This window comes from Ochlerotatus camptorhynchus, unplaced genomic scaffold (genome assembly GCF_037179485.1).
Source record: "Ochlerotatus camptorhynchus isolate MF236.1 unplaced genomic scaffold, CSIRO-AGI_Acam_v1.1 ptg000406l, whole genome shotgun sequence".
Lineage (NCBI taxonomy): Eukaryota > Metazoa > Arthropoda > Insecta > Diptera > Culicidae > Ochlerotatus > Ochlerotatus camptorhynchus.
Genome location: NW_027040892.1, coordinates 3,796,182 through 4,372,897, shown reverse-complemented (window position 1 = coordinate 4,372,897; position 576,716 = coordinate 3,796,182). Strand labels below are relative to the sequence as shown.

General features: G+C 40.3%; 1 protein-coding gene and 2 pseudogenes across 1 annotated transcript; 2 read left to right on the top strand and 1 right to left on the bottom strand.

Moving 5' to 3' along the window:
- Positions 1 to 1,132: 1,132 nt before the first annotated feature.
- Positions 1,133 to 2,626, bottom strand: LOC135710921 (uncharacterized; annotated as a pseudogene).
- Positions 2,627 to 144,869: 142,243 nt separating this feature from the next.
- LOC135710936 (roundabout homolog 1-like) lies at positions 144,870 to 521,650 on the top strand. The gene is made up of 11 exons (XM_065233660.1): positions 144,870 to 146,877; positions 349,500 to 349,663; positions 388,007 to 388,153; positions 400,889 to 401,089; positions 401,164 to 401,285; positions 403,702 to 403,849; positions 436,235 to 436,332; positions 454,983 to 455,104; positions 478,368 to 478,548; positions 492,170 to 492,340; positions 521,318 to 521,650. Exons 1-11 carry the CDS (start codon positions 146,795 to 146,797, stop codon positions 521,498 to 521,500), a joined length of 1,620 nt encoding a protein of 539 aa, XP_065089732.1. The 5' UTR covers positions 144,870 to 146,794; the 3' UTR covers positions 521,501 to 521,650.
- LOC135710914 (uncharacterized) lies at positions 416,819 to 417,800 on the top strand (annotated as a pseudogene).
- Positions 521,651 to 576,716: the final 55,066 nt, after the last annotated feature.

Sequence of the window (576,716 nt, the reverse complement as noted above, 5' to 3'; positions counted from 1 at the left end):
GTGTTTTCAGTTGTAAAGTCTAGAGTAGGGAAAATCTGCATTTTGATAATAAAAAAAAAACACAAAACGGAAGCAGTTTCAAAAAGTGTCATTCAATTAACCAGTTTTAAACCTCACACGCAATAACAGCTGGATCAGGTAGCGATTGTTCCGATATAAATCACAACACAATTGTTGAATCGATATTCGATTAAATCAATCGGCCATCATGCATTCGAACCTTTATTCTTTAACATATCGATAAAATCAGTAAGCCTTGAAAAAAGGACTCACAAAATAAATGCAGTTGCAAAAAAGTGACATTCATCGTTCGGACACGAAGATAACAAGTTGGGTTTTTTTTATCTGCACCAGTAAAAGTATTTGCATTCTTGCATCTTCTCAGCTTCAATGAAGTGTTGGCTACTCAAGAAAATTATTTCGGCTCTTCATCAAGGTGGATTGAATAATCAAGAATGATGGGTCATTCCCTTAAATTAGGACCATTTCCTACTTGAAAGAAGAACAAAAACATTCCAGATTGATGTCGTTAAGAAGCTGGAGGAGCTCACTTCAATTATTTAATAAGTATGCTACCTGAAATTCATTACCAAATAATTAAGTCAATGGTAGGTGCATATCATTAAATATAACCCTAATTCAGCAGAACAGCAGTTATCTGAAATGCCGTCTAAAGATCAAAAATCAGTCATGAACTTCTCACAAAAGCTTTTGTAGTCTGAGAACTTTTTTTTTTCTTTTTTCCGTGGTGCATAGATGGTTTCAAGAAATGTTAGTTATTTTTCATTAATTTTCAAAAATTCAAAAGCAGTTTTTTCGTTCAAAACCAAAATTACGCTCGTGAAAATATGTTCATTATATTTAACTTGCCTACCGGAACACAGTGATTCCATTTTCATTGACAGAATTTCGATTTTAAACGAAAGAACTGCTTTTGAATTTCCTAAAGATAATGAAGTCTCATTTCCATTTAATAATGTTCCACACAAGTATGTTCTGAACGATCGTTCCCTTAAAATCCTTCAAACAACGACTGTCGATAGTAATCTATTTTAGGCTATTTTTATTAAGAAAAAAGTGTATTATCAAAGGAAAACAAAAAAAAAAAGTAAAAAAAAACGTAATTTTCTTCTTAAGTTTCAGATCTATCAGCGAGCTCGACTTTCCAATCATACATGGTCGGGATGATCTTTTCAAAGATTTCTTTGTTGAGTTTGATCATCAAAATATCTTGTAATGCCTCTTCTTACAGCCCAGTGCGTAAATCGGATAGAACTAGTGCAAGTGCACTAAATGCACGTTCAACGGATACTTGGCTAGACGATCCAGAGAGTACGACCATAGCAACTTCAAACAGTTCCGGATGGCTGTGCTTCTGAGCGAGCCAATGGCTCCAGACGTCGTAGTGATGAGGTTGCCTATTTTCGATGTTGAGATGATGGAGCTGTTGTTGAAAAGAAGAAGCGATATTTGCAGATGTGGTCTCCGAACTTCCAAACAGCTGTGTTAAGTAATCGTCCATTTCATCTGCCTTCTGGACGTTACTTTGGCACATTGGCACTTCAGCAGATGTTGACGGCTGACGGTCATTTGTCGGTTTTTTAATCTTGTTTATCCTATCCCAGACGTTTACAATACAGCTCTGCAAATTTATTATTGTTCGGTTATTTGGCGATCACACTTTAATAAATATATTTCTTTCAGATACGAAAATTTACCTGTGCAGATTCTTTATCGTCGGCTGATGGAAAAATACTTGAGCCAAGAAAATTAAACCGCGGGTCGAGGAAAACTGCAGCAAGGAAAAGCTTGTTTTCTTGAAGTTTTTTTCAGTCGGTTCTTAAGTGCTAACGACAAACTTGGGCACAGTGGATTATTGTTATGACTTTCAACTGATCGTATCGCTTGCAACCATTGCATGTAAAAGTCACTGAGTGTAACGTGCTTCATCTGTTAACCATTTGTTAAAGTATACACCGGAGAGAATGCTTCAATAAAGTCTTTCATGAACTTCCAGTCGTCGTTTGTGATCTCTATAAAACAAATTATTGTTTAATATTGAGATAGGAACGATCTTTGTATTGTTTAACTTACCAATTTCTTTGTAATCTTGAGCCAACTCGGTATAAAACTTTTCTTGCTGAACTATCGATTCGATCATTTTGTATCAACCTCCCCATCTTGTAGAAGACCACAAAGGAGCCTTGGAGGCTTGCTTGAGCTCGAAAAAAAGGCAGTATTTATTTTTCCGCGATTCTTTAACAAGGTCCGTAATCCTGCGAATGTTGGGATCGTTTTTCTTTACTACGTCTCCAACTGCCAGCTGTAGTGTGTGACTTGCACACCGGGTGAGACATAGTAGAGGATCAAACTCAGAAGCAAGTGAATCCAATAATTCAATTTCCTTCTCATCACATTGGTGTCCTTCATCTTCCAAGAGGGTTTCGGGTGAAACTCCAAAAACCGCTGAAATTTTCTGTAGCATTTTCACGGCGGCTATCATGTTGGCTCCATTGTCGGTTGTGACAGACAGGATTTGATCGATTGAAACCTCGTATGATTGCAAAATCTCAAGAATCGTATCCTTCAAAAACTTGGCGGTCTGGCTTTGTTTTACTTCGATCATTCCTGTAGATAAAAACATTATGAGAAAATAAAGCATGTAGGGGAATTTACGTATTCTCGTCAATCTAAGTAGCGTCTGCACTTCTACTAGCATTTTCTCAGTGTCACGCACATATATGATGTGTCTGTTTGTTTACATTCATCTGCTGCTTGCTTCTCTATCCATTCCAATCGACAGAATTTTTCAAAACGTTTTGAAAGCGTTTTTACAACGCTCCAAACTTCTCAGGTGAGTGTGACTATTGTCGGCAGCCTCTTTTTCTTCGGCAACCTTCCCATTAGAACTGCGTGTTAACCAGCTGTTCTATTATCGGCAACTCGAAATCAACCCCATTTTGTAGTGCGTATGCTTTATTTGAAGAAAAATGTAGCATTACTGGATTGCTCGATCGTTCAAATATAATCAGATTGAAGCTGAAAGGCTAAACAATCGTTTGGACACATTCAGGGAAGTGCGTTGATGGGAAAACATAGTGAAATTAACGTTTAAATTTTGGTTGCCGAAAACAGTCAATGGGTGCCGAAGCCAACATTTACCCTATATAAATAAATGTTTTAAAATACCAAGTGTACGTATGACTACTGTCCCTTGCTTTTCGTACTGTACATTTATTCCAAGTATGTGTCTTGAATGCCTCGAAGCGGAATCAATCGCCAGATGAATCAATCTTCCACACATTTCATTTTTGATTGCTTGCTTTACCTTTTCCGCGGCGACGCCAAGATGTATTTTAATATTTCTACGATTCATTGTTACATCCAATGCTTCTGAAATAGGGTCCAGTAAAAGTCTCAGCCCTTCCCATTCCATGCAGGAGAAGGGAAGATGATGTAGTGCAATCAATTTCTCGCACGCTTCCAGCATTGTTTGCTTGTTTACTGCTATTGGGATCTTCGGCACTATTTTGGCTTTTTTCGCTGGTGGCTCTTTTATTAACTCATGTAGGACAGCTTCTTCCGGATGTTGGGAGCGGAAATGCCGTAGAAAATTTGTCACATCGTATTTTTCTTGATAGTAGCTGCATCCAGTAATCGTATCAATAGCACAGTACACTTTATTGGCCTCTTTTCGAATCAAATCCGCAATTATAGAAGCATACGTAAATCTTCGCTTTTTTCCAGCCATTTTTTCGGATTTATTTGGTAGTTCGTCTGATCGATTGAAGCACTGACTGAAAAATGACAGCTAAAAGATCGCACGCTTCGCATGCGACGTGACCAGCGTTGCCAAATAATTTTGATGAATATAGCTTTTAAAAATGTTTCCATTTTTTTTTTCATTTTGGAGGGGGGGGGGGGGGGGGGGTTGGGTGTTGATAAAGAAGCTGCTTCATAAATTCCTCAAAAATCATCGTATTGTTTACAGTAATTACTAAACGTCAGTAGACGACTTATCTGTTAATCGATAGGCGAGAAAATCGGTAGCACTGGTCATCCAGGATGTGACAAGTTCATCTTGGTTGAACTGTTCAACGCGACAAAAATGTGTGTTATACGAGACAAGTTTTACATTCCAGTCTGTTGGATTCAAGATTGCGACGAAGTAAAATTAGAAATCGTCGTCGCTTGTGGTCGCAAGACTATCGTCATGCTTCGTATGCAACACGACGAAAACTAATGGATGCGGCAAAGCTCAAATCGATGAAGGAGACTTTGTGTTTTTCTTCTACTCCTTATGACGTGAATGACTTTTGTCAGCCCTGGATGCATCCATGATTTTGCGCAGATCGGTCGCCGAGTAACTTGGGTCCAACTATGCCGACCACGTTCATCGGTACACCGACGGCTCCCGATCGATAAACGGAGTAGGTATCGGGATTTTTGGAAACGGTATTGCTGAAAGCAGCAGTCTTCCTCCACAATGCTCGGTTTTCTCGGCCGAGGTTGCAGCGATCTTCCGTGCCGCTACGACGCCAGCCAACAAACCGATACTGATATTAACCGACTCACACAGTGTCGTTCAAGCGATCACCTCAGAAGCACCAAAACACCCATGATCCAGACGATTATCAAGTACGCCCCACCGAACACCGTGTACACATGGATTCCCGGACACTGCGAAGTACCGGGTAACGAGTCTACTGATCACCTTTCCGGAGCCGGGACTACAGGTCCCAGACTCACCAACAGGGTACCCCTACAGGACGTCAGACGGTGGATCATGCAGACCTTTCGAGTGGCATGGGAAGCCGAGTGGTTCCGCAACAGAACTGCCTTCATTCGCAAAGTCAAAGGGTCAACTGAACCATGAAGCGAACTGGACAACCTGAGGGATCAACGCGTGATTTCGCGGCTTCGAACCGGGCACACCAAACTCTACTATAACTATGGTGGCCTGCCGTTCCGCAGAAGCTGCATCATCTGTGGGGTACCCTACACCGTCGAACACATCCTGTGCAACTGCCCGGAGTTCCACAATCTTCGGGAGTCACTCTGCCTAACTTCTAGCATCAGCGATCTGCTCGGCCTCGGCAGCACTAGTAACCTTCTTAAAAGAAGCCAAAATCTACTACTTGGTATAGCAGGAATTTTTTTTGGCAGTCGGGACATCTTAGCTGGATGGATTTCCCTATTGAACCCATGCCAGCTGAGCTTTGTTTTGTTTGGATTAATCGTTTGTAGCTTGTCTTACATCATTTTGTTTTCTGTTGTTCCTCTGTTTCATTATTTTACATATTGTTATTTTTTCCATATAAGTTTAAGAGCCAACAACCAAAGCTATTTACAAAATGTTAACATACCATGTAATTAGAGGTTACTCACCCTGAGCCCTCTCCTTTCTCCGGAGATGAACTAGCCAGAGGCTTAAAATCTCCTTAATAAAGAACTAAAAAAAACTAAAATCCTAACATTGCTTTGCATTTTGCAGTATCTTTACGTGATTTTTATGTCAACCCTCAGTTTAGAGAAGAAGCTAAAGGCAATTGAGGTGGAAAAGCTAAACTAAAGGCAATTGAGGTGGAAAAGCTAGATATAACACAAGCATACGAAGAATTTACTAAGAAGGTGACAATTAGTGCGAAAAAGGTATTAGTAGAAAACAAAAGCCCATTGACTCCCAATAGAAAAAGAGCGATAACAAATTTTATGAAGGCAAGGAAACAGATGAGGTTAGCTAAAGAAAGAGATATGAATACAGAATGGTACAGACAAAACATGAATATGAGGAGGCAAGAGTATGCAGCTAAAGTTAAAGAGCACAACGAAAAGGAAGTTTTTAAATTTTATAACGAAATACAGGACTACGAGATAGGTGAGAGGATAAAGAGATCGTACAAATTTTTGAAGCAATTTATGAGAATAAGAGACCCTAAGAAGCCAAACATTCCGATGAAAAAGTGGATAGAAGAATTAGAATTAACAGAAGGTCAGCCAATTGAGACTTTTTTTTGAATATTATAAGAAATTTATTAAACGGAAAAGCAGCAGGGCAAGATGGAATAAAAAATGAATATGTGAAATATGCCAACGAACAAACAGAGGAGGAATTATACAAAATAATAAGAAAGGTGTGGGAAACAAATTGCATGCACGATCAGTGGAAGCAATCAATAGAAATACCTATCCCAAAATGTAAAGGAGCAAAGAAAACAAAAGATTTTAGAAGGATAAGTCTGTGTAATCTAGGGTACAAAATTTATGCAAAGTGGATTATGCAGAGGCTTAAGGAGTACGCAGGAGAGCCAGATTACCATCAAGCAGCATTCACCAAAGACAGGTCCACGGATGATCAAATGTTCTATGCTAGGAGATGTTTAGAGGAAAGATGGAACGGTGGAGACACAACCATTGTAGCTTCAATAGATTTAAAGAAAGCATTCGACAATGTGAGGATCGAATCGGTTCCTAAGGTTCTTCAGAAACTATCAGTTCCAAAGCATATTATCAATAGAGTAATACAGGCACTTAATGCAGAAAAAACAAGTATTTTATGGGATGGGATTTGCACGGAGGAGAGAACAAAGGCGAAAGGAATAAAACAAGGATGCCCATTATCTCCTTATATATTTATACTGATAATTCAAGATGTACTAAGAAACGTTAAGAGGAAATATCCTAGAGTTAATTTGTTAGAGTTGAATAATGATAAGTTACCGATAATTTTAGTATTTGCAGATGACATTCTTATTATAGCAAGAACATTAGAAGAGGTAGAAGATATAGTGAAGATACTAAAGGTAGAATTAGAACAAGTAGGATTAGAAATAAATAACAATAAGAGTCAAGTTATGATAAGAGAGCCAAAGTCAGACAAAAATATTCCAAAGGTTGTTAAGATAGATGGAGAAGATTATGGGGTAACAAATAATATGAAATACCTTGGAACATATCTATCGGATACATTAGACAGACCACAGACAACCAGAAAAAGGTGTAAATTAGCGGTAGGAAGTAGCAAAATAATGATCGAATTTTGTAGAAGATACAAGCCACCATGGAGCTTAGCAAAACTAATGTATAAAACTGTTATTTCTCCCGCAATAACATACGGTCTTAAAGTAACAGCGTTAGGTAAAAGAAATAGAAGATCAATCACTAGGTATGAAATGCAGATTCTAAAAGAAATAATCAAGTATTGTAGGGAGAAACCCAAAGGTAGATTAACAGCTTCAAAGTTGTTAGATGGTAGGACGGCAGTTTTTTTTTTTTTATAATCCATTTATTTGTAAAGGCTCAAATGCGGTAGCTTTGCGGAGCCAAATTAATTTAAATATAATTTTTTATAATTTTTTTTACAACTAATGTTAGTAGAATGGGGGCCGAATACTCGCGGTTTACTCGAGATTAATAAATACATTTATTTAGAGGAAAGGGGAGGGGCAAAGGGAAAGGGATATTGGTAAATTTTCTTTCTGCTTCATTCGACGGATGAGTGTCACTGCACTGTATTGGCGGGCATGTGCTGTGGATATCGAAGCATTGAAAGCACAGCTGAAATGAAACAAGAGGGGACTTGGGTTGGGATAGTGATGAAAAAATGAAAGAATTAAAACACAAAACACTACTAAATACACAAATCAGCACTTTTTAAAAATACGTAAATTAATCTCATAACATCGAGATCACGGCAAGCCAGAACGTCTCTAATTGGTGTATAAGGTTGTTTCCCTCGGGCCCTGAGGGATTCAATTAGTTCGGATCTCGCCACATGATGTGAGGTGCAAGACCAGACAACATGCTCAATGTCGTGATAGCCGTTTCCACAGGCACACAAACTGCTATCTACAAGCCCTATGCGGTAGAGGTGTGCGTTTAACGAGTAGTGATTGGACATGAGCCTGGACATTACCCGGATAAAATCGCGATCCACGTCCAATCTCTTGAACCAGGGTTTGATCGACACCTGTGGGAGGATCGAATGTAACCATCTTCCCAGTTCACCATCATTCCACTTTTGTTGCCAGTTGATGAGAACTTGCTGACGAGCAATTGTGAAAAATTCATTGTAGGCGATTTGTCGCTCGTAAATGTCGCCTTCCATAGCGCCCACCTTAGCCAGCGAGTCTGCTTTCTCATTGCCCGGGATAGAGCAATGAGAAGGGACCCATACTAAGGTGATGATATGTGAGCTGTTTGATAAAGCACTCAGTGACGATCGTATTTCGTTCAGGAAATACGTCGAGTGCTTCATCGGCCTTATAGAACGCATAGCCTTCAGAGAACTTAGACTATCCGAAAAAATGAAGTAGTGATCAGGGGGACGTGAGGAGATCTGCTCTAACGCATACAATATAGCTTGTTCTGCAACGTATACCGAACATGGTTTTTTAAGCTGATATGAGGCACTATGGAGATCATTGTATACACCAAAACCAGTGGACGTATTTATTGTGGACCCATCAGTGAAAAATCTCTTCTCGGCATTGACGTGGCGGTATTTGTTCGCGAAGATGGATGGTACAATCAGGGGGCGATGAGGCTCTGGTATTCCTTGAATTTCCTCCCTCATTGAGAAATCGAATCTTACGGAATAACAACTGAAATCGTAGGATACTTCATTGGTATTAAACGGGGAGGGGCTAATTTCCAGAGTCATGTACTCGTAGTACAACCTCATGAATCGTGTTTGCGGATTTCGTTCAAGCAGCTTCTCAAAATTCTCGATCACCAACGGGTTCATGACTTCACAGCGGATAAGGAACCGAAACGACAATTCCGCGAACCAATCTGGTAAGGGAAGTACGCCCGCAAGTACTTCCAGACTCATTGTATGCGTCGAATGCATACAACCTAGTGCGATTCGTATACAACGATATTGAATCCGTTGCAGCTTCAAGATGTGGGTGTTCGCCACCGATTGGAAGCAAAAGCTACCATACTCCAAAACCGATAGAATGGTGGTTTTGTAAAGTCTTATCAGATCTTCCGGATGGGCTCCCCACGAAGTGCCGGTAATACAACGAAGAAAATTGATTCTTTGTTGGCACCTCTGACTCAGATACGCAACGTGTTTTCCCCAAGTGCATTTGGAATCGAACCAGACACCTAAATACTTGAAAGACATGCTGTGAGTGATTGTTTTACCCATAAGTTGAAGCTGCAACTGTGCTGGATAAAGCTTCCTAGAAAAAACAACCATCTCAGTTTTCTCCGGAGAGAATTCGATACCCAGATTCATTGCCCATGTAGACAAATTGTCCAAGGTATCTTGCAATGGTCCTTGCAGGTCCGGTGCTTTTGGCCCAACAACGGAGATCACGCCGTCATCTGCAAGCTGCCTTAGCCTGCAATTTTCGGCAAGACAATCGTCAATGTCTTTAACATAGAAGTTGTACAGAAGGGGACTCAGACATGAGCCCTGAGGGAGCCCCATGTAGCTAATTCGTGAAATTGCCGAGTTGCCATGAGAGAAGCTCATTTGTTTCTTGGACAATAAATTGTACAAGAAATTATTGATAATTGGTGAAAGCCCACTGGTATGGAGTTTGTCCGAAAGGATGTCGATGCAAACAGAATCAAAAGCACCTTTAATGTCCAAGAAAACTGAACCCATCTGCTGTTTTTCAGCGTAGGCTAATTGGATTTCAGTTGAAAGCAACGCAAGGCAGTCGTTCGTTCCTTTGCCCCTTCGAAATCCAAATTGCGTATCTGAGAGTAAGCTATTCGCCTCTACCCACTTGTCCAAACGAAAAAGAATCATTTTCTCCAACAATTTCCGAATGCACGACAGCATCGCGATGGGACGGTACGAGTTATGATCCGACGCGGGTTTACCGGGTTTCTGAATGGCTATAACTCTCACTTGTCTCCAATCGTCCGGAACAACGTTTTGCTCCAGGAATTGATTGAACAAGTTCAACAAGCGCCTCTTAGTGACGTCTGGGAGGGTTTTGAGCAAGTTGAACTTGATTCGATCCATTCCTGGAGCCGAGTTGTTGCATGAAAGAAGAGCAATTGAGAATTCAAGCATCGAGAACGGCGAGTCCATGTTATTCTTTTCCACCGACGTATCGCGAGTGTTGTTTCGAACCGGAACCGAATCAGGGCAAACTTTGCGCGCAAAATCAAAAATCCATCTGTTAGAGTACTCCTTGTCCTCATTGACCGACGATGGCGCGTTACGCATTCTCCTGCCGACATTCCAGAGCGTTTTCATGGAAGTTTCTCGCGTTAACCCTTCGACGAACCGACGCCAGTAGCCGCGTTTTTTGGCCTTGATCAAGCTCTTAAATTTTTCCTCCAGTGCCGTGTACCGCTCAAAGTATTCGTAGGAACCGTGCTTGCGAAGTTGTTTAAACGCAGCTGACTTATCATTATTCGCGTTGGTGCATTCCTTGTCCCACCACACAGTGGGAGGACGTTTACGAATGGAAGCACCAGGAACTGGCTTCGTTTGAGCTTGAAGCGCGCAATCCACTATGAGCCGCGATAGGAAGGAGTACTCATCCAACGGAGAGAGAACGTCGACCGATTCTGAGCCGCCACGGACCGCGTTCGCGTATTTTTCCCAATCGATGTTTCTCGTGAGATCGTATGCGATGTTGATTGGATGTTGCGAAGATGAGCCATTAGAGATCGAGATTTTGATGGGCAAATGATCACTACCATAGGGGTCTTGGATTACCTCCCACATGCAATCCAATGATAGTGAGTTCGAACAAAGTGACAAATCCAATCTGCTCTCTTTTGCTGGAGGTTTGGCTATTCGTGTTACTTCTCCGGTGTTTAAAATAGTCATGTTAAAATTGTCGCATAGGTCATAGATGATGGTTGAGCGATTGTCATCGTACAGCTCTCCCCAGCCTGTACCGTGGGAATTAAAATCCCCTAAGATCAAACGCGGCTCAGGTAACACTGAGCAGATGTCCGATAAAGTTCGATGAGAAACAGCCGTTCTCGGAGGGATGTATAGCGAGGCAATACTGAGGCTTTTACCTCGAATATTCACCTGGCATGCGACAATTTCAACACCCGACATTGCAGGAAGGACAATTCTGTAAAAAGAGTGACGTTTGTCGATCCCCAAGAGCACACCCCCATAGGAGTCTACACGATCGAGACGGATAATGTTAAAGCTGTGAAGAGAAAGATCGATGTCTGGAGAAAGCCATGTTTCGCAGAGAGCAAAAGCATCACAATTCAGGTTGCTTAGCAAGAATTTGAACACGTCTAGCTTCGGAAAAATGCTTCTACAATTCCATTGTAGGAGAGATACCGTATCGTTTTTTGGAAAATTATCCATCGAAGGATACGATCGAAGCAAGGAGGGGCCACTTGGAAGCTAGTTGCTTCAGAAGAGGTTTCACGATTGGAAGCATCATATCAATGATGTTCCTTAGAGGGTCAGAGATGTTAAGCAAATCGAGAATGCTGTCCACTATTCCAGAAAACGTGAACATGGCGTTACGCTGTTCTGGCTGTGAAACTGGGATATCTGGGGTTTTAGATGTTCCCGGAAGCTGTGGAAATGCTTTGTCGTAATCGACAGGCTTGAAACCCGGTGGAACGGGTTTCGGGACATTTCCACGGCCTCTTGATTTATCCAAGGGGGCTTGGGAGTCAGTGCTAGTGGTGTTTTTAGTTTTCTGCAAACCATTCCTGGCTCGCTTCCTAGAAGGACCTTGGAAAACAAAATGACTTCCGTCATTGCCCCCGGCAGCAGTGTCGTCCTCATCAACTGGGAGAAGGTTGAAAGGGTTGTTGTCATTTTTTTCCGGAGTGATTCTGGGAAGAGGATTAAAAGCCTTCAAGATCTCTGCAAAGGAACGCTGAGAGCGTGCCTTCAGGGACCGTTTAAGTTTTTCCCCCTGTTGCTTGTACTTAGGGCAATCTGCGAGAGGATGCGGAGATGCCAAACAATAAACACATTTGGGAGGAGTACTACAAGCACCCTCCGCATGCTTCTCGCCGCACAGATCGCAGCGTGGCTTGTTGCCGCAGAAGGCAGCGGTGTGGCCTAATTGTTTACACTTTGTGCAGTTCATCACCCTCGGTACAAACAACCGCACAGGAAGTCGAACCCTTCCAATCCTGACGTAATCTGGCAGTGCCGATCCGGAGAAGGTCACCCGAAACGAGTCTGATAGCAAGTAGGTTTTTTTCGTCCCATCCAGGAACGCTGACTGCATTTGAATGCAGTCGAGAATTTTTACTTCAGGAAGGGTGGGGTTCTTGAAGACACCAACCCCCCTCTTCAGGAAGTCGTCGCTGGTCATACTCGACTCGGTGACCACTCCATCGATTTCCACGTCGTGACATGGGATATAAACACGATACTCTAACGTAAAGAGCTCGCAGGCAACAATCTCGTTTGCCTGCTTACGACTACCAACAGTGACGCGCAGTTTGTCTGGCCGCACCTTCAAAACGTCGGTCACGGACGAGAAACGATTGAAAAGATCCTTTTCGATCCGGTTAACATTTAGAGCTTTTTGCTTGGGCCGGAAGAAAACAACCCATGGACCTTTCGAGGCGTCTGGGTATGCCTTGTGGCGGGGGGCAGCTTGCGTTAGTTTTACAGGGATAGGCGGTGTTGGCGGAGACGGCTTAGTCGGTGTTGGGGGTGACGGGTTAGGTGGGGTAGAGGGAGACGGTGTGGGTGGTGAGAGGGGAGAAGGTGGGGACGGTGAAGGCTTAACCTTTGGGATGGTTCCGGTATTCTTTTTTGTCATACGGGATTTCATTTCCACATCGGACTGCTCATCGTCAGTGGGAACGGCAGAAAGGGAAGTCCCCTCGCCATCACTACTACTATCCATTGCGGGGCAACTACCACCGCAATAGATTTAAAAAAAAACTACACACACTAGGGTACACAGAACACACAGGGAAGGAGAAAGCGAATCAAAAAAAAAACTATTTGCGGGGAAAGGGAGTAAAGGAAGAAGAATAGAACGAGAACAAAGGGCAATACAATATATTTGCTACTTATCCGGTACAACGTTATGATGGTGAAGACGATCTACGCTGCTATCCGGTGGTGCTGATCGTTGTTGACAGTTCGGTTTGGCACGATTGGAAAAAAATGCTACCGTCAGGGGGACGGCTGGGGAAGCTCGATTCCACGAAGAGCGTTGCTGGCTGCTTGTGGTATTATCAACTAGCACTATCACTTGCACACTTGCGCGATGGCGTAAAAAAACCCGAAACGGGAAAAAACACAGCTCAAGAACGACGGAGAGAAAACAATGCACGTCCGGTACGGTCAACGCTCGTCGATGGAGTGAGGACGGCAGTTAAAAGAGTTAGAGTTATGATAATAAGCTATTGGGGGCATATACAGAGAAGACCAGAAGGACATCCATTAAAAATAATAGAAAAGATTAGATGTAGAAAGAAAAAGATAGGGAGACCAGCACAAACATGGAATGATTCTATAAGAGAAGATAAAGAGAGATTATCAAATGTAACAGATGAAGACTGGAAAAGAATAGTGAAAGATAAGGATAAACTAAAAAAACAAGCCGAGGAGATATATAAAACAATAGGTAGTGAAGAAGAATCAGAATCAGGGATAGAAGATTGATGATATTATTGAAAAAAGGACGAAGAAGCAGTGTGTGTGTGTGTGCGTGTGTGTGTGTGCATGTGTGTGTGTGTGTGTGTGTGAGAGAGAAAGAGAGAGAGAGAGAGATGCACACTAGTAAAGTTGTTGTGAGTGCTCATTGTTTATGATGCAGATGGTGCACATGCTCATGGTTTGTCATGCAGGTGGGTCCGACGTATACGCATTTAATTTTTTTATTTTTTATTTCCTACAATGTGGGAGTTTATTTCATACAGCGTTCTTCATCATCAACGCTCTTTCACAGATGATGTTCCAATTTTCCCCGTACTGATATAACGATTGGAATCTACCACCGAGTATGAAGACACCAGACAGAAACGACATTCTTCTTTCGACGCCCAAGTTCAATCTACTGATATGAATATCGCCATTTATAGCCGACTACAACCACACCACTACGGAAGATAGGGGAAGTCATTCGGCTCAGTTAAATAAATTAAATAAGCAATTAATCTTCTTGAAACATATATTATTGTAGTACTGTAGTATGGAATGATAAATGTATAATACAAAAACAATTACCAAAATTTTATTATTTAGAAGCTAATTACAAATATTTTCAAAATAATCACACGATTAAACCGAAATCTACACATAAGATAATGCAACGGCGAGACTACTCATATGATTTATTTGATTACTTCTAGGCGACACACGAAATGAGATGCAAAGCGTAGAGAAAAGCAAACCTATGGAACCCATGGATTGGAGCAGCAAATTAATATGGTGAGACCATTCCAAACACCTTCCACAATTATAAAAAAAAATAAAAATAAATAAATAAACTAAATACGTGCCAGGTTCAAAAGAACATTTTGAAACTGGAAGTGTGTGTGTAATACTTATATCCTATTGATAGAGGTAATACATACATGCGGAGCTTATTGTAATTGAAAGTAATCTCGGAATGGGCGTGACTCTCCAGACATTCTGAAATGGGTTACTGGATCTGCAATAGAGCTATCACCTTCTAACTCCCGGACTAAAGCTGTCTACAATGACCATAAATGCGACATTGTAGGGAGAGTTCTTCCATAATACCACTGCTGGCCAGTGGGGGTTAGATGGAATACACACAATACACACACACACAACCCTCAGTTTAGAGAAGAAACATTTGATAGAATCTTATATTTCCTAGAAAAGTTCGTCTAAAAAGAATGAAATTATTTGAAACATATATTTCTCTTAAAATTGTATTTTTTGCCAATTTTTTTGTCAATTAACATACATTGTTAGAGATAAACATTTTTCTCCAAATCTCTTTCTTGTATGCAATATTATTTATTTAATTTGATAAAACTGCGGACAGAAGCAGTCCTCATTGAAGTGGTAAATTATTCGACAAAACATTACAGCAACTTCAATTTGCAAAATGACAGTTTTGTCTTCCCAGCTGTAATTTGAACCAGTAAACAAATATATAAATATATTTTTAAGAATAATCTGAATTGCAATTCCCGATATTCAACTTTCATCGCCTTTTCTATGAGGTGATCAAAATATCGGAAGAAGTGTGCTGTACACCAAATCACATGCATGAGGCATGTAACAAAAAGTGTGTTGGTGAGTTCTTTGGCGTTAATGTTCCCGAAAAGTTCACTTTCTTGCTATAAGCAAATGCTAAGCAAACGAATTTATTGGCATATTTGGGACAAGTTTGACCTGTTTCATGCCATCGGAAGATATGCTGATTACAAATGCCGTGCCAAACTGATTTCCTGCGCAAGTGATATGGTTAAACGCGAATAAACACTAGGTCCAGTTATTATAGCAAAGCTTGCCATAAAGAAACCATCACAGTTCAGGGCCACCACAACTTTCTACAAAAGAGTTGAGTTGTGAAATTCACTTAATTACAAAATAATATCCGAAACAACAAACTAGAAAATCGAACAAAAATTTCGTAGTCCTACGTCAACAATAATGCGGTCGTGTCTTGTACACCAACCTCCAACCTTTTTTTTTTTTAATAAAAATAAAATTTGATATTTTTATTGATTTCTTTCATTTTAAATTTTAACGACTTGTTCTGTCATTCAAAACCCCGGTAAAATAATATCGACTCCTGCCGTGGTCTGAATTAAGTGTGCGATTTCAATGTCATTTATTCTCTGTCATTGAGGAGAGTGACATTAACATTGGAACTTTGTGAGCTGATACAGGTTGCTATTGAAAATCAGCATTTGTTATTGATATTTAGCAGCACTGAAAGTGAGTGTCGGTAACGTTAAAAATAGTTCTCCTCCTCATGCCGTATTAAAGCATTAATCTTAGATTTCCATTCATTTTTCAATTTGACTCATCTGACAATCCATCGAGCAATGATTGTTAAATTATGCACTTCTGTTTTTTTCAGTTCTCCCACCCTCAGCTCAACAATCTCCCATTGTTGTTTCATCATCACCAAGCACAGAATCCTCGAGAGGGAGAATCCCATTTGTTGAACATATATCAAGCATTCCGTTCCGGGAACTGGATGGCATTATATAGTACAACTAGCACAGCTTTCCATCCCAGTAACGCTACACACGACATCCAGCCGAACGCAAGTGAATGATCACACCGTAACCAAAACGTCTGAACGTAAAGTTCGGGGGAAGAAGGACAGAAAACCGCACGCAAATCGTTTCATACAAACTCGGATGCACAATCACAAATGACTACAGCACAGCAGGGATTGACGGTGTCCTTGTAGAAGGCTACCATGAGGATGCATTGACGTATAACTGGTTCCAGACGTGCGTCAGAGTAACGCATCTGCAAACAGAGAATCTGTGAAGGCATGCATGAATTTATACGACAACAAAAGCAGCTCGGGACAAAAACTGTTCACTGTTGAATCATGAAGATGTGGTGTCCATTAATTCTGAATCAATTTTCTTCAACCCAAACTTTCTGCATAATTTTTACCGGAACAAATCCAATCATATTTAACCGTCAATTTATGAAGTCCAACAACCACAGCTTCATTATCAGCGCAAACAAAGATCCTATTTCAGAAGTCCCTTTTTCCTGACCATCAATCCCACCGAACTCATCCACCCTGAAAGACCCAGATCAGATTTCACAAAGTTCTAAATTACATTTACAAACCGAGCTTATAGCGAAAGCAAAAAGGCAGTAAGTCAGAAAAAAATCTGACCCTCACCATCATCGGGAGTATGAGTCCCTAATTTGCGTACCGAAAAAAGGGGTTAAATCTTTTAAATAATTACCATCATTATAGAGCCCACCAGACTGATGACGACGGCAGCGACATACGGCACACGACGCAACCTGATGCTTGGCCTCCGAAGTGCGCGAGATGTGTAACGATTTATGAGAGGTTGCCTCTTCAATTATTCCACCTCCGTTGACTCCCTTCCTACGTTCGCTTGCCAAGATAAACGGACATAATTTAATGGTTTCCCGAGCTTCACACTACTGGTCCGGAGACGGGGAAGGAGACATACTTAATCAAGAAGCGAACCGGGATTCAGGAATCACCAAACGCCTTCCGGAAAAGTAACATCGTGCTTTGTAAACGCACAGTTGAGTTCGCAAATTAATTCATGCGGTGAACAACAGCACAAGCTGCTCTCGCTTGGACGGATATCCAGCTGGGATTGGGCTTTTCGGCTCTGAGGGAGTTGAAATTTCCGTTTTTGAAACAAAAAGCAAAACTTTCTACCGTCAGTGACGAAAGGGGAGCATTTGGGAAACTTTTAATGATGACGACATGCGATCGACAGTGGTGCTGACGACGACGACGACGATGATGATGAGGATGATGATGATGATAATGGCGGTCTGATTGTTCTTCCTCTGGTTTACTTTAACTCTTTAGCAGATGACGATAATGAGGGGTGGCAATTTGTTGGTGGTGGTGGTTGATGAAGATGAGATGTTTGGTTTTTTTTGTTCGGAGCCCGTTAGGAAGACGAGTTTAACGGTTTTTATCCGAAAGTAGAAATTCTTAGAACTCCAGACAGTAAAAGCGAAAAAAGGAGGGATGAATAGGTTGGTATAAGTTTTTGAAAAGATAATAATTTGGCAACTGAGTATTTGGTTAAAGTATCAGGTGGCTTGAATTGGCTACATCAAAATTCCTAGAGGTGAATTTTAATGATTTCTATTGGGTGCTGATTAAATTGTTTGCCTTGCTGATACGCTTGGATTGAAACAGTACCTCACACAAATTGATTGTCTTGGATTGACCAAGAGGATGAACGGATGGTTGATGATGATAAGTTCATAAATCTCCACAAACATTGCGCAAATCTGAAAGCAAGCTTCATCGGGTCTCCTACGAAAGGCTGAATCACGAAAGGTTGAATTTCGGAAGAGTTTAAACACGAAATGCTGAAAAGTACGGATGGTAAAACGCTAAAAACCATTAAAAAACAGCGAAGCCACGTACATCGAAGACCAGGCGCCACGCTATGCTATTAGTATTCAGCTGCTCAATATATGTCTCGATGCTGACATTTTTATTTCCTAAATAACAATTAAATATTTCAATTTGAAAGAAGGTTTCGTAATTATTTAAACGATGATTAATGACAATTTATTTGTCCATCTTCCAATTGAAACCTGTTTAAAGCAAACTGGGATATACAACAAAAAGTAAGAGTATGTAGAGTTGTATCCAAGACAAGACCTATATTTGACGTAAGATTACGAAAGGTAGTTATGATGTCACAAAAAAGTATAGTAAATATTAAATTGATTTCTTAACTCGTCATCAGTGAAAAATTTCAATAGGTTAAAAATCTTAAGCAATTTGAGGGTTCTGATTTTTCCTCGATGTTTTTGGAAATGAAAGGGGTGCGGAAATGAAATATGTAGGGAAAATGGACGTAATGTCGGCCTAAATGGCTCTGATTTGGGCCCATACATACATTCAGCAATCGACTAAATTTTCAATGGCGACCAAAAATATCCATTAGTACAGTCCCAATGACACAGATAAAATTGATAAATAGCAGATTTTTAGCGATGAGCCCAATCTTAGATCCATAGGCCAACATTAGAGCCATTTCCCCTAGGGAAAACACATCAATCACAGAATCTGAACCTACTGGACGGTACTTACGTTTTTGCTCTTTGATGCAAATGTTAAGCCCATTCTATTAAGAGAATTCGGCAAGGTTTTTCTTTTGCATAATGGAGGGGCTTAAAATTTGCACCAAAATGCATAAATATTGGTACCGTCTGGCATGCTCAGTGCTTGGCATCAATATTTGTCGACTGTGCTAGGGAAATCACTTTTCCTAACATGGAAACGCTTCGTTTTCTGATGATAAAATTACGCATTTACGTGCACAAAACGCACGGAATTGTTGTTTCAATCAATAGATAAAAAAAAAAAAAACAAATATTGATAGGAGGAATTTCTTGCAAAAATTTTACCAATCACGATCAATCATATACATCGAGATTTTTTGCTTTTTCTAGCGTCCTGGAGAAAACTTTATGAAGTGTCTCTGGTTAATTGACATGGTCATGTGGTATTTGGTCATTGCGAGAATTTGTATGTACCTCTTCAATACTGGTCAGTGCTGCACAATTTCGACAATACACGGTGATACTCAAAATTCTGCTTTGGTCACTCGTTTGAGCTAACAGTCATCGTCAAGGCAAACCATGTCAATTGTCAGTGGCATTTTTGTCAGTGACGAACATGTGCTGATTTGTTTATTAGCTAAATTTAAAATGAAATTAAATGGCTTGAGGAAAACAATTACATGGAGCCATTAAAGTGAACAAGCATCTACGGCCTGAACAGCTTGGATAACAATAATGGGACTCAGAATGCAAGAAATTACCCTTTCTGTTACCAGGTGAATCATTGTCATTGACGAAAAAATGAATGAGATTTTGACAAAGATTTTTTTGAGGATCAAGTCTATCATTGACTTTGTGAAAAACAATTTTGTCAATATCGCGCAAAAGTCTGTCAATGACGATGACAAATCTCAACACTGATACTGGTACGCATTTGACGACAAAAGTTTGGTTGCTGGGTACATTATCAAAGAGCTTTGGGTATGATGTGGCTGGCAGTAAGGCGAGCGAACAGCAATAATTTATGGTGATCCTAAAAAGGATTGTTTTGTCGTAATGCTGAGCTATTATTAGGGTGTTCAACACGGATGAGACTGGTGAGCTGTATGTTGTTTGGAACGAGGATGACGCGCTTGGCATAGATGACCCACAGATTGCACCAATACATTTAGGCCTACAATTCCACATCTTCTATAAAACAGGTTGATGAGCCTTGATAGCTAGCTGCTTACGGGAACTGACGTCCGATTGATGACCTTGACCAATGTCCAAAACATACTCTTTAACAAATTTATGGTGGTCCTGAAAAGGACCGTTTTGTCGTGATGGTTGAGTAATGCTGAGCTATCAGGGTGTTCAACGCGGATGAGGTTGGCGAGCTGTATGATGTTTGGAGCAAGGGTGACGCACTTGGCATAGATGACCCGCAGTGACTCACGAAGAAACTGATTCCGATCCATAGCGGTGCGGCTTCTCCCTCCTTCTATGGATGCTCATGTGGGCTCTGCAGGCTGCCTTTCGTTGGGTGCTGGAGAACAATGTTCAACGCCACACGCTGAAAGCACTACTTCTGCTGCTGACACTGACGTCCGGACACCATCACATACGGCGATTGAATGAGACAAGTTAGACAGGATCGAATTCGATTTTGAAATCTGTGTTAGGGAATGCGCTGTGTGCAGGCAATCGGTGATAATTTTGATCACCATGGGTACAGTTGGACATTTGAGTATTTTTCAATAGTAGCCTATTGAAAATTAATAAAGTGTTCATTTTAGCAGATTGGTAGATAACTTTCCAATCGTTTGGTTTGTTTACAACTAAAATCCATCTGCTATTGACAGAGTTTTATGTAGTCAAAACCTGACCTCTTTTCGTAATGCAGTAGATTTTGGTTTTTCGAAATTGCACCCCCAATATGTTGCTAAAAGACGTAATCCTACGTCAAAAATCTTATCAATGCACACTGCTGTCCCCCATCAAAAAATAACCCAATCCCATTTCAATGCCACATAGCCTGGAAGGATCGGTTTTACTTAATAAGCGGAATATCATGGGTTTAATCCAAAGCTCTCCTACAACAGGATAAACCTATAAGGCCACCGTGCCCCTTACAGCACAACAAGCTATGACCAACGATCGTTCATTATCGGTTACAAGAAGCTATTAGAATAAAATGATATCATCCAAAGTAGTTAACAATGTCTTCCGATCCGATTCAGGCGTACGTCACATTTGTCTAAATATACTTATTACTAATCTGAGTTGTTCCTCCAATTTTCGTTATTAACGATTTTCTACAATAGAGGCCTGGACATAATAACTTAGTAATGTAATGAAACTTGGTTTTTAACCCATGATTTTCTACTCACTAAGCAAAAACAGTTGCCCTATTGCCACCGTGCCCCTTACATTACCACAATCTACGACCGACTCAACAAAAAGTTATTCAAATGAAGCGACGTCTCTGAGAGCAGCCAAAAATGTCTTCCAAACTGAATCACGCATACACCCTTTCCGAAATTCATGGTTTAAACTATTCAACTTTTGGTTATTAACTGCGCTTTATGCTCTCGGAACCAAACGATGGAGGTTTATTCTGTTGTGGGAGAGCTTTGGATTGAACCCATGATATTCTGCTTATTAAGCAAAACCGATCCTTCCAGGGTGTTCGAGCAAATAATGTGTAGAGCTTTAGTAGGTTTTGTTATTAGCTACAACTTTTATTCAAAACTCAAATCTGTATCTCTTATGCATCACGAATTAAAGTGGGCAGAACTTGTTACTGTTTTTCATTGAATGTAAAATACATTCACTGAAAACCAGTAGTGGTTTCTGTTCGCTCTGGTTCGTCATGCATAAGAGATACGGATTTTAAATATTGACAAAACTTGTAGTTAATAACAAAACCTACAAAAGCTCCATACATCATTTTGCGTAATTCTATTGATGAAAAAAGTTAGAGGCAAATGAATGTAAATGAATGCACGAAATGAATGCAAATGATTTTCCATGCCTGCTGGTTACAGTTTTTTTTTTTTATCTAGTTCGTTTATTTGGAAGGCTCAATCGCGTTAGCTTTACGGAGCCGATAATTCATTGTTCACTGTGTGTAACAAAATTCACTTAATTCTATGTCTAGTAGGAGTTGGGCCGATTACTCGCGGCTTACTCGAGGTTAGAAGGGTACATTTTCGAAGGATAGGATCAGGGGAGGAGCTTGGGGTAGGGTTTCGTTGTCTCTACTGGTTACAGTTACAGATATAAATTCCCTCTAGAGTTTACAGTTGCTTCACAGCGATATAAATGTGGAAAAGCTCAGGCGAATTAGAGAAAATCAAATGATATTACGTTGCTTCTTCCAATTGTGTTTTGATCCTGTTTGAAATATTTATCATTCAATCTATAATAATAATATAATAGAACCTAGGATTAATTCAAACTCAAACTTCACGGTGGTGCCTTTTACACAGGGAAAAGCCTTTACTATCGATGATCTTTTAAACCCAGAGACAAAAAAGCTACGAAAAAGCGCTTATGCCATCGTTAAATTCTATTCTTACGCGACGTTCGTTGTTTCGATTTGGTCCTTACGTAAGACGGGAACAGAATCCATAAAACTTTCACATTTTTGGGCTACCGTGCTCCTTTCTTTATGCTTGCCGATTTTACCAGCGTACACATATTCCACATGTTTTAAGCTATATCGACCAAACTCTTTTGCGTTTAAAAACTACTGTTTTCTCATTCATATTTCGTCGTCAAACCACCAAACCCCACAATCAAACACGATCCGCCGTGACTACCGTCAGTCTTCAGCCACAGCCCTCATGATCATGTCAAGGACACACCTAACAACACAACAAAAATTAATCGGTCAAGTGCCAAGCTTGCATGTTCGATAGCGACATTTATTTTCTTAACGAATCATGCTTCAACTTGAAAAAAAAAATAAACCATAATTATTCGTAGACACCGTAAAAACTTAAGATACAAGCTTCATGCGATCGAGGTCATTCCTCTGACAAATGGGAACGATGAAAATAAATCTCGATTACAACAACGGGACGCATCCACTCCCGCAAACAATACATCCGATTCCCAATCCGGAGCAACCGGCATCCCGCCCACGCATGTCAACACCACCATCATATAGGAAAAAATCCCTACCTAATAGCGGCGCAGAACGCCCGGGTGAGCCATCAGCCACACCAAATCGACCATCACACGCAATGTTCACAAACACAGACACGTCCTCTCAAAAATGCAATCGAGAAATGTATAAGAACAATCTTCTACTGGAACATACTCACCAAATCAATATATCCGGGAGCGCATTCCCGATGTTTATTTTTCTTTAGTCATTTTTAAACAGTTCCTCCTCCAGCAATTCCAACCGCACAATAACTAAATATCACTTTTCTTTTTCAAGTCACTCTGTGCACAAAAGCAATGGTCATCGCAAAAACCTAATAATAGATCAGCGCGGTCGAGTCACACCGGCAACAAAGCAAGAGCACACCAGACACCGTTCTCCAACGCTTCTCAAAGCGGACTCCCCCAGGATCAAAGGTCTCACCAATGTCCACAAACCGGGCAATTAAATGCGAGAGATCGTGTCTGCAGTTGGTTCCCCGACCCACAAACTAGCGAAGTGGCTAGTCACAGAGTTCCAGAGTATGACGAATCAGTTCCAGAGTAAAGCAGTTAGTAACACCCAGGAGTTCGCCCAGCAACTACAATCTTCAGGAGACATTAACGAGGACGAGGGCCAACTTGGAGATAATCCTAAAGGTGAAAGGACTATTACCAAACCGTTACACAGTGGTGCCAAGGGTATCAAACACGCACTTTTTTATTTAAAGGGTGATACGGTCAAAATTTGGTCAAGGGAAAACGCGTGTAAATCGGTGAAATCGTTTATTTAAAAAATCAAATTAAATTTCTTTTTCAAGTTCAATTAGTATAAAATTCAGGAAAAATATTCAGTTAGGCTTCCGCTTTTCTAAATCCGAATTGCCGGGCCTTACGCTTGACCCCTGCCATCAGATTTTGTACAGCCACCTTGTCCACCTTCTTCGCCGCAGAAAGCCAGTTTGCCTTGAACTGCTGCTCGCTCTTAGCAGTTTTTTTGGTCTTCTTTAGGTTCCGCTTGACAATAGCCCAGTATTTCTCAATTGGGCGGAGCTCTGGCGTGTTGGGAGGGTTCTTGTCCTTGGGAACCACCTGCACGTTGTTGGCGGCCAATGGCAAGATGCCAAATCCGGCCAAAACAGTACGGAACAACCGTGTTTCTTCAGGAAAGGCAGCAGACGTTTATTCAAACACTCTTTCACGTAAATTTCTTGGTTGACAGTCCCGGAAGCTATGAAAATGCTGCTTTTCAAGCCACAGGTACAGATGGCTTGCCAAACCAGATATTTCTTTGCGAACATTGACAGTTTCATGTGCTTGAAAACATCTGCTACCTTTCCCCTTCCTTTTTCCGTATAAAACTCCTGTCCCGGAAGCTGCTTGTAGTCGGCTTTGACGTAGGTTTCGTCGTCCATTACCACGCAGTCAAACTTCGTCAGCATCGTCGTGTACAGCCTCCGGGATCGCGCTTTGGCCGTCGTATTTTGTTTATCATCGCGATTTGGAGTCACTACCTTCTTGTAAGTCGATAGTCCGGCTCGTTTTTTGGCTCGATGCACGGTTGTAGACGATACACCCAGCTTATTTGCGGCATCTCGGAGAGAGAGGTTAGGGTTTCGCTTGAAACTACCGGCAACTCTCTTTGTCGTCTCAGCGGCTTCCGGTTTTCAATTTCCCCCCGATCCAGACTTCCTGGCTGTCGACAAACGTTCCCCAAACACTTTAATTACATTTGTAACGGTTGATTTGGCAACTTTTAGCGATTTTGCCAACTTTGCGTGCGAGTAGCTCGGATTTTCGCGATGCGCGAGCAAAATTTTGATACGCTGCTCTTCTTGCTTGGACGGCATTTTGACAACTGAAGAGTGAATTCCAAAATCAAAATAGGAGCAACATTCTACACACACACACCTTCAAAATGAGGGGTGTTCAGGTTTTTTAAATGCAAAATTGAAAGAAATACGTCAAGTTGATATTGACCAAATTTTGGCCGTATCACCCTTTAGGCAAATTGTAACATGGTAGTGGATACCTGCTGATTTTCCGTACCTTTTAATTAGTATATAACTCGTAGATAAAAGATGGATTCTTTAGTGGTGTTGAGTACTTGGAAATGATGACGTCTGCAAGTAGTAGTAGTACCAATTATAACGGAATTTAAAGCGTTCAACTTGGTGGAATCGCTGAGTGATAAAGTTGACAAGTGCATTTCCATGGATATTCCTGCTGAGCGACCATCGAATCGATCAAGGAAGGGAAATGCCTGGTCCAGACTTGGTGTTAAACGTCGTCGTGGTAATGAAGGTGGACCAATTGGCACTTCTTCTGTGCGTGGGACCAATGCAATTGATCTCAGTGACTTGTCTGTACCGTGTCTAACACCACCGATCTCCCCTCCAAAGTTCTGGCCCTACCTGTCCGGATTACACCCGTTAATAACTGCTGAGGACATTCAAAAAATTACTTCTCGCTGCTTGGATCTAACAACACCTGCTGACGTCGTGCGTCTCGTTCCCAAGGAAGTGGATATTTTTTTTTTTTTATTAATTACTTTATTTGTACAGGCTCAATCGAATAAAGGAAGTGGATATGACGAAGCTGACTTTCATTTCCTTCAAAGTTGGCTTGGATCCATCGCTGAAAGAACTAGCTCTCGACGCTTCTACGTGGCCTGATGGGATATTATTCCGTGAATTCACCGACTACTCAAAAAACCAGTCTGGATCCAACGGCAACCCGCTGACAAATACTTAAGGCTCTATCATGTGGACGGTGGAAGCCCTAGGGTTAGCACCATTATCAATAATCATTCTTTGCGACATTCTGTGGACGGTGAGGTATCTGTACCATTCACCAAATATTCCCGCGCCAAATATTTCCATGTTGCAGAACACGACCCGTGACGCTAGTCGTTTATGGGTTTATTACCAAAACGTATGTGGACTGCGCACCAAGATCGACGACTTTTACTGCAACGTCCTGGAGTGCAATTTTGACGTCATCATTTTAATCGAGACGGGGCTTAACTAGGCTATCAATTCGACGCAGCTTTTCGGAAGCAACTACAATGTGTACCGATGTGACCGAAGCCATATAAACAGCAGCAAATCTCGTTTCGGAGGGGTTCTAATTGCCGTCCATCATCGTTTCATCAGTAGCAGTGTCGTTGCAACGAGCGGAGAAACGATAGAACAAGTGTGTGTATCGACGAGGATTGGATCCAAGCGACTAATGCTGTGTGCAATTTACGTTCCTCCAGACAAGAGCAAGGATCTCAGCGTTTTTAATGGGCATATTGAATCGATCCAAGAGCTTTGTAACAGTGGCTCTGACAGCGATTGCTTGCTGGTATGCGGTGACTACAATCAACCTGGGATATCCTGGAGTTGGGCTGATGGCGAGATTCGACCTGTGAACTCTGTTCCTTTACCAGTTGCTAGCTCATTCTTGATTGATGGCATGGATTTCCACAACCTGCATCAGAGAAATCTTGAGCGCAACCACTTATGACGCATCCTGGATTTGTTCTTTTGCCATACGGACTTTCCTGTGGAAATCTCGAGATCTGTTTCACCACTCTTGCCAGTTGATCTTCATCATCCGCCACTAGTCGTCTGCTTACCATCTCTAGTTGATGACGGTGCACTGCTGCTGAATGCGAGTGATGAGCTTGCGTTAGACTATAGCAAGATTGATTTCGATGTTCTAATGGACTTCCTTTCCGTCACTGACTGGGATCTTCTTTTCGATGGACTTAATGCTGATGAAATGGCTGAAACGTTGTGTGCTGTGCTAAATAATTGGATGGATACAAACGTACCGATTCGTCGGCCTGCTGTTTCTCCTGCGTGGAGCACCGCTTTGCTACGAAAACTAAAACGAAAAAGAAATGCTTCGCAACGTAGACTTCGGCGATACCGTTCCCTGGCAAATAAGCGTAGTTTTCACTTGGCGTGTAACGAATACCGTAATCTAAACTCTTCGCTCTACAAATCGTACGTTTTACGAGTGCAAACTAATTTAAGGCGAAACCCCAAGAGCTTTTGGAGCTAGGGGAAATGACGGCTTCGGCATGACAGACTATTTTCGGCAACCCAAATTGAAACACTATTTTCACTGGATTTTCATACGAAAACACTTCGCTGAATGCATGCAAACGATTCTTTATGCTTTCAGTTTCAATTTGACTATATTTTTACCACTGAGAAAAAGCAGTCTAGCAAGGTTTTCTTGAAATGCAACACACGCACTTCAAATTGTAGCTGATTTCCAGTTGCCGATAATAGAACAGCAGATTAACATGCAGTTCAAATGGAACGGTTGCCGAAGAAAAACTGGTTGCCGACAATACTCGCTCTCACTAGAGAAGATTGGAGCTTTGTAAAAGCGTTTCAAAACAGTTTTTGACAATTCTTTCGACTGAAATTGTTAGAGCAGCTGGCAGCAAAAGATTGTAAACAAACCAATACTGCATATGTGTGCGTTCCTTAGAGAAAAAGGCTATAGAAAGAAGGTCGCTGCTTAGGTTGCCGAGAATACGTAAATTCCCCTATGTAAACTCGAAGAGGAAAAACTCAACAATGCCTGCAAGCGTTTTTTTCAATGACGTTGAATCGTCGATAGGCGGGGAGAAATGTGAGCTTTTTGTTGCTCATTTTTCGTCGGTTTTTGCCGCAGAATCCATCACCTCGACTGAACTTGTCTCGGCTGTTTCGGATGTGCCTTCAAACCTTGTTGACATAAACACTTTTGAAATAACGCCCGTTATGGTAACTAATGCCGCAAAGAAAATGAAATGTACCTTCTCGCCTGGACCAGATGGCATTCCTTCTGCAGTGTATTGTCGTACCATTGGAGCGCTTGTTGAACCGCTTTGCAGAATCTTCAACAAATCTTTTGTAGAGTCGAAATTTCCTGCAATCTGGAAAGAGTCATTTATGGTTCCGGTACACAAGAAAGGAGATAAACGTGACGTTAAAAACTACAGAGGAATTACTAATCTCTCTGCAGCATCAAAACTGTTTGAGATAATTGTGAGTGGTTTCATTCTTGAGCACACCAAATGCTATATCTCTAGTGACCAACATGGCTTCATGCCTAAACGATCGGTTACCACAAATCTTCTAGATTTTACCACGACATGTTTTGAGCAACTGGAAAATGGGGCACAAATAGACGTCATCTACACTGATCTAAAAGCAGCGTTTGATACGATCAACCATGACATTATGTTGGCAAAGCTATCCAAACTCGGTGCGTCGGACCGTTTGACTTCGTGGTTGTGCTCCTACTTGACTGACAGGCGAGTGAAACTCGATTCCAGTACTTCCTCGTATTTCACGAACTCGTCAGGTGTACCACAGGGTAGCAATCTTGGCCCGTTGCTGTTTGTGTTGTACATCAACGACGCACTTCTGTACTTCTTCTTCTACTTGGAGATGGCTGTAAGCTTGCGTATGCCGATGACCTAAAGCTGTACTTCGTGGTGCGGACTGCTGAGGATTGCATTCGTCTTCAATCGGTATTGGATCTGTTCGCTGATTGGTGTCGTCGGAATAAGCATACCCTCAGCATTCCTAAATGTATGGTAATGTCGTATTACCGCATCAGGCAGCCGATTGTTTTTGACTATGCCATCAACGGTGTGGTTCTTCAAATAACCGACCAGTTCAGCGATCTTGGTGTTCTACTGGACCATAAGTTGACGTTCAACCTCCACCGCTCTGCTCTGATCACAAAGGCGAATCGCCAGCTAGGTTTTGTGTCGAAAATACCGAAGGACTTCATTGACCCACACTGCCTGAAAGCTCTCTATTGCTCACTTGTGCGACCAATCCTGGAAAATGCCTCCTTGGTCTGGTTTCCTCATCAGTTGACTTATAGCTTGAGGATCGAAAGTGTTCAGCGCAAGTTTATCAGGATAGCATTACGTAATCTACTATGGCGTGATACTCTGGATACTCTGGAATGCCGACGGAAAAATCAGCAAGCAATTTTTGTTGCCAAGCTATTGAATGGTGAGGTCGACTGCTCGAGGCTTCTCTCGCTGTTGGATATCCGAGTACCACCGAGAACATTACGAAGTGGTACCCTTCTCCAACCGCGGTACCATAGAACGGCGTTCGGTTACAACGAACCACTAACAACTATGATGCGTACGTTTACGGCTGTCGAAGAATTATTCGAATTTGGGGAATCTTCATCTCGCTTTTTGGCACGGATTAGAAACACTTGAATTGTTTTAGCTTAAAGGTTGTTTCATGTAGACAATAGTCCGATGAATAAAATTAAATAATAATAATAATAATAATAATAATTTTCTAGGGCTAAAGGTTCTATTCCATACTGATACATGGCACAATTTGTTATGGGTGCGTTTTCGTTTTTTAAGGTAAATTTTACTTGTAAGGGGCCCTACAACAGTATTCCTTTAAATCTAAGCAATTTTCTCGACTTTCAAAGAATTTTTCGGTGGTAAATTTTTCCACCTGCTGAGTGCAGTGCAGTGTGAAACCTCTTAACTTTTTCTAGACCGGACCGACAATCAAACCTGCCACCTCCAACTTGGCAATAAAGTGATATGTTGAGATATTTTGAATCAATCATTTTCGTAGAATACTGCTTCCTTCCTTCGGTTGCCTTAACAATCTTGAATATTTACATCGAACGACTTGACCCTTCAACTAGTATCCATTTTCAAATATTGACACAATAGCATCCCAGATACCACCATTCTGCCCAATCCCAGCCCAGAGCAAGCGAAACGAAGTCCGACCATGTGAAGGGGGCGCGCATTAAAATTCATTTTCCCGCAATCTTGCAATAAACCCCTGACGATTATAGCTTTATTGCTCCGATTCCATTAGTATAATTGATATTAACGCGAGTTGTGCTGTTGCAAGCGAAAATTATGTGCGGAAAAGTCGATCGTCTATGCTGCTGTACTGGACTTGAGACAGCAACAACATGGATCCGAGCGCGCGCGTGTGTGGGTAACTTTAATAGCCCATTAAAGTCGGTTCGTCGGTTTTCTCGGTTGTTTCCTGCACACGAAGCAACGTAGTACAAGAAGGGTCTTAGAAGCCCATTCTTAAGGCAGCAGAAACTGACCACCATCGTCCAGCTCAAACAAGCTCGAAAATGGTGATTGAATACCGCCCGACCGCTTCACCCGGAGATTGCGGCATTGTCAGGTGTCAGCTGAATCCCGTGAAACATCGTCGCATTCTGATGATAACCCGCACATACGATGGGAGCAACATTCTCTGATATGAACCGTCGTCAGGAGGGGATTGTGCGCCCACCTGGTTCGAAGCTTTTCATTAGGTCTAGATTTAATTAAAATTCACGTTGAGCTACAGCGGAGGAAAACTAGTTTTAACTAGAACCTGTATGCCTAAGCTCGCATGGAACACGGAAAGATGTTATGACTTTTAATGAAAGCTTGTACTCTTCGTTCCCCGGGAACCGTGCTCCAGGAAATAGTGCTTTCTACAAAGGCACGGCTAAAGCAACAGCAGGCAGTAGGTAGTGGCAGTCATTATGTTCACTTCAGTGGGTGACTCTCAGCCTCTGTTGCTTCTCCCGCAGAGTGTGTGTGTGTGTGCGGGTGACGTCAGGTGCCACGTGACGCGAATCCTTTTGCGTGGTCTGACAATCCACTTAGTTTCCAGTTTCACCATTGTCATTTGACGTCTCTTTCTCGCTCAGGAATCCATTCTCGGTTGGAGCTTCCGATGGTGGACGGTTGCTATCTCGTCTACCTTTGATATGGGTCTGCCGTCCGTGCAGCTCCATACGTCGATCGTCTTGGGGTAGGATGACAATAGCTCATTTGATGGATGGGGCCGGTACGATAATGTCAGGAGGTTTTCACATTTTGGGTGAATTATTTTTATTTTATTTTTGTTTATTAATTTATTTGATAAGGCTCAACCGAATTAACTTTACAGAGCCGAGGATTCTTGTTCACTATACAATACATATTAAAAATATAGACAAAAGGTACAACACAATAAACATGTTATCTTCCGCTATCCAATAAGCCTCCTCCACCACAACGGGAGCCGCTTCCAGTGGTTCCATTGTATGGCAGATTCGCCAACGGGGGTCAGAGCGCTTCAATTGCAGCAATGGACGCAAATCGTGGTCAGCACTCACACATTTATCACGAAACGGCTGCTTTCCAAAGTCGACGACGCATCGACTGATAGAACTGCTGATGAAGAACAATGAGGAGGACCATACAATGGTTGCTGCCGAGTAAACAGACGATTGCTTGAGAGTGGTCTGCTTCTGTCGGCAGCCGAGTGAACACCAGGTGAATTCTAATCAAAACCTTTCTCTTCTAAAGATTTTTGAGAAGTTTCATACAAATCGGAACATTGTAGACGAAGTACGCGTATCGGTCAAGAATAAGCAATTAAAGTAGTGGAATTAAATGGAATTTATTGATCTTTCGCTCTTTCACTAGATGCCCACATCCATCAAGATACTACATCTTGTCGATCCATTCTTCTACATCTTGTCAATTTGATCTTCTGGAGATAATTTTGAATGTGATTAGAAATCCATGCGAATTTTGCGGAGAAGTCAATGAAAATGAAAATTTATATGGAATTCTTAAGCGAATTTATAGGAAATATTCTGAGCATAAATTAAAGGAATACTGAGGGGGGAAAACTATGAGAATCAAATTCTGAAGATAGTGCTACAGGAATTCTGGAGAAGAAGTAATGTGCTGGAAGAGTTTCAATGGGATTTTGAAAAGAGATCGTAAAGAATTTGGAAGAGAATCTGGTAGAAAATTTTTAGGGTTTGTTAGTAAAAATGCTCAGAATTTTAATGGAAATTTTTCGAGAACTCCTAGAAGAAACTGAGTGTGATTCCTGATCCATTCTGAAGTGAATTCCATGTTAACTCTAAGGTGGTTTTCATGCGATATTTTAAAGAGCCTATTATGGAGAGATATTTAAACGACATCTTGTGAGAATTAATGAGAATTTTCAGAGTATTTAAGGATCAATACGAAAGTTGGAAGAGGATCCAAAAATTTGCTCTTTTTTTGTGTAGAATGCTGACTATGCCTTTTCAAATATGCTAGCGTCTTCTGCAGAGTTGGTTAATATAATATTTTTTACTACTTTTATGAATGTACCATCTTTTCATATCTGCTTATTTGGTAACGATGAAGAGCTGGAATGTTTTGAATGGGAACTATTTTAATGTAATGAAAATTTTCCGCAACAAATGTCTGTATATACATAAAGTCTGGAACGCGCAAAAATTGGTTTGAAGTTGGTGTATTTCAGTTAAAAATGCATAAAAAATCCTGAAATGCTGCATTTGGAAGTTGAGTGTATATGCAATGGTTGCTATGATGAGTTTTCACCTTTTGCTCTCCAGTTTTCAAAATGACGTCCAAGCAAGAGGAGCAGCGTGTCAAAATTTTGCTCGCGCAGCAAAATAATCCGACGTTCTCACACGTTAACTTGGCAAAATTGCTGGATGTGGCCAAGTCGACCGTTACAAACGTTTTAAAAGTATTCGGGGAGCGTCTGTCGACCACCAGGAAGCCTGTAAGCGGCGGCAATCGTAATCCGGACGTAGCAGCGACGACGAAGAAGGTGGCGGTGAAATATAAGCGGAATCCTAACCTCTCTATCCGGAATGTCACTGGCAAGCTTAATGTCTCCCATAGTACTGTGCAGCGGGCCAAGAAACGAGCCGGGTTGTCGACGTTTAAAAAGGTGAAGGTGAAAACCGAGATTACAAACAAAACACGTCGGCAAATCAGCGGTCCCGAAGGCTGTATATGAATCTCCTCACAAAGTTCGACTGTGTCGTCATAGACGACGGAACTTATGTGAAGGCGGATTTCAAGCAGCTTCTGGAACAGGAAAAGGGAAGGTGGCGGAAAAAACCATCAAACTATCGAAGTTCCCGAAAAAATATCTCGTCTGGCAGGCCATATGCACGTGTGGTCTAAAACGTGGCATTTTCATTACTACGGGAACCATCAATCAAGAGATCTAAGTCCAGGAGTGCCTGTAAAAGCGGTTGCTACGATTCCTAAAGCAACATAATAGACCTGTGCTGTTCTGGCCGGACTTGGCGAGCTGCCACTATGCGAACAACGTGTTTGCTGTACCCAAAGACGACAACTCTCCCAACAGCCCAGAACTCCGCCCTTTCGAACGGTATTGGGCCTTGGTCAAACTGAATATCAAAAACTAATATATCCATGGAAAACGAGCAGCAGTTTAAATCTAACTGGCGTTCGGCGGCGAATAAGGTCGATGAGACCATTGTGCAAAATTTAGCGGAAGGCACGACCGTTCGGATTTGGCAAAACAAAAGAATAAAAGAACATTTTTTCCTTTAAATATATAAATTGAACTATCAAAATAAAAATAAGAAGATTTTTGTGATGTAAGTTTTGACTGAAAGAAACGATTTTTTTGTCGACCAATTTTCACGTGTTTCAGTCTTTATAAAGCTTTTAAAACATGTGCTTTATAAACTGAACTGAAGCCCAAACATTTTCTTAATGCGATATTTCATAAAATGCTTTCATTATTGTATAGTAGGATCTTAATTTATTAATGATACCTTGCCGACACTATTGCAGTGATTGATTTTTTTTTTGTTTTTTTTTGTGATATGTGCTTCAGTCGCTTCAAATGAAATGAAATTCTCGAATATACCAATCAGGGCTGCCAGATATTTTGAGAAAAGTCTTCAATGAGATCGAAAAAATGTCTAATAATGTGTTCACATATCTTCACCACTTCACCTCAAGTTGGAAAATGGAGGTGGGGGTGTGGGGCCAGAGAGCTTTCAATACATATAGTAAAGGGTGGAACGGTAAAAAATTAGTCAACCCAAATTTGACGATTTTTTTTTTAATTGTGCATTTCAAATACTCACACGGTAACAAATCGGATTCCATTTTCATGAATAAAAAATCATGAAATCAAAAAAACTTGCCATCCCATGAAATCGTAAAAATGATTCATGATTTCGTCATAGAAATTCATGGTTTTATTATGGATTGGAATCAAGACCGCTAGAAGCGTTACACGTACTTGGCAAACCGTGTTCATAAACCGCACTAAATAGGTATCCATTATGCGCCTTTTGTCTTCCATCTTATACAAGTACTGATGGTCTAGTGGTCAAAGTATGGGTTTTATGATCTCAAGGTTCTTGGTTCGAATCCAGTCTGATGCTTTATTTAATTCTTTTTACATTTTTTGGTTAAAAGTTAAACCCATGAATTTAGCTCATGATTTCAACTCGGATGATTCATGATTTTGGGAATGTTTGCTGCGTTACAGAAAAGTTGCTCATGATATCATGAATATTATTCATGGTGTATTTTCATAACATGAAAACACACTGTGTGCATGAAATCATGAGTCATATTTCTCATTTCGGAGATCGGATTTTTTCCCGTGCAGTTTGTAGGTCTGTGCGTACGGAATGTTACCTCTATTTTGTTTTGTCATTTTGTGTCAGAAATTTGATTTCTTAATAATACATCAAAGCGGATTTCAAGCAGCTCCCAGGTCAAGAGTTTACCACGGCTACCAGAAAAGAAAAGGTTCAAAATACGTTTAAGCAGAAAAAGTTATCAAAGTTCCCGAAAAAATGCTTGGTTTGGCAGGCGATTTGCACCTGTGGGCTGAAAACTAGCATTGTCAACCAATATATTTACGATAAGAAATGTTTGCAAAAACGATTGTTGCCTATTTTGAAGAAACACAGTTTTTTCGTGCTGTCAATAACGGTATACTGCCAACAACTTGCAAGTCGTACCCTAGGAAAAAAAACCTTCCAAACCCGCCGGAGCTGCACCAAATTGAAAAATATTAGGCAATCGTTTAGCGGAACCTACAGAAAACTCAGCAAACAGTTGGAAATGAGAAAAAGTTCAAAGAAAATTGGCGTTCAGCATCAAGTAAGGCGGATACAACAGCGGTAAAAACCTGATGGAAAGTGTTAAACGTAAAGCCCGACAGTTCGCATTTGGAAAATCGGAAGAATTTTCCTGGATTTTCTAGTCATTAAACTTCAAAAAGAAATAAAGTTTGATCATTTATACAATAACATAATCAGCGTGCACTTAATCATTTTTGACACATTTTTGACCGTTCCACCCTTTAACTTAATATATTTTTAGAATTTTGAAAAATGCGTAAATTCAAGAATCTTTAATTATTTTAATCATCCAAGAATACCTTCTAGGATTAACATTTTTTTAGCCCCGTAAGGTGGGTAGATCACCTTTTCGTGGTACGTTACGGGATGTAAGATCTACCACCGATTCCTAGTCTTGACTACTTCAAACTAGGGGAACAGGATTTTACAGTAATCAAAGGAACACATCTTAGTCCTTGTTACTTTTTATGCCTTGTTGATAGTGATAAGTCCTCGGGTTGCGTGGACCGAGGATGATCTTGAAACAAGGAAAAAATGAGTTAGTTAGTCTTCACCTATGTGATTCCTAATCTTCTATTCGTTGTTTCCTAGTTTGAAGTGGTTAAGACTAAGGTTCTGATGCATGGTCATTATCGGTGTCATGTCTTGTTTTTTTTTGCTAAGGAATCCAATTTTGACTGACAAAGGGGCGCGCCTTTGGAGGGTGTTTCAACACTCCGAAGGGTATAAATAGCGGGACCTTTCAATTAGAATCGATTCCTTGCGATAAAGGCAAGAATGACAACTGTATCAAAACCGAATACTTCATCATTTCTCAATAGTGATGGAGTAATACGACATGCACTAAACTAAGGACACGGGATATACTAAAATAGATCAAATTGCTGGTCGCAGTGGTTTTATGTCCCGGACAGAGGAAAAAAAAAAAACATTTTTTTAAATGCGTGCTGTCGAATGCTTTTCAAAGTCTCTGATATGTTAGATTTCATATAAATTTTTCGAAGTCTGTGATCGCTACTGAGATAAATGGGTCATTATCTCAAATGTTGCAAAGAGATGGAATGGACTTTGAAATAGTTCAATTGAGTCATATTCTAAAGCACGAAAATTATTTGAGGTTTAAGGAAATTTTCAAAACAATGGACTTTAGAAAAAGAATAATTCAAGCTTGAATCATGAATCTGGAACAAAGATTCAGATGTCGGATTTTGAAAGTTTTCCAAGATCTCAAATTTGAAAACAAATATCAAAATAAAGGATTTTTGATAATTATCAAGACTCTTGGGCCTGAAGAAAATATTGATGTTTCTGGGATTTCAAAGCAAGAATTACAATGAACATTTCTGAAGAATTTTGTTAATAATTCCAAAGAAATCCAGAGGAGAATTCTAACAGAGTTGAGTTGACTGGAATCGCATTCTAGTTTCTAGGAGAAAGCAAAGGTTGTTGTGAGGAGAGCTTTGAACGCAATCTAAAGGAATGCTTCTCAGGTAATTATAAGGTCCACCTGCTTCATGGTAATTGCATAGCAGAATTCAGAAGGAGTTTTGCGACTAATTCCTATGTTCTTTGGAAAATAATTCAAGCGAGAATAGCTTCAATAAGAAAATTCCAAGGTGATAAACTAATCCTGAAGAAAGGTTTATTTTTGATTTAATCGATTTAGTAATGAAGGCTTAGTTGCGTTTGCTATGCGGAGCCGGGATTCATGGTAAACTAACTAGATCCCAAAAGACTAAAGTTAGTAGAATGAGGGCTGAATACTAGCGGTTTACTAGGGGTTACATTTTTTAAAAAGGTTGGAAGAGGACAAAAGGATAAAGGTAGATGGGTTAAATTCTCGCACAACACGAGAAAAGGGCCTATCATTGTTGATCGATTCTCTTCATCGGCTTTCTCTTTTGAAAATGACCCGACTACAAATAAATTTTGTGTGTTGTTTCAGGCGCAAGCCAACATCATCTTCTGTCGAACTGTTTTGCGAGCTTAGTTAGAAATTCGTTTATGTTACTGTGGTAAACCAAAGAGAAATTCGATGAAGAGTATCGATCAACGGGGATAGGCCCTTTTAAAATGTTACGCGAGAATTGTCTTGTTAATCTCCGTCACCGTTGATTGAGCGTGGGAGAAGCTCTGCAGAGGTGGGCAAGTACTCTGGATAATTCAAAAAATAATTTAACCGGTACCCAGCTCGTGAATAACACGGTGTAGAAAAATACAAAAAAAATAAAGATGGTATAGTGGCCCTCTTGCAGGTCTTCATTCAGGATGATGCCAACCGTTGCCCCAAGCTTGGTGTTTTGCGTTCACGTCGCCAGCGATGATGAAGTTCCCGCACCTCTGGGTGAGTTATATGATGTTTTTTCTGGAGGGCCACTGACGATCCGTCCCTGTTGTTGGTTTGCTTGGGGCAGTAGGTCGCGATGATGGTGATGTGCTCATCTCCACTCCGATGGCTTCGATTGTTTTCAGCTGGAAGTTTGGTAGCAGCCCACAACTGATGTTTCGTCTTGCAGCGATGACCACTCCCCCACTCCCAGAGCAGGTGCGGTCACGTTTGACGAGGTGGAAGTCGGGAAGGAATACGTTCAGTTTAGGCCTCAAGTGCGTCTCGGTGATGATAGCTATGTCAATCTCCTTGGTGTTGAGGTAATCGAGTAGCTCTCTATGCTTGTTCGTCAGCGAGCAAGCGTTCCAATTTGCTATTCTTATAGCTTCACGGTCCATACTTGGTGACGAGAGATAAGGCAGAATGAAGCTGTTCAGATCGATTCGTACAAGTGCGCAGGATGACGATCAGCTCTGCAACCAGCGTTACTAGTTCCTCCGATGTAAACGGAGATTCGTCAACTGAACCACCTGAGGCAACACGGGCGCCGAGACCGAAACTTGATGTGACAGGCTGCTGCAGCACTCAAGCTGCACACGTCCAGCAAAATAAGTTGCTGCAACTTGGTTGTGACTTAAATAAGTTGCATACAAGTAACCACAACTGTTCAGTGACGGGGGCGGCTCGTTGATTGTTGAGGGGTAGCGGTCGGAGATTTGGGACCAGGCGACGAGGCTGGATTGCCGAGTATTGTTCATCCGTGATGGCTTGTAGTGTACGTTTGTTTCGATGCCGGCCTGGCTGCTTGCTAGTAGCCACCTTCAGCGGCGTCACCACCACAATTTGCAACTCCGAGCACCGGTAATTGGTTGCTCTGTAGCAGCCGATTAGCTGTGTCATCCGAAGCCGCGCTGACGTCTATTTGGGCCTTTTTACTAGGGCCCTCCGATGCAGGAGTAGTAGAACGCTTGCGTACCATGCTTTGTTTAGTGGCAAGTGCAATTAGACTTGCTAATGTGCTGTCTTCAACGACATGAACGTAGCAATAAAATGAATTAGAAGTAACTCAATAGCGGAGCGAACGAACGAACGGACTATACTGCTAGACGGTCTAGCAACGAATGACCATGAGCGGAGGAACGACAGCAGAGCTCTACAGTTTTACAGGTTCAAGCAAAACGATGTACAACCAAATGGTACTCGATTATGACGACTTGGTTTGGGGAAAACGTTTATTTCTTGAAAACAATGATAACATTATTACTTTTTATTTGTACATTTTCAACGTATTTTTTTTTTGAAAATTGGAAAACCATTTATTGGAGCAGATTGTGAGAGTTATTTCCTATCGATAGGTGTATTTGGGTTTCATTTTCATCTATAAATATCAAAGTTATAAGCGTTCAAAACCTTACACCTTTTCGTGACGATCGCAATTTTAGATTTTTGATTTACTCCCAGTACCTTCCCGTAAGACGTAATCTTCGTCAAAAACGCAGAGCTCTAGGATCAGTTTCGTGGATTGACCACTTTTATGGATGTTCCGGATCTTCTGGAGAACCGCTCCGTTGTCGCTAGGATCCATATATAGGAACCATGACTGTATTATGGCTGATTATGAACTTTTATGCCCATAAATTTAAATTATAGATCTTGAGCCACTTGCAAAATCCATTAACATAACCAAAAAAAAAACATGTTACGACTCTTTACACTTTAAAAAAAAGTAGACGACCCTATTTTCAAAAAATTGAAATCAAAATAATGTACAGACTCTACACTGAAACAAAATCCATTGGCAAAATACTATAATGCTGATTTAAATTAAATACTTTCACCAATAGTTTTTTGCAGAAAACAAAATCATTTAATGTTACTATTATTTCTATCGAAATTACTATGCATTTTGAGCATGCATAGTAGTTTTACCAGAATCACAGAAAATTTGTTAACATTCATAGTCAACTATACTGAGTTCATAGTAGATTCAATAGTAATTCGCGTGGTTATATTAATAATAAGTGTTTTCTGCAAAATAGTATTCCTAACTATGGTCCTTGTTTCAGTGTAGGTATTCTAAAGGAACCACCATTTTCAAAATTCATCAAGCAATGGCTAGGTTATGTCAATGCAAACTTGCCGTTGCATGGTTTTCGGAGGCTTCGTAGTCGGCGTAAAGTATTTTACCCACCGTATTCGGAGTATTAAGCATAAAAGTATCATAACAATTCTTAAATGATTTTAAATCGCCAAAATATGTGAGGGAGAAAGTAGTTTTAGGTAAAATGTTTGACCAACAAAAGGACCATTTTGCAGCAGTGTGCACAAGAGTTGATCTCTCCATGTTCTTCCCATTGTGTGCACAGGTGGTGGCTGCTCATAATTTAAACAAGAGCTTTTACATCACACTCACACTTGCCTCAACAGTCAGCAGTCGGTTCAACTGCCTTCGCTAAAACTGCCAACGTCGATGGGCACCTCGGAGATGTTGCTCCTAGATTGAACTGGTCCGGTCCATCTGGTTGGCATCGTGGCGGGAATCAAGTCAGGTGCAAGGCATTCATCCGTCCCATAATCCAACCGAAGATTGAGCGACAGGACTTTATGTGTGTGTGCACTCCACAAGTGCAGCAGAAGGTATATGTAGTCAAATTTACGGCCAGCAGCTAGATTTGTATCGTGCGACCAACAACAGCAGCATCCAGTGTTCGGCCGGTAGTAGGAAAGGCATAAACCGTGTTAACTTCCACTCTTCGGTACTAGGGTGGGACTAGATGGCACGAAATAAGTCTGTCCGTCACCCAACAAAAAGGAGGAAAACCGGTTAGCGGACCCGTTCAAGTGAAAGTACGTAAATTGTCAAGAGTAACGGCGTCGTGGAGCAGCTGGTGATGTAGCAGTCACTGGAAGCCGCGCTTTCTATAGTCACACGTGCTGACCGCGCTATGAGCACAGGTAAAGACGATGCACTTGATGCACCATCGTCATCAGCATGCTTACACGTGTGAGTTTTACTCCCGGGATTTGCACAGCTGCTGCCGTCGATGTTGTGCAAGGACTGAGTTTTGCTGGGAAGTACGCTAAATTGTCGCCCTCCAGGATAGAAGTTTATTGCCCGAAAGTGGGAGTTATTGGATAGGATCAGAACTGATATGCGATGGGCTTAAGGGTGGTGCGATGGCGGGATTTCAGACTTTGAGTACTTTGTTTGAATCATTCATCTCGGTGGTAATTGCAACTTTGTTTGGTTTTAGGAATATTTACAAAATATTGATTTTCGTAAGAGTAGCGTAATTTTAGAAGACATCCTCTTCAAGCTAAAAATAGCAGATCATAACTTGGATGAAAACGATGAATGGACATGTACAGTTTATTCCGTTTGCAGCTCTTCGGTTACACTTCCAGAAATGGATATTATGTGATTGTGTTTCATTCCAAGTACATACTAATTCAATTCATTGTCCACCCTACTGAATGAATCTCCTGAGGGAATCGCTTTTGTTTGAACGGTGGTAATCTTAGACCAAATACGACTGATCTAACCATTTAGTCGCACTTGCTGATGCCTCCGAGGAAAGATCACTCTCCTATTGTTGTCGGATTTTTCACTTACTCTGCCAACCGCCCTAATACCTATCGCCCTTCTGCATTGGGTGTCTACCAATAATTACAATCACCATCGATCAATATTATTACTCCTGATTCCCCATTTCTCGCACACCTTTCGCACAGTCTCCCAGCAATTGAATGCGAATTTGACTCGATTGCTCCCGGGCTTGATGGTGGTTGGTCTCGCCTCATTTATGGCTGCTCATATCGTGTTGTGTAGTACCGATTTCGATATCAGAAAGCCTGCAAATAATGTTCCATCAGACATGCACTGAGCACACACACACACACACACAATGGATATTAAGCCCGGGCGATTATCGTCCTGCCGGAGTCTGTGCATGATGCATTCGAGACTGCCACCAGCCACCGGAAGGCAGCGTTGCAGATGCAGCAGCGTAGAAAGTTCCGACTCCGTAGAAAATCCAGAACCATATGCCGCAACCAGTCACCAAACGAACCATCCTATCGCATCGCATCAGGATGGTGCACCTGGGCTTTCCTCCTTGGATTTCTTGGCAGGACGATATCGGAACCCTCGTTATCACCGATCTGACAAACATAATCACCGACGTCCTGAATTTTCACGTTCGACCTGCTCAATGGGCGTGTGCAAGCTCCGACAATGACGACAACGGACGGTATAATATTAGCAAAAGCCCGTGAGCGTAATTGTAGAAATATACACAACAGACACACACGCTACCACTCATACACTCATAGCTATAGTGACGGCCATAGTTAGGTTCCAGAGAGTGGCAGCAATAATGGTAGCAGTTGAACATCACCGTGTCCAGCCGTGTGCTGCACAAAACCCAACCAAGTCGGCGAGTGTTCTGCAGCTAGCTGTTGGGAAATGTTGGGAATTTAGCAGTTTTAAACAGTAGAGTGAGAGACTATTAAAAACACACAAAGTACGATGCAAATATTAGCAGTGATGATATTTGCGGAATAAATGTCGAGCCGGTGGTGATAGTCCTGATGGTACTATGCACACAGAGAGGTACAGCGAGCTGACTGCATGGGAAAGGTACACGCAACGCAGAACAAAACACGGAGCTTTTGGGATTTGTTAGAGCGGTGCACCTTGCCTCGGGGAATAATAATAGTCGGCAGCGTAGAGTATTCAGGCCGGTTGTGATTTTATTCATTAGATATTTGGATACTCTTTGGCAGTCAATTGTTATACTTTGACCAAATAATGCAGCGGATATCAGAATGTGGTTCCACTAAACATTGAATTATATTGGTGCTGCATATATGCAGGACAAACGATTTTGGGTACGCACGAGCACCATAGGAATAATTTGCGATAAATTGGAATAGAAAAGCGAGGCACGAAACAAGAACAACCAGTAAATTAAGAAATTAAGTTAAAAAGAAGCCAGTGAGTGATATTTATCGTTTAAGAGGGAACTAACAGTTAGCCTCAGAAGGTGTAATCAGTGATGATAAGAATAGTCATTAATAACTTTCGATGATTTTTCCAGCATAAACACGAGGAATACATAAAAAATAGTACTTCAAAACTTATTCAGATAAATTATCTTCATAAACTCACCTTTTATTCAGGCAGCATCTTATTTTTTCCGTAGAAAATTTCGAAATAAAAAATCACATTTTATTTAGGCTTAGCGAAAAATGACCCCATTTCAGTGATTTCAAGTGGTATAGAGGAACATCGATCTGTCAAATTGATTATACAATCTGTAAAATGAGAAAGGAAACCAAGGGGCTAGTCAATTCTATTGAAATATTGCTAATGTTGTTTATAATTCTGTGTCTCTGTTTAGCACTCCTTAAGTATTTTCTTAATCATTTACGTCCTTTATATATCATTATAAAGCTGGCTTTAACAAATTCATCATCTTTTTACACACAGCGTTTAACGTTTGCATTAAAAAATAGAAATTTTCACCGATTTTTCATGCGATGACCTGCCACTAAACTGTTAACAACCCAATATAAAAGCGAAACGCATTGCTGTTCTGTTTTTATGGTCAAACAAGTGCGTCACGCGTGCATTTCTTCTAACTTTAAATTTGCGGATAATTATTATTTTCTCTTTGGGAAGCATAGAAGAAAAATGTATGTACTATATTTTTCATTGAACATTTTCAATTTATTTGGAACCAATCGCATAAAACTTTGATTTCATTAAGTTTCGTATAAGAAAAAAAAATCGACCGCGCAAATTTGAAGTTAAGTAGGGTAGAGAACTACTTCGGCCTGATCGCCCATTTTGGGCCTATCGAGCAGAAAACTTTAAATAAGTCCATGATTTCAGAGTTAATAAGTCAATTATGCGTTTGGTACGATACTTTAGTTAATAAGCTACCGAACGATGTCAATAAGAACGTGTGATATGAAGGTTTGCACCCATAATTCCCAAAAACAAAAGAAGCGCCCCGACCGAATCGAATTTTATCTTCATCCGATAGGCCGAAGTGATTTCATTGGCGTTTCAATGCGTTAGGCCGAGTGTAGAATCCGTAGGCCGAGTTTGGCGTCACGAAGTAGTGTTAGATTTTTGAAAATATCTCAACGATTGGTTTCTTTTTATCAAATCTTACGGTACGTACGGAAAGGTAAATAAATTTGGAAGTCATGAGTAATAATAACATTCCGTTTGGTGCTAAACTGCTCTAGATTAAGAACGACTAAGTGCGGGTTGTGCTTAATAGGCCGGAAATGGGGTAGTGGACCCTACTTATATTTTGAAGTCCAGAAGAGGCAGCAACATTTTGTAACAAGAGTCCCGGTTTAAACATATGCACCATGCGAAAAATATTCAGTATTTTGAACTGATCTTGCAAGGAGCAAGATGCATTAAATGGAATGCTTTTCGATGGTATAAACCCTCTCTTTGTTACTCAACTGCGACCAATTTAAAATTTCTGCGCAAGTTCCAATACATAGATCTACTCCAATTACTTTGTATCGAAAAACGTGGATAGGTTGATCCTGGTTGATCGAAAAGGCAAAGGACACATCAGACTTAACACAATCCTTATCACATTTTTTTCGACCACTATGGCTAGCTGCCTGGATAGCTGTTGTTAAGTTGTCTTACTAAAAGCGCAATGAACAACATATTGAGCGTGAAATTTAAAAAAAAAACCAAAATAAACCGCGTTACGAAAAGTGGTCAGGTTTTGACCGCTTATAACACTGTCAATAGCGGATGGATATTATTTCTAAGCAAACCAATTGATTGAAAAATTTTCGACAAATCTGGTCAAATGATCACATTGTAAATCTTCAAAAGGTCACTAATTAAAATTATCCAACTTTTGCAATGGTGATAAAAAAGTGCTTGCCCTAACACAGATTTTAAAATCGAATTCCATCTGGTCTCCCCGAACGGTGGCTATTAAATCACCGTGTGTGGTGGTGTTCGGTCGGTCTTCATCAGCAGTAGCAGTGCATTCGGCGCGTGGCGTTGTAGATTTTTCTCCAGTATACAACGAAAAGCTGCCCGCAAGGAGGAAGAAGTTGCACCGCTACTGATCGGGTTTCAGTTGCTCGTCGTAAGCCGCTGTGGGCCATCTATGCAAAGCGCGTCATCGTTCCAAACAACATACAGCTCGCCAGCCTTATCTGCGTAACAGCTTTTGTAAACAATGACTTCTGTGGATGATTTATAGAAAGTTAAGGCTCGTCAACGCAAATCAACATCACCGTCAGTGTTAGTATGTTAGTTTGCATGGGCGTACATTGAGTTCCTCTAAATCACCGAGAGAAGTCATTGTTTACAAAAGCTATTACGCCTTTATTCCAGCTCTATCTAGAATTGAGGACTACTATGCCATCGCCCTTCACCAATCGATCCAGGTGCAACGCATGAGCACCGCTATCATCTCCAATAACAACGAGGAAATAATACCACAGCATTTTTCTAGACTGGCTTCCAAGTTTTCAACCCATTGGTCCTTTACAGGACCACAAATAAAAGAATTGAGTAAAGAGTTCAAGTAAGACTTTGTATCCAAGACACATCGTCCAGGATTGGCTACATGGACACGACAGAGTACCTCAAAAACAGAACTCTCAAATTGCTTCCGAATATCAACCTATTGAAATTTTTCAGTGACAACGATATAAGAAATCAATTTTATATTTACTATACTTTTTCTGTGACACCAAAACTACCTTTCGTAATGCTACGTCAAAAATCTATGGTCGTTTCTTGGATACAACCTCTTACTTTTTTATTATAGCCACTTTAACACTCTTGGGTCATTCGTGACTTGTCCGGGGGTCAGATTTGAACTCGTGACTTTGGCGTGAGAGGTATGGATGTTAATCACTACGCTGGGGTCACCTCCAACAAATAATAGACTCAATGGTAGTTTTATACCTATTCTCCATTATCATCAAATATTCGTACTGAGGGATTCCACCCAGAATGAGCTGAAAAAACCTGAAATCGTGCTCGACCATCTTCGATTTGGATGATACTTTGTCCATATTTTCAATATGATAGACCATGTATTTTCCGCAGGAGAGGAGACCCTTTTGACTCAAGGATAATTTTTGAAAAGGGCCTATGTGTTTTTGCACACATACTTTTAAAAAAATGTAGGTCGAATACAGTTGATTGCAGAAAAAAAAAATTACTAAGAAGGAGTTGTAGGAAACTAATAAGGCTTTATAAAAAAATATACGCGGATTTTTTTTTTCATTTTTTTACAAAAAATATTAAAAATAAACTTCAAAATTCAAATAACAAAAAAAACCGTATTTTTGATTTTTTTTTAATTTTTTTGTATAAAAATTTGAATAGAAAGCCAAAGTTTTGAAAACAACTCTGTTATATCTTACAATATCGAGAATTTACAGGGGAAATGAAAACACTATTATTTTAAATATAGAAACCAACACAAGTTAAGTTGCACTTATTTTCATTATCAAGCGTAGTTTCATCCTATTTAAGTTGGTAATATTGATGAACCTATCCATCTTATTATTTTAGGTACATTATAATGTCTTCCATGGCATTCCAAAGAGCTTCTCTGTTAGAGTAGCTTCAATACCAAAACAATATTTATACCTGAATATCCAAATGGTACCTACGTTTGTATATAAGCATGACCATCCTTTTGAAAACAGACATCACTAAAAAAATCTTTTTGAGTGAACAAGTTTAATTTGAATATGGAATTCAAGAAGGTCGAGTGTTGCAAGCCGTTTCCTAATAAACGGTGTTCGTCAAAGCTTCGTAAATTATCCGAAAATTTGATTGAAAAACATAAGTTCCTAGAGTGGAAATTTAATTTGGATACATCTCTATCGATCTGTGATACGTGTCGCTTGAATTTAAATAGAATCGAACCATGTGCTGAAAATCTGGAACTAGAAGTGCAACCTTCAGTCATGGACATCGCGGAGCCGCAGCCATCTACATTTCGACATGGCCTCGAAGAAATACCATCAAATACGTCAATAACAACAGCATCATCACAGGATAGTGGAGAGCAACAATTTTCCAGGACGCATAATATTGAGCTATTCAACAAGGGCATAGCTGGTATCAACGTATCGCCAATATCGACAAAAAAATTCCAGAATGTTAACTATCCCCGGAGAAAAAATATGGACATTACCAATGGCATTAAGAAACGCATCTTCGGTTTTCAAGTGGAAGAAGATGACCTGGAGCAACTAAAATTGAAAGCTGCGGAACACAATGAGATGATCGGACAACTGAAGGAGAGATTTGCTGATCCAGGTTCATCGAGAGACGATCAAATAAGGATTCTGACGATTTTGCCGAAATCTTGGTCATCGCAAACGGTTATGGACGAGTTTGAAACAAATAAATACATTGTATTGCAAGCTCGATGCTTGGCAAACGGGAAAGGAGTATTGACCACCCCCAACGAAAGGTTAGGACACGGTTTGGATCCCGAAATTAAAAACGAGGTATTGCAGTTCTTCGAAAGCGACCAGATAAGCAGAGCCACGCCAGGACTAAACGATTACGTTTGAGTGAAGAAGGAAGGTAAGAAGATTCATATTCAAAAGCGACTTTTAGTTTGTACATTGCGAGAAGCTTTTATTAAATTTCAAGAAGTTAGTAAAAATAGCATTGGATTTAGTTCATTTGCAGCACTAAAACCAAAGCATTGCAAATAACTTGGTAGTTCAGGTTCTCACAATATTTGTGTTTGTACCATCCATGAAAATATTAATTTAATGCTTCATTGTCTTAGAAAATATTCATTCGAAAAAGATTTCAACCATTATTTTGAAGAAATATTATGCAGCTCATCATCCAGAACTAAACATTGTTATCTCCGCGAATGCGAACGTTGTTCAGGTCTCTCAGATTTTGAAAGAAGTTTTTCAGAAAAATTCGAGGAACAGGGTATGTCTGAAATACGTTTTAAACAATATATTGCCAAAAACCATTGAATCACATTAAAATTCAACAATCAGTTCAATGGCAGTTATTAGGAATAGCCACGATCACGTTGGCTACATCCAGTCAATTTGCGGAAACTCCTAGGGAAGTAGCCAGGAGTTGGCCGATCCCAAAGGCCAAGGCCACCACACGAGGTACCGATAAATTCCGTTAACCAGATTGCGTTAACCAGTTTTGAAAGCAAGGTGCTGGAACGCATGGTCAATCGTTGACTTCGTGCTGCATTGGAGGAAAATGGATACCTTGACCGTCGTTAGTACGCCCTCCGTGCAGGAAAGTGAATCTCCACGGATTTTGCATCACTGGGAGAACTGTTAAAAGGCACGGAGTGAATGAAAATCCAATAAAGGTTTATCCTTTCAAGCCCTCGTGGAATTAATCGAAATCCATTGTTATGTTCTTCATCAATTATTAGCATTCTATGGAATTTCGATTGGGATTTTTTGAAAATTGGGAAGTTCAATGAACAAAATTAGCTTGAAAAACTATTATTCATACAATATTATAAAATAAATAAATGTCGTGGACAAAAAAAAAGTTATGATTTTTGTTTTATTTAAAAAAAAAAAATACATTTGTTACTTACTCGATCACATTTTCGGGAACTAAGTCATGCTTTCGTGATTTGTTGTTCACGAATACCGGAACGGTTTTTTTGTGTGTTTGGTACTGATCATGTTTGGTCAAAAACTGTCTACTCAGGGCAGCTGCAGTGCTGGTTGGCCAAGATTCGGTCAACTCCAGAGCGTCTAAGAAATCTCATCGAGTTTTGATCTATTATTTCTAATTCCTGATTCCGTTGTGCAAATTGCGTTTGTTCGATGTAGTTAATTAATGTTAGATTTATGTTCTGTTAGCGCACATGAACTCTTCCGAGAATGGGCATTTATTTCGCTATTCAATTTGTCTCCATTATGTACCAGTGATAACATCTTTTCACAAAAAAGCACCCACTCAACATTATCAGCAAACATTATTAACATCATTTTGCCGTTGGTCTTGTTCTTTGCCTACCTGGTGCCTGTCTCTCAGTGCAAGTAGATTTCAGAGCATTGCATAGCTTCACCATGGTAATGATTTTTTCTTACTCTCAACCAGATTGAAAACCAGGCTCACGTGAAGTTAAACGAAAGGTAATTATCTCGTAACTTATTCACTGTATGTGCTGTGGAGGATGCCAACTTTTTGTAATCCAAACTATGTGGATGTAACTTTCATATTTTATCGTGGGATTAACAGAGATTCTAGCAGTTTACATGGATCCCTAAGCTCTATGTTTGTGCATGTGTTCATGTTCGTTTTTGATGCGAATGGTACTGTAGGGTAGGAATATTTACAGTTTTTACGAGGATAGCAATTGCCAGCTAAAATATACCAGATTTGATCAGATTGTAGATTAAGAAAAAAAAGTCTCAGCTGATTGCTGTTCAAGTGCTCACATAGGATACTAAATTGCAAACAGATACCCTCCGAGTGGAGAATTCCCACGGATGTTTCGTGAAATTAGTCACCTGTCGTCTTAAATATTTGCAAATTTAAGACCGTGTTATTCCCAAAGCCGGTGACTAATTTCTCCCACACCGCTTCCCACGCTTGCTGACACACACGCCTACGCCACTCGCTGATTCGCTTCTCGTTTGTACAAAACTCACACCTAAATGTCACATCCCCGGGCGCTTTTCCACTTTCCACCTACCGGAAGAATCCTGAAGAATATCCTTGTCTTCCACTAGACAGCAGTAGGTACGAGTACGAACGCAGCACCGGGAATCGCTAGTGATTTAGACAACAACGAAAAGGAGTGTCATCACTCCGCTACCAGTTCCCTTCTCAGACCACCCACTCTCACCCACCATCAAACTCGAATCATTTTTCCGCACTGCCGGTAGCCCAAAAACATGGAACGAAGATATCAAGTTTCCCCGAGAGCTCACCTGGGAACAGGTAAACGAAAAGTGATATTTTTATTCGCGAGTATCCGTTCGTCGTCGAGCCGCAAGGTGCGTGTCATGTCACGTTGCTCCGGCTTGTCATATATGTGTGTGTGTGTACTTTTATTTTAAAGATGCTCTGGGGAATTTCTCGGAGCTCATGCGTGAAGTGAAATGTTGCTGAATCAAGCGAGGCATGTTGCATGTGCTAAAGTGTGTATGAGTGTGTGTGTGGTGTATGTGTGTACTCGTTTCCTGATTGTTCGCCAGTTTCGCCCTCGCCTGTGTGCAAGCAACCGAGCGAGCGTGTGCCTGTCAAGATCTCCGTGCGTGACACCTACAACTCACGACATGGCATCAGGCTTTTGTCGGTTTGTGCTTTCGTCTTCTGAAACCGAACAGCCAGCGGAGCAAAAAAAAAAACGCCACCATCAGTTTCCATTTAGCTCCGAGCCTGAAGGCAAGGCGACGACGAATCAGATAAATCACTACGATGAAAGGCTTGTATTGTTCACGAGCTTTAATCTGATTAAGAAGAGCAGATTAGACGTTCATGTCAGTGTGTGAGTGACTGAACGAACACATTTTTCCCCAATGTGCTAAACTAATTGGTTGAAATGTGATACAACACGGGCTCATTGTAATTGGGATTATGTTTTCCGCTTCCTGAGCTGACAGCCAAACGGCTTCGTCACTCTTCTGATTTCGCCAAAAAAACAGATCTCCATTGCCGCTCTGCTCACGCACCGAAATAATCCTCGTGAGCTTGTAATTTAAATTATTTGAACTTGTGCAGCTGCCATTTAGCTGGAAAATTGCATCGACGCTCTTTTTGTCCAGGGTCAGTAAATGGGTGCTGGTAAATGGGTGGAAAATTTACTCGAAATCGTTCTAACTGTCTGTTTCCAGCTACATTTTATGTTGCCACTTTTTCCAGGTGGTAGTTTCGATAAATTGGGAAAGTGGACGGAAATACCGACGCCATCCACTACATTCCCACGCCCACGCCCTCCGCCATCGTCATCGCTGAATTCATTGAGAACTCAGCTGGAGTTGGGCAGAGGTCGTTTTGTGTTCGACGAATGACGGAAATCTAATTTGGAGCGCAAACTTTCTCTATACCCATGAAAGTTACGGGTTGGCGATGGACGGATGGATCAAACGGTGTGCCCAAGTGGTGATAATTTGTTATAAACAGTCACCAGTGAATTGGAAATTCAAAGTTTTACATTGTTTTATTAAACTTTACGATCATAAGCCCAAACATTATAACGGTCAATTATGGTTACCAAATTGATCTCCAATAGCTTATTTCGAGATGCAAGGCCGAAGCATCTGACTTAGATTTGAGTTCTCATTTTCGTTCAGTTGGTCGGGACTTTTGTTAGAAGGAAAAGTCTTAATTTCATTGGTTTCTGTGCCAATCACCGACGTGCATCGATGGTCATCGTGACTACTGATTTTTCGCCCACCTCATAAAAATCCCATCGACCTCGGCTGGGATTGAACCCTGACACTATAAGAGCACTTTTCGGCCCCGGAACCGCTGTGTCCCAGAAGGAGACCAGCCAAGACCCCAAGCTACTGGTCTAGAGCCGACGGTAGCTTCCAGGGTGGGCACACAAAGCCACAAAGGTTCCGGGTCTCAGGGCGTTTGGGCGCGGGAGACCTTCCGGATGTGAGGGGACCTAGAGAAATGCGAATTTTGCTACCTTACGCTTTATTCGGCCCGTGATGATAGTGGGGGCGGTGCAGAAATCGGGTAATGGTTAGATCTCGGCCCAACGTGGCTGAAGAATACCGAGGTTGGCAGCTCGGGCGGGATGATGGGCGGTAGTGTCGCTCTGCAGCGTTGGTGGCAGTGATGGATGCGACGATGGTGGATGCTATGGACCCAGCGCTCAACTGCGCCTGTTCACTATTCGGCGTCGTCGACCGCCGACGCTGTACCATGAGTGATGATAGCCTGATAGCGGACCAGCAGAGCGTGTTCTTGAACCGCCGGGAAGCCTGGTTACGGCGATGTGACCTTGGTTGTGGGGTCGTCGGGAGCCGGCAGAGGCTGATGCGGCCACAATGGTCGACTTGCTGCTGGAACTAACAGCCCGCGCTTTCACGGCAACGAGAGGCCAATTCTTGCTAGGCGCTTCGGGGACGACCCGACAAGCACAGTTGCTGAATAACTTTCGGTCCGATAACCCGGACCTGGAGATGATTAGACGGCCGTACTGATACCGGACACTTCACAAACCGCGTGGGTCGAAACGGGCGTCTTGATCCCGAAAACGTCTGGTTTTTCTCCAAATTTCATTCATCTCTCTCCTCCGTTCTGCTTCGGCCAGTCGTTTGCGATCCTCTCCATCCGCCCACGACCTTAGGTAGCGTAGAGCGCTATCAGCTACCTACTGCTATCAGACGGCACACGCGATCCACACCGTCGGGCGTTGATCGCCCCCACTTCAAATCGACCGTTAGCTACACTAACAATTTTATTTGCCCTACTCCCCACATCTAAAGATGGAAAACAAAATGTTACCCCCTGGTAACAACACACTGGGGTGAGATTGCAATCACGCTTACCACTACACCACCGGCGTCACTCTAATTAATATATACTACCAGGGTGCCAACATGGCAAATCATTTGCATTCATTTTCCGCTTTCATCAACAAAATTCCTTGAAATGATTTATCAAACTTTTGTTGGTTTTAATATTAGCTGCAACTTTTGTGCAGAACTCAATTCTGTACCTCTCATACATGACAAACTAGAGAGGGTAGAGTTTGATATTATTTGTCAGTGAATGTAATTTACATTCACTGCATGGTCGATCGCAGTAGACCACGCTTGAAAGCTGACGTGTTTTTATTTTTTATGTTTGCTTTAAATTTGTAAATTTATGTGCTGAAATTTATTTTCAAGTGCTCATAACGTTATCATTTAGTGATATAGAGTTGATTTTCATTGCCTCCCGTGAGCCCGGTTCTCCGTGGTTGGGATGCCACATTTTCGACGTGTAGTTCTGTTCTATTGAGAGATTTGTCACCGTGGGCGTCCTGTCCAGTGAACGCACGCAACGGCTGCAATCTACTAGGGAGGCCGCCCTCAAATTTTACAATCCTGTAAATTTTCAACGCCGCTGACGCACCTTGAGGAAGACTCATTATTTCTATATAACGATGCTCGGCATGAGACTGAGGTAACTAATAATAACAATGACCATACTTTATCAACCGACGTATTTCCAACAATTTCTTCACACAGACAGAATGCGACTGAAATTTTGATTTACTGTCAAAATTTCAATCGCATGAAAAGCCCAGCTAAAATGAAGGAAATTTATCAACATTTATTATGCTCATCCTTTTCGGTCATTTTGGCAACTGAAACAAGCTGGGACGAAAGCGTAAAAAGTGAAGAAATCTTTGGTAATGCCTTTAATGCATTCAGAGACGACAGAAATTTTCATGCAACACAGAAGAAGTCAGGTGGTGGAGTTCTTATAGCTCTTTCGGCCAATTTTAACTCAGAAATTATCTTTACACCAAAATTTACAGAATTTGAGCATATTTGGGTGAAATCACACATAGCCGGTGAAACGCACGTGTTCGCCTCAGTGTATTTTCCACCAGACCATGCTCATAAAAGCACTTATGAAGCCTTCTTTCAAAGTGCTGAACAAATTCTATCTGACCTTCCTCCTGAGGTTAAAGTTCACATCTATGGAGACTTTAATCAACGCCATGCTGACTTCATTCTGGACTCTGAAAATGAATGTATCTTACTCCCAGTCGTTGGGGATAATGAAACATTGCAGTTCATTTTTGACAAAACTGCTAATTTAGGACTGAACCAAATTAACCACATCAAAAACCAACAAAATTGCTATTTGGACTTTTTACTAACGAATATTTATGAAGATTTCTGTGTGACCGAATCATTAAATCCACTGTGGAAAAATGAAGCGTTTCACACAGCAATCGAATATTCTTTATTTATGCATGAAAACCAAAGACCCAACGACTGCGAATACGAAGAAGTCTTTGAATACAAATTAGCAGACTACGAAAACATAAAATTTAAATTAAACAGTGTCAATTGGCAATTAATTTTAAGGAATGTAGGAAATGTCGAAATTGGTATAGACGTGTTCTACAAAATTTTAACAGAAATAATTTCGGAAGAAATACCTTTGAAGAAAAAAAGACGTAACAGAAACACACAAAATCCAGTCTGGTTTAACAGACAAATAAAAAACTTGAAAAATCGGAAGCAAAAAGCACATAAAATTTGGTTGGAAATGCTAACATGAAGCTTTAGTGTGATGATTTATTAGCTAGAGAATGATCTTTAGAAGAGGGTAGGTGGATAGTTCCGTTAGAGTACGGCAGTATGAAAATTGAATAGAAGTTGAAAATGAGCGAAGGGCCATTAAAGCGACAGTTTACAAGATAGACGCACATTTTTGCCTAGCCCGTACGATGTACGCGGGGACTTGAAGTATGTCTCCAAGTCCACAGGCAAAAATACGGAACTATCCACCTACCCTCTTCTAAAGATCATTCTCTAGCTAATAAATCATCACACTAAAGCTTCATGTTAGCATTTCCAACCAACTCTGAAAATCGTTAACTTCGCGTATGAAGTAACATAAAAAAGACTTTGAATGTAACAACTCAAGGCGGGAGTAGCCGTCAACAATGCTGATGATGGTACAGCACGCAACAACCACCCTACTGCTTTCTCTCTGAGATGATCACGTTGGTCATGACGAGAGGAGCAACACAATAGTTGGGTAAAGAAGAACTGCATTATAACACACCATCGACTGGAAATGCTCTCGCAAACGTGGGGCTTTAGGTAGTGATGAAAACGTCGCTAGAACTATTCCACAGCCGCAGTCAGTTTATGAGCAACAGGAGGGACGCACATTTTTGCCTGTGGACTTGGAGACATACTTCAAGTCCCCGCGTACATCGTACGGGCTAGGCAAAAATGTGCGTCTATCTTGTAAACTGTCGCTTTAATGGCCCTTCGCTCATTTTCAACTTCTATTCAATTTTCATACTGCCGTACTCTAACGGAACTATCCACCTACCCTCTTCTAAAGATCATTCTCTAGCTAATAAATCATCACACTAAAGCTTCATGTTAGCATTTCCAACCAACTCTGAAAATCGTTAACTTCGCGTATGAAGTAACATAAAAAACACTTTGAACATAAAATTTATAAAAAACACAATAGTAGTAATAATTTATTAATTTATTTGGATCTATGCGATCAACTGAATTTAGCTATCAGTACTGCATTTGAAGAATATAATGCAAAAACTGAACGTGAAATAAAGTCCTGTCCGAAGAACTTCTTTAATTACGTAAAAACGAAATTAAAATCTGACAGTTTTCCTTCAATAATGCATCTAGACGAAAATGTCGGTGATAGTTCGGAAAAAAACTGTAATCTATTCGCAAAATTTTTTCAAGAAATTTATACGACATTTTCTGAAGAAGATCGTGACCGCGATTATTTTGCATTTTATCCAGAATTTTCAAGGGACATTGGCCTCAATCAACTTCAAGTGCAGGACATTTTGCAGGCTTTAAAAAATTTAGATGCCTCAAAAGGTCCTGGACCTGACGGAATTCCTCCAGTATTTATTAAATGTCTAGCAATGGAACTCACTGCTCCATTGTTTTGGCTTTTTAATATGTCCCTAGAATCCGGAACCTTCCCTAAAATTTGGAAAAGCTCATTTCTAGTACCTATCTTTAAATCTGGTCGAAAATCTGACGTACGTAATTATCGTGGTATAGCCATTATCTCTTGCATTCCTAAGCTTTTCGAGTCAATTATCAACGAAAAATTATTTCTCCAAATCAAAAATAGAATTACTGACATGCAACACGGCTTTTTCAAGGGTCGTTCGACCTCGACCAACTTACTTGAATTTATAGACTATTCATTAAATGCAATGGATAATGGAAATCACGTAGAAGCTCTTTATACAGACTTTAGCAAGGCATTTGACCGCATTGACATACCAATGTTACTCTTTAAACTGCAAAAAATTGGAATTAAGTCAGGGCTCCTGAAATGGCTTGAATCATATTTAACTAACCGCCAACAAATAATTAAATTCAACGGAAAGAAATCGAGCCCAATTCAAGTCACTTCAGGCGTCCCCCAAGGCTCTCATTTGGGACCTCTCCTTTTTATTCTATACGTAAACGACATATCTTACATTCTCAAAAAACTTAAATTACTTATTTATGCCGACGACATGAAGCTCTTTTTGGAAATAAGAAATGAAGAAGACATCAATATATTCCGGAATGAAATACACATATTCTACATATGGTGCAAAAAAAGTCTACTAGAATTGAATGTAAAAAAATGTAACTTAATATCATTTAGTAGAAAAAGAACAACTTCAAATATTTCAATTGCATTAGGAAATCAAACTGTAGACAAATGTGAAAGAGTTAGGGATTTAGGAATTATCTTAGACTCTAAGCTAACTTTCATAGACCATTACAATACAATTATTCACAGGGCAAATAACATGCTAGGCTTTATCAAGCGCTTTTGCTATAACTTTCAGGACCCTTACACAATTAAAACACTATATATTGCCTATGTGAGGTCAATACTGGAATATTGCAGTATTGTATGGTCTCCATTTTCAATCACGCACGAAGAAAGATTAGAATCAGTACAAAAACAATTTCTATTATATGCTCTTCGTAAATTAGGTTGGACTTCATTTCCTCTTCCATCATATGAAGCACGCTGCATGCTTATAAACATACAAACATTAAAAGAGCGTCGTGAATATGTAAATGATATCGTTTCGCAGCGAATTGACTCAACAGAACTTTTATCAAAATTAAATTTCCATGCACCCACTCGGCAACTCCGAAATCGAAATTTATTTGCCATAAAACATCATCGCACAAATTATGCAAAATATGGGCCATTAAACCGCATGATGGCCTCTTACAATAAACACTGCGAAACCATTGACTTTACAATGTCTCGGCATAAACTAAAGCAATATTTTTATTCCATAAGAAATAACAACTCATAAAAGAAAAAACAAGAAAGCTGACACTACTTTTTTATATAAATATATATATTTAAGAAAACAAAACTGTATTAATTGTACTAGTCTACGTTGGTTGACGAAATAAATAAATAAATAAATAAATAAATAAATAAATAAATAAATAAATTTCATCCAGTGCTGTGGTTGTGGGTAATCATAGGTAGTTAATGGTTACTTAGCTTCAAACCCGAAAAACAAGTTTACAAAATTGGTAAAATACAGTAATCCAATCCAATAACAAGCGGCTCCAATATACATGTTTAGGTGGAAATTGAAAAATTGGTAAATTTGAAATGGCAAGTGCCCCTGGTAGACAAGTTCAGGAAAAAAATTATTAAATCGTAAAATTTGAAATGGGTTCCCCTGAACTACACATTCAGAGAAAAATTGAAAACAATGTTCAATTTTAAATTGCTACGCGCCTGATAAACAGAAAGAAATTTAAAAACTTGAACTCCTGGTAAACATTTTCCGAATAAACAATTTTAAAATCTTTTCTTTGATTTGGCTAGTGCCCTTGATATACATGCTGAGAGAAAAATGTTAAATTTGAAATGGCTTGCGCTGCTGATAAACATAATACGTAAACAATGAATCAAAACTGATAAATTTGAAGTGGTCTGGGCTCCTGATCGGTGAAAAAAGATAGAAATTATTTCACGTTGAGGCATGGGAGAGAAGTTTGGAATCATATAAAAAGCTCGAAATCACTTCGGAAAGTACTTGAGAATAGTTCGAACAATCTTCTAAAAGTACTGAATTGCTTCAATGCAGTTTGGAGAAACTAAATAACTTATGAAAAGCTCTAAATCACTTCAGAAAGTACTGAATCTTTTTAAAGTCACAAAGTTACTTACTCAGAAACACTTCATAAAATTTCCAAATCACATTGGAAAGTACTGAATCATTGCGGAAAATTCACTTCGGAAATATTTGAATCACTTGGGAATGCACTGAATCACTTCAGAAATGTTCGGAATCACCTCGGAAAATTCTGAATATCTTCAGGAATGTTCAGAATCACTTTGGAAATGTTCATGATCACTTCGGAAAGTACTGAATCATTTCAGAAAGTACTGAATTGCTTCAAGAAATTTGGAATCACTTCAAAAAGTATTGAATCACTTCAGAAAAGTTCGGAATCTCTTCGGATTGAATCATTTCAGAAAATTTTGGATTCACCTTCGAAAGTACTGAATCATTCTAGAAAGTTTTTTTTTTAATTATAGTCACTTTAGCGCTCTTGGGTCATTCGTGACTCGTCCGGGGGTGAAATTTGAACTCGTGACTTTGGCGTGAGAGGTATGGATGCTAACCACTACGCCGGGGTCACCCCCTTTTCTAGAAAGTTTAGAATCATTTCCGTAAGAAAGAAATCACTTCGAAAATAATTGATTCACTTCAGAAATATTCGGAATCAGTTCGGAAGTACTGAATCTCTTCAGAAAGTTCATAATCACTCCAGAAAGAACTGAATCACTTTTGAAAAGTTTGAAATCACTTCTGAAAATATTGAATCACTTTTGAAAAGCTCGGAAATTCTGCGGATAGTATTGAATGACTAAGAAAAAATTCTGAATCTCTTTAAAAAATACTTAATCTCTCTAGAAAGTTTGAAATCGCTTCCGTAAGAACTGAATAATTTTGGAAATAACTGAATCTCTTCACAAAACTGCGGAAAGTACTGTTTTAAATCTCTTAAGTTTGCAATCATTTCCTCAAGAAATGAATCACTCTGTAATAATTCAATCACTTCAGAAAAGTTTGGAATCACTTTAAAAAAAATCGGAATCACTTTGGGGTGCACAGAATCATTTCAAAAAAGTTCTAAATCTCTTCTGAAACTACTGACAATTTGAAAAGTACTGAATTACTGTACAAAAGCTTCAGAAAGTACTGAATCACTTAGGATAGTACAGGCATAATTTAGCATGAGAATGATAAACCGCTCGTGGTGATGCGTAGAACTAGCATGCGTCTGCAATGTGTAAAAACTGGTCATCTCATACTAACAGCGCCGGCTGCGTCCAAATGTAGGCTAATTAGTGAATGGATACGTGATTCTCACTTTGTTGGAAACCGAGAAGTCCTCCTCACTTCCATAAATTTTTCAAAAGTTTTTCAACAGGATTCACTTAAGGGAGTATTGATTATTATCGCTAGACCACATTAGTACTCAATTGTGACACATCGAAAAAGTTCTTGATTTCGGCAGTAAGCCCTCCACAACTCGATGTCCACTACCTCGATATCGAGTTATAGAACCATGGTTAACATGAATGGCATTGCTACTGCGATAAGAAATTTGTATCGGATTCTTATTCTATTACTCCATGGGCCTTCTAGTATCGAGTTTTAAAGAGTGCACTGTAGTTATGTTTTCAAAAACGAGATCTATCTGAACGTACAAAATCACAACGAACAGTACTGAACTTTCCAAAAGTTTCAAATCAATTCGGAAAAAATGGAAACACTGGATCCGTGTATTCAGCTCATAAAATATTAAATAGCTTCAGAAAAGGTTCTGTTCAGTAGGGAAAGTGTTGATTCACTCAAGGGTAGACTGGCTTCAGAAAGTGTAATATTTTCTGGATGATTTAATACTTTCGGAAGTAATTCCACGAGCTCTTGGGAACGTCTGAAACAAGAACCTGAACGATTTGATTTGTGTAGCTACAGGTTCACGTAATTTCCTGGATACAAATTTTCCTTTACGGAAGTAAGGTTTTTGTACGAGAGCCACATGGGATGTTCCATTTAGCATTAATCTACATAGATTTTTGATTGCTGTTATATTATGCTCTAGATTGATTTATACTATCTTAACAGTAATCATAATTGATAACTATTCACACATCCACCACCTCTAGCATAAAGTTAACAGCAACGAAGAAAGCACATTGTTAATTATTTGTTAAATCCCAGAGGTATTCTGAGCTGAACGCAGTCTTATTTTTTTTTTAAGTATCATCATATCCATAATCTTGCCCTTATTTAGCTTCGTACTTTAGCTTAAAAAGGGTGACAATGTGCCTCGGAGAAACAAAACTCCGTTGCGCCATTGCTTTGGTTAGCGCTGCAAGGGATTCATACTGAGGAGGTTTTGATTTGGTTACTTACTAGTAGTTTTGGGAGCTTTGTTTGGCCCGAGATTTTCCCCACGAATGTTTAAGAAATTTTTTAGAAATTGTTCAAGGAACAGCAATAAGAAAACATAAAATATGGTGCTTGGAAATGTTGACCGAACTTTTAGAAATTATTCACAATTTCAAGAAGAGAGCGGCGCCGGTTGTGTAGTGGTGAACGTAATTGCCTCTCACCCCAGCAGGCCTGGGCTCAATTCCAGTCGGCGCCGCCGGGATGTTCTGAGGCTTCTCAGGCGGCAAATCAAGGAAAAAAAAAACAATTTCAAGAAGTAAGGATACAGGGACTTTGTAGACTATCAAGGAATATTAGAGCGATTTTCCGCCCCTCGGGTTTTTGTTGTGTGGCAAATGCCACCTTTTCCACCTGTAGAGTACGGTGCTGCTCATCATGCAGCATCGATAAAGTGTTAATGTTTTTCAACCTACGATATCAACTAGATAATACACTATTTAAAACAATGTCATCAACGTCAGGGGCGGTGCATCGCTATTTTAGGCAGATTTATATTTTAAGAGCGCAGGTCAATATTGGGTGCGACTACTTAGCTCAAATTTTAGGACTGCAGCACTGATTTCATCTACAATGTGCAGACTTCTTCAGTCGAGTATTAGTACAAGACACTGAAAAAGTCTGAGAGTGTTTTAAAAAGTGTTATACTAGTTTAAACAGAAACTATAAGTAGTGCCAAACGAATGCTAAGGAGAGTGTCAAGAGAACTTCAAGATAATTTCCAAGACAAGAATTTTGAAGTGAAATCTAAACAATTTTTTAGAGATTACATTTCCTTATAATAAATTGCAAATCCAGAGAATTCCAAGGAAAATTCCAAGAAATTTCTGAAGACAGTTATGGAGAGAAGGATGAATTATTAAGAATGCGAAGACAACGGCGCCGGTGGTGTAGTGGTAAGCGTGATTACCTCTCACCCCAGCAGGCCTGGGTTCAATCCCAGTCAGCGCCGCCGGAATGTTCTGAGGCATAACATCTCTGATCACGCCTTCCTTCGGATGGGAAGTAAAGCCGTTGGTCCCCGGTTCATGAGTTGATGGGTCGATAGGTAGGGTCCAGGTGTGGGAGCTGCCTTCCTGGCACGTCGGTAGCATTGGTGCTCAGCACGGAAAACAAGATCGACGGAAAAAAAACAAACCAAAGGAAAAAAAAAAAAGAATGCGAAGATACATTGTTCGAAGAGTTTTCTGAAAGGAATTCCTGGAAAGTTTTCTGCTCACTATTTCGAATCTGTAATGCAGCCATTCCATAGCAAAACGATATAGTTGTTCTCAGAATTTCGTAAAAATGTGGTGGTTTTTTCTTTATCGCATTACTGCTCCAATGCTTCCTAAGTCAAAGTTATCTAAATTTCCGTTAGAATTATTTTGGCTAGAATTTTTTTTTCATCCAGCTGCAATAGGAGCATAGGTAGCTCCATTTAATCGCTGAACATTGTTAGCAGCGAGAGGAGCAGGTATAGATGAAAAGTTTGAAGCAGGGGTGATGTTTGCACCTACCGGTACGAATGTAGAATTTGTACCTCGCTGACCGTTGTTAACAGCAGAGGAATTTGTACCTCGGAACGTGGAGGGTTTCCTACTTGTCGCTTGGAAGTCTTACATTCCCAAAAATTAGATTAGTGGTGTGCACCACATTTTGAACAATTTAATTTTTTAAGATCTTCCTCCACATGACAGTCGTCCTTAGCGTGGGAGGAATCATCACAATTCATGCTGGCATGTAGCAATTTTTGGTTCCGTGACCCCATCCCTGGCACTTACGGCACTGGGTGAGGCTTTGGATATTTCCTCCAGTCTTTCTGAAGTGTTCTGACTTCAGTTGGACATGGAGCATAAGGGTAGCTTTTTTTAGGCCTTAAGGTTGTTTAGTTCACTAGGCTTGATGTGAACTAAATAAAATCATTGGAAATTCCGTTGCGTGAATGGCCAGGATGGAATCATATTTTCGTTTTGCTTACTTGGACAGGCTCAACTCCAAATAATTTAGTCAATTCATCTTCGATCTGATCCAGGGATTCACCACTGGGTAAACCTTTCAAGACAACCTTGAACAGAAGTTCAGTTTTAGTGTCATTGGTAAAAAATGAGTGTTGCTTCTCAGTAAGGTACTTGAGAAGACGTTTGAATCCGTCCAAGGTTTCAGCCAATACACGACAAGTTAAATTGAACGAAGTTCAAAAGTTCGTTGCGAAGAGCATGGCAATCGGAAGTGGTTACAACAATAGGGGGAACCTTTTCCTTTTTGACATTAAACCGGGAATGTTTAATGGTTTTTTTTTTTCTGGATGATGGATCATTCTCATCATCCGTAATCATATCAAAATGATTGCTCAATTTAATTTCGTCAGAAGGAGGATCAAGCGATTGCCTTTTTTGTTTTGCGCTTAGGTGCCATTACAGCATATGTCAAAAGATAAGCAATGATAACGAAATTAAAAGGAAATAAATCAACACACTCAAAAATAGCTTCATTCAAAGGTTCGACAAAATTAAAAATATATAAATTTATACCTTTTCTGTAAATCTATTTCCAAGCAGATTACTACAAGAATCTGAAGGATCAAAGAGGAATTTTCCAAGTTGAGGGATTACCTCGGGTAGGGTCCAAACAAGCGTCGAAGAGGGCTTTCATTATTAACATCGAAGGACCTCTGAACCTGCATCGATAGTTTAGAAACAAGCTGGTCCAGAAAGTTCATTCCCAGACTCGCCTTGAAAAAATAAATTCTTGAGAACATTCCTCTACTAACTGAACTTATCAAAAAATGCCTCCCTTTGGATAGCCCTTTGATCAAACTTTTTCAGAATCCATCAGAAGTTGTATCGAATGTTGTTTGAAGTTGCTCAGGAAGTTTCCAAGATTATCTTAAAAGTCGTTAGGAATTCCACAAAGTCCTCTGTCTGAAATGATCCTGGAAATCGCATGTAAATGTCCTGAAAGTCCATATATTTGACCTGCATATCCTTTGAACTTGCTTACAACATATATAGGCACTCAAATAGTCTTCTGGGTGCAAAAACCCCATCCAACTTGCCCAGAAACCAGACAGTCTACAAGTGGAGAAATCTCTTAACTCACCTAGATGGATATTTGAATTCCTAGATGGATATTTGGTCTACAATACAGACATGGAAAGACAGAGATCGATTAGGATCACAACGGGAGTTCCACAAGGCTCCATCCTTGGTCCAACGCTCTGGAACGGCATGTAAAGGGTGTCCACGATGAAATTGCCACACACAAAATTGATTCGCAAAATTCGAGTTTTCATCCGATTGCCATCAAATTTTCAGGGATTGAGAAATAACTATTAAACTTCATTTTACCATTTACTCGTATTTTATTTACAGTCCATACGCAAATGCCCGCACCTTGGCCTTAACCCCAGCCATAAGATTCTGCACAACCTGTGAATCAACCGTTTTTTGCATGTAAACCCATACTTTCTTCAGTTCCTCGACTGTCTTCATTACCTTAGGTCGTTTAAGAAGGTGCTGCTTCATAATCACCCAGTACTTCTCGATGGGGCGGAGCTCCGGAGTGTTGGGAGGGTTGAACATTTTCGGCACGAAATTGACCTTATTGTCCGCATACCACTTCAGCACGTCCTTGGAGTAGTGGCATGAGGCCAAATCCGGCCAGAAGATTGTTGGGACGTTGTGGGCCTTCAGGAGAGGAAGCAGCCGCTTCTGGAGGCACTCATTTATGTACACCTGTCCGTTCATCGTGTCCTGGGTCACGAAAGGTGCACTCCGCTTCCCGCACGTGCAGATGGCTTGCCAAACCAGGAATTTCTTCGCAAATTTGGACATCTTCTGAGTGCGGACATGCTCCGGAACGCTGAACTTATCCTTGGCCGTGAAAAACAGGTTGCCGGGGATCTGTTTGAAGTCGGCCTTCACATATGTTTCGTCGTCCATGATGCAGCATTCAACTTTCGTCAGCATGTTGAGGTACAACTTCCTGGCACGGGTTTTGGCGGACTTGTTCTGCTTCTCGTCGCGATTAGGGGCCTTTTGTACCTTGAACGTTCGAAGCCCAGCCTTAGTTTTGGCCTTCTGGACAAAACTTCGGCTTAGGTGCAGCTTCTTAGCCACATCCCTAACGGAGGCGTTCGGATTTCGGTTGAAGGCCCCAACTACGCGGTTGTGATTTTTGGTGTTGTACGGAATACTTTTTCCTTCACTTCTGGGCTTCCGATCGGTGGTCAACCGTTCCTCGAACCGCTTAATCACTCGCGACACCGTGGAATTCGCGATTCCCAACGTTTTAGCGATGGAACGATGCGAGAGATCCTTGTTCTCGTGATGAATGCGCAAGATTTTATCACACACGAGCTGTTCTTTCGACTCCATTTCCGCGAGTTTTGATCACAGGACTTTAAAACTTGCAGGTTGTAAATAATGCACTATGAACTAAATCCACCCAAATTTTCATTAAATTCTACCTAACGGTTAAAAAGTTAGAGCAATTTCATAGTGTGGCAATTTCATCGTGGACACCCTTTAAACAAACCTGACTTGCTTTCTGTACTAGCTTAATAAATAATTTCACTGAGCTTGTCTAGACAGTACTCTTAATTTGCCGATAAACTTTATCAGAATGTCATATTGATTCATACGAAACGTTCTATTGTGTTTAGAAAGCGCACTGATCTCGGTTATAAAGTCCTTTGATCTTGCTCAGGGATTCTGAAATTTATGAAATTAGATTAATCGTGGAGTATTTTCCTTTAGAATTTCTGTATCCATATCCATATCCGTATCCACATTCAGTATCCATGGCAGAACGTATTTCGACTACAAGGGGCAGTCTTCATCAGTGTCATTCCCATTAAAGTTCTATTGAAATGTAGCCCCTTTGAGTACCTAGGTAAATATGTCAAGCTAAATCATAAACATAAAACTACAAAGTGCAGAATTGGAACCCACCTAACTAATGACCCAAGGTTCAAGTACAGAAGAAAAATCCAAGCAACTCTTTAACAAGGAATTTGCCTAAATATTATGTGTATAAAGAGTTTGGACATGCAAACATGAACCTATGAAATTTCCCAGAAAGATGTCTGATTCTGATCTATTTGAAAAAATAATCAAGAAAAATCTAGACTTCTTCAGAATGTTTTCCGTATATGCTAAGCAAATAATTCTTCTGAACTTGTTTACAAAGTAAACTAAACTTGCCGGGGAGATTTTCTTGACTAACCTGTGCATGTGATGATTGTCTGGACTATGTACCTCAGAGGGTATAAAATCTAAGATAACAGAGTTTCCCTGAGCTTTTCCACAATGTCCTCTGATTATACCTACACGGAAAATAAATCTGAATCATATTTGAGTCTCGTTCACTCAAATTGGCAAACAATTAAGGTCACTAATAGATGACAAAATTTGTACTAAAAAATGAGTAAATTTCTGTAAATGACACTCATATAAAAGTTTATCTGTAATTAAAAAAAAAAATCTTTGGCTTGTTCTGGTGGTCTTCTGAACCAGCTTAAAAACTTCCCACATTTGTGAATAAAGTTTACTAAGAAAATCAGCAATCAGAAAACAGAAATGAGCAATATTCTGAAATCGATAAACAGAGATCAGCAATCTAAAGTCAGAAACCAAAAATTAGAAATGAGAAATCAGAAATAATGGAAAACTGAAAGCTTAGAATTGCATACTGAGTGAACTCATGGAGCATGAAACATGAAAAACTAAATTACACTAAATTAAAAAAAAAAACGCATCCAAATTCTAAAATGTTTTCTCGTCCAAAATTGCAACCGAGCGCCAGCGGCACCGCATTGGGAATTGAAAAAAAAACTCTGCCTAAAAGAAGATCATTGTCATCAATAAACTATTTGCCCGAACAGGGGGAGTGTATTACTTCCCCCCTCACCGCTCCTTATCTCCACCGTCCGTTCATTGACTGAAAAACAAAAATGGGACAAAAAGTCCCCCCTTTCGCTGCATGGAAAACCCGCTGCTGCACTGCACCATTGAGGTTGGAAAATTCAATTACCATTGGAAGGGAGGAAACTTTTTTGTGACTGTTCAATTTTTAGCTATTCCCTCCGATATTTTGTGTGTGTTTGTAAGGATTCCGTGTTGTCGTGCTTCCTGGTTCCGCTATTCCTTGCTGCATCATTGTGCATCTATGTGGGCTGGCTGTTGTTGTTGAACAATGGGATCAATTTGCGTGAACTTTGCTTTGCATTCACTCTCTCTTTTTTTTGTTCTCTCCCTCTTTTACTCGCACATTGACTCAGCACCAGGTTTCGATAGTTTAGAATGGCCTCTTACTCTTTTTGGCATTGTTTTCCGGAGGTATGCAAATTGGAATTGCAGCAGAAGGGATTTTTTTTCCACTGATTCTATCGAATTGTCGGTTTTTGTGCACTGGAAGCTCGTTACGTTGCATATGGCTGACATAGGGATGACCGTTCGCTTGGATTACACTAGTTTGTTTTAATTATGAAAATTGGCGAATGTATATTGCCCGACTTTTAGTGTAGGTGAATTGATTTCCAGGGTAGCTTTATTGAAATCGATGGTTTTGGGCTTTGCAACAGTTCTGTCAGCAGAAATACATCTTTCAGTAGAACAATTTTGACAAGTAAGACATGTACGATGACTCTCATGTTGCAGAATCCCTTTTAGTGTAAGTTTGTCGCTCTGCAAAGATTGCTCCCCTGCTGCCGACAGTGATTTCTCGCTAGTTTTACAGCACTCAGTGCGTCATCATCGTTCAACGGAACACTCCATTGTGGTGCTGCATTGTCCACTACAACACTATCATGGATTACACAACCAAAGCATGTACTCTCTTCTACCATCACCGGAGAATGTAGCACTGGACGGTATCAGTTTCCTCGACGCTTTTAACACTCGTGTAGCTAACGACAAAGCAATTCTTAGGAGGACAAATTGCTGTTGGTCATGTAACATGAACCTTTGCACCGTCTTAAGATCTTTCGAACGGAATTGGAGCCTGTTGATACAAGTATCTTACTGCAAGTGACTTTCTGGGAATCATTTTAGCATGTAACACTCCCCCAACTTTGGTTGAATCCAACAAATCTCGTTCTGTGAAGGAAATACCAAACCAAATCAGACAGCTGAAATGGAATCTTCTGAGCGGTGTTGATGTTTCGTGTTTTATTATTTCACTCATACTTCACCCGCAAGGATAACATGGAATTTATGCGGTCTATTTCCGGGAAAATTTGTCTCGTGTACAAATTGAGACGTGCGTTGGAATGGTGAAGCATGGGAAGCTGTATGAGTGCCAGTGTCAAGTTGGCAGTCGTTTGTCCGCAGGGGGATTCTGCCACGGAACATCTCATACAGGAGCGGAGCGGATGGAAGGTTTTGGGCATGGTGGCAAACGCTCAATTCACATTCAAAATGTTTCTTGGAATTCAGCAATCATTATATGTCATGATCGCATGTTTTACTTACAAAGTGCATGGAAAAATTTCAAACTTCGCGGTTGACATATCAAATCAGCTTACTGAAAGTCTAGATTATTGATTTTTATTAATTTGAGGGAGTATAAAATGATATATTATCAAGATTTATATCTCAATCTCTATCTTCACAATCTTTTCTTGAAGCTGAATAGTGAAATATGTGATTTTAATATCTAATAAATTCATTGTTCTGCAAAACTTAAACTACATAACAACTTTGGTTTTGGATGCTATTTGAGAACGTTTAAGAATTCAGGTGCCCCAGAAATCATTGAAAACAGACACAGGTGCATCATATGCTTAACTGATTTAAGTGAGATCAGAGAAGAAAAGATGCAATAGTCTTGAATTGAGATTGCTTCTTTTCGGCCAGAATACTAACGACCATGGTACACTTTTATCATATATATATAAATTAAGGACCGCTCCCCAACAACAACCCAAACACCAGAAGATATCGGACATCGGTTGGACACAATTAAACAAGAACAACAACAAGTAGCCATAACATTGAGTGCGATCGCACAGTCATCGTTTCCAGGGATCCTCAACGCCAAAGACTAGTACGAGTGGCAGCGTCGACAGCAACAACAACAACAATAACAACATCAGTAACGGTTATAACTCACCAGCACCCCGACGACCACCATAGCATACACCAAGTGCACTAGCAGAAAACGCCAATTCAGCAACAAAGTAATGTGAACACCCAACCACGATGTTGACGAAGAGGATCACCACATGGCAACGGCAACAGCAAGTCAACCCGACACCGGTTGGTAGCAGAAGCAGCATTAGCCAGTACATAGGGATAATTAGAATTCAGCACTTTTTCAAAGAATGTAAGCTCTTTTGTATTTCATACATAAAATTCAAATTGAGGGAATAAATCATTCTAGTTCGAACCATCGTCGCGAGTAGTCTTTAAATCTTTTTAAAAAGTCTTCGAAGTCCATTCGAAATATAACTTATATATATATATATATTTCCTTTGGTTTGTTTTCCGTCGATCTTGATTTCCATGCAGAGCATCAATGCTACCGACGCCAGGGAGGCAGCTCCCACACCTGAACCCTACCTATCGGGGACCCTACCCTAGCCGGGGACCAACGACTTTCCTTCCCGAAGAAAGGCGTGATCAGAGATGTTATGCCTCAGAACATCCCGGCGGCGCCGACTGGAATTCAACCCAGGCCTACTGGCGTGAGAGGTTCCCAAGTAGCACGCTTGTCACAAATCAACTTATATCAGTCATAAACAAATTGCTGCAACTTATTGTGACGGAAATGTGCTACTCGGGTTATCACGCTTACCACAATACCACCGGTACCGCTATTTGTTTTTCGTTTATGCATTTAATTATTTATTTATTTAATTGTTTATTAATTTATTTATTGATTAATTAATTATTTTATTTATATTTTAATTTTTTAAATTTTGCTTAGTGAATTATTATTATTATTATTATTATTATTATTATTATTATTATTATTATAATTATTATTATTACTTTGATATCTGCATCCGACAATTTGTTGTCTTAATGAATAATTCTTAGCATCAACATCAATTCATTCTTCTTAGCCTTGAGCGAAATTGAACAGAGTTTTCATTGAAGTCGAACAAATTATAAACATCGTTGAAATTGCGCATGACTGCACGTACTGGCTCGTTACCGTCGTAGTCCTGTCGCCAGCGTGGTAAGCGGAGAAATTCGGTATTCCTGAGTGCATAGCCGGGAATGTTAATGTCGATGAGAGCAAGAAGATTCGGTGCATCAAGTTCGGCGTTCAGTAGTTTCGCTACAAATACAGCTTTCGCGTTCTTCCTCCTTTGTTCCAGCGTTTCCAATCCCAGTAGTTGGCATCTATTCTCGTAGGGTGGCAGATTAACCGGGTCATTCCACGGTAAGTTGCGAAGAACGTATCGCACAAATTTGCGCTGAACGGCCTCTATGCGATCGATCACGGTGATATGAAACGGATCCCATATAATACAGCCTGTCTCGAGAATTGGACCAACAAGACTAACATACAGCGATTTCAATGTGTAAGGATCTTGAAACTCTTTTGTCACCTTTCCAATGAAACCAAGCTGCCGTCGTGCCTTCGCAATAACATCTTCGTGGTGGTTCCTGAACGTGAGACTTGCGTCCAATGTAATTCCAAGATCACGCACTGTTTGCACGCGTGATAGGGTGGTTCCGTCGATGACATATTCATATTGAAGGAAATTTTTCTTGCGGTGGAAGCTAATGACGTGGCATTCAGGTACGCTGAGGGTCATATTGTTGGCACGACACCACAATGCAAACTTGTCCAGTGCCTCCTGGAGTCGCAGACAGTCGTCTTCGTTTTCAACGATCACATAGATTTTTGTATCATCAGCATAAATAAAGTAACATCCATTTTCCAGAAGCACACTTGCGTCATTGATGTACAGCGAAAATAGCAACGGTCCCAAGTTACTTCCTTGAGGTACACCGGAGGTATTGCAGAACCAGTCAGAAGTTGAAGATCCAATCTTTACTGCAAGAGTCCTGTTGCAGAGATATGATTCGAGCCATTGAACGAAATTGGCAGATGAGCCCATCTTGCGTAGTTTAGCCAGAAGGATGGAGTGGTTGACCCGGTCAAATGAAGCTTTCAAGTCAGTGTATGTTGTATCTACTTGCTTTCCCTGCCCAATATTACGAAGACAGATCGAAGTGAACTCAGTGACGTTTGTGGTTACACTTCTTCCGGGGAAAAACCCATGCTGATTCGTAGATATGTGACTTTTTGTTCTGTTGAACATATAGGGGAATTTACGTATTCTCGTCAATCTAAGCAGCGTCCGCACTTCTAATAGCATTTTCAAAGCGTCACGCACATATTTGACGTGTCTGTTTGTTTCAATTCATCTGCTGCTTGCTTCTCTATCCATTCCAATCGACAGAATTCTTCAAAACTGTTTGAAAGCGTTTTTACAACGCTCTAAACTTCTCAGGTGAGTGTGACTATTGTCGTCAGCCTCTTTTTCTTCGGCAACCTTCCCATTAGAACTGCGTGTTAACCAGCTGTTCTATTATCGGCAACTCGAAATCAGCCCCATTTTGTAGTACGTATGCTTAATTTGAAGAAAAATCTGGCAAAACAAGATTGCTCGGTCCTACAAATATAATCAGATTGAAGCTGAAAGACTAAAGAATCGTTTGGATATATTCAGGGAAGTGTGTTGATGGTAAAACATAGTGAAATTAACGTTTAAATTTTGGTTGCCGAAAACAGTCAATGGGTGCTGAAGCCGACATTTACCCTAGTTGGAGACGATAATTTCGAGCAATTTTGAGCAAGCACAGAGGGACGTTATTCCACGGTAACAGCTGACATCACTTTTGCTACCCTTATTATGAACAGGAAACATAAAAGACGACTTCCAGTCTGTTGGAAACTTGGCCACGCTCATGGACAGGTTGAAGATGCACAGCAGTGGTTCCAGTAGTTGAACGGAGCATTTTTTTTATGACACATGCAGGAATTCCATCAGGGCCAGGATTGTTCGACGACTTCAGTTTTTTGACAGCCTTGATGAAATCTTCTGCTGAAATCTCAAAGGTATCCAGCTCAATCACGTCAGTTGGAGTGAAGTCAAGGGGATCAGCAGCATCCTCATTCACAGGCGAGCCTTCAAAAACGGAACGGAAAAACTCAGCAAAAAGTCCACACTTTTCCGAGCTAGTGTGTGCCACTTTCTGATCTAAGGACATAGAAGTTGGAAGACCAGTTTCCTTTCGCTTTGAATTAACAAAATTCCAGAAACATTTAGGATTTTGCTAGAGGTTCCTTTCGATTCCACTGGCGTATTTGCGGTAGAGTTTGCCATTCAAACTCCTGTATCACCGACTAGCTGTATGGAAGACTAGTTTGTCTGATAGAGAACGAGATCTGCGGTAAGTCCTGTGTGTGAGTTTGCAATGCTTTTTCCTTCTTTTCAGTTCCTTGTTTGACCTCGGGGGCTTCATTGGTGGGCGATGTAGCGGTACACATTGATCTATAGCTTGGCGGACAGAAACGGCAAAAAAGTGAACGGCTGTGTCGATATCCAAACAGATCCTGACAGGCGATAAATCAACCTCACTCAATAACGTCGACAATCGTAGGAAGTCAGCTTTAGCAAAGCTGTAGGCCTGGTAGTCGAAGTCGTCAATTAATTGGTTCATTTATTTACTTACTCAATTATTAATTTATTTATTTATCAAATAACTTACTAATTAATTTGTTTATTCATTTAATTATTTATTCTTTTATTAATAATTTATTTATTGATTTATTTGTGTATTTATTTATTTATTGTTTAATTATTTAATATTTATTTTATTTATTTGATATATAAATCACATTTGTTTTTTATTTTTTTTAAATAATTCATATAATATATAATATGATGAATCCTGATGAATGTGGGCGTCTTAGTGGAATAGCTGTATAATGAAAGAGAGAAGGATTAGTATTTTCCATTTAATTCCACTACTTTATTTGCTTTGTCAGTCGAGTATTAGTACAAGACACTGAAGAAGTCTTTACATTGTAGACGAAACACGCGTATCTGTCAAGGATAAGTAAATAAAGTAGTGGAATTAAATGGAAAATACTAATCCTTCTCTCTCTCTCTCTCTCTCTCTCATTATATTTTTTTTATATTTATTCATTCTTTTATTGATTTATTAATAATTTATTTTTGTTTATTTTTCCATTATTTTTTTCTCCTTTTAATAAATTTATGTAGGGGAAATGACGGCTTCGGCATGACAGACTATTTTCGGCAACCCGAATTGAAACACTATTTTCACTGGATTTTCTTACGAAAACACTTCGCTGAATGCATACAAACGATTCTTTATGCTTCCAGCTTCAATTTGACTATATTTTTACCACTGAGAAAAAGCAATCTAGCAAGGTTTTCTTGAAATGCAACACATGCACTACAAATTGTAGCTGATTTCGAGTTGCCGATAATAGAACAGCAGATTTACATGCAGTTTAAATGGAACGGTTGCCGAAGAAAAACTGGTTGCCGACAATACTCGCTCTCACTAGAGAAGATTGGAGCTTTGTAAAAGCGTTTCAAAACAGTTTTTGACAATTCTTTCGACTGAAATTGTTAGAGCAGCTGGCAGCAAAAGATTGTAAACAAACCAATACTGCATATGTGTGCGTTCCTTAGAGAAAAAGGCTATTGAAAGAACGCCATTGCTTAAGTTGCCGAGAATACGTAAATTCCCCTATTTACATTTTCATTTATATATTTATAATTTATGTATTCATTTTTTTATTTATTTGTTTATTTTGTTAACAGTTATTGATGAATGTTTTTGTTAAATTTTTATTTAGTTTTTTTTCTATTTTTTTTTATTTAATTTTTTATGTTTTCATTTAATTAACAAATATATTTTTTTTTATTTTGTTAAAACATTCATTATTTTCTTCCATTTTTTTTATTTTGGTCAGTTTTTTATTAATGTTATTATTTTCTTATTTATGCATTGATTTATTTTAATATTTATTTATTTACTTATATTTTTATTTAATTTTATTTATTTATTATTTTTTTACTGATTAATTTATGCATTTTTTATTTTCTTACTGATTAATTGATTCATTTATTTTTTTTAATTAATTTGTTAGTTAATAAATTATTTATTTATTAATTTATCTATTTAATTATTAGATAATACATTATTTTTTTATTTATTCATTGATAAGGTTATTTATTTGTTAATATATTTAGTTTTGATTTTTTTTATTTGTTTATTTATTTTCTGATTTATTTTCAATTTATTTGTTAAGTTTTCTATTCTCACAGTTCACTGCAAGACGCCGTTCGGGTCGCACGCACTTTTTTTTGCTCTCTGTTCGTGTTAATTCGGTGTGCTTTGGTTACCGGAGTGGTGTTATGCCCTGGAATCGGATGTGGATTGGTTGTGATTATAGAGGTCTGACATGGAGAATGTCCGTCGAGAGAGGGAGGGTTTGTTTTTGATGAAATTTGGTATGATGAGTGATGTGATGTCTGATGGTTGAAAAGGCAGATTGTTTTACGGAGCAATGTGAACGATTTCGGGGAAGAAAGGTGAAGACTTTTGAGGTGAGATGGAATTGTGGATTGCTGACGGAAATAGGATTTAGTTCGTTCTAGGCGGGATAAAGGAAGAATAACTTTAATGAGAAGCAGGGTGAAAAATTTAAAATGGCGGTATTTGTGCAAAATCTGAGAAAAAAAAGGGGGGCATACAAAAGTGTTAGTGAGTTTATTTGCGCGAGTGATAGTAAATGTAACAGGGGATTAGTTGAAAGCATACGAGCGGCAGTGAGATGCCATCGGGGAACAAAACGTACGTCTGAATTAGGTCGACACATACAGGAAAAGTGAGAAGTGTTGAATACTGTCTGCTCTAGAAGCAGAGAGAAAGAGGGGAGAATGAAAAATAAAATAATTAAAGTTGTTATTGGAGCTTAGGTAGCGAATGAGTTGGTAAACAGTGGTAGTAAGATGGGGTGAAGTTGAATAGGTGGTGGTTATTTTTGAACAGTGGTTTCGGTTTTTAGTTGAGTTGCTGTCTCCTTCTAGCTCATGCTGCCTTTGCTCAGTTGTAGTGGGAACTGGACCTGGGGTATAGAAGTGGTGGTGAACGATGTCGGACAGGAGGATGTAAGACAATTAGTATTAGTGTCTTTCTAATATCATCGCGGACGGTGTCGGCCGGTCCGATATGGAAAAAATGTGGTGGTGTTTGAGTAGTGTTGAGGGGCTATGTAGGATTAATCGGATGTGATAAGTTAGGATGCATGTGGTAGTGGGTTTATTATCGGAATGTAGGTGGCTGATGTCTGTATAGTAAAAGTTATAAAAGAAACATCAGATTGAGTGATTAAAAGGCGAAATAATTATCAAGTGGTTTGCATTAAAAAGTTGATGAGAGAGGGAAGAGAACCATTGAGAAATAAAAAAATAAAAAGAGAAGAAAAGAAGAGCAAGAAGATATATGTGTGATGAGTGAATGTCAATGGTGCATAAATGTAAGAAGTGAACTTAATATCGATACATCAAAGTGGTTTAAAAGCTAAGATTATAAGGAATATAATCATTGAATGAATGGATTGGAATGTATGAGTGCATACTTAATCAAGGTAAGAGATTTATATAAAAAAATGTGCAGGTATATATATATATATATATATATATATATATATGGCGAATATACTAGATCATATCAAGAGAAATAAGTATGCATATATGAAAATGCGAGTATAAATGTGGGAAAATCAGTAGTAAGTAAAAGTAGTAATTCAATTTTAAATATATAAATTTACAAAATTTTAGTGAAGTTAACATTACAGCTCTATAAATGAAGAACATAAGCTTTAAATGTCAAGCTTAAAAGTCTAAACATGAATTTTGAGAATTAGCACTGATTTTAAAGCAAAATAAAGCAAAGATTATGTCATTTGCACGCTTGCTTTTCTTCCTATATTCAATACTTTTGTCTATTTAAACTTAATTTCTATGAATGCGTATCGTTTGGAATCATTTGATTCGGATGAGACTCTTAACTTTTATTTGTTTACATTGTGTTTCAATCGGTATTCTTAAGAACTTCACAAAATAAGGTTTCAATATTTAAATTGAGCAGCTCGACTAGCCTGGTGGCTGCCGCTTTTGCTTACTGAGTAGAAGGCCGTAGGGGATCCACGTTGTAAAGATTCCCTATTTTCAGCTTTTTTACAGGCTGGAGTTGTTGTTTGAACCATTTAGTTTATCAATTTAATTTATCTGTATAACAATTATTCACAAGCATTCTTCCAGGTCAATTCAAGAATAGTTTGATGATGATAAATCTTCCTAATATTCACATTACAGTTATGACCCGATCCTGTCAATCTCTCCGCGCATCAGACTGTTATTTTTCAATAATTCCACATAATTGTAATTTCATACCTTCCTCCTTCAAGATGAATGTTTAAGATACACATTCTTGCTAGCTGACAAAATGGGGTCATGGCTAAAATTTTTTTTTTCAGCCTTCATTCAGACTGGATTTAAATTATTTATGTTTTCTTCCAGCTCTTTGATGACGGAACATCATTAGATTTATACTGTAATGATTCACTCTTACAGCTTTCACCCTAGTTTTGTCTGTTGAGTTGATTTGATTGAATTGGTTTTCAGCTCTTTGGTGTTGGCAGTCGCGGGCGATCAATTTTGCTCATGCTCTAAGTTTATTTTCAGCATTTCAATGATGGAACTTCTTCAGATTTATATTATTATGGGGCTTATTACGGGTGTCACATCACGGTGAAAAGTTGTCACTTGTCGTCACGGTGAAGTGATTCCCATTTGATTTGTACGGTAATCACGGCTCTTATTCTGAGTATCACTTGCTTATCACCGTGTAGTGACACCCGAAATAAGACCCAATAATACACCATTTGGTTTTGGCTTCGGGCAAATCCAAGTATGTTGCATGATAACACTGATTCATTTAAAACCATGGTCGCATCACTTATCAAGGTGAATCCTGATCCAACGAACCCAACTTACTAACAAAATCTCCTTTTCTGTGTCTTTTGTTGGGGTGCAGAGGAAAACACGGCCCACAAACAACAAAGGCAGGGGTTGAAACAGTTGACGTTTTTTACTACACTCGCTTCGTTGTCGTGCGCGATAGTCTGTTTGTATTCGAACACTCATGCTCTACCGTCGTCTCTCTCACACAACACGAGCGGTAGAATAACATTTGAGCTAAAAGAAAATTATCAAAATAGCTATCATATGACATGTGTGATTTCGTTGTAATTCCTCAATTTGGTGTAAATCAAACCATTTCTGATCAGAAATACTATTACTAGGACATCATTGCTTGCTATTTTCAGAATTCACACAAGCACACCATCAGCAGCTCTTATTATGAGAAAAACTAAAAAAAAATAATACATTCGTGACGGTCTTCGGCGACAGTGTCGTATGACAGAGCCTGTTATACGACATTTTAGTTTGGTACTGTACTATGATAGCTTGTTTTGCAAGTGTCGGAGGCAAAGGCAGTCAATTATCACAGAAAATGTGTCGACTACCGTGACCGCTTACAAGACTGAACAAAGGTCACTCTAATATTCCTTCCCTACTCCCACCTGATTGCAAGGACGTAGCCGGCGCCGTTATTGATCTACAACATATAGAGTCACTGAAACTTGTACAATGAGAATGGACGGTCACTCCCAGCCCCATTCAGTTGATTCATTGTACAATTTCACTGATTCTGATCAATCACGGAGTAGCAGTTCCAGGGAAGCATAGTGCCAGCTTGAAAAGAAATCTGAATCAATCATTATCTGTTTTGTAAAAATCTTGTGTTTATTGTATCTTGTTACATGGCATTATAACGCATTTTCAATATTACATTACATTTAAATAAGTATTAACCCGGTTACACACATTTCAGGTCACCCAGGTCTTAAATAAGATGAGATCCGTTCCTTTTATCAACAGTTGTGATATTGCATCATATCGAAGACAACAAATCAAGAAGACTGGCAACTTTGTCAGAATCCAAGCGACAGATACAATGGCGCTGTGCTTGAGTGAAGGTGGAAATAGAAAAATGAGCAAATACACAAACCCTTCTTCTGAGGATGTAATCTTTGCTATCAAATTCGTTCGAAACATTTACCTTTGAGCGGCAGATGACGCGTTTGAACCTGCCTCATAGCGTTCGTATGAGAAAATGGAAGAGTTGCCAGTCTTCTTGATTTGTTGTCTTCGATCATATGCTGAAAATATATGAATTATCGCGTATTTCTGTTGTTCATTACATACCAGGTGAGGGTTTAATCATGTTTTGCCGTGGAGTGTTTTAGTTTTGAGATGCTCGATAACCTTAGAGGGATCGGTTTTGCTTAATGAGCAGAATATCATGGGTTTAATCCCAAGCTCTCCCACAACATAACACAACACAAACATATTAAGTATCATTCTAGCTAAAAATATTTATTTGCATAATATAAACTGGAAATTTCAGGGTTACATCTTACTTATTGGAAGCTGAGGAGACATAGAACTGCATCATATTGTATGTAAAATAATTATTATTTTCATTGCAGAATACCAGTTTTTTTGTATCCATATAAATGTATTTTCATTATTACGTATTTTAATGTTCTGATATATTTCATTTCTCCATTACACATTTTTACTATATACATAAATAAATACTGGGTTGGGAGGGAGCATCAGGGTATCATTTGACCTGGAACTGGACGATTGGAGTGGTATGACAACCGGAGTCTAGGAGGGAATAAACACTATCATTTTCTTTATCCTACCGATTCGATTGTGATGGTGTGAATTCTACTCCAACAGTTTCATGGAGAGTGACGCGCCCTTCTTAACAAACCATCCTGTAGGAAGCTTAATAAGTATTGCGAATTGCGTTATTCGATTTGTTGGATCGTATCGTTGGAAGGAGATTCTTAAATTCCCGTGGATTTCGCGTAAGTGCCTCTGCTTACGGGTCCACCCCACCGTTTTTGGCCCTTCATACAGCGATATTGTGAATTCAGATCGGTAGCTCAAATTGATCTTGCTATTAAGTGGAGCTGCATACAAGACAAGATCTTCGAAGGGATGGTGGCTACCTTACATACATACATTTATTTGTTAAGTTTTCTATTCTTTTATATGTCGTTTCAATTATTGGTTTTTTCATTCTCTTCATAAAATTATTTATTTATTTATTTATTTATTATTTCTTTTTAATTTATTGTTTTGGTTTTTATTTATTGATTTACTTTCTTATTTCTCTATCAAATTAGTTACTTACATACTCATTTATATGTTGTGTTTTTTTTTTTTTTAATTTTATTATCCGGGAAGTTTTTTTTTCCTTTTTGATTTTTTCAAATTTATTTTTTTTTTTTCATTTATTTATTAGTGTTAAGATTTATTTTTAAATCATTTATTTACATTTTTTTAAATTATTTTTATTTATCTTTTATTATTAAAGTTTCTGCTCATCTTTTTTTTCTTGACATTTATTTAACTTTCCATTGATTTATTGATTTACTTTTTGATTGTATTTATTATTTTTTTCTTATTTATTGATTTATTTAATTATTTATTTTTCGATTTGTTGATTTATTTATTCATATATTTATTTATTTATTGTTTTATTTGCTTAGTTAATTATTTATGTATTTTTTATTATTTTTTAAATATTTATCTTTTGAATTATTAATTTATAGGGGAATTTACGTATTCTCGTCAATCTAAGCAGCGTCCGAACTTCTATTAGCGATTTCTCAGCGTCACACTCATACATGACAGGTTTGTTTGTTGACATTTATCTGCTGCTTGCTGTTCTACCAATTCCAATCGACAGAATTGATCAAAACGGGTTGAACATGTTTTTACAACGCTCCAAACTTCTCAGGTGAGTGTGACTATTGTCGGCAGTCTCTTTTTCTTCGGCACCCTTTCCATTTGAACTGCATGTTAACCAGCTGTTCTATTATCGGCAACTCGAAATCAGCCGTATTTTGTAGTGTGTATATTTCATTTAAAGAAATATATGGCATAACAGGATTGCACAGTCGTAAAAATGTAATCAGATTGAAGCTGAAAAGGTAAGGAATCGGCTTAATACATTCAGCGAAGAGTTTTGATGGGAAAATACAGTGAAATTAACGTTTCAATTTCGGTTGCCGAAAACAGTCAATGGGTGCCGAAGCCATAATTTACCCTATATCGTCTTAGTTTATTTATTTATTTAATTGTTTATTTATTTATTTATTTATTTGTTTATTAAATCCTCCATTTATTTATTTATTTATAAGGAATTCTCTGGAGGTAAGAGGATTACCAATATTGTAATTAACTCCGCAATTATCACCATCATTCTTCACTTAATTTGCATAGGTCATTGAAGTGGTAAATTTATTTTAATAGACAAATGGTGTTTATTATTGATGACATAAAAATTGTTTTCACTGTCCACAATAGAAAGGCTGACTTCAATGAAAGAGTGTTCGCTCATGACTTGCTATTTTCAATTTCACCTGTAACAAACGATAACATTATGCTTCGTTCAAAAGAGAAACCATTTCGCAAATTTGTACCGACATCAGCACAATAGAAGACGATATCACGTTTGTTCTAATTTGCGGAATTTAATTTCTTGCTTCACCAACATTTAGTTGTGTGTTCAACGGCGACAACACCAACCAAAACAACAACAACAAACACCAACAAACCTCATTCCGGTTCACTGAAGGTGAAAACCACCGAAATTGAATTTTAATCCACAAATCGTGGAAACGGCTCCCGGTGTTCGATTTCTGTGAAAAGCCATCTTAATTTTCTCGCTCTCAGTCCAGCTGCGGAGGAGTGAGTGGTTGGGTTGGGTCCCTCTGCATCGATAATTTGGTTTCGGATTTTTGGGTGCATTGATTTCGATGTTTCCTCACCGGGCTCGGTCACACATAATATCCTGGAGCAGAAGATTTGGGGCAAAATTAGGGCTACCATGCTACCCAGTGAGGCAGGGCTGGGCTGTCTGGCTGCAATTCCGGTGATGATCGTGACCTGGAACCGACTGGGGGGGGGGGGGGCAGTCACCACTGGATGGGATGACAGAAACGGAGCGGCAGCCAAGGAAGGTTCGGGGTGGGACAGAACGAAGCAATCTGATTTTGATAATAGGATTAATTACGTTTTTCGAAATTGGTTCGTGACAAGCCAGAATCCCGCCAACAGCAACGGCAGCAGTGGAACGTGTTATTTTCGGTTCAACGCACACCAGTCGGTGGTGGCCGCAGTGGGATGGGTTGATTGTCGGTTTTAGCGAGAGGCTTTCGTGCGGTTTTATTGAGACGTGATGGTTTGAGTTTATTGGTGGATAAAGAGTTTTTCCAGCAACGTTCCAGTCGGTGGTAGGTGCGTTTCAAGCGTGAGTGGAGCTATTTTAAAGGGACGGTTTTCAAAGATTTATAAATCTAATTCCAGAACGAACCACAGCTTAGAGAGTTGTTCATAATGATAATCACCGCAATTTCGGCGGTTGCGTTTTAGATGGAATGCCTCCAGGCGGGAGTAAAGCAACTGGAACCGTGCTCGGCCGGTACCGATTCTACGTTATTCATGAGAAAGATTTATGATAGAAGAACGCTACTCGGGGACCTGCATGAGTACGTTTGGTAGTTACCAAGCGTGGGCGGGGGATGATGTTGAAAACGTTTACGGCAAAATCTCACTTCACTGCTAGACAAAAACGATTTGGCCTTCTAGCTGGTTCTTGGAAAAACTTCCAAAGCACCATAAATCTCTGCTACTATTATGATTTATTGCGAAGGAAATTGCAAGAACTCTCTCTTAACATAACACTGTGATTTGCTTTTTTTTTTGTTCTTGGTCGGCCGTAGCAAAAACCTTGATGAACAAGTCGATTGTCAATTTAAATGATACATTGGAAATCTGTTTGTCATTGGGCGGTAAGTTTTTATCCACACAGCAGGTTGTGGCCTCAAGGATGATCATTTTATGACGTAAGGTGTATGCTAGATTCTGACAATCTTCAAGTCTTACCAAGTGTCTCCTAAAAGGTCGTTTTTCTGTCATCTTACAGGCGAGTTGCTTTTTCTATTATTAATTCTTCGCTTAGTAATATTTTCACTTGGTAATTGTGGGACATGCATATTCTCTGACATTTAGTGACTCCAACACGGTAAGCATATTCCCTGGGATTTAGTGACTCCAAGCATATGTTACGCAACAGCGTTACGCAATCACTATACTCGTAGTGTTGGCTACACGGCATTCGTTCGCCGCCTATCGAGTCCGAGCCGACTGCAATGCAGCAGCAGCAGCTCACTCTTCATCTTTCGTATCCAGGACGTCAACGGAGTAAGTCGTGTTCATCGGTCGGGGGCGATTCTTCCCAACGGAAAGTTGAATCCACAAAATGGCGATCCTGCCAGACCTTTTTCGTTGCCGAGAGACGAAAAAAAGGGTTAATTTCCTGGCACTTCTTATCCACTGTGCCTCCATTGTTTTTTTCGAAAGTGAAGTGAAGTGAAATAATTGAAATCGCAAATTGTGTTATTTCTTTTTTTTTTTTCCTACGTTTTCTACGCGAGTGTTTTAGCCAGAATTTTGTGCAGTATGTGTGTGTGTGCAACAGATTTGGCTACCGTCGAGCTTGGTTTTCCAAGAATGGCGTGTTATAGTGCAGAATGTTTTGCTGTTGGATGGCTCAGGCAATCCAATGCAAATGGCGCACTGATGAACTTGCCAGATTTCACGCGATGTCGTTGTTTTGCTGTCGTGCGGCTCTTAGGAGTCGCAGCGCAAATTTCACATTGCAGCGGAACGAAAATGTGTACCACAGTGCAGGTTGTTTTGCTCTTGAATGGTTTAGGCTATTCAAAGCAAATGGCGCACTGACGAATACGCTAGTTTCAATGGCGATGTTGTTGTTTTGCTGTCGTGCGGCTCTCAGAGGCCGCTGCGCAAATGTCACATCGCAGCGGAGCGAAATCCGAGACACAGTGCAGGGTGTTTTGCTGTCGAATGGTTTTTGCCATCTATCGCAAATGGCGCACTGACGGTGCCGATGAATTTGGCGGCGATGTTGTTGTTTTGTTGTCGTGCGGCTCTTAGGAGTCGCTGCACAAATGTCACATCGCATTTGGTGGTTGTGTTGCACAGTGTTTGATGTCAAATTTCATACACGCTAACTTGAAAGTACCCATTAATGGTTGAAAAAGACCCATTTTGAAGAAAAGTGGCTTAACTCATTAAATGAGTAAATTTTTTACCCATTAATGAGTATCTGTTACCCATTAATGAGTAATTGTTAATCATTAATGGGTAACAGATACTCATTAATGGGTAAAATTGTTTAATCATTAATGAGTTAAGCCACTTTTCTTCAAAATGGGTCTTTTTTTACTCATTAATGAGTACTTTCAAGTTAGCGTGTACTGTTGGAGTAGCTCAATCGTGTTGTTTCGCTGTCGTTGCGCGAATGTCACACCTTTCATTGCTGGAGATTGTGTATCATGAGCAAATACGCACTGATATAGCTCTTCTACTGTTTGTCTGATGAACTTGTGTCTTCGCATGAGACTGATGAAATACTTTTCTGCAAAATTTTTTTTTGCGCGACAGGTTCCACCGCGACAATGTCAGAGGCCAGACAGTATGTTCGAGCTCATCCGAGTGATGACAGTGAGTACTCATCAGGCGAATACGATGAGGAACGTTCAGCATGTCCGTTGGATTCAACAAAGCCAAACGAAGACATCCATGTGACAGCGGAGCTCTGGATGGCTGACAAAGAAAATGCTCAGGATTCGAGCAATACGGAGAGAGTTAGTACGACAATGAACGACAGGGTCCTCCGGCTCTAAAATGCCATAGTACGGCTATCAGAAGTAGTAATAGAGAAGCATTTCCCCGAGGTTGCGAAAGCTAACAACAGCTCATGGACCGCCGATGAGCCCATAAAGGAGAAGAGCGAACCCGCACACATCCGATGGGACCATGTGCCGACATTCCCAAAGGACGTGCCAGTCTCCAAACTCTGGGAGACTTGGCGTCGCTACATGGAGACCTTCGAGATCGCTGCTTCTTTCAGCAACGCTACAGATCCCGCGCAGAGAGCAAAGCTTTTGTACCTAGATATGGGAGATGACCTGCAAGCTATGGTACGAGTTGCGCAGCTACGTCCAAATCTACAAGATCCGGAGTGCTTCAAGAAGCTTGTGCAAAACATCGACGAGTATTTCAAGTCCCTAGTCGATCCAGCCGCAGAACATGATGCTTTCTTAAGCATGAGTCAACAGCAAGGGGAGTTAGTCATCCGTTTCCATGCGCGTTTGATGGAGAAGGTGCGACTGTGTGACTACCATCTGGATGATCAGATGCAGTTCGTTCGTTCGCAACTTCTGAAGGGTATGAGTAATCAAGACATCGCGAGGGCTGCACGAACCTACGGCCACGACACTGCATATGTCGTACAAGCTGCTACGAGACACGAGGCTTTTGAAGCAGGCTTTCAATCCGGACCATCGACTTCATCGGGAGCTCCAGCGGTGCAGGCGATTGAACGAAATCACCATAAACGAAGGAACTACAGTGCGTCACGTGATCGGGACAATAACTCGAGATCCTCGAAGAATCGGAAGTTCGACGATAGGAAACCATCTGGGACACCGAGAACTTGTGCTATGTGCGGCCGCTCCGGACATATCGATGAAAGAAGGTGCCCGGCGAGAACTCGCACCTGCAACGCGTGCGGTAAGCGGGGCCACTTCGCTGTAATGTGCCGACGCAAGCGAGTTAACAGCACTTCTGGAGACTATCCCGAGGATCGTCGTCTCCCTACAAAAACTCGTGAGCCAAGCGTCGAAGATGACAAGTCTGTAAACTTCATTTCTTATGAAGACGCATTAGTGAGCTGTAGCGTAAGATATTCGACACCCATTGAATTCCTGATTGATTCAGGATCTGATGTAAATGTGATAGGCAGTCGTGACTGGGAGTTTTTGAGAAGGGAACTTGAAAATGGTTCAGTGAATATTGACTTCGTAGCGGGGTGTAAAGAACTCACAGTCCGTGCTTACGCTACCAGTACACCGATGAAGATTGAGCGATCTTTCAAAGCAAAAATTACGACCCATGAAATTATGAAGCCGTCTACTTGGGCAGAATTTCTTGTTGTACCTGACGGTCGCCGATCTCTGCTGGGAAGAACAACCGCAGGGGAAATGAATGTCGAATTGTTTCCCAAAATTCCGGGCGTTAAAGTTAAATTCAGTGTGGATAAGTCCATTCCTCCTGTGAGGAATGCTTATTACAACATTCCTGCCGCATACCGCGATGCAGCACGAGAAAGATTACACGAGATGGAAGCCAAGGGCATTATTGAAAAAGTTTCAACCGCCCCCGAGTGGATTAGCGGTATGTCGGCGGTCGCAAAGGGGAAAGGAGACTTCAGACTTGTCGTCAACATTAGGGCAGCAAACAAGGCTATTAAAAGGGAGTACTTCCGGCTGCCCCTGTTAGAGGAGATGAAGATTAAGCTCCATGGAGCAAAAATTTTTCTCTAAGCTGGATCTGTCTAACGCTTACTACCACTTGGAATTGGACAAAGAGTCCAGAGAGTTGACGACGTTCCTCTCCGAAAACGGGATGTTTCGTTTCACCAGGTTGATGTTCGGGGTGAATTGTGCCCCCGAAATCTTCCAAAGGGAAATGACTCGAATACTCAAATGTTTTCCTAATGTCATTGTGTATATAGATGACATCCTTGTGTTCGCCAAGACCTTGAATGAGCTGAGGAAAACTGTGGCGTCGGTATTACAAGTATTGAGAGTAAACAATCTTTCGCTTAACGCACAAAAATGTGAGCTAGACAAGACCTCCATCAAGTTCCTAGGGCATAACTTAGACGAGCACGGATTCCATGTGGGCGAAGCAAAAATAAAACTCATTCAGCAGTTTAGGCAACCAAAGACCGTCTCGGAGCTGAGGAGTTTCCTCGGCCTTGCTTCCTTCATAAGTCCACATATCCAACACTTCGCAGATCTGACCAGCCCGTTATGGGCCGTTGCGGGAAAGAATAGCTGGGAATGGGGACCATCTCAATCAGAGGCTTTTGAAGAGGGAAGAACAGAATTGCAAAATGCGCTACAACCCTTGGATACTTCTGTGAGACCGATCGAACAGTTCTCTATACTGACGCATCACCTACAGCATTGGGGGCTGTTCTCGTTCAAATTTGCGAAAATCTCACTCCACGCATCATAAGCTTCGCCTCCAAGGCACTCACTCAAACGGAAAAACGATATCCCCAGAACCGACGTGAGGCTCTTGGTGCTGTATGGGCCGTTGAACATTTCACGTACTATTTGTTGGGACGGCACTTCACTCTTCGCGTCGACGCTCAAGGGGTAGCATTCTTGTTAGACAGGACGAGGGAGGACTCAAAACGTGCTCTAACCAGAGCTGATGATTGGGTCCTAAGGTTAAGTCCATATGATTATGACATAGAATGCATCCGCGGAAAGGACAATATCGCAGATACACCATCGCGTCTATACGAGGGAACCGATGATCCATTTAACGATGAGTCCAACCCTTGGGAAATTGCCAAGCTTGAGGTAAACAACGTGGCCTTTTTAACGGATGACGAGGTTAGACATGTGACTTCAGCTGACGAGACCCTGTGCAAGGTAATGCAAGCGTTGGATTCCGGTGAGTGGCCGATCTAGTTGAAGCGTTTCCAGCATGTGGCAGAAGATTTATACGTTAAAAACGGCCTTGTGATTAAGAATGGATGCGTCGTGATCCCAGACAAATTACGTACAAAAACCTTGGAGGTTGCTCACAGAGGTCACCCCCATACTGCGAAGCTGAAGAGCATTCTAAGAGAACGTGTCTGGTGGCCCGGCATGCCTGGAGACGCCGAAAGTTTTGTGAAAGCTTGCCGAGTTTGTGCAATTAATGGGAACCCGGAAAAACCAACCCCGATGGAACGCATTTTTGCACCCAAGGCGGTCTGGGAAACCATAGCTATAGATTTTAATGGACCCTACGCCAGATTTGGAGGAATCTATATTTTGGTGCTAGTGGATTACAGGTCTAGATATTTGATCGCTTGGCCTACCAAGTCCACCAGTTTTGAACACACCAAAGCTGTATTAGAGGAGGTATTCGAACGACAGGGCTTCCCCAACAACATAAAAAGTGATAATGGTCCCCCATTCAATGGGGACGATTATAAAAACTATTGCGCGGAAAGAGGTATAACAACCATTTTTTCTACACCGTTGTATCCACAACAAAACGGACTTGTAGAAAGATACATGAGAATCATCAACAAAGCCATGGCAGCATCCGTGACCTGTAAAACGAATTACAACGATGAATTACAAGCCGCCGTTCAATCCCACAACGCTGCGGCTCACTCGGTGACCAAAGTCCCCCCGGAGGAAATCATGCTTGGAAGAAAGATAAAAAGGGGCCTACCTTTGATGAATCGAGGAAAGGTGAATCACGATGAGGATTTGCTGAATAAAAGGGACTGAGAAGCAAAGCTGCAAGCAAAGCAGCGTGAGGACCTACGAAGGTCTGCACGGGTATGTCGAGTTAAACCGGGTGACATCGTTATAGTCGAGAAACAATCACGATCGAAGGGAGAAGCCAGATTTGGAGAGAAAAGGTACACCGTTTTGCAAGAGAATAATGGTAACTTGCTATTAGCTGATGAAAAAAGGGGGCGATTTAAAACGGCACGTGTCCCAGACGAGCAAGATATGCGAATGGTCGGAGATCCCCCAAAATTCATCTACGGACTATGAAGACTCTGAGGCAACAATGGCACCTGGGCGACCAATCTGGAAAAAGAACGCTCCATCGTATCTGAAAGATTTTGTACGAATGCTAGCAGACGAGGTAAGGTAGCAAAATAACGTCATATGTGTAATTGCATGAATACTAACCCCTTAGATCGTGGCCCTTGAATTATCTGGACATTTTATAACTGTTTTTTTCAGCGTATTCAACAATAAGGTCATCAACCTCTTCGACTCCATTCCAAGTTCTCGATATTTTCCTTTTAAACTTCAACTTTTTCGGATCATCTTTAAATGAGTTTCAACCGACAGCATCAGTGGATAAAATGTCTATTTTAGTATTCCATTGCCCAGCTCGGCAATATATTAACAGTGTATTGTTCTCAACAATCTTAAAAAAACGTTATTAAAAGCCCCTATTTCTTGATTTAATTATTAGTAACTAGATTTGTTTAACAACACATTCCGAAGGCATCATGTATTTTTCAATTTGGTACGGTTATTATTTTATGGAGAAGAGGGAAGATGTAGGACATGCATATTCTCTGACATTTAGTGACTCCAACACGGTAAGCATATTCCCTGGGATTTAGTGACTCCAAGCATATGTTACGCAACAGCGTTACGCAATCACTATACTCGTAGTGTTGGCTACACGGCATTCGTTCGCCGCCTATCGAGTCCGAGCCGACTGCAATGCAGCAGCAGCAGCTCACTCTTCATCTTTCGTATCCAGGACGTCAACGGAGTAAGTCGTGTTCATCGGTCGGGGGCGATTCTTCCCAACGGAAAGTTGAATCCACAGTAATATTTAACATCGCACATTTACATTATTTTGCAGGAGCATTCCGTGAGAAAATCAGCTCATTTTGTTAAGTTTTCTCCATTTCACCTGCATATTGTTGAAACTAATCTGATTAACATCATGTTCAAAAGGAATATTCGAATTTAAATATAACCAAGTGATATATTTATACGTTCATTTTATCAGACCGAACCGGACGTCTACTAGAGGTTGCACAGACTGAGTTTTTATGCCCAAGGTTGATAGAATTCACGAATGACCGTTTGCGAGGCTGATGTAGATTCTATAAATCCTGTCCTTAACACTAGACAACAGACATCACACCCTTTTAGACCAGCAGGGAAAATTCCTTTTAACGAAAAGTACTACCGGATGGAGCACGGCACACAACACACAAAACACCTGAAGGACGGCTGACGTAAATCAAATTTAGTTTAATAGGGCTTCTGTAGGTCATGATTTAGATTTGTAGAATGCTTTAAAAACTCGATAAAACTTACAATGTTACTTGAGTTTAGAACAGTATGGGAAATGCACCACTGACTCGGAAAATCAAAATAAATATGCTTTTTTGCTCATTTGAATGACATTTAGTAAACATTGGAATATTGTCATCAATCTTGCAATTGAGTTTCAGCACAGTGAAACAATGATTACAAAGGTCTCTCGATACATCATCAAGAACCATCAAAAGTTACAGTCAGGAATCCTTATTGCCGGGGTAACGGGGGCGTGAATAAGGAACCGCGAATAAGGATACCCACAGCTTATGGGATTTTCACTAATGGGGGCTGTAGTGGATTAGCTCATTTGTTTCAATACATAAAGCTATACTGTCTTCGACAAAGTTGCTGTACTGGGTTATACCAACAAGCCTGTGCCATTGAATTCAGGTTAAATTGGGAACTACGCCGCTAGAGGCGCTTCACTTTTATGTTACTTATGACGGGTGCTATAATATATGGATCATATTTCCAACATCGAATATTTCGTGATCCTGACCATATAGAAAGTTACTGTCTTCAGCAAAGTTGTTTAGGTGACCAAGTCCTTTCGGATGGTGGCCATATTAGTTCAGAACTCTCTCACTACGCAGCGCTAGTGTGCATGTGCAATTCTTATATAAACTGTATCTCGAGAGCCTGGCCATATAGAAAGTTGCTGTTTTCAGCAAAGTTGTGCAGGTGAGCAAGTCCTTTTGGATGGTGGCCATGTTAGTTCAGAACACGCTCACTACGCAGCGCTAGTGTGCATGTGCAATTCTTATATAAACTGTATCTCGAGAGCCTGGCCATATAGAAAGTTGCTGTTTTCAGCAAAGTTGTGCAGGTGAGTAAGTCCTTTCGGATGATGTTCATATTAGTTCAGAACACGCTCACTACGTGGCGCTAGTGTGCAAGTGAATTTCCTGTATAAGCTGTATCTCGAGAACCTGGCCATATAAAAGGTTACTGTCTTCAGCAAAGTTGTGCAGGTGATCAAGTCCTTTCGGATGGTGGTCATATTAGTTCAAAACACGCTCACTACGCGGCGCTAGTGTGCAAGTAAATTTCCTGTATAAGCTGTATCTCGAGAACCTGGCCATATAGAACGTTACTGTCTTGAGCAAAGTTGTTCAGATGACTAAGTCCTTTTGGATGATCGTCATATTATTTCAGAACTCTCACACTACGCGGCGCTAGTGTACACATGAACTTCCTTAATATGTTATGTCTCCAAAGCTTGTCCATATAAGATGTTGCTGTGCAATGTGAGAACAGGAACCGGAAAAGGGATGACGTGTAGAGGCCAGAAATCGATGTCAGATGCCATTTTGGAATCCAAGATGGCGGCCATCGGTTCAAGAAAAACTGTCAAATACCCTACAATATCGATATTTTTGGAAAGGGGACGACGTGTAGAGGCCGGAAATTGATGCCAGACGTCATTTTGGAATCCAATATGGCGGCCGCCGGGTCAAAAAAACTGTCAAATACCCTATAATACGGGTATTTCCAGAGAGGGAACGACGTGTAGAGGCCAGAAATCGATGCCAGACGCCATTTTGGAATCCAAGATGGCGACCATCCGGTCTTGCATTTTTGCACTCCGTTCAACATTGCTGTCCAATGTGCAGAAACTTTCGACCTCGAAGAGTTGATTTAGTTTTAACTCGATTTCTGCCGCACCAGGTGGTGGATGAAAATATCAACCATATTCACTGTAGAGGGGTCCAGGGGGCTTCCCTTAGCTCAGTCGGTAAAGGCGCAGCTACAAAGCAAGACCATGCTGGAGGCGGCTGGGTTCGATTCCCGGTCCGGTCTAGGAATTTTTCTGGTTGGAAAATTTGTCGACTTCCCTGGGCATAGAAGTATGATTGGACTTGCCACACAATCATATCAATGCAAAAATGGTACAGGCATCGAAAGCTCTCAATTAATAACTGTGGAAGTGCATCTAGAACACTAAGTTGAGAGCACGCAATAAGCTAATATGCGATATGCAATAAGCTTGAAATGCGAAGAAGAAGAAGAAGAAAAAGGGTCCAGGAATAAATCAGTAGTTTACGATAGAAAAAAACAAAACAATTAAAAGCGTTTTATTGTTTTGAGGAATTTTCCACGTTATGTTGCGATCTTGCTCAGTGATACGCTGTACACAATAAATGATACGCAACATTCTTGTTAAGCCTTATTTATGGAAAACATGTTTTTTTTAACTAGTTCGTTTATTTGGAAGGCTCAATCACGTTAGCTTTACGGAGCCGATAGTTCATTCTGCTTTGTTTGTAACAACATTCACTTAATTCTATGTCTAGTAGGAGTTGGGCCGAATACTCGCGGCTTACTCGAGGTAAGAGAGGTACTTTGTCGAAGGATAGGATCAGGGTTGGAGCTTGGGGGTAAGGTTTCGTTGTCTCATCAGAGCGTTGTCACCAGTATGAACGGTAGTGCGGTTCTAGTTTCGTCTGGAGTTCGATCGGCTATGGTGACCATGGAAAACATGCTGCCGCCATATTGGATTCCAAAATAGCGTCTGGAATCTATATCTGGCTTCTACACGTCGTCCATTTTCGGAATTTCCACATTGTAGTGTATTTGACAGTTTTTTCTTAAACTGATGGCCGCCATCTTGGATCCCAAAATGTCATCTGGCATCTATTTCCGGCCTCTACACGTCGTCTCCTTCCAAAAATATCCATATTGTAGGGTATTTGACAGTTTTTCTTGAACCTATGGTCGCCATCTTGGTTTACAAAATGGCATCTGACACCGATTTCCGGTCTCTACACGTCATCTCCTATCCGAAAATACCCATGGTGTTGGGTATTTGACAGTTTTTCTTGAAACGATGGCAACCATCTTGGATTCCAAAATGGCGTCTGACATAGATTTTCGGCCTCTACACGTCGTTCCCTATCCGGAAATACCCATATGGTAGGGTATTTGACAGTTTTTCTTGACCCGATGGTCGCCATCTTGGATTCCAAAATGGCGTCTGACATCGATTTCTGGCCTACCCGTATTATAGGGTATTTGACAGTTTTTCTTGACCCGATGGCCACCATATTGGATTCCAAAATGACGTCTGGCATCGATTTCCGGCCTCTACACGTCGTCCCCTTTCCAAAAATATCCATATTGTAGGGTATTTGACAGTTTTTCTTGAACCGATGGCCGCCATCTTGGATTCCAAAATGACGTCTGGCATCGATTTCCGGCCTCTACACGTCGTCCCCTTTCCAAAAATATCCATATTGTAGGGTATTTGACAGTTTTTCTTGAACCGATGGGCGCCATCTTGGATTCCAAAATGGCATCGGACATCGATTTCCGGCCTCTACACGTCATCCCTTTTCCGGTTCCTGTTCTCACATTGCACAGCAACATCTTATATGGACAAGCTTTGGAGGCATAACATATTAAGGAAGTTCATGTGTACACTAGCGCCGCGTAGCGTGAGAGTTCTGAAACAATATGACGATCATCCGAAATGACTTAGTCATCTGAACAACTTTGCTCAAGACAGTAACCTTCTATATGGCCAGGTTCTCGAGATACAGCTTATACAGGAAATTTACTTGCACACTAGCACCGCGTAGTGAGCATGTTCTGAACTAATATGAACATCATCCGAAAGGACTTGCTCACCTGCACAACTTTGCTGAAAACAGCAACTTTCTATATGGCCAGGCTCTCGAGATACAGTTTATATAAGAATTGCACATGCACACTAGCGCTGCGTAGTGAGAGAGTTCTGAACTAACATGGCCACCATCCAAAAGGACTTGCTCACCTCCACAACTTTGCTGAAAATAGCAACTTTCTATATGGCCAGGCTCTCGAGATACAGTTTATATAAGAATTGCACATGCACACTAGCGCTGCGTAGTGAGAGAGTTCTGAACTAACATGGCCACCATCCAAAAGGACTTGCTCACCTCCACAACTTTGCTGAAAACAGCAACTTTCTATATGGCCAGGCTCTCGAGATACAGTTTATATAAGAATTGCACATGCACACTAGCGCTGCGTAGTGAGAGAGTTCTGAACTAATATGGCCACCATTCGAAAGGACTTGGTCACCTTAACAACTTTGCTGAAGACAGTAACTTTCTATAATGTCAGGATCACGAAATATTCGATGTTGGAAATATGATCCATATATTATAGCGCCCGTCATAAGTAACATAAAAGTGAAGCGCCTCTAGCGGCGTAGTTCCCAATTTAACCTGAATCCAATGGCACAGGCTTGTTGGTCTAACCCAGTACAGTAACTTTGTCGAAGACAGTATAGCTTTATGTATTGAAACAAATGAGATAATCCACTACAGCCCCCATTAGAGAAAATCCCATAAGCTGTGGGTATCCTTATTCGCGGATAGCCCGGCAATAAGGATCCGGCAATAAGAGATACCGGCAATAGGGAATCCGGCAATAAGGATTCCTGACTGTAGTTAATTTCGAATGGGTCCTTGTCATCAATAGCCCTCAGTGCGTCACTCGAAAAACCACTTTTCAACAGTAGGACGTACTCGGTATTTTGTTTTCCCTCAGTATTTTTTATCCCGTTGTGTTGCATCATATGGCGAGCCGCACAGCATGTTTCACCTTCATCCAGATATGCATGATTTGATGAAAGCAAACAATCCTCCTAACAACACAACAACCACCAACGAACGCAATGCTGCTGGAATTCCCAGCCCTGTTGTGTCGAAAGGAAGATACGGAGAGCGAGAACTGGTTAACCGTTGCAAAAAAAAAGTTCAACTCTCGGTTCTGTGGTTCTGGATACACATGTACATATGAATGTGGGTGTAATTGGTGGAAATAGTTTGTAAAAGCATTCGTTCGCTCCCTGTTTCGTCACCACTGCACCACGCCCGGTTCGGGATCGCGTAGCTCTAGATTCAAAAGCGCGTTCTCGTTTACTAAAGTGCCCATGCTCACCACGTTTGGTCGTTGATAGCTCGCTCGTGTGACTGTTTTTTTTTTATATCCATTCTACTTCTCCACCCCCACACCAATCTGATGACTGGTGACTGTGCTCGCTTGTTCTACAGTGTCGTAGAACAAATTTTCCCCGCGAGCGGCCGTCGTTGATGCTCGCATGTGAATTATTGAATTTTATTTACTCCCCGCTGCTGCACGGAAGTCACCATCGGAACCACCACTACCAGCCTACTGGAGTGAGACACCAACACGGCCAACACACAGGGCTGCATCATGCTATTGTTTTCTCATGACCACGTTTCAAAGTGAACGCATGGGTGCTGATGCGGTCGGTTGTACGTGGAATGCTGAACTGAAACAGACAGTTGGACAGGGCACAGGAGCAACCCAAACGGGAAAGACAGCCAGCCAGCGTCGCCAACCAGATACCTACCAAGCGATTCGTAAAAAAATGATACTGACGTTTTATTCGCAATGACTCTATTGAAATTGTGACCGGCATTCAAACGGAACGGGACGATGAGTGCTCTAAATTCGAAGGATATTATTTTTCCAGAATAAAGTTTCTCCCGGTTAACGAGAATCTCCATAGTCTATTTGATGGTTTCTTTTTCATCACAGTAGGATCCCTATTATTGTATGCCTCAATTTTGGCAACACAAAACTTTGAACTTTCTGAAAGTCTTATAAAAAGCATTTCTTAAATAGTTTTGCCAAGTTTGATGAAATGACACACTCTCCATATTGTCACGAATTTTACAAGTCGATACAGATCTTTGGAACGTTATATTTTATCGCCAATTTTCAATCTATTTAAGGTCAGCAGCAAAGACTATGACCTCACTAGGCTTGTTTGAACGCCGAATAACTGTTTTTTTTTTTATCTAAGGTTTGATTGGATACTTTAAATAGATAAACACCTAACCAATTTCTATTTAACAAGTATTCAACATTGATTATTAACACATTTGAAATCTAATTTCTGGAATGAAAAATTTAAAATAATCTAAAACATATTACAGAACATTGCCATTTTACATCCATCAGTCAATGTTTACCAATTAACATTTTATTTTAAAATTTAAATTTTTATTCAACAAATCTAGAACAACATGTGAAAAGGGCATACAACCATTTTGTAAACAAAAATTCTTATGCCCTATTCTCGCCACCCATATGACACCAACGCAAACCATTTATCGGGTAGAGGAAATTTTCCCCTTCGCGATGATGGTGTTGGTTTTCATGGGCGACCTTTGTTTGTTTACAAAAAGCTTGTTTGTCCTTTTCACATATGACTCTTGAAATAAAACTTAACATTTGACAATTCGCAATGACAAATTAACAAGTTATCACATCAACATTTTAAATAAATATTTGAACTATAATAAAATCTAGCGGTGCCGGTGGTGTAGTGGTAAGCGTGATAACCTCTCACCCCAGCAGACCCGGGTTCAATTGGTTATTAGTATACCTTTAAGACCGAGCAGTTCACGACTTTTGCTTTTTTTAAACGGCTTCCGAAAGCCTTAACTTAGCTTAACTTACGAAGCCGTTTTTAAAGAGCAAAAGTCGCGAACTGCTCGGTCTAAAAGGTAGACTAAGTTAGGCTCAAATTTTGCCGATGACTCAGGATGGCGACTTCAGGGTAACAAACGAATTTAAAAAGCGGACTGGGCGGACTATGATGCTCGGAAGTTGCATCGCTTGAATCAGAAAAAAGGCTGATAAGGCTAAAAAGCGAAAGAAGCAATGAAAAGCAGACGCACATTTCAATCATAGTCGCAGTCGTAATCAAAATCATCAAAATCACAATAATAACACAAATCAGCACAATATCATCACCAGACAGAATACATCAACAGACATAATGAAAACAACCGTCTTCCTCATGATAGAGACCTTCTTGTGGCAGCGAAAGATCGGCTTTCAAGGCCACCGAATAATTACCAACCAGCGATCAAATTTCAAAGGGGTGAAATATTAAACCCCTACCCGGCGAGTGATGTTTTCCCGCGCCCAGCTCATGCGCACCGGCCCAACAGGTTGACTCCAGGATGTTCAGCTGCATTGTGCGAGGCGTGTTCTTGCAAGCATTCGAGTTTTCTGCGGAATTGACGCACCACTTGGAGGAAGACAAAATTATCGTGGATCCCGACTACTGCCAGAAATTGACGACACATCCACGTGAGAGGGAGATAATTAGTTTTAATAATTTCAATTTGTCGACCGATAGATTTTCTACAGTAAAAACGACAGACTTTCCTGAAGTCAATAATAGCAAGAGAAAGTGCGATAGCAAAGGAATTGTAATGTATTGCCAAAATTTTAACATGATGAAGAGCGCGATAAAGGTCAATGAAATTAATAAACAGGTAGCCGCTTCTAGTTATCCTATCATTTTAGGCACCGAAACAAGTTGGGATGCCAGCTTAAATAGTAGAGAAGTTTTCGGAGATCGCTTTAATGTGCTTAGGGATGATCGTAGCAAAACGTTATCCAACAAAAAGTCTGGTGGAGGTGTATTAATCGCAGTGTGTACCGACTATGAATCGATAAAGATTGAATCAAGCAAGTGTAAGAAGTTTGATCATGTTTGGGTCAAATGTTTTATTGAAAATCAAATTCATATCTTTGTGACAGTGAATTTTCCTACTTAAAGTGCCTAAAAAGAATCGTATGAATTGTTTTTTAGTATTGCTGATACTATTATTTTTAATTGTGAGCCTGAAGCAAATCTTCATATTTACGGTGACTTTAATCAACGAGCAGCAAATTTTATTGTTGACGACGAAAATGAATTTATTTTGATACCGATTATTGGAGACAACGAAACGCTCCATATTTGACAAAAGCGCAGAGAATCATATCAGAAATCATAACAATTGTTATTTAGATTTATTATATACGCACCTCTATGGAAAAATTAAATATTTCATACTGCAATAGAATTCTCCGTATTTATACACGATAACACGACAATGTTGGATGGCGATTTGTTGGAAACCTACTTTGACTTTAGACATGCAAACTATGAGCTTATCAAAAACAATTCAAATTCTATTGACTGGCAAAGTTTGACTAGAAATTCGAGCCCAAACCAGGCTGTAGATATATTCTATGAATTTGTATACGATAAATTAAAGACGTCAGTACCGAAAAAGCTAAGGAAAAAATCAAAGAAATCTAAAACTCCAGCATGGTACAATAGGCAAATAAATAATCTCAAAAATAGAAAACAAAAGGCTCATAAAGCCTATGGAAGAGAACAAAATAATAGTAACCTCACAATTTATTTGAACATATGCGATCATTTGAACTGTGAAATTAAAAACGCATACGAACGGTATATCGCTCAGGTTGGAGACAACATTAAATCAGACCCAAAATCATTTTTTAACATTGTTAGAGACAAACAGAACCCAAGTAGCATTGCAAGCTTTATCGTAGTTTAAAAGCATTCTACAAGTCTAAATAATGGTCTTCGGAACCCTCATAAAACCCAAATTGTTACATGGGAAGTCAAATAACTATCCTTCGTAAGAGTTGGTTAGAAATGCTAACATGAAGCTTTAGTGTGATGATTTATTAGCTAGAGAATGATCTTTAGAAGAGTGTAGGTGGATATTTCCGTTAGAGTACGGCAGTATGAAAATTGAATAGAAGTTGAAAATGAGCGAAGGGCCATTAAAGCGACAGTTTTCAAGATAGACGCACATTTTTGCCTAGCCCGTACGATGTACGCGGGGACTTGAAGTATGTCTCCAAGTCCACAGGCAAAAATGTGCGTCCCTCTTGTTGCTCATAAACTGACTGCGGCTGTGGAATAGTTCTAGCGACGTTTTCATCACTACCTAAAGCCCCACGTCGCGAGAGCATTTCCAGTCGATGGTGTGTTATAATGCAGAGACATACTTCAAGTCCCCGCGTACATCGTACGGGCTAGGCAAAAATGTGCGTCTATCTTGAAAACTGTCGCTTTAATGGCCCTTCGCTCATTTTCAACTTCTATTCAATTTTCATACTGGCGTACTCTAACGGAACTATCCACCTACACTCTTCTAAAGATCATTCTCTAGCTAATAAATCATCACACTAAGGCTTCATGTTAGCATTTCCAACCAACTCTGAAAATCGTTAACTTCGCGTATGAAGTAACATAAAAAAACACTTTGAATATCCTTCGAAAATTTACCTAGACAACAAAACAGGAAAAACGACTAGCGAGATCAGTAACTTATTTGCTGAGCGTTTTCATGATATTTACAGAAGTCCAGATGACCAAGACCGGGATTACCAGTATTTCTCATACCTTCCTGAGCCAATGATAGATATTATAGTTAATAATGTTACCCTCAACAAAATCTTACATTTTTTTTCCTCTGTTCGGGACCTAACACTACTGCGACAAGTAAATTGATCTATTGTAATATATCCCGTGTCCTTAGTTTAGTGCATGTCGTATTACTCCATCACTATTGAGAAATGATGAAGTATTCGATTTTTTTACAGTTGCCACTCTTGCATTCAAATTACATTTCATTTTAACCTAGGTGCTCCAATTACTGCAGTATCTTACCAGCCATAATTGTTATGATATATAGCTAAGTATTTTTACATTGTTCCTTTCTTGGCAATTCAGTATTTTAAACAGGTTTTTTAACCTGCATGTTAGTATAACAATTGATATCTTAAAACTAAAAACTAAAACTAAATCTTATCTAAGTATAAAGGGAATTAATCGTTGTAATTGAGGATTGCAACGATTTTTGCCTGAAATTATTAATTATTTTGTTGGACATTTGTTCTAAAGTCTCAAGATTCGAAATTTTATGTACTTCGGTAGTACTGTACCAGGGAGGCAACTTCAAAATCATTTTCAGAACTTTGTTCTGAATCCTTTGAAGTGCTTTTTTCCTGGTAATGCAACAACTAGACCATATTGGCACAGCGTAAAGCATGACCGGTCTAAAAACTTGTTTAAATTTTAGACGTTTATTCGTCAGGCAAAGTTTGGATTTCCTTTTTATAAGAGTATACAAACATTTTATATATTTGTTACATTTGGCTTGAATGTCCTCAATGTGATCTTTAAAAGTTAATTTTTGGTCAAATACTAACCCAAGGTATTTCACTTGGTATGACAAGGAAATTGGAACTCCGTTCATAGTGACTATGTGACTACTACTAGGTTTCAAAAACGAAGCTCTAGGCTTATGTGGAAATATTATAAGTTGAGTTTGGAAGCGTTGGGACAAATCTTCCATTTTTGTAAATAAGAAGAGAAAATATCTAAACTTTTCTGCAGTCTGCTGCAAATAACACGAAGACTTCTTCCTTTAGCGGAAATGCCTGTGTCATCAGCGAACAAAGATTTATGGCAACCCTGAGGCAAATCAGGGAGGTCCGAAGTGAAAATGTTATACAATATAGGCGAAAGAATGCTACCCTGAGGAACTCCTGCTCTAACAGGTAGTCGATTAGATTTGGAATTTTGATAATTTACCTGCAGAGTTCTGTCAGTTAAATAATTTTGAACTAATTTCATAATATAAAGTGGAAAATTAAACTTTTTCAATTTAGCAATCAAACCTTCCTGCCAAACACTGTCGAATGCTTTTTCTATGCCTAGAAGAGCAACTCCAGTTGAGTGGCCTTCAGATTTGTTTGAACGAATTAAATTGGTAACTCTTAAGAGTTGATGAGTAGTTGAATGCCCATGGTGAAATCCAAACTGCTCATCTGCAAAAATTGAGTTCGTATTAATGTGAAGCATCATTCTATTTCAAATTATCTTTTCAAACAGTTTACTTATTGAAGAAAGCAAACTTATTGGACGGTAGCTGGATTTTTATCCGGCTTCAAAATTGGAACAACTTTTGCATTTTTCCATTTATCAGGAAAGTATGCCAAATGGAAACATCTGTTAAATAATTTTACCAAGAAAGACAAGGTACTCTCTGGGAGTTTTTTTGGTGAGGATATAGAAAATTCCATCATCACCTGGAGCTTTCATATTTTGAAACTTTTTAGTTATAGACCTTACTTCGTCCAAATCAGTCCCCCAGGAATCATCAAAAATATTTTCCCGAGAGAAAATATTCAGAAAATCCCGAGCAACCTGATTCTCAATAGGACTAGTAAGACCCAAACTGAAATTATGGGAACTCTCGAATTGCTTAGCAAGTTTCTGAGCTTTTTCCAAATTTGTAATCAAAATTTTACCTTAAGCGCTGGAATTGGCTTTTGAGGTTTTTTTCAAAATTTTTGTGAGTTTTCAAAAGGGTTTGGAACTCAGGTCTAATTTAGAAACATTTTTTTTTTTGATTCGTCAATGAACAATGATGGCAACGCCACCGCAGGGTCCATCAAGACGATCATTTCTATAAATGAAATAATTTGCGTCCTTCGTAACATTATGGTCAGGTTTAAGGAACGTTTCAGTTATAACGGCAATATGCACGTTATGAACTCTCAAAAAGTTAAATAGCTCGTCTTCATTATCTTTAAGAGATCGAGCATTCCAATTTAAAATGTTTAATGCTTTAAAATCCATTACTGAATTTTAAAGTCATGACAATATTATTTGCAAATTTTACTCCAGTTTGAATAGCATCAAACATGGAGTTAGATTTAAGCATATCAGAAATCATGTCAATTAATGAATTCTGTAAAAATTTCATTTTAGGGGCAGTAATGCTTCCTAAGTCAAAATTGTCAAAATTTCCGTTAGAACGTTTGTTAGTATTTTGATTTCTACCCGCTGCAATGGCAGCATAAGTAGCTTCATTAACTCGCTGAACATTGTTAGCAGCGAGGGGAGTAGGTACAGATGAAACATTTGAAGCAGGGGTGATATTTGTACCTACGGGTACGAATGTAGAATTTGTTCCTCGCTGACCGTTGTTAACAGCAGAGGAATTTGTACCTTGTCCGAAACGTGGAGCGTTTCCTACCTGGCGGTTAGAACGAGATTGTAGGATCGCTTTGCGAGTCTTACATTCCCAAAAATTGGATTTGTGGTTTTCACCACAATTTGAACATTTAAATTTCTTAGGATCTTCCTTCACAGGACAGTCGTCCTTTGCGTGAGAGGAATCACCACAATTCATGCATTTAGCTGGCATGTAGCAATTTTTAGTTCCGTGACCCCATCCCTGGCACTTACGGCCCTGAGTGAGGTTTTGGAAATTTCTCCCAGCCTTCCTGAAGTGTTCCCACTTCACTCGGACATGGAGCATAAGGCTAGCTTTTTCTAAGACCTTAAGATTGTTTAGTTCACTAGACTTGAAGTGAACTAAATAAAAATCATTAGAAATCCCGTTGCGCGAATCGCCATTTTGATTACTTGGAGTGGCACAACTCCAAGTAATTTTGCCAGTTCATCTTTGATCTGATCCAGGGACTCACCACTGGGCAGTCCTTTCATGACAACCTTGAACACACGTTCAGTTTTGGTGTCGTAAGTAAAAAATTTGTGCTTCTTCTCAGTAAGATACTTGAGAAGACATTTAAATCAGTCCAAGGTTTCAGCCAATACACGGCATTCACCCCGACGTCCAATTTGTAGTGAAAACTTAACTTTCACGAAATTCAAAAGTTCCATGCGAAGAGCATGGAAATCGGAAGTGGTTATCACAATAGGGGGAATCTTTTCCTTCTTGGCATTAAGCCGGGAAAGTTTACTAGAGTTTTTCTTGGATGATGGATCATTCTTATCATCCGTGAGCAAATCAAATTGATTACTCAAATTAATTTCATCAGAAGGGGGATCAAGAGTTTGCCCCTTTCTTTTGCGTTTAGGCGCCATGGCAGCAGTAAATTTTTATCCAAATCGACTTCCAAGCAGATTACTATAAGAATCTGAAGGATCGAAGAGGAATTTTCCAAATCGATATCCAAGAAGGATTACCTCGGGTAGGGTCCAAACAAGGATCGAAGAGGAATAAGTGTTGAACAAGGTAGAAATTTTACAGGTTGAGCACTGAAAAGTGCTGTTTAAATTTGTTGTAGCTTTAGGTAGTAGTAACACTTCCTTCAGCAAAAAGCAAATAGATCGGCACGGCAAGAGAGCACGATGCGGACTGAACAGCATGGTTTTGCTAAAGGACGTTCAACGACTACTAATCTGTTGGATTTTGTAACATTTTCTATTAGCGCAATGGATAAGGGACATTATGTTGAGGCACTATATACTGACTTCAGTAAAGCGTTTGATAGAGTTGATATCCCTCTTTTGCTAAGTTAGGTCTTAGGCAACATTTATTAAAGTGGATTCAGTCATACTTGACCAGTAGGACACAAAGAGTTAGATTTGAAGGAGATTTGTCGTCAGTAGTCAATGTAACATCTGGTGTGCCATCTTGGACCATTACTGTTTATTCTATTTGTTAATGATGTTGAGCAGGGTTTATTAAAAGGTTTAGATTTCATTTCAATGATCCATACACAATCAAAACATTTTACGTTGCATATGTTAGACCTCTCTTTGAGTACTGTAGTATAGTCTGGGTTCCATTTCAAGATACTCATATAAACCGTTTTGAATCAGTTCAAAAACAGTTTCTAATATTTGCTGTAAGAAAGTTAGGCTGGACGAGTTTACCCTTACCGTCTTTTAAGTCTCGATGTGTGTTGATCAATTTGGATACACTTGAAAAGCGAAGGCAATCGGCAATGATAGCTTTTATAAACGATGTTGTAGCACAAAGAGTGAATGCCACAGATAATTTAGAAAATCTAAATTTATATGCTCCCACTCGTTCCTTAAGAAACAGAAATATGTTTTATATTAACAACCAAAGAACAAACTATGCCAGTAACGCGCCTTTAAATAGAATGATGTATTGTTATAATGAACATTATGAAACAATTGACAAAATTGTTCTTAAAAAACTTTTCTATTCGAGGTTAGTCAGAGATTGAAAATTAAAATAGATGTCAAGTGTTCTTTGTAACTAAAACTGGTCTACATTTGATTAATACTAAATAAATAAATAAATCCCAATCAGCGCCGCCGGGATGTTCTGAGGCATAACATCTCTGATCACGCCGTCCTTCGGAAGGGAAGTAAAGCCGTCGATCCTCGGTCCATGAGTTGATGGGTCGATAGGTAAGGTACAGGTGTGGAAGTTGCCTCCCTGGCATCGGTAGCTTTGGTGCTCAGCACGGAAAACAAGATCGACGGCAAACAAATCACGGAAAAAAAAACCACAGGCAGCTTGTTCCGATAATTTTGTCATACTCATCCCAAGTAACACTTGCAACATCGTTCATGAAAATGTAACAAATCCCAGTTGTAAATAAGTAATATCTTGATTGCTTCTTATTCTTCTTCTTCTTCTTTTTCTTTTTTCCTTTATTTAACGTCGGTCTCTGTTGCGCAATCTAGTGCCAATCACCGACGGACATCGATTGCCATCCATTGACGGCAACCGAATGTGCAGGAAGGCAGCTTCCACACCTGCGTAGGATATCGCACCCATTCACAACACACATGGGCCGGCACCAACGGCTTTACTTCCCTTCCGAAGGAAGATGTGACCAGAGATTTTTATGCCTCAGAAAAATCCCACCGACCTCGGCTGGGATTGAACCCAGACCCATTGTGTTAGAAAGCAGTCACGCTTACCACCACACCACCGGCGCCGCTATATTGATTGCTTAAAAAACATCTTGTTTTAAACCCGGTGTATTGTTGTTTGTGAAGTATTCAAGCTTTCTGGCAGGTAATTGTTATCTTGAAGTTATAATTCGGTATTGCATGACTCAATTACCTGTTTATAACACATTTATAACTGATTGTATTTGGTAAAAAATCGCTATCCTTATATACAACATGTGTTCATGTGTCAGTTTTAGAACCATGAGCAAACATGAATACATCTTGACTGTAACTTATTTATAACATTAATAACATAAGCTATATTTCAGTTCTACTCATGCTCCCAAAAATAACATATGAAAACATGTTGTATATAAGGCTAAAAAGTTTTCTTTAAATACAATCAGTTATAAATGTGTTATAAACAAGTAATTGAGAGTTGCAATACCGAATTATAAGTTCAATATATGATACAAGTAATGTTCTTGTTTTTCGTGTTATAAACATTTTATGATAACAATTATTTCATTTCTAGATATTTTTTACAAATTGCACAGCAATATGGCTGACCGAAGAGGCAAACTATAGAATGAAAAAAAAAAACTTTCAGTTGTGCTTTCAACATCCCATTCACGTTATGTAGATGAGACAAGTTTGATGATCAAAAAAAAAAACAAAAAAAGAAATTCTATTTGTTTTGATAATAATGTGAAGTTTTCGAAATTGGGGAATTTAATGCAGATTTTTTTGTGCAATTCAATTTATTCCAAAAAGCTTTTTCTAAGAGTCAATGAGTTTTTTATAAGTAGAATGTAAAGATTCACCATAAATTTTCAACCGCACAAAAGTTATTGAGTACGAAATCTCACTTTATACACTTTATTCGCACAATAAAATTAATATTATAAATCATTGCCGATTGCCTTGATGATGATGGAAAAATGAACAACTGCCATTCGTTGGAAGGATTGAATTCATTTAGAAAATCTTCAAAGCAGTAGTTGCGTTATATTCATACATTAGTTGCGCAAGTCAATCATATGTAACTTGACATACGTTATATATAGATCCCACCTCTTGCGCTTTTTTGCTATAAATGAGTTGAATATAAGTCACTAGATGTAAATTTTAACAACTGAGATTGTCATATATAAGTTATATAAACCAGTTTATGACAAGCTGAGTTGCTTGGGATTATACTTCCACAAGTACCGGACTGCAAGTTAATTAATATTCAGAACAATATATTTCACTTTGTATTTAAACCACTCATGACGTGGAGAATACCAAACTACAAGGCCAATGAAAACGCCCAAAATTTGAGATTAGTTTACTTATAAATCATAAAAAGTGCACGAACTCAGCTATGAGTTAATTTGCCTCACGTTTTTTCAGGTTTGTCCCGAATATGAGAAAAGTAAAGGATTTACTCAGTCTATTGGTACTACTACTAGACTGAGTAAAATTTACGTAAATATTCCATATTTTCCGGTAGATTTTTTGTGGTTTTCCACACGAAAATATGAAGCAAATTTAGAACTCATCGTTGACTTCCTGAACTTTTGGCAATTATGAGTAAACCGAGCTCAAATTTGGATTGACCTCATTGGCCGTGTACAAAAAACCACAATCATTGATGCAAAACGGAGGGAACTTTTTCGGAAAAATCCTTCCGTGTTTTTCTCCCCTTATGAGTAGTTAATCCTCATTCAATAGCAATTATCCTCTTTTTCCTTCGTTCCCATCCCACTCACGTTCGTCGGAACAAATTAATGTAGCGCAACTGCCAGACATGTACGGCCCATTATGTGGAACCGTAACAGAACCGTGGGTCCTAAATCGAAAGCTAATATGCTCACGAAAATGGGCGCGCAACAGTCGCGGCTGCAATGGAGGACGACGACGACGACGACGACGAACCTGTCTGCCACCCGGCAAGATCGGTAGGATAATTCCACTTTAATACCAGTTTGGGAAAGTAAAATTAGTATTCACCATCGAGCAGATACAGCCAGTCGCAACGGACGGGAAGCGAGCAAATGTTGAATTCTATACATATATGCATGTATCTACCACGAGCAACAATACGCATCGATAAACTTTATTATATCACCTCCTGGGGTTTCTTCGGTGGCGGGATCCGGATGGGATTGCTCATGATCTCCCCACAACCGCTCCGGCACGGGCGTATCTTTTGGGCGGGCAGGATTTTACTGGAACAGAAGGAGTGAATGTTATTATCATTTTGATGCCTTTCCGAGAAACTGGTAAATGCGAAATCGACTCGATTTGCGAGAGACAGGTCCGAAGATAGACCAAGCGATGGGAAAGTGTTCGCATATTGTGTATAACTCACTCGTTGGCCGGGAAGATGGTGTCAGTGATGGGAATATTTCTTAGCAGAAATCAACAAATGTGGCAAATTTGCGGTGCCGTTGCCGGGAAAGAGGAAACTGGAGGGCAGCAAGAAGGAAAGGAGCTTGTGAGATTATAACTATTGCTTATTCATGCGAGCAAAACTTATAAATATTCTCGGTGCGAGCTAGCTGTTAGTTTGCGGTAGAACGAAAGCTTTTGCCAACAAACGGAGACGTAGCAGAAGCGACGACAGCAGAGTTCAGGGCTTAAAGAGTTTTCTGGGATCAAGGAGCAGCTCTAAATGCAGCTGGATAATGAAGATATATTAGAATGAGGAGGGAAGTTATATTTTTCGCTTGGTAATCCGATTTCTCGACGAGGAGCAAGTTTCATGCGCAACACTTCACTATCGTTAAGGTGGACCAAGCTGATCAATTGGATGATGTTGATTGATCGGCATAACTGTTGATAACAGTATGTATTTGTAATCGTAAAAACTTATGTTGAACGTGAGTTGCAAATTGAAACTTGTTTATCATTTATGCTACTAGAACGTAAAATGGCTTACAGTTGATGGGAGTAGATTTATCTGTTGCAAATCCCCAACTTAAGCAGCCATTTCAATCGCAGTCATTGTACCCCCTCAACAATCTATGACTTTATAAATATTCAAGCATAAGCAATGTCATGCTTTGCATTATAAGCTTCTTCAAGGTACAATTCCGGTGAATAACCAAGTTCATCACTGTTTGGGATTGCTTGAAATTAGAATCATAACTCAATCAGACGGGGTCCGTCGTGCCATTCTATGAGGCCGTCGAAAACATTCCTCTTATCTTTCAACCGCTGACGATGGCAGATGTCCGGAAGCGATTGAGGAAACAGTAGCGACAACAATAGCATGATAGGACCGGACTTTCTCGCTTCTTTGAAATGGTAATTCTATTTGAAAACAATTTTTTCCTCCGAAAGTAGTCTCGTTTGTTTTTTGTCTTTTCGACTCGAATGTTTTATTAGATTTCAGTTTTTCGTCTACTATTCAAAGCCTATCTATATGTCATCCTTGTTCTGGCGATCCCCGACAGACTAAATAAAATTCACTACAATCTATGCCTCCTTTCCCACTGTTCTTGAGAATGAAACCGAGTCATTGGAGTGAAGACATCATCACATCCCAACAGAGAAAAAAAAACGACCTTTCCCGAGGAAACAATACCAACAAAAAACCCCCTCTTAAGCAAACAAAGAACCATCATTACCATCGTCATACAAGACGTTCAGGAACAACCATTTTTTGCCCCATCTTGCGCTGATGTTCTTTGGTTCTTGTTGACTTTGAGTAATTACACTCACCACAACCAGTTTAGTTCAGTTCAGTTGGGTACCTAAAGACAAAAAGAAAAAAAAAACTAGATGATAGCTCGTTCCTTCACCAGCAACACTAGTCGGCAGTGTTTTACTTCCTTTGACCATTTGCAGTAAATTTTAAAGGTTCTGTCAGGCTGAATGCAAATATGTACACAGATTTATTGTAACACGTACAGTAAATTCACAAAAGTATTTATTTTTATGGAAATTTGGTTTGACTGTTATAATAAGTGGAATTTCGACCTCCGCCCTGAACGTTAGGCATGGATTTAATACAATAGACCTTACTGAATCCAAACTAGGTGGAAGATTCATAATAGTACGTACCTTGGCAGCACAGAATTTAATTACGGTTTTCTCAACAATTGAGCGTGTTAAAAAAATCTACTTAGGTCTATTCTATAAAATCCATGCATTACTTTCAAAAGGGTGGAACAGAAATCCCACTTGAAAATAAAACAGGCAGACCAAAGTTAGCGTGTCTTTATGAATGGTAGCTTGGGTAAAATAGAACAATGAAAATTTAAAAAGGAAAGGCCTACCACGATCTGAATATCTAGTCTAGGTTGCTATACAACGCATCGGTTGTTGTCATTTAACACCTCCGCTAAACCGAAAAGTCTTAGCTTATTTCACAATTCTTCAAAAGGTGCTTTTGACAGTCTATTCGTAAAAATATCTGCAACTTGCTCAGTTGTCGGTGTATAGATAACACTAGTTTACAAAACAACATAAAAAGTGTGAACTTTAGTGGTTGACCAACGCTTCTAATGCAAAATCCTACGCTGAATTCAATGCCGTGGTCAGAAAAAATTAAAGTAGAGCCATTTTTGAGATATACAAAAATTTTGATTTTTTGAATTTTGGACAAAAGTACGATTACTAAAATGTCAATATCTTTGGAACTAGTGCACCAATTTTAAATCTTTTTTTATGAAAGTGAAGCTTAATAAATTTGCTATCGTTCACTAGAATATTATGTCTTAATTAAAAATTTAAATTTGAAGTCATTTAAAAATTTACAGCATTTATTTTTTTTTTCCTGCGAATTTTCCATAAAAATCTTTTTTTAATCAACATTTTTAAAGGGATAAAAAGATTCAAGAAATCATTCCATAATTTATTCTTAAAGTTCATTCATAACTGGAGAAAATGAGCCTTTAATGGATGAAATCGGTTGGAAATTGTCGAAGTTATGAAATTTTTTGTAAAATCATGGAAATTGAATGTTCCAAGATTGGCCGTTGTCCCGCTCCTAGGTTCATGCACCACTTCCAGTAAGCCTTTCTGCGGACGTGTACGCATACGGTGCATTTCACTAACACTACCAGCTGTCACGCAAAATTAAATGGGATATTTTCAACAATATAATTTACGCTAGTGTTTGTGAGACCGCTCGGCGAGAACCTAACGCAACCAACTCAATTTGACAGCTTTCTTTCTTTAACATTGCTTAACGATGTATACGACAAAACGTGAATTCAAGTGTAAAAATGATCCTCAAAAGTTTTGTTACGCGTGTGGCAACTATATATTTACAAAATCGGTCAATTTCACTGCTTCGTTGCAAGCTGCATACAGGCTTTATTTTAAAATTGATCCTGGAGACTTTGACGAACCGTGGATTCCAAAAGTATTATGTAGTTCGTGCAAAACGTGCTTGGCTAGGTGGATGTCAGGCACAAGGTAAATTGATTTTTTGAATAACTTTCATATAAACAATTTATGTACAGCATGGTAGTGCTTTGTTCTTTCCTGATCGACATTATCTTACTTCATCTATTTTTGATAAGTGTTAATGTCTTACTTACTAACTCACTTTTTGTTATCTGTCAGTCGCTATTTGTCCTTTGACATGCCCACCATATGGCGTCAACCGTTTTGTCATGCAACGGATTGTTATTTATGCTTGACAAAAGTTAAGCAACAAGGACGTCACAAAACAATTGAGTATCCACAAGTGGCTTCTATGACAAAACCTGTTCCACATTCAAGTTCGGTCCCGTATCCTGTTTATCCAAAGCGGAAACGAGCGCCCTCTGTTGAATTGACCGTTACAAAAAGTGAAGAGGAATTCAAGGAGGAATGCGAGGAAGACTTCGAGGTGGAATTGGAAAGAAACCCAAAACTTTTTACACAATCCGAATTTAATGATTTGGTGCGAGATCTCGACTTATCGAAGGAGAAATCCGAATTGCTGGCATCACGCTTGAAAGAACACAACATGCTGAGCAAGGAGGTCAAAATTTCTTGTCACAGGAATCGTCACAAGAAATTGGACAAATATTATTCTACAAAGGACAAGGCATGTTTTTGCCATGACGTGAACGGCTTGTTTGAAGAGTTTGGTGAGCCATATGATCCAGCTGAATGGCGTTTATTCATCGATAGCAGCAAGTTGAGCTTGAAAGCCGTTTTACTGCATCAAGGGAATGAGAAACCTTCTATTCCATTAGCTCATGCCTTTAATATGAAGGAAACGTATGAATCAATGGCTCTATTGCTCAATTTGATAAATTACAATCAACACAATTGGAAAATTTGTTCCGATCTTAAAGTGGTTGCCATGTTGAGGGATACACAAAATATATGTGTTTTTTGTGTAAATGGGACAGTCGAGCTCGTAAGGAACACTATGTCCGAAAAGATTGGCCAAAACGGGATAATTTCACAATTGGTAAAGACAACGTTAAAAATGATCCTCTTGTGGTAAAAGAAAGCATAATACTTCCACCACTACATATAAAACTTAACGGCGCCGGTGGTGTATTGGTAAGCGTGATTACCTCTCACTCCAGCAGGCCTGGGTTCAATCCCAGTCGGCGCCGCCGGGATGTTCTGAGGCATAACATCTCTGATCACGCCTTCCTTCGGATGGGAAGTAAAGCCGTTGGTCCCCGGTTCATGAGTTTGATGGGTCGATAGGTAGAGTCCAGGTGTGGGAGCTGCCTTCCTGGCACGTCGGTAGCATTGGTGCTCAGCACGGAAAACAAGATCGACGGAAAAAACAAGCCAAAGGATATAAAACTTGGGCTATTCAAAAATTTCGTCAAAGCGTTGCAAAAAGAAGGGCCGGCATTCCAGTACTTGAAATCAGTATTTCCAAATTTATCTGACGCAAAGATTAAGGAAGGTGTATTTGTTGGCCCACAGATCAAAAAACTGCTCAATGATTCCGCATTCAATACAGTTTTGACACCAGATGAGGAAGAAGCGTGGAAATCGTTCCAGCGTGTTGTCACAACCTTTTTAGGAAATTTCAGAAGCCCAGATTACGAGGAAGCCGTCGATGAATTGCTCAAAAATTATGAGAAAATAGGTATAAATCAAAAATATTGTGTTTGTTACATATAATTAATTTCAAATCCTTTTATTTCACTGAACACAGGTGTGAATATGTCTTTGAAGATACATTTCCTACATTCTCACATGGATTTTTTCCCGGAAAATCTTGGTGACGAGAGTGATGAGCACGGCGAACGTTTTCACCAACAAATGAAGATGATGGAACGTCGTTACCAAGGGTTTTGGGATGAAGCAATGATGGGTGACTATTGTTGGTTTCTGATTCGAGAAACAAGTTCAAAACATCGAAGACAAAGTCATTCGATTCTCAATCATTTTTAATAAAACCTAAATAAATTTCTTTTGTATCAACTCGGTTTTAAATCCTGATAAGCCTTAATCAAATTGATATGTAGAGAAAAGAATCTCCCATGAAAACTTTACATGCGATTTGGATGCTTACAACGACACCTAGAAAAGGAACTCTAAAGCTGTTGTATTTCAGCAACATTTTTAAGTGTTTTACAAAAATGCTCATAACTTCGACAATTTCCAACCGATTTCATCCATTAAAGGCTCATTTTCTCCGGTTTTGAATGGACTTTAAGAATAAATTATAGAGTGATTTTTTGAATCTTTTTATCCCATTAAATATGTTGATTAAAACAAGATTTTTTATGGAAATTCGCAGGAAAAAAAAATGCTGTAAATTATTAAATGACTTCAAAATTAAATTTTTAATTAAGACATAATATTCAAGTGAACGATAACCAATTTATTTAGCTTCATTTTCATAAAAAAAAGATTTAAATTTGGTGCACGAGTTCCAAAGATATTGACATTTTAGTAATCGTACTTTTGTCCAAAATTCAAAAAATCAAAATTTTTGTATATCTCAAAAATGGCTCTACTTTAATTTTTTCTGACCACGGCATTGAATTCAGCGTAGGATTTTGCATTGGAAATGATCATCAGCTTACCGAGTTCAAAAAAGCTGTAAACTAGTGTAATCTTTAAAATGCCATCCTGGATTCTCTCGCGAATAAAGTTATATCGAATATCGACATGTTTCATCCGTATGTGATCCTGCGGTTCTTCTGCAATCTGGATGCAAGACTGGTTGTTCGCAAACAACGGTATCGGATGATGAAAGATGACTCCAATTTCGTCCAACAAGTTTTTGAGCCGAATCGCCTCACATGCAGCTTGACTGATGTCGTTTTCGTTTCTGCGGTTTAGCTACACCGGTGTTGCACCGTCGTACACCGGAAGAAATCAGGGTATAGCTATCGGTTGCACCTTTGTTTACTAACAAATGATGGTGAGCTGTCAATGACTCGCATTTATTGCTGCTTACACTACACCGGTGTAGTGTAGCAAAAACGAAAACGAAATATTCTCGGCCTCCGTTGATAATAGCGACACAGTTGCTTGCTTTCGTGTCATCCATGAAACACTTGAAATATGTTGCCGGATATCGATCGTCGATCTTCTTGGTTGTTTACACCAAGTCAGCATCCGCATAACCCATCAGTGGTTGATCTTCTTCATACTGATAATAGACCAAACCCATGTTTATGGCCCCTATCAGGTATCGAAGTTCACGCTTCAGGTGACACCAGTGCTGAGATTTGTCATTGTCATTGACAGACTTTTGCGCGATATTGACAAAATTGTTTGTCGCATAGTCAATGATATGATCCTCAAAAAAATCTTTGTCAAAATCTCATTCATTTTTTCGTCAATGACAAAGATTCACCTGGTAACAGAAAGGGTAATTTCTTGCATTCTGAGTCACATTATTGTTATCCGAGCCGTTCAGAACGTAGATGCTTGTTCACTTTAATGGCTCCATGTGAATGTTTTCCTCAATACATTTAATTTCATTTTAAATTTAGCTAATAAACAAATCAGCACATGTTCGTCTCTGACAAAAATGCCACTGACAATTGACATGGTTTGCCTTGACGATGACTGTTAGCTCAAACGAGTGACCAAAGCAGAATTTTGAGTATCACCGTGTATTGTCGAAATTGTGCAGCACTGGGTGACACCAATGAGCATAGGTTGGAAAAGACTGAAATCTGCTGAAATAATTTTCTGCACATAAGCTTCAGATTCAGTTCCAAGTAGAGGGTCCAATTTGGGAAATCCCGGGATGAAAATCCCAGGATTTCTCGGGATAGCCTAAATCCCGAATCCCGGGATTTTTACTCGAATCCCGGGATTTCCCGATTTTTTTCTTTTTCAATCTCTTATGCAAAAATATTCGAAATTGTGTTTACATCTCTGTGGTTAGTGAAAGAGAAAATAGGTGAAAAGAATCGATATAAACAGATAGGACCATTTTCAATATTCGTCGAGATTTCATCGTAATGTTCGTGCCACCACACCAGATATAAGCATCATTGGTGTGTGACAGGCTTGAAAACAAAAGGAATGAAAAAAAAAACACAACAATAACAAAGGAGTCAAGCATAAAGTTCCATATTTCCGGTACAAATACTGATTCACGTCGTAATTACACTCAAAGCAGGTAAAATAAATGTTTTTTTTTTTATCCTCAAAGCGTTGGTCTTACGCGATTTGTCTTAAATTAATTGCAGAAGCTATGGCGGACGTGTGGCAACATTTTAAGAAACTTCCCGACGAGCGCGCCCAGTGTTTGAAGTGTCCGCAAATTATGTTATGCAAATGTGCTTCAACTAGTGGTTTGTGGCGGCATCTAAAAAATAAGCATAATTTGCCAAGTGCAGAACCAACTCCGGTACCGGCGAAGCAGCCCAAGTTGTCCGTTAATTCAACCGTGAAGCAATCGTCGTTGGATCCGTTTCTGAAACGAAGTTTACTTCGCGAGATTGTTGCACTTCTAGCTGCATTGGACGGGATATCGATTGCTGCATTACGAAGAGCAAGTTTATTCGAGAGTCAGTGTCAGCTAGAGGATTTAAACTGCCAACATCCAAATCCACGATAATCAAACTCATCCATGAGTTCTACGATGAAATTAAAAATCAGACCAAGAAGGAATTTCACGACAGGATCGTTGAAAAAAAGGAGCTCGTCAGTCTTACAACAGATGAGTGGACCAGTTCTGCTAACAAGTGACACTTGAACATTAACGTTCATTTCGCAGATGGTTCATGTTACAACCTAGGATTGTCTCGGATTCACGGATCTTTCCCAGCAGAAAAGATTGCCCATGCTATCGAACAAGTTACCAAGTACTTCGGCATTGACATTGGCTCTATAACGGCCGTAACATCTGACGCAGCTTCGGTAATGGTAAAATTTGGGAAAATTGTGCCATATTTCCCCTAGCTATGCTACAACCATGCATTGCACCTTGCCGTACAAGACGTCATCAATCAAATGAACTCCAACGAATCCGAGTCCACGGCAAGTGAAGAACATTCTGAAATTCAGGATTTTGATGACGAAGATAGTGACAACGAAGACCGACACGATTATTCTGATAACGAAAAGTTCTATTCATCCGGTACGCTATGAACTTCTGTTATTTGTTTTTCATATTACTATTTTTCTATAATTATCTTGTCATTTATTTTTCAGATTGCTACAATACCAAAACATTTGGAAAAACTCTTAAGCAGATCCGAAATGTAGTTCGGATGTTTCGTCATTCACCGGTGAAAAACTCGGTGCTGCAAAATAAAGTTGTTGGAAGATTCAAGAAACCTCTTCAGCTTTTGCTGGACGTAAAAACCAGATGTAATATCACCGAAAAAATGCTGGAGCGGTATATCACATTACATGATTGTGTAGAGGAAGCACTCGAAGAGTTGGGAGAAAGTTCCTTTGTATCCAGTGAAGATTTTATTTCGGTCAGATCCCTCTTTGAAGCTTAGCAGCCAATACGACTCGTTTCGGAAGCCTTAGGACGTCGAGATGCTACGTTGTTGACGGCGGAAGGTAGTCTGAGCTTTTAGTTATCAAAACTTAAGAGTATGGGCAACCCTATTTCAACGAAACTCTACGAGGCGGTTCTGAAGAGAATCAATGAGAGACGAAACATCAAATTGGTTTCACTTCTAAAATTTCTTCAGAACAGCATTGCCTCAACATCATCTGTTGAGTTACCTGTGATTTCACGCAACCAGCTGTTCAAGTTCGTCAAAGAAGAATGTACTCGTTTTTTCATATGTACTTCCGACGACCAACATGAAGCAACGGTAGATGACACGAGTAAGAACCAACATCAATCTTTAAAGGTGTATTCAGATCTAAGCGATATTTCACGCGCGGAGAGAGATTTTGTTAAGGTACGAGAGGGATAAAAGTACTAGTTGTCTCTCTCATTCCAACGCAAATTTTGCTCCGCTCCGCTAATGTACGCTTAGATCTGAATACACCTTACAGGACGAGTTGGAAACCATTATCCAACAGCATACTGGATCTAGTAGCATGCCAACGACAAAAAAATCCGATCGCGGAAACATTGCTCAAAAGGTCATTCAAAAAGAGATTTCTCTTTACGAGTTTACCGGAGACCTAACAGCTGGTCTGAAAATCTTGTTAAATGCTCTCAAATCCATCAAGCCAACTTCAACGGATAGCGAGAGAGCTTTTTCGGATTCGGCGAACATCTGTTCCAAAAGGAGATCATCACTGTCAGATGCAAGTATCCATGAACTTTGCTTTTTGAAATCTTATTTTAAGAGGAGCAACTGATTATAACATGTTTGAGTCTATATTCATTCATTCATTTACTCATTGTTAAGTTTTAAAGTTGAATAAAAGCGTTAATTTTTGGAAAATAATGCTTTTTTTAAAGCATATCAAAATTTCCCGGGATTAAAAAAAAAAATCTCGAATCCCGGGATTTTTTTAGACCCGGGAAATTGGACCCTCTAGTTCCAACGGAGTAGTAACCGGTTTGCAATCAGCCATACCGAATCGCTGGAGAAGATCTTCAATAAACGTTTGGTTGGCTAATTTTAATGACATCACCACCACCATTCGAATTTCGATTGACCTTCAAACCCAGGAAGTGCTTGAGCTCCCATGTCCACCATCTCGAAACGCCTTGAAATCTGGGTTTTAATGGCAGTCACCAGACCCATCCGGTTTGATATAAGGATAATATCATTCACATACAGCAGCAGGTAGATAACCAATCCTTGTTCCTTCTTCCTGTAGAAACTGCTATCCACATTGGATCGCTCTTATCCGAGGTTAAAAACAAACGAATGGAATTGTGGAATTGCTTCTCGGTGCCTGCTTCAGGCCATACAGCGATCTCTTAGGCGACAAACGAGTCGTGGGTACACGCTCTCAAATCCTTCAGGTTGTCGCATGTATATTTCCTCTAGTAAAACACCATCAAGGAAGGCGGTCCTTACGTCCATCTGATGGATATAGTACCCCTTCTTGTTGGAAACAGCAAGCAGCATTCTCACTGTGCTTATTCTAGCTACAGGGGCATACATCTCACCGAAATCAAACCCCCTCTGTTGTGAATAGCCTTTCACCACCAGTTGAGCCTTGTAGCGATTTTCATTTCCAGCTTCACCACCTTGAAGACCCAATTGCAGTCTACGATGTTCTTCCCAACTGGCTTCGGAACGAGCTCCAACGTTTCGTTCGTCTGAAGCGATCTCAATTCACTGTTGATTGCAGCTTTCCAATGGATCCATTCACTCCGCATCTGTAGACCATATATCTAGATAGAGCTGGAATTAGGGCGTAACAACCTTTGTAAACAATGACTTCTGTCGTTGATTTCGCGGAATTCAAGGCACGCCTACATAAACCATCATATCCATCGGGTTGGAGAAGTCTTGCTCTACTCGATGGTGATGTCGATTTGCCAGGGAGAGCCATGGATTCCGAGAAATCACCAAAAGAAGTCATTGTTTACAAAAGCTGTTACGTCCTAATTCCAGCTCTATCTAGATATGGTTAACCATTAGACTGAATCAAAATTTGAAATTTTCGCTCCACAGTGGTCAAAAGGTTCCAAAACCGGTAATGATTAGCCTCCGTAAATTTAAACTCATTTGATAAGAAACTGACTTGGCACAAACCATTTGAAGTTTATATGGAAATTACTATGGGAAAACAAAACGTTTTGTTCATTGTCCTTTAGCCTTTTAACATATTGTACTGTTAAAAAATTCTAATGCTATTCTTATGGGAATTTTTATTACCTACAACTTTGCAGAAAATCGCTTTTCAGCCAAACGTCAAATTAAATAGTTATTCATTGTTTAAGAGATTGATACTCTTATGGAAAGATTATGATCGTCAACAAAGTTGTAGATGAAAAAAAATTCAACAAGTTAAGCTATCATTTTCTAAAGTAGAGTGAACTGGTGAATTTTGAGATCGATATGAACTGAAATTAAGGTTTCTTCATAGTAATTCCCATATAAACTTCAAATGGTTTGTGCCAAGTCAGTTTCTCACTAAATGAGTTCAAATTTTGGGAGGCTAATCAGGGCCCAATTTGGAACCGTTTGAGCACTGTGGAGCGGAAATTTCAAATTTTGCATCCGTCCGTCCGTCCGCATCCTTTATTGACCATCACCGTCGTATGTACATCCTCTGTTGGACCTACGAAACATTTTCTGAAAATATTTGCTTCAAATCCAGTAATAAAATCAAGAAACTTGCCGGGAAGTTTGCGCTCCCGTCCGCTTTTCCTCGTGGACGTTTCTACAGAGTAGTTGTCGAATTCTGATTGCGGAGGAAGCGCACCGGTATCTTCTTCTTCCTGTGCTGTATCTTCAGACTTGCTCTCTTCGGATGACATTTCCTCAGTCGGTTCAGTCTGCACTGACAAGTCGTCCGCTTCGTCTTCTTCATCCGATTCGTAGGTAGTTTTCACTGGATCGCTCCGTTTTCCGTTTCTAGTCGAACACAATGTCACGGGATGTCCATGTAGTAGCATGGAATGTGACTTATCCAACAATGTACGATTCAGATGGCTGCACGGGGTAGATGTCTCCATGCGGATCCCTTCAGTGCGGCAAAACTTTCTGAACGAGTTGCTGGTGTACTCCCCGCCATTGTCACACCGCAATCTGGCCACTTTCGAGCCGAAAAATGATGTCACCTGCACACAGTACTGCTCGAGTTTCTTCTGAACCTCATTTTTCGATGCCAACAAATACACCGTGAATATAATGATCCAAAATCGAGACCTAGAAACTTTTGGGAGAGTAGCCCAACCCAAATTGAAGAAACGCGACCGAAGATTATTTCACCCCACTGTACCATATGGGATAACTACGAGGTGAATTTTGGGCATCGTTCTTCGGACAAACCCATACATCGAACAACGGAGGTGCACTCACACATCACAGGACAAAAGAGGGTCCCCAAACATCGATCACCATCGATCGGCAACAGGAGCGGCGGGAGGAACAAGGTTCCCTCGCTCTCAGCCATGCCAACATCCAAAGACAGCGAACGCTTATCCTTTAGCATGTGGTCTGTTGGTTGCACCCGAACCTAAAAACCAATCGATTCGCATTTTGGTCATCACAGTTGGCATCGAAAATACACCGTTGCCCATAGCAGCAATAAAAGACTCATCATTTTCACAAGTGACATTTGCATTGCCCTTCTGCTTCCGTTTACCACTTCCATTCGGTTTGGGATGAAAGTTCGCGTTCCTTCGCCGCAGCATAACGAAATACTGGACAATCCACACGTTTGTACCCGAAACGACAACATTTGAAGCATTCAAAAGCAGCGTTCTTCCCAACAAAAGCCTACTCACCAGAATTTCCTCCACGTGGCTCGATTGATTCGCACGTTTTACAGACTCGTCCATAAGCCGCTTCTTGGCGTACACCTGGGTCAATCCCACGCTTCTTTCGTCGTCCGTTTGCCCTTCGCGTAGTCTAGGTGATCCTCTGCTATTCTATGGATAAGCAAATTTTTACACTTCCTATCTCTGGCCATGCGTGTTTCGAGTTTCCTCTTCTTCTCCGCCTTGAATTCTGCTGTGTCCGCTAGGAGCTCCCTCGCGTACTCCTCGTCTTCGATGGCCTTCTCCAGACATCCAAACAAACCTTTGTCCTCCATCTGAACCTCAACTTGAAACTTCCAGTTTCCGAAGTTAGCTTTATCGAACAGCCTGTAGTGCGTAACAATTTACAAAACATCTTGCAAACAGATCTCAATTGAATCATTTCATTTTCCACACTCAAGGTCTTGCAACGTTGATAAGAATACCCAAGCTCAATTGCCTGTGGTGCAATTGACAACGATCTATGATCCCAGGCACATTTGCCTTTTCTCAAAATACACTATCCTCAGCTTTTACCCACGATAACAATAACATTGAAATACATACACGCGTTACCAGGCACCTCTATCTGTCTCTGTCATTTTCCCTTTTATGTAATGTAATAACCATCGATTAAGAGAGTTTATAAAAAATTGAGTATCAGTCAACGGTAGAGTTAAGTTCTTCTAATGACATCCACCTCATTGCCTTCTCCAACACGACCTGCATGAGCAGGACAAGCCACAACTTTTCTTTACCCATTTCCGCGCACTATCAAAACGAAATTTTTAGATTTTCCTTTTACTATACTGGGCCCATAACCTAAAAAAGCAGAAGGGTCTGTGCCTAGGGGCACGAACGGAAGCTTGACGTAGGACCGCTATAAGACGGAACAAATATGTTGATCATTCAGTTCTTAACTCTTTCCGTATTTAAATTGGTGGCCCTGAAAAGGGCCGGTTGTTTTTCAAATGGTCGCCACACCAGTGCAAGTCGATGCCGGTCAATGTGGGTGCTTTTGTTTACGTCTGTCGTCTTCTTGGTGCGATGCGCGCTGTTCCACCCTTACGTCGTGTTTGACACTTATCCGTCCGTTGCTAGAAAGCAAATGACGAAGAAAACGATTTGGCAAGTGTTCTTATTATCACTGCTTTTCTCCTCGCTTCCTTTCATTGGTGGAATGGTGAGCGATCCACCGAGCATTGAGCTCGCTCATGTGAGCATGCGCAATGTGTTGTTTGTTCGATTTGCACTCTATCGTTGCGTCCGTATTTGTGATTTTTCGTTACATGTCTGAATTTTGTTTTTATTTATGTGATCCCCAGTATTGAAATTACAGACGTAGTCCTACGTCAAAAAAGGCAGAGCAAAGCCGAGGGTAATCAACTCTGCACACTGTGCCGAAACACAGCATGGCATACTGTTCAGCAAGTTAGGGCACACGGTGACAAGTAGAACACACAACATATAATATGAAACGGCATCACTATCACTACTTTGCTTACTACAATCTAAAACCCTAGGCTCGTGTTTAGGAGAATACTGTATTTTCTGTACCATGAATTCATTGAAATATAACAAAACTCAGTCCACCTCATCTGATTCGCAGCAAAAGCATCAGCGGCTTGTTGATTCGTCCACAACAATTTCTATTCGGGCCGCATGCAAACCAAGTTCTTCCACAGCTTAGCTGGTCCATAGGGTCTTGTTGATACGGCAGTCAAGACGGCCGTAACGGGTTACGTCCAGCTTGGGTTGGTCAAATCCCAAGCATATGTGGTTGGTTGAAATTTTGGTTGGTTGACTTTCGGAAAGGGTGTTTGTGAGTAGATAAGATTATTTCTTCCAAACAATTCTTGAATATAAGGCTTCAGCAAAGCCATGAACACATCAGGAACGATCGGAAGAATATCTTGCATCCTTTGAAGGTCAAAGTTATATTTGGAACGAAGTATAGATCAGTATCTTCTACGAGAGCTCAGAATAAACGGAGTCATTTAATTAGGCCTACAGTACTTTGACCAAACGTTTTTCAGCCTAATTACCCAGCACAATAAAGAAACAAAAAGCCTGTCACAGGGGGGTGGGGTTCAACCAGGTTTGAATCTCAGTCTTGCCGAGTGGAATTTGTGTTGGTTTGTTGGATGTTAATATGTTATCAGATTTGAACCGATGTATGATTGTCTTAGCGCAATAGTATAGGATTTATAGGAACGGATCAATGCATTCAGAAATGCAATTACATCCTATTCCACGAGTCCAACTAAGCACTTTTCCGATTCTATCATTCAGCAGATGCATCTCTGTTATCATCCTTATATTGAAATTGTTCATCACAAGAGCCTCCGGTACGAAGTATGACATACCGATCTGTCAACTGTAAGGCCTGGCTGAATTTCAAAAAATTGATTCGCGGTTAGTTTCAGTGGGCTCTTTTAGTAGCACGCTTGTCACAAATCAATTGTAGAAACTTATATATGACTTATTTCAGTCATAAACAAGTTGTTGTAACTTATTGTGATGTAAGTGTGCTACTCGGGCAGTGGTTCTCGCTTGATGACCCTAAGAAATTTACTCTTCAGCAAGAGCCCACACCTGTGCAGATGACCTTACTACAACCACAGGGTTTTTTTTTAATAATTGCTCTATTAGCTAGATTTACAACCAAAGGGTAGAACTGCGTACGCAAAGTCCATCCAGCTTCTTGGCTTCGCCGATGTCATAGACATCATGGCACGGAGGTTTGAGACGATGGCGGAAACGTACATCAGACTGAAGGCTGAAGCTAGGCGGATTGGACTTGCCATCAACGCATCAAAGACAACATACATGAAAGGAAGAGGTTCTAGGGAAGATAATGTTAGCCTCCCACCCCGAGTTCAGATTGACGGTGACGAAATCCAGGTGGTCGATGAGTTCGTGTATTTGGGTTCACTGGTGACCGCCGAAAATGATACCAGCAGATAATTCAAAGACGCATTATGGCAGGGAATCGTGCCTACTTTTGACTCCAGAGAATGCTCTGGTCGAATAAAATTCGCCGCCGCATGAAGTTGACTGCCTACAAGACGCTGATTAGACCGGTGGTCCTCTATGGCCACGAGACCTGGACTATGCTCGTGGAGGACGTGGTGTTTTAGAACGGAAGGTGTTGCGTACCATCTACGGTAGAGTGCAGATGGATGACGTAACGTGGAGGAGGCGAATGAACCACGAATTGCACCAGCTGCTGGGAGCAGGGTTGAAAAAATCATGAAAAAATCACCAGCATTCACTATGAAATGAATTTTTCATCCATAGTGAACTTTGATGAATTTAAGTGATTTTTTCAGCCCTGGCTGCGAGAACCATCCATCGTCCATATTGCAAAAATTGGGTGACTACGGTGGGCTGGGCACGTCGTAAGAATGCCGCACGACGACCCAGTGAAAATGGTTCAAGAAAGCGATCCAAGGGCAAAAGGTGGATGGACGAAGTAGAAGGCACCCTGCGGACCCTTCGCAGACTACGAGGCTGGCGAAGTGTGGCCCATGGCCAGAGTAGAGTGGAGACGACTTCTTCGGACAGCAGAGGACAACAAGGCCTTAGCCTGATTGGTAAGGTAAGTAATGTAGTCAAAACCATCACCTACCAAAATCAACACTAGAGTTATGACCAAATTATGGACAAGCAGGCAGTAGTAATAATTGTACAACTGGGAGCCTCACAGATTTTCGGCTGGGTATTCGACGCGTTGATTACTTAACCGTAGTTCATCTTTCCGTCCGTTCGAGTTCTTTGTTTGCTTTAGTTGGAGAGGATTTCAAAGACAGCTGGTGACAGTTTCTTGCACCATCGATCCCGCAAAGAATTAGTTGTTCAAAGGGACATCGAGTCAGAATATTGTGGAACGAATTTACTTGAACATAGGTTTGATAACTTCCAGTTTTTGTTTCAACTCCAACTCCGAAAATGAAAATTTAAACACAACCATAAATCAAGCTAAACATTGCATTATGTCATAACTAACATTGATCGATTTTCTTCGTCGACTTTCTCTTCCGTTAATAAGTTGAGCACAGAACCGTTTTTTGTTGTGTTTGTCGTAGAAGATGCTAGATAAAAGCTTCTTTTATCAATCTGTGTGCTCAAAATATCTGGGAATGTCTTTACATGGCCGTGGTGATACAAAGAAAAAGTCGGTGAAGAGAATCTGTCAATGTTACTTAGGACCTAATACAATGCTCAGCTTGAAATGTCATTTTATCTTCAGGGTTGCCAAGCTCATGGGATATTGACGCCATGATTGGCACACTTCAGCCTACTTCGGCACAACTAAATCACTAGGCACGATAAAGGTGTGCAGAGTTTAATACCCCTTGAAGCAAAGTTAACGGTAGCTTGGGTAAAAGAGAACAATGGAAATTCAAAAAGACAAGGCCTACCACGATCTTAATATCTAGTATAGGTATCGGTCGGTTATCACACTTGATAACACAGACAAACCGAATGTCCATAAAAATACCTACTTTTGTGAATTTAAGTCTGTTTTTCTCAAAAACGGTACGTGTTATAAAAAATGTGAGTATTGTGCTTCCTGAGATGAATTTTCGTTTTATGCATTAATTCCAAGAATCAAATAAGCAAGTCTTCAGTGAATCGCCAGTTAAAATGCTTCAAGTTTGTCAATGCACACTATGTTTTTCCAGCATTCAACTCATTTTCAAACTGGCGGTAGAACTTTGACAGCTGCGGCAGAAGTCTACGGTAGACGCCGGACGGACATTTTTCTTAAGATCCACAATACATATCTGATGCAGCGAGGCAACATATATTAAATTCATAACATTTGGTTTAAGGATGCTCAAAAAAAAAAGAATCAATTTTGCCGACTAGTGCAACCGACGAAAGGAAAGATGCGCTCTCGGTCTCGTGCCACCCACTTGTCAGTGCTAGTCGGGTTGCTCGAAATGCACCGACAATTAGCCTCGACAATGGTGCATCCTTTACCCTCTTTTAACTTTTCCCCCCGTCAAGTCCATTTCCAGTTGCTGATCCATCCTGCAACAAATAGCCCAAGTATGACCTCCCTCCCTCCGAACTACATCAAGGAGTAGGACCACGATCTTTTCTGTCTTGTTCTTGTAATTTAAGATAAACAAAAGAAGTTGTGCATTCGAATGGTTCCTGCTCTATTCATGGGAAAGGTTTCCCTCCATCAACCATGCACTTTGCTCGTCCGTTAGGTTGGCTACCTAGCTACCACAGTGGATGTGACTGTTACTGCTGCTTGTTTGATGGATTACGTCTCTCGTCGGTGCTTCTTTTCCCTACATGTGATTGTACAACTGTTTTCTTTGTGTACTTACGATTTGCTATGTTTTCCTCCAGTTTCCCTTTCACGGACAATTTAATTTGGCAACAAATGCTTGTTGAAAGGAGTTTTTGTTTTCGTTTCGACTCGGTTGGTTCGTTTTGTTCTTTAAAAACTTGAGAAGTTGTGGTGGTCTTGCGTTTGCAACTAGGGTGGTTTTAGGGACCACATTGCTGCATTTGACATTTCATCGCACTGAATTAGGAAACTGATTTCGAATTGATTGCGTTGTGTGGAACAAAACCACCCTAATACCCATATTTAGTGTGTGTGGATTTCCGTTGTTGATGACGTGCGAATTCAGCTGAGGCAGTCTTCACGTGGGGCAGCTAGTTTGTGTTTATGGTATTACAATAGGCGTCAGCTTAGAGAGAAGAATGTTTAATAAAAACGCATTAGCGCTTGAAAGTAGGAAGTAGTAACAGCATTTAGGAACATTGTAACATTTTTTTTATCGAGTACAAACATGCAAGCTGAGTGATGTGCTAGGCACGCGCTTTTGCATGATGCATTAAGCGCTGGAATGGTTTGTTTTACATTGCAATAATAATTCAAAACAAATTGCAATAAAGGGGTAGTATATAAGACACATTCTATAAGAATGTATTCACGATTGTGATGAATTTTTTGACAGTTTTTGTCCTGTTACTGAACAAAAAATACCTGCATATTATTGCAGATTTGGAAAAATATGATAAATTTCCAATAAGAACTGATTCAGTGTTAATGATTTAAGTAGCTCAAAATGATATGGCGATTGACTGTTGTGTGACGCTACAATATTTTGAACAAAACGTTTTGATCTACTCAAATCAGAAATTCTTGATCGATTCTTATAGGATATTTAACGCACTTTCCAAATCTGAAATAATATTTATGGGCTACTTTTTATTTTTTATTTTTGCAAGTACAATACAAAAACTAACGTAACGTAACGTAACGTCAAAGAACACAAGATTGACGTTATGTGCCTCAAATTTTCCTGTGTTAACGAAATTATGCAATGTAGATAGTCTCATTGTAATAGAACAATCAGAAGTCTTAGCATTAGTGGTATGCTCAAAATATAATAATAGATTGCCACTACATCCCGTTATAACATGTTGCTTTCTTATTTGTAATTTATCTCTGAAAAACATCATCATTGTGTTAGCCACTCAGTATATGAATTGAAAAAAGTAGAAGGGTCTGTGCCTAGGGGCACGAACGGAAGCTTGACGTAGGACCGCTAGGGCATGGAACAAATGTGAAGAAAATTTAGTTCTTTTTCAGCAGCGCTCTTTTATATCTTTTCAGTTTAAAGCAGAATGATGTGCAACCAAGTGGTACTCGATTATGACGACTGCGTTTGGGAACAACGTTTATTTTATGAAAACAGTGAAATAATTATCACTATTTATTTGTACTTCGGATAATGCTTGACATTACCACTTTTTCAATAGTTTCTTGTTGAAAATCTAATAAAATTATTGAAATCGATCAAGGGGCAGCTGTTCAGTTTTCACAAAGTGTACCCCAGTATAGAAATTAAAGACATAGTCATACGTCAAAATTATATAAACTTAAAAAGCTTCATGCCACCTGAACCATCGTTCTGAAACCTGATACCTGTTCCAACCTGATTTTGTCTATGATAAGGGGCGAGATATGGTGCATGACTTTTTCGGGACCTTCAGTCATACACACTTATTTAGATTTTTGCCAAGATGGGCACCATCGAATACCTCGGCATTTTACTTTGCTGGATCTCAATAAAAAAAACTTACCAAGATCTTAGCTAACAACCATTAATTTTACTGAATCTCAGCAGGGATAGATAACAATGCTTCACACTATTCCTGTTCGCTTCCGGGTGACGATTCCGACTGGACTTCCTCCAGCTCCCAGAACCGTTAGATCGTTTCGTGGACTTGGTCAACTGTTGCAGAATTTGCATACTGCTGACTGGCAATGGTATCCAAAGTGGGTCCTTCGAAGATCTGTCAGGTCATCGGCCATTTGGAAGAATCCCGGCTTCAGTAAAAGGAAAAACTTGGACACACAGACAAACATTTCAATATGGTTTGGCGTATGAAATTGTGGATCGGCCATTTGGAAACCCGCTGGTATTGGCCACGATGATGTATCGATCTTTGTTGACGGAATCACTCCTGTTACCTTGGAAACGACCAAGCATTCAATCTCCATGATGAAATTGTTTATCCTGGATTGAACTTCGGCGAGGATGATGTCTCTGGCGTACTTTTTTGATGCTCCTATGCCAGTGATAGGAATACACACCGGCTTTAGTTTCAGACCTAAACGGTTAACCATTGATACGGAAATTAAATTTACCTGGAAACTTTACTGCCGCTTACTGCCGGATTGTTCACTACTGGACGAGGAAGGTACTTCACTAGATCCGGATGCCACTGGCGGCGTTATGGCTGGTTGACTCGCAGAATTTCCTTGTGCTGCTACATCCTGCATCGGAGACTCTTCGTGCAACATGGTATGATGTTTCTTCTGGCACTTGAAACACGTCTTATTGGAGTTGCATTCTGTCGATTGGTGTCCAACTCGGAGGCAGTTAAAGCAGATGTTTTTCTCTCTCACCAGCGTAAGCCGCTGGTTGATATATACATTCTTGGACACTTGTAGGTGGAGTGATTGCTGCTGTAGAAGTCACACCGAAGTTCTTGTTGTGTCGGTGTTGTAGCTGCGTTGGCTTTTTGGAACAATGGCTTGTACGTTATTGCCTTAAGATTTACACGTTGTTGCTTGGGCTGAGCCTCGTTGTGTGGTGCTTGGATTTGGCACCACTCTAGGACGGAGACACGGTGCTTCAGGAATGTAATGGTTTCGTCGTAGGTAGGCATCACTCCTCGCTTGACTGTAGACTCCTAATGTATCTTGGTTTCGTCATCCAGCGCTCCAGCCAGAATGTACACCAAGATCTGCTCTGAAATTCCAGTAAATTCTTGACCCAGGAACTTAAGGTTCTCCACATGGCTGATAAATGACTCGATGAGCATTCGTAAATTGTCGTAGTTCTCCTTGAACAGTTTCTTCACGTTGATGAGGCCTCCAATGTGTAGATGAACAATACGCCTCTTGTCTTTGCTTTTTCAGAGGTGGTACAGCTTGATGTGACTGGATCAGTGATTTAAAATTTCATGACACTCACGTGACGCTCGTCTTCGCATCAACCGACTATCGCTGACAGATCGTTTTGTCACACAGTGAGAGCCATGGCAAACAACAATCACCAGTAATGGTCGCTGCTCACAAGAAAAACGTTACACTCGCTGCTGATGATGAAAAGCACAATGAAAACAATGAAGACTTCTGCAGTACGATCGTGACAAAAAGCGAAACGACAGAAGAAAATGAAAACAATGCCTACGCATTCCAAGTTCGTCTCGGCAGGCGCGACTGTGTGAGTTACAAACAAAGCAGGCACCATGACACGGAAGCTGTTGGGTTAACTCACCAACACACTAACATAAGCAAGCAAAGCAGCAACTGCTTCAAAACGTGCACAGATGAGTGTCGTGATTGTCGGGAATGACCAGATCGGTGATGGATTTAATTCTCAGCATTCCCCAAAATATTCACAAAATTACGAATTTTCTAAAATAATCATAAAAATTAAATTTTTCTTAGAAAATCATCTATCCCATCCATATTAACATGATTTGCCTTGTGGTACGTTCAACCTGTACCCATACAGATTGATAATGTTTTTTTAAAGATATTAAAAGTTTCTTCTCCCATGTTTGTTCGATATCTACTTTCAGGGGTAAACAGAATGTTTAGCTGAATGTAGATATTCAAGGGTATTTCGATATACTTGTTTTAAAATCACGTTTTTGGTCATTAAGTAGCGTATAATACACTTTAGTAATATGTTTTTTGGGTCAAATCGGGCTAAAATTTTCCGAAAAATTAAAATCCGAAGTCAGATTTTACATATAATGTATGTTAAAGAGTTTTATATAAGTAAGCATAGTAAATTTTGAGGTACTTTAAAAAAGAACCTCTGATTCGGAAGGTAAGCTATTGGTACACTACATTGGTGTAGGTTTTGGAAGGTTTAGTGAAGGTTTTCAAAAAATCACCGGTCTATTCAGCAGGACACTCTAAAACAAGGAATTTGCGAGGTACGTTCAAAATCCTTGAAGGTACGCTATGGTACCCAGTTGGTACACTACGAAAAACATAATTTTATCAACTTTTGTGAAAAGTGGTCTGCTGGATAGATTGACATATATTTTAACCTCGATCCCCCCTTTTCATAATGGGAGACAATTTTTCATGTGATATTTTCACCTTGGTCCCCCATTTTCATAATAGGAGGTGACAATTTTTCATATGATATTTTTACCTTGGACCCCCCTTTTCATAATAGGAGAAGACAATTGTTCATATGATATTTTAAGCTTGATCCCCTCTTTTCATAAAAGGAGGAGACAATTTTTCAAATGATATTTTAACATTGGTTCCCCTTTTTCATAATAGGTGGAGACAATTTTTCATATGATATCTTCAACTTGCCCCCCCACCCTTCCATAATAGGAGAAGACAATTTTTCATATGATATTTTAACCTTGGTCCCCACTTCTTATAATTGGAAATGAAAATTTTCATATGATATTTTAACCTTGGTCCCCACTTCTTATAATTGGAAATGAAATTTTTCATATGATATTTTCACGTTGGTATTCCCATCTCATAATAGGAGGAGACAATTTTTCATATGATATATTAACCTTAGTCCCCCCTTTTCATAATAGGAGGAGACAATTTTTCTTATGATATTTTAACCTTGGTCGCCCGTTTCTTTAATAGGAGGAGGCAATTTTTTATACGGAATTTTCACCTTTCTCCCCGCTTTTCATAAAAGGAGGAGACAATTTTGCATATGATATTTTAACCTTGGTCCCCCTTCGAAAAAATATAGTGATAGATCTCCTGGGGTGTGCTGCTTTTCTACCCAAATGTTGCATGTATTCATTTGAGCGAGTTTTTCTATTACCATTGTATAAGCCACACACTAACCCACGCCAGCCCACGAAAGCCCACGCCATCACGCAGCTATCACCAAAATTTTGATTGGTGCTAAGGTCTACTAGTGGTATGCCGTTTATCAGCCCTCTTTTGTTGTCTTAAAATTATTTTTAACAAATCAATTTTAACACAAAGCTCAAGTGCTACCACGTGTATGTTATCAGCGGGTTTACGGTTTCAACCATCGCCCATATTTTCTTATTAAGGTAGAAATCCATCGACATTACATATAAAGCACTCACTTTAAAACTCACCATACAAAACATTTCTCTACCAATCTATGATTGCGCATTTCCAATCAATATTCAATGGTGTTATGAAAAAAATAGCGTTTATCTGCATTTCAGAAGCACTTTGTAGTTCTCATTCGATAGTTCTATGTTGTCTTCTTTGTGGGCATGTTATCAGATCAGATATTTTTTATTAAATTATCAATTGTAGTTCTATTCCAACGATTTCTTGTAGTTACGTTGGCCCAAATCACATTTAACCAATTATCCTCAAACAAGACGCTTGATCAAACACAACACCCATCCATTATCGCCAGACCATATGCTTTTTGAGACACATCAAACGCCTCCATCCACCAACCTATGTAAAAAAAAAGGTTGGTTAAAATATTAACTCACCACTTATCTCCTCGGTTGTCACCAGTGTGTCGTCTTTGAAGCAACGAATCAAACCAGCCGTATCCTTTTCCTTTACAAAAATATACGAAAACTCAGCCTCGAAGAAAGAAACCGAAAAATTTGCATGTATCCGAGAGACATGAGTCATTGTTTTATGAGTCACTATAGGGCAACTGATTTTGGCTAATAGCTTGAATCACTACGCTATTCCAAACGCACGGAACGAGATTCTAAGCACTGCCTATTCCTTCCCTCTTGTAATTAGCAATCAATATTATGTCTCGATATTGTTAAATTGATTGTCGTCAAACAGGATTTCACTATGCTTTTTTCTATTTGCATTATTCCGTGGAACTAATTCCGGACGGAGCATTTTCGTTTTGTTGGTAAAACCTACCCAAGTAACACATAAAACATCTTTTGAAAAAGAATTAGAATGGATTGTTCTATAAATGTATTATAAGAGATGCAGAAAACATCCTACGTTATATATGAGGTTTAAAGATGTTTTCTTCATACTTCTTCGATTCAACATTTTCCAAAATAGTTTTCTTTTGCTTTTATCTTAAAATGTTATTTGAACGTGCATCTTACTGTTTTAATACCACTATAAAACTTGTCGTATACAAAATCAATCCTGATTGACGTAAACATTGACGGTGCCATTGAGCCGGACTGTCTCTTCATGCCGTGATTGACAGTTTCTTATGAGGTATTCGGAGGTTTGTTGAAAATACTTTTTTATGACATCTCATAAATTAATACAACTGAAAATGTGCAGTTTGTCTTATAAGGAGTTGAAAATACGTTTAAATAACATTCTGGCAATTAGATGTACGCTTTGCTACTAACAAAACGTCTTCATGACGGATCGAAGGCGTGTTGAACGAGAAAATAATTTTCATGCCATTGGCAAGAACATGATAGATACTTATAACAAACCTTTCATCAAGCGGTGTTGGTCTAGTTGGGTAGAAACAAGTCTACCACGCCAAGGACCAGTGATCGAATCCCATGCTCAAGATTTTTTTATTGTTTTTTTTTTTGTCGCTGGTTTTTATGATGTTTCCAAAATACATGTTATAAGACCAGTATTTAGTTGTATAAGCTCCGCGTCTTGCGCTTTTTAGGTTGTATAAATGTATTAAATGATGTATATTAAAGTATTAGTGATTCTTTACGTTAGTCATAACAAAGTATTTTCAACTTCTTTATGACAAGCCGTGTTGCTTGGGTAAGTACCTGATGGGCGACGACTCGTTGAATTCAAATCTGCGCCGAACGAAGTAACCGTCTCCATTGGTCTCGGTCCTGAGCCAATCGCTTCCAGTCGCCTTGGACGTTCAAGGACCTAATGTCCTCCTCAACTGCACAAAGCCAACGCGTGCGTGGTCTACCCCGAAGCCGACGTCCTCTTCCGGGTTCCCTGCTGAATATTGACTTCGCTTGACGCTCTTCCGGCATTCGTGCCACATGCCCAGCCCACTGTAGCCTGCCGTGTTTTATAAGCTTCACAATTTCCATGCCGTTATATGCTTGGTGCAACTCGTGATTCATGCGACGCCGCCAGATGCCATTTTCCAGTTTACCACCGAGTATTGTTCGCATCACTTTACGCTCGAAGACACCGAAAGCTCTCCGATCGGCCTTTTTCAATGCCCACGATTCGTGGCCATAAAGGGCTACCGGCAGAGTCAACGTCTTGACAGCGCAAATTTCGTTTTCGTACGCAAGCTGCGGGACTTCAGCTGGCTACGCAACCCGTAGAAAGCCCTGTTCGCGGCTGCAATACGCCTTTTCACCTCGCGGGTAACATCATTATCGCACGTCACTAACGTACCAAGATAAAAAAATTCGTCCACAACTTCGAATTTTTCGCCATCTAGCACCACTTTACTACCAACACCACTATTGCTCCCACGCTTTCTACCGGCGACCATGTACTTCGTTTTGGTAGAATTTATCGTGAGACCAATCCTCGCTGTCTCCCTCTTATAAGGCGCGAACGCCTCTTCCACTGCTCTACGGTCGATTCCGATGATGTCGATGTCGTCCGCAAAACCAAGGAACATGTGCGACTTTGTGATGATGGTACCGTTCCTCTGCACGCCAGCTCTCCTAATCGCTCCTTCGAGGGCGATGTTGAATAGCAAGTTCGTAAGAGCATCTCCCTGCTTCAACCCATCTAAGGTCACGAACGAGGCCAAAATCTCGTCTGCAACCCGTACACATGATTTCGAACCATCCAGCGTTGCACGAATCAGCCTAATTAGTTTCTTCGGAAAACCGTTTTCTTGAATTATCTGCCATAGCTCGTTTCTCTTTACTGAATCGTACGCTGCCTTGAAATCTATGAACAGATGATGAGTCTGCAAGTTGTATTCCCGAAACTTCTCAAGGGTTTGACGCAGGGTGAACATTTGATCCGTCGTTGATCGACCCTCACGAAAACCAGCCTGGTATTCGCCGACGAAGGATTCCTCAAGCGGTCTCAATCTGTTGAACAGAACACGTGATAATATTTTGTACGCCGAATCCAGAAGCGTGATTCCTCTGTAATTGGCGCACTCCAGTCTGTGTCCCTTTTTGTAGAGGGGACAAACGAGACCATTCAACCAACTAGAGGGCAATTCTTCCTCCTCCCATATATTGAGCAGTATACGGTGGATCATCTGGTGCAGCTGCTCACTTCCGTGTTTGAGAAGTTCGGCCGGGAGCTCGTCATTCCCCGCAACCTTACTGTTTTTCAGCTCTCGTATCGCTTTTTTCACCTCTTCTAGCGTTGGTGGTTCCATAGCTGGACCATCGTCGGCGATGTGTGTTCTGTTTGTAGATGCTCTCTCGTTCTCTCCGTTCAGCAACGTCTCGAAGTACTCCTTCCACCTGGCAGCTCCCATCGTTTTATCTGTCAGCAGATTACCTTCACGGTCATAGCACATGGCGGGAGACGGCGCTGTCTTACTCCTCACGCCGTTGACAGTTGCGTAAAACCTTCGCATACTGCCTTTCTTTTTTACTGCGATGGGTTCGTTTCTCGGCTGACCTTGTTACCCTGTACCGCTCTCTGTTCTGACGGGTACCAGACACCAACATCCGGCTTCTGGCGAAGTTCTTTTCCTCTGTCACTCGCTGGCACTCCTCTTCAAACCACCCGTTCCGGGGGCGCCTCTGAGCTGTACCTATCACCTCTCGTGCTGTTGTGCTCACCGCTCCGTGGACAGCTTCCCACAGATTGTTGAGATTCTCGTTCACGTTGATTTCCGCTATCCGCTCATTTAGCTTCTGGTGGTACTCTGCAGCAACACCATCTACTGTCAAACGCTGGATATTGAAACGCATCGATCTCCGGTTTCTCGAAATCGTAACGGTCGATAGACGCGCTAGAATTTTCGCGACAACGAGGTAGTGATCCGAGTCGATATTAGGACCCCTGAAGGTCCTGACATCTACGACATCCGAGAAATGCCGACCATCCACCAGCACGTGGTCGATCTGGGAGCAAGTTTCGCCATTAGGGTGTCTCCAGGTGTGCTTTCGGATATCCTTGCGTGCAAAGTGGGTGCTACTGATGGCCATATCACGAGCAGCAGTGAAGTTTATCAGCTTCAGGCCATTATCATTCGTTGCAGAGTGAAGGCTCTCTGTTCCAATAATTGGGCGAAAGAATTCCTCTCTTCCGACCTGCGCGTTTGCATCTCCGATGACAATCTTCACGTAGTGTTAAGGGATCTCATCATAAGTTTTATCCAGGCTTTCATAAAACGCGTCCTTCACGTCATCGGATTTATCGTTAGTCGGTGCGTAGATGTTGATCAAGCTGTAATTGAAGAATTTGCCACGAATCCTCAAAACGCAGATGTACTCGCTAACCGGTTTCCACCGCATAACCCGCTTCATCTGTTTCCCAATCACTACGAAACCAACTCCGTGTTCTGCTCTATCGCCACCGCTGTAGTAGATATGGTATTTGAACGATGTGTTGGCGATAGGATCTACCGCCATGAATTCACGTTCTCAAGATCTAAGCCACCGTACTTCTTGAATAGCAGCCACACTCACATTCACCTTTTGCAGTTCACGAGCCAGAAGACATTCTAAGAACCGAGTTTCCATTCATTGACCTTATTTCGTTGCCGTTGCTGTTTGAGCCACACCTCCTGGTGGACAGACGTTCGGGTTATTGTGTAGATGGGGCTGCCATCTTGGATTTAGCTGACACAATACAGCATTTCTTTTTCAGCCGCTGGATCCCAGACAGACGCTATTCGAGCCGCGCCTCCTGGTGGACAGACGCTCGACGATTCGCACCTCCTCAGCCTTGCTATCATTACGATATGGGTTAATCGTGATGACATTGCCCACACCCCGCTACCAACACATATATGGGCAGATACTGGCTGTCATCATCCGACACGTGGAGGCGTGAGGTAGGAGCTTGTGAAGACCAGAGCTATGTTGGACGCTCTTTCCCTTGTAGTCACCACCATTTTGAGGTATAAAAAAAAAAAAAAAACAATGCGCTTGAGCTTTTTTCAACGATTACATAACCTGCTTCAATCAACTTCAATTGTCAAGTACTGATATTTAAGTACAGACTTGAACTTCTATTAAACAGTTAATTCTAGCAAAATTAGTGCTAAAATTTTGGGATTTTTATGATGGAAATGCATTATCAGTTTGTCCTCCTGGTATCTTTGACCATATTGATTAATTTTTCTGTAAAACCTTTTTGATGATTTTAAGTTAAATTCAAATAACTAATGTTGAAACATTTAATTGTTGAACAATTTTTTTTGTCGTGCCAAATTTACTATTTTTTGGTTAAATTTATTTTCCCTATAAATACCCGAATGGCTTTTGATCATCTGTCCTTCCCACTGTTTTTCTCATTTCATCAACATTTCGCTCATCCAAAGGTATCCACAATTTGAGATTTTTAATCGAGTTTTAATTGCCTGCTTCTTCTAAGCTTGGCCATTAACCAGTTCTACATTTGCTCCGCAAGAAATCAACAAATTCGTGGCTTACCAGCTGGACCAAATTTCCTCAAACCAAAAATCTGTTTCGATTATTCACAGTCAGTTCGCAACCATTAAAACCTCAGCTCTTCCCTCCCAGTCAGAATCTCCCATCCTTCCGCTCAGTATAGACCACTTTCCCGCGCCTTAAAAGCTTCATTAGGAAAGAAAAACACAGCTGCTGCTCTTGGTATTGTTATTGCCAATGTCTGCTGTTGTTGTTGTTGTTGTTGTGTGATGTGGTACGCCTCAGCAAAACTCCACTAGAAGCCAGAGTGAAACTTTTCCACTTCCAGACTCGTCTCCCTCCCCTTCTCAGCCATATAACCCAAACCACCACCGCACCCCTCCTAAGCATTGTCTTATTCAACTCAACTCACCAGCCAAACTACCGGGTGCTTGTGTTCCACTTGAAAGCTCCCCGGCAAGCCAAGTCACGAAAACTGTCGACAAGATAGAAAATGAGGTCATTTGGAAATAGCAACAAAACATCAACAAATTTATATTCCAGTCCAGGCGAAGAATTCAAATGCCGCCACCGCCGTCGTCCGTCATTAACGTCGTCATCGTCAGTCATTGAGTCATTGAGTCATCCTAGCTCGAGTTGCTTTTATTGTGACAATATTACCACCACTTGAGCAAGCACTTGGATCCTTCAGCCGCTTCGTCCTTGCCGTCAAAGTAAAGTTCTTATCCCGAAACAACCAATTTGAGGTTGCGAGTCTCAATGTTGCTGCTTGCTGTCCGAGACGGGAGGAAAAGTATCATTTTTGAATCCTCGAAAAGTACTCATCTGCAATGACTAGGACTGTGAATGGGCTTCATTTACAGTTGAATGGTTCGCTTTTTCTAACCGGTTCTAAAATTATTCCACCCTCGTTTTTGTGCCAACAAACAATCAACCCATCAGTCTGTCAGTCGGAAAAAAGGGATGGACCTACCAAAGAAGGGAGGATACCCAAAGACAATCATGTTTTAATCGTTATTTTGACAGAACTCTACAAGAGCTTTTGGTAGAGGCTCGTTGGAAGAAGATTGCGGCCAGCGGAGCGATGAGGAGGAAGTAAAGCTTAGCAGTATCCTCCACCTTCCACACACTGCATATCACTTTCAGCCGTTCACTCTTTGGATTTGTTACTTCATTCATTCATATAGCCGCATTGACAGAGCACCCAAGTCCAAGTTGGTAGGTGGGTAGGCGTCCACGATGATGATGGGCGATGGACCTTCTTCTGGTTGACGAGTGCGGAAGCTCACTGCTAGGTACCATCGAATGATGATATGCTTCGACGTGAGTGCTCCCGGGAAAAACGGATAATTCGGCACAAAAACGTGACTCCGACTGTGGTGCGCATGACAGCCCGACGAGGATAACGAGGATATTTGAGAGAAAGAAGGCTCTCTGAGGTGAGTGGCACGAGGTGAATGCCGGAGAATGAGTGTTTGGGCGATTTGAGAAGGCTGTTTATAGGGTAAATGACACTGCTGACGGTTGATGGATTGCAAGAGTGGTAAAGATTGCATGTTCTAAGGTTATATGATTCTGATCTTCTGCAACCGTGTTTACAATTTGATTAAAACCATTAAAGGTCATTGAGGATTAAGGATTCATTCAGTATTTACTTTTTATTCTTATTAAAAGTACAGTGAAATAAGTGTATTCCTAGTATTAAATCAATCTGAAAACTCTAAGCAAAGGTTAGTAATATACAGATCACTCAAACAGATTACTCATGACTCGAGTAGTGATCGCCGCGCCGTTATGCATTTCTATATTGTATATTTCAAATCAAAAATATTGTTTATGTTCATAGAGTTCACATAATCCTTTTCCCTTTGTCCTTCTCCTTTTCCTTTCCCTCTTCTCTTTTCAGAAAGCGAGTAATGGTGCTATAGCCATAAGACATAAAAGGCTAGGACCAGGGCCCCACAAAGTCACTTTCAATCGAAAATCGTCTAGCGACGATGAAGCTGTCAACCATCACTTTCAATTGAAAGTCATTCTGTCTTCTCTTCGAGCAGTACCCCGTCAACATCAACAGAACCATGTTCGATCAGTTTTCATGCTGTTTGTTTTGGCTTGACTCGTGTTCAATTCTTCTTTCATTGTCAAATAAACTTACTTTTGCATTGAAGCGAAGCTGTTCGGTCCAAATTCGTGCAGTTTTTATGACATTTGTTGATAGTTCACTCGGTTCATTTAGCGTATGTGCATAGATCTGTGCACGTGGATGTCAAATTTATCATTGTCGGGTGGTTTGTGTACCCATCAATATGGGTATTTTTTGAATCGGAGTAACGTCTAGAGATCAAAAATTGATATGCGACGCCATTTTGAAATCCAAGATGGTGGCATCCAGCTTAAGAAAAAGTGGGAAATGCTGTCAAATACTTATCAATAATGGTATTTTTGGAAACGGGATGATGTCCAGAGGATGAAAATCGATATCCGACGTCATTTTGAAATCGAAGATGGTGGCTTCCGATTAACGAAAAAGTGGAAATACAGTCAAATTCACATCAATATTGGTATTTTTGTAATCAGTATGATGTCTACAGATCGAAAATTGATATGCAACGCCAGATAAAGTGGAAAAACTAACAATATAGGTATTTTTGGAATCGGGATGGCGTCTAGAGATCAGAAATTTATATCCTAGAAATTGATATCCGACTCTTTTTTGAAATCCAATATGACAGCTTCCTATTTCAGAAAAAATGGGAAATACTGATGCCGTCCACGCATCAAAACGGTATTTTTGAAATCGAGGTGACGTCTTCTTCTTCTTCTTCGCATTTCAAGCTTATTGCATATCGCATATTAGTGTTCTCTCAACTTGGTGTTCTAGATACACTTCCACAGTTATTAATTGAGAGCTTTCGATGCCTGTACCATTTTGCATTGGTATAATTGTGTGGCAAGTCCAATCGTAATTCTATGCCCAGGAAAGTCGAAAAATTCCTAGACCGGACCGGGAATCAAACCCAGCCACCTCCAGCATGGTCTTGCTTTGTAGCTGCGCCTTTACCAACTGAGCTAAGGGAGGCCCCAAAGTTAGGTGTCGTCTGCAGATTGTAAAGCAATATCCGACGCCATTTTGAAATCCAGGATGTCGGCTTCCGGTTTGAGAAAAAGTTGTAAATTCTATTAAATACCCATACAAACGGATTTTTTGGATCAGGGCAACGTCTAGAAGCCGGAAAACGATATCCGCGGCTTCCGATTTGCGTAAAAGTATCAAATATCCTAAAAAATGATTCTTTTCAGAATGGGGATGAGACGTAGATGGCGAAAATTGCTGTCACGCCGTCTTTACATCCAAGAAATGTGAAAAACTGTCAAATACCGATCAATGCGGATTTTTTCAAGGGCCACGTAGGCAGCATAAAAACGTGATCAAATATCAACCTAAGCGGGCCCAGAGCGTAGGCCCACGCCTATGCTCGCTACGGCTACTTGTTATTAGTACATATTTGGGTGCCACCTCCTTGTTTTTTTTTTTTGGAATCGGGCTGAAATATAGAAGCCCGAAATCGATTTTCAACGTCATCTTGAAATTCAGGATGGTGGCTCTGATTTTAGAAGAAGTGTCAAATAGCCATCGCATCACATGGCATCGAATATCAATTTTCAGCATCTACGCGTCGTCCTCGTCCCGAAAATACCCAGATCTTAGGGTATTTGACACTTTTTGTGAAACCCGATGGATTCCAAAGTGGTATCTAATATCGATTTTCGGCATCTACTCGTTATCCCTGTTCCGATAATAACCATATTGTAGGGTATTTGACACTTGATCTGAAACCCTATGGCCGCCATATTGGAGTCCAAAATAGCATCAGATACGATTTTCGGAAGCCACGCGTTGTCTTCATTCCGAAAATACTCATGTCTTAGGGTATTTGACACGTTTTATGAAACTTGATGGCTACCATCTGGATCCCAAAATGGCGTCGAATATCGATTTTCGGCATCTACGCGTCGTCCCCGTTCCGAAAATACCCATATTGTAGGATATTTGACTTTCTCTGAATCCTGATGGCCGCCATATTGGATTCCAACATAGCGTCGGATATCGATTTTTGGCATCTACGCGTTGTTTCCGTTCCGAAAATAACCAAAGCTTAGGGTATTTGACACTTCATAAAACCAGTGGCCACTACCTTGAATTCCAAAATGGCGTCGGGTATCGATTTTATTTTAGGGTATTTGACAGATGAAACCTGGCGGAAGATTGAGGAGCGTAGAGAAGCAAAAGCCGCGATAGAGCGGGCGAGAACCAGAGGAGCCAAGAACGAAGCCCGTCAACGGTACTCGGCTCTAGAGAAGGAAGTCAAGCGCTCTTGCAGACGGGACAAGCGAGCGTGGGTGAACTCCCTGGCCGACGAAGGGGAGAAAGCCGCAAACACTGGCGATATACGCCTCCTCTACGATATCTCACGACGGCTGAGTGGAGCAAGGATGAACCCGAGGATGCCAGTGAAGGACACGACTGGACAATTGCTTACCGACCCCACTGACCATCTGAAACGCTGGTTTGAGCACTTCGAATAACTTCTTCAAGTTTCGACGGCCAACCAGCCATCAACATCTCGGCATGATCCGCCTAGGGTGCGGCGCATCACTCGCGTCAATTCCGAGGCCCCATCACTGCAGGAGATTGAAGCAGCTATCCGAAGCATGAAATCCAACAAGGCTCCAGGGGTCGATCGCATATCAGCAGAGATGCTCAAAGCTGACCCCATGCTATCCGCACAAATGTTGCATCAAACTTTTCTGTAATATCTGGGACACCGCGACTTTTCCGGCCGACTGGATGCAGGGCATCTTAGTGAAGGTCCCAAAGAAGGAGGATCTGACTATTTGCGACAACTGGCGAGGCATCATGTTACTGTGTATTGTTCTCAAAGTTCTGTGCAAAGTTATCCTGAATCGGATACAGGAGAAGATCGACGCGACTCTCCGACGGCAGCAGGCAGGATTCCGTGCCGGAAGATCTTGTGTGGACCATATTGTCACGCTCCGCATCATCCTGGAGCAGGTCAATGAATTCCAAGAGTCCCATTATTTGGTATTCATTGACTACGAAAAAGCTTTCGACCGTCTCAATCACGAGAATCTGTGGGGCGCCCTGAGACGCAAGGGAGTCCCGGATAAAATCGTTAACCTCATCGAAGCGCAGTATGAGGCTTTCACGTGCAGAGTTCTGCATAACGGAGCCTTGTCCGAGCCTATCCGGGTAGTCGCTGGTGTGAGACAAGGATGTATACTATCACCGCTACTGTTTCTCATCGTAATCGACGAGATCATGGTAGGTGCAATTGACCGTGAACCGAACCGTGGGCTGCTTTGGCAGCCTATCACCATGAAGCATCTCAACGACTTCGATTTGGCTGATGATGTTGCTCTACTAGCACAACGGCGTTCTGATATGCAGAGTAAGCTCAATGACCTAGCCGAACGCTCCTCTGCGGCGGGTCTCACCATCAACGTCAACAAGACCAAATCGTTGGATATCAACACGGGCAACCCTTCCAACTTTACGGTAGCGGTGCAAGCAGTGGAGAAGGTCGAAAGTTTCCAATATCTTGGCAGCCAAATAGCGTCGGACGGCGGTGCGACATAGGTGCACAAATCAAGAAGGCTAGGGCTGCCTTTGCGAGTTTACGAAACGTATGGAGGTCCAACCAGATAAGTCAACGCACCAAAATCCGAATTTTCAACTCGAACGTGAAATCTGTGTTGTTATACGCCAGCGAGACGTGGTGTGTATCAGCGGAGAACACTCAAAAGCTGCAGGTCTTCATCAACCGATGCCTGCGGTATATAATTCGTGCCTGGTGGCCTCACAACTGGATCTCGAATGCCGAGCTCCATCGTCGGTGTCATCAGAAGCCGATAGCAACAGAAATTCGAGTGCGAAAGTGGAGGTGGGTCGGCCACACACTTCGACGGGGCGGAAACGAAATCTGCAAGCCAGCGCTGGATTGGAATCCGGCAGGACATCGCAGCAGAGGCAGACCCAGGGGCTCATGGCGGCGGAGCCTCAGTAAGGAAATTAAGCAAGTCGATAGGAATCTGACGTTGGCCCTCTGCACCGCTGGTGGAGCACAGGACCCTTAAGAGTATTTGACACTTCTTCTGAAACCCGATGGCCACCAGTTTGGACTTCAAAATAACGTGGAATATCGATTTTCAGCACCTTCGCGTCGTTCCCGTTCCGCAAATACCCATATTGTAGGGTATTTGAGACTTTCCCTGACCCCGATGGCTGCCATCTGGGACTCCAGAATAGTCTCGTTAATTTAATTTTCGTTTAATATTAAATAATATATTATTACTACATACAATCTGGATGTCATCCCTATCGGCCGCCGATAGTGTGCGGATACTATCCGGATACTATGTTTTGATGCCTGCGTCGTCAGGTCGTGACAAGTCGAATGAGCCCCGAACTGAAGTGAATGTGGAAAAAACGAAGGAAGCAGTTTTCGAGTCATTCATTGCGTCAATTGAAACAAGTCTTTGCTTCAAATGAAATGAACTGAAGCACTTGACGAACGAAACAAGTGATAGTCCATTCATGTTTGAAAAGAGGAATGTTCATCGTGACTCGATAACAAGAAACACGATGACTTACACGGAAATAATATTGCTCGAAATGAAGCGATTCTGCGGAGAATTCATTTTCTTTTATTTGTTTCGAAAATGCAGAACCCTGGCTAGGACAAGAGTTAGTGCTCATGCCCAAACCGTCAGAAGAAAATGGAGCATCACTTAACCTTTCTAGCTTTGATGCTTTCAACGACCAACAATCATATAATTACCAAAATCGGAACGTACGGTACGAGATGTCCATGTTTCATCCATTTATTGGATTCTGAAGCATCGTGTTTAAATCTTCGATGGCCCGATGTTTTCTGAATCATCTTGCCTCTTAAATGCTGCAGAGTAGGCCTGACCGTTTTGATATGTGTGATGCATCTTCGATGTGAAACATATATCAAATAGACAAGAAAAATGATGTGGGTATATATATCATTTTCCAGGATGCTTTCAAGAGATTATGTCCACAATCTTCCTAATCTGATCTAACTTAATCTAATCTAATCTAATTTAATCTAATCTAATCTAATAAAATCTAATACAAACGCAGCCAGGACGAGAAAGTATCCTGGAAAATGATTAGGTTAGATGAGGTCTAATAATTTTTCTTGTCTAATTGATGTTTACAGCATATCTGAGATATGATATAAACATCAATACGGCCAGGCCTACTGCGTTGTATTTGCCGCAAAGATGATTCTTGGAAATGAATGGGAACATTTCTTGAATCTACAGGAGTGGAAGGATTAATAAAATAATGCAATGGAAGGATCTTACCGAATTTTCTCCTTTGTTAGTAATGATTCTTTTGCGCTTAAAAATTTCGTTGAATGCATCCGCTCCTTGTTTATCGGGCTTTGGTTGCAGACCCTCGTAATTGCTCGTGGTTATGTTCAGTCCGTCGCGTCCAGACCAGATCCTTAGTCATAATCTTGACCGCATCCATCTGATTTTCTTTGGCCAGCTTTTTGATGTCGTCGATGATCTTCTTTTCCTGCTGTTCCATTTTCATCTTCTCCCGATCCAAATCCCGCATCGCTTTATTAAGAGCTCGCTGGTTCTTGTGCATAATCTCGTCCGGAGACATTTTCTTACCGAACAGCCACTCCATTTTGCTGGTTGTTTTCCGGATCAAATAGTGGTAAAACTGATTGAATAACTTCGGTGGTCTCACAAGCTAATCTTGCACAAAATTGGATATTAATTTGTTTTTTGAATCTGACTCTACTTGGAATCGGAATACCGGTCATAAATGCACTTGGAAAAAACCTTCTTTCGGCCATAAAAAGAAAAACTTTTCTTCAAAAAACTTATCGATGTTCAAAACTGGCAAATCATCTTCAGATAAAATTTGGAAAACCGCGACGAAAACATAATATAAAAGGTGATACGGTCAAAATTTGGTCAACATCAACTTGACGTATTTCTTTCAATTTTGCATTTAAAAAGTAGAAGGGTTTGTGCCTAGGGGCACGAACGGAAGCTTGACGTAGGACCGCTAGTGGACGGAATAAATGTGAAGAGCATTAAGTTCTTTTAATTGATCAAATATCTATTATCTCAACTCTTTCCATTTTTGAATTGTAGGCGTACCAAATTTGTAGTGATCTTTTTCAAAAAAAAAGTTGATTACGAGAATCAATCAAAATCACTTGCACCCCTGCTTCCAAGTTTGTGTGGTCGTTGGGGGCTTGCGGTTCTGAATATGGACAAACAAGCACAGATAAATTCTATTCCAACTCTTTACTGATGTAAGCTTGATGGCCCTGAAAAGGGCCGTTTTATTGAAGAGGACATCCATTGCCACTTACGCTTGGCGTGTTTAGTGTAGGTGACAGCATCACGGACCTCATTTTCCACGAACACCTTCAGCACACCTCGTAGATCAGACCGGAGATACGTCAGACACTGCCACGGCGAGCCAGACGATGGATGGTGGTTATCACGAAGAATTTGCGATGACGCTTGGCACCTCCTTTGCCACGACCAGTCAAGTGTTGCTTGTTGGTTATAGAAAAGTGGACTAGCCACCTTCCTACTGCTGCTATTGCTGACCACGCCGTCCGAAGCGAAAATGAGCTGATACCAGACAGCAGCGCTGCTTTATATCTTTTTAAGTTAAAGCAGAATGATGTGCAACCAAGTGGTATAAAAGCTACAAAGACTCCTCCCATTATGAGTAGTTTGCTATCAAGTAGCGACATTGGCTATTTGCTTTTTGCGTACACGGCGAATGAGAACAACCTAAATTTGAGATTAGTTCACTCATAATCGCCAAAAGTGTAGGAGCTCAGCGATGAGTAAATTTGTCTCATGGTTTCCTGTGGAAAACCTAAAAGATCTGCCAGAAAATGAGGAAATTGACGAAAATTTTACTCAGTCTCGGAGTAGTACCAATAGACTGAGTGAATCCAATCTTTACTTTTCTCAAATTCGGGAATTTTTCCCTGGAAAATCCTGGAAAAACCTGGGAAAACATGAGGCAAATTTACTCATCGCTGAGTTCCTGCACTTTATTTCTTATTTCTGAGATAACTAAACTCAAATTTGGGTCGTTCTCATTCGCCGTGATAGATATCAGCGCCGGTGGTTAGCGTGATTACCTCTCACCCCAGCAGGCCTGGGTCCAATCTCAGTCAGCGCCACCGGCATGTTCTAAGGCATAACATCTCTGGGAGCTGCCTCAATAGGTTTCAATAGGTCCTATCTACATTGATCGATTCTCTTCATCGACACTCTCTTCCGTAAATAACTCGGCTTCACAAATCTGGATCAACAAAAGAAAAGAGCCCATCAGCATTTGTAAACAAACCGTTCCAAAGCCCTTTACTCACAAAGCGAAGGCCACCCACACAAACCAACACCATCATTGGATAGGGGAAAACTTCTACCTACAAGATGTTGGTGTTGGTTTGTGTGAGCGGCCTTCGATTTGTGAGGCTTTGGAACGGTTTGTTTACAAATGCTGATGGGCCCTATTCTATTGTTGATCCAGAAATGTTTCCTGCCGTCTTCGTCGAATTAGATGCTAGATTGTTGCTTCTTCCATCGAAAATATCCGGCCGTGGCGATTCAAAGTTGATCAAGGTTGATCAAAATAATTTGTATCCCTGCTTCCAGTTTGATTACATGAGCATTTTGTGTGGTCAGTGGTTCTGAATATGGACAAGCAGGCAGATGAATTCTATTCCTACTCTTTACTGTAAAAAGCTTGGTGGCCCTGAAAAGAGCCGTTTTGTTTCCAATGTTGGTGATGATTTAACCTCCGAAACCAAACAGAGTGCGTGACAGCATCACAGATCTCATTTTTCAGGAACACCTTCAGCACACCTCGTAAATCAGACCGGAGATACGTCAGACACCGCCACGGCGAGCCAAACGACGGATGGTGGTTATCTCGAAGAATTTGCGTAAGGTTCTGAATATGGCGATGAGTGTGCAAAATATTACGCAATTCCATCCTCCCTATTCGCACGCGCCCGAGGATCAAAGGCGAATGCCACTTCGACTTGTTTCGTCTACTTACTACTCTCTGACGACTGTGCTGGGGAAGCAGCATATGCATGTAGGTAATTGGTGGATTTGTTAGTTAATTCGACGCTTTTGGACAATGCTGGACATTTACCAGTTTTTCAATAGTTTCTTGTTGAAAATCAACATTCGGAAGCATTATTATCAATGCGTAGCTATATTTCTGATCGATTGGTGATAAAATTATTGAAATTGGACCAGGGGCAGCTGAGTTATAAACGTTCAAAATCTTTCTTAATTTGTTACATGTTCCATTTTCGGTTTTCACAAAGTGTACCCCCATATAGAAATCAAAGACGTAGTCCTACGTCAAAAACCTGAACACCCCTCATTTTGAAGGTGTGTGTGTGTGGAATGTTGCTCCTATTTTGATTTTGGAATTCACTTTTCAGTTGTCAAAATGCCGTCCAAGCAAGAAGAGCAGCGTATCAAAATTTTGCTCGCGCATTGCGAAAATCCGAGCTACTCGCACGCAAAGTTGGCAAAATCGCTAAAAGTTGCCAAATCAACCGTTACAAATGTAATTAAAGTGTTTGGGGAACGTTTGTCGACAGCCAATAAGTCTGGATCGGGGGGAAATCGAAAACCGGAAGCCGCTGAGACGACAAAGAGAGTTGCCGGTAGTTTCAAGCGAAACCCTAACCTCTCTCTCCGAGATGCCGCAAATAAGCTGGGTGTATCGTCTACAACCGTGCATCGAGCCAAAAAACGAGCCATGGAGTGGTACGCCGCCAACAACGTGCAGGTGGTTCCCAAGGACAAGAACCCTCCCAACATGCCAGAGCTCCGCCCAATTGAGAAATACTGGGCTATTGTCAAGCGGAACATAAAGAAGACCAAAAAAACTGCTTAGGGCGAGCAGCAGTTCAAGGCAAACTGGCTTTCTGCGGCGAAGAAGGTGGACAAGGTGGCTGTTCAAAATCTGATGGCAGGGGTCAAGCGTAAGGCCCGGCAATTCGGATTTGGAAAAGCGGAAGCCTAACTGAATATTTTTCCTGAATTTTATACTAATTGAACTTGAAAAAGAAATTTAATTTGATTTTTTATATAAACGATTTCACCGATTTACACGCGTTTTCCCTTGACCAAATTTTGACCGTATCACCCTTTACGAGCAATTTTCATTATATCCACAATCTTCCGAACATTAATAGATTTGCGCTGAAGTACTTAGAACTTTTTCAGCGCTCTCTTAGCTCTGAACTTGTCTCTTGACGTTCTTGTGAGGCTCCTGACATTTTCTTGATGATACTGGAGCTATCATGAGGCTCTCTGATCTTCATATAAGTTCACAACATGATCTTGAAATTCATGGATCTGCATTGATGTTTTCGCAATTGACGCTTAAGGATCTACAAACTTTTCCAAAGTTCTGGACTTTGCTGTAGCTCTTGGAACATCATTATGAAGGCTTTGTAGAGGCTTGACCCCTTAAGCACAATTGTTTTTCCAAATTACCCACCCATGGGCCCATAGTCAAGGCTCACTCGTTTGCATCCACTGTTCGGATCCAAAATCCATGCTCACGGAAGCACTCGTTCCTTTTCGCATGCTGCAGATCTCGTGAAACACCCAAAAATCCACCAGCTGAGCAGAGCAGTTGACGCGTCAAAACAGATGCATCATCATCATTACTCCCCCGCCATCCCCCCCTGTTGCCGCACTAGTGAGATATCACTGCCACAGCTCCGAAAACAATCACAACTCGTACCGGAGTTTCCCACGCCACCACCCCCGTTCAGTCAACTGATTTGAGAGTGAGTTCCCCCGTTCGCGTGCCGCAACAGTCTTTCGTTCCGGCACTCAGCAGGTCAACCCGAGGAAATGGCATAAACAGCATCGCACTCCGGCTAGACCACTTCAGTCTCGTAGCGAGTGGCAATCGTTTCGGTGTAGAATACAGTGCTGTGCAGCTGTCGAGCGACGGTCGATCGAACGGTGTGTTTGTCCTCTCTCGTTGGGAAAAGGAGGCGAAGGCAGTTTGTGCCCAGGATAATAAAAAACGGTTTTCCGGGAATAAGTCAAGGCGCGTTGAGTTGAGCGTGCGATGTGTATGTGATTTATGCGTGGCGAGAGAGTAATGAAATGCGTGGATAGTTATCGTGCGGGGTTGCAGCGCTGTAGGCCTATCGACGCGGTGGTCTCCTAATTATGAATACGTCTCACTGGACCCTGTCAACAGTGCCATAAACTGCGCTCTTTTTTGGCGGTTGTTGTTGGTGATTTAGTGCAGAGATAAGTTTTTTTTTTGTCGAGGATTACGCGAGGTGAAGAGTGTAGAGAAGGAGGCGAATTGGGAGTGAGAATACCCAAAGGACTACGGGGCAGTGCGGCGCGTTGAAGTGAACTGTGCGGCACGTGCTTTTTATAACGTGGAAATCAGGTGCTGAGGCATTAGCATTACAAAGGAGGAGCAGTTTGGCTACTCGTGCGAAGGATGTTATACAAATTCGACATTTCACAGGCCATTTAAGCTGTGAGTGGTGGGTGGGTGTGATTTCAGTGCAGGGTCGTGAAAAATCGTGAATGATTATCACATGATAGTGGTGGTCAGTGGTCAGCATTATCCCACGAGTTGAACATGTCGGAATAAATTTATGGATTAATTCCGACAGAGACGACATTTTAATTAAGGCTGAGTTGGACTCGGTACAGGTCGGTTTCGGAACGACCCACAAGGGACTAATTCTCGGTGTATCATCTACCCTCCGGAAAGCAGAGCATCGAAAGGGCACCAACAAGACGGAAAAATTGAAGGAAAGCCGCTCATTTTTCTTCCTCAACGTCGACGTCGTCTCCAACGACGACGTAGACGTGCAGCTTAAGTGAGTGGAAAAACGCTTTGGGTCAGGGAGATTGCTGGCATCCTTGGTGGAGCCACAGAGTAAAAAAAAAATAGAACCTGACTGAGTGAAGCTGATAATTGAGTTTTGCTCTCGCGTAGACCGGAAATTTGTGAACACAGCAATTTAGACGAAATATTTGCACTGCCCTACTCGAATGCAAACACAGCGCAGCGTTTTCACACACCCACGCTCCATCGAGGGAGGTGCAAAAAAAAATCCCAGTGATAGTGAAGTGAGAAAACCGATTTTCCCCCACGGAAGAGAAATCAATTACCAAATATTTTTTGAAAACCGATTTCCCATCAAAACTTCTCCCTCTACAACTACGAAAATAAACCATACCGAGTAAGTGTGAGGCAAAGCAAATAAACATCACCTAGCTGAAGAGAGCGAATCGAATACATGTGAAAAAATAAAGTGAAACCGGGGGTAAAAAGTGCACCGGAAATTGGTTCTAGTAATTGAATTTGTCTGTTGCTAGAAGGGAAAAAAAATCCAGCGGACATGTTCCCAAGCGATTGTGTTGAAAGTTGAGCCAGATTTCAAATATAGATGTTTTTCCGGGTGGCAAGTATAGCAGTCATAGTGCGTGATTTAGTGCGACTCACCCAGACAGCATTCCGACTAAATCGACTGGAAAAATACCTGAAAGATTTATAGCTGGATAACGAAATCCCCCACCAACCAGCCGGCCTGCAGTGGGGTGGAAAAATTTTTCACTGCGTCCCACCGAAGGGTATCACAATTGGAAAAAAGCGCCAGCTTCAATTACCCCGCAGAAGCCAGATGCGGTGCCGCAATCTGGCTCTCAAATCCTAGGTGTGCGGGATCCAAGAAATGCTGCTGCTGCTTCTGCTGTTGGAGTGGTCGGAATCAGTGCTCCCACCCCGGTACCGGGTATAACAACAAAACTGGAATAATAATTAAATTTCGTCTGTTTTTCTGTGTTGCGGAGATTCCGGTGCAGAGCAGCTCATATGTGTGGTATCATCATCTCGAGCAGCAGCAGTAGTGGAACATCCGGACTAGCAGCAGTACTAGCACCGGCAACAAGAACAAGGTACCGTATCTAATTTCCTGTATTTTCCGCTTGCATGCAGGCAGGCATCCTGGTGTTCACAGCATTTCTCCGGAGAGCTTTTCTTTCCGAATAGGAAGAGGAACGAGCTGCGGTCACTGGTTAAGGAAGGGTTCTTTCGACAATTTTCGGGTGCTGCTCGAGACCGGGTGGCATTTCTGGTTTTCGGGTTTAAAGTGAAAATGAATCGAGGGCGGGTCAGATTGCCATACTAAACACCTGCTTGACTGGGGATACACTTCAGCCAGAGAGGAGGGAGAGATATATTCATTCCTGGGAAGGCCCAAGGCTAGACGGTTGGGATTTCTGGAGGTTTTTTGTGGGTAAATATTAATCTGCTTGAATTAATTCAACGAGACTTTATGCACACAGAGTTTGGATTACCGAAGTCGCACCCAGAGGTTTTTACTTTAACGTAAATCGCAGAATCTCTGAACTGTCAAAAATTACCGTTTAAGTCAGTTAAAGAAGTGCTGTCTTTTTTAGTAATTTATTTGTTTACATTTTTTTTTGCTGAGTTTTTCAGTATTTTTATTTTAGTATTTTAATGAATATTTCAATAAATTCACCAACAAAGTTGATTTGCTGTTGGTTAATGCCTTTTTCGAGTTCATTACGATGGGTAAGATAAAAATTATTCTATTTGTTTACGATTTTTATTTCGGAAAGGAGGTTTATCTTTAGTGCTGACTGGTGGTGTTAGTGAATGTTTTTCATTGGCGAAGCTAGAAAATGTATCTAGAGGGGGCCTAAGAGGGGCCTGTGGCATTTTATTTTATTTTGCTAAACTACGGTTGAATAAATACTCGTGAAGATCCCTTTTAATCAAATTCCATCAAAGCAACTTGTTTTTTTTTTGGGTCAATTTTTTCGGTGACCAACTTCACGAATGAGTTACATGGGTTTCCTCCAGGGCTCATGTTTGAGCCCCCTTCTTTATAATTTATATGTAAAAGACATTGATGGTTAACTTGCTGAAAATTTCTCGCTAAGGCAGCTTGCAAACACTAGCGTGCACAGGAATCTTGTTAAGGAGGGGCAATTTTTTTTTCTATGGTGCATTTTATCTGGGGATGGGGAGTACTCCAAAGTACGTGGTGGATGGTGCTGTCCACCCACCACTGTTTCTCTACTGTTCAATTTAGCTAATTTTATTTATTTTTTGCTCCGGTGGTGGTTCATCTTCTTCAATGCAAACTGCTTTCAGACAGCCAATGGAAATTGGCAATTTAATCCCATCGACGATGTCGATGATGATCGGTTCGTCAAATGGTTGCGATAGCAAGGCTTAAACCAAAATGATACATTTGCTGCAATGTTGTTGCTTTGGTGGTTGGATTCTGCTGAAGTCACGTCAGATGGTTGTGATAACACCATATAGGTGACTCGAAGACCAGAAGGTCCCGAAGAAACATACTCAACTTTTTGGCTCAGCTCTGGTACTATCTTCGGTCCCAAGCTAATCGATGCACCCCTCGAAACATTGTTAAATCCACCAACCCCTCATTTTATCTGTCAAACTTCCATAGCAAATCAAATCAAACAGTGCGCATAGCAGTGAACAAACATTATATTGCATTTGATCAGTGGAGTTGAGTGCTTGGCACTGATGAAGTCTGCAATTGTAGACGAAATACACGTATCTGTCAAAAGATAAGAAATTATAACGGAATTAAAAGGAAATAAACAAACACACTCAAAGCCCTTCATAAAAGTATATTGCTGTTTTTGTCCTTGCACTTGGCTTGTACTCCAGCAGTGCTGCCAGCCATTGTGCTGGCACCGTCAAAAAATACTGCCATTACCTGCTCCCAAGAAATCTGCATCGCTGTCAGGACCTCAGCAATAGTATTGAAGATGGTCGTCGCGTCTGTTTTCAACACCCGTCTCACACCCACAAATGTTTCCGTCGGCCGATCATTATCCTAATGACAATCGTCAACTACTCGTGGTGGCCACAATCGCTTTTCTCATCTGCAATGATTGCCACTGGTTTTCCTCGCAAGGTTTTCGCGATGTTCCGCAACATTACATTGTGCACCGACGTAATTATGTCATTTTGAATACGGTTACTTGTGTACTGGCAATTTTTAGCACCTTCCGCCAAGTGTTTTTTTTTTCCAAAACAGGATCGTAGTAAGCCACCAACTGAATGGCACACTTTCTGCTCTTTCAGAATGTCCACGAAGTAGTCGGCCACCTTTTCAAAGTATGCACACAATATCGATGAAACTTTCCATTATATAGCGATTTTGTAGCCGCTTTGCCTCTCTAGCAGCAATCATAGCTGTTTTTTAGAGGTCCAGTTCTTCGTCGATACCTTTCCTGGTTTTGAAATTCTTCCACTCTTCCATACTACCAACATGGGTATAACTGCGATTGTGTTTTCCCAGCTCGCCGGCCGCTTTCTTCCAATTTCTGAACCCCGTAGGAATCGGACAACTTGGATCGTACGAAAAGACCGGCAGTTCCTATAATTTCTTGGAAGTTAAGTTTACAGTCCGAGTAATATTTTGATAGAAAAATGTTGTTATAATGTTTTGCGTCATGCTTTTTTTTTACAAGGTACTGATATCATCTTTTATTCAAATACCTTTCTAAAATTTTGTGCAGTACATTTTTGAATATTTTGAAGGCATCGTTACAGTTTATTTTTGACTATTTCAAGGTTTTGTAAGCCTTTATATGATGTTGTAGTTACACTTTACTATTACGGTTGCGAGTACGTGTTTTTTTCCTTTTGGTTTGTTTTTTCCGTCGATCTTGTTTTCCGTGCTGAGCACCAATGCTACCGACGTGCCAGGAAGGCAGCTCCCACACCTGGACCCTACCTATCGACCCATCAACTCATGAACCGGGGACCAACGGCTTTACTTCCCATCCGAAGGAAGGCGTGATCAGAGTGCGAGTACGTTGAACGTGGTCATTTTCAGCGAAAATTGTGGTTATAATTTTTTTCAAATGTTGACCTTAATTCCAAGGCAGGTTTGAAAAATATGCAACGATTTAAACAAAAACGCACAAAACTATACCGACAAGCGGGTGCAGGATTGTTAACGGAATGACGACTTGTGAGAAGGATTGAGCATGTCAACTCTATCCCAAAGTACCGCTAGTCAGGGTAACAGAAAATTATGCCCAACATTCAACATGTTTTAAAGATGATATAAAGGACAAACCCGAATTTATTGCAACGCACATAAACAGCTGTAACCACGGGAATCATTAGAATTTCTTGAGGTTCTATTCGAAATTTTTAGAACTCTATGAGCTCTATTGAAATGCTTCGCAGAAGTCCTCTGGAATTATTTTTAGAACTCTTCTTGACTTTTACTCAGAACATCTTGGTGCTGATATTCCCTTGGAGTTTTAGAAGAATTTCCTCAGTATTATCTAGAAATTGTTCACGAAATCAGCTAGAAATTATCGGAACTCCCTTGAAATTTTCCTCAAAATCCCTTTGGAATTTCACTCAAAATTTAATTTTCTCTGTATTCTTTTCTGAATAATTTTGAAACTATCTGCAGGATTCACTAGAAATTATTTGCCGAGTTTTCTTGGAACACTCCCCAGAAATTCTTTGGAACTGTCCTCAGAATTCAATATCCTTGAGATTCTTCTCGGATTTTTTTTAGAATTCTCATAAGAGCTCTTTTGAAATTCTTTTCAGAAGTCCACTGGAACTATATTTAGAACTCTTCATACTTTTTCTCAGAACACCTTGGAACTGAAATTCCTTCAGAGTTTCAGAAATTATCCTCGGAATTCGCTTGAAATTTTGCTTAAAATCCATTTGGAATTTCACTCCAAATTTTATTTTCTCGGTATTCTTTTCGAAATTATCTTGGAATTATCTGCAGGATGCACTAGAAATTTTCCGCAAAATTTTCTTTAAGTTCTCCCCAGATATATTTGAGGTTCTTCTCGAAAGTCAAGTTTAAGTTGTCCGTCCATTCACCAAAACGTTGTAGTTTTTTCTACCAGGAATTTTCAATAATGCTTCCCCTGAACAGTGAAATTTTTACATCAGGAACTTTCAATTCAGCTTGCCCCTCTATGCAGCAGATTGTTGCAAATCTTACACCAGAAATTTTTCAATACAAACTTGCCCAAAGAAAATTTCAACTGACCAGAACTATGCAAATTTTCCACCGTTAATGTTCAATAAAAATTGATTCTCCAATCTTCTGATTAGTGCAGTTTTCCTTTTTATGACCAGACATTTTCAATATAGCTTGCTTTTCCTATTATCAGAATGTTGCAGATTTTCCACCAAATAAAGCTTGCCCCTATTTTCTGATTTTTTATCATAAGTGTTCAGGAAAGCAGCATCCCTCCAATCACCAGAAATTATTATAAAATTTGTTTCTCTATTCAGCAGAAGGATGCAAATGTAAGACCAAAATTTTTCCGAAAAGCTTGCTCATCCATTCACCAAAACGGTGCAGATTTTCCACCAGAAATTTTCAATATAGCTTAGTTTTAAATAAAGCTTGTGCCTTCATATACCGATACAAATTTTGCACCAGAAATTTTCAATAAAGCATGCTCCTCTATTCACCAGAACGGCCCAAGTAACGATTTCGGTATTATGAGGGTTCTGTAGACCATGATTTAGCCTTGTAGAATGCTATAAAACCTCGATAAAACCTGCAATGTTACTTGGGCCGTGCACCAAAAATTGTCAGTGAAGTTTGTTGCACCATGAACCTTTGTGGTGCAATTTTTAGGTTTTGCCTCTTCATGCACCAGAATTGTGCAAATTTACCACCATAAATTTTCAATGAAGCTTGCATTCATGAAAACGATGCAAATTATGCACCTGAAAAATGAATAAACCTTGCTTCTACATTTACCACAGTGTTGCAAACTTTCCACCTGAAATTTTCAGTTAAATTTGCACGTTAGAATTTTTAGTGTGATTCAATTTTTCCACCAGAGTTATTCACTTTGATTAGTCCCTCCATGCACGACTTTGATGATATTTTTACACCAGAAATATTCAATAAAAAGCTTTTTCTTCGATTTACTACCACGAAGGTGAATTTTTTCAAAAATTTACCCGCTTCTTTTAACCCTCCATGAACCACATAGAAAAAAAAATACACCAAAAATGTTGTGTATGCACCACTGTGGTTTAATTTTTTGTCCAAAAAATGTCATTGAAGTCCCAATTGCAATTGCCCCACCTTGCCCCACCCTGTGCACGCCAGTGGAAGTTGTTCTAGTATAAAGGCTGAACGAGACATATCCTGTAACGAAGCTACTTCAAGATAGAGAAGCAGATTCATGCCGTATCAAACTTCTTGCAAACTCCGATCATGCTTGGCATGCAAATGTTCGACACAGGACATAGAGATAAATTAAACATTAATTTCTGCAATCTGTGGAGGCCTCCTTTAGCTCAGTCGGTAAAGGCGCAGCTACAAAGCAAGACCATGCTGGAGGTGGCTGGGTTCAATTCCCGGTCCGGTCTAGGAATTTTTCGCGTTGGAAAATTTCTCGACTTCCCTGGGCATAGAAGTATGATTGGGCTTGCCACACAATTATACAAATGCAAAAATGGTACAGGCATCGAAAGCTCTCAATTAATAACTGTGGAAGTGCACCTAGAACACTAAGTTGAGAGCACGCAATAAGCTAATATGCGATATGCAATAAGCTTGAAATGCGAAGAAGAAGAAAGAAGAAGACACCAAGATTAGGACATCTTTGAATACCGAGTTTAGTCTGTAAACATAAAGATTTGAATTCATACTTCTAATTCCAAAATCATGAGTTCAAATCTCACCTGGATAAAGCAAGAATGATCCGAGAGTGTGAAAATTACTATAAATAAAAAAAAAACACTTTCCTTGAAATTTTGTTAAGCATTCTCCAATCATCCTCTTGGAATCCTGTAAAGATTCTTTTAAGATTATTTCAAAAATCATCATTGGAATTTCCTTGCATTTCTCTTCTCAAGTCCAATCCCCAACTGAGAATCACATATTTTGACCTTACTTCATATTACTGTATTACATCAGGTCAACAGTTAAGTGAAGTAATAATCTATGCTTCAAGTAAGGATTTGGGTTTTATCATGCGATAAAACTTGTGATGGTACTTGGGATATTTTACCATAGATAACTGCTTCAATTAAGCTGGGAAAACTAGGTTAGACAGGTTTTTAAATTCTTCAATAGGATGGCTAGAGTGCATTTGTTTCCAGCAGAGTTGCGACCTATCACAATCACGATCGTCAAACAGCTGATGGAAGTAACGCTTTGTACATTCCTATCAATGTGCTCGTCGAAGCTCTCTCCATGACAATCCATCAAGCTGACGAAAGAAGTAAAAAGCAGCTGGTGAATGTCGCCTCCCTTAGCTCAGTCGGTAAAGGCACAGCTACAAAGCAAGACCATGCTAGAGGTGGCTGGGTTCAATTCCCGGTCCGGTCTAGGAATTTTTCGGGTTGGAAAATTTCTCGACTTCCCTGGGCATAGAAGTATGATTGGACTTGCCACACAATTATACCAATGCAAAAATGGCATCGAAAGCTCTCAATTAATAACTGTGGAAGTGCATCTAGTAGAACACTAAGCTGAGAGCACGCAATAAGCTAATATGCGATATGCAATAAGCTTGAAATGCGAAGAAGAAGAAGAAGAAGAAGAATGTCGTCTTGGGTTGTGATCCATCACCGATCTGGTCATTGCCGACGATCACGACACTCATCTGTGCTCGTTTTGAACCAATTGCTGCTTCGATTGCTTATGTGAGTGTGTTTGTGAATGAGCCCAACTGCTCCCATTTAATGTTGCCTGCTTTGTTTGTAACTCACACAGTCGCGCCTGCCGAGACGTAGGTATTGTTTTCATTTTCTTCTGTCGTTTCGCTTTTTCTCATCACGTACTGCAAAAGTCTCCACTGTTTTCGTCATCAGCAGCGAGTGTAAGGTTTTGCTTGTGAGCAGCGACCATTACTGGTGATTGTTGTTTGCCACGGCTCTACCTCTCACTGCGTGACAAAACGTTCTGTCAGCGATAGTCGGTTGATGCAAAGACGAGTGTCACGTGAGTTTCATGATATTTTGCATCACTGGTTTCCAGTCCGTTATCTTCAAGAAAAATTAGGATACACAACTTTTCCCATTGTCTATAATCTCGAGATATCACAAATTTTCTGAGGTTTCGAAAAAAAAAATAAACTCTGGTTCCGATATCTGTTCGTCATCTTGAAAGTTTTCCAAGACTTATATGTCTAGGAAACTTTCAAGGCGAAGTCAGAGATTTTTTCAAAGACCTGAATTTCGATAAATCTTTGAAGGCCGGAAGCTTTAGTATCAGAAGTTCTTTTCCTCCTTTTCCATCAAATTGTAGTTTTTACAAGTCCGAAATCAACAAATTTCCAATCCCAGATTTAAGATAAATTCTAGGTTTTAAATGTTTTCTGTATTTAAGAAAAAATAAATTTTTCTCGGACATATCGTAAATTATTCTACGCTATCTTAGTTTGTTTGAATCAAAGATCGCGAAATACTTAGTACCAGCATTAAACAAAAAAAAAATCCAGCGTCTCTAAAATGTATACCAAAATCTTACAACTTTTTTGAAGATCGAGATTCTTCGAGAAAATTTTCCTCGTTCCAGAATAATGCTTATTATTGATACGATCCAGAAGACTTGACTAGGTTCCAGAGATATGAAAATTTGTCTATGTTTGAAGTTTTACAGATGTGTCTATATTTGAGATCTTTAAAATTGCTTGTCTTAAAATTGACGAATTTGTCCAAGACGTTGAACATTTTTCTCTGCGGCTCAATTTTTTTTTTCAATTTCAATTTCCTAATAAATTTCTATGTTCAATCTTTTACAACCCGAAATTCAACCAATTCCGAAAAAAACCGGGAATAGAAAAATGGAATTTGAATGGACACCCTGCAGTTTGTCTACTTGGGCTATAAAGCTAGGTATCGAATTTTCTCCGGAGAAAACTGAGTTGGTTGTTTTTTTCTAGGAAGCATCATCCTGCACAGTTACAGCTTCAACTAAAGGGTAGAGCAATCACTCAAAGTATATCTTTCAAGTATTTAGGTGTCTGGTTCGATTAAAAAAGCACGTGGGGAAAACAGATTGCGTACGTGAAACAAAAATGCCAACAAAGAATCAATTTTCTTCGTAAAATTACCGGAACTTGGTGGAGAGCACACCCGGAAGATCTGATCAGGTTGTATCGAACAACCATCTTGTCGGTTCTAGAGTACGGTAGCTTCTGATTTCAATCCGCAGCAAAAACACACATCCTGAAGCTGCAACGGGTTCAATACCATTGCCTCCGAATCGCGCTTGGCTGTATGCACTTGACGCATACGATGAGCCTCGAAGTACTCGCGGGTGTTCTCCCACTGACAGATCGTTTCGCGGAACTGTCCATCCGGTTTCATATCCGTTGTGAAGTAATGAACCCATTAGTAATAGAAAACTTTGAGAAGCTGCTTGACAGAAATCCTCACACAAGATTCATGAGTCTCTATTACGAGTACATGCCGCTGGAGATTGGCCCTTCTTCGTTCAATTCCTCTCGTGTTTGCTTCCAAGACTTTTATAGTTCCTCTGTAAATTTTGATCTGACCATGTTGCAAGAAATCTGTGGAATACCAGATCACCATCGGTCGATGGTTGGTCCCTTAATTTTTGCAAACAAGTACCACCATGTCAGTAACAATAAGAGTTTTTTCACAGATGGGTCAACTATAAACGCTTCCACTGGATTTGGAGTATTCAACGAATTTCATAGCGCCTCTTTTAAACTACAAAAACCCTGTTCCGTATATGTTGCGGAACTAGCAGCCATATTCTACGCAGTAGAGCAAATTGCCTCGCTACCTTCTGACTATTATTTCATTTTTACGGATAGTTCTAACTCATAGGAGGCTATTCGTTCAATGAGGCCGATGATGCACTCCTCATATTTCCTGACCGAAGCCCGAGCCAAATTGAGTACTTTATCTAACTGCTCCTATACTTTAGTCTGGGTCTCATCTCATTGCTTTATTCCGGGTAACGAGAAAGCGGACTCGTTGGCTAAAGTGGGCGCAATGGAAGGCGATATTTTTGATCGACAAATCGCCTTTGCGGTTTTTTTTGACGTAGGACTACGTCTGTGATTTCTATATGGGAGTACACTTTGTGAAAACCGAAAATGGAACATGTAACAAAATTATGAAAGATTTTGAACGTTAATAACTCAGCTGCCCCTGGACCAATTTCAATAATTTTATCACCAATCAATGAGAAATATTCCTACACTTCTGTGAAATTTTAGACTGTATCATTTTTCAAAATGTCACAATTGAAAAATGCACGAACATGCTACTGTTGCTATACAGGCTCTAAAGTTAGTAAGGAGACCCTAAACATTAATCCGTCAAAAGTAGTAATCGTTCCTTTTACTAGAAAGAGGAAGTTCAACCTAAAGGAGTTCAAGCTTGGTGGAGAACAGATCCATCTTAGTGAACAGGTCAAATACCTAGGAGTTATATTGGATGCCAAGTTGAATTGGAATGCTCAGATTGATTCTGTAATCAACAAAGCAACCAGTGCCGTGTGGTTATGCTCCACAACTGTTGGTAGAAAATGGGGTTTGAAACCAACAATGACAATGTGGATTTGCACATCAGTAATCCGTCCAAAAGTAACTTATGCTTCGTTAGTGTGGTGACCAGTGCTGCAAAATCTCGGTGATATTGACAATTCTGCTTTGGTCACTCATTTGAGCAGAACAGTCATAGTCAAGGCATATCATGTCAATTGTCAATGACAATGCTGTCAGTGACGAACATGTGTAGATTTTTATATTAACTAAATTTGTAAAGAAGTTAAATACTTGAGCAACACAATTACATGGAGCCGTTAATGTGAACAAGCATCTATGTCCTGAACTACTTGGATAACAATAATGAGACACAGAATGTGTGTGTGTGTATGTATTCCCTCTAACCCCCACTGGCCGGCAGTGTTATTATGGAAGAACTCTCTCTACAATGTCGCATTTATGGTCATTGTAGACAGCTTTGGTCCGGGAGTTAGAAGGTGATAGCTCTATTGCAGATCCAGCAACCCATTTCAGAATGTCTGGAGAGTCACGCCCATTCCGAGGTTACTTTCACTCACAATAAGCCCCGCATGTATGCATCACAGTTATCAAATGAATATTGGTTATACATACACACTTCCAGGTTCGAATTTTTTTTTTTAAACCTGGCATGTATTTAGTTTAATTTTGATATATTTTTTTAAATAATTGGAAAGCTCTCACCATATTCTGCTCTTCCGCCGTCGTTGATTGCTTCTTTTGGAATCCCTTGGACTTTTTCTCTAACGCTTCATATTTCATTCCGTACTTCACCGGCAATTTCCTTCCGTAGATCGTCCTTGGTTGGTTCTAATATGATTCCGCTTTTTTTGGTCGGTTTAATTGAATTGAAAGGAATTGTCATGGTGATCTGGGACGAGGCTCACGTCCATAGTCCCTGGTTCACCGAGCGTCCCATGTACGAAAAGAAAATGAAAGAAATACGAAAGGGATCAGTTTCAAGAAGTGACAGTTTCATCAGATTCCCCAACTAACCATACTCAAGCAAAGTAAGAATATACAAGCTATATTGCTACTTTTTGGTTACTTGGGTTACCATATGGCCGTCAGAATGGTTCATCGGTTGCGAAAAGAAGTATGTATTTCTGAAAGTGATGCGTTATATTTCTTCATGTTTTGATTTTATCCTAACGTTACCTCCATGTTATATCACAGACAAGCAGAAACAACACTTTGAACATTTATCATTGTAAACCCTACAGCCATCTGTTGTATATACTTTGATGAGCAATACACTCAACAGATAGTTGTAGTGTGTAAACGTCTAATGCTAGGGAATTGATTATGTGTACCACCAACTAAGAAACATTTAAATTGACCTTTAAAAACGATTTCGATGAACGTTTTAAGAGTGTTATGTCTGCTTGTCTGTGATAATTCCTTCACTATCGCAACTTCGGGTAATCTGCGAAAGTACTTGCATTTTTTTCAGGCACTTTTGATCTAACTGCAATTACTCTCTCATACTCGAAATGTACCACGACCAAATTGGCACAACGACGCCCTATACGCTCTCTGACCGAAGCGCAGGGAACAATAATGTGACACAGCATGTACGAAAATAAAATTTTTGTTACCAGGTAAATCTTTGTCATTGACGAAAAAATGAATGAGATTTTGACGAAGTTTTTTTTTTGAGGATCAAGTCTGTCAGTGATTTTATGGCGAACAATTTTGTCAATATCGCGCGAAAGTCTGTCAATGACAATGAAAAATCTCAGCACTGGTGGTGGCCAAAAACGAAAGAGGCTACCGCACAGAGGAAGCTGGCAAAACTACAACGTCTAGCATGTATTGCTATAACGGGTGCGATGCGCAGCACCCCATCAAAAGCATGCAATTCTCAATCTACTGCTCTTGCATGAATACGTGCAAACATAAGCGGAAAGAAGTGCTCTCAGGCTCAAAAGGTCTAAAAAAAGTCATGCCTGGTGACCTGGTTGATCACCTAAGCATTTTACAATACTTCCAAAGAGGACCAGTGATGAGTATGAATGGAGACTGGATGAAACCAGAGGACAATTATGACACTCCCTTCAACGTATGTGAAATGTTCCGTTCGGATTGGGAAGTCGGTGTTCCTAGCGTTTGTCAAGGTTAAATCATATTTTTCACATATGGCTCAAAAATTGGAATACAAACAGGTGCAGGAATCTGTTAACCCTGAACAAATATTTCAGTAGCGATGGGACATTTGTCAACAGTGTTTCAAGGAAATCGTGGCCATACTTGAATGTGTAACTGTTTGCCTAAGGAGAAAATATAGCTGTACAAATATCTGTATTTTTTCTGACAGTCAAGCAGCACTAAAAGCGCTTCGTGTTTACAAATGTACATCAAAGATTGTCTGGGAATGTATTCTCTTGTTGCGACAGCTGTGCAAACAGAACTCAGTAAACTTATATTGGGTTCCTGAACACTGTGGCATTGAAGGAAATGAAAGGGCAGACGATCTCGCAAAATTAGGTTCCAATTCAGCGTTTATTGGCCCAGAACCATACTGTGGAATATCAAACTGTACGGTAAAAATGGGAAGAACAAAGGGTGATGGCCAACTCAATGGCCGTCACCAAGTGCAACCAGTAGAAAAGATTTATAACTCCAAATGTAACACGTACCAAAAAGCTCTTGGAGCTCAATAAACGGACTCTTAGTATATACACTAGCCAGTAACTGGGCACTGTCCGAGTAGATATCATTTGAAGAACATTGATCGGGTTCAGAGCGATATCTGCCGTTTCTGTAGCATAGAACGTGAAACCTCGGAACATCTGCTCTGCAGTTGCGGTACAGGGGTACGATCTAAATTTCTTCGTAGTGTTATCTTACAACCTAGTGGAATTTGGTCTACTAATCCTGGAAAGGTAGTTGGTTTCATAAACCATATCATACCTGACTGGGAAAGGACGTGTCCAGGCAATTAGCTGTCCACTCATTAAATGGTGGTCAGCTTTCATGATACGAACAGTAAACAGGGGTACCACAAAAGTTCAAATAACGGACGCAGTGGTTCAATTCCCCCCAACAAAAAAAAAACTTTTGCTGTGATAATTAAAATTATCACCAATTGCCTGCGAAAAGCGATTTTCCTAACACAGATTTCAAAGTTAAAGTTTATTCAATCACCGCGTGGTACACACGTGGTCTCCGATACACAACGAATGGCTCCCCGCAAGCAGCTAGCGATCAAAGCTGACCTCAACCGTTGATCGGATTCAGTTCCAATTATGGTGTGTGGTGATGTCCGGTCGTCAGCAACAGCAGCGGCAGCAGTGATTTTGGCACGTGGCATTGAACATTGTTCTCCAGTACACAACGAAAAGCTGCCTGCACGCAGCGAGCTGCAGCCTTCCACATAGAAGGAGGAAGAAGCCGCACCGCTTTTGATCGGAATCAGTAGCTCTTTGTGAGTTTCTGTGGGCCATCTATGTCAAGCGCGTCATACTAAAATGTATAAACAGAGAGAAACTCTCTCAAATTCCTATTCCTACACAAAACACAAGCTCCTGCTGCAGTTAACAAATAAGATTTATTATATATGACCACGTAGTCCAACGTCGCCATTGAGTACAACCTCATAGGGCTGTCCCTTGAAGTATTTTTTTTCAATTACTCGTAAGCAAGTCCTCACCAACTGGCATCAAAAATGAAATGAGAGTGATTTGGGAAGATAGTTACATTCTATTCTCCCACAGGTGTCGATTAATCTGTGGTTCAAAGGGTTGGACATGAGCCGTGACTTTATACGTGTCATGTCGAGGCTCATGTCCAATCACTGCTCGAATCGGGCTCGCAGGCAGCAATTTGTGCACTTGTGGTAGTGGCTATCACGATATCGACCACGTGCTTTGGTCATGCACCCTCCATTGTATTGCTAGATCCGAGTTATCCGCATCCCTCATGGCCCGAGGAAAACAACCTATGTTGTCCGTTAGAGACATGTTGGCGAGCTGAGATCTCGACTATTGCAATTTAATTTATGTGTTTTTAAAACGGATAGATTTAGTAGTTACTATCATCTTGGGTTCCCCAAGTTGTTAGCTGCCCATCGGTGCACTCCCATGTTTGTCTTTTTCATCAGTTTGCCGCTTAGTTCGAGATCAAGAACACATTGCTCCCAAAACCTTGTGTTCTCAATATCTACTCTGCCAACCGTTTGTTAAAATTTGTTACCCCTAACCTCGAGATAGCCACGAGTTATCGGCCCCGGTTTACTAACGTTAGTTTTAAGTAATTTTGTAATCTAAACAGTGAATCTCGGCTCCGCAAAGCTACGGTAAATGAGCCTGGGAAAATAAATGCATCATAAAAAAGTTAAGTGTTGTGTCCAAATCACGACTGCATTATTGACGTAGAACTGCGAGATTGTTTTTAATGCTCCTTTCACTAATATATTAATAACAAAATAAATGGTTTCACATGCTTCCCTGTCTCTTTGTCTCTCACGCGCTTCCGAAAATCAATAATATAATATTTAGCAGCCATGTGTTGAGACATTTCGAAGAGTTTTACAGAATTTCTAAATAAACACTTGTTTCACTTCGAATATTGACTCTATATTACGCGGAGTGTAAACACTGAAGCACTTACTGTACCAATTAGAATTTTTTCAGAAAATGCTACAATGCATAATCACGATGGTGTTTAAAAATGATGTCTGTGTTTGGGAAACAATCACAACATAAAACTTGGATTGCCTTTATTTTTGCGCACATGGTAAGCTACACAGACTCCTCCCATCATGATTAGTTTGCTATTAAGTAGTGACACTCTCCTTTTGCCAAGGTCAATACCTTGGAAGCAAAGGGCAATTAACGAGTTATTAACGAAAGATGAAGAGAATTGATCAAAATCACTTGCCCCGCTGCTTCCAAGTTTGGTTACAAGATCACAACTCTGGACAGCATTTTGTGTGGTCGTTGGGGGCGTGCGGTTCTGATTATGGACAAACAGGCACCGATAAATTCTATTCCAACTCTTTACTGTAATAAGCTTGTTGGCCCTAAAAAGGGCCGTTTTGTTGCCAAAGTTGATGATGATTTAACCTCCGAAACCGTACAGAGTGCGTCTGTCGCTTCAAAGCGTAGACGACATCTATTGCCCGTTACGCTTGGCGTGTTCAGAGTAGGTGAGAGGATCACGGATCACATTTTCCAGGAACACCTTCAGCACACCTCGTGTTTCCTCGTAGATCAGACCGGAGACTCGTTTGACACCGCCAGGGCGATCCAGACGACGGATGGCGGTTATCACGAAGAACCTTGCGATGACGCTTGGCGCCTCCTTTACCGAGACCTTTTCCTCCTTTGCAACGACCAGTCATTGTTGCTTGTTGGGTAGAAGAGTGGGCTACCTAACCTTCCTACTGCTGCTATTGATGTTTCTGCTGCCTGCTCCGAAGCGAAAATGAGTTGAGTCTAGACAGCAACGCTCTTTTGTGCAACCAAGTTGTACTCGATTATGACGACTGGGTTTGGGAAAAACGTGTATTTCATGAAAACAGGGATAAAATTGTCACTTTTTATTTGTACTTTCGACAATGCTTGATATTACAATTTTTTTAATAGTTTCTTGTTGAAAATCATCAGCATTGTAATTGGTGCGTAGAAATATTTCTAATCGATTGGTGAAAAAAATATTGAAATTGGTCAAGGGGCAGGTGAGTTATTAATGTTCAAAATCTTTCATAATTTTGTTACATATTTTATTTTCGGTTTTCTCAAAGTGTACCCCCATAGAGAAATAACAGACGTAGTCCTACGTCAAAAAAAAGATTGGGACCTTGACTAGACGAGCTTAAAAGCTTACTGATTTTGATCAAGCAATGCTCGTTTGTTACTCCTTTTTGAAATGAAATCACATACCGTCCAGATCTTTTAAATTTTGGCATCTCGAATTTTAAGAAAATGCTCAGAGTTAGGTAATTCCATGAATTTTTAAACAAGTTTTTTTTTTAGATTTTGAACATTTCATAATCAGTTATATCTCAGACATAGGAACCAAACTTTAATTCTAGGAGTTTTAATTTTATAATTTTCTTGAACTCTGAAAAAATCAGGTTGATTCTGATATTTGAAGCGAAAGGAAAGTAAAAGCATTTAACCAGAACAATTTTGCATCTGATGCATCGGACTAACTAACATTTGGAGTTTTTTTTTCCTTGATTTGTTTTCCGTCGATCTTGTTTTCCGTGCTGAGCACCAATTCTACCGACGCCACGGAGGCAGCTCCAACAACTGGACCCTACATATCGACCAATCAACTCATGAACCGGGGAGCAACGGCTTTACTTCCCTTCCGAAGGAAGGCGTGATCAGAGATGTTATGCCTCAGAACATCCCGGTGGCGCCGACTGGGATTGAACCCAGGCCTGCTGGAGTGAGAGATAATCACGCTTACACCACCGGCACCGCTAAGGAATGAACTTGAAACTTGAATGGTTTTGTCCTTGTGTGTGACTAGATACTAATTAAATATATTTGAAATATTTTTTTTTTATTTTAAATTGAGTTAGTTTTGGTTAAACCCATTCGGGACCAGTTTATTATTTATACGTACTTTATACGGGTAAGAGCTTGTTCAGTGTTTTGAATTAATGTAATCAAAAAATAAAGAGTTGGTTGAAAGTGCTCGCACATGAAGCTTTAGTGTGATAATCTATTAGCTAGAGAAAGGTCTGAAGAGGGTTGATTGTTCGGCTAGAATACGGCAAGTTGAATATGATCGCAGGGCCCTTAATGCGACAGTACTAGTCAAACGCACACTTCTTTACCTAACTCATACATCAATGGATGAGGAGACTTGAAGTATCTCCTCAAATCTTCAGACAAAAAAGAACTGTGATTGTGGGATAGTTCCAGTGACGTTTTCCTACGATGCAAGGATTTTAAAAATGTACAAAGCCATGCAAACTATCCTGCAGCTAGCTAAATTCCGGGCATAAGTTGCATCGAACAAATGTGTTTATACATATTGGGTTTATGTAGCAATTTCCATCGCTTCGTAGAAAATTATGCCCGGAATTCAGCTGCTGGAGTGCTAATTCTTCACAATATAGCTAAATCACCAAGACAGGGTCTTCCCTTTATAGATTGTACAAACATGTTCATAAAATCATGATTCATCATTCACGATTTCAGCATATTCAATTAGCTGGAAAACTTTTGAATGCTTCCTGAAATACCTACAGTCTTGAAAGAATATTAAAATTTTTAAACAGTTGGAGATCCTCAGAACTTAATCAACCTTAAGTCTTGGGAAATGTGCAGAGAACTACTAAACTTGTACGAAGTTCCAAATTCCAACTTGATCGTAATTGTTTTGTGATATAAGGAGCTCGGTAACCAAGTGGTGACCGATTGTGCTTACTGAGCAGAAGAACATATGTTCAACCCTCCTTTGCGCTATTGAATCGTAGGACATCAATTTAGCATATCGTATACTATTACGAATCCTACTGCAATTCCAACCCTTTGCAGAAGTGTTTTCAGCTTTCATAATAGTGAGTATTATGCCAATTCCTTTCTTGATCAGCATTCTAACGTGGCCGGCGTGGGTATTACCTAATTTTAGATCATCAGTATTTACACATTGAAGATGATTGCTTGTGTCAAGCAATCTCTGTGTAATGACAGCTGATCTACTCTAACGGAGCTGCATCCTCGGGAAGTCAATCACGCTCATGAGGTCATGATCATGCTCTTGATATTAACAATAAATAATTCCTTTGAAAAAATTTATGCCACCCAAAGATATTAAATTTCTTAAAACATCAACGCTTAATGTGGATTCAGGAGCATCAAATTGCTTAAAAAGTATGTTGGTTACGGTTTTAAACAAAACATCATAGCGACCAGATTTTCGATGGAATCACCCCACTGTTTTATGTTCAGATTCATCCTCAACCCTCTCTGCCATTGAATAGCCAACAACAACCGGTAGACGGACGAACACACGACAAATATGCATATTGTGCTCAAAATAATGAAATTGTTTACGACCAGTGTCTCCGATGCATCCTTTTCCTCATTGGAGCAGCACCAGTCACTAGTGTGCTTTAATATTGCTAGTATTTTTCCTCTCACCGGCGGCAAAGCTTCATCGGAATGCAGCCGCTCCAACGCGCTACTGTTCCGAAAAAAAGGGGTTAAGTGAGGAAAAAGGGTCCACAGTCGGTCCGTTCGTAAAATTATTGATTAGGGTGGAGTTTTCACCCCGGTGCTATAGCTTTCAGCTCAAGAAGGGAAAGCTGTGCTCGGAGCTTGGCTTCAGAGCTAAATTGGGGCGCATCAAGCTAGAGAAAGAGAGCTTTAATGGCATGGTAGTAAAAATTTAATGCGTTCCGGCGTTTGTTGTTTCGAATTAATATGGAAATTTCAGGAAGCATTTCCGGCGGGGCTGAGCACAGAGGAAGTCGTTGGATAAGCAGCATTGGCAAAGGAATGCTGTACGGCACGCTTCTATGAGGGGTAGGAACCGGGTCGTTTGTCTTTTAGTGAATCTTAAACTGTGGTTTCTAGTGAACTGTAATGGCTTTATTTTGCCCATATATGACACATTAATGACGCGTATGATCTGATTAGTCGTGTTTAGGGGGAAGCAGTCCTTCTCGATTTTTTTTCTTTTGACTTTTCGCCTATCCAGTTTGAAATTCTGAACACTGGAGACTTTCGTAAAAATTAATATGCATGCTTTAAATGATGCCGAATATCAAAATACTACTCACCAACTCATTTAAATATGAATGCTTCATAAACATGATTCGTCGAACAATGTTTACTGACTTCATACCACACGCCAGCCCTTCCCTCCTGCATCGTGATTCTGCACTGTTGCGCTGCATTTGCCGGTGATTCGTTACATTATCCATTATCACGGAAATTTTCACGGTTGCTTTAAATTCAGCCAGCCAGAAAAAAATAACCCCCCTCCCCCACACAGCCAACCGGACCAGCCAGTACCATATTCCACATTCAACATACGCCGGTGTAAATCATCAGCAGGCTCCCGTGACATGCCGTATTATTTTTTGGCCCGTTTCTGCTTGTGTTGAGAGATTTCGGTTTCCGCACTTTTCTGTTTCGTTGGAAAAACCACCGCCACAGCATCCGGTTGACGGAGCATAATTTTCGATCCTCACGAGAACAGTCAGACAGCAGGGCACTGATGATGGTCTCTAGCAGTTGGTTGGCAGGTCAGGACAGGGAAAACAATGGGTGTGTACCTGGCGGACAGGTTGGGGCAGAGAATGACGGGAACCAGCAGCAGGTGGTGGATCAAACTTCAGCAAACGGGAATATCCACCATTTAGTCAGCTGAAATTTCTACCGCGATGGAGGTTGTATTTTTGTTTAAGCTTTTTGTGGCAGATTTCTTGTTCAACTTTTACGCGCTGCACAATTCCATCCTGGTGCTGCTGCTGCTGCTGTTGACGTATTTCCGTTTTTGTACTTCCGCATTGTATATTACTGCTGAATTAGGATGGTAAAAAAAATTGAAAAGTTGTTAACATCCGAACATTTTATTTTTTGCGCCCACAGAAAATTGGACCACCCCACTGGGGCACTACCAACCACCACTAGGGTGTAGCGTGCTAGCATGGCAGAGGAAATCTCTCCTGTCCTTATTTAATCAACTTACTTTTATCAACATTCGCTGTGCAGTCAGCCCACAGGGTACGGAGATGTAGAAAATAATATTTTGCTTCTCATAACTGGTTGAAGAGGACGAGGCCACTGCGGTTGTGAAAAGTGCACGGCAAAGATTCGAGTTCGTGATCTCTGTTACCAGGCACAGGTTGGTGTTGCTTTCGTCTTCAAACGGCGCCCTGAGTGGTTTTCCTGAAACATGTTCAATTAGAAAATGGAAGTTTTTACTTATTCTGTAATGAGACTGCCAAGAGGAAGTTCGGATTTAACATGGCATTTTGATTAACTTAACTGACCGTGATCGCTCACTTCAACGTTGTAGAACGTAATGTAATTATTTGTTTTGACAAGAGGATTGGAATAGCTAATGGGCAGGTCGAAGGATGTCAAGGACTTCAGGAGTCGAAAAAAGTGAGACTGATATTAGAACTGAAGAACTTAGAGAGACTCTTGGTGGACTTTTAGAGCTGAATAGAGTGATTCGATAATGACAGACGTCATGAAACTTCAAGCTGAACCACAGTAATTTTAATGCTACTTCTGTTACCATTGTACAGGGCAAATTATTAGCATGGAGATCACATTCAGAGAAGTTCAGGGTCAGGTTGAACATTCTTGATGTACTGATTTTGGTCTTATGAATAGAATACAAGCCTCCTTCAATTTGGATCCAATTGATATGTCCTCAAGTCTACTTAACTTACTCATGCAGTTTACTATATTTTCCGCTGGTTCTGGAGTGTTTATCTGAATGTGTCCTAAAAATCTCTAACCCTCGCAATTTTGTTTGACTTAGGACTACGTCTTTGCGGGCTACACTGGGATGCAAACCTAAATAAATGTGTGCGGAATAGTGCCAGGATTTCAACGTTTATTACTTTGCCATTCATGGATGGATTTCAATTTTAACGTAGGGTTACGTCTTTCGGCCACATATTGGGGGTGCAATTTCAAAAAACCTCAATCGACCGCGTTACAAAAAGTGGTTAGGTTTTCACCACTTATAACTCTGTCAATAGCTGATGGATTTTAATTCTAAACAAGCCAATCGATTAGAAATTTTTCTACAAATCCGCAAAATGAACACTTTATCAATTTTCAATAGGTCGCTTTTAAAAATTACACAAATTTCCAATTGTTGCAATGGTGATTAAAATTATCATCGATTGCCTGCAAAAAGCGCTTTCCCTAACACAATCGCCGAATGTTGATACCAAGCACGTAATTCTACATCAAATCTACGGTCGTGTCTTGGATACAACCTCCTTTTTTCACACCATTTTATTCAGATTTGATGTAAGAATTAGCCAGCGCCGGTGGTGTAGTGGTAAGCGTGACTGCTTTCTAACACCCCGATGGGTCTGGGTTCAATCCCAGCAGAGGTCGGTGGGATTTTTCTGAGGCATAAAAATCTCTGGTCACGTTTTCCTTCGGAAGGGAAGTAAAGCCGTTGGTCCCGGTCCATATTGTGTTGAATGGGTGCGATATCCTACGCAGGTGTGGAAGCTGCCTTCCTGCACATTCGATTGCCGTCAATGGATGGCAATCGATGTCCGTCGGTGATTGGCACTAGATTGTGGAACAGAGACCGACGTTAAATAAAGGAAGAAAAAAATAGAAGACGTAAGAATTGTATGGCACAAGGATTATAGTAATTTATCATTAGTAAATTAATGAAAATTAATCAAATTTTTTGACCGAAATCAACCAATTTCTTGCTTGTTTGCAATCAATATCAAGATAACTGAGAGATATGAGTCGATAGGAAGGTTATAAAATAGCATACCTGTACGTTTTGTTTCAGTTCGTCTTGTTAATAAACTATGAGCAATTTGTGCATTGTGGAATTCGCAAAATTGATTACTTAAACAGGTCAAAATCCGTTCGTGAATTCCATAGTATGCTGCCTAAAAATGTCATATAATTTTTGAAGTAAGACACCTTGAAGATTTCGAAACATTACTGAAGTTTTGGAAAGTTCCATAAGTATCTTGAAACTTTTGCAAAGTACTCGTAATTTCCTCAAAGTTAATTAAATTGCCCTGAGGATTTTTGATCTTTCCTGATTCTTGTGAAGTGATTGACTGCCCAGAAATAAATTAAATTCTTGGGTCATTCGTGACTTGTCCGGGGGTGAGAGTTGAACTCGTGACTTGGGCGTGAGAGGTATGGATGTTAACCGCGGTCGCCCCAGAAATATCTTTTAATTTATTTATAAATCTGAGGACTTCACAAACAATCCGTAACATCGCCTTTAAGTCAACCGAAAGCCTGCACAAAATTATTGGCATTAGGACAAGGTGAAGTTCACTGCACCAATAAAAAAGTACGTTTTGATTTTTCTAAAAATATTTTAAAAATAGGGGAAATGGCTCTAATGTTGGCCTATGGATCTAAGATTGGGCCCATCGCTAAAAGTCTGCTATTTATCAATTTCATCCAGATGAACGCGTCATTAGGACGATACTCATGGATATTTTTGATAGCTATTAAAAATATAGTCGATTGCTGAATTTATGTATGGGCCCAAATTAGGGACATGAAGAGTGTTTACTCGGCTGTCGACAAAAGCAGGCCACTCTCGATGTGTGCCACGCGATCGTCTGTTTTCTCGGCAGCAACCATTGTGTGGTCCTCCTCATTGTTCTTCATCAGCAGTTCTTTCGGTCATTGCGTCGTCGACTTTGGAAAGCAACCGTTTCGTAATAAGTGTGTGAGTGTTGACCACGTTTTGCGTCCATTGCTGCAATGGAAGCGCTTTGCCCCAAGATGGCGTAACTGCCATACAATGAAACCACTGAAAGCGGCTCCAGTTCTGATGGAGGAGGCTTTTTGGTTAGCGGAAGATAAAGTGTTTATTGTGTTGTACCTTTTGACTATAGTTTTAAGATGTATTGTATAGTGACCAAGAATCCTCGGCTGTGTAAAGTTAATTCGGTTAAGGCTTATCAAATAAATTAATGAACAAAAAAAAATTAGGGACATGTAGGCCGACATTACCTACATCTCCCCTACGTAAAAATCTAAAAAACTTACATTTTTTTCTAATTTTCTAAAAAAAATTCACATGCAAAAATAAAATTTTTGTAAGTCATCATGACAAAAAATTCCATAAAATTGACCTTTCGTTTTTGCTGAGAGCCCATTTTTTTCATGATGAGATTGAAAAAAAAAAAAATTACATGAAAATTTTCTTAACGGGAGGTTTACTTGGATTTGGCTGAAAAACAGTTGAACTTTGAACTGAAATGAATTTTTTTTATTGTGGTTAAAGTTGATAATATTCCCTATGGCTTATACCTAACTAGAACGAAATCCGACAAAAATTGACCAAATTATGGACATTTGAAAATTTAGTGCTTTTTTTACCCCTTTTTTTCTCACTTTGACCTTGCTTAAAAAATAGTAACTAACAATTTTTTTTCATTTTAGGTATAAGCCATACAAGAAATAGTATCCTTCAAAGCGCAATTATCCGATTGTAAATCGGATCATTTGTTCAAGCCCTATGCTCTAAGTTGTTATAAAAAATATGGTTTCGAGAAAAACGCGTTTAAAGTTTTTGTAGCGTCCCTCAGCGCGCATGACAAAGGTTCACTCAAAGCGCCATAACTCGCTAAATATGTTTCGGATCGTAAAATCCTATTGGCCACATATTCTACACACTTGTAGCTTTCATTTTATGCAAAAAAAAATCTATTTTTTTTTTTGAAAAAATCCAAGTAAACCTCCCTTAAGAATCTAAAGAAAAATCTGATTTTATTAAAGTAGAAAAATTAAAACGTGTCGAAAAAAAAATATTTTCGGGGCTGTAAACTTCCCCTTAAGGTCTCTGATCTTCCCCAAAGATCTCTAGACCTTTCTTTCCTGAGGATTTAGTAATTTATTTAAAGTGTATACAATTTTCTTTAAGTTCTCAGAACTTCTTTCATTCTCTGGGTATTCATGAAGTTCTTAGAACTTCTTAAAATTTCCTGCAATATTCTTGAAACTGATGGAACGGCCTTGAAGTGCTCAAAGTTTCTTTGAAATTCCTGAAATTTTATATTTTTAAGGACCTTTCTTATGTTCTTGAAACAACACTGAAGCTCTCATTGTTCTTTTGATGATGCTCCTGGAATTACCCTGAAATTGAAAAAACTGCCTGTTTCTGTGAAGTTCCAATTTTTTTTTCTAAAGTTCTCTAATCTCCCTTGATGGTCTCTGAGACATCTTTAATTTTCAGAACAACTTGAAGGTTCTCGCTTTTTTTGATGAATTTAATGGAACTACCTTTAATTTATCTCAATTTACCTGAAACTCTCGGAACTTTGCGGGAACTTCATTCCCGCAATTTTTCTTTATGTTCATGGAACTGCATCGAAGCTTTCAGAACCATCCCGAAGTTCACGTAACGTCCTTTTAGATCATTAAATTCAAAAGAAGTTTTGGTAACTACTGTGAAACTCCTACAATTTTCCTGAATTGGATGGAACTGCCCTATAGCTTTTGATCTTAACTGAAGATCCCGAAATATTTGTAAAATCTATGGAACTGCCCTCAAACTATTACAAAGTAACACAAAGAATTTTAAAACTTCCCCATAGTTCTGGACATTCTCAGAACTGCCCTAAAATATTCGGACCATCCTTTAAATTCAAACAATGCCCTTAAACTGCGCAGATGTGGACTTTCTGGAATTCTAAATAATTTCGTGTTAAATTTGCTGTCAGAAGAGCGAATGAACTTTTCTCTTGGAAAACTGACAACTTCCAGAATTAGTTGCATGGGCCTACCCCAAGGCCCATGTCTCAGCCTTTTTCTTTATAACTTCTATTTCAAAGATATCGACAAATGTTTGGCAGAAAAATGCACTCTAAGACAACTTGCAGATGCCGGTGTGGATTCCGTAAGAGAGTCTACATGCCGTGGATTTGCAAGGACTATTGCAAAGTTCCTTCGTAACTTGTCTTCTTGGGCTAGGAATCCAGGGATCTAATTCTCGCCGCTAAAAACTGAACTGATAGTGTCTACTCGAAAGCGGTAACCAGCCCAAACGCAGCTTAATCTTTTGAGCAGAATCATTATCCAATCATTATCTTTCAACTACCTTGGGGTCTGGTTTAATTCAAATTGCACTTGGTGGGGTGCTCATCCGGGAAACCTCATAACGCTTTATAAAACAACTTTTCTCTCTGTTCTAGAGTACGGCTCTTTCTGCTTTCTCTCGGCAAGAAAATGTCACCTTATAAAATTGGAACGAATTCAATATCGTTGTCTGCGTATTGCTGTCGAGGTTCTGGCAGGAGTAACACCCCTCCAGAACCGTTTCTGGGAGCTCTCTATCAGGATACTAATGAAATGCGGAGTGACGAACACACTTATAATTGCAAATTTTGAAGAAATTCTTGGGCTGAACACACAATCTCGATTTATGAGAATCTTCCACCACAACATATCGTCGGATATGTGTCTTCCTTGTTATACTCCAGACCGTGCTCACTTCACCAATCGCAGTTCCTCAATTGAATATGATCTGTCCATGAAACAAGTGATTCATGGGATTCCAGATCAACTTCGAACTATTACTGAAAAGTACCAATACGTCAATTGCGTGAACAGATATTTTACAGACGAGTCCTGCTTCAATACATAGATCCACTGGCTTCGGTGTCTTCAATGAAAACTCTAGCGCCTTCCGCAAACTCCAGGAACCTTGTTCCGTTTTTGTTGCTGAGCTGGCAGCAATCAACTTCGCATTGGGGATGATTCCAACATGCCCTCAGACCATTACTTCACCTTCTCGGATAGTGTCAGTTCGATTGAGGCTATTCGGTCGATGAAAACAAGTAGGCACTCATCTTATTTCCTTTTAATGGTAAGGGAGCAGATGAGTGTGCTGGTCAAAATATCATATATGATTACCTTTGTATGGGTTCCCTCACATTGCTCAATCTCAGGCAATGAGAAGTTGGCAAATTTTACACGATGAATTTTACCGTTTAGTGCGACAATGGAGATCTTAGACAGTGGTTACATTCAATTATTCCAAATGTTTCTTCAAGAGCGTGGTGTAAAGGCTTGGGCTTCGGTGATCGTTTCAATGTTTATAGAGATGATCGCGATAAATTATTATCCAACAAAAAATGCGGTGGAGGTGTGTTAATAGCAGTTAGTGATGAGTATGAATCTGAGAAAATTTCATCTTGCAAAAACAAGGAGTTTGACCATGTATGGGTCAAATTAATTATTGGTGATCGTGTTCATATTTTCACTGTTGTGTATTTTCCACTAGAACATGCTAAAAAAGAAGCATTTGAAAAAAAATTTGGTCTTGCTAGCAGTATTATGCCGGAATTCGAGGCTGAAGCAAACGTTCACATATACGAAGATTTTAATCAACGGGCAGCTAATTTTATTTAAGATGACGAAAATGAATCCATTTGGATTCCGATTATGGAGGAAAATGAAACACTTCATAGTTTGTTTGACAAATGTGCAGAAATTGGATTGAACCAAGTAAATCATATAAAAATCAAAATAATTGCTATTTAGATTTGCTATTTACTTCCATGACTGATGATTTTTGCGTATCAAAGTCACCTTCTCCTCTTTGGAAAAATGAAGTGTTCCACACTGCCATTGAATACTCCATAATGATAAGTGAAAAAACCGCATGGTGGATAATAATTTGTCAGATCCCTATTTCGATTTCAGTAAGGCAGACTATGGAGCTATCAAATTAAATTGAACAGTATAGATTGGCAACTTGTTATCCGTAGTCATGATGCAGAACATGTAGTTGATGTATTCTATCAGATTATTTATTCTATTCTAGAACAGACAGTGCCCATGAAGCAAAAGAAAAAAGTCAATGCAAAAACACCAATATGGTACAATAGACAGATAATAAATCTTAGAAACAGAAAGCAAAAAGTTCATAAAGCGTACAAGAGAAACAAAAATGATGAAAATTTTACCTTTTGTCTTACTATTTGTGACCAACTTAATTTAGAAATTGAAAATGCATATGAAGAGCACAATAGAAAGATTGAAACTAACATTAAGTTACACCCAAAATCCTTTTTTAACTATGTTAAAGAAAAGCAAAAATCCAAGAGCTTTCCATCAAAAGTGCAATTAGACAGTAGGTTGGGCAATACCCCTAGTCAGATTAGAAACTTATTTGCTGACTTCTTTCAGGACATTTATACAATTTATGATGAGAATGAGCGAGATTATCAATATTTTTCGTATTTTCCCGAGCCAATGAAGAACATCGCAGTGGATAATTCAACTCTCAAAGAAATTATACGTGGTCTTGAAACCTTGGATGCTTCAAAAGGTGCTGGACCAGATGGTTTAACACCTATTTTTTAAAGTCATTTTCGAAGGAGCTAGCAAATTAATTTATCCTTGGAGTCGAGTGTACTTCCTCCGATTTGGAAGGAATCATTTTTAATTCCAATTTTTAAAAGTGGTAAAAAGTCTGATATTATAAATAACGGTGGAGTTGCTATATTATCAAGCATTCCTAAATTATTCGAATCCATCATTAATGACAATGTATTCTTACAGATTAGGTCGATAATTACTAGCAATTAGCACGGATTTTTTAAAGGACGATCTACAGCTACCAACTTGATACATTTTGTGTCATATTGTTTAAACTCATTGGATAAAGGCAATTATGTAGAAACGCTATACACTGATTTTAGTAAAGCATTTGACAGAGTTGATATACCACTCTTACTTTTTAAGCTTTTTAAATTAGGCTTCAATCCTAGGCTACTGAAATGGATCGAGTCGTACTTATCAAGGCGGACGCAAAAGGTAAGATTTGAAGGAAATCTACCCACCATAGTTAATTTAACATCTGGTGTGCCACAAGGTTCACATCTTGGGCCATTACTGTTTATTTTATTTGTCAACGATATAGAACATATTTTTAAATTTCTTCATGTTTCTATATATGCTAATGACATGAAACTTTTAATGGAGTTATCTAAAGCACCTAATTTTCAAATATTTCAACATGAAATTGACGTTTTTTACACATGGTGTAAGAAAAATTTGTTAGAACTAAATATTAATAAATGCAATTCTATATCTTTCACAAGTAAGCACGCTGTAATACACAACACAATTACTCTTGGCCAGAAAACAATCCAAAGATCCTATCAAGTCAGAGACTTAGGTGTTATCCTCGACACCAAGTTAACTTTTGCTGATCACTACAATAACATTATCTACAAAGCAAGCAACATGCTTGGGTTCATTAAAAGATTTAGTTTGCACTTCAATGATCCCTACACAATCAAAACACTTTACATAGCATATGTGAGGCCTCTTCTCGAATATTGTAGCATAGTTTGGGCTCCATATAATGGGCTCCATATAATATACACATGTAAACCGCATTGAATCAGTTCAAAAGCAGTTCTTGTTGTTCGCTCTAAGAAAGTTGGGTTGGACGAGTTTTCCACTTCCAGCTTATGAATCGCGTTGTATGCTAATTAATTTAGATGAGCTCAAAAAGCGAAGAGAGTTCGCAATGATTGCTTTTATAAACGATGTGATTTCACAAAGAGTTAACAGCCCAGAAATTTTGGAAAATATCAATTTTTATGCTCCCACTCGCTCACTGCGGAATAGAAATTTGTTTAGCATCAACAATCAAGGAACAGACTATACCAAAAACAGCCCACTGAATTGAATGATGTCTTGCTATAATACAAAATGTGAATATATTGACATAACAATGAATAAAAGTACACTTAAAAAAACTTTCTTCACGAGGTTAGCTAGGCATCAATAATAAAATATAAATATTATGCAAGTACTTGAAGTAAAATTGCAACAATTAGCGGTTAAGTAAAATCGTAAAACGGTCTACACTGATTGACGACAAATAAATAAAAACATAAGTCGTGCCTTCATTCGCGTGATGAGTAGACTTATATCCAACCACTATTAGCTAGATGCTCATCTCAATAGAATAAACCTCGTGGACAGCAACATCTGTCGTTGTGGAAATGGTTACGATGCCATCGATCACGCAGTTTGACAATGTACGGATAATGACGCCAGCAGAGTGCGACTTTTGAATACCCTCGAGGCCCAAGGAAGTTCCTAACAGAGACGTGTTGGGTACTTGAGATCTCTGCTATATCCAATCGATTTATGTGTTTCTGCAAATGTCTAGTATAAGAATTTAATTAGTTTGTCTTTTGTATCTCTTTATTAGTTTTTGTTTGTCTTGTCCCCCCGTCTCGATGAGTCTCATCGTCGCCCACCGGTCACCATAGCCGGTCGAACTCCAGACGAAGCTAGAACCGCACTAACGTTCATACTGGCGACATCGCTGTGATGAGACAACGAAACCCTACCCCCAAGCTCCTACCTTTTTCCTAGCCTTCGACAATATACCCCTCTATCATCGAGTAAGCCGCGAATATTTGGCCCAATTCCTACTAGACATAGAATTAAGTGAATTGTGTTACAAACAAAGAACAATGAACTATCGGCTCCGTAAAGCTAACGCGATAGGGTCTTCCAAATAAATGAACTAGATAAAAAATTTAGTTGCACTAAAACTGATTTTTAGTATAAGTGATGGGGTGCCGGGCTTACCCCCACTTCCCCTACGGTAGCACGTTGAACGATAGCAGGAAAGTTCTGCCCGTTGATCTCCGGCACGCTTTTGTGACTTGTGTATTTGAAAGCAAGGTTGCAAATACTCATTTCAGCTAAAATAATGTTTTTCGGAATAATAAAACCAAAAGATGGTATGATGGCATGTTTAACTTGTAACTTACAAGAAGAGGTTACAAAGTATGCGTTTGAAACATAAAACCTGTAAATTTTGCTTTCTATGAGTCACAATCAGCGATTTTCTTATCGCTGAGTGAGTGAGTGAGTTTGTGAAAAATCGCTGATTGTGACTCTCATGAAGTGAAATAAACAGGTTTAATATGTCAAACACATTCTTTGCAACCTCTTCTTGTATCCTACCAATTTAAAATTTGATCATGGCATCTAATTATTTCATAATTTAGAAAAACATTGTTTAAGCTGAAAAGAGTATTTGCAACCTTGTTTGAAAGCTTATAAAAATGAAAATTTTTCTGAAATGGACACAATGGATACATAAAAATTGACCAAAACTGTAGATCATCAACTATTAGTCCAAACAACTTTTTTTTTCCACATATAATTTTCAATGTTTTTCATAAAAAACATGTATTTTTTAGTACAGAAAATCGATTTAAATGCATAAATCACATGAGTAATGCGTGAAAAATAAATTCAAAAATGTAGCTTAAGATGACGTTCTACAATTTGGTCAATTCTGTGTCCATTACAAAAATGTTTAATAATCTTTTGAAGAAACATAAGTAAATCAAACTAAAAATTTACTTTTTTTTTTGTTATGAAGATTTCAACAGTTTTGTTTTAATTTGTTGGCAAAAATCTGCCAACATTTTTCAGTGTGTATTTTTTTTACTAGCTTCCTAAAACTTTGTCCCTGACGTCATTTCGATTAGATGAGCAGTTTTCGTGCTATGATTTATTGATAAGTATCGAATATGCCATTTTGAAAAAAATAGGCTAAAGTCCAAATAATTGAATTTTGATGCTTCAAGCTTGATTCATTGCCCCTAACGAACAATTAGGGGAAGTTTCATGGAATTCAGAGAGGGAAAATAAATTCGTTTCGTCAGACGGCATGAAATAGCACTGCCATGCCACATAGCCAAAAAATTATTTAATTAAACAATGAATAAAAACCTATTAGGTAGAACATTTGCTTTTCAGTTAAATAAATGCTTTAAATCAGCTCAAATTGTTTGTTGGGAGCTAACATAAAAATGACAAAATTATTTTAAAAAACCCTTCCAACATCTACATTACTGAATCTGGTCACGTTGTGAAACATTACAAATTGCAAAAGAATCACAAATTTACCGGTTAGGTGTAACAAGAGAATTTCTGAACTTATGTGTCTATCATCCGTTTGCTTTCCAGGTGGTGAAGATCTCGAGGCAAAGCTTTCTCGTTAAATTCACATGCAAACTAGCGCCACGTTGTAAGACAATTTGTTGGCTGTGACCTCCAGAACAACTGTGTTTGAAAACAACAATCTTCTATATGATCAGGATCACGAGATATTCTATTTTGAAACCAATTAAATTTACAAAAAATAGAGTGGTTGAAAGTTTAAAGGTCCACAGTTAAATTTCATAGCTTAGAAGTACTCGCCAAAAATAAGTCTTTCAACCGATTGGCATGAAGTTTTCAGGAAATGTAATACTATATATAAGCTTGGTTTACGTATCTTTATTTCACTCCATTTGTTCACCAAATCCAAATGCCCGAATTTTCTTCTTAATCCCAACCCTAAGGTTTTGTACAACGGTTCAATCAGTATTTTTTCTGCTTTAGACCATGATTTCAACATTTCCTGCTCCTTAATGACAACTTTAGGATGCTTACCGAGTTTGTGATTCATTATAGCCCAGTATTTTTCAATCGGCTACATTTGGGGGATTAAGATCCTTCGGCACGAAATTGTGGTGTGATTTGAGAAACGGAAGCAGTCGTTTCTTCAGGCGCTCTTTCATGTTGACTTGGCCATTTACGATTGTAGTTGTTACGAAAGGTTTGATCCATTTTACGCACAAACAAATTGCCTGCCAAATCAAGAATTTCTTCGGGAGCCATAGGGGCTCTGAAACATCGAACTTGTCTGGTTTCCCGGAATTGATGCGGACTTCAAGCTTTTACGTATGTTTCATCGTCCATGATACACCAGTGTGGTGTGGTCAACATTTGTGTGTACAACTTACATGCTGTCATTTTCTGTCGTTCATTGCGGTTTGGTGCTTTCTGAACCTTGAATGAACATCCTCTTGGTTTTCTGCACGAAACTTTCTGTCAGGTGCAGTTTTTTCGCGACATCTCTAAAGAAATACTTGGGTTTGCGTATAAAGGCAGTGCGAAACACTTTTTCTTGCACTGCCTTGGTTCCGATCGACAGTTAAATGTTCTCCGAAACGTTGTATGACACGAAAAACAGTAGATTGATGAATTCCCAAGATCTTTCCGATGGCTTGGTGCGAAAGATGTGGGTTGTTGAGGTGAGTGTGCAACGCACTGTTCCTTCGACTTCATTTTCAAAACTACTAGAAATTTCACAATGAAACTCACGCAGTGTAAATAATGCACGGTGATGCCATCTCACCCAAAATGTAATTAACTGTGTACACTCTTCAGTAGCCTGTTTTTATTTGTTTATATCAAATTCCCATAGAGCATTTCCACGTCAAATGTTGAATCGATCCAAACGTGACCTTTTCCAATTTGCATGAAACTTTGTAGAATTTTTGTTATGGGTAGTCATTTACATTTTTGCTCAAATTTGGTCATTTTGAATGTTCAGAGAAATTCAAAATGGCGCAATCAATATTTTTCAATAAATCATTACTCGAAAAGGACACTTGCAATTGAAATGACGTCTGAAAAAAACAGGTTGGACACTATATCATCAACAAAAATCAAAGCAGATCACAAATTGTAAATAACTTTTTTGCTCTCCTCTCCCATCTTATATAACTTGCGTGGTAAATTGATGATAATGTGAAAATATTTTCTGTTCTGTCTCTGAATAGTAATTGCCTTGAGTTTTCAGGAACCAGGCACGTTCATATTCAGCAATGGAAGATTTTTGACGTAGGATTACGTCTTTCGGCAACATATTGGGGGTGCAATTACAAAAAAACCAAAATTGGCCGCATTACGAAAAGTTGTCAGGTTTTGACCATGTATAACTCTGTCAATAGCGGATGGATTTTAATTCTAAACAAGCCAATCGATTAGAAATTTTGCTACAAATATGCTAAAGTGAAAACTTTATAAATTTTCAATAGGTCACTATTGAAAATTACACAAATGTCCAACTGTTGCAATAATGATCAAAATTATCACCGATTGCCTGCAAACAGCGCATTCCCAACACAGATTTCAAAATCGAATTCGATCCTGTCTCCCTGCAATGGTGGCGTACGGTCGGTCGTCAGCAGTAGCATTGTACACCGAAAGGCTGCCCGCAAGCAGTGAGCTACAGCCCATATGAGCGTCTGAAGAAGGAGTGAAGCCTCACCGCTACTGATCAGGATTCATCTTCGTGAGTCGCTGTGGGCCATCTATGCCAAGCGTGTCACCCTCGTTCCAAACAACATACAGCTCGCCAGCCTCATCCATGTTCAACACTCTAATAGCGCAGCATTACTCAATCATCACAACAAAACGGTCCTTTTTAGGACCACCGTAAATTTGATAAAGAGTATTTTTTGGACATTTGTCAAGGTCATCGGATGTCTGCTCCCATATGTTTAAATTTAACATACCATATATTTGCTTGGCAACATTGGCAATGTAATTTCAGAATCCAAAGTCAGTCGTGGCATGAAAGTGGTCTGATTTTGATCCAGAGATAATGGATTTTAATTCTGAATACGCAAATCGATAGGAAAATTTAGGAATTATCATTTTTCATCATCACTATTGAAAATTGCACGAATGTGCAAGTGTTGCTATGATCATAAAATGGTCACCGATTACCTGCGAAAGGGCTTTCCCTAACACAGATTTCAAAATTGAATTCCATCCGGTCTCAACGAACGTTGTTCATTCAATGACCGCGTGTGGTGAATGGTGGTGTTCTCCAGCACACCGAAAGGCTCCCCGCAAGCATCTAGCTACCAAGGCTGCCCCAACCGCTGATCGAATTCAGTTGCTCGTCGTGAACCATTCCAAACAACATACAGCTCGTCAGCCTCATCCGTGTTGAACACCCTAATAGCTCAGCATTATTCAACCATCACGACTAAATTACTGTTGTTTAATAGTTAATTTTCATTGAACGTTCGCTCGCCACATCACCCCCAAAGCTCTTTGATAATGTACCCAGCTACCAACCGTTTGCGTCAAGTATTCAAGTGGTACATAAACATTCTCACAATGACCGAATATCACATGACCATGTCAAATAACCAGAAACATTCAAATGTATATGATTGATCGCGAATACCTCGCAAGAAATTCCTCCAATCAATTTTCGCTTTTTTTATTATCTATTTGATAAACCAAAAGCGTTGTGCGTTTTGTGCACGAAAATGCGTAATATTGACATCATAAAACGAAGCGTTTCCGTGATGGGAAAAAGTGGTTTCCCTAAAACAGTCACCGAATTTCAAGCACTGAGCATACCAGATCGAACCTATCTTTACGCCTTTTGTTGCAAATCAAATCCCCTACTATTAAGAGAATTATGCCATAAAATATCTTGCCGAATTCTCTTAAAAGAAAAAACTTAAAATTTGCATCAAAAGCAAATAAACGTCGGCACCGTCTGGTAGGCTCAGATTCTGTGATTGATGTGATTCATTTCCGCACCGCTATCATCTCCAAAAAACATCGAGGACAAATTTTCACAGCATTCTTCTAAACTGGCTTCCAACCCATCGGTCCTTTTCAGGACCACAAACGACTGATAGAAGAGTTAACTAAAGAGTAAGAGCTTGTATCCAAGACATATCGTCCAGGATTGGCTTGTACTACATCGACATCGACAGAGCACCTCACAAACAAAACTCTCAAATTGCTTCCGAATTTCAACCTATCGAACTTTTTCTCTGATAAGAGTTAAAAAATCATTTTAATATATACTATACTTTTGCTGTGAAATCAAAGCCTTTCGTAATCCTACGTCAAATCTACGGTCGTATCTTGGATACAACGTCTTACTTTTTTAAATAAAACTCTAAACGAGCTTAGATTATTGTAGCTTTATGAAGAAAAAAAAAATATAAATGTACACATGCAAAATAGTTCCAACAAATAAAAAATAAAATCTCAAAAATTCAATAATCTCCAAAATTAAGGAACAAGGCTTTTCTCGTGATCTCAAACATCTAATTCATGAGTATAATAGTCTCATGCTTCCATAAGATCCGACAAAAATGTTCAACACACTCAAATGCATTCAAGGTCATGGAATTGGCTTCCAATGAACTTTCAAAAGCAAATATGCCAATTTTGATACGCCATTCAAAAGGTTTTATTTTCAACAAGAAATTGATCTCTCATCCCGGAGCTTCCGTAGCCTGTTTTGAGTACAACGGGAAGTCAATTCAGAAATTTATTAGCGCGATATTTCTGTTGATATCTTGACCTACATCTTTGCAGAACATTGTTTTTCTCTATCGTACGGTCTGAGCTTCTGGCAGAATCGTCATCCACAGAAGGATAACAATTTCAAACAACTCAACTAGCATTCGAACAAACACAAAATTAATGGCATTGAGTGGACAACAGCTTTCTCCGACATCCTGCGATAGAAAAACAGTAATAAACCATACCGTAAATTTACCGGATGAGGTCTTCAGTAATCCTATAATCTCTGCCAAAAAAGCCAGCCCAACTGAACCCAAACCCAACGAAACAAGCAAACGCCGGAAAAGAGCCATTATCGGACCACTTCACAAAACAACAATCCAATAAAACTTTAATTCCATTTGTTTAACCTCGTTTTGCCGGATAACCAACGACCGAAACTATCGCATCAGTAAAAACGGGCGAAGGAGGGAGCGGATCGCCGCAAGACGAAGCAGTAGATCGTTTCCCCGAGAACAATGCTCGTTAATCTCGTCGTCTTGGTTCTGCTTCCGGGCCCGAACTTCCATATCGTTCCAAAGTGAGCACAGACTTTGATTGCTGTATACATATTTCCATTCGTTTTCTCACTTCGCCCGCCCGGCTGGACGTTTGATATGTGAAGAGGATAAGACAAACTCCACATGATGGCCCCGGGGGAATCGTCTCAAGCTCTAGATTCGGGCTCACTACAAACACACTTCCCAACTCAAATGAATTGGAATTTATTACCTCCGGTTTGACTTTCCGGTCCTTTGTCTCTCTCTGTCCCGCTCCCAAATCCAAATCCTGGGAAAAGTTGAAACAAATGGATCAGTTTAAATTTTCAACCCGCTCGAAACATAACAAAAGCGTGATGTGAGCAATTAGAAAAACCGACATCCGTTTTCCTTCCGGTTCAATTCGAGTAGTTCAGGAAAGGGATCTGGGTCTGCAGTTCTAAAATTATCGTTTTTCAACGTTTTCATCGGCCACACACGAAGGACCGTCACCATCATCCTCGTCGTCAGGCAGTGGGGATGAAAACCAAAGATAGTTTTATTTGTGGCTTTCGAGATTGTTTGGAACCCCTCCTCACCGAAAACGATATGTACTTTATTTTAATCGTATACATTTTATGCCGGTGCAACTTTTCCAACCGAAAAAAGGAGACCCCCCCCCATTTCATGGAGAAAAAGAGTGAGGTGAAAACAACTTTGTAGTTGAGTGAGGTTGGAATCGTGCAAAGGCAAACTCCAACTTAACGTGTGCATAAAAAGACAGCCTCTGCCCTGCTCAGGGTAGGAAGGTATAAAACGCGCCTCCTGGGAAAAGCACCCCATTTTCATGTCTAAGAATTCAGGCTTAATATGAATACAATACTAATGGGCTATCCAAGTTTTAATTGGGACAACTCTGCTGTGCAAGTTTCACAGCTCCTCTCACCCCAAAGGGCCTGGGTTCAATCCCAGTCGGTGCAGCCGAGATTTTCTGAGGCATAAATTCTCTGATCATGCTTTTCTTTGGAAGGGAAGTAAAGCCATTGGTCCCCGGTTCATAATTTGATAGATCGATAGGTAGGGTCCAGGTGTGGGAGCTGCCTCCCTGGCGTTGGTAGCGTTGGTACTCAGTACGGAAAACAAGATCGACGGAAAACAAATTAGGGAAAAAACAAAAGTTTCACAGTTGTCAATTGTTGCACCCTTCCAGTGTAATTTTCTACGAAATTTTTGTAAGCATATTTAAGTAAGCTGAGAAATCTAAAACTAATGCTCAGAAGCATGCCACACCTTTGGTGAGTGGTGTACTATCCGTTTGGAATAGAGTATACAGTGGGAGCATATTAGTTGATAGATGGGGCATATTGTCCCATCGTATTGAAGAACCCGGAATTTTAGTGATGTCGAAAAAAAACCGTACTTCTATGTTAACTACAACTGAAGAAAAATAAATGATTACAAGTAACGTCTTATTCCCAAAGCAACGGATATACGTGATAAAAGTGAAAGCGCTAAAACCACAGCTGCTTTTTCTTAAGGGGAGGCGTATTATACCTGTTTACCCTACTTCTGCCACAGTGCCTAAAGTCTTGCCCAAAACTGCTCCCTTTCAGGATAGATGGAAGATAATTTCCTGCAGCGAGCTGGTGGAGAAAAAGGGAAAAAATGAATCGCTGGCACGGCGGTCGGAACGAGTTGCTGCAGTAAGACTAAAGAGGGATGTTTTCTGTGGTTGGTGAGGTTGCAGAGCTCGTTGATGCCGCCGTTGCGAGAGGCGTTTCAGGCTAATTTTGTTAATGAGATTTTGATGGTTTCGAAGTAATCTATTTTTACGCTGCGAGGGATTTGTGGTCTACGTAGAAGTGGTGGAATCCCTGAACATGCAGTGATGGAATTTATTGGTTCACGATTTGTGGGTAGTATTTTAATGGAGAGAACTGTAATTTATTCATTTACGTGCACGATTGGCTGCGTCGAAGATATTTCACGTTAGCCTGCAATGAAGAACTAGTTAGCAAGAGATAGATAAAATTAGATATATTTATGATTGTTTCTTTATGATGACAGTTTGGGTACAGTTGATCAATATTATACTAACATAAACTAATCCACCAATCGCTGATATGTGCCTTTTTTAAATGCAGCTCATATGGAGCTGTGGTCAAATAGTATCAGGATCCAAATGTTCGATTGAAATAAAATTAATTAATATATCAAGGAAATTGACCGTTTTCCACGAGGACAGTTTTTGATAAATATTAGACCCCTTCCTCCCCATAACGGGTGTCCACTAAAAAATGAGAATGATTCCAATACTTTTCTAACAGATCAAAAACGCGCACAGAGAAATTTCACCTTAGGTGAATGAATCCTCACACCCTCCAGATAATTGTCACACACTTTATTTTACTATATAACAAGGTCAAGCGTGTTCAGCATGGTGTCGAAGCAGGAAGAACTGAGCGCGTGCATTGTTCAATTCTTTCAACCGAACGAAGAACGTGGAAAAAAGAATAAGGTGGACCATTTTAAGAGGGAAAATGTTATAACGATCAGGAATTTTGTATAAATTTGTATGCAACTTAAAAGGTTTAAATGGTTTGAATTAAATAACTTACTGTAGGCAGTAGGAAGACACAAGCATTTTTGGTGAAATCTTTCCTAAGAGGGGTCCATTTAATTTATGGATAGAGGAGGAAAGGAACAGCCGCACGATTAAACGAGTCAAGTTATTTTTCGTGTCTTTAGATTCACGATAGGTCACAAAGGCTCTCGGGAAATGATGGACTTCCGGTTCGTCCAAGCTTCACTTTTTTAATCTGAAGATTCACGGTCTCGATCATTTCTTCCGTGACTTCCCAACGAACTTGAAGTGTGCTCGTTTGTTCGTGGTTTTAGTTTTTCAAATTAAAGTATGTAACTTTATGTCAAGTGATTAAATTAATTAAATATTTTTGTCCGTTTCCATAGATAGTAGAAGCTAGAGATGTGCGTGCAGAATTTGTGTGCGATCAGGAGGCAGACTATAAAATTGCAGGTGATTAGATGTGCTCAATATGTGCTGTCCATGTCCGTGGCCGTGCTTGTGTTTACTGTCTGGTGAAGCCATCTTTAAATCATTCGCAGAATAATTCACCGTACCCGAGGGCAGCAACTTCTCCCGACGGACGGGATTTCCCAGGTAATCGTCAACCGGCTGGAAGTGGACGGATCCGTTAAAAAAATCTGTCAGAGAAGACTCGGGGGATTCTCACGTGGACTCGTCGGTTCGTCAACCTACCGGCACGTGTGAAACGCCATTGCTCGAGCTCCATTCATCGGATCACCATCGACGATCACTAACGAGTGCGTCGAACCCGTCGACTGTGAAGGCCCAAGCGCAATGACAGCGGAAGAGCCCGATCTGAGTAGGCCAAATTGTCGGATTGAAAACTTGCTGGAACCAAATCGACTTCGGTTAGGCATGTTGATGTCATTTGTGATGTGACAACTGTCAAACTTTCCGTTTCCGTTTCGCTTCCGTCCACATTGCGTTTGGTCCTTGACCCAATCTGGTGAGTCGAGATTTTTTTTTACTTTGGAGTGTGGCGTCCGGTGAGGCCGTCACGGAGTGATTTTTTACCAGTCTAAGACTGAGAAGCGAATAGTGCCGAGTCCCGCCTGTAAACTATGCTCGAGTAAGATTTGCGATGCCACTTCATTGTCTCCTGGAGCGCAGATTCGTTTAGAGCTGACTTGCCGATAAGGTGACGTCACACAAATGAGCAGATAAGAGCATATTAGCACGTTAGATAGGGAGAGAGAAATCGCACACACATAGGAGAGAAGAACGAACACACACAAGTTTATAGAAATCGATAAAGATAACATGTAAATAAATCTACGAAATACCCGTTATTCCGAATAGTTTTCTTAAATTAACCATCTCCCTAGCTTTAATTGACTGAATGCATTCGACATCACTTCGAGTTCTCCGTTGTAGTTTTCGAGTCACGTACTCTTGTTGAGAGTTTGAATGTTGGGGAGAGTAGTCCACTTCCAGATCGGGGCGACGTCTAGTGGCAAGTGACGAGGCTGCCAATGAGGATAAATTCTCTTTCGTAGAGGTCTTTTTGGTATGGGTGAGCTCTCACCGACTCTCTGAGTGATACGTTAATCTTTTCTGGGAAATTTGATGGACTCGCCCTTAAGAGAGTCTCAACCGAGTAAATTTACATTGGACTTGTGGTCTCCCTGGTGGCGCTTAAGCCACGCTTTTCAAGTCAGATCGCTCGCTGCACAACATGTTCAACCTCAAGGATTCGGTAAGTCCACGGGAAGCGGCCAGAAAGATCCGTTGTTAGAAGCAGGCATGGAAAATCATTTGCGTTCATTTCGTGCATTCATTTACATTCATTTGACTCTAACTTTTTTCTTCAACAGCATTCCGCAGAATGATATAAAGAGCTTTTGTAGGTTTTGTTATCAGCAGCAACTTTTTTTTAACAACTTAAATCCGTATATCTTATGCATGACGAAGCAGAACGAACAGAAGCCACTACTGTTTTTCAGTGAATGTATTTTACATTCACTGAAAAACAGTAACAAGTCCTCTCCGCTCTAGATCGTGATGTATAAGAGATACAGATTTGAGTTATCACTAGCTAATAACAAAACCTACAAAAGCTCTAGGCATAATTTTGCGGAATGCTGTTGATGAAAAAAGTTAGAGGCAAATGAATGTAAATGAATATATGAAATGAATGCAAATGATTTTCCATGCCTGGTTAGAAGTCACACATCTGCAAGACTCAAAGGACGAAAATAGTGTGTGCAATAAAAACTACACAGCTAAAAAAAAGTAGTGTAAATTTACGTTACTATGATGCACATAAATGGAGCGTCATATATCCTACAAGTTTACATGATAGATCGTGTAAATTGATGAGACATGTCATGCTATATTCCATATATTGGGTGCAATTGTCTACCTTTGTTTGCAACATTTCTTGCAAGCTGCTAGTTTACGTGAAAAGGAAGTTTACATGCTTGAATGTTTGCATGCATGGATGTTTACATCACTAGTAAAATTCAGATTTATTTTCTGTGTAGATCCGCGGAGTACGCTGACGAGCAAATCCAAACCGTCAGATGCAAAAACCACTGGATGACCCGGAATTACGGCAGAAATCCAAATTACACCATATGTGCCAAAAGACCGGAATCTGACAAATCTGTCAATCGAAGATTTTTTTCGGTCTATTGAGCTATTGAGAATAATTGGAAGGCCAAGGACACCATGCAACTCACCAACAGGATCAAAAGCTTTATCCGCAAAATCGATGTGGCAGCCGTCAAACGGTCATGCTCCAATATCATGACTAAGCTGTGCCACACGGCGGACAACGAACCGTATGCCATTATTCACTAAGCTCAGTTTGAAGACTTAAGTTAACCGTTTCTATGAAATAAATCAGTTTGCATGACATTGTAACAGCCATGTGCACATTTTAAATTTGAAATAGACTGTGTACACTTGTATACTTCCTCTGAACTATTCATATGGTTTCTGAACAGCCCTTAACGAAAATTTCCAGGCAAAAAAAAACTTTCGGGTTTTGATTTTTTTTTAAATATTGGAAGAAGATATTACACTCTAAAGAAGTCCAGTTTTTCATTGGAAACATGAAAAAAATTACATGTTTAAATATTTTTTTCTATCTTACCATAAAGAAAGTAAGATACAACAAGACACGACCGTAGATCAATATTCGGCGACTGTGTTAGGGAAACATTTTTTTCCCATCACGGAAACGTCTCGTTGTCTGATGACAAAATTACGCATTTTTGTGCACAAAACGCACGGAATTATTGGATTATTCAACAGATAATAAAAAAGCGAAAATTGATTGGAGGACTTTTTTGCTACGATTCTCTATTCGCGAGATAGGGTTTTTTTTATCTAATTTTCGTCCTACTAAGCACAACCCGCACTTAACCTCTCTTTTCTGAACGAGTTTAATCATAAAGTGGAATATTTCTGTCAAATATGACTTTTAAATTTATTCATCTTTCCATACGTACTGTTGGATTTGATAAAGAGTATCAAATTGTTGAGATATTGTTTAAAATCTAATACTGCTTCTTGATTCTAAATTCGTCCTACGAGTTTTAATTCCGACCTAATGCATTGGAACGCCATTAGAATTCCTACATCCTACGGATACACAAGAGGATTCGCTAGCAGCGCTTCTTTTGTTCTGAGAACAATGCGCTCAAATAGGATTTATGTTGTAGCTAATGAACTAAGGCATCGAAACAAATCTATTATTGATTTGTGCACGGTGAAAGTATTGAACTGGACGATTACGACGAAGTAGCGCTCTACCTTATTTCGAAGTGTTCTGGTTAATTGACAAAGTCATATTTTATTCAGTCATTACGAGGATGTTGGGTGTTCGGTGTTGATGAGACTGGCGAGCTGTATGTTGTTTGGAACAAGAGTGACGCGCTTGGCATATATGGTCCACAGCGACTCACGAAGAGCTACTGAATCCGATAAGTAGCGGTGCGGCGTCTTCCTCCTTGTTCCGTGAATGAACGTGGGCTTATGTGGACTGTAGCTTGCTGCTTGCGGGCAACCTTTCGTTTTGTACTGGAGAACAATGTTCAACGCCACGGCCTGAATGTAGTGCTGCTGCTGCTCCTGATGATCACCATTTCAACAGTTGGACATATGTGTAATTTTCAATAGTGAACTATTGAAAATTAATAAAATGTTCAGTATAGCAGATTTGTAGAAACATTTCTAATCGATTAGCTTGTTTAGAATTAAAATCCATCCGCTATTGACAGAGTTATAAGTGGTCAAAACCTGACCACTTTTCGTAATGCGGTCAATTTTGGTTTTTTGAAATTGCACGCGTCAAAAAAGTGATACTATTAATAAGATCGAAATCAAAGACATCATATCAAGAAGACAGGCAAGTTTGCCAAAATCCAAGCGACAGATGCAGTAGCGCTACGCTCAAGTGAAGGTGGAAGCAACACATAGAAAAATGGGAAAATGCACTAACTTTTCTTCTGAGGTTGTTATCTTTGCTATCTAATTCGTTCGGAAGATGAACCAGCGTCTGGCTGAAAATCTCCTTAATAAAGACAACCAACCAACCTAATTCGATCGAAGCATTTACCTTTGCGCGGCAGATCACGCGATTGTGCCTGTGGTATGAGAAAATTGAAGAGTTACCCGTCTTCTTGATGTATTGTGTTCGATTATTATTCATGTTTGTACATGTATATTTCACGCAAAACAATGTTCGATCATAAACCTACTTTACAACTGAAGGAAATAAGGAGGGTGCCAAGATTAATTAATTTCTGTTTTCATTCTTGAAAATTATTTTGATCACAGAGAACAGACGTCCAACTTCCGTCAGAAACTTGTTTAAATATAAGTGGGAAAGTTGCGTTACATGGCACTGGCATCTCCTGATTTCCTGTATAAAATTTCCGCGTTCGACCAATTTGGCGCAAGTGTCGATACATTTTCTACTGAAAATTGCCACTTGGTGCTACTTGCACTTAGCATAGAGTGTAAGTTGTGCAACGCCAGCGCCATCATGTTATCAAAGAGGGTTTTTAAGTGGGGAACTTAAGTCGTTGGTGACACTTAAGTCGAATATAAATCTTTAAACAATTTTTTACAGAAATGTTGTTCGAGCCTCAACGTCTGTTCTCTGTGCTTTGATTCCACTCAATCAGCAGTCAATCATAGATGTTGGATGTTGTTCCAAAATATCGAAGACATCATATCAAGAAGACTGCCAACTTTGCCGGAATCCAAGCAACAGATACAGTAGTGCTGAACTTGGGTGAAGGGGTGGAAGCAGCACATATAAATATGAGCAAATACACAAACTTTTCTTTTGACTAAGGTATCGTTGCTATCTACACACTTATAAAAAAAATATCATGTAAGTTTTAGTGCTCTGAGACTGACATATACGAGCGTCAATTTTGACATAAAATTGAGTCATAACAGATGTGAAGTTCAAATTAATCAATCGTACTTTCAAACTTTTCAGTCTCGGAACACTTAATTTATCATGAAATGTTTTTTTACGTCCGATCCGTTATGTCAAAGATGGATTTAGTCAGGTATAAAATTAGTTATTTCTTAGTGTTTAATTAAATCGAAGCATTTACCTTTGAGCGGCAGATGACGCAATTTTGCATGTCTCTTAGCTTTCGTTTGAAAAAATGAAAGAGCTGCCAGTCTTTTTGATATGTTGTGTGCTCCGAAGTACTCATTTTTGCAGTTGTTTGTAAAAAAAGTACGCGTAGATTTTCTTTTTGAATTGGAGAAAAATACTGATTATGTTCTTATTTTCGATATTTTTTTTCCAATTTTTTTGGAAAAATCAATATGAACTTTGTTAAAGGATACCTTTATCAAGAGCTCTTGAGTTTCTTTTCAAATATTGTCATTGTGGGCTTCTGTGTTCAATTTCAAAATTGTGGATTCAAATGAAGTACCTAGGTAAAACAATCGATTGAATGTTTATTGATAACTTGTTACTGGGACTGCAGTTTACTCCATCGCATACAATCCTCAGTCAATATCATTGAACACTTTCAAGAACTAAGCGGAAAAATTTACCAACGAGCTCTATAAAAAGTGTACCTCCCCAAAAAATTACCCTCTCAGGAGTCGATAATAATTCATAATATCCGATAGAATAGGATATTTGATGTGAAAATAGTTGATTAAAATGCCATGTCCAGGGTATTGAAAAGAGAGGTTATAGTTCTCCACCGGGGCTGTGTAATTTTGCCGGAGAACATTTCGTCGAAGGTTATTTCGCCGAAGAACATTTTGCCGCAGGTCATTTCGCAGAATTTTAATCATAAATCAATGTCAAGGAATCAAAAATATCTCCAAATGACAAAATGACAAGCGATCAACGAACCGAATGATAACGCTTTGTCAGAAGAAGAAAGCAATAATGATATAATCTCACTCAGGGCGGTAGAAGGAAACGAGCAAATTGTTGGCAAGCTGCTTCACTAAGTAAAGCCGAAGATGATACCCGTGTGTTAATGGGAATTTGTTTGTTTTGTCTTTTTTTCGATTCAGATCAAGCTATGTCTTCATCCGTGTATCCAAGTAACCAAAAGTTCTGATTAAAAGCTATTTGATGCTTAAGCAGCTTGGTTGAAGGTGGTCTATAGAATTCTAAGCAGCCTCATTTTAAGTCGTTATATAACTTGAAAGTTCCGAAACCATACTTGAAGAGCATTTTAAGTAGCTTCTGGTGGAACTTGAACAGAACTTTTAGAAAATAAGTTTAAAAAAGGTTTTCGTCCTCTACATCAATTTTGTACTGATCGCACTTTATAGTATTAGTATTCTAGCTGTTTGGAGAATTAAACCAAGTCCTTTTACGTGAGAGCCCCAGCACGAAGCGCATACGTCATCTGAGATATATTAACGTGAGCTGCCGTCCCACCTACTGTTGGAGTTCTCAGTGCCAGCTGACTGACTTGAATACGAAACAAAACACCGTAATGAATTTTAAATTGGTGTTTGCCCACCTTGTATTCCAACTCACTTGAGGCGCAGTGGTTAGCGTTCGTAGAGATGGGTTTGAATCCGAAAAATTGCTCTTTAATTTTTCATGATTGAACAGAATATTGATGCACTACATATGATTTATTTGAGCCACTGATTATTTTAAATTTACGTAGGGGAATTTACGTATTCTCGGCAACCTAAGCAGCGACCTTCTTTCTATAGCCTTTTTCTCTAAGGAACGCACACATATGCAGTATTGGTTTGTTTACAATCTTTTGCTGCCAGCTGCTCTAACAATTTCAGTCGAAAGAATTGTCAAAAACTGTTTTGAAACGCTTTGCAAAGCTCCAAACTTCTCTAGTGAGAGCGAGTATTGTCGGCAACCAGTTTTTCTTCGGCAACCGTTCCATTTGAACTGCATGTAAATCTGCTGTTCTATTATCGGCAACTCGAAAAAAGCTACAATTTGTAGTGCGTGTGTTGCATTTCAAGAAAACCTTGCTCGATTGCTTTTTCTCAGTGGTAAAAATATAGTGAAATTGAAGCTGAAAGCATAAAGAATCGTTTGCATGCATTCAGCGAAGTGTTTTCGTAAGAAAATCCAGTGAAAATAGTGTTTTAATTTGGGTTGCCGAAAATAGTCTGTCATGCCGAAGCCGTCATTTCCCCTACATTAAATTTAGTTGCTAATAAAGTCTTGTGCGGATTGCTTCATGTGGGCTATGACGTACCTTTTTAGAAACTTTCAAGCTGCTAAAAAGTTCCGCAGGGAACTTTTAGGATACTTTGAAGCTGCTAAGAAGTTCTGCTGGGAACTTGTTCGAAACTTTGTTGTGGCCATGTTATCAGCCTTGCCTGAAGTTCCTCAGAGGTGCTTACCCAACAAACAATTTGTGCTGGTTTCATGTCTGAATGAGCTATTTTTTAGCTGAAGAAGCATAATCTGCCCTGAATAAGCTCTTATTATGCCTTCTATGTTTGTTGGGTAGGGATGCTTTTTGGAACTTTTTTTTTAACTTCAATTTGCTAGAAGTACGCATCGGAACTTTGTGGAACTTGGATGTGGATTTTATTGTTGAATACGGAACTTTTGGTTGCTTGGGAAGAAAGTTCTGCCGGAACTTTATTTGAACTTTATGGAACTTGAAAGTTCTGTAGGAACTTTATTTGAACTTTATGGAAGTTGGAAGTGAGTTTTACGGTGAATGCGGAACTTTAGGTTACTTATGTATATTGGAACAAAGCAGGCAAGTAATATTTCATTATCCTTCTACCACTTCGATCGAGCTATGTTACAGAGCGAGTTTGCCATGGTAGTCGTAGCACTACAGACAAAAAGGTATTGATGGTTGCTTTATGTGTTTGGATTCGCTGAATACAATTAAAAATGTCTTTTATTTGAAGATTTATTAATTTATTTATTTGCTCACCATATTCTACTACGTCGTACAGACTGATTACTTAAAACCTAATTTAACCTAATCCCCTTATTCTAGCACTGAACACATGTCTGGTCAAAATAAAATCAAACTTGCTACGAATATCATTAAAGGAACGCAAACAAGAATAAAAACAACAATTGAATCCAAAGTTCGTTTTGTGAAATAGAATTGCAAGTAACGGGGAATTACGGAATCATTTCCAGTAGTTCGGGACAGTCCAAGTTGCCTGTTATGAGCTCGAAGATAAACAGTCGTTGCAATTTAAGACGCCTGGCAGAGAGGGATTCCAAATAAATCAGCTTGCATCGGTCGGGTTAACTTGGAAGATTGACTGGATCATTCCAGGGGAGCTGACGCCAGAGAAACCTTATCTTCTTGCACCGCGACACAGTTACTGGGAGAAACAATCACACGGAATTTTTTTAGATCATCGTCAAAAGAAAGTTTGGATGATGAGAGGATGTCACACAGGTCATTAACATAAATGATAAAAAAAAATAAGAGGACCGAGAACACTGCCTTGTGGTACGCCAGATGGTATGTGGAAAGTCCTGGAGCGCACGGAATCCACCATCACGAAAGCATTGCGATTAGACAGGTATGAATGGAGCCATTCAGTGATCCATGTCGGAAATCCAATGTGGTTCATTTTGTCAGCGATGAGATTGTCAACATAAACCGAATCCACTTTTGCTTCGATTGTAAGTAATGTGATATTGCTGATTCATAACACGCTGACTGTTGGTGATGATCGGTGCAGCAGCTCTGTACAAAACTTGTGGATCAGTTTCTCAAATACCTTACTGACACTATAAAGTATGGATACACTTCGATAATTCAGTGTTCACTCGGCTGTCGACAAAAGCAGGCCACTCTCGATGTGTGCTACGCGATCGTCTGTTTTCTCGGCAGCAACCATTGTGTGGTCCTCCTCATTGTTCTTCATTTGCAGTTCTTTCGGTCGATGCGTCGTCGACTTTGGAAAGCAACCGTTTCGTGATGAGTGTGTGAGTGCTGACCACGTTTTGCGTCCATTGCTGCAATGGACGCGCTCTGACCCTCGTTGGCGTACAACAATTTGCCATACAATGAAACTACTGGAAGCGGCTCCAGTTCTGATGGAGGAGGCTTTTTGGATAGCGGAAGATAAAGTGTTTATTGTGTTGTACCTTTTGACTATAGTTTTAAGATGTATTGTATAGTGACCAAGAATCCTCGGCTCTGTAAAGTTAATTCGGTTGAGCCTTATCAAATAAATTAATACACAAAAAAAAAAAAAACACTTCGATAATTGGTGACACACTTGTAGCTTCCGGATTCATGAATCGGTACTATGGACGCCGTTTTCCATGCATTTGGCTACGTTCTGTCTTGGAGCAAACGGTTGAAAACTGGGCGTTGCCAGCGTAGCGGCGTAGTTCTTCAAAAACACAGGAGGCAAGCCGTCTGTTCCACGTCCTTTCGGTGAATCAAGCTCATCGAAGGCTATCTGAACTTTGTCTGGAGAAAACTGTATACACGGTAGAATAATGCTATGGGACATAGCATAGCATAGCATAAACCAGGTTACACAATGTCGTAGGTGGTACGAGCTCCAAGCTGTTGTTAAGGAGGAGACCCACCTTAATCCATTGCTGTTAGATAGTAATTTGTAGTTAACCACTACCTCTTAGATACAGGATGAGTCTCGCTCAAACAGACTAGAGCTGTCCTGACCACGTCCTTGCATCTGGTGGGGATGGAAGAGGAATGTTAGTCCGATACTTACTTAAGAAGATGCAGAGAACTCTACGACCCCTCATAAGTGTCACGGGAAGGGTGGAATTTCGTTAGTAGGGAGGGAAAGCCATAGGATACGCCCAGCCGGCGTTGCTGGCAATTATATAAAGTATTCAATATATAACGTTTACCGTTATTGCTGCCCATTACCTACACCCATCATTCAAAATAGTCTTCAGATTCAGGAATTGCGAAACGTTAACTCCTCAATCCTGTTGCTCCTTTGGCCCATAAATTCGGTTGTTCCTAAACATATGCATAATCTATTCAGATCGATAAGATGTTCTAATGTTTATAATGTTATTTATAGTGTAAGGAATAGATAAATGTTATTGGACGGTATCTACTCAAAACAGTTTTGACACTGTATGGGCGATTGATTACAACTCAAAAGAACTGCCCATGTTCCAAAGAAGGAAGCATTACATTTGAATAGCTTGCCAGCTTGAACCTTAATCTTTTTTCGAAGCTGATTTCAAAATTTACTGAGCTTAGAGAAAAAAATCAAACCCGTAGAAAATGGCTTGCTCTTCGGGGAAATAACGTAACTCCATTTGAACGAAAGACAATACGAATCTGAACTACTGTGGTGGTTCGGTAAAGTGATTAGCTTAAAGAAACGAAATACCGTCCAAAAAAGTGCGAAATGCGTGTATATAACTATCGGGTACACGACGTTAGGCATACGATCGTTAAGCATACGGACGTTAGGCATAATGTACGATAGGCATAATGTACGATAGGCATAATGTACGATAGGCATAATGGACTTTGGGCATAAATGACGTTAGGCATAATCTACCCGATGGATTCCAGAAGGATGATAATGGGGACTGTCTATTGATTGCTGACTTCGGTGACAATAATGAAAGAGCCTTAATTTTTGGAACTCATGAAAACTTGCGACGTCACTGTTCATGGAAGTATCGCTCCCTCACATCAGCAGACGGTTCCGCTAGTTTTCATTATGATGACAACAAAAACAGAATCGTTGTATCGAAAAGTATGGCAGGAAATCCTGGAAGCAGCAGGTATGTTTTTTAATATAGAATGAAAAACCACAGAATTCACCATTATTCATTTCATGAGCTGTTCTATGGCATCATATTTCATTCAACCTCAGCTGTTTTTTGTTAGTGAATGAAAAATCACAGAATTCACCATTCTATATTTCATGAGCTGTTCTTTGAGGAAAACATTTCTTCTTTGACAATTGCAACATGTGTGTAAGAATATATTGCAACAAATGTGTGATTTTTTTTATTTCTAGATGCGATTGATTTCATGATATAGTTTAAAACTATGCTGAGTTTTCATTGCCAGATTACTTAACCGCTATCGCTACTAATCTTGGATCTAAGTAAATATGTAGCTACGTCACTTATGATATGTAAAAAAAAATGGATTCCAAACTGTGCTTATTAAATAAACTATGTTTGTTTAACTTGTATCATCTACTATTCAACGCTTAGCCTACTTTAAGCATTGTTTACCATGCTCGAAACAGGTTTCTAGAGTTGCACAGCAGCAAGGTATTTTATGCCTAACGTCCGTATGCCTAACGTATTTATGCCTAATGGGATCCACTCGTAATTATCACAGTATGAAAACAGCTGACCATCTATGATTGAGGCGGATTCCTTATACAAAATGGAAAATTTGTCAATTTATCGATTTGATTTGAGTCATAATTAAACATGCCTTCCAAATTGGAAATGAAATTTACATAGTTTACAAATAAAAAGAACATTTAGACCCAAAACTAATCTTACGAAAGGGCGTGTGAATTTTCACATATGCTTTTAAAATTAAAAAAAAACATGTTAACCGCATCGTAATTGTGACTCTGCAGAATTTAAAGAGAATCAATTAATGTAGTGCACCAGAAATATTGTTAGTGTTTTCCCCATGCTTCGAAAATTAAATCAATTGCTATAAACTAATCAGTGTTCGATTTCATAAATTTCTTCGCCATATAAACCTATTAGAGGCGCTATAAAAGAGATTCTAAGATTTGTAGCTTAAAAATATATCCTCTGAAACGAATGTTCGAAAATATTTAATGCCGTATTTATTCGGCATTGCAATTCCAACTTTGTTAACACCTTGTTAAAACAAGCTTCAAGCTTATTTAGCATACGCTCTGCTGCCTAGGAAAGCAGATGGAAACAGAAATGCTTCCACAAATAATCAACCGAATAATCAAATGCAGCGTACCATGGTTAACAACCTGTCCTAATTGAACCAAACAAGAAAAAAACATAAATTTATCCACCTATGATGAGATCTGACCCTTCTTACGTATTGGTTTCATGTGGTGAATGATGGGGTTTGGCCCTTGACAGGAAATAGAAACTACCCAAGGAGTGCCCGGTACATGTTCGGATGTGTCTAATATGATCCTGGGCTATAACCATCATTTCACTTGCTTTTGAATTGCAATGTGATTTGAGGTGCTGCACGATGGGGGTTGGTCCATGTATGAAACTGGTCACTTCAGCTGGGGTACCTGGAATATGCCCGGATGTATCAAATTTGGTCCTGGACGCTCAATATTACCACCAATCACCGGAAAATGTGCCAGTAATATCTCCGAAAACAGTAGACCGATTTCACAAATAAACGATAGCGACCAAAATACCTTTCAATTGGCATCCAATTCGGCCCAGTGGTTGCTGAAAAACACAACTTACTATATTTAGTCACATACGCACACACACACACATCCATAAATTTTCCAATCTCGTCGAGCTGAGTCGATTGGTATATGACACTCGGCCTTCCGGGCCTCAGATCAAAATTCAATTTTCCAAGCGGTATGTTTTCCGTTCTTTGTAAGAAGGGTAAAAAGCTTATCCACCCGCAGTCGCTGCATCACGACCCGACGGACGGAAGGACATGGCCAATGTTTGCACTTTTTCGCTCTCGTTGTGTGATTTACCAACCACCACCCCACCATCAGGGATGGATTCCGGAGATTTGCGCCAATGGTTGTTTCATAAAAAATCATTCCGAAAAGGAATAGTTTCCACCCAGGTTGGAAAATGGCGAACGCAGAATAAAAAAAAAAAAACTGTCCCTATTATTTCGGTCACGCAACCCTGATCCGAGTGTTCCGCGTCAGCTCCGATGCTGAGTGGAACAAATGTGATAGAAGAGGTTGGGATAAGCCACTGAACTGGGAACAAATGTCTTCGTCCTTGCAACAGGATTTTATTTGATTAAGGTTCCTTCTCAGCTACTGTTCGTTTGTTTGTAAAGGATTTTCTGTACACCTTGCAAAAGAAATGCGATTGGACAGAGCTCCAGCTCAGTGGGCCCAGTATCAGAACGAAGATAAACGGTTTCATTTCCAGTCCACGCTTGTGTCCTACATTTTTTAACGCTGCCATTGCCGACGTGGTTTTCGTCGTGGTCTTCCTATTAGGAATTAGTCCGAGCAGAGAAGGTGAAAGCTTAGGTTCTTTGAAAACAGATTTCACAGACTTTCTCACCTTTTGTTTGATCACCTACGTCCGGCCAAATCCGGCACATGTGAGTGAGGGGGAGGCGAAGCACTAACGAAGGGTAGACGCCAGCAAACAGGCAAACTAACGAACGGGTCGGTCGGTCGGTTGGTCAGTGTTTGGTCCGGTTTGGATATGGGGCATCCGCTGACCGGGTCGTTTCCATCTGCAATAAATATCGAGCCAGTGTGCAAACGTGTCGGGAAATCAAAGAAAGGATTGAGTGCTGGCTGCTTTTTTCTCGTCTTCACGCCACCACCGAATCACCGCTCGCTGTTGAAGTGAAGTGTGCAGGCACCCGGAAACGTGGCACGTTTTCAAAAAAGGAAAAAAAGATGACCTTAAGCAATCTGGCTTTGGATCGCGGGAAGGGGCAATCCGACCGGATCCTCAAGATGTGATTTGTGGAACGTATTTCCAGGTGAGTGGGTTCTGAAATGCCTTAAGCTTGAATTCTGGCAGGCAGTTTGAAATCAATATTTCATGCTTGTCGTCGGAATCGTTTAGGGGGATGAGGTGATGGTGGTTCAGATCCAAGGAAGAATGAGTTAATTCGTTTTAATTTCAACTCGCTTAATGGTTAATTGTTGATAGATGCACGGTTTCGTTTCGCCTATTTCTTCAGTGCTTTGTAATGGTTATCAAGTAATAGTACAAGGCACTTAAAACAGCTGCACATTGTAGATAAAATTCGCGCATCTGTCAAGAATAACTAATTAGGCCGGAAAAAAAATTTGTCACACAACATCCGAATATATTATCCCAAAATAATGAGTTAAACCAAAACAGCAGTATATTTCAACCATTGGGCATTATTAATTACCAAATTTTCTGAATTTTAAAATATGTTTGTAACTTTAAAAGTTTCACAATTTTGTAAACTGGTCTGTTAAAAAATATTTAAAAAAAATCTGTTAAGGTGAAAGGGGACGTCATTCAATGTCACTTCTGAGTGCGGTTCGAGGTGTGGAACATTTGGCTTAGGACCGTACTGTTCTTTGATCCACGGAAGAACTTACTTACTTAAAATCCCGGTATAGACCTTCCTGTTGACCTTGTCGTGTTCTGGAATGAACACCGGGTCCATTTTTTTTTGCCATCGGAAGCCACCAATCCTAACACCATAACGCTAGCAGCATGCTTGGTCAGATACACGTTCTTGTGCTCGTCGGCCACGTCTTCTACCGGACGAGAACTTATATACCGGTCGGTTCTGGAATTTGATACGGTATCGACGGTAAACATGCTCTCGTCGGTGAACAGGATTACCGAATTTTTTCGCTTAAGGAAGTTCAAGGTTTTCTTGCATCGTTCGACTCGTAGCTCCCGGATGCGGTGGGTAATCATGTGAGTTTTTTCCGTGCCCTCGACTGCACCCCGTAATCTTCCTTTACGAGCTTCCGTGCCGTAAAGTCACTGATCCCGTGTTCCTTTGCCATTTTCCTTATTGAACGCACTGGATTCACCCGAATCTTCCATTTGATAGCAGCGATAACCGTCGGAACCCGAGCTGACCTCGGACGACCTGTGGCCACCTTCGCGGATAGTTGTCCTTTATTTTCTCGATCTAAAACTCTTTTGACGGTCCACCGGGACACTCCCACGGCGACATTTGCGCGTAGGACAAATCACGAATACGCTGCCACTTCATCATGGTGCAAATTTCAAACTAAGTCAATCATTTTCTTTTATACACAGCCTACTACGGTCTGAGCTATAGGTGATGATTGCGATGTCGTCCTGAACCACAGCACCAACTAGTAAAGCGTCATTCAGGGGTTTTCCAGTGCTCGTCTTCGCGGACCCATCGGAAACCACACGCACATTCGTAGTGGTGCTCGACTCCTTCATGACGGGGTGATATGGGAGGTAGTACTCGAGACGCTGGTTACTATCGCGGTCCGGAATCTCGTGCATGTGCCCAAGAGCGATGTATTCTTGAACGAAGTCGTGGTACTGCGATTTGAGATCAGCCTTTTTCTCCAACATCTGCACTAACCATCGGAAGCGTCGAAAAGCATTCGTTTTGGAGTCTCCGATCATTTGTTTGAAGAGGGGATGTTTTGGCATTTGAACAATGTATCGACCAGTTGGATCTCTGGAGACGGTTTCGACGAAAAAACTCCTCACACCGCTGCTCGTCGATTGAATAATTCGATCCACTGACTTCTTCGATCTTCCAAAACCGTTCCAAGAGTTCGTCCACAGGTGTTACTGTGGCCACATGACAAGTTACCATGGAGTGATCTATTGCTTCCTTGGTTTCCATCATAGTACCAGTTACGATCCAGCCGAAGACTGTTTCGATGAGCATGGGGAAGTTAGCTGCCAAACGAATTTTTCCTTCTCGAAGGAATGCGAAGAAATAACCAGCTCCGATAATCATGTCTATTCGTCGGGACGCGTTGAACTCGGGATCAGCCAACGGTAGAGTCTCGGGAACGTTCCAGCTCGAGGTGACGAATGAAACTGGGGGTTTGTCGCTGATGAACTTTCGTAGAACCAAAAAATCAAGCGTTTGCTCGAATTTGGTGACTCTCGATCGGACTTCGGTACGTACCTGATACTTTGCATTTGTAATCGTTCCATCAACACCGGATATCGGGATGTTGACGAGATTGTGGGATAGGTGTAGCTGCTGGCATACACGTTCGCTAATAGCATTGAGCTGACACCCTGAATCCAAAAGGGCGTGGGCGACATGTTCCTGGCCGTAGGCGTCGACGACTAACAGCACAATTGTTAATAGAAGGACATTTGCGTGGGCCGCTTTCATAGCAGAGTTAGACTGCGTCGGAATTTCAATGGGGGTTACAGCAGCAGCAGCCGATACTAAGTGGATCGATATGGACGTCGAATTGTCGCTATCGGATGTATTAGCTCTATTGCGTGCATCAGTATCCGACTGACGAGTCTCACCCGGGCCTGCATGAATCATGGAATGATGGTGCTTGGAACAATGCTTTACAGTTGAACTTTGAACGACAAGCACGGGCAAAGTGATCACTCCGAAAGCAGTTGCTGCAGAGCCTCTTGTCATTCACTACCTTCAGTCGACCAGTTACATCCATTCCGTTGAATATGGTACAATCCATTAGTGGGTGCTTCTGCATTTCACAAGTGGGACAGAGCGGGAAAACTTTGCTGTATGAACTCTCAGTCGCTGCGTTGATGTTCAATCGGGGGTAGTTCTGCTGCTTCTTATTTCCGGTACTGATTTCGACTGCAACGGATTGGGTCGATTGATCAACACGCGTGCCCTTTTCTGCAGAAACTGGATCATTTTTCCGTAAGTGGGATTCTCATCCGACGAAACGGATTCGTCCCACGCGCCAAGGAAAGCATCATCCAACTAGTCCTCCAGAATCTCCATGAGTATTGAACTGAACTGCTCGGCGGGTTCTCCACGCTGTTCCAGTACCTTCGTGTGTCTTTGGAACTCGTTGACTATCCTGTGCAGTGCTTCGACCAAATGGTTCGGGATCTTCGGATGCTTTAGCAAGACACGAATGTGTTTCTTCCGGAGCTAAACCTTGTTCGAGTACCGCTGAACTAGTGTCTGCCAGGCGACGGCGAGTTAACTTTTTACGAGCGGGAGGTTCCTTTTAAAAAAGGCTGCCACTAAGTTTCGTCGTCAAACTAAGACTGATTTATTTAATATACTCCGATGCGTCGATCGGTGCTGCCATGTCAGCACCTGGTTTCTGTCGATGCTATCCGCATCCATATCGCTGAGCTTGCTGTTGCCATGTTGTTGACACCAGTAGAACCGTCGTTGGAATTCCTCGAAGTCCGGTTGGTAACATCGTTAACTGGCGTAATTGTTTGCGGTGATGTTGATTGACTGGATCAGATTCGCGGCTTCTCATTTTAAAGCAGCTCGCAGATAGTGGAACTTCTGCACATAAGAAATCTCAGTCGATGTATGGATCATCGAAACGAATGTATCATGGAACGTAAGCCATCCACTGAAATCTCCGTCGAATTCCGGCAACGTGATTGTTGTCAGCTTCACATTCGACAGCGCGGAAAGTGCGCGTGGATGGGGGTTAGTATTCGATCTATCAGGCGTGGGACCATTGGGAATGGGAAGTTTCGTCAGCAAACTAGCCTTCGCTCGAAAATACTGCTCTTCCACCTTCGCTCTGCATACCAGGTTTACTTGCATGAACCCTTGCGAATCGTCAAACTCTTCGTACTCGCTCTGGATATTCTGGATAACTTTTCCATCAGCTTCTCCAGACCAGTGCTGCAAAATTTCGACAATACACGGTGATACTCAAAATTCTGCTTTGGTCACTCGTTTGAGCTAACACAACAGTCATCGTCAAGGCAAACCATGTCAATTGTCAGTAGCATTTTTGTCAGTGACGAACATGTGCTGATTTGTTTATTAGCTAAATTTGAAATGAAAATAAATGGCTTGAGCAAAACAATTACATGGAGCCATTAAAGTGAATAAGCATCTACGTCCTGAACAGCTTGAATAACAATAATGTGTCTCAGAATGCAAGAAATTACACTTTCTGTTACCAGGTGAATCTTTGTCATTGACGAAAAAATGAATGAGATTTTGACAAAGATTTTTTTGAGGATCAAGTCTATCATTGACTTTGTGAAAAACAATTTTGTCAATATCGCGCAAAAGTCTGTCAATGACAATGACAAATCTCAGCACTGCTCCAGACGCTCCAAACGTAGACTTACTTCAGCAACATGCTGGGCCGGATCATATTTTTTGACGTAGGACTACGTCTGTGATTTCTATATGGGGTTGCACTTTGTGAAATCCAAAAATGGAACATGTAACAAAATTATGAAAGATTTTGAACGTTAATAACTCTGCTTTCCCTGGACCAATTTCAATCATTTTAACTTCAATCGATCAGAAGTATTTCAACGTTCCTGTTAAATTTAAGACCTTATCATTTTTCAAAATGTCACGATTGAAAATTGCACAAATGTGAAACTGTTGCTATGATAATTAGAATCACCAATTGCCTGTGAAAAGCGATTTCCAAGTTGAATTCCATCCGGTATCACCATACGGTGTTTATTCAATCACCACGTGGTGAGGGGTGGTTCCAATCACCGTGTGTGGTGTTGTCCGGTCGTCGGCGTCATCAGCAGCAGCTTTCGGCACGTGGCGTTGACATTTTTGTCCAGTACACAACGAAAGGCTGCCTGCAAGCAGCGTGCTGCAGCCCACATGAGCATCCATAGAAGGAGGAAGAAGCCGCACTGCTATTGATCGGAATCAGTAGCTCTTCGTGAGTCGCTGTAGGCCATCGATGTCAAGCGTGTCATACAAAATAGTTTAAACAGAGAGAACACCGTCAGTGTTCACTCGGCTGTTGACAAAAGCAGGCCACTCTCGATGTGTGCTACGCGATCGTCTGTTTTCTCGGCAGCAACCATTGTGTGGTCCTCCTCATTGTTCTTCATGAGCAGTTCTTTCGGTCGATGCGTCGTCGACTTTGGAAAGCAACCGTTTCGTGATGAGTGTGTGAGTGCTGACCACGTTTTGCGTCCATTGCTACAATGGACGCGCTCTGACCCTCGTTGGCGTACAACAATTTGCCATACAATGAAACTACTGGAAGCGGATCCCGTTCTGATGGAGGAGGCTTTTTGGATAGCGGAAGATAAAGTGTTTATTGTGTTGTACCTTTTGACTATAGTTTTAAGATGTATTGTATAGTGACCAAGAATCCTCGGCTCTGTAAAGTTAATTCGGTTGAGCCTTATCAAATAAATAAATAAAAAAAAAAAAGAGAGAACACCGTTCAAATTCCTATTCCTAAACAAAACACAAGCTCTTGCTGCAGCTAACAAATAAGATTTATTATATAAGATCACGTAGTCCTACACGCCTCAATTCAACGTGCTTGACTTTCTTGTCTCCCGGCATGTCGACGACGAAATCGACAAGAATAGTCTCACCACCCACCACAGACCCAGAAGTACCGCAAAACGGGACGTTAATTGATTGGAGAAGGACTCACCTGGTACCTCTAATCAAGAGGCCTTGTATTTATACAAAAAACAGGAACAGTGTTGTAAAAATGGTGATCGTTTTACGGGATTCGAATCAGCTATAGTCTATAGTAGCTGAACCTTCGGGATTGTGGTTATTTAATTTATTTAATTTGTTTTTCTTCATCGGACTTAACGTGTCTAAATGAAGCCTGATGGGGAAAAGCCTAGAAAAGGCGTAAAATCCCCATATATTGTCGAAATACATGAATCACAATACTACAATACAATTACAACAAACATTAATAAAGTCTATACCATTAAAAAAGTTATCCTCCTATGGCATAGAGTTGTCCGTGAATCAGGCAGAAGTCCTCGTCCTTCTCAGGAGTCTGCGTTGAATACGGTGACGAAAGGTTTCCGCTGCACAGTTAAAGTCGAAAAACTCGTAAAACTCGTTGAAACGCCCAGACATGAACCGTATTGGGTCATGAAAGCTGTAGTTCGCAGCACGAGGTCCAAGATGCAGGAAACTTCTCGACCGAAGAACTCGTTTGGGTGCGTAGATTTCGAATTCAGCCAAGATTCCTGGAGAGTCGATATCACCAATAAGTACTTTCGCTGCGAACACGGCCTGACTAATCGTCCGCCTATGTTCTATTGTTTCAAGACCCAGGAGTTGACAACGATCTTCGTACGGCGGAAGGTTCACAGGGTCATTCCAAGGAAGGTGACGAAAGGCATACCGAACAAATTTCCTTTGAACAGATTCAATCCTCGCTATCCAAACTGCTTGATACGGGCACCATACTACCGAGCTGAATTCCAAGATCGATCGCACTAGAGAGCAGTATAGAGCTTTTAGACAGGCAGGATCGCGAAACTCGTCAGCGATCTTGAAAATGAACCCGAGTTGCCTGTTAGCTTTCGCAACGATGCCCGAGTAATGAAGCTTGAATGTTAAGGCGCAGTCCAGGGTGATTCTTAGGTCACGAACATTGTCCACACTTTGCAGAAGTTGGTGATTTATCGAATAGTTGAATGCCACTGGTTTCAGCTTGCGATGAAATGAGATAATATTACATGTTTGTACATTCAACGTGAGATAGTTTCTTGAGCACCACTCTTCGAAAGTATCGATTAGGTGCTGAAGCCGCAAGCAATCGGCGAAGCTACGAACAATCACAAAGATCTTCACATCATCCGCGTAGAACGATCGGCAACCAGTTGGGAGGATCAATGAGGTCGTATTCACAAAAATCGAGAATAGCAATGGTCCCAAGTTGCTACCTTGAGGAACACCGGAGCTGTTTGTAAAATAGTCCGATTGCTCTGATCCGATTCTAATATAATGTTCCCGATTGGTCAGATAGGACTTGAACCAACGTGTTAAACCCGAGGATACACCAAGTTTTTCAAGTTTAGCTAGCAGCATGGAGTGGTCAACCCGGTCGAATGCTGCCTTAAGATCTGTATATATAACGTCCACCTGCGCTCCAGCTTCCATACTCCGAAGACATAAAGAAATGAACGGAGCTTGATTTGTTGAAACTGATCTCTTGGGATAAAAACCGTGTTGATCAGGAAAAATGTAATTTCTGCAGCTAGAGAGTAATGCGTCGTTGATGATGATTTCGAAAACTTTAGAGCAGGCACTGAGTGATGTGATCCCTCGGTAATTTTCGACGTTTCTCTTGTCTCCTTTCTTGTAGATCGGGAACATGAATGACGATTTCCGACGCGTAGGGAACTCTCCCTGCTGTAATGAAATATTGAACAGCTTCGAAAGCGGTGTTGTGAGCTCTGAACAGCATCGCTTCAGGATGCTTGAGAGGATCCCGTCAGGGCCAGCAGCATTAGAAAATTTCAGCTTCTTGATGACGGTTTCGACGAGGTCTACTGTGACCGAGGTAATCGAAAAATTGAAAGCATCAATGGGAGTGTCCCTCACCGCTTCAGCAACTTGGGACAACGAAGCCGTAGTGTCATTGAAAATGTTCAATGTGTGAACAGGATGGGATGGTATCTTCTGCTGGAATCCTGGTCACGGCACCAAATAATGTTGGGTCGGGCTGTTTATCTTCGGGATTGGGGTTTTGGTTTGTTTTCCTTTGCGATGGAATTTCACAATCTCTTCCTTTTTCTACTGCGAGTTCTATTTGCACCTTTAACTGTGTCAACTGGACTTTTTACTGTGTGGAATCGGAAGAACACTTTAACGGCTATAGAAAAAAAAACTACAATAGGAGATCTACGGTGCTAAGCTAACTGAATTGCAGTGGAAGGCGCCCCCAAGAGCCGCGAATGTGAAAGTGGCTTGTTTCCCCGAAAATTTTGTCGATTTTCCACATACAAACTTCAAGCCCTTTGGGCGAGGAGTTTCTGTGAACCAAATGACCTCAAATTTTGGCAGTGTGTTTCTGACCTCCCAAGCTACCATTCCAGCGGGTAGCGTTTTAAATTCCAGACTTTGAATTTCTTCCATTTAACGCTGAAACACTCTAACCAAGCGAGAAATGTAAGATTCTATTACAGATTTGCATAAAAAGTATACTGACTTGGCAATGATTCGCCGCATGAATAGATTTTGTGGTCGACGAAAGGTTTTTAACAAGATTATGTAATTTTTATGATTACTATATTTTCAAAGGGCCTCCCTTAGCTCAGTCGGTAAAGGCGCAGCTACAAAGCAAGACCATGCTGGAGGTGGATGGGTTCAATTCCCGGTTCGGTCTATCAATTTTTCGGATTGGAAAATTTCTCGACTTCCCTGGGCATAGAAGTATGATTGGACTTGCCACACAATTATACCAATGCAAAAATGGTACAGGCATCGAAAGCTCTCAATTAATAACTGTGGAAGTGCATCTAGAACACTAAGTTGAGAGCACGCAATAAGCTAATATGCGATATGCAATAAGCTTGAAATGCGAAGAAACGGAAGAAAATATTCATTATGGATAACAATTTGTTCGTGCCCTGCAGTCCAAGTTGTAAGTTACTGACATTACATTTGCTTTAAGCATAAAAGGGTGTAAGAAATCGACCCCTACATTTGATGTTCATGTTACTTGTTTTGCGTGTATTAGTAATCTAATTGAAAAAAAAATAAATTGACCATACTGGAAATCGACTAAATTGTTCAACTAGCATATAACAACATAAACTGAACATTCAAATTCACGGTTCGTTGTGCATTCGGAAAGCATTTCCTCGTTGTATGACCAGCAAACGAACAAAGTTCTACTCAACATCAATCAAGTTGTCTCCCATTTCGAAGTGAATCATCCATCCATCCAGCCACTCACCATCATCCTCTTCCTTCACCAAGTGGATCGACTTGACGCAGAAAATTCAAAGTCTATTTTCAGAAATTTACATAACCATATTTATTCACCATCCGTCAGAGCACATCACTGGGACAACCAACGACAAACCAGAGCAAGAATCTCGGGATTGGAGCTGCAGCTGGAGCTCGGTGAAAAGATGGACATGTGTGACAGGCGACAAGCCAATCCATCTGTCTACCAGCCAACCACATTCCTGTAGCAGAAAATTCCTCTTCGGTTCCCGGTGACTCCGGAATCGAGTTCATAAAAGCCATTCACAATAACTGCTCACAAAAGCTAATGGGGAAGGGTTATCAGAATGTGTGTTTGCTTTCGCCTGGATGTGGATTGTGTAAGACCAACCGACCAACTAGTTGGACCATGTGTGCATACTAGGGGATAGAGGGGTAAAATGGTACTGTTTTTCCTTTTCCGAAAGAATTCTAGTTCAACAACGGAACTATCAAATGCTGATCGTTATATTCTCGAATTGACAGTTGGAATGCTATAAAAAAAACAGCGTGGGGTCATTTTACCGTGTTTGCGTTTTAGACCAGCCTACCCTATATGTATTTGCACTGGCACAAGTTCTGTGAAAAAGAGCGAGACACTTCTGCGAAGGACGAAATGACGGCCGCAGTCGCTGACAAGGTAAGTCTAACAAATCACGGTGAGGATCCGTCCACCACTTGGTTAATTTGTTGGATGTTCGGTTTCATCATTCTGCCTAGCAGATCTCTTTGTTCGAGCAGCTTCAGGTGGTAGGGTAGAGCACTACTTCAGCATAAGCGGATATTTCCGTCATATCGAGCAGTAGCTTTAAAAATATCCACGATTTCGATGTGAACGAATCAATCAAAGCTACGAAGTCTATGAGTCTATAAGAATCAAGAATCAGTGTTAGATTTTTAACCTTATCTCAACAATTTGTGACTCTTCATCAAATCTATCGAAAAGGTAACTAAATTTAGAAGTCATCTTTGATTGAAACATTCTGTTTTTAGTTCAAGCCCGATCGGAAACCGGTTAACGGTAAAGGGAGGTAAAGTGTGGGTTGTGCTTAGTAGGATGGACATTTGAACTTAACCCTATTCAGTATTTTTTTGCATCTGCTGTCCGGAATCCTTTTGTGATGAATGCTATGAATCATTGCTATGCCTGGAGGCAATGTCCTTTCAACTCTTCGTTGGTTGTCATGCAACATCAGATGAACGAAAGTGAATTTAGCTCATATGGTTGGTAGGTTACATTTCTGACAAAGTTAAAGAGCCAAACGTCGCTGGCATGGAATTTATTTGGTTTTTGTGTAGTCATGCAAAAAGTTGTGGAAAAAATATTTCCACAGAATCAAGATCAATCGTCTCATACTTCCAGTTCATCAACCGAACGGATTGATTTGTGTCCAATCATGGCTCGGATTTGGTGACCGGAGTAGAAAATCCCCAACATCTGTCAGTTTGATCCTCCCACTTACGGTCGTTCCCTCGACCGACCAAATTATGCAGGAAAAACGTCCCATCATTCGATCAATCCAGAAACAACGCAAGAAGGGACCGCTTCCTACAGGGATCACTAAAACCCATTCTCAATGGCCACCCATCAATGCTTTCGTTAGAAGTCCTCGACGAGTTGCTACTGGAAATCATTGGCCGGATTCTTTTCAAGAGTTGGACACGAAACGAAAAAAGTGATCTATCAATCAAGGTCCGTTGTCGGTACACGTATTCCGGTCGAAAGATTCGTTTCCTAATCCTTTCTCCCTTGGTCGAGCGTATGTTTTTTTTTTTTGGGAACGGAGCACCAGTTGGTCAGAAAATCCTATTCCGAACAGCAGTCGAAGCAGCAGCAGCCGGGGGCCTATTTTGCATTATGTCCGCCTGATGGAATTTGCTTCTCATGTTTCCATTTCCATCATTGTCGCTTTCTTGCTAGCTCGAGTGGGGGGGGAAAGGATATTGGTGGGTTAAACCTACTTTTTTTTGCTCTACTGTCGCCTATCTTCACTTGGAAATTCTGTCAGATGTCCATGGATGTGTGAGAGAATGCTAGTGCGGAGGCTTTTATTCGTAATATCCGTTTCATCCTGGTTGGAATTGAGTGGAATGGAAGAAATATGAGATTCTACGTACGTACGATGTCCGAGCTCTAATCTGCCCTAAAGCTGATGCACTTGTGGGACGATCTGTTTTACGAGAAGGAAGTTGCACAAAATTGCGTGTGATTTAAAAGGTGGATAAAGTTGTTTTGCGTTAGCGCTTTACATTCGTTTGGCAATCACTGGTTGCTTCTAACTACATTTGTAAGGGGAGGAAAGACGAACATTATATTCTGAGCTCTTTTGTGTACTGAGTACCCATGCTACCGACGCCAGGGAGACAGCTCCCACACCTGGACCCTACCTATCGACCCATCAACTCACGGACCGGGGACCAACGGATTTTATGCCTCAGAAAATCTTGGCGGTGCCGACTGAACCAGGGCCTTTTGGAGTGAGAGGCAATTACGATTAGCACTACACCACCCGCGCGGCTAAGTTTAAAATTTATAAAAATGTACTTTCTTGTTATTCAAGTCTTAAACAGTTCGCAGCTTTTCAACAGGCAATCCAGTTTCCTACAATTTTATCTCAGACGTGTTTTCGATGAAATGAATATATGATTTATTGAAAAATAACGAATTAAGGGTGTCCGACATCAAATTGCATCACGAAAAAAAATCGCTGTGCAAAATTACCCTCAAATTACCGTTCTCTTGAAAATCTGGGTAGAAGTAGTTTAGAGTGTATTGTTTACACTGCCTTTTTATCGCTGTCTGTTTTTCGAAAGTTGCAAAAAGTCGAAGGGTCTGTGCCTAGGGGCACGAACGGAAGCTTGGCGTAGGACCGCTAGTGCACGGAGCAAATGTGAAGAGCATTAAGTTCTTTTAATTGATCGATCATCTATTATCTTAACTCTTTCCGATTTTAAATTGGTGGCCCTGAAAAGGACCGTTTGTTGTTTTTTCTTGGTGTATATCGAAAGGGTTGTTGAAGTTAGAGGGTACGGAACGAATAGGTACTAATCGCTGTTGCTTCGGTCTGCAATCAAGAAAAATATTGTTTATAATACTATTCAATAAATTGCTTCAACAATCTACATACACAATGAAATATATACCAACAGTATGCTCGCTTAGGACGGCTATCATGTACACAGCAAAAAATTATTCCACCCAAAAGGATGCACTTCAATCATGTCAAAAATCTTATGTAATTTTCATGGCCACAACAATAAACAAATGCAGTAAAAGCAGCGTAATGTCAGTTCATGCACTGATAATTTTGTCCTTTTTAGAAAGTAATATTACACCATACTTTTGACACGATTGAAGTGCATCCACTTTGATGTGACATAAAAATTAATTTTATGCTGTGTAGCTGACGGAAAATTATTGATTATTAGTACCTAAATTCATTTTGAATGATAATTTTATTGCTTACCTAAAGCAGTAAATATCGGCAGGTTGTAAGAGAAGTAGGTGGTGAATCGTTTGCACCTAAGATCCGAGATATGCCTCGTAAAGACCATGTCGATACAATATCCCCCGAGAGCGGTTGGCTGTTGATTTGACGCTAGACTCAACTTGATTTAGTTCGCCATAAATTCAACGAACCCATAACCTTCCGGTTTTGCAATGTCAATGTTAAAATCACCGGTCACCACGGTTGGAATACTTCGTCATGAAGATCTCAGCTTATTTCATGGTAGTATTTGGTGAAAGGTACTCTGCAAAGATTATTATTTTGCGGCTATCCACTATCCATCTCAGCAGCACAGATGTCGCATAGTTATCAGCCACTGCTAACATCGGATCATGATGTGCTCTGAACTTTATGATGGCAAGTGGAGTAGACGGTAACGAAACTCCGGCCTTTTCGCAAATAGCTACGCCAGCTGCTCGCACATTTTGACGCTTTGATTTCACGACATATTGGAAACCTGTGAATAAGGATTTAGTTTATATAAGTTGGTACACATACAGTCAAAAAATAAACATACCTTCGATTTCAATATGCGTATTGTCGTTCGTCCACGTTTCACTTAGAGCTAGTGAATCAGCACGTGTCAACACATCGTCGCTTGATATGTCTAACGTATAAGCATTGGGACTCTGCACATTTAGGCTAACTAAATTACAGGGATGATCGCCGGTTGATACGAATCCACGCATCTTGTCGCTTAAGGTCATTGCTCGGTAATTAACTAGCCGTTGAAACTCGTTCCTTAGATCTTTGACCCTTGGTGCATTGCCACTTTGGCATGGTAAAATTTGAAATCGCCTCGATACTCGAGACAACTTAACGTACACTAGCTGCTGCTCCAGGGTTTTGTCATTTTTGTGTCAAAAACGACTTCAGAAAATGTGCCACCTTGGGATGTATGTACCGTAAGGGAACATGCATAAATGACGTAGCATTTGAGGGGGGAGTCGTTTATGGATGCTCCCTGAGAGCACTAGCGCTGACAATAGAAAACTGTGTCCTCTTGCACTTGATAGTGCTACCAAGTGGAATGCTGACTGATCGCAAGGAAATCGGTGTCCAGTCCTGTTGTAGTACACCAGGTCTTGAGTGCACGAGATGTCTTGATTTTACACGCAATGCTGCGCCAATTGCAGCGTTCTCGAATTTCAACCAAAGACAAGAAGGTGTTTGTTTGGAATCCTCATCGTGGTATTCCAAATATTTCACCGCACCAATCACACCGTTCACGAGACCATCTTCGACAGCAACATTAGTAATTACCATGTACGGCATGTTGACAACAAGGCGCAACAAGTAGGGTAAGAATCTAGATTCGAACACTCGGTGACACTCTCCTTATGCGTAGTTTGCCAACGTCAATACCTTGAAAGCAAAGGCAATTGACGAGATATTAACGAAACAGAAAGTCGATCAAAATCACTTGCACCCCTTCTTCCAAGTTTGGTTACAAGCTTAAAACTCTGAAGAGCATTTTGTTTGGTCGTTGAAGCGTGTGGTTCTGAAAATGAGCAAACAGGCACAGATAAATTCTATTCCAACTCTTTACGCTTACCACTACACCACCGGTGCCGTTATATAAGGGTTCTGTAGACCATGATTTAGACTTGTATCATGCTTTAAAACCTCCATAAAACTTGCAATGTTACTTGGGTTGGTATCTAAGCGAGGAACTAGTTGGGCTTGCTGTATTCGTTGAAAGTCTTTTCAACATGGAACGACAGAATCTCGCACTGTCGATTCGATTGAAACCAGGAAGTAAGAAACCATAGAGAAAGCGGGATCTACCATTCAAAGACTTGTTGAATGCAACTTTTTCACGTTTAGCAAACACAGCAAAATTGTTCACTAGGTATGAACAGCAGTTTCCTCACTGTCCCTGTATCGTCCTGGATCAAGAATGAAGCCTTTATTCATGGTATGAACATTGTCGATAATTTGAAAGTCGTAAACGACCACGCTGAAAAGGTTATCCGGCAAATTCATTTTTTTTTTTTTTTCTTCGGTTTGTTTTTTCCGTCGATCTTGTTTTCCGTGCTGAGCACCAATGCTACCGACGTGCCAGGAAGGCAGCTCCCACACCTGGACCCTACCTATCGACCCATCAACTCATGAACCGGGGACCAACGGCTTTACTTCCCATCCGAAGGAAAGCGTGATCAGAGATGTTATGCCTCAGAACATCCCGGCGGCGCCGACTGGGATTGTACCCAGGCCTGCTGGGGTGAGAGGTAATCACGCTTACCACTACACCACCGGCGCCGTTATCCGGCAAATTCATGATTATAATCGTAATGTTACTCAAAACGAAGAAAGTTTCCGGAATCTTATTGTAAACGTTAACTTCCACAAGAAAAACCTAACTGACTTGAAGAAAAGTACTATTTTTGATAAGTATTCGTCATAGTGAGATCATATTCGAGAATTGGATTTTATGGATCAATAAAATTTAACACAAATATAATGAACACATTTCTAGATAAACATTTCAAAATGTCCTATCTGCATTGATCGATTCTCTTCCGTTAATAACTCAGCTGTAAAAGCTTTCCCTGTTAAATTTGACGTTTTGGATGCTAGATAAGAATCTCCTTTATCAAACTATTTTGTAAAATTAGTGCAAAATCTGTTTGCATAGCAGTGGTTATCAAAAGAGATAGTCGATGAAGAGAATCGATCAAAGTAGACCATTTGAAATGTTCATCGAGATTTAATCATTCTCTCTCCCTTCTCTCGCTCTCTCTCACACTCTCGCGCTCTCGCTCACTGTATCTAGCACTGCCAAGAATACTGTTTGCGCTAGATCATGTTCGTGGGTATAAGTCCAAACCTGCTATGCCGTATATCTCGAAAATGGTTAAAGATTTTGCCAAACGAACAACACGTGTTTACTTAAAGACGCACTAGACTTGTTCGAAAATCAGCTTCGTTCGATATATGTATTATACTTAGGCCTCTGGCGCCCCCTCTAAATCTTAACGAAAAACGGTAATTTTTGGATATGTTTTTCGTTTGGCCCTAGTAATCATTTTCCACATGAGAAAACGTGTCCCCGAAAGATTTTGAAAAATAAGCCCCACCCTAGGGAAACAGTCCTATTGTTGCGGTACACTAAAAATAATCTACACGTCAATGCTACGTGAAAACAAACGTAGATTTTTTCCACAACACTTTTCTCGCAAGAGCTACGTGATCTTCACATGGAAGAACTGATTTCAATACGCTTCATCGTCACTGGATTAATACGTAGAAGTAACGTGATTCTTGGGATGGATTTCATGGCGGTTTCCAATGCTTTTGTTTCAATTCGTTTCAAATAGAATATATTTTGCTCAATACTACAATTATAAAAAAAACACTATTTTATTTGTTTTTTTTTTAAATTTTGTTCAGGTGTGATATTAAAATAAAATCCGATCGGGAACACGAACTTCAAGACAATATAATATTGTAATCATACTTCAAAGAATAATGCTCTATTAGTCCTCCTCAATACCATGGTACTCCCTGCCGTCCACAGTTCAACTAAATTATAAAGGATATACGATAAATAATTTCAAATGCAAAATCTTAATCCAATTATACTTGCAATTTGAAAAGCGAACAATCGAATAGCAATCACAATTATTTGACTTTCTCGATGAAATGTAAACATTCTAATTGAACTGGCACCATATTGTATTCCACAATGAGTGAGGCACTCAATGTTATTTTCAGACGTGAAAATCACTTAAGGTTTACGTGAAACTAACATAGACTCTGTGTATGTGGATTTCACGTAAGTTGCATTGGAAATATCAGTGGCTTCGAATGAAAAATACTTTGATGTCTAAGTAACATCTTGTAGATTTTACTTATGCCACGTAAAATTGACTGAAAACAAAAAAGTGAGACTCCACGTAATTTTTCACGTAACAATAACGTGTAAATTATTTTGAGTGTACGTTAGTAGCGTTACACAGAAAAAAAAATCTGAATTTTAACTACCGCCTACAATCTCCCTTCGTTTAATTTTGAGCTATACTTGGTGTTGGCGAACCCACTGGGCAGACTCCGCCGGCTGTCAAGTGAGTCCCGGTTACACCCCTTGCGATTTGTGCGGTCGAGTATAAGTGGCAGTGGATTAACTGTCAAGAATAATGATTGGAACGGAAGGAAAGAGAGGCTGAAGATCATATACAAAGTAAATTTATTGTGAAAAGAAATAAGATTTTGTTAATTGGAAAATTGTGAAATTTAATGAAAATTAAGGTTTATTCCTGGTTAAATTTATAAAACTATTGTATCGAAAAGGTAACTGCTGAAATGTAAAATGAAGTGTATCTATTTAATTTAATCATTGTTGGAAACAGATTCGTACGTGGGAAGTAGTGGAAGAAAGCTAACCTATAGGATTCGTGAAAATACCAAAATGTGAGTTTTTCTATACATACCAAGCTAAAGCTAACAAAAATAATAAAATTCCAGCTTTGAAGCTGCGCCAACCAGGCTGCTAGCAAAGAGGTGTTTTTGACCACGATACCGAAATACTTCCCCCAACACTTGGCATAAACAGCGAAATCGTTTACAAGCTTGTATACAATATTGTTAATTTATGCGATATTGCGCTTAGATTTACACGTAATATCGCTTAAATTTCTGCCAAATCTAGCGTTTATTTTATGTGCGCTATATCTCGCAGAAATGTATATGAATGTTTCTAACGGTGGAGAAGCCTATTGTTGTGTATGGAGGTCTTCATACAAAACAGTAGTCTTCTAACGCTGCTAACGTACCGCAACAATAGGGCTTTTCCCCTACTGTCTGTGGCTGTGGAATAGTTCTAGCGACATTTCATCACTACCTAAAGCCCCACGTTGCTGAAACCATTTCCAGTCGATGGTGTGTTTTGCCTGTAGATGTGAGGAAATTCTTCAAATCTTCTTGTACACACTTAGAAAAAATCATGTAAATTTGGGTGCTCTGAGACTGACATATAGGGGAAACAGTCCTATTGTTACGATACGTTTGAAGTGATAGGAGCCTATTTATGAGTATGAAGACCTCCATACGCTTCTAACGTATCGCAACAATAGGGCTGTTTCCCCATACGAGCGTAAATTTTTACATAAAATTGAGTCATAAAAGACGCGACATTCTGCTCAATCAAACGTACTTTTCGTCGGGTAATGAACTTTTCAGTCTCGGAGCACTGCTTACGTCTCATCCTTTATGTCAAAGATGGATTCCGTCACGTGCACAGAAAAAAAATTCTGAATTTTAACTATCGCCTAAAATCTCCCTTCTTTTAACTTTGAGCTATACTTGGCATAAACAGCGAAAGCGTTTACAAGCTTCCTTCCTTCCTCCTCGCATTTTTCAAGCTTATTGCGTATGGCATATTAGCTTATTGCGTGCTCTCAACTTAGTGTTCTAGATGCACTTCCACAGTTATTAATTGAGAGCTTTCGATGCCTGTACCATTTTGGCATTGGTATAATTGTGTGGCAAGTCCAATTATACTTCTTTCCCCAGGGAAGTTGAGAAATTTTCCAACCCGAAAAATTCCTAGACCGGACCGGGAATCGAACCCAGTCACCTCCAGCATGGTCTTGCTTTGTAGCTGCGCCTTTACTGACTGAGCTAAGGGAGGTCCCAGGTCGTTATTGTTGCGATACGTTCGAAGTGTTATGAGCCTATTTTTGTGTATGGAGGTCTCCATACACAACAATATGTTTCTAACGCTGCTAACGTACCGCAACAATAGGGTTGTTTCCCCTATCTATTTACCTACCCTCTTCAGACCATTCTCTAGCTAAAAAATTATCACACTTAAGCTTCATGTTAGATAGCATTTCCAACCAACTCTGAAAATCGTAAACTTCACGTGTGAAGTAACATAAATCACTTTGAATGTAACGATTATTGTTTAATTGGTTTGTTGAACACATTTCAGGTCATTCGTGACTACTCCGGGGTGAAATTCGAACTCAAGTCTTTCAGCGTGAGAAGCATGGATGCTAATCATTTACGCCAGGCCCGTATTCAGTTTAATATTATGAATGCAAAATCAGTAATCAAATTGAGTTCATTGAAAGCAGAATTAGTTTTCTGTTTGATTCAACCAGTATAAAATTTTGCTATTTTAACCGTTAAGTCAACCAAAATGATATGAACTGAAGTATTGAAAATAAGAAACATCATAGCAGCAAATTTTGATGTCTTCAGCTTTGCTCGGGACGGTCATCAACGTGTCCTTGAATATTCCGTTTAATATTTTTTGTAGAGTAATTTTGGTTTTGAAATGCCTATCTCTAACGGTGATTTTCGACAACTGATTTCGTGAAGGGTCATATATTACCCAGTAGGATAGAATTGGAAAATACTGAAATTATGTTAATTTTTTTTTAATGATTACATTATTTGTACAGGCTCAATCGAATTAACTTTACAGATCCGAGTTATAATTTCCATTATACATTATTTCTGTATTATATTTAAAGTTAAAGGAACTGGACCGGGTACTCGCGATTGTCTCCAGGTTAGTAGAGATTTATATTTTTTTGGAAGGGACAAGGAGGTTTGAAATGTGGCTTAAGATACAAATATTCTATTCATCTTTAAAACAAACATTAAAAAAAACCACACGTACAAAAAACAAACTTAACACAAAGTTAATCAAACTTACAATCTAAGGTTATTATTCTTAAAGTAAACATATATGAGTTTCATAAACTCCAGATCGCGTCTAGCAAAAATATCCCCACCTGGAACATTAGTTTGTCTACCTCGAGCCCGAAATTAATCATAAACATGTGTTCTGATATCGTGGAGTCACAAGACCAAAAGATGTGATCGGCGTCCTGGTAATCTTGTCCAAAGTCACAAAGATTGCTGTCTCCCAACCCCACACCGTACAAGTGAGCGTTTAGACAATAGTGATTGGACATGAGACGAGACATCACGCGTATGAAGTTTCGACCCAAGTTCAACCCTTTGAACCATGCAAACTTCGACACCTTAGGGATAATTGAATGTAGCCATCGTCCCAAGCTCCCTTCACTCCATTGATGTTGCCAGCTAACGAGTGACTGCTGACGATAAATAGAGAAAAATTCACTACAGGCGATTTGTCGATCATAAATGTCGCCTTCTATAGCGAAGGGACCCACGGGAAGCTGATGATGAAAGAGCGCACGGATAAAGCACTAAGCAGCTCTCGTATTTTCAAGAGAAAATACGAGAAGTGCCTTACCGGCCTAATGGAACGGATAGCCTCGACAGAACTGAGACTATCGGTAAAAAATAAAGTAGTGGTCTGGAAGAAGTGAAGCAATAGTTTCCAAAGTGTAGTTAATTGCTGCCAGTTCCGCCACATGCACAGAACAAGGAGCTTCAAGTTTTTGAGAGGCGCTATGAAATTCATTAAATACACCAAAACCAGCGGACTCCTCTATTAGAGATCCATCTGTGAAAAACGTTCTTGCAGAATCAACATGGCCAAACTTTGCAGAGTATAATGACGGAGCAATCATAGGAAGATGATGCTCTGGAATTCCGCGGATTTTCTGCGTCATAGATACATTAAAATTCACTGAATTGCCAAAATTAGAGAAGACTACACGATTGGAAATATTTCTTGAAGGGATGACATCCTGTGTTAAATATAGGTAGTACAAAGTCATAAAACATGTTTGAGGATTTAGCTTCAGAAGCTTCTCAAAGTTTTTGATCACCAGTGGGTTCATTACTTCGCAACGGGTGAGGAGCCTCAGAGATAACTCTGAAAAACGGACGGATAGTGGCAACATGCCCGCCAGCACTTCGAGACTCATAGTATGAGTCGAGTGCATGCATCCTAACGCGATACGAAGACAACGATACTGGATGTGTTCCAGCTTGATGATGTGCATTTTAGCTGCCGACTGGAAACAAAATCTTACATACACTCTTCGAAAATCCTAATTTTACACGTGACGGAATCCATCTTTGACATAAAGGATGAGACGTAAACAAACATGTCATGTAAAATTAAGTTCTCCTAGAATGAAAAGTTTGTTACTCGACGAAACGTACGTTTGATTGAGCTGAATTTCACGTCTATCATGACTTAATTTTATGTCAAAATTGACGCTCGTATATGTCAGTCTCAGAGCACCTAAATTTACATGAACTTTTCTAAGTGTGTATTCTAGAACCGATAAAATCGTTGTCCGGTCAGAAAATCTTGTGAATGGGCTCCCCACCACGTTCCGGTAATTGATCGAAGGAAATTGATCTTTAGTTGGCATTTTCGTCTCAGATATTCAATGTGGGATCTCCACCAGCACTTGGAATCGAACCAGACCCCAATATATTTAAAAAAATTCGTTTGAGCGATCGGTTTACCCAAAATTAGAAGCTTTGGTCGTGCTGGGCTACGCTTTCTAAAAAAACGACCCAAGTAGACAAATTGTCCAAGGTATCCTGTAAGGGTCCTTGCAGGTCAACCTCTTTTGGCCCTGTGATAGACACTACGCCATTCTCTGCAAGTAGTCTCAACGTGCAATTGTCACTAAGACAGACATCAATTTCTCTAACGTAGAAATTGTACAAAAGGGGGCTTAAACATGAGTCTTGGGGGAGACCCATGTAGCTAAATCGAAAAGCTGTAGAGTTTCCATGAGAAAAGCTCATATGTTTTTCTGACAGCAAATTGTACAAAAAATTATTCATTAATTGAGACAATCCACAAGCGTGGAGTTTCTCTGAAAGAATTTCAACGGATACTGAATCAAAAGCCCCCTTGATATCCAAGAACACAGAAGCCATTTGCTCTTTCTTAGCAAAAGCTAACTGAATTTCCGAGGAAAGCAACGCGAGACAGTCGTTCGTTCCCTTACCCCTACGGAAATCAAATTGAATATCTGAAAGAAGGTGGTTCGTCTTAACCCATTTGTCGAGGCGAAAAAGGATCATTTTCTCCTTCAATTTCTGAATGCACGACAGCATCGCGATGGGCCAATACGGGTTTATCAGGTGTTTTAATAGCTATCACCCTCACTCGTCTCCAATCGTCGGGAACAATATTGAGCTCCAAGAACTGATTGTACAAGTTCAACATGCGCCTCTTAGCGACGTCTGGGAGATTTTTCAGCAAGTTGAACTTGATTCTATCAGATCCCGGGGCAGAATTGCCACACGAAAGAACAGTGAGTGAAAGTTCGACCATTGAAAAAGGCTGACTGATTTCGTCTACCGAATTCGCGGTTTCGCGAAGAATCAACTGCGACGGCACGGAATCCGGACACACTTTTGGCGCTAATTTAAGAATCCATTGATCCGAGTATTCCTCGCTTTCGTTGTTAGTAGACCGGTTACGCATTCTTCGCGCCGTAGTTCAAAGCGTATTCATAAACGTTTCGCGCGACAATCCGTCTACAAACTGCCGCCAGTAACCCCGTTTTTTGAACTTGATGAGGCTCTTGAGTTCGCGTTCAAGAGATGTGTATGCGTCGAAATGCTCACGTGTTCCGCGTTTCCGAAAAAGTTTAAACGTGTCGGACTTTTTACGGTAAACCTCCGTGCATTGTTGATCCCACCAGAGCGATGGTGTTCTCTTACGAATTATTATTATTATTATTATTTATCTTTATTAGGGAGGCTTTCAGCCTGGGGCTGGTTCACCTCCATTCTTACGAATTGACGATCGCGGCACCGGTCATGTTTGAGCTTGAAGAGCGCTGTCAACGATGAGATTAGAGAGGAAGTTATATTCCTCCTACGGCGGAAGCTCTTCCACTGACGATACTGTATCGCCTTTCGCGGTTTGGAACTTAGTCCAATCGATATAACGGGTTAGATCATACGTTAACGGATTCTGACGAGTTGAACCCACTGGCAATCGAAATTTTGATCGGCAGATGATCACTACCGTGCGGATCCTGGATTACATGCCAAGCGGTATGTAGGTCTAATCTGCTACCATTCAAGGATGGACCAGCCAAACGTGTTACTTTCCCATTGTTAAGTATTGTCATGTTGAACTTGTCTCAAAGATCATAAATCAAAGTAAAAAGGTTATAATCGTACAGCTCCCCCAGCCTGTACCGTGGGAGTTAAAATCTCCCATGATAAACCATGGAGCGGGAAGAACCGCACATATGTCGAAAAGTTGTTAGCGATTAACAGAGACTCTAGGAGCAATATATACAGAAGCAATACAAACGCTCTTACCTTTAATGGTAGCCTGACATGCGACAACTTCAATACCGGGGAATTCGGGAAGATTCACTCTATAGAAGGAATGGCACTTTTTGATCCCCAAAAGTACCCCTCCTCCACGTGAATCCTCACGATCCAATCGAATAATGTTAAAATCGTAAAAAGGGAGATCAATTTCTGAAGAAAATTATGTTAAATTGTTCTTATTTCATACATTTTCGGTTAATTTACTCATCCAATCGATTCAAAGTCCCTAAGCCTCAATCAATCAGGCTCAAAATATGCATCTGATGGTTACAAAATTAGGTTTCCCTTAATGGCTTATTATATTGCCTATCTTGAGAAACACTTGGGCACTGAAGTAACATTAACTTGAAGAAGAAAAAAATCATAATTTGATAAATTACTCACTAGTTGTTCCGATGCCATTCGGCTTGTACGCCGTGTGTAAATTTATCCATGCATGAACGGGAAAAACAAAGCATACATTTCTCACCGAACAGGCCAAGAAGAAACCAACAACCCCCGGGTGCATAATTTTGAAACCGTGCAGCCACAATTTATTTCATCTTTCCAAGCAATTTTTTTCCCCACACTGCTCCGGACATAAGTATTCGAACTTGGAGCAGCAATTCATAACTTCTCGCACGGATGTTCCCCACTACTACAGCAGTACTTTTCAAGTTCACCCTTCACCCCCCGCAGATGCAAAAGAAACGTATGCATCTGGCTCTGTTGCACATTCATTCCCCGTGTATTGGTTCCCATTCGGTTCGGTAGAGTGAGTCGGAAAACTGTTTTTTTTTTAAATCAGGAGGAAGCAGTCCGGGAAGCGATGAGGAATGCACCGACATCCCACCGACAGCTGTTAGAGTTGCTGCCGTTCGCAAAAGGTGGTGGTGTATGGTGTATTATGCTCCTTCCCGTTAGGGTTCGCGGGCGAGTGAAAGAAAAACGAACTAGTTTTTTTTTATCCTTGAAAGAGCCGTTGTTGTTATAGTCGCTTCTGGTTCGGAGGAAAAAAAACAGGAACGCGCTGGGAAAACAGTTCCGGGTAAATGTTTATGTATGAAGAAAACCTTTCGGCGGCAGGGCTCGGCTGGGATTGGCTCGGTTGGAATGAATTGAAAATTAATTAGTTGCTAGAATGAAGCAAAGTTGAGTGACTTCCACCTTCTGCACGATAGTGGAAATTGCGCGATGTGGTTTGAAAATTCCGCATCGCAAATCAATGCCTAATTGCGATTTTATAATTTTTCCAGCTTGACTTGAGTTTAATTTAATGCCGTTGGCATTAAATGAGAATCGAGGTTAGCTTCATGGTGGGTGGAATTCATGAAGGTTTCAAAATAAGATGCGACTAGTGAAGCCAAGGAAACATGGTTAGGTAAAGTGGTTGTAATAGTGGGGACCAAAGTTCTACAACCAGCACCTACGTCTCCAGGAGTGCTGATAAGTGTGGCTTCTTCAACTTCCTAGAGCTCCCTGTACCGCTGCCACTCGGAGTCAAGTGAAGTCGAATGCATCTTATCAATTATTTAGATCGTCCTTCAGAATCTGACTAGCAGAGCAGTAATTGACTCAAAGGCAAACAGACACATGTCGCTCGAAGCAGATCCCAACCGATGCTGAGAGATCTACGCCAAAGTGCACTAGTCAAGAGTGCCATTTGGTTTCCAGTTTCTAACAAATTACTTACCACACAGACGCTCACCGAGAGATCACCAACCAGCATCGACGCCACTAGCGACGATGATGATGATGATGACGACGACAAGGACGACGAGCTGCTCTCCAAATTCAATCAAGTTAATTAAATGGATTCATTCATGATTAGTCACAGAGCGTATGGAGCCGCACGCATTTCAACCACTGATCATATTGGACAACCAAAGTGGCTCGATTAGTAATTCCAATCTCTTGGCGATAGTGAATATGAGAAATTTTCAATCAAAAGCCAATTTTACCTTCGCTTCAATATTACATCATATTGAATTAAACATTCTACCGTACGTTTCCTGTCGCTACGCTGTTCGTACGGGAAATAAATTTAATAAATATACAGAAATTTTAATAACATCAAAAACAAACAATAAACATATTTTCCACGACGACCAAAGTTTGATGGGTACCAAAGTGGAGGTGGAAAATGAAGGAGGAGGTCAACGACGACATGGGCGTGAAGTTTTACTCATGCTTTCACATCCTTTCGTTCATAGCCGGAAGCGGCGAGGATTGCGCACATCACCAGTCGATCCGAGCTCCAACCGTCGTTCGTTCGTCGCTGAGTGTCGAGAACGTGCGTACGCGTACTTAATTGAATTAAATTTTAATCATATTTAAATAAATTTCTTTTCGTATGTTGCTCCGCCGTACTGTGCCATTACCGAGCCGAGCAAGTAGACGAACACTTGGAAGAGTAAACCTTTTTTTTTTGTTTTTGTTATTTCGGTAGAATGAGCTTTTTTCCCCACTGCGGGAGATATTGTTTCACTGTGGGCGGCCGTGGTGGATGAGAAGGATACTCCTCTATACATTGTTTTCCAAGCGATTCGTTCCGATAGTTGGATTTTTCACAAGCCATTTGATCCGGATTGTGGAACTTTTTGTTTGCTCCCTGTTTGTGTTTTTTTTTGTCAGCTGTGGAATGGCGAACAGTGACGCTACAATCGATATGCTAATGAAGTTGATTAAAATGATGCAGATCGTGGAACCAATATGTCGGTGAAATTATTGAATTAATTTTGAAAACAGGTTTTAAAACCGTGAGGATAAAACAAAGGCACTTAAGTATTTAAAAAAGTAAGGATTATCAAAAAAATGGATAATCAGATATCTTAGAAAACTCTGCGGAGCCGAGTGACATTGAAAAGTTTTGCACTGCAGAAATCAAATCTAGTGTTTAGAATCGTAAGGGCCTAACTGCGATGATCGATTCTCTTCATAAATTTTCTCTTTTGTTAATAACTCGGTTCACAATTAAAAATGGTTACTGACTTTGGTAATTCTTTCCGCATTTTCAACAGCCGAACAGTTCAGGTTAAAATCAGGCATTTTTATTCATTTGTTTTAAGGCACAAGAACAACTTCATCACAATTGCAAGACCCGATTATTTAAGCAAGGTTGCCAGTATTTTAAGGCTGATATTAAGTGAAACAGCTTTTAAAACGATGGTTTACCGAACGTTCAGCTGTTGAAAGTTTGGTAAAAAATTACCGAAGTCTATAATAATTTCTAAGTGTGTTGGATTGATATTTTGCGGTGCGTTTGAAGTCCTTGTTGTCCTTATCAAGGACACTTTAAAAGGTGATGAAAATGAATTGCAATTATTTGCCCAAATTTAACATTTTAAACTTATTGTGCAGTGCTTTCCCGATTTTGTCAGCCCCTTCTCAAATTTTTGGCTGACAAAAAAAGGGAAAAAATTTCCCATTATTTTTTTGATCAAAACTATGACATAATAATGAAATTCTTATAGGGTACGGGGTGCTATGGATAAAATGACCATCAGCGCTTATTTACGTGTTTTGCAAAACAAATTTAATGGAGTTTCACCCATAATCACTAGAAGAGCTGCAGAACAGTCATCTGGGAAATTTTTTATATCAATTAGTCTTTTAATAGTACGAGAAAAAAAACGCTGTTGGTCATATAACGTCAGGGTGCGTTTTACCCCACCTTGTCCTACATATGGCTATTATTTGTAAAATCTCTTCTAAACCATCAAATAATTAGAATTATTGAATTAATTTTCCTTTGACTATAATAAAATATGTATCAACTTTCAAAGCAGATAAAATGGGGGGAGGGGGGTCATAAAACCAGACCTGTATTGAAGTTGGCACGGAGTGGTATCCACTAGTTGCCTAGTGTAGCTCCACTAAAGGCCATACCTTACTTTCTCCTCTGCCTGGATCCCCCCGGGGCCACGCTAAAGCGACTATATCGAGGGGGCTGGCACTTCTCATACTCTCAGTGCTAGCTGGCGTTACTAGATCACTGCTCCTCTCTCCATTCCAAGTGCCTTCCTCTGGACACATGTCATCGACGACATTCTCCACGTTAAGGACAGGCATCTCCTTTCGCACTGTCTCGCACCTTGGACAGTCCAAGACCACATGCTCCGGCGTTTCATCCACGTTGCCGTTGTGTCCGAATCGATGCAGGTATTTCCTGCGGCAGCCGTGGCCAGACAGGAACTTTCCGTACTCTACCGGCTTCTCTCCGATTGTAGCACTCGCTGACTTTCGCCGTGTGATGCCGATAGGGATCATTCGGGCGATAGCGCATACTGCTTCCCATGAGATGGTTCTGTACGCACTCATGACTCGCATGGCCATGGGCCGGAACGTACTGCTCAGTTTCCTTTGGTTCTGCTTCGTTTCCAGTGCTGAAAACCAGGCTAGACCTCCATACCACAGTATCTAGCCAGAAGACGCCTCTTGATATTGCTAGGAATATTTAGAGTTGTTCAGCATGATTCTAGCTATTGCATTGATGGCCTTCCAAGCATTCTCACAGAGATATTCGACGTCCCTAGTAGCACGCTTGTCACAAATCAATTGTAGAAACCTATATACGACTTATTTCAGTCATAAACAAGCTGCTGTAACTTATTGTGATGAAAGTGTGCTACTCGGGGTGGCTGTTGAAGTTTAGCCGGTCATCGATCATCACTCCCAGGTATTCAACACGCGCTTCGAGGCAAAGGCGTGCGTTTGACCAAGGATGGAGCCTTTTGGAACTCCCGTTGTGATGCTAATCGAGCTCTGTCCTATATCTGTCTCGTAGACCAAAACCAGGCTATAGAAGTAACTCCTCAGAATTATGTACAGGTAGTCAGGGATCCTCATTCTATGCAGCGCTTTGGCAATGGCTTTTCAGCTGCGTTGTTGAACGCATTCTTGACGTCGATCGTTATCACGGTGCGATATCGATCTCCTCTTCGCTTCTGTTTGGACGCTTTCTCGGCTCTCTCGACCATTGTCCGAATTGCATCTACCGTTGATCTCCCTTTCCGGAATCTAAACTGCCTCTACGACAACAGAAAACAAAAGCTGATAGAGCTGATTAGGTTGAAGCATTGCCCCTTTCAATAGAATATGTTGTTTATCTCCATTGCATTCGAGAATTTGCGAAGACGAAATGTCTTGAAAATTGAAAGCCATTCAAAACTTTTATGTACAATTCAATGAAATATTTAATTCTCTTTTTTATTTTCTAAGAATAAAGGTTGCTGACAATTACAATTGCAAACAAAAAACCACAAGGGACAGCCCTATGGGGTTGTACGCAATGGTGCCGTAGGACTACGTGGACGTATTAAGAATTGAAATCCTTCATCTCTTGATCAAAATCAGATCACTTTACTGCCGCGACCGACTTTGGTTTTTGAAATTGCATCCCAATGTTGCCTTAAAGTACATGGTATGTTAGATTTAAACATATCTAGATAGAGCTGGAATTAGACGTAACAGATTTTGTAAACATTGACTTCACTCGATGATTTTTAGGAATTCAAGGTACGCCCACAAAAACCAACATTACCGTCGGTTAGGGGAAGTCTTGCCCTATCTGATGGTGTTGTTGATTTGCGTGGGCGAACCTTGACTTTCAAGACATCATCGAAAGAATTCATTGTTTACAAAAGCTATTACGCTCTAGTTCCAGCTCTATCTTGATATGGGAACTGACATCCGATTGATGACCTTGATAAATGTCCAAAAATTACTCTTTTACAAATTTATGGTGGTCCTGAAAAGGACCGTTTTGTCGTGATGGTTGAGTAATGCTGAGCTATTAGGGTGTTAAACACATATGAGGCTGGTGATCTGTATGTTGTTTGGAATGAGGGTGACGCGTTTGGCATAGATGACCTACAGCGACTCACGAAGAGCTACTGATTCCGGTCAATAGCGGTGCGGCTTCTTCTTCCTTCTATTGATGCTCATGTGGGTGCAACATGCAGGCAGCCTTTTGTTGTACACTGGAGAACAATGTCAATGCCACGTGCCGAAAGCACTGCTGCTGCTGCTGATGCCGACGATCGAACACCACCACACACGGTGATTGGGCTGAATCTAATCAGCGGTTGAGGGCAGCCTTGATAGCTAACTGCTTGCGGGGAGCCTTTCGTTGTATACTGGAGAACACCACCACTCACCACGCGGTGATTGAATAAACACCATTTGGTGAGACCGGATGAAATTTTACTTTGAAATCTGTGTTAGGGAAATCGCTTTTCGCAAGTAGTCGGTGATAATTTTAACTATCATAGTAACAATTGCACGTTCGTGCAGTTTTCAATAGTGAAATTTTGAAAAATTACAACATATTTAATTTAATAGATGCGTAGAAATATTTCTGATCGATTGGTGATAAAGTTATTGAAATTGGCTCAGGGACAGCTGAGTTATTTTCGTTCAAAATCTTTAATAATGTTGTTACTTGTTCCATTTTCTGTTTTCACAAAGTGTACCCCCATATAGAAATCACAGACGTAGTCCTACGTCAAAAAACAGGTTTTACGGGGTAAAAATAATTTTACAGCAAACAGCAGTTCAAAACTAATAATTCCTAGTTTGCGGCGCCGGTGGTGTAGTGGTAAGCGTGATTGCCTCTCACCCCAGCAGGCCTGGGTTATATCCCAGTTGGCGCCGCCGAGATGTTCTGAGGCATAAAATCTCTGATCACGCCTTCCTTCGGAAGGGAAGTAAAGCCGTTGGTCCCCGGTTCATGAGTTTATGGGTCGAAAGGTAGGGTCCAGGTGTGGGAGCTGCCTTCCTGGCGTCGGTAGTATTGGTTCTCAGCACGGAAAATAAGATCGACGGAAAACAAATCAAAGGAAAAAAAATATTCAGAAGACTCCCAGGTTATTATTGATCTCCAAAAAAATATTCAAGATATATATTGAAGACTTCAGGAATCATTCTGAAAATCTTCAACTGTCAAACCACTTAAATCGCATCTTCCAGATATTCTCTCATCATACCAGATTGCTTAGAAAATTCCACAGCCCAACAATTCAAACCATATCTTCCATGCATTTTTAGAGATTCCGGGTTGGTCTGAAAGTATTCAAAAGACCTCCAAGTGATCATAGATCTCCAAAATATCCTCAAGGTATTTGTTTTATACTTCAACACGTATCACGTGTCATTCTGAAGGTCTTCAATTAGGATCACATCTACAAGATATTTTCAAAGTTCAAAGGCTGCTCAGAAATTATTTAAAATACCACCAAGTGATTAGATATCACATTTTTTTTTTTTTTTTTCCTTTGTTCGGGACCTAACACTACTGCGACCAGTAAATTGATCTATTGTAGTATATCCCGTGTCCTTAGTTTAGTGCATGTCGTATTACTCCATCACTATTGAGAAATGATGAAGTATTCGATTTTTTTACAGTTGCCACTCTTGCATTTATCGCAAGGATCCGACTCTAATTGAAAGGTCCCGCTATTTATACCCTTCGGAGTGTTGAAACACCCTCCAAAGGCGCGCCCCTTTGTCAGTCAAAATTGAATTCCTTAGCAACAAAATTAAGGTATGACACCGATAATGACCATGCATCAGAACCCTAGTCTTAACCACTTCAAACTAGGGAACAACGAATAGAAGATTAGGAATCACATAGATGAAGACAACTAACTCATTTTTTTTCCCTTGGGTCAAGATCATCCTCGGTAGACAAAGCCGAGTCTTGTCACTATGAACAAGGTATAAAAAGTAACAAGGACTAAGATGTGTTCCTTGGATTACTAAAAAATACTGTTCCCCTAGTATGAAGTAGTCAGGAACTAGGGAACAACGGATAGAAGATTAGGAATCACATAGATGAAGACAACTAACTCATTTTTTTGCCTTGTTTCAAGATCATCCTCGGTAGACAAAGCCGAGTCTTGTCACTATCAACAAGGCATAAAAAGTAACAAGGACTAAGATGTGTTCCTTGAATTACTGAAAAATCCTGTTCCCCTAGTTTGAAGTAGTCAGGACTAGGAATCGGTGGTAGATCTTACATCCCGTAACGTACCACGAAAAGGTGATCTACCCACGTTACGGGGCAACATTTAACTCTGAACGATTTTTCCTGATTTCCGATTGATTAGGTATCATTTTAAAGATATCCAAGTATTCCATAATCCATATCGCTATTCTATTCAATATGAATTTGTTTATCTCCACCACGCACATATTGGCTCAATGATGGTTGCAGAGCTTCTTGTTTTCACTAACTCAAATCCAATACTACAGAAAAAAATGGTTCCAGATAATTGATCCCTTTCCTCCGGATAATATTGCGCCGAATTATCGTTCCCTTGTATAATCGAACTGGCGAATAACCGAGTCCAACCTGTATTGGAACAAATACTCAAATGTAGTTCACTTAAGGGGTATACCCAATCTTTTGCCTTTTTTCGGCCTGTTTTTCAATTAATTTTTTTTCAAGGAAAATGAATAGTAATGCGCCTAACTCTTTGGGATTCTTGTTTATTGAACATTAAAGTTTACAAATAAATTTTTTTCGACATAAAAAAAGACATTATTGACGTCACAAAATGGCGGCAAACAGACCCCTGTTCGCCGCAAACGCCTGGACGGGCGAAGACTTTTCTCTGGAACGGCTTCATCTGAATCAGATTTCGTGATGAAATTAATAATCTGCATAAGATTCTCTGGAGCTTCTCCCGTTGGCAGCAAAAAATCTTGCAAATTAACAAAATGGCGGCCATATGAAAAAACAGGCGATTTTTAGCCCGCTTTTTTGTAGCTTTAAGGTGCTTCAAACAATGTTAAATGTTAATATTTTTGGCTGAAAGTGGGAGAAGCTCCAAAGAATTTAATAAGGAACAAAATGCGCAAAGATTCAAGTCAATATCTCTTATAGTTTCTGAGAAAAATCTTCGCCCGATAAAAAAAAATGTGGTTTCGAGAAAAACGCGTTTAAAGTTTTGACTTTAGTTAAAACCATTTGGGGGTTCTTACCATTAGTCAGCTATGCCTGGACTCCGAATTCGCTGATCGGAAAACGGCTTGGGGGGATGAAAGTATATAGTCTAAAGACAAAAAAACGTGAAAAAAAATTTGATTTTTTGAAAAAAAAAGATCGGGAATACCCCCTTAACTGTAGTAATGCAAAAAAGATGGAGAAAATCGACTATCGCTGTTAGGCCCTTATGATTCTGATTGCTGATATTCTAAAGTATCAGTTTTTTTTTTTCAAACGGAGGAGGATCGTGTTGTGCTTTTCTTGTTGCACTTATGTTTTGTTTCGGCTCGGCTTCATATTCGCCTTTTTTATTTCATTATCGGTGTGTATCAGAATACCAAACTTGTAGTAGAATACTTGTCTACTGGACACAGAAGTGATTTCTGAACTCCGTCGTCGGTTTCTTTATCTTCACTGTTATCTTTTTTAGCCGGCGTCACCACATCTTTCATTTCCATCGTCTCTATCACTTCTTTTGTACTGGTATCTGTTATTCCTTTCTTTGTTTTTTTTTTTTATCCCGTAGTTTAATATGGTTCCCTTCCGATTGAAGAAATTAAACGGGGATGAAATTTCCTTCTTCATGTTCCTATACACACCTCGTACACCTGTATGCATATCGAGGCACAGCAATGGAATTATTACTGGATGACTCGTTAAACATTCCCGTATTTTCCCAGCATCAAAGCTAGATTGTAGTCAAGATCCTCTGTGCTGTTTGAAAAAAAAAACCGTGTGAAAAGACTTGAGTGTAATTGATTTTCTGTTTTCATCCATACTAAATTTCCACGATGGCTACCAAAGAAACAGCACCATCTCAGGGAAAAGTATTTGTGTGAACCGCTTTATTGAAGAAAATCTGTGGGATCATTATCTTAGAACTAAAGGGCTGCAAATAGGGGTATTTTGAAAACAATTTAGGGGCCTCATAGCCTACTCAGTAAAGGCACGGAATTACCAAGCCGGAGGTGACGGGTTCGATTCCCGGTCCGGTCGAGGGAATCTTTCGGGTTGGAAATTGTCTTGACTTCCCTGGGCATAGAGTATCATTGTGCTTGCCACACTCAATTAATAACTGTGGAAGTGCATTCCAAACACTATATAAACACGCAATAAACTTATACCGTATGCGTGATAATGTTTGCACCATTGAGCAATGTCAAAATTAAAAAAAAAAATCACAAAAATCTCGTTTTTGAGTTTTTTTTTTATTTATTTAAAGAGGAAATGTTTCTCAGAGCCTTAAACTATGATAATCATCGATCGCGTTTCCACTTGCTGCAATTACGGCCTCCACACACTTCCGGAATGCACGGCAGGTTCTAAATACCGATGTAGACCTCCGTGTTGACCTTGTCGCCTTCTGGAATAAACACCGGGTCCATTTTTTTGCCATCGGAAGCCACCAATCCAAACACCATAACGCTAGCAGGATGCTTGGTCAGATACACGTTCTTGTGCTCGTCGACCACGTCTTTTACCGGAAGAGAACTAATATACCGGTCGGTTCTGGAATTTGATACGGGATCGACGGTAAACATGCTCTCGTCGGTGAACAGGATTACCGGATTTTTTCGCTTGAGGAAGTTCAAGATTTTCTTGCATCGTTTGACTCGTAGCTCCCGGATGCAGTTGGTAATCATGTGAGTTTTTTTTTCCGTGCCCTCGACTTCACCCCGCAATCTTCCTTTACGATCTTCCACTGATCCCGTGTTCCTTTGCCATTTTCCTTATTGAGCGAACTGAATTCACCCGAATCTTAATTTTGATAGCAGCGATAACCCTCGGAACCTGAGCTGACCTCGGAAGACCTGTAGCCACCTTCGAGGATAGTTTTTCTCGGTCTAAAACCTTTTTGACGGTTCACCGGGACACTCCCACGGCGATTGAAATGTCTTTTTGCGACATTTGCGCGTGGGATAAATCACGAATACGCTGCCACTTCGTCATGGTGCAACTGTCAAACTAAGTAAATCATTTTATTTTATACACAGCCTACTACGGTACGAGCTATAGGTTACGTGCATGCAAAGAAAACCAAGGCATTAAATGCACAGGTGAAACGGGAACCTTATTTGTACGATGGTGCAAACGTATGCGTGATAATGTGCGCTAAGCAATAAGCTTGGAATGCGAATCAGAAGAAGAAGTTGAAAACAATTTAAAGAGTGACATATAAATTCCAAAGTTTTTTGTTGTTCAATTTCTGGAGATGGATTTAATTTTTAGCCTCAAATCCCAGGTTGTGAAAAAATCCTTACGTAAATTTATGTTTCACTATGGATCTTCAAACATATCTAAGTCCCTCAGTCTTCTTCGTCTGAGATCTACTGAATATTCCCAAAAAGTTCTGAGAAGAAATTCTTTAGCGATGATAATCCCAAGATAATTCCGAGTGTATTGAATTCTGAGGAGAGGTTCAAATTAATTGTATGGCAAATTCCTTGGTAATTTCAAAAATAATTTCAAACTAATTCTGAAGAGATTTTTATGGGAATTCTGAGAAGATTCCTATGAGAATAGAATTCAGGGTTCAATGTCAATGAAGTTGTGAAGGGAATTTCGGAATTTTTCCAAGCACAGTTTGAGAAGAATATAGATACTTCTGAGCAGAATTTCAAATCTTTTTTGAGGTTAGTTGCATGACCTATCTATTGAGAATTCAAGCGAATTATGAAAGAAGGCTTCTCTGAATTCTTGGATGAATCATTAACAATTTGAAGTTAATCTTAGGATGCATTCCATGAGTTTTAGGATCTGCATATAATATTTGAACTGTTTTGTAGAAAACTTCAAGGAATCCCACCCTACTTTTCTAAGCGGAGGAGCAGGTTCAAGTAATGGGTGTCAAATGCTAAATAATCTGGCTTATCAATACAGATTACTTTAAAATTCCACGTAATCATTTCACTATTCATTGACGATCCACTGGGGGCTGCTATTATGACTTCGAAATAATTTAGTAGCGGCTTTGGAGCCTGTAACATGAGCAAAAAAGCTTGCATGACCGCCTACCAGAATCGGTAAATGAGGAATGGTAGAAATTTTAAGAACAGTTTCCATCTCTTAAAAAATTGAGAATTTCACGAAGTGACGTCGTTTTAAAGCAATATCTGTTGAATTCCACTACTTCTAAGGCGCACATCGATAGCTTACGGTATATGTGTGAATACCGCAGTATCTGCTAAAATTAGAATCAATGGTTGCGCCACTCAACCTTGAGTGCCTAGACTTGTGTGGAACGCTTTCAACAGCTCAGCTCTGGGAACGCTTTGAAGGTGAATGCCAAGGTTTGCTTTTGAACAAATTCAACTTGCATGTTGCAATAGATCAAGTCTCCACCTGGAATGTGAACTACATATGAAGCGAATAGAGTCAACTGGAGTCATGTTTCAGTGAACAGTAACCCTGCAGATTTAAAGACTGGAGCGCGCAAAAATTGGTCGACAAAAAATCGTTTCTATCAGTCGAAATTCATGCCACAAAAATCTTCTTATTTTTCTTTTGGTAGTTCAATTCATATATTTAAAGGAACAAATGTTTGTTTATTCTTTTGGTTTGCCAAATCCGAACTGCCGTGCCTTCCTCTTAACCCCTTCCATTAAATTTTGCACAGTGGTCCCATAGACCTTATTCGCCGCCGAACGCTAGTTAGATTTAAACTACTGCTCGTTTTCCATGGATTTATTAGTTTTTTTTTTTTAGATTCCGTTTGACCAAGGCCCAAAACCGTTCGATAGGGCGGAGTTCTGGGCTGTTGGGAGAGTTGTGGACTTTGGGTACCACAACCACATTGTTATCATCGAACCACTCGATTGCCTTTTTCCCATAGTGACAGCTCGCCAAGTCCGGCCAGAACAGCACAGGTCTATTATGTTGCTTTAGGAATCGTAGCAACCGCTTTTACAGGCACTCCTGGACTTAGATCTCTCGATTGATGGTTCCCTTAGAAATGAAAATGCCGCTTTTTAGACCACACTTGCATATGGCGTGCCAGACGAGATTTGTTTTCGAGAGCTTCGATAGTTTGATGGTTTTGAAAATTTCAGCCACCTTCCCTTTTCCTGATGCGGCATAAAGCTTCTGTCCCGGAAGCTGCTTGAAATCCGCCTTCATTTAAGTTTCGTCGTCTATGACGACACAGCCGAACTTTGTGAGCAGATTCGTATACAGCTTTCGGGACCGCTGCTTTGCCGACGTGTTTTGTTTGTAATCTCTTGTTTGTAAGGTTCGCCACCTTCACCTTCTTAAACGTAGACAACCCGGCTCGTTTCTTGGCCCGCTGCACAGTAGTATGGGAGACATTGAGCTTGCCAGCGACGTCCCGGATGGAAAGGTTAGGATTCTACTTATATTTCACCGCCACCTTCTTCGTCGTCGCTGCCACGTCTGGATTAACATTGCCGCCGCTTCTAGGCTTCCTGGCTGTCGACAAACGCTCTCCGAACACTTTTAAAACGTTTGTCACGGTCGATTTGGCCACATCCAGCAATTTTGCCAACTTGGTGTGTGAGAAAGTCGCATTGTCTTGCTGCGCGAGCAAAAATTTGACACGCTGCTCCTCTTGCTTGGACGTCATTTTGAAAACTGGAGAGCAAACGGTGAAAACTTATCATAGCAACCATTGTTTATTCACTCAACTTCCAAATGCAGCGTTTCAGGTTTTTTTTTTATGCATTTTTAACAAAAATACACCAATTTGAAATTGACCAATTTTTGCGCGTTCCAGACTTTAATATATCGTGTTTCCCTTAAAACAATGAACTTTGGTGGAGTTGACCACACTTGGACCAAACAAGAAAACCTATTATATCATGTTATATATGACCATAAAAGCCGAGCAGCAAGCCGCGAAAAAAACTGTTGAAAATTTATTTATCCGTAGAGTTTTATGGATGGGACAACCAGGTTGTGGTATTTTTCACCACTTGTCCACTTTTAGTACACAGTTTAAAATACTGATAGTTCACAATCGATTCTAATGGATAACTGGTTTCTGATAAAAATCCATGGGACTATTTTGCTTTTTAAAGCAGTGTACAGAAGGTTTCTTCATTTATTTCGGTTTATCTCAAATTCTTTACTTGGCGTCTTCAGCTGTGACGTATGTATATGGCATATAAAAAGGACAAGCTCCTATCGTCACACTTTGTATGTAAACACTCTCAAATCAGAATCATGTATGTACTTTACACAAATCACCATTCATAATCGTTAAACATTCAGCTTGAAACCACTTAAAGTAACGATCACCCAACAACACAAATCTGCCCAGTTAAGCAGCTTTGAATACAAAATAACTATTTTCCTTCCGAATCCGCACTGCTAGTGTTGTTGCTATTGTTGTTGTTGACCAAACATGGGTTACAACCACGAACCCCTAGGAACATGCATGCCAACCGTGCGATAAAAACGTATAAATCATAACACTTTAACATAACTCTGCCCACCTCCCCGCGCTGGGATGGTGGGGAGGGAATACATTCCGGGTGGTCTTCCGACCCGACCACGGAAGCAGCCCACAAGCCGGGCGCAAAAGGGTGTAAACATTTCGTGACACCAGACATGACTTAAAGTACTTTAAATCAATTACACTTACTTTTTCCCCATCGCCGCTGAACGAGCGAGCGACTGACTGCGCCATAATTTGGTGGGGAGGGGGCTGGTATAAACACAGCCGACTGGCTTAAAAATTGATTTAAACAACATATAACTACACTGCCAACATTCATTTCTGCTCAGCACGATATGGCCGTCCTTCCCAGTCAGAGCTTGGCGCTGAGGAACAGGGGCGAGGCTCGTTATGCCGCCGCAGCAGACGCCCATTCTCTGTATACATATCGCGAAATAATCGACTTGTCGTGATGATGTTTGCTGCTACTGCTACTGCCACTTCGCTTTTCTTTTTTTTTTCCTGGTCGATCCGTGGCCAAGAGCGGTGGATGCATGGAAACAGTCAGTTGGGGGGGCTGGAGAAAAAAAAAATTACAGGCTGTAGAACATGAGCTTCCTGCCGATGCCAATCGGGAGTCTGCCACAAGTTACACACTACGCTGGCTGGTGTTGTGCAGGATCCTTCCTGACGCAACAATATGTGATACGATGTGCTGAGGTGTCGGGAGGCCGTATGTTGTGAACCTTTCAGTCTGTCAACGAACTCCGGAACGTGCGCAACCGACGATGGATGCAAGGGGTCAGTTGGAAAATGCACCGCCGGAAAATGTGATGGATGAAGTTGTGTGAAGCACATTTCTATGTAGGCATTAATTCTTGATTATTGAAACTTGTCAATTGGATGAGGATTGGCAGGGGTATAAATCCGATCATTAAGTTGACTTTGGAAATATCTTGATACATTTGATATTTAACACGCCCCCAATGATCACACAAAATGCTCTCCAGAGTTGTAATCTTGTAACCAAACTTGGAAGCTGAGGTGCAAGTGATTTTGATCGATTTTCTTCATCGACTTAATGTGTCGTTAATAACTTGGCGGCAGACACATTCATTGATACGTTTGTTGTTCTGGATGATAAAAGAGCATAGAAGAAATAATGTGAAATAGGTTAGCGAAGTGACGCAGAAATAGTGTAAAATAGGTTAGGTCCTCAAAAGAGGAAATCGACGAAGAGAATTGAAGAGAATTGGCCCTCCGCTTCTAAGCCCCTTAATTCAGTCGTCGTTATAGCAATGAAAACTAGCATTGCACCGCTTTTGGTTTTTGGGTTACACTTGCTGGTTTCAATTCTACTGTTCGACATGTTCGAAGGACCACCAAAAAACATGAAATTACACTATTGACGTAGGACCATAGAGGTAACTCTAAGACTGGAAGGTCCCGAAATAACGTGCTCAACTTTTTGGCTCAGCTCTGGTACTCTCTTCGGTCCCAAGCTAATCGATTCACCCCTCGAAATATAGGAAAATTCACTAACCCTTCATTTTATCTGTCAACTTTCATAGCGAATCAAAACAAATATTGCGTAGTACTAGCATTTTGACTAGAATGGGCTACGTTAATCGTTTGCTTGGGACCAATAGGCTAGTCAAGTAGTGAGCCAATTTAAAATCGTTAGTTTCGTATTGATTGTTGGTAGGACTACGTCTGTGATTTCTATATGTGGGTATACTTTATGAAAACTCAAAATGGAAAATGTAACAAAATTATGAAAGATTTTGAACAGTTATAACTCTGTCCATAGCGGATGGATTTTAATTCTAAACAAGCCAATCGATTGGAAAGTCATCTACAAACCTGTTAAAATGAACACTTTATCAATGTTCAATAGGTCTTTATTAAAAATTGCACGAATGTGCAACTGTTGCTATCATAATTAAAATTATCACCGATTGCCTGCGAAAAGCGCTTTCCCTAACACAGATTTAAACATTGATTTCACTCCGGTCTTGCCAAACGGTGTTTATTCAATCACCACGTGTGGTGAGTGGTGGTGTCTGGTCGTCATCAATAGCAGCAGCAGTGCTTTTGACGCTTGGCGTGCTCCAGTACATAATGAAAGCCTGCCCGCATGCAGCTAGCTGCATGCTCTCGATTCAGCCTTCGATTCACCGAAGAAAGAGGCCGCACCGCTACTGATCGGATTCAGTTGCGCGTCGTGCGCCACAGTGAGCCATCTATGCCAAGTGCGTCACCCTCGTTACTAACAACATACAGCTCGCCAGCTTCATCAGTGTTGAACACCCTAATAGCAGCATTACTCAGTCATTACGACAAAACGGTCTTTTTCAGGACCACCATCAATTTGTTAAAGAGCTCCTTCTGCAGTTAACAAATAACATGTTTCATATAAGACCACGTAGTCCTACGTCACCATTGCGTACAATCCCATAGGGCTGTCCCTTGTAGTTTTTTTTTCTAGGGATGCCTAAAAGTCCAGCCATTCGATTAAATTCACTAGTTTACAAGTAAGAGTAATAAAAAATGAACTCTAATATTTGACCAATGATTCTTATGTAAAATCGTGCGCTGAATCCGAGATACAGCTAAGAAATGAAAATTTACTCTAAAAAAAATTAAGTTAGTTAACTAAAATACAAATATCTCCGGCTGTAATGAGACCATATCAAGTACTTGAACACAAAATTAAAGGTAAGACATTTTTCTTATAAGGTGATCCAAGAGACGTTCCTCAGTGGAACTGACTGCTAGAAATCTAGAGTGTGTAACTGATCTGGTGTTAATGGTGCTGAATGTAAACATAAACAAAGCAGAAATTCATATGATAATAAACTGCCAGTTCTACTGTGATCTGTCAAAAGTTCCTGGTAAACAAAAAAAGTCAGCTGATCGCAACTGTCTCGTGGACAGCCTTATTGGCTTTCCCGCTCAGGGGTGTAAACAAAATATCATACAGCGTGGTCTGGCAGTGTGAATGTTTGGTCTACGACATTCTTATACACGTTCATGTGTGACGTCACATTTGCTGTTGTATTGAAAATTAAAAGAATAATAAAGATGGTAGAATTTGCTCACCATACCTGTTAATATTTATGATTTATTGAATGTTTTGGCACGGCGACGCACGCTACCAATGAATTTTAAGTGCATGTTCAATACTATAATGAACAGGTACCCTGATCAGTCTCCGGCGATTCACTTGAGGAATTGCCTTGTTGGAAACGCTGCTGGTAATCAACAACAACGATTACGATTTGGCATGGAAGATGCTAGAAGACACTTATGATGACGAGCGACTCTTAATTGACACTCACATAGATGCTCTACCCAACCTCCCTGTAGTGACCGAGCACGATTTCTTAACTACGTGCAACCGCCGCAACAATAGCCAACAGAATGCCGGTGAATATCTAAGTGACCATTTCCTCTAGCCTACAATTTCCTCTAATACAAGATCATCTCACAACCACATATATAACGAACTATCAAGTCAATTCTAGATCAACATGTGAAATGGGCCTGTGTTCCAAATGTAAACAATGGCTTTAAACGTCGATAGACCTATTCGAAAACCAAACTGTTCCTCGAGTAACAAGTTGTTTTCTTCATGCTGTTTCGAACAGTTTTGATAACCCTGAGAGAAGACTGATTGGTCTTTAACTTGAAGGAGAGGACGGATCCTTCCCAGGTTTCAAGTGTTTGAGTTCCAGATTCAGGATGTTGTTGAAACCTGGGGCCTTCATGTTTTTAGATGATTTGATATAGGCCTACAGTTCGTCAGCCGTAATCTCGGATTCCTTGGGGAAAATATTAGGAATCTGATGGAGGTTGGTTGCGTTTTGAGCAACCTCAGCTTCGTGAGAGCTGACGATATTTTGCCCGAGATTATGGGAGCTGTTGACCTATCGCGGCAGCCATCTCTTCTGGAGTTATCATATACAGCATTGGGTTGCCGGGATTATCCAGTGGGGTCAGTTGTGAAATGGGTTTTGGCTTATTTATTTGGATTTTGGTTAGTTTCTAAAAGGGTTTTTTTGATTTCTGAGGTCTACCATCCTGGATAGCTGTGGATAAGTCTATTAACGTCTCTTTAAACTGTTCCCCTGCAAGAGGAGAATTTAGTTCATTCGAGACGGGTGTTAAACGGCAGCTGTTTCATCATTGTGTCACAGGTTAGGTCGGTCGTCCTCCCTCACACACCTTGATCTTTAGGACCTTAAAGACTGCCTCTTGTCGAATAAAGTGGCATGACTATACCAGTCATTTTCTTTCTAATGCCACTTCAACTTACTCATGCTTATATCATATCGTATAAGTCTACCGCCCGCAGGAAGTTGAGTACAGTTTGCTCTGTACTCCTGTCGTTGAACAATACCTCACCGATTGAACCAACGACAACCATATCTTCCCTCAATTGTGCTCTTGCCGGGCACTCCACCAATAGATGATTTACATCTAAGACCACACCACATTCCTGGCAGTAGGCCACACTGCCGCTAAAACGAGGTCCATGAGTGAGCCGTGTATGACCAATCCTCAGCCGAGTCAGAACTTTCTGATCTCGAGAATTAGGTGCATCCTTCCACTCTTGTGTGGTGTTCTTGATTCTACGCAGGAATGCATCACGGTTGTTATGCCAAGACACATTCCATGCGTATCGCCAGGTCTGCTTCACCCAGCGGGTAGCGTCACTATAGGGCACCGGAGTGGCCTCTAGCTGAGCAAGACGACCCTGGTTAGCTAGTTTATCAGCAGCCTCATTCCCTGGTATACCTGCGGGTCCAGGTACTCATACAAAGGTTATGTTAGCGTACCGTTGCACCTATAACAGCGACGGGTGTCCAATCTGCCCATGCTCAAGGGGAGAGAGACAACTCGCAGAGTCACAGTCACAGAGACCGGGTAACCGGCCGCAGCGGCTTATGTCCTCCCCAGACATCCTCTTCGATTAATGAACCGTCCGTATATAGCTTGGGCCAGCGACCTCTCTAAATGCAGCTTTCGCCACATCAGAGCTGACCCCCACCCCGCACATAGCTCTAACCCTCCAATCAACTTTTGGGGCAGTAGCATCCCATGCCCGTTTCCACAGCCTAGCTCGCTGGGCTAACGTGGGAAAATCTACTCCCGTCAAGTCGCTCCACCATTCTCTCGCCCTTGCAACCGTGGGCCTGTCATTGAGAATGGGATCCCTTTCTAGGAGCCTCAGCGCCTTGGTGGCCAGGTTTTCGGTGACAACATTCACCAAAGGAACCTTTCCATTCTTCACAAAAAGAGAAGCTATCTGTGAAGACCTCAGCGCTCCGCTACAAATTCTGTACGCCTCATTGTATTGAGGTTCCAGAATCTTGAGCAGGTAGACACCACCCCTGCTCCACAGTTCCGCCCCGTAAAGGATGCTAGGGATAACCAGAGCCCTAGCAACCTTGATCAATGTACTGCGAGAGGCTTCAGAGAAGCGACCATTTAGGGTCCGAAGGATATTTAACTTGTTGTTGACGTTATCCTTCACCAACTTGGCGTGCTTAACAAATCGGAGTTTGTTATCAATAGTCACACCAAGCAGTTTCATCTCGCGTACGGCCTTGACCGCATGCTCACCGATAGTAACATATGGCAGGCTCGGTCTGTGATGATGACCAAAGCAGACGTGCAGCATTTTGGACTTCTCGGGGGAAATTACAAACCCAACACCATCATCCCAGTCAACGACAGACTGCACTGCATCCTGCATCTTGTGCCTAACCACCCTACCGTATTTACCTAACACGATAAGGGTAATATCATCGGCGTATACAATAATATATACTTCCTTGGAAATGCGTTCAAACACTGAGTTCATCGCAATGAGAAACAGTGTGACCGAGAGTACAGACCCTTGCGGGATGCCATTCTCCAGCAACCTCGAGGAAGAGGTTGCACCAGCGTTCAATACTCGGAACCTACGGCTCTGTAGAAAGTTTTCTACGTAGTTAAACATACATCCTTGGAAGTCCCAGCTCTTGAGAGAAGTCAAGATAGGAAGCTTCCATGTCATATCATATGACTTGGACAAATCGAGGGAGACTACATCTACATGCAAATCTTCCGACGAGGCCTTGTCCAATAAATGATCGAGCTCAGAGAAGAACGTCTCCGACCCATAGTCGCATCGAAATGCGTGTTGCCGTGGGTGGATCCGTCCTTGCCTCTCCAGCTCAGTTGACAGACGACGGTTAACCATCCGCTCGAGTGTTTTTCCCATGCAGCTCAGCAGGGTTATCGGTCGATAACGCTCTGTTAGGGTTTTATCCTTCCCAGGTTTGTGAATAGGAATAACCAACCCTTCTTTCCACTCGTCCGTTATCTGGCCAGAAAGCCAGACTTCGTTCATAGTATCAAGAAGAGCCAATCGGCCGACAAGGGGTAGTCTCCTAAGCAAGGGATACCCAATGTAGTCAGGGCCCGCAGCCTTACCAATGCCGCAGCGCAGGGCCCAGTTGAGCTCTTCAAGCACGAATACGCTGTTGTAGTCTTTAACTAGACTACACTGCCTGTCACGGGAGTAGCGGTACTCCCCCTCAGCCAATGACTGTACACGCAGGAACTCATCACTCTGATTGCTGTTTGCCGCCACCTTGGCAAATTGATCAGCAAAGGCCTCACTGATAAGTCCTGGGTCTTTCGTGTAATCGCCATCTAACTTAATCACCCTCTCAGCATGTCTAATCTTACCACCTTTCGCCATAGCTCACCAGAGCTAGTGGTTTCCGATATGTCCGCGGTGAAAGCAGACCTTGCATCCCGCTTTGCAGTTTTGATTACGCTTTTAGATTTAGATCGAGCAAGCTGAAACTCCCTCAATCTATCGGCCCTAGAAGGATCATCAAGCTGCAACCTACGCAGCGCCCTTAGACATTTACGTCTAGTACCATCCTGGCTTGGATGGTTTTGTAAGGCGATTATAGTGGGTATTCAAGACAGGCAACCCATAACGTTGATATTGCGATCGAATTGAGTTACGGAGTCGAACAAGAATGTTGGTAATTCTATCAAGGTTCAGAGTATTGCTCACCTGTCTGGATACTGGCCTGTGTTATTCCCTGGCCTGGAATATCGCATCCTCGAAGGAACGCAGACATCGGCCGACGTCTTTGGGCGTCTCCGGAAGGACACCGTAGTCGACAGTGGAGTCGACACAGTGTTGGAACTGATGGCAGTTGCGTCGGGAAGCATGGAATCGGTTGACGGATGAGCCCACATCGGTCACCACCAGATGGTGCTCCGAACTCAACTCCTGATGGGTCACAGGTAGCGAGATGTTGCTGTCGAAGATGGCAAACCGGATCAACCGAGAGTTCGGCGCTATTATGGTAAAGTGAGCCTCTTGCAGGTCATCGTTCATGATTGTGCCGTTTTGGTTGCTTTGACTGTTGCCTCAAGCCTGGTGTTTGGTGCTCTGGTCGCAGGCGATGATGTACTTCTCACGCCGTCGAGTTAGTCCAATGATGTCTTTCCGCAGGTCTGCTGCTGCTTATCTGTCCCTGATGGTGACTTGTTTGGGACAGTAGGCCGCAAGTATGGTAATAGGGTAGACAGGAGTGGAGACTTCCACACCCACCGCTTCGATCATCTTCAGCTGGAAACTCGGTAGCAAGCAGCCAATATTTCTCCTTAATGCGACAGCCACTTCACCTCCGCAGGAGCTGGTCCGGTCTAGCCTTACGAGCCAAAAATCGGGGAGGTGAACACCCAAGTAACAATTTGGGTTTTATGAGGGTTCTGTAGACCATGATTTAGACTTTTAGAATGCTATAAAACCACGATAAAACTTGCAATGTTGCTTGGGCATTTATCTCTGGTTTCAGGTGTGTGTCGGTGATGACTGCAATGTCAATAATATGTTCATTGGGGAAATCAACGAACTCAATGATTTTGCTCTTGAGCGAGCAAGCGTTCCTGTTGACTATTTATGATGGCCTCACGGTCCATACTTTTGCACGAGGAAATTAACTGCACGAAGCTGTCCAGGTAGTGTCTTGGTGGTGCCCAAGATTATGATCACCTCAGTCACGAGTATCACTAGTTCGTCGCTTGTGGGTGGAGAATTGTCTTCTGACTCACCTGACACAGCACGGGCATACGATAATCCCGGGGCAGTAGCTCTGGCTCGGCTGGGCCGCAGCGGCAGTGAGGCGATGCTGAACTGAACGATGGCTGGGACCAGCTTGATCTGATGTTGGATTCGCAACGAGGGTGCGCTGGTTTAGTGGAAACGGTGCTAGGTTCGGGACCATATGACTAGCCGGAAGTACAAGAAACGTGTCCTTGTTGACAATAGGAGCACGATTATTGCAGTGGCAACCAGGTTGGTTCCTCGTGGAAGCCTGTTGTCGGATCTGGATGAAGGCCGCTCGTTTGGGACATCTCCTACAGCTGCCCAGATGGTTGGAAGCACAGTAGTATTGTGAGCCCCAGCACATTTCCTACAACGAGACTTCATGTGACAATTCTTCGTACCGTTCCCAAATGCAAGAGCACTAATTACTGTGTCACGTCACGATGCCGAGGGCGATACTGCTCCCACTAAATCACGATGTTGAACAGCACACGAATCAGCCGCAGAGCAGCCACACTGGCGAGGCCCTTATCGAAGTGCACCAGGTACAACTGGTCCCGAAATGCACTTGTTTCATCACGTCTCGCAATGGGAAAAATGTTGATTGGTTGCAGATGAAAACGCTCCAATTCCTCCAATAATCTCTGCAACAGGGAGATTTGGAAGACCACGAATCACCACTTTCAGTGGTTTGCTTCCAGGAACGTCCTGAGTATAGAACTCAAACCGGTTCAGCTGAAGAAATGTGCCAACAACTTTGTAGTCCGCCAGCGTCGAGCATATGATTTTGATTCCCGTGCTGCATAGCTTGAACAGTGGATAGATTTGATTTTCAGCCAGCTCATTCCTGAGCTACGCGAGTTCCTTCGTCGAAGTGAACAGGGGGGGCACTTTTTCCCGTTTCTCAACTGGATCTGTATCTGCTTCTTCGGGAAGTGTCGGATGAGGTTGCAACCAAACTTTGGCGACCCATCACCTTTTGTTTTTTCAACGGGTTAGTGGAGGCATTCAATTGTTGTTCCACTACTGCCGATTTAGCGACTGCCACAAGAGAGGAGAGAACCAAAGATGAATACTAAGATGAAACTGTCGGAAGAAAAACTTTCTATTTTAGTGTCTTCTTTCACGGTCCCTTTCATCCAATGAGAACCCCCCGTATTCAAGGTAATTTTGTGGTTTTGCTGCCCCCTCGGAAGAGATGAAATTTTGCGCTCACTTTTATCAAAACAATCACACCAAAATCAGAGATGTCCCATTTTTTTAATTACTCGATTAACAACTAATCGATTATTTTTTGTTGGCTGTGCTGCCATTTTTCCACGAATGAGAGTGCAGCACATGTTTGAAACGATCGGTGATGATCCTGTGGAGATGTTAATGCTTATATCGGCATGATCTAACCGGCTATAAATAGTTTACTTTTCGGTTCGTTAATCGATTAAACGATTATTCGAATGAAAATCGGACATCACTAGATGAATGTGAAACGTCATTTAAAATATAAGGCCGTTCATAAATAATGATACAATTTGAAAGGGACCGGGGTTAATCACAAATTACGTCTCCATGGTAACTGAAATAAACACGAGTGTTCACCGGTTGAGAGAACTGACGACATGTTGCTAGCCAAAGCGAAAACTCGTGACGGGTACCAAGACCAAACGACCGACTTAAAACACCGAACGACTCGAGAGAGCGAAAGAAAAAAATCGGACTGTACAGCTTGATGGTCAAGCAGAGAATGATCCCTCATCAGCCCCTCCACGCACATACTTTTATCTTCCAATAATTCGACAAAACCGTAATTCCAAATTTTTCTCAATCATCTTCATGATGGATGTTTAAGGCGTACTTTGGTACTAAAAAAGCGTAAGAACATTATACAAGACTATCAAAAAGGAGGCCGACGAAATCGAGTAATTACTGTATTAGTGACAGGCTATGGAGGCGATGCTTAACTCTCCGTTACTCGCGCCAACTTTTGTAACACGATTACTCGCGCGTTGTACTTTGTACAGCCGTGTGAGTTTTCCATTGCCATTTTGCAGCCGAGCTACCAATCGATATGAAACCAACGGGTATTCCTTAAAAAACTTGTTTGTAACTAAACAAGTTAAACTTTTATCGCAGTTGACCCCCAAAAAATGCGGATTATAGAGAAAATGGTAAATGGAAACCGCGTAAACGGTGTCCGTACTACCTGGGATTTGACTTCATTGGTTACAACATGGAAAATCTAGAGATCCTGACCAGATAAAAAGTAACTGTCTTGGGCAAAGTTGTTCAAGAGATCATAACCTTTTTGCTGGCAGAGAGTAGTTCAGAATTTTCTCACGAATACATGTGAAATTATCGCATGTGATATATCTCAAGATCATGACCAGATAGAAAGCTACTGTCGTCGACAAAGTTGTTGATGAGATCAAAGCTTATTTCTTGGTGCATAATAGTTCAAAATTTTCTCAATACACGGTGCTAGTATACACGTGAAATTCTGATATAAAATATCTTGAGATCCTGACCAGATAGAAAGTTACTGTCTTAGGCAAAGCTGTTCAAGAGATCATAGCCTTTTTGCTGAAGTTCAGAATCTTCTCACTAGGTAGTTCTCGTATACATGTTAAGTTCTCGCATGTGATACATCACTAGATTCTGGTCAGATAGAGAGTAAATGTCTTTGGCAAAGTTGTTCAGGAAGTCAAGATCTTTCCGTTGCTGGACAGTTGTTCATAATTATCTCACTACTCGGTGCTAGTATGCACGTGACATTTTCACATATAATATATCCTGACCAAATAGAATGTTACTGTCTTCGGCAAAGTTGTTCAGGGGGTCAAGGCCTTTTGGCTGGTGAACAGTAGTTCAGAATAGTCTAGTCTACACATACACAGCCAGTACTTGAAAGAATCCTGGAAAATGATACATCTATCATTTTTCTTGTCATTATTAATGCTTGCTGCACATCAAGGATGTGAAATAAACAATAAAGCGGCCAGGCCTACTGTGTAGCGTTTAGTTAATTTTTGTGGAAGTGAATGTTTACCATGTCTACTTAATAAGTATAGACAGTGGTTAACATTTAATCCACAGGTAATCAAAGAGCGGGGACATACCGTACCAACCGCTCCGTATGCAGGATTTGAAAATAGGCTATATAAATCGTTGGGAGTGACAGAGCTAAGAAAGTTAATGTACACTCCTTGGTTGTCCGATCTCCTGGGATGGAACACAGGTATTTACCCCTTGTGTTCGAGCGTACAGTCCTCCCTCCGTACAAGCGTGGACGGCACCGCCAACCCACTGCCATCCCTCAATCGATCCAGCCGACCTCAGTCGAAGGACAACAGAGAGCGGTGTGCGGACGTAACCTATACGGAGGGAATGCTGTATTCGTCTAGGTTATAGCGCCCTTGCTCGCTACCATTTTCTTCTAGCGGTTGGGACCTGAGCACTAACTCTTGTCCTAGCCCTATATGGCATATGGTTATAGCGCCATTACTCGCTTTCTGAAAAGAAAAGAAGGGAAGGGAAGGAGAGGAAAAGGACTTGGGAAAAGGAAAATGCGGAATTCCTTTCCTCATTAGTATTTGTATCGTCAACTTTTATGAAAACCATATAAATCATTTTTCCTTGGTCAGAGGTATTATTACGACATTTGAATAAGATTGTCTTATCATTTGTTATTCAAAATTTAATGTTATAATGATCAACATAGCTTTGGATCATCCAATATAAATCGGTAACACTGCCCTGCAACCACAGGAGTGGAACTTTGGATCAGAAAGTGGCTCCACTTGTCATTTGCGAACACTAGCGAACCTAGCGGTAGAAGGCATCTTCTGCCTGCAGTTAAGATAGGCAGCATGCTATGATAGTGTGAGTACACATAGAAAGCCCGTGTGGAACGCTTCCACAACACATCGCTTGTTGAGCAGAAAAACGAACACTTTTTGATTCACCAATTTGTTTGCACTTCTCCTTCTGTTCTGTGCTGCAACCGATGATTTTTCTAATCCGAAAACTAAAAGTTACGAAAAAGCACTTAGGCCTTCATTAAGTTCCACTTTCACGCGACGTTCAATGTTTCGCGGTTTGCTCTTTACGCATTGTTCAGGCTATCATAACAAGCTATGACCGACGTGACGATTGCTTAAGCCCTGGTTAAACAAGTAAACAAGTTATTAAAATGAAATTACGTTCCCGAAAGCAGTCAACAATGTATCTTAAACCGGATCAAGCGTGCGCCCTATTTTTCTAAACATTCTGACGCGTTCCGCCCAATATCTATCAATTACGTTTTCCTACAATAGTAGCCTGGGATAAATCCTAATTCGACCGACACGTGTTTGTTGAAAAATTATATTCTGCCTAATATCAGTAGTCAGTAGTCATTAGGAAACCTGTTACTATATTACTTCACGGGGCGAAGGGCGTTAGTAACAAGTATGAATTAGATTTGAATTCATTTTGGAAAATAATGCGATCTTTAAAAACACCGTATCGCTTCGCTCGAATTATATCATTAACGGTTTTCTATAATACAGACCCAGGATTGATCAACTCAATAATGCAAATAGGCTTGAGTGCTAACCCATAATCTTCTGCTCAGTAAGCAAAAACGCCTACAATAGGACTACAATAGATCAATTTACTGGTCGCAGTAGTGTTTGGTCCCGAACAGAGAAGCAAAAACGCTACGAAAGACGATATTTGAAGTCCGGATAAAAAGCTATTTGAATAAAATGACGTTTCCGAAAGCAGTTAACAATGCTTTTCAAACCAGAGTTCTATCTGTAACGATTTTCTAAAATAACGGCCTGGGATAGATATATAATATCTTAATATCTTTTCCTCCCTCTTTTCCCAGGCTCAAGCATCTGTTTGAATATCCTACCCTAGCTAAGGAGCTGTTCATAAGCTACGTAGACCGATTTTCAGAGGTTTTAGACCCTCCCCCTCTCCCGGCGTAGACAATCGACCATACATTTTTTTGAAAATTTGTATGGACCGTAGACATTTGTTAACACCCCCTCCCCCTGTAAAGAGTCTACGTAGTTTATGAACAGACCCTAAGTATATGAAAAAAAAAAACAATTAAACATGAGTGAACTCACCAATTTAGTTGACTGCTGGATGCAACTTGTCCGTAAACTTCACGTGGAATTCAAAACCTTTGCTGCACATGATTCGATCACAATTTCTCATCAACAAATAAATAAATTTCGCGTTTTCCACACTGAATTTTCACCACAACATTCGTAAAATTAGTGAAAGGGAAGCCGCAGTAAAAACAAAACACGTCAGTTTTACAGCGCGACCTGCTTCGATCTCTCGCTGGTGAACAGTAGTTCAGAATATTCTCACAAACTCTAGGCTTTAACCTCATGAAAAACTTTGTGAAAGACAGTAACATTCTATCTGGTCAGGATCTCGAGATATATCACATGAGAGAATTTCACATGTATACTAGCGCTACGTAGTGACAAATTCTGAACTGCTCTCCACCAGTAGAAAGGTTGATCTCCTGAACAACTTTGCTGAAGACAGTAACTTTTTATCTGGTCAGGATCTCGAGATTTTCCATGTTGTAATCAATTAAGTCAAATCCCACGAAGTATGGTCACAGTTTACGCGGTTTCCATTTACATTTTCCCTATTATCCGCATTTTTTAGGTGTTTACAGTAATCAAAGTTTAGCTTGTTTTGAAACAAGTTTTTTGAGGAATACTCGTTGGTTTCAGATCGATTGGTAGCTCAGCAACAAAATGGCAATGGAAAACTCATGTGTGTTGTACAAAGTACAACAGCGCGAGTAACGGAGGGTTAAAATAACAATTTGTCTCTCATACCTGCACCAATTCTAGATCAATTTAATCCAAAACCCAACCACGAAAAAGATCAATCATATGAATGCTTTTGACAATCCTCCTCTCTCTCACACACTCCTCCAGCTCATGTCCCGAGTTTCCTTCGTTTTTAAGTGTGGCTAATCCCCCAACTTCTCGTCGCTTGCGTCACAAAAGAGCAAACTTTCGATCTAATAATGCCATAAAAGCTATCTCGTAATCCCCGTCTCGATGGCTGCCAATCGAGGAACCCATTGTTCACACAAACGACCGAACAGCGATGATCATGATCCCTTCGATTTTTATGCTCCTTCTTTTTTGAGGGTTTGAGTTTTCTTTTTATTTCTGAAGAAGCCTCGAAACAATGTCCTTGTAGTAACGAAAGCCTGAAGCCTGAACGGAAAGAAAAAAAAAAGCTTAAAGAGAATTACCAGCCCGAAAAAAAATTCGACTTTCGGAGGTTTGTGCGACTTCTGCGAAGCATCAGCATCACGACCGGTGCGCGGTGGGGAAATATCGAGAAGGGGCGGGCCAAATTGGGTCCTTCGATCGAACCGTCTCCGCCGGAGTGACAAAATATAGAATTGTGTTTATTTTTTTCTTCCACCGTCGCCCTGTTGCCCATCCGGCCGCTTGTTGGTTCGGTGACACATTCGAATGTCGCTGGCAGCTGCCTGACTCGTCATATGGTTTTATATTTTAGGACAAACGAATGTCGCCATCGTCGTCGTCGTCGTCGTCAAATGGTGCGCCCGTTTGCTCAGTCGGTCGCTGGTCGGGCATTTTGGCTTCTTGAGCTCTGAGATGCTACATTATATGACCAATGATGAAGGGAATTTTTTTTTTTATTGGGAAGACAAAGTCGGCTTTTATCGATCTGACCTACCGCAACTGTGACGGTGGTGGAGTCGGTGCAGATGCGACGCTGGGGTGAGGGGAATCCTTAATTGGGTTAAGGATTTTCCTTTGTACAAGCCGATAGGAAAACAGAAAGCGATATTTTTGTGTTTTCGGCTTTGGGATGCTGTGGTGATGATTGGGTGTTTGGTTGTTTTCGGAACGGAAGAAAATGCTATTTTAAGCAAAATCGGCGAGTTGATTCAGTCGGTGAAATCGCTTTTCTGTAGGAAAAGTACCATGCGCTTCCACGAATTTGGTGTAGTAAGTAAACCGTTATCAGCTTTTCGAATGAAATTATTTCTGATTGATTCGGTATGCTCCGATCGGAATCGGACTACGGTTCTGCATCCTGTTTGACACGCACGCATATTCGAGTAAAAGCCATTTCCCCACGTACACATACCGAACCATAATGTCAAAAGTATGGGTCCATGGAACACCCGTAATTTGCATACGTCGGTGCCAGGTCAGTCACACTTTCAGCCATCGAATTACGCCCGTTATTAAACAAATGATTCAAATAAATGCCGGAAGTGGCCACTGATTGCCATTTGCCATTCGACGATGGCCGAGTGGTTCTGTATCTGCCCGCGTGTGTGTGTGTGTGTGTTTGTGTATAGTAGTAGTGGTAGTCGTAATCACACGCATTATGATTGGGATGCATCCACTCCTCCGGACCTCACATTTACCGGTTTGTCATTATTAGGATGCACCGTGAATGCGATCAGCAAACAACGCACGGTGCAAGCGGAAAGGTGATGATGGGGTTTTCGGTAAATCCACCGTCCATTCGGTCATTTATAAATCATAAATACACGTTTCAGCTTGTCTTCAGTGTGCGGCTGCCGGTCATTCCGCGAAAGTTCATCATCATTAGTGGAACTGCAGTGACGTGACTCGGGACTGGGACTGTTGTGTACCGATCTAGCAGTTGTTAGTCCGATGCGATATGCATGTGAGTTTTGCTTCCGTAGAAGGAGATGATGAGTTGATTTCATATCTCTGACGGAGAATGGCACGGTGCACGTCAAAAGTAAACATGACGTCGACAGTCGGAAAGGTTTCATCTGGATAGATTTCGACCGAGCATTTCCAGTTAGAAATTTATTTTCAAAGTTGCTGGCAGGAAGCGAGTGATTGACATTTTGCTGCACATTTAATTCCGGACACAAATTCTCAAAACTTCACAACAATTGTCATTGAAAATTATTTCAAAGTTGGAAATGGTCTCAGACCTGGGTTGCTTCAACTCACTTAGCTATTAAAATAGTTTTTTTCGACGTAGGACTACGTCTGTGATTTCTATTTGGGGGCACACTTTGTGAAAACCGAACATGTAACAAAATTATGAAAGATTTTGATCGTTAATAACTTAGCTGCCCCTGGATCAATTTCAATAATTCTATCACCAATCAATCAGAAATATGTCTGCGCATCAACAACCATGCTTACGACTGATGATTTTCAACAAGAAACTATTGAAAAAGTGGAAATGTCAAGCATTGCCCAATGAGGAATTTCACGCTAACTCGACAAAGGAATTGGCAGCACCCTCTCAGATTTCAATGAAACTTTGTGGGTGTGTAGATTTCGTCTATTTAAGCAACTTTGAATACTTTTTTTTTTTAAAACGCTAGATCAACATTTAAAAAGGGCAGAACTTTTTTTTTATAATACTTTCTTCAAAAAAGTATAACTCAATAATGTCAAGTCCTACCAAAATGTTGCGAAATAATGATTTGTAGATAAATAAATGAGGTTGCATAATAAAATACCGAAGCATAAAAAATGTTATTGCTACACTGAAGAAATTTTTTTTAAATTTTAAATTAGGATTTCTTAAAAATACCATTTTTTTTAAATTGGATTTTTTCTACAGATAGGAAGACCATTTATCTATAAGATGTTCATATATGTCAAGATGGGCACTTTTAAAGAAATAAAGTTATTTAACAAAAACTTTTTCGTGTTCGCACTGAATAAAATCAATGATTTTTTTTTAGTGTAGACATGAAAAATATTTAAAATGTTGAGACTCATGTGAAACGTACCACTCAACCGGATTTCACTCAACAAGCTCCAAATAAACGGTACACCAAAAAAGAAATTGAAGACGTTTTCAATCCTAATGTGAATTATATAGAAAATTTAATTTAAATGTTTTGTTTAATTGACAGAGTATGAACAAATGGTGTTCTTATTTCATAATTTTTTATTTAATCTTATTTAGAGAATAACTGATATATATTATTTCTTAACATTGTCAAACAAAGTATTTTTTTTTTGATGCTCCGTTGAATTATAATATTTTTAGCTGCAATTTGATTATCGGCAATAGGCTGAAACCTGTGAAATTTTTGTGTACCAGATATCGTCTTTGCGTGGGGAAACAAATCTTCTAGTTCTTCTGACATGCTTTCGTATTGCTCAGTAGATATGTAACAGAAATTCAATTTTGTTATGCTTTTCTCTGTTTGTTTAACTGCCCATTTGTAGAGCTCTCGTGGGGTTGTAATAGTATTTCCGTATTCTTGGGCAAGACTTGCTCTTTTTGCCATTCGTTTTTAAGTTCCACCAATAGCATCACAGGGACCTTTGCCATTAGGTGTTGCAAAGAAATTCCAATCTGCTTCCAATTTGTGCATTGATTTGAAGTTACATAGACTGACAAATTTTTTTCTGCACCATCTGACACAAATGTAATTTTGGAGAAATCTATTGATAATTTCAAGAATTCTATCAGTTTTGAAATGAACAATTGAACTGCAATTTTATAATGGGTGAATACCTCTGGAACTATTATGAAACTAACGTTTTCTATTTAACTGTCCTTCATATAATAAACCACAAAAGGGTGAATAGTTGCCTTAGCGTTATTCCAATGGTAACCCTGAGCAGCGTTCAGAATGATAAATGAATAGGTCTCAGAGAAATCGCAAATTACAATTAATTCATCTTCTTTTAGATAATCTTTTTTGTTCCTTAGAAATAAAGACTGTTCTTTACAAATACAGTCATGAGTGATTAATTTGTCAATTTTATCTACGAAGTACGTGGCAAACTCATCTGCAGGTTTCATAATGTTCTCCAAGTTACTACGATCCGTAGTTAGCCACTGTTGAAAAATTACATCTTCTTTACCACTTTCTTCTAATAGTGCAGCAAGTTCGAATGCAACTTCTTCATTGGTGGCACATTTCTTGCAAGCTCGAAAATAACACTCTGTCGTTTTAATAGAAAAAACATACAAAGCAGTTTATCCATCATTTCCTCCTGTGATACGATTCCTAAACTATTTAGCATTAATTGTACATTTTCGTGGATTGTGCACACACATACATTACGAGTATCTTTACTATTAAGTAGCTAACAATGTTTAGGTCTCAACGTTGTAAATAAGGTGAAGCCAATTTTAATACCCGCATACGTTTCTTCAAATATTGTATATGCCTCTTTGAGAGACATCATAAGAAGTCGCTTCTGACCCCGTTCTTTTAGGCCATTCCGGAGTTCAGACACGTAATCGTTAATTCCAGGCATTGACCTGCTTATATCATTACTATCTAAAAAATCAATAACAGTCTTTTTGTCTAATTCACTGATTCTGTGTCTACTTCGTGCACTAGTGGTATAAAGAATACCTTGATCTTTCACTATTTTTTTCATTTGTCTTACCATATAGACCGGTGCATTGAACTCTTCTACGATTTTATTTATTGACCAAGAGTGCGGTAGCACTGATAAAACTTTTATCAGCTCATTTCTATCATCAGGAGATGAATTAAACTTATTTTTTAATTGTGTTACCATTTCGTCGAATGCTTCTGCTTTACTGATGTCTGTTGGATGCATATTAAAAATATTCTGTCGTAATGCTTGTGTGATGTTTGCTGCTTTTGTTACACGGTCATCCATGGTCCTCATGTTCCTTAATGAAATTGGTGAAAAATTCAATGTGTGAACGATGCTATTGAATATTTCCACATTATATGGTCCCTGTAACTGGTCCGCTGATGCAATTGATTCTAATGATGGAATTGACAGTACTTCTGTAAGACAAGAAAAGTAAAACATGAATTAATAAGTGTGTAAGGTTTAAACAAGTATTTTTTTAGCCTACAAATAAAAAAGGTGTAAATTTAAATTATCGATTTGAGTATTCTTACCTGGTATATCATCAGATTGGTGGCCACTTGTTGATGGTTGTTCTTCACTTGTTGGTGGTTCATACCTACTTGTGGGTGGTTGTGGATCGCACAGATCCGAGCGCGGTTTTTCGAAGTATATCTATTGTGCTGAACCAATGCACGGCATGACTCACAAATGCGCATGTGTACATTCAGTTGGTGAGTATATCCCATAGATTGTAACGTAGTTTGTTTCGGTTGCACTTGGGATTAGACCTGTGCGCCACCGCGCCACGCCGCCGCCGCCGACGATTTTCCTACGCCGCCGCCACCGATGAAATTGAGCCGGCGCGCCGCCGCAGCCAAATCGTTCACGCCGCCGAATAAATTTATGTCACGCCGATGAAAAATCCGCAATACCTTTTCGGTAAAATGCATCTTGAACGCGTTGAAATTAGAACGCTCGTTCATGGCTACTAAAAATTGAGTGAAAAACCACTGTATTTCATAGAAATTGAATCTACTCAAAATTTAATAACATAGTCAGAACTAAACTTTGAGTAAAACGGCGAAAATAAGCAAATATTTCGTTTCTTTTCTTTTTTTTTCTTTAGGATTAATAAACTATAAACTAAAAAGCATTTGAATCAAGCATTTTATTTTAAATAAAACAGATTGCAAAACAATTACAATTCACACAATTACCACGCCGGCTGCAATTTGCACCATTTTCGAATGATTTCTTTCGAAATTTTCGAATTTTCTTCTACGACGGCAAACTTTGTAATTTTTAGGACTGAAAAATTTCATCACAGCTTAAATGCTACTTTTGTGAATTATGAAGATATGATATATTCTAATAATAATTTTTATATGTAAGATACAAGAAGAGGAGGTAAAGTTTGTGTATGTGACAAGAAACCTGTCAATTTCACTTCCAGAGTGTCGCAATTAGCTATTAGTTATAACGAAGAGTACTCACTCATTGAAATATTTCAATACAGCTAAAATAGCTAATTGTAACCCTCTGAATGTAAAATTGGAGCCTCCCTTAGCTCAGTCGGTAAAGGCGCAGCTACAATGCAAGACCATGCTGGAGGTGGCTGGGTTCGATTCCCGGTCCGGTCTAGGAATTTTTCGGGTTGGAAAATTTCTCGACTTCCCTGGGCATAGAAAACGATTAGACTTGCCACACAATCATATCAATGCAAAAATGGTACAGGCATCGAAAGCTCTCAATTAATAACTGTGGAAGTGCATCAAGAACACTAAGTTGAGAGCACGCAATAAGCTAATAGCGATATGCAATAAGCTTGAAATGCGAAGAAGAAGAAGAAGAAGAAGAAGAAGAAGAAGAAGAAGAATGTAAAATTGACAGGTTTTATGTGTCCCACACAAACTTTACCTCCTCTTCTTGCATCTTACATAAAAAATATTATTATAATATCTCATAGTAGCATAATTTTGAAAAGTAGCGGTTTAGCTGTAATAAGATTTTTCAGGCATGCTCACAATTCCATTTTGTTTCTTTTTTAAATCAACAACTGGGCTGAAAACTTAAAATTGAGATCCACCTTTATTTATTTATTTTAATATTGTTGCGTCAATGTTACTTATATTCAAAAATCCCAACTACTCATGCTTTGACGTTTAAAAAGAGGTTATGAAAATGAATACGTCTGACTCATGTTTGAGTAACCTCTAACAAGCCTGTATGAGGCAGCGATTTAGCGTCATTTAGTTTTTTGACGTTTGTTCGCACTTCCTCTATCTAGCACACAGGGATGAATCCAAGGGGTAAGTCACTCAGCACATTGTGCCATAATTAGATTCGGCACAACTTGAGCACATCCATCGGCACACCTTTGGCACAATCTCGTAGGCATTTGATTGTTGTAAATAAAATGAAAGAACTGCTGGTCACTCAAGTTGTTCAAAACATTACGTGCTGTTTGGTTGTATATTCAGGAACATCCTCTAATGAGATATACACACTTATAAATATCTAATTTTACACGCTCTCGCAAACGTGGGGCTTTAGGTAGTGATGAAAACGTCGCTAGAACTATTCCACAGCCGCAGTCAGTTTATGAGCAACAAGAGGGACGCACATTTTTGCCTGTGGACTTGGAGACATACTTCAAGTCCCCGCGTACATCGTACGGGCTAGGCAAAAATGTGCGTCTATCTTGTAAAACTGTCGCTTTAATGGCCCTTCGCTCATTTTCAACTTCTATTCAATTTTCATACTGCCGTACTCTAACGGAACTATCCACCTACCCTCTTCTAAAGATCATTCTCTAGCTAATAAATCATCACACTAAAGCTTCATGTTAGCATTTCCAACCAACTCTGAAAATCGTTAACTTCGCGTATGAAGTAACATAAAAAACACTTTGAAAGTCGACTAAAGTTTCCTACTGCCTCACCCATAGATCCGGCACATCAGTCTCGTCTCAGTTACGCATTTTATTTTTGACATTTTAATCCTTTTAATTTGTCGAACCTCTTAACGGAATCCCTTTATGAAGAGCTTTGAGTGAGTTGGTTTATTTCCTTTAAATTCCGTTATAATTGCTTATCTTTTGACAGATACGCGTATTTCGTCTACTACTTGCAGACTTCATCAGTGCCAGGTACCTTAATTCAGTCTCCAACAGGTAAATTTTTGACATGGCAGTGGATACCTGCTGATTTTTAGTACCTATTGATTAGTATATAACTCGTAGATAAAAGATGGATTCTTCAGTGGTGTTGAGTACTTGGCACTGATGAAGTCTGCAAGTAGTAGATGAAATACGCGTATCTGTCAAAAGATAAGCAATTATAACGGAATTTAAACCAACTTACTCAAAGCTCTTTGACGTTTTGTTTCCCATTCACCATGTCGAATTTGAATTTAAATAAAATTCCTTTGCATTTTCTGTCGATTGATACTTCGAGAGGAAAAAAACCTCGAAATGGAAAAAAATAATCAGACAAATATTAACCGATATCGAAGAATCTGGAGATTGGCTTGATATGGATGAGCAACACCCGTTATCTATTATAGAGGAGGAGCTAGATGGTCAACTTGCGAGTTTGAAAATCAATATCCAACCAGTGCATTGAAGATCAGATGTTTGTTTACTGATACACTAGATGATAGCTGAGAAAATAATGTTAGATTTTCACCTAGGGAACGGAATTCACTAATATCAATGCATTTAAAAAGCATCAGTGTTCTTCCAGTTAATCATGACATTTTAAAATTGCATCATTTTGGCAGAAAATGTACTTTAATTGAAAAATTGTCTCAGTTAGCGGACAAGTTAAAAACGTACCAGTTAAAAGTCGATCACGTAGCGAACGTCTAATGTGAAAAGTTTCATTTTAGTTCCAATGTGATTTTATTCTAGTCTGTTTCTGAGACATGGTGACATGGTGGTGGTGAACATATTGTAGTAAAATTTCGTTTTGGTTAAAAGATTATAGTAACCCTGTTGGCTGTTGAAAAGAACGCAACAGTTTACATTGCCATGCTCTTGCGATCTGAGATTGAAGTTTGTATCAGTGAAAATAATGAGAACTTGCTTATAATAACACATATGAAGCTGGGGATGAAGGAGCAACTGAATCGAAAGTAACCGCGTAAATTCCGAAATCCTCGTAAAAAACCGCGTAAATTCCGAAATCCGCAATCAACAATCTTAATTCATGACAATTACCCTAGCAGCACCCTTGTTATGAATTGGTCTTGGAAACTATATACGACTTATTTCAGTTATAAACAAGTTGCTGCAACTTTTTGGGACAGAATTGTACTACTTGGGTAAGGCATTTGTCAAAATAGAGTTTTGCAATAAACACTGGCTTACTGACGAGGAACGGATTTACATAAAGGTGAATAAGGAACTATTATCAACTATAGATACTATAGATTCCATAGATAAGTGGAGGCACAAAAAGTTGTTTTGGCAACCATGAAAAATAAATGATCTTACTGGCATCCGTAAAAAAAAGTTCATGCCATCATAGAGCTCTTTGTTATGCAGTTTTGTTGTGTTTCGTGCGCAAAAGTTAAAAATGAAGTGCAAAGCAAATCTATGCAACAATGAACCGAGGAATGGTTTGCTTTATCTTTCATTTTTCCGTTGTCCGCGAAATAAATTGAATGTGGAGTGTGGAAAGCGCTTTGTGCTCATAATATAACAATACTTCTCCCTCAAACAACACCATGATGACGTCATTCTCGTTTGGCTACATTAACTGACAGTTAGTTTGGCTACATTATACTTTGCCTCCGCTTATCTATGGAATCTATAGTATCTATATTATAAACAACACGCTGAAATTTGACCTTTTTTTTAATCTCTTACAGGCCAAGTTGTCCGGAATTCTACGTATATCCGAAAGACATCATCTTCAAATACATAAACAAAAAGTTTTATGACTACAATGCGCGTACATTCAAATATGTATCAGAGTAATAAAAGCACATCATTTATTGCTATCAACATATTAATAACGTGTAATGCTCAATAAATGAAAAAAATCCTAGGGTCCATTGAATTGTTACGAAATGCAACAGATTGCTTTTCAATACACTGAAGTCTTTTTTTGCACGGTTTTTTTTACGCGGTTTTTTTACACGGTTATTTTTACACGGTTTTTCGCGATTTACACGGTACGTTTTTAACGATTTCTCGACAAAGATACAACCTATCGACTTGATTTCAATCACATTATCCGTTTCAAGCTATAGGTAATCGAATGGCATACTTAAAAAAAAATCACAATTTTTGGTGTAAATACAGAAATTTTTAAAATATGCCTGTATGGATCATAGCATGCTATGATTACAAATGGCATCAAAATCCGATTTTTTTAAAACATTTAAGCATGTGAAAAATCAAAATCTCGTAGGTTTTTTTTTACACGGTTTTTTTTACACGGTACGTATCCCCCGTGTAGACCTGAGTGTACTATCCACCTCTACCTTTTCTTATACTTAATAAAAGGGTTGTAACACTTTGCCATACGACTTCACCCCCTGCAATTTTAATAGGCACTTGACATACGTTGAGAATATCTCAAAATTGTGAACGACTCGAAATTAAGTAAGAGTTACTCATATTTGAGTACCGGTTACTCAAATTCGCGAAAACGTAGGTCACTCATAGAATGAGTCAATTTTCCGACGTTTTTCAGAGGAAAACTTCTCGGATATGAGGAAAACTGAATATGGTTTTAGTCTTTCCACTAGTGAACTTCTAATCTGTGTACAATTTTCTTAAATTTTCCCATATTCAAGAAGTTTTCCGCGGGAAAGTGTCGCAAAATTTATTCACACTATGAGTGACCTACGTTTTAACGATTTTGAGATATCTAAAATTTTTTTGTACATGTGCGATTGGCTTGAAAAGTTTTTTTTTTCTAAATCATTAAAAATAAACTCACGCCGACCCACGCCGTTACGCCGCCGCCTCCGAAAGCAAACGGCGTGACGCCGCCACGCCGCCGCCGCCGGCAGAAAATAACATATCACGCCGCCGCCGAATTTTTTTTGATCGGCGCACAGGTCTACTTGGGATTCGAAATACCAGCACTGCATTTAAAAATACTTAAGGCATCAATGAGAATAATTGTTATTAAACGTTACAGTAATGTACTTTCTCACTGTCACTGTTTCTACACTACATTAATAGGGTCGTATCTTCATCTTCACTTAAATAGCCAATAATGTAAACCTACAGACAGGCTTGTGGTCGTGCCTACATCGTACCTTTTTTGTACCTACATCTAAGCCGTAAATCAAAGTTTCTTGGTACATTTTGTGACATTGAAACTGGTTTTCTCACTCGTTAAAAATATCTTCTTTGCGATTTATGTGATTTGATATATCGACACCCATATTTACCATAACATGTTCCGTCCATATCTCCGAAACTAGTTGACCCTTTCTTAATATTCTTTATAAGCTTTATAAAATATAATTTTATTTTTCATTTGGAGTTTAACTTAATCCTATTTAGTGGTAGACGTGAAACACACAATTTTTAAATTGGTCGTTCCACCCAGAAAAAAAAAAATCATAGGTTTTATTCAGTGCGAATACGAAAAAGTTTTTGTTGAATAACTTTTTTTCTTTAAAAGTGCCCATCTTGGGATGCATCAACGAGTTGTAAATAAATGGCATGTCCATCTTTAGAAAAAGTTGCAGATTAAAAAAATGGAGTTATTGAGAAATCTCATTTTTAAGTTTTAAAAATTATTTTTTTCACTGCAGTACCCATTTATTTCTCTACAAATCATCCATTGGCAACATTTTTTGTAGGACTTGACATTATTGAGCTATAATTTTTTGAAGAAAATGATGACAAAAAAGTTCTGCCCTTTTCAAATGCTGGTCTAGATTTTTTTTAAAGAAAATAAGTATGCAAAGTTGCTTAAGTTGACGAAATCTATACACTTACAAAGTTTCATTGACATCTGAGAGGGTGCAGCCAACCATTTGTCGAGTTAGCGTGAAATTCTTCCAATGTAAAAATAAAAAGTGATTCTTTTATCACTTTTTCCATGAAATAAACGTTTTTCCCTAGCCCAGTCGTCATAATCGAGTACCACTTGGTTGCAAATCGTTCTACTTGAATCTGAAAAGAAATTAAAGAGCGCTGCTGTCTAGCCTCAACTCACCCTGGCGGAACTACCAGCACAACCAGAATGGTCGTCTCCTGTTCGACAACTCACAGCATGGGCTGTACTCCGTTTGGTTTTCGGATGAACCAACATTCATCTCACCGGCGGGCAACCCATCGACGCTAGAACTGTTCCTGACAAATATCGGATTGTCCAAGCCGGTAGCCTTGAACGAACTCAGCTCCGACCACCAACCGGTGGTGGCTGAACTGGGCTGCAACGTGGCTTCTGCTTCAAGCCTGCGCAAGGACTACCATCGCATAAACTGGGCCCAGTTTGGACGCGTGGTAGACAGGCACATAATCGGCAACCCGCCGCTTGATACCGTGGAGGACATTGAGACTAGATGAGACTCACCCTATGTGGCTCAACCAAGACTCCCGGATATCTAGCTCAGTAGCATGAGACCCCTGAACTGTGTCACAGGGCTGGCATGCTACTTGGTAATTCGGAGGGGTACGCGGAACAAACTGTGCAGAAACTGTGGGATTTCTTAAGTGATAGTGAAATTAATTGGAAGCTAAAGTGTGGGTGGAAAAAGTCTAGAAGTTTATTAAAATGGAACTATGGTGTGGATGGTTTTATTGGGCTATTATGGGGTGTGTTCTATGGGTTTCTGCTTCCTTGGTACGTACCGGTGGTGTTTGCTGGACGATGGCGAGCGCTCGCTGGTGGTGATTATATTGGACAGCTGTTGTTTGACCGCGATGGCGGTCCGTGCCTTGATCACTCCGTCGACAATGGCGGATCGGTGTCTTAAACTGTGATCACTACAATGGCGGGTTTGAGGCTTGGGTTTGCGCGTTGCTATGGCGGTTCGCAACCAGGGAATATAGCAATCCCTGTGCAGCTACTGAAGTAGCCTTTTCGGTGTCAACGGCGTCTCCCTTCGTTGGCGAACATCAGCTGACCGTGACAAGGCCACCTTGGTCGAGCCGAGAAGGGTCTTCCTCCTTAACAGTTATGACTACCGAGTCCGAGGATGCTCTCCTTTCTGGCCATTATTAAGCCGGAGAGTTGAAGGTCCTTGACATTTAGACCAAGACAGTCGAGACTGACTTGGTCGAAAAGTGCCGATCGTGAGGATATCCGTGGAATACCAAAAAAAAAAGGTCCTAAAAGACAAATGGTTGCTTTAAACCAAGCCAAAATCATTTTTGGTCAAATTCAGTTACCTGAATGAACACCAGGAACATAAAAAGGTCGTTTTCTGCGTTTTCACTTTGGTTCACTTTTGCACTTCACTCACGTCTCCTAGGCACAAACGCCGGTTTACTTCTGGGCAATGGTTGACCATCCCAGCTATCAAAAGCCCTCCTTTTCCCATCCAGTTTTCAATTCGTTCCTTATTATTTCCTCCATTTTCCTTCCTTGTAGCTTATCACCACCCATCCATATCATCTCCTTCGCCTATCAAGGTTGCAAATACTCATTTCAGCTAAAACAATGTTATTTTTTATTATGAAATAATTAGATGCCATGATCATATTTTGAATTGGTAGGATACAAGAAGATGTTGCAAAGAATGTGTTTGACATATTAAACCTGTTTATTTCACTTCATGAGAGTCACAATCACCGATTTTTCACACACTCACTCACTCACTCACTCACTCACTCAGCGATCAGCAAATCGCTGATTGTGACTCATAAAAAGCAAAATTTACAGGTTTGATGTTTCAAATGCATACTTAGTAACCTCTTCTTGTAATTTACAAGTAAAACATGCCATCATACCATCTTTTGGTATTATTATTCCGAAAAACATGATTTTAGCTTAAATGAGTATTTACAACCTTGTCGCCTATTGAGTTTTTCTACCACAGTTGATTATAACACCCTTTCGATCCTGTCACATCCAATTAAGCTTATAAACAAATATCATTTTCAAACTACTTACTAAAACAAATTTATACATTTTTCAATAACAGCAATTTTACCTACAATCCTACTAATCCTACTAACCCAACACTGACACTAAACAAACACTACAGTTTCCTAAAACAACATGCACAAATTAAAACCTAGGACATTGTAACTAAACGGTTACAACATCGACCGGACGTTGGAAGGACTCCACCAAGCCATAACCGTGGCTGACGAGGCGTGCGTCCGACGAGTTCCTGCGAGGAGTAAGTTTATTGCCATTGATTCCCACACCCAACTTTTGATTCGCCTGAGAAATGTTCGTAGACGCCAGTTTCAGAGGACTGGAGATCTGGGCAAAAAACGTGAAATGGCCGATCTGAACAGACAGATTGCTTCCAGAATGGACTCACTCCGAAATGAAAGTCTCGGGCGTGTTGTCCAGAATCTGGACGACCGCTCCAGACCATTCTGGAAGGTAGCCAAGGTCCTGAAAACTCATCCCAAACCCGTTCCACCTCTCAGAGTCGAAAATGATGACGATCGGCTTTTAATCACCCCACAGGAGAAAGCAAATGCGATCGGCAAGCATGTCGCTTCATCGCATTTGCTTGGCTCGACTATCCAAAGTCCGCTCGATGATCAGGTTGCGCAATACCTTCCCTTTTGTCGTGCCTCCGGCGGATATGATTACAGTACAACAGATTTGCTCAGCGCTGAAATGCACCAAGAACATGAAGGCTCCCGGGTTTGACGGTATATTCAACTTGATCTTGAAGAGACTCAGCATGAAAGTGCAGTCTCTTCTAACCGCTATCTTCAACAGATGCTTGGAACTGCACTACTTTCCAAGCATCTGGAAAGTAGCAAAAATCACACCAATCCGCAAGCCCGGTAAGGATCCAACATTGCCTTCAAGCTACAGATCAATCAGCCTCCTTTCAGTGCTGAGCAAATTGTTCGAGAAACTCATTCTCAATCGTTTACTCAAGTTTATCGAGGAAAACAACATTCTCCTTCCGGAGCAGTTTGGATTCTGAAAGGGACACTCCACCAATCATCAGTTAGTACGGGTGATGAATAACATCCGAAGTAACAAAGCTGTATCCAAGTCCACAGCCATGGCCTTGCTAGACGTTGACGCGTTGTACAAACTTTGTAACTTCTACTTCCCATTACATCTAGTTAAAATCACCCGTAACTTCCTCCAGCAAAGGTCGTTTAAGGTATCGTTGAATGGTTGTCTTTCAGACACGTTTTCCATCCCAGCAGGAGTCCCGCAAGGCAGTCTGCTGGGCCCCTTGCTATACAGCATTTACACTTCCGACATTCCTCCCCTCAGGGACGGTTGCGTGTTTTTCCTGTTCGCAGATGATACCGCAATAGCCGTCAAAGGAAGGATGCCTCGCGAAATAACGAACAAACTTCAACGATGCCTTAACGCCTTTGCTGATTATGCCACCACGTGGAAAATCAAAATCAATGCCACCAAAACACAAGCGATCATGTTCCTCCATCGGCAATCGCCCAAACTAAAACCGGCTCCATCTTGTACTGTAATCATGGATGGCACAAGGGTTGAGTGGTCTACCGAAGTAACCTATCTCGGGATGTTGTTCGATGAAAAGCTCCTCTTCCGTTCGCATGTAGAGAAAACTGTAGTCAAGTTTTCTGCCTTGGTTAGGTGTCTGTATCCTCTGATTTGCCGCAAATCCCGCCTCTCAAGGGTGAACAAACTGGCCGTCTACAAACAAATCATAGCACCTGCGATCCTCTACGCAGCTCCGGTGTGGGAATCATGTGCACAGACTCACAGGAACAAAATTCAGGTCGCTCAGAACAGAGTTCTTGATCGTCCTTTCGACACTAGAATAACAAATTTACACGAAGAGGCAGGAATTGCCAAAATAGATTCAAGAATTAACGAAATTAAGACTAAATTTGCAGAAAAATGTTATTTATCAGAACATGCTTTGATAAGCAATTTGTATATTGTAGGTTAGGTGTAAATAGTAGTTGTAGGTTAGTTGTAGTTGTAAATAGTAGTTATAAGTAGTCTCCTCTTTCCAATTCAAATCAAACCAATTCCACCAAGGTGGTCATACTTTAAAATTGGCCTGATAGGACTAGGAACTGTAAATAATAATTAAAATCTCAAATGTACTAAAGTTGAAAAGACGCATCTGTGTCACTTGAAAAAAATCATAAATGTAAACCACATAAACACAAGAAATAAAGATCATTTAAAGTAAAAAAAAAGCCTCAACTCATTTTCGTTTCGGACGGCGTACTGAGCAAGCAGCAAAAGCAGCAATAGCAGCAGTAGGAAGGTGGTGGCAGGTTAGGTAGTCCACTATTCTACCTAACAAGAAACAAGGACTGGTCTTGGTAAAGAAGGCGCCAAGCGTCATCGCAAGGTTCTTCGTGATAACCGCCATCCATCCTCTGGTTCGCCGTGGCGGTGTCAAACGTATCTCCGGTCTGATCTATGAGGTGTGCTGAAGGTGTTCCTAGAAAATGAGATCCGTGCTGCTGTCACCTACACTGAACACGCCAAGCGTAAGCGGCCATGGATGTCATCTACACTTTGAAGCGACAGAGACGCACTCTGTACGGTTCGTGAAGTTAAATCATCACCAACTTTGGCAACAAAACGGCCCTTTTCAGGGCCAACAAGCTTATTACAGTAAACAGTTGGAATAGAATTTATCTATGCCTCTTTGTCCATATTCAATTGCCCTTTGCTTTCAAGGTAGTGGCATTGGCAAACTACGCAGAAGGAGAGTGTAGCAACTTGATAGCAAACTACTCATGATGGGAGGAGTCTGTGCAGCTTACCGGCGTGTGCAAAAAGAAAAGCAATCAAAACTTCAAGTTGTAATTTTTTTCCCTAGCACAGACATCATATTGAAACACCGTCGTGATTATGCATTGTAGCATTCTCTGTAAATTCCAATTGGTACAACCGTTGCTGAACGCGTTCGAATGTATCGAGCCCACAAGTAACCGCCCAATTTCAAAAATTTGGATAATGAATTGTTCATTTTGCAGTAATGTTTCTAAACCATTTATTTTGTTATTAATATATTAGTGAATGGAGCATAAAAAAAAAAAAAAAATTCGAAGTTCTACGTCAACAATGTGGTCGTGCTTTGGACACAACCCTTAAATTTTTTTGAATTATGGAGTGATTGCATGTTATAATGATTTTGTGGTGCTTATTCAACGGCCCGCCGGGTGAGTTTGTGCCCGCTAAATGCTTTCAGACTGTGGAATATATGACCTAATGTAATCCAACCTAATAACCCAACACCCTTGAGCAATATTCAGCTCGTCCTCAACAGTTATAGAAGCACTCAAAGAATAGTAATAAGTTAAGGGTAGGCTTTAAGCACCGACTGTATCTACATAAGCCAAGAAGAAACGGTTCTATAACTAACCACTCGACGCCATTTTTTGAATTGGTATTTGTATTGAATACCAATATCTTTACGCAGAAATCCCATTTCTTACCCAGCACCCAGGAGAATGAAAAATCGATTCCATTAACAAATCTCAGCCAAACTTCCATCCTCCATCATAGAATATCGGAGAGAAATAAGATTAGAGTCCTAATTCAATTTCGGCACTGCATAAATTTGAAAGCCATCATTTCACTTATGGTAGGAGTAACTCTATCAGCCGGCGAACTAGGGAAAGCCTTTGCCCAATTCCGATGGTGATGGACCTCAATCTCCTTTCGCTCTCGGTCGGGCTGTGAAAATCGGCAATCATTACCATAATGTTTTATTCAAAACCGATCCTCCCGTTTCGTCAATCTCAATCGTATCGTCGAAACTGGTGCGGTAGGTATGAAACTACATACAATGCGGGATTGTCCTTCGTCGTGTCGTGTTTCGGAAAATCCATTCAACCCTCACCGGAAGACCGCATCGAACCATCTATAGGTATATGGGGTGAAAGTCTTCCGATATTACGTACAATGTCGAAAGGATTCACCTGTTGGCGTTGTCATGCCCGGTTAAATGCGGACCGGAAAAATAGTGAGTGTTTGTTTAGTCGCTTCTTTCGGGAAACAAGCAGTCTTTGAAGGCGATCGATTCTCTGTCTGTAGGTGTGTGTGTGAACTGATCACCATAATCACAAGGTCTCCTTATTTTCCTGGTAATCCATTGCCATTGACGACGACGATGAAAGGGTAGCGAAATTCGATTCCAGCATGAAAGGCTGAAATCTCATATTCAACAATTATCAGAGCATTACGGAAAGGGGGGTGCATAAATGGGATCAAATGCGAGATTTTTGCCTTGTAGGTTCGGTATCAAGTTTCGTTTTCGTTAATTGGAAATAAATTTGTCTGTAATTTGATTACTGCTTCCTAAGCGTTTAATTATTCATCAAAAATAGCATCATCCAAGGCGAGATTCTCACATGCACGTGTCTGCCGGCGTGTTTGCTTATGAGGGCATGGTTGCCAGATTTCACCCCGGCTGTGATGTTCTTTGTTCGAAGGGAAACAGTTTCAAAACTGGGAACCCCATTCCAAGGAGAGAAAGAGACAAAGCACATAGTAGATACTGCAGAAGCACGTAATCAGCACATCTTGAAGCTGCATCCTTTCGGTGGCTGTCGGCAGCCCGAAAACAGGGGGAAAAGTGCTTTCGAAACGTATCAAATTTCTTATCGCTCTTAAAAGATCATCAGCAAGCCAGCGCGCCGTGCCATTATGTGTGTGTGTGTGTGTGTGTACTGCGAATAAGATATTGTCGGTAAAATTTTCATTTCGCTCCTTCTTGGAAAATATGCTCACTTTTCGAAAAAAAAGGATACTTTTCGCAATGCTTGAAAAAAGATGGGATGGGGAGAATAACGGATATTTAAGATCAAATTGGGACGATACCGTCAGACATTATGGACGTCGTCGATCATGGGTGGTGTGAGGGATTTGCTGAAGGGGATTGGCTGGTGAAATTATTTTTTTAAATATTCGTAATTTGTTGAACAATCGAACATGCTCGTAACTTTGAACTGCCTTGAAAAAAGTACGCTTGCTGATGGGGTTAATTAATAAAACCAGTATTGATAACAACATTTTTTCTCAACAACAATTTTAAATGTTGAATTTGCAATTCCAACATGACTGATTTTGACAAATTGGTCAAAAATAATAACATTTAAATCATCAAAACATCAAGTTTTGGCTAAAATTTGGTAAATGTAGTTCGAAATCACGAAAATTGGGAAAATTTATTCCATTAGGACCTGCCCTGGATTAACTATCTGGTGGTCATTAGAGTAATGAAGAGCCTAAACGTATCTCAAGAGATTAGTATTTGTCTTAAGAGTGATTTCATACAACCTATCGACTTGATTCCAATCACATTATCCATTTCAATCTATAGGTAATCGAATGGCATACTTTAAAAAAATAAGAATTTTTGGTGTAAATACAGAAATTTTTAAAATATGTCAATATGGACCATAGCATGCTTTAATTACGAATGGCATCAAATCCGAATTTAAAAAAAATTAAGTATATGAAAAATCAAAATCCCGGTAGGTTTTTTTACACGGTACATATCCCCCTGAATGTATTTATTTAAATTTTAAAAAATTGGTCCAATATTTTGCGATAAGCAACAAAACAACAAATTTTCATGAAATTATGATAATCACTATATCGTTTTGCTATGAATAGCTGCAACCGCCGCTGAATTTTTGGATTTAAAACCAGCATTGCCCACGTGAAAAATTATAAGAAATCGAATGGGGCTGGTTTCATTCAGTGCTGGGCCCGGTAAGTGGTTCATTTTGCCTCATTTCAGTACCGAGCCCGGAAAGAGGCTCTTTTTCTCCATATTACCTCAAATCTGTTTTTTGTATCTGTACATATAGCTTCAATCTCCGCTGAAATTATATTGCCTTAAGGAATCAAATGGAACTAATTTGATTCAGAGCCGGGAACGTAAAAATGTCTATTTTGCCCCACCTAACCCCAAATTTGTGATTTTCAGCTTCAATCCCGCTGTTTTTTTTGGCTGAAAAAAAGCACCAGTTTAGTGAGTGACTTATGTATTTCAACTGTTTTCATCATGAATTGAAATTAAAACACACATTTGGGCCCATTTGGATCACTTAAAAAAAATATTCAGGGTTTCCCAAATATCTTCATAGCTGTTTCCTTCGCTATCGTCCAATACATTATCCTGCCCTGAATAGTCACTTTCCTCGTACTCGCGAAAGACTTTTGAGTTAACCACAGAGAACTAGTTCATTGTAACAGAAAATCCGTCATCTTCTGTTTTGCAGTGTTGAGACTTATATATATTCCAGAAGGGTCATCTTGGAATCCGACCAAGTCAACGAAAGTCTCATTAAATCCGTCAAATTGTCAGCTGGAGATGTTTCACGAACAAGGTGAGGAGGAGCGTATTTATCACGCTTATGATACCTCTCCCCTGCTTGCTCGTCCACGAAATTAATGGTATATGTATGGACAGTGGACAGAGGACTGTCCATCTCGTTTGACTTGATCAAGTACGATACCTGGTTGTATTCAATTTACCACTGTATGAAGGGCCAAAACCGGAGGGTTCCAAGTAACAATTCAAGCTGAACAGTAAAAACAGAAGCTGATTATTGGTTGATTTAAGGTGTGCGAAGCTGATTAACACCAGGCTGAATAATAGACTGATGAAAAATTTGAAATTTTCGCTCTAAAGTGCTCAAACGGTTCCAAATTGGGCCCTGATAAGCCTCACAAAATTTGAACTCATTTAGTGAGAAACTGACGTGGCACAAACCATTTTTAAGTTTATATGGGAATTGCTATGGAGAAACCATAATGTCGGTTCATATCTATCTCAAAACTCGCCAGTTCACTCTACTTTAGAAAATGATAGCTGAGCTTATTGGAAATTTTTCCAGCTGCAACTTTGTTCAAGATCACTTTTCGATCAAATGTAAGGAACAAAAGTTATTAATGATTCAAGTCACTGATATCTTATGATTATGCTCAATCAACTGTTCAGCAGGCAACATTGGTGTTTATGGCGCGTAGAATATATAGGCATCATCACATTCAAAGAGGAAATTCAAATATTCCATACTTGGTGTCAAAAAAGCCTGCTACAATTAAATATAAAAAAATGTAACTCCATTACCATTAGTAGAAAACAAAAGCTACCCGATATAACAGTCACTTTAGGAAACCAGATCGTAGAAAAATGTGATAGAGTCAGGGATCTAGGTGTTATTTTGGACTCAAAACTTACTTTCACCGATCATTATAACACAATTATTAACAGAGCTAACAACATGCTTGGTTTCATAAAACGTTTCTGCTATAACTTTCACGATCCGTATACGATAAAAACATTGTACATTGCTTATGTAAGATCGATATTAGAATATTGCAGCATAGTTTGGTCACCTTTTTCAATCACACACGAAGAAAGAATAGAGTCCGTTCAAAAGCAGTTTCTATTGTATGCACTCCGCAAGTTAGGTTGGACTGTATTTCCTCTGCCATCTTACACAGCTCGGTGTATGCTCATAAATATCTAAACATTAAAAGAACGTCGTGAATTTGCTATGATTTCTTTCGTAAACGATATCGTATCACATCGAATTGATTCAATAGAACTATTGTCATCCTTAAATTTATATACACCATCTAGGCATTTACGAAACAGAAATATATTTGCTACAAATCGTCATCGTACGAATTATGCCAAATTTGGACCCTTGAACCAAATGATGGATACATATAATAAGCACTGCGATAACATTGACTTTACAATGACAAAAACTAAATTAAAGCAATATTTTAATTCGTCGCATAACGTCAACTAGAAGTAATGTTTTAACTTTTTCTTAAGACATATTATAAAAAATATAAACAAAGACAAAATTGTAAAAATAGCACTTAAGACAACAATTGTAAAACGGTCTACACTGATTGACGACTAAAAAAAAAAAAAAAAAAAAAAAAAAAAAAGAATAGAGGACAAAAATCATGGCTACTATGTCACACTGCAGAATACAGTGTTGCCCACAAAACAACTGCTTGCTGCATGCCATAAGATTATCAATCTCTTAAACAATTAATAACTATTTAATTTAACGTTTGGCTGAAAAACAATTTTGTGCAAAGTTGTAGCTGATGAAATGTACAATATGTAGAAAAGCTAAAAGACAACGAACAAAAAGTTTTGTTTTCTCATAGTAATTTCCATATAAACTTCAAAAATTGTGCCAAGTCAGATTCTTATCAAATTAGTTTAAACTTTCGGATGCTAATCAGGACCCGATTTGAAACCGTTTGAACACCGTGGAGCGAAAATTCCAAAATTTGCATCAGTCTAACCTGCATATATACTAAGATCTTTCTTAGAATGTTCCAGGATTTTGTGGGTCACAGAAATGTTTGGATTAATGAATCGCTTCGACTGCCTAGCAATAGAAGTGTTCTTCCAGTGTTCCTCAACTTTTGAAGATTCCCACGCTTTTAGCTCCATTCTAAGGGATGCAGCCGATAAGCCACAAAAGGGCTCTGGCCCGATGAACTTATGAGAAAATCTAAAATTGCGACCGTCACGAAAAGTTGTAATTTTTTGAACACTTATAACTTTGTCATTTATAGATGAAATTAAAATCCAAATACACCAATCGATAGGAAATTACTCTCGTAAGCTGTTGCAATAAACGTTTTTTTTCAATTTTTCATAAAAACTGTTTTAAAAGTTTACCAATAAAAAGTGATAATTTTATCACTGTTTTCATGAAATAAACGTTCTCCCCAAACCCTGTCCTCATAATCAAGTACAATTTGGTTGCACATCGTGCTGCTTGAATCTGAAAAGTTATAAAACAGCGCTGATAATGTGCCTCAACTCATGCACCTGCGATCCTCTACGCAGCTCCGGTGTGGGAATCATGTGCACAGACTCACAGGAACAAAATTCAGGTAGCTCAGAATAGAGTGCTGAAGATGGTTCTTGATCGTCCTTTCGACACTAGAATAACAAATTTACATGAAGAGGCAGGCATTGCCAAAATAGATTCCAAAATTAACGAAATTAAGATTAAATTTGCACAAAAATGTAATTTATCAGAACATGCTTTAATAAGCAATTTGTATATTGTAGGTTAGGTGTACATAGTCGTTGTAGGTTAGTTGTAGTTGTAAATAGTAGTTATAAGTAGTCTCCTTTTTCCAATTCAAATCAAACCAATCCCACCAAGGTGGGCATACTTTAAAATAGACCTGATAGGACTAGGAACTGTAAATAATAATTAAAATCTCAAATGTACTAAAATTGAAAAGACGCATCTGTGTCACTTAAAAAATTCATACATGTAAACCACACAATCACAAGAAATAAAGATCATTTAAATGGCAAATGCCTCAACTCATTTCCGCTTCGGACGGTGGGTAAGCAGCAGCAACAGCAGAAGCAGTAGGAAGGTGGTTTCTGTCAAGCGCGCAGAGTTCGAGTTTTGCACCTCGAACTTTGCGTGTCGTTCCCGTGGAGATCATTGGCTGCTGGTAGCGGCATCGCCTCGATGGCGCAAGCGCTCCTTGCCTGAATGATAACTACAAATCTCGATTACTTTTCGGAAGGACATATCAGCTTTTGTAAACAACGCATTTTATCGTCGGTTTGGCATAGCTAATAGCTCGCCCCACATACTAACACCGCTAACAGGTTGCGAAAATTTTCCCCTATCTGATGGTTGTACAAGCATGCGTGAGCGAGCTACCAGTTACGCCAAATCGACGATCAAATGCGTTGTTTACAAAAGGTGATACGTCCCTTGGAAAAAGTAATCGAGAAATACTTCGTGGGCTGTGTACCAATTGCCGAGTTAAATTTAACTCGTGGGTTAAACGTGACATTTCGAAAGTTATTTTCAATGTTCGAAAATGCCGGAAATTGACCAGTTTTCAAACAGAACTCAGCCACGTTTACCAAAATTTAGCTTCTAGTCGGTCCGAAATAACCACGCTCGTATAGCAGGGTTATTCGATAACCCATCTGTCATTTTTAACCACGCGTTTTTTTACTCGTCCATTGCGACACAGCCTTGGAAGTAAAATTAGGGCCATCCATAAATTACGTATATATTTGACCAATTAACCCGAAGGGGGAAGGGCCCCTCGGAGCGTGTTTTGCAATACACCTTATACATGACCGGTCCCAACTTCTGAAACCCCTCTCCTCCCTCAACTATTACGTTATTTATGAAAGTTCCCTAATCATTGGGCAACACTGAAAGACAGCAGCACACACCACACAAAATGGGTTGGACATTTATGCGAAATTTCGGTTTTGATAGTCAATATTTCGCGATCAGAACATTTTAGCTTGAAATCCCTCCATTTAATTATCGGTACATATTCAATCTATTGATTGAAATGAAAAAAAATCTTAATAAGGTTTTTTTTAAGATTTCGTGCCTCTTGTGAACGCACATTCATTATTTTGCATAAGAAAACGGGAACGGGTTGTTTCTGTGGTGATAAAAAGGATTTTCCTACACAGATTACAGTTTTCTGTACCAAGCACTGAAATTATCAGACGGTACCTCTATTTATGCTTTTAAATTAGCTATGAAAGTCCCTCCTACTTGGAAGATTATGCTATAGAACGGTTGTAATCCCAGTTTTTTTTTGCTGATGGGGGCGAGGCACAGCAAGCCGTTCGATTGCATAATTCTTCAAGTAGGAGGGACTTGCAATGCTTATCTCTATGCATAAGTAGAGGTACCATCGAGTTTTTTTCAGTGCTGGGTTCTGAAATTCGAGAGTGAGCGTTCAAAAGGGCCTACTTGTAATGTTTGATTCTCTTTATCGATTTTCTGTTAACAGCTAAGCGAAACAATTCAAGCTGAACATTGCATTAGGTCCTAACCCTAAGTAACACTGACAAGATTCTCTTCGTCGACTAAAGGGTGATAGGTCAAAATTTGGTCAAGGGAAAACGTGTGTAAATCGGTGAAATCGTTTATTTAAAAAAATCAAATTAAATTTCTTTTTCAAGTTCAATTAGTATAAAATTCAGGAAAAATATTCAGTTAGGCTTCCGCTTTTCCAAATCCGAATTGCCGGGCCTTACGCTTGACCCCTGCCATCAGATTTTGTACAGCCACCTTGTCCACCTTCTTCGCCGCAGAAAGCCAATTTGCCTTGAACTACTGCTCGCCCTTAGCAGTTTTTTTGGTCTTCTTTAGGTTCCGCTTGACAATAGCCCAGTATTTCTCAATTGGGCGGAGCTCTGGCGTGTTGGAAGGGTTCTTGTCCTTGGGAACCACCTGCACGTTGTTGGCGGCGTACCACTCCATGGCCTTTTTACCGTAATGGCAAGATGCCAAATCCGGCCAAAACAGTACGGAACAACCGTGTTTCTTCAGGAAAGGCAGCAGACGTTTATTCAAACACTCTTTCACGTAAATTTCTTGGTTGACAGTCCCGGAAGCTATGAAAATGCTGCTTTTCAAGCCACAGGTACAGATGGCTTGCCAAACCAGATATTTCTTTGCGAACTTTGACAGTTTCATGTGCTTGAAAACATCTGCTACCTTTCCCCTTCCTTTTGCCGTATAAAACTCCTGTCCCGGAAGCTGCTTGTAGTCGGCTTTGACGTAGGTTTCGTCGTCCATTACCACGCAGTCAAACTTCGTCAGCATCGTCGTGTACAGCCTCCGGGATCGCGCTTTGGCCGTCGTATTTTGTTTATCATCGCGATTTGGAGTCACTACCTTCTTGTAAGTCGATAGTCCGGCTCGTTTTTTGGCTCGATGCACAGTTGTAGACGATACACCCAGCTTATTTGCGGCATCTCGGAGAGAGAGGTTAGGGTTTCGCTTGAAACTACCGGCAACTCTCTTTGTCGTCTCAGCGGCTTCCGGTTTTCGATTTCCCCCCGATCCAGACTTCCTGGCTGTCGACAAACGTTCCCCAAACACTTTAATTACATTTGTAACGGTTGATTTGGCAACTTTTAGCGATTTTGCCAACTTTGCGTGCGAGTAGCTCGGATTTTCGCGATGCGCGAGCAAAATTTTGATACGCTGCTCTTCTTGCTTGGACGGCATTTTGACAACTGAAGAGTGAATTCCAAAATCAAAATAGGAGCAACATTCTACACACACACACCTTCAAAATGAGGGGTGTTCAGGTTTTTTAAATTGAAAATTGAAAGAAATACGTCAAGTTGATATTGACCAAATTTTGACCGTATCACCCTTTATCTCCTTGAATCCACTCGGCCCAGGTATTTTCAGCACACATATCGATAAAAGAAGTTTTTTATCTAGCATCTAATACGACAATTACAACAAGAAACGATTCTGTGCTCAAGTTATTAAGGCTGTGTTCCATTTGGTGAATTTTTACTTATGTTTGACAGATGGAAAATTTTCAAATAAACCTGCTATTCCAGCAGACTTATTTCTGACAGACAAGGAATCAATTATTGGAAAGACGCTTTCTCGAAAATCGGCCGATCTACAACAGAGGGATTTACGAACATCTCAATTTATGTTCCAAGTGTCAAATCTAAGTGAAAATTTTCCAAATGGAACACATCCTCAGTATTTGTTTATTTGTTCCATCGGTAGATAAAAGAGAACTCATGGCTAATTGATATCATTTCGGTCAACTATGAAATGTTGCATAACATTGATGCAAAATTGTGCACTCCGGTTATGTGTGTGAATTTTTTTAGCGTTTTGATGTTGAATCGCTGTGCATCAATCTCATTACCACATAAAAATTTCAAGAGTACAGATATCAGCTCTCACAAAACTTATAACAATGAAACTGGAACTTCGCGATTGTTGCAGTCTAGTACACAAGGAGTTTTAATTTCATGAGTGATGTCACAACCGTCCAAGATTTGTGTCCTAGAAATCTTGAAGTGATAGGGAATACCAGCCATCATGACGGTCATTGTTGGACGCTTCAATGAATCACCTGAAGAAAGCCTTACTCATATATGATTGTAATTTAGGAACCAAATGTAATAGAATATGTGTTCGCATTTTGATGAGGTCCTGAATTTAACCAAGTTTTCCTAAGTAGGAAATCCAAAATATGTGCCTAGGACCGAAATCATAGGTTACTTCTACTGTATTTTAAATCAATATCTACACAAGAATTTCACTACACAGCTCAACGTAGTCTACGTCAACCATGCGGTCGTGTCTTGTACACAACCCCACCAATTTGTTTGACCTGAATATGCACCGAAAGTGAATTATTCCCACTTTTCTCAATTTCTATATAGGAATTTTTATCACTTCCTACCAGCGGAATAGCGCCATCTCTGAAGAAAATGGCCGGACGGTATAATTAATTGAAAAATTCTGGGCAATTATGAAGACGGTACTTCGCAAACATCCCAATACTAATAAAATAGAGCTGGAGTTGAAGAAAATTTGGGTAAAAACAACAAAAACACTGGGAAAAGCAGTTGTACAAAATTTGATGGATGGAGTGAAAAGGAAGGTGCGGACAGTAAAGATGGGAAACGAAATTGACAATGAAACAAATGTTTAATACCATAACTCATTGGTAATTTTTCATGCCCTGGAAATTTTAAGAAAATCCAATAATCGGTTTAATTTTGGTAAGCAAATATGGGTATGTCATTTTAATCGAATACACTCTTTATTCCCATTTGATGAAATTTGAGCAATTCTTGAATTTTGGGCAAGCAAATGAATAGGTTCATTTCGTTAACGATACAAAATTTAAAAGGATTCTCCCGTACACTGCATTAATACTCATCGGATGAGCAGTGGAGAACAGGGCACTGTGATCCACCATACAAACTTGACGCACCTTACTGTGCAATGCATTCCTTCTTTCTTTTAAAACTACCGCGAAGAGTGCACAAATCATAACTCGAAAGCATCACTTTCAATCGAAATGACGTCTTAGGCAAAGTTTTAGGAAACAAATATTTCTTTTGATGAAAAATATTCACGGTATAAAAATCATGTTATTTTAGGGTAAACAGTCAAAAAAGGTTTTGAAACCTAAAATACAAAAAATTACACTTTTCAATATTTGTTGAGTATTTTTCATTAAAAATTTCAAGTCGGGTACTCAAATATTGACAAAAATCTTTGAACAGCAACATTTGGACAGTTTTATGAACTTTTTTTTTACTGTAGACAGACGCAAAATGTTTCGCAAACATCTCACACGCTTTATTAGTGCAAGTCGACTCTTTACCATCGAGGAGCATGCTGGGCGGAATGATCGATTTTTTGCCATTTGCATTTGACGGCGGTCCAGATATTCAGTTTGCAATAAGCGGTGCTGGTATACTTGAAGTCCCGCTTTGTGATGACTGTTCTGTGGTGAGGAGTACTCAAAGCTGAGAAGTACTCAAAGCTGGACAAATAGCACGTCTTTAGAGTTGAACGTTCGATTCCAGGAAATACTGGATCATGATGCTTCATATGTTGTTTAAGCATCATTATTCTGTATTTTCACATAGCTGTTTATCTCTATTTCCAGTCACTTGCTATTCGTATCGACCAGAATGACCTACCGTCTAGTGAAAACTCTTATTATTTTACGAGAACTTATTTAATTATTATTTATTTGGAGATATTTTAAATTTAATCATGGCTCAGATTAGCTGTAATTTTACTAGTTGTAGGTATTACAGCCTGGTGAAGTTGTGAACTGCATACAAGTTTAAAAATTAATGAAATTTTCTACGTCAAATTTTCAATTTTTCTTACTGAAATATGTCTACCTTTATGGCATCTTAACACTCTGAGCACGATGCCTCCGGTTAAATTGTGTAACGAAAAACTTGCAATGTTTGAAAAAATATAACTCAGCCAATAATTGAAAAAATTCATATCTTTTGACCCCATTTTAAACTTCATACTTTTAAGATTTATTCGGTAGCAAAAGATTTCATTCTGTCGATAAATTGCTGAGCAATGATTTTTAAAACATTGCCAATTTGCCGTTACACATTTAACCGGAGGCATCGTGTTCGGAGTGTTAAAATCCAATCACCTCCTAACTGCACCCATGCCTTCAACAACGTCGTGGCTCAAGCTCTTCCCATAAACGAAGTTGCCAAGAACTTGTTGGCACACATGTGAATATTGGTTGGTCTCAATTAAAAAGTCATTCAAGGTTCTTCACGTCGTCGTCGTCGTCGTCGATTGTGCCGTCATCATCGATGGCATTGCAAGTAGGTACCTTCAGTTGCTAACGAAGCGATTATTTGGCGATGAAGATTCTTCGGCATCAACCGATGGACTGTGCTCCGGCGCGGTTGGGACGGGTAGCAGGTAGGAATCGAAATTTTCAATATGCAAATTTCACTGCTGTCAGCAGTTGGTTTGACAGCCAATTTAATCATCAAAATAAATTGAACGCTGCAGAAATTTGCCTACATTCGGGTTTTGCTCCACACATACACGTCAGACGAGCCGGAAACCTTTCAACATGCTGTCGGAATCAATTTCACACGTTCCCGGCTTGATTGACGTGCCATTGTGTAGCAAAGGGCGTAACGTGACCATTTTACTGATTGGTAAGTTGAATGTGGTTTCCTCGGTAAAAAAAAACCCACATCAAACACGCTATGCAGTATCACTTGCACCACGGATTCCCGCTACATTCAGAAATGTCTAATGTTGAATGCTTTGTTCCAACTTGTTCGCAAATGGATTCAAATCAGCACTTCCGATAATTACTAATGACGGCTTCCTTCAATAGAATCGTAATCTAGCTATTCTACTACAACGGACGCCTTCATCCGGTCTCCAGATGAAGCCATTCTCGTTATTAAAATTTCACTCCTTTCCGGCAGTGACAACGATGATGACGTCCCTCTCGTAACGGTATCATCCGTTCAATTTGGATTACAAGAAGATTCGAGGACAAACCCTTTCCGAAACAACCCGTAATACGAATTGATATTAAAGCCATCGAAGATTCAGCCCCTGTATCGACACCCTCATAAAAGACCCTCTCCATCCTCGAGCCGCCCAACCAAAGTCGAATCTAAGAATTGAAACACCTGTGTCTTTCACTTCAAACCGATGGCGACGGGTCTAGGAATGACTCTATTCTCACTATCCCCGGAAAAGGGTGGCTGGTTGGTGACGAAGGCGGTGGGAAACTATTGGCAATAGACAGACATTCGGCATTATTGGCAGTGGCAGGCAGCAGCAACTTCTCCGTGCCAAGCACGCAATCAAAAAGGAAACGGGATTGTGGAATCATGAGTTGGGATCAAAATGAAGGCACAGCCAACGAACGATGGCATCCAGCTTACACTCGGAGATGCCATTGTGTTTCTCTTATCATAACCACAAGGAAAATAGTCTAGTGGCGGTGGATTTTCAGCATTAAGTACGACGGTGGCGGCGGGTCTACAAACCCCCTTTCGGCGGAAAATTGGCTTCATTAGGGATGTGAAGCGGGATCTGCCGGGAGGTGGGGTGGGAAAATATTATTTTAGAGTGATCGGAATAAATTTAATAACGGTAGCCGAGTGGAAAACTGTAGTGGCAAATTGGTGAGACTGCTGCCAACTGTGGTTTCCGTCCGACGATAAGATTGCTCGGTGGTGGAAGGTGGAGAACTGAAAATTGAACCTTTGGGACGTGGCTGATCGGTAGAATAAGATAATGAGTTGAACGTTGTCTTTGGTTACTGGAAAAACGAATTTGTGTGTGGTTGTAGAAAAAATTGAACTTGAAAGTAAAACCTTTGTTGTGATAGGAACAAAATTAACAACAATTTTTTTTAATAAGAAAATTTGGTAAGCATTGACAAAGATGACCGTTTTTTATTTGTAGATTTTGACGCTTTAAAAATAATTGTAAGATGGGGTAATGAAACTGCAAAGTCTTGTCAGTTTTGAATATCAGCTGTAAGTTATTTCAAGAGTTCTGCTGCAGTTTTTAATTTTGTGTTTATTTATATCTTTGAATAATTATTAATTTTGTTTTAATTTATATATTTGAAGAATTTGTACAGATGTTCCGGATCTTCTGAAAGGCCAGTTCGTGGTCATTCTTCTTCTTCCTAACTTTGACGCTTTTACACGAGCTCTCGCATGCTATCAACTGCGTTAACTTTGAGCCAATTGCACAGTTATTGATTGAGAGTTTGCCATGCCAACCAATGCGTGAATTTGGATATTGTGCGATGGACAATGATAATTATTGTGTAGAGTCGAACCCGCCGGCTCCGGCGTGGTAATAACCATGCTTTAACAAAAGAGAATCGATGAAGAGAATTGATCAGTAAGGCCCTTATGATTCTGAATGCTCGACCTGTTAGCTCATCTGTAGAGTTGAAAAACTATTCGTCAATTGGTTTAGCTTATCTATTGTCTATCGATTGATGAAGGCAATAATGTCACATGCACACAAAGTGTGACTATCCTAAAGCTACTATGAAGACGTCTGCGCAACCGGCCGTGCGGTGTCAGAATCGAAATCCACTTCTGGCCGGCGGCAGCATCGATGAATATTTGATTGTTGTTCAACCGTCACCACCACCACCACCACCACCGCCTCAACTTCCGTCAAAACCTTTCAATCGCGTGATGATCCACTCTCTGTACTTTGTGCTGTGTACCTACAAGCCACTCAATTCCCGGTATCTAAGCTCAGGCCCTCCCATAGGAATACCTAACACAATTCCCTTTCACGCTCGGCATAACGAATCTAATTTAATCAGAGGAGAGAAAATATTTTCTCGAATATAGACATAAATATTCATGCCCGAGCGAGCGAGATGGCTGTCTTCGGGTCTTATAGGTCACGGTTGGGCTGATGCTGGTGGTAGGCTGATGACGGAGAGCACGGACGCATTTTCGAGTCTGGAAAGCGATGCTTCGGCTTGAGTTGGCTTTTTGACAGTGCTCCAGGGCTGGAAACACATTTTTCGCTCGACACAAGTCAGCTGTGAAAGATTTATCGACGGGCAGATGCTGCATCATCATCGTCATCGAACGAAATTTCAAATATTCGCTTAGCTGCGTTTCACACCACACTGTTGGAAGGGGGTGTTGCGGGCAGGGTAGGGGAGTTTGTCTGGGAATATGATTCGAAGAGGTTCGGAAGCCAAACATATGTCTTTTGGAGGCTTTGATTGGATGGAGCTGGCGCGATTGGGGTAATAATGTATTCTTAGAGGAAGATGAGGTTGTTTTGGAGCTTGGGCAAAATTGTATTTATACACCGAGTGGCTTATTTTGGTACTTTCGGGTTTCCCAGGTGTGGAAACGTTACCTGTAACCAAACTCTTTTCGGAATTCTGTTTTTTTTTAATAAGCATCAAATTTTTGGTGGTTAGTTTTCCACAAAAAAAAAAAAGTTTTACTTGAAGTCTTCGGATTTCCCCGGACCTCACGTAATTTGAACATTTCTAACTTTTGAACTTAGCATTATAAAATGAACGTTTTTAGTGAAATGTTAAGGAAATTATCTCAGCAAACCATTTAAAAAATATAATATGAATACATAATGTTTTTTACGAAAATTTTCACGGAGAAGATTTCCCTCCAAGTAAAATCAGGAATCCATTGAACATTTTTCTTACGATTTTTGTCATACTTGATAACTTCTTATCGTTCACAGGGGAATATTTCAGAGTGGTGTCTGTTTCCGTTTTTGAGATATGTACCTGTGCGTAAAATTTAATACAAATCTGAGAACCCTTCGGCCCAAACCTGTCCGATATTTAAAAAAATCCCCTTATGTGTTTTAAACGATTTCTTATTGCCGTAATTTACGTATTTTCGGCAATCTACACAGGGCCCGCACTTCTATGGACTTCTTCTCGACGTAACGCAAACATATGTAGTGTTTGTTTGTTTACATTGATTTACTGCCAGCTGCTCTTATCCATTCCAATCAATATAATTGTTCCAATCTTAAACGCTTTTACAATGCTCCAAACTAATCAAGTGAGTGTGACTTTTGTCGGCAACCTCTTTTTCTTTGGCAATCTCTCCATATGAACTGCGAGTTAAGCTGCTGTTCTAATATCGGCAACTCGAAATCAGCAACATTCTATAATGCGTATGTTTCATTTCATGGAAAACCTGACACAATGCGTTTGCTCAGTCGTAAAATCATCTTGAAGCTGAAAGACTATGGAATCGTTGAATACAATCAGCGAAGTGTTTTGGTGAGAAATGGCAGTGAAATAGCGGTATACATTTTGGTTGCCGTAAACATATTTCATTTCTACACGCAAAAAAAAAACCGTTCCGATATTAGTGAACAACAAATCACGAAACTTCACCCAAATACGACTCTAGCGTACGTATATTTTTCCACCTCTGAGGATGTATGCATTGCTACTCATACGAGCAAATCACCACGTTTACGGTGAGAACACAACAAACCCAGTGTGAGAGAGTGCTTATTGAGAATTTTTGTGGTGAAAACTAAAATCACTCTCTCTAGAGAAATGAATTTAAATGTGCTCCCGAGTTCACTCACCTAAAAGTTCAAGACCTCACTGCAGAGCCCACTCTTCAGAGCATAGATTTGAGCGCTGTTGAAGCATTCTTTTACTACTAGCATATTAAGCTTGTAGGACCTCTACAGATGAGTGCTTCGCTTCGTGCGTGTCGGTTGTTAATTTTGTTTGAGTGATTGAAAATAAAAAAAAAATGTCTGAAAAAAGAAAAAGGGACGATTTTGTGCAGCAATTCTTCAATAAGAAAAAAGTACTGAATACAGAAGGAAAGGAGATTTTCTTATCTTGGTGTTCGTTGTGTGGCGAGGCTGGTAAGCCATTTAAATGTGATTCGACGTTTAATTTGTTTAATGGTTAAGCATAAAAAAGAAGCAGAGGAAAGTGGAATTACTGCACCTGAAGAGCAAGTGATTGGAGGAGATGCTCCGGCCAAGCCTAATCGAATCAGTGTAACCATCGATAAAAACACGTACATCACGTCATTAGTGCGATGGATTACTGAATGCAACATCCCAATGAACTTTTTGCAAAGAAGTGCGCGAGTGATGTTTTGTGGCCACTTGAAAGTGCTTTGAAACTTAACAGTGTCAGCCGAAGGAACATAATGCGATATGTTGAAGTTGTTGAAGCTCGTATGACAACTTTTATACGGGATCAATTGAAAGGCAAGTTCGTGTGTATTAATGCTGATATAGCTTCACGAAAAGGTAGATCCGTATTGGGAATAAACTGCCAAGTTGTTATTAAGGGTAAACTTGTTGTTCGTACCCTGGCAATGGTTGAGCATGGATGCATTCTAGCGAAATATTTATAGCAATCAATGTAACTATAGTGTTCTTACATTCTGTGTATATGTATCGCACGGTGGATGATATAAGTCATAATGACAATTAATGTAAGATACTTTTTTCCTTGTAATATTTTTGATTATACCAATACATGCAAACACTTTTTTTTAACAGGAAAAGCAGATGTATGGATAGAGCAGAGAAAAAACACAGATGTGATAATCCCTATGCTCATGGCTCGAGTCCGTTCTGCAACCTGTTTTACTTATTTTTTTACATTCAAACGTTCAAGTAAATATTACCCAACCTCACTAATACACTTCACATTTTTCGGTCTGCTTTCGCTAACATTGGAGCTAAGGGCTCATTCATAAATTACATATCGGTTAAATCATCCACCCCTTCGTGACACTTTTGTAACAAATATAATACAACCCTCCCACCCACACCGTATATGTAAAGCTTTTTTAATAAGACTGTGTTAGTATTATAGTTACAGTTATATTTCAAATGCATTGATTATTATTAAAAAACAAGGTAACAAAAACTGCTAGACCCATCTCCTCCCACTTTGCTGTAATATCTTGTAACACATTGATGAATTAAAGCAATCGGTCAGCACTCGATTTCTTCCAGTGGGGACGTAATTTATTATTAGCCCCAGTCTTTTTCAAATTGTCTCATTATTTTTTTACATTGACGGTGCATGTAAACATGACGATTTATATTCTTCTAGCGGTGTCCGATTTTTATTTGAATAATTGATTAATCTATTAACGAACCGTAAAATTATTTGTAGGCGGTTATATCATGTCAACAAAGCATTCATATAATCCCTCGCTTTGGTGTAGAATTAAATTGAATGCAATACCAATATAATTGGATGTTGCTGTCATATAATCTATTGCTTTAGAGGCTGTTTATAAAATACGTATGACAATTTCGTGAGGTAATAGGTCCTCCTGGAAGTATTTTTGTTTGTTAACACTCACCAACCGCCCAACCAATATTTTATTTCGAACTTCATGTAAATTTAATTATCACCAATGGAATGTATATTGTATGGCAAAGCATCTATCCCCAGAGAAAGCAAGGAAATTTCCAACCCGAAAGATTTCCTCAACCGGACCGAGATTCGAATCCACCTCTATGAAGCCCCCAACCAACCAACTATAAGGTTAAATCAAACGGCGCCGGTGGTGTAGTGGTAAGCGTGATTACCTCTCACCCCAGCAGGCCTGGGTTCAATCCCAGTCGGCGCCGCCGGGATGTTCTGAGGCATAACATCTCTGATCACGCCTTCCTTCGGATGGGAAGTAAAGTAAGCCGTTGGTCCCCGGTTCATGAGTTGATGGGTCGATAGGTAGGGTCCAGGTGTGGGAGCTGCCTTCCTGGCACGTCGGTAGCATTGGTGCTCAACACGGAAAACAAGATCGACGGAAAAAACGAACCAAAAGAAAAAAAAAAAGGTTAAATCAGAAGTTTGACGACCAATTTAAGGGTTTTCATAAAATGAAAAATTACAAAAAAAAGTTCTTAACGCCAAACAGGTTAATTAAGCTTTGCCTGCGCTGCCCAATGAAATGAAATAGTAGCGCGTAAAGTGTTTTTTCTATGGCATTTTTATAAAAGAAAAATCCACTTGGGGTTGCGTCATTGTAAAATACACACATAACACCCACACTTCCATGCCAGAACATAGATCCCTGTTTATTACCTTATTACTCATAACTCGCATAGTGAAATTACATGAGTAAACTTGTATATCTACAAGAAAAGTCGGTGTCTTCCACGCCAATAAAGCCCAAGGATGACACGCACAGATCAAAGCTACCGGTATTGGCGTTGAAGACTGTGTTGAGTTTCTTTGCGATTTTACGTGAGAAAGTGAAGGCGCGAAGAGTTTTTGATTTTTTTTCCCCCAAACACGCAACTGAGAAATACCGTTGGTGTAAAGATAGCCTTCCGACTCAACGTCAACGCCAATATCAAAAGTAAAACTAGCAATGGAGCGTCAAATCATTAAAAAATGCACTTTCTCTATGTCCAGAGCACCAACCAGTTCTCCCAATCCAGTGTTCTCTGGAGTGAGCTTCTGTGGCTTCTCTGCAGTATATTCTAGAGCTCTTGTGTCGCTCACCAGTTCCCACCAGTGTAGAGTGATTTAATCTCACCGCGCAGTTCATCCAAAAAACTTCACACACAGTAAGGGTGTGGTGAATAATATACTGCATGTATTGTTCTTTCTAGAAGGAACAGAGCGAGAAAATTAGAATGTTAGCTCTTGTCTCTCACAGAGGAGAATGACAAGTATGCACGAAAGCATGAACTGCTGGTTCGTTTGAATTCATGACTTAGTTCCCGTAAACGTGATCGAGTAAATAACATTTTCATAAAATAAATCCCAAATCCATGAACTTAAGTCACGCCTGTTCAGCCGACCATCGATTTAATAACGCTACAGAAAACACAAAATAAAATCATGATTTCGTGATCCATGAACTCATAAGTGTGATTTTCGTTCCTGAAATCGTGAACTTGGATCACATGCAATGCTGCAGCTGTCATTTTCAGTTGTTGTTGATTTCTTATAGAGTGCTCGGATCCGTCAAGAATAGTGTCTCGATTATTAGTGAGTCAGCTGAGCCGTATCATCTCATCAGAATGGTGGTCCGGCACAAAGGCAGTGGCTGGTACATGTCATCATACTGGCCGCCCTCGAAGAAAAAGAATACCCGAACACATCCGGTTTTCTTTCTCCCACCACTCCGCTGGAAGTCGAAGGTGGTGTTGATTTTTTGAGCTGAAAACTCGGCTGAAAGTGTGTTCATTCCATTTCCATCTGCTGGACAGATACCTGCTACCCGTTTTCGAGAACAAGGTTTACGGTATCAATCACAACGCATGAACATAAATCACGTTTGCCAGAACTAGATCATGATTTTCCGAACAGAGTTCACGATTCTATGACTTTTTGGTGCCTTTGCAGGTGTTACGTTTATTTTGTGAAACAATGTTCACGATTTCATGATTTTTATTCATGGTGTTAAACATTTAATTGTTCCAAAAATCATGACCTGAGGTTGACGAATTTCGGAACGAATTTTTTCCCGTGTACATAACGCCACGTTCGCCATAATCCCCAAATGTGTTTATGTCACGTTTAAAATCTGAGTAAAGTAAATTTCTTTTTTAAATATTAAAAATCCATCATCACCCTCGTGGCGCACAGAAATAGTTTTTGCAGTGCTACAATAATTATTAAAAAGTCGTTATGACAGCTATCCATATAAAATAATCCGTTAGAGATAACTTCGTCAAGATACATAATTTGTCAATTCATAAAAAAATCACTGGATAACTGTTCAAAATACAGTTTTAACGTGTGAAATGCAGTGTCTCTTAAATTCTGTAAGTGTTGCTAAACGTTTGATATGTCTAGGCATCGAATTGAAAACATTTATTCCTTTATAATATAATGAATTTAGTGAAGCACAAGTCAAGAAATGTGGTATTCTTATTTCAACCGCGTTTCTAGTATTATATCTATGAAAGTCACTTCCTCTTTCAATTCGATCACACAAATATCGAGGCAGCAAACCGTTAACTACTTTAAAAATGAACACCATAGTCAAATATACAATTCTTTGCTTCACCGACAACCATTGTAGACTTTGAGTATAATCATATTCACCTACTTTTGGGTACAACTAACTATTTTTTGGGTAGAAGCGAATTGTCAATTCCACACTAATTGAACACAATCAAATGAAAACTCTTCGACTTACATTACCTACTTTTGGCTTCCTGCAATATAGTGCCGTGATTTGTGAAAATTAGTCACTTTGGGATATTTTTTCTTACCGTGTACCTGGAGGCTTGAGCTCTGGAATCACTTTCGGACAGGTGTGTACAAAGTGTGATGTTGAATCAATTAACTACTGTGATGACTTGACATGTTGGTCTTGGTGGCTAGGCGCATAATTATTTTCTGTATATGAAGGGGTGTCCTGGGAGGTGGTAGATCGATAATATTGGCAAATTGAAAAGAAATGTAGTTATAGTCTCAATATTGGATCATACAGAGATATCTTTATCTTTTTAAATACAACGAAGGTTGAAATTTACAGTAAGATGGACATAACTTATTCTTTTCCGTTCTCATTGTTTATCAACTGTTACACATTCGACCTAATAATAACGAACTCTAAGAGCTACGTTTACGGTAGTTACGGTAGTGCATAATGTACACTCACACCACTACAGCATCAATGATAATCAATTTACTGACACATAGAAAGGAGAGAAGAAAAAAAGCAAAAAAAAGCGTGACGTATCGTATCACCTTAAGGATAGCTCTTTTGTTCTTGAGCACTTCGTAACGATTCATGATCGTGGCAGTGGGACTTTCCTAAGCTTGCGTTAACAAATAGAAAACGATACCATTTACACAAAATACAGTTTGACATACATTGAACGAACAGCCAAGAATGTGCGATATGAGTGCAATAACTCAGCGGTCTCTCACTACAAACCTCAGCAACGGGAAGGCCTAAACATAAATAGCCAAAACCATGGTATCAATAGGTGGGAACAACGCCCAAAATACAATATTTGACAGCAACATTTTGTTCCAGCCATCTATTCCTATCTCCTTTTAACTCATTACAATATTGTAAATTGAATCATATAAAACTTTGAAGATTTCTAAAAAAAATGCAGTCTCCGCTAGACCCATGATTTTAACGCGAGTCCTGTGAATTTCCACCTGGTTCAAAGGGGAATCCCCCAACGCTGTAGCTTGCAGCTAAATTATTACTTACCTCTTGGAGCTCCTGGGAATGAAAAGCCACGAGTTCTGGGTTTTCAAATATACGCTGCATAGCCTACATTGATCAAATCGACATACAGTGTACGTCGACTTTAGTTCCGTATACATTTCTACCGAATCATTAATACAGCTCATTTCACACTTTCTTAAGCTTATGACTGTATACCGCACAGTCCTGACGTTAGTTGGCGAACCACCGCTTCTTGAAGAAAGAAAACCTTTGACCAATAGTGACCTACGGTCGCGATAGAACAGTGACTTCAGTATGATCGATGATGAGTGTTGGGTTCGGACAATAGAATAGCACTTTTTTATGTAAAAATTTCCAGGGAATCGATTGCGCTAGGTCTTGTAGACGACAGAGCACGAAAAATTCCTGTTTTACTCAATTTCCCTATGATTTGTGTGTATAATCAGACAGCTTCCATTATTTTTTTGTAGTTAAACCACACACATTCATCAAATCCACTCTAATCTTACGTAAAAATGAGCAAGGAATCGATGGCCGCTAATTGCTTTCATACCTATATTGCACTGTTAAATCCCGCTTTGCCACAATTTCCATATATTTAGCACTGCTCACTGTTAATTTGATCCATTTCATGACTTTGAAAAGGATATGATTGATGAACTGTTCATTGACTCTTGATTGCTTGTAATACTTATGAATATTTTATGTGGACAAAAAGGCGAACTAAGAGGTGGACGCCTAAGCTTTTTCACATTTATATCGCTGTGAAGCAACTGTAAACTCTAGAGGGAATGTATATCTGTAACAGTAACCAGTTCGTTTTTTTGCTAACCTGGTTAAAATGTTTACATTTAATTATCTTAAAGATAAATCGTTCAGCTCAAACCTCTGTAGGGGTAAGAGGTGAGACCATCATCATCACCATGAACTCAGCTCAATATACCATACAATGTCCAAGGAAACGACTACAGTAGAAATTAATCGCAGCCTAGTACGGTAAATGCCCGTTTTACCTAAATTTCCCTAAAAATATAAGATTTACTAACAATAAAAAAAAAAATCAAAACGCATACGAATGCAAATGGCAAAACAGCACTTTTTGTATGCAAAAATTAACACAAAATCGTAGGTATAACAGACGCCAGAGCACGGAAAATGCCCCATTTTCACATGATTTGTGGAGACTCAACCTTAACAATTTGTTCTCCGTAACTTAAACAATTTTTCGAGAAAAAAAAATTAGTAGCCCATTATGAACTGATGATACTTATATTCTGGTGCCTCTTTTTGAAAGGTATGGCTATCTGATTTCGCTTGCTTGGTCAGTCGGGACGGGAAAATCCGTGAGGGGTGGCTTTACCGAAATTCGGATTCAGCTAGAAAATTTTAAATTCTTGAAAATAGACGTACACGAAATATTCTACAGTAACAATATAGTTCACTGTTCTTTTTCCCTTACATCACCCAGGGGACACAAACTTACAGTTAAGGCAACCAACCGGCATTTGATTACTTTGATTACAAATTATTGATAGATAGAAGTGTGATGCGCTGACAAATTCTAGTCATTACTGTAAAGTCAAATAAGAAAAAGCTCAAATTCATCATAGTATTAAGTGAAGCAGCATACAACAGGCAAGGTTTCGAAGGGTTGGTGGCTACCTCGCGTACACACTATGAAAAAGTCATGCAAATTTCTTTGCCCTGAGACCGACACATGCAACCGGTCCATATGACATAAGAATCAGTTGAAATAAAGGAGAAAATCAATCAAACAAATATTTGTCGGAACACTTAATTTAACATGACATGTTTGTTTACGTACCATAATTTACGTCAAAGATGGATTACGTCTCGTGAAAAAATAATAATTTCTAAGTGTGTGCATACATATAATCTCACATTTTGAGATTATGAATCGAACTGGATGGAGCTGCCATGATTGCAAACATGTGTTTAAAAATGAAGCACCATAATGATGCTCTTTAATATCCTTACAAAATGTGTGCTCCATGCAATTAAACTCTGCCAAATCGCACAAAAAATAAAATAAACCATCGTAAAATAAACAAATGAAAAGCATTACAATCAACAGAGGAACGAGCTTCATCAGTAGGAATAAAAATAAAACATGCTCCCAGTCAACCTTCGCGCGTGTCCCCCAGGCGTTCTGCTGTTTGACCTATCTGCTTTCATCGTTGCCATTTGATAATACCCCTCGCCAAGTGGTAGGGCTTGGTTTGGTACAAGAAAAGACCAACGCGTGCTAAACCGTCCTGAGCCATATCTACCTCTACCCCCTGATAAAAGCTGCAATGTGTGAAGCTTACTGCTGAAGCACGTCGACGAGGTGCAGGGCTTTTGGCAAATTTTCATTTTCTCTCATCCCGACCTCATTTGTTTCAACCCTCAACCACTCTCCCTTCATTTTCCCTCGCACTCGCCTTAATCGCTCGAAGATCTCATCACCGTTTGCATGCAAATATATTCTCGCAATATCAACTTTAATTCAATTATGCGATTACACGGTTGCTGGGGAAATTTGCTCGCAAACATACCACCTTCCCCGTCCCAATTCCTGTCAACTCCCCCTTGTATGCTTGTATGTTTGTGTACGTGAACATGTTATGATGGAAAGCTCTTCGGGGAAAACGAGGAGGAAGGCTTAAGCACATCATCCAGCAACAAGGAGACTTGTCTCAATTCTGGGCCATCTTTTCGATTCAGTACAGGTTTACTGGTTTAAGGACGGAAGCATGGAATAATCTTTCGTTATCTGGGGGGCCGCAGCACCAACGGCACTCGGTACCTACATTGAATTTTATTAAGGTATGGGGAGGAACGTGAGTGATGGTTAGAGTGGCGCACAAAAATAAACGTTCTAATTTTCCACGGGCCAACCCCTAGATTTGTGCCATTAGGTGAGAAAACCACTCTCTGAAAATTTCAGCTCATTCGGATGTTACACGAGCTGGCGCTTTATGTTTTAATTTTGTATGGGGAATTTGGATAAAAAAAAATTACACACCTACACTCTATCGATCATAAAAAAGTTTCCTCATTCTCGATTTAATTCAGATTTTCAAAACTAGTAGTTCAATTAATGAGCAACAACTTTGTTGTAGATTGTAGATTGCACCATGAATCCAGTTAGTTTTATTGAGATATTCGCTTTTGAATGTATGTCAGCATTTTGTATATGAAAATTTTAAAGAGATCTGCTATATGAACATTAAACATAAAGTGCCAGCCCGTGTAAGGTCAAAATGAGCTGAAACATTCAGATAGTGGTTATTGCACCAAAAGACACGAGCCTGGATGTTGGCCTGTGGAAAATATGAACTTTTATTTTTAGGGGTAATCTAGTTGATATGTTGCATAAGCTGTTCCTCATAGTTTAAGCGACGTATGCTGAAATTCTGAGCTTAATCGAGCTTGCTGAATCAGTGCTATGCACGAAAGAGTGACGTAATGTAATTTCTCCATACATTTCAACCAATATCGCCATATAAATTTTAAATCAAAAACGCCAGCTCGTGTTACATCCTAATGAGCTGACATTTTCAGAGAGTGGTTTTCTCACCTAATGGCACAAATCAAGGGGTTGGCCCGTTGAAAAAAATGATAAAAAATTTCCCCCAAATAAATGTGGGCCAGTCTAGTGATGGTGCAGGGCAAGAAAATACGTGTTTACACAAAAGGAGAACTCATTCGACGAATCGATTAAATGTAGGCTGCATTTGCTGTGTCCTACAATCACAAAGTTCTACCACCATGCACCAACCTCAATGGCATTCAGTGTTCGTCAAAACTAAAAAAAAACTCAAAAACTCAGATCTCATGCGTTAGTCGGCAGGTTAAACAATTCATTCCTTTATTTTTTGTCGATATTGTTATTACTAACACAGCATGCAGGAGGATGCTATCAATTGACGTTTGGGTTGGTTTTATGAGTTTTAAGCTGGAATGATTTTTTTGGTGTAACATTTTTACTATTATTAAAATCGTCATGGAGTGTGCAATGCTTTAAGAAAATTGTTAACGCATTTTTAACGATGCAATTCAATATATATCTGATGTTCTTGGTTTTCAAAATGTCGTAGATAATCTGATCAAAACTCCAGGATGATTTGGATGTTAAGACATATTTCGTAGAAATTTTATACGATAGATGAGGAGAAGAAAGTATGTAGTTGAAAGTTCCGTTAATTTTTCAATGAATATCTTTGAAAAATCACAGAAAATCTGTGTTAAGAGATGAACTAGCCTATGGCTGAAAATCTCTTAAATAAAGATTAAAAAAAAAATGTTGGAGGGTGGTGTACAAGACACGACCGCATTGTTGACGTAGGACTACGAAATTTTTGTTCGATTTTCTAGTCTGTACTCTCTGTATTCTGTATTATTTAACGGTTCGGACGTTTTCGAAGATGTCGCGCAGCAGGAGAATGCATACGATGAGGGTTTCTCAGTTTATGAAAGTTAAACGGAATAAATTTGACCCACCGATAAGACTACAAATAGAACATAATTTATTTCCCTAACAAATTATTTGATTTTTGTATCATCAATAAACATCAATTTAGTGACAAATTGAATGGGTGAATCACGAGTTACTCTATATAAATTCTATTCTAATTCTTTTCTGAATTGAACTTGGTGGCCCTGAAAAGGGCCGTTGTGATACGTTGGTAATAAGTTTTAACCTCGGAAACCGTACAGAGTGCGTGCGTCCCTGTCGCTTCAGAGCATAGACGACATCCATGGCCGTGACGGTTTTGCGCTGGGTGTGTTCAGTGTAGGTGACGGCATCACGGATCATATTTTCTAGCAACACCTTCAGCACACCTCGGGTTTCCTTGTAGATCAGACCGGAGACACGCTTTACACCACCACGTTGAGCCAGACGACGAATGGCAGGCCCTGGATATTATCACGCAGAACTTCCGATGACGCTTGGCGCCTCCTTTTCCAAGACTTTTGCCTCCCTTGCCACGACCAGTCATTGATGCATGATGTTTGTCGTTGAACGGGTGAATCGAAACTAAGCCTAAAGCGTGGTTAGCAACCTCTTATATAGACAACCAGCTCTGCCGGTACCATATTTCCTCGCTTCCTATTGGCTGTATACAGTGATGGTGATGCAGTTTTGTCGATATTGGGAAATTGCCACTGCATGATGATGATAATGTTGATAGGCTACATAGCAAATTCATGAAAATGAGCATTCATTAAAAAATGAATATTTAGTATTAAAATCCAACTGGAATACTCAAAGATGCAAAGAAGTATTGGAATGAAGTTTTCCTAACACCATTCGAAAGATGTATTGAAAGGATGTTTTGTAGGTTTGATGAAAATTATGAATTAATGCTCATATTCATGAATTTGCTATGTAGCCTCTCATCATTATCATTATCATGCAGTGGCAACATCTGCGTAGAGCTTTTACGGCAATTTCTCAATATCGACAAAGCTTGCTGGAAGGCGTGCTGAAGGTGTTCCTAGAAAATATGATCCTTGATGCCGTCACCTACACTGAACACGCCAAGCGCAAAACCGTCACGGCCATGGATGTCGTCTACGCTCTGAAGCGACAGGGACGCATTCTGTACGGATTCGGAGGTTAAAACTTATCACCAACGTAACAAAACGGCTCTTTTCAGGCCCACCAAGTTGATTTCAGAAAAGAGGAAGTTCTGAGGCATAACATCTCTGATCACGCCTTCCTTTGGAAGGGAAGTAAAGCCGTTGGTTCCCGGTTCATGAGTTGATGGGTCGATAGGTAGGGTCCAGGTGTGGGTAGCATTGGTGCACAGCACGGAAAACAAATCCAAGGAAAAAAAACGGAGAGCATTTTGTGTGGTCGTTGTGGGCGTGTGGTTCTGAATTGGCAACAAAATATTCCGCAATTGCATCCTCCCTATTCATACACGCCCGAAGATTTGAGGCGAATGTCACTTCAACTTGTTTCATCTAGGAACCATTATCTGATGACTGTGTTGGGGAAGCAGCACATGCATGTACGTAATTGGTGGATTTATGAGTTATTTCGAAGCTTCTGGACAATGCTTGACATTTACCACTTTTTCAATAGTTTCAATTTAAAAATCAACAGTCCAAGGCTTTTTTATCGATGCGTAGAAAAGTTTCTGATCGATTGGTGATAAAATTATTGAAATTGGTCCAAGGGCAGCTAAGTTATTAACGTTCAAAATCTTTCATAATTTCATTTTTCGGTTTTCATAAAGTGTACCCCCATCTTCCCGAAAGACGTAGTCCTACGTCAAAAAAAAAAATCTGTGAAAAATCACCGAACTGTTTACCGAACGTTCAGCTGTTGAGATTTTGGTAAAATTTCACAGATATAGGTTAAATAATCTTAGTGTGTACACCAGTATGAAAACTGTATATAGAAAATAGGAAGCAAGCAAAGCACAATTTTGAAGAAGGAACGAATCGGATTGATCGTCTCCTTTACCTAACTCCCCTGTTGGTGATGGATGGTGAAGGGTATCTCCCCCGCCACCACTGGCTAAAGAGAATATCGATGTTCTATCGATTGTTTCACACTCAAGTCGTTATCTGACGTAAGCATCTAGTCGATAAAATTCACCATGACAGTTAAAAGGAATAGCCAGTATCACGCTGGCTACATCCAACAATTTTCCGGATACCCCCAGAGAATTGGCCACTTTCACAGTACGATCAAAATCCATCATGCCGTGTCTCAAATCACATGAGAATTCATCTGTATCCTCTATGTCCTATGTTTTAACACTCCGAACACGATGCCTCCGGAATAATGTGTAGCGGAAAAATTGCAATGTTTGAAAAATCATAGTTCAGCCAGTTATTAAGGACGCTTTATGTAGCTTACGTTCGATCAACTCTTGAATATTGAAGTGTAGTTTGGGCTTCATCCTAAGAAACTTTTATAAGTCGTATATAATCAATTCAAAAACAATGTCAGCGAATATTTACACTCTTACTAAACTAGGCTGGACTTCTTTTCCCCTTCCTCCTTATAAATCCCACTGCATGTTGAACAACATTGAAAAAACTTAAAGGGCTGAACACACTTTACTAACTTGATTATTTCAGCCACCCTCGATCGGTCTGTTGCTGTTTAATCTGACCTCGAAACACAGCAACAATAACTTCAGATCGTGTCCAATTCTGGTGTCCGGGAAGGAGAACACCATCCTCAGTTGGGTATACTTTTGGTGGACAAGCTTGAGACAAGCACTGCCACGTTTGTATCGTGTCTTTCGTCGACGGAAACTGCATGGAATCACCAAGACCCTGGAAACTTATTTCAGCAGCCCAAAATTAAACCAGTTGGACTATGGTGAGCAGCACGAAGAATGCCTGTTTGAAGATCGCCATTTGATTTAATGACGTAGGACTTCGTCTGTGATTTCTATATGGGGGTACTCTTTGTAAAAACCGAAAATGGAAAATCTAACAAAATTATGAAAGATTTTGAACGTTAATAACTCAGCTGTCATTGGACCAATTTCAATAATTTTATCACCAATCGATCAGAAATATTTATACGCATCAATTAAATAAAAGACATTTTCATATTTTTTTTAAATATTGAAAATTGAAAATTACACGGATGTGCAACTGTTGCTATGATCGATAAAATTATCCTCGATTGCCTGCAAAAAGCGATTTCCCTAACACAGTTTTCAAATTCAAATTCCAGCGATTTCCGCAACTCAGATTTCAAATTCGAGCTCCATCCGGTCTCACCAAACGTTCTTTATTCAATCACCGCGTGGTGATTGGTGGTGTTTTCCAGCACACAACGAAAGTCTGCCAGCAAGCAGCAAGCTGCTGCCCACGTGAGCATCCATAAAAGGAGTAAGTAGCCGCACCGCTATTGATCGGAATCAGTAGCTCTTCGTGAGTCGTTGCGGGCCATCTATGTCAAGCGCGTCATACTAAAGAGTATAAACAGAGAATCCCGCTGAAATTCTTATTCCTACACAAAAACACAAGCTCCTGCTGCAGTTAACAAATAAGATTTATAATATAAGAGCACGTAGTCCTACGGCACCATTGCGTACAACCCCATAGGGCTGTCCCTTGTAGTTTTTTGTTTCAGTTACCTGAATTATCTATGATCTACCAGAAAAATTAAAAGAAAAACAAAATGATGAAAGAATAGAATTTTTGATCATCTGGAGATCTTTCGAATAATCCCTGTTCTAGCTGGCATATGTATTATCAGTGAAGGCATCAAATTCGAGAGCCGTCTCTTGCACTTGCAATCAGTTGGAGATCTTCAAACTAGCTAATCGTCATGAAGGCATAAGGTTATTTGAATAATCTCTGATTCAGCTGACCTAGTGAAGAAATATGCGAGGGATTTTCTGATTGAATTTAGTTGATCAGTTGAAGGCCTTCTGAATAATTAATCAATCTGAATCCTGGTAAGAATATCCAAGGGGCTTTGAAAGTCTCCAAAGTTCAGTGATCGTCTCTGAATTTGCATTAACTTCCAAAACAATTGGGAGCACTTTGAAGAAGTACCATGAACCGTGGGGAAATATCTAGAGCTTCAGAAAAGAGTTATGAATATCAGGAAATCTGCGGAAGCTTAAGGAAAGTTCCGTGAATTTTAGAGAAGTCCAGAGAACTCTAATTTATTGAGAAGGTCAAAGAAATTCATGTGAGGATAGTTCCGACTATCGAAAAGATCGTCAAAAGAATATTCAACCAACCTCGTACATTTCAGGAAAATGTTGAAAACTTCATCGAAGATCTAGAGTAGTTATTAGGATAACTTCAGAGTAGTTCTGATGAGAACTTAGTTTTGAGGAGTAGTTTTGAGGAGAACTTCAGAGTAGTTCGGAACCCGAGCAGTAAAAAATAACTTATTAATACCAAATTCAGGTATGAAAAAAGCATAGCTGGCAACCTAAATATGGTATTAGTCAGGCTGACATAAGACGTAAATACCAAAAGTAACACCGCAAAAATATTCTACGAATAACGAACTAATAAAAAGTTTAGTTATTACAATAACAAACGGATAACAGACACTTTTTTAGATGCTATAATACCATAGTTTGTTATTTTGAAGTTCTTCTAATACCAATTCAATAACTCTTTTAAGTGTTATTGTCTAAATGCTGAAAGATCACATTTTGTTATTTTGGTATTCATTTGATGTTTTTTCAAAATATTCGATAACTGAATAATATCAAAACAAGGTTTTATACCACAAGCAGGCTTGATAGAGCCTCACAGTTTGAAATGAGCCGAGCGTAGCATCTTTCTGAGGAGTAGAATGCCTACTGCCAAATCATGCCACTGAGCTTCAGAGCTTGTGTGCGAAGGGGGATAAAATGGGAGTGAGGTTTGCTGCCATTCACGATCATATTTTCTATCACACGCTCCTACTCTCACTCTGGGTAAACTCTGAGCTTCTTGCGGCGAGCAAAAAAGTCTTCCGAAGTCTCGAAAAGCGCATCCTCTCGCTAAAATTCACTCTCCCTCTCTCTCGAGGAGTTTTTGTTTACTTCTTCCATATTCCTACCGCAACTCACTCGAGGTGAGGGCTGGCTAAACTCTCAGGACAAGAGTGTTTTAAAACCTCCTGTGTGTTTGACGAGTTTCAGCAAGCCTGACCACAAGCATACCAAAATATGGTATCATACTACATTAAGATATTCATTTTTTTTTTCGATTAGCTATCGGTTCCTGCTCGGGAAGAGAAGTTCAAAGTTGTTCTGAGATGAACTTCAGAGTATTTCTATCCAGAGTTTCAGAGTAAGTCTGAGGAGGTCTTCAGAGTGGATCGCAGTAGGCCGCGCATGAAAGCTGACGTGTTTTTCTTTTGCTGCGTATTTTCGCCAGTGAATTAAACATTTTTTGCTTTAAATTTGTTAATTTGTGTGCTGAAATTTAGATTCAAGTGTTCATAAAATTATCATTCAGTGATGTATCGTGGTTTGCCTGTGTTTGCCATGAGTGACTTGGTTGACCATGAATCTAACCTCCAAAATCTACGACGCAACTTCAGTTTCATTGTTCGGTATCGGTTTTCATTGTCTCCCGGGAGCCCGGTTCTCCAGGTTCAGATGCCACATTTTCGACGTGTAGTTTCATTGAGAGATTCGTCACCGTGGGCAAGTTTGAGCCCGGTCCGGTTGGTGAATCTGCCCGGAAACGTGGTGATAATATGTCCATCGCGAGTTTTGGTGGTGATTCGGTGGCCGACGTTGCCGTGAATCAGCAAGTTCCGGAGTACTTTGAGATTTGGGCGTAATTGATTTTGTAAACAAATACATCAATCGCCGATTTCTCGTAAATTGAAACTCAATCTCGCAAACAAACCAAACCAAATGATAGAGGATTCATTTATCTACCTGTTTGTGCCATTAATTTTATAGATTGAGCTTTAATTGGCGAGAAATCGGCGATTCGCGTGTTTGTTTACAAAAGCAATTACGCCCTAATCTCAAAGTTCTCCGGAGATTTCTGTTTGCAAAAGTGCTCGGCTGCTGATCTCTCGCCAGTGTCGGAGATTGAAGAGCAATATAAAAGATGCCTCGCTGGATACGCCCAATACTGGACGGGTGGTAGCTGATGGCCGCGAAAGGTTCAGGGGGAAAGCACTGGCCTCGAACATCCTCCCAGATGACCATTGTAAATGCAAAAAAATGTGTGTTCGTTGAAGGAAGTATTTCGACAAAGGTGAATCACGAAATTAGATGCAAAGCGTAGAGAAAAACAAAACTACGGAACCCATTAACATCAAATTAACATGGTGAAAACAGTCCAAATACTTTTTACCATCATTTACCATCACACGCAAGGAGTATCGCTTCAACTCAGTGTAGATGAATTGCGTTTGTTTTGAAAATCTTCGCTGTTACGTACGAGCGAAATGAACAAATGAGTTCATTATTCATCAACGAATACGCGTTTGTTGATATTCTCCAGTGCTTGATTGTCCAACCCACAATATTCAAAATCAGAAATGATCCTCAATAGCAAAATAATCAAATTCATTTTGGGCAAAATGATTATTTTGAATATTGTCCTCTCCAGAGCCTAAAACCGGGACTTTATCATTTGATCCTCAAAATCATCCCCACCAAGATAAAAACGAATATTAATAATGACAACAACGGAGGCGATAATGAACATCCAGCTAGCCAATGAAGAAACACAAATGTTGACTACACGGCGAATGAGAATGACCCAAATTTGAGTTTCGTTCACTCATAATCGCCAAAAGTGCAGGAACTCAGCGATGAGTAAATTTGCTTTATGTTTTCCCGGGTTTTTCCAGGGAAAAATTCCCGAATTTTCAAAAATATAGATTGGATCCACTCAGTCTATTGGTACTACTCCGAGACTGAATAAAATTTTCGTCAATTTCCTGATTTTCCGGCAGATTTTTTAGGTTTTCCACAGGAAACCATGAGACAAATTTTACTCATTGCTGAGTTCCTGCACTTTTGGCGATTATGAGTGAACTAAACTCAAATTTGGGTCGTTCACATTCACCGTGTACGATACTCAGAGGTTGCCTTGATCAAGAGAATGTTGTTACATATATCAAAATTCAGATTCATGCACGTAGTTGGTCTATATGTTAAGGTTGTCTTCATTTTTAGCTAAGTTGAGTGTAGAAGGAATGATTTTTATCAGCACTACTTTTAACAATTAAAAAAAAAACCATAAACTTAATACATGCCAGGACTCAACAGAACATTTTGAAACTGAAAGTGTGTGTGTGTGTGTAAAACTAATATCCAATTGATAGAGGTAATACATACATGTGGGGCTTATTGTAACTGAAAGTAATCTTGGAACAAGCGTGACTATCCAGACATTCTGAAATGGGCTGCTGGATCTGCAATAGAGCTATCACCTTCTAACTTCCGGATTAAAGCTGTCTACAATAAACATAAAAGCGACATTGTAGAGAGAGCTCTTTTTTACTTAGAATTACGCTGATGTTCCCCTCAGAACTACTTTGATGTTCTCCTCAGAGTTATTTGATTTTCTCCTCAGAATTACTCTGAAGTTCTCTTCAGAATAACTTTTAACTGTTCCTCAGAACTCAGATTAGTTCTGAGGAGAAAACCTCACAGTAGTTCTGAGGAGACTTCAGAGTAGTTATGTGAAGAGTTTCAGAGTAGTTCTGAGGAGAACTTCAGATTAGTTCTGAGGAAACTTTCAGAGTATTTTTATGGACAGTTTCAGAGTAGATCTGAGGAGAACTTCAGAGTAGTTCTGAGGAGAACTTCAGAGTAGTTCTGAGGTGATGGTCTCCTCAGAACTACTCTGAAGTTCTCCTCAGAACTACTCTGAAACTCTTCACATAACTACTCTGAAGTCTCCTCAGAACTACTGTGAGGTTTTCTCCTCAGAACTAATCTGAGTTCTGAGGAACAGTTAAAAGTTATTCTGAAGAGAACTTCAGAGTAATTCTGAGGAGAAAATCAAATAACTCTGAGGAGAACATCAAAGTAGTTCTGAGGGGAACATCAGCGTAATTCTAAGTTAAATTTCAGAGTGGTTCTGAGAAGAACTTCAAAGTATTTCTGTGGAGAGTTTCAGAGTTAGTCTGAGGAGAACTTCAAAATACTTCTGAGGAGAACTTCAGAGTAGTGCTGAGGAGAACTTCAGAGTAGTCCTGAGGAAAAGTTCAAAGTAATTCTGAGGAGATCTTCATAGTAGTTCTGAGAAAAATTTCAGAGTTATTCTGAGGAGAATTTCAGAGTATTTCTGTGGAGAGTTTCGGAGTAACTCTGAGGGGAACTTCACAGTGAGAACTTCAGAGTAGTTCTGTGGAGAGTTTCAGAGTAGGTCTGAGGAGAACTTCATATTAGTTCTGAGCTTCAGAGTAGTTTTGAAGAAAATTTCCCAGAACCTCAGAGAAGTTCCATTGGCCTTAGAAAAATTTATGAAACTTTCTGGGAGCGCCCGGAACATGTCTGGTGAGCGTGATTCGGAGTACTTAATATGATCACCAATGTTCTTATTTTTGAATTCTCATGTAGTTTGATGTGTCACATGAGGATGTAGATTCAAGTTTCATTTCTCCGTGGTTATTCGGAACATGTTCGGATCTGGCTAACGGGGTCTTTAGTACTGAATATGGTCACCAATGATCATGTTTTCTCAGGTTGCCACTCATCTACACCGCATTTTTTCAAAATGTTCAAAAAAACACGTTTTAGTAGAATGCTGCTTTAGCCGCAACGCACTTGTTGTGGGTTGTCAAGCGAATTTCAGTGTAATGGAAAATTTGTGCTTGCCGCTATGCAACTGTATTTGTGTTCAGTCCTTATCTAATCTAATCTAATCTTATCTAATCTAACACCAACACAGCCAGTTCTTGAAACCATCCTGGAAAATGATATATATACCTACATCATTTTCTTGTCTATTTGATACATGTTTCACATCAAAGAAGCGTCACACATATCAAAACGGGCAGGCCTACTGTGCAGCATTTAAGGGGCAAGATGATCCAGAAACATCGGGTCTGTTTAAATTAAAGATTTATGACTTATGGCTATAGCGCCATTACTCGCTTTCTGAAAAGAGAAGAGGAAAAGGAAAAGGAGAAGGACAAAGGGAAAATGATTATGTGAAATCTTTGAACATAAACAATATTTTGATTTTAAATATACAATATAGAAATGAAAAACGCGGTGGTCACTATCCGAGTCTTGTCACTATTATCATCTCCTTTGATTACTGACAAATTCTGATGCTTAGGACTAGCAACCATCCTAAATGTGTGAAAACTGGTAATCTTAAACTAGGCAATACCCGCACCGGCCGTGCCCTAGCGCTGGCCAAGTAAGGAATGGGTAGAAATGTGTTGACGTGACACTCGCTTTGATGGAAGCCAATAAATCCTCTGCACTTCCACGAGGAATCACTGGGATGTTGGGTAAGAGGGTTGGGTTTTCGCGTACAAGACGAGGGGGGCGACTCTATATTTTTTGCTTTGCTGTTGTGAGATGCACTCGCGCTTAATAGATAGAAACAGGATTGATTGTGATTTTGAAGATTTCCTGCAAAAAAGGTGGAGAACTAAGCGAGTAGATGGGTTTAGATGCAAGAGATGAAAAAAGATTTTTCGTAGATTGATTCGCTAGTGTGAGATTTTTCAACCATTTAAAATCGAGATTTAGATGTGGCGCACCCCTTGGTACAAGATTATAAAACGTTTAATATCAAAATTTTAATCCACCTATTCCTTTGCAGTTAAATTTTACCCGTTCAATTTTGGCAGCAAGCCCGAAAATTTAGTGTTGCCTTTATCGAACGCTCTTATTTTGAAATTCAATTTATAATTTAATTGACTTCGGACTTTATTAAAAGTTGTAATCACATGGAGCAAAAACACATTATTTTCAAATTCCGTTCAATCTTGGCACGTTTCCAAAGTTTAACCCCGTGGCAAAAACGAAAGGTTTTGCGATTTTGTTGCTAAAATCGAACCGTGTCTAAATCAAACGACTACTGAACAAATATTTAAATTAAACAAATGGTAAGCTCTCACCAGATTCTGTAGTTGTTTGTGACGATTCAACACTGTTGACGATCATAATCACAAGTGTTAATAAGTAGGAACGAACTCACCAAATGAATCCATGAGCAATGTCAACAGAATGAAATTGCATGGCGCTACTGGTACTTTCATGGTCACCCTTACTTGCTTGAATCAGGTTGACGTCCACCTGGTACTATTCAACGAATTGATGACATGTTGCCTCTCCTTGAATACATCTTGATTCCTGGTGATTCCTATTCTTCAGGGAGAATTTCCTGCAGTCCTGTATCTGTTATCTTTTTGTAATTTTCACATTTTGATCATCCAGATCAGGTTCAGCTAATATGAAATATCACTAAAAGCCCCCAAGATCAGCCCTTATGGTTTGCTTCTCCGTGACGTCATCGCAAATGAAATAACGTCGGGGGTTCACTAGAGGGGTTTTTGTTTTCGGAGCTGCTGCCCTCTGAAGCTCTGAAAAAACTTCATGACACGGGTTTTGTTGAGAGTCACGGAAAGACAGCCCCGAATTTGAATAACTTCAGAAATCACTATCAGATTGGTTTTTTATACTGTTTTAAAAATATGCCGAAATCATTTCTTCGAAAAAAATCACAGCAAAGAAAATGCACGTCAAACTTGTTCAAAGGCAGAGCCTACTGCTCTTTTATTAATGATGTAATCGCATAGCGCGTAAATTCATAAATATTTAACCAACACACAAGTCCCGTCTCCCGAAAAAACTCGATTCCCTCATTTCTCATCAAAACAAATCGTTGAAATCACAATAAATGCCACAAACGTAGTTAGATTCCCACACTCTTGCCGTCATCCACCTCCGCTATACTGTACACGGTATACGGTCTGAACTTCTCAAAGGTTGTCGTGGTTGGTTGAGTACACTACTGCTGTTTATACCACCCATCGAATCCTGACGAATGCCCATGCTCGACTACTCCTGCTCCACACTTTGTATGTGCACAGACATACCGACACCAGGAAAGCCTCCGCTGCTTCACTTGTTCTACAACACACAGTCCTCATTCCGTTCCTCCCACACCAGCGCACTCTCAGCATGCAATCTTGAAATATTAATAATAACACAGCAATTATATACTTCGGAAAGTTTTCATATTAACAACTATAACAACTTTCCATATTTATGTACCAATTTCATGATGCTTTCTGACTTCGCTTCGATGCCTCCGTCCAATGTGGGGTGGCACCATTGCACGACTGCAACAACCAGGTGCCTCTCAGTATGTGTGCGATGTTGCTTCCGAAGAGTGAAACCTCAAGTCTCTACGGGGTGCAGATACTGATGAGCGTCAGGCTTTCCACAGGCACAATTCCAAACTCCAGCGATCCCTGAACACGCTTCTGCCTCGGAACAGCAAGCAATAAGTCCTGTCGGTAGCAGAAAATTTCAAAACAAACCCAAACCCCCCGCTGCTGGAAGAAGGCAACTGGTGCTGCTTTTTGGGGCGGGGGTGAGCCGACTCGAGCCATAAACTGTTTCCTTCCACTTGATTGCGAATTGGCAAAGTTCAAGCTACATCAACCGAGGCTACGCCAGGAGGGCCGCCCGTATTCAAGAGTGTGACTCGGAGAAGCCGATGGGGCAAAAGTTTTCTGTTTGCTTTTACTTTTTACTACAGTTAGTAGGTGAAAGTTTCCGGTTTGTTCCTCTCCAGGGATTTACCGATGGACCCAAGGGTCGGGTGGACTAGGAAGTTGTTTATTTGAATAAATTTCAATTTAATTTTTCAGTTCCTTTCTAAGCGGGGGTTGTTTTGCTGATTAACTTTGGCGAGAAAACTTTTGAAACGGAATATGGTACATTCGAGCGGTCGGGATGCATAGTTGCTCCGGTGCACCGGCAAACCGGAAGCTGGCACATATGTTCTCCATTCAGATGTACAAATCTCGGCCTGCCGCAGCGGGAAAGTGCACACATGGCACAGAGGGTGGCCAGCCAGGCAGGATGGTGTGAAGTTGGAAAACAGAAATAATTCATTTCAAATTAAAGGATGTAGATTATTAGAAAATGTGGGCAGTATTCCTGTAGGGAATCCAACACACACACACACACACACTTAAATCTCATTCCGATTCGCTTCTGCCCGTAGTCTGCTATGCTCCATGGAGATGTAGTATGCATTGTACTGACTATGGTGCTGAGGCATGTTCATGCTGTTATAGCAATGTTTCAGCATCCTGGAAATTTACTCAAAGTCTGTGCAGCCGAGGATTTTAGTTTTGCTTCTTAATTACAGGAAGCTTGCTTGATCGTAAAATAAAATGCTGCGAAATCATTTATGAGACTAATTCGAATGCTTTGCGGGAAAAGAACGTAAATGAAAATCATAATATGTAATATGTATTCTGGTTCTACCACCTCAACAGGATTGGATTAAGCTCGTGGTTGTCAAAGTACCTCGTATTACATCGATTTCAGACACACAGAACCCATCCTGAAAACCGATACAAACCTTTGCCTCACGAAATCCGGATAATTTCCTGGCAAAATGCTCGAAAGCTGTCATCCTCTCGCTACCGATCAGATAACGAAGCACATGGTAACGGATATTGAAGAGCGTACTGAATAATTGACAGCGATTTGCAGTGCCACGGTGACATGCTACGCGTTCAACAGCCAGCGAGCGCAGCAGTAGTGCATCAAAGTAGTGTCTGTGACAACATAATGAGATTAAATCCCGTCCAAAGTGGTGTGCTCCCCGCTGTCGATGCGTGTTGTCCGTTCTTATCGAATGTGTAAAACTGGGACAACCTTGTCATCGTGGACTTACGGTGCTTTCGGACAGCGAAATTTCACCAACAACACCGACGCCGTCGTCATCAGCATGGTGTGGTGTTAACGTGATGGGATTTGGATCCAATTTTGGGATCCAAACAAGGTTTCAGCAGAAATGAAACATCGTCTTTAATCTTGCGCTCTCTATGGGATCCGGGCAGCCATCGAGCGTTCCGTGACCTGGGGCGGGAGTGATTTTATTTATTTTATTTTTTTTTTCATTTCCTAACATCCTTCAATTTGATGCTTGTTTGTAGCCGGTACAAGTTTCTCGGGATGCCCTTGAGCTGTCGATGGTTTTTCCGTTTTTCTTTCTTCGCTGTGTCTTTACCGTATACCGTGGCCATTTTGTACATTCATGGAATTTCCCCGGGAAGGGGGTGGTGTCAGACAACAATATAAAGATACAGGATGATCGAGAAGGAAATGGGTTACCTACAAACGTCTAAGTAGTGTTCGTTGAATTTATAGTGCATTCGTCGACTTTTTTTTAATAATGCACGGAACGTTTTTTGAACATTTAGGCTGATGCAAATATTATTTTCATTTTATGAACGGCATCACTTAAACATAGTGGTGCCGTTGGTGGTAAGCACGATTGCCTCTCACCCCAGCAGGCCTGGGTTCAATCCCAGTCGGCGCCGTCGCGATGTTCTGAGGCATAACATCTCTGATCACGCCTTCTTTCGGAAGGGAAGTAAAGCCGTTGGTCCCCGGTTCATGAGTTGATGGGTCGATAGGTAAGGTCCAGGTGTGGGAGCTGCCTCCCTGGCACTGGTAGCATTGGTGCTCAGCACGGAAAACAAGATCGACGGAAAACAAATCAAGGAAAAAAAAATCACTTAAACATAAAGTTAACATATGCAAACATTATTAATAAAAAACGTAGTTTTAGGGAAGGCGCAGAGTGAATAACAATTTTCAATAGGGTTATGTATGTCCCATCATTATTTTGATTTTTTTAAAGGAAGGGAATGGGTCCTCCCTTAGCTCAGTCGGTAAAGGCGCAGCTACAAAGCAAGACCATGCTGGAGGTGCCTGGGTTAAATTCCCGGTCCGGTATAGGAATTTTTCGGGTTGGAAAATTTCTCGTCTTCCTGCGCATAGAGTATGATTGTACTTGCCACACAATTATACTAATGCAGAAATGGTACAGGCATCGAAAGCTCTCAATTAATAACTGTGGAAGTGCATCTAGAGCACTAAGTTGAGAGCACGCAATAAGCTAATATGCGATATGCAATAAGCTTGAAAAGCGAAGAAAAAGAAGAAGAAGAAGAAGGATGGCATAAATATAACATTTTCATCAGCATGAAAAAAAACTACAATTTGACAGCCCTATGGAGTTGTACGCAATGGTGACGTAGGACTGCGTGGTCTTATATAATAAATGTTATTTATTAACTGCAGAAGGAGCTTGTGTTTTGTGTATGAATAGGAATTTGAGCGGGATTCTCGCTTTTTATACTCTTTAGTATGACGCGCTTGGCATAGATGATCCACAGCGACTCACGAAGAATCCGATCAGCGGTTATGGGCAGCATTGATAGCTAGTTGCTTGCGGGGAGATCAACATCATTCACCACGCGGTGATTGAATAAATCCGTTTGGAGAGACCGGATGGAATTCAACTTTGAAATCTGTGTTAGGGAAATCGCTTTGCGCAGGCAATCGATGAAAATTTTAATTATAAAAGCAACAGTTGCAAGGGCTTAAATTTAAAAGATGCGTAGGAATATTTTTGGTTTATTGGTGATAAAATTACTGAAATTCGTCCAGGGGCTGCTGAGTTATTAACGTTCAAAATATTCCATAATTTTGTTACATGTTCCATTTTCACAAACTGTACCCCCATATAGAAATCAAAGACGTAGTCCTACGTCAAATTTTAGAAATTTTAAAAGATTTTATACAAACCGATGCACTCAAGAGAAGGATATATCAGAGAGGCAACTAAACCAGGAAAACCAGGCAAACCATGTATCAAAAACAATGAGAGAAACTTGGAAATGACATTCTCTGCTTGACCGTCAAGCAGTACAGTTCGGTTTTCACTCGTTCTCTCGAATTTTTCGCTACGTTTGTTTCGATACTGTTGGCACTCCTTTTTCGCGGTGTTTGGTGACCCCAGCATGGGAAAACCACCGCGTGTTGACGCGACTGCTATTCCAGCCGGGAAACGATCTCAATCGGACACCGTCAGTGTACAATTGGCATTGAAGAAGCTGTTGGCTAACAATCGTTACGCCATTCTGGAAAACGATGATTACCGATGGTGGAAAAGAAGGAGAAAGTTTCACCGTTCTTCGTAAATGGCTTGCGCTAGTGTACTCGTCAACTAGCACGAATTTCAGTTGCTCCTGAAATCTCATGCTGGTAGATGCTGATGCCCTGTTTACATTATGCTAGTGAGCTTTTTTACAAGCAGTTAGCTCATTAGCTCTAGTTAAATAGCATAAGTGTAAACACCCCAAAAAGGATTCCTGGAATGCTTGCGAGAGAAAATCGGCTTTTACATCGGTAAAGGTCTCTAGTGTACCATGCGCCTGTGCACTGACGGCATCAAGCTGATGTTCCCAGCGATGAACCACTACAAGGCCGTCAAGGCGTTGCTGAAACAGAAAAACGTTGAGTATTTCTCCCACCATATTGAGGCGACCAAACTGCTCAATGTGGTCTTGCGCGGCCTTCCCAACATTGATTTTCAAGATGAATCGTGACCAGCTGTATTTGGTCCACCAAGAAAGGAATTCAACATGCTTGAAGGATCTCCAGAGCATTAGGGCCCTTTTCCACATCGTGGTGATTTGGGAACAGTTCAAACCAATCAATCGTGATGTCACCCAATGCGCAAACTGCATGCTATTCGGGCATGGAACGAGAAACTGCCACATGGCTTCCGCTGCAACAATTGTGGCAAGCAACACGCACCTGCTGCCTGCGAACTATTGGTGGAAGCAGACCCCAAGAGTGCCAATTGTGGTGCAACACATCGGGCAACCAGCAAGACATGCCCGAAGCGAGTGGAATTCATTGCTATCCGCAATAAAGCCTCTACGAAAAATCAACCTGGCCGCTGAAGAGCGCCAGAAATTAAAAGTTTGCTAGTGCTGCATCGGTTCCACCAACAGCTGAGGTAACACTCCCGTAAACACAAGTCGTCGGTCATATGCAAAAACCACTACATCCCGAATTACCTCTCCACTTCCGGGGCTATCGTAGCAGCATTTAGGTGCTCCCTCTTCACCAGCGATCGAAAATGCAGACACTCTAGTTACACCGGCGGGACTTGTTACACATGATCCAGCGCACCTGCAACACCCGAACAGAACAGCTTCAGACTGCAGTATCCCTCATCAATAAGTATGGACAGTGAAACCATCTAATTTGACAATTGGAACGCTAACTCGCTCAGGACCAAGAGCATCGAGATCGTTGAATTCCTCAACGAACGAAACATCGATATCGCCATCATCACCGAAACGCACTTGACGCCCGAGATTAACGTCTTCCTTTCCGATTTTCAGGGGAAGAAGAGGGGCCAGCGCTCTAAGAAGCAACATCGGCTGCTGGCGAGCTTCCAGTTGAAGATTATCGAAGCCGTAGGGGTGGAAGTTTCTACTCCTGTTGGCCCCATCACCATCGTTGCGGCATACTGCCCCAAAGAAGTCAACATCAAAGATGGGTCGGCAGTAGACCTGCGAAGATATATTATCAAGCTAACACGACGGCAGGATAACTTCATCCTCGCTGGCGACCAGAACGCCAAACATCAAGCTTGGGGCAACAGTCGGTGCAATCAAAACGGAACCATCCTGTACAACGACCTGCAGGTAGAACAACATCTTGAGTCCGGACACTCCCATCGATTTTCACACTATCATCAATACCTTCATCAGCAACATGGGCAACAACATCGCTCAACCTATCACCTACCAGGAACTCAGCTCGGACCACTATCCGGTGGTGGCCAAAGTAGGTTGCTTGGTGAACCGATTCGAAGCTTCACGGCGCAACTACCATCGTGTCAACTGGAATCAATATCAACACTGCGTCTACACAACCATCGACTACGATGTCCAACCGGAGACGTCCGAAAACGTTGAACAATGTCTGCAATCCATCGAGGAGCCTTATAAGACTCCGTAACACCATTCGAAGGCAGTACCAACGCTCTGATCAATTTCATTCACATCACCGAAATTATCCAAACCAGGATGGTGGAACTCAGAAATAATGACTTTGCTAGTAAGATCCGCTCTCTCCCTGATTGTGCTAAGCCGTTTTGGAAACTTACCAAAATTCTTAAAAACAAGCCTAGGCCCATTTCATTACTGATACCGACGATTCAGTGGTTCATCTGATAACCCCTGTAGAGCAGGCTGCAGCGATAGGTCAACATTTCGTCAGCTCCCACAATTTCGGACAGAACAGTACAAGTCCACACGAGGAAGCCAAGATCACAGCTGACGAACTGTTGGCTTATATCAAATCTTCCAAAAACATGAAGGCCCCAGTTTTCGACAACATTCTCAATCTGGAACTCAAACATTTGAGTTCCAGATTCTTCGACCATCTGGTTACTTCCTCTCGTGCTGGAAGTCAGCTAAAGTCATACCCATCTAGAAGCCTGGGAAAGATCCTTCCTCTCCTTCAGCCTTCTTTCAGGGTTATCCAAGCTGTTCGAAAGGGCAGCTTACAGCCGGCTTCTAACATTAACCGAAGAAAACAACATCTTACTGAAGGAGCAGTTTGGTTTTTGAAAAGGTCGATCAACCGTCCACCAACTGACCCGAGTAACAAACATTCGTAGATGGAACAAGGCTGGTTCTAAAATATTTGCTATGGCAGTTAGACGTTGAAAAACCGTTTGAAAAGGTCTGGCCTGGTGTACAAGAGGCATCAATACTGTCTTCCGATCTTCCTAGTGAAGATCATACAATATAATCTATCGGATAGGACGTTCTAGGTCTCTCTGAATGGCATCACATCATTGGGAAGTATTCTTGGGCCCATCCCATTCAATCTATTCACCTCCGATATTCCGGCTCTCCCTGATGGTGGATCGTTGTCTCTGTTCGCAGACGACACATCCATCGACTACAAGGGTTGACTACCAAGCTCCAGAGAGGCTAGGATGTCCTGTCTGAGTATTTCAACAGCTGGAAGATCCGTAATATGTTAGAGAAGACCCAGGTCATAATTTTTCCACACCCAAAATCCCCCAGACTTGTTCCGTCTGGGAATAACAAAATCTGCTTAAACGGCACAATGGTGGAATATTCCACTGACTTTCGACAGTGGGTTGCTTTTCAGGGAGCACGTTGACAAAACGAAAACCAAATACAGCATCTTGATAAGATCCCTGTATCGGCTCATCAAAATGAGATCCACTATGTCCCTGAAAAACAAGCTTGCTGTCTACCAGTAAATCATCCTTCCCGCAATCGAGTACGGTATGGCAATCTGGCGTCAAATGTCATCACCTTAAGGTGATACTCTAAGGAAGCCGTAGCGTGAAACTTCAAAGGCACAAATGTCAGCTTCCACAAAACATACAAATTTGAAATTACTACTCTCTGTGTGTAGTAGTACAGCAAACAAGGAGTTTCAACTTCAAATTCGTATGTTTTGTGGAAGCTGACATTTGTGCCTTTAAAGTTTCACGCTAAGGCTTCTTTAGAGTATCACCTTAAGCTCCAAAGGATCCAGAACATGATCCTTAGGATTATCCTAAACAGTCCTCCACAGACGCTAAATTCTGAGGTTCACTACCTGGTTGGTCTTTAGTCTCTGGAAGAGCAAATACCGATCTTCTTGAAAAGGTTCAGAGACACCTGCCTGAGATCAGATCATGTACTAGTCTACGTTGGTTGACGAAATAAATAAATAAATTAGAACATACGCAATCTAGCCCGTCAGGTTAAGTTATACTAGTAGTTATGTAGGCTATCACATTTTTCAATTAAAAAGAAATACACCCCCAAAGGGGTATTCTGTAAACTAAATGGAAAATGCAAATATTATATTAGAATCTTCAATTAAACAAAGAAGAAGAGCCAGGTAGGCGAATGGATTGAAATGTTAAATCAATGTACAATCATAATCAATAGAAATAAACGAAATTTTACTATTGGTGGAAAATAACCAAAAATTCGATTGGAACTTAAATATTTTTTAAAATAAATATTCAAAGTCCGCTATTACAAATGTTCTTTAATAATTTCGAATTTAGCCCTATAATCTTGAGCAGTTTTCTGAGAACAGGATCATGAAATATGTTATCAACTGAAGTCTCAGAATCTTGATAATTTATGTTAATCCATAAATTATTTAATCTAAAATTTCTGTGTACGCAATCTAACACATAAATTTTATTGAAACTTACTTCAGGATATTTTTGAAATTTTCATAAGGATTTCCTGAAGACCTTTTACAAATGTTTTTAGAATTATTTTTACTTCCAGGAATCCCATGAAAAGTCTTGTGGTTCTGTCTGGTATTACCTAGAAATTTTCACTATGAGAATCGGAATTATGTTCTGAGCACTTTAGGAATTCGCTTCAGAAAATTCTTGATATTCACTCTACATTTATCTTTGAATTCTTGAAACTTCTGGCGAGATTTTTTAACGTCGTGGAATATTCCTGAAAATCTCTCAGCATGGTATTTGAAAAATAGATAAGTATTTTCTGATAATATCCATGGATTTACAAACAGAATTAAAAAAAAAATATATACTCAAGACTTCATTGAAATCCACCTCAAAATGACCTTGAGAAGGATCTATTGGAAGTTTTTAGGAATTTTATTAAGCTTTCCTCTCCCTCATCAGAATCTCCCAGAACACTACTCAAAGTTTCTTAAGAAATATCTTAGAAATTTGCAACCAACAATTCCCAAACTTTTGGATAGTTATTCAATGTTCGTATACATTATTTTAAAACTATCATTTGAACATTTGATAATACAAGATTTTGTATAAGATGTAATAGTTATAAGAACATAATTTGATCTGTATCGTTTTTATGCCTCATAAACAAGACCAAATATTGAACCCCTTTGATTCAGTGATGGTTAGGGCGCGTTCTGCCACCAGAGACAGAATTCATATATGAGTAAGTGATGACACAATTCATTGTTATGTGCAATTCACTTTAAAAGGTGGGTTTCATATATCACCACCTGTAGTTCCAAAGAGGTTGAATAAAATGTGGCGTTTGAACAAATAGCTTGAAGATACGATATAACCGTACATTAGGGTGAGGCTTATTTTTAAAAAAAAATTTCGGAGATACGTTTTCTCATGTGGCAAATGATTATTAGGGCCTAATGAACAATATATCCACAAATGAGTATTTTTCGTTAAGATTTAAAGGTGGCGTCAGAGGCCTAATTCCAATATATCGAACGAAGCTGATTTTCGAACAACTCTAGTGCGTCTTTAAGTAAACACGTGACTATATCTCTAGCCATTTTCGAGATATACGGCATAGCAGGTTTGGAGTTACGCCCACGAATATGATCTAGCGCAAACAGTATTCTTGGCAGTATTAGATGCAGTGATTGTATGAGCACGAAACAGATGGAGCGAGAACGCGAGAGTGAGAGAGAGAGAGAGAGAGATAGAAGAAGACAGAAACGTCAGATGCTTATGATTTCCTGTTTAGCACAAATTTTCGAGTCCGATGGCGTCTATTTGTTTTGTTAATCACATTGTTTTGAATGGGTAAAAATTTCTGTTAATTTGAGAAGCAATTCAAGTATCAAATACGTGGGGGTGGAGTGCTTTGAAATATTAGGCGGACGTTTCCCCCTTGTGCGTGAAGTGTTGTGTTTTTTCTTTTACCCGCACCATACTTTTTAAGCTAACTGTTCGAATAAGAGCGAGAATTACAGTGAGGAAAGTAAAGAACAATTGTTGGGATAAAACGTGCATTCCACTGCAGCAAGAAATGAGATCCGTAGAAAAAATACGCGTAATGGAGGAGCCTATCAAAAAGTAAGAACAAGAAGAATTTAAATGTTCAAAAGTTTACGTCTAAACTGGATCAAATTTTCGATCTGGCAGTGAAGGATGCCATTCTCAAAATGAAAAACCAGATGAAACGTAGTAAGAACGATTTCGTGAAGAATGCTATTGAAGAAGACATACAGTTCCTCAAAGATCAAAGGAACGTATCACGCCGTCAGGCCGTTATTGGTGGACAGGACACAAATAATCGAAGGGTACAGAAAAAAATCGATAAGAAGAATGCACGGAAAGTTCAGATGATGTTGGAAGCTAAGGATAAAACGTTACGTACGGAACAAGGTAAGCCAATTTAACTTGCTATTTAAGTTCGAGCTCATTTAAATTGAATTCTCAGAAATTTCTTCGGTTGCATCTTTTGAATATGATGACAGTGATGTCAAGGACGAGGCAGTACAAAGAAATTCAAGAAAAATAGTTAACAACAATTTCATTTCTTCAGAACTGGCACAAGCATTGGACGTTTGCAAAGTTAGCAACAGGAACGCTACTTTAATCCTCGCTGCTGCTGCTAAGACATTTGGAGTAGCCATTGGAAATACCAACATTAACCGACGGTACATTGATACTTATACAAAACACAAGAAAATGCTTCCAAAATTTAATTAAGATAACATATTGAAAAATGTGTTAATTGTTAGTCAAGAAATGTAATGTTGCATTGAAATACATTAAATTGTGTTAAATTTAAATGTATCCTCATTTCGCATCCGATGAACCATTCTGAACGGCCATCCCGTTGTGGTTATATCATAGCATTGCTAATAATGTATATAGTTATATCTTTTCCGGTACCATGGAGTCAATAAAGTAAAAGTGAAAGAAGAGCCGCAAAATGGACCACATGGGATACGGCAATGGAGTGATGCTCGTTAAGAAAACACCTGCAGACACTGTCTGTTTTCCACACTGGTGTTACGTTTTTATAAGATTAGGCACTAGGAACTCAAGATCTCATACAAAGATAATCGGCGTCAAAGTGTCATAGAACACATCAGAAATAATATAGGACAAGCAAGAAAATTGAACAAAAATGTGAAGAATCAGCGAAAGTTGGTGCGATCGTTTTGAATTTTGAATTTTTATTATTGCTCATATTTATGTATTAAAACAATGCTAGGATTGAGAAGGACCATAAGGGCAACCAATTGAAACGATTTGGCCAGGGAGAGTGGGAGTGCCAACTCCCTGTTGATAACATTTCGTGGATAAAGGGTGGGCTCTTCTACCCACTCATTGAGGCATCTACCTGCTTGGAGGCTCGTCTTTTCGACCAATTGTGCGACAATGTTGCTGGAAGGAGATTGTTTACTGGCCCGTAGATGCGTATGGGCGACTTAGTCTATGGATCCACCGAATCCGTTTTTGGCCCTTCATACAGCGACATATTGAGGACAATCAGAGGTTATTGAGCTTGACAGACAAACAGAGAAGAGAACGCACTGCTATTGAACTTAGTTTCCGTACTACAATGGGTTGTAGTCCCCTATCATGCATAAACAAGACTATTCATTGAATGGATGCATGAAATACTGATCATTTTATATAAAAATGTTCCAAACTGAATATTCAACAATTTTCCACAAATTTTAAATCTTACTAAGATTTTAAAAGCGGAAAAGGGGATAGCACAAAATCTTACTGTTTCTTATAATGATGGTAGGAGCAGGTCTAATAATCTATTACAAGAATCTCTTTCGTAATTTCTGGAAAACTTCTTAGTCCAAAAATTCAAATATTATCCACGGATCTCATTGTTTTCTAAATTAATTGTTATGCTCAAACTATCCATTTGGCCTAGTGTGCATGGAATAATTTACATGTTATTTGAAAAAAAATTTGAATAAACAATTTCAAATATTTCATGTTTCGGACTTCGAAAAATTATCTTAGATGGGTTAGAAAAATGTATCAATTTTTTGTACGTAATATGACAGAGCTCCATTTTCTGTACCGCACGCTATTAATGCCATGTCATCTCAATGTTTAAACCAAAAATTAAAGCAGAATAATCACATACGGCCACCATATCCTGGTGGTAGCTGTTGGACGTAACCGCTATAAGCTTCGCCCAGAAACAAACACGGCTGTACTGACGGTGAAACATGCTCCGAGCAGGCCGAAGTAAATAAGTAAAGCCTTGATTGTTGATTGATTTACTTGATCCTTATATGAATCATTTATCTGTTCGTTTTATCCGTTTTAATCAACTGCTTTTAAAGTTGATCGTTGTTATCAGTAGATATTTGTTATCAGTAGATATTTTTTATCAGTAGATTGATGTTATCAGTTTATAGAAGGAGAATCAAATTTTAGTAGAACAATGTAAACAAAATCAGAAGACAGGGGTAAAGTGGAGAAATGAAGAAGAGGAGAAGGGGGGAATCAGATAAGTTGAGCAATGTACAAGAGGATAAGCGGAGTAGAGGAAAAGTGGAGAAGATGCCAATGTGAGCGTGAAAACAAAGAGAACATTTGTATGTATGTATGTATGTATATACAATCCAACTTCCACTGTCCGGCAGTGTTTTTATGGAAGAAAAATATTTGCAATATAATCTATTATTATCTAATACTGATCCCATTGCAAACAATTTTAGCCCGGAAGTTGAAAGGCGATAGCTCTGTTGAGATTCAGTAACCCATTTCAGAATGCCTGGTCACTCACGTCCATTCCGAGGTTACTTTCACTACAACAAGCCCCGCATACACGTAGTACCGATATAAAATGTATATTGGTACTCAGTGATGAAAAAGTTCGCGATAACTCACTATGACTCATGAACTTTTCCCATGGTGAACTTCGTTAAATATCGCGAACTTTTCTAACACTGTTGGTACTGCGTGTACACTTCCATCATCAAAGCAATTCCTGCTTTGTAGATGGCACGTATTAAGTAGGATGTATTTCATATTTTTATATCTAGTTGTAATCAGCTAGATCTCACCGCTTATGTATTGTTCCCTTGCTGCTGAATCTTTGTCATCTCGATTCTCGTTGAGTCCTGTTGAATAATCGGCATCTGTAGTGGAAGTCTCACCTAATTCCACCAGTTACTCAATATTATCCAAAGCCGTCGCCAAACTTCGTTCTCTCATTCTTTGCGAGCATGCGCTATTTTCACTCTTCTTTTTAAATTTATTAAAGCACTGCACCCAGGTTTTTCAAGCACTTTAGAGATACCCGTTTTGCCCGCCAATCAGTTCCGGAAGATTCCCCCAGAGAAATAACGTTTTCTCCTCGACAAACACAAGCAGTGTGCTTTAAAAATTATTTTTTTGGAACGGGTTCCCCTCGACAAGAACACATTTATAAAGATTTTTGTCTGAATCACGAACACTTAAAACACTTTTGGAATCATCAATCGCGTTTAAAAATTGCATAAAATCATAAAACTTCATTTCAGCGTGAAAACAAAGAGAACATTTATACTAATAAATTGAAACGAAAACAGAAAGTGTAGAGACGAGAAGAAATGGAGAAGGGAATAAGAGGCGAATTGGATAAGGGGAGAAGTGCAGTAGAGGAAAAAAAAAAAACAAATAGATAAAAATGTTTTAAGAACCCAGAGAGGCAAATGTGAGTGCGAAAACAGAGAGAAATTAAAACTTATTAACTGAAATAAGTACTGTCGTGACCGGACCGAGGTTTCCAGCCTCGGCCACGGCAACACGAATTAGCGATGCAGCTCTCACGGGTGCGGCTGCTTCTATTGCTGCTGCTGCTGCTGTTTCTGCTGCTGCTGGTGGTCCGTCACCTCCAAAATTCGTTACAAGAAAGACTTCAACGAGCTTAGGTACTTCATATTTATACCTGCTAACCTATCGAAATTCTCTAACCAATGAGATTCTGTTAACATGCGAACTATCACGCTTCACGCTCACTTGATTCTACTCATTATTTATTCAACACTAACTCTATCTACTACAAGTACCTATTGATTTTTTTTTTTTATTTTTTTATTTAAACATTGTAACAAACAAGAGAAATACCCAAGACTTTCGATTGAGTCCTCTTTTCCGCTATCGTTCCGCTCTTTTCGTATTAATTTCTTTCATTGCGTTTTCTTTGTTGCACAGCGTGTGAGGTGAGGTGACTCTCCATTTGACATTCACGGAGAGTTTTTCCTTGTGAACATTTGAAAGCTTTAGTTTAGGACACACGTTTCAGTGTACTGTTAATTTTGCAGTGCACGCTGGATAGTGATGGTGTGAATATCTAGCGCCGTTTTTCTTTCAATCCATTCGTTTATCGATTTTGAATTCAAACGATGCCTACGTTGTTCTTTTCTAAGGGAAGTCGTGATTTATTTTTTGTGCGTATTATTCTACATTGATTTGCTCATTCAGATGTTCCCATGGGTTAAGTGACTTACTTCAGATTTCTAGTGCTAAATTTTTATTTGTGAATGGCTATTTTGCTATTTACCATTGCTACTTTACAGTTCATCGTGCTAGCACATATCGTCGATAATAGACGATTGTTGTGTATCAGAGAACGCTTGCGCAAAAAGACTAGGGTGGGGAACGGATTCAAAACTCAAATGTCATTAGCCAAATACATCCGTAGACCATAGGTCCACCGTTGTATAATTGGCAATGCACCCGTGTACTGAATGGGAATTGTGGGTTTGAATCCCACCGGTGCCCTTAGATTTTTTTCGCAAATTTTCTCACACACATGTCTCTTACCGATGATATGTGCTTACCTCTCAGTATGTTCAAACTTTCCTATAAACAATTAAATTGACTGCAAAGTCGCTAAACCGTAAGTTAATATTTTAGTCAATCACATACCTTGTTCATTGACGTAACTATGGTGGGCTAGGGAGTAACGTAGCTCATTCTGAGGATGAAACAGAAGATTTTCTGATGAGCATTTGGAAAAAAAAACCCTGAAAAGAAATCCAAGGGTATCCTGAAAACATATAAACAATTATGATAACAAATCCAAAGGGATCTCAGTCTGATAATAGTTTCAAAGGAATGCTAAGGCAGATTACCATTCGGATGATAGATTCTTGCGAGTCATGAGGAATATTCCAAGTGACTTCAAAGGAGAATACCATAAAATTTCAGGAAACATTGGAAGGAATCTTTTGAAAAGAAGCTCATTGAAATGATTAAAAATTTCCACGAACGTTTTAAAGAGCATTTCAATTTCGTTTTTTTCCTCATGCATATACAATTTTAATCGCAACAGATTTTTTGATTTTTTTAGATTTTTTGAAACAAGTCGCATTGCATTTGGTTGAAAATCGAAACCACCGTGCACAACCACTACATTGATAGTTATCTTCGAAAAAAAAAACATGTGCTGAACTGTTCCAGAACCCTAGACCACGAAACACTGGTCAAAATCACGCCCCTTTACGGTACTCCTTTTCACTGTTCGTAGTCCACCTCATGTTTCCAAGCAAAAAGAACACACTAGCTGTTCGCCTCCAACCACAAAGCGAATGTAGTGGAATCAAGTGTCGAAGAAAGGCAAAAAGCCGGATCCGGAATTGAATTACCGACTTGGTGCAACCTTTCCCACACACACACACACACACTTACGAGGGAGCATGTGAAACGATGGGCGTAGAGAGCAGTTCATCCCACAACACTGCCCACAGCGATTTTTCAGACGATGCGATGGACGTGGCACGGACAATGATGATGGAATGTGATATGAACGGGGAAGGCGCAGAGAACCGTGTAGCAAATTGAATTTACAGTTTTCAATAACCACTCGCTCGCTTCGGTGTAATGAAATCAATTTCAATTCTAGTATTCCATTTGCTGCTGGGCTGCGGGGAGTGTGAGTCGTTTTCTGATACCTTCTGGGAATTGTGTGCCACTTCATCACCGTGCCGGGGAATCCTTCCTGCGTGACGTTATTATTAAGCTGTCTATCCCAAACGAATCCTTTTTGAGAAAGTGACGGCAATCACTTTCAGACGACGCACAGTGAAAGGCATTACGTAAATTGAAAAAGAAATCGCTTCAACAGCATCGTCATTACGCAAATCGGATGGCAGGAAGTCAGCACTGGCATAAGGTGTGCTTTACACGCATCAAAGATGGGCTGAGTGTATGAGATACTTGGCATCCTTTCATGATTCTAGGATGGCTTCTCGCCTATGATATACTAGGAGGTGGAACGTGATATGAAACATTACAACTGTGACCCCGAGCGGTCGGAGGTTCAAGAGACACATTTATCCGCACACATATTCGTTGACATAGGTATCACCCGAGACAGCTGACAGGATCGTGTTGATGAAAGGTGTGCTTAATGTTATCCATCCAATCATCACGCACCTTTCGTGACGTCTTAACGTTGGAGATGGCGATAACTTAAAGACAACTTTACCAAGTGCTTCTTGCAGCAAAATCAGGAAACATTAATTGAAATACCGAAATTGAGCAAACGATTCCCGCGAAACAGTTCACCACCGCCACCACAACATCAAACTCTGGGACAACTTCAAACAATCCGACCGGCACCACTCAAACAAAAGCTAATTAGCTGCTGTCTTTTCCCAAGGATGGTTATCCATTTGTAGGTGGATTTTCTCCACCCCTCTGGTCAAATAACTCATCAGCTACGATTGCTTGGAACGCGAAACGATGATGAATTATTTAAAGGTTATTCAATTTAACATTTTAATTTGCACTCGCTTTCACAAAAAAATATAAAAAAAATAAAGAAGAATGTCGAGTTTCAAAAGATTGTCGCACTAGAGCGAGTGGCGGTGGCTAGGTATCGTTCTGGAACAAAAGAGTATAAGAGTACCTTCCACGGCGAGATCAAAGAGAAAAAGCTGAGTGATGGTGACGATAACGAGGACGAAAACGACGGGTTCAAGCTTTGAGTTCCGCCAACCGTAAGAAAGTAATTTTACGCTCGTTATGATTTGTATTCACAATTATAGACCTGCGATGAATGGTGCGTGGTTGTAATTTGATTCTGTTTTTTTTTGCCAGGATAAAAACAAACTATGGTAAGTGGTTGAGAATCATGTTTCATAAGGATATGTAGCCATGTACTATGTTAGAGGGTAGAAAACAGTTTCTTTCTAAAGGAATGGACAGGGTACCAAAGCCAATCGCTAACAGAGGCATCGTGATCTCGACGCTCGACGAACACCTCGAAGAAATGTGTGATATTGTTGTGCATTTATTTGTCGTTCTTTGGGTTTTTCTCTAACACGCTCGTGCTGTCAACGATCATCGATCGAAGTAGGTCGCGCTTGAAAGCTGACGTGTTTTTCTTTTGCTGCGTATTTTTCGTAAGCGAATTAAACACATTTTGGCTTTAAATTTGTTAATTTGTGTGCCGAAATTTAGTTTCAAGTGTTCATAAAGTTATCATTTAGTGATATATCGTGTTTTTCCTGTTGGTCTTGAATCTAAACTCCAAAATATATGACGCATATTCAGTTCCATTGTTCGGTGTCGATTTTCATTGCCTCCCGGGAACCCGGTTATCCGAGTTCGGATGCTACACTTTTGCCGTGTAGTTCTATTGATGATAAAGCTAATTCACCGGTTGGTGTATTAGCCCGGGAACGTGTTGATAATGTGTCCGTCGCGAGTTTTTGGGATGATTCGGTGGCCAACGTTGCCATGAATCAGCAAGTTTTTCGCTTGCAAAACTGTTCGGCTGCAGTTCTCTCGCCGGTGTTGGAGATTGCGAGCAATATGAAAGATGCCTCGCAGGATACGCTAAAGACTGGACGCGAACTGTTCCTGGGGAAAGCATTAGACGTGAACCTCCTCCCAGATGAACATGACAATGCAAGAAAATTTGTGTTCGTTAAAGGAAGTATTACGACAAAGCTGCATCACGAAATGAGATGCAAAGCTTAGGGAAAATCAAAATTACCTATCGATTGGAGGATCAAATAAACATGGTGTGACCAGTCCAAACACATTTCACAATTTTAAAAAACAAACTAAATACGTGCCAGGTTTGAAAAGAATATTTTCGAACCTGAAAGCATGTATGTTATACCAATATACATTTGATAACGATGGTGCATATATGCGGGGCTTATTGTAAGTGAAAGTAACCTCGGAATGGGCGTGACTCTCCAGACATTCTAAAATGGGTTGCTGGATCTGCAATAGAGCTATCACTTTCTAACTCCCGGACTAAAGCTGTCTACAACAACCATAAATGCGCCATAATAACACTGTCGGCCAGTGGGGGTTCGAGGGAATACACACATACACACACACACACTACTAGATTCCTAAATGGCAGCCCTGTGGATTTTTGTTTTACTTTCCACAATTCTGGTTTTTTGAAATTATAAATTTGGGATTTTCTTGTTAAATTGTATATTGTATAAAATTGAAATTTTCTATATTCGATGGATTCATTATTTTTTTAAAGATAAACTTTTAGATATGCTATTGATATTTTCTTAGCAACCCTTTTTAACATGACCAGTTCTTTGGAGTTTTGTTGTTCTAGTTATTTTTTTGCACAGTAAACGCAGCTTGTCATAAAATTAAGACAAATCAGAATTTAAAAAAAAATTGTAAATTTTTCCATATTTCAAACATAAGCCATTGTTTTGAGTTTTTTTTTCTTCGGCCTTCGACCAAACAGCATTCAGCCAAACGGCATTCGGCCGAATGAGAAGAAGTTTTTTATTTAACAGATATAAACTCTGCCAAAATCGAGAATAGTTTCAAATTGTGATCTCCTAAATCGACTCCTAGCGTCACCAGACCCAATATTTTTTTGGATGGCCCACAAAGTACGAGAAACCATTGCACAGTTGGCAAAAATTGACAAAATCGCGACTAAATTGAATATCTCGGCTGCCAAACGGTTTCAGTCAACATGTTACACATATTCTCAAAGGAAAAACTCTGCTGAATCGATTGGTGGTAGTCTCATTGGCCGGAGACTTTTGCGTACCAGGATAGAGGGCCGGGATCAACCCGAGTTTCCGGTAAAGTAGGAAATTCCACTATCTATCGACACAATTTTACACTTTACCTAACGTATATTACTAGACATTGATAGTACTAAGTATATATGGTGTAAAGACACCATATACGCCCTAAGGAAACTCTACTGGCCTAAAGAAGGATCCGGAACGACTGATAATGTGACCGCATTATATAAAATGTCCTAGAACCTTGTGATTGTTTCTATGTTGTTCAGAATCAAGAGATCAAACCGTATTTAATATGGAAACTATATTGGGGCCATATTCTGTTTCTCTGGATAATCTGGATTGACCTAAAAAGTGGCCACATTATAAAAATTCTCCTAGAACCTTGTGGTTTATTCCATATTGTTCAAAATTACGAGATCAAAGCGTATTTAACTTGGAATAAATATTTTGGAATATAGTGGCCATATCCTGGTTCCCCGGATAATCTGGATTGACCGATAAAGTGGCAGGTTCGTGATTTCCGGTAAAAATTTAACCAGCGGGAAAATCAAATGTGCACTGTAACTATGCTGTGTGGGGGTGTGAGCATCGGCTAACACTCCATTTGATTATTGCACCGAACTTTTAGGTTTGCGACTAACCGCCACTAGGAGTCACTTCTTCTTTTGAAAGGAAACACTTTGCAACCTTGGATTTGGATTTATTAAACTATTAGTGTATCCCGACTTAATAGTTTTGCTACTACTACTAACGTAATTAATTTTTATTCTACTTATTTCCAGTACTACTACATTTGTATAGCACTCATTTATAGTACCAGAATGATGGGTTCGGTGCGAATCTATAAAAAAAGATTTGGAAACTGGTTGAGAACAAACATCGCCGCCACCTGAAATTCCTAATTTCAACTGTTCTACCTCCTGTCAAACTGGATTGAATGTTTACATAGTTCAACGAGATTGCATAATCTTATGCTAATTTACTTCGTGCTTCCATAAAATACTCTTAATTTCTTAATCTTCAGGCTCAATGTCGTCGTAGGGAAGTAGGCAAACCTTGGTGATCGGTCTTCGGATGATTCCCTTGCTGGTGCGAAGTGTAACGACGTGGATCAGTCCGTCGCTCCCTGGATGTGCTTCGGTGATTCGTGTCAGCGGCCATCGAACGGGTGGAAGGAATTCATCGACGACGATAACCATTTCTCCTGTTTGGAAAGCATAGTTCGGTGTTGTTCACTTGCCTTCTTTCTGCAGTTCCTGTAGTTAATCCGTCCGCCACAGATGCCAGAATGTTTGAACTCGTTCCTGAAGCTTCTGATAATGATCGAGTCGATTGAGAGGAACCACAGTGACATCAGCTTTGGGCAGAACAGAGAGCGAAGGTCCAACGAGGAAATGAGCTGGAGTAAGAATTGCCAAATCGTCCGGGTTTTCAGTCATCGGGGTAAGAGGCCTCGAATTCATACAAGCCTCGATCTGCGTTAGGATTGTTGACATGTCCTCAAAAGAAAGAGTGATGTTCCCAAGTTGTCGGTAGAGGTGTTTCTTCGCTGTTTTAACAGCCGCTTCCCATAGCCCACCGAAATGTGGTGCTTGTAGGGTCTTGCCCCTCATGCAGGTAGAGAGGGCTGAACGTGTGGTGTGTGAGAGAGAGGAGGTTGAAAGGGGGGGAGTGAGACGGAGGAGAGGAGAAGTGTGGTTGCCGAGGATGAACGGACGGATGGGGTTTTTTGGCTGAAATAAAGTGTAAGATTAATCCTGGTAGTAAATTGAGTGTTTTCATTTAAGTGCAATCATCACAATTGGCGACGAGGAGAAAGCAGAAGATGGTAAGTTTTATTAGCCAGAAGTGATTAAACGTTTGGGAAAACAAATTTCCGAATACGGCAAGAGATAAACGCATTTTTCTTCAAAATGGCTGACACTCGTGCGGAGGGTTTTTGATGAAAGGAGTAGTGTTCTGAAAACTGAAAGGAAAGGAGGATTGTGGCAGCAGAATTGAGAGACGTGTTCAACGTGCGAATATTTGTTGTTCTTTTTTTGGAATATGATCGAGGTGGAATAGTTGTCTTGGTTTAAGATCGGGTGAAATGTGAATCTATAATGAAGTAGGTGATGAAGATTGTAGAATGGAAGTGGCAATCGGAAAAAAAATTCCAATTGGAATTTTTAGAGCTATAAAAACAACGGAAGCTTCATGTGTGCGATTTGAGAATCGAAACAAACTAGATGAAATCGATTTGGGAATCGATGCGGTGTCGGTTTGGGAATCGACCAAGTTAAAATTGAATCGATTTGGGAATCGAACTGGATGTATACAATGATAAGGCATTCGATTTGGGAATCGATTTGTTGTTGATTGGAAAGTTGAGCGAGGTCATTTAATAGATATGGTAATCGAATTAGTGGACAGTGTTGCTATAATCGATTTGGGAATCGATGCAGTGTCGGTTGGGGAATCGACTGAGTTTATATGATCGATTTGGGAATAGAATTGGACTTTGACAAGGTTCAGGCGCTCGATAGGTAATCGATATAGCGTGGTTTGAGAATTGGCTAGGTGCTTATAACAGACTCGAATACTGACAGGGTTGTAACAACAATCAATACGAAACTAACGATTTTAAATTGGCTCACCACTTTAGTAGCCTATTGGTCCCAAGCAAACGATTAACGTACCCTATTCTAGTTGAAATTCTATTACTACACTATGTTTGTTTTGATTCGCTATGAAAGTTTGACAGATAACATCAGGGGTGTGTGGATTCATGCAGAACATGCAGGGGTGAGTGAAATAGCTTGGGACTGCTTGGGACCGTTGTTCTGGTACTGAGTGAGCCAAAAATAATAATGATTTTCTTCGGGACCCAGTGGTCTTAGAGTTACCTCTATGGTTGTAATATCGGTTTGAAATTTGACTTTAATTTTTTTTTAGATGGTTGAGTAATCAAATCGAGTTAAATTCAACTCAGAACGCTTGTTTAAAAAAAAAAAACTAATACCTATGTATATGGATTTGAATAATTTTGTTCTAGATGGAACAGTCTCGAGTTTTGCCTCCATTCAGATGTAATGATGTGGATAAAGGAAAGCTGCATAGAGAATGGGTGATTTGGAAGCGTTCCTTGGAATGCTATTTCGAATCGGAAGACATTATTGACCAGAAGAAAAAGCGGTCAAAGCTGTTGCACTTCGGTGGGCCGCAACTGCAAGCGCTCTTCCAGAACTTACCAGATGCGGAGAAGTTTTCCTATGTGACGCCGGAAAAGCAGTACTACGATGTGGCCATTCAAGCATTTGACGCGTTTTTTCAACCAGGCCGACAGGATGTACTAGAACGTCACAAGTTAAGACGGTTGAAGCAGCTACAAGGAGAACGATTTGCTGAGTTCATTGTCCGTGTGCGTCAGCAGATTTGTGAATGCGGGTTCGAAAAATATCCAGAAAAAGTGCGATGCATCTTATCCGATATTATGCTGATAGATACGATTGCAGAAGGTTGCCGCTCGGAGGAGTTACGGAAGCGCATTCTGCAGAAAGACCGTTCGGTGGAGGAGATAGAAGAAATCGGAAAATCGCTGGAAGAAGTGGAACAACAAATTAAAGATTTCACTATGGTTCGCGAAGAAGAACACGAGAGAGGACGGGTGTACAAAATTCAGACCCATAAGCAGAGGAAATACACTCCAGCGTCGAGCAATGCGGCGTACGCTCGTATGAATGAGGATCATTTGAAGTGTTTCAAATGTGGTTTTAGTGGCCATATTTCCTCGGAAGCGAAGTGTCCGGCACGAGGTAAGATATGTAACCACTGCAAGCGCTTGGGACATTTTGAGTCACAGTGCCGTATTCGAAAGTCACAGTCTGTGGATCAAACACAAATACAGCCAACATTGAAGAAAATACGCTATGTTGAAACTACTGGTATGAATGTGGATTCTACATCGTCGGAGGATGTTTATTCGGTAGAGGCATCGGAGAAAGAGGATTCCAAGAAAACATATTATGCCTTCTACACAGGAAACGATTCGAACATAATTGAATGCGAAGTAGGCGGTGTTCACATAGATATGCTGGTCGACTCGGGGGCAGAGGTTAACCTGGTATCGGAAGCGGCATGGGAGGTGCTGAAGGCAAAAGGGGTGCGCGTTAAAGTTTCGGAGAAAGGCAGTAAGCATGTAATGAAAGGATATGCTAGTGATCAGCCTTTGGTGATCTTGGGTACGTTTGTAGCTGATATTGTAATCGGACAAAAGCAAGCTGAAGCAAAGTTTTTTGTGATCAAGAGCGGCCAACGTTGCTTGTTGGGTGATTCCATGGCCAAGGAACTTGGAGTACTCAAGATTGGAGTACCCAAGTAGCCATAGGCAGGTTATTTCACCTTTTTGACTATATACGGGCCTCATTAGAACTTGCAAACACTGGTATAGTCGTTGTTCAGCTGTATATAGTCAAAAAGGCGAAATAACGTGCCTATGGTTACTTGGGTAAACATTAGTCAAGTTGATGCTACACCTAAGGCACTCTCTAAGATCAATGGGCTGCAGATTCATATCCACATGAATCACGCTGTAGAGCCGGTTTTCCAACCAGTGAGAAGACTCCCTGTGGCACTTGAGGACGTGGTTAATCGGAAATTGGACGACTTGATTAAGCGGGACATAATTGAGGAAAAGAAGGGTCCAACCAGTTGGGTTTCGCCTCTTGTGGTCGTTGGCAAATCTAATGGTGAGCCCAGAATTTGCTTGGATCTGCGTAGGGTGAATGAGGCAGTCCTCCGTGAGCGACATCCCATGCCGTTGATCGATGATTTTCTGGCTCGAGTTGGTGGCAACATGATTCGGAGTAAGTTGGACGTGATGGATTCGTTTTTGCAGTTAGAGATGGATGAAGAGTCCCGAGATATTATGTCGTTTATCACTAGCCGAGGACTGTTACGTTTTAAGCGAATGCCTTTTGGTCTGGTCACAGCTCCAGAGATTTTTCAAAAGACCATGGACTACATTCTTGCCGGTTGTGACGGGACTTGGTGGTACATCGACGACATTTATATCGAGGGAAGGAACAAATCTGAGCATGATAGTCGCCTTGATAAGGTAGGATGATCAGTTGTTTTTGTTTTTTGGTCAAGTTTCCAATTTGCTTTTATATTGAAACAAATTAAATTCGATTGGATATGAAATTTATTCGGAGTTTGAAATAAAAGAAACTGGATAACATCTATTACTTATTTTATTTGATTCATGTTTAGGTACTTCATAGGCTGAAAGAGCGGAATGTTCAACTAAATTGGAGCAAATGTATTATAGGGGTAACTGAGCTTGAATTTTTGGGACACAATTACCAAGGACGGAATAATTCCTTCGCATCAAAAGGTTGAGACTCTGCTTTCATTTAGGAAGCCAGAGAATGCAAACGAAACTCGTAGTTTTTTGGGACTAGCGAATTATCTAAATCGCTATATTCCCAATTTGGCCACTATTGACGAACCTTTGAGGGACCTAACCAAGAAGGGAGTGGTTTTCAAGTGGACGGTCAAACACGACGCAGTATTCGAAGAAATTAAAAAGGCTTTGACTGAATCAGCCGTGCTAGGGTTTTTCAACGTACGTGATCGAACACTTGTGATGGCAGATGCTAGCCCGTCAGCCTTGGGTGCTATGCTTATACAAGTTGATGAGGAAGGAGAACATCGCATAATTAGTTACGCATCCAAATCATAACAGATACAGAGCGGCGGTATTGCCATACAGAAAAGGAAGCCCTTGCCCTAGTATGAAGCGTGGAGAAATTTTACATTTACTTATACGGGAAAGAATTTGAGTTGCTTACTGACTGTAAGGCCTTGATCTACACACTAAGATTTTTTTACAGGAGTCAGTATTTTTTTACTGGGTTTTTGAATTGCTGAAAAAGTCGGTAAAAATTCAAATGACCGTTATCCGCAAGGAATCAATGACATCAATGAATTTTATTTTCTATCTCTAAATGGGGTTAACAGAACTAAGTATGTACAAGTTCAGAACACATTTTCTCATTAATAAATTTTCCACAGATTTTTAAACTTTTACCGAACAGTTCCGCAATTCAAAAACTCGGTAAAACCGTACTGACTCGATTAGTGTGTATCTTTTCACTCTACGCTCTAAACCATGCGCTAGAATAGAGCGGTGGGTCCTGCGGCTCCAAAGTTTTGAATATTCCATTACCTACATTCCCGGAGAATCAAATGTTGCAGATGTTCTCTCTCGATTGACCACTCTTCAACCGGTTGCATTTAATGAATTGGAGGAAGTGATAATTAGAGAAATTGCAAATTTGTCTGCTGATGCTGTGGCTATCGAATGGGGAGAGTTAGTGGATGCTACTAAACAAGATCCTGAAATCTTACAGGTTATGAAAAGTCTTCAAAACAACAGTCTGCAGGAGTTGCCTATCGATTATCGGATCTTTGCGAATGAGCTATGCGGTGTTGGAGAGGTTTTAATGCGTGTTGATCGTGTGGTGGTGCCACATAAACTGCGTAACCGTGTGCTGCAGATAGCGCACGAGGGTCATCTGGGTACACGCATGATGAAGACATTTTTGCGTGCAGTGGTTTTGTGGCCGAACATGGACAAGCAGATTGAGGTGTACGTGAAGAGATGTCAGCCCTGTACTCTGGTAGCCACGCCCGATGCACCGGAGCCAATGCGTCGAAAACAGCTGCCATCGGGTCCGTGGGAGGAAATAGCGATAGATTTCTTGGGGCCACTGCCGGAGGGCCAATACTTGTTGGTTGCAGTTGATTATTATAGTCGTTTTGTTGAAGTGGCTGAAATGACGACGATTACTGCGAAAGACACAGTTGGTGAACTGGTTACAATGTTCAGCAGATATGGTGTTCCTCGAGTTCTAAGGGCAGATAATGGACCACAGCTTAGCGGTGATTGCGAGGAATTCCGAGAATTTTGTCAGGAGTTTGGGATCGAATTAGTAAATACCACACCATATTGGCCTCAGGCGAATGGAGAGGTGGAGCGCCAGAACCGTACTATTCTAAAACGCTTGCGCATCGCTCAAGAATTAGGTCAGGATTGGCACAGGGAACTAAGGAAGTTTTTGCTGGCATATCACGCTACGGATCATCCTGTTACTGGGAAGTCACCTTCAGAGATGATGTTCGGGCGCCGCATAAGAAGCAAATTGCCGACGCTTCCAGCGATAATGCATGATGATGGTGAAATACGAGATCGGGACCGGTTGTGGAAGGAGAAAGGGAGAGTGTACGCAGATGCGAGACGGAAGGCCCGTCCGAATGCAATAAAGGTTGGCGATAAGGTTTTTGTTAAACGAATGAGAAAGGACAATAAGCTATCCACTGATTTCTCACCGGAACTGTATGAGGTAACAGATAGAGTGGGAGCGGAAGTTAGCTTGCGGTCAACTATATCTGGCAAGAAACTGAAACGTAACGTGGTACATCTTAAGGTGGCAGAGACGGATCAAGAGTAGGGATCAACAGGGAATTTCAAGGAAGTTGAGCGAGAGCAGCAGAGTGGAGAAGAGTTGCTGACGAACGAATCGCCGTTGAAAGATGCACAAGAGGGAAAACAGATGGAATTGCCTCCTACGAAACGGTTGAGAGTGGAACCAAGAAGATTTATGGATTACGTTCCTCACTGAATTCAACAGTTTATTAAAAGAAGGGTGGGATGTAGGGTCTTGCCCCTCATGCAGGTAGAGAGGGCTGAACGTGTGGTGTGTGAGAGAGAGGAGGTTGAAAGGGGGGGGGGGAGTGAGACGGAGGAGAGGAGAAGTGTGGTTGCCGAGGAGTGAACGGACGGATGGGGTTTTTTGACTGAAATAAAGTGTAAGATTAATCCTGGTAGTAAATTGAGTGTTTTCATTTAAGTGCAATCATCACAGTGCTCTCGGCGGTATCATGTGCCACCGGATCCCGTCTGTCGCGCAGAATGTAGCAATTTCTCCGGATGATTGCTCACGGTACAGTAGTTGGTGGAGTTGTTGCAGTTCGTTTCGTGCCCCTTCGAAATTCTTTCCGTTGTCGGAGTATATGTGGGTCGGACGTCCACGGCGTGAGATTAATTGCCGTAGAGCGGCAAGGAATGCGACAGTAGAGAGGTTGCTAACTAGTTCCATGTGAACCGCTTTCGTTGCAAAGCAAACAAATATGCTGACGTATGCTTTGATTGTCGATGCTCTTTTGTGGGGTGGTTTTAGATACACCGGTCCAGCATAGTCGATGCCAGTGACGGTGAAAGGTCGACTCGGTGTGATCCTTCGGTGTGGTAGCTGCCCTGTTTGTTGTGTGGCTGGCGTAGGAGATGCGCGCGTGCATCGAAAACAGTTGCGCATAATGCTGTTCATCAATCGTCGCCCGTTTATTGGCCAATATTCTTGTCGCATTGTTGCTAACGTTACACGGCCGCCACCGTGCAACAGTTTGAGGTGGTAATCGGTAGCAACAGAACGTGTGAACGGATGGAAACTGGGGAGTAGGATGGGGTGCTTGGTAAGGTAAGGCTGCTCAGAAAGATTTAGTCTGCCTCCGACTCGGAGAATGCCATAAGAATCGAGGAATGGACTCAACAAGCGCAAAGTTGATCGTTTGGAAACTGGGTTCCCTGCTCTCAAACTCCTGATTTCTTCGGTGAACGAATCCTCCTGGGCCAATTTCACAAGTTTTAGGCGAGACTGCGATAATTCTTCCACGGTGAGTATGCTGCTGCTTGCTGGTCGATCAGATGACTCTCGCTGCTGACATGCGTTGATGAACCGTAAGCAGTACGCTGTTACACGTTGCAGTCGCTGGTACGATGATATACGCTGGAATATTTCGTTCACGGCGGGTGTGTTCTGAAGGGCCGCCACCGTTCCAAAATCTCGTCAGAAGTTTTCAACTCTATTGTTGACGTTGGCCACTTTCCCTGTGAGAGACGAAGCCAATATGGACCGTTATGCCACAGATCATTGCCTAAAAACTCATCCACTTTCATTCCTCTCGTTATCAGGTCGGCCGGGTTCTGGATTCCTGCGATATGGTTCCACTGCGATCCTTGGGTGGTGGTTTGGATTTCGGACACACGATTAGCGATGAAAGTTTTCCAAACGTGTGGCGGGGAGCGAAGCCATTCGAGGGTAACTGTGGAATCGGACCAAAAATAAGACGCAGAAAGTGGCATATCGAGCGCTTCGACAATCTTTGCGTGCAGCTGGGCAGCTAGTACAGTAGCTGAAAGTTCCAACCGTGGTGTCGATAGGCGTTTAAGTGGAGCGACTCTGGATTTTGCGGAGAGCAGCTGGACGTGTACTTGGCCATTGGGTAAACTTGATCTGGCGTAAGTGCATGCACCGTAAGCTTGCTCAGATGCATCAGCAAAGGTGTGGAGTTGCACAGTAGCGTTAGAGAGAAACACACATCGGCTTACTGCGTAGGAGGATAGCTTCGGCAAATCGGAGCAATAAGCTTTCCAATTATCGTTGATGCTGTCGGAAACCTGGTCATCCCATCCACATGGGTGTAGCCATAACTCTTGCAGGAGCATCTTAGCACGAATAACGACTGGAGCGGTAAGGCCGAGGGGATCGATAAAATGGAACGTTTCGTTGGATGAATTTTGTTTTCGATGGGAGTGGAGTCAAACCGAAGTTGGTCGGTTCGGGGTTCCCAACTGACACCAAGAGCTTTGATTGGCTTCTCGGGATCGAGTTTCAGGAAAGCTTGAGTTTCAACTTGGGACGGATCGAGATCTTCCAAAACTTGCGGGTTGCTCGAGGACCATTTTCGTAGCTTAAATCCACCTTTCGCCAGTAATTCGTCCAGTTCCTTCCTAGTCTGGATTGCTTCTTCGATGGTTTGGGCGCCTCCTATGTAATCGTCGACGTAGAAGTTCTTGAGCAATGCGGGTCCTCCTAGTGGATAATTCTGCCCTTCGTCTTCGTAAAGTTGCTTAAGGGTACGAGTGGCGAGAAATGATGAAGATGCCAAACCGTAGGTTACCGTAAGCAGTTCACATATTTCGATGGGACCACCAAGGACAAAGCGCCAGAATATTCTCTGCAGGGTAGTGTCTTTAGGATCGACTAAAATTTGGCGGTACAGTTTTTCAATGTCTGCGACAAGTGCAATTGGGTACTTGCGGAAACGAAGGATGAGGGCTAGTAGTTCGTCTTGCACTACTGGCCCTACCAAGAGAGCATCATTCAAGGAGTATCCAGATGATGAATGTATCGATCCATTGAACACAACGCGCACTTTCGTTGTCGTGCTTGATTCCTTCACGACAGGGTGGTGAGGAATGTAGAATGCCTGAGAAGGCTCGGACTCGCTGCTTGGAACGATTCGCAAGTGGCCCAAGGATTGGTATTCGGAAAGGAAATTCTGGTACTCCATTTTCAAATCAGGATCTCGATCTAGACGTTTTTCAAGCGACATGAACTGACGCAAGGCGACTGTTTTCGACTCACCCAGCATTGGATCAAAATCGGGGTGACGTGGTAAGCGAACCATATATCTACCATCGTGTGTGCGGATGACGTTGGAAACAAAATGCGACTCGCATTGTTGTTCTTCAACAGAAAGGTTTGGTGTGTTGCTAACTGCTTCCATTTTCCAGAAACGTTCGACGGCGTCTTGAAGCGGATCTGATATGGACACGTGACAGGTGGAACTGACGTTGGCATCTGATTTCTCCCAACAACAATCCAACCGAATACACTCTCGACGAGCATGTGCTTCTGATCCTGTTCAATTTTGGTACCAGGATTGACAAAGGTGTAAAAGTGCTCTGCTCCTAGGAGCAGATTGATTGCTCCAGTCTTATTGAAGCTGGGATCGGCAAGGAATAGGTCTTGTGGAATACGCCAGTTTCTAGCTGGAAACGTCACGAGGAAGTCGAGGTCGATTTCAAAATCATTTTTCCTTGAGCGAATGGAAGAATGAACGCTATGTTTCACGTTGGACGACGCTTCACCAACACCGCGAAGGGGAACGTTCACATTTCGGCGCCTTAGCTTCAAAAGCTGACAGAATCTCTCGCTCATTATGTTAGACTGAGAGCCACTATCTAACAATGCACGTGCAGGGTGCGTATCACCGTTTGAATCGACGACCAAAAGTACGACGGTGGAAAGCAAAACATTCGAATTAGAAAGTGATATAGGGTTGCTGAGTTGTTGACTGGGGATCGAGTTCGTGCATGTGTAGGTGGTAGAGGAGACTGGAGCGTGGTTTCGATTTGATGATGGCCTAGACGGATGAAGAGCTTGGTTGTTAGAGCGTTGCGCAGACGAGTGGCTAGGAGCTTCGTTGTAGTTATTGGTGGTGTGCAGCATGGTATGGTGTCTTCTCTGGCAGTGTCGGCAAGAGTATGTGGATTGGCAATTTCGGGCAAAGTGATCGTGGCGGAAACAATTTTGGCACAAACGGTTGGTATCGATTAGTCTTAGACGGTCAGGAATACTCATCCTCTCGAATCGGGGACATTTGATGAGAAAATGACGTTGATTGCAAGCATAGCATTTCGGCAACTGGTCCTCCGAGACAGTGTGGGTGGCAACTTTATGCGGAAATGGCCTTCTATTGGAAAGGAACTGATTCACTGGTGTGTGAGAGTTTTGCGACTGGTGGTTGACGGACATCGACTCAAGTACTCGGATCCTACGTTGGAGAAATTGTACGAGGCAAGCGTAATTAGGATCATCGACGGTAGTGGCGTGATCTTCCCATGCTTTGAGGGTTCCATCGTCAAGGCGAATGCACAGTAGGTGCTCAAGAATCGTACTCCATTGGTCAACAGGCTTTTCTAGGTGGCGGAGAATTTTGGTATGGCGTTCAAATTCATCCACTAGGCTATGCAAAGCTTCGGAAGATTCCCTTTTCATGCGAGGGCAATCCAAAATCGCTTGCAAGTGACGTTTTTTGAGCAAGTAGTCGTTTGCGTAGCGTGAGATCAGTGTCTGCCAAGCGATGGAATAGTTGGCAGAGCTGATGGAGATCGATTCGATTAATTGTGCCGCTTCACCCTTAACGGCAGCACGGAGGTAATGACACTTTTGTACGTCGGGGACATCAACGTTGGCGTGCATTAGGGCAACAAAAGTATCATGGAAAACCAGCCATTGATTGTAGTCGCCATCGAACTCTGGCAACGAAATGGTGGGAAGCTTGATGCCAGATAAACCAGCAGGGGCAGGGATTGCACTTTGAGTCGGTATAGGATTGGCGGGTAAGGAGGATCGCAGAGCAGCCATTACTTTGAAGTATAGGGATTCGAATTTGTAACGGGTTTGGTTGTTTTGTTCCCTACCTTCATTGGTGGTCTCTTCTTCTTCAATTTTCGACTGAACATCCTCCAGTTCCGTCCACACGTCGTTTAGGTTCTCGATGCGTAGCTGCACCTGAGCTTGGTCTCGATCGGCCTGGTACTTTGAAACGAACTGGTCGGCTCTCCACAGTGATGCTGTTAAGGCGGTGCGACGGTTCGTAAGTTGTACCATCCGTTGTTCGTTCATGGCGGTGCGGTTGGAACGCGATGTAGCAAAATGGGGGTTCTATGATTGCAGCAGGTAAGCGGGTGGCAGGATGGCGGAACGGATGATAACGACGGCGGTAACTTGTTGGATGATTTCCTTGACGGGCGGTGGTGTACCGTTTTACGGTACACTGGATGGTGGCACTTCGCTACACAGTTGGAAATCCTCGATTAGCGGACGGAATAGCGTGTAAAGAAAATCGGAAAAATCTCAAGGCACCCGTGGACAATATCTGCGCACTATGGAATTACACGTACCATGTGCCTGAATCAAATAGGCCTTGTATTAATTAAATCTGGAACAGCAGGAACGTATTTCAATCTCGTATTCTTATTCGGCAAGGATGGCGTCGGTTGCACTTGGAACGATGGCGGAAATTCAATAGCACTAATTTTGTATGATGGTGGTTGGCGTCACTCGGAACGCGGACACAATGGCGAATTGGAAACCGAATCCTGGTCACGGCACCAAAATGTTGGGGCAGGTTCGTGATTTCCGTTAAAAATTTAACCAGCGGGAAAATCAAATGTGCACTGTAACTATGCTGAGTGGGGGTGTGAGCATCGGCTAACACTCCAGTTGATTATTGCACCGAACTTTTAGGTTTGCGACTAACCGCCACCAGGAGTCACTTCTTCTTTTGAAAGGAAACACTTTGCAACTTTAGGTCTGGTTTTTTGGATGGCTCGTTTTGGAATGATTTATTACTAATAATTCAATTAACTCTTAACCAAATTTGCTACTACTACTAACGTAATTAATTTTTATTCTACTTATTTCCAGTACTACTACATTTGTATAGCACTCATTTGTAGTACCAGAATGGTGGGTTATGCACGAATCTATAAAATAGGTTTGGAAACTGGTTGAGAACAAACAGTGGCCACATTATAAAAATGATCCTAGAGATGTTGTTCAGAATCAAGAGATCAAAGTGTATTTAATATGGAAACTATATTTTGGGGTACAGTGGCCATATCCTGGCTCACCGGATAATCTGGATTGACCGATGAAGTGGCCACATTATTAAAATTGTCCTAGAACCTTGCGATTTTTTCTATGTTTGTTCAGAATCATGAGATCTAAGCGAATTTAATAAAGAATTTAATTTTTATTGGTCAATCCAGATTATCCGGTGAACCAGGATATGGCCACTATATTCCAAAATATGTATTCCTAGTTTAATACGCTTTGATCTATTGATTCTGAACAAAATAGAAAAAAAAAATACAAGGTTCTAGGACATTTTTTATAATGTAGCCACTTAATCAGTCGTTCCGGATCCTCCTTTAGGCCAGTAGAGTTTCCCTGAGGGCGTATATGGTGTCCTTACACAATATATACTTAGTACTATCAATTTCCAGTAATATACGTTAAGTAAAGTGTAAAATTATGTCGATAGATAGTGGAATTTCCTACTTTACCGGGAACTCGGGTTGATCCCGGCCCACTTTCTCGGTACGCAAAAGTCTTCGGCCAATGAGACCGCCACCAATCGATTCAGCAGAGTTTTTTCTTTGAGAATATGTATAACATGTTGGCAGCCGAGATATTCAATTTAGTCGCGGTTTTGTCAATTTTTGCCCACTGTGCATTGTTGGACGATACGCTGTTAGCGGACTATGCTATTGACAGTCACAATAATGATATTAATAATTTTTTTCAAAGGTCGCTATGCTTAGAGTGGATAAAAGCTCCTATAAACAATAAACAACCACAAAGTGAATTTAGTAGATGTGAGGTCCACAAATTGAAAGTAGATTCTCGCAATGTGATTCTACCGGTCATACACAAGCTTTCATCTTGCATATATTTTCAATTCATCCTCAAACATTCCTAGTTTTTCCTTTACTTCATTCTTCACGACAACTTTTGCTCTTAGAGAGCTTATATTGCACTTGTGTTTGAAACTGGGACATGTGTACGAACATATCTCCTGTGGACAGACGGCCTCATGTAACACAATGTAGCTTGGTAAACGAATGAATTTAGTATTTCCTCTCACGAAGAAACTCCATCCAATCCAATTCCATTTTTCCGTTGATTTAATGTATGCATACATTCTATGGAACAAGTCACCCAATTTGCTTGCTCGCATTGCATAACTTTCTCTATGTGGGTAATAATTTGCAACCGACAGCCGAACCGATGCTTCTTGCCAATGAATGTTTGGTTAATTACAATTTGCAGGAAAACATGCATTCCCAGATCCGATTGAAGACGGAAAACTTATTCTAGGAGTTTCCTTCCGGAGCCGGGCAGAGCAGAGGCTAACCAGCTCGTTGCCGGTTGTTTATTTGCAATTTTGTATCTGAATCACGAAGAACTGCATATCCCAGGTCTTGCTCGAGCCTGATGCCTTCTAGTTTATATTGTGTATCATCGGGGAATTCATTAGTGACGGGATTGTGAATTCTCTCTCTATCTCTCTCTGTCGGCCATATGCTGTGCAATCGGCCAAAGGTTCTCCTGTGTGTTAGTACTCGAAATCGGGATGCAGTAAAGTTACGTTGGCCTGCATTTGGGGAAAGTTAATTGGATAACTGAGTCGGATTGGAGGAGAGAGAGGTTAGTTGTATGCATGTTGGAGGAACATCATCATCATCATCATCATCATCAACAGCAACAGCAACAACAATCGCAACGATTCCACCAGTCCTCGGGACAAGTTTCCGAATGTTTGAATAAATTTTACTATTTAATGAGCTTGTTATTTTGTGCCGAGCATGGATGCGCTGTCCTCCGCAGAGACGTTCCATCTATCTATGTTCATTGGATGCTGATGCTGGTTGTGGTTGCTGTTGGTGATGATTTTATTCGAGTAGAAAGCCCGGAGGAATGTGCCCCGGTGAAGTTGCCACTTGAATTTTGAAAAGAGACTGCGAGAGAGCGAATGGTTCCGTTAGTTGGTTCGTTCCTTGCGTAGGAGCTGGAAAGGTGCTCAAGTCCCGGTGCACCAAAGCTGGGAATCACCACAAGATGCCATGGCTCCGATGGGTGGCTGATGTGAAAATGTGAAAATACCTCTCATCAATTCATAATATCATGTCAAGTGTGTGCACAGTAAGAGGATCCTCTTGGGCTGAATGAATCTGGCTGCTTGGAATAGCGTGGAGCAGGAGTTGACTACATCTTTGACTATTTGCTATTGAATCGTGGTCATGAATACGGAATAATTGTCTGCGTATTTGATTTTCTCTGTAAGCTAGCAGTTTGAGAAGTAATGGTTTAGTTGTATGCAAGCATTGGAAAATTCATTCATTCGCGTGAGCACCATACAAAACAAAATAGCCATCCTCACCTAAAAACAGATTGCCGAACGACTGTAAATTCATCCAACTAAGTGACTCTGCAGGTAGACTTGCAACTGACAGCAGTAGAAGGAATGAAGGATAGACTGAAAGGCAGACGCTAACGATTTTATCTACCAAAGGAGAACCAGATTGAATGCGTAAAAACAAACGCTAACGATATAAATAGCCGAGTGAGATATTATTTAGCTTAGTGATTTTAATCAGTTGAGTTGGCCACAGCAGTTTTACATTTTTAACGTGACGCTTACATTTATGTATTACAGTTTAATGCTTTTCTCCATGTTAATAGCAATTTAAATATGTCAATTTATGTTTATGTAGCATGCAAAAAATAATACGAGAGGAATTATCCACACTGCTACACTCAAAACCATGCATCTTAAGCAAACCTCACACGAACCATCAAAAGGACACAAATAGGAATTATTGACAAAAATATTGATGATGTGAATACAGAAATATTGTCAATATCGATCTATTAACGTCAATATAGAATATATTGACAATACGATTATTGTCAATAAGGAGTAATGCACACAATATGCCACGCTCTAAGGGGGAGGGGTGTTTATGATTTTGAGCAAAAAGAAATGCATTAGGTATATGATAAACGTCCTGAATCGTGTAGGGTTCACTTTAGACTAGGCAAGCCAAATGATCAACTCAGTTGAATTCAATTGGCTTGAAAAGTTAGGCCTGGTTCAACTTTTTTCAATTCTAGTGAGTTTTTTTTCCTTGATTTGTTTTCCGTGCTGAGCACCAATGCTACCAACCCCAAGGAGGCAGCTCCCACACCTGGACCCTACCTATCGACCCATCAACTCATGAACCGGGGACCAACGGCTTTACTTCCCTTCCGATGAGGCGTGATCAGAGATGTTATGTCTCAGAACATCCCGGCGGCGCCGACTGGGATTGAAACCAGGCCTGCTGGGGTGAGAGGTAATCACGCTTACCACTACACAACCGGCGCCGCTAATTCTAGTGAGTTCAGAGTTACATTTTCCTCGTGCGTGCAAAAATGTGCTGCCGAGACTCTCAACAAACCGTCTCCCGTCGCAACGAAAACAACATGTGACGAGCGAGAAAGAGACACGCGAGAATAAGATACGAGCGAGGAACAAATGCGACACCAAAAAATCCTGGCATGCGTGAGGCTCGCGCTGATCTCATGTGCCTCATCTCATGTGCTACGATTAATGCTAGAACTGCAGAGCTCGAAGTTCTGGAAGGTATAGGTAAGCGAAATACAGGCTGTTGAAACTTGGTTGCTTTGACCGACATTTCATTTGCGTTTGCACAAACCATTCCTATTTTAGAGGAAAGTCCAAAATCTTCATCTTCAGCAGTGTTGGAAAAGTTCACCAAAACTCACTATGACTCGCAAACTTTTCCCTTGGTGAACTTCGTGAAATATCGCGATCTTTTCCAACGCTGATCTTCAGGAAGTTCATTGAGATTTTTAAGATCTCTGACAAACTGATATGAAGTTCCCTAAACTGAAACGAAGATCCCTGAAGTTTTTTTTATCTTTACGAAATTCCCTGAACTTTTTCAAAAGGCCCTGTACTTCTATGAAGTTATACGCAGTTCCTCGAATTATTACGCAGTCCACAAAACTTCATTAAAGCTTGCTTCACGTCTGCGTGTCTCGTTGATTTTGAAGTTCAACGCACGAAATTTCCTGAATTTGTGCGGAATTCTCTGAACTATTTCAAGTCCATGAGGTTTCATCAAAGCTCTGAAGTTATAAAAAAGGTCCCTGAATAATAAAGAGGTTCCCTGCCATTAAACAATAAACTTCTACGAAGATACCTAAACTTGTATAAAGTTCCCACTTCTACGAAGTTTTCTGAACTTTTCCATGATCTCAGAACTTCAAATAATTTCAATAAATTTAGGTCATGATTCATCTGACATATGTTGGTCTTAATGCATAAAACAAAATATAATAATAATACTAAAGAAACATTCAAAATCATGACAGTGTTCTAGTGAAAACAGTTAACGAAACATTAGAGTCAAACGAAGCATAAGTGTTACTAATCACATTAGCGACAGTATGAATAGCCTCATTCAGCCCATGCTGTCAATTACAAGCTGCGAGGTGTATGAAGTGTCGTTGTCCTATAACTTTTTCAGGTACGTAGAAGAAGAGTTACCGAAGCAGTTTGAAGAAACTCTACGAAGTTCACGGAAGTTCGGTGAGCTTCTACAAAGTTAGCTGAACTTTAAAGAAAAATCTGCACTTCAAGAAAGTTTCCTGAACTTTTAAAAAGTTCCCTGATGTACCACGAAGTATCTTGAAGAACTACAAAATTCCTTGCAACTCGTATAGCAGTTCGTACCCTGGTGTAGTGGCTGTAGGTGCATTGTCAGACAGCATCAGCAAATCAACAGAGGAAGTGGTAGAGGTGCTGCATGAAGAGGTGGTGATAATGGACGTGCCCTCAGGAGGCCAATGAAGCATGCAAAAACGAACATCAGCATCCTTGGCAGAAAGGGTTTGTGGATCTGTCGAGATTCGATGCGTTGCAAAAAAAAAATAATATAGGAAATCAATTTAGATTTCCATTGTTATATTTGTTTTGTCCTTCGGCTCCGCAGAGCTTTTAAAGTAATTGACCCTACTAAATAAACATTTTGGAAAACATGGTTTTCCATTCATATACCGTTGAGTGTTGGATTCATCCCAAAATTTACAATCCAGTTTTCTTATTTCTCATCATATTTTAAGGTTGACTACTACTTGGGATAAACACACCATGCTTTTTGTCTAAATATATTTGAACAGTTCTCGAATTTAAGTAGATGTTTGAATTAACTAGTGATGTCGGCTACAGCTTGAAAGCCCGAAAATACTGATGGATGAAGTCTTACGAATCAATTTCAACAACGAAGTTTTTTAAAGGGCCCTCCGAACTATTGATTCTCTGCCAGCAGCAAAATACCTATCAATTTGATCCACCAAGATCAATCGCATCCAAATCAGGCTGATTAATATCCCAAAATTTGAACTAATTTGGTGGCGAACTGATTCTGCACTGGCTTTTTGAAGTTAATATGGGAATTACTATAAGAAAAGTGTATTTTTTGTCCTCATCGCCCTGCACCATAATGATTTACGGAAAAGTTGTCCATCAGAGCCCCCCCCCCCCTCCCCCCTCTAACGAGAAAATTTCTTAGCTACATCTTTGTTGAATGTCAAGAAAATTTGTTATTAATTAATTTCCATGTTGATAACTTGCTGGTAGGATTAATCGGCTGTTTTCAGGGCAACACTGCATCTTGCCCTTATGACATAATAGCCTCGATTTTTTGTCTACTGAGTAGTAAATGTACCATGTCAGAAGAACATCATCTTCCTTATCAATTAATAACTAATTATCCTACCGTTCAATTTTTCAATTCCCACATAAACTTCAAAGGGCCAAGTGCAGTATGAGTTCGCATCCTAATGAGAACAAATTTTGTGAGAATGATCAGGTGCTGATTTGAAATCGTTTGAACATGGTGGAGCTAAATCAATATTTTGAACCATGAAAATTCCATGTGTACCAGCAACACGAGAATGTGACAGGACTACAACAGTTCTCAGCTGTTTTTTTTATCACCACCAGCATGCACGCAGAACGTAGGTACCGTTCCGATTCAAATTTCGGACGATTCAAATTTCGGACTACTTCGGGCCAGTGCTCGTAAAGGTGGGCAGAAGCAACGTAAAACGCTGGGTGGCCCTCTTCACATGCCTCACGATTAGAGCGGTGCATATGGAGGTAGTTCACTCACTAAGTACTGAATATGCGTAGAGGCATACCGAGGGAGTTCTGGACCGACAACGCCACCTGTTTTCAAGGCACCAGCAACGAGTTGAAGGCGCAAAGTAAAGCAACACACAAAGCTCTCTCCGAAAAGTTCACTACCGCGGAAACCACTTGGAAATTCATCCCACCAGCGGCACCACACATGGGAGGTGCGTGGGAGCGACACGTACGTTTGGTGAAGGTGGCGATTGGAGCAGTTCTAGGCGGTCCGCGAAAACCAAACGACGAGACATTAGAGACTATTCTCTTGGAAGCGGAGGGAACGATCAACTCCAGATCACTTTCCTTTATCCCATTGGAGTCTGCGGATCAAGAGAGGCCTTGACACCCAACCATTTTTTGCTGGGAAATTCTTCAGGGAGAAAGTTCCTATCCACCGAGCAGCTGGATAGCAGCTCAACGCTTCGAAGCAGCTGGAAGTTGGAATACCTTCCCGTGATCACGCGGAGAAGCAAGTGGTTTAAGGACGTGAACGATTTGGCGGTAGGCGACTTGGTGTTGGTGATGACGGAACGACGAGGAACCAGATGATTCGGGGAAGGATCGAGCAGGTCTTCCCAGGACGGGACGGCAGAGTGCGGTAAGCGTTGGTCCGGACATCTTCGGGGATTCTACGTAGACCAGCAGTGAAGTTAGCTGTATTGGACGTCGAGTTTAACAGTAAACCCGGGTTCGGTACCCCAGAAGTTTCGAACCCTCACCAAGGTATACGGGCGGGGGTATGTCACGACGAGACCCCTCATCGCGGCGGCGCTGCAAACGCTACGCCCCTGCATTTACGGTGAATCAAATGACAGTGGGAAACGTCACCGGTGGAACTTAGAATAACGTCAAACGAAAAGAGGAAGAACAAACACGAAGAACAAAAGTTGACATAGTTGTTGATGTATTATTATCCTTATTCTATTATTCTACTTATCTAATATTCACATTACTTGCCGTGTAGTGCTTAAAACTAATCATAAATTATAAACACTGTAAGTACGGATGAAATTAACGGAAATTGAACTTAACGCTAGTATTAAATTAAATTTATAGTACGGTCTAAATTGAAGAAGTCATGCCGTGCGACAGCTTTTTCTGCAAGCTTTTTCATGAATAGGCTTTTGATATACTTTAAATGGATTAGTGACCACATTGGCCGCTCTTGGGACCACTGGGATGCCCCGAGAGAACCTGTAGCAGGGGACAATTTCGTTTTAACTCAAAAACGTGCCGTGCGATAGCTCTTTCTTCATGGATTTTCATGGATATTCTTTTTATAGACTTAAAGTGAATCATTAACCACATTGGTCGCTCTCGGGACCTCCGGTATGCCCCTGGGGGAACCTGGAGCAGAGGACAGTTGCATACACCAAAACATGCCGTGCGACAGCTTATTCTTCATGGTTTTTCATGAATAGGCATTAATTAAACTTCAAATGGATCAGTGACCACATTGGCCGCTCTCGGAACCACTGGGATGCCCCGAGAGAACCTGTAGCAGGGGACAATTTCGTTTTAACTCAAAAACGTGCCATGCGATAGCTCTTTCTTCATGGATTTTCATGAATATGCTTTCCATAGACTTAAAGTGAATCATTGATCACATTGGCCGCTCTTGAAACCACTGGATACCCCCGGGGGAACCTGTAGTAGGGAACAATTGCGTTATTACTCAAAAACATGCCGTGCGACAGCTCTTTCTTCATGAATTTTCATGAATATGCTTTCTATAGAATTGAGGTGGACCTCCCTTAGCTCAGTCGGTAAAGGCACAGCTACAAAGCAAGACCATGCTGGAGGTGGCTGGGTTCGATTCCCGGTCCGGTCTAGGAATTTTTCGGGTTGGAAAATTTCTCGACTTCCCTGGGCAATAGAGTATGATTGTACTTGCCACACAATTATACTAATGCAAAAATGGTACAGGCATCGAAAGCTCTCAATTAATAACTGTGGAAGTGCATCTAGAACACTAAGTGGAGAGCACACAAAAAGTTAATATGCCATACGCAATAACCTTGAAAAGCGAGGAAGAAGAAGAAGAAATTGAGGAAGTAGAGTGGGAATTCAAGCCATACCACTTCCAGAGCAAGTACACCAAATTTAAAATTAATAAGTTACGCATCTTTAATGAAATAAACTCTAAAATGCAGCTTTAAGCTATCACACACACAACCCACATAGTGTAGCTATAAAAAGTTGGTAAACTCATCCCAACAAAATTATTGTTAAAACGATGTTGACCGCTGAACGCTGAATATAAATATCCGAATGTCAACACTGAATCTAAAACGACAATTGATAAAAGGAGTAATCACCCAATATATAGGACTAGTAGTTGACCTGAAATGTAAAGAAGTAAAGTTTGACCCAGATAAAACTACAATACCAAATTTCAAGGCTTTGGTTCACCATCGGGGAATCATCATGAAATTTACGGAGTTTTGAAAAAAGAACAAAGATGTATACCTATTTATAAAGAAATGCGCATGAATTCCTGGAAACGATAAAAGTTCTCAATATGATTATACTGAAGAATAAAAACCAAGGATTAATAAATGAGAATGATAAACAACTTATACTCCTTCGCTCAATTTCAATTTCTTTCTATTTTCATACTGCCGTACTCTAACCGAACTATCCACCTACGCTCTTCTAAAGATCATTCTCTAGCTAATAAATTATCACACTAAAGCTTCCTGTTAGCATTTCTAACCAACTCTAATACTCAACGATTTTCACATCTTAACGACAGCAGAAATACAGAGAACTTATCGAACCATGAAAAACGCTATTTTTTTTAAATATGCGTAGATACATAAAGGATCGCAAATCCATTAATTTTCGTAACGTTCCTTATGACCAAACATGCCATTTTGCATCTTCAGATCACCATTTTAAATCGAGCCTTAATTTTGAAAGGAGCCAATTGAAAAATGTTAAGCTTATCTTCAGAAAACTGTTACTTGAAAAATGTTTGTCCCATCGGTTTGGTACCTTGAGCAATGTTGTAGGGAACATTTGGAACCATTGAAAAAATTTACCCTAAAAAAATTACAACGCACTTAGTCTTTCTTAATCAAGCGCAGTTAGTACCAAACGGAATGTTATTATTAGTAATGGCTGTAAAATTTATTTGCCTTCCGGTACGTAAAAAGAGAAACCAATCGTTGAGATATTGTCTAAAGTCTAACACTGCTTCTTGACGCCAAACTCGGCTTTCGGATTCAAAACACGGCCTAACGCATTGAAACGCCATTGAAACGCCAACGAATTCACTTCGGCCTAGAACAAGATAAAAATTGATTCGGTCGGAGCGCTTCTTCTTTTATTTTTGGGAATAATGGGTGCAAACCTGTTTATCACGCGTTTTCATTGACTTCCTTTGGTAGCTTATTAGCTAAAGCTACTAAGGAACCAATGAATTGATATTTTTATGGGCAATCAACCACCAAACAATGGAAATATATTATTGCATGGATTTACTACTTCATGGAACATAGACAATGCCAAGATTCGATTATCTGAATAAGGTTGAACGTAATTTGAATCTTTTTTTTTTTTTTGAACAGTAGTTTACACAATTTTTTTGTTAAAATTTGACTGCACGTTTAGCAGTAGGAAATTGGGTATAACATTATCAAAGACGATCATAATTTCTGATTGTATGATGAGTGTGACAAATTTTGGCCCTATCTTAAATTTCACATTTTTCCATTATTTCTTAAATGCATTTCGATACAAAATTAAAACAGAAATATTGTCATGGAAATAAAAACATTAAATCATATTTATGGAACACTAGTGCCATATCTGGCACACTTACCCCATACATTTAGAAGAGGATAAAGGGTGTATTCGAAAAAAAAAACACACCGAAAATGTTCTGCAACATTTGAACAGCATGAGTAAAAAACCTGAAAATTTGAGTAAATCAAGTTTCATAGTTATTCACACAGTAGCTCCAGTCATGTCGTCGAAACAAGAAAAGGTCCCTTCAAAATTTGGTGCACTTACAATAAAAATCCAGAGGCGCCCCACCGATGGATCGCTAAAACCTTGGAATTGCAAATACAACTGTGCCTCGTGTGATAAGAACCTTCGAGGAGCAGCAAAAAAAATTATCTTCCAATTAGGCCGGAACAAATTACAAGTTTTTCTATTGTCAATCGATGCTCGCACCAGTCGAGGGGGGGGAGGGGGGATTAAGCATAACCAAAAAAAAAATTGAACATTTGAAATTCGTTATACATCGCATCTAAACCGTATATTTCAAACGTTTACATTACTTCTTAGCCTTCGTGTCAGCCTTATACTTCTTTGAAGCTGTGATTTTTGTAACTAATGCATAACAGGAGCCATAAATATTGACTTTATTATAGCACTCGGGTTATCAACAAAACATTTCGCGCATAAGTTTATGCGCATTTTTACCGATTCAAACCAAACAACCTGCACATAATCGAGAAATTACCAGAGTTTCAGATATTCATAAGTCACACTTGTTGGTTACGTTGCGGTTCTGTATTTACACGGATATTCCTTGGGGTCTGTCCAATGATGAGACATTTTCATCATATTTTTTTATTACTAATATAAACCTTTTCGCGGTCCAATCATAACCGAATCGTATATATATATATATATATATGTGACTTTGTGGATTATGCGCAACTTATTGCTATGTGTACCGCAAGTTATAGGTTTTCCAAACCATCCAGGACATCAGTTGATTTGTTCTACTAGATCAACAAAGACTGCAATAATGTATGTAGTATCGAAAAATGTTCAATTAGATTCAAAGTGTCTATTTGGATCATGCATGATCTATTTCCGAGTAATCCAGATGTCCAGGGTTCTTAAAATCGTCCTGGAGTTCAAATAATTTGATCTACTAGATCAACGGAGATTGGGACAAAGTCTTTAGTATCGAAATATTTCCAGACAGATGCACACACCCAAGTAATATTGTTAGTTTTATGGAGGTTTTGAAGCATGCTACAAGTCTAAATCATGGTCTACAGAACCCGTATAAAACCGAAATTGTTACTTGGGCAGTGTCTATATGGATAATGTATGATTTATTTCCACGTATACCAGATGATCTAGGTTCTCCAAATCGTGCTGCATTTCAGATGATTTGTTTTACTAGATCAACAAAGACTGGAATAATATCTGTAGTATCGAAATATCGATTTGGAAATCCTAGAACATTTGGTATACACGGAAATAGGTGGGCATGATCCACATAGGCACTTTGAATCTGTTTGGACATATTTCGATACTACATACATAATTGCAGTCTTGGTTGATATATAGTAGAAGAACAAACCAACTGAACTCCAGGACGATTTGGAGAACCTAGAATATCCGGTATACATGGCAATAACTCGCATCTATACAATTCGTTTATGAATTGACAACGAAAAATGCAATGTTCATATTGGAAATAAAAAGAAACATGAAAATGTCTCACATTGGACAGACAACAAAGGTCTATTCTAGAAAATCCAAGCCTGTGTTTCAAAGATCGGAGCTGAAATCCAACTTGGCTAATCAAGAAACCATAATTTCTATAAAAATACGTACTTTTGTGGATGCCCAATTTTTACAACAATTGCGCTTACTTAAAAAATCCACCATCAGGTATAAACACACGAAGGTCCATTCTTTAAAATCTTAGCCAAATTTTCAAAAAAAAAATGTGAGTCAAACCACTTTAGGAAAGCTCAGACTAGCATTAAATATAATTCAATCACTCAACAGAAAATGTTGGACTCTGTTTTTGAATTTAAGGTAAAAAAAGTGTCGGTTCACTTCGGAAAACTTTCCACTCTTTTAGGAAAGCTAGATAGCGGCGCCGGTGGTGTAGTGGAAAGCGTGATTACCTCTCAATTTTAGTCGGCGCCACCGGGATGTTTTGAGGCATAACATCTCTGATCACGCCTTCCTTCGGATGGGAAGTAAAGCCGTTGGTCCCCGGTTCATGAGTTGATGGGTCGATAGGCAGGGTCCAGGTGTGGGAGCTGCCTCCCTGGCGTCGGTAGCATTAGTGTTCAGCAGGGAAAACAAATCAAGAATCAAAAAAAAAAAGAAAGGAAAGCTAGATGAACTAAACAAGATTGTTAATAAAAAATCTAGGAATCACTTAGGAAACACCCGTTTTAACCAGTTTGGACTCAGTTCGGAAAAAGTTGAATTAATGCAGGAAACCTTGGATTCATCTAGGAAAGGGATTAAGTCAGCTAATGTGGCTTCACTCTAGAAAATTCGAGACTTATTCCTTAAAGCTAGGGTTCAGGATATGTTGGATCACTTCAGGAAAGTTTTGACAATTTTAAAAAGGATTGAATAACATAACAGAAAAGTTTAGGTTCAGTTGAAAAAAATGGATGACGTATTTGAAAGTTTAAACCCACTTAAAAAAAGTTAAGACTCAGTTTTAAACCTGCTTTTAAAAGTGTCACCTCAATAAGAAATTTTCTTAATCGTTTCTGATTTGGTCTCACTTCTAAAAATTTTAATCCGATTTTTAAAATATTGGGTTTAGCTCAGAAATTGTTGAATCACTGTAGAAAATAATTGAATCATTAAGTAGCATTGCAGCAGGTTTGTAGGTTAAGAAATTTAGATCGAATGCAAAAATTAGGTAACTACGGTGGGCTGGGCACATCCTAACAATGTTGGATAAAGCCCAATGAAAATGGTTCTTGGTAGCGACCCGATTGAAAAAAGACGCGCAACTTTTCAAAAAATCCTACGTTCTACAATTTTGCCAATGACAGCAAGCCTCTATGTTGTGAAATCAAAAAGTTTGTATAGCTGCACCATCTTTGCGGCCATAACTTGAACTATTTTGATCCAACAAATTGTAGTCCTAATCAATCCACGAATCTTCGCTGAAGACGGCAGCTCAATTGGTTGCAATCCCAGGGCGTTATAAATTTTGTCCTGCTAGATTAAATTACTGGCCCACTGTGCGTTTTAACTTTCTTTATCATTCACTAAATAGTTTTAAACACCTTAAGCAATCCATATAAAATGCGTTCCAATGTCCGACTCTGCTAGCGTAAAGTCAGCACCATCCACTGGAACCCCTGTTGTCCAACATAGGCAATAGACCCAAATCACTGCAAGTTATTTGCTCAACTCCGGAATCCTGGGGTGTTCCCCATAGTTAGCTCAAGTACCTACCATTAATTAATTATATTTTCTTAATGACCCTGCTGAGCAGCACACATTGCACCAAAGAACCCCACCGAGTCGAGTGTCGGACAGCATCGATATTTACCCCCCCCCCCCCCCCCCACTCGACTTGCCGTTGTTCCTTCGTTTGCACCGCAATTCATTTCATTCATTAATGTTTTGTTCCGTTCTGTCTCTCCACATTTGTTCTTGGCAGGATATCCGATCCAGCGGAGCCAACGCTTTCCCCCATCCGCTGTGGAGCCACGACAATGCCGACGATGACGACGGAGGAAACGAAGAAAAGGCTAAAAATGAGGAAAAATATGAGATCGATGACGTGTTTCGTGATATTTCTGCTAGTTTTCATCATGAATTATGGTGAGTATGTTTGCTGTCGGTTGTGTTTTCTTTTGCGCCAGATGAATTATGTTCGAATCGGAAGATTAATGTATCTCGAGTGGATATCAAACATGTAACTGCCGGAGGATGATTTCTGGTGCTGCTGCATTAGCGAAAATTTGTGGCGTAGGGCAAACATTCGGTGATTTGTAATTATGACCATGGCAAACGTTTGCTCTTTCAGTTTGTCATGATTCAGGCGAAAGGTTAAACATCCTGGTGTCAGCCGCCGACCAACGAACGCAACGGTTTCTTCGCATCAGCATTCTCTTTCCATCATCTAGGGTAAATATTTGAGCCGTTGTTCCTTCGGTGAAGTCCTTCGCTCGCCCACGGACGAGGACAAGGACGCGCGGCGACTCAAAATTAAGTCATAAATCAATGTCTTTTAATTTTCTTAATTGCTTATTCCGTATTGGAATCACGGCCATTCATCGGCCTGGGCAAGCTATTTTTGTCTCGTTGGGCCAGGTCCCGGTGACTTTAAGTGGACGTGGAATTTGAAAATGTTTCATCCATTTTCGTCTGTTGAACACCACCAGGAGCACCATCGTGTCATGAATTATTACCAAACACATGGGATGAATACATTGTCAAGGTTCCCTGGTCCCGGTTGGTTGCTTGATAGCTTTTCTGTTTTATTTTTTCGGAGAAACAGTGAAGCGACAAGGAATTTTATTATGAATTTCAGATTGGATGGTGTCCGAAAATGTGTTTCGGTGTTTTTGCCGCCCGGATCAGACGGGTGGTGGTCCTATGGGAGGAACCCAAATTCCGAACCTACAACGATTTATGCGGAATGTGTTTTCCGTTTCTGCTTCAACGACAACGACGACGACGACGGTGATGGCCTTGAATTTGATTTGGGTTGAAGCCATCGATTCGAGCGTGTTCCGGCCCATGATCGTGTTTTCGGTTCCCAAGGGCAACAACGGCTGACGATGATGAAGGAGACCCGGGAAAGTTGAATAATTAATCGACACCAGTCGAGTCTGTAAAGTTGCAAGACGCGTCTTTGGTCCTTTTTTTTTTGAAAAGGATGCTAACTTTTTGACGCTTTATTGGATGTTTTGAAAGATTGATAGCAGTTTTGTCTAAGGAACAGTTTATCTGTGTTTTGCCCGGATGCGATGATTGATGTCACTTGAGAACTGTAGCAAAATTTAAATTAGAGTATAGAGTCGTATCAAAAGAGTGTATTGAAATGAATTAGACATTTATTGACAAAAAAGCTCTGCAGCCAAATTTCGCCAAATCATTAAGTGAAATCCATTTGTCGATGAACGGCCTTAACTTTAACGGCCTCTAATGTCAAACATGCACGTTCCTCTACCACTTCACCCATATAAAATAACAATCCACTTGACATGAAACCTCCCCTCGCAGCATATGGCCAAACCTGTTAGCCATCGCCCCCATACAGTTAAATAAATGTTACAAGTCTACTATTTTTATATTTTACCAGCAGTTCACCGCTGCCGGAGTGCCCCGCACCCACAGTCACACACGCTGTGCATGACTCTGTCATGTCTGTAAGCCGTAAGAATAACCTTTCACTTTCCTCAACCCTTTCCTTCCGACTAACAAACTGTACTGAAACGATGGTGGGTGTCCTCCTTCCAGTGGAAGAGGTGTTACCAAAACATTGCCACTCACCTCCCTCCTATAACTGTAATCTACCCTCATTCTACTGCTGCTGCTACTTCTGCTAATACTACCTACTTCTGGTAGTGTAACGAAAATAAAGCAAATAAAATTTTACGATTATTGTTCGTGTAGCAGAGAAGGAGGCAGCAAGGACAAACCACTCACCAACATAAACACTCCCCTAGAATGTGGGTGGTGGCAGGGCGCGGTGGTGATTCAGGTCCGAGCGTAAAAGGCTCGTTTTTCTTTTCCGCCTCTCCCAGTTTGACTATCGCTCCGTTGCTGCTGCTGCAGCTGCTGTGTCCTAATCTTATCTTAAAACGAGTTCTTCATTCGGTGGCGAGTGTGCAATCCTAGAAACGAAAATAATATATAGGAATGTGTGTTTTTAGGTGTGAACGGATCCCAATTGTGTACGAGTCCTGTTCTCGTCGTTTCCCGGTGGAATCTATGTTGGTAGTAGCCAAGTGACACGCCACCACCGGCGAACCGAAAAATGCCAAAAGCTATCATTAGAGAGTGGACCATATCCTTCAACCGAAAATAGTCACACGAGGAATGCAAGGAAAAGGTGGAGACAGTGAGCTATTTAGTTTCGTTTTTCGGTTGTTTTTTCCTTGCTCTCGGAAACTCGGGGCCTTCGAGCTAAGAGGATGGTTTCTTTCCGTAGTGATAATAGATCATTATCGTAAATTACCTCCGTGTGTGTGTGTGTGTGTGTGTGTGTGTGTGTGTATGAGTGGGGTTGGTAAGTTAGTTGCGGTGCAGAACAAGGTTTTGAGCAATGTGTGACGAGAGGTTTGAGTGCGGAACGGAATTTATAGGTGGTGATATGGGATGGAAATGGAATTAGAGAAGCGTTACGCCCACGTTTGAATGGCCTCCGGTTGAACGACTGTGATTAGGGAGGTAAATGGTAGAATAGTTTGGGCAGTTGTATCTTGAGCATGGTTGTACAACAATGATGAAGCTGATTTGATTCGAAATTAGTTTAGAATTTTCAAACTGGCATTGATTTTCTGATAACGGTTTCTCGGGTTTATGGAATCATTGGAGGCTATAAGGATATTTATACTTTTAAGATACAAGAAGAGGTTCAACATTATGTATTTGACACATATAACCTGTCAATGTTGCCTTCAGAGAATCACAAATGTCGTGATTTTCAGCGGGCCTGTCGGGTACCTTCACAAAATGGTGTTGCTCCATGGTGTCAGGTGTGGGATGTCTCAAGTCTGAGGGAGCCTTACTGGGTGTCCCGCTGTCCAGTACTGTCCGGATGACCACTGGGTTGTGATTCCAGATCGCTTTGGGGCCGTGAGGTAAACTCAAGGAAACCCCTTCAGCTGGCCGAAGCGTATCGCTCACTGTTCGTCGGCCACGGAATATGGACACGTCCGCCGAGCAGATCCGCCACAGTTGTGGCACCGGCTGGTTATACTGGGAGTTCGCTGAATGGGGATTGCAGATCGCTTAAAGCCGCAGTGAGGTAAACTCAGAAAAACCCTCAGCTGGCCAAAGCGGTTGCTGCCTACCGATTGAATGAACCCGGGTGGGGCACTGCTGCTTTTAGGGAGATGTGCTCTCCTCGCCGTCCGTCAATTGAATGACGGGAAAATGATAATGCTTGCTCTTATAGTATTTGCTTTGCTACTGATTAAGCCGTCAACCAATCGTAATCATCCAATTTTCGGAGGACACAAACAGATGTGATTAAACAGTAAGTTTACTTTTAGTTGCTATTTTATATTTTATTATTATTTATATTATTATGATCACACATCATCACTTTCCTACAGCAAACAACGATTTTAGTTTTCCTGAGTTCTATGAACTTTTCTTTTGAAACTACCGAAGTTCGATGAAAATCCGAATAGTCCGTAGAACTTCCGGGTAGTCTGTAGAATATTTGAGCTGCCCATAGAATATCCGAAAAATTCTTTGAATTTCCGAGAAGTCCGGATACCTTCCTAAATCCGTAAAACTTCTGTAAATTCTGAAGAATTTCCGAAATGTCCGTAGAATATCCTAGACGCCCATAGAACTCCCTAAAAATCTATAGAGCTTGCGAGAAGTCCAAAGAATATCGGATTAGTCCATCGAACATCTGAGCCGGTGCCGCTTGGTACAGTGGTAAGCGTGACTGCCTCTCACTTCAAAGGACCTGGGTTTAGTCCATGAAGTTGATGGGTCGATATTTAGGGTCCAAGTGTCAATTTTTTCCCCTTTTCAACGGTTGATCAAGATATACAAAGCTAGTATGGATTAGTATAGCATAAGAAATTCTCTGCTTGACCGTCAAGTAATTCAGTACGGTTTTTGTTCGCTCTGTCGAGTCGTTTTGTTCGCTCTGTAGAGTCGTTCGATAAATTTCCAGTTTGTTCCAAACGTTCGTAGGTATATTTAACGTTTATTCCCATCAGTTGTGTCGGTCGCATCGTGTGTTGGGAAGACAGCGCTCCCAGAGCAGATTCCGAGAGAAATCAAAGAAGAAGAACAGTTGTGAGGGTAGCTCGAGTGTACCTATTTTGAATTGGTACGCCACTCAAGTAACATTGCAAGTTTTATCAAGGTTTTAATGCGTTCTACAAGTCCAATTGTTGGTCTACAGGACCCTCATAAAACCAACATTTTTACTTGGGATACTCTTCCCACTGATGTTGAGAATATCCGATGATGCGAGTGTGCGCGACGATGTCACCGCGACGAACGCAAGTGACATCGGTGATTTCGGCGACGCCGTCGAAAATGAAAATTCTTCTGGTCCGAGTGCGGCAAAAGTGAAGCATCCTCCACTGGTAGTGAAGAAAGTTCCACCCTACTTGCTCATTGGCGATTTCACATAGCTGGGCGTCACGTCGCAGCTGATTGGCACCAAGGTGATGCTCCGTACGAAAGCGGAGTATGAGGTGGCCGTGAACTACTTGAAGGATTCTAAGGCGGAATATTTCAAGCATGACCAAGGTTACCAAGGTCTCCTCATTCGGATTCTTTGACAACTCCATGTATGCCAGTCCAGTCTTGACTGAGCGCACCAGCCTTTTCCATATGCCTTCCATATGGGGTGCGTAAGGAGGGTTGAGCTTCCACTGCGTGTCTACGTTCATGAACGTCCCCGCTAGATCTCGATTGATAGCACCGATCTGCTGCCTTAGCTCCGTACTGCCACCTTGGAAATTGGTTCCTTGATCTGAGTAGATTTCCGGTGGCGCACTTTGACGGGCAATGAACCTACGTAGTGCCATCTTGCAGGATTCGGAAGACAGAGTGTAGGCGACTTCTAAGTGGACTGCTCGGGTTCCTAGGCAGGTGAAGAGCGCTACCCACCTTTTGACACTACCCCGGACAAAGCGAACAGTGATCGGACCGAAATAGTTCAGTCCCGTAAAGGTGAAAGCCCTGTCATACGGCGTAAGGCGAGCCAAAGGCAGTGGAGCCATCGGTGGGACTTGTGGTTTCGATTTGTAGACTCTACACCAGTTACAGCAACTTGTCACCTTCTTGACGACTGTTCGAAGTTCTGAGACGTGGAACTTCTGCCGCATTTCGTTCACCACCGTTTCGTTGTTCGCGTGTCCATACTTCTTATGATACCAGTTAATCACTAGCTGCGTGACGTAGTGATCCTTCGGCAAGATCAAAGGAAACTTGGCTTCATCTGAAACGCACTCCGCGACAGCGATGCGTGATCCCATTCGCATGACTCCGGTTGGGTCTAGAAACGGAGATAGTTCGAATATCCGACTGCTCTTCTAGATTCGCTTACGTTGCTCTAGCTGCACTTGGTGATTTTTCCGCAGAATTTTGCATTCGTCCGGGTATTCACTCGCTTGGATCAGCTTAAACATGGTCGACTCCGCTAGTGTACACTCCTCACTGCTCAATGTTACTTCTTCGTCCTTCTTTGATTCGTCCTTGCCCTTCTGCCTGCAGCCAAACCGTAGAACGAATGCTACTGTGCGGGTTAACCTTTCCCACTTTGAAAACCGTTTGAACTCGATGACTGGCTGCGTCGGTGGCAGCTGGTGCACATGGACCATCCTTAATTCTTCGGCTGTTGTCGACTCGACTGCTTCCTCTGGCCAGCTACACTCCGGCTTATACAGGAACTCTGGGGCCTTGAACCACCTGCTCTGTAATTCGAAACATGGTCCATGACCCCACTTGGTGGCTTCATCGGCTACGTTCATTCTCGTGGGCACCTTCTTCCAATCTCTGACCTCCGTTTCATCCAGAATTTCTGTTACCCGGAACGCTACATACTGCTTGTACTTTCGTGGGTCTGACCGAAGCCAGTTCAAGACCGTGGAAGAATCGCTCCACAATACTTTGCGCTTGATCTGCAACGTGTGATTTGCTATGATGGACTTCATAAGTCGTGTTCTAATTACGGCTGCTTGTAGCTCCAACCGTGGCACTGAAAGTAACTTGTTCGGCGCCACCTTGGTTTTTGCAGACACGAGACTGCAGCGTATTTTACCACCATCTACTATCCGGAAGTAGGCTGCGGCGGCGTATGCAGTACTGCTAGAATCAACGAAAACGTGCAATTCGAGCGAATCGTAGGCTCCAGCGCTGTAGCCGGGAAAGTAGCATCTGGGTATCTTCACCATATCCAGTGTTCCAAGTAATTTTACATACTGTTCCCACCGGGGTACGATAGTTGCAGGTAGCGGCTCATCCCAGCCAATTCCGGATCGCCACGCTTCCTGAACTATCGTCTTTCCATGAACTACGAAGGGAGCGATCATCCCTAATGGATCGAACACACTCATGACTAAGCTCAGGACTTGGCGTTTGGTCGGCATAACGGATCCATCCATTAGACGTTGCAGATCCTCCCGGAAAGTCATCGAGAATACGAAGACATCCTCTTGTGGTCGCCGCACCATCCCCAATACCCGTTCCAGGTTGCTACCTTTGTCCATGGTGAAACTCCTCACCGACTTCGTGTTCTTCTCCCCAATCCGCTGCAGAACCTCTGGAGAGTTCGACATCCAATGCCGAATAAGGAATCCTGCTTTTTTGTGCACTTCCTTAACGTCCAATGCCAGCTTTCAGGGCCAGAGAGTTAAGATAATAGATGATGGAGTTTCGAAACCCGTCGGATACGGTTCTGTTTTAAGTTTGCTCTCTGTTTTGTGCGTGCGTTCGCTTTGATTGTTTTCGGTTGCATTTGGCTGATAAGCGCTGACACTTTGCCTCCCGACGGTTATGCCTGTGTGATTGTGGTGGTTTTCTCGCTTTCTGGGAAGTTTTCGAATCGAGAAGGAAACGTGATTCATCGATGTCGCTATCTGCATACTTGTTTTATTTCCTTCACGTGTGCTCCCGGACCAGAAATGTGTGGCATAGTGAAGCGATCGATGCCTGCGTCGGAGGAGTTGGGTTTTCTAATCGTTCTATGATGGTGTTGGTGATCAGATGTACTCCATACACTGAAGAGTCTGCCCATTCTGCTGTGAATCCTGCGGTTTGCTTCCAATACAGTAGCGCAGGCGAAAGAGTGATGAATGGTCTCAATGCTTCGGTGTGAAAAGAAAACGGTTGCTGGAGAGTATTGGCAAGGATAATGCATGAAACAGCTTCGAAAACATGAAAAGACAGACTTATAGCAGATAATTTTGGTGAGATCTTTCTTTTTGTATTAATTTAAATTTATTTACATTTTCACATAACCTTTACTTTATATTGCCAAATAGAGATTCCTAAATATATTCCATTTCCTACTAACACAAATGTTCCCTCCCGTGGCATCTATGAAGGTAGTATGGGTTCCCTGCACCTTCTTAAGTAGATGTTGGACTAATTTTCCTTCCTATCCCTTGCGATTGTAAGGATGTGGCCAGGTGTATAATGCAATGCTTGATTTGTCGATTTTAATGTGTGGGAAAAACCACTAGTCCCAAGTGTTTTTTTCACGGCAACACACGATATTTTCTACAAAATGTATTGGTTGAACATTATATAGCCCCCCACGATTTGTGCAATCGTTTATGCTATGCTATGCTATGCTATTCTATGCTATGCTATGCTTAACGTCCAATGCCAGCTGAACTGCTACTTCGACAGAATCAACGCTGTCAAGGTAATCGTCCACATAGTGATTTTTCTTTATCGCCTCCGACGCCTCCGGGAATTCCGCAGTATACTCATCCGCATTCAGGTTCTTCACAAGTTGGGTTGAACTAGGAGAACACGTTGATCCGAAAATAGTGACGTCCATGACGTATACTTGAAACGGATCGGATGGATTGTCCCGCCACAGGAACCACTGAGCTGTACGATCTTGGAGTATGATGAGTACTTGATGGAACATTTCCATTATGTCTCCGCTGATGGCGATCTCCTTCTGTCGATAACGACATAAGACTGCTTGCAACGCTGTCAGCAGGTCAGGTCCTTTTAGAAGAACGGAGTTCAAGGAAACGCCTTCCACCGATGCAGCGGCATCCCAGACGACCCTAACTTTATCGGGCTTTTTGGGATTCACTACGACACCCAGAGGTAAAAACCACGTCCGCTTCGGATCCATCTCATCCAGTTGTGTGCATAGCCCTTGGATACGTAGTCTGCGATTTGCTGCCTAACGTTGTCGTACAAGGTTGGTGATTTATGAAGACGACGTTCTAAACACTTCAGTCTCTGCTCGGCCATGGACCTACTGTTGGGAAACTCAACGTTGTCGAACTTCCACAGAAGTCCGGTTTCGAATCTGCCGGTTTCAGTCCTGGTTCTGGTTGTTTGTAGAATCTCTTTAGCTCGCTTGTCGTCCGCTGATTCCTTCTCCTGTGTCACCGAAACCCCAACGCTCTCCATAGAGAAGAAACTCTTCACTAGCTCGTGTAATTCGTTGTCTTGGGACTTGGTACGAATATGAAGAACTCGTTGTGATAAAGTTCTGACTTCATTTCCAGAGTGACCATATAGAACCCAGCCTAGCCTAGTTTTGGCGACTACTGGCTCGTGTTCACGGCCCTCTCGCAACTTTAGCGTTGTCTTCAACCTTGTGTTGTCCAAACCTATCAGGATACCTGGAACAGCGTCGTTGTAGCTTCGAACAGGTAAACCTCTCATGTACGGATATTTGTTCCTCAGCTCTTCAAAATGTATAGACTGTCGCGGTAGTTCTAGCCCATCGATGGTTTGCACTTTTTGAAGGGTGAACTGCTTGCCTGTGGTAACTCCAGAAATATTCAGCTGAATTTGCTGGGATTCTTCTTGCACACGCTTGACCCCGTTAGTCCACTGCATACACAGAGGAGAAGTCGGACCTTGTACACCCAACTGCTCTGCCAAAGACCGCTCCATTAAAGTGGAATCGAAACCACCATCCAGGAAAGCGAAGGTTTGAACCGAGCGACCATTAGCGTGAAGAACTACAGGGACAATACGGAAGAGAATTTGGTGATGTTGCTGATGAACGGAGATTACGCCAGAAACCGGAGTCGAACCCTCTGCTTTGCCTTCTCCTGGATCGCCCGGATGGAGCAATCAGTGATGGCGTTGTTGGCAACCGTTGACCCCGCAGTTTGATGCTTTGCACGGCCAGTTACCATGCGGATACAAGCAGCATCTACACAGATGAACTTCTTGGGCCACCTTCTATTTGTCTTCCAACGTCTTCGACTTGAAGCTACTGCAGTCTTTAGGTTTATGGCCGGCTGTTTGACAAACCACACAAGGACGTTCGCTTCCCGTTTGGATGGAAGCTTCTGGTTTCTTGTTGGTTGTCTTATCGTTCCGGACGTTCTCCGTGTGTATCTCGGCTTTGGACTTTTCGGATTTGGAAGTGACTGGTGTAACACTACTAGCTGCCGTTACGATCACGTTCATGTAATCCGAAAATGTCCTCAAGTCCACGTTCTGCACTCGTTGCTTATGCATCGCCCAATCCAGCTTAATGTTGGCTGGAAGCTTTTCGACTAGCTCATCGATCAGATTCGGGTTAGTCAAATGTACCTGTTGTCCAGTCGAAACTAGATGCGTACATAAATTGCGAACAGCCAGGCTGAAACTGATTATAGTCCCCAGTTTTTCTGGTCACGGTGTCGGTGTTGCTCGCACCTCAGCCAGAAGAGAGTTGATGATTGCTTCCGGTCGTCCATAGAGAACTCGCAACGTGTTGATTATCTCCGGAACGTTTGACGGATGAAGAAGAAAACTGCTCACTGCGTTCTTCGCGTCCCCTTTCGTTGTAGTCGCATCAGGTTCTCCGAATCGTTGTACCCACACATCTGCGTGGACGTATCATAGCTGCTCCAGAACATCGGCCACTCTGTTGGATCCCCAGTACAACACGGAAGGTCTTTGTGAACAACGTGGCGTGAAACACCCCATACTGCAACTGTGGGTTTGGTATAGCTGGTATAGGTGTTTGATAACTCGAGTGAGTGTGCAGGAGGACGAAGTTGCGGTCGAGAATTACCCCATGTTTGCGAAAGTATTGGTACGGTTTGTGTGTGAGAAGCAGCGAAAGGAGCATTTTGTGACACCAGAGAATTTGGAAAACCTAAAGGCTGGTTCCTATTTAAGAAATAGCTATCGGAATCTAAGTGCGATACGTTTCTAGGTATTTTGGAGTGCCCTAACTGCCCTAGTGTTGGCTGGAAAGTATGTGAGGGTTGGACATAGTTTTGATTGGTTGGTTCTACATTTCTTCTTGTGAAAACTTCTGAGCTTGTAGTAAACCATGTTCGAAGTAGGTGCTACATACGGATTGTACTGACCAACTCGAGGATCCATCCAATAACGTCTGTCCTCTCGTGGTTGATTGTATCCGCCATATGATACCGGTACAGGAATCTGAGGAAACATTGTACTGCTACCGACTGTTGTTCCTAAATCCGGAACCAGCTGGTTGACTGCAGGCGGAATCAGATTGGTATTCACCTGCCACGTTACTGTCGGTTGCACAGTTGGAATACTCGTCAGCGACACAGTTGCTGCCCGGGGCGTTGATTGAAGCAATGTTGGAAGTGATAGGGCTGGATCTGCGACACTAGTGAAACCTCCCTGGTGTACGGTCGCAATAGGTGAGATGACGTCATCAAAAGTTTTCAAAAACACACCTCCTTGTGTGCTAACCTGTTTCGATCCCGCTTCGTTGCTGGTAACTGCTGAAACTGGAACTACATTCGAGCTGCTTTGCACTTTGCTTGCTACCGGCATCGATTCCGTTGGCACGATGTGGCCACCCGCTTGCGATGTGAGCCCAGTGGAAATAACTTTTCCAGATTTGGCACTCAGGATCACTTGGTGGTTGTCGATCCAGCATCGAACTTTATCGACGCTATCGGCTGCACTGTCACCGCTACACATGCTCGCTCTTGAACTTGCCTTAGCATCATCATCCAATCGCGCGTGAAGCAACTTGAATTTCCGTTCCCGGAACTTCTTCTCCAGTTTCATCAGATCCTCCATCATCTTTTCCAATAAAATTGAGCGGCCCTATCGGAATAAACTTTACCTTTCTCTGCCTTATCGGAGTAAACGCTTCGCAAGTCACTCATCTACGTCCCTTTGGTAACTTTTTGCGGGTGGTGCTGAACGTGCTGATCCGTGGTGCCAACACTCGGTTTATCATCCAGTATGTGGTCTAAACTGCTAATTGTCGTCACCAGGAAGCAGAAGAGCTCTCCTCTTGCGCGGTTGGAAGTACCTGCGGCTTTAGGGCTTCCCCAGCGAGTTTTTTTTTAACAGAATGTACATTTGTTGATTGTGAACCCTTTCAAGGCACACCGATTGGTGAATCGGGCAATCTGCCAGCTCGTGATGGAGCTGGAGGACGATAATTTGAACCCAACTTGAGTAGTGAACTTGGTTTACTGGTCCCTGGCTTCTGTTCTTTAGAACGACCATCAAGCTTTCCCTCCTTATCGGAAGGATTCGCCTTGGGACTCAAAGCTTGCTTGGCGTTAGGCTTGGAATTATTGAGCACCGACTTATTTCCTTTAGGAGGATGTTCGTTACCAGCGGAACTAGTTTGGCGATTCCGATTCGAAAATGTCCGAGTAGCCTAATACGTTCCGTTGCCGGAGTTGATCGCACAGTTCTCCCGTTTGCTCGAGTACGAGTTCGAGTCAAAAATCTTCGAAAAGGCTGAAAAATCAGTGGCGTCTAAATCTCTACCAATAGCCAATAAGTCTTTGCGTGTGGTAACTCTTTTCCCCACCAAAGCCTTACGAACATCGTAACGTAAATTGGTTTTTGAGGACCTCGACCTTTTCGGCATCCGCCATGGGATAGCTCATAGCTTGGAAAGCTTGTTAATTTGGAGATTATATTGTTGAAAAGTCTCGGGTTTGGTAGATTTTGGTTCGAAGTACCCAGTCAAGATCTGGGTGTCTGAATTCTTTTGTGAGTTCCCGAACCAAATGTGACATTGGCTTCTTCTCGCGGTGTACCAGCCTAAGACTGGGCCGTCAAAGAGGTGGATTGCAGAATCGAACAAATCAGCGTCGGTAGCATTTTCCGACATAGCCAGTTGCTGAACATGGGACAGAAAGTCATTGAGACTCAACCCCTGATCAGTGCCAGAATACTTTCTAATTTTCCATTGTGAAACTGCCGTCATTTTTCGTGGGGGTAAGTTAGGTGGCAATACCGGAACAACCAGTTGTTGATGTCGTCTGCTGAACTAACGGAACTCAACGTTAATCGATCCACCAAATTGTGGAATGGATCATTCTCACCAGCCCCGTGTGAAACCGGTGCCAGGTATGGCACGCTTCCCGTAATGGTCGAGGTTGTCACTGTTGACAAACCTATTCTTCTAAAATATGGAACTTCCCTCCCATACGAGGTTGTTGGAATACTCGGAGGTGGATGATTATCCTCGTCAAAAAAAGGGTTAGTCTTGTTGAAACTGGGTCTTGGAGGTAAAGGAACTGTGGGAGGTTTTCTAATCTCCTGCCTTAACGCATTGACCTGAGAAGCTAGCGATTTGATGAGACTACCGATGTCAGTCATCGCTTTGCTAAAATCAGCTTTCGTCACAAATTGAGAGAGATTTTGTTGTTTAGGAATAGCTCTTGTTAAATTTGGCGAGAGGAGGGGGAGGGATGACTACGTGGTTACCGGAATCCCTCCTTCCGCTTCATCTAATAATTCACCCGATTCAGAATCAGTTTCCCCAGCTGTGGAAAAGAAGTTATCCTCTACCCAAAAATATTCCGAAAACAACTGTAGGGTTTTACAAAATTCTTCGTTGTTCTGTGTTTTTAGCTCACCACTGAGTCCCTAAAGGGAACTCCCAGCTCTCGGGGTGGGAACTCAAGTGCCTTGTAGGTTCCGGATCTCAGGGCGTAACGGCGTGGGAGAGTTTTCGGATGTGAGGAGACCTGAAATTATGTTTTTTTTTTTATATTACCTGGTACTTTATTGGCCGGCGATGACAGTGGGGCGGGGCAGTATCGAACGGTGATCGGCTGGTGGTTTGGTTGACTCTGGCCGGGAAGTGGTGATGATAGCAGATGGTCCGGCCGATCCTGGCCGAGATACGGCTATGGTAGACGCCCGTATGAGTTTGCCGATAATCCTGGCTCAAAACGCGGACGAAGGTAGCCCGGGAGGTATATGGGGTGCTGATCGGCTGCCGGGTGGGCAACGTGAAGACTTGAATAGCCGGGATGATCTGGGCTTTGCCGGGTAACCAACCTGCAATAGCAGACAAAAAATGGCTGGCCTACTACGAAGGACTGACTGTCCGCAATGCGGTGGCAATTGATGTCCGACTGATGATCGACTGGCAAGCTGGCGGACTGACCGGGCAGATTCGTGGATAGCCGTGTAACTTGGCCGGTTCCAGGTTGATTCGGCCGACGATAGAATAAGCCAGGGGCGACTAATGGTGGGTTGACCGTGAAGCCGGGTATCGATTAAACCTGGAGCGGCAGTACGGCGTCGAAAGTCGTCGGACAGAATAACAAGCGGTCCGATACTCAGCACCCCGTGATGACCAGATGACTTGGCCGGGGAACGCGTGGCTTGGACCGATGGCGAGGGTGACTAAAATTTCACGACTTACTGACCAAGTCCACTGACTGTCGGGCTCTCTCTTACCTCTTCTCATCGACCGTGGTGTTGCGTTTCTCTCCATCCACCCCCGATCGTAGGCAGCCTTCACTCCTATCTCCTAGCTACTAATACAACCCTTACACAAGATCCACACATATCGAAACCGATCGCTCCCCACTTTGAATCGGCCGTTATTTCACTACAATTTATTGGCCCTACTCCCGACATCAATATTTTAAACAATATTATGTTACCCGCCGGTAACAGTGTATTTTAAAAACTCAATCGCATTAGTTTTACGGAGCCGATAATAATAAAGTTTTTCTCAATTTGATTCATATTTTCAAAACTTGTAACCACTTTGCTGAAGATTGCATCATATATCCAGTTAGATTTATTGAGATAATCGATTTTGAATGCATATGAGCATTTTGTATATGAAAATTTCAACCAAATATCCTCCGAGAACATTAAACCAAAAGAGCCAACCCGTGTAACGTAAAAAACAGCTGAAACATTCACAAAGTGAGTTGGTCCGTTGAAAACAATGATTAAAATGTCCCCCATATAAATGTGATCCAGTCAACTGATGACTAAACTATTTTATTCTACCCGAGATCGCTGCCTTTCCATCCGCATAATGGTAGCAGTAGTTCATGAATGCATGCAGCATTATCCAACTTTAAGTTAATGAAAACCATTTTCCAGTTCGGAATTTCTAAAATGTGCTTCCATCTCAGCAGCATTCGCATTCCATGTCTTGATAATGTTGGCAATCAAACAAACAAAGAGTGCCCTTTACTTCTACCGATGTCATCATCAAATTTGATTTACTTCCAACAGTGACGAAAAACAAAGACTATCGAAACAATTGCTTCCACCGTGTGATCCAAAGCCAAAGCCAAAGCGGGTGCTGACTATTGTTTCAACAACAGCTGAGTTGCATCGTCTTTAATGGGATAGTTGTTTAATATTTTGCTGAGAGGGACTCTCTATAAGCACGAACAGTTTGAAATGTTTTTTCCTGGTGGTAGTCCATCCATACTGCAATGTCCAAATTAATTAAATTCATTCCTGATTCGTGCTTTGTTAAATAACAAGCATTCCATTTGAATTATGTTCCAAACGATGACTTGACATACCTTGTAAATGGATAAAGTTAGTTATCAATTGATATTAGCACATCTAGCAAACAACTTGATTGAAATCTTATTCGCACACCTGCTAGGTACAACCCGGCACACCTGTCATCGCTCATAAAATATGATGAATTGAAAAATACACGCTGACGTTGACGCCAACCACTCGTTATGAAATCAAATAACCTCATCGTACGATTCGATATCAGAGGTTCCTACGTAATTGATTGCTTGCGTGATTGGAATCTGTTTGTACGCTTAATTATTAACCTATTCTTGGAATACGACGGTTAAATTTATTTACATTTTCCCGGTTTCTACTTCCTTGCATAACATTTTACTTTTAACACCGTTTTGTGGAAAGTATTTCATGTAAATGTCTTCAGATGTTTTGAGCAGGGATTTGATTTTATAAATCCTGAATCGAATTCAACTGCACGCTTATTTCAATAAAAGCTAATTAAAACAGCAGCCGTTCCTTCCCAACCAACCGGAACCGAATTGAGTAAATTCATGCCGTTTTTTTTTTATATATTGCAACAATGAAGAAGGTGTTAATATAAAGTTTTCACCTTTTCTACATTAAGTCTGGTTCTTGCTCAAACATTGCTCCCGGAGGAGACCTTTTGCACTCCTTGGAAGTTGCTGATTTCCATTCCATTGCCCGATCGTCTTCCCCCGGTAGGGCAAGACTCTGAAAGTTTAAAACTTGCCTCCGAACCGCCTTGCCAAAGAAAAAGTAGACTGCCACTGCAGGGCTTGGCTTTCCAATTTTTATGCTGTATTCGGAGCAAACGAAATGGAAATGAAATATAAACTTTTCCATATCAATTTTGTTTTTCCAACTGCTTCGCCGGGCGCTGTTCTTGGTGTTTCGTATTCATGGAATTCTGCACTCTGCTGCGGCGACGGTGGCGGTTCCGATGGCAGTGTGATAGAGGAAACACTTTGGCTGTATGCAGGCGCGTACGCTGAATGGGTTACTTGAATCAATGATGGAAAAGTTGAGGAGGACGACGACGACGACGGCGACGAGCACAAGAGTAAATAACGACTTCATGCAATATGGGAAATAAATAAAAAAGAAGAAGCGTGCAGACACTACACTTGTGTGTGGGCTAAAGGCAAGCTTCTTTTTCAAACAGTAGTGCAAAGCTACCGGAACGAAGCCGACGGAGCGGAAGTAAGACGAAGGGAACTTTCGCAGCTCGTTTCCGCTTTCTTTGGCGTTTGCACTGTCGAAACGAAGCTCGGGTTATCACACAGAACGCGTGAAAGCTTCTTCGTTTGCCAAGAGTCCTCGCCGACTGGAAGCAGCACAGGGGGTGGTGGTGGAAAGCGAAATTTCCTTATCGCTAAACAACTTTCGTGCGACGAGAACGTCGCCGGGACAAACAAAAAATGTGCGTGGAATCGAAGCGAATATGATTATGTTTATCTTCAATGGGGACGTTATACGGCAGAACACAGTCTTTCTTGTCTGACTGGCAGAAGCTTCGGGAAAGGGGAGACCATGAAGACATCAAGCTGGAGTAGGATCTTTAAGAGGGTGTGGTCGATGTGTGACGACATTTGGAAAGTTTTCCGATTGATGTTTAAGTATGTGACGCAGAAGTGAAAAATTTTCCCACTCTTATTGAAGCTATAAGAGTGGATGGAAAGCTTTTAGATGATTGAATAAGTATCAGCTGCTCGAAGAGTTTCTTGGAAGCTTGTCCGTGTGGGAGACGTTGTGGTTATTGTTGCATTTTCGAGGAATCAAATAATCAAAATCATCTCGGTATAGAAGAATGATATTTCCAATTAGCCTAATGGATTTACTTTTTTATTCTGGATCTAGCCCATCGATACCCAGATTGTTCGTGAATAACAGGAATTTAATAAGCCAGTATTAAAAAGGTTATCAAACAGCTCGTCAATAGTAGGAAAGATGCACCATTGATTCCAACTGCAAGCCAAATTTATTTTCATCCTACGTGTTTCCCAATTAAGGAACGGCGTAGGCAGGTTTTGAGGCAACAATCAGAGGTGGTAACAGCAAAAATCAACCAGTTAAAAAAAAATCGCTTAACAATTGATTTATTTTTATTCAACCAAATCAAACATCTAAGTGACTATGGGCGCTGCAGCATTATAACTAGCGCGCTGGAGGGGTTAGAACTAGAAACTTCATACAGTCCAGATACCTTACCTTTGGTTTGTTTTTTTCCGTCGATCTTGTTTTCCGTGCTGAGCACCAATGCTACCGACGTGCCAGGAAGGCAGCTCCCACACCGGGACCCTACCTATCGACCCATCAACTCATGAACCGGGGACCAACGGCTTTATTTCCCATCCGAAGGAAGGCGTGATCAAAGATGTTATGCCTCAGAACATCCCGGCGGCGCCGACTGGTATTGAACCCAGGCCTGCTGGGGTGAGAGGTAATCACGCTTACCACTACACCACCGGTGCCGTTCATCATAAAATTGTTAAATAGTATTTTTTGGACATTTGTCAAGGTCATCAACCGGATGACAATTCCCATATCAAGATAGAGCTGAAATTAGGCCATAACAGCTTTTGTATGCAATGACTTTTTTCGAAGATGTCTCGAAAGTCAAGGCTCGCCCACGCAAATCAACATCGCCATCAGGTAGGGTAAGACTTCCCCTACCCGACGGTAATGTTGGTTTGCGTGGGTATGCCTTGAATTCCTAGAAATTATCGAGAGAAGTATTTGTTAAGTTGTTGTGCCCTAATTTCAGCTCTATCTAGATATGTTTAAATCTAACATACCATGTATTTCATGGCAACATTGGGGGTGCAAATTATAAAACCAAAGTCAGTCACGGTAAAAACGGTCTGCTTTTGATCCAGAGATGATGGATTTTAATTCCTATTGCGCCAATCAATAAGAATTTTGACGTAGGACTACGTCTGTGATTTCAATATTGGGGTATAGTTTGTGTAAATCAACAATGGAACATGTAACGAAATTATGAAAGATTTTGAATGTTAATAACACAGCTGCCTCTGGACTAATTTCAATAACTTTATCACCAATCGATCAAAAATGTTTCTACGCAATGCTTCCGACTGTTTATTTTCAACAAGAAACTATTGAAAAACAGGTAAATGTCAAGCATTGTCCAAAAGCTTCGAAATAACTAACAAATCCATCAATTACGTACATGCATATGCTGCTTCCCCAACACTGTCATCAGAGAGCCGTTAGTAGACGAAACATGTTGATGTAACATTCGCCTCCGATCTTCGGGTGTGTTCAAATAGGGAGGATGCAACTGCGTAAAATTTTCCACACTCATCTCCGTATTCAGAACCACACGCCCCCAACGACCACACAAAATGCTATCCAGAGTTGTAATCTTGTAACCAAACTTGGAAGCAGGGGTGCAAGTGATTTTGATCGAATTCTCTTCATCGAATTTCTGTTCGATGGCAAACACATTCATTGATACGTTTGTTGTTCTGGATCATAGAAAAGCATAGCAGAAATAGTGCGAAATAGGTCAGTGAAGCCATGGTCATCGAAAGAGGAAATCGATGAAGAGAGTTTACTTTCACCCCTCTGTTTCTAAGCCCCTTATTTCTGTCGTGGTCATAGTAATGAAAATTAGCATCGCACCGCTTCTAGTTCTTGGGCTACACTTGCTGGTTGCAATTCTACTGATAGACATTTTCGAAGGACCACCAGAAAGCATGAAATTACACTATTTTCTAGAGATGCCTAAAAGTCCAATTATTCGATTAACGATTAATCGCAAAGGTTTTTCAATATTATCTTCAAAATTTTGAAAGCGACAACTATGACTCGCCGTTTGTGAGGAAGCCGTGCTCATCTCAATTCTAGTTCCTGTCGCTCTTATGGAGTCTTTTGTGGACAATCGTTCGAGAGGAAGCCATCCGCCTGCCATTTCTGCTTCCTGCAATTGCAAGCAGCAAATTTCTGCTCAAATAAAGGCTTTTGTATACGACCAGAAGCAGAAAACCAGCCGAACTTGCCAGAGAAAGCGGAGATACAGCAAACTATTCATGAACCGGAGAATTCGGGTATTTGGTAACAAACTGTTTGTTACCTTCAGCGTGCCGATCATTTCTGCTCAACTGCCACATCTGAACCGGTTGAATCGCTAATTGAATTTACACAAACGGCCCTTTTCAGGGCCACCAATTTATCTTCAAGAGAGAGGATGATAGGACAGAACTAATCAGAGTTGGTTCAATGTACCGAGTAACTTGATTTACCTCAAAAAATGATCGATGTTCAGAAATTCGAAGCTAGACACCACCTGTTGATAATGACAATACTTACTGACATTGTCTGCAAATGTGACCACAAAAGGACAAATATATTCTACGGCCACCACAAGAAAAGCAGCAGTGTAAGAAGATGTTGATCGTCATGGACTGTTCTTCGTACATTTAGATAGACGAAGGAGCTGCAGAAGCAATCGAAGCATGAGAACCGTAAAACCTACCTATTGCAGGCACCAGTTCAACCCCTGTCCAGCAGCAGACGGGCCGTGACTCTTGCGAGTGCCCAATCATTGAACCGAAGAATAGGGAATTGTCCGGTCCGATTTGCTGATCTAGCCACCTTGAATCGAGTTCCTTCCACGTAATGCCGGAAGTTGTCGATAGCTAGCAGGACTCCTAGGCATACTTTCTTCACTTCTGCCTACTTCCTCTGGGTTCAACTGAGCTTCTTGCTGAAGTATCCGATGACTCTGGCTTCTCCACCCTGTTTTTGGACCAACGCAGCTCCCACAGCGTTCTCCGAGGCGTCCGATTCGATGGCGAATGGTTTCGTAATGTCCGGATTGGCTAAGACCGGTGCCGACGCTTCCTCCGACCAGGTGAATTTCTTCTTTTCCTTTCTCAGGAGATCCGCTATTGGAGCCGTCACTAGGCTGTAGTTTTTAATAAACCTCTGGTAGAACCCAGCAAGACCCCTCAACCTTCGAATGTCCTTCACCGACTTCGGACTAGCGTTGGATTTCTCCAACGATATTGTTAGTTTACCCCTCCTCAGACGATGTGCTACTATCCCGAGTAGTCAAAAATGTTCCTCCAGAGTCTCCGTGGCGATCACAATATCGTCTAGGTAAACAACGACGGAAGGTTGAAGGTCGAACCCAAAGACTTTTTTCATCAATCGACATATCGTGAAAGGTGCGTTTGTCAATCCAAATGGACACACCTTGAAACGGAACAACCCTTTTGACGTTTGGAACGCAGTGTAGTTTCTACTCTCTTCCTTTAAAGGGATCTGAAAATAAGCATCCTTTAAGGGGGTATTCCCAATCTTTTGCCTTTTTTCGGCCTGTTTTTCAATTAATTTTTTTTCAAGGAAAATGAATAGTAATGCGCCTAACTCTTTGGGATTCTTGTTTATTGAACATTAAAGTTTACAAATAATTTTTTTTCGACATAAAAAAAGACATTATTGACGTCACAAAATGGCGACAAACAGACCCCTGTTCGCCGCAAACGCCTGGACGGGCGAAGACTTTTCTCTGGAACGGCTTCATCTGAAACAGATTTCGTGATGAAATAATAATTTGCATAAGATTCTCTGGAGCTTCTCCCGTTGGCAGCAAAAAATCTTGCAAATTAACAACATGGCGGCCATATGAAAAAACAGGCGATTTTTAGCCCGCTTTTTTGCAACTTTAAGGTGCTTCAAACAATGTTAAATGTTAATATTTTTGGCTGAAAGTGGGAGAAGCTCCAAAGAATTTAATAAGGAACAAAATGCGCAAAGATTCAAGTCAATATCTCTTATAGTTTCTGAGAAAAATCTTCGCCCGATAAAAAAAATGTGGTTTCGAGAAAAACGCGTTTAAAGTTTTGACTTTAGTTACAACCATTTGGGGGTTCTTACCATTAGTCAGCTATGCCTGGACACCGAATTTGCTGATCGGAAAACGGCTTGGGGGGATGAAAGTATATAGTCTAAAGTACAAAAAAACGTGAAAAAAAAAATTTGATTTTTTGAAAAAAAAGATCGGGAATACCCCCTTAAGTCGATAATTGTGTAATATTTCGCATGGCCTAGCCTGTGGAATATATCCTGCATGTTTTGCATCGGATATCCGTCCTTGACGGTCATCGCATTGATCCGACGAGAATCAAGGCATATTCGAATCTTCCCATTGGACTTCTTCACAGGGACCAAAGGGTTAGTCCACTCGCTGTAGCATTCTTCGATTGCACCCAGCTCTTTGAAACGATCGATCTCCGCATTAATCTCTTTCTGGATGAAAGGAGAACATTTGTAGATTGGTTGGTTCCTTTGCTTAGCATCCTCCTTGAGGACGATCTCATGTTGGATGAGGTCGGTTTGGCCTAGCTTCCCATGAGTGGTGAACTCGAACTGCTTGATTGGACTAATCGAGACAGTCTACTCCTCTCGCTCTCCGACAGCTTGTGTTCCGTCTCGATGTTTTTCCGGAACTGGTTCTGCCGGCACTTAAAATGTTGGTATGTCAAGTGTCTCATCTGGTTCTTTCTCTTCCACTTTCGGTAGCTCCCCTGTCGGTTCTATATTGAAGCAGATTCCTGCTCATAGAGTTTCAATTCTCTCCGGTCCATTTCCGACATCAATCATCGGTTGAATTCCAAAGCTTTCCCAAAAATCCGCACCTAAGATGAGAGATCTAGAAATCTGTGGAATGATAATCGTCGGAACTACCCTAGTTATCCCTTTAAAAGTGAACGGAATGTTGAGATACCCCGAACACCTTGTACTCCGTTCCATCTGCTGTGCTAACTCGGACTGCGGCTGGACGAACCTTAAGCCCGTACAGTTCTGCCATATCCGAGGAGTTAATGACGGTAATGCCTGCACCCGAATCCAAAAGTGCTTCTATCTCCGTCTCGAAAACCTGTTCTCAAATGTGAGGACATTTTGTCACGCTTACTCGAATGTGGTTTGTTTTCGTCTGATAATCAACTAACCGCAGAATTGTCAGAGTTTTTGCAATGGAAGCTAAAGAAATTCCTGATTTTTTTCTAAATTTAGAAATTGCTCAGAAGCTCTTGGATCTTCACTGAATTCCTCGAACCTTTTCTGAAATCTATGGTAGTGTTCAAAAGCTTTTGGAACTTCCTCAAAATATCTTAAAAGTTCCATGTTGTTCTGAATGTTCTGGACGTTCTTGAAAGTTTCCCATGAAATTATCAAATATTTCTGAAGGTTCTCACAATTTTTCTGATGTTAATGGAACTAGCATAAAGTTTTCAAAATTTTCCTTGGAACTTCCCAACCCTTCTATCCAACATCTTCGTGAATTCACGTGAAAGTGCAAAGATTACTAAGATTAATTCACAGATTTCTGTAAAATTTTACCGAAATCGCAACAGCTGAACGTTCGGTAAACAGTTTTACAGTATTCCTGTAATTTTTTACAGATATCTGTGAAAAAATCACAGATATTAGTGAAAAAGTACAGGAAATCTGTTAAACTGTTTACCGAACGTTCAGCTGTTGAAGTTTCGGTAAAATTTTACAGATTTCTGTAAAAATTTCTAAGTGTGCAGAAGGACTTAATTTGCTACTATTAGAAGGCACCGAAAAAAGCACAGAAAATCCGGTTGGCACGGAATGAAATCACTGACAAGGAGCTTGCGTTGCTTAGTAAGACAATGCTGCTATCGATTCTCAGTCAACTCCAGAAATTTTTCGGAAATACGCAATCGAATGGAAATAAGGTACAAGGCTAGAAGCTCTCAATTTACTACTATATAGTGAGAATGGATTACTCACCCACTCATGTATTCTGCACACTAGGGTGGTTCAACTTAACAACCCGCAGTTCCTCACTGCTCTAGCAATGTGTATCGAGGTCCTCAACAACTGTACTCTATTTGAACGAATTTGGTTATAATCTCGATTTTCGGAAGAATTTTTAAATGTATAAGGGAAAATTTATACGATACGGAACGATCCTACTTATTTTCTTACCAAAAATACAAATATTATTCAAGTTTCACAAAATAGCGTACTTAGATTTAAAAAACTATACAAAACAATGTTTTAGTATTTAGACTGCAAACAGATACTAATCTTCCACTTTAGACCAAGTTTTTCACACGTAACTACAATCTCATAGATACACCTGTAGATGTTGGCGGAGCAATAGGCCTAAATAAGTATAATAAATACTTTATTATCCGAAGTCTTGTTGGCCCTATTCACCACTAGGGGTGTGCAGAATACATAAGTAAAAAGTATGTCTCAAGACTCTAGCCAATTTGCAGTCTTCGGTAAAGTGTTTCTTCATAGTATTCCCAATCTATGTCCGAGATTTGGTGAAATTTGAGCAATATTTGAATTTTCGGCGTGCAAATGAATAGTTTCGCTTTGTTTCACAAACATTTCCTCTTATAAAATTTTAAATTCTCCCGCAAATACAAACCATAACCAAATTCGTTCAAATTTTACACGTTTGACATGGGAAAATCAGTGGTAAACAGGGGGACCATACAAAATTGACCCACCCTAATGCACACTAAGGCATACGTAAAAGATTTCCCGTTTTTGCTCTCCCGAGTATTCCACCTACAATCCAATTCATAATACCTAACTATAGAAGTGTCCAAAGAACACTTTTTTCATCACTTTTCGCCAATCGTTGATCTTGATAACATTATACCACTACCTACCGTATATATCGCCAACGAAAGCAACACCAAGTCAAAATTCAATGCCAAGTGCCATCAGAACTATTTTTCATCCTTATCTCCCATCGCTTTAAAAATAAAACGAGCTCAAGATAAAAACCAAATAATAAATTGGGTCAAATAAAAAGAAGCACTTTTGAAACGCCTCCAGCTCCCACCAAACACTCCTCCAGACAAGCCAGACGCCAGCAAATCAAAAGTCACGAAAGCAGGAAAAATGGAAATCAATTTCGCAAACGACGACGAGCTCCCTCCCTCGCAACTCCTTGACCTCTCGACAACAACAACAACAACTTCCTACCACCTTGTAACTTGACGAACCGCTTGACGAACTCCTTCCAGCCTGGCCCCCACTTCGGGATCGTCGCATCCCGGGTTTGTTTTGGGGTTTCCTTCGCGTTTGGGGTGGTGGAGTAGTGCGAAAATAAACTGGCGACAGAGTCTCTTTTCCCACGAGATTTGGCACCGACGCTCTGGTGGTGGCGGCAGCGACGGCGTCGGCAGCTTTTCAATAAACAGCAGCAATTTATCAATTTCAATTTAAATGGAGTCAAATTTATCAGGGCGATCCCCGAGAAGGAAACGAAAATAGAGCACCTTTCGAACGATTCCGGCGCGAGTTGAGATCGAGCAATGCGGGGGTGGGACTGTTTTGGTTGTGTACACAGGAAGAAGCCCGGAGTACAACCGAAGGACAGTGGCAATCCGAAGACCGAAAGAAAGAGATTGGCAATAAACATAAATACAGTATTTCATTATCATGATAAAAGCTTTTTCATTATTTGTGATTATGTGCTTGGCGGTGGCCTAGAGTTGGGAAAAACAATACCTTTTCGTTGGCGTCGCTGGCGGGGTGCGATGGATGGCAGGAAGACACAGTGGAACGGTAAACGACGGGCCTCTTCCGGTTGAGTTCTAGCTTCGACATCGCTTTGGGTGCAGAGGAAAAAAAAAACCAACAACATAATAACAAAAATACTGTCATAACGAGTGGAACGTGACTTCCTGAAATGAAGGTCTAGTCTGCCGTTGGCATGAGGAAGCAAACCTTTAAGAGTTCGAGTTTCGGGGAAGCAAATTTTCTCGTTCGAACGAGAAGACCGAACGTAGAAACGTATCATTTTCAAACAATGCCGTTTCGCAATAAAAATCACTTTAGCTAGATAACGTTCATAGAATTGTAACGATTGTTTCATCCGATTTATTTTTTGGTATCTACTCGATTTATTGCATCCTGCAAGAATCGAAAATAGCGGGGTGCAAAAACTTTCTGTTGAAATACAAATGTCTCGCAATTGATTGGAGTTCTTCTGCGTGGTAGCATCTGGCAATTCGTTTCCACAGTGATTTGATTCGAAAGTTCTGAATTCCATCCCATTGTTCATGAAACAGTTGCAATTGGATGGTTACATTATTAATTTTGGCATACCATTAAAATACGAAAATAAGATTGAAAATGGAAATTCGTGCCAATTTAAAATCTCGTCTTGCATCCCTTCGACGGTATTGTACAAAAACTGAGTGACGGAAGCGAGAGACCACCTGTTTTGATTGAAATTTGCAAGACTATGATTTTGAAACAATTCTTCGAACGGTTGCTGGCCATAATGCAAATTCTTTTCAAAAAACTACTACAACATCAAATCAAACTCACTCTATAACTCGTTTAATCCACTGTACTCTCGATCAAGTCGCTAGAAGCATGAAGATCAACTTTCATCGATCCAAGATCAATCCAAGCTGAAAAACTGAATGCTAATGAATATCACACTTGGTCTACGTTCAAGTGACTTAACATTGATTTGAAAAAGCTCGATTTCGACCAACTGGATGCTCAATTCTCAGCTCAAAATTAAAATTATCGTCGAATTAAATCACCGTTAATGCCAGGGGAATTTTATCAGGTATATAAGCTTCTGAGTTTGGCACGTAGTACGACGAAGAGAGCTTGTGTGGCTGAGCTAAGGCTGCGAAGTGAGAGTAACACTAAGTTGGAAAGATTACGGGTACATCCCATGAATTGAGAAACTTTACCAACGATTCGACTAGGCAGTTTATCTGTAAAACAAACCTGCACCTGGTTGGCTATACAGTATGGTGAGTCAGAGCCGATCGTCATCATTTTCGACTCTGAGAGGTGGAACGGGTTTGAGATGAGTCTTCAAGACCTTGGTTACCTTCCAGAATGAACGGGAGCGGTTATCCAGATTCTGAACAGCACACCCAAAACATTCATCTCGGAGGGCGTCCTGGAGGCAATCTGCTTGTTCAGATCGACCATAGCACGTTTTTTTTTATTAAGATCATCAGTCCTCTGAAACTGGCGTCTACGAACATTACTACGGTCGATGTTTTCTACGGTGTCCAGCGACGGATTTCCATCGATGTTTCTGTCAACCACATTCCCAAAATGCATCCAGTTGACATGATGGTAATCTTTGCGCAGGCTGACTTCAGCCACCAGCGGTTGGTGGTCGGAACTGAGATCATTGTGTATCTCCGGTTTGGATATTCCGATGTTCGATAGAAAAAAGTCCAACGTGGAAAGATTTCCAGACGGATAGATGAAAGTTGGTTCGTCCGGAAACTGAACAGTGTAAAGTCCATGTTGGGCGTGATCGAATAGTAGACATCCGTTCCGGTTCCGTTGGTAGTTTCTCCAAGCTTCATGGCGGGCATTCAAGTCACCCCCAACGATGAATCGGGAACTAGTACGAGTGATGGCGGTCAGGTCTTTCTTGAATTTGCTTTCTAATCCGTTGTTGGTGGCACACTTCCGAGTAAACAGCGATGAACCGGACATTTCCAGTTGATGATTTCACCTCCACACTAAAGGCCTCGATGATAGAAGTGCGGATATGGGACAGCGTGCAGAACTTGATTCCTTTCTTGATGATGATCGTATCTTCCCCCCCATTCCCCACCCTTGGCTAGTGCGATCAAGCCGGATAATGGTGTGATCAGGCAACCAAAAGTTGTCACTGGATTTGAGATGAGTCTCTGTTAGGAGGCTCACGTCGATATTGTGCTTGCGGAGGAAGTCAGCAAGCTCAAGCTTTTTTGCTCTTACAGAGCAAGTGTTCCAAGTAACGATAGTTATCGGCTTGGACACCATACTGAATAATAAACTTACGGAGAACTTGGATCTCTTCGGGCTTGTTGCGGCACTGACGAAGAGCGCTGGTCATGTCGACGAAAATCTTCATCAGCTCATCTGCAGAGAAGAGATCGGGATTGAAGTTTTGTGCTGGTGGTTGTCTCCAGTATCCAGGATGGGGAGCTTTGTCCAGCTGAAGCACCAGACGTTTCTTGATGAGGGCAGGATTGCACCCGCGGATTTGCTTGACCGTGATGTGTAGCACGAAGTGGCGGGAAGTCGTCCACTCTAAATGCCGGTGTTTTGTCCTTCCGTCCTGGTTGGTTTCTTATGGACGCCTGTTTTCGGATCTGCTTGACATCCTCGCGTTTGGGGCACTGTTTGTCGGAACCTTGATGAGCGCCACCACCGTTGGCGCATTTGGACGTTTCCGACTCGTCGACAACGCACTCGGAGGAGACATGGTTTTGAGCGAATTTGCCACATCGCGACTTGATGAAGAAGTTCCGGGTGCCGTGCCCGAAATTCAGACATCGCTGACACTGGGTGACGTCGTGACGGCCGCCATGGTATGGCTCGCATTGGACAATGATGGAATTGATGGAGCGGATGGCCTTCAACGCATTGAGAGTCACCGTTCCCTTCTGGAAATGCACTTACTCTTTAAAATGTATGGGAAATGGAACGAATCAATGGGAATTTGCTTACCAAAAATCCAAATATTGCTCAAAGTTCACCAAATATCGTACTTGGATTGAGAAAATTTTGTTGAAGACTGCAAATTGGTTTGATCTTTGCACAAAAAGTTACTGATTTGTCACTATAGGCCAAGTGTTTCACACTTACCTACAAGCTCATATATACGCCTGTGGGTATGCGCGGAGCATAGGTCTAAATTAGTAAAAATCACAATTTTTTTCTTAGAAATTTAATCGATTTTTAATCTTGGACTAAGTTGGGGACTCAGTACACATCTAAAGAGCAGTGGAGCCTCCCTTAGCTCAGTCGGTAAAGGTGCAGATACAAAGCAAGACTATACTGGTTTCGATTCCCAGTCTGGTCTAGGAGTTTTTCGAGTTGGAAAATGTCTCGACTTCCCTGGGCAGGAAAGCTGCCTGCCCTGTAAAGAAGATGGCACGGAGTGGTATCCACTAGTTGCCTAGTGCTGCTCCACTAAAATCCATTTCTTACTCGTTCCTCTGCCAGTGCCGTCGGGATTTTCTGAGGCATAAAAGGGAAGTAAAGCTGTTGGTCTCCGGTCCATGAGTTGATGGGTATGGAAACTGTCTTCCTGGAATCGGTAGCATTGGTATTCAGTACGGAAAACAAGACCAACGGAAAACAAATCAAGGAACAACAACTTACCGGCTTCAAACCAAATATGTAGGGGAAATGGATGAAATATCGGCCTAAATTCCCCTAATAGCGACCAAAAATATCCATTAGTACCGTCCCAATGACGCGTTCATCTAGATAAAATTGATAAATAGCAGCTTTTTAGCGATGGGCCCAATCTTAGATCCATATGTCAACATTAGAGCCGTTTTTCCTACTTCACTTCACTTCTGGACTGATCCAGAAGCAATCACCGGCTACTTGCCGGTCTAGGAACTTCTCTCAGCTACAATGCTTCTCCCAAAGCGTATCAGATTCTTCATCACAATTTTCTTGGTTGAGAAAGGGAGCCGTAAAGATTAGACTTTTTCTAGACGTTCAGATAAATTTTTAAAAGAGTTGTTTCGAAGGGGTCAAAAGCTTTAAGGAAGTTAGAGATGAACTAGCCTAAGGCTAAAAATCTCTTAAATAAAGAATTAAAAAAAAAAAAGCTTTAAGGAAGTTCTTTGACCTTCTCGGAAGTTAAGGAATCTTCAAATATTTTTTTACTTCTCTGGTATTACGTGAGTTTTTCGGATTATCTCTGAACTTCGCAAAAGCTCTCGAAAATTCTTTGTCCATGTTTTGGGGGTTTCTCTTAGATCAGAAGGCGTAGAAATATCTGAGACTTGGTTTGAATTGTTGGGCAATTCTAGATCTTCAGAATAATGTTTGGTCATCCTGCCATCTTGAAAAATATCCAGAAGCTCTCATTAAGAATCCTGAAGGTCTTTGGAATTATTTTTTTTTGGTGTCATCAAAGAAAATCTGCGAGACGTGATTTAAAATAACTGAAAAGTTCTAGATCCAGAACTCTTGGAAAAATATTCAGAAGATTTCCTCAACATGTTTGATATCCTGAAGATCCTTGAAATAATTTTTGAGCAACCTGGTGTCAGGAAAAATATATATTGGAAACGTTGACTTGAATTGTTGGTCAGTTCTAGATTATCAGAATAACACCTGTTTCTTCTTGTTCATCTTGAAGTATGGAGAAAATATTCTGAGATCTTTGAAATCCTGATGCATTTTTGCATAATTTCTGAGCAACCTGGTATCATGACAGAACATTTCTGAGACGTCATTTCAATGGTTGCACAGTTCAAGATTTTCAGAATTAAACCTGATCATTAAGATCTTTGATATCCTGAACGTTTTTGGAATAATTTTTGAGCAACCCGATATTATGTAAAAACTAAAAGACGTGATTTGAATTGATGAACAGCTGCAGATCTTCTGAATAATAGCTGGTCATCCTGAAGTCTTGGAAAACATTCCAGATGACTTCCTTAATATCTTTGATATTCAGAAGGAATTTGTTATAATATCTGACCAACCTGGTAATATAAAAGACTATCGGATAGACATAATTTGAATACTTTGACTATATGTTTTAGTATTACTTCTACGTGAAGTCAACGTTGTTATTTGAAGGAAGGCATCCAGTCGTAGGTTTGGAAATTGCAACTATTGTTTACCCCTACCACGATATGTGCTCCTGTCATCGTCGACTTGACGATCTCGAGGGGACACGGGTGGGGAAGGTGCTGCTACTGTACCTTTCGACCATTGACAGTAATTGATGGTATGTTCTAACATCTATATGCAATCTTCACACTGCCGTACTCTAACGGAACTATCGACTCTATGCTTTCATCTACTCCATCTATCGTATAAAAATTACCACTACAGTCTGTTATTTGAAATTAGCATAATTTGAATGGTTGGAGAATTCAAGATCTTCAGAATAAAACCTGATAATCATGAAGTCTTGGACAAATGTGCAGCGGATTTCCTTAAGACCTTTGATCACGCACGGGCAGAACCTACGAACTCTTACGTTGTGTAATAATAGATGAGAATGAAACACGACCAATTGTCTGGCCATCTTACCATGACGCAGGCAAACGAACTATTGCATTTTATTGATAGTTGAAAATGATTCAATTCAAGACAGAAGATGGTAGATGGTTCACACTTAGTTGACGTTCGCACAAACAGTCTTTGATATCCTGAAAGTCCTTGGAATGGATATTTTCGGTTGCTATTGAAAATTTAGTCGTTTGCTGAATTTATGTACGGGCCCACATTAGGGACACTTAGGCCGACATTACCTGCATTTCCCTATCAGTGATGTGCTTTAGTTGACGGTATGCATTTGGGGTTACTGCTGGGCGTAAAAATCATAGTTATTTAAATGCTAAGCAAAATAATAAATACGCTTTTTAACACTAAACTAACAAATTGATTACTCGCTCCCATACTAACTTCCACCGAGTGGCGCTATACGTTCCACTGTTTCATAATTTATGAAATTTTGTATTTTGCAGGGCACTCACTAGCTATAAAAAAAACTTCAAGGGACAGCCCTATGTGGTTATACGGTTAATGGTGACGTCGGACTTCGTGATTTTATATAATAAATGTTATTTCTTAACTGCAGCAGAAGCTTATGTTTTGTGTAGGAATAGTAGTTTTAGCGGGGTTCTCTCTGTTTATATTCTTTAGTATGACTATGGTTGCCCTGAAAAGAACCTTTTGATATGAATTTTAGTTGGGACATGTTCAAAAATTTAGTTCTTTTTTTGAAACTCTTGGTGACCCTGAAAAGGGCCGATGGTAGTACAGACTTAAAGCCTTTGGAAGATGATGATGACGTGAAGGCAGCTGGATTAGCAATTCGGACCGGACAATTCCATATTCCTCGGTTCAATGATTAGGCACTCGCAAGAGTCTCAGACCGTCTGCTGCTGGCTGGACAGGGGTTCAACTTGTGCCTGCGACAGGTTGATTTTACTGTTCTCATGCTTCAATTAATTCTTCAGCTCCTTCATCTATCTAAATGTACGAAGAACAGTTCATGGCGATCAGTATCTTCTTACACTGCTGCTTTTCTTGTGGAGGCCGTAGAAAATATTTGTCCTTTTGCGGTCACATTTGCAGGTGGTTTCTAGCTTCGAATTTCTGAACCATCGATCATATTTTGAGGTAAATCGAGTTCAATGGACCAACCAACTCTGATTAGTTCTGTTCTATCATCCTCTCTCTTGAAGATAAATTGGTGGCCCGGAAAAGGGCCGTTTGTGTAAATTCAATCAGCGACTCAACCGGTTCAGATGGGGTAGGTGAGCAGAAATGAGCGGCACGCTGAAGGTAACAAACAGTTTGTTACCAAATACCCGAATTTTCCGGTCAATGAATAGTTTGCTGTTTCTCCGCTTTCTCTGGCAAGTTCGGCTGGTCTTCTGCTTCTGGTCGTATACAAAAGCCTTTATTAGAGCAGAAATTTGCTGCTTGCAATTGCAGGAACCAGAAATGGCAGGCGGATGGCTTCCTCTCGAACGATTGTCCACAAAAGACTCCATAAGAGCGGTAATTTGATGCCTGGAAATGCAGGAACTAGAATTGAGAGGAGCACGGCTTCCTCTCAAACGGCGAGTCATAGTTGTCGCCTTCAAAATTTTGAAGATAATAATGAAAAATCTTTACGATTAATCGTTAATCGAATAATTGGACTTTTAGGCATCCCTAGAAAAAAGTGTAATTTCATGTTTTTTGGCGGTCCTTCAAAAATGTCTAACAGCAGAGTTGCAACCAGCAAGTGTAACCCAAGAACTAAAAGCGGTGCGATGCTAATTTTCATTGCCATAACAACGACTGAATTAAGGGGCTTAGAAGCAGAGGGGTGAAAGTAAATTCTCTTCATCGATTTCCTCTTTCGATGACCATGGCTTCACTAACCTATTTTGCACAATTTCTGCTATGCTCTTCTATCATCCAGAACAACAAACGTATAAATGAATGTGTTTGCCATCAAATTATTAACGAAACAGAAATTCGATGAAGAGAATCGATCAAAATCACTTGCACCCCTGCTTCCAAATTTGGTTAGAAGATTACAACTCTGGAGAGCATTTTGTGTGGTCGTTGGGGGCGTGAGGTTCTGAATATGGCAAAGAGTGTTCAAAATTTTACACAATTGCATCCTCCCTATTCACACGCGCCCGAAGATCGGAGGCGAATGTTTCTTCGACTTGTTGCGTCTACTAACGACTCTCTGATGACAGTGTTGGAGAAGCAGCAATGCTACATCGACATGTTTCGTCTAAAATCTATTTTCTGATGACTGTGTTGGGGAAGCATCATATGCATGTACGTAATTGGTGGATTTGTTAGTTATTTCGACGCTTTTGGACAATGCCTGACATTTACCACGTTCTCAATAGTTTCTTTTCGAAAATCAACAGTCGAAAGCATTGTTATCAGTGCGTAGAAACATTTCTGATCGATTGGTGATAAAGGTATTGAAATAGGTTCAGAGGCAGCTGTGTCATTAACATTCAAAATCTTTCATAATTTTGTTACATGTTCCATAGTTGGTTTTCAGAAAGTATACACTCATATGGAAATCATAGACGTAGCCCTACGTCATAATTCCTATCGAGTGGCGTACTAACAATTAAAATCCATCATCTCTGGATCAAAATCAGACCGTTTTTATGCCGCGACAGACTTTGGTTTTATAAATTGACCCCCAATGTTGCAATGTTAGATTTAAACATATCTAGATAGAGCTGGAATTAGCTCTATCTTAACAATTACTTCTCTCGATAATTTATATGAATTCAAGACACGCCCACGCAAACCAACATTACTGTCGGGTAGGGGAAGTCTTACCCTACCATATGGTGATGTTGCTTTGCGTAAGCGAGCCTTGACATTCAGGACATTATCGAAAAAAGTCATTGTTTACAAAAGCTGTTATGCTCTAATTCCAGCTCTATCTTGATATGGGAACTGTTATCCGATTGATGACCTTGACAAATGTCGAAAAATACTATTTAACACATTTAAGATGGTCCTGAAAAGGACCGTTTTGTCGTGATGGCTGAGTAATGCTGAACTATTAGGGTGTTAAATACAGATGAGGCTGGTGATCTGTATGTTGCTTGGAATGCGAGTGACGCGCTTGGCATAGATTTCCACACAGCGACTCATGAAGAGCTACTAATTCCGATCAATAGCGGAGCGGCTTCTTCTCTTACTATGGATGCTCATGTGTGCTGCAGATCGCTTCTTGTTCAACGCCACGCTCCGAAAGCACTGCTGCTGCTGATGCCAACGACTGGACACCACCACATACGGTATTTGGAACTGAATCCGATCAGCGGTTGAGAACAGCATTGATAGCTAGCTGCTTGCGGGGAGCCTTTCGTTGTGTACTGGAGAGCACCGAATGGAATTCAACTTTGAAATCTGTATTAGGGAAATCGCTATTCGCAAGCAAATGGTGATAATTTTAGTTATCATAAAAACAGTTGCATATTCGTGCCATTTTCAATAATAACATTTTGAAAAATGATAAAGTCTTAATTTAAACAGATGCGTGAAAATATTTTTGATCAATTGGTGATACAACTATTAAAATTGGTCCAGGGATAGCTGAGTTATTAACTTTCAAAATCTTTCATAATTTCGTTACATGTTCCATTTTCGGTTTTCACAAAGTGTAGTCCTTTGTAATAAATGTTTTTTTATTCAGAATTATGAAATTATTGGATGTTCTAATGATATGTTGTACTTGTAAGAAGAGGATATAGAGTATGTGTTTGACTTATATATCCTGTCAATTTCGTTTCAGAGCGTCACAATCAGCTATTCTCTCAGAATGAGCGCTCACAATTCGTAAAATCGCTAATAGTGATGCTCTGAAAGTGAAATTTACATGTTTTATGTTGTGAAAACTTACATTACAATCTCTTCTTGTATCTTACAAGTACTAATTATCATTATAATATCCAATGATTTTATTGTTGAGAAAAGCAATTTTTTACAGGAAATGAATAGAAGCAATTGAATTTTCAATGCATACAATGGATATGCAATAGCCTTAATATTCCTTAAGAAGCCAATGGTAGATTGCTTCGCAAATTTCAATAAACTACATTAAATGACGTTTAGAATGCAGATTCGAAAAAGTCTTTTGAAATTCTGAAATACTGCACGAACCTGGAATATTAAAATCATACCAATACACATTTCAGCATACATTTCATTCAATAATTCCTATGGTTGGCTTTCTGAAAGTTAAGATGAAGATTTTTGTAATCTTTAAAAAAGTTATAAGGGATACATCAACGCTTATAACTTTTTTAAGATAACAAAAATCTTCATCTTTACTTTCAGAAAAGCAAGCTTCTGTACTGCTAATTATTTACAGTTTGAAGTATTACTTTCCCCTATTTGATTTTAACACAGGCATTTACGAAATACACGAAATCAACTTTCTGAATTGAGTTCAACAGCTAGATGTGTTTTCTAAACAACAGAAAAATTAAAAACAAAATTAAACAAAATTAAAAATCAGAAGAAGAGTTATTGAAATCAAGATTAGTACATCTTCTAAGGTGGAAGGAATTGAGATCGAAAGTCGAGATGTAATTATTGCTCAACCAAGTGACAAACATGTGAGGCTCCATAATCGCTGACATTACTCGTTACTGAGTGACAAAAAAGTGATGGAAAACTGACGCTCATAATCGTTCCAGTGACAAAAAAGTAACTCAAGTGGCACTCATAATCGCCCCAGTGAAGTGGCAACCGACAACATCAGCACAGCATCTTTAGTTTAGCGATTTGAAGAATCGACGTAACGATATCCTTTTGTGCCGGAGTGTTGGCTGATGATTGGCCGTGCTGGGTACTGCAGATGAAGCCGCTGATTTGGTTGAGGTTTTCTTGGAAAAAGCTGAAGAGTCCTGCCCGTTGGAAAGGCGCCCAAGTAACAATTCTGGTTTAATGAGGGTTCAGTAAACCATGATTTAGACTTGTAGAATGCTATAAAACCTCAATAAAACTTGCAATGTTGCTTGGGCGATTTTATTCAGGAGCCGGGTACGGATGTCGATAGCGGACAATTCTCGCGTCAATTTTCAAATTAACCAATCTACATTGATCGATTATTTTCATCAAATCTCTCTTTCGCAAATAACTCGGTTACGGAAACGTTTCCTGTCGTCTTTATCGTATTAAATGCTAGAATTTTTGCTGCTGCCATCGAACTGTGTGTCTAAAATATCCGAAAATATCTTAACACGGCCACGATTCAAAGAGAAACTGGGTAAAGAGAATCGTTCAGTTTGGATAGAACCTATTGAAAAATAACGCGAGATATTCTTGTCCTGTTGTTTTTGTTTTTTATGCAAATGACACTTGTTGCGCATGTGTGTGTGATAGTCGAGAGAGCCAGATTTTTTTAAGACTGCGTACTTTTTGAAAATCTCAGATTTTCTTTAATACCCCGAAATTGGCGTATTAAAGTGGAATTGGAGATTCCAAGTCAGGATAATACGCCATGCTGCTTAGAAACATCGAGGATAATACGAGATTGGCGTATTATCCTTGATGGAGCTTACTGCTGTAAAAGTCAAGTATGTGATTTATTTTTTTATTTTATAAGCTTGTGTTTGTCTTGTCTCGATGAGTTTCATCGTCGCTCATCATTGACAGTGGGTCTAGCTACAGGCAAAGTCGGTGACAACTCACTAATGAAGCATTCACAAGCTGATCCTTCTTCAAAAATGTCAACCCTCTTCTCGAGTAAACCGCGAGTAATCGGTCCTATCCATACAAGAAACAAATTTATGCAGAACTTGTTAGATTTAAAAATGAATAATTGGCTCCGTAAAGCTAACGTGATTGGGTCTTCATAATCTTTTTTAAGAAAGTTATTGTTCTTTCATACATGTTGGTTTGAAACTCACCACCTCGTGTGAATTTCGTGTGAAAAGTTTCCTTTACTACACAAATTTCCCTCTAGGAAATTCTAAAGCACGATGATTTACCTTTTGTTCCATGTCATTATCAATTTTGATTTGTTGGTCATTGTTTAAAGTCAGTCAAGAATCAAGCTCAAACACTGCATGATCGAAAGTGTTTATTGTATATATTATTTTAAGAAAACAGCACACTTGCGTGAACAAAGACCTGAATCGGTGTGATGAGCAATATATCACAATCGATCGAGATCATACCGAGAAACATACGAAATTGTGAGAGCAGCACTCCAAACGCAATTTTAGCTGCAATCCGAGACCGAACCGTCTGCAAATAACTAATTCAATTAGTTAACAACCAAAACACTCGAATAACTCGAGAACAAAACCTATGCGAAAACTAATTTAATCAAATTATCATGCATGAGGTCCGGTACTAATAAAAATATGTGACCTCTTCGATCGGTTCCCATCCGTATATAAATTTTGAGTTATACATTAACAAAGCTAGGGCAATACAAGTGAAGGTACATCACACAATTACCAATCCCATTTAAATTACCTCAGCAAATCACAACCGCCGCAAAAAAAAAGTCTCTTCCACTGGCCATAGACAATTCCACCCAGATCGCAACAGCCGCAAAGTTGAACGGAATTATCCCTCACCACAGTGGTTTGGGAGTGCCGAACCAAAAAAAAAAAACATCCTCCTAATCCTGGCATAATTCCGTCGTTCTCTCGCTTCCTTGCCATTCTGAATCATAAACAAGTTTGTCGTCTATCACAAACAGGTTTTTCCAAGGTCTTTCCCAGGGCTTAATTCTCCTGATGTAACTGTCTTCGGCATCACGTGGTTGGTTGCTTGCCATGCTAGGATGGAGAGCCTTAACTTATTCTGACAGTAAGCAGCAGAAGCCTGGTTGGAACGAGATGGCTGAAGCACAAACGAAACCCGACAACTAGCTTCTAATGAAAGTTTAGTTGCTCCTTGAAATTCCTACCTCTACCCAAAAATTAACCCGAAGCTACGGCACGGCTGCCTGAGCGAGTTACAAAGTTGGAAAACTTTCCAACCGTCTGCTACTGGTGCTTCTGCTCCGGTGAGGCGTATCCGGAATATTCATAAGTTTCTGCCTTCCATCCCGCAGCCACCAGCTGCCCTCGAGAACTGCTTCATTTGAGAGTGGATGTTCTCTCGCATGAATAAGCAATAGTTAATCTCTGATCTTGCCTTGAACTATGTGACGGTGCTAGTAGCACCTGGTTTGAACTACTTTTCCCGCGTCGCACGGCCACTACTGTTGTCATTGTTCCAGTTCGTCCTTAGTTCAAAGTAAGCCACATTTTCTCTTTCACACATATGCCAAGCACGCATCGGTAGTCGTAATTTACCTGGCGTTGACTGAAGGGGAATACGTTCCTGAAGATTCCTATCCGCAGTCGTTGGCAGCCTCAGGGCTCTGGTAATGGGCGATGTGACCCTTAAATATCATAAATCTGATTATAACATGGTTTTAATCCCTCAATAGTTTCAAAAGAACTATTAAAGTTTGTGCAATAATTGGAATAAAGCAGTCAATATGTATTCTACACATGTGTCCCGTACCAATCCCCTAGGACCGTCAGTGCTAACAGAATTGTGGCATTGTAGGCACCTGAATGGCATATTCATTTCGACACATCTCTCTCTCGCTCTCTGTGTCTGAGTTCTTACTTGAAAAGCGTCGTACTGCAAGTAATCGATTCCACGATCCACCTCTGCGTCCCATTGCTCTTATTCAGTGACCAGAAGAATGTGGTCAACCGTATATTACCGGAGAGAATTATATCCCTCTAGTCGGACGTGCGATAGAGATCTTAAAGTTCTGCACTGTTGAACTCACCCATTAATGCGACGTGTAGTGTGACAATCATTCATCGTTTCACCTCAAATTAGATTGCGCAGCTCTCATCGTCAATCACCCGGGGTAGGCATGCAATATAGAGCTCATTGAGATGAGTTATTAGATCGGACTGACGCAGCGTCGCATCGTGCTGCTTCCTCAATCCACATGAACAGGATATCGACGCTCTGAAACGTCCCGAGGTGGAAGGGAAATTGACACAATTTGCAAGTCTAATCGGTTTTGTGAAAGCAATTACTCACACGAGTAAATGTTTCGTCACCCGCTTCCAATTAATCGACGGCGATAATTATCACTGCTCAAATAAGATTTTCTTCACCCCACTGAGTCTGAAGACAAATCGTCGATTGATGCGATCGCAAGATGATGCTACACACACGCACATACACACACACGCAGGCACTCGTGATTTACGTTGATTCGATATCAATCAGATTGCATCCCATTTCGTTCCAAATCCATTTTCTGTGATGCACGATAAACCGTAACAGCCATCATAAAATGCACCTCCGAACGGAGGCCAGCCGATGCGAGAGCCTGTCACACATAGCAACTCTGCGGCAGTTCCACAGCGTGCATTAGCCCTGTCACTGAAAACCTACAATTATTGATTAAATTTCCAAGCGCAGCAGCAGCCTTCTGACCAAATATTTCCCCCCTATTCTCTGTTTATTACGCAGGATTATGCAGCGGGCGCCCGGAGCCGTACATCTCGACCATGGACATCGACGGACCGACGGTGGCACCAAAATTTATGACCCGGGGCCACCTGTACAAGGCCATCATCGGCGACTCGATCGAGCTGCCGTGCAAAGTGAAAGACCTCGGTGAGTGTTTGCTTCCTTTCCCTGGATTGCTATTTATTGATTGACATCAATATAAATATCTGCCAGTTTCGTCGGGAATCTCCATAAACGAGAGCAACTCGCATTTTGTGTAGATGCGGAGGAACCGGTAGCTAATGTTTGGAATTCGGTTGCGACATGGGCTCGGTTTTAATAAGCTGGATGGTCCATCAGACACTCTGAATTGGAGATGTTTGTGGTGAAATCAGTGCAGTATTAGCGGCATGGCGATGGTGAGCTAAAGCCAGGGCCCCCAATTTGGAGGGGACCCTCGACTCAGATACATCAATCATATCCTTCTCAATAGTATTTTTCAAGACATTAATCGTTGGTCAGTTTTGTATTTGTATCGAACACTAAAGCTTTTAAAACTTGAATACAGTACCGCCTAGAATGCACTCGATTTTATCTTTTAAATAGAGCGTCCCTGGTGGAGAGTTTCTCGGCTAAAGTTGTGCATTTCATAATATTAAGAACTGCTGCCTTAGACGTCAAATGGCCTATGATTTACAAGAAGCCGACCTACTTAACCAATTACCGTATTAAAGGCGTTTTCACAATTTGTTAGGAATATAGTCATATGGGGCAATTCTGCCAACCAGCATGAACATCAACTTATTGAACATATTTTTCAAAAAAAATCTGTTGCAAGCTTAATGATTGAAGACCACTTGAGCTATCTATTCCATTTCAGTGTAAACAATTATATTTCTTTAATTATAATATTCAAACAATGTTAACAGTGATGTGGTTGTTGGTAGTCGCAGGAATTCAACGACTACTTAGCTTCAAACCGAAAAAAAAAAATGTTTACAAAATAGGTAAAATACAGCAATCTAATGAGAGCCAAATCTCTCCGCAAATGTTATATATTTTACCCAAGTCAGTCCCCTCGAACACTTGCGCCCCTAAATAACAAGTTCGACGAAAAGTTTAAAAAATATTTGATTTGAAATAACTAGCGTCTGATATACATGTTCAGGTAAATTGAAAAAATCAATAAATTTGCAATTGCATGCGTCCCTGGTAGAAAATTTCAGAGAAAAATTATCAAAATCGTAAAATTTGAAATGTTTTGCGCCCCTGATAAAGACGTTCTGGGAAACATTTAAAAAAGATATATTTGAAATGACTTGCGCCCCTTGTTAGCATGTTGAAAATAATTAAAATCATTCAATTTAAAGTGGATAGTGCCCCTAATATACATGTTCAGATAAAAATTTAAAAAAAAAAAGTTTAATCTGAGAAATCTTAAAAAAAATATATAAAATACGAAATAGCTAGCGCACGCTATGTCTGAAGGCACTTTTTTTGCAACATTCATGTACCTCAGATTTTATTTCACAGGATATTAGTATTGATCCTAACAATCAAATCCGTAGTGGTTTTAAAATATTTCATCTTGGGTTTTTTTGAGAACAAGTGTTTTGAAGTTAACAAAGCTGATTATGAAGGCGTATATGGACTATTGACCATACCACTATTACGAATTGAACAAATGCAGTAAAATAAGGTTCAAAAGTTGATTGCATTAATCCAAATGGCATTAAAGAAGTTTTCTTTGACTCCCAAGTAAGATTCATATTGATTTTGTCGACTTTGTGATAAATCAATTAATATATGTTCGTAGTACAATATCTTGCTTAATTTCTCTTCCCTCATAAAAGTAAAAGAGAAAGAAGCGAGCAGGACAGTCCGAGACAGCCACGTAATCATAGTAGGCATTGATTTTCGTCCAATTTCGAGTGTTTTTTTTATGGATGTATCGTGTAGAAAATTAAAAAAAAAATCTCATGAAGAAAATAGAGACCTCGCTTGTCGTGCTTCGAAAAGCGACTCTGTTAAAAAATGAAGCCGCTTTAGTAGCGACGATCGTTGAAAGATTTTTACCGGAGTTCAATAAAGGAGATATTAGTTATTCGAAAGTTTTGTGTCTTGTACTCAGCAGCTGTCGAAGCTGGTATTTACCACTAAATCATCCTGAGGGGCGGAAAATTTGCTTGGATTTTTAAAAATAAATAGAAATGTTTGACTCTATAATACAGGAATGAAACTCACACCTCTCTTGCCCAGTGAGTAGCCCTCACCTTGAATTACTACAGAGTTGCTAGAGCTTCATTGCAGTTCCTAAACTCTAAAGAAGTGCTTCGATCTTCAGAGAAGCTCTATAAACGTCAGGAAAATTATGCCAACTTCAGGGACGTTTTGTGAGCTTCTGCGGAGTTTAATGTCGTTCTGGTAAGTTCTACGAACTTCAAGAGAGCTCTGTGAACTGTAGCAACATTATATGAATTTCAATGATGCTCTGCAAAAAGTTCTTTAAACGTGAAGAAATTTTGGCAAACTTAAGGATGTGAACCACAGGGAAAATTTAATAACATTAGGAAAGTAGGGTAACTAATGATGGTTGGACCTATTTAGACCGGTTTCACACAACGTCAACATTCATGTCGTATTTTTTTTATGAATTCAACATATAATTTTGAAAAATGCGTGATTAGGGGAAAGATCTACCTTTCTTGTTTCTAATAATAACATGAAAAGTTAAATATTATGAACAAATGATTTTATAAAACGTTTTTATTCAGCAAAGAATTATGATGTTGGTTGGACCTATACTGATCTTGGTTGGACCTAAAAAATGATGATGGTTGGACCTATTTTTGCAAATGCTAGTTTAGCCCATATTTGTTCAAAAACTTTGTTTAGAGCTTATTGAAATTATGAAAAAAAAACCCTTTTTATACAGTTTTTATGAATTTGCTATTTAAAAAAATCAAGAAATTTGAGTTTAACTTCGTTTTTAAAAAAGTTCACTTTCCACGCATTAGCTATTCATCATGGCTCATTTTCTCGGAAATCATTGACCCGATTTGGAAATTTTTTAACGGCAAACTATAGGTATTGTGGTCTCATTGAAAGTTATTTAATATTTTTGGAATCGGTCAACTGGTTCCGGAGATATGGCCGGAACAAGTTCCAGGGTATATGGAACATGGACCTAATTTTGACATGGAAGGAGTAAAACCTATCATGCGACACTTCACATTACTTCCAAATTCGATAACAAGATCAATAACAAAATTGAGTGCCTTGGACCACATTGGTCACTTCCAGGCATGATCTGGGTGCCCCCGGGGAATTTAGGGGCTTCAAATGACAGAATATCAGAACTTAATTCCGGTTTTAACGTTTTTTTTTTCTCCTAGGAGTTTTTTTTTTCGGAAATAAGTTTCAGTTAGCAATTTTTAGTTTGTTAACATTTTATTTCAAGTAAATTCACACCCAGAAGGTGTATGAGAAGTGCTTTATGTAAATTCATACTAACAGATTTTTTCGACGCTTTCGTGGTAGTTCGGAAATCAGTGGTTACCCTTTCAGCCAACCTGACGATGGAATTCCTCCTTTAAATTTACGCCCAACTAGGGACGCAAGGTCTTTAGCAGCTTCCAAGATCTTTTTGGTCGTCTTGGGACTGCCAGAAGCAGCGCACATACAAACCCAATCCCCTAGCTGGTTCTCCAAATCAGCACTCAACACTATTTCCCTTCAATATTTCTTGCCGTGGGTGGCTTCTCTTAATTTTTGCGTGAAGTGTCGTTTTAGGAATATTGTACCTTTTCTGTGCCTGATACGCGGTAAGTGATTTATTTCTTACTAAAAAAAACAGCCTCTTGAAGATTTTCGACCGTATAACTCTTTTCTTTAGCCATTTTTTCAATCGAAGAAACTGGTCACTCGGCCAAAACGAAATCGAATTTCAAATCAGATGCGCATGAAGGATGTAGACAAACCGAAGCGCACCTAGCGGCCGTCATAGGAAACACATAGGTCCAACCATCATCATACGTAGGTCCAACCATGATCATATTTATCTAATCGAATTTCGTCAATTATTCAAACATTTTAGTGAAACCAATGGATAAATGGCGTACTAACGTGTTGTTTACACCTTAAAACAGTATTTTACTGCATGAAAATAAAAATAAATATACAAAATATTCCCTTTTTGTATGTTTGAAAGTAAGGCATGATGACGAGCTAATGCGTGGAAAGTGAACTGTTTTGAAAACACATTGAAACTCAATTGTTTTGAAGTTTTTTCAATAAAACACCCATGCAAATTGGAGAAAAAGAGTTTTTTTAATAGTAAAGTGATCTTTGAAAATAAAAAAATCAGCGAAGATTGACTAAACTAGCGATTGAAAAAATAGGTCCAACCATCATCAGTTTTTGGATAGGTCCTACCAGAATCAATTACCCTACTGTGAAATTTAAGAAATATCTGAGAATTTCAGGTAAAAAATGCCAAACATCAAGAAAGTTTGAAGAATTCCATCGAAGTTCAAATCAAGGAAAAACAGGGCTTTGAATTTGGATGAAACTTTTATAAGCTGTTTCATCGGGTCGTTGGTGGAACAACTCCCTTTCTATGTCTTAGAAAACAGGTATAGTAGAAAGAATAGCTTGTGTTATCTCTTTCGCTTTTACGCTGCACATGAGCAGGGTAAAAATGAAAGTTAACTATCTAAAAAAAATATCGTGAGTACGACTCACGCATGTTACATTGCCGTTTACTGGTATAAAAGGGAGCAGTTTATAAAAATTGAGGTTCACAAATATCCAGAAGCAAGATGTTAACAAGTAGTTCAAACCAAACTCGATCGTCAAAGATGTGCGGGTTTGTAGATATTTGTTAGAAAAAAACACCACAGAAAAAAAAAAAAAAAATCATACATATTTGCAATTTATGTCTGACGCAGGTTTCTCCTAGAAAACGTCATGCATGTAGTGAAAACTACTTGGTCTCCAAAAGCAGGCGAAAAACTAGCCGAGGTTATTTTTGTAAACGTCGCAGGAAGACCATTGGGTTTAAATTTGAAACAGTTGGGAAAAAAATCTAAGATTTCTCACGAAGATTTACTCAGCTTTAAGAAAGATCTTAATTTGAGTGCTAGTAGTGTCAGTGTGTAACTTTATATTTTACATAACTTTACACTATACTATTGTTATATTACAGACGCTAAAAATAGGCTAAACCTATGAGACATACTGGCTGTCAAACATTCCAGCCCAGCCTCAAATCAGCTATGAGGAAAGACAACGCAATTGGGTAGCTGCCGACTCGGCATACGAAATTTGGATTCGCTGGTCGCCATTGTAGGTGCTTGATAAACGCCATTGCCTGATAATCGTGCAGTTTTTCAAGCATGACATTTTTAACATCAGCTAACGAAAAACAACACATCGCTGATTTTTTAGCCAAATCTTTTATGGAAAAATATAAAAAAACATATTGAAGCCTCTATCAACAAACCATGAAAACTATAATAAACGAATACAATCATTTTTTTTTCGATATAAAATCCCAGTTTCCTAATACCATTTTTAATTACCTTTAATTTCATATTTTGATCTTTGAAATCAGCCCATTGGCTCAAAAGTTTTAAATTTAAAAAATGAGCATTTAAAAAAATTTAAAATTTTGGATTTTTTGGACTACTCTAACGATGAAATGGTCAACCTGATGACACAAAATTAAAAAATCTTAGAATCACTATATCGTTTTGCAATGAATAATAGTAAATTTAGCGACTAAGCCATTGTTTAATTATTTGATTAATTTAAACATTATGAGATCATGACAAAGCTACGATATTTTACGGTAACCAAGAGGGAATCTTACTGTACCAGCATTTTGAGAACTTTAATCGCATTTTGAATCATTTTCAGTTGAATTTGTTTCGATCCGTAACAGTTTTGTATCATCAATAGTTCGTATACGCCTTTGTAAACGACTAAGTAAATTCTTCAAAACACTTTTTCTCTAAAAACCCAAGATGAAATATTTTAAAACTATCACAGATTTGATTGTAAGGATCAATGCTAACATCTTGTGAAGAAAAATATGAGGTACATGAATGTTGCAAAAAAAGTTCCTTCAGACATAGCATGATAGCGCCCCTGGTAGAAAAGTTGCGGAAAAAATTTAAAAAAAATTAAAATTACAAGTGTGTAAGCCACTCATGTAGCCACTCTGGTAAACATGCTCGAGGAAAAATTGACAAAATCTTAAATTTGAAATTGATTGCGCCCCTGATGAACATGTAAGGGAAACAATCAATCAAAAATGGTAAAATTGAAGTAGCCTGTGCCTTTGATCGGAGAAAAGTAAAATAAAACCTAAATAATACCACTGAACTGCTAAAAATTTCATCTGATTGAGGTTGGAATCATACAAAAAAGATCGACGGAAAGTACTGAATCTTTTGAGAATAGCTCGGAATCACTTCAAAAAGTACTGAATCACTGAAGAAAATAATAGAATCACTTCGGAAAATAGTTAATTACTTCCCAAAATTTCGGAATCACTTCGGAATGTACTGAATCATTTCAGAGAGCACCGCATAATTTATGAAAAGTTAAAAATCACTTCAGAAAGTACTGAATCACTTTAGACAAGTTTGGAATCATTTTAGAAAAGTTTTAAATCACTAACGGAAATCACGGAAACTACTTAATCACTAAGAAATGTATTGTATCACTTAAGAAACGTTCGGAATCACTTCTGAATTCACTTTCTGATGTATTGCATTTCTGCACAAATTTGTTCCTAGTTTCGTTAATTTGAAAATCTACTTTCGGAATGTTAGCCTCTTGATGGAGGTCGGAAATGCGGGTATCGAAAGGACGATCTAAGATCATCCTCAATACCCTGTTCTGCGCTACCTGTATTTTGTTCTTGTGAGTTTGTGCACATGATTCCCACACCGGAGCTGCGTAGAACTTGTCGAACACACGTCTCGTCAGCCATGGATATGGCCTGGTGGAGTCCTTCCAGAGCCCGGTCGATGTCCTCTACGGTGTCAAGCGGCGAATTTTCGTTGATGTTCCGGTCAACCACACGTCCAAACTGGACCCAGTTTACGTGGTGGTAATCTTTTCGTAGGATTGGAGCAGGAGCTATGTTGATGCCGATCTCAGCCACCACCGGTTGGTGATCGGAGCTTAAGCCGTTGATTGCCACCGGCTTGGATAGCCCAAAGTTCGTCAGGAAGAAGTCCAGCGTGGAAGGGTTTCCCGCCGGAGAGATGAATGTCGGTTCATCCGGAAATTGCACCGTATACAGCCCATGCTGTAGTCTACCGTAGTCTAGTAGTCTACCGTTCTGGTTCCGTTGGTAGTTGCACCATGCTTCGTAACGAGCATTCAGATCGCCCCAACAATGAATCGGGAGCTTGTGCGAGTGATATCGGTGAGGTCGTTCTTGAATTTTATCCTTAGGCCGTTGCTGGCAGCACACTGACGAGAGCAGTATACGGCGATGAACCGGACGTTTCCGGTTGGTGATTCCACCTCCACACTAAGTGCCTCGATGATAGAAGTGCGGATATGCGACAGCGTGCAGAACTTGATTCCTTTCTTGATGATGATCGCAACACCACACCCCCCCCCCCCACCCCTGGAGTCGTTACAATCAAGCCGGACAATGCTGTGATCAGGCAACCAAAAGCTGTCGCCGGACTTTAGATGGGTGACCCACGTCGATACTATGCTTGCGGAGGAAGTCAGCAATCTCGAACTTTTTGGCTCGTATAGAGCATGCGTTCCATGTGACGACAGTTATCCGTTTAGACGCCATAGTGAATGATAAACTTCCCGAGCACTTGGATCTGTTCGGGCTTGTTGCGGAACTGACGAAGAGCGCTGGTCATGTCGACGAAAATCTTCATCAGCTCATCCGCAGAGAAGAGATCGGGATTGGCGTTTTGTGCTGGTGGTTGTCTCCAGAATCCAGGGGGGGATGGAGAGCTTTCTCCAGCTGAGGCACCAGACGTTTCTTGACGGGGGCCGGAATGCACCCGTGGATTTGCTTGACCGTGTTGCGTAGCACGAAGAGGCGGGAAGTCCTCCACCCTGAATGCCGGAATGTTTTCCTTCTTCCGTCCTGTTTGACTTCTTGTGGACGCCTGCTTTCGGGTTCGCTTGAAATCCTCGCGTTTGGGGCACTGTTTGTCGGACCCTTGATGAGCTCCACCACAGTTGGCGCATTTGCACGTTTCCGACTCGTCGACAACGCACTCGGAGGAGACATTATTTTGGGCGCATTTGCCACAGCGCGGCTTGATGTAGCAGTTTCGGGTGCCGTGCCCGAAATTCAGACAACGCTGACACTGGGCGACGTCGTGACGGCCGCCACGGTATGGCTCCCATTGAACAATGATAGAGTTGATGGAGCGGATGGCTTTCAACGCATTGAGCGTCACCGTTCCTTCTGGAAATGAGCCAGGAAAAGGCAATCCGGATACTTCTTGACGTTCTCGTCCCTCTTTGTCATCCGGAAGACGGCAGTTGGGGCCAGCTTGTAGCGGTTCTTGATTTCCGCTTCGATCAACTTCGGGTCAAAGTTCGGTAGACCCCTGATGACCACCTTGAATGGTTTCTCACCGGGAATGTCATGGGTGAAGAATTCCACCTTGGAAGTCCTCAGGTGGGCGATGACCAAGTCATACTCCGCTTTCTTACGGAGTACCACATTGCACAGTGGTACAGAATGCAGATTTAGGTGGAATGATATGTTTTGAGCCTGAAATTGAAACTTTAGACTAAAAGTCTCTCCTACAAAGTTGTTCCTTATAGTTAGGCCCTCATTTTTATGACAATAAATTCTAGGGTGGTTCCTATTATCATTAAAATCAAAGATCTAACTTTTTTGTTTGAATAAATTAAGGCATACATTCTTCGGCAAAGTTATAGCTGAGCTAATTTCAAGCAACTTTGTTGAATAAAACTTTTTTGTATCTCTTAAATTGGCCGATTTAGAGCTATTTTCTTGAATTGAGTTAGGGTGACTCTTAAAAAAACAGTTTTTTTTGCTCTATTTGTCTTATTTCGAATTTCTCAGCAAAAGTGTCTTCAGATAACTTTTAGATCTTAAGAAGGCGCAAATGTTTGTTACACAAAGCTTGTCAATATCTTTCGCCGATCAAGAGTTATTGACGTTTGTATACTAAAAATATACACTTTTCAAATGTTAATATCTCTGGTTGGGGCAAACAAAAAAAAAATTTTTTTGCAGCATTTGAAAGGGTGTATGTTATTCTCAATAATATGAAAAAATTGGAGGTATGTTATTTTTTAAACTCTCATAAAAACAATTTGAATTTATTCATATTTTTTACTATATTTGAGCATATCTTTTTTATTAGAAGAGATACAGACAACAAATTTAGCTATAAAACATTTGTCTTAAAGAGTTTTAAAAGTCTCTAGAAGATAACATTCATGAGAATTTTCAAATAAAAAAGTTATTTTCAAAGTGTTTTTTATGTTACTTCATACGCGAAGTTAACGATTTTCAGAGTTGGTTGGAAATGCTAACATGAGGCTTTAGTGTGATGATTTATTAGCTAGAGAATGATCTTTAGAAGAATGTAGGTGGATAGTTCCGTTAGAGTACGGCAGTATGAAAATTGAATAGAAGTTGAAAATGAGCGAAGGGCCATTAAAGCGACAGTTTTCAAGATGACGCACATTTTTGCCTAGCCCGTACGATGTACGCGGGGACTTGAAGTATGTCTCCAAGTCCACAGGCAAAAATGTGCGTCCCTCTTGTTGCTCATAAACTGACTGCGGCTGTGGAATAGTTCTAGCGACGTTTTCATCACTACCTAAAGCCCCACGTCGCGAGAGCATTTCCTGTGGACTTGGAGACATACTTCAAGTCCCCGCGTACATCGTACGGGCTAGGCAAAAATGTGCGTCATCTTGAAAACTGTCGCTTTAATGGCCCTTCGCTCATTTTCAACTTCTATTCAATTTTCATACTGCCGTACTCTAACGGAACTATCCACCTACATTCTTCTAAAGATCATTCTCTAGCTAATAAATCATCACACTAAAGCCTCATGTTAGCATTTCCAACCAACTCTGAAAAAAGTTATTGCTAAAAAACTATTTTTTCCAGGAATACCCTAAGTCAACTCCGAAAAATTACTCTAAAATGAGAACGTTAAGAGATAGAAAAAAATTTTCTTCGACAAAGTTGCTTGCAAGTAACTTAACTACAACTTTGTTGAACAACACATGTTTATATTTTGTAGAACAAAAAAGTTAGTTTTAAAAATTCACTAATTTGAGGACCACCCTGACGTTTGCAAACACCAAAAGAAGGGAATTTTTAAGAACAAAAACTTCTTCGAAGACACTAAATGTCCAAATATTGAAACAAATGTACTAGCACATTTTATATAAATTTGTCATTAGAGTGGTCCTATGAAATCCATCTTTTGCCAATAACTTTTTTATTTGAAATTTATCATGAAAGTCATCTTCTAGAGACTTTTAAAACTCTTTAAGACGAATGTTCTATAGCCGAATTTGTTGCCTGTATCTCTTCTAATAAAAAAGATATACTCAAATATAGTAAAAAATATGAATAAATTCAAATTGATTTTATACGAGTTTAAAAAATAACATACCTTAAATTTTTTCATATTATTGAGAATAACATACGCCCTTTCAAATGCTGCAAAAAAGTTTTTTTTTTGTTTGCCCCAACCAGAGATATTAACATTTGAAAAGTGCATATTTTTAGTATAAAAACGTCAATAACTCTTGATCGGCGAAAGATATTGACAAGCTTTGTGTAGCAAACATTTGCGCCTTCTTAAGATCTAAAAGTTATCTGAAGACACTTTTGCTGAGAAATTCGAAATAAGACAAATAGAGCAAAAAAACTGTTTTTTTTTAAGAGTCACCCTAACTCAATTCAAGAAAATAGCTCTAAATCGGCCAATTTAAGAGATACAAAAAAGTTTTATTCAACAAAGTTGCTTGAAATTAGCTCAGCTATAACTTTGCCGAAGAATGTATGCCTTAATTTATTCAAACATAAAAGTTAGATTTTTGATTTTAATGATAATAGGAACCACCCTAGAATTCATTGTCATAAAAATGAGGGCCTAACTATAAGGAACCACTTTGTAGGAGAGACTTTTAGTCTAAAGTTTCAATTTCAGGCTCAAAACATATCATTCCACCTAAATCTGCATTCTGGACCACTGTGCATTGGTGCAGACTCTGCCCAACTTGAATTCGGCTTTGACGCCCAGCGACGCCAGATCCGCGATGAGCTCGTTAAGATGGGCATTTTTCACTACCAGCGGAGGTAGCTTCACTCGCCGAAATCTTGGGTGCGACTACTTAGCTCACATTTTAGGAACACAGCACTGATTATATGCATTACGTAAGTTAGGTTGGACGGTTTGTCCTCTTCCGTCATGTGAAGCACGTTGCTTGTTGATCAGTTGAATGCTGTTGAAAGAACGTCTAGATTACGCAAAGATTTCTTTATTAAAAAATATCATTTCGCAACGCATTGACTTAGCTGATCTATTGTCAAGATTAAATTTGTATGCACCTTCCCGACAATTACGCAATCGACACTTGTTAGCAGTACATCGCCATCGAACAAATTACGCTAAATTTAGACCGGTAAATCAGATGATGACTGTTAATAATCATCATTGTGAAATGATTGACCTAAATATGCCCACAACAGAATTAAAAATATATTTCAGAACCCTGCGAAGTCAAAGAACATAAGTCCTATTGTTAATATGTAGTCTACGATTTGATTGATTGACGAATAAATAAATAAATAAATAAATAAAAACTTGAAATTATCCCGAAGTGATCTGTCAGGCTGTTTGCTAAATCCGGGTTTGTGATTACGTTTTTGTTATTTTGCTTAATATATCAGATGTGTGTAGATTTGTACTTTCCTGTAGTTACTTCACATTTCCTTAGCCGTGGTATGGATGTTGAATTTTAAAATGAAGTTATTCCAAGATTCTCTTTTTGCTTCTGTTATTGTTTCCCGTGCTTTAGAGTTGGCTTCTTGGTAATTTTTGACAAGTGATTTTGATATTGCCCAACGCACAGAGGAGTAACTAGATTAAAATTTGGCCATAGTTATTGAACGCTGTTTTTAAGAATAATTGTCACTTTTAAAAATGACCATAACGATTTAATGCTTGTATTAATTTTTTATATAAGTTTATTTCAGATAAACTACATATAAAATCTTCAACTTAGCATACTTTAATTCAAATCTCACTCCCTTTAACTTAATTACCAGCCACATTTGTCCCGAAAATTAACCACAGTCTGGAGTCCTGGCGATGCGTCTGAATTCTGATATTGAACGGATTTCTAAGCATGGCTCCTTTTTACCTCTATATGCGAAAAACAAATCTTTCATTCTTTCGAAGAGATTTCAGTTTCTAAAAGATAACACACGATTTGATACAGATTTATGACATGCACCGTTTTCACGTCCATGGCTGCTTGAAATCGAAAACGCATGAAATTTAAAATCCTACTATCAATACAAGCTGATATTTGAACACACTTTAAAACAAAAAGACTAACCTATTGAGCACTGCATATTTGTGGAATCGGTGACATTTATTCAGAATCACCCTGTAAAATCATCGAAATACTAAAACACCCAAACACTCCGATTCTGAGTGCATTCTACTGAGATTCCCGAAATCAGTCCATCGCTAACCAAGGTTGTAGCAAATTCGCTCGGTGAACATCATCTCTAATAATATTGACACACACACGCTGCGGTTCCCCGTGTAGCTCGCAATTTGTGCGTTTTTAATAGTCTAACCGTCGTCGTGTTTCACACTCGTACCACCCACACAGGTTCCTACGTGCTGCTGTGGCGCCGGGGCACATCGGTCCTGACGGCGGCGAGCCTAATGGTGACACGTGATCCCCGCTTCAAGCTGGTCGAGGGCTACAACTTGCAGATAGCGAACGTGAAAATTCAGGACGCCGGCGATTATATTTGCCAGATCGGCGATAACGAGAGCCGAGACCAGGTGCACACGCTGGAAATTCTCGGTAAGTAACGTCACGCCGCCACCGTGCACTGTAATGGATGAATTTTAGGATTTTCATTATTTTTTGCATTGCAGTGCCTCCGACGATACGAGTGGTGCCCCAGAACCGACAAATCACAGCCCGGAAGGGTAGCACCGTGACGCTCGAGTGCAAAGCTTCGGGAAATCCGGTGCCCGCCATCTATTGGCATAAAAAGGTAAGCTAAGGGGGTTGGTGGAGCCAATAACGTGCACAATTTGGCTGGCTTGGTTCGAAATTTTGGTTGATGGCTGTAATTAGGTGGTGGGTATTGATTCGCGGAGTAGCTCTCTCATCGGATTTAATGCTCGTTGATATATTCACGACGACAAGAACTGGGAACGACTTCAAATATCAATTTTCATATAACATATAACATATTGCTGCATCGGAGGGTCATCTGCTAACTGGTAAAACATCGCTTGAATCTGTTGCCTCAGCTGCATTGCCAAATTGGGCTACAGTGCTCCCCCATTTCCGTAAACATCATCGTTTGGCTTAGCAACGATGAAGGGTGAGGTGTAAATGCTTCAAAAAAGCTACTGCGAGCTGAAACCTATAGTTACTGTACCCGTTAAGCGAGGATGCCCCGTCCGGTAGATGTGTATAGTGGGGTAAACAAATAGTAATAAGCTCGGAACTCGGTAGCCAGAAGCGTTGCCTAGAGCTGTTCGGAGTTAGTCAGCAGTAAGTGGACTACGTTTTTCCTGAAAGAGCGAGGAAACAAATGTTTCATAAAATAAAAAGTTGAACTGCATGCAAAAAATGCAAGGTACTCATCTGATGCAGGATGAAAATAATACAACTGATGCCGTAGGGAAGAGGACAAAACACGAGGAAAAAGTTTCTAATGAAGCACCCACGGTAAATGGCGGGTCGGTGAGCGATATCTTGGAAACCGGAAAACACTATACAGTAATTCCTCCGTTTATGCGGCTGTCCTTGCTGTTTTTCGGCAGTCCTTCAAGCGATTACGCTGATTTGTTGTATGTGATTAGTGTCATCCATAAACTAGTTACCTACAGCCGAGAAATAGCAGTGGGTGGACTGTACCACTCACCGCATAAATGAAGCGATTACTGTACTCACGGTGTGCCAGCAAGGAGGTATGTGGTGCACACTTACTATGGTGGTGGGAAACAAATGTTCAAATGAAAAACTATGCAATTTAGAACGAGCTTGCAGAGTGCACTCCGATGAATTTTGCTCATTAGTAGGGGAATGGTATGTGTTTTTCCATGTAATGATATATGATGTGCGAAGTTGATGCGAGTTTGGTATGGTTACTTTGAAGAAAGCCGGTTATTAATTATAAAACGATGTGAAACGATTTCGATGCTAGATTCCCATAGATGTCTGCAGGGTAAATTCAAAGCGCTGTTCTGTATTTTTGTTCAACAGATACACAATGAATTATTGATTTATTTTTTTTATAAATTGAAACATTGATGACTGAATTGAACTCTTCGAACCAACGTCAGAAAAAAAATTGAGCGCTGTTCCACTAATGTACCCTCTGGGTCGTAAATTTTCTTTCTTCACTATAATCCAATTTTGCTACCAATGATTTTACAATCGATTACACATGTGAATAAAATTGAGTTCACTTTTCTCGGCAGCCAAGCCTTTGTCGATTGCAGAGCACACCGCACCGACTGCTGTCCGCCGCCATCCATCCACGGCACACGAGCCAGGCGTCAAGTACTCTTCATAGCAGAGTGTAGCAAACTTGATACCGTTCTCACAGATCTACGTAATATACCCACATACATACGTACCTACCCTCATCGTACAAACACATTCCATCGCTTTTCCTTTGATGGTATCAATTCCCACAGTTTTCCATCCCCTGAGGAGCAGCCACGACGGGGTTTACAGAATGCAACATCAGTAGGAAAAATCCACATATTCTTCCGCTCTCTGCTGGTAAGCGCAGTAATGGAGGTAGACTTTAGCCAGCTTTCGCTCTGGGAAAGCCAATCAAAGTAAAGGGAAATTCTCATCAGACACTTTTATGCGTTTTTCCCTTTTTTCCAGTTTGGCTCGAAGCTTCAGGCTCAGGGTTGATCGTCTCAATTTTCGTCGTCAATGTTTGTATAAATTCAAGATTCACCGAGATAGGGAACCACCCCAACAACCGTAAGCCTCAGGATGGATCGTAACCAAGGAAACGTAACCGAGACAAGTAATCACCCAGAGATGCTTTTGTTTCAACAATCAATCTTCATCAGAAGTGGGATGTATGTACATAGATTTTCTTCCCACAGCTCATTCCTGGCTGTAGCACACTCCTATGTCTGGGTCTCCATCGAAAAGAACTATCAAACGGGAGAAGAGAGCTACTCCTCGAAGCACAAACATTTAATCGCATTTAGTACACATTCAATCGGCCATCGAGGGTCTCTTGAAACCTTTCCAAAGCCAGAGCAGTCAGAAGTGGGCCACTTGCATAATAGTACCCCTCCAGCCAACCAACAACAACCCGAATGAGCAAACATTCGATCCTTTGTGTGTTTGTGTGTGTGTGCTGCACTACCCATCTCACATTCTGCCTTTTGGTTTCTTCTTTCACGTTCTTTTTCTCCTCCACCTAGGATTCATTCGCTGGTGCATCACATCTGTCGGAGAGTCCGTCGCTGATACTGGAACGTGTCGATCGGCACCACGCCGGAATTTACCAGTGCACGGCGGACAACGGCGTCCGGGAAGCGATGCACGCCGACATGGAAGTAACGGTGCTCTGTAAGTATTTTTTGCTTCTGTCTATCTACCTACTTCTGCATAGCTACAGCATAACTATTACCCTGAGGTTGTCTACCAGAGAGAGAGGGAGCCAAGGGGGGGTTTCATTGAACAAACAGACCATAACCTAGGTACTATCGTTGGTTGTCGCGAGTCCATGGAAGTTGGTTGTAAATGGCGATGTTGGACCGTGCTAAGGAATTGATTCCAGTGGTTTTTCAACTTTTGCTTTGGAGTTTACCGTTTGGAGCAGTTATGAATTATTAATAATGGACTTGAAGGGATTGAATGGATGTTTAGGAATCTTTAAGGGGTACTTCGTCCGTGTAGAATGTGCTCGAAAAGGAAGCCAGTTTTATACACTTTCAGAACGCTTTCTACCCTTTGATGTTAATTACAATGCCTGTTATTGAATTATAATTGAAGTAGTGCTATAGTATCCACCCATTCACTAATCCAGTCAAATCATAACAGGATTATAGTTTAATGACTTAAAAATGAGATTCTCAAATCCAGTTATCCTCTATCAAAACAAACAAGGTGGGTTTTTATTTTTAATCCAACATTTTTCGGGCAAGCTAGTTCTGGAATATCAAGTGAGGGATTACCGAGCAAAGTCTGCGATCAAATTGAAAACCAAATGCGACGTTGTGATGACGCTGATATTGACTACTCAGGTTTCTGTCGTTTTGGTCATTAAAATATCGGTCGGTTAAAATATCAAAAATGAGAACAACAAAATCTTCCTGTGACTTTTTTTCCTTGATTTGTTTTCCGTCGATCTTGTTTTCCGTGCAGAGCACCAATGCTACCGACGCCAGGAAGGCAGCTCCCACACATGGACCCTACCGTATGCGTGATAATGTTTGCACCATCGTACATATAAGGTTCCCGTTTCACCTGTGCATACAATGCCTTGGTTTTCTTGCATACACGTAGTAGTAGGCTGTGTATAAAAGAAAATGATTTACTTAGTTTGACAATTACACCATGACGAAGTGGCAGCGTATTCGTGATTTGTCCCACGCGCAAATGTCGCAAAAAGACATTTCAATCGCCGTGGGAGTGTCCTGGTGGACCGTCAAAAGGGGTTTAGACCGAGAAAAGAAAGGACAACTATCCGCGAAGGTGGCCACAGGTCGTCCGAGGTCAGCTCGGGTTCCGAGGGTTATCGGGTGAATCCAGTGCGTTCAATAAGAAAAATGGCAAAGGAACACGGGATCAGTGACTTTACGGCACGGAAGATCGTAAAGGAAGATTGCGGGGCGAAGTCGAGGGCACGAAAAAAACTCACATGATTACCAACCGCATCCGGGAGCTACGAGTCGAACGATGCAAGAAAATCTTGAACTTCTTTAAGCGACAAAATCCGGTAATCCTGTTCACCGACGAGAGCATGTTTACCAAAGATTAATACTAAGATGAAGCTGTCGGAAGAAAAACTTTCTATTTTAGTGTCCTCTTTCACGGTCCCTTTCATTCAATGAATACCCCCCGTATTCAAGGTAATTTTCTGGTTTTGCTGCCCCCTCGGTAGAGATGAAATTTTGCGCTCATTTTTATCAAAACAATAACACCAAAATCAGAGATGTCCCATTTTTTAATTACTCGATTAACAACTAATCGACTATTTTTTGTTCGCTGTGCTGCCATTTTTCCACCAATGAGAGTGCAGCACATGTTTGAAACGATCGGTGATGATCCTGTGAAGATGTTAATGCTTATATCGGCATGATCTAACCGATTACAAATAGTTTACTTTTCGGTTCGTTAATCGATTAAACGATTATTCGGATGAAAATCGGCCATCACTAGATTAATGTGAAACGTCATTTCAAATATAAGGACCGTACATAAATAATGATACAATTTGAAAGGGACCGGGGCTAATCACAAATTTCGTCCCCACGGTAACTGAAATAAACACGAGTGTTCACCGGTTGTGTTTACCGTCGATCCCGTATCAAATTCCAGAACCAACCGGTATATTAGTTCTCTTCCGGTAAAAGACGTGGCCGACGAGCACAAGAACGTGTATCTGACCAAGCATCCTGCTAGCGTTATGGTGTTTGGATTGGTGGCTTCCGATGGCAAAAAATGGACCCGGTGTTCATTCCAGAACACGACAAGGTCAACGCGGAAGTCTACATCGGGATTTCAAGAAAATATGTTCTTCCATGGATCAAAGAACAGTACGGTCCGAAGCCAAATGTTGTATTTCAACAAGATGAGGCTCCGTGCCACACCTCGAACCGCACTCAGCCTCACCCATCCAGCCTCGATCTTAATCCACTGGATTACTCAATATGGTGCGTCATGAAGGCCAAGGCTTGTTCTAAAAGCCACCCGAGCACAGCAAGCCTCAGACAAACATTGACCCATACCTGGAGAGAAATGGATCCAGACTACATTATTAGAACCTGTGTGGAGGCCGTAATTGCAGCAAGTGGAAACTCGATAGATGATTCACCTAGTTTAAGACTCTGAGAAACATCCCCCCTTAGAATAAATAATTTGTTAATAAGAATTTTGTTAATTTTGACATTGCTCAATGGTGCAAACATTATCACGCTTACGGTACCTAAAGTGTGTCCACGATGAAATTGCCACACTATGAAATTGCTCTAACTTTTTAACCGTTTGGTAGAATTTAATGAAAATTTGGGTGGATTTAGTTCATAGTGCATTATTTACATCCTGCAAGTTTTAAAGTCCTGTGATCAAAACTCGCGGAAATGGAGTCGAAAGAACAGCTCGTGCGTGATAAAATCTTGCGCATTCCTCACGAGAACAAGGATCTCTCGCATCGTTCCATCGCTAAAACGTTGGGAATCGCGAATTCCACGGTGTCGCGAGTGATTAAGCGGTTCGAGGAACGGTTGACCACCGATCGGAAGCCCAGAAGTGAAGAAAAAAGTATTCCGTACAACACAAAAAATCACAACCGCGTAGTTGGGGCCTTCAACCGAAATCCGAACGCCTCCGTTAGGGATGTGGCTAAGAAGCTGCACCTAAGCCGAAGTTTTGTCCAGAAGGCCAAAACTAAGGCTGGGCTTCGAACGTTCAAGGTACAAAAGGCCCCTAATCGCGACGAGAAGCAGAACAAGTCCGCCAAAACCCGTGCCAGGAAGTTGTACCTCAACATGCTGACGAAAGTTGAATGCTGCATCATGGACGACGAAACATATGTGAAGGCCGACTTCAAACAGATCCCCGGCAACCTGTTTTTCACGGCCAAGGATAAGTTCAGCGTTCCGGAGCATGTCCGCACTCAGAAGATGTCCAAATTTGCGAAGAAATTCCTGGTTTGGCAAGCCATCTGCACGTGCGGGAAGCGGAGTGCTCCTTTCGTGACCCAGGACACGATGAACGGACAGGTGTACATAAAAGAGTGCCTCCAGAAGCGGCTGCTTCCTCTCCTGAAGGCCCACAACGTCCCAACAATCTTCTGGCCGGATTTGGCCTCATGCCACTACTCCAAGGACGTGCTGAAGTGGTATGCGGACAATAAGGTCAATTTCGTGCCGAAAATGTTCAACCCTCCCAACACTCCGGAGCTCCGCCCCATCGAGAAGTACTGGGCGATTATGAAGCAGCACCTTCTTAAACGACCTAAGGTAGTGAAGACAGTCGAGGAACTGAAGAAAGTATGGGTTTACATGCAAAAAACGGTTGATTCACAGGTTGTGCAGAATCTTATGGCTGGGGTTAAGGCCAAGGTGCGGGCATTTGCGTATGGACTGTAAATAAAATACGAGTAAAATGGTAAAATAAAGTTTAATAGTTATTTCTCAATCCCTGAAAATTTGATGGCAATCGGATGAAATTTTGCGAATCAATTTTGTGTGTGGCAATTTCATCGTGGACACCCTTTATCGACGCATCAACTCATGAACCGGAGACCAACGGCTTTACTTCCCGAAGGAAGACGTGATCAGAGATGTTATGCCTCAAAACACCCCAGCGGTGCCGACAGGAATTGAACCCAGGCCCCCCTAAAATGAAAAGAAACGGAGTAAACCACAGTGCAATGGGTTAAATGGGACATTATAAGGGCTGCTAAATTTTTCTAGATATTACTTTTTTATCAGCATTCGATCTTCAAAATTTGTGTATGCTTAAACTACCTTCGCTAAGAACTCTTCACAAGATTATATTTATATTATTTGGAATGTTCCTAAGAATTTTCTTTAGATTAATTCTCCTTCAAAGCGTACGTTCCAGAACTCCTCTAACATAAATTTATGATTCTCTCTGGGAGTCCCTTGATTTCTATTTAACATTCCATTCATTCTCTGAAAAGCATTCCAAAAAATCATGGATTTCATACTAAGGTTCTATTCGAATGGTGTATGCTTTTTCTAAGAGTTCACTGAAGCTCAGCAGTCACATCATAATTGTATTGGAATGTATCTCAAAATTTTCTTGAAGTTCTCCTCTAAATTTTTCTGAAAATTTCCATAGAATTATTTAGATATTCTTCTCCAGGTGCCCCTGGAATAGATCACTTCATTTGAGCAGTTCAAAAATGACGTATCTTACCACTCTAACTATGCCTTACAACATTCTGAACATCGAGAAAATAGGGTCTGATCGACCAGGCCCTACGTTGTGTTTGTCCGGTTGATTTCACAGAAAATAGTGGGCAACGACGTATGGATGAAACTTATAGCACTAATAACACCTTCGTTCCTAGGTGATTAATTTAACTTCACTTTGCACACCACAAGTTAATTTAATTACCTCTGAAAGGTAAACAATATGTTATAGGTTCTGACATCATCCTGAAGATCAGATTATTTGTTCTACTAGATCACCCAAGACTAATTCAATATCTGTAGTATCGAAATATGTTCAAAAAGATTAACAGTGTCTATGTGGATCATGCCAACCTATTACCGTGTATTTCCTTATCGTTATTTCGATACTCTAGGCATTATTGGTGATCTAGTTGAACAAATACGGCACTCGACAATGCGACGACTTGAAAATCTGGACCCCGTTAATCCGGAAAATGCCGTATTGACAAATCAAGAGCAAATTTTCATTACCTCGAAAGTAACAAAGGTAAACAAAGTCGAGCTATCAGTGTCAATCGATTCTCCTGCTATTACACTATATACTGTCCGAATATAGGATCACATCCCATTTTTAAATTTATTTACCAGTCAAATTGTTTTTTGACGTAATCACCTTCCGATCAGAATAGTTTTCGATGTTACTTAAGTCACCCGATTTCTATGGAGATGCCGTTTGACTTAACTAACAGCGCTGAGAAACCCGTGAAAAGTGTACGTTCGTCGTTTCGCTTTCTTATTATTAAAGTGAATAAATCGAACTGTTTGTTGCTAAGATGATTTCAGTAGTCCTAAAATGATGAATGGGCTGCACGTAAGGAGACGTAATTGATAATTCTCCCGAATATCCTGGTAAATACACTTTGACTTAAGTAACAATAGGGGCCACCAAATGACGTATAATAACTTTTGACTCAAAAACCAGTATCATGCTAAAGAAAGCTAGCGATTTGCATTTGTATGATTAAAACCCTGCTAAATTTGTTAAACATTGCTATCACTATGGGATTATATGTGTTTAATTGGAAATAGGAATAACTTTTCGGTCATCAAAACAAAACTTTATTTTTCTCGGATTGAACATAATTAAAATTTGCTCTTGAAATATAAACACGCATTTGAATACACTGTCAGTTTTCAGATTTGTTGCCTGTTTGTTTTGATTTTTTAATATCGACAGTCGGATTTGTGCGGCATACACGGTTAGAAAAAAGTACCCAAAAGTAAGTTCTTTTCACTCATCTTGGCACTATAGTGCAGGAACCCAAAAATAGGTAAAGAGGGTCAAAGTAGTTTTCATTTACTTGTGTGCAATTCGTATGGAATTTTCCACTAGCTTTCAACGCAAAAGTAAGTTAGTTGTACCCAACAGTAGGTCAATATTATTATGCTCAACGTTGGGTTCCCACACGTTACTACCCCTGTTGGGTGGTTTTGCTCCTCCGTTTTTGACAACATTAGAAGGAGAAAAGGATGTGACGGCAAACTACACTGAACCAAAACATCCGCAATACTTCGAATGATTATTGCATTGCTCGAGGCCTTTAACAATATGCATTCGAATTTTGGATGATTTTCTTATGGTTGAATTCGTCGTCAGATGATGAACACCCATATGACTGTCATCCATATACAGGATGATTTTCGTTTGAAAATTAGCTGTAAAACATACGGCACTCAGAGGACAAACATATAAGAATAGTGTGACATGCAAGTGCTTTTAATTAGATTTATAATTTGATTATCTACACTCAAAGGATTTTCAAATCTAAATAGATTAAAAGTTACGCTAAATCGCAACTCTCCTGACCGACGCATAGCTTGATATAGAGAGAGAGAATGCTCACTTAGTATAAAAATTGTTTATACGTGACATAGCATAAAATAGAAATATACCTGAAATGCATACGTACGATTTATTCAGAATGCTTTTATGGCTTCTTTTTTAGTGCGTGATCTTAATTTTTGTTAAAATATATAAAATATAAAATAAAAGCTAGTCATAAAGAATAGTTTATTCATAACATAACAGTTTCTTTAGAGTAAACCAATAAACTAATTAATCACTGCTCCCAGCTCAGATTGACGAATCTACGGAAATTCCCCCTCGGCCTGGCCTGAACGTAGCTTGAGATCCTCCTTGAGATCGATACCAAGGGAAGATGCAAAGGATCTGGTACACGGTGAACTTCAATATGTTCTCGCCTTCTACCGTGGAGCTAAGCGAGCATGCGTTTTAGTAGAACTGCGAGGTGCATTAATCGTGGATGCCTTGGACCTACGAAATCAAAAAATTAATCTCAATTACCTTACCACAACAGACACTTATTCATAAGACTTACCGAAACCTATCAGAGATAAACTTCTGCTGAGGCTTAATAGAAATCTTGTTTGCCCTTTACATTCTGGAACGAATAGCTCAACTTCCACGTGTCGCGCTTCGAATAGAGCCGTAAGTCGAAAAAAATTTTCTCCAGATCCCACCATATGCAAATAGGCTCGAATAAGATCTATCCCACTGTTCATCTCAGTGAAGCTGGGATACATGGCCACCAATGCGCTCATGCTCCGGTTAGATTCCGGATCTGATTCACTTCGTTGCCGGTTACGTTGCTGCTGCTAGTTGACTTGTTATGTTTTTTTTCTTTGATTTCGGACGAGTTTGGCACTTGGTATATACACTGAATACATTCTCCGTTTTTATTCGGACTTAGCATTCTTTTGAAAACAAATTTTAATCGGAATAATGTATATATATTGGTTAATCGTAGAATGCTTAAAATTTAATCTTGTTTCGTTTTGTAATATTTTTTAGTGTATATATATCCATTCTGAATAGCCATAATAAGCCATTCCATTATAGATACAAATTTTTTCGTGGTGGAGAAAACCTCCTCCACCACGAATTAGCTAAACATTGGTTTTCATCCTTTCCCTATGTTCGTAACAGCTCTGATTGCGATGCATATGCTTCCACCTCGTTTGTCAGCTCAGATCAGCAAATGACGTTCGATAGAATTATTTACATCATCGTTTTGAATGATTTGTGTTATGGGGCTGAACCAATACCATATTCATTTCCATTTAGTATGACAGTAATTCTGCAGAGAGCATTACGCATTTCGACTGAAGGCCCTTCTCATAACAATTTTCATCTGTATTCGAGAGGAAAATCATCTGATTTCAAAACAACCGTCATCCTATAATTCAGCTATAATTCGAATAAGCGATTTCGGTGTTTTTGAATGGTCTGAGGTTTCATTCGATCAGAGGATAAAGTTTGTGTACAGTATACGAGAGCACGCAATGTTCGTCTCTCGTCCTCTTTCTCATCGTACCGTCATTGCGAGTGAACGCTTGGCAAACTCTGCAACCGGATTCCTCAGTGAATGGCTGAACTGCACATTAACCATCCTGCCAGGTCATTCCTGGGACTTTTATAAACGGATTCACATTTTTCATACAGTTTCGTCCGAAAAATGTGAAATTTTGGTTTGTGGAACCCCACAAGGTGTATAAAAGCATTGCGTATTCTGACAAAAAACATTGCTCAGATTTGTTAGGTTTGTGGTTAGAAACGCCACAAGGTGTGTTTAGAAGAGCACCGGAGCTTTGATTGAAAGAATTGCGTATGACATAACGCAATGTGCAGATTTTTGGTTTATGGTAAGGAACGCCACAAGGTGTGCCTGGAAGACCACCGGAGTTTTGATTGGAAGTCTTGTGTATTTGGCATTAAACATTGTGCATTTTTTTGTGTGGCTAAAATGCTGCAAGGTATTTCTGGAAGGTCATCGAAAACGTTTCGGCTAATAAATCAACCATACAGTAAATCAATTGAAGTTATTCATCATGTAATCAAAACATCATTCAAAACAAAATAAATTAAAGACAACATCAGTATACTACTATGTACAATTAACAGTGATCGATTTGCTACCAAAATTCTCGTAGGTGTTCTCGTTTGGTTCTAAAGAGCGAGGGATATTTGATATCGCTGCAGCAGGGTTACTTCCACTCACTTGCTATAAAAAATTATGTTTCTGGATTATGAAAACATTAGATGTTATAATGATAATTAGTACTTGTAAGTTACAAGAAGAAGTCGTGAAGTATGTGTTTGCCACATTAAACCTGTCAATATTGCTTTCAGTGCATCACAATCAGCGATTTAACGATTCGTGAACGCTCACTCAGAGTGAACGCTCGCGAATCATAAGATCGTCGATTGTGACGCTCTGAAAGCGAAATTGACAGGTTTTATGAGTCAAACACATCCTTTACACCCTTTTCTTGTTAGTTACAAGTACAACATATAATTATATCATCTAATGATCTCATAATTTTGATAACCAGTGTTTTATAGCAAGTGAGTGGAAGCAACCCTGCGCTGCAGTTAGATTTCCAATCAGGTAGGTAAACAGGGTCTTATCTATGCTCTCCCTTTAACTAACTTTAACCTTTGAGTTGCTAAATTGCATTATTATCTTTGGTAGAAGGTCGCCGCAAACCTGCTCAACTATGAGATTTATTCTCTGAGAACTCCATTGGAAATGCTCGCTCAACGCTTCACGGATCCAGAAATCCTTTTTAATTGACATCTTACCAATCTACTCTGAATCCACATAATTGTCTTAGGGTTCTAGTTAAAACTATTGTGGAGCTCTTCCCTAAACTCCCCAGTGAATTGAATTCATTCTGAAATCGTCTCAAACTTCCTATCGAATTTTCATCAAAATTCTCTTAAAAGCTTTCTTATCTTGAATATCTAGTCCAATCTTTATTCGCGAGCTTTTCCCGGTGATTTCTAAACACCGGGGATTTTCAAATTTCGCCATTTGTAATGATTTGTTGTGATTTATCGGGATCAGTGGTCTAGTGGCGACCGTTTTTGCTTACTGAGCACAACATATAATTGATTTTATGTTTCCCTCTCAGTATTTCATGAAATGTGCCGAAATTCGGCTATTTTGACCCTCGAATAATTTTGCAAAATGGCGTATTCGCTATTTTCCAATAAATCATAGCAGAAAACGGCTCATCCAATCAAAATGATGTCTGAAACATAGCTTTAGAAACCTTTTCAGAAAAAAATACACACTGACAAAATAAATCACAAATTATTGTCAAAACAATAAAACAAATGTTAAAAAGTTCATAAATCAAAGAATAACATTTGAAAAAAAAAATTACTACTTATGTTCATTTGAAAGCTTCTGAAAATTGCTTGCTTTTTTTCTTTATTTAACGCCGGTCTCTGTCCGCAATCTAGTGCCAATCACCGACAGACATCGATTGCCAGCAATCAACTGTGCTGGAAGGCAGCTTTCACACCTGCGTAGGATATCGCACACATTCAATTCAATACACGTGGGCCAACAGCTTTACTTCCCTTCCAAAGTAAGACGTGACCAGAGATTTTTATGCCTCAGAAAAATCCCACCGACCTCGGCTGGGATTGAACCCAGACTCATTGGGGTGAGAAGCTTGCTTTTATGAAATGGACACAGCGGACATTTCAAAATTGGCCAAAATTATTTATTCGACCTCTGCATGAAAAATATCAAACATTATTGGTGGGGAAAAATAAACATCTTCTGATTTCCTCGGAACTTTTTCCTGAACAGAGCTCAAAATTCATTTTTTTTTTTATTTTCGAAGCGGTAAACTTTCTCTTAAGGATATGGGATGCTCTAGGCGAAGTCAGAGAAAATTACTAAGGGAAGCCAGAAGAAATATCTTGGAGAGTTCAGCAAAAACTTCCGAGGAAATCAGAAGACGTTTTCATGCAAAGCCAAAAAGAATTACGCATCGGATCATAAGTTTGGGGTCACCCTTTCAAAAACATGTTAATTTATGGCACAAATGTCATACAAGGTCATTTTACGACCGATTTCCGATCTTTTTAGGTCATTTGAAATTTTATACGTTTTCGAAAGTTTGATTGATAATTTTAGAGTATGCTTTAAATTAATAAAACAGTTATTCAAGCCATCGATCAAAATCTTACGATCTTGAGTGCATCAAGGAAGTCGGCAGAAACTTCCGGAGATGTCGGAAAAAGCTTATGCGATCGTTCAAATCGATTAAATTGAGACTTCCACTGACATTTTAAGACGCCTGCCAAACCTCCCAGTGGAATTCAAAAGTAGCTACCGCGGAAGCGAGAAGGACTTCTGAAAGAAGCTTCCGAAGAAATAAACCTCTAGGAAAATTGGAAGAGGCTTATTGGAGAATTCGGAAATATTGTCAGCGACGCGATCGATTTACACGTGCGGAGGAACACAAACATTTTATTTGTCGGGTGAAGAAGTCTTCAACCAACTGAAAGTGGGAAACCATGCTATTTTTAATTTTATTGAAATTCCCGCAGGACTCAAAGCTAGTTTCTCTACCCAGAGTGACAACCTAAACTTATTAAGTGGGATAGTCTTAATCAATTGATAATAAAGTTTTTGCTCAAAAATACCTTTGAAATGTTATGCCCAAGAGCCAACTATTGTGAGAACCTTTTCTACTTTGGGAATCTACAGTTTTCTTGAACTATAATATTACCAAGGAGTTTTTGGATGAAAACAACGATACAGCCGCATTGAGTATCAATTATGAATTAATTTTATTCTACAATTAATTCCCCTTATATAGCGAAATTCTAACCTAAAATGGTACTTGAGTTGAAAAATTCCTTAATCTAACGTGCAGGTGAAAATAGGACAATATTAAAATAAACAAGATTCCTTCCTGAACTCCTGTGGTTGCTTAAGTTGCTGGCTGTATTACTTTATTACTCTTGCTATACCGTTGAAAACCGTTGTTGAAGACCGAGGAAAATTAAAGACATATAATTACGTAATTCTGTTAGTGCTTCTTTCGCATGTTCAAGCCGTTGGATTTGCTGATATCATCATACATCGCCGCCGAGAAATTAATACTAATCAACCATCAAAAATCGGAAGATTGCAATACCATCGCTGTCGAACTGAGGATTCCATGCCATTGAAACAAAACATGCCGTGCAAAAAGTGCTCTCATCCCATCGACGCAAAAAACGATACCTATATTCACTGCCTGTCAAGAAAGATGCAGTGAAGCTTTTCACGCACACTGCGTAGGTTTCACAACAGATACAGTACGCGCTCTTTGCAGAAACGTTATTTGGCTTTGCGATCATTGTTTATTAAAATTTGGATCGCTCCGCTATCGAGATACAAATGAATGTATGCAACAACAGCAACCACTGAAGATTATCAAGGAGGTGACGGAATAGAAGGCTCATGTTGCTGAAATGATCGAAATGTTGTCTGGAGGTAATCAGATGTTGGCCACAGAAAAATCATTTTTGGGGCAACATTCAACGTCAGTGTCGTCGTCCAAGCCTTCAGATTCAACGAACATGTCCAGCCATGGTTGCGGCGTCAGCCCGAGAAGAACGGATGATCACGTCACTATTAGTAGGGATAATTCGTTTTCATTGGTGCTCTCAAATATCGTTAACCGAGTAAAAGAGCAAGACATTCACCTGCTGGTGTCTCAACCGTATGGTATAAAAGAAACGGATAGTGTTAGGGTGACCAAACTCGTGCCTAGATGGAAGGTTTGTAAAGATATGCTAATTCACCTTTTTGCAATATGAGGCTGATACACGACTAACATGCTATGCTTTATATTAGCCGCATAGTAGCCTTATATTGCAAAAAGGCGAATTAGCAGGCTTGTTGGTTACTTGGGTTGTTCTTGATAAAAAGTGGAAGCACGCAGCTTTGAGCACTTCTACATGGCCTCATTAAATTAAAAATCGTGAATTTTTCAACCGACGTGCCGTTCGTGGTATCCTATCCTATCATATTTTGCACCTCTTTAGACAACTGTGCAGAGAATTTATTCACAGAGAATATTTTTGCACATCTGTATTTCACTCACACATGCAAACCGTTCATATAGCCCAAAATGCATTTGACAGCTGCTGCAGTGGAGCAATGTTTTGTTTTGATACGCGTTTTGTTGTTGAGATTTTCGGTCGGATCAAATCAATCCGCAGAAATTGAAATCAAGTTTCAATTTAGTTCGAAAGTAAGGAGATTATTTATTGAATACAACCATTTATTGTATGTTCGTATTGATTGTGCATAATTTATAGGAATCAATTCATAAATGAAGTCCGAACCAGTGAAAAAACATCGGCGGGAGAATGAAGGAATCGATACTTCGTTCCTCTATGAAGAGTATCTTGAGGTAGCGGCTCCAGGAGGAACGAACGAGCTAAACGGCATGACGACGGATGAAGACCCTCTTGGAAGTGTTTTGCTAAATAACAACGATGTGGATTTTGATGATGAAAAGGTGGACCAACATTGACCATGGTGATTCTACGACGGCAGTTGGTGCAATACCAATGAATTACGATTTGAATTTGGATGATGAAGAGACGTATGGATGTTGCATTGATCATGGCGATTCTACAACGGCAGGAGGTGCCTTCTCAAAGGAAAAACTTCCGGATGGACTGTTCGGATGTTGGTTGCTGGTTGCTCTTCGTGATTTCAAGGGCCATTCATCAGGAAGGGAGGCTGGTAAATGGCGAGTTGCTGGAAATACACTGAGTGAATTCATCCACCAGTGCTGGCTGTTGTCGCAACATTTTTTGAAACGTGAAGTAATTTTAATGTGCAATGATAGTGGTGTTGCTGTTCCAGTATGGAGCGAAAATGAACCACAAGAAATCGATTTTGGACGATTTGCTCTTTTCAATGATAAGGCAAATCACAGCTATTATCCGATCGAGAAAGTCACTGAAAATCTATTGCAACATTGCATCTGCATCTTTACTTGCTTTCGGTTAACAACCGAAGTGTGTTCAAAAGTGTGAAAGATGTGCTTTTGGAGCCAGAATCGAGAGACATAGCTAATGCTGCATCAAATCGTACGATTGATGATCTCACAAAAAAAAACTGCGTGACATACATAGCAGCAACTGGACAGCACAAGATATTGCTTGGATGATGTGGGCAAATTCCATCTTTTCTGTGGATCCATCCCGAAGAGACGTATTGATTTGTGAGGCACTTCCGGCACATCTTGTGAAATTGTTTTCTACTAAGGAGCAACCAAAAATTCGATCAATTAAACGAAGTTTTGCGATGGCTCATAGTGTAAATGCAGGCTACCTTGATGAAGTCGTTTTTCTTCGTAATATGTTTGGTGGATTGGAAGACATTTTTCAAGCATTTACAATCAAAATGGAGCACCTGATTCGAGGTATTCAAGCATTGGAAAGGCGAGATGCTATGGGAGAATCTTTTGTTTCTGCTGCAGAGGAAACTGTTCGAGTTGAAGAGACTGATTTCTCTGAACAACTTGCAGCACAAATTCGTTAGCAAGATGACGTGGACGATTGTTAGTTTGAAATCGCTTTGTATTGTATGATGAGCTGGTTTTATTAAAAGAATAATAAAAACCATACATTTGGTTTACTTCTACATAGATAACATTTTAAAATATCAAATTTTAATGCCAATTCCCGTTGCTTCTCAGAATTGTCTTCTTGTTTTTAAGTCATTTTCGAGTTCAACTGTCGGGTCAAAACGTCCACCTTGAATGTAGCCACATATCTTGAACAAGCTCTGCAATGGATACCTAGAAAAATGTTCCATAATTTCTGATACAACTATCTTCATGTCACGATGTGAACATTCCACGTAATGCCATTTCATATGCTGCTTAACCAGCCCAAACACAATCTCAATGGGATTATAGAATGGACAATATGTAGGTAGGAAAATAGGAATAATTACCAACGATCTCAGATAGTATATAATCATAGGGTCGCAATGAATGCATGCCCCATCGAGTAACCAGATGGACGACCGTCCAGGGTACATTTCTACGTCTGAATTTTTTGATGAATTTCCTGCAGCATTCAAAAGACTTGCTTCGGTTGAACGTTCCGACGGTGCAGAAAAATTATTTCATGTCATCCTGATCAATTAAGCATAAAAGGGGATACTCTGGGCTTACGGATGAACTCGCCTAGGCAGATCAGTCGTTCTCCTCGTAAACCATAGCCACGAGCTCGAAACATTCCACGGTTATCGAAACTCACTTCGTCTAGGAATATCAGGTTGTGATAATCTCATTTGATACCATGTAGCTCTTCACAGAACCGGATAATATCGTCTGTTCGGATTTGAATTACTCTTCTTTCGATAGCTTTCCATGTGAGTCCTTCATGATTTAGGATACGGCAGATAGAAGAAGTTGAAATCTGCATTAAGAAAGTCTTCTCGATACATTCCTTGGCCTCGTCTAGGTAGAGCGTCGGATTCCGCTTGAACAGCTGCACTAACCACATTCGTTTATCTGCACCAAATTTTTTTGCAATCCTTGAATATTCCTTGCGTGAGAATGAACCATTTTGTTGATAGTTAGTTATCCAATTAGTGATCGTTGTTTTGTGTTTCCGGTACATGGTGGCCAACTTGGTCTTCGAAATCCCCAGGAAGAAATAGCCGTATAACACATAATAAACAGTGTTCTTTGATGCACGGCACTTGGTAACCTCGTGAAAAATATCTGCCATTCCTTATTATACATTAAATCAATTTTGTTTTATCATTTTATGCATATATTTATATGAAATAAATATTACCTTTGAACAACTTGTTTCACAGGTTTCAAATAACAACCGAAACACCATCGATGAGCAGCAGATGTCAACATAATTATGACACTACTTGTTGTCACACTGGCTGTGCATGTGTAAGTGTATGCGGAGAAGTAGCTTCCATTGAACGATTTTCTCAATAATAGAAAAATTCATGCAAGCGGCAATATCGAGCAGAATATTTTTTTTATAGTGGTGATTGAATTCTAAGTTAATTATTGTGTTCAAATTTTAATGTTAAAGATGTGTTTGTATTACATTTGTATGATACTGTTTCTCATTATTGTACTCAACAAATTTAAGATCATCATTGGGGCTATATCAAGCCTGTTGATGTAGCATACAAATAAATACATAAACAAATCACCATCACTCTCTACTAATTTAGGTAACAAACTTCTACCTCGCAACGCATTCAATTTCAGGTTAAAACATATAAAGGTAAACGTGGTCCTAAATGCCCTTCTGGCATCCGCTTATATATCTTGCAGCGCATACATATGTTACAACTCTATGCTATGCTATACTGACCTAAGCGTCCAAAAACCAGACATAGACCTAAATAAACAAACTCGACGTCTTGTAATCGTTAACTATAATTACTTTGCAACGCTATCCTTTTACCTAATTTACTTTAAGAGGATACATGGTTTGTCTGATTTTCAATTTATCCTACTCTGTTATTTTCTTGATAATTAATAATGTATCTAGATTAGTAAATTTCACGTTTGTAACAAATATTAAAAAAATAAAAATAAATAAAAATAAACACTCAATGGCCATTAGTCGTAAGGACCAGAATAAGCCCGAAAAAAAACCGTTAGTAGCTCGGGAAAATTTCAGAAAAAGGTTTAAATTAAGTGGTTCTCTATTATCTCCAATATTATAAATCCTAAATAGAAGTTATGAAATAACATAAATATAACTTATTAACTTTCTGCACTTTGAGCAAACATATTTCCCGCTTCCCGGGAGTTCCTGGGAAGAGTCATCAGCTGCTTCCAGTTTCCCAGGAAACCAAAAATGGCCGGGAAATGAAAACACTAGTCGCAAGTGATCGGTCGTTGATTTTTCCACAAGATTTGGAGAAAAAATATCGGACTTTTGCTCAATATCGCAATGGGTACGACCGTCAGTGTTTCAATTGTACTTGTAGTTATGTTAATTATGGACTTCGAGTAGTATTAATTTTCGATCAGATTGAAAAGTCAATCTCACCGTCTATCATAACCAACTTTCAAACAAACCAGTCTCGAACTGGTGTCTGCTAAATTTTGATAAAGAACTAATAACTTTATCAGAGTTGGTTGGAAATGCTATCTAACATGAAGCCTTAGTTTGAAAATTTATTGGCTATAGAATGGTCTTAGAAGAGGGTAGCTGAGCCTGGTTCAACTTTTTTCAATTCAAGTGAGCTGATCATGTCACTTAAATAGCATGGTTTACACGTTCAATTCGCGTTCAAAAGCCAGTTGACTTGCCCTGTCTACACTCAGCTTAGAGTACGGCAGTATGAAAATTGAATAGAAGTTGAAAATGAGCGAAGGGCCATTAATGCGACAGTACAAAGTCAAACGCACACTTCTTTGCCTTGCCCGTACGATGTACGTGGAGATTTGAAGTATGTCTTCAAAGCTACAGGCAAAAAAGTGTGCGCCCGCCATTGCTCATATACTGTCTACAGCTGTGGAATAGTTCTAGCGACGTTTTATCACTACCTAAAGCCCCACGTTGCCGAAAGCATTTCCAGTCGATGGTGTGTTATAATGCAATTCTTCTTCACCCAACTATTGTGTTGCTCCTCTCGTCATGCCCAACTTGGTCATCTCACAGAGGAAGGCCATTCGCTCACTTTCATCTTGTGTTCAATTTTCATACTGCCGTACCCTAACAGAACTATCTACCTACCCTCTTCTAAGACCATTCTCTAGCCTAAAAATTATCACACTAAAGCTTCATGTTAGATAGCATTTCCAACCAATTCTGAAAATCGCAAACTTTGCGTATGAAGTAACATAAAAAACACTTTGAATGTAATAAATTTATAAAATTTCATAAATTAATCCCTTTCTCCAGACGAGTTCCGTTACCCAACATCCGCATTCCCACATTGTAGCTCGTATTTTTTTTCCGAAATCTTCCAACAGCAAGTTTAAATCAACATTCCTCACTTTCCAACAACCGGTTAAAACAAATGTTTCCACAGAGAGGAATGTTTATTTTCCAAACACTTGACGACCTTGAAATGTTTTATTCGATTTCACGAGTTCTGCACTTTGCTGCTGCTGGCTGCTATATTGAACCATGGCAATGCTGCACCCGATCGAAATATGCATATATATTGGAAATTTGTTCCGTTTACCGGAAATGCAAAAGGGCATCCTGAATCGGAGAAAGCGTTCCAAAATCATTTACACATAAAACATCGAACAAAATCGGCAATCGCACACAAACCCCAGTTCTTGCCGGGAAGCGCCGCCGCCACCGGTTTGTGTTTTCTCTTGCCAAGCTTCCCGTTTTTGAGAAATAAATTTTCGTTTCCATGTGCCCAACATTCTCTCAGCAGCCCTCAGTGCCACCGTAGGCTCCGCAGCAAAATCGGAGCGAGCAGCTTTCGCCAAGATAAGCGAAATGTGCTTCAATTTGGGACCGGCAATGTTTACCTTTATTTAAATTTTTATATCCCTTTCACCGCCCCTCCGACGGCTGCGATAGTGATGGCGATGGCAAGGACAAGAACGACGACGCCAGGCCACCAACTCTGGCGCAATCGGTCCCAATTTGTAGTGGAAATAAATTCGCAAACTCGTACTCCATTTCACACACATGTGCAACAAACCGTCCGCTTGCTCGTCCGTTCGGCGTCGGTGGGTGGTTGGATCGCTGGTCGGTCGTCGGTCGTCGGTGGTATAAATCCGCAGCATCGTTGCCAGCGCTGCGCTTTTGGGATCCCATTAGCACCAGGCACATTGGAATCGTTTCGGAATCTGAAAAAAAGAGGAGCCGGAAAAAAGGCCAACATCAGCATATTCCGGTGCCGCTCCTGCCGATGCTGTGAGGAAAAAGACGTTTTAGTTTCAAGCTGTATGTACGTAGATATTTTCCCTGATTCGGGGTTCCTTTGTGTTGAAACAGAAGTGGTTTTTCCTTCTCCCATATCTAGTTCTCGGGTGGGATACGATCGAATGAAGGGTACTCAATCGCGAGTGCCTTTAGTGTATTTTAATACAGACACCAAGACTGCCGCTAGTATGTCTCACTAGTCAGTGGATTTTGTGATTGGAGGATAAAAAAATAAGTGGGAGAGACATGCCAAAAAGGGTTTTCATTCGAATTCAATTGATGATGCATATTCCCGTTGTGGATGCAAATCGAGGGAGTGGAAAAACAAATTGAACTGTGTGAAGTTGAAGCGGGATAATGGCATAAGTGGCGGATGAAGTGCTTCGAAGTGTGTTTTAAGACTTTCGATGATGAAAGCCTCGAGCGGAAGGCTAGGCCATGGATTGACAATACAAGCCCGGAAGTGATAATATTTTTCGGCTGTTCAGTTTCAAATAGGTTCATCCCACATACATTTACAGATCTTCGGAGAAATAAAAAAAGCAAAGCTAGTTTAAATAGAGATGGGGGAATTTGTTTTAATGATGGGTTACTAGGCCAAATTTACTAGTTACTAGATCAAATGTATTTTTTTTTTTTTGATTTCACATGCACTTACCGTATGCGTGATAATGTTTGCACCATCGTACAAATAAGGTTCCCGTTTCACCTGTGCATACAAAGGACAACTATCCGCGAAGGTGGCCACAGGTCATCCGAGGTCAGCTCGGGTTCCGAGGGTTATCGCTGCTATCAAAAGGAAGATTCGAGTGAATCCAGTGCGTTCAATAAGAAAAAATGGCAATGGAACACGGGATCAGTGACTTTACGGCACGGAAGATCGTAAAGGAAGATTGCGGGGCGAAGTCGAGGGCACGGAAAAAAAACTCACATGATTACCAACCGCATCCGGGAGGTACACGTCGAACGATGCAAGAAAATTTTGAACTTCCTTAAGCGAAAAAATCCGGTAATCCTGTTCACCGACGAGAGTATGTTTACCGTCGATCCCGTATCAAATTCCAGAACCGACCGGTATATTAGTTCTCTTCCGGTAAAAGACGTGGCCGACGAGCACAATAACGTGTATCTTACCAAGCATCCTGCGTTATGGTGTTTGGATTGGTGGCTTCCGATGGCAAAAAAATGGACCCGGTGTTCATTCCAGAAGGCGACAAAGTCAACGCGGAAGTCTACATCTGGATTTCAAGTAAGTATGTTCTTCCGTGGATCAAAGAACAGTACGGTCCGAAGCCAAATGTTGTATTTCAACAAGATGGGGCTCCGTGCCACACCTCGAACCGCACTCAGAAGTGGTTGCAGGAACATCTTCCGTTCTGGGCGAAGGATATGTGGCCGCCATACAGCCCCGATGTTAATCCGCTGGATTACTCAATATGGTGCGTCATGACGGCCAAGGCCTGTTCTAAACGCCACCCGAGTACAGCAAGCCTCAGACAAACATTAACCCGTACCTGGAGAGAAATGGATCCAGACTACATTATTAGAAGCTGCCGTACATTCCGCAAGCGTGTGGAGGCCATAACTGCAGCAAGTGGAAACTCGATAGATGATTAACATAGTTTAAGACTTTGAGAAACATCCCCCTTTGAATAATAAAAAAAAAAACTCAGAAACGAAATGTTTGAGAATTTTTTTAAATTTTGGCATTGCACAATGGTGCAAACATTATTACTTGCAACATAGGTTTATGTGAATGCCAAGAAAACTACACTACAGGTCTGCTTTGTGCTTCGGTTGAGAGAGGTTGTCCCGTTCCTCCGTGGCGTGTTATTTTTCTGGTGTCGGCAGATTAGTCCCGTGCGCGATAATTTAATCTGATTGAATTAGTTTTTGCAAACGTTTTGTTCTGGAATTAATGATGCAATGGTGTTTTGTGTGCTCTCACATTGTTTTTTGTTATCCGGCATATGACCTCAATCACGCCTGATCTATTGTTCGGTTGGTGCGATGAGCCAGGCTTTTGTTCAAGCAAGTGAGGTGTGATCGAACAAGATTAGATACCGCACACACGTTCTATCATGTTATGTTAGATTACCAGATTTGGTGATAAAAGTGCCAGCCAAGCAAAAATGAAAATTATATGGAAGAAAAGTTAATCATACCTTATTATTGTGTGGCTGTTAGAGATTATTTATTTTCCATCCGGTTTGTTTCGAGTTAAGTACTTGATAATAAAATAAATGTGGGCTATCGATTTTTTTAATGTTACCGGTTGCCCGGTATGACCTCTAGCGCGCTAATCTATTTTTCTGTTGCTGCGATGAGCAACGTCTTTATGTAGTGTTAAAGAAGAAAGTCCGAAAACACATGACCTTGATTATGCGTGGAGTGTGTTCTTTTGTGGATGCGAGCTAGAAGAGCGTTATCAGTGATTGCGGTGGTTCAAGCAACATTAAATAAAGCATTTTCGAAAACATGACGCTGCAAAGTCACTAGGCCAATCGGGTGAGATCTTTTCATTTTATCTATTTAGATTCCATTTGTGTCACTGATTTATAAAATGCTCTATATTGACAAATAGAGCTTCCAAATCATTCACCCTCCCACTAACACAACTCTTTCCGTCCTGTGACTCCTATGAAGGTAGTATGGGTTCCCTGCACCTTCTTAAGTAGATGTTGAATTAACTTTCCCTCCCGTCCCCTGCGATTGTAAGGATGTGGCCAGGTGTATAATGCGATGCTTGTTTTGTAGATTTTATGTTTGTGTGGGGAAAATCACAAATCCCAAGTGATATTTTCTGCGTCAACACACGATATTTTCTGCAAAACGTATTAGTTGACCATTAAACAGCCACCCACGATTTGTACAATCGCATATGCTATGCTATGCTATGCTATGCTATGCTATGCACAGCACAATGGTGCAAACATTATCACGCATACGGTACTTGGTTTAATTCATACTATCCGTACAAATACAAGATATATTTCAACGCACATCAGGTAATAATTAATTCACATACGCCTAATATTTATATACACCCTTCGAAAGTAACGCAGAGGATGAGTCAAGATGGCTCTCACTCTCTTTTTCCCATACAAATTTAACTCAGTTTCGAAAAAAGATGAGCTACTCATATCACCTTTAATTTCCATGTTGGGTGTAGGACAGATGCTTCACACTGCCAGAGTTCTATAAATAGGACAATACTTCTACACCCAACCTGGAAATATAAGATTCTAATACAGATTTGCTTAAAAAGTATGCAGACTTTGTAATCAGTGATGTCATCGTAATTTGAGAGTTAATTACTCGCTGAGTTAAACATGAACCAGTCCATGGCTGAATGTCTCTTTAATAAAGAAATCTATAGCTGAAGATGCTAGTTCCATTCCAGGAGTTGAAAGTATAGAATTGATAGTTCCGTTAGAGTACAGCAGTATGAAAATTGCATATAGAGTGTAGAAAGCGAGCAAGGACAACTTTAGGAAGGTATAAATCAGGTTGATCATCTCCCTTTACCAAACTCTCCCGTTGGAGAGGGATGGTGAGGGGTATTCCCCCCGCCACCACTGTCAAAAAGAGATGATCGCCGCCTTGCTCATTTACCGACGATGTGTTTGAAACAGTTCTATCGTTTTTTACCGCGCAAAAAAAAAGTAGAAGGGTCTGTGCCTAGGGTCACGAACGGAAGCCTGACGTAGGACCGCTAGTGGACGGAACAAATGTGAACTTTCCGTTTTTTATTTGTAAGCGTATCAAATTTGTAGTATTTATTTCAAAGAGAAAGTTGATGAAAAGAATCCAAGGGACTGTCAACTTGAGTATTTTCGATTCATCTACCCGACTTTAAAGGGTGTATTTTGATTTGTTTTGTTATTTATGAATTTTTAAGTTTTGTGCATTTTGGTATTAAAGTGTATTCAGTTCACTCCTCACAGGATTTCCTTCCGAATTATATGAATGGGGCGGGCGGAAAGTATCGTTTGTGCAGAATATGTAAAAAAGGAGGGGCTTCGAGAGATTGAACTCGTGAGAGCTAATTTTCTCACAAATTTGATTTTATTGGCTTTCTGGGGACTGAATATACAGGGTGCGTGACGAATTTTTGCAGTAAATTTCAAATAGTAATTTCTCATGCTTGCGGATCATGATTTAGATATATTTGGCAGCACTGAATTGCTCATACTGTTAGGTGTAAGATGTAAACAAACAGTGTTGAGTAAACGTAAAGATGTCGAAACAAAAGAGCAATCGGTCAGCCGCTGTCGCTTTGTTGTGCGCCGGAGTAAGCGTAATAGAAATAATTCGGTGGATAAATGTGTCTGAAAGAACAGTGTATAATATAAAAAAGGCCTGGGAAAGTGATAAAACGGAGAACCTGCTCATACTGCTAATAAAACACAGAAATGGCTTGCGGAAAATATTTCGGAATTTTGGGAGAAAGAAATTTAACTCCCAAGCAGTCCCGATATCAATCCGTTGGATTATTTTGTACGGGGCATCGTCGAACGGAATACCAATAGAACCCCTAACACCACACTTAAGTCCCTAAAAGCTAAAATCAAGGTAGTGATGACATCTATGGATTAAAACATTGTCAAACGTGCATATGGCAGTTTCCGGAAGCGTCTAGCTACAGTCGTCGAAAGGGAAGGCGATTTTTTTGAATAAAATTAGTTACAACTTCCATATTTTGCGAAAGAAAATAAATCACATAACATTCATTGCTAGAATAGCTAACTGGTGTAATTTTTCTCATATATGTCATTTACTGCAAAAATTCGTCACGCACCCTGAACACCCAAAGCGAATTATTCCCACTTCTCTCAAATTCTATATGGATTTTTAACACTTGCTACCAGCGCCAGCGTGTTCTGGAAAATGGTCGACGATGATTAATCTCACCAATACATTCGGGGCTACAATTCCACACCTTCTATAGAGACCAGGTTGAGCCTTGATAGCTAGCTGCTTGCGGGAGCTGATGACCTTGACAAATTTCCAAATAATACTCTTAACATTTATGGTTGTCCTGAAAAGCACCATTTTGTAAACGACGTCACTATTTACAAGGGTGATTGATTAAACGAAAGAAACGAATCGTGCGGAATGAAATCCGAGGAAAAACTTATTGCACCAATATATTCAAGCCTACAATTCCACACCTTCTATAGACAGGTTGAGCCTTGATAGCTAGCTGCTTGCGGGAACTGATGACCTTGGCCAATGTCCAAATAATACTCTTTAACAAATTTTTGGTGGCCCTGAAAAGGACCGTTTTGTAGTGATGGTTGAGTAATTCTGAGCTGGGTGTTCAACACGGATGAGGCTGTCGAGCTGTATGTCGTTTGGAGCGAGGGTGCCACGCTTGGCATAGATGACCGACCCGCAGCGACTCACGAAGAGCTACTGATTCCGATCCATAGCATAGCGGTGCAGCTTCTTCCTCCTTTGATGGTTGCTTGCAGGCAGCCTTTCGTTGTTACAAGAGAACAATTTTCAACGTCACACGCCGAAAGCACTGCTACTGCTGCTACTAATTTCGACGACCGAACACCACCACACAGTGGTGTGGTCGTTGGGAGCGTGTGGTTGTGAGTATGGCGATGAGTGTGCAAAATATTACGCAATCCCATCCTCCCTATTCGCACGCGCCGGAGGATCGGAGGCGAATGCCACTTCGACTTGTTTCGTCTACTTATTACTTTATGATGACTGTGCTGGGGAAGCAGCATATGCAAGTAGGTAATTGGTGGATTTGTTAGTTAATTCGACGCTTTTGAACAATGCTGGACAATTCGACGCTTTTGAACAATGCTGGACATTTACTAGTTTTTCAATAGTTTCTTATTGAAAATCAACATTCGGAAGCATTGTTATCGATGCGTAGCCATATTTCTGATCGATTGGTGATAAAATTATTGAAATTAGACCAGGGGCAGCTGAGTTATTAACGTTCAAAATCTTTCTTAATTTGTTACATGTTCCATTTTCGGCTTTCACAAAGTGTACCCCCATATAGAAATCAAAGACGTAGTCCTACGTCAAAAATCTAACCTATTATAAGCTATTATAAGCTTTCATGATTGCGCCCACGACCACCTTACATGCATGTGCCCTTATACACGACAGTCCCAAATTGTAATGAAGGCATGTGACCACAATTTAGTTCCCTCTAATAGACACTGAGGTATGGGCATAGTTTGTTCGCCATAAATCTGAAAAACACTTATAGCGAAGAGAATCATGCATACAAAACAATCAATTCGTTTAGTTAGGTATCGATTTTAGAGACGTCAAGAACTGTCGTTAGCTCGATGTTAATCCAGATGCATTGATTAACCGAACCCTCAACCACTGCTGTATCCTGACATGCTTGTTTTGCGTGGCCAGGAAATGGTGTGCTATAATTTAAAAAATAGCTTAATTTTGACCAAACCTCGGACATAGATTGAGTATACTACGCGGAACAATTTTGTTGAGCTGTAAATCGATTTGACTTCTAGACAAAAAATTATTATAATTTTACTTCAGATCAAGCTAATATTTAGACCACTTTTTTTTTCTTGATTTATTTTCCGTCGATCTTGTTTTCCGTGCTGAGCACCAATGCTACTGACGCCAGGGAGGCAGCTCCCACACATGGACCCTACCTATCGACCCATCAACTCATGAACTGAGGACCAACGGCTTTACTTCCCTTCCGAAGGAAGGCGTGATCAGAGATGTTATGCCTCAGAACATCCCGGAAGCGCCGACTGGGATTGAACCCAGGCCTGCTGGGGTGAGAGGCAATCACGCTTACCACTACACCACCGGCGCCTCTATTTGGATCACTTGTCCAAAAGTAAAATAATACTAACTTTTTGCCAGAAGTCTAATCGATTTGTGATATTAAAGTTCAATCAATTCAAAACATATCTTCCAGATATTCTCTCAAATAAAAGGTTGTTTGAAACTTATTTCTGAAACCTGTAAGGGCCTGTTCATAAACCACGTAGAAAGTTTAGAGGGGGGGGGGGGTTGACAATTATCCACGGCCCATACAAATTTAAAAAAACATTTGTATGGACAATTGTCTACGCAGGGGAAGGGGGGGGGGGTTAAGAATCCCAAAAAACTGTCTACGTAGTTTATGAACAGGCCCTAAGTGATCAGAGATTTCCAAAAAGTTCTCAAGATATTTGTACAAGACTTCAGCTTGTTCATGTATGAATTTGAAGATCTTCATGTGCCCAACACTTCAAATCGCATCTTTCAGATATTCTCTCAAATAGCAGGTTGCTCAAACATTATTCCAAACACCTCCAGGTGATTGGACATTTCCAAAAGATTTCAACATATAATTTCAAGACTTCAGTTTTTCTAGGTATCATTCTGAAGAGCAGTAATGGCACGCGTGGTATTGGAGCAAAATATCATGCTTGATGTTGATTTTACAAGCTCCTTTGATCTTGCGAAACTATTCACAACGTTTATAGTTTTAGTTGATTTCGCTGCATCTCGTTGTCTTAGAAAGAGAAGGTATACTAATGTCTATTTTTTCTCTTCACCGATGGCAGACACGAAACGACTGACACGAAACGAAACGACTGCTGCCAGCCGTTTTGAAAGTTTCGGTTGCGTTCGGGTGTTAACCAAAAATAATAACTCAATCTCACCACAATTACTTACTTAAGGGTCCTGTGCACCACCAGCGGTGCAAAGGGTCAACGTGAAAGACTAACAACCTGGGCGGCTGCTCGCTTTTGCCATGACTTGCTTAATTTCCTTATTGAGGCTCTGCCGCCATGAGCCCCTGGGTCTGCCTCTGCTGCGATGTCCTGCCGGATTCCAATCCAGCGCTTGCTTGCAGATTTCGTTTCCGTCCCGTCGAAGTGTGTGGCCGACCCACCTCCACTTTCGCTCTCGAATTTCTGTTGCTATCGGCTTCTGATGACATCGACGATGGAGCTCGGCATTCGAGATCCAGTTGTGAGGCCACCAGGCACGAATTATATACCGCAGGCATCGGTTGATGGAGACCTGTAGCTTTTGAGTGTTCTCCGCTGATACACACCACGTCTCGCTGGCGTATAACAACACAGATTTCACGTTCGAGTTGAAAATTCGGATTTTGGTGCATTGACTTATCTGGTTGGATCTCCATACGTTTCGTAAACTCGCAAAGGCAGTCCTAGCCTTCTTGATTCGTGCACCTATGTCGCTCTTGGTCCCGCCGTCCGACGGTATTTGGCTGCCAAGATATTGGAAACTTTCGACCGTCTCCACTGCTTGCCCCGCTACCGTAAAGTTGGAAAGGTTGCCCGTGTTGATATCCAACGATTTGGTCTTGTTGACGTTGATGGTGAGACCCGCCGCAGAGGAGCGTTCACCTAGGTCATTGAGCTTATTCTATATATCAAAGCGCCATTGTGCTAGTAGAGCAACATCATCAACCAAATCGAAGTCGTTGAGATACTCCATGGTGATAGGCTTCCAAAGCAGCCCACGGTTCGGTACACGGTCAATTGCACCTACCATGATCTCGTCGATTACGATGAGAAACAGTAGCGGTCATAGTATACATTCTTGCCTCACACCAGCGACTACCCGGATAGGGTCGGACAAGGCTCCGTTATGCAGAACTCTGCACGTGAAAGCTTCATACTGTGCTTCGATGAGGTTGATGCTTTTATCCGGGACTCCCTTGCGTCTCAGGGCGCCCCACAGATTCTCGTGATTGAGACGGTCGAAAGCTTTTTCGTAGTCAATGAATACCAAATAAAGGGACTCTTGGAATTCATTGACCTGCTCCAGGATGATGCGGAGCGCGACAATATGGTCCACACAGGATCTTCCTGCACGGAATCCTGCCTGCTGCCGTCGGAGAGTCGCGTCGATCTTCTCCTGTATCCGATTCAGGATAACTTTGCACAGAACTTTGAGAACAGATCAGATCCCCCTTCTTTGGGACCTTCACTAAGATGCCCAGCATCCAGTCGGCCGGAAAAGTCGCGGTGGCTCAGATATTACAGAATAGTTGATGCAACATTTGTGCGAATAGCATGGGGTCAGCTTTGAGCATCTCTGCTGATATGCGATCGACCCCTGGAGCCTTGTTGTATGTCATGCTTCGGATAGCTGCTTCAATCTCCGGCAGTGATGGGGTTTTGGAATTGACGCGAGTAATGCGCCACACCCTAGGCGGAACATGCTAAGATGTTGATGGCTGGTTGGTCGTCGAAACTTGAAGAAGTTGTTCGAAGTGCTCAAACAAGTGTTTCAGCTGGTCAGTGGGGTCGGTAAGCAATTGTCCAGTCGTGTCCTTCACTGGCATCCTCGGGTTCATCCTTGCTCCACTCAGGCGTCGTGAGATATCGTAGAGGAGGCGTATATCGCCAGTGTTTGCGGCTTTCTCCCCTTTAAGGAGTTCACCCACGCTCGCTTGTCCCGTCTGCAAGAGCGCTTGACTTCCTTCTCTAGAGCCGAGTACCGTTGACGGGCTTCGTTCTTGGCTCCTCTGGTTCTCGCCCGCTCTATCGCGGCTTTTGCTTCTCTACGCTCCTCAATCTTCCGCCAGGTTTCATCTGTGATCCACTCTTTCCTCTGGGTGCGCAGCTCACCCAAGTTGTTCTCGCTTGTTTGTATAAAGACATTCTTGATGGCCGTCCATTTTTCTTCTACGCTGCCACCTTCTGGAACGTCCAAACGTTCTTCAACAAAAACCTTTTTACCGCTAGATCTTCAAGTCGGCGTGTGTTGAACCGCCGCCCGAGTCTCTCCTCCCGTCGCTGGATCCGCGCCATGCGTAGGCGGAGTTCACCGATTAGAAGGTGATGGTCAGACGCGATGTCGGCGCTGCGTTTATTCCGGACATCAAGAAGGCTCCGTCTCCATTTTCGGCTGATGCAGATGTGGTCGATCTGATTTTCGGTATGTCCATCACGGGAAACCCACGTGACTTTGTGCACTGGCCGATGGGGGAAGAGCGAGCCCCCGATCACCATGTCGTTATTGCCACAAAATTCTGCAAACAGCTCACCGTTCTCGCTCATTTCGCCGAGACCATGACGTCCCATGACACGCTCATAATCCGTGTTGTCGGAGCCGATCTTCGCATTGAAGTCGCCAGTGAAGATCTTGATGTCACCCTTTGGAACCTTATCCACGACGGCATTCTCCTTGACCTGTAGCTCGGCAGCATCGGTTGGCGCATAACATTGGATTATGGTAAGGTTACGAACCCGTGTTCTAAATCTGGCAACGATTATCCTCTCATTAACAGGCTCCCACTTAATGAGCGCAGCACTTGCCTGGACGCGAAGTAGGAGACCAACTCCACGATGGCGGGGAGCGTTTTCACCTCGAATACCAGAGTATAGTAGTACCTGTCCCGACGGCAGTTTGTGTTCTCCAAAGTTTGGCCAACGAACTTCACTCAGTCCCAGGAATTCTAGCTTCATGCGTCGTGCCCCGTTGGCGAGTTGTGCCAGTTTACCCTGCTGGGCTAACGTCAATACATTCCATGATCCAATTCGTGTCCGTTGTTTTGCGCTAAAAGTCGTTGCCGTTGAATCAGTTCGATGTCTTTCTCTGTTGGTTTCTGTAACAATTGTAAAGGTTTCAGAGACAGTAGGTGGTTGGCCTAAGGTCTACTATCCGCCGCCCCTCTTAGGTGTAGCTTACGGGGAAGAGCATTTCTTATTCAGCCGCTGGATGCCAGTCAGACGCTGTTTGAGCCGCACCTCCATGGTGAACAGACGCCCGGGTTGGCGAAGCATTTCCTCTATCACCGTGCTATGGTTACCGCGCCAGTGTTCGCGTCGCACCTCCTCACTCTGCTATTGTCGGATTGACAACATTGCCCAAGCTACGCCAACCAGCTGTGTCCATGTTTCAGCTGGCAGTCTTTTGTGATCATATGACTCGTGGAGGCGTGAGGTAGGAACTTGTGAGGACCGGAGCTAGGTATATCGCTACTTCCAGATTGTCACTCACCATTTTGTAGCCCACAGTTTGGTGAGATTTGCAGCTGGCGAGTTTTGTTAGCTTGATATTCCGACGTGCAATATCACAACTTGCAATAACAACAGCAGTTGATTGCTCGTTGATTTTTGTCAACGAAAATCAAGCGTGATCTTGTTCTTTGGTAAGATTTGATTTTTTTGATATTTTCATAACGATGCTGAAGCTATTCAACTGTATATCAATTCAAATTATATCTTCCAGATATTTTCTCAAGATACCAGGTTGCTCAGAAATTATTCCAAAGCCCTTCAAGTGAACAGAGATTAAAAAAAAATCCATACGATTTTTGTTTTAGACTTCATTCTGAAGATCCTCAGCTTCCCAAAAATTCAGATCACATCTCTTAGCTATTCTTTTCAATAGTAGGTTGCTCAAAAATTATTTCAAATTATTTTATCGGGATAATCGAGCCCAAGATAATTGAACGCTAGGATAATCAGACCCCCAGATAATCAAGTTCAACCTAATTTTTTCAAATATTTTTGAGTATTTTTATTTTAAGAATTAAATACTCAAATATGTCAATGTACACTTTTTTTTGAGAATATTATTCAAAATGCAAAATTTGCAAATGAATATTGAAAACAAAGGACACTTAAAAGCTAACAAAAACCTTGGAACAGGAACTTCTAGTCAAATGTTTGATAGTTTTGGTTTGTTGGCGATGATTTAAAATGAATTAAAATAGATTGCTTTGAACAATGAAAAATCATGCTTCCTAATTTGAAATGAAAATTGTAAATCCTAAGATATTTTCTGAGAATTGAGACAGGAAAGATTAATTTGACAAATAATTTTCTTTAAAATTTTAGGAATTTCTTATAAGATTTAAAAACACTTTGATCTCGACAAGCTTAATTATCCTATTAACTTATTTCCCATGGATATTCCAATCTGTATAGGAGAAATGGCTCTAATGTTGGCTTATTGATCTTAATGTTGGGCACATTTCCTGTTTTTCAATTTCTCTTAGAACAATGCGTAATCTGGACAAAACAGAAGGATTTTTTTGTTCGCTGGTGAAATATTATCACAAAATTTTTGCTTTTGAAATACCAGCAATATTAAGGGGAAGTTTACCACTCTGAAAAAAAAATACGTTTCGATTTTTCTTAAAACTTTGGAAAAAGATATCAAAAATCTAAAAAGATCACATTTTGTCTTATATTCTATAAGACATTCGTGTGTTAAAAAATGTTTTGTATGTCATCATGGCATAGAGTTGGACTCAAAAAACCAAAAAAAAATCGTTTATTTCGATTTTGCAAAAATATCTTTACATGTATTTTTTTTTTTTTTGTAATAATCTAAGGAAGAAACTGATTTTTTTGATTTTTTGATACCGTGCCGATTCAAATTTCGGACACTTAAACTCGAATTTCGGACACTTTTAAAAGTTGATTATCTCGGTCGAATATGATCCACATGTCTTGTAAATTTTAAATTTTTTTGACTAGTGCCCTCCACGATCATCTAACATTATTACTTTGTTTCTAACTGGATGTAATATTTAATTAAAAATGAAAGTGTCCGAAATTTGAATCGTCCGAAATTTGAGTCGCAACGGTAATTAATCCCAATATTTTATAAAAAATAAAAATGCACCAAAATTTTATTTTTATTATTGGGCCTGTAACCTTCCCCGGCTGACATTAGGGTCATTAACCCTAGGTATCAAATATTTTTATTAAATTCCCCATCGTTAAGCATATGCTGTTGTTGTTGTTATTATTATTATTAGTTGGTTATTTTATTGTTCAATTTTACCAAATATTAAAATTCGGCACGGTGTCTTTGGAAGAAAAACTTTATTAAAAAAAAATCAGTATCGCTGATACACTCATCAAACGAAAGCTTAGGGTCATCTCTTTCATATGAGACTAGTATGGAAATGTTCTATAGGGGGTCTAGAACAAGTTTTATTATTTTCTTTCTTTTTTTTAGTGTAAATCACGTCCAAAAATTATCATTTGGAAACTACCCGAGTAGCACACTTTCATCACAATAAGTTACAGTAACTTGTTTATGACTGAAATAAGTCGTATTTAAGTTTCGACAAATGATTTGTGACAAGCGTGCTACTAGGGTAGCCTCAAACGCAAGAGGGATTTCATTTGGTGGGTGTTTCAGCGATACTGATGTTTTTTTTAAATATCTATGTTATCCTACCAAAGACACCGTGCCGCAAAACACTTAACACGTCCAATAGAGTGATGCAAAATTTAAAATTTTCGCTCCACAATACTTAAACGATTTCAAATTGGATCCTGACTAACCTCTCAAAATTTGAACCCATTTGGTGAGAAACTGAGATTGCACAAACCATTTAAAGTTTGTATGGGAATTACTATGGTAAAACCAAGATTTTCGTTCATGTCTATCTAATAATTCACCATATCGGTCTGCTTCAAAAGTTTTCATATATACTAGTAGGAAATTTTTCCAGCTACAACTTTGCTGAAGACCACTTTTTGATTAAATGCAAGGATCGAAAGCTATCAATGGTTCAATGTGCTGATGTCTTATAATCATGCTCAATCAACTGCTCAGCAGGCAACATTGGTGTTTCTGGGGCGTTGAATAGAACACAAAAATCACGGCTACTATGTCTCACTGCAAAATACAGTGTTGCCTTCAGAGCAGCTGCTTGATCATGTCATAAGTTTACCAATCTCTTAAATAATTAATAACTTTTTCCTGTCTCGTTTAACATAGAAACAATCTTCAGCAAAGTTGTAGCTGAGAAAATTTTCTATAAGAATGGCTATCGAACTGTTTCGCAGCTCAATATGGAAAAAGACTAGAAGGCAATGAACAAAACGTTGAGATTTCCCATATTAATTTACATGTAAACTTCAAATGGCTTGTGCGAAGTCTGTTTCTAACCAAATGAGTTGTAACTTTGGGAGGCTAATCAGGACCCGATTTGAAACCATTTAAGCACTGTGGAGCGAAAAAGACAAATTTTGCATCAGTCTAACGTCCAATCAATTGAATTAGAGTTAGCAAATCATATCGGAGGTTCCATGACTAAAAAAGGTGAAATTTTCTTTTACTTTCCACCAGCTCCGCCGGACATCACAGTGGAGAAAACCTGGGTGCACGCGAGCGAAGGCTTCGACATCGATCTGATGTGCACGGTGCACGGCGATGTGAACTCCGAGGTAAGTGTGTTGTTGAGTTTTAAACATCTTGAAAGTGTATTCTGAACCATCATCAAATTGCAACTCAATTAGTTCGACTTATTACTGCACTCTGCGCAAACTTTGTCATCATATTTTGCAGCAATTGCGTCGTCAACGCTGCTCCAACGGTAGATATATGGTGTGATGTTGAAACCTTTCATCTTGTTGATATCAACCTGGCTTGAAGTTGAAACTGCTACCACTGAACCTCAATTTTCGCTAAAAATAAGGTTAACAAAATAGTTTGAGCTTTAGGGCAAATGTATTTATGTGTGTATGTGTGTGTGTGTGTGTGCGTGTGTGGTAAAAAGTTGTTTCCTTTCGCAGCACGACAGGTGAATGAATGGATCCCACTTTGGAGTAGGTGAAAAAGTTATGTTTGGCAGTTACGGGTTTGAATAGAGGTTCAGGTGACGACGACGCTCGGGAGAGACTATAACGATGTCTTGGAAAACTTTGTCTTTCCATTGCGGTGCAGTGTCTACGTATCATGAGCTGAAAATATTTCCCATTTTGGTTGATGCGACAGTAGTGGGAATACCCGAATGATGTGCCACTTCGTCTAATGCTTGGAGGAATAAGGTAAACAGGAAATTCTTTCATCGTGGAACAAGTTTTCGCTGAAGAAGAAAGCTTCATTTAAAAGCTGCTGAGTGATGCTCATTTCTCTTCCAGTACGCTAACCTGAACGTTTCGATTGAATTTGATGATATTGGTAAGGAATTTCAGGGGCTTAAGTCAATTTAGGTTCATGAACATCCCATCCCACGAATTATAACGGAAAAAAACCAACGAGCCAAAATGTGAAGGATACTTTTTCCAAAACGCTGGAATAAGAACTTCCTCACTCGGTGTTAGTCTGTGTCATACATTAATTAAAAACTTTGTCCCAGTGCTGAAAGAGTGGGTGCAGGTTCGGCGGAAACTGAAGTTTTCCGAGCAGCAACAATTTATTTAACTCGATGCGTTGCGTTAAGCTGGAAGCCGAGCTGCAGCGGAAGAGTTTGTTTTAAGGTACCGATGCGTGTGCTTTCAACTTTCAATCTGATGACTCTCCAACTTGTGCATAAATTTTTTCCGACGCTCTGTGTGACGAGCGCAAAAATTAACTTGATTCTGGAATTTTGCGTTGCGGAAAGTGGATGGAATGGTTGCAGCACTGCATTAAAAAGCTTGCACGGTCGGATGGTTGACTGGTTGGATGATGGTGGCATTAATTATGCACAGGTCAAAGGTTAACAAAAGAAAATGGACAGGCCGTGGAAAAGAGCGGACAGTACCTACTTAAATGGCATTTCTCTGAATGCATAAAGTGCCTAGAAGAATGAAAAAAAAAAGATATGCAAAGTGAGGACGGACGAAGAACTGTGCGGAGTTTTAAATTAAAATATAATTTGATTGTCATTTAATCCCATCCATTGTGGGAAATTCGTGAACCGTGCAAGAAGGAACTACCGCCTCTGCATGCAATCATACGCGGTTGAATCCAAAGGAAAGCGTGGAGGAAAAGGAGTTGAGTTCAAATCTGCTTGAGACTTTTTTTTCCTTTATGCCAGGAAACGCACCGCGGAAGTTGATGAGCAATGTGAGAGTGGAAAAATGTACACTGAAGTAGTTTTTTTTTTTTCATGCGAGCATTCGTAGTTATCGAAGCTTTTTCTTATGTTAATTAAAACTTGGGGTTTTTGCATTGCTGATTTATGTGTTCATCTCCTTTAGTTGTTTTATGAATTAGATCGTCATTCTTCAGTCATAAAGTGTGTAAAGTTTTTAGCACTGTTTGTGATAATTTAATACATTTTCTTATAGTTGGAGCTGTTTAACGACAAATATCAAACTTAAATAAAGGGTAATAGATGAGGAGATGAAAGTATAGAGTTGATAGTTCCGTTAAAGTACAGCAATGTGAAAATTGTATATAGAGAGTAGAAAGCGAGCAAAGGTCAATTTTGAGGAAACCACGAATCAGGTTAATCATCTCCTTTATCAAACTCTAAACCTTCGAAAAAATAATCGAGAATTGATATTTTAGTAAATTGAAAAAATATCATATCTCTAAACTTAGTATGTTATGTAGAACAATATAGGACGAAAAAATGCCGTCAAAATACAGGTTTATGTTTGCTCTCGTCAGATGGCAGGAACCAATGTCTTGTAGATGATGGCAAATCATGAAACAAAAAAAAAACAATAGGTAGCACATTCATTTTCCTAGTTAATTATTGGACAGATGCTCACCAATTGCACTATTGTTCGATTAAATATCGTTGATTATTATTAAGTTGGCGTTGCAGAGTGGTGGCAGAACTGTTGAAGTCAAATCTGCTGGTGATTTCGTTAAGCCGAAGTGTCATGAATCTGATTGGATCATATTGTCCATAACGAGTGTGACGGTTAGCTAAATGCAAGAAATTGCGTCGTCTCAAAGGTCGTTCTGGAACATATATATTCAATTCAGCGAGAATATGTGGGGCGTCAATATCGTTGGTCAACACCTTAGCCACGAGTACAGCTTGCATAGTCGATCTATGGGTATCAATTCCCAGCAGCATACAGCGATGTTCACATGGAGGAAGATTCAGTGCGTCGTTCCAGGGTAAGTGTCTAAGCGCACAAGCAGGCTAAGCGCACAAACTTTTTCTGTACAGCCTTGAAGCGATCAATCCAGTTTCAGCCAAGATTCCTGGAGAGTCGATGTCACCAATAAGTACTTTCGCTGCGAACACGGCCTGACTAATCGTCCGCCTATGTTCTAGTGTTTCAAGACCCAGGAGTTGACAACGATCTTCGTACGGCGGAAGGTTCACAGGGTCATTCCAAGGAAGGTGACGAAAGGCATACCGAACAAATTTCCTTTGAACAGATTCAATCCTCGCTATCCAAACTGCTTGATACGGGCACCATACTACCGAGTTGAATTCCAAGATCGATCGCACTAGAGAGCAGTATAGAGTTTTTAGACAGGCAGGATCGCGAAACTCGTCAGCGATCTTGAAAATGAACCCGAGTTGCCTGTTAGCTTTCGCAACGATGCCCGAGTAATGAAGCTTGAATGTTAAGGCGCAGCGTGATTCCTAGGTCACGAACATTGTCCACACGTTGCAAAAGTTAGTGATTTATCGTATAGTTGAATGCCACTGGTTTCAGCTTGCGATGAAATGAGATAATATTACATTTTTGTACATTCAACGTGCGATAGTTTCTTGAGCACCACTCTTCGAAAGTATCGATTAGGTGCTGAAACCGCAAGCAATCGGCGAAGCTACGAACAATCACATAGATCTTCACATCATCCGCGTAGAACGATCGGCAACCAGTTGGGAGGATCAATCCGGCCTCATTCACAAAAATCGAGAATAGCAATGGTCCCAAGTTGCTACCTTGAGGAACACCAGAGCTGTTTGTAAAATATTCCGATTGCTCTGATCCGATTCTAACACAAAGTTGCCGATTGGTCAGATAGGACTTGAACCAACGAGTTAAACCCGGGGATACACCGAGTTTTTCAAGTTTAGCTAGCAGTATGGAGTGGTCAACCCGGTCGAATGCAGCCTTAAGATCTGTATATACAACGTTCCATACTCCAAAGAAATGAACGGAGCTAGATTTGTTGAAACTGATCTCTTGGGATAAAAACCGTGTTGGTCAGGAGAAATGTAATTTCTGCAGCTAGAGAATAATGCATCGTTGATGATGATTTCGAAGACTTTAGAGCAGGCACTGAGTGATGTGATCTCTCGGTAATTTTCGACGTTTCTCTTGTCTCCTTTCTTGTAGATCTGGAACATGAATGACGATTTCCAACGCGTAGGGAACTCCCCCTGCTGTAATGAAATATTGAACAGCTTCGAAAACGGTGTTGTAAGCTTTGAACAGCATCGCTTCAGGATGCTTAAGGGGATCCCGTCAGGGCCAGCAGCATTAGAAAATTTCAGCTTCTTGATGGCGGATTCGACGAGGTCTACTGTAACCGAGGTAATCGGAAAATTGAAAGCATCACTGGGAGTGTCCCTCACCGCTTCAGCAACTTGGGACAACGAAGCCGTAGTGTCATTGAAAATGCTTTTGAAATGTTCTGCCAGAAAATTGCATTTGCTGCCGATTCTATCACCCACGTGAATTTCGGCTGGTAGCCCCTCCTCGTTTCGTTTGGTATTCACGAATGACCAGAACTGCTTTGGATTAAGCCGTAAATTAGCCTGCACACGTCGTGTGTAGCTCCTGTAAAGAATGCGGTTATATGTGCGATATTAGTTGCTCGCTGTTGAAAATAATCGTTTGGTGAATGGGTTAAGAGTACTACAGTATTTACGGAGGAACTTCGATGTCAGACGCTTCAAATTCCGTAGTTGAGCATTGGACCATGCGAGTTTGGGAGAGGGTCTCCTAAATGGGACAGAATCAGTTATTGCCCGGTCAACGACCTCAGCGAAGTAGTTGACGGCTTCATCAATAGATGAACACGTGTCAAGGAACTGCCAATCTACCTGGGCAAGCGAGTGACTCAGCGCGACGAAATCTGCTCTATGAAAGTCGAGCTCATGTACATCAACAGGGGGGCTATCGTAGCGAACAGGAACAGATATGTTGATGGAAACTTCCAACGCAGGATGATTGGTGTTGATGCCAATCAAAGGCTCTGGGGCTAGAACATTCCAGTCCTGCAGCTTCGTTCGCCAGAACGAGATCAAGCAGCCGAGAAGCAACTCTCGTGCCGTGTTCTCTCGACTAGAACAAAACGACCTAGCTCTGATATTTGGTGACTACAATCAGTCTGGGCTCTCATGGAACGTTCCTGCAAACGATCTTCCTAGCATTGAAATTCTTCGCTCGAACATGCCCGCATCCTGCTGTGCTCTCCTTGGTGGTTTCAACCTGCATGGCTGAACGCAAATCAGCTCGATACTGAATAGCAACATTCAGTATCGAGCTGATTTGCGTTCAGCCATGCAGGTTGAAACCACCAAGGAGAGCATAGCAGGATGCGGGCATGTTCGAGCGAAGAATTTCAATGCTAGGAAGATCGTTTGCAGGAACGTTCCATGAGAGCCCAGACTGATTGTAGTCACCAAATATCAGAGCTAGGTCGTTTTGTTCTAGTCGAGAGAACACGGTACCAATCGAACTGATGTGGTTTGCAATGCTGCTCGAATCAGATTTCCTGTCTGGAGGTAGATACATAGCGCCTATACTTATTGATCTACGAGGCGTCGTTATTTTGACCCACAGCTGCTCTAGAGAAGTGCAAACTGGAGCAGGATCGATGCAGGAGCTTAGGCGTTTGGATACCGCAATCAAGACGCCTCCCCCACGCGATTTGGTACTATTCTGGTGGTTTCGGTCGTTTCGAAATACCGTGAATATACTGCCAAATAATTGAGATGAATTAATGCAGTCATCGAGCCAGGTTTCCGTAAGAACTATGACATCGTAGTCAGAGTCAACGGCAGTCAGGAAAAAATTATCAATCTTTGTTCGCAGGCAACAGGCGGTCTATGGACACCATACTACTACGGCAGATTCCAAAATAGAGCGTACTAGGGCACAGTAGAGGGGCTTCAGGCAGAGAGGATCGTGAAATCCATCAGCAAGCTTAAAGATGAACCCAAGCTGCTTGTTATTTTTTCGCTAACACATCTTCCCCAAGCAACACTTGCAACATCTTGAATGAAAAATAAAAAAAAATCCAGTTGTAAATAAGTTATATATTGATTGCTTTTAAAACATCATGTTTTAGACGCGTTGTATTGTTGTTTGTGAAGTATTCAACCTTTCTGACAGACACTTGTTATCTTGAAGTTATAATTCGATATTGCATGTCTCAATTACTAGTTTATAACACATTTATAACTGATTGTATTTGGTGAAAACTGGCTAGCGTTATGTACAACATGTTTTCATATGCGTTTGTTCAGATAGCTTGTAGTTGATAACGGTTGACGCTTTCTACTAAATGAGATCGTGTTGTATTTGGCTGTACACAAATCAAGATGATTACGCTTGCTCCAGTCCTCAAACAAATCCAATAACCGTTGCAGCTCCAAGCAGTCTTCAATACAAGTGAAGTTAGTTAACGTCATCTGCATACAATATTCACTGTCCGCGTGGCAGAACAAATGAAACATCATTTATGAATAACGAGAAGAGAAGCGAGCCTGGATTACTTCCTTGCGGTACGCCGGAAGGAATGAAAAAATCATTTGAATATGAAGAGCCGATCCTTACTTTCACAGACCTTCCAGTCAGGTACGATCTAAACCAGTTTACTAGGTCGGAGGAAAGTCCAAGTTCATCAAGTTTTCCAAGTAGGATATCATGGTTCACTCGGTCGAATACAGCTTGGAAATCTGTGTACATGGCATCTACTTGCGTACCAAAGTCCATCGAGCGTATGCAGAGTGAATTAAACTGTGTGAGATTTGTAGTGACGGATCGTTTCGGGAAGAATCCATGCTGAGAACAGGATATGTAGTTCAAAAATTTTAGAGCAGGCACTCAACGAAGTGATTCCCCGGTAGTTGGCAACATTCCATTTGTCCCCCTTCTTGTGAATCGGAGACAGGAATGAAGTTTTCCATCCAGCAGAAAATGTTTTCCTTTGAAACGATAGGTTGAATAGTTTTACTAATGGTTTCAGCAGGGCACTTGAACATTTTTTCAGTACGGTTGAAGGAATCCCATCAGGGCCATGTGATACCGAATTTTTTAACTTACGTAGAGCATTTTGGACGAGCTCTTTGGTAATTTGAAAAATTCCAAGTTCAAAGCTGTGCGACGAAGTATTACTGAGGGCAGCGTCGATCTGCGTTTGCGTGGTCAATGTATTTGAGAGGGCATTCTTGAAGTGATCGGAAAATAGCTCACATTTACTAGACGCTGAACTAGCAGAACGCTCATCAAAGTATATGGATGTAGGTAATCCATCTTCCTTACGTTTATTACGAACAAACGACCAGAAATTTTTCGGATGCACACACAAGTTCCTTTGCGTCCGATCAATGTACCGAGCATACAGAATACGATTGTACCAAACATACTTGTTACTAGCAAGCACAAAGCGATGCTTCAACTGTTGAGCCCTATTGCGATTATACTTCCGAAGCGCAGATCGTCTACGGCGCTTCAATTGGCGAAGGCTGGAGTTTGACCAAGGCGGCTTCAATGGAGGACGTTGAAGAGGCACGTTAGCTTCGATGACGTGACGTATTTCCGTGTTGAAAACACCAACGATTCCATCCAGATCCAGCTCAGAATCCAGGAATTCCCAATCGATCGAGGACAGTGCATCGTTTAGCAGGTCGTAGTCTACCCGACGAGAATCAAACTGGTTAGAATTATGAAGTGGCTCGTGAATCACCGGTTACGATATAGATACGGTGACATAAATAGCAGGGTGTGTGGTGTCAGTATCAACGAGTGATTCGGCTGCGTCGGAAACACAACAGCTTTGTAACCCAGTATCATTAACGAGTACCAAATCGAGAATCCGTGAATTGGAATTCACAACGCCATTTACCTGTGTGCAGAATGCATCGTACAACATACTACTAGTTGTCGTCAGTCGAGACCTGCTGGAATCTACTTTGAGACCTCCATATTCTGAAGGTATCCAATGCAATTGAGGGTGATTATAGTCACCGAGCTGGAAAGCGACATCATGAGGCTTCAAGCACGATAAAATGGAATCGATAGATGTAATATGCTGCTGGATGAGAAACAGATCATCTCTACGATCTGGTGGCTGATAGAGCACTCCAACGCTGACGGCACACATGGGAAGTATGATTTTAACCCAAAGCTGCTCAAGAGCAATGCTTATTAGCCGCCCCGAGTTTGTCGACTATTCAATAGGCTTCGATCTGTTCTGAATTCCGTGTATGATCCGTTAAATAATTGAGTAGATAGGATGCAATCGTCGAGCCAAGCTTCAGTTAATACGAAAACATCATACTCTGAATCATCCGCAGCTAGAAAGAAGGAGTCGATCTTCGTCTGCAGTTCTCGTACATTTTGGTAATAAATTGGATTGGTGATACATTTTGGATTGTGGGTGTTGAGCTGAAAGCCAGACAATCGTCAGGAGAAGAATTACCGAAGCAGCACGCATACTCGCCTGAAGATTCCCTAAGATGCCCTATCTCTGACCACAGGGTTGGAACGACTTTGATGCCAGGATGCGATAGATGCTTGGTGAGAGTAGGAAGTTGACTCGACTGGATCAGAGAGAACGAGGGATCCCATGATGCCTTGTAGTGAGCGTTCCGTGGTGATGCCATCTGTCAGTTGTTGTCTTATTATATTATATTTTTTTATTTGAACCCTTCTACAGTTCAAAAAGATATGAATGGTGTGGGATAAAACAGTTCCCAAAAAATACCCCAAATAAAAAAAAATCCAACCAAGAAACAATGGGGTGTGATGACATAGTGAGCTGAAAAACTGTGCTTTTGAGGAGCATTTTCACAAGACCGGACATGCGCTCACACGAATGCAAATTGGATTCCGGCCGAAGCACGTTCTGGTAGGTGTAAATTCTGTCAAAATCATTTATCGGTATCTTTGGCGCACGAATCTTATTCCTTGCTTGCCGGACGCATCAAAACGATACAAGCTAATCGTGCACTATTACACAAGTTTTGCACTTTTGATGACGGTTCAGTTTAACAAAACTAGAGCTCTTATGTAAAAATGTATTGGTGGCCTTGAAAAAAGCCGTTTGTTTTCACTACATTTTTATTGGTGACTGATAAATTGAACAATTCCTACTGATTGCAATGTTCAAATTCTTCTGAGATCGACGGATCACAATTACTCCGATGAGCTGGATGTTCGACGGAGTTTTAGGTACGTGTTTGGCAAAGATAACCCACGGACCCTGGATGGATTTGCGTCGGCGTCTGGTTGTTTTTCATTGGTGTGAGGTGTATGTATTGAGCTACAAGGAATGCTACGATGTCCACGCTGCAGCGAACAAGTTCGGTCGAACCGTCCAACATGCAACGTCGAATGATTGTGTGGCTTCGGCTTGTGTTGTTAGGGATCAACTTTCTGATTACTGTGTTAGGGGTGAGCACCTTGTGGTTGAAGAAAATGTATGGGATTTTTTTTTTTTTTTTATAATTCGTTTATTTTTCCAGGCTCATTTGCTGTAGCTTTGCGGAGCCGATATTCATTGTTAAAATAACAAAATTACTTAAAACTAACGTTAGTAAAGCGGAGGCCGATTACTCGCGGCTATCTCGAGGTTAGGGGTAACAAATTGTAACAAATGGATGGCAGGGTAGGGATTGTGAACACAAGGTCTTGATCTCGAACTAGGCGACACTCTGATGAAAAAGACAAACATGGGGGTACACCGATGGGCAGCTAACTACTTGGGAGAATACAAGATGACACTAACTACTAAATCCTCAGATCTATCCGTTTTAAAAACACATAAATTAAATTCAAATAGTCGAGATCTCGGCTCGCCAAGACATCTCTAACGGGTATCGCGGGTTGTTTTCCTCGGGCCCTGAGGGATATGGATAACTCAGATCTGGCAACACGGTGTAAGGTACATGACCAAACAACGTGCTCGATATCGTGATAACCACTCACGCACATAAATTGCTGCCTGAGAGCCCAATTCGATAGAAATGCGAGTCTAACGAGCAGTGATTGGACATAAGCCTTGATATAACGCGTATAAAGTCGCGGCTCATGTCCAACCCTTTGAACCATGGCTTGTTCGACACCTGTGGGAGAATAGAATGTAACCATCTTCCCAATTCACCATCATTCCATTTTTGTTGCCAACTGATGAGGACTTGCTGACGAGCAATGGAGAAAAATTCGTTGAAGGCGATTTGTCGCTCAAAAATATCGCCTTCCATAGCGCCCACCTTAGCCAATGAGTCCGCTTTCTCATTACCCGGAATTGAGCAATGAGATGGGACCCAAGCTAAGGTGATAGTATAGGAGCAGTTAGATAAAGCACTCAGTTTAGATCGTATTTCAGGCAGGAAATACGAGGAGTGCTTCATCGGCCTCATTGAACGAATAGCCTCCAATGAGCTAAGACTATCCGTAAAAATAAAATAATGGTCAGACGGTAGTGAGGCAATTCGCTCTACTGCGTAAAATATAGCTGCGAGTTCCGCAACGTATACGGAGCATGGTTTCTGCAGTTTATAAGAGGCGCTATGAAATTGATTAAATTCACCAAATCCAGTGGAAGCATTTATGGTTGACCCATCTGTGAAAAATCTTTTATCGTTACTTACATGGTGGTACTTGATTGCAAAAATTGAGGGAACAACCATCGACCGATGGTGATCTGGTATTCCATGGATTTCTTGCATCATGGTCAGATCAAAATTTACAGAGGAACTATAGAAGGCTTGAAAGCAATCACGATTGGAGATTAATGAAGAAGGACCAACCTCCAGCGTCATGTACTCATAGTACAAACTCATGAATCTTGTTTGAGGATTTCTGTCGAGTAGCTTCTCAAAATTTTCTATTACCAATGGGTTCATTACTTCACAACGGATAAGAAACCGGAAGGACAGTTCCGCGAAACGATCTGTCAGTGGGAGAACACCCGCGAGTACTTCGAGGCTCATCGTATGCGTCGAGTGCATACAGCCAAGCGCGATTCGGAGGCAACGGTATTGAACCCGTTGCAGCTTCAGGATATGTGTTTTCGCCGCGGATTGAAAACAGAAGCTACTGTACTCTAGAACTGACAAGATGGTTGTTCGATACAACCTGATCACACATGGGAAATTTTAATATTCCTATATTTCTTCATTGATAACGTTTTAAATATTCAACAATTATAATGTGTGACACACCACACAAATATTATAATACTGGTGAATCGATCGACATACAAATCATCAAAATCCACGGATTATTGGCCAAGTTATTAGCATTTAAAGTATAACAAATTTTCGTTGCATTTCCCTGAATTGGCACCCTTCCTTAAAAACGTAGTCCTACGTCAAAAAATTCATGAAAGAACTGAGCACCTCGCAGGCCGTGACAAATGTTTCTTCCCTCGAGGAAAACAACCCGCGATGTCCGTTAGAGATGCCTTAGCGTGCCGGGATCTCGAATACATGAATTTAATGTATGTGTTTCTGAAACTTATCGATTTGAGAATTTAGTAGTTTCTTGTTTTCTCGTGTTCCTCCAAGTAGAAGCGTCAGCCCCCTTCGGTATTCCACCATAGTCCATCTCATGCGTTTCAGTTCATTTTCCTTCCGTTCGCTTAGTTCTAGATCCTAAGCACTTACTCAAACGCAAATCAGAGTGCAGCCCCAAACCTTGTGTTCTCAGTTCATAGCCCTCCATTCTCCTGTTTATCAATTGTTACTCCTAACCTCGAGCAATCTTCCAGTAATTTGGCCCCGCTGTACTAATTTTGTTAAACAAATACTGAATTTTGGCTCCTTAAAGCTACAGAGAATAAGCCTGGACAAATAAATAAACTATAAAAAGCCATTTGAATATAACGAAAATAATCATATGTAATTTCTAGACGCACATGTGAAAAGGGCCATCGACGTTCAACGATTTCTCGCAGATTAAGAAACATTCTGGCAAACCAACAGCGTCTTCTGGTAGAGGACGTTTACTCTAGAAAGTAGTGCGGTTATGTTTGCGGGAGTGTAGTGTCATTCGTGAGAAATCAACGATGGAAGCCATTGATTGCATTTGGCTCATTTCCTTTTTCTCATTTTCATCTAGATTTCCCATCGATGACTTCTTCTTTAAAACATGAGCTGTCATTTGACCGATACCAGCCCAAGTAACATTGTAAGTTTTATTGAGGTTTTATAGAATTCTACAAGTCTAAATCATGGTCTACAGAACCCTCATAAAACCAAAAATGTTACTTGAGCTGCTATTTATCTTTTATCTGAAAATACTCTTTGCATTTCCACTGCAAATGATGAACCGGTTTAGCTCGAGCCTGTCCGATTTGCATGAAACTGTGCGTAAATGTTTGTTATTATGGGTAATGATTCACATTTTTTTGCTAAATTTCGGCCATTTTGGAACCCACACAATTTTCAGAATGGTGTTTTCAAAATGAAAATACGATGGTGTAAAGTGTGTATTACGCTAGAGATTTTCAGCTACCTTGGGCCTTGATATGCTGACAGATGTACGGGGAGTTTACATGGACGTAAAAAAGAAGGTTTCCAACTCCCTGCATTTCCTCAATCGGAAGGGGAACATATTCTACCAAGGGAACAAAAATGTGTGTTTCCTGTAACCAGTTGGTTACAGTCCGTCGATTTTCGGCTATATGAGTTATTGTTGGTTGGGAAAATTCACGTTTTGTTAAACCTAAAACTGTAGACACACACAGCTTGTGCCGCTGCAAAAAACAAGAACGTTACTAAAAGAAAAAAAAAACGATTATACAACATCTCGCACAAAAATAGTTGTGTGAAAAGAGAGAGAAGGATAATGATTGGCACCCGATATTATACTGCTACTGATATTGATATTGATACTGAGCTAGGTTTCCGGGAGTATTTGGTCATGCCATAGTCACATTCCTTTGTAAGATGGAGGGTCATCGGATAAATTCCTGCCCCAAGCGGAAGGAAGGAAAGCAGCCAGTACAACAACAACAACAAGAAAAAGAAAACATACAACAGAAACGAAGAAGAAGTGACTGGAGGTGCGTCGTCAATGGACATCGATAAGCATGCAGAGGAAGCGATTGAAGTGCTGGAATAAGAGATAGTGAAGATCGATTTGACTTTCCCGGATGCCGACAAGAACAATGCTGAGAAACACCAGCCACCTGTTTTCAAACATCGGGACGGCGCGCATTACTACTAGAAATTCGGGCTAGTGGACTATACCGAGAAGGAGCGCATACAACACGAAGGGGAGGCAAAGCAGCTGGCACTGCTGAAGGAAAAATAATTTAAAAAAAAAACAAGAGAGTTGAGGGAACGGTTAGTAAGTAAGTAAGAAGAACTCATTAATATTTCCCCTAATTAAAAAGTATTGTTTAAAAAAATTCTGGTTGCATTTGAGCTTAACAAATAAAGTCATTTAAAAAAAATGAGACAAATCAGTTAGAAAATTAAATTCTATCTTAGAATTTTGTTTAGTGATTTTGAGTTAAAATTTGAAAAAGTGTTGAATAGATAATTAAAAAGTTTCCTTGTTTTAAATAGTATTTATTTAAAATTAAAACTATTGAAAAACTGGAAAATTAAGGCATTTAAAAAATTTGCCAAAATTGAGGATTTTAGTAATTTTTGCACAGAAGACCATTGCAAGCTCTCAACCATTGGACCAAAAAATGTTTAAAAACTTGTCCAAAAGTTGTTGTTATTCGCTTTTGGACATTTTCAAGTGTCCAAGGTTTTCAATATTCCAAATGATTGCATTTTTACATGAGATTTTTAATTTTTAATTTAAAAATTTGATGATGTAAATTTTGAATTATTTAATAATTATCACTTTTTAGAAAAGTTTACTCATTATTACCAATACAAAAATACTGTGTGTATTTTTCCACGAAAGACTATATTTTCTCTACAATTTTGTCTCAGAAGTAATTTCGATCAGAAGTGATGTTTTCGTGCTAAAATTTATTGAAGCATGTCAAAGACGCCATTTTGGAAAAAAAAAGATCCCAAATGGTCGAATTTTAGCCATTGCCCATAACATACACTTAGGCAACATTTTTTTTTGTTATTTGGCAGATAAAACCGATCGATCAATTCAACTGCCATGCTTCGTAATAATTTCTTTCTTTTGGAATTGAAGTCCAACTTTAAAACATGAGCTGTTCTTTGAAAGATAATAGAGATCGAACAATTCAACTTAAATACTAAACAGAAGAGTAAATGTAACAGTTATGCCACTAGTGCTCCAATTGTCAGCCCTAGGCCCTAAATCACATTTGAGATTAATTTTCATGGATTCATTTGCGTAGATGCTTGTCAAAACATATCAGGAGTGATTTGAGATTTGGGTATAATTGCTGTTGTAAACAATCACGTTAATCACCGATTTCTCGCGAACAATAACTCAATCTCGTAAGAAAAAACCTATATTGAATGATACAGGAATCATTCCTCTACCTGAAAGTGTTATTAGTTTTCGTGATTGAGCTTTTATTCGTGAGAAATTGGTGATTGACGTGTTTGTTAACAAAAGCAATTACGCCCAAATCTCAAATCACTCTGGATTTTTTTTTAACTCTGCAGCGAAATTAATTTTGTAATGAATGAAGAAAATGTGAAATTCAAGAAAGGATCAATTAGAGGACCACTAGGGCCAAAAACTGATACACTTACCCTAATTTATCATCTTGATGTTAAATCCATCGTAAGAACATGAGAAGTTCTTTGAAAGATAAAATTAAATAAACAATCCTACTGAATGGCATGCAGGGAAACGGGTCATTTTCAAAAATGGTTCATTGAGACTAATGGGATACTCAGGGTGATGAGCTTTTTGGGTTAATGCCATAGAGGCCCTTCTGGAGAAGATTGTATCATTTATGAAGATCCTCTCTCATACTAATCTTCCGTAAATAATTTTCCAAGCAGGAATGTCACCACTCGGAGACTAGAAAATCCCGGTCTTGTACTTTTAATTTGCTCGTCAGCTCAAAAATTCAACAGAACCTTAGTCCAACATGTAACGATTCCCAACGGAAAGCGAGTACTTAAGGTTAATCTATCTAAAGACTATGAAGAATCTCACGGCTCCTAGCTTGATGGGTTCCTCGTATGTTTGCATACTCTTTCAGGCCCTATCATACGATCTCAATAGGGAAAAGCTGTACTCTTCCTAGTCATAGTTGATTGGGTAGCGCAATTCTTTTTTTTTCGTGCAGAGCATCCAGCAAATATCTGCTTTTCTGGACCTAAAGGATCATCGCTTCGGACTCTGGACCTCAATTTCGTTCGCAAATCTTCCAATTTTTGCTCAAAATATGTGTCACAATCCACCATGAAAAACGCTTTCTATACACCAATGAGTAACGTTGCTGAACGGACTAATCGTACGCTGATCATTTGTGTCATACTCTGCTATTTCCGTTAATTTTACATTCTCTCGTTCTTGGGGATATTGACTGGTAGCAAATCTTATAAAGAGCGTAGCTACCCAGCTTGTTTGCCTGAAGGTATGTTGTAACAGGTGTATCATCCGATGGTCGACTATCGTTAATACAGAGGTATCGATTAATTCTTTGGCACATAGTACCTTTATATAAGTTTGAACGATTTCTCATAACAGAAATGGAACACCAGTCAATCACCACGAATAAAATGACCTTACTCCCTCTCTCTCACACACAACAGCTAGGACCTAGTGCATGTCCTAATGTCCCATTTCCGGATCAGTAAAACAGTTTGAACTTGTAGCTAGTTTCCGTATATCATACAAGGTTTTACAAAATAAAAACAAAATTTTGTATCCAACACGCAAAACTAATTTTTCGTACATTGAATCGAAGACAACATATCAAGAAGACTGGCAACTCTTCAAAGGTAAATGCTTCGAATGAATTGGATAGCAAAGATTCCATCATCAGAATAAAGGTTTGTGTATTTGCTCATTCTTCTATGCATCGGTTCCACCTTTGCTCGTGCGCAGCGCTACTGTGTCTGTCACTTGGATTCAGGCAAAGTTGCCAGTCTTCTTTATATGTTGTCTTCGATTAAATGAAGGGTTGGATTTCTTACATCCTCTGCATATGTTACCTACTAAAAAATGAACGGCATTTCTTTTAATGGACGCTGCGTACATGCAAGTTTCTCCAGAATGTAGTTTTTTTATTTGTTGAAAATCATCAAGAGATGATTTTAGCGGCGTCGGTGCATAATGGGTGAATCCGGTCGCAATTGGAATTATTTTTCATGAATTATTATTTTTATAACATTTTTTTTCAGATTCTCTGGTAAATTTTAGTCTCAAATAGAAAATATCAGGATAATGCGGCAAGATCTGAATTTCGTGCCTAGCGGTAAAAATTAAAATTTATTGAAAAACTGTAAATTTTTGACAATACATTGATCTTCCTAGAAATTCAATAAATATGAATAGTTCATATCGATTGCATCATTGTTTTGTATTCTTAACGATAACACCTATCACTTCATACAATAAAATGACCTTAAATCCTTTGTTAGCATTGTTTAACAAAGTTATCATACTACTTAATCTGAATTTTAAAATGAATCTATAACTAAAATGCACCAATTTGCGTAAATATGGGGTTTGTATTGTCCTTGTACGCTCCACATTTTGCTCAAGTTTGTACTTTTGTGTTAAAATTGATAATTTTAATGAAGATCTATTTTTTCGATAATATTTAGCAGGGTTGAAAATTCTCTAGGGAGAATCACTCGGGTGAAAGAGATATCATTCTCTAGGGTGAATCTCTGCTTGTCTCTTCGGAGATTTATCCTGGCACCACTGGAGAGATTGATAGGCACAGCACGAGAGAGTGAGAGAGTTGTCTGTTCACTGTTCGTCTGTTTATACACTCACTTCCGTGAGAAAGATGGCAGCGTTAAGGTGTTATTGTTTCTCCAAAGATTCCAGCAGAACTTTACGTGCGTGACTGAAAACATCAACGTATACAGCTTTCTCAAAGGCATCTTCGACGTGGCTGTTGAAGTTTAGCCGGTCATCACTCCCAGGTATTTCAGTACACGCTTTGAGGTTATGGCGTGCCCCTGACAGTGATATCTGCCCGCTGTACCGCTTTACAGTTACTGGCCAATAGCACTTCCGTTTTGTGGTGGGCTATCTGCAGCTTCGCTCCTTGCATCCAGTTACTAATCATGTCGATCACTCTCGGTCGCCAACACTTTCACCACGTCCAGCCGTCAAGACGACGTCGTCCGCAAATCCAACGATCTCAACCCATTTGAGCAGCTTCAGCGTTAGCACGCCGTTGTACATCCCGTTCCAGAGCGTTGGGCCAAGGATGGAGCCTTGTGGAACTCCCGCTGTGATCCAAATCGATCTCTGTCCCATGTCTGTCTGTCGACTAAACTGAAGCAAATTTCAATAATGATGCGCTGATGCACTTCCCGAATTACCCTTTTTCAAAATTTGTACATTATTATTTTTACCAAATTTTAAAATAATTGGGTACAAACTATACATTAATTGAAAAAGTAACCTTTAAAAAATCTTTGTATGCAATAAACTAACAACCAAAATCTTCACCGGGCACCGGGGTGATTCTGCCCGGTGAAGCAAACGAACTCTCTACGGTGCTACCTAGTGATCACTCATACGCTCCGGTGTGTTGGACTGGTGGAGGTGCGAACGTCAGAAACTGTACAGTTTGTTTGCGAAGAGGGAGAAGCGGTAGAACGTGAAAACAAAATCAAAATCTCTCGGGTGAGTTTGCTTTTGTCATAGTGCGAGGTGTCTTTTCAACACATCACCCCTGCTTACACTGGGAAGAATGGCATCCATGATTTAGGAACCACCCTAAGGTAGCAACTTTGTCTTGAACTATAGCGCTAAAATTGTGTATGGATAATAAAAAAGAACTGTGCAATGACCCAGGAAAAGATGAAATTATTGATTGCAATTTTCAGCATGTTTACTTTTAAAAATCCTTTTGCCAAAATTTAGAATCACCCTAGAATATTGTTATTTCAAATATCGTATTCTGATCACAAATTGTGAATTTGCGAGCATCAAATCACTTAAAAAGAATGTTGGTTACGATTTAAGGCAAACAATTTCATTACGACCGGTTTTTGTAAGGAGTTGTCCCACTGTGCAGTGATGTAGTGATAAGCGTGACTGCATCTCACTACAAAGAGTCTGAGTGCAATCCCAGTCGGAGCCATCGGTATAAAAGGGATGATTTTATAGACGCAATGCGTTTGGAGAAACAAAGTTTGTTCGAAAAATAAGTTAACTAAAAAACTACAAAATTATTTAAAAAACCTTCCGGTGACTACATTACTGAATCTTTTCATGTCTCGAAACATATCAAATTCTGCATACTGTTCATACAAATCTTCAATAGACTCTTACATTTCCCGATTGGGTGTAAGATGAGCATATATTTGCGATGACTAGGATTTTTTTAGCAGGCATAACATTTGATTTCAAGATTGAAACAAAAGTAAATTTTCTGAATGACTATCGAATAGATAATTTTTTAAATTCAAAACAAAATCTTGTATTTCCGATTTAATCTTAGCTTTGGAACTGTCTTAAGATTTGAAGAATTGCATAATCCACTTTGAAAATGATTTCTGATTTATGAGATATAAACCAACCTAAGTGATGAATTTAAAATTTTCACTAAATTGAGTATTCCAATAATTTCTTACATCGTCGGATATTTCCAGTCCACAATCTTCAAGATTATTCAGGTGTAAATAACATTAAAACAAAACAATTGGGTTACCGATGCAAATCAGCCTTCAAGCTACAAGCAAAGCGTATCCCAGCACATACAAAATAAGCTAATTAATCCATTGGATTTCGCCTCTCAATTTTTCCAGATTCCTTACGAAAGTATTCCCTTTCCAGCAAACTGCCATCATGACTATTTTGGTTTCCTAGCGCCAGCACTAATCACCCACCTCATTTCCTCTTTTCTCGTCCATTTGCAGATGCTGTGGTATCAGAACTCCTTCCTGTTGGACCCCACCGATCGCCGGTCCATGTTCTCCAAGGGCGACAAGTACACGCTGAACATTCGCAACTTTCAGCAGTCCGACTTTGGTAACTACAGGTAAGTAAGGGGCTCTCGCAACCCGCGCCAAGTGCTTTCTATTACCTTTATCAGCAGAATAATCATCATCAACATCATCAACATCATGATGGCTCCGTGGCACTTTCAAAGGAGAAATATTTACTTACGTAAGGACTGTTTCTCGCGTGCACGGTGGTTACGTCGGCACAGCATTGAGTGGAAGCAATTTCGACTGACTCAAACGGGGCGCTGCTGTTGACGGGCGACAACGACGTAGATTAAGATGATGGAAATGATTTTGAAGAGTTGGGGGTAAAGCACGTGGCTGGACCATTTGACTATATTTTTTTACATGGCAGATATTTAGAACGATACCGTGCTCTGCGATGACGAACTGAAGAAAATTAAATTTTCATCTTGTTCAAGTATTTTCATTCGCTCGATTGGGGCAGGTGGAGGTTCCTTGCAAAGTCGGCAAATTGTCTGGGAATGTTTCATTTTCGGTGTGTTGGGGGAATGTAAATTGTTCTGTTTGTCAGCTCATTTCGGGCATTTCTTAAGGATAATGGGTTGCATCCTTGATGAGAATCGTCATTTCGGTTGAAATTCAAATGAGACTGGTAGAGCTCTCAATTATTAACTTTTAAACAGAGAACATTTGTATTGTCTTCAAGTTTAAAATCTAAAACAGAAAGCATAATCTTGAAGATTCCGGAATCCTTTTTACCCGAGCAAAAAAACTTTTCCAATAATTGTATCCATGCACATGGTATAGATGGAAATGAGTTTTCAAAAAACAATTTAGACGATCGATTTGCCCGCCTTCCGTAAAACTTTCTCGTTCGTTCGTTCATTCTGATGGGATTCATTTCGGCTGCTGCAGCTTAAGACTGTAATTGACTGACGCTTCTCGTTTTCCATTTGCAAAATCGTACGCACTGATTCATTTTCCTTCCATCAAACTTCTCGGCCAAAGATAAACTTCTTCAAACAGTTATATCTGAGAGCATACGTATAGACGTCTCCGAACCTGAACAAAGTGTCCCCTCCTACGTGCGTCAAACGGAATTCCCACATTCACAATTCGTCTCAAAGCGGCCCGACTCTCGGTCCCACCAAAGTGACGGCTCAAGTCACCCACTCATTATCATCGCCATCACCGTCTTTCTCTGCTACGAAGAGGCAGGCGGAAAAGGTACCCGAAAATGCTCCATCTTCGTCGGCGTCATTAAAACTTTTCCTCCAGAGCCCGGGAAAAGTTTGTTGTGAAATCTGAACCGCAGGGAAAATTAGTGTTGGCTTTCTTGAAATTGCTGCAAAATGATGAGTGCCTGCCTGCCTGCCTGCCTGCCTGCCTGCCTGTGCCTGCCGTGGAACCGTACAGATTTGTTCTCACCCCGTGGGATCGAGTGACGGCAACTCACTGGGAGGGGGAGGGAGCGAACAAACGAGCTGTATACGGTGAGTTGTTGAAGCTGAATTCATCATAGAAGAAGTTAGGACTTAATTGACGGGATGCGCCTTTCTGAAGGTCAAATTTGATAATTTGTGGAAAATTTATCATTTAAATTGGCATAAAATATGTCTTACCCGAGTTATACGACATGGATAACAACTTATGATACTCGGTTATCTAGGTTTGATAACTGAATATTTTATCATTGGGGTTGAATGAACTTTCACCATAACAAAAATTATTAAAAAAAAAAAAACTAATTTTGTTATCATCGAAAATATCTTGATAACAAATCTTATGATCATTTCAAATTTTTTCCACCAATTTCAAATTTTGTCATAGATTTTATGTTAAAACCTTACACTGGTAACTGAAATATGATAAGCGTTGTATGGCCCAGTTTTTTTGTTATATGATGCGGATAATATTTAGAGTTTTGAACTAACCTTACATTTTTCGTAAACAATGAAGGTCCTATTTATTTCATGACAACAGCTGATAACTAAATTAGTATTTTGATAACAACTGATAAAAAGATGATATCTGGAATAACAGGACTTGTTAACTAGTTGATATCAGGATGTTATTATACTTTACTCGGGTAAATTGTGTTTCAGTAATAATATGATCTGAAAATCTGTAAGCATGCCCTAAGCTATCAATGTACAACAGTGGAAGCGCTCAAATGCCTTAAAAGATGCTGGCTAATTAGGCAGAAGGTCATGGTCATTAGGGTAAATTTTGGAAAATTATTACTTAACATTAGGGAAGATCATATGCTGGTCTGAAAGAGAAAAACCGGCAAATAATATAAGTGCCACTAATAATTCCGGACCTGCTGCTTTTCGACCCATCACACTTTTAAGCTGTATGTCTAAAGTATATAAAATGATGGTCAACCGGCGACTAATTACGGAATTAGAAACGAAAGGATGACTGGGATAAGCGACAACACGCCTTCCGATCCGAACGCGGCACTGAAACTCATTACGTGGAACTGTCTTATTGCGTCTCTTGAATAGAGATGGGCGATCCGCTCCAGAGCTGTTCTAAAGACCCGATTCACTAAAGTGAGCTGACGGCCCGCGGTTCATTTTTTAGGAACCGCAGCTCATCAGCTCACTGATATCACGAGGCTAAACCATTCCATCACCTGCACAAACAATAACCATAAGAAGCGCCTAACCACCCATTCGGAATATCATACCAACTCTATGTGATATGATAGTACCATCTATGATATCGTTAGTGAATGGTAGCCGTTTATTAGGTCATAAGTTTTCAGAAAATGACTCATATGACATTGAACAATGTTTGAAAGAATATATTGAAATTTGATGGTCGAGGAGATATGCACCAAGCCATCATCATTGGTGTTAAGGTCAAAACGGTTATTTTTAAGCAAAATGTCATGTATTGTCGAAATTTTTTGTCTGTTTCGAGATTTTATTCAAACTATAAACTCCAAACAGTCGGTTGACGCAAGACGCAGGGAAATGCCATCTCACCACCACATTGTGTTGTGGTTCAAACTGTAACCCCAAAAGTAAACCACATTTGGTTGGATCATCCAGAAAATAGTTACAAAAAGTTAAGATTTATCAGCTCTCTAAATTTTTGATCATCCACCTGAATCATTTCTCGAGGAATAATATTTGAAAATTTTCTGTGAGCATTAATACCGTTTGATGTCTTTTGATGTCCTTTTTTAACATTGGAAACCAAAGTGAATTGAGAACTATGGAAAAATCTGGACAAATCCTTGAAAACCTGGTCCAGACAAGAGATTGCCTGGATGTCTGAATGGACTATTAAAATCTGGAAGGTTGGCAACGCTGACTGGGAACCGTTTAGGATGACAGCTCTCGGACCCGTCCAACTCTTCGGATATTTTTCTCTCTCGATTCTTCACGATTCAGCTCCAGATCCGGATCTGAGCGGATGATCTGGAGCTGAAGCCAAGACTAGTGAGAGCAATTCTGCTGGAGAATCAACATCAACAATACAATCAGTACCTATAGCATGAGAAAAGGCGTAACATCGTGTCATCATATCTAGACACAAATTTAAAAGGGGCGGAAGAGCCAAAATGTGAACAAACTATATTTTGTCACATATAGAAAGAAAACAGTTCACAACCTTCTCAATAAACACGGAAAAATAGAAGAACACATAATTTCAAATCATAATAAACGGTTCCTCTTTTATGGCGTATGTCCAATTTTCAACTCTCTGATGCGTTTGGCTGTTACGTCTACATTTATTGTTTTAATAAATCTTTTAATTTTATCGAACCTCATTACGGAATCCCTTTATGAAGAGCTTACGGACTGTGTTGATTTATTTCCTTTGAATTCCGTTCTAATTGCTTATCTTTTGACAGATATGCGCATTCCGTCTACTACTTGCAGACTTCATCAAAGCCAAGAACTTAATATGCAAATCGTAGAGAATTCTGTAGTATCTAGTCACGTCCGAAAGTCGTGAAATGGGACTTTTGGGACCTCAAAATTCGGAAGCGGTTTTCTCAATATGGTTATTTTGGAATTCCGCCCTTTTCAAATGTTAGTCTTGATATCATCGCGTGTGAATAGCTGTAGCTCTCTTTCGCATACATTTGTTGGTTTTACTGATATGTTGTTGGCACATTTTGTGCCTATTTTTACGATTGAATGTAGTTTTAAGCTTACATACCTAGATCTATTAATTAAAGGTCACCGAAACCGCTTATTTCTTTTCCGATTTTTAAATTATGTCATAGTTTCTATAATTTCAAAGTGAGCTGAAGAACTGCTCAAGATAACCGGTTCCCCTTAGAGAGCTGGACGGGTCTGATTCGCTCAGCCAGATGAGCTGTTTTACTCACCTCTACTCTGGACCTGTCAAAGACATAAAGGGTGATACGGTCAAAATTTGGCCAAGGGAAAACGCGTGTAAATCGGTGAAATCGTTTATTTAAAAAATCAAATTAAATTTCTTTTTTCAAGTTCAATTAGTATAAAATTCAGGAAAAATATTCAGTTAGGCTTCCGCTTTTCCAAATCCGAATTGCCGGGTCTTACGCTTGACCCCTGCCATCAGATTTTGTACAGCCACCTTGTCCACCTTCTTCGCCGCAGAAAGCCAGTTTGCCTTGAACTGCTGCTCGCCCTTAGCAGTTTTTTTGGTCTTCTTTAGGTGCCGCTTGACAATAGCCCAGTATTTCTCAATTGGGCGGAGCTCTGGCGTGTTCGGAGGGTTCTTGTCCTTGGGAACCACCTGCACGTTGTTGGCGGCGTACCACTCCATGGCCTTTTTACCGTAATGGCAAGATGCCAAATCCGGCCAAAACAGTACGGAACAACCGTGTTTCTTCAGGAAAGGCAGCAGACGTTTATTCAAACACTCTTTCACGTAAATTTCTTGGTTGACAGTCCCGGAAGCTATGAAAATGCTGCTTTTCAAGCCACAGGTACAGATAGATATTTCTTTGCGAACTTTGACAGTTTCATGTGCTTGAAAACATCTGCTACCTTTCCCCTTCCTTTTGCCGTATAAAACTCCTGTCCCGGAAGCTGATTGTAGTCGGCTTTGACGTAGGTTTCGTCGTCCATTACCACGCAGTCAAACTTCGTCAGCATCGTCGTGTACAGCCTCCGGGATCGCGCTTTAGCCGTCGTATTTTGTTTATCATCGCGATTTGGAGTCACTACCTTCTTGTAAGTCGATAGTCCGGCTCTTTTTTTGGCTCGATGCACGGTTGTAGACGATACACCCAGCTTATTTGCGGCATCTCGGAGAGAGAGGTTAGGGTTTCGCTTGAAACTACCGGCAACTCTCTTTGTCGTCTCAGCGGCTTCCGGTTTTCGATTTCCCCCCGATCCAGACTTCCTGGCTGTCGACAAACGTTCCCCAAACACTTTAATTACATTTGTAACGGTTGATTTGGCAACTTTTAGCGATTTTGCCAACTTTGGGTGCGACTAGCTCGGATTTTCGCGATGCGCGAGCAAAATTTTGATAGCTGCTCTTCTTGCTTGGACGGCATTTTGACAACTGAAGAGTGAATTCCAAAATCAAAATAGGAGCAACATTCTACACACACACACCTTCAAAATGAGGGGTGTTCAGGTTTTTTAAATGCAAAATTGAAAGAAATACGTCAAGTTGATATTGACCAAATTTTGACCGTATCACCCTTTATGACGCCACCTGGAGACATGAGATTTTACGGCCTGTGGTGAGACAACTCACTCACCTGTCTAAATTGGAGAACGGAGTTCCACAAGGCTCGGTTCTGTCTGTGACTTTGTCCTTTGTGGCTATGCAACCGATCTTTCGGGTGGTTCCAAATGGTGTCAAGGTTCTGCTTTATGCCGATGACATCCTTTTGATCGTAGTAGGTCAAAATAATCAAAGTCTAGGTCGAAAGCTTCAAATTGCTGTTAACGCGGTGATTAAATGGGTGATAAGCATTAGTTTTTCTATCATCCAACATATCAAACATCTTTTTCGGTAGCCCTAATGATCGTCGCTAGCCCAAGAAAGATGTAACCATAGTAACGCATCCCAGTACCTAGAACAAAGCGGCTCAAAATTCTAGACCTTCACCTTTAGAGCGCACTGTACCCAGATTGTCTTCGCCACGCGACTACAAATCCTGACCATGGTTGGATCAAGACTTCCTCGAGGCGCCCGTCGATCACTGCTGCAAGTAGGATCTGTGATCATCTCTAAAATCCTCTCCCCAACCTACAACCGGATGATTCGACTCGCATCTGAAGCATTTGTCATAAGCCCTATACTCGTTATCATGGCTTAGTATGGCATCCTACCATTTGACCTTCTGGTACTACAATCGTTGGCACGGGTGACGATTCGGCTTTTAGAGAAAATTATTGACGCCTCCGATCTTTCAGTTGGTCAAAGAACATTTCAGCTGTATACCGAAAAAGCCAATTCAACTATAGGATGTTCCAGAATGTCTAAACGAAATCGATAACGTAACTCTGTTTACAGAAAATTCGATTTTTTCTATAGTATTCTCTTACAGTTAAACGTAGAAAATCCTAGATCCGATCAGTCGTAAGCCAAGGAGCGGATTTTTGATCTCACGCTACTCATTAGCTTCAGCACAGATTCCTTTCGCAAACTTTGTAACGGAATCTGCTGCCTTTACATGTTTCCGCAAATATGCTTTGGTAAGTGCCCAAAAAGTATCGATTGGCCTGGCCTAGGGACAGTTTGGCGGATTCACCTACTTGGGTGAGAATTCGGAACTTGTTGGCTTTATACCAGGCTATCGTGTCCTTGGAGTAATGAACCAACGCTTGTTTAAACACTCACGCACGTAAACATCGGTTATTATTGTCTCCATTGTCACAAACGGTTTGGAAAATATATCAAACTCAAGAAATGGCTTGCCAAACCATAGCCTTTTTACCGAATTTTTCAGGAAAAATCGACTTATCCGCGTCGTCAACACTTCGGCCATCACGAATGGCGTAGTAGTGATCACCAGGAAGAGTTTTGTAATCAAATATAACGTATGATTCATCGTCCATAATCACGCACACCGATTTTCAGCACAGCAAAATTTTTGCTTGTCCTGGAAAGTTGCTTCATGACCCATACTTCCGATTCGCGTTTCGAACGGGTCCGATGCTTACACCTTCCAATTTCGCTAATTCACTCAGAGAAATGTTGGGGATAGTACACCATTTGTGCACGATCTGTCTGCGCTTTTCCGGATAAATTCTTTTCATTGTCGCGGAAATGTAAAGAACCGGCTTTGCGATACACGAAACTTTTGGTCGAAATATAAACAATGATTCATCGTAATAATCAGCTGTGTAAACGTCATCTGCAACAAGCAGGGCTGTTCCAAAGTCGTGCTGAGACATTCTGGGACTCCCTATATTCCCAGAATCTGTTAACGCAATAGGATCACCGAACGCTACTGGTATGCACCAAAACCTAGAAACCCAGAAAAAGTACGATCCATAGTACAGGATGTAATCGATCGACACTTTCAAGGACACATCATAGCATACACCAATGGTTTCAAGGGTAACGATATAGTCGGCACAGGCCTGTTTGGAGCTGGCATTAGCATATCCCTAGCTATCCCTAGTCAGTGCAGCGTGTACTCAACAGAGGCCTATGCCCTCAACCTGGTACTCAAGACTTCACCCAAAAACCCAATAGTTATCCTTACAAATTCAGACAGTTGGCGTTATGCTCTCGAGTCCGGTAGGTCTACACATTCATGGATGGAAAGTAACAAAAACGTCAAATTTTGCAGAATTCCTGGTCATGCTGATATTCGAGGAAATATCGCTGCAGACCGTCTAGCGGGTGAAGCTGGAAAGAACCAGGCACATGATATCCCAATACCAGCCATGGACGCAATAGGCAAAGTCCAAAGCGTTATACGAGAACGATGGGACCAACTCTGGTTGAATTCACGGGATGTTAAGCTCCGACACAAGCCAATGGAAGGACAGTGCGAACCCCGCAAACCAACGGGTCCTAACTCGATTGAGAATAGGACATACGAGGGTCACCCACGAGTTCTCCTGATCAACAGAACAGACCCACCTGTATGTGAATGCTGTGGCTCCATCATCGACAAACGTCATATGACTCATATCCTTCTGGACTGCAGGAAATATCAAGATTCCCGATCACAATTCAACATTGACTCTTCAAGCCTGCAGTAGAAAAATACATCATTGCTTTCCTAAAATAATCTGATCTGCATAACAAATTGTAATTAATGCAATATAGCCATGAATGCACAATATGAGTGTAAAATGACTTTAAAAGAACGTTTTATTCCTTCTCATTACAGGAATAAGAAGAAGAAGAAGAAGAAGAAGAAGAAGAAGAAGAAGAAGAAGAAGAAGAAGAAGAAGAATGAGAAGAAGATTGGTATGAGAATTTAATGCTAAGCTTTTAAATTAATCCCGCATCGTGCTCTCTTTCCGTGTGTATCTATTTGAATTTTGCTGAAAGAAGTGGTACTGCTACCTAAACCTATAAAAAATATAAACAGCACTTTTCAGTGCTCAATATTACCTGCAAATTTTCTACCTTATTTGACTCTCATTCCTCTTGGATCCTTGTTTGGACCCTACCCGAGGTAATCCTGCTTGGGTATTAATTTGGAAATCGTTTTGGAGAATCGATTTACTGCCTAAACGCAATAGAAAAAGACAATCGCTTGATCCCCCTTCTGATGAAATTTATTTGAGCAATCAATTTGATATGTGCACGGATAATGAGCGTGATCCTTCATCCAGGAAAAAATCTATTAAACACTCCCGGATTAATGCCAAAAAGGAAAAGAATCCCCCTATTGTGATAACCACTTCCGATTTACATGTTCTTCGCACGGAAATTTCGAACTTTGATAAATTTAGGTTTTCACTTCAATTTGGCCGTCGAGGTGGAACCTTGGACGGATGCAAACGTCTTCTTAAGTATCTTACTAAGAAGGAGCACTTTTTTTAAATTACGACACCTGAACGTCTGTTCAAGGTTGTCTTGAAAGGTCTGCCCAGTGATGAATCCCTGGATCATAACAAAGATGAAATGACAAAATCACTTGTAGTTGAACCAATCCAAGTAATCAAAATTAAAATGAAATCCCGTGCTTGCTGTTAGTGCAACGGGATTTCTAATGATTTTTGTTTATTTATTTGATAGCAGAAACACACAGTTATTTTCTTGCTGTCCTCAATAATAAGATGGAGTTCTCTTGAAAATTTCCTCTCAATTTGGTCTTTCTTCTTGAATTGTACAAAACATCATCTGTTCTGGTTTTTGAAGTCATGGAGACGGTCTTCCACATGCTTCCATTTTGTTCATTTAGTAGGCTCAAATGTCGTAAAAATAACTCAACCGAGCCGAGCTGTATACATTTATCAAAAAATTGAAGTGAGTCAAATCAGTCTTGGTTAGAAAGCAATTAAAATCTCCTATCGAAAATCATTACCTTAAAATTTTAAAGACCAATATTAACTGTACAAACGATCTGCAGACTGTAGAACTTAGCTAAATGGGCAGTTTCATGACAAGTTAAGAGCCCGAAAAACTCGATCTTCTCCGATTTGCTTGTATGGGCAATGATTCACATTGTTTTGCCATTTTAGATGCAGAAACCGTAACCACGAAGCTACTAAACCTCGCCTGAAGAGAAAAATAATGTTTTTTTTTTTTTCTAAGAAAATTATGAAAAAATAACATTTAGTAATTTCAAACATGTTCCAGGCAGATTTTTGAAAAGCTCTTTAAAATGCAAAATTTTTAATGTTTAAAAGGATGTTCATGAAAAAAAAAATCGTTGGGACGACGGGGTATTGAATGAAAACAAAAATACATTTGATTGGGTTTTTATATCATACCATTTCTACACATCCAACACACGAAATGATTCATGTTCTGAAGGCATTTAACTCCTCATAAAAAAAAGATCTTTTGTTGTATAAATATCCCATTATATCCAGCGGCATTTTGTGATAATGAAATAAATTACTCGTTTTGAAAAAAAAACTACAAGAGATGTACGCAATGATGACGTAGGACTACGTGGTCTTATATAATAGATCGACAGTGAGCATGCATAAGGGCTTATACGCGATGATCGATTATCTGCATCGATTTTCTCTTTGCATTGCTACAGCTAAGCGAAACAATTTTCTAGAATTTGTTAAATGCAGAGCCACTGTCGAAATGTTATTTGTTAACTGCAGCAGGAGCTTGTGTTTTGTGTAGGAATAGGAATTTGAGCTGGATTCTCTCTGTGTATACTCTTTAGTATGACACACTTGGCATAGATGGCCCACAGCAACTCACGAAGAGCTTCTGATTCCGATCAATAGCGGTGCGGCTTCTTCCTCCTTCTATGGATGCTCATGTGGGCTGCAGCTCGCTGCATACAGGCAGCCTTTCATTGTGTACTGGGGAACACCACCACTCACCACGCGGTGATTGGATAAACACCGTTTGGTGAGACCGGATGGAATTCTACTTTGAAATCTGTGTTAGGGAAATCGCTTTTCGCAGGCAATCGGTGATAATTTTAATATTCATAGCAACAGTTGCACTTTCGTGCAATTTTCAATAGTGACATTTTGAGTTGCAAGTTATATCGGGGTTTTAAAGCATTCTCCAAATCTAAATCATGGTCTGCAGAACCCCTGATGAAAGCAAAATTGTTACTTGGGATGTGCAGTCAGTCTAAGCTAAGGGCTAAAAAGATCGATGAAAATTTTCTCAGTTCATGAGTAAGCACAGTTTTTGCGATTTTGTGGGAAAAACATTAAATTTTGGGTAGATCTCATCGGCCCTGTGGGAACAGAATAGACCTGGAAAACTTGACATGGAACGTAGAATAAACGATCCTATAGTTGTGGTACGTTAGAGGCGTTTGTTACTATAGCTGTTCCAATAAACTGCAACTACAGGAACAAACGCTTCTAACCTACCATAAATATAGATTGGAACCACAATTATCTTCTAGATTCCCTCAAAAGCCTCCAAACATTTCGGCGTGCTATATCAGGGCTCATTCGCAGAATTCTGAAACATGGGTGTTTGAAATCGGCAACAGTGCTATCTGACGACGGCCTCGCATGAACCGGTTTTCAGAGTGACGACTTGCCCGGCTGTACTTTGGTGTTTTTACCGAGTGGCCATAGGACTGGTGTTAGGTTGTCACCTTTTATCACCCGACTCGTCCAGGTCCAATGGTGACTTGCACTTCGTGGATTGTGACTGGAGCTGTTGAAGGTACTGTTAGTACCATCTGGGCAAGATTCTTTGGTACCGTTTCTGTGTGATATCTCAGTGGCTTGGAAGTTAACTTCGATCAGGAAGTGTGCAGGAATCAGGACTTCCAGGTCTGACGAATCGGTTGAGATCAAAACTAGTGGTCTGGAGTTCAGACACATCTCGATTTGGGAGCGTAGTATGAACATGTATTTGGTAGATTATGTGTAGCTTGTTAGCCCCCTCGAGAGCAGTGCCATTGTAGTTGTAGATTTCAGTCATCCTTCCACGACGAGCGACGAAACGGCAGAGAGTGGCCACGTATGATGGCGTGGATAGATCAGGAACATGCTCGATGTGTATGGCGGGAGAGACGAATCACATATATTTGACGATGTATGCCTACTTTGGTGCCCGGTTGCGAATTGACAACTTGATGTACACGGGTCCACAGCCATAAACTCCGCATATTGCGGTGGGAATTCAGCCTAGTGATTTTGCCTTAAGTTTTAGAGGTTTATTGTCTTGTGTTATCATTTTCAGCTTAAAAAGATCTTTCTTTTGGCCGTTATAAATTTAGGGTTGTTCTCAAATTATTGATATACAGCCATTCAATAAGAAAACAATATAGTAATTCTCAGAATTTCATATAATTGAATAATTTGTTCTTTATCAAAACATGTTATGCCCATAATTTTTACTTTGTCATTAGGGTGACCATTTCCATGTAGAGTGGTCAAAAATCGTTTTGTTTTCAAAATTTATTTATTTTTTCCAAACATTGTTAGCTTTTGAACCACTGGGCCTGATTTATAGCGACCGTGGCATGGTCACGACGCATGGAAGTCTAGTTGCAAAGGAGTATTGCGAGCGAAAACCCAAAACTTGATAACTTATAAAAAATATATATTGTAACATTGTTACAAAATGGTCATAAAAAAATAGTAACATCTGTAAAATATATTCTCTTGAAGGGTGTATCTTCCACTTCTCAGGCTACAAGAAAGTCAAAAGGAAGGCAATTGTATACATTTGGTGATGTTTGCATTCGAGCACTTTTTATGCATCGTAGCGCCGTGAGTGGCGAGAATTGGAAACACTCATTTGAGTCTGATCGTGAAGCAAGACATACCAGAGACCCCCGCGTTGCGTAACACTTGGCAAAGAAGGTCATCTTCAATTACCATGCTTTCTCGTTTCGATCGGCATAGTGGTTGGACGTAGTCCCGAAAAAAACCTAGTGGAAAGTTTTAGTTGTGAGAATTCTTAGCCAATCGAAATAGTAGATAACCGGGAAGTTTGAAAAAAAGGCAATAGTGGTTGAGAACGTGATTATTGGCCCACGCGTGCCTAAAATCTATTGTAAAACCTACGTATAAATAGGCTAAAGTTGTCTCTAAAAGAGAAAAGGTGAAACACAAGAAATAATCTGCTCGAGGTCCAGGACCAAATATCCTTCAAGCGAAGGTGTTTCGTCGAGGTAGGTGTAGGGTAGGGTGTTTCATTTTGAAAAAAGTGATGAATTTTTGATAGGCCACCCTCCAGTTCGATTCATAGCCCCAAAATATGAACCTGTGCAAAAAATGGTAAAGATTGATGAAGGTTTAGAGGTCGCGCCAATGATTTGGATTTTGTATGGAGATTTTGGTGAATTAGTATGGGAAATTATTGATTTTCGTTTACATTGCTCTAACTTTGGTTGTAGTTGTCCAAACGTTGAAAAAAAAAAATATGTGGTTGTCATGACAATGATCAACAAGCCTGTTGTTGTTGCGATGAAATTGGCGTTGTTGCCTTGTACATATTCATCTGTCAATTTACCCTATTTTGCCATTTTTTCACATTTTTATAATTCTTGATACGCTGCAAAACTGAGCGTAGCAACTGTAGGCTTTTTGTTTATTGCCATAGCAATAACATACTAAATTTTTTCGACATTTGGACAAGTAGAAGCAAAGTTATAGCGATATAAGCGATTTTTTAAATTCTTCCATAGTAATTCCCATACAAATTTCAAATCATTGGCGCGACCTCTAAACCTTCATCAATCTTTACCAATTTTTGCACAGGTTCATATTTTGGGGCTATGAATCGAACTGGAGGGTGGCCCATCAGAAATTCATCACTTTTTTCAGAATGAAGCACCCTAGTGTAGGGGTTCGCGTATGCAACGTGATCTCTGGGAAGGTCCGAAGACTCGTCAGCTTGTAGCTGGTCTCGTTGGCGGGTTAGCGATATTCCCCAGCGCACTTACAGGCCATCGGAAGTCACCACTACTTCCGGGGTTGTATACCGGTCGCCAATTGCTGGATCAGCCCACGTTTGGCCTTGAAGCAGCACTCGCGCGAGTAGAAACGTGTACACGTGTGGTGGCTGTCTCGAGGAGAAAAGTCGTCATAGCCTAGACACTAGAGTGATGCAAAATTTGAAATTTTCGCTCCACAATACTTAAACGATTCCAAATCGGATCCTGACTAACCTCTTAAAATTTGAACCCATTTTGTGAGAAACTGAGATGGCACAAACCATTTGAAGTTTGTATGGGAATTACTATGGTAAAACCAAGATTTTAGTTCATGTCTATCTAATAATTCACCATATCGGTCTGCTTCAAAAACTTTCAACTGTACTTGTAGGAAATTTTTCCACCTACAACTTTGCTCAAGACCACTTTTCGATTAAATGCAAAAGATCGAAAGTTATCAGTGGTTCAATGCACTGATGTCTTTTGATCATGCTCAATCAACTGCTCAGTAGGCAACATTGGTGTTTCTGGGACGTTGAATAGGACACAAATATCATGGCTACTACGTCACACTGCAAAATACAGTGTTGCCTACAGAGCAGCTGCTTGATCTTGTCATAAGTTTACCAATCTCTTAGATAATTAATAACTTTTTGCTGTTTCGTTTTACTTAGAAACCATCTTCAGCAAAGTTGTAGCTTAAAAAATTTTCTATAAGAATGGTTATCGAACTGTTTCGCAGCTTAATATGGAAAAAGACTAGAAGGCAATGAACAAAAAGTTGAGATTTCCCATAGTAATTTACATGTAAACTTCAAATGGCTTGTGCGAAGTCTGTTTCTAACCAAATGAATTGTAACTTTGGGAGGCTAATCAGGACCCGATTTGAAACCATTTAAGCACTGTGGAGCGAAAAAGTCAAATTTTGCATCAGTCTACTAGACACGCACCACTGACAGCATCATCAGCGAGAGGTAGTATACGGCTGCAGCCCCTCCGAGCATAGATTAGTTAGATTAGTCCCTGTAACCGATAAATAGAATAAGAAACATCAACACCCACACACACACCTGCACAGAAGATAAGAAGAAAACACACTGAAGAGCTATAGAAAAATTCTAGATCGTAATAAATGGGACAAACCAAGTGAATTCAGTAGACAATTGGTTGAACTACTGTTGGTATAGCAGAGATACTAACTAACCCATTTCAAACCCGAATACAAAGTGTATGAACAAAGAATAAACAAACCATGATTGTCGTGAGCAAAAAAGAAAAGACTGATAATTGAGTTTTTAGTTCGTGCGTTAACTTAGTTTGGGTCCCCGTTGATTACATTATCTAGAGGTCATATTGGGACGTGTTGGTTGTGGTACGATTGGAAATCGGGGTAGTATTTTGAAGGACTTGCCTTGAGGAGTCTCACCGGGCACGTGCAAACCTTGTCTTTTCACATGCAAGGGACTGTTTTGCTTGCTTGGCGCTTAGGTGGAGAGGTTGATACACCTAGAAAAGAACCTTTTGGCCAGTATCCCGTTACAATATAACTCGAAAACTAAAACACACATCGCTGATTTTTTACATGTTTTGTAAAACAGCCTAAATTTTCTATGAAAATATAAAAACATATTGTGTTCTCTGCCTACAAACCATGGAACAAGCCGGAACATCTGTTAAGAGAGAATCTACTGTTAAGAATTTGGGTGTTCTTTTAGATTCGAATCTTACTTTTAAATATCATGCACAATATATAATCTCCAAGGCTTCTAAATGCCTGGGCTTAATTTTTCGTGCTGCATATAACCATTCTCGGATATTCACTGTTTGAAGACCCTGTAGTGTCCCTTAGTTCGCTCTACATTGGAAGATGCAGGAGTGATCGTGGCATACAGCAATTAGAAACTATCCAACTTAAGTTTATTCGCTTTTCTCTGCGGCGTTTACGTTGGACTGATCCATACAATCTCCCTAGATATGAAGATTGTTGTAAACTGATTGACCTTGACCTTCTGGAGGTCCGTAGGAATGTCACTATGGCTTCTTTCATAACGGATGTTGTTCAATCTCACATAGATTGTCCTGGAATGTTACGTGAGTTGAATTTTGTTGTTCGTCGTCGTACCCGCGTCAATTTTTTCGTATATTGACATTCCGTACTAATCATGGCTTTTTTTTCAAGAAATAGAATAAGGTGATAGGGGAAATGTATGTAATTTCGGCCTAAGTGTCCCTAATTTGGGCCCATACATAAATTCAGCAATCCACTAAATTTTCAATAGCAACCAAAAATATCCATTAGTACCGTCCTAATGACTGAATTGATAAATAGCAGATTTTTAGCGATTGGCCCAATCTTAGATCCATAGGTTAACACTAGAGCCATTTCTCCAATTTTGTTAAGTCTTAAGTTAATATTGTATCAATGTACTGTTCTGTTGATGCGGAACAGATGAGAAGGTTTTATGTCCATTTGAGAAAAAATAGCTTTGGAATAAAAAATTCCTTTTCATTTGCTATTTTGATCTTTGAAATCGTCTCAGTGATTCAAAAGTCATAAATTTAAAAAAAAAAGTTATTTTTGAAAATCATCCTAATGTCAAAATAAAGTAATTCGGGTGTAATATTTTGCAATACGGATCAAAGCTACAAAATTTTACGAAATTATGTGAACCATTGTATCATTTTGATACGGAATGGCTGAGCTTGAGCTTGAGCTTGATTGACCGCCCACGGTTGCTACTCTGTTATTGCCAGATCAGCTGTAATTACACAGAGAACCAATAGATAATGCTTGGGACTAGCAATCATCCTCAATGTGTAAAAACTGGTGATCTTAAATTAGGCAATACCAGCGCCGGCCGCGCCCGAACACAGGTCAAGAAAGGAATGGGAAGGATTGTGTTGACATGACACTCGCTTTGATGGAAGCCGAGAACACCTCTGCACTTCCACGAGGAATCACTGGGATGTTGGATAAGAGGGTTGGGTTTGCAGCAGGGTTCGTTTTGGTAAACGATAAGCTGAATTGATGTACTAACGATCATATAATGTGAAGGAGCTTGGGACTAAACCCACGGTCTTCTGCTCAGTAAGCAAAAACGTTTGCCACTAGGCAGACGAGCACCTTTTTAATCACCGAGTTGCTGTTATTACCATGTAGTCATATTAACAAATAAAACGATTGACGAATCTTGAATGTGGATGGGCCTGAGATTAGACTCATGATGTTCTGCTCAGTAAGTAAAAACGGTTGCTCTAAGGCCACCGAGCCCCTCATATCACATAATACCGTTGCTCAAATTTTTGTATCCATTCAAACCCGGAACCAACGACAACAACGAGTTTCGCAAAATACACGATACACAAGCGATTTTACCATAAATCTCTTTGATATGACCTGGGACCGCGTTTTCCTGCTCAGTAAGCAGGCCACTGTAACCGACGATCTCTCAAATCCGAAAACGAGTTAAGCGAGTTAAAACGACCTTCTTCCACTAGCAGGTCTGTTTTTGTTTGCACAGACAGTCCCACTAGTTTCCGATACATTTATAGGGGATAGTAGGAGATTAAAAGAATGGAGAAGAGTTATAGAGGTTTTTTTGTAGTTGTTTTGCTGAAAAGAGAGAAACAGAACTAAACGAAATTACACCTGTTGAAAAAAGATAAGTCTATTATTTTGGTTAGTGATCGTTTGGATTTGGGTCACCCCACGTTGTGTTTAGGTTAGTATAAATAAATAATACTATATAGTCATATAAATCACCACAGCTCATTATCTTCAGCGTTATCGGCGTTTCTGGATCTTTAGTTGCCTCTGTGATATACTTACTTGCGGCATACTATTTTGGGAGTGTATATGAGCGTGTACCATGTACGGTAGCTCATCTCTCATCGTGATGGTGGGACATAGTAGACAAATTAGAGAGAAAACAAGGAGGTATTAGTATTAGTTGTATGTAAACAAACAAAACAAAAGAAGAGAAGAGGAAAGAAGAGCAGAAAAATAAAAGGGGGTAAAGTAGATAACAAAGAAAAGAAACGTAGGCAGATTATTAGAAAAGGCATTATCCGAGACTCAGCAATTAAATGTCACTCCCGCCGAGATCTCAGTGAAACCCCCTTCCCGCCGAGACCCGCACAGCCGAGCTCGGTAGAAAAAACTAAGTGTGTAGATAGATTAGTAGGAAAATAAATAAAACTACTTTATGACTCAAAGTGCAATGAATGAGCGTTAGTTTCGGGATCATTTCAGTGTTAGAGTTATGTTAGTTTTGATCCGTAATCAGCCCTGCCGATCCCTCCAACATTAGTTGCAGGCAGTGGTTGTTGGATAATGCGGCACTGTAACTACTACTATTTTAGAGGTATGATTCGTCAAGTTTATACAACTCAATGTTTCAATTGAGGCAAACTATCTATCTTACAATTACAAAAGCAAACCTAAACTTACAATTATATGCAAATGCAAAATGAAACTTGACAAATCATCGTCAATCCCCTTATGACAGGGCAGGGCCTGACGATTTGAATCTAATTGTGATCAGTGAACGGGCACCATTTGGTACATTTTCTCACCATGAACCTATCATTTCTAGCCTATCTGAACTATTTAATAAATGGAAGCCATCACATGGGTTACGCTCCCCCTAAGCGGGCCCTCCACATCCTGTCTCTGTCTTATCTCAAATACAAAATGCCAATGGTATGAATGTATCTATATATAACTTGGAAATGACGTACAATCAAATAAACCCGTAACCCACTCACTTGGTCAGACTTCAGAATCGTCCAGTGGGCAGTGCGCTCTACACGCCAAGTTACCTTTTTTTTTTTTCAAATTTACCGCAAATTTGATATTTTACCCATTGAGTGTTGATAAGTCACAATGAAACATTGTGAGAGAAGTTGAGGTTACTAGTGTATTAAATAATCTAGGTCCTATTTAAAATTATATCTGAAAAATCATACCCTAATCCTAAACCTGTTCTAATCCACCTGAAATGACTAACGAATGGAAGACTTTGACTACCCAGCCATGCAATAGTCTCATTCCGTGCCTTATGGCAACTTGATGATTCTATTGCGCTCATCTTCTGGCACCACCCAGGGGAGACTTGGTCCTCTACCCAATGCTTAACTTATCTCCATTCCACTCAGCTACTCGCAATTTCTTGTGATATTGTGGGTGGAATATTATTATATGAGACAATTCAATGCAGACGTCTTTCCAAATTTGGCAGATCGACAGGTAATCGGTGAGTTACCACGATAGTTGCTATTCAACAACTCGACAACGTCCCATCGTCAACGCCTGCTATGAGCATTTCCCATTGCAGACGCCAACGAAATGACGTCATCGAGCTATCGATCAACTACCCTGGTTATCGCCTGGTACCTTATAGCACGATGCTAGGAGGCGAACCGGAAGAATCGATGAGCTACCTCCCCCCATTTTGATACGAAATGGCTGATAGATAGATTAACTTCTTTTATTTTTAAAGGTAAAGACGCATTCTGAAAAAATGTAGCTAAGATGATTTACAGATTTTTTTCCTGTAGAAACAATTTGTTTCTATCTGTTACCGTTTCCATTTGTCAGCAATTTTTCTGAATTGGTTAAGGGTGGCTTAAAAAATCAGTTGTTTACTCTATTTTTCAATTTCTATTTTTCCATAAAGGTTACCTTCTGGCGATTTTTGCGGCTATGTTTAATAAGGGTAAATGTAAATATCGTCTGAAATGCATACCTGTATGGAATTATAAAGATATTTTGCCTCAGGATACGTCCCCTACCTGACTCCACCGCTGCACATATTACGTTTAAATTTGAAAAGTTTATTCCATTCTCCAGTGGCGATGTCGTACAATGATCGCAAACTTGTTTGAATTCCATTCGGTTCGGCAATTAGAGCTTGGGGACTAATGAACGTTGGAATCTTGCAGCCCAGTTACGAAACAACACCGCTTGAATGGAATTTAAATTAAACTTCAGCATGGAACAATGAAACAAGTGGTCCTGAGCCCTGATTCAAATTCAATTTCGCCTGACATCCCATCATCAATTTTCGTGGCACAAACTGCAGCGCCTGGGATGCGCTGATGATGGTACGGAACACGGCCACCCCGACCACCGAAATTTACGACTTGCCCTTACATCCATCCGTGCCCCGCGTTCACTTTGCGAGCGCAACGATCCGGATTATCCGCAAATTGAGAATTCATATCGACGTTAATGATACTTATTACACTTGAATGGTGCTGTAAATTCAGTTCATTTCACGCCCCGTGCTTCCTTCCGACGATGCGATGGTACGCCCTCTGAGCTGCAGCCCTCCCGATCGAATTGCTCCCCTTCAGGCTGCAAGCCTATTTATAGTCAGCCACTTTGAATGGCAAGATGATTTATGAGCAGAAAAAGTTGAATTGAAATTTACATGATTACGCTAAGTACTATCATAAAGACGCCTGTTCGTGTGTTCGATGTTGGGTGCAAAAAAGCCGGAACCGAGCAGGCATCATGATAATGCCTCCATCAGCCCCTCCCATCTCCCAGAGTTGCCAGAGAGACTTTCTTTTCACATCGGCTCAACCGATGGCGATGAATGGTGGGGGAAAAAAAGGCTGCACCATCCATCCTGAGCGGCAAACTATAAGAAGATAATAAATCCTTATTTCCGTGTGATTTATTGTGAAGAAAATTGAAAGTTGCGAACACAAAAGAGGAAGTAAGCTCCCGCTTTGCCACACCATACACTATTCATCGAGTTGAAGACGATCACGGCTTTGGTCTAGCAGATTAGTGATTGTTCGGGGGTCTAGAGAGCGATAGAAAGCAAAGAAGTAGTTTGCACCTCTAGTGATAAGGCAAGATGGGGGCATAATCCCAGCTGTAATGGACTATTTTGATCAGATTTACCACCAGCCGGAGGTACATGCTATCGGATGATGATTGGCGTGGAAGCCGATTTAATCTTTGAGAGGATAAGGAAGTTTTTGTTCGTTAAGAGTTCAGGACTAATATCTGTGCATCTACATTAAAGTGTATTGCTGTAATAGGAAGTGTGAGCTCTGCGATAGCACACCTTCCTGATAAAATTAAGATTTTCAGAAGAATCCTGAAAGTACATCGATATAGTTAATTCACGAAAATGCCTGATACATGGCATGTCACTGAAAACTGCTGTATTCAATAATAAAAATCAACTGCACGCTTAGATTTTTTTGCCGAATGGGCACCACCGAGCAGCTCGGTATTTTATTTTGCTGGATCTCAGCGAAAAACTTGCCGAGATAAAATAATCAAGAAATCTATGAAACCATTCCAATCCTCTCACCATTTCCAGTTAGTCGAATTCTGGGTCAATTATAAATGCAGTGATATTGAACCTTGCTAGCTTAGCTTAGCTTAGCTTAGCTTAGCTTAGCTTAGTCTGACTGCACGTATCGATAGTTGCACTCCGTGATTGATCTGAACCAGTGAAATTGTACAAAGAATCAACTGAATGGGGCTTGGTAGTAACCTGCCATTCTCAGTGTACATGTTCCAGTGACTCCTACCTTTAAAGATCAATAACGTCACCGGCCACGTCCTTGCAATCAGGTGGGAGAGGGAAGGAATGTTAGTGTGTGACTTTTGTTGTTTTGGGACCGTGTTTACCTCTGCATCCCACAAAAGTCACAGGAAGGAGGTTTTGTTAGTGGGTTAGGTTCGTTGGATCAGGATTCACCTTGATAAGTGATGCGATCTTTTGTTTTGTGTAGTTATTTATAAGTGTTTTCGATTTATGCTCTAAACAGCCGGCTGTCTAGAGATGTAGATCATTATTAGATGTGTGTATACCGATTTAAACCAACAATAAGGATACTGTTGGGGCCACTCACAAAGTGTGATGATGGTTTATTTTATTTTATCAATGACCAAAATAATTAATTATAAGCGGTTTGAACCGATTTAAACCAACAGCAAGGATGCTGTTGGGGCCACTCACAAAGTGTGATGGTGGTTTACTTGATTGAATATAAAATAATTATTAGAACCGATTTGACCCGATTTAGACCAACGGCAAGGATACTGTTGGGGCCACTCACAAAGTGTGATGGTGGTTTATTTAGTTCGGAAGAAAATGAATATGTATACTTCTTTTTTTTTTTTATATATATAATAGAACGAATTTGTACTGATTCAAACCAAAAGCAAGGGTTCTATTGGGGCAACTCACAAAGTGCGATGGTGGTTTATACTATAAGGGCATAAAACAAAATCAAGAGCCATTTCGGTTTCCATAGCTTCCTAGACACTCGGCCGCAAAATAATCTTATCCGACGGAAACGTCTCGATCATCGCTGCACAATGGTTTATTATAGCATTTATAAAGTAAATTTGAATACCTTATTGTTTATTTATTATCCATTTTGACTTGACTTGGTACCGTTCAGTTTTATGATGACAAAGTTGCCTGGAGAAAAGTGACAGTTCAAAATGTTTCGGAAGGGAGTCAGCTAGTGTCGTCCAAGTTCAAGTGCGGAAAAAATGCCATTTAAAGTGGTACAAACAATTGAAAGATGCGAAACATGCCTAACCGTAATTCTTTCTGGTTGGAAAGAAGCTGGAATCCTACACTGGCCGGAAAAAAAACGCGGTAGCGAAACTCTCTCAAGACGAGTTCTCCATGCCAAACCCAATGTGGGAACGTATCAATTGAGTGAAAAAAAGAGAGTTCAAGACTCGCTTGGAGGCTGAAGCAGAATTGGAACAGATGTAGCCAGTTTCGGATACGGAGGCGAACGAAGGGAATAATCCACCACCGTCAAAGAAAGTTTGCCCCGAAGTCTACAAGTCCCCCAGTCGGAAGGGAAACACAATAAGAGACTTTAACGAAGTTTTCCTTATTCCTGGGCAGGAGGTTGACACCTGTGAAGCTGACTGTAAAATCCAGAATCAGATGAGATTATAATATATGCGACACAAATTCACTTTTTTATAGGGGAACATGTGATGTGAATAGAACCCACCATCAGTGCAAGGATTACATATGACTGCAGATACTTCACTGGTTGTAAAGTTCTGCCTGATGGTTTGTTGCAGCTGGGTGAATCAACTTCATTGAAGACCTTTGGAAGACAAACGACAAGATGTACGTCTATCAACACGTGACAAGGGACTGGCAAATCCACGAACACTTGTCCAGTCTACAAATCCATTGAAACCCTTAGGCTGCCCCCCCCCCCCCCCAAACCCAACATATAATAATGTTTGATTGATGAAACGTATTCAAAAAAGGGATATTTAGAGAGAACAATCTTCAACTGGAACGTACTCACCAAATCAATACATCCGGGAGCGCATTCTCGATGCTTAATTTTCTCTAGTCATTTTTAAACAATTCCTCCTCCAGCGAATCCAAACACACAATAACTAAATATCACTTTTCTTCTTCATGTCACTCTGTGCACAAAAGCAATGCACACCGCAAAAACCTAATAATAGATCAGCGCGGTCGAGTCACACTGTCAACAAAGGGAGCGAGAGCACACCAGGCACCAAAGCAACAGGGGAAAAACATCAGCACAAATCATTCTAAATAGAATTATCGCGTCCGGGACATAAAACTATTCAAATGCGAGCACCGAAAAACTACACGGCAGCACAAAGATAGCCCGAGCTCTAAAAAAAAAGCACGCAGCGGAGCAAAAACACACAACCGTTCTCGGACGCTTCTCAAAGCGGACTCATAAATGCAGTGATATTGAACCTTGTACTGTAAACCGAAACTCACCGAAAAGCTTCACATTTCCACTTAGCTCTAACGATTTCCCCGATTCTAATTTCATTCTCTTCCCTTTTTCAGCTGCGTGGCAGACAACGCCCTCGGTCGAACGAAAAAGTACATCGAAGTGTCGGGCCGACCCGGTCCGGCTAACTTCCTCTCGCCGGCCTACAGCAACCATCTCGATCGCTACAATCTCACCTATACGATCGAATCGATACCACCGCTGGACGAGATAAAGCTACTGTACCGGAAGCTAATGGTAGGTTGATGTTGTTGTGGTTGTGATGGCGGAAAAAAAAAGCATCGCCTAAATATTTACCAACCGCATGGCGGTGAGGGTAATAACAATAATAATAACCATCATAATCATCATAATCAGGCGTTCGGTATCAACAACACCCATCGAGAGATAACGCTTCGGGGGTAGTCTGGGGATGTTTTATTTTCACGCCGAGCCATCATCGTACCTCAGAGGGAGATGAAATTGGCGGAGCGTGGGCCATCGAGGGAAGCCGAGAATATTGTGATATATTAATTACGATTAAGCCTTTAATCCCATTTACTCGGCGCTGAAATGGGTCGATATCTTTCTCCGGGGCACGATGATGGTGAGGTGAGCAAACCAACAACAGAAGGTTAAAGCACGCCACAATTGTCTGGAGTTAATGATCCATTTGATTTGATTCACGCGGCCGGAATGATTGATACTTCCAGGAGTGATTTCGTTTCGCTTAGTGACGGGTGAGACTGAGTTTTATGGGTGTTTCAAGGAAGCGATGGTTGCGTTTGAGGTAGGCGGTGTGACGATAGCAGGTTTTTTTTTGGAAAACAATCAGTCAATTGGCTGCAGTTCGATATTTTTCTAGTCGATATTGAGCAAGTCATATGTGACATACTTTGGTCACAATCAAGTTGCTGCAACTTTTAAAGACGAAAATTTGCTACTTGGATATAGTACCGTAGTCGAAAGTATAAAGGGTGATACGGTCAAAATTTGGTCAATATCAACTTGACGTATTTCTTTCAATTTTGCATTTAAAAAACCTGAACACCCCTCATTTTGAAGGTGTGTGTGTGTAGAATGTTGCTCCTATTTTGATTTTGGAATTCACTCTTCAGTTGTCAAAATGCCGTCCAAGCAAGAAGAGCAGCGTATCAAAATTTTGCTCGCGCATCGCGAAAATCCGAGCTACTCGCACGCAAAGTTGGCAAAATCGCTAAAAGTTGCCGCTAAAAGATGAAAGAGTTATCTACACACCGGAATCCAGGTTGTTTCATAGTGCTAAATTCATTGCTCACCTAATCTGTAGGGTGTATCTGATAGAATTTTTCTCTTCTCTCAGATGGTAACCTCAGAATCAAAATTGGTGGTTGTTAACATAGTGAGAAATTCAGTAATCTGATAAAGCCCAATATGGTGGTCAATCCCAAGATGGCCACCAAAAAATACCAATCTGAATGAAAGCCCTATCCTTCCTCTTCATAATAAAATATTGTTTGCAGGTGGGTTCCATGTGAAATTTCAAAGATTTGACATGATAGATAGGTCAAGAATTACAAGAAATTCAACTTTTTTGAAAACCGTAAGGCTCCTTGACAAACGATGCATCCATTAAATTGAGCTAAGGAAAGTGGTAATCTAATTTTTTCATTAGTTTTGACCAATCAATCTTGATTGGTGGACTCAGGGTCGAGCTTGATTGGTTGGAATTTCAAGATCATATGTCAATGGTGGCCTGGTTTCAACGAGAATAATTTCAGTGATTAAAAAAACCGTAAAATTTGAAATGGTTTGCTCCCCTGGTAGACAAGTTCAGGGAAAAATTGATCAAAATGATTTATTCTATTCACATCATATCAATGCGAAATTTATTATCGCAAAAGTATTTTTTATTTCCATTGGCGTTTACGTTGACTCTGAAACTCTTTACTCCTAAAAGTAGTAAATACCGTAAAACGGGGTAACATTGATAGTTTTTTAAAGTATTTTTTTTTCTTTGGTTTGTTTTCCGTCGATCTTGTTTTCCGTGCTGAGCACCAATGCTACTGACGCTAGGGAGGCAGCTCCCACACCTGGACCCTATCTATCGACCCATCAACTTATAAACCGGGGACCAACGGCTTGATCAGAGATGTTATGCCTCAGAACATCCCGGCGGCGCCGACTGGGATTGAACCCAGGCCTGCTGGGGTGAGAAGTTATCACGCTTACCACTACACCACCGGCGCCGTTTTTTTTTTTTTTTTTAAGTATATTCGAAATATTTTTTACAGCATTGAATGTTTTTCAAATTTTATATTTTTAAAACAAATACTGAGGATCCAAGAGTTAATTCGTTAGTAATATGTTGAACGAAAATTAAAGCATTTGCACTATTTTTTTAGTCTTGTGACCGAACTTCAGTATTTTGATTTGGGGTTATTTGATAATGCTCGATGAATGTAGAAAAAAATGAGTGAAATTCAAACAATTAAGTTCTTTAAATATAAAACTTTGAATGAGTATATAATCAGAAAACTTCATAAGCAATAAGAATACAACATTGAATTTGTGATGGCTGTATCGGAAATACATTTCATAAGTGATGGTTTGAGTGCTTTTTCAAAAAAGCAAGAAATACGAAAATGGTTTTTTAATATTTTTGTAAAATATGTAACACATACTATATAAAAACTTTATACGATATCAACGGAAATACCCCAAGCTACAATATAAAACCAATGTTTCTTATTTGGAAAAAGCACAGTGAGTAAATTTATTCTTTAAATTATACTATCAAAGTTTTACGGTAGTAAAAACCCATAAGCAAACGTCAGTCTGCGTACGAATCCTGCGAACTTTATACTATTCTTTCACTCCACCGAAAAATCCCGTAAGAAACTGTAAATCTTTGCTAGAAGCGATGAGTGTTCGGCGCTGCAGCCAACGCTTATCATTGAACAGCATATAACCGTGGCTGTTAAAGAAACTGTTGGGCTTTCATTATTTCCTTAGCAGTGGTTAGTAGTACTGACGCTCACGCAGTCGATAATGGTTCGAATCTCGTCGAACCCCATATGATATTTCTATCTTTTTTGACGCAGACTACGTCTTACGGGAAGGCACAGGGGGTAAATCAAAAATCGAAAATTGTGACCCTCACGAAGAGGTGTTAGGTTTTGAACGTTTATAACTTTGTCATTTCTAGATGATATTAAAATCCAAATAGGGTTTTTGATCTAATTTCCGTCGTACTAAGTAGAACCCATACTCTACCTCTCTTTTCTGAACGAGTTTAAACAATAAATTGAATATTTCTGTCGAAGATGACATCTAAATTTATTCACCTTTCCATACCGGTGGATTTGATTAAGAGTCACAAATTGTTGAGATATTGTTTAAAATCTAATACTGCTTCTTGATTCTAAATTCGTTCAACGAATTTCAATTCCGTCCTAACGCATTGAAACGCCATTAGATTTTCTTCGTCCTACGGATAAACGTAGAAGAAGGGGGATTCGCTAGGAGCGCTTCTTTAGTTTTGAGAACAATGAGCGTAAATATTCATACAATGCGCTCTTATAGGTTTTATGTTGTAGCTAATGAACTAACGCATCGGAACAAAACTATTATTGATTTGTAGACGGTGAAACCATTGATATTATTGATCATTTCTGATCGATAGAACGTAAATGGGCGATTACGACGAAGTAGCGCTCAACCCTACACCAATCGATATTGTTTTCATGAAAAAAAAAATTAAGAGGTTGTATCCAAGACTCGACCGTAGATTTGACGTAGGATTACGTGCTCGGTATCAATATTTGGCGACTATGTTAGGGAAACCACTTTTCAATCATCGGTGATAATTTTGATAACCATTTCCACAGTTGGACATTTGTGCAATTTTCAATAGTGACCTATTGAAAATTGATGAAGTATTCAATTAAGCAGCTTTAAAGAAAAATTACCAATCGATTGGCTTGTTTAGAAATAAAATCCATCCACTATTGACAGAGTTATAAGTGGTCAAAACCTGACCACTTTTGGTAGCATGGTTGATTTTGTTTTTTTTTCAATTGCATCCCCAATATGTTGCCGAGAGACGTAATCCTATGTCAAAATGTAAACTTTGCGGGAGACGATGTCATAACACTCGAAAGCAATTTTGTGAAATATAAAGTGAAACAAATCCTAGTTCTGCATTATGATTTTGTTTGATTGTATTTATTTGTAAAGTCGCAGAGAAATACCAGCTGGTGAATTGTTTTTTTTATGATAACTCCTTACTTGAAAACAGGCACAAACTCACAAACAGGCTGCTTTTTCATGGTATATAGAGTGGTAATTCAATAATCAATTATTTACCTCAACATTATGCCCCTAATTTTGCCTCATACATAAATTCAGCAATCGACTAAATTTTCAAAATCAACCAAAAATATCCATTATTACCGTCCCAATGACGCGTTCATCTGGATAAAATTTAAAAATAACAGATTTTTTGCGATGGGCCCAATCTTAGATCCACAGGCCAACATTAGAGCCAATTCCCCTACAAAAAATTCTTTAACCCATATTAAATTTCCTATGTAAGCGCCGATCGAAACAAACATTGTTACGTCACTACAAGGGTGATTGAGTAAAAAACGAATCAGCTTTCATGTTCCATCAGATGTCAGTGCTGTTGTTGGCGGTGGCATCGATCGGAAACTACACATAATTCACATTTTTCCAATAACTGTTCACAGAGGACAGTGCAGTGCAAAAATGTCTGGTACCTCTATATATGCATTAAGATTAACATGATAAGATGTTTTGTAGTGTCAGATAGGGTTAACTACCCCATTTCCGGCTTATTAGGCACAACCCGCACTTAGTCTTTCTTAATCTAGCGCAGTTAAGCACCAAAGGGAATGCTATTGTTACTGATGGCTACCAAATTTTACCTTTCTGTACGTACCGTAAGATTTGATATAGAGAAACAAATTGTTTAGTTATTGTTAAAAGTCTACACTGCTTCTTGACGCCAAACTCGGCCTACGGATTCTAAACTCGGCCTCACGCATTGAAACGCCAATGAATTCACTTCGGCCTATCTGATAAAGAAAAAAAAATGATTCGGTCGGAGAACTTCTTTTGTTTGTGGTAATTATGGGTGCAAACCTTCATATTACGCGTTCTCATTGACTTTATTTGGTAGCTTATTAACTAAATTATCGTACCAAACGCCTAATTGACTTGTTAACCCTGAAATCAATGATTTATTTGAAGTTTTCTGCTCGATAAATCGGCGATTAGACCGAAGTAGTTCTCTACCCTACTCTATTTTGTAATCTATGAAAGGAAATCCCAAATTGGGTGTCATAAAAAACATGGAAATTGAGAGATTGAGCTCGTGAGAACTAATTTTTTCACAAATTTGAATGTTTTTTTGCTTTCTGAGGATTGGTAGTAAAGCAGGTAAAAATGTATTTCCGGTAAACAGTATTTTCTGAGAAAACAAAACATTGTCCTTGACTAATTAATTTAACTTGTCGTTCACTTTTTTACCTGTATATGCACCTTAAGCGAATTAGAACAGAGTGCTGAGGATGGTACAAGAATTACGATCTCCATCTAGAGGCGAACGTTCCTTAATTAGATTTCAAAATTGCTGACTAGGTTTGTGCAGAAATGTAAACCAAACAATAAAGATAATTTAAAGTCGTCTCCGCTCATTTTCGCAACAGACGCTCGCTCCAAGACGGTTTTATGACAGGTGGGCAGGAACTCACAGTCTCCCAGTGTTGGTGAGTTCTTTGCCGTTAATGTTCACGAAAAGTTCACTATTTTGCTATACAGAAATTCAAAACAAAAAAATTTATCTGCGGATTTGGACAGTTTTTGACCTGTTTCATACTACCGGAAGGTGTATGCTGGTCACAAATGCCGTGCCAAACTGATTTCCTACTCAATTAATCAATCTTTGATGTGAAATTCGCTAATAAACACGAGGAGCATTTCTTATAGCAAACATGCCATAACAAAATGGGCATGGTTCATTTAAGTAAACAAACTAACACTTTTTCCGACTGTGGCACCCGTGGCACCTCTCTTACTCGCCTGGCGCTCGCTCAAGGTATCAGCAGTAAGCAATAGTTCACCAGCTGGAAAAATCTGGAATTTTTCTCTCTCTATACCGTCGTGTAGAAAAACATCCTCGCAGTGGAAGCCGTGATGAGTGGATCACCTTGACAACTAGCGGTGGGGTGGAAGGAGATTCACCTCTGCAACGAGCTGTTTTTGTATTAATTCGCACCTATCATCACGATGTCATCAGATCTGACTGACGATTTTCTACGTATCGTCAGTTTCATGGAATACTGTCACAAGTCGATTTTTTTATTTTATTTTTGAGAATTTGATGGCAAATAACGGCAAATAGTGTAAAGTTTCATCCTACGAAAACCCATTTTTAAATTCCTGAAAAATCGAATTTTATAGCTAGATATACTGCCTATAATTGCATATCAGTCCCTGTTTGCGAGCAACAAGAAAAACAGCGGATGCAGCCAATTAAAACGCACTGACAGGGATTTAGATACTCCACCGTGCTACCAATCGGTTGAGTGTGGTGGCTAGTGGTAGTGAACCGATTCGCCGCGGGCCCAGGCGAGTAAGAGAGGTGCCACAGTCGGAAAAAGTGTTAGTTTGTTTACTTAAATGAACCATGCCCATTTTGTTATGGCAAGTTTGCTATAAGAAATGCTCCTCGTGTTTGTTAGCGAAATTCACATCAAAGATTGATTAATTGAGTAAGAAATCAGTTTGGCACGGCATTTGTGACCAGCATACACCTTCCGGTCGTACGAAACAGGTCAAAAACAGTCCAAATCCGCTGATGAAAATTTTTGTTTTGAATTTCTGTATGGCAAAATAGTGAACTTCTCGTGAACATTAACGGCAAAGAACTCACCAACACTGGGAGACCGTGAGTTCCTGCCCACCTGTCATTTCCCATCTTGGCCGCGGGCACTCACTTCTACAAACGAACTGCACGGAGAATGAGAGAGTTTCTCGTAGAAGAATGTGGGAAGTAGGATTAAGCGATATAAATGTAAATATAGGAAATATGTAAGTTAGTCACAAAAGTACACCGTCGCGAGTAGCCGACCGGGGTCGAACCCTGTACGAAATTATTGTTTAGTTTAAGTTCAATAAATGTAGTGTTTTTGCAATAAATTGTATTTTGTGTAAAAATTGGTGTAGTGTTCTGTATGCGGTAAAGGAAGGTCTACGGATGACAAAAGGATTTGGAAAGGATACGGATTCTACAAGGAAGGAAGGAAAGGGTACGTTCACCGGGCAAGTAGAAGTCAACAACAATCGGTCGGGACGGTTCCCGACATAAATTGTCGTCCAGGTCCTGCACGGATGTATACTGGTCTGAAGAAATCGACACCAGTCTTGGAAAACGGTCTTGAAACTGTAACTCTAGCAGCCGGTAACTCACAAATTTGCTGCTGGATCATCGACGGTCTCGCTTGGGAACACCGTTGGCACTGACGAACGACCTTCCGCGCAAGATTTCTACCACCTAGTGACGAATACCGTTGCCGAACCGTACCCAAAAGTAGTTGGGGCCCAGCTTGAAGATGTTTATGGTGATAAAGGCGTAAAACTAATTCCGTGAATGGATGTCTAGCCGATAAAACCATCGGGTGTTTCGTCTGTTGTGATTCCGCGGAGTGCGCTAGTCTACCACCAACTCGCAAGGGAGAATTTTGACGAACGGGAGAGGCTGATGACAGATGCTTGATCTCCTCCGAGAATGATTCCGCTTGCACTTTCCGGATGATCGCACATTCGGCTAGGTTCAGCCCGCTAGCGAATAGAAAACCTGTCCGTCTTGGTTCTTCTGTACACCGTAAGTTGTCCATGAAGCGTAGCCAGTAAGTCGTCGTTCTAACTCTTCTTCTGGTGGGTTTCCAGCTCCTTTCGGCCATTCTTCAGGAGGAACCTCTAACCAGGTGGGCCCATGCCACCATAAGTCGTTCTCGAGAATATCTTTCGGAGCGATTCGGCGTGAAATTAAGTCAGCGGGATTGGTGCTTCCCGAAACATGTCTCCAATTGTTTCCCTCTGTCAGCGCTTGAATTTTGGCGACCCTTTTCGCCACGAAAGTGGTCCACGTTCCTGGAGAAGAACGAATCCAGTGAAGAACTTAGGTTGAGTCCGACCAGAAGTGAACGCTTCCGTCTGCCTTCAGAGATTCCGCTATCTTTTCCCAAAGCTGAGCCGCTAGAAGAGCACCACATAGCTCCAACCGTGGTAGTGATTGTACCTTGAGAGGTGCTACCTTTGATTTCGAGGTCAGAAGGTGCACCGAAACCGAACCATCTTGTCGTTCACTCCGAACGTAGATTGTCGCACCGTAAGCAAGAATTGATGCATCTGAGAAGCAGTGGTATTGCACGGACACCGCTCTTGGTGCTATGACACACCGTTGTATGCGAAGCATGTTCAGTGCAGGAATTTGCTTGTGAAATGCTCCTTTGCATGAATATTTTCGCTGCTGTGATCGTCGCACCGAGCAGTCCCAGTGGATCAAACAATCTCGCAATGAAGCAGAGCACTTGTCGCTTCGTTAGTATCTGGTCATCCGTTAGTGGTGGTATCGTGAACGAGAACTTGAAACAGTCCACGTTGGGAAGCCAGGTCAAAACCCAATGTTTTCACCTCTGCATCCTGGTCCCAGTCGATCCCATTAGAATCCGGTAGCGCCAAATTCTCCTTTGGAATGTGCGGGAACAGCGGGCCAGTTGGAGGCCCATTTTCGCAACTTGAATCCTCCACTGTTCATCATTGCGTCGATTTGTCGCCTCAATTCGACCGCAGATTCGACGTCGTCCGCTCCAGAAATAACGTCGTCCATATACACGTCCTCTTCTACTGCTGGTGCAGCCAAGGGAAACTGCTCTCGTTCGTCATTTTCCAGCTGTTTCAACGTACGAGTCGCCCGATACGGTGCTGATTTGGTGCCATATGTCACCGTCAGCAGTTCATACGCTACAACGCTTCCATCGGTTCCCAACCAAAGAACACATTGAAGAGGAGTGTCGATCAAGTTCGTCCAAATCTGGAAAATGGAAAATCATAGTAATTTTATTGATCACTAGCTGAGTGTGCTCGGCCTTGCTCGGAATTCAATTTCAGCTTGAGTTTATGAGCAAATTAAAAAAGAGCATGTTATATTGTACGTAGCCCCCTTTCCTCTCTTATCTAAGGGGCTACTCACATTTGCTTGCTTAGTTCTCGAATTATGCAGAAATTTCTGTTTCATTTGTATGGGAGCCCCCCTTTACAGAGAGGAAAGGGGTCTCAAACTATCATAATAACCTTTTCCTGCCCCAAAAACCTCTGCATACAAATTTTCACGCCGATCGGTTCAGTAGTTTCCGAGTCTATAAGGGTCAGACAGACAAACAAACAGACAGACAGAAATTCATTTTTCTATACAGGGTGTTCAGTTCCTTAGTGCAAATATTTTAAGGGGTGATAGAAGATCATATTTTAAGTAAAAAAAAAATGTTCTACGCATATGATCAAATCTCAAAGATTACTGAGTTATTGAACTTTTTTTATGTTTTGGTCTATGCTTGCCATAAAATGGCTCTTACTAAAAATTATGCCATTTAGCACAAAACTCTTGCCTTCATTGAACAGCTTGGTCAATTTCCTACTTAAAAGTGTCATTTCTAATTTAAGTAAGCTGCATTTAAACAAATTTTAGGGATAAACGAGTCTAAAACTTGTGTTTTGACGCGGAAACTACTGAACCGATCGGCGTGAAAATTTGTATGCAGAGGTTTTTGGGGTAGGGAAAGGTTCTGATGATGGTTCGAGACTCCTCCCCATACAAATAAAACAGAAATTTCTGCATAAATCGAGGACTAATCAAGCAAATGGAACCAAATTTGGCATGTGGTGGTATAAAGAGATTGTTATAGGGGGTAGTCCCTTAGATAAGAGGTGGGGAGGGGGGTTTCATTCAATATATAATGCTTTTTTTAATCGGCGCATAAACTCAAGCTTATATTGAATCACGAGCAAGGCCGGGCACACTCAGCTTGTATGATATAAAAATGTGTAGTCTACGACATCATGTTCTTAATTTTCTTATAGAAATTTCATTCAAACATAGTTTTGGTGTAGATTCCATAGATTGAGAGATGAAAATCAGAAAAGAGGCCGTTATAGCTCAAATTAATAAGACAACAGAGCCAATAAAAGTTTCAATTAGATTGACAGAACATAGTTGCATTGCTTTTCAATGACGACCGCAACGGAGACGAACCAGCCCAGGGCTGAAAGTCTCCTTAATAAAGATATAAAAAAAATGACGATCGATTTCATTGATAGATGATATTTTTAGAAATATGAATCCTCAGTAGACGTGTTCTTTTTATCAAAGGCAAGTGTCACTCGAGCCATAACAGCAGTTAAAAAAAACATTTTTGCACTATGGGAAATGTATCTAATGTTGGCCTATGGATCTAAGATTGGGCCCATCGCTAAAAATCTGCTATTTATCAATTTTATCTAGATGAACGCGTCATTGGGACGTTATTAATGGATATTTTTGGTTGCTATTGAAAATTTAGGCCGACATGACCTGCATTTCCCCTATTTACATATATCATCAAAATTATTACCTTCCTTTTCCACACATCACACACACATCTGTGTGATGGGCATCTACCATCGCTACAGGTGGTCCGTAGGGCAATTTTTAGTAGGCCTTTATTGCCACTACCGACGCTAATTGAAGGGATTTCATAGAAGTTTCGCAAAAATTGTGGAAGCTCAGTGATTTTAGTAGAAGCTCTGGGAAATTGATAGAATCTCAGCATACTTAAAACTTAAGGGTTTGATTAGATAACTTACTGGTAGTTTTGGGAACTTTCTTTCGTCCGAGGTTTTGGTTTTGGTTCTAGATTTTTCCTCAAGTTTGGTGAAAGTCAAGTATGATATTAGATTAATAGGAAAACAAAAATGATGGTGCTTAGAAAATGTTAACGGAAATTTTTGAAATTAACAATAATTTGAAGAAGCAAGGTCCCTTTAGTAGATGCTCAAGCAACAATAGCAATATTGTTGTGTGGCAAATGCTACCTTTGCCACCTGTAGAGTACAGTGCTGCTCATTGTCTTCTTCTTCTTCTTCGCATTTCAAGCTTATTGCTTATCGCATATATTAGCCTATTGCGTGCTCTCAACTTAGTGTTCTAGATGCACTTCCACAGTTATTAATTGAGAGCTTTCGATGCCTGTACCATTTCTGCATTAGTATAATTGTGTGGCAAGTCCAATCATACTTCTATGCCCAGGGAAGTCGAGAAATTTTCCTACCCGAAAAATTCCTAGACCGGACCGGGAATTGAACCCAGCCACCTCCAGCATGGTCTTGCTTTGTAGCTGCGCCTTTACCGACTGAGCTAAGAGAGGCCCCTAAACCCCTAAGTATTTTGGTATGGTCTGCAGCAAATCATATTGAAGTCCTTTGTTAGATTCTTTTTTATAGCGTGCATTAAATTGTGATAGGAAAATTCAAATATTCTTACATAATTTTAGAAATGAATTGGTTGATTTAAAATTTGAAAGTTTAGCTCACTATTCTTTTGCAAATATTAAAATATATGTTTTTCGTAAACTTAAAAATATAACAAAAATAAATTTAAAAAGAAATTTAACTTCTAATTCCATTAAAACGATTATTCATTAAAAATTTAAAGTCAACTGCTCAAGTGAGACATCGTCCCTCTCTGAAGCACTGCCACAATCCATCTGCAGAAACCAAATCTCCCAATCTCACCCGGCAATAAAAGGATGCCATCTCTCGGACTGTTAATCTTATTACTCGCTCGTTCGGTGCCCTGGAAGCGTTTCATCCGATGATTACATTTCATCGTCTGTCGTCGTTCGTCGAAACCTTGCAACAGAGTCGTCGTCATCTTCCCAGCGCTGTCTATTTGCACAATTTATCATTTTATTAATCTTTAATTACTTTTCCATTGCCATTTTCTGCGCCTGGGCATCTTTTTCCGGCCGGAGCAATGTTGCGATGGTTCCTCTGTTGACTCTCAGCCGTCGCAGGAGATTTAGAAGTAGTGAATGCAGTGCTCTTTTTGCTGCTAACTTTCTGAAGATATCCCAAGACCAAGAACCAGAGTTGCTCGTCAGGAGGATGAATGAAAGTGAGAAAGCTGCAGCAGTGCTGACGGTGGCGGATGTTATCACAGTTTCATTAGTCACAATGACTCTTCGGTATTATACGCTTTCATCGCCCTCGTTCGCCAAAGAGCACCATAGAGAGAGAGAGAGAGAGAGAGAGTGACGCAAGGGTCAGGAAGGGCTGGTGAAGGGTTGACAGTCCCACCACAGTGATTCATTTTACGGGGGTCTTTTTTCTTCCATTTTCCATCCCCAAGTCTTTGGAGTTCTTATGTGGGGATGGGAATGACGATGGTGTTTCTAGTCTTTCGGGGCAACGAGTTGGACGACTTTGGCTCTATCATTCTTTTTCATCACCCAACGACCGATAGACGGACGACCGTGCGCTCCACTGAGTCACTTTAGCTTTGATTTAGTGACAGTGGCGTGTCTCGCTCTTCATTCATCGCAGTTTTATTTTCCACTCACTGCTGGCTGGCTATGAGCTCCTGGCTGAGTGGTGGTTTTAGGTAAGAACTCCTACCAGTACGTCGAAGTTTTGCAAAAGCAATAGCAGATAGAGAATACTGATTTGAAGAAGGGAATTGAAAACACTCTACTACGGTTGGCGGAAAATGGCGCACAGAGCAGCTAATCTAATTTGAACAGTTTGTCACGCTCCGAGGATGAATGGCTTTCCGGGAGGTAATAATTTGCACCTTCCCCCCCCCCCCCCCGGGGGTAGAAGAAGAAAATAACGTTGGCGGAATTAGTTTGGTAAACATGTGAATCGGATCTATGCTTCCTCTATTTCACAACGTTCTGAAGGAACCAATGGTTTGAGTTGAAAAAACACCACTGCATATAAAAAGAATAATTTTGTCACGGTTATGTTTCACCGGGTAGCTTTGATAGTAAAATGTAATGATTGAATTTACTCCCAACACTATTTACAAATTGGAAACATTGATTCCATTTTGTAGCATTCCCTTTGATATCGAATAGAGTTTTTGTATATTATGTTTAACATATATTCTTAATATCTGAAAAAAACAATTTTCTTGTTTTTCGTCTGATTAAAAAGGCATTCATTCAATCACTTATTAAACGTATTCCAGATATAGCCATCACAAATTCAATGAAGTCTACAAACATCTTTTGAACCTCTTACGATGAATAGATTACACTCAATACAATACAGATTAAATCCAAAACTAGCCTTCATAACATTCAAAACTGTACGAGATTCGTTTGGGCTGCAAAATGTTAAATGGTAGCCATTTCCAAGTATCCAACATAACACCAAATCAGCATCATTCACACCCAATCTAATTATCGAACTGTCTCATCTCTTTTCATGAACTTCCGGAAACGGTCAAACAACAACAACAACAACCATAATGCTCCACCATTCGGAACGGATTCAATCTGGTAAATCGACACGGTCATTTACAACATCGTTAATGCCTTCGCCGAATCATTTGATGCTGCTTCTGCTGTCCAACTGTCTGCCTAACAAACATCAACGCCTCCATCGCGTCTACGAAATGATGATAACACCCTGCGCTCACCCACGACAATCGATATCGATAAAATCTCCGACCCCGATGTCGATCGAATGAACTTCACGGGTCGTCATCATCGTCAATTCGCTATAAAAATAAAACAATGGCGCAAAAAAAAAAATATCATCCCTCTCACTCTAGATGAACGAAACATATCAACATCCGGGCAGCTGGGAGGACACGATTCTAGTGCCAACATTAACCCGCTCCGATCCGACGCATTTTATTATGTCACATGTGATAAAAGGATTATCGCCTAACTCGGTCTACGAGGTGATGATTCAGGCGCGGAACGCCCATGGCTGGAATGAGGTAAGACACACTCTCGCTTCATCTCGCATTATTTTGCATTCGCATGGGAGGGGGTGGATGTGTTTGTTTCTTTTCCAGAAGAGTCATGCATGAAAGGGGTGGGGTATTCTTGATTAGCGTATCTATAGGCAGACTTTTGCTCATTTGGGATGGAGAGAAATGTTCCATCTGCTCTGCTGCTGCTCGTATCCTGCAGGCTCTAATTATGATGGATTGTTGCTTGTCGTTTGTTGACGGTGGAAGTGTGCCAATTCACACGATCCAGTGAGACATGGATTTGATTAGAATCCCTCATAGTGTGAGATTGAGAGAGTGCACTGTTATGACTGTCATTCGGCTTTTTGCCGGTATGGGGGTGATTCGTAGATGACAGTCATACTGAGTTGTTGTTTAGAAAGATGTGTCGAAATGGGTCGATGCACGGGCAGCATTCATCGTAATTGGGATTCAAGGTAGGGTGTAGAAGATTAAGAATTGACGGAATTCCTTGTTCAATTAGGATTTGGAATTGCAATCCTTACTTACAATTGTATATTTATCTCCAGACAGATGCTAAATGATATAAGTGTTTAAAACTTCCCATTTCCGTTCACGCTTATCTCACAAACTTGTCCTGTTATCCCAATCCTATAATCAATACCTCAAATTCCTGATCAAAAATACGAATTTTAGTCAAAAACTCTCAGTGCACTGTTTTATTACCACCACCGTTTCGATCCAGGGGTTGTGATCTTCATCATGTGGTCCATACCTCTCATGGCAAAGTCACGAGTTTAAATATCATCTACGGACAAGTCACAAATGAGTGTCCACAACAAAACAAAAATCCCTGAAGAAGCTCAAGACTAAAACGTTGGACGTAAAACATCGTAGAATTTTGATTTAACCAAAGACAAACATACATAACACATTGAATATTTCTCGCTGTAAAACATCGTCGCTAAACATCCGCCATCTGTTGAGTACACTGTGGTGGATAGTACGCTGAACAGATGGCGGTAGTGTGTAAACGTCAAACTAAAGGGAAATGGCTATGCGCGCCACAGGTGGCGCTACCACCAACTATGATCCTTTTAAGTTGACCGTTAAAGGCTTGTTCGATGAACAACTTGTGAGTGTTATGTCTGCTTGTCTATGATTTAACGTTAATCTAAAAATCAAATACCGGAAAAGTTGCTGTTGGACCGCATCTGCCTACCTCGAGAAATGATGTTTGAAAAATTCTTTCAGCATTGGCCCTCACGGATCCCTTCTGCAGTTATTAAGAACTGTGTTGGAATCGGGAATCTTTCCCGAAGCCTGGTTGGATTGTTTTGTATTCCCTGTTTTCAAAAAAGGTAATAAGCAGTCCAACTACCATGGCAACGCTGCTTTATGCGCAGTCTCAAAACTTTTTGAACTATTGGTGCTAGATTATTTAAAACACACTAGCTCCAGCTACATCACGTTCGCGACCGAACAACACGGATTTCTGCCGAAGAGGTCGACCGCTACAAATCTCAATCAATATACTTCATCAATCTTTTTTTTTGGCATCACTGCTGCTACATCGATGGTTATTGTTGTTACTTATTTTCACGTTTTTTTGTGTATTTATTTCCAACGTAACTTACATTCGTGACCTTTTTTTGTCGGTGTCTCTGTTGTAAAAATTTGTGTCGAAGAAACGTTGTGTAGAGAGAAGTGATATTCGTGATTGTGATTGTGGTGAATACTTATACATCCTACCACACCACCTCGATCAATTTTTTTTGAACCGAAGTGCCATCTGCTGAACAATTTCAGAAACTACCCTTCGGGCGCATTCCATAACTAGGCTACTTAAACCACCGGCCAAAAAAAATCAAATATGGCTTGCAAAAAGTGCCAGAAGACCGTTTCCGAATTGGAACGCATTTTTTGTCGTGGGTTCTGTGGTGACGTTTTTCACGTCATCTGTGCCAAGGTCGAGCTGAAGCTTCTTGACCAGCTGGGAATGCATGCGAAAAACGTGTTTTGGATGTGCGACCACTGTGCTGAGCTTTTTTTTTTCAATGACCATTTCCGTAACATCATCAGTCGTGACGATGTACACAGCTATGTGCAGTGTTGGAAAAGTTCGCGATATTTCACGAAGCTCACCAAGGGAAAAGTTCACGAGTCATAGTGAGTTTCCGCAAACTTTTCCATCACTAGCTATGTCATACCAGAAGCAGTCGGTTCGATGAAGGCAGATATCGGAAAGTTGAATTCGGCAGTGGCGGCCTTAGCGGCCAAAGTGGATTCGAAGCTTCCATCTGCTTCAACATTGTCTTAGCCTGAATCCGAACGGCTCAACTCAGCTCGTAATACACCGAAGCGTCGCCGGACCTCAATTAGCTCGAACGAGAAGCCCATTCTCAGCGGCACGAAGCCGCCAACTGAATCGATCCGAAGTGTCAACCAAAATGCGGATAAGGTGTGGGTGTATCTAGCCGCGTTTCACCCTAGCACGACGAACGATGACATTACGGCACTCGTTCGTGAGTGTTTGGCACTGGATCTCAGTGATAAACCAATGGTGGCCAGGCTGGTATCTAGAGGAAGAGACCCATCCACGCTGAACTTCGTATCCTTCAAGATTGGCGTCAAAAAGGAACTGCGTGACTTGGCACTTTCTTGTGATTCGTGACCTGAGAGTATCCAGTTTCTTGAATTTAAAGACTCGCGAACCTTGCAAATCACAAAATTGACTAATGCTGCCCTTATGGAGTGACGGCGATATCAGGAGTTAAGCGATTCAAGGAGTAATGATATCGATGACGAGGTCTTTCAGACTGCACTTCCAGAAATACAACCGAGACGCACCAACCCAGTCCGGCATATCGCAGCCTCCGTTCATCACAGCCGTCTCGGCCCTGCGGTTGGTGGTGGAAAGGGAATCTTCCACCATGCTTGCACAGGCAAGTATTAATGTGATTCCAGTTTTACGTTGTGTGATGAGTTTCCCCGCACCCAGGTTATCACGGGCCATGGTGAAGTGAATCCTATGGTTACTAAACTTCAGACGAATAGACGTATGATAGGACTTCTCAACCGGGATGCAGAGTCAAAAGCATTTTGGAAGCCCTCGGTTCCTCTAACTCAGTCGTGCCGATCCCAGCCAGCGTTCATCAATGTAGTTCCGGCCTTGAGCTTAGATGTGGATCGGGGGTCTTCCAGCTTGCTATGTCAGGCAAGTATAAACACGTTTTTGAACTTTCGCTGCCTGATGTCGGTTCAAATTTCAGCACTCTGGATGTCGCCGATCGTGGAAACGTTTCGTTAACACCTGTTACTTGGAACCCGGAACGCGCCGTAGAAAGCATTGTGGAAGCCCCAAATCCATTCGAACCAGTCCTGCCGTCTGCCGCCTACGATATTCATAGTCGTTCCGGGCCTGTGGTTGCATGTGGAGAAGGGGTCTTCCAACCCACTCCCTATGGCGAGTATCCGCATGGTAATGTTAATGTTCGTTCGGTGCCTGATGTTTCCGTGATTTCCAGGAATAACGTCCAACCTCGTGCTACCATATGTCATAAATAAGACGTTATTATTTATTCCCAGAACATCGGTGGAATGAATTCTGGTGTTAACGACTACCGCTTAGCTGTATTGGACCGTTGCTATCATGTCATCATTCTAACCGAGACTTGGCTCGATTCTCGAACGCTCTCCAGCCAGGCGTTTGGACGCGAGTATGAAGTCTTTCGCTGCGACCGAAATCCTAAAAACAGTCGGAAATCTAATGGAGGTGGTGTTCTTGTGGCAGTCCGTTCCGGTTTGAAGACGAGAGCTTAAGAGAATGACGTGTGGGACTGTGTGGAACAAGCATGGGTTGCCGTTGAACTGAGTGATCGCACACTTGTTGTTCTGGGTGACTTCAATCTAGCTGGTGTTTCGTGGAAACCGTCTCACAGTGGCTTTCACTATCCAGACCCTGTACACTCTGTATTTCATACAGGATCAGTTAGCCTTCTGGATAGCTACAGTGCAGCAACGCTATCTCAAATCAATGACGTAGTTAACGATAAAAATCGAAGCTTAGACCTCTGTTTCGTTAGCGCTCAGGACACTGCTCCAGTTATCTCCACGGCACCTTCTTCACTAGTAAAGCAAGTTCCTCATCATCCTCCTTTGGTTGTAACTGTCCAAGATAGTCACGTTCGGGATTTTGAAGACATTTCCACAAACGTGTCATACGATTTTCGGAAAGCTCATCAAGTAGTGTCATCAATGTACTGTCTAGCATAGACTGGGGAAGCGCCTCCTGGACCCTGATGACGTTGAAACCGCTGCGCAAACGTCACACCTTCCTTGGCAGACGAGCCAATTGCGAAAGTTGAAATCGACCAAGCGAGCAGCACTAAGGAAATTCATCAAGTATCGTACGCTGTCGCTGAAACATCATTACGTTAGGCTCAATCATGAGTTCAAGCGAGTTAGCCATCAATGCTATTCGCGATATCAACGTTGGATTTAGAGAAAACTCAAGTCATACCCGAAGTCCGTTAACGAGCATCGCAAAGAGTCTGGCCTACCATCGTCAATGATGTTCAACGGAGAAGTTTCTTCCACCTCTCAGGAGAACTGTCGCTTGTTTTCAGACATGTTTTCCAGCGTATTCTCTGATGAGATATTAACCGAAGACCACGTTACCCTAGCGCCTAGTAATGTACCACTCTCCGGTCAAGCGTTGGCTGCAATTGACATGAAGACCCGATGGTGTCCCATTAGTATTTCTGAAGAAGCATATAGCCAGCTTGCTGACACCGTTGCAGCATCTATTCCGCATGTCCATCTCGAGTGGTATATTTCCATCTTGTTGGAAATTTGCACATATGTTTCCTGTTCACAAAAAGGGAAACAAACGGAACGTGGATAATTACCGTGGAATCACATCGTTGAGCTCAGTTTCGAAGTTAAATATTCGAGTTAGTCATCATGGAGCCCCTGCTCTCTCATTGTAAGCAGTATCTAAGTAGTGATCAACACGGCTTCGTTTCCGGTCGTTCTACTAGCACTAATCTACTTTGTCTGACATCGTATGTCACGGAAAGCATGACAGAACGGGCTCAAACAGACGTAATTTACACCGACTTGTCGGCTGCATTCGATAAACTGAACCATGCAATTGCGATTGCTAGGTAAGATAGACTCGGGGTAAATGGCAACCTCCTGCGATGGTTTCGCTCTTATCTCAGTGATCGCCAGCTGATGGTAACCGTTGGTGAATGTCAGTCTGCTACTTACCCAGCCACATCAGGGATACCTCAAGGAAGTCAACTAGGCCCGTTGATTTTCCTGTTGTACTTTCACGACGTGAATCTGGTCCTAGAAAGCCCTCGTCTATCGTATTCAGATGATCTTAAAATCTATATCCGGATCCGTTCTATCGATGACTGTCACTTCATCCAATGCCAGCTCGAAGCGTTTGCTAACTGGTGCAACTTGAACCGAATGGAGGTCATCCCCGCGAAGTGTTCAGTTATCACCTTCTTTCGCAAGAAGGAACCGATCATGTTCAATTATGTACTTAAGGAAACAACTATAAGCTGTGTCAACCACGTAAAAGACCTGGGAGTTATTCTGGATTCCCAGTTAACGTCTAAGCAACACATTTCGTTCATTGTCTACAAGGCGTCAAGATCTTTGGGATTCATTTTCAGGATTGCCAAGAATTTTTCCGATGTACATTGTCTCAAACCGCTATACTGCGATCCACCCTGGAATATTGCTCTGCAGTATGGAACCTAAGCTATAACAATGGTGCTGAAAGAGTAGAGTCCGTTCAGCGTCGATTTTTTCGATTTGCTCTGAGGAAGCTGCCTTGGAGAAACCCTTTTCGTCTACCCAGTTATGAAAGTCGATGTCAACTGATTAATCTGGAGCTTCTACGTACTCGGAGAGACACTTCGCGGGCCCTGCTCATCGCGGATAGTTTACAGGGTAGAGTTGATTGTTCTACAATCCTGGAGAAGATCAACGTGAACGTGCAACCCCGAGCGCTGCGAAATAACGCTATGTTAAGATTGCCTCAGCATCGCACTAACTACAGCATGAACGGTGCTAAAGACGGCCTGCAACGTGTGTTCAATCCTGTTTCTTCAGTGTTCAATTTCAACCTGACACTAGAGATGTTACGCCGGCGCTTTTCCCGTATTTTCTCTGACGCAGTAAACCGTTGAATGACCATGTGTATTGTGTATTTTAGTAAGCTGGACTATGTATTTTAATGTTATTCACTTAAACATCATTGGGGCTACACTCAGCCTGTTGATGTAAACTAATAAATTAAATTAAAATCATACGCGAGATGGAAAGAGGTCATCAAGTGGATGCTATCTACTAGAGCGACTTGGCTTTCACGGTTTCCTTCTTGATTGGCTTCGCCCATACCTCACCGGTCTACAGATGTCAGTGAAGATAAGAGATCATATTTCTCAACCGTTCGCTGTTCCTTATGGTGTACCTCAAGGCAGTCATCTGGGACCGTTCATATTTTAATCGTAACGATCACTTTTATATCCGTTGCCTGAAGCTGTCCTATTCTGACGATTTCAAACTATACTTTGTCATCAAAGATCGAAGAGATGCATTGTTTCTTCAGCAGCAGTTGGACGTTTTTGCTGTTTGGTGTGATAGGAACAGGATGGTATTAAATGCTTCTAAATGTACCATTATAGCGTTCTCCAGGAAAAAATCACCTTTCGGTTAAGCATATAACTGATACTTGATTCACTTGACTCACAACTCACCTTCAAGGAGTATGAGGCTTATGTTGCCGTTAAGACCTCTACTAAGCTTGGTTTCATAAAGGGTGTCCACGATGAAATTGCCACACTATGAAATTGCTCTAACTTTTTAACCGTTGGGTAGAATTTAATGAAAATTTGGGTGGATTTAGTTCATAGTGCATTATTTACATCCTGCAAGTTTTAAAGTCCTGTGATCAAAACTCGCGGAAATGGAGTCGAAAGAACAGCTCGTGCGTGATAAAATCTTGCGCATTCATCACGAGAACAAGGATCTCTCGCATCGTTCCATCGCTAAAACGTTGGGAATAGCGAATTCCACGGTGTCGCGAGTGATTAAGCGGTTCGAGGAACGGTTGACCACCGATCGGAAGCCCAGAAGTGAAGGAAAAAGTATTCCGTACAACACCAAAAATCACAACCGCGTAGTTGGGGCCTTCAACCGAAATCCGAACGCCTCCGTTAGGGATGTGGCTAAGAAGCTGCACCGAAGCCGAAGTTTTGTCCAGAAGGCCAAAACTAAGGCTGGGCTTCGAACGTTCAAGGTACAAAAGGCCCCTAATCGCGACGAGAAGCAGAACAAGTCCGCCAAAACCCGTGCCAGGAAGTTGTACCTCAACATGCTGACGAAAGTTGAATGCTGCATCATGGACGACGAAACATATGTGAAGGCCGACTTCAAACAGATCCCCGGCAACCTGTTTTTCACGGCCAAGGAAAAGTTCAGCGTTCCGGAGCATGTCCGCACTCAGAAGATGTCCAAATTTGCGAAGAAATTCCTGGTTTGGCAAGCCATCTGCACGTGCGGGAAGCGGAGTGCACCTTTCGTGACCCAGGACACGATGAACGGACAGGTGTACATAAAAGAGTGCCTCCAGAAGCGGCTGCTTCCTCTCCTGAAGGCCCACAACGTCCCAACAATCTTCTGGCCGGATTTGGCCTCATGCCACTACTCCAAGGACGTGCTGAAGTGGTATGCGGACAATAAGGTCAATTTCGTGCCGAAAATGTTCAACCCTCCCAACACTCCGGAGCTCCGCCCCAAACGACCTAAGGTAGTGAAGGCAGTCGAGGAACTGAAGAAAGTATGGGTTTACATGCAAAAAACGGTTGATTCACAGGTTGTGCAGAATCTTATGGCCGGGGTTAAGGCCAAGGTGCGGGCATTTGCGTATGGACTGTAAATAAAATACGAGTAAAATGGTAAAATGAAGTTCAATAGTTATTTCTCAATCCCTGAAAATTTGATGGCAATCGGATGAAAACTCGAATTTTGCGAATTAATTTTGTGTGTGGCAATTTCATCGTGGACACCCTTTATCAACATTAATTCGGAGTTGTGTTCGGAATATGGACTCTGGAGACTAGGGTTCACCGGAAGATCCGGAACATCCGGAGAAGTGCTCAATTCATGAAACTGATCGTAGAGCTCCACGGTTTTTTAGAAACCACTCATAGACGTATTTTCACAATAAATTCGGAGTTGTGACCAGAAAGTTTATACTGGGGACCACGGGATGGTCCACTAAAAGATCCGGAACATTCGTAAAAGTGGTCGATTCATGAAACTGATCCTAGAGCTCCGTGTTTTTTTAGAAACCATTCATGGACATCTTAGCAAAATGAATGTTGGGCACAACAGGATGGTCCACTTATAGATCCGGAACATTCGTAAAAGTGGCCAATTCATTAAACTGATCGTAGAGCTCTACGGTTTTTTTTAAATAACTCATAAACGTATTATCACCACAGACAAACAGACATATCTCTTGTAAATTTTTTTCTTGAAAACATAGTATCTCAATACAAAGGACCTTAGTAACGACATCTCTCGGGCTTCTCGCGAAAATCAAGCTTGCTCGCTAACTCGCAACCAATATTGCATAAAAGTTCTATAGAATATATAGAAACGTCAAAGTGATCCGATGCCAGCGCTGCGGCGAGTAGTTCGCGAAACTGATAATATTCCAGTCAACCATTAAATGCGTGAACGAAGATACACAATGAAGAATTACGTCTGTTTGTCTGTGTTATCACAATAAATTCGGAATTTTGACCAGAACATTTATAATGGGGACCACGGGATGGTCCACTAAAAGATCTAGAACATCTGTAAAAGTGGTAAATTTATAAAATTGATCCTTGATTTTTTTTTATACCACTCATAAATTAATATGAATAATAACTCAATAAGACTGTATTCTTAAATGGCTTATTGATTCAATTTTAATGTGATGATTTTAAACTATAAACATTAAATATAGTCCCTCGTTAACTTGTAACTCAAAAGAAAGATTTCTTAGAAGTCAAAAGAAAGAAACCCAAGAATTTCAAGGAATAATATTCAAAAATTTCGTTAATAGCACCTAGAAGTTATTAAACACTTAAATACCACCTAGAAATCATCCATGATAATAAATTGAAAAATAATGTCTATAAGCAGTTCTAAAAAACCATAGAGTGGTGAAATCAGTTTTCTTGAACGATCCAGTTTAACGGATGTTCCGTTTATTCCGGAGGACCATCCAATGGACCCTGGGGTCCTTTTTCCAGTAGCAACTCCGAGTTCATTCTGAAGAGACGTCTATTATCTTTCAGAGGAGCGTCTATGATGTTCATGAGGAACATTCATGGTCTTCAGGGTTTATTTTTCGATCATAACTCCGAATTCATAATTATAAGACGTCTATAAGAGTTTTCGAATAATACGGAGTTGTTTTTTTTTTCTTGATTTGTTTTCCGTCGATCTTGTTCCGTACTGAGCATCAATGCTACCAACGCCGGTGAGGCAGCTCCCACACCTGGACCCTACCTATCGACCCATCAACTCATGAACCGGGGACCAATGGCTTTACTTCCCTTTCACGACCATCCACTGTACAAGTCCCAAAGTCGAATTTAGGAAGACAAAAATGTCAGTTCTAGGTATACATGAAGTGCCTTGGGGAAAGTTGCTTCATATTTTTGGCCGATCTTTTTCTTTTTATGTTAGTGAAATTAGGGTGGTCGACAAAATTGGTGAATTGGATTTACAAACTTTTTTTTCTTATAATTTGAGATAAACCAACGCAATGTTCTAAAAAGTTGCAAACAATCAATTCCAAGCATTTTTGTTAAAGACATCACATTTATATCTCTAATGGTTCATTTTTTTTTGAACAAGCTGGTTAGGGTGGCCTCTAAAAAACAGATTTAGTTGAATATTTTTTCATACGTTCTTTTCTCGTAAAAACTTTGTTTTGAACACATTTAGAACTCATGATTACGCATATTGATGACGCAGCCATGTTGCTATCTTTTTTTATTAGAAAGTTAATGGAGATATTCTTCCTTTTTTTTATTGTCAACATCTCTTAAAGGAGCAAACCTATTTCCAAACTTTTGATTTCTTTTGAAAGATCGTGTTTGTATTCATTTTTTAAGAGAAAAAAGTGAGAGCGATAAATTTAAAAGAGTCAAATTTTTTACCAAAAAGCAATAACTTTTCAAATAAAGGAAATAACAATTAAGTTGCTTCAGCAAAAATATGCGTCATAAAAAGTTTTTGAAGGATTTGAAACAAAGTTTCAACGAGAAATGAACTTATAAAGTGATATATAAAGAAGGCCGATTTTCTAGGGGCCACCCTAACCTGCATGCTTAAAATACTCATAGGTAATGAACCATAAGAGATATAAATTTGATGTCTTAAGCAATTGTTCAACAACTATTTCGAACACTGCATTGGTCTTTCTCAAACATTCAAAAACTTTGTATTTTCAATTCTCCAATTTTATGGACCACCCTAATTTCACTTATATTAAAAGATAGGCCAAAAAATACGAATAAACTTTCTACAACACACCATATAACTAAAAGTGATGGTTTGGGCGCAAATATTGTTGTCTTCCTAAATACGGCTTGGGGACCTTTGTGCACTGGTCCCCAGGGTAAAATTTCTGGTCAAAACTCCAAATTGATTCTGATAAGATGACAATGAGTGGTCACAACTCCGAGTTCATATTAATAAGATGTCAATGAATGGCTTTAAAAAACGTAGAATTCTAGGAATAGTTTCATGAATTGACCACTTTTACGGATGTTCCAAATTTTCCGGTGGACCATCCCGTGGTCAGCAGTGTCTATATTATGGTCACAACTTTGAATTAATTCTGATAAGACGGTCTATGAGTGGGTTTGAAAAAAAAAACGCGGAGATCTAAGATTAGTTTCATAAATTGACCACTTTTACGGATGTTTCAGATGTTTTAGTGGACCACCTCGTGGTTTTCAGTGACCAAATTCCGGTTATAACTTCATATTAATTATGATAAAACTTCTATGAGAGGTTTCGAAAAACCCGTGGATGTTGAGGATCAGTATCATGAATTTACCACTTTTACGGATGTTCCAGTGGACCATCGCGTGGTCTCCAGGGTCTATATTCCGGTCACAAGTTTGAATTTATTCGACAATTTTATTCGGTAATTTGTAGAGATAACTTTCTGATGTCTTTGATGAAATTGTTAAGCAGATAGTTGGCCACCTTTTGGGAAGAGTAAGTTTCCGGTAAGTCACAAGAAACATCCGGAACATCCGTAAAAGTGATCCATTCATGAAACTGATCCTAGTAGGCCTATTCTGCGCGATGTGTGAGGTGGAGTGACACGCTGTCACCGGTGAGGTGACAATTGTCAGCTCGAGTGAGGTGACTCTCCATTTGATTTGCATGGAGACTCACCTCATCCGAGGTAAAAATTGTCACTTCACCATCCTTACTGTCACTTCACCTCATTTTTGGTTACCAGGTGAATCTTTGTCATTGAAGAAAAAATGAATGAGATTTTGACGAAGGATTTTTTGAGGATCATGTCTATCAATCAATTGAGGATCAATTTTGTCAATATCGCACGATAGTCTTGTTTTCCTGCAATTATTTTTTTTTATGATGCGCACCGGTTCATTAAGCGAAAAAAAAAATACACAAAAAATTCAATCGTGTGTACACTCGAAAATTATATTTTATAGCACTACGTCATAGTTTTGCTACTATTACTAGCTACTATTGCGTTAAAGCTCATATTTTTTGAAAATGGTTTCCCAAATCTCATAGAATTATGATATAGAAATCTAAATCGGCAATTTCGTAGAGAACTATAGCATGAATATCAACTTAGTGTTCTATAAGATGCACTTCCACAGTTATTAATTGAGAGCTTTCGATGCCTGTACAATTTTTGCATTATTATAATTGTGTGGCAAGTCCAATCATACTTCTATGCCCAGGGAAGTCGAGAAATTTTCCTACCCGAAAAATTTTAGACCGGACCGGGAATCGAACCCAGCCACCTCCAGCATGGTCTTGCTTTGTAGCTGCGCCTGTACCGACTGAGCTAAGGGAGGCCCCAAAATTCCAATAATTTGGGCCCATACATAAATTCAGCAATCGACTAAATTCTCAACAGTGACCGAAAATATCCATTAGTACCGTCCCAATGACGCTTTCATCTAGATAAAATTGATTAACAGTAGATTTTTAGCGATGGGCCCAATCTTAGATACGTAGGCCAACATTAGAGCCATTTCCCATACATGACTTATTTCAGTGATAAAAAAGATCCTTCAAATTTTGGGAACGAAAGTGTGCTACTTGGTGGTTAAGTGCAGCAACTCTACTCAGTGGGTAGCTTTCTCAGTTTACTGTAACGTATACCAAACGTACACACTTAGATATAATGATTTTTACTTAAATTAAGTGTTCCCAAATTGAAACATAGGCATACTTGACAATAAGTGCTTTTGATTGGATTGTTCGATTAAATTCGCTCATCAGATTCTTATGTCATAAAAGCCGCTTGAATGTGTCGGTTTCGAAGCACCAAAATTTACAAGATTTTTTTCGTAGTGTGTATTTTTGGACGTCTTCTTCTGTCAGGGACATAAATCCACTGCGACTAGTAATTTAATATATTGTATTCTTTATCATACTCTACCTACAACAATTACCACCCTTACCGTGACACTTATTAGGCGTCGTAGAATTCTCTACATCTCTTTATTCAGTAAGTTTTTAACCAATGTCTCCATTTATCCCCACCAGTTTCAAGGATTAAGCCAGGACAGTACTCAATCGTTGGAGGTTATATCAATCCCATCTTAGAAACAGTGATTGATCTCAAATTGCTGCCTTAGAACGGCTACATCACTCATACAATGATCAATTACTTGTACTACCTATGAATGTGTGCAACTTGCAACATTGGTTAATGCGAATGTCACTACACTACAAACAAAATCGAACAGAAATCAGAAATCCAGTAAATTGAAAAAAAAAATTAAAATTGAATTTTGTTAAATAAATCATAACAGCAGGAAAAGCTGTGTGAAGCCCACTGCGTAATTAAAAGGATAACCAGAACCACCCAGACCGTGCAACGCCTCTTCCCGTCCCATATCTGCCGTAGTGTGAGCACTCACACGAGACATCATTCTTCGCTCATTCCCGTGCGCTCAACGGTGGCCTTGCTCATCACACTTCCCAGCTGGCATCCACCGGAAGCCGTGAAAAATGAGCCGCTTGCCATTCTTGTGCTGCTCCTACTGCTCCCATTTTATCGTTTGCAATCGGGCGTCCCACAACACGAAACAACATCATCCCGATACCAATGAGCAGCTATAGAGTTTCAAAAAGTGCTACGGTGGAGGTGGGAGATGATGGGAATGTATGTCATCGTCAAGCACTTTGGAGGTTATATGAGTGTTTTTCTGCTAGCAGCAGTCTACAACCGGGATTGTTTCGTAGAAGGAAACTTGAACCGGGGTTATTGTGTTTCCCGTTTCGCCTACCAAAGAGTCATCCATTCATTGGATGGGATCTGCCTGGGTGGAGCATGAAGGAATGATATTTTTATTTGCAATCATGTGTGAAGTTTAGCTTTGTGCTTTTCCGCCTCCGGAGTCAAAACAACTTCGGCAGACTCCAAGTTGTCTCCCAAACCCCGGAGTCAGCTTTGGTTGCGTGCTTGTGGGAGTGAAATGTCACCCAACAGACAACGGCGTGCCTCACAACAGTGCTATGGGAGGTACCTCAAATGATGACGCGACGAGACTTGTTTGTTTACTGTTCGGGGAAGCCAACAACGAGTGAATTCGGTATATTTAGAATGAGTTGAATTTTGATTGGTTTCCAAATATGATCCGATTATGCCTACGTGAACTACTGGAACTTTAATGTAATCAGATTAAATTTCTCACCATTTCTGCTTCGCAGTGTTGGACCCCACAAGTATTATCTTTCAAACCAAAGTGGGTTAGGACATGAATTCAAGAGTTCATCGCATAATAATCTTCTCTATCGTATAAATGACAAACCCGAAGACCTCGGAAATTGCATGGCTTTGCATATGGGAAAAGTACTCAACGGAGGGTGAAAATGCTGCTGCTATTTTGTACAAAGTTGAAAACGTAGAACTTTTCTAGCGACGAACAATTTTTCGCCTTCTGCTGCAAATATACATTCCCATATAAGTCAACACATTCCTACATGGAAATAATGTACACAAGCGGATGAGCGTAGGCAAGGCACCGGAAAAATAAATTCTATAGAACATGGTTGCTCAACAAACCAAACATCCAAACAGGGAAAACTTTCGGATGGCTTCTCGGAGGATATGTTTCGTGTTCGGTGGTCTAGTTAGTCATTGATCATTTGTTATCAAATTGAGTATAAAGTAGTCGAAGCGTGTACTCACCATCTGAAGTTCCAACCATTTCTCATTCAGCTTCCCACTTCTACGAAATCCCTACACCGTTTGCTCAGCCCAAATTTTCCTGAAGCCACCAAAAGCCAAGCCCGATAAAAATTTCATACCTCCTTAATCCCTATTATCATAATAAACTAGGTTGCTATACAGTCGCACAACGTTTCCGGAATCTCCCCTTCGGAGGCACAACCTTCCCACCCTAAACTCGCTCGCTCACTACAGCCGAAGTCAACCAAGCCAGAAGTTCAGGAGCTCGATAATCACACGACGCTTTGCCGACAGTTCACATTTCGCACGACTTTATCGCGAAAAGTCCTGCTTAAGAGCCGTTGAAAAATTCAGTCCGTTCCCCTTTCTTTCTGTGAACCAACCGACCAACCTCGGCGGTGGCGTCGGGGAAAATTAAATGATCATAAATAATTAAAATCCTGTTCGACCAACAACAGGTCGTTGCCGTGTCGGTGGGAAAACGGTGTTCCCTTCACGGAAGGTAGACTTTGCAGAAGTCAACTTGTGTCCCCATTCGCACGTGAAACCCGTGAAACAAGCTTTAAAAAAGGAAACGAGATGAGAGGTGATTATATTCCATTTTTAATTTCCTTCGGATTGACACACGGGAGTGTATGTGACTGCCCGGTGCCCATTTTGCTTCCCTCTCTCAGTTTGTGAATCCCAGGAATTAGTTGCCACAGGACTGGCTTAGTCATGTCTGAAGGCAGAAAATCCTTCTCGTCGCTCGTATTTTCCGCCTCGAGGAACCACCGGAGAAGCGGAGAACGGTTTCGTCGAACGAATATGGCTCACAGGCGGACGATGCTTAATCGAAAAAGATTACCGGGATTCGCTTAACTTTTGATTCTGCACCTGCCATGCGGAATCGATTTTTATTGCCCGTTTCCGAGGAGCTATTCGGTAGAAAAATTGCATCCAACTGAGTGGAAAATATTGAACGACCGGAGCATCCGGGAAACGAGAATTCACACGAGTTTTCTTCTCTATCATGACTAGGAATTATTATAAGACTTCCGCTAGTGAAGCACCATTTATGACGGTCGTCATAACTTTTACGCAAACTAAAGTCATATCCTTTGTGCTCATCCGCGAAGTCATACCGAATCGATTTGAACGTCGAACGCCCGGATAATTTATGGCGTTTAACGCAAACAACAGTTGAAACAAGCAATCAAGTGCTGTTATTGCGTTTGTTATTGTGCTCATTATTGTCGGCAAGCAATTATAATTATCGCTATTTGGCATTGTTGCTGTCTGCCCAGCCTCCCAGTACTTGTTTGCAAACAGCCCATAACCGATGACAGTACGTCGCACAACCCCTTATTGCTACTACGGCGGCAAGGGCGGCGACGGCAGAGACTGAATTAATTATTCTCGACTAATTCCGGCGCAAACCAATTGCTCTTCATTATCGCGAACGTTCATATTACCCCGGTGTCCTCTCTGGCAAAGGTATATCTACTCGTTGGCGGATCGAATGAATATATTGGCATGTCTTTAGAAATTCTCCAACGGCAGCGGCACCGGAACCGCTATAGCAGTGCCACTTCCGATTTCAATCGTCGTTGGTTGGTAGGCGTTAAAGCGAAGCGAGTTGAGGTGTGAAGTTTCACAACCATTTCTTGGAACGGAATTGGAACGATTGTGATTTGTGAATTTCTCATGAAAAACATAATTGATATGAAAGTGGATTTATTTTCAAAAGAACGTGTCTGCTTTGAATCCCTTCCACTACGATAATGGTCACCCTGGAAGCAGGGACCTCCCTTAGCTCAGTCGGTAAAGGCGCAGCTACAAAGCAAGACCATGCTGGAAGAGGTGGCTGGGTTCGATTCCCGGTCCGGTCTAGGAATTTTTCGGGTAGGAAAATTTCTCGACTTCCCTGGGCATAGAAGTATGATTGGACTTGCCACACAATTATACCAATGCAAAAATGGTACAGGCATCGAAAGCTCTCAACTAATAACTGTGGAAGTGCACCTAGAACAGAACACTAAATTGAGAGCACGCAATAAGCTAATATGCGATATGCAATGCGAAGAAGAAGAGAAGCATGGTTGTGGTGAGTCAGGTGTATAAACTTCTATACGAATTTTTACAGTCGTAAGCAAACTTTTCGTAAAGGAAGTGTGCTACCCGGAGAGAAGCTATAATTACACTAGTTTACAAATAAAAGTAAAATAATGAACTTCAATGTTTGACCTATGATTTTTATGTTAAATCGTGCGCTAAATCTAAAAATTTAGTCAACAAATCTCAATAGGGGAGTTTCTAGATATAGATAATAAATAGAATTTAACTTAAAAAAAGGTTTGTTTTCTAAAACATAAATATCTATATCTCGATCATTTCAACATAATTTGTCCGTACAATTAGTGATATTGTTGTTAATTAATAGTTTGTTTAACTTTGACTATGTGTTTTGTATTACTTCTGCGTGAAGTCAAATATATCCATAGTTGAAGATGCTAATTTCAAATAACAGAGACTAAAGTGGTAAGTTTTATACGATAGGTGAGGAGATGAAAGTATAGAGTTGATAGTTCCAACCGGTGGTCCGCGGCCGACTGGGGGGTCGCGAAGCCTTCCCAGGGGGCCGCGAAGGTATTGATTGCTTTGCTCTAAATTCGTTTGTTTCATTTTACATTATTTCAGTGACATACCTATTTGAAATAATCTTTCTTTACATGTTCCAATCGATTTCGGTTTTACTTGTGTGTGTTCGCTCCTATCTCCTATGTGTGTGCGATTTCTCTCTCCCTAACTAATGTGCTCATGTGCTCTACTTAAATATGTGTGTGACGTCACTTTATCGGCAACTCAGCTCCAAACGAGTCTGTGCTCCTGGTGACAACGACGTTGGCGTTGAAAAACGTTACTTTTCAAAGGCGGGAATGCCACATCACGAGTTCCGGAAAAGCGTGTCACGGAAACTCGGCGCTACTCGCTCATCAGTCTTAGACTGGCAAAAAATCACTCCGTGGCGCCCTCGCCGGACGCCACACTCCAAAAATACAAAAGGCTTGACTCACCAGATGATGTTGGTTTACGTGATGGTCACAGTCGATGACCTATCGACGGGTTCGACGCACTCTTTAGGGATCGTCGATGGTGATCCGATGAATGGAGGTTAGACTGATGCAAAATTTGAAATTTTCGCTCCACAGTGCTCAAACGGTTTCAAATCAGGTCCTGATAAGCCTCCCAAAATTTAAACTCATTTGGAAAGAAACTGACTTGGCACAAACTATTCGAAGTTTATATGGAAATTACTATGGGAAAACCAAACTTTCTGTTCATTGTCTTCTACCAATTTTCCATATTGCTTTTTCGAAAATTGCAATAATTATTCTTACGGGAAATTTTCTAAGCTACAACTTTGCGGAACATTGTTTTTCAGTCGAATGTCAAATCAAAATGTTATTAATTCTTTAAGAGATTGATAATCTTATGGCATGATCAAGCAGCTGTTCTGTGGGCAACACTGTATTCTGCAGTGTGACATAGTAGCCATGATAATTGTGTTCTATTCTTCGCACCAGAAATACCAATGTTGCCTGCTGAACAGTTGAATGAGCATAATTATAAGACATCAGTGGCTTGAATCATTAATAACTTTTGTTCCTTACTTTTGATTGAAAAGTGATTTTGATTAAAGTTGTAGCTGAGAAAATTTTCTACAATCACTGGTATGATTTTTAAAAGCATAGTGATGTGGTGAATTGTTAGATAGAAATGAACAAAAACATAAGTTTTCCCATAGTAATTCCCATATAAACTTGAAATGGTTTGTGCCAAGGCAGTTTCTGACTAAAGTAGTTCAAATTTTGGGAGGCTAACCAGGACCCGATTTGGAACCGTTTAAGCACTGTGGAGCGAAAATTTCAAATTTTGCATCAGTCTAATGGAGGTGCTTCGCTGACAATGGCGTTTCACACGCCGATGCGATGGCGGTTACTCTGCCGTGCCGGTAGGTTGACGAACCGGCGGGTGAACCGTGTCCACGTGGAGATCCCCTGAGTCTCCTCGGACCGATTACGTGACGGAGTCGTCCGCTTCCGGCCGGTTGGCGATTGCCGGGAAATTCCGTCCGTTGGGGAGAAATTGCTGCGTTTGGGCACGGTGGGCACGATTTAACACGACTACACCAGAACAGTGAGCACAAGCACGAGCACGGACATGGACAGCACATATTGAGCACATCAAAAATTACCTGTAGATGTATCTAGCCTTTCTCCTGATCGCACACAATTCTCTAAACGCACACTTATTTTACTAGCTAAAGGAACGAACAAAAATCTTTAATTAATTTTAAACACTAGACATCACTTTAAATTACATACTTTAACTAGGGAAAACGACCACGAACAAACGCGCACACTTCAAGAACGTTGGGAAGTCACGGACGAAATGATCGGGACCGTGAATCCTCAGATAAAGGAAAGTAAAATTCGGACGAACCGGAAGTCCATCATTTCCCGAAACCCTTCGTGTCCTATCGTGAATCTAAAAACACGAAAGATAACTTGGCTCGTTTAATTGCGCGACTGTCCCTTTCCTACCTTATCCATAAATTAAATGGACCCGTCTTAGGAAAGATTTCAACAAAAATGCTTGTGTCTTCCTACTGCCTAAGCAAAGGAATTTAATTCAAACAATTTAACATTATCAAATTATATACAAATTTATACAACATTCCTGATCGTTACATGAAGCAGGCCTTAAACGGCAAAGATTCGATGCTACAGGCAGCATCCAACAATAGAACACCACAGTAGTGCAGGCGTCATATGAAGCAGCATTGGAAATCGCGAAAAACAAAAAACCACATACAATCGGAGAAACTCTCATCAAGCCCAGCATGCTGAAAATGGTGAATTTGGTACTTGGGGAAGCAAGTGAGAGTAAAATGCGGCAAGTCTTGTTGTCAAACAACACCGTGCAAAGACGAATTACCCATATGTCCGAAGATGTTAAAGTGCAAATTTTGGAAGAAATCAAGCAATCCCCTCTATTTGGAATCCAACTCGACGAATCTACGGATGTCAACTCCTGTGCGCAACTGTTGGTATTTGTGAAGTACGTTTACTCTGGCGAATTAAAGGAAGAGTTTCTTTTCTGTAGTGATCTGGAAACTTCTACCAAAAGTGATGTTATCAAAATCAAAACATTTTTTTGAATCGGGTGGCTTACAGTGGGAAAAAGTCGGTGGAGTTTGTACCGATGGCGCTCCAGCAATGCTTGGTAACAAATCAGGGTTTCAGGAAAGGTTAAAGAGCTTGCTCCACACGCCACTACTGTTCATTGCATGATTCATCGATATGCCCTTGCCAGCAAGACTCTGCCGGAACCGTTGTTGAAAGTACTGGATTCAGTCATAAAAATTGTTGACTATATTAAATCTGGAGCTCTGAATACCCGTTTATTCAAAAAACTCTGCAAATAAATGAACTCAGATCATGAGGTTCTTCTTTTCTACACTTCCGTGCGCTGGTTGTCGAAAGGCAATGTACTCAACCGTGTTTTCGAATTGAAGGACGAAACCCAAATGTTCTTGAAAGCTCAAGGGAAAAACGATTTCCTTGCTAATTTTAATGAGGAAAGCTGGCAGAAGTACCTCGCTTACCTAACAGATATTTTCGAGCATCTAAATTCGCTGAACTTGAAGCTACAGGGCAAACAAATCAATCTTGTTCACTTCCAAGACCATCTTCAAGCATTCATGGCAAAAATCAAAAACTGGCGCCGAAAGGTTAATATTGGAAATGTTGCCATGTTCGATAGACTGTGCAGTATGACTGACAAAGGAGCGAACGAGCTGAATTCGGATCTTAAATTAGAAATAATTGCCCATCTTGATTCACTGGATAAGAATTTGAGAAGTATTTCCCCGAGCTGACAAAAGAAGACGCTGCTTTAGTCCGCAACCCGTTTTCTTCTTCATTGGATGTGGCTAGTCTTTCTGATGAGATACAGGACGAATACTTAGATATGAGAAATGATTCCTCTCCTCGTGATTTGTGCCATGAAAAGGATTTGAACCAGTTCTGGTGTACCATGTACGAGCCGTACCCCAAAGTCTCCTTGCAGGCATTAAAGGTCCTGATCCCATTTGCATCTACATAAAGGGCGGACACGAAATTATTGCGACACCGAAAATGTCATGCCAATTTTCTTATAATCTAAACATTAATATTTTAGGGTAGTTTTATACATATATTTACTTCAAAAATCAAAAGAAAAGTTAATCGATGGAGCCTTGAGTGTAAAATTGAACGCATTTTCGCTTGATGCCCTCCACCAAAGTCTTTACAGTGTCATCCGGTACCAGTTTCTCAGTTTTTTTTTCCATTTTCTTAACATGTCCTTCTCATCTTTGACTGTCTTCTTGCTCTTCCGAAGTTCCCGCTTCATTATTGCCCAGTACTGCTCCACCGGGCGCAGCTCCGGACAGTTTGGCGGATTCATGTCCTTTGGAACAAAATGGACAGAATTGGCCTCATACCACTCCAGGACACTTTTAGAATAGTGGCATGATGCCAAATCTGGCCAAAATAGCGGAGCTTCGTCGTGCTGCTGCAAGAACGGCAAAAGGCGCTTCTCGAGGCACTCAGATTTGTAGATCTCGCCATTTACTGTGCCCTTTGTCACGAAAGGCTCACTCCTCAGTCAGCAAGAGCAGATGGCCTGTCAAATGAGATATTTGGAGGCGAACTTCGACATTTTCTTCTTCTTAAATTTGTCGTCCACATCGAACTTGCTCTTGCCGGTAAAAAACTCCAACCCCGGAATTTGCTTAAAATCGGCTTTTATATTCGTTTCGTCGTCCATCACACAGCAGCCATATTTTGTCAGCATCTTCTCGTAGAGCTTCCGTGCCCGAGTTTAAGCCGTCGATTGTTGCCGCTCATCGCGGTTTGGGAAGTTCTGTACCTTGTATGGATGTAGTCCAGCTCTCTTCTTTGCATTCTGGACGTAGCTCTGCGACATGCCGATCTTTTTAGCCAAATCACGGCTTGAGACGTTGGGATTTGCTTTAATCATCCGCTTCACCTTTCCCTCCGTCTTTTTATTCTCCGGTCCCAGTTTTCTTCCAGCTCCTTTGCCGTGATCCAACGTCAACCACTCCTGGAACCGCTTCAACACTCTGGAGACGGTTGAATGGTGAATGTTCAACATTTTTCCCAACTGCCGATGCGACAGGTCAGGAAATTCCAGGTGTTTGGAAAGAATTTGTTCTCTCAACTCGCGTTGGTTCACCTCCATTTTCGTTGAATCGAAAAACACGACTTCGAGTTTGACAGCATGTACACAATACACATCAATGAGAAAGTGTGCAAAATTTGGTTGATTTTTACCCAATGGTAAAAAAGTTATGCCCTGTTGAATGTGTCGCAATAATTTCGTGTTCGCCCTTTACCTCTGTGAGAGCGGATTTTCAACTCTCCTCCAAATCAAGACAAAGTTGAGGAACAGACTGAACGTTGAGGACGATATGAGATTGGCGTTGTCTAAAACGCAGCCCCGTATTCCTAAACTAGTATCTCAAATCCAAGCGCAAAAATCACACTGAATTAGTTTTTGTCTGTTGTTAACATAAGATGAAATAAATCCATTAGATAGCAAACCAAATTAATGTTTTTCTCTCATCTTAGCACAATTTATCCATCGTACATTCCAGGGGGCTACGGGACTCTCAATTTTTCGTAAAAGGGGTCGCGGATCTGGAGAAGTTGGGAACCACTGTTCTATATATTTACAAGATAAATTGGATTTTAGTTAAGTTTTCCAGCAAGGTAAATACAAATGTTTGTAGTGGTTGTGCCAAGAATACCACTAATCTCACTGGAAAATATTATTCAGTGGATCGAAAGTAAATTTTCTCACTTTTACAATCGGAGATATTTGTATTTTAGTAAAAAACTTTTATTAGGTGAAATTTCATATTTTTTTTAGCTGTATCTAGAAAACTAAATCTATTATTTTTCTGACTACATTTTTGGATTCAGCGCACGATTATTCATGGGAAATTACCAACAGCGTACAAACGTCAAATATTATGTGAACTACACTGAGATTATTATTCCATAAAATTTTATAGAAACATCGTATGTTTTTTTGCGACAAGATTTTATGTTGGATTTTATATGATAGAACTATGAAAAACTGTCAGATTTCTTCAACCAGCCATCGTTTGATTTTTCACTCATACAACTATGAATTTGAATACAAACGAATGATGGATATCATGAGACTTAACTATTAATTTCGTACGCCTTTTCGTTATGTGGGAATTAAACACTGAGGAAACCTCCTTTCTATTTTCATAAGCTGCATCGTGTGAATGACATGAAAAAAACATGAAAATATGCGTTCCATCCAATTTCATAGGTATCTTATGAATTCATACTCCATTTTTAGCATTTATAGCTTCATCCAAAAAAAGGTGTACGGAAAATATGTGAATTCCATAAATCCTTCGTATGAATTGTTTTGGTGCAACTTATGTCAACAAGTCATAAGCCAATCGTACGAAAAGTAGTACGAAAAGTAGTACGAAAAGTAGTACGAAAAGTAGTACGAAAAGTAGTACATAGTCAGTTAAAATCACAACACCAACAAAGGTGGACGATCCAGTTCCGCAACGTTGTATAAGACACAATTGTTGAGAAAAGTGGGTCTACATCCACAAAAGTAATTATTTTTATAGAAATTTGGGTTTCTTGATCAGCCAAGTTGGATTTTGGATCTGTCCTTTGAAAAAAACTATTGGATTTTATAGAATAGACCTTTGTGAGTTCGTACGTGATGATAGATTTTTTTGAAGCCAGGTTGGATTTCGGTTTGTTTAGTTTTTATAGAACGGTTGTTGTGCTTGTTTTGAAAAGTTGTGCTTAGATTTTATAGAACGGAGCTTGCTGAATTCGTAGGTAAAGGACCACCTTGGTTAATATTCACAAAAGTAGGTATTTTCATAGAAATTTCATGTTTATGTTTTGCTCCAATCTTTGAAAAATAGGCTTGTATTTTAGAATAGAATTGACTGAACCCATACGTGAGGGTTGAATTTCTCAATTTTCGTGAAATCAGAGTTTAAATTCACAAAAGTACGTATTGTAAAAGAAACGTTAATTTTTTGTTCTGCCAAGTTGAACTTTGGCCCCGATGTTTGAAAAATAGAATTGGATTTTAATGAATGAACCTTGCTAAATCCATACGTCAGGGTTTTTTTTTTCCTTTGGTTTGTTTTCCGTGCTGAGCACCAATGCTACCGACGCAAAGGAGGCAGCTCCCACACCCTGGACCCTACCTATCGAGCCATCAACTCATGAACCAGGGGCCAACGGCTTTACTTCCCTTCCGAAGGAATGCGTGATCAGAGATGTTATGCCTCAGAACATCCCGGCGGCGTCGACTGGAATTGAATCAAGGCCTGCTGGGGTGAGAGGCAATCACGCTTACCACTACACCACCGGCGCCGCTAAACGTCAGGGTTTAATTTTAGAATTTTTGTGAAAACCAACTTTAAATTCACAAAAATACGTATTTTGATAGAAATTCGGGTTAACTGTTCAGCCAAGTTGGATTTTGGCTCCGTATTTTGAAAAATGGGCTTAGATTTTTTAGACTGGACCCTGCTCAATCCATACGTGATGGTACATGTTTTGAAGCATGCACAATTTTTTAGAAAACTGGGTTTGAATCCTCAAGAGTACGCATTTTTATAGAAATTTGGGTTTCTTGTTCAGCCAAGTTGATCAGCCAAGAGTATCTTTGAAAATTAGGCTTGTATTTTTTTGAATGGGCTTTGCTGAATCCATACGTCTAGTTAGATTTTTTGAAGCAGCACAATTGTTGAGAAAACTGAGTTTAAATTCACAAAGTAGGTACTTGCATTTTGGGTTTCCTGTTCTGCCATATTATATTTGGCATTCTGGTCCTGTCTAGGCATTTTTCGGGGTGGAAAATTTCTCGACTTCCCTGGGCATACAGAATGATTGTATTTGCCACATAATTATACTAATGCAACAAGTACTAACTGTATAGACATCGTAAGCTCTCAATTAATAACTGTGGAAGTGCATCTAGAACACTAAGTTGAGAGCACGCAATAAGCTAATATGCGATAAGCAATAAGCTTGAAATGCGAAGAAGATGAAGAGGAAGGATGATAATAATAATAAATGATCAGGTCCGTAGTATTTACAAATTATCAATTCAAGGATCTAAGCATCCCCCATTTATGATTGCATGATTATCTTGCAACATTGTATGGATAAAGCCCTACACTGAGGCAAATAAACCAAAGAATTTCATAAGACTCTACTTATAAACAACATATATGAATTTCATTAGCGTGACATATGAATTATTTTCGGGTAACATTAGATAGCTCTTAACCATTTTATTTTCCCAAGCGTTTTGGGATAGCTACCCGAGCAAGCTGCCAAGCAAGTGGTTTTGAGTATTTGGCACTGATGAAGTCTGCAAGTAGTAGACGAAATACGCGTATCTGTCAAAAGATAAGCAATTATAACGGATTTAAAAGGAAATAAATCAACACACTCATAAAACTCTTCATGAATATATGTTAAACTTTGGAAATTCAGTCGGCCAGAGCCCAAATCATCCATGATATCTTATTATTAACTAAAATTGGCACTGAGGCCAAATATTGGAGCTAGAGCCACTACTGGCTCAATGTAGTGTACCAATAGCGTACTTTCCGAATCTGAGGTTCATTTGTAACGTACCTAAAAATTTATTATTCTATACTATATATAAAACTCTTTAAAATACATTATACGTAAAATCTGACTTCAGATTTGGATTCCTCGAGAAATTTTAGCCCGATTTGACCCAAAAAACATGTTACTTAAGTGTATTATACGCTACTTAATGACCAAAAACGTGATTTAAAAAAAAGTATATCGAAATACCCTTGAATACCTACATCCAGCTAAACATTCTGTTTACCCATTAAAGAAGATAACCAACAAACATGGGAGAAGGAATTTTTAAATATCTTTAAACAAACATTATCAATCTGTATGGGTACAGGTTGAACGTACCTCAAGGCAACTCTTGTTTTTATGGATAGGATGGATGATTTTGTAAGAAAAATTGAATTTGTATGATTATTTTAGAAAATTCGTAGTTTTGTGAATATTTCGGGGAATGCTGAGAATTAAATCTTCTCAAATATTCTCACAAATTCAAGAAACAATGTGCATGGGTACAGGTTATTTGTGGCATCGAGTGGAGGGTGCGCAGATTCTGCAGCTCGAACCCCCATAAATCACCGCATCAAAACCCAAATTTTTAATATCATCTTAATATTTTGTTTGCGAAATACTTTCAACACTCCGAACACGATGCCTCCGGTTCAATGTGTGACGGCAAACTTGCAATGTTTGAAAAATAATAGCTCAGCAATTATAGGAGAATTCCAAATATATTGGTGCCATTTAAAATAGTATGCTATAAAGAATTATTTGGTACCAAAAGATTTAAAATCCATTGCTGAACTGCTGAACTTTTTTTTAACTAGTTCGTTTATTTACTAGGCTCAATAGTGTGTAACACTTTGTGGAGCCAAAAATCAGTAATGTTTGAATTTACATTTCAAACAGCAGTAGTTCGAGGTTAGTATTGGGTACCAATTACTCATGGCGGGCTCGAGGTTAATGGGTAACAATTTCGATTGGAAGTAGCTAGGTGGGAAACTGGTTTCTGAAGCCTGTTTCAGATACTACGGTTGACCAAATCCTGGCTGGGCAGGGGCAAGTAGCACAGAAACAGGAGAATAATAAGACTGGGACACAATGGTTGGAAATTGTTTGGAAAGGAGGAAATGGTCACATCAAACTCTAACATCAGACAAACAAAGGAATTCATAGATCGCCTGCATGTAGGGAATATCACGGGTTCTTATACAACTCTTACTTCACGGAAGGGTTGTCTACCACGGGACACTAGGGTATCCAACAGTCGTGCTCTGGAGGCGTCATTACCCGGGTAATACCAAACTGCGTAATCGATGTCTTCATAACCGGTTCTACACCTACATATATTGCTGTTAGTGAGGTTTATTCTGCAGAGATGTGCGTCTAGCGAGTAGTGGTTGGACTTAAGTGTTGACATCACGCGAATGAAGCCCTGACTTACATCCATACCTTTGAAACACGCATTCGAAGAAACATTTGGAGCAATGGAATGTAACCACTGTCTAGGATTGAGCAATGTGAGGGGACCCATACAAAGGTAATCATATATGATCTTTCGACCCGCAAACTCATCTGCTCCCTTACCTTTGAAAGGAAATAAGATGAGTGCCTACCTTGTTTCATCGATCGAATAGCCTCAATCGAACTGAAACTATCCTAGAAGATGACCCATAGACCATTAATGGGCATATCGAAAATCATCCCCAATGCGAAGTTGATTGCTGCTAGCTCAGCAAAATAAACGGAACAAGGTTCCTGAAGTTTCCGAAAGGCGGTTGAGCATTTATTGAAGACGCCGAAGCCAGTGGATCCATCAATGCGTGATCCATCAGTGAAAAATCTTCTATTGCAATTGACTTGTTGGTACTTTTCAGCAAAAATACGGAGAATTGAGATAGGTCGAAGTTGATCTGAAACTCCTTGAATAGCCTGTTTGATGGAGAGATAATAGTCAATGGGGGAACTGCACGAGGAGGGTTACAGCACGGAAGGCTAATATCCGATGACATATAATTAAGATAGATCGCACGAATCTAGACTGGATGATCAATTTAACCATTTCTTCGAAGTTTTCAATCACAAGGTTTTTACTAACACTACATTTAATCAATTTTCTTAATGAGAGCAAGGGTTTTACTCTCGCTAGAACCTCTAGGCTCATATGGTGTGTTTAATGCATACAGCCAAGGGCAGTACGTAAACAACGATATTGAATGCGTTCCATTTTAATTTAATTTTTAATTTAACAACCTTGCTTATTGCTTCCTTTCAATAGCTCCTGCTGAAAATCCATACTCAAGAACTGAAAGAATAGTCGTTTAATACAGTTTAATTAGATCTTCCGGTGAGCACCCCACCATGTCCCTGAAATTGATCGTAGAAAGTTGATCCTTTGTTGACACTTTTGTTTCAAATACTTAGTCTGGGTACCTCAAGTGCATTTTGAATCAAACCAGATTCCAAGGCATTTGAAGGTTAAATATTGGGTAATGTCTCTGTTCAAAAGATTTAGACGCAGTCAATTTGCCGTTACACATTTTTCCAGATACATCGTGTCCGGAGTGTTAAAATCTGCAGGTACTCCTATACAGATGGATGCAGTATATAATTCGTACAGGAATCCCCACTCCCCACCACTCTCGGATGTCCTCCGTTAACTTGAGCTGATTTGTTGTATATGATTTGGTTCAACGATAAACATTTGGTTCCACAATATACCCCAGAAGATCGGTTGGTCGTTACCTTATCAAAAAGTTCTCTTGATCAAGCTTGTAGCTGATCAAATTTACCATAAGAGAAGATAGCAATCTTTTCCGTATATCACTACAGTGAAGGGCTAGAACGTTGAGAACAAACAGTTCACTTTTACCATAGTAATTATCATATAAACTTTAAATGGCCATTGCAGTATGAGTCCGGATCCAAATGATTTAAAATTTGAGAGAATTATCAGAACCTGATTAGAAATAGACTGAACTTGGTGGAACAAAATCAATATTTTGAACCACCCCTTTTAAAATTAACACGGTTTACTTGCACATATACTTTGAAAAACCCCAAGTTTTGCACTTAAATAGTCTTGGGTTTTCAGAGAAGTATACCCCAGCAGGGATGGGTTCAATCCAAGTCAGTAGCGCCAGGATGTTCTGAGGCATAACATCTCTGATCACGCCTTCGAAGGGAAGTAAAGCCGTTGGTCCCCGGTTCATGAGTTGATGGGCATTGGTGCTCAGCACGGAAAACAAATCAAAGAGAAAAAAAAAGTTATGTATATTGCGTAAACGAAAATTAGGAGCTACACATATTGATTTCAGAATATTCTTTGAGTGAAAATGAATAGATCACAATAGGAATTTCGTTGAGCTATGGAGTATTCCGACTATTGGGATATCGAGTCAAGAAGTGTGCAATAAAACGAGTCGAGGAAGTGTTGTTATCTAACTGTTGAGTAAAATCTTTAACCGACAAATAACAAATCGAATTATGCAATTTTCCACATTCCATTATGCACCACACTTTACGCTACAACACCTTCTCCAGCGTAATCAACCCAACAAATCTCTTAGCATCCACTCTCTTTATCTCGTTAACAACTGCCGCTAATTAATAAATGAACCACCCCGTTGCTGATCGGATCACCACCCGAACATAATCCTTTCACCACCCACTCACACTCAACACCCTGCTGATTTGTCTGGTTCTAACGATTACCATTTCCGGTTTTTTCTCTCTTCCCACGCCCAGATCAGCGACATCCATCAGTTCTACACGCGCAACTACGAGGTGCGGATGGACGAACTGGAATTCGTGATGAGTTCGATCTCCAACAGCGGTGCCATCCGGTTGCTGGTTGCGGGCGGTTCGACGGTCATAATTAATTTACTCGCAATTATCGCTGCCTTGGCCGGGCGGCTGGCGGCGCATTAATTATTTAACCGATGATCCGCTAGAACGCGCACACGCCGCTCCGTCCGGAAATCGCCGATTGTCTTGCTCCACAGGCCGCACCCGCACCGCAATAGTGTGGCCGGAGGCAGTTTTCTGGCACGGGAAATGGAAGCGAGGTAAGTCATCGAAACGGGCGCCGGGCGTGTTTTGTATATGAGTAACGTAAGGATTTTTGTACTACTATCCTTCTGCATACTAGAAAAATGAAAATCTGAAAAAAAAAATAAAACGGTAACACTATGATGAGAAATTATATTATAGAAAACAAGTGATAACTGAACTGAAAATCTCGTGAGTAGTTTTTAGAGACAGAACAATACATGTATGCATATTAGCACTAGCAGTACAGTAGTGAAAGGGATCGCAAAAAAATGAGAGAATAAAAAATGTCAAAACCCATTATAGGATTAAAATTTACGATGCACAAGCAACACCGTCACATGCATTCGGAGGCGAGGGAAAAAAAATACCGTGCAAAACATAACAGATATGACAACCCAATGATCCGCGGAGGACGCTACGCAGCAATTACAGTAATCATAACTATAAATATTTGTACATACATTTAGGCGAGGAAAAATGTTTTACCAATTTTCCCGATAGCAGTAGAGTCAGTTGGAACTCCAAAAACGTGCGTCCAGAGTAGGAAAAGGGAGGAACGATAATGTGAAAAACTTCAGTGAAAACAAAAAATTGCAAATGTCCCCGCTCTTTATATAAAACAATTCAAACTAAACACTACCGGTGGTTGATGTTTTTAGCAGAACCGTAAAAAATGTGATTTAGATTATGTCTGTTTGTCATGTGTACGTGTATGTGTGTATGTATGTACTTTATTCCCCTGTACGTATGTGATCGTAGAAGCATTAGTTGTTGCGAGTGAGTGAGTAGCTGTTCGTGTGATTCCGCAAATACACACACACGCGCACACCTTGAACCCAACAATGCGATGGCAAAGCAATGGTGGGTTAATCATGCCGAGGGGATTTGAGGATCGGGCGGGATGCGTGGCCGTGGGGTACGTGAAATGAATCAGTTTTGCCAGAATTGATTGGTAATCCGATTGGTGCTGCTAGAGTCCAATTGGATAGGTTGGATGTTTATTTGAAATTGATTGGTTTATGTGCTCATTTTTAGTTTACACTTCAAAGTATCATTACTGTACGCTATAATTAGTGGCATTAATCGGCGATAGAAATTTTCATAAAAATAAAATAGATGTTGATTCAAGGGTGAAATCAGCTGTCGAAATACAAGAAGAGGCAAAATATTGATTATTGAGCTATTAACTTAAATAGATCATTTAACCGGAATTTTATAAATTTCATACGTTGTCATTCGGTTTCAATTGTTCCATTTTGAAAATAACAAACTTCTACTGTATGACGAAAAAAAAATTATATTATAGCACTATTTATCCATGAAGCATGAAGAATATCCTATGGTATCTAAGTTTTAAGTTTTTATAAGTCTCAGACACTTGAAACCAAATTAACGAAGTATCAGCATTCATGAAAAAAAATCCAAATCTATTGTCTTTTTCCTCTGTGTTGATACTTCTCTTCACAGAATTTAAAGATTCCTAGATGTTTTGGAATCAGATCAGATATATTTTCTTAAACTGATGCATCCATCAATTAATTAATTAATTTATCTTTATTAGGGAGGCTTTCAGCCTGGGGCTGGTTCGCCTCCAACACATGCATCCATCAGCATGATAGTGGTCTACCATCCATTGTAGCACGGAAACTAAGTCCGATAGCAGTGGACTCTCTTCTCTGTTTGTCTTGACCAAGCTTAATAACCTCTGATTGTCTTCAACATGTCGCTGTATGAAGGGCCAAAAACGGATTGGGTGGATCGATAGGCAAGATGCGGGACAGTAAATAATCTCCTTCCAGCAACACGATCGTACAATTGGTCTAAAGTACGAGCCCCCAAACAGATAGATGCCCCAGTGGCATTTCCACTCTCCCTGGCCAAATCGCTTCAATCGGGTGCCTTGATGGTTTCTCCCAATCCCAGCATTGTTTTGTATTTATCTAATAATAATAATAAAAAAAAATCTAACGATCTTACCAACTTCCACTGTTTTTTCACCCTTCTGACCGATTTGCGTGCCAATTTGTGAACACGGTGTCCTTCTCTGCATCACTGCTAGTCGCTACTATCCTTCCGAAAGTTTCATATGTTATTTCTGATGTGTTCTACGACATTTCGACGTCCATTATCTTTGTTTGATGATCTAGAGATCCTAGTTGCGTCGTTTAAAATCGTAACACGGAAAATAGACAGTGTATCCTTGTACTTTTCTAACGAGCATCACTCTATTGTCGTTTCGCATGTGCTTCATTTTGCAGCTCTTCTTCCACTTTTACTTTGTTTACTCCATGGTACAGGAAAAGATATAGATATATTCATTATTACCGAACCTGTGATATAACCACAACGGGATGGTTATTCAAAATAGTTCAACGGATGAGATCTGAGGGAACATTTAAAGTTACCATAATTTAAAGTATTTCAACGCGACATTTGTTAACTAACAATTAACGCATTTTTCAATATGTTATCTAAACTGATTTCTGGAAGTATTTACTTGTGTCTTATATCATTAGTACCAATGTTCCGTCTTTTCGTAACTTCAAATGATCTTCGCAAGTGAAATATGAAACTCACATTTTAAAGTGATTTGCATATTACAATTTACAGTGCCATGATTATTTTTAATATTTCGTGGAATACAACTCAGTGTACCATAAAATTTTCCTCAGAGCTATCTTGGATTTCTTCGAAAAATTCTCCTCAAATGAGCGATTTGACCACTTTACATTGAAAATTTCAAAATCACTTACATTAATCTCCATAATTATTTTAATATTTCCTGAAATACGGCTCAGATTTACACCCTTGTTTTACCGTAACATTCTCCTCAGAATTTCCTTGAAATTTTAATCGGATAGAACCATCGTGGAAATCTTCTGAAAATTTTAATGAATATCTCCTCAAAAATCCTTGAATATGTCCACTTTGAATTGCATTGAAATATTTCCCTACCCGGTCCCCAGTCATCAGTTTTGTAATGGACTCATATGTGTTCGGAATGGGTACAATTTAAAGTGGCTTTATTAAGTTCAAGCATCTGTAGACATGGAAGAGATGCAACGATCGAACACGGATACCCCGAAGTTACACTACTCTAGGGGAAAATCCGTCGAATTGAACATGTTGCTCGCGAGGAACAATGGTTCTTCACTACGTGCGGAAGTTTGGTCTCCCACTGGAAATAGGTAACTGGCACTGATTTGTCATTCGCACTTGGTAAATATGGAACAGTGGATTGCATGATCTGCGAAAAATTCCCCGCATAGTTGGGTCTCGACCACATGTATACTGGTGCACGAGGTGTATACAACAATATCGATCAAGAAATTCCATCAACCTTGGATATCTCAAATCGGATAGGGAAAGTGTTCTATGGTGGATTTAAGAATAAGTGCTTTTTGTGTAAGATGGAGGGGCATCGAATCTTGTCCTACTTGGAAAGCCCAACAGGAGAACCGGAAGCTGGAGAAGGTCAATCCAATGCCTATGCGGGAGTCGTTAAAACTGCAACTGTCTTATTGAACGGCAGTATCGCCAACGGGGGGCAGAGCGCTTCCATTGCAGCAATGGACGCAAAACGTGGTCATCACTCAGCACGAATCGGTTGCTTTCCAAAGTCAAGACGCATCGACCGAAAGAACTGCTGATGAAGAACAATGAGGAAGACCCCTCTGCTGGAATAAACACATTGATCAACAAATTGGAAAAGCAACAAATGCTTTTCGGATCTGTAAAAGAACATTTGAAAAAATGGAGTATGAATACATTGGATAAACTCGGTTAGCGTTAACCCCAGAATCACCAACGCGTCACTTATGTGGTAGCCGAAAACACATCAACAAACGGCAAAAGTCAAACTAAACAAGCTACAAAGGCTTGCTACTATTTCCATAACTGGAGCAAAGTGTAGTACACCCCCTAAAGCCTTAGATGCTTTACTCAATCTCCTTCCTCTACATCAATTTATTCAATTGGATGCAGTAACAAGAGCTCTGAGGCTCAAACGATCCATGAAGTTCTTCGATGGAGATCTTTCTGGACACTTGAGTATTCTAAAAGAGTTTCAAATAGGTCCATTAATATTGATGAACGAAGATTGTATGCTAAAGCGACATTATTTCAATTTCGAGTTCCTGATGTAACTCGCTTTGATTGGGATGCAGGTGAACTGGATAATCGTCCTGGATTATTATTTTTTATACAGACGGCTCAAACCAAAATAATAAAGTGGGTGCTGGAATTACCAGCCCTGGGTAATTTTTTCAGTGTCGATGGGAAAATGGCCCACGGTATTTCTAGCTGAAATATATGCCATCTTATAATGTGTAGTAATTTGCATAAAAATTAATTATAAAAATGCAAACATATGCATGCATTTGCTCGGAAAGTCAAGCGGCGCAGAACGCTTGAAATTCAAAAAACTCAAACGTCAACGTGGTGTGGGAATGTATTAAACTATCACAACAACTGTCCTGTCGTAACACGGTTAACCTATATTGGGTTCCTGGTCATTGTGGAGTCGAAGGAAGTGAAAAAGCTGATCAATTGGCAGAAATAGGGTCACCCATGCAATTCATTGGACCCGAGACGTTGTTTTGGACTATCTTCTTGTGCTCTCAAAATGGAATAGGAAAAAAAAACAAAGGTACAGTACAACTGGAAGTATACATTAAATGCTCGGCAATCAAAACAAAATGAGTCCAAGAAAATTCCGAACAGGATTCCTATGTATTCCTGGGGAAAAATCTCAAAATAATTTGGACGAGGCTGAACTTCTCGTAAATTCTGAGTTAAATTTCTGATAATGATGTTAATTCCGGAGAAGAATCAATAGGAATTTCAAAGCACTTCGGAAGCGAGCTTCAAGGGAATTCTGAAAATAATTTCAAGTTAATCAAATATAGAAGATAATTATAGAGGAATTTTGAGGAGAACTTCATGCATTTCAAGGAAATTATGAGGAATATTCTAGGGAAACTGAACTACACGCATATTTTTAAAGGAGTTTTGAGAATAATTCTAAACGAACAAAATTATCTAGGGTATTTTGAGGAGAATTTCCATGGTAATGCCGAAGAAAGTTTCAATTTCTGAAACTCCTAGGTAATTTTTAGGAGAACTTCAAGATAATTCAGAGTTGAATTCCAAAGCAGTGAAGTCGCAAGGAGAGCTTTTAAAAGAACTCAAAGGTAGTTTTGTGACCAATTTTAAGGAGATTGTGAATGATGTGGGAAATATTTGTAGGAATCCCGTTGATTATTTGATTGTGGAGACATCCAAGGCAATTCATAGAAATTTCTCAAAGGGAATCGAATTTTGAGAATTATTTCAGAGGAATATGGATAATAATAGGAAGAAAATTCTCACTATAGTTCTCAGGCAATTCTGAGGAGAATCCTGATGAGATTCTAAGGATGATTAATTCTGCAATTATTCCCTGAGGAATTCTAAAAAAAATTCACACGGAATTCCTAGAAGAACTACAAGAAAATTCTGAACGGAATTCCAAGGAAGTTCACGATAGAAATTCAAGGAAATGCTGATGTGAACTTCAAGATGATTTTTTAAGCAGGGGAAATGGGCGTAATGTCGGCCTGAATGCCCCTAATTTGGGCCCATACATAAATTCAGCAATCGACTAAATTTTCAATAGCGATAAAAAATATCAATTAGTACCGTCTCAGTGATTTTTAGCGATGGGCCCAATCTTAGATCCATAGGCCATCATTAGAGCCATTTTCCGTATACCACTAATTGCAATTAAAATCCGTCGTCGACCTACGGCTAGTTGTTACTAATCTATCTATCCCTGTTGTCAGCAATTAAAACCTAAACCCATATCCGAAGTCTAGTGGTGAATTTCTGTCACACGATTGACGCGGGCGAATCTCTCTCTGCATCATCTCCATCTCCCATCGATGACGTCAAAGGAGCTCTCCAACGTTGTTGAAGCTGCTGTTGTATCGGTCTGGCTGCTGCTCGATCGATGCGTGTAACAATAGCCAACTTTAAAACAATCTGCCTGGCTGGTCGACAGTCAGTACGATAGCCAACAGATGTACATAAGACTGATGCAAAATTTGACATTTTCGCGCCTCAGTGCTCAAGCGGTTCCAAATCGGGTCTGGATTAGCTTCCCAAAGTTTGAACTGATTTGGTAAGAAACTGACTGGGCACAAACTATTTGAAGTTGATATGGGAATTACTATGGGGAAACTAAACTTTTTCGTCGTAGTCTTCTATTATTCTTCCATATTGCACCGTTAAAATATTCTAGATATATATCTCAGCTACAACTTTGCGGAATGTTGTTTTTTAGCCAAACATCAAATAAATAGTTATTAATTGTTTAAGAGATTGATAATCTTATGGCAATAGTGTGGTTATAGTGACTTGAATCATTAATAATTTTCGACCCTTAGATTTTATCGCAAAATGATCTCCAACAAAGTTGTAGCTGAGAATATTTACTACAAGTACAGTTATCAATTTTTAGTGCAGAGTAATAGGGTGAATTATTAGATAGATATGAAGATAAAATTTGGTTTTCCCATAGTAATTTCCATATAAACTTCAAATGGTTTGAGCCAAGTCAGTTTCATACTAAATGAGTTCAAATTTTGGAAGACTAATCAGGAACCATATAGGAACCGTTTGAACTCTGTGGAGCGAAAATTTCAAATTTTGCATCAGTCTATTGTACATCAGCAGCAACTACCGGCTAAATTAGGATGTCTAGGGTGGTCCTAACAGACATTCTCACCCACCCAGAAATATCCGTTTCTGCAAGTAAAAGAAATTCCTCTTCGATAGGATGGAACAGGGATAGAATAAAATTAATTGTTGGTCGAATATACGACTGGCAATAAACAAATCTTCTCGACAGGCCGCTTCAGTTCACTAGACGCTGTTTTGACGGTGACGACTCGAACAACTTCATCGCTACCAAGATCCGACTCATACGCCAACGCATCGGTGGTAGATTTTTATCATAGATTATGACTAAATTCCCTTCTTGTACTTGAACTGGTAGACACCAGTGCTTTGCCCTACCCTGCAGTTGGCAAAGATACTCCCTCTTCCATCTATTCCAGAAGTACTGCAACTGCTGCTGGACAACTTGCCAATGTTTTAGGCGGTTCGTCGGTCCCCAAGTAACATTGCAAGTTTTGTCATGGTTTTAAAGCATGCTACAAGTCTAATTCATAGTCTACAGAACCCTCATAAAACCTTAATTTTTACATGGGTTTCAAACGTAAATCTTCCTCAGGGACCGACTGTAAAGATGTTCCGACTAGGAAGTGCGCTGGAGTAAGCGGTTCTAGATCGTCTGGATCGTCAGACATCTGAGTCAAAGGCCTTGAATTGAGGCAACCTTCTATCTGAATTAGCAACGTATGCATATCTTCCAGTGTAACTGGGTTGTCCCCAATGACCCGTTGGAAGTGGTGCTTGGCTGATCGCACTGCAGCTTCCCACAATCCTCCAAAGTGGGGTGCGCTTAGAGGATTGAGATGCCAGTTGATTCCTTCGGCTGAACAGAATCTCGCTACCTGCTGTCGATGACCCTCAGTTTTCAGCAAACGAAGCAGCTCCGCCAACTGATTCCTGGATCCAACGAAGTTCGTACCGTTATTTGAGTATAGATCAGTGCACCTTCCTCGCCGTGCGATAAATCGTCGGAGAGCCTGCATGAATCTGTCTGTGAACAAATCAGACACCAGTTCGATATGTATAGCCTTCGTGCACATGCATACAAAAATTGCACGTATACTTTCACGGCAGTACGGCGTGCTCCTGGTCGAATATGTACCGGATCAAAGAAATCCACTCCGGTTTTCGAGAATGGACGAGAGACCGTCACTCTTGATGCCGCAACTCTCTCATAAACTGCTGCACCAGCTTTGGCTCCCATAAACTGTTGCACCAGACGTGCTGGCAAGATAATTGGACTTCAAACGTCCACCAACTCTCAAGAGTCCGTCTTTGCATATAAACAGACTATACCAGCGTAATGGTGACCTCCTAGGAATAGAATAGACCGCTCTCAGCTCATCAGGAAAGGCTTCTTCTTGGACCCTTCTAACTAGCGTGAATTCCGCTTGACGTAGTTGCTCTGAAGTGAGGAATCCACTCGAACGCTCTTCTTTTGGAATCCGCAGTAGACGCATTAGGCGCAGCCATATTGCTATGCGTCGGATCAATACCGTGTAGGAGTTGGACGTGGAGACAAACCATTCGTTGAATTCTTCAGCAGCTGTTGTCGCACATAAAACTACTGTACGCCTTCTTTCTTCTTCACATTCGTCATCAGATGAATTATTCAATGAGCTTGGCCAATTGCTCCGATCCTTAGCTAACCAACTCAGTCCATGCCACGAACATTTGTTGCTAAGGATCTCCTTTGGTCCAATCTCTCTGGAGTTGCTGGGTTATCAGCACCTGCAATGTGTCTCCATTTTCAACCATCCATCATTGCTTGAATTTTCGCCACTCTGTTCGCAATTCGATGGACATGCCTGGATCCACAGGAGAGCACACGCTGAATTCACCCAAAATGTTGTACGAACTCGAAGATTGGTAGCCGCTTTCACCTTTTCGTAAATTTGGGCGGCTGACAGCGTGCCACTTAGCTCCAATCGAGGGATTGATTGGTATTTTAAAGGAGCAACCTTAGGTTTGGAGGTTAACAGTTGCACCCGAGGGAGGCGACTCTATCTAAGATGCAGGAAATTTGTTGCTTTGCTGTTGTGAGATGCACTCGCGCTTAATATATATAAACACGATTGATTATGATTTTAAAGATTTCCTGCAAAACGGTGGAGCGCGATGCGAGTAGATGGGTTTAGATGCAAGAGGTGAAAAAAGATTTTTATTTTTTTATTGTCCAGCAGCGTAAGATACATATCTTTTCAAATTACTACCTCCGGCTTAGCAATGGATACAAATATCAAAAATATTACTAATTAAATTAATCATTACTACCTAGCCTATTCAATTTATAAATTTCTCTAATTCATTTGGGACCAAAAATTGATGCAGCCACTCATGAAAATTGCTTCCGAAGAAGAGCGCTTCACTGTGGATGGTAACGAGTTGTAGTTTACCACACCTTGAACGAATAGTGAACTGGCGTAACCTGTGGTGTTGTTAGCTGGTGTTACTAGGTTCTGCAAGTGACGACCTCAAGCTAGGATGAGTCTGCCATGAAGTATAGCTGGGGACTGTGTTGATAGCAGTTTTCTCAGGAAAATGCAGGAGCGATATGGGTAGAAGTTTTGTAACGAACATCCAATGAGGTTCTGTTGCAGGTGACTCACATGGTCGTAGCGGCTCAATCCATAAACATATCTCACACAGCAGTTTAGAACTACACGTAATCGGTCGAAGCAGCTTGCACTAGGACGGATATGTAGAACATCGCTGAACAAGAAATGTGGTAGGATCAAAGATTTGAAGAGTTTTAATATGGTCTCAGTCGGCGCGAGCGAAGACAAGCATAGATCTTTCCACACTGTTGCGTTATCAGGCCATCCCACTGCAGATCACTTTGGAAGATGAACCCTAGGTTGCTCGCACTTTTCGACCATCCGATGCTCTGACCGTCCTTCACAATTCCCGGTACGGGTGGAATAAAGCCGCTGGCTCTGCGACGCCGACTTGTGATGAACATTGCCTTACTCTTTGCTGGATTCACGTGAAGGTCGTTTCGCCGCGACTCGTTCGAAATCTTCATTCACCATCCTGACCAACTCACGAGCACAAGGACCGAGCCGGCTGACGTAAAGTTCCACATCATCGGCAAAAATCTGAATAGAACAGAACTGCAGCACCGTCGGTAGGTCGTTAATATGGCAGCAGAAAAGTAGAGGACCAAGGACTGAGCCTTGAGATACGCCGGACGGCACCTGGCACCGGCTGGAGCAGCGATCACCATAGAATGCCGTCTGTCTTCTTCCACGAAGGTACGACTCCATCAGGTTTACAGCACCAAAGGAAAAGTTGAACTGTACTTCCAGCTTTGCTAATAGTTTGCTATGAGGGATAGTATCGGAAGCCTTGGAGAAGTCCAGAAGTAGCAGTATAAAGGGTGTCCACGATGAAATTGCCACACACAAAATTGATTCACAAAATTCGAGTTTTCATCCGATTGCCATCAAATTTTCAGGGATTGAGAAATAACTATTAAACTTCATTTTACCATTTTACTCGTATTTTATTTACAGTCCATACGCAAATGCCCGCACCTTGGCCTTAACCCCGGCCATAAGATTCTGCACAACCTGTGAATCAACCGTTTTTTGCATGTAAACCCATACTTTCTTCAGTTCCTCGACTGTCTTCACTACCTTAGGTCGTTTAAGAAGGTGCTGCTTCATAATCGCCCAGTACTTCTCGATGGGGCGGAGCTCCGGAGTGTTGGGAGGGTTGAACATTTTCGGCACGAAATTGACCTTATTGTCCGCATACCACTTCAGCACGTCCTTGGAGTAGTGGCATGAGGCCAAATCCGGCCAGAAGATTGTTGGGACGTTGTGGGCCTTCAGGAGAGGAAGCTACCGCTTCTGGAGGCACTCTTTTATGTACACCTGTCCGTTCATCGTGTCCTGGGTCACGAAAGGTGCACTCCGCTTCCCGCACGTGCAGATGGCTTGCCAAACCAGGAATTTCTTCGCAAATTTGGACATCTTCTGAGTGCGGACATGCTCCGGAACGCTGAACTTATCCTTGGCCGTGAAAAACAGGTTGCCGGGGATCTGTTTGAAGTCGGCCTTCACATATGTTTCGTCGTCCATGACGCATTCAACTTTCGTCAGCATGTTGAGGTACAACTTCCTGGCACGGGTTTTGGCGGACTTGTTCTGCTTCTCGTCGCGATTAGGGGCCTTTTGTACCTTGAACGTTCGAAGCCCAGCCTTAGTTTTGGCCTTCTGGACAAAACTTCGGCTTAGGTGCAGCTTCTTAGCAACATCCCTAACGGAGGCGTTCGGATTTCGGTTGAAGGCCCCAACTACGCGGTTGTGATTTTTGGTGTTGTACGGAATACTTTTTCCTTCACTTCTGGGCTTCCGATCGGTGGTCAACCGTTCCTCGAACCGCTTAATCACTCGCGACACCGTGGAATTCGCGATTCCCAACGTTTTAGCGATGGAACGATGCGAGAGATCCTTGTTCTCGTGATGAATGCGCAAGATTTTATCACGCACGAGCTGTTCTTTCGACTCCATTTCCGCGAGTTTTGATCACAGGACTTTAAAACTTGCAGGATGTAAATAATGCACTATGAACTAAATCCACCCAAATTTTCATTAAATTCTACCCAACGGTTAAAAAGTTAGAGCAATTTCATAGTGTGGCAATTTCATCGTGGACACCCTTTACCAGCACCTTTTTTGTATCAACGATGGCTCCTAAGTCGTCGTGCACTCGAAGAACCACAGTTTTGATACTCTGGCCTCCACGGAAACCAGCCTGACAGTCAGTCAGCAGGTTTTTACCTTCGATGTACAAGGACATTTGCTGTTTGAGGAGCTTCTCAAAAACCTTCGACAACGCGCAAAGTATGGTGATTGGGCGCAGGTTGGTAATATCGTTTAAATGCGCTTTCTTTTTTTGTAAATTGATTCGCTAGTGTGGGATTTTTCGACCATTAAAAATCGAGATTTGAATGTGTCGCACTCCTCGGTTGCACCTTGACGTTTCCATCCTTGTCCTGGCTTCCTAACGGGGTTCATTTTCAATTTGAACTTTTAGTAACCCTATGACCATCAGAAAATTGTGATTCTGATGGTCTTATTTTCCGTTTTCTTTTAATTATGCGTTCCGTTTCGCATCGTTCCATTTCACTTTACCCTATTCCATGTTCCAGATGGCGTTTGAGCAATTTATAGACGGCGTGCAGATTACCGGGTTTAGAACTATTTTTTTTCCTCTGTTCGGGACCTAACACTACTGCGACCAGTAAATCGATCTATTGTAGTATATCCCGTGTCCTTAGTTTAGTGCATGTCATATTACTCCATATTGAGAAATGATGAAGTATTATTCGATTTTTTTACAGTTACCACTCTTGCATTTATCGCAAGGATCCGACTCTAATTGAAAGGTCCCGCTATTTATACCCTTCGGAGTGTTGAAACACCCTCCAAAGGCGCGCCCCTTTGTCAGTCAAAATTGGATTCCTTAGCAACAAAATTAAGTAATGACACCGATAATGACCATGCATCAGAACCCTAGTCTTAACCACTTGAAACCTAGGGAACAACGAATAGAAGATTAGGAATCACATAGATGAAGACAACTAACTCATTTTCTTCCTTGTTTCAAGATCATCCTCGGTAGACAAAGCCAAGTCTTGTCACTGTCAACAAGGCATAAAAAGTAACAAGGACTAAGATGTGTTCCTTGGATTACTGAAAAATTATGTTCCCCTAGTTTGAAGTAGCAAGGACTAAGAATCGGTGGTAGATCTTACATCCCGTAACGTACCACGAAAAGGTGATCTACCCATGTTGCGGGACAGGGGTTAGAACTAAAAAGTGTTCAGTTTAATAGCTCTCAGATTACCGGAGGTCCACAGTACTGCTTAAAATTTATCAGCTATGGAACTATTTAAATAGCGAAGCTACCAGGTGGTTGGAAAGTATATTATTAGTTTATGAGCGTTGAAAATCTTTTTAATTCTTAACTGTTCAGGTATGCGTATTTCTGACCAATGTTTGTTGTTGGTTGTGAACCAATCTACAAAACTCATTCAAAAGCAAATCTATATGGTTCAGTATTCGATTTGATATCCCTGATTGAGGATTGCAATGTTGAATTCCATTTGGATTAATCACCTTGATAGAGCTTAGAGGAGCCAGTCGGATGAGGTTAACTGTGATTGATTGATTGATTTGTATTTATTTAGGAGGCTTTCAGCCTGAGGCTGGTTCGCCTCCAAGGGTTAACTGTGAGTTGTTTTTGATAGCCTTTTTGATATTGAGCTGTCAACTGTTTAGTGCTTAATTAACAGTGTACTAGTCACCTATCGTGTCGCTAGAGCCACTAGTGTCGGGAAAAATCGTGTCTTGGGAATAATAAAGAGAGAGAGAACTATATTGTTAATTTATAATATTTGGTATAAGGAAACTTTCAAGCGTTTCATTTCTAAAAATCATAGTTAATCTCCGTTCAGCTTTGACAAGCAGAAAGGTAAGCAGCGTTTCATACGGTTTATGCCAGGATCAAGGTAGTTGTTGATCTTTGCAGTTTATTGGAAGCAAAGGAGGAGGAGGTAAAGGAGAGTGTGTTTGGCTCTTCGTTCAATTTCAACTTCAGTTCATTTTTCACACTGTTAAACTCTAGCGGAGCTATCAATCTATCCTTTTCAAAACTTTCTCTAGCTAATAAATTATCGCACTAAAGCTTCATGTTGATTCAAACCAAGTAACCAAAAGCTCCGCAATCAACGATTGAAATCACTTCCAAGTTCCATTAGGTTCAACTAAAGTTCCAACAGAACTTTCAAGTTCCATAAAGCTCGATTAAAGTTCCGACAGATTTCTCAAGTTCCATTAAGTTAAAATAAAGTTCCGACAGAACTTTCAAGCCACATGAAGCAGTCCGCACAAGTCTTTACTAGTATCAAAGTTTAATATACGTAAATATGAAATGAATCAGCGAATAAATCATAATTCTTATATTGTGCAGTGCATCAACATTCTATCCAAACATAAAAAATTAAAAAGTTATTTCTTGGATTCAAACCCGAGTATTCGGCATGCGATCTACGATTGCTAACCACTGGGCAAACACCAATTTAAAATTCATCAAGGTGTTGTGATTCGTATTCAAGTCAGTCAGCTGGCACTGAAAACTCCAACAGTAAGCGGGATAACAGCTCACTTTAATATATCTCAGATGACGTAGCGATTCATGCTAGGGCTGGAACGCAGAAGGACTGGGTTTAATTCTTCAAACAGCTCAAATTCTACTATTAATGCTGATAAATCAGTGAACTAAATATAGAGTTGGTGTAGAGGACAAAAACCTTTTTTAATTTATTTTCTAAAAGTTCCGTTCAAGTTCCGCCAGAAGCTTCTTAGACTGCTCTTCAATGATGGTACCGGAACTTTCAAGTTCTTATAACGACTTAAAAATGAGGCTGCTTAGAACTCTATAGACCACCTTCAACCAAGCTGCTTAAGCCACAAAAATCAGAACTTTTAGTTACTTGAGAAGTTTAGCAATTCCTCCCAACAAAGGATAATTATTTGTGTAGAGGTGAATGAACAAACGTGAACAGAAAAAAGTCAGATTTGCAAAAGTTTGTAATCCCTTACTTGTCTGCATTGAGATTTATATTGAATTATCACGTACTGATGAAGGAATGTTTCAGAAACGTGCCAAGGGAATTTTAATGATATACTTTTTAACAAAATTCATGATCATATATTGTCAGAATTATTTAGAACTTGAAGAGATTTATAAAACAAATATCAACAATTTTCTTGAACGATCTCGTAAATCGTTAAAAAGGCAACTTTAATGGAATTTCAGGGAGCAATTAAAAATCCCCTGGAAGTTTGAAAAGATCTTTGAGATAGTTGTATAATGGAAATTCTTTAGAAAAATCAGGAAATACATTCTAGGGAAAGCTTGTGATTTTTTTGATAATTCGGATGCCAAAAAATTTGATAAGCTATCAGATGTATAAACCAAATTAAAGGTTCAGCCAAGATTTTTATTTCAAGATTCAAATGCATCGATAAACTGTTGCTTCTCTCTATTTCTAAAACTGGCTACATAGAAAATATATAAATTCTATTACTCGAAAAAATCAAGGCTTACAGCCGAAATCCATTTTGCAATATCCATTGAATATTCACCTGCTAGCAAATCGGATCGAAAACCACAAAAGCTCCTTATCGTTTGTTGAAAGTTTTCCACCTCCCAAGCTAATGCAGTCCACCCCCGAATGAAACAAAGTTTCCCGCTGTTTCTTAAAATCCGGTCACACCACAGCTAATGGATGTACCGGCCCTAGAACCGCTTTGGGTCCCACGCGGCCATGAATACTGTATGCCAGGTACACCATCCAACCTCAATCGAACTACTCATACACCGCATCCCTTCTCAGCACCAAATTCAATCTCTGCGGAGTGGAAATCCCAGAATCGAAGACCATCTTCACCCGGTCCGATTAGCGCTCAAGACAAAACTCTTTCGGAAAAATGCTTCCTCCCAGCGTTTGAAACAACTTTTACCTCTAAGATGGCTATTTCCTCCGTCCCCACCATCAAATCTAGTCCCTTTCATCCCGTCCACAATTCTGGAAAAGCCGTCCTAAAGTGCAAAGGAAATGGGAAACTTTATCTCCCCCCGAACTTACCTTCTCGACTCCTGCAGCGAAGAAAACTATGAGATTTCCCAAAGGGAGGGTTGCCCGGGAACAAGCAGACCGGAAGCCCGAAACATGCCGCCCTTCTTTGCCTCGGGCAACATACTTTACGCAAAAGAGGTTAAAACTTTCACTTGGTACTATATGTTGAAGGTAGAACAGGTAGGTAATACTATCGCCTTAGGTCCTAAGAGGCAGTGCGGTGCTGGTGTATTTGCGGATCGAAGCGAAAAGCTCAACTCACGAGAACCCGTAACAAAAAGAGGACGAGGAAGAAGAATAAGAAGGTCGCTACTATGCCGTAACCGGATTGCAGGTAGAGCGCGTTCCGAGTAGTAGTTTTACAACAATCCGTGAAGCGATCATTTGATAAATATTTGATTAAAATAAAGTGCCTTATGGATCATTTACCCCCTCGTTTCGGTTTTGTCCACTTTCTCTTCGGTCGTCCGTCGGTTGGTCGGTCGGTTGGTGTGTATGTACATATTTAGAAGTTGAGTGGAGTGCTGGTGGCATGAAGAGGATGGTAAAAGTTGAATGGATGAATCAGTGCGGTGTTATGAAGGTAGTTAAGAAAGGTGTCCACTGTAGGGGTTTTTTAAATATCAAATAAAATCTTAGCTGTAGGTTGGATAAATCATGTAACGGTTATCGACATTAGGGAAAAGTTCAATGTATAAATGTAAAAGTGTGGCATATTGTAAAAGCAAACTAGACAACGACGCAAGACAATGGACACAAAGACTAACTAATGAGGAGAGATCAAAATCAATTTCCACCGAACATAAAAAGCAAACATACTCAAGTATCAATTTAAGGTGAACAGAATGATCGGAAGCTGGTTTTCGGCTGATTGGACGCAGTGATTGATCACTCTTTTTGGACTTTTTCATAACGTTTCAATATAGAATGGTTACGTTAAATCCAATGGAATGTTCAGTTAAAACATCTTAAAATTGATAGTTCATTTTCCTATCATAATTAAAAATGTCCTGTAGAGCCACACTTTGTGTTTCCACTGAAGAGTGCTCTCGAGTGCACCTTTAGTGAAAACACAGAGTGTGGCTCTGCAGCGCGGAAATTTTTGATTTTGATAGGGAGATTAAAAGCACCACATTATCTTTGTGGGTTAACTGAAAATTCAATTAGATTTAATGTAAGAATTATATATTAAAAAGTAATGAAAAGGTCCCAAAAGAGCGATCCATCCTTGATTAGAGGCTTAGAAAGAAGATTAACAAAATGCTAAGGATGAAGTGGATAAGTAATGAATACTGTAAAATTTATCCCCATTATTATATTTTCAATAACTGGAGAGTGACTGCACTTCATTGAAAGGTTAACAGCTCAATTTATAATTAGAATTTTTTTAAGTCACTTCCCAAGTTACAATTCAGCAACCATTTGGCATCCACTCTTATTAATGATGATTTTATAATGGCAATGAACAATCCATTTAGTTTAAATACAGCATTTCAAAGTGTAAACCATTGCTGTTTAGTAATTTAGCTTTTCATTGTTTCAAAAACCTTTTGAAATTGCGACGATTGCCTAGTTTTAAAAATATATTTAAAGCAGCTTTCAATCCATACAAAAAACTGTTCTGTAATTCAATCACAAACTTCATCAGCAATTGTTTATCAATGTCTGGATCAAATACTCTATAAAAGTGTTCTATCATTATAAAAGCAACCATAAAATCATTGGGTTTTAAATTAGAACAAAAGGCATATTTCAATGCTTTTAAGTCTTTTTCAAGTGTATTATATAATCCACAATTACTCTGTTTACAAATTGAACTTAAAAGATATGGGATCCTCATAGTGGAATCAACCAAAATTTATGACAAGCAAATCTCGAAGAAAAGACGAAGTAGGATGACAAATTCAAGCAATTCTAACGATCGAAGGGAAGTCGATTTCAGGTAAATTTACTTCTTTAGAAAAACCACCACGTCCGGCTGAACCGGTACCAATAGGTGACGATCCGAATTACTTGGATCAGTACCGACAGCAGACTATCAAGCTGCCAGTTAGCAGAGATTAGCTGATTTCCAATCCATGTCAGCGATTTTATTCGGCGAAAGGGTCAACTCATCAGAAAATTCATTCAAGCGTACATTCCTGCGTCGTTTGATGGTGCACTTCAAGAACCATCCGGAAGAAAGCGATCTTCTTCGGGAACAAGCTGTTTGAAATGCTAAATATAATACAATAGTATCACACACTTCCTGAGTAACTGCTTCAAATCCATTGCCTAGAAGAACGCTGGATCGCACAGCGCAACTAGAGAAAGATAAACAAACTTTGACGATTAAATTTTTGCCGGCAGCTTTGCCTCCATCAATGCTGGCATAAATCTGAACGGGTTAGGATCAAGCAAAACGGCTTATGATAAATGCAATTCAGTCTGCAAGTTTTCTTCATATAAGATTAAGTAAAACTTTTTTAATTTGTTAGGGATTTCTTGAAAGCAAAACAACTTTTTCACAAATGGTCCATGAAAATCAACTTTTATGCCTCCGCCATATTACAATTATTTTGTAGGTTTTTTGCAATATTCGTTTTTCAATCTATATTTCCTTGGATATAACTTTACTTTGGTCAATTTAGCTATAAGCAAATATTTAAAATGCGAAAATCTTTTTGAAAATCTTGGCTAAGGTAAATGATCGATATTAAGAATAATTTAGTTTTTACATAAATTGTAAATGATTAGTAAAATCGACGTTTTCCGAGGGCGGACTACGTAAGAGATTTATTATGTCACCTAAGACTTGGCCACTTTATGAGAACTATTTAAATATTTTTGGTTATTCAACAGGATTTCATACGATCAGTTTTTATTTTTAATTATTTTGATAAGATCGGATGGTAATTATGAATTCTTTTCTATCTTGATTGATGCTTTTCTGGAGGATTGAGCAAGCTCAAGAAAGGGTTTTATTGTTACCAAATAGCTTTTATTGTAGCTTAAATACGGTTTTCAAATGGTTCTCAATGCGTTCGTCATATAACCTTCTTGCAGTATATCAATCTTGAAGAGCTCCGAGAATACATCTTGCAGAACCTTCTCCAGGGTGGGCCAACTAGACAGATTCTAGTCTTAATGAGGTTTTGGTGGATGCATCAATGGCAAAACAGCCTTAACCAAGGTTTTATGAATTTTGTTTTATTGTAGCTTTGTAGTATTAAATAAAACTTAAAATGTTCCTTGGGTTAACCATTCTTCTTTTCTACCATGTGTCCATCTACCAGGGAGAAGATTTGAACTTGTGACTTTGGCGTGAGAAGTATCTTAATGTTAATCACTACGGCAGGCAGTTCCCAATTTGAAATCATTTAAAAATGTCAAAAGACAAAAGGTTGAACTACCAGAAAGTCTATTTGAAAAAATGTCGAATTGAAAAAAAATGTCAAATGGACAAAAGTTCGCAAAAGACAAAAGATCAAACTAAACTATCAATTCAACCTTTAGTCCTATTTTGCCCCTTTTCCATTCAAACTTTTGTTCATTCAACTTTTTGACCATTCATCCTTTAGTCCCTTTAAATTTTATTCGAGATTTCGTTCATTCAACCTTTTGTTCATTTTGACTTGTTGTCTCTCTCACTTTCCTTTGACCTTTTCCACTTTCAAACTTCTGTCCTTCAACCTTTGATTAATTATCAATTTTTCCATTCAAATGATTTACATTTTAAACTATGATTCAAATTCTGTTCGACGTTTTGTCCATTTGATATTTTATTCGACTTTTTCACCTTTACTTTCATTTTATTTATTTTTTAATTTCGAACTTTTGTCAAATTCAAACTTTTGTCTCCCTTACTTTCATCCGATCTTTGGTCCATTCTACCTTTTGTATTACAACCCTTCCATCCAGTCGAGCTGGGAATTTAATGTAATTAACTAGACATTTCGGTTACCTGGTGAGGGAATTCTGAACTGAGCTGTCAATAATTAAATAAATCATCATCACTTCGAGGGTTGGGAAAATACCAAAAAATCCAATTTCCAATGCCCAAGATCTCAGACAAAAATTAACAAGCAAGCAAGTGCGGATGATACTACAAGCTGTGATTTCGTAGCTACGAATATCAAGCAAACAAAACTCACCAGCAACAATTCTATCCAAACCGTGGTGAGTTTGAGTTTCTTGATTTCAGCTTTTTATCCAAACGCGACCTGAAACTACCGTCACTGCTGCCATCGGTGAAGAGTAAAGTGTGATAGCAAACTATACTTTCTCTTTCTGAGAAAACGATGTGCAACGGAATCATTTTTTTGTTACGTCAACTCTCAACTACATTTTAACAATAGTCTCGCAATATCCAAGGAACTTGTAAAATTAACATCAGCATGTTTCAATATCACTCAAGAGCGTATGAGAGCGCACAAATTTCATTTGATGGACAATTTTGCCAACACTGTTCACTTGATTAGCATTGTCAACGACAGAAACCTTCTTACTAGTCAAAATTTCAAGTAAGTCTAATCTGATCTGATCGGCGATTTCTGAACTGTTCTGTGTATCATAGTATAGGTCTAGTACATTTGAACAACTTTTCCAAAGACAGGGAGCTTCAATTTAGACGAGCCTTCAAAAGCAAAATAAGTAAAAGCAAACAATTTGAAATAAGCGCCACATGGTTGTGTGAATTATGAACTGTGCTGTCATTAATTGTCACTCACCTAATCTTGATCATCTAAAAAAAGCTGCTGAAAATAGTAAAGAAGTTCCATCCCAAATAGCAAAACAAATAATTTTTAGACTTAATTTTTACGATTCGAATTAAACTTTGTAAAATTGTTTATTATGGACTAGGTGATACGGCTCTGATGTTGGCCAATGGATCTAAGATTGGGCCCATCGTTATTAATCTGCTATTTATCAAGTTTATCTAGATGAACGCGTCATTGGAACAGTATTAATGGATATGTTTGGTCTCTATTGAAAATTCGATTGCTGAATTTATGAATAGGCCCAAATAAGGGACATTTAGGCCGACATTACATCCATTTCACTTATCAGTCATATTTGTATTAACTTTGAGATAATTTATTTCAAAATGGCGTTTTCAACATTTCTCAATAAATATTAGAACGAATACGACACTACTAATTGAAATGACGTCTAAGACAAAGTTGTAGAGAAAAATAATGACTATCTGGGAAAATATACAAGGCTAACAATAAGAAAATAATTTTGAATTAAATTCCAAAATAGTGATAAAATTTTCAACCACTTTAGATGTGCTTTTTCAATATTATTTTTTTTTACTTAATATTTTGATTAGATAGAAGGCAGCTGAGCAGTTACATTCCTAATGACGAATCGATCAGACTCAACCTTCTCTGATTTGCCTGAAAGTTTCCCTTATTGTCTGTTTTGGGTAACCATTCACGTTTAAGCGAAAATTCGGCCATTTTGAAAATTGATTCTTTTTTTACAATTTTCAAAATGGCGTATCGTCATTTTTTAGTAAAAAAAAAACGTAGTTCGTAAGTGTCACTTTCAATGAAAATGACATCGGTGGCAAAGTTTTAGGGAAAAACAAATTCTTTCTCGTAAAAATTAAACGAGAAATTTAAGTCGTAATTTTTAGCCAATAAAATAGACAGAATACTAAGCGGCCAAAGTTTCCAAATTTTCAAAAACTTAAATTGAAAAATTTGAAAATAAGCAATTTAAAAAGAAACCTTTGGGCATCTACCTTTAAATCTTAAGGAATTCCATAAGACTTCAGAAGGGAGCTTTAAGGGAAAGAATTTCAATGGAATCTTATTTAGGGATGGTCCATTAATAATGTCACGCAAATTTGGCCCATTTTCAACCCCCCCCCCCCCCTTTGTCACAAATTTTTGTATGAACCTTAATTTTGTTTGTATGGCTCGTCACAGTTTTCAAACCCTCCCCCCTCCCCCCTCCCCCCTTAATGTGTGACATAATTAATCGACGAAAATGTTATTAAATGATTTTGAGGGGAATTCCTCAGAGAGTTTCAATTTCTTGGTAATTTACAGCAGAATTTCAAGAAAGTTTTGAGTACAATTCTAAAACAGTCCAAATGAATCGTAAGGAGGGCATTTAGAAGAACTCAAACGTAGTTTTGGGACAAATTTTAAGAAGAGTATGAAAGGAATTCTTACTGAAAGTTGTGTAGAATTTTATGAGCATTCTGATGATTATTATGGAAATGACTGAAAAGAAAATCTCAGATTTATTGCGGAGACATCCGCCTTCCTGATCCAAAGCTGGTAGCCCAAGAAACATTACCAGTTTTATCGAGATCTTAAAGCACTCTTCAACCCTAAATCGTAGTATTCAAGCGCAGGGTAAAACCAAATGTTGCTTGGGAGAAGCTCGAAGTCCTATATGTTCCATATGTTCCAGATGGTGATTCATATTTTTGCATCTTGCGAATAAATTTGCCGTGATTTATTTGATCATTTCGAAGAACACCAGCTTACATGGGTGCACATGCGTATACTACCCGGCACAAGTATAAACTCACCTAGAAAAGTATTGTAACACTCATTTGAATATTGCATCACCCCCCAAAAAGGTTAGCATCACCTGCAAAATGTTCGAAAAGCTGAATACGCATGGGAAAGATAGAATTTGCGTCTTTGGAACTTGAAAAAGTAGAAGAAACGATTGGAATCAATTGAAAAAAGTTTGGATTAAAAAAAAAGTTTTAAATCACTTCAGAAGGTACTAGACCACATTACAAATATTCTGAATAACTTAAAAAATAACATTCAAAGTGTTTTTATGTTACTTCTTATGCAAAGTTTGCTATTTTAAGAGTTGGTTGAAAATGCTATCTAACATGAAGCTTAAGTATGATAATTTATTATTTAATGAATAAAGAAGAGGGTAGGTAGATAGTTCCTATAGTAGCCCGCAGATTTGCAGACTTACTTAAAATCTACGCGTACATCGTTCGGGTTAGGCAAAGAAGTATGCGTTTGACTTTGTACTGTCGTATTAATGGCCCTTCGCTCATTTTCAATTTCTATTCAATTTTCATACTGCCGTACTCTAACGGAACTATCTACCTACCCTCTTCTAAGACCATTCTCTAGCTTATAAATTATCACACTTAAGCTTCATGTTAGACATCAGTTCCAACCAATTCTTAAAAAAAAATACTAAATCACTTCAAACATGTTCTGAATCACTTCGTAAATTACTGAATCAGTTCCAAATTATTCTGAATCTCACTTCTAAAAGCCCTAAATCACTTCAGAAATGTGCAAAATCACTTCGCAAATATTGAATCATTGCAGAAAAGTTTCAAATCACTTTATTCTGAAAATAAATGTTCCGAAACACTTCGGCAAGTACTGAATCACTAAAGAAAGGATCGAAATCTCTTCGAAAAATACTGAAGCACTTCAGCAATTTTCTAAGTCACTTCAAAAAGTAATGACTCACTTAAGAAAAAATTAGAATCACTACTAAAAAAATTTGATCTCTTCAGAAATATTCCGAATCACTTCGGAAGTACTGAACGGTTACAGAAAGGTTCGACACTTCAGAAACATTCGTGAATTACTTCGGAAATGTTCTAATCACTTTGGAAAGTACTGAATTAATTTTGAAAAATTCAGAATTACTTCGGAAAGTACTGAATCACTTCAGAAACGATCGGAATTACTTCGGAATGATCTGAGGCAATACATCAATGTTCTGAGTAACTGAATCACTTCAAAAAATTCAAAATCACTTTTAAAAGAATTTAATCACATCAGAAATGTTCGTAATAACTGCGGAAAGTAATGAATCACTTCAGAAAGGTTATTAATCTCTTAGGATGCACTAGATCATTTAAGAAATATTCTGAGTAACTTTGAAATGTACTGAATCATGAAATTCCTGAATGACTTAAGACGAATAAGAAATCACTTCTTTATGAACTGAATTATCCCATAAATATTCAGAATCAATTCGAAAGGTATAAATTCACTTCAGAAAAGCTCTGAATCTTTTCGGAAAGTAATAAGCTACTTTTGAAAAATTCAGAATCACTTCGCAAAATACCTAGTCACTTATGAAATGATCGAAACCAATTGGAAAGTACAGAAACACTTCATAAATTTTCAGAAACATTTCAGAAAGTATTGCGCATTTTGCACCAAAGTATTGCGCATTTTGCACAGTAATATTTTCGCACATGCCAGAAAATTTAAAAATCGACTTATTTGAAAGCAGTAACAGCTTTAGAACATTACAAGCAAGCTGCACTGTTGAATTAAACCTCTAGAAAGCATTAAGAAGCTCCACATTTAAATTTTTTAACCAGTGCGAAAATATTACTGTGTACTTATTTTTAGCGCAGGAGTCTAATCAGGTGTGAAATCCGCAATACTAAATCACTTCAAATTTATTCAAAATCACTTCTAAAAGAACTAAATCACTTCACAAATGTTCGGGATTACTTCAGAAGGAGTTGAATTACTCTTGAATAATTCGGAATCACTTTGGAAAGTCCCGAATCAATCCAGAAATTATCGGAATCACTTTAGAAAGTACTGATTCACTTCAGAAAAGTTAGGAATCACATTGGAATCAACGGAATAAATTCAGAAAGCTTCATTATTATTTTGGATAGAACTGGATCACTTCAGAAATCAGTTCGGGAAGTGCTGAATCACTTCAAAAATGATTGAATTACTTCGGAAAGTACTGATTTACTCCATAGAAGTTTGGTTTGGAATTACATCGGAATGAACTGAAGCAGTTCTAAAATGTTCATAATCACTTTTTAAATAACTGAATCACTCTAAAAATGGTCTTAGTCACTTAAGATAGTACAGATTCATTGCATAAAGCTTCTTAATCACTCTTCAAGAGTACTGAATTTTGAAGAAAATTCGGGATCACTTCGTAAAAACGGATTCACTTCAAAAATATTCTAAATCACTTCTGATTTAGCGGTGCCGGTGGTTTAGTGGTAAGCGTGATTACCTCTCACCCCAGCAGGCCTGGGTTCAATCCCAGCGGCGCCACCGGGATGTTCTGAGGCATAACATCTCTGATCAAGCCTTCCTTCGGAAGGGAAGTAAAGCCGTCGGTCCCCGGTTCATGAGTTGATGGGTCGATAGAATGTAGGGAATAAGTATGTGAGCTGCCTCTTTGGCGTCGTAGAATTGGTGCTCAGCATGGAAAACAAGATCGACGGAAAATAAATCACTTCTGATTGGGAAGTACTGAATTACCTGGAACAGTTTGAAATCACTTTTAAAAGAACTAAATCCCTTCAGAAGCGTTGGTAATCTCTTCGAAAAGTACTGTACCACTCCAGAAATGTTCTCAATCACTTCGGAAAATACTGAATCACTGTTGAAAAATGCGGAAATACTTTGAAAAATACTGAATCACTTCATAAATGATCAGAATCACTGCGGAAAGATCTGAATCACTTCAGGAAAATTTGGAATTAATACAAAAAGAACTGAATCACTTCAGAACGGTTTGGAAACACTTCAGAAAGATCTGAATCCTTTCAGAAATCTTCGGAATAACTTAGAAAAGTTCTTATTCTCGTCAGAAAAGTTTTAAATTGCTTCGAAAATAACTGAATCATATCAGAAATGTACCTAGTCACTGAATCACTTAAAAAATGATCGTAATCACTTCAGAAATTACGGGAATCACTTCAAAATGTACTGAATAGTTTCATAAATGTTTGCATTCACTTATGAAAGTACAGAATCACTACATAAAAGTTTTGAATCATTTCTGAAGAACTAAATCACTTCAGAAATGTTCATAATCATTTCGTGAAGTACTGAAACACTTCAGAATTGGTAAGAGTCCCTTCGGATAGTACTGATTCACTTCACAAAAGATTTGAATCATTTCAGAAATCTTCGGAATCACTTCGGAAAGTTTATAATAGTTTGTAATCACTTCAGAGATATCTAAATCGTTTCATAAATGTTCAAAGTCATTCCTTAAATTCTGTAATCACTACAGAAATCATCGAAATCGCTTCGAAAGGTTCTTATTATTTTCAGAAAAGTTTGGAATCGCTTCGAAAATAACTTAATAATTTCAGAAATGTTTAAAGTCACTCCTGAAATTGCTGAATGATTTCAGAAATGATCGGAATCACTTCGGAATGTACTGAATCACTTAATACATTTTTTAGATCACTTTGATTTTATTACTTCGTTAGAATCTGAATCACTTAAGAAATGTTCGTAATCGCTTAAGAAAGTACTGAATTACTTCAGAATTGTTCGGAATCATTTCTGATAGCAAAGATTCACTTCATAAAAAAAGCTGAATCTTTTCAGAAATCTTCGGAATTACTTCAAAAAGTTTTTTTTTTTTAATTCAGAATGGTTTGGAATCACTTCGAAAATAACTAAATCATGTCAGAAATGTTCATAGTCATTCCTGAAATAAATTAACCACTTCAGAAATGATCCAAATCATTTCACAATTGTTTGAGATTGCTTTAAAAAAGGTTTAAATCACTTCAGAAATGATCATAATCACTTCGGAAAGTACGGTCCTAACTGTATCGGAGTCTCTCGGATAGTACTGATACATTTCACAATAGTTCGAAATCACTTGTGATAATTTAAATCACTTCCCAAAACCGGAGATGAACTACCCAAGTAACCACCAAGCCCGTTTACTACCCGATAATCGCCCTTTTTGCGATATAAGGTAAATATAGGGTTTCCGAACTTTATATCAGTCGTATAGCAGCCTTATATACCAAAAAGGGAGATTAACGGGCTTGTTGGTTACTTGGGTAGCCCATGGCTAAAAATATCATAAATAAAGATTGAAAAAATAAAAAAATAAACTTCCCAAAAGTTTGAAATCACCGGAAAGGCATTTCATGTTTTGTGAAGATATTTTAAAAAATATATAAATTGTATAAGACTTTTTTTTTCCTTTGTTGGGTACATTTTTCCACTGCGACCAGTTATTTGATCTATTGTGGCGGGCCCCGGTTTAATATATGCCACATCAGGGTGTTGTATCACTATTTGTTTGAGTGATTTCCACTAGCTGACTATAGGCATTGTCCCAGTAAGGTATTATAGAACGAATGAACTTTATTGTCTTACTGGGATAAGTCATCCATACTTCTGAGGGCTGTATTAAACCCTTATCGAAAAATGTTTTCCTTTTATGAAAAAGTGCTGCACAGTTACATAGTAAATGTTCCGAGTTTTCACTCTCTAGGTTGCAGAATCGACACTTGTCATCTTCCAATTTGCCTAGCTGTTTTAAATAATATTTACTTGAACAGTGGCCCGTAACTAGGCCACTAAAAGTACATAGATCTTTTTTGGAGCGACTAAGAAGTCTTTGAGTTGCTTCTTTATTAGGTGATATAAATCTTTTGGACTGTCGAGCTATTTTAGTGTTTTTCCAAATGTTATCTATCATCGATTTTTCCCAGTTTTTTAGTTCCGTTTTGAGGGTACATTCTGAGGCCCCACAAAATGGTTCTGGACCTAGGAATGGTTTTGATGATCCCAATCTTGCTAATAAATCTGCCTTTTCATTACCTTCAACCCCACAGTGCCCAGGTACCCAAAATAAGTTAACTGTACTATTTTTAGCCACCTGCTGTAGTAATTGAATGCATTCCCAAACCAGTTTAGAACAACATGTAACTGACCTCAATGCTTTTAGGGCAGCTTGACTGTCAGAGAAAATATATATATTTGTATGTTTGTAATTACGACGTAAACAAACCGTAGCACATTCAATAATTGCCTGTATTTCTGCTTGAAATACGGTTGGCCACTTACCCATAGATATTGATATGTTGACACCAGGACCCGTTACCCCAGCGCCAACGCTGTTGTTTAATTTGGAGCCATCAGTGTAGAAAATTACTGATCCTGGTTGAATACTAGGTCCCCCTGATTCCCATTCAGTGCGACTAGGTTCAGTGACGTTGAATAGTCTTTCAAAGTTATACTGTCTATTCACCCAGTCTTCATGAGTTAATAAAGAATTAATTTTAAATTCCTTCAAAATACTGAGATGACCCCTAAGGTCCCCATCAAAAAACTGTTTTGTTCTTTTTAACCTTAGTGCGTTTCTTTCGGCTTCTAACTGCACAAATATATGTAAGGGAAGCAGATTTAGCATTGTATCTAGCGCTTTAGAGGGCGTGCTACGAATTGCTCCTGTGATGGAAATTGTAGCAAGTCTTTGCAACTTTTCGAGTTTTTTTTGAGCATATTTAACTTTTGTTTTTGGCCACCAAACTAATGATGCATATGTTATCCAGGGTCTTATTATAGCCTTATAGATCCAATCGATAATTTTAGGTTTCAGTCCCCATTTATTACCAAATGTTTTTTTGCTTATCCATAGGGCATTTGTAGCCTTGCTTATTATTTTATTCAAATGTAAGTTCCAATTGAGTTTGCTATCAAGAATTACTCCCAGATACTTAACCTTTTGAGAAAGGACTAATTTAGTATCCTCCAAGTGCAAATCTGGTATTGTATTTTATGTATAAGACTTACATAGGCTGTTTAATTTTTTAGCAGGCATGTGAAGTTTTCTACTAAATAAATTTAAATTTTGACTTTATATTTATGCTCCTTCCTGAAAATGATGATTATGAATAATTTTACCACAATCAGTATTATTTCAGAATAATACTTGATTGGTCTGAATATCTACAAAACTTAACTGAAATCTTCGCTTGACTGAAGTTATTTTGAATACTTTCCGATAAATGTTCCATGTTGGGAGAAAATCTGAGTCATTTAAGTGATTGCATTTTTTAACAGTTGAAGATCTTCAGTTCATCTTGGTCAACCTAAAGTCTAGACAAACGAACCAGAGGATAAAAGTGAAATTTTTGTTCAGCTGGAGATCTTTCAAATAATTCGCATGATAACATCTGGTCAACAAGTAGTCTTGTGATAATATCAGGAGACGTTATTTAAATTGTTTGATCATCTTTTGAAAAAATAAAAAATATTCAAAGCACTCTACTGAAATCTTAGACAAGTTGGAGATCTTTTAAATACTTCCTGAGAAACGTGCCATCTTAGATGAATGTCTGAGAGAAATCTTTTAAATTTGTGGCAGATCTTCAGAATGAACGTGATATACCTTAAGTCTTGACATATTCAAAGAATTTAATTGATATGTTATTAATAATCCTTGAATATTTTCGTAGAGCTCAAAAACTCTACGCAGTATCTTGAACTTCTACGGCTGTTCCATTTGCTTCTACAAAGTTTTCCATTGAGCTTATCTAAAGTTTTTTGAGCCTCAATGAAGTTTCCTGGTCTACCTACGACTGAAAATCTCAATCATAAAGACAAACAAAGCTCCCTGGTAATTTGGAAGGTTTTAAGAACTCTTGGGATGATCCATCAGCTTCTACGAGTTCCCTGTATTTTATTTATTTATCCATAGCTTATGAAAACATTCATGAGTTTCTGCTAACGTTTGGGAGGACCCTGAATCTATTCTACAAATCCACAAACGAAACGAAGCATTCTAAAATTCTAGAATTGTAAATTTGTTTTTTTTATGTTTGTTAACAAACTGTTTCTCAATTGCTACGTAATTTGCTAAACTTTAAGATAGTGAGACTTTAACTTTAATAAATTGTCACACAACTAAACCAAATGTCCACTTCTTCGAAGTAATCCCAAATTTTTACAAAGCTACCCTAAGAGGATCTTTGAAACAAAGTTCAAAGTACCCGAAAATCAATTAAATTTCTTTCATTTCTATGATGTCTCTAAACATCTACAAGCCCTTTGAAATTCCTAAAATTTTAACTAAAATCTCTAAGCTTCTACGATTTTCTCTGATGTTTAACAAAGCTCACTGAACTTCTACAATGTTAAAAAAAAATAGTTGAACTCCTTTTTGTTGCACTGCTACAAAGAATTCCGAATAGCTGGGCAGTTCCCTGAACTTCTACGAAGTTTCTTAAAGTTCTACAACATTCCCTGAACTTTTACGGTGTTCTCTTAAAATAAAAGATAATCTCCTAACACCAACAAATTGCTCTCGACTCAAACAAAAAATACTAACTTCAGAAAAGACATCGTTTTAAAAACCTGAAATAACGAGCACTTTCAACAGCCCGTAATTAAAAAAAAAAAAGCGATGAAGACACGCCAAGACATTTCTTCGATCTCGTTGAAGTTTTTTTTTCAATTCAGCTGGCAGCCGTGTTTACGACATATGCCTTTACTGTATTCGCATGCAACTACACAGCGAAAAAAAAAATGTAAAATCGATCACTGTTATTCAAGCTGATGCATGAAATAATGATATAATAGCAAAAAAACATATACAACAGTACATCAATGGATGTAATTTTGTTCGCAAAATCGGTATAAATCGTAAAACGTAATATTACACAACCAGCGTAATGACCTTTTTGCATCTGTTTCGATGTAATATTCAACATTTTTTATTCTGTGTAGAGACAAACAAGACAGGAAAAATCAACCTTAAGCAGGGTTTAGACTAGGCAAGTCAAATGATCAACTCAGTTGAATTCAATTGGCTTGAAAAGTTGAGCCTGGTTCAACTTTTTTTCAATTCAAGTGGGTTGATCAAGTCAGTTGAATGGCATGGTTTACAAGTTCAATTCGCGTCCAAGTCAGTTGAATTCAACTGACTTGATCAATTGACTTTCCTTGTCTAAACCCAGCATTAGAGCGGAAAGAGTGGATTCTATGAGCACTTATTGAAATGAGCAAACTTTACGATTGTGGTTGCAGTGCGGTGAAGTGGGATTCAGAACGAGAAAGAGAACGAGAGCAAAAATGTTCAAATGTGAGTGACCTGAGCAACGTTCGCTCTCGCTGTTCTACGCTTTGCGCTCCTTTTCCGTATGGCTCTCTTCCCGAGCAAAGTCCAGCTTGATGCTGACAGCAAATTGAAATCAAGTTTTGATATCAACATCAAACTGAAATCCTAATTTGATTTCAGTTTATGCAATTGATAAATTTTGGTTTCATTTTGCTGTACATTTGCTCTTCAAAAATATGTTGTTGTGGGTTTGTTTTCATTGCCTTAGCATAACATCAAATTGATTACTTGTTTTGTTATCAACAGGAAACATTGATATCAAATTGAGTTTTCAGTTTGCTCTCACTGATAGCAGAAATAGTTTTCAATTTCAATGTGATGTCACAGGAAGATTTTTTTGCAATTTTGATATTTTAACCGTTAAAACGACCCAAACGACAGCAACTTGAGCAATCATTGTCAGCGAAATCACAACATCAAATTTAGATTTCAATTTGATCTCAGACTTTGCTCGGGTTGCTAGTTAATTATCGTACTAGTTCTTGTCTTTTAGCGAATTCGTTTATTATTCAGTTCCAACCTGGATTGGGTATTAAGATTGGGTCTGCTTGTTTTCTGACAAACGTCAGTTTGATCGTTTGTTTTTAAAACCCAGCTCAGGTTGAGGTTCGCACTGACAAAAAGTTCGGTTTCGCACTGGGTTGGAACTGGTTCCAACCCCGATAATAAACGAATTCGCTATTTGATTCACGTTCTTCAGATCCGTTAACTACTTTTAATTTATTCGTTACGAAAGAACAACCATTCGTAAAAAAACAGTCGTTTATTAATTCATTTAGAAGAACTAGTTTTTCAGAACCGTTCGTGAACGGATTGTCCATCTCTTATGATTGTTATAGTGGAAACTCTAACTTTATTTACTTTAAACATTAACTTTATAAGCTAATCTGTATACACTTTTCAGCATCAATTCCACAGCAAAAAAAATAATTTTGATATCACATCAAAGTAGATGCACTTCAATCGTGTCCAAAATTTTGCCAAAAAGGACAAAATCATCATTAAGACAGTGCATGAATTGACATTACGCTGCTTTTCCTGCATTAGTTTATTTGAGTGGCCACAAAAATTACATGAAATTTTCGACACGATCGAAGTGCATCCTTTTGGATGTAATATTAAAATTAATTTTTTGCTGGATAATTTCTTTCAATGCATTTCGCAAATTGGACTTAAATTGCATGCCTAGTGAAAAGTGATAGAATAGCGATAATTAAATTATTCAGCCATCCGAGTGTTATTATTTGACGGATTTTGGCAATCGTCTCTTACGCCGGTCGATGGACAATGCAGGGTTTTTTTTTGTAACTCCAAATATTGGAACTTTGGAGTGTTTTTTACATTCATTATCACCAAACGAAACGCATGTTATTTTAACTGCAGTGTAAATCTTTACTCGTGCTAATTGTTTGCAAAAAAAACGAAAACTCCCACAAAATCATATCGTTCGGCAAACATAATTATTGCTTCATTTGAGTTATTAAAATTTCTCCAGCCCTGACTGGGAAGGAGTACAGCAGAAAAAAAAACAAACGACCTGACCCACAACCAACGGACGTAGTTTACACGCAACCAAACTCTGTACATAGCATAAATTATATGCCACTTTTGTATCCAATCGGAACGACCCGAAATAATAATAATAATGACCGGAGAACAACAACAAGTAGTGAACAAATGGGCCGAAAAAGTAATATTATAAAAAAATAATCTGGACGTAAATTTCCGCGGGGTGACGGAAGGCCCAATTTGACACAATAGGGCGCAACCAGATAAAACAATTAAACTGAAACGCGAGAAGAAAAACCGAACGTAATTAATTTTTAAATTATCACTCTCAGTAAATGAGCTGTGCGTGTACGTGTGAGTGTGTATATGTACAGGAATAATCAAACAAGCATCAAACAGGAATAACCGAATCAAACAACAACAACAACAACAAAAAACACTCACTCGAGCCATCAGCATTGGGACATTAAGCACAATCCTATTGTAGGCAAGGGAAGTGCAAACATAATAAAAGTAAATGGAATAACATCTCATGTAAATAATAACCTCGAATAAAAAAAAACAAAACCAGTAGCATTAATAAAAGGTAAGGGAAAAAAATGTGTAAAATTTACGGTCCTGGTAATAAAAACAACTCTCTCGGAGTTGAGAAACGTCAACAGAAAAAAAAAATACATACGCTTTGTATCGACTTTCAATTCTTCCACGTAGTGCCCGTGGAGGTGCTATTATTTGTTTTAATTTTTTAATGATCCCGTCCGAACCGAGCCGATAATTATTATTTTCGCCTCTCACACGCTAATAAAGGTCCATATTGGCGAGTGGCCCTTTGTAGAACAGGTAAGTCTACCGCCGCAGCAACGAACCGACTGAAAGAATCATAATTGAGCTCATTTATTGTGGAACGTGCAGCTGTGGACATTTCTCGGTCCGATCCGGGGAGCTGGCCACCGATAAGCCATTGAAAATCTGGTTACTGGTTCGGTTGGTGCCATAACATTTTTTCGCTTTATCCCCAACTAGGTGGGTATGAATAGTTGGATAATTAAAAATAATGGTCACGATTTAGATGGAAGTTCTTCCACCGAGGACATCAAACTGAGCAGGAAATTGCAGATCATAATTTCCACAGAATTTTCCTGGCACAAGCCCACCGTTCACCGTTCTGGCACTAAGCGAACGTCGTTTGCTCCCATGAGTTGGCTTATAATTCATGGTTTGGAAATTACATTATCGTAATTATAGCAGCTCCCATCGAGCCCTACCCGATCAGTGGCCAGCAGACAAACAAGCCGCGAATCGAACTGGCTTGTGCGCACCTTAGGGCCCTATCCATCCAACCGGTGAATGTGTGCTGAACCACCAACCACTGCCATCAAGCACCTCCAATATCGTCATGCCGGGCACTTGTCTGGGGCTTCGAGCCGATCGGTGGAGGCTCTCAAGATCCAGGGACTAAACGATGATGATTTTATAGCTGTCATTATTCACACGCTTTTCGATTTTGCAGAGCTCCATTGTGTTACTGATGCTGGAGGGAGATCGGTTGGTGGGCAGCCGGAAAGGAGCTGGCTGTAAATGTGCTCACAGCGTTTCCCATGAGGAGTGGTGATACAAGCAATCAGCCCCCTTACTCGTATATGATGCATGGCAGGATACAGAAATAAACGACAAGCACCTTGGTTTATGACCTCCGTTGATAGGTGGAAGCTTATGATTTCTTTTCATTTTCATTCTTAGATTAAATCAACTTTGATGTATGACAGGGAAAATATTTTTCAAACATGAACATTTCCAATGTCTGAAAAGGGGGAACCCAACCGTCATAGTCGAACAACTGTTGAACTTGAAGGGAGCATAATTTAAAATCCTAAATTGCCAGTTTAATTGGACAATCAGACAATACTGCATTTCTAGGTAAAACAGAAAACAATAAATGTCGGACTCGAGTTGCAATTTGCATGAAACTTTGCACAATTAAGTGTTTTGATAAATCACATTCGAGCGAGAAAAAAAAATTGCAATACATTTACACAGCATACATACCTCTCACCCCAAAGTCACAAGTTCAAATCCCACCCCCAGCAAGTCACGATTGACCCAAGAGTGTTAAAGTTACTATACAAAAAAGCACTGGCATGCAAAGGGTGGAACAAGGTGGGGCAATTGCCCCCTTTTTATAAATTAGATATTTATTTCCACATTTATAAAATTATGACATAAAATAACTTGATTTCTTGATAACTTGATTTGAAGGTAAAATATCTTCATTTCATAATTCAAAGGGCACTGAAAACCTTTTCTTGCGTAAATTCCTTCGAGATGGTGCCTGAAAATTGCACCACAAAGGTGCATGAAGGGTCAAACTTCAATGAAATTTTCTGGTCAAAAAATTGCACCACAGTGTCCAAGTAACAATTTACCAGCCTTTTGGCTTTCACTCTGATTTATTGTGGTTTTATAACGGCAATAAGCAATCTTTTAGTTTATATACAGTATTTAAAAGTGCAAAAACTTCTTGATTAGTAGTTCAGCTTTATGCTGATTTAAAACCCTTTTAAAGCCTGACGAAAAAATCTATAAGTGTCAGGTTTTAAAAATGAATTTAATGCAGCACTCTATCCCATTATAAAACTGTTCAGTAAATCAATTGGTATTTGTTTTATTGATGTCACGACAAAATACTCCATTAACGTGTTTTATCATTATAAAAGCAATTATGAAACCGTTCCGTTTCAAACGGGATCAAAAAGCATATATATTGATGCGTTTTGGTGTCAATGAAGTGTATCACAAAACCTCACACTGTTTACAAATAAAACTAAAAAGATGGATCCGCCTAGGGACAGAGAAAAAACATAATTGAGTGGGGCTTCCAAACGCAGAGTCACAAGGAAATGCCTAAGGATAATCGAGTAATACTTCTAGCAATGCTGTCGACGGAAGAGAACAGATTCCAGAACTTTTTTGGAGGGCAGCTCCGACAAAATCGGTCAACAACAACACAACAGCTGACTAAGAGGAGCGAAGTGAATGCGGTTTACGAAGCACTGGAAGCCGTCAAATTAGACGCTTAAAATTGATGGAATACACAGCATTTTGTAAATGGCAGCCTTCTCCAGAAATAAAGTTGCGATGATGATCCGAATAACATCAGTGCCAAACTGAGACTGCGGAAAACTGCTGACATTCAGAAGATGTCCGTCAGCTGGAAATTGGCTGCCTTCCGAACCATAGCAACAATTTCATTCGGCGAAAGGGTTAACTGTTCCAAAAATTCCAAGCAAGCGCATATGAATTTCATCGCATCATCCGGAAGAAGGAAAACTTATCGGGAACGATTGTGCTTCTACCTATTCCAAGTCATGTAGGTTCTTGATTAACTGCTTCAAATGGATGAAATCGTGCTTACCGAGGATGTCACGCAGTTTGTTGATTCAATGCTGGAGTAGAACCTCATTGCAATGATCGCACTTCAAAACTATCGAAAGATAAACAAATTTTGACGTTTAACTTTTTCCAGGCAACTTTGCCACCATTAATGCCGTGATAAAACTTAACGGAATTCGATTAAGCAAAATGGCTTCAGATAAAACAATTCAGTTTGCAAATTATCTTCATAAAATCCGCATTAAACTGTTTTGCATTTGTTAGCGATTTCATAAAAATAAAATAGCTTTTTCACAAATGGCTTATGGAAAATTGTTTCTGCTATCGCCATATTGTTATTATTCCATTTGTTTTTTTTTACAATCTTCGTGATGTTTTTCCTTTAAAATAACTTTATTCTCAGCAATTCATCAATGAGCAGTAATAGAGATTACAAAAATCATCAAATTGTCTCGGCTGGGAGCAATGAATAACATAACAAATAACACCTTTATACCTTTAGAAATAACTTTCATAAAAGTGCAAGCAAAATATAGAATTGGTGTAGAGGACAAAAACCCTTTTTAATTTATTTTCTAAAAGTTCCGTTCAAGTTCGGCCAGAAGCTGCTTAGAATGCTGTTCAATTTAGGTACCGAAACTTTCAAGTTCTTATAACGACTTAAAAATGAGGTTGCTTAGAACTCTATAGGCCACCTTCAACGAAAATGCTTAAGCCATTAGCCTTTTATCAGAACTTTTGGTTACTTGGGTAACAACTTTCGGCGGAATTCTGCTCTAATCCATCGAATTTGATTCACCACAGCACTTCCGTTAATCTAGCTCTAAGAAGATCTTTGAATAACATACTTTAAAATTTGTTCAGTGCTTCTACCGGCAATCAGCAAATCTGCTATATCTTTGAAGAATACAAAAAATTAAAAAAAAAAAAAAGATAAATTTCGTTAATGCTCCATGTACGTGCATTTATTGTCGTACCACTACTAATTTTGCGGATCTAAACTCCGATTTAAGTTTTCAAAGCACTTAAAAATCGTGAAACAAACTGCTGAATCCAAGACAAAACAAGTCGCTAAACAAACAAGTCGCTAAAACCGTTCATGAGTTTTGAGTGTAGTTGATTTGTAAACAGACATTTAAGGGGAAGCTCACCGGCCCAAAAATAAAAAAATATTTTCGGTACGTTTTTATTTTTCTAAAAATATTGGGAAAAATTATCAAAAATCCAAGAAAATCAGTTTCTTCCTTAGATTTTTGTCAAAAATTACATGGAAATTTTTTTTTCTATCCCATCATGAAAACAAATTGGACTCTCAGAAAAACCGAAAAGTTGATGTTTTGTGGTTTTTTGAGTCCAACTTTATGCCATAATGACTTATAAAACATGTTTTTGCACGTGAATTTTCTTTAAAAAATTAGAAAAAATAAGATTTTTTAGATTTTTGATACTTTTTTTTCAATGTTTTAAGAAAAATCAAAACGTAATTATTTTTTTCGAAGCGGTGAACTTCCCCTTAAATCGTCTATTACTCCCGAATTAGAGTTTAATCTAAAAATCTAAAACAACTAAAGGGTGATACGGTCAAAATTTGGTCAAGGGAAAACGCGTGTAAATCGGTGAAATAGTTTATTTAAAAAATCAAATTAAATTTTCTTTTTCAAGTTCAATTAGTATAAAATTCAGGAAAAATATTCAGTTAGGCCTCCGCTTTTCCAAATCCAAATTGCCGGGCTTTACGCTTGACCCCTGCCATCAGATTTTGTACAGCCACCTTGTCCACCTTCTTCGCCGCAGAAAGCCAGTTTGCCTTGAACTGCTGCTCGCCCTTAGCAGTTTTTTTGGTCTTCTTTAGGTTCCGCTTGACAATAGCCCAGTATTTCTCAATTGGGCGGAGCTCTGGCGTGTTGGGAGGGTTCTTGTCCTTGGGAACCACCTGCACGTTGTTGGCGGCGTACCACTCCATGGCCTTTTTACCGTAATGGCAAGATGCCAAATCCGGCCAAAACAGTACGGAAAAACCGTGTTTCTTCAGGAAAGGCAGCAGGCGTTTATTCAAACACTCTTTCACGTAAATTTCTTGGTTGACAGTCCCGGAAGCTATGAAAATGCTGCTTTTCAAGCCACAGGTACAGATGGCTTGCCAAACCAGATATTTCTTTCCGAACTTTGACAGTTTCATGTGCTTGAAAACATCTGCTACCTTTCCCCTTCCTTTTGCCGTATAAAACTCCTGTCCCGGAAGCTGCTTGTAGTCGGCTTTGACGTAGGTTTCGTCGTCCATTACCACGCAGTCAAACTTCGTCAGCATCGTCGTGTACAGCCTCCGGGATCGCGCTTTGGCCGTCGTATTTTGTTTATCATCGCGATTTGGAGTCACTACCTTCTTGTAAGTCGATAGTCCGGCTCGTTTTTTGGCTCGATGCACGGTTGTAGACGATACACCCAGCTTATTTGCGGCATCTCGGAGAGAGAGGTTAGGGTTTCGCTTGAAACTACCGGCAACTCTCTTTGTCGTCTCAGCGGCTTCCGGTTTTCGATTTCCCCCCGATCCAGACTTCCTGGCTGTCGACAAACGTTCCCCAAACACTTTAATTACATTTGTAACGGTTGATTTGGCAACTTTTAGCGATTTTGCCAACTTTGCGTGCGAGTAGCTCGGATTTTCTCGATGCTCGAGCAAAATTTTGATACGCTGCTCTTCTTGCTTGGACGGCATTTTGACAACTGAAGAGTGAATTCCAAAATCAAAATAGGAGCAACATTCTACACACACACACCTTCAAAATGAGGGGTGTTCAGGTTTTTTAAATGCAAAATTGAAAGAAATACGTCAAGTTGATATTGACCAAATTTTGACCGTATCACCCTTTAAACCAAATGATAAAGGAATCATTGCTCTATGCATCATTGAGCTCAAATCGCTCCGGAAATGTAAGTAATGACTTTCAACGACAATTTCTCTCAGATTTAAACTCATTCAAGCAAAACTACTGCTGCATTTATCCGTTTCACATGTTGAGCTGAAAATGTTGATACTAGATGCCAATACAAAAAAAATGTGGATAAACCGTTAAGCAGGTATGTGTTTTGTTTTGTTTATTTATTTATTTGATTAGGCTCAACCGAATGAACTTTACAGAGCCGAGGATTCTTGTTCACTATACAATACATCTTAAAACTATAGTCAAAAGGTACAACACAATAAACATTTTATCTTCCGCTATCCAATAAGCCTCCTCCACCAGAACGGGAGCCGCTTCCAGTGGTTTCATTGTATGGCGGTTACGCCAACGATGGTCAGAGCGCGTCCATGTCAGCAATGGACGCAAAACGTGGTCAGCACTCACACACTCACAACGAAACGGTTGCTTTCCAAAGTCGACGACGCATCTACCGAAAGAACTGCTGATGAAGAACAATGAAGAGGACCACACATTGGTTGCTGAAGAGTAAACAGACGATAGTGTGACACACATTGAGAGTGGTCTGCTTCTGTCGACAGCCGAGTGAACATTGTAGCTGGTATGTGTGACAGTACAGTATCGTACATGCAATATAACAACTACATCATATGTTTAAATTGTGTGAGTAACACTACTGTGAGATACAACTAATGCCACAACCACAATCAAAATGTCCGGTTTACGAATCGTGTAAATAGGAACGTGAATAAACTTTCATGGAAAGCAGCGCCGCTGGTGTAGTGATATGCGTGATTATCTCTCACCCCAGCAGGCCTGGGTTTAATCCCAGTCAGCGCCCCCGGGATGTTCTGAGGCATAACGTCTTTGATCACGCCATTGGTCCTCGGTTCATGAGTTCTGATGGGGCGATAGGTAGGGTTCCAGGTGTGTGAGCTGCCTCCCTGGCGTCGGTAGCATCGATGCTTAGCACGGAAAACAAATCAAGGAAAAAAACCAATAATTGACTATTACTGTCTTATATTACAAAAAACACATTATTAATTCTATCTCTTTTACTTTACAGTCTACAAAAATGTTGTCCAAAAAATACTTTAAGATCTAGTCAAAACCTACAATTTTGAAAATGACAGTATGTTGTTTTGTTTAGAAATATTTGAGTTATAGGTAATTTTCAAGTTTTTTTTATGGAATTTTTAAAATTGATTAATTCAAAGTTGTCTTTGCGGTTTTTTGCTCAAACATTTCTTGAAGTATGGCTTTTCAAATGATACCACAAGAAAAATTTTGGCGATCCAACTTCATGTGATATAAGCATTTTAACACCACTTAGTTTTTTGGGCAAAATGGTCTATAACTTTTCAACGTTAAGACTTATTAACATGCTTTGTTCAGTAAAAACGTGCGCCAATATTTTTTCTACAAGTTTTTGAAGACCATTTTCTAAACGAAAAAGGTTCAAAAAAGAAAGAATAAAAAAAAACAGTTTTTTTAGGGACACCCCAACTAAATACTTAATAAATGCTCTAAAACAGTCAACTAAAGAGATAAATAAATGGTGTATTCAGCATAGTTGTCTGGAATAATATTTTCTACAACTTTGCTCAGAAATGCAACTACCTATATCCTAAAACAAAAAAGTTATAATTTGGATTTGAATTTCAACGAGGACAACCCTAACCGGCTTTTTGCTCAAAAGAAGTATGATATGATAACAAACAACTTCTCTCACGACACTTAGCATCTAGAATGAACAAACAAACTAAGAAATCAATTTTTTTTCCTGCTAAATTGTTGATTCGGACTATAGTATATTGGCAAGTTTTATTGAAGTTATGTTTGTAAACATCATTAACGCTGCCTTAAATCACTAATTTGCCCCGAACTTCTCTGAACATCCCACAGGTTTACTATACTTTTCTGAGGTTCCTTAAATATTCATAATTCCCTGAAGTTTTTAAAGTTTTCGGATTCTAGAAATATCCCATCATTCCACGGATCGTTTTGGAAGTTTCAGTAAATTTACTTAATTTGATGGGATTGCTCTGCTGCAGCTATATGATTGTCCTCAATGTACGCGGGACTCCGCTGAATATCATAAAACTATCTTAAAGTTTCTAAATATCTTTGAAGATGTTCGGCATTTCTTGAAGATATCTAATTATTTTATTAATGGAACTGCCTTGAAGTTCTCTGGTCAACTTAGTTAGATGTTTGGCATTTCATGAGTTTCTTGAAACTCCTATGATAATCATATACAATTCTTTTTTTTTCCTTGATTTGTTTTCCGTCAATCTTGCATTCCGTGCTGAGCACCAATGCTACCGACGCCAAGGAAGCAGCTCCTACATCTGCACCCTACCTATCAACCCATCAACTCATGAACCGGGGACCAACGTTTTAACTTCCCAGAGATTTGATGCCTCAGAACATCCCAGCGGCACCGTCTGGGATTGAACCCAGGCCTGCTGGGTTGAGAGGTAATCACGCTTACCACTACACCACCGGTGCCGGTATATACAATTTTTAAAGTAGTCTCTCCAATATCCCCATAATAATATGACTTCCCTTTCGTTCTAGAAGTTCTCTCGGAGGTGAAGTTTCTTGAAACTTATATAATTTTTCGGCAGTTTCCTTGAAATCATTTGAACTGCCCTTTTTTTCCAGATCAGAGAAGCTTCCTTGAAGCTCATAACTCTACAACATCTTGGTTCTACTCTGAAATAAATGGAACTCTCCTTCTCGCTTTTAAACTTTTCTTAAAACTTTGTGAAGGTCCCGAAATATTTCTATAGTTTTCATAAGGTCTCTATACTTTCTTGGAATACTCTGACACATATTAAGGGAACCCTTTTTTCGCAGCTGTCCTGAAGCTATCTTTTTTTTTTTTTTCCTTTGGTTTGTTTTTTCCGTCGATCTTGTTTTCCGTGCTGAGCACCAATGCTACCGACGTGCCAGGAAAGCAGCTCCCACACCTGGACCCTACCTATCGACCCATCAACTCATGAACCGGGGACCACGGGCTTCCCGGCGGCGCCGACTGGGATTGAACCCAGGCCTGCTGGGGTGAGAGGTAATCACGCTTACCACTACACCACCGGCGCCGTTGTGAAGTTATCTTATCCCATGCTTAATGATCTTTAAACCTCTGTAAAAGTGTAGACTTTCCTACAGTTACGGGAACTGCCCTTAAGATCTCTGAAATTCACCACTTGGAACTTCTTAAACGTTTGCTTAGTTTTTGACTTACGTTAAGTTCTCTGAATATTCCTGAAATTCCAAGAACTTCTTAAAAGTTCCTGCAGCTTTTTTGAAGTTAATGGGACCGATTTGGAGTTTTTAAGGCTTCCATGATGTACCCCATATTTGCAATATTATTTAAGACCTTCTCTTATGTACCAGCAGCTTGTTTTTTAAGCTTTACTGGATTTTTTAGAAATTCCTTTCATTCCTTAGATCTTCTGTATAGTTCCTGCAATTGATGTAGAGGAAATGGCTCTAATGTTGACCTATGGATCTAGGATTGGGTTCATCGCTAAAAATCTGCTATTGACCAATTTTATATAGACGAACGGATGGTTCTTATTTATATGTTTGGTCACTATTGAAAATTTAGTCCATTGTTGAATTTATGTATGTGCTAAAATTAGGGGCACTTAGGCCGCATTAAATCCATTTCCCCTATTTTGCATGGAATTTCACTGATCTCTAATCTTTCATGAAGTTAAATGCAAACTTGAAATAAATCATTTTTTTTTTTCCATAAGTATGGCACTTTCAAAATTTTTAGTTCTTTACCTTGTACTTGAAATACGAAACATCAAGAAATGAAATTTTTCCATACCTTCATCAAATTAAAAAAGCATTTAATGTTAAACAAACATCCAATGGATTTTATTGTAAAGCTGTTTCTTTAAAACTGATTGGCATGTCTTAAAAACGACAACGTTAATTGTCGTTGTTGTTGTTTTACCAAAAACTGATTTTTTAATGCTTTTAAAAAAATATCTCTCGCATTCTAAATCTCCGTTTAAGTTCTGGAAAACTCATAGAATTGTATTGAGCCAATTATATGAAATAATAGAGAGCATTCATTCATAGAATATGCTCCCTAAACAAGTTTTAATAAATTTATTCCTAAAGCTTGGTTGCATTTATTATCGTATTTTAATTGTACAGTAAAACATACCGATGAAAATCAGGATAGAAATACAACGCATCAGTGCAACAGATATTTTATTGGTTTGGAGCTGAGTAGTCAAATTTCCTCCACGAGCACCCACAACCAGAGCACTGGGGAAATTTTCCAAGTGAAATATTTTTTCAGTGGAAATATGGTTACAATTTGCAGGATCTTAAAGCCGAGACTCATCCAAGGAATAAATATGTTTTATTGGTTTTAGTAGGCAATGACTACCTGCAAGCAGGCACAATCAAAACAGTGGAATTACCAATTGGTTTCTTTAATTTTGAAAAATATATCGGGTTTTATATATCATCTGAAAAAGCTTCGTTTTCTGAGCACAGCGATATTTTTGTCGAACCCACACTTTTTCATCGCGATTTTTAAATCAAGATTTAAAGCAAAATAATAACATCACTGTTTGACACTAAACTGACAAACTGACAGCTTGCTCCCATACAAAGTGACATCGAGGGGCGCTAATAAGGTGATTTTTGCAAATGTAATCGTACTTATTTAAAATAGTTTCAGTGTACCAAAATTGATGAAATTTTGAGTTTGGGTTCCATTTTTAATGAAGATTACGAATATGCATTTACCTCAATACCCTTAAAGAACCCAATTGAACTACGGGTACTGCTAAGGTACACGTAATATGTGGATATGTGTTGGTGATCAAGTCCATTTCCCAACTACTGCATTCAATTCTTTATTGAGCAGTTCCAGGTCAAAATAAAATTTTTATTTTACCTCTCCGAATTCCATGAAACAGAGCTACTTTATTCAATAAATCAATACATGAAAACGGCTCTTCTAATCTAAATGACGCCTGAGACAAAGTTGTAGGAAACTGAATTGCCTATTTTTGGACAAAAAATACACACTGAAAAAATATGTAAAAATTTGGTCAAAATTTAAAAAAGAGGCAGTCATAAACTTCAATAACCTAAAAGTATATTTTATATGCTCTATAAACTAATGTTTATTTGAAAGAAATATCAAAAATGCTAAGAAATGCACACAATGGACACTTTAAAATTGAACAAAATCGTAGAACATAAACTTGCAGTGAAATTTAGGATAATGAGGAATTTGACAATTTAAAATATTTCTACAATCTTCAAGGGTTCAGAAAAACTGTAAGTGATTTTAAACATGAGTAGGTATTGGAAATCCATTCACATTCATCCAACAGAACAACAGTAAACCACATCAAACGAATATCCAACCGGGAACCACCTTTCCTTGTACGGTATCATGAAATTTCATAAAACAATCAACTTTTGACATAATCCTCGTCGTTCACTGTTTCGTTGATCGACACACACACTACTGCTGCTATAAAACCACTTTCGCACCATTGCAGTGAAACAGCTCGGAAATAGGGTGGATCAAAGCAGCAGCACGGTTCCTGAATCATCTTACACTTTGCTCGCGTGAACCATACATCCGTACAAGCATTTTGCGCATCGAAAAGCACCGAACACGTGTATTGAAAGCTAACCCATGAAAAAAAGAAGCCGAAATTCGCCAAGTGCTTCATCGTCTGAAGCTGTTATATGGGAAGCAACCTTTACGACACGGCACTTTGCAGTTGGCAAACACTGACGCACATTCACAAAGAGGATCCTGCCTTCACGAATAAATGGAGTTTTCCGAGGAGAAGGCGGAAATTTCTCATCGCCGGAAGTGCCTCGGGGGGGTTTATGTTTCACCGTTTTTACCGCTTCGTTCAGTTTTCTTAAAGTCCCTTTCACTTGTCTGTAGCAAGTTTCGTTTTTTTTTTACTTTGTTAACCAACGCCCCGTACTCTTTTTCACGGCTGCTGACTTTCTGACAGGGGAGGAACAGGGGAGGGGGGTTGAAGGCGGGAGAACACGACAGATATGAGACACTTTGATATGACACGTGGTGATAGGGTAATTTTTTATTTTCGGAAAAGCCAGATCTAGATGTGGAACCGAACGAGAGAAGAAAAAAAAATACGAAGGGAACCACGAGCAGTTGGAAGGACCGATCCTTCTGATGCAGGAATAAGATACACGGCGTTGTATGTGAGGTTTTGCGAGATGAAATTTTTATCATGCGTGAAATATTCAAATGGATTCTATTTTCTCGTTTGTTTGATGTTTGCGCCTGCCGCATCGATGGCTTTCATCCTTATGTCTGTTCGTTGCTTCCGATTATGTCATTTATATGTGTGCTGGAACAACATACAATTGACGTAAGCAATTTGAGCAAGATGTTTTTTTTTGTGAAGATAGAGTTATCATAATATGGAGATCTTTGTAAGAGGAATCGAGATTTAGATAAGAAATTCTATGGACTAAATTTGAGTAGGTATGTGATTGAAGGCTACTTCGAACTTCTATCCTAGTGCTTTTGTCTATTCTTCCATCTTCACATGACTTTTGACGGAGGACGTCGAAAAATCCCAAACACGGACGTAACTATAGAGCACAAATCGAACACACGACACATTGCGCATGCTCACATGAGCGGACTCACCGCTCGGTTGACCTCTCACAATTTCACCAATGAATGAAAGGGAGGAGAAAAGCAGACGTAATAATCACTAAAGATGAAGAGCTTTTGGGCTAAATCAATTAAAATGTACAATAATTGTAAACCACAAGACAAGCTTCCTACTTACATTCAATCTATACAATCAGCTGCAGGATTCTACCGTGAGAGTTTGAACTGGTTCAGTGGAGGGAATTGAATGGAATGGAATGAGCAAAGGGTTGAGGTTTGGAATAGCATATATTTAAAAGTAGTTTTGTATTATATTAAGTTATGTTTTGAACCTTTTTGTTAAAGTGGATTGAATTGCATTTGTGGTGTGAACAACGAAGAAACCGATTGTAGAAATTTATAAGAGAAAACAGCAGAGTGGAACAGCACGCATCGCACCAATACGAAGACGACCACATCGACCGGAGAAAAAGCCCGCAATAGACATCATGACTGGGCCGCCATCATCCGGTCGGCATCGACTTCCACTGGTGTGAAAGATTCAAGTAGCGCTAGTTGTTCTTTCACAATAATCCAATTTAATGCTGGTTGGAGCATGTCTTGCAACTAGGAACGCTCTGACGAAAAATATTCCAAAAGGCCTAATTACCTATTCTGCAAGTATAAAAAAGTCTGTAATTCAGTGAATGTGATCACCATTTTCATCGTTGCTAGACCGCCTAGCAGTATAGTTCGTTCATTCGTTCGCTTCGCTATCGAGTTTTTTCTAGTTCGTTTTATTGCTACGTTCGCGTCGTGGAAGTGCCGTCATCGACAGGCGCGTTGGCAAGTCTAATTGCACTTGCCAATAAACAAAGCATGGTACGCAAGTGTACTTCTGCTACGGATGACCCTTGCAAGAAGGCCCAAACGGATACCAGAGCTGCTTCGGATGACGCAGCAAATCGGCTGCTACAGAGCAACCAATTCTCGGTGCTTGGAGTAGAAAATGGCGGTGGTGACGCCGCTGAAATTGCGAAAAAGGAGTGGATTCTCCCGCTGTTTACCCCGATGAAGGACGTCGCCCAGCTTAGGGATGAGCTGGCGAAACGCAAATTGTTCCCGCGATTCAAAATCTGTAGCGTTGGAACAAAGATCATGTGCTCCAGCCTACAGCAGTACAAGTTGGTCGGTGACCAGCTGAAGAACAGCACAGTGGAGTTTTACACTCATGATTTGCCTTCGATGAAACCATTGAAGGTTGTTTTACGAGGTCTGCCATCGTTCGAAGCGGCTACCGTAAAAGATGAACTGGTGAAGCTCGAATTGAAACCAGAGGCAGTCCACCCAATGAATCGACGGCCTATGCCAAATACCAACTATCGTGACCAACTGTTTCTGGTCCACCTCACGAAGGGCTACACCACCCTTGCTGCGCTCAAGAGCAACATACGTGACCTGTTTCAGGTCATTATCGTCTGGGAATACTACAAGCCGCAACACCGTGACGTGACCCAATGCACAAGTTGCCTCTCCTTCGGCCATGGCACGAAGAACTGTCATATGAAACCACGCCGTGACAAGTGTGCTATGGCCCACTTGACGGCGACCTGTGCTCAAGGTGATGACACCGACCCGAAGTGCGTAAATTGCGGCAGAACTCACCGTACCAGTACTCGGGACTGCCCCAAGCGAACGGAATTCATCACCATGAGGAAAAAGGTGGCTACTAGCTATACTAGCTACTAGCACCACCAGCCATCACGGACGAACGATACCCGGCAATCCATCTTCGTCATCTGGTCCCAAATCTTCCACCGCTACCTCTCAACAACAGTCAACGAGCCACCCCCTCAGCTCAGCATCGCCTCACTGCTGCTGCAGCTCTGCCAAGCTTCTGCCTCGGTGCCTGGACTATCGTATGCCCGTGTTGCCTCAGGTGATCCAGTTGACGAATCTCCGTTAACATCAGAGGAACTAGTAACACTGGTTGCAGAGGTGATCGTCATTCTGCGCACCTGCAAGACTCGATCTGAACAGCTTCATGCTGCCTTATCACTCGTCACCAAGTATGGACCGTGAAGCTATAAAAATTACAAATTGGAACACTTGCTCACTGACGAACAAGCATAGAGAGCTACTCGATTTCCTCAACACCAAGGAGGTCAACATTGCTATCATCACCGAGACGCACTTGAAGCCCGAACTGAACGTATTCCTTCCCGACTTCCGGCTCGTCAGACTTGATCGCACCTGCTGTGGAGGCGGAGGAGTGGCCATCGCTACAAGACGGAACATCAGTTGCCGGCTGCTACCAAACTTCCAGCTGAAAACAATTGAAGCCATCGGAGTGGAGGTGAGCCCAATCATCGCGGCCTACTGCCCCAAGCAAACCAACATCAGGGACGGGTCGTCAGTGGCCCTCCGGAAAGACATAATCAAACTCATCCGGAGGAGCGGGAACTTTATCATCGCTGGCGATCTGAACGCGAAACACCAAGCTTGGGGCAACGGTCGGAGCAATCGAAACGGCACCATCCTGAATGAAGACCTGCAAGAGGGCCACTATACCATTTTGGCCCCGGACTCTTCCACCCGGTTGAGTCGGTCTGGGGTCCATGCGACCATCGACATCTTCGTAAGCAACATGGGACACATCATCTCGCAACCTGTGGCATTCCAGGAGCTGAGCTCGGACCACTACCCGGTGGTGGTCGAAGTTGGATCCTCGGTAAACCGATTCGAAGCTTCCCGGCGCACTACCATCGAGTCAACTAGGCGCAATATCAACACTGCGTCGACACAACCATCGACTACGATGTCCAACCGGGGACGTCCGAAGATGTTGACCGGTATCTACAAACCATCGAGGAGGCGATTTCCCAGGCCAGGGAACAACACGTGCCAGTATCCAGACAGGCGAGTAACACTCTGAACCTTGACAGCCCTACCAAAGATCTTTTTAGACTCCGTAGCATCATTCGTACGCAGTACCAGCGTACTGGCCTGCCTAACTTGAAGACCAATTGTAATCGATTAACAAAGATCATTCAGGCCAGGATGGTGGATCTCAGAAATAACGATTTTGCTAGTAAGATCCGCTCTCTCCCAGATTGTGCTAAGCCCTGCTGGAGACTTACAAAAATTCTTAAAAACAAGCCTAGGCCCATTCCACCACTGACCCCACTGGATCGTCCCGGCGACCCAGTGGTTCATCTGATAATTCCTGAAGAGAAGGCTGCCGCGATAGGTCAACACTTCGTCAGCTCCCATAATCTCGGACAAAATATCGTCAGCCCTCATGAATCTGAGGTTGCTGAAAATGCAACCAATCTGCTTCAGATTCCTAACATTTTTCCAGAGGAATCCGAGATTATGGCTGACGAACTGTTGGCCTATATCAAATCATATAAAAACATGAAGGCCCCAGGTTTCGACAACATCCTGAATTTGGAACTCAAACACTTGAGTTTCAGATTCTACAATCATCTGGCACTGATTTTTAATCTGTGCCTTAGACTTGGCTACTTCCCCTCGTGTTAGAAGTCAGCTACAGTCATACCCATCCGGAAACCTGGGAAGGATCCGTCTTACCCTTCAAGTTATAATCAGCCTTCTCTCAGCGTTATCAAAACTGTTCGAAAGAGCAGTATACCACCGGCTCCTAACATCTGCCGATGAAAACAACTTGTTACTCGAGGAACAGTTTGGTTTCCGGAAAGGTCGTTCGACCGTCCACCAGCTGGAAAGTCTTCGTTTCAAATCGTTATGGTTCAGCGACTGACGAAAGGATTCGAGTGGAGACACGTTTCCGGCTGACCGGATTTCACGAGGTACGCTAGAGCAATGGCTAGAATCAGTTTTTCCGGCGCCAGATAAGCAATTTGTCAACGAGGAGGCTCGTCGTGTCGTCGCAACACATGTCAACGAAGATTACCAAGGGCTCTTTGACCGATATTCAGAACTCGCCAAACTGCTGAAAAGTGTCGCCTACTGCTACAGGTTCTACCACAACTGCAAGCAACCAAAAGTGCAGCGCTTAACCGGATCGCTGTCGCCAGACGGATGTGATCTAGCGCTTAAGGTTCTAGCTCGCCTAGAAATTGTGAAATACACGCTCCAGAAGAATTCATCGATTCCACCGAATCTTGGACCAAAGTCCCCTCTTCGCAACATAAACCTTTTCGTGGACAAATTTGGGTTGCTACGAATCGATGGTCGTTTACGCTACAAAAACGCACCATTCAATACCCGTTTTCCGATCTTGTTGCCGTACAACCACAAACTAAGCTTGATGACCTTGCGAGGAATACACATCAAAACCTTGCACGGTGGACCCTCACTGCTGCTTTCTACTGTACGTCAACGATTCTGGAAACTCGGGGGTCGTGACCTAGCTCGAGCAGCAGTTCGTCAATGCGTCACTTGTTTCCGGTGTCATCCGAAGCTGACAACGCAAATCGTGGCTCCATTGCCGGAAGTACGTGTTATACCAGCACGACCCTTCTGGTATTCGGGAATGGATTAAAGGGTGATACGGTCAAAATTTGGTCAAGGGAAAACGCGTGTAAATCGGTGAAATCGTTTATTTAAAAAATCAAATTAAATTTCTTTTTCAAGTTCAATTAGTATAAAATTCAGGAAAAATATTCAGTTAGGCTTCCGCTTTTGTAAATCCGAATTGCCGGGCCTTACGCTTGACCCCTGCCATCAGTTTTTGTACAGCCACCTTGTCCACCTTCTTCGCCGCAGAAAGCCAGTTTGCCTTGAACTGCTGCTCGCCCTTAGCAGTTTTTTTGGTCTTCTTTAGGTTCCGCTTGACAATAGCCCAGTATTTCTCAATTGGGCGGAGCTCTGGCGTGTTGGGAGGGTTCTTGTCCTTGGGAACCACCTGCACGTTGTTGGCGGCGTACCACTCCATGGCCTTTTTACCGTAATGGCAAGATGCCAAATCCGGCCAAAACAGTACGGAACAACCGTGTTTCTTCAGGAAAGGCAGCAGACGTTTATTCAAACACTCTTTCACGTAAATTTCTTGGATGACAGTCCCGGAAGCTATGAAAATGCTGCTTTTCAAGCCACAGGTACAGATGGCTTGCCAAACCAGATATTTCTTTGCGAACTTTGACAGTTTCATGTGCTTGAAAACATCTGCTACCTTTCCCCTTCCTTTTGCCGTATAAAACTCCTGTCCCGGAAGCTGCTTGTAGTCGGCTTTGACGTAGGTTTCGTCGTCCATTACCACGCAGTCAAACTTCGTCAGCATCGTCGTGTACAGCCTCCGGGATCGCGCTTTGGCCGTCGTATTTTGTTTATCATCGCGATTTGGAGTCACTACCTTCTTGTAAGTCGATAGTCCGGCTCGTTTTTTGGCTCGATGCACGGTTGTAGACGATACACCCAGCTTATTTGCGGCATCTCGGAGAGAGAGGTTAGGGTTTCGCTTGAAACTACCGGCAACTCTCTTTGTCGTCTCAGCGGTTTCCGGTTTTCGATTTCCCCCCGATCCAGACTTCCTGGCTGTCGACAAACGTTCCCCAAACACTTTAATTACATTTGTAACGGTTGATTTGGCAACTTTTAGCGATTTTGCCAACTTTGCGTGCGAGTAGCTCGGATTTTCGCGATGCGCGAGCAAAATTTTGATACGCTGCTCTTCTTGCTTGGACGGCATTTTGACAACTGAAGAGTGAATTCCAAAATCAAAACAGGAGCAACATTCTACACACACACACCTTCAAAATGAGGGGTGTTCAGGTTTTTTAAATGCAAAATTGAAAGAAATACGTCAAGTTGATATTGACCAAATTTTGACCGTATCACCCTTTACTGTGGGCCGTTCCTCGTTCGTCCGTTGAATGGGAGGGGCGCGTCGGTAAAAATGTACGTCTCACTTTTCGTATGTCTGGTGTTGAAGGCTGTGCCCATCTAAATCGTCGGCGTAGAGCTACATTACGATAAAGCAACCGCTTTCGTCGGGGCGGATCGTGAGCTCATCGCGTCGCGAAAGGAGTTACTGCAGTAGTTAAATGATGATGGGTTCAAGTTCCAGTTCATCCCTGCACGCTCACCTCCCTTCGGTGGCATTTGGGAGGCGGGAATTAAATCTTTCAAACACCATTTCCGTCGCATCATGGGGCTGAAAGCATTCTCGGTGGATCAATTCCACACCGTCGTCACGCAAGTGCTCAATTCTCGCCCCCTATCACCGCTAACCGATTCTCCCGATGATCAAGCCGCTCTAACTCCAGGCCATTCTCTAGTTGGTGAACCACTCGTCACAATACCAGAACCAGATCTTAGCCACATCAACCCTGGTCGTCTCAGTCGCCTACAAGACATGAAGAAGACGCTGCAAGACCTTTGGACTCGTTGGTCACGTTACTATGTAAGTCAACTTCATCAATGGGCAAAATGGAGGAAGCCACAGATCGATCTGCAACCAGGGCAGCTAGTCCTTCTAAAGGAGAATACACCCCCACTCCATTGGACATTGGGGTGTATGGTCGAGACCATCCTGGTAAGGATGGACAAGTCCGGGTGAAGACAGCTGGTGGCCGTTACAAATGGGCAGTCATCGAAGTTTCGATTCTTCCAACCGATCCAGATGAGGAAACTAGGTATCGATCCGGATGCCGCTTGAAACTGGACATTTCAACGGGGGCTAGCATGTTCCAGATTATGTCTACGCTCCTCGCCTGGAAAATAAGAAAATTCAAATTAAATATAAAATAGGGGAAATGTAGGTAATGTCGGCCTACATGTCCCTAATTTGGGTGCATCGCTAAAAGTCTGCTATTTATCAATTTTATCTAGATGAACGCGTTATTGGGACGTTACTTATGGATATTTTTGGTTGCTATTGAAAATTTAGTTGATTGCTGAATTTATGTATGGGCCCAAATTAGGGACATTTAGGCCGACATTACCTGCATTTCCCCTACAACTACACTATACAATTATACATACCTGATACTTACGTACCTAGAATTGTAACCACACATTTGTCCACACTCACTCTTATGAACACTCGTCATCATTCTCTACCATTCGTTATCATACATTCTCATCCCCACACAAATGTAAAACCAGAGAAACCGAAAAACAATTTAGTTACTATCAGACCAGCAAAGTCATTGCCCGTTTATACATCGGTGTGACTTGCCGGTGAGCAAGTAGTTTCCCGAACAACAATAACCAAGCAACATTTACGGTTGAAAACTGAATGTGAAGACCACTATAAAACCAAAACTGCTGCTTGGGTTGGTTGCTGAAAAATAAAAACATTGCTCAAACTATGCAAATTCTTTATTTGTGATTGCCTTACTCCTTGTTTCGTACGTTGTGATTCTAGATTTAGCATATCCCTGTTGTTATTATCTACTCCATCTGATATTTAAAGTGAAGCTCATCAAATCTCAGAGTGTCATTTTTAAGTTAGTGTAGATTTGTTCATTTAAATTTTGATGCCATTCGACGCTCTCCCAACATCAAAGCCCTAAAAGAGATGCACTGGAATCCCATTCAAATCCAACGTTTATGCAATATAAATTTGCAGTTGTGCATTTGTCAGCCCTTTTACCACCTTCAGCACCCCTGCAACTCTTCTAAAACAAAATTCGCTTTGATGCCCGCCACGATTGAATATGAATTTTTGATTCCCGTGTAGGAAAAATAATAAATTATTCATTCGCCCCGGCTCGCCCGAGCAAATAATAAATGCCACATTTCAAACAAACAACATTTCCCAAACACGTCTTTTCAATTGCCGGCGCAAACACACACACACACACACTGTCACACAAACACGAACCCACCGGAACACACGCATCGGGACCACGCTGGGATGAGTTTCAACATTGCCAAGTTTTAGAAGAGAATAATTTTTTCATAGCTTTCCGATAAAACTGTTGTCTATGTTTAGTTCGATTTATTTTTATGGATTTGAAACAGTCAGAAACCTTCGCTTACGGGTATTGACTGCCGATGGATTTCAGATTCCCGATCAAAATGTGCGCTTCCGGTCCCACGGAACCGGTAGTTGATGATATTCGAAAATGCCTGACACATTATGACCAGTAAATAATTGATGGAATAGTTTTACAGAGCACAATTCTCTCCACCTGCTTCGTGCCGGTGCTCTCAGCTACTTCATCATGACAGTTAACGTAAATAATTAACAAACGAAGGGCAGTTTTTAGCTCTTCCTTGGAGCACTTTCCGGAACCGGAGGAAGCCACTGCATCTCGGGATACAACAGCTAAAAGCTTCAATGTTTTCGTTTCTCAATACTATACCCGATTTCCCGATTTGCTAGATTAAATATTTATTCGAACGAACTTTTCCCATTTTGGTCAACTGCCCGTTAAATCGACCATCACAGCAGAAAACATGTGAAATCCACCTTTTGACTGTTAAACATCTTCCAGAATAACAACATCGTTCATTTCAAAGAAGGAACCAAGTTTATCCTTTGCCATGATGCCGCATGATTCGGTTCTTCTGTTAGAATTGGGGCAGTATGCGCATCTACAATGTAATCCATTCGATTGAAAATAATCAATCTTTATGGGGCAATATTTCCCGGAAATTCAAATTACCCTGATCAGATACGGGAAAAAAAGGCTCCAAAATTGCGTAATGAACAAACACCTCCACACAATCCCAATTCGTACCTTTGTCTCCTTCCTGGAATTTCCCGCCCATGGCTCGCACTTATCTTGATTCAATTTCAATAATTACATTAATTATACCAATAAAAATTAATAATCGTTAGGCTTTAATTGGAAGTTGAAATAATGTTGCTCCGTGTCAAAGCCCGGAATCTGCAACAGCCGTAAAATAAGCTCCTCCCGACCAAAACCGACGGCATGGACTGTTGATCATTGTTATTCGGTGTTGAATTTTTGTTCAAGGGCTGGTCATTGATTATCATTCAAGTTTTTTTTTTGTTTGTTTGTTCATCATTATCTTTTTTCAAACCATTGAATTTATATATTAAACTGGTCGAAAAGGGTATCTTTCCAGCATGATCAAATTGTTTTTTTTTTGTTCGAATCTGATATGAAATTGTTTCGAAAAAAAGAGGCAAATTGCAAGGGAAAGGGTCTCTTCCACGAAATGAGGTTGCTGTTAAGTTTGGTTTGAAGGGTTCACTGCATTTGCTGATAGGGAAAGTCTGAAGGGCCTCATAGCCTAGTCAGTAAAGGCACGGTATTACCAAGCTGGGGGCGGCGGGTTCGATTCCCGGTCCGGTCGAGGGACTCTTTCGGGTTGAAAAATTTCTCGACTTCCCTGGGCATAGAAGTATGATTGGACTTGCCACACAATTATACCAATGCAAAAATGGTACAGGCATCGAAAGCTCTCAATTAATAACTGTGGAAGTGCATTTAGAATACTAAGTTGAGAGCACGCAATAAGCTTATATGCGCTAAGCAATAAGCTTGAAATGCGAATAAGAATAATAAGAAGAAGAAAGCCTGAAGATGGATATTTTACTTGTTCAGTATTGATTCGTTCTATAAAGTCTTTTCGGAATCAATTATTGTACATTAAAGGGTGTTCTCGATGAAATTGAGTCACACATAATTGCCCAAAAAAAGATACCTTCAGCATGTTATAAATTTGCAATTTAAGGCATTTCAATTTCGAATCAAACTGCGCGAACTTTCCATTCATAAACCTTCAAAGTTAGATCCGACATTTATGGTGTATTTTTCCATGCTTTCTTCATCTCTAGATCATTTTCGAATATTTTGGGATGCTTTTGAAAATTCTACTTTATAATGGGCAAATACTTCTCGTTTGGTTGCAATTTCGGTTTATTACCTTGTACCCCTCCATCAAGTCCTTTACATAATGGTAGGAATCCCAATCGTTCCAGAAAGTCGCTTTTTAATGCGTTATTTTATGTATCCCAATTTACATGCCAAATCATACATTACTTGGAAAACTTCAATGGTTTCTGTTTCCTGAGGTGTATTGGTATGTCAAACCTACCGGTTCCTTGGAAAGTGCTGAAAGTTCACCGTTACGTTCTGATGAATGTGGGCGAAGGATTAATAATTTTTATTTAATTCCACTGCCTTGACAGATGTACGTATTTCTTCTATAATGTGCAGAATTCTCAAGGTGTGTTGTACTTATACTTAGTACAAGATACTGAATAAGTCTACACATTTTTCACGAAATTCGCGTATCTTGGTCAAGGACCAGCAATTAAGGTAGTAGAATTAAATATAAATTACTAATCCTTCTCTTTATAGATACAATAATGGTATCGATTGGGAGTGCATAACTACTGATGTGAACGGCATTCTCAATCCCAAATAAATCAAACGATTTTAATTTCGATATTCTTTCCGATTCATATGGGACTGTGAAAGTCCTTAACATCAGTACTAA

What these genes read in the sequence shown, in the direction of transcription:
- LOC135710936 (XM_065233660.1), top strand. Translation starts at nt 146,795, where the DNA reads ATGTGTGGTATCATCATCTCGAGCAGCAGCAGTAGTGGAACATCCGGA. An exon ending in TACTGTACCGGAAGCTAATG is followed by an intron (nt 478,549 to 492,169) that starts GTAGGTTGATGT and finishes CTCTCACTCTAG; the next exon opens with ATGAACGAAACATATCAACA. An exon ending in ACGCCCATGGCTGGAATGAG is followed by an intron (nt 492,341 to 521,317) that starts GTAAGACACACT and finishes TCCCACGCCCAG; the next exon opens with ATCAGCGACATCCATCAGTT.